This window comes from Pleuronectes platessa, chromosome 12 (assembly GCF_947347685.1).
Source record: "Pleuronectes platessa chromosome 12, fPlePla1.1, whole genome shotgun sequence".
Taxonomy (NCBI): Eukaryota; Metazoa; Chordata; class Actinopteri; order Pleuronectiformes; family Pleuronectidae; genus Pleuronectes; species Pleuronectes platessa.
This window is the reverse complement of record NC_070637.1, coordinates 12,935,757-13,512,472: the sequence shown is the minus strand read 5'-3', so window position 1 is coordinate 13,512,472 and position 576,716 is coordinate 12,935,757. Positions and strand designations below refer to the sequence as shown.

Below are 576,716 nucleotides of genomic sequence, written 5' to 3'. Positions count from 1 at the left end.
ACTATTCCCACGGCTCTACTGACACTGCATGTGTTGACAGTTGCCTTGTATGACATCATAATGGTGTAAGGTGAGAATCATTCATGTGGTTTTGTTCTGGGACTTGCCGTCTATTGATGGACCAATAACGAAGAACTGAAAATAATTCAGTGTATTTTGTTCAATATCATCTGTAAACTATAATTAGATTTTTATTCGATTATCATTAATCATCAATCCAATGAAGTGGCCCACGAAGAATTGATTCACTGCGGGCCTAGCCGTGATGCTAACAGCGATAACCTGGCAGTGGGGTGGATGTAGATGAGCTGCTCATTTGACATGGATTTGTGATCTCAGTCTTGAGGCTATGTTTCAACAGCGTGACAATCGGAAGCTAAAGTGATAACTCTCCACAGACTGTGTGCTGTGAACTGGCTGCAAGTAAATTAAAGTCCTGTGTTGTCACAGCTCAGCTGCACTCACCACACTATGGAAAACCAGAGTTCAATTTAGAAAAGGGTGGTCCTGAGATATGGTTTTTAGAGCATCTCGGAAAAATTTAATTTAAATGTTTGCTTCTTAAATGCAAAAACATGATGCTGCGACTTAAACTACCTCCAAATAATAAAAAATTATAATTGATGATTCACTTGAAAATGAATAGATTAAGAGTGCTTTGGGAATTGGGACCAAAATGTATTTATAAGTTAATTTACTGATATACAATTTGTCGATAAACAGATTCATGAAGATTAATACATATCTATAATCTAATAGATACAAAGCCTGTTAAAAGGAAAGAAATGTGGTCGCTGATGAAACAATGGGACCATATTCTCAAGACGGCTCTCAGTAGGAAGGTAGAAAACGAGAGCTGCTTTTTTAAAAACACTGAGAAATAAAGTCATGTTCATGAATGCAAAAGCAACATATTCCATTGATGTTATAATTGAAACAAAAGAGAGATGCCAAAGAAGACAGAAAGGCAGAGTTTGAAGAACTGTACAGGGAAATCTACGACCATTAATAAAACAAAAGAGCTAAATTTAGGAGATGTGACTCATGATCCAAGTAGAGACGCTGGAGTATTTCACACTTATTTCACTGACTCCGTAAAGACTATAACTCAGAATTTCTGTATATCATTTTATTCTCTATCTCATTTATAGTGATGCTGCCATTCTGACTGCTAAAAAAGGGATAATTGAATCTGGAAATTTCCTCTTAACGGTCCCAAAGCCAATGGATGTCTATGGGATGGTCACAGTATTTATCAAAATCCATAAGGGTGCATTTAAATCTTCCTGTTTCAAATTTTTTTAATTGGTCCATTAATGAAGGAGAGTTTAATTAGTGTTTCACAAGTGCTTGGAAAACTGCGATAATTTAATTACACCAATGTTCAAATCAGGCGACCACATGGTCATCAGTAATTAGAGACCCATCAGTATCCTTCCAGCACTTTCAAAAACTCCCCCCGAAAAATGGATCTCCCAATTAAAAAAAAAGATTATATCACGTTTAAATGTTTTTTTAACAATGTGTCTGGGACTGCAGATAAAATTTAGATTAGTCACATTTACAAGATAGATACAAGTGCTCATGTTAATTAATGTGCATTTTCTCTCGTAAAATAAGATAAACTTCAACACAGAATACCTTACTGTTGTAGTTGGTGATAAATTATCACCAGTATCAATAGATCATATTTTATAAGCTATATTTCTTTATTTTGTAATATATTCATTTGAAAATTAATAACTTATTAGTATAGAGAGAGTTATTTATCATACATGAAACAAATGTGGTGGAATAAAAAGTTATCTGAAATGTAGATACTCGTTTAAAGTAATTAGGATTTTAACTTAAAGGCTCAGTGTTTAGTATTTAGTGACATCTAGTGGTAAGGTTCTGCCAATAAATCCCTTCCACCTAATTCTTACTTACTTGAGTAGTGTACTTGAGCTTATGTACTTAGTTACAGTTACAGCCTCAAACCCACATTTCTTAACTGAGTACATCAACCCAGGGACCATCACCACTTCAGTGTCATGAAGGTGACGTGTTTACGTTTTTTAACTTAATAGCCAACAATAAACCTAATTGCAATAAAAGTCACGAGCAACACTTAATGTCAATAATGTCATATTATGGTAATCAGCGGTATGGTTTATGTAATGTAATATCTATTTCTGATGTGAGGCAGCCGCCCCCCACAGCGGAACCCTGCGCGGGGTGACGAGGAGGAGCGCGTGTGTGTCTGATTTATTATCGAGCGTATCCCACCTGTGCGCACGATTCCCGTTGTGAAGTTCTCCCGGCGGTAGATTTGTGTGCCTGCGCGTCCACGCCGCACCAGTGCTCCCACAACTCCTCATAAATTCTTCTTGAAACGCCACAGATATGCCTGTTTAGCATTCAATCGCTCATTCAGCGCGCTCAGCTTTGCCCATTAAACGAAAATAACACAAAGCCACAAATCTCAACCACCGGCGTGTTGTTGTTGTTGTTGTGGAAAATGTTGAGCCGAGGCTGGATTGATACTCTTGTCTGAAGGGTACTGCAAAGGAAAATAGGATGTAACGAGGTGTGAGTAAGCAGTTCTGTGCCTTAGTTAGTTAGCAGATTGATTTATTGTGCTCCAGCTTCTATCACTTTGGATGATTCCTATACATATTTTCAAATATTAGCAATATGTACAAGACATACTGATATTTTCCTTTAAAAGGCTTCACTGTAGGAAACGTTCTATCAATGTGTGAAAGGTTTTGGGTCTTGATAAAGATCTCTTTCCTCGTTTTTTCCACTGCAGAGGAATTGTTCCACGTCTCATCATGTTGAGAGACGCTGGTGCTGCATCAATTTTGCCGTAGTGCGTGCACGGCAGAAGCTGATGCTGTTATTTGTCAAAGGCTGTGCTCGCTTCGTCACCGCAGCAGCAGTACACACTTATCACGAGACCTTTCCATTTGAAATTGCACGTCTTACTTTGACATCACAGCATCCAGTCCCTGTTTTGCAATTTATGAGTGAAAGATAAGTGGGATCTTATGAATCAAAGCAAAAGCCATTGTCTGTCTGTCCCCGTCTCTGTAGATGAAGAAGACTGTCTCATCTTCTTATTATACAAATTACATCTGTTCAATGCCATCAAATGCATAATTCAATCCAAACAGTCATTTCTGATTCGCTGCATATCAAAGAAAAAAAAGGCCCCTGCTGTCTGACGCCGGAGAAAAGGGGGGGCACACCGCTTGTTTTCCAATATATCCAACCAGAACAGTGTGTGTGACACCGAGAGGTTTGTGGTGACTCCTCTTCACAGCAGAATGGAGCAATTCAGCTCACTGCAAAACAATTAAATTGGTCAACAATTGTGATTCTCATATGACAAATCCATTTAGAATACAAAATCCTTCAGAGCGGGCCTCAGCCAGTGCGTTATTCATCCTTCTGAGGGAACATGAGCAACAATCACGAGTCTGTTAACGCTCGGCCCTACAGTTCTGAGGCGAGGGCCGATCTTTTGAAGCTCTTTGTGCGGAGAGACACCGTCAGATGTCTCCAACATTTTTCTTTTCTCTAAATAAGCTTAAAAAACATCATATTCCAACTTTCGCGTGGGCAGATTGGATGTTGTAAATTATGATCAATCCTTTGTCATGCGGTGCCAGATATGCTAATGCAAAATGATGTGCCGCTTTCTGCCTCTCAGTTGCATGTCCCTGCATTTCAACCCAGTTAGATTCGGCCTGTCACCGGACGGCTATTTCAGCAGCGGCATTTGCATAAACATCCGCCCACCAAAACCTGGCAAATGAATCTGTCACTCAGAGACACTGTCCGCGTGGTAAAGTGGAGGCAAATCCATCTTTCTCCTGTCGCTGCTCTGGCTGGCCCTCCCTCTGCAGGGTGTAGCCAGTGTCCTCGTGGAGCTGTAATGGATGCTGCCTTTAAACTTACATGCTATGATCTAGGGCAGCACACACGCTTACATAATCGGTGTCATGTAACGATATCAGGTTGTGCACTCATCCCCACGTCGTTCATTCAACATTGACGACTCAAGTCGAGGGATTGAAATCGTATTCTTTATTGTGGGAATAATTAAGACCTGATTGCATTACAGCAGTATACAGTAGTGGTAGTATTTGTGAATAAAAGGCCGTCGGACCTCAGGTGCTGACGACTGCTCTGTGAAGCGTTAACTCTGAAATGCACTTTTATGGTCAAGGGCATGAGTTTAAGGTGAATACCACCGTCTGTGATCCCAGATTGTCCAATTTACAACCAGTGACCTTACTCCTAATGCTGGAAATAAGAAAATCCAGACTGATTTGTCAGGATAAGGAGAATCGAGATTGAACTTGTGACTCTTTTTAGTCCGTTACAGACTCCTGAACACACACATAACCACGGGCGAGGTTTTCTTCTTGCTTTTGCTTATTAAAAAAGAAACTCCAGTGTCGCTCATAAAGCAGTAGACAAAAAAGAGCAAAGAGACTTATTTAAAAGTAATTAGGATTTTTAAAGAATCATGAACATCCTTTGTAAACAAGGCTTCACTCTGATGTGAAACAGCACAAGTGGAGACAAACGGTTGTGAATGCCCTGAGCTCTGTTGAAAATGAAAACATCGGTGTAAGTACATAATACTGGAACGACATGATGTGCTGTAGTGCAGGACAAACAAAGTACAATACAAGTCGGTCATGTGATCGTGTCAGGGTTCAGACGACAAGCGTTTTGTCAGACAAAGGATGCATCAGAGTTCAATTCCACAAATTTCTCAGAACGACAAGATTATGTTTTGTTGTGTGCGACGGCAATAACAACAGTATTCAGGCTTAATGGTGAATGGTTCGGCTACAACAATACAGGGTCATCCATAGAGAAAACATACAAATCCAAATCCATGAATCAAAAAAGGCTTACAACACAATAATAATAAATAATGTAATGAAAATAAAAAAAACACAGTGATACGAATTTTGCATTGATCCCTGATCTGCCCTGATCATCCTTTACCATATCACAGTCATATGAAAACATTAGTCTTATTGGTCTCATTGATCTTGTTGTTGTCAGCTGTTTTTTTTTTTTGTGGTTTTGCAGGATTAAACAACACAGTCCAAAACACACCCGCTGCACTGCCCCTGTACGAGTGCCTGCCCTCTTCTTTCCCCGTACCAAAATGGATAATTGTATACTGAGTAATTTTGGGGAAGAAAGGGTCATTTGAGTGGAATCACTAAGGCTTGACAGATGCATGATGGGATATTTCAGTAACTTGGCTACCATGAGCGAAGACAGCTGACATAGCTTGCACTGCCTGCATGTTTCCATGGAGCGCAATTAAAACTGGGCTCCTCTGACTGTAAGGCAAAGTGTTACGTAACATCGACTGAGATACAAATGTGTTTTCACTCTTCAACAGTTCTCCGTCCTACATAGCACAGAGAGATGGTCCAGCATAAATAATAATAATAACGACGATAATAATATAAAGAAAAGATAAAGGACTTGAGTAGATGTAAGCGATGGATAAGCCAGATATGGATAGAGCATTCACAACCAGACATGGATCAGACTGTTTCATCAAGGACACATGGTAACTTGATTTACAAATCAGATTTAACCACGTTTATGGCTGTGTTGAAATCAGATTTGAGCAGCATTTCTGGATACAGTGTTGGTGTGTGTATGTGTGTGTGTGTGTGTGTGTGTGTGTGTGTGTGTGTGAGAGTGTGTGTGTGTGTGTGTGTGTGTGTGTGTGTGTGTCTGCTTGTTCCAATCAGATTTGAAACTGTCCTTTACACCAATATCAACCCCCGCTCCCAGCAACGATGTCACTTTCACAGCATGATTATCCCGCCCACGCTTCCACACATCTTTAACTCATGTGTCACTGCTGCTGTCTGGTGCGCTGGCTCAGGTCTGCACCACAACCACATGTGCTGTGGCATGAAGAAAAAAAGCAAAGAGATGGTCGATGCATCCTCATCTGGCCTGCAGCGTATTCTCCTCCGAGTCTGGTCCACCAACAAACCTACACACCACTATCTCATTACCATAGCAACCACTGCAGATGGGCATTCCATTCCAACCCGATCACTTTTGAACAGCAGCTTGGAGTGAAATTAGATTCTCTAGTAGTTTTGGATATTGCACTTTAAAGACATCAATGCATCCTAGGCCATTATATCATATCAGTGGGGATAATTGTGAAGATGCAACAATTCCATTATCCACATGAGCTTTTTAAGAATTAATCTTATAATCTGTTTTTTATTAACCATCTAAAGCTGGGCTATGAAACACTATGATCATTATTACAATATCCTTTTCAGCGATATAGCAAAGGTGCAACATAAATCAATATATTGCTTATGCAATGTGCAGCACAGTGAGAAAAACCTTCACTCAGGGGCAAAATCTGTATATAAACTTAAAGAAAAGAATCTACCACTTATTATAAATAATTGATATTGTTTAATATGATTTTTTTTACTTGATATAATTTGGTCATCGTTCAGCCCCTCTTCTAATCACATTGCTCAAGGTCTGGTCATGTTTAGTCTAGTTGTTATATATTTTAGCAAAACCCTGAAGAAGCGCCACCTCTGCCAGTCGATATCCTGCAGAGTGTAATTGCTTTGCTTGAGTATGTAATATTATAAACACGCTCTTTCCTTAAATAATCCTTAATTGTTAATTTGCTCGCAATCTCCTCCAAGTCTCAATGGCGGCATCAGTGTGAGATCTCTAGACGCAGCGAAATGAGCAAATCGCACTCCACCAAATTAGCAGAGATCTGCAGCGGGGCACCCCATCCACTCAGCCAATACAGAGGAGCCGTCAGGTGTTCAGAGGCTCTCTGCGGTATCGTGTTAAAGAGAAAGAGCCTCAGTGCGGAGGAGCCACGGTGAAATGTGATGGATAAATCAGAAGCTTTGGGAAATGGCTTTGGATTAGAGAATAAATAGTGGACCACCACAGGTAGTCCAGACTCTGCAGACCTGCTCTGCCTCAGAAGCACCTCCACTAAAACCCCTTTGTATCAGGATTGAAAAAAAAATGAAACACTGCGGGCAGATGGTCTCTAGCGCAGGTCTCTGAGAATTACACGCGCAGTGTAATCTCAGGCTTTCAAATATGGATTAAAGACGATTCTTACATTTTAATTCTTAATCAGGAATTTTGCAGCATCTGGAAATGTTTCCTTTTGCTGGATAGTCGGTGTTCCCGCCTCGCTGCAAGGATGCAAGTGTCCTGAGGGTGTGTGATCGGCGCTCTGTGACGTCGCTGTGAGGGGAGGTTACGGCAAAATGCCGGAAAATGTTCAACGAGAGGGGGTCAGTGCAACAGGGATTTCCAGCTGGTGACATGTCAAACACGGAAAAGGGCACACGGCTATGTAAATACAATTTAAAGTGCCAAGCGATTGCATTATTCTACGCTCTCTTCCTCACCGAGTCAAAGGCTGAATGCATAAACCTACATGTCCTCGTATGTACGATGCAAACACATGAATAAATGACACAGGAAACCTGAATAGACTCCATTTAGTCCTGGTGATCTCCTGGCCCTGAAACACTCCGGATTGAAGCTGGCGACGGCTGACAGAGTTCATCTGTCGTCGCAGTCCCATACAGCATCAGCCCGGGATTGAATTATGCAAGAGGTCAACCCCGAGCGCAGTGAGTCAGTATCAGCGTTATTCCCTCCAATGAGTTTGGTGTGAGCCAAAGTGATCACGACCGGTAACTGCAGCCATTTCCCACGTCATCTGTGGAGGGTCCGCTTATTTGAATCTGATGTGTGCCTCTCACACGGTGGATGTGAAGAGATGTTGTTGTTTTTATATTGTTGTTTTATGTTCAGTGCACCAACGAACGACACCAAGGCAATTTCCTGTATGTGCAATCAAATTTGCCAAATAAAATAATTCTGATTCTGAAATCGCTGTGGTAATGGCAAATCTACTGAAAATGTCATTTATAGTGTTCACATTTTAATAAAGGGTGTTAAACAATGTTTTCCCCTGTTGGATCTAAAACTCTGATCCATGTGAGAATATATACAAATGCACATAAGGAAGTGGAAGGGAGGGGATGAATCATTAATCTTAAGCCTCACAGCATTTATATTTCATATTAGATGGATTATACTTCATTACACATCATGTGGCAAATTATGTATCGGAGCCGTGGCTGCGAGCTACATGGATGATCATGTTTTGTTCACTGTTGTCTAAACTAGTCATAACTAGTCTGTTACAATAGACCTACTGTTGGCATTTTTATGTAACATCGGACTGCTAACATCTCTTTAAAATCTACTGGTTGTTAATTAGGCCTCAATTTGATCAGATATTAGCCATATTTTTGATTTGATTTACATTTCTATTTCCCACCATTTCTTCTGTCTCTCGCAGAGCATCTGCCACCCTGGAGTGTGATGCAAATCCCAAAAAATGGCTGGCATGTAAATCCCGCGCTCACTCCTGTAATCTGTGCAGTCTTTGATTTGGTGCATTGAAAGACACCTTTGTTTGTGGAGGAAACATTAATAGGCCGTTTCTATCTGTGAGGCACTTTTACAGAGCCTTTGATTTTGTCTCTTTGAAACGCGTCTGTGAAACGAGGTCATGAGACACACAGCTGCCGCGCGTGTGAGTGTGTGTTGCATCAAGCTAATGAATATAGAGCAAATGGCACTGAAGAGATAATGTAGAAAATAATCGCCCTGTGATTCTTACTCCCCGTCTGAGCTGCACTTGGTTTCCGTCACTATTAATAAACACTTCTGCTCCGTGATGACTCAGTGCTGGCGCGTTAAACTTTAAATCCAAACGCGGCGCATCTGGAATATTGAAACCCCCACTTGGGAAGTCCACAGCCAGCGCGGTTGTGGAGAGTTTGCCTCCGCGCCACTTTGCAGTCGCGGTTTGTTTTGGAAACACGGGTCACTGGAGGCCGGGACACCGGGAGAACTGAACTCCAAACCTGCACCGGGCTTATTATAAATTCTGAGGGGTTCAACAACATCAGTATTCCTTGGTCAAAAGCCATCTCCCTGCTTCGCTCTAAAATGCATCAATGCAGACAGGACGGCTGGAGGCCATCACTCGGTGGTCACCCTTGTGCGTCAGCTGATCATGTGATCACTCACTCCCACACCTTCTTTTTTTGTTGCACTGTGCCCTGAGTAACACAGACATGTCATACAAATCTGCCTAACCTGTTTTGATTTATGCACTGAATCTAAAAAAAAAGTGGTTGATAAATGAATAAATGCATTCATTGTTTATAAGCTAATTATTTCACTTCAGATGTTTAATCAGGTGTAAGGATTGAAAATTCTACTGTAAATTTAATTTATTTGAGATGACGGCACACAACAGGAGTAGTAGTAAAGTGAAATCACAATGGTTTATTGATTTATATTGAGAACCTTCCTTTTGTTGCATTGATTGACAAATTCTTACTGCGGCAATAAAGAGGAAAGTAGTTCCGCTGACTGAGGCGGATTTGTAGCAAACGCACAACAAATTAAACACTTCATCTAAAAAATTACAATTGTTGAATTTTCCAATTTGAAATATATGAATTCAGAAAAAAAAGGCCCTTGCAATAACAGAATGCAAAAGTGAAATTTGAAAAAGTTAATTATTTTCAAGGTTAAAATCTCCACCTTACTAATGCACAGCACCGTCACTTGAGAGAGCCTTATGAAAAACAAACCCTCATTTTTGTGTGTGTGCGATAATGTCTAAGAACACTTCAGCAAATGGCTCATGACTGTACAGCCTCTTTAATCAGTGTCCAAACCGATGGGTCCACATTAGCTCCACATACAACAGCACGCCCTTAATAAAGCAAATGCCACCACAATGAATAGTTGAGGTGACCCTGTGGTTCCGTGTCAAACCTTGTGAAACCTGTTCTCTTTACTTCGTGTCAGGCTTCAGCAAATGTCAAACTGCAATGTATGTTGTAGCTTTGCTTTGGCAAAAAAAGAAAATAACACATGACACAAAATAAATTGTCAACTGAAAATGCCTCTGCCACTATCAGCTCTGAACATGCTGTAGGTCAAACTGAGAACTGATTCTGTTTTTATTCCTCTGTGCCGGCGACAGCCAGCGGCCAAAGGCTTTGTGTTTTTGGGTTGTCTGTACGCCAGCTTCATTCCTGTGAGCGCCTTGAGGGAATTTCTTCAAATTTGGTACAAATATTCACTTGTACTCAAGGATGAACTTATTCGATTTAAAAAATAAAAATGTTTGGCCTTGTGAGGGTGATATCTCAGGAACGCCTGGATGGAATCCTTTCTCATTTGGCACAAGCATTCACTTCGGACTCAAGGATTAACAAACTTGATTTTGGTACCAAAAGGTCAAAGGACCCTGTGGCCTCAGAAAGTTTTTGTTTTTCTTGAATTTGATATCTTGAGATCATCTTGAGGGGATTTCTTCAAATTTGATACGAACATTCCATTGGACTCAAGGATGATCTTAATAGAATTTGTTGGTCAAAGGTCACCGTGACCTCACAAAGAACATTTTTTGCCTGGTGAATCTCCAGAACGCCTTGTTGGAATCCTTTCACATTTGGCACAAACATTCCCTTGAACTTTGTTTTCACTTTGGTAGCCAAAGGTCAAGTTCATGGTGGCCTCACACAGGGACGGAATTTCTTCAACTTTTGATCAATTGTCACTTGGACTAAGATTTCCATGAACAGTGATTACATCTCAATGGTGATTGTTCAAAGTGACCTAATATAAATCAGGAAAAAAAGGTTTTTATCAAATATATATTTTGCAAATAGACAGTTTCAATCTTTCTCTTTTTACCTAATTTAGATGTTCAAGAAAAATCTGCCCCAATCCCAAGCCAAGTCTTTATTTGCATGAGAAAGCAAACGGTTAGTCCCATGATTTATTCTATGCAGGCTAATTTGAAAACTATTAGCAAAAGCAATTTAGTTAGCTACCAAATCTGATTAATGTTTGGTGTCAAGACTTAACTGAGGACAAAATCAACACTGCATTTTTCTGCATTCAGCATCTTGGTTGCAATTTTTCTCATCAAGCCATATGTGTTCCTCTTTAAACAAGAATACAATTGTATTTGAGTTTAACTTTAACACTCAGGTAAAGTACAACGTCTTAACAGTTAGTGCCCATTTACTTTTTTAAGCCTGAAAAATGTATGACAGGGCTACTGAGCTGTGATCAGGTTTCTTCAGGCACCAACACCTGGCAGCGCTCTGTGGGTTTGTGGCTCTATAGGCCCATTTATATGAAGATGTCTGCGCCCTGCTCTCGCACAGTGATCTAAAGGCATCATTTAGCAGGTGCTCAGGAGCCTTGAGATGCTCCACTTTAAGAGCTCTGCTGCTCGCACCATCTTGCCTAACCATCAGCTCAGCGGTGTCCAAAGCTCCACTGTTGTGATGTTGTCTCAACAGTTATTCAAGTGCAATAATTGCAGCTTTTTCCTGTGATGTGAGGTGACAATTAGAGGGGGAGGGGGCGGGGGGGGGTTGCGAAGAAAAAGAGGATTAGCAGTGCGAGTGAGAGAACACTTTGCCATTTGGCAGTTTGAAAGTACGCCGACACTGAATTGCGGGAACAATCAGAGGATTCTGTAAACAATGTTCTTTGTGGGTGTCGAGAGATGCAGCGTTGACATTTTTTTTTTCACAGTGGCTCCCGATAAGCGAGAGGGCCTGAATACATTTCGGGACGTAGAAGCTCATTATGTCCCCTCCTGTCTTACATTTTCTCTTTGGAAATTGCAAAGTTCACCCTCGCTTTGCGGCCGTGATGCGTAATCAACATCTTTAAGGTCAGTCGTGCCTCATATCTTTGACCCGTGGGACAAATGAAAAATAGTGGCGGAAGACGCTGATTTTGTTATCGGTGTCCCTAGCTGACTGAGGCATTACAATAGGCCTCTGAGGTCAGTGTCAGTGGGCGAATGCAGAGATAATGCAGGCTAATGTCAGCGCTTATCACAGCAGCTTGTTCCAAAGGGTCCATTTCTGACACGTAGAGGTACGTGCTAGTCCAGGAGGTGAATTTCACCGTCAATTGGCTATAACAGTCTTTACCCCGCAGTCAATTTGCACAGTTTACAGATTGCTGATTGGAAGGGGCTCTCTCAGAGCTGTTTTAGGTGTATGTTGGCGGAGCGGGGGTTAAGCAAAGAGGCAACACGACATGTGAATGAGTTACAGGTTATAGGTGTATGCTTCTTCACAGCACCGCTCTTTGTTAAAGGAGCAAACAGAAACTCGACAGAATGGAATCAATAGAATGTTTAAAGACCCTGACAACACAAGCACTGCAGCCTCGACAACCATGTAGGTTGTGTCCTTACCCTCTAAAAACCCATATGTCCCGTGGGTCTGCTGTCGTATGTGCAGCGTTACAAAGGAAGTTTTAATCCACTGCAAATTGAAGACATTTGTGTTGTGGACTGTGGACAAAGCAAACTAACTGCAGATATTGCTTTGTGTTAAGTGAAATCTGTATTTTTTAAAATATTTTTCCATGTTTTATTGAGCGAACAAGATAAAGATAAGATAAATAACAGATTCAATTATTAAAAAAACATTAATTGCAGCCCCATATATCATGGATGAAGACCATGGTCTCAGCGCCGTTCGTTATTCATTGGAAATCCACACAGGCGGTCGCAAACGTACCAGGCCACACACAAAAGGTACACACAGCAGAAGACCAACTACTGCAGAGATCAAATCAAGACCCACACATTACAACACTAGACTGCAAACTAAGACGAAAAATGCATCTCCACTTCCCTTCATATCTATTGTCAGCACATAAAATACATAAATTTGTTTTTGAAGTTGCAGACAACTGGATGTCAGCTTTTTAAGCCTCCGTGGGATGGAACACCCCCCCCCCCCCCCCCCCAAACACACACACACAACTCTTGCTCCTCTATTGCCTGCACTTGCTGAGGTAACACTGAGATCAAATTACATCAGAAATGTTCCTCGGGGGTCTCACCACGCTCAGCGGATCATTCTCAAATGCATTTGACGACTCGGATATTGAGCCAAAAGTTATTTTGACAAAGCGGGCAAGCAGAAAAGTGGATGATACCGGACGGATCATTATCAAAGTGGTAAAACCAGAGGACACACAAACACATGGACGTGAGTGCAGGCGCTGCAGTCAGCAATTTCTAGAACTAGTGCAAAGGGATTTTGGGTATGGAATGTACAACACAGCATATATAACAATATTGCATCCTGACCATGTTGGGTGTGCTAAGTGCGGAACAACTTCAAAGATATTAAATTGTGCGAGCGATTTGAAGAAGGACTTAAAAATCCTATGAGTCATTCATTTGTAAATTGTGAGTGTCTGAACATTTCTCTGACTTAACAGGCAAAGTGAGTTAAGTCACACATGTCCACAGAGCAACATGTGGAAGTATGTTCTTCTCTTTGCTCTCTTGTGTCAGTTTGCATTTTTCTAACCTTGTCACGGAGCGGCTAAGAGGGCTGTCCTGTGAGTTATTTCATATGGGCACAAAACACACTGAACAAATGTCTGTGTATGCTTCCCGACCTAAGGCCACGCTCGTTCACGGCGAAAAAACCACGGAACACAATTTTTTTCGTCCTTGAGGTAGGAACACATGTGGATGTTGGGCCGGTACTTTATTTGTACCTGTCCTACAAACGCCCTCCATCAATTTCTGAAAAAGCATTGATTTATCGGTCCCGCAGCCTTTTTGGACGTTAACAGTGGGAAAAAAAACTTGATATCGGGCCGAGTGTTGGTCTGTGTCCATTCCTGCTGCTTGTCAGGTGTGTAACTCCAAGCCTGACTGAATTCCCAGATGGACTGAGGCCATCAGCCCGGCCAGACAGATGAATCTAAAGCAAAGCAATGAGATTTCTGCTGGAGTCTGCCTTTCAGGACAGAACAGCATCGGTGAACTCAGTGTGAAATAGGTTGGTCTGGACAGTGTCCCCTTGCCTTTAATGCACGAAGCCGAGGCTTTGTTTAGATGCTCCTTCACGTTCTGGGGTAGGAAAAAAGCGTGTCTAACAGGGAAAGTCAGAATACCTCCTGCCTTTAACAAAAAGAGGGAGCACTCCGATTCTATTCATTATTCAAGACCTTGGACTGGCATGTAAAAATAAACGCCCCGCCATCAGATAAAGTCAGTGCTGCATTCGAACAGAGTAAACACCCACACAAATCTGTCACTACCTTTGTTTGTTTGTTTTAAAATGTAAATTGAATGTCTCTGGAGAAGAGCAGAGATAATAAAAAACTACAACAAAAATATATATAAGCATTTTCACCAATATAGGATTGTTGATTGATTTTTTTAAGATGGACACTAACACAATAGACACTGTCAAAACCGACTGTATGCCTGTACTCTGTTTGTTGTGGAACCTGTATAAACAACTGCTTTTAATTGAAAGAGCTCTAAAGTCTTCTCCAAATGTTGCTTGGTGCTTATTAGCATGTTTGTGTCATCAGCTCTTTATCTGTTTGTGTCTCTCTTACTCTTCATGCTCACATAGCATTTCAATATTGCTGAATTCCTTGTAGAACCGTTCTCGTTTATCTGTTTCTGGTGTCAGACAATGAAACAAGTATGAAATAGTGACTGAAGGCAACATGTTAACCAGCAGTCACTTCATTACCAAGCTAATGCCCTGATAAATGATCAGATTGTAGGCCTTACGCAGTTAAGGACAGTAAAAGACAACTGTGGTACTGTGAAGTCCGAGGCTCATTCATGTTGATCAGCTGCTGTGCCGTGTGAGAATGAAATGCATCGACAGGTGATGTCCGTGGAGGGAAGGCCTGACCTTATTCTCATGGGGAACACCGTCGAATCTCTTCAACATATATTCTCAAAAGTCTTTTCAAAAAGCCCAGAGATTTTCCTCGCTAGGTGAATTGAAAAATGTGGCTGAAGGGGTGTAGTGACCAAGGCACTGAGTTGGAGACACTGTCTGTAAATCCCCCCTGACAACGTTACAGAGACTGTCTTTGCTAAGAGCAATGGTCAATGAGGAAGGTCACATGGAATTTGGCTGACCAATGGTTATTCTATGCATTCTCCATTGCTATGCAATAGAAATAAGAACAGTTTGCTTCAAAGAACCTTCCCTGTGTGATTCTGATGTCTCGTACTTCAAGGTGCCATCATCACCTTAAGAAATATTGACAAAAGGTTTCATTAAGCTAGGTCTGAACCGAGACAGTTTTGCTTGTCAAATTCATTTCAAATGTCTTCACTGCAATCAAATGCAGTAGGCCTGGAAACTATGTCAGCAATTAGTGAGAATAACAAAGACAGAAGTGCCAGATTTTCATAAAAAGGCTTAAAACAGTACAATTAAAGTGGATTGGCTCGTGGGCATTGGACATCATGTACCCATCTGAGCTGGATGTCTGTGTCTGTTATGCCAGCATTGTACTAGTTCTGATCGTCCCTAGGCTCTCTCCATGAGAAATTGCCAGAATCAGCTCTGATAGACAAGAGCGGAGGGGAAGTTTTAAAGTCTGCACAGCAACACTGGGGGAGTGGGAGGGAAAAAAACAAGATCAAAGACCCAAACTATAAAGCCACATTTCTTAAATGATGATGGTGAAGAATCGTGCGCCATTCCTCTTGTTGACAGAATGTACCTCAAACATTGTTACATTTCTCTTCAAAGATATGTTCTCTTACTTAAATCTCCAGAATGTGACAACACAACGAGTGAGTGTAGTAATTTCCTTTGATTTGTGATGCTTTTCATTGGATACCAGTCTGCAGGCGGATAATGGAGTGGATGTGACCTCTAACTGTGGTATGGCATGTGAAGCCTACAAGATTTACCACATTCCACTGGACTATGGCAATAGACAGTTTTGGAGCTGCTGTCCCCGGAGCAGAACAAAACATTTATATTTATTGTATCTTTTCTGTAGTAACATTACAATTAAATAATTTGTTAACGAGATCACAGCAGATTTAAGATTTTACAGCTGGATTTCTAAATATGTGGAAATCAGTAACAGTAACAAGAAAAAGCTGCTGCCATCAGTACGTTACATTCTTATTTAATGATTATGGACATTATCCAGTATGTAGGTTACATGTACAGCTTGTTTGCCTTATGGACATTATAGAAAGAGAGAAGACAAGGCCAGCAGAGAGTTTGAGAGGCCAGATTGAAAATCACAGCCAGCACAATGCATGTCCCCCACTTCTGAGCAACCAGGACACCCCATGGCATGTTATATTTTTGATATTTTCATAAACATGTCCTATTATTAGCTTGTCCTGCAGCACTTGTGACATCAGCCTGACTGTAGCAGCCTGCCTTCATGTCTTAGCGCTGCCTTTTACACTTGGTCTGACTCACCAGTGTACTGTGCCTCCCAGCCGGCCATAGGCTGACACTGTCTTCCACCTCATTACTGGGAAGGCCAGTGAATGAAGTGAATGCCGCCTCCTGGTCTAGTTAGAGGCTGACACCTGGGGCCGTACAATATCTTATGTCATTTACCTTAGACAACAAGTGAGAAGACAGACATGACGAACCAGTCGGACATCTATAGGGCAGCTGTGATATTTCCTTTCTAAATTTCATAGCCGCTTTCACATGATGAAAATACTGATGGCATGCATTTCCATTTTTTCAATCTTGCAGAGCAGTGATTTTGTCTGATGGTGGTGAAGGGAGGGATGTTTATCCACACAACACTGCCTTTTCTTACCGAACAGCATCAGCCAGAGAATTTACATTTTTAAAATCCCCTTAAAACGACCTAAACCAGAATTTCTTCTGTACATTTTGCTCAAACATGCATTTGCATGATATATTGAAAGCATATGTCATCGTTACCCTAATACGTATGCACCCTCTACATTCGCTGTTTAGTATGTATATCTGCAACTCTTGCTACATTAAACCAGTAATTTGTTGACTAAATGATTTGGACCATGCTAATGCGTGCTGCTATTTGTTTTGGCCCGTGAGCCCGTTCTGTGTACAGTAAGTCATAGCTCATTAAATTCTCAATAGAAAACAAAGACACCATATATTATCTTTTTAACCCTTGTGCATTAGAGTATTAATTATATTTTGATTTAATGAAAGTTTTATTCTGCCCTAATGAGCTATGAAAGAAAAAAAAAAGTGGTTTGTACAACTTTAGATCATTGATTCAGGTTTGAATCTGTATGTGGCTCAAACAGACTGTACAATCATCCACTGCACTCCACTATATTCCTACTGTCAAGTCCTTTTAAAGGGCAATCTCCGTTATTAGTAGGTTGTTTGGAGCAAAAGCATAAGGTCACCTTTGTTGCTCTCAGTGGCCACGCCATCTATGCAATTTGAAAGTCTGCCATTTTGCTAAAGAGACTTAATTATGGATGGGCTGGAGCAAGCATTTATCATATTTCACCCCCAATATTATGACATATTTGTCAGAGCATTAATTTAGATTAATGGCATGGGGAGGGTTTTGGGCAATCTGCAAAGCCCTTGACAGCTCATCCCTTCAGAGTCAGATGGTTTTAATGAAGGTGGTCTGTACAGTGGGCGTATGTATAACAGAGCCTGAGCAAGAAAAATGTATTTTAGCTGCTTAGTATCCAACATTCTGTAAAAAAAAAAAAAACACACAACGTAATTGCCCAAGCCTCCATCCTCCAACCTGGGTATGTGTGCAGAATTAAGAGGAAGCAGGTGCTGAGTCCAAAAATACCAAAAAATGAAACAGTGAGGGGGGGCAAGGGGAACGTTTTTCTTTAGATAAGAACAGATAAAAAGGAAAGAAAAAATAGGTTAGTGATCAAGGGAATCAGACAGCTTCAGTGACCTCTGAGCTCATCCGTAATTTGAATAATCTCCCGTTTGACATCAGCACTTTCCATGTGGGCCGTTGTTAGAACAGAGCATTGGAGACACTTGCAGGGCTTTCAAGACGTGATAAAAGTAGCTCCCATTAAAACCCCATTTCGGTGAGATTTAGTCAGGCAGGTGTTTGAGCACTAGTTGGACCCTTTCCATGCATATGCCTTTCCACCATCGCTTTAGCGTTGGCATCGCAGTGCGCAGAGGACGCCTGCATTATTCAAATGCAGTTTGTGTCTCGGTTATCTGTCATGCAGAGGGCTGTCGAGTGCCATAAAGAGGTGGGTGGTGCCGTTGTGTGCTGCCCGCCCGCTGCTGAACTGAAATGAACTTGACACATAGGCAGGAGCACATAAACATGGGATGGATATTTGTAGTGAGTGAGGATGGCAGGGTAGGGGCGGATGCGTTCTGGATGTGTACATCCTCGCCTGCCCACTCCCATACACATAATAGCACAGCTGTGTGCTTTAAAACACTGCGCTCGTAATACCGCATGAGTCAGGATGTTCAGGATCCGCAGTCCAACAGTGACGAGCTGTGATATACCCGGCAAAATAAACTTTAATTAACTGATGTGCAGGTTTAACTATTATTATTATTATTATTAGGATTATAGACGTTTATAATGTGTGTGCAGATGGTGGAAGATGGTGTGTTTTCTAGTATCCGAAAGACTTAAGTCAGCTTCTTGTTCATATATTGCTTGAATCTGCACTTTCTCAAGCCATTTCTTCAGATAGAAGTCAATATTATTTAACCAAGGAGCTCATCCGTCTTTCTATTAGCACATATTGATAAATAGCTGCCTGTTTTCAGGTCTGAGTGATTCATTGATCCGTATCCTTTATTTCAGGAAATAAAAGACATAATGAAATTCAGTGTTAAAATGTAAATCTTTTCCGCTATTCCTCTCCGTCTCCTCTCCTCACTGTGGCGTTATCTTCACTGCAGACAATAGAATAGCAAACACTGCCTGAATCTCATCCCCCCCTCTCCTCTCCTTCCTCTTTTCACTTGTTTTAAAACCCAGCAGAGAATTTACTGCCCTAACCATCACCACTGGCCAACTGCTCCGGATTCCAGTCACATCAGCTTGGGAGCCTCAATAATGCCTCTGAATGAGCCAAGTTCTCATTAAAGGAATTTCAAACACCCCACCTAGACTTGATCTGTTGTGCACATTCCTATAGATTTGTCCTTTAAGGAAGTATATCCGAAATTAAATGGGCAGCGAGCCCCAGTTCCGCCCACCCTGCTTTAATAGAGTGGTATGCACATTGGTTGACTCGGTTGCTTGGTAACAAGAAGGTTGGCATGTGATTCCCATCTCCGCTTTTATTTTTTATATTTAATAATGAAGCCTTTTTAGAAGTGATACACTGGTTAGCTCATCTTCTACCCATCTGATACAGTTTCACACAAAACAAACAACACAAAACAAACCAGACGTCTGCCTCGTCCCTGACCTGGAGGACTGAAATAAGTGCGGTGTTGAAAGCGCAAAAACTCTCACTGGCAGATGTGGAAATCCTCGATGCAATTTGCGCGATTCGATTTTAAGTAGAAGTGAAGGAGGAAGAAGAATCACTCGCTATCCGACGCTTATAAACATGCTCATTTTCCGGGGGCAGAAGCTAAATCGAGCAGACACCAGAGCACTGAACCCCAGTGAGTTGGCAAACAAACGTCCTCCTGTTCTAACTCCAGAAGACGCACTTTGTGCTGCTGGTGGCATTGCGGCCTCCTTTGCCCCCCCCCCCCCCCCCCATCGCTCGCACAGAGATGCCGCTGAATAGATCGAGGGCATGACTGCAGTGGGGCTAGAGTCAGGAGGTGGGAGATAAATAAGGTAGTTTGTATTAGCAGATCTTACGAATGATTATTTAAAACACCTCATGATCAGCTGAATCCACCTAAAGGAATCCCAAGCCTTTATCGAGAACACTATGGGCTCTATTTAACAATCTAAGCACATGGTTTGTGTATTTAGGGCATTGTCCAAATCAACAACTACCATCATCAGTTCAGGTTCATGGTTCAAAAGGGTCCTACTTAGTATTTCAACAAATTTTCGCTGATTTGATATTTAACTATGTGCATGTGTCATCAATGTCATATTCAGTTATCCTATAATGGCTGGTTTATTGAGACTGTGCTACTGGGCTGGCTCATCATATTATGATTATAAATTTGTTATTTGTTGGTTATCAAAGCAAATGTTCATATTTTTTAATTGACTTACTATGTTTTAAAAGTTAAAAGATAATATAGCATTTCCACTAGATGTCTTTGGAGCACCAGCATCTTGGACCAACACAAATGCTTAGTAGGTCAAAACAGAAGCATACATGTGTGATGTAGCCTTCTGTTTATACTCTGCCTTTATTTCGCCAATATCTGTGCACGTCTTCTGAAAGCTTATGGATACGGATGAAACAAGATGCACGTTTTTTACGATCTGCGCTGCCCTCTAGTGGAGGTATTGCTTAACAACCATGCCAATGTAAGGGGCACATGTGAGTATGTGGGCAGTGGCAGTTACATAGCTTGACACTGACTTATCTCTTTTGGTAAAGGGAGAATAATTGAGCCTTAAGATGCAGCCGAAGTAACTCCTTATCAAGAAGAAGCCAAGGCCAATAAAGTTACCCTGTGGACATAAGAGCCAACAAAACGCAATCCAGCTGCAGCAGTTAGCCCACGCTAGTTCCACCATGTTGTGCTCCACACTGATGCTGGAAGGAAGCCAACTAGTGACAGCAACATTTGTAGTGACAGCAACATTTGCAGAACTAACTGATAATATCGGGAACAGAACGTTAGCTACTGCTATCATATCTACTGTAGTCAGTCACTAATGAAAAGGGACACGTAACACCATGTACCCAGCAAGTTGAATCAAGTTGGTGTCATTTAGCAGCTGGTATGGCTTTCCATCTCGGATAAAAGCCAGTCCAATATTAACTCTGGTCTTATCACTTTCTTTGTCAGAGGCCTTTTCAGCTGAGGAACACGGTTTCTTTCATGTAGTAAAAACTGGAGGGTCGCTTTCGCCCCGAACGCTTTGTACCCGGACTCTGCTATCTCGCTTTATAAACATGGCGAGGGCCAAAGGTGTCACTGGGAGGGACTCACGTGCACGGATACACACGCTGCACGACCCGCTACCAAAACGAGAAGCCGGAGAAGTCAGTATCACAGCATATGCAGAGAGAGGGAGTGGAACCCTATTGTGTTCTAAGGCCGCCTTTAATTCACTAAATCTATAAAAAGAAATAAAAAAATATGGCCTGTAAATACTGTACGTTGAACCTCGGTATATGCACACACGCATGTTGTATTCAGAAATAGATTATCTGGGAGGAATATGGATATTTTGTGTTATCATCAATATATTACAATTAAAACTTCACTGTACTTCTTGGGATTCTGATGTGTGGAGATTCATGAATCGCTTGGATCTCAAAAGCAGAGCAAAGAGTAGTTAGAAGAGGAGTGAAAAAGGGATGAGGCTGCAGCACCGACATACTGTATAAGCGAGTAGCTCGCTATCGGGAAGAACATATAATGAGAGAAAATCTCCAACTGATTTGAGCTCTTCGGAGATTCCCCCCGGTAATCACTTCTGCTAAGTGTCGCATGCTTAACACGTGAGCAAAAGTAGGTGTTTCTGATGCGCTGTGGTTTTTCACAGTACGAGGGGTGTCAGCTAATAATAAATTGATCTCAGAGGAGGACACTCGATGCAAGCTGGCCAGCCTCGGCTGACCGAGACATTAAAACAAGGAGAAACAGGGCGGGCTCATTCGTAATGAATTATTGAGAATGTCATATAATGAATCCTGTCTCCTGTCTCTGCTGGGTGCCCAGAGACACTGAAAATGCTGATTGCTCTAACTTCAAACGAATGTATTGCATTTTGCATTAACTTATAAATATAGTCATGGAGAAAGTGTCCTGGCTCATTAGTTTTAGCTATTTATATGTCAGTGTGTATTTGAGATAAAGCTGCATACTGTAGGCCTACTGTGTATTTATAAATGGATATCCTCAATGCAAAAAGGGGAAGTGTGAATCACAGATATGCAATTATTTGCTTTTAGTATTTGTTTGTTTATTAGCGATGTACAACAAATCTGTTGTCACATGTTTTCATTTTTACTGGGATGTCCCTTTTTTCCCCTTCAGTCTTTGTTTCTGCTGTGTCTCCTGCCAGTCACAGTCGTGTTCATTTTATCGGAGCACGATGAAGAATGTCTTTAGAAAGCATGGACTTTGTTTAATTCTTAAAGACCGATTTGATTTGTCAAAATAATTGCTGTTTTTCCTCAAATATCTTACACGTTACTATCATCACAGCCCCATTTGTGACAGTGCTTATCAGCAGACAGATCTGTGTGCGCAAATGTCACTTCTGTCTGCCTCAGACCCGTCACAAGAAGCTAACAGCAGGCAATGATAATTGCTGCCATGAAAAAAATGGCTGTGTGTAGACACCGAGTGGAAATATGTGGCTCTTTAATGGGAGAAACAACAACAGGCAATAAAACGTTGCCTCGTGGGACTGGACAGATCGATAATGTTATGTAAGTTAGACCCATTACGAATGTGAATCGCTCTTTTCTGTGTTATCTACACAGTCTGGTATGAGTGATTTAGTTTCTAGTACTAACACTTCAATCTGCAGTGGCATACAACCGGCTACACAGCACCAAAGGCAAAACTGATACTGATATACTTGACATGGGTGTGGGAGGGCTAGCCAGGCATAGGATGAAAAAGGAGATACAGTGCATCTGTCGGTCGTATCAAACGCCGGAACATCTTGTACAGTTTCATGTGTTGAGCCCGTGTGCCTTGTGGTGGGAAGCTGGCTGCTGGGGACTGGGACTTATGATTCAGTCTGGACATAAAGACTGTTTGGAGAACAGGAGCTGTGTGGGAGCTGTTGAACCAAGCCTTGGGTATAAAAGAAAAGCCAATGGAGTAGGCTAACTTAGCATTTCTTAAGGCTATAATCTTCAAGCAGCCTATGTATGATTTCAATTTTTGTATTTTTTGTTCGTAGCACAGTCAGTTTTTTGCCAGCATTCGACAACTACAGCTCCCATGGGTCTTGGTCATAATAGCGTGCTGTCAAAACCCCATCAGATATGTTGAATACCAACGAGATTATCTGACGTCTCGGTACAAATGTCACGCTGCTTTGATTCCACTGTCTCGTGTCCAATGCTGATTTAGTCCAGAATAAGAAAATAAATTGTTGAATTTCACTTCAGCCTGTTAAGAACATCACGGAAAGCAACAGTAGGACAAGTCATTGCCTGACAGAGATTGGTGTAAAGGAGGCTACTTTAAAAAAGGACGGCACAACCCTCGTCCTCTATTACGCATTGCAGAGGGCGGGGCCAGTGAACAACCTTCCCTCCTGATTGCCTGCCCTTGACGCCACCCGGTTTTGTTGGGATCAGACCCCTTGTCAATCCAGCCGTTTGTTTACCGTCAGCACAGCTACTTAAATGTTGCCGTTCTAGACACAGGGAATTATTCCACGTTGCCGAAACACCAATACACGTGAGGTGGGAAAACAGTCCAGCCGATCAATCACTCACTCAGTCATTCATGTCTGTCTGTAATCTGACACTTTGCCCATAAACGGAAACGACAGGCGGGCTCCCATTGTATTGAGTGACACTTGCTCCACATACGCCTTGTTAACGCGTAGGGGAAGGTTCTATTGTTTGATCAAATTGGCAGCTGTGAATAACAAGTATTTTACATAAAAATCCACAGATGTAATAGAGAAGGTAAAGATTGTGTGGGTGTGAAGCAATCAGCTAAATTTATTATGTTATTATTATAACCAACAGTGCAAATTCCCTAAGATATTCAGCGAGGAAAATGCAAGACCATGCAATGTGCTGACATTTGGGAAAGTGCCACCATTGACTGTTTGGTATTTTGCTTGATAAATGACGGAAATGACAAATCAATATCAAAATAGCAGGCACTTAAAATTCTGGTAATTGACTCATCAGGTGAATGATTTTCCTCAGCTCTATGCAGACTCATGAAGACATGTGGACCTATTCTTCTTGACGATGGGAGACTGATGTGATTGGTCGGATAACTGCGGGATGGCAGCGGTTTCAGCCAAAGCTGCAGCTGATCCTATGTCAAGAAACACTTTTTTATGATAACTGAAAAACAACCTGAGAGAAAAAGGTTTTGCCCCGAAGGTGTTGCGCTCCCACATGTCAACTGAACATTTTATACAATTGTCAGGGGCTGGAGCCAAGGCCAAACACCGCTCTGAGCAGGTGTGAGCGCTTTGTCTAAGAGAAATTAAAGGAATATGAAAAGGATAATTATTTTCTTTCAGAGATTCACACTTGATTCTCTGCTGGTATAGTACAATGATGTTTTCCTAGAGTTCACCTTAAGGATTGGTATATACCCACTGTGAGCTCATTAATAATTCAAACAACCATTAAGTTCTGCAAACAAGCTAAGACTGTTCAATGTTTAGTCACGAAAACATTCAACCGTAAAAAAGGCTTTTTGTGACTTTAGTTCCCAGGTTTTAGTTTACAAATCTGCTATAACATAGACACCCTGTGTATGTGTGTTTGTGTCCTGTCATTACAATTATTTATTGAATTGTGCAGCAGTAAGAGAGGGTATACTAATGCTAAATCTCATATATATATATAGTAAACGTAACTATATATATTTGAAACTGTATTTTCTGCAAAGTTGCAAATTTACAATGTAGTGTTCCTCTGTACATAAGAGAGTCGTTCGACAATTCCAAAAACCTGGCATTGCCAAAAAGCTTATGTCCCATTGGAATACTTGAAGCAACAATTTAAATCAATGAAAGAAAGTCATAATGTCCATTTTTGTATTGAAGAACACCTGTATAGAATAATGTTTAAGGTACTTAAGGTAAAATCCCAATGTAGAACCTTAACATATGAGAATGTTTCTTTCTATGGCCATTAAATGTATATTTTCCAGTCATTTGTAGACCAGCTATGTCTTTTATACATAATGCATGTAATTTTGAAGATAATCTGTGCATGTCCAGATGCAGGGCTTTTAGTTTCATACATACTCTAGCATTTCATGTTTATGGAGGAAAATCATCCAGTCGCAGTGCCACTGTTTCTTCTCTGCATAATGTCCTTTAGATACATGAATAGCAAAGTGTGGCCCCTGATTACCCTCTATTTTTATATCATCTTATGTCCATGGAGATTCAATTACCGGCTGAATACCGTTGATTTACGTGACCATTCTGCGCCGGCTGATTTGAAATCGGGAGGAAATGCAGAAAATGTGGCGTCATCAGTGCCTGTAATGAGGTGGAAGGATAGTCCGGACTGAAATGGTCCTTTTGCCGATTTGGTGCACAATCATTTTCGAGCGACTAACTAGCGAACTCTGGTTGTGGGGGAAAACGTAGCTATTGATGTCCTTGAACTTTAGCCTAGTTTAATAAATTCTAATTAGATTAGAGCAAGAGAGTGCACGGGGAGATAGCCTTTTTTCTTTGCTGATTAGAGTGGAGGAAAAAATGGATGCATGGGGCTACATATTTTTTTTTCTTTGCACAGAAACGCTCATTAAGGCAGCTCTCACCGAAATGCAAGGGGAAGTGGGAGGAAACGGTTTTGTCATTCAGCCTCACAGATCACACTTTGTATGTTTGGGAGAAAACACAGACGGAACAAGTGGTCGCCTTCATATGAGGGAAATGCCGGTTGCTTAATGATAAATACCTATTGATTATTTAATGCATATGCACCTCACACAGTTAGTAGTTAGTCCGAGCACTGAGATGAATTTGAACACCGCAAGTCACATTGTGTCACATTCACCCCAGGCGAGATCCCAATAAACCCAGGGGTGATATTATGTAGAATACTCACCATAGATTCTTCACCGCGAATTAACCGCTTCACCTGCGTCATCCCTGAATCGAAGAAAGGGATATGTTTTAAATGACTTCTCTTTTTCAAAGGCCCGCAGCGCTCTTGCTGAGAGGCAGAAGGCCTGAGAGCTTTGACTGCGTATCAGACAGATACATCGACAATAACGTGAACTCGCTGACAATGGCTCAGACAGGCTATTCAGCCGGAGCTGTTGGGGGGCCGGGGTGTCATGGACCTTTGGAACTACACGTTCCTCTGCAGTAAGTGTGTCGCCCGCTCCCTATTCGGTGCTCCTGCAGAGCACCTCTGAATGGACAGCAGCCTTTGTGTGCCCGGATAATGCACTTCAATCATCCTTAATGTCATCACAGCTAAAAAGGCTCGGGAGCCGGGCTGAAGGAGCTTTATTCCCTCCGTATCCGAGAAGAAAAATGGAAGTTTGAATAATACGATTTGGGACTGCGCTTGTTATGCCCACTAATTATACTGACCAGCTGCACTCAGAGCCGTGTGTTTGATGGAAAAGTGAAATCGCATTTTTTTTAATGGACACATGTTGCCTGGAAAACATTTAAGCAGCCATGTTTCATGGTTACAGCCGATTTAATTCACTTTGTTTAGTTATTTCTTGACACAGCACTTAATATTCCGGCCATGGCAGCCTGCACTGAGAGCTTGTGGTGTGGTAATCAATTCCATACATCGGCCAATGCTAAGATGTTGAATGGCTAATTGACCACAGTAATGGTGCATGGCTGTGTGGCGGTGGACGATGGAGACGTGCACATTAAAAAACAATTAATTTCCAATACCAATGTCACTCTTGGCTGCCTCTGCCGCTGCATTTAACAAGGAGCTGTCACTGGTAAGTCATTTCATACTCCATCTAGGATTTGATCCAGGCTCCTAACTTGTTGGATTAAGACACAGTTTTGAGTTTCTTCCCTCATTAGAGTTAACTTGATGAGAATTTAGGCTTTTCCTTTTTCTTTTTGGCAGATGAGTTTCTTTCGTATAATTCCATCCCTCTTTGCAGAAGTCATGAGGTCACGGCATTGGTTATGCACTGATTACATTTGCTGTCTCCAGCCACTGAGTCAAATTGCTCTTACTCTTGTTTACGGAACATTTCAAGCTGCAGCGGGGAACTTTGCACTTTGGCAGCGCCGCATGGCATCGAGACATCGTTTTGAGAGTTTTTCCAGAAATCATAACACTTCGCAAATCCCCACAGATTTCCGCTCTAATTTGTCGGTTGTTAGTGGATGGGCAATGTGGGATTTGATTGTCTATTTATTTTGAAACAGCCAGCAGGTTCAGCCATCACTGATGAATACGGCTCTGGTTGCTGAGGGCTTCTTGGCGCCTGTTCAGGAAATAGTTTGCTTTCTGTTTTAAATTCAAACTTTGATTCAAGTGTTTAGTTCTCCGTTTCCATGCACATGGATTTTTTATTTGATTTGGCTACGGTGCAGTGCAACCATATCAGAGTCAAATTACCCACATTAAGGAAATAGCTTGACCGGAGAATCAGAGTAACCTAATCTCCCTGTGTACCAATCTGTGTGTAAATGGTGCTTTTGATAGTTCGGGCCGCATGTTCACAAAGATGTAGCAAACGACAGGAAACATCTTTGTTGGTGTCACATTGTCAGGCCGGGACATCGGAGCAACCTCACTTTCTCTTTTCTATCGATGAATGGAAGCTGATTTTGCCCAGAAAAAGCGACGTGTTTGCCACGTACACCGGCAGCCCAGAGGTCGGTACGGAGACTAACCGCTCTTCGTCTGGTTGACACCTCGGCCTTTACATGGTCGAGGAGAGAGGCTGAAAAATCACAAACAATTCTTTTTTGCTATCAGTTTTTTTTATATTTTACAAGACTGTTTACGAAGGGATCTAGTGGATAATAACCTGAGACTTTAAATTTTTCAAGATGTAAAACTAATAACACCAATCATATAATTATTCAAATTTTAATGCACCCCTTCCTTTGCTTATTCCTCACAATTATCTTGCCCCGCTGAAATCACAATTATCCTGCAGCGTAATTTCAATTGCGCTATTCGGCATAATTTAAAATTGGGATAATACTTCTTTGCTCCATTGCTTTAACGGTACTTAGCATCTCTTTGATATGGGGTAGCAAATGTTGGAAAAATAAGACTGTGAATACATGCATGAAACTAAAAAACTACTCGGAATCATGCTCACCCACTTGGTAAAGTTCGGTCTGAATATTTATTGTAGAACCTTCCCAGCGTGATTTGTTTTTTTGTGACTCGGGCATTGTCTCATTTGACTTTGCCTCTATTCCACAAATCTTTGGCAAAATCACTTTGAAGAAGATCAGAGGAAACCTTTTACAGAATAAAATGGGCCGATTTGAGCTCAGTATGAGGCCAACTTGTGTGGTGGATCTATCTCTGAGATTTTCTCGGTTTCAATAGAGTCACAGTTAAATCCCTGTACGTTGCCTCCTGTCCTGGGAGTGAATCCCTGCATGTTTTTTTTTTCTTCCGTTTCTCCCTTACCACCTCACAACAGTTTAAATGAAGAAGTGAAAATAAGACACATATATACTTTCATTCCTCAGAATAAAGAAGAGATTTGATCATTGCAGGCCCAGTTATAAAAACAATGCCTGTATATCTCAGTATATAGAAGTTGAGTCATCTGTTAGTCAAGCATTAGTTAAAATACAAACAAGTCATACTGTGTTGTGTGATCAGCCTCCATGCTGAATCTTAGCCAAATGATTTAAGAGCTTAATTTAAAACTGACTTTAAAAAGAGAAGAATAAATGGAAATTTTAGCAGAACTGACAAAAGTAGAAATATTATCGAAGATATTTGCTTTAAAATGAAAGAAAATGAAACAATAAATTCTCTTGAAAGGGGAATATTCAAGCGAAATTAATGCCACCGCATACGCTATAGTTATTAAAGAAAGTCCGAACGGTAATTACTATCTAGTGCAGCCGCGCGTGGTATTGAAACTTGTAATAACTCTGATGGCTCTCATGTTCCCGGACTTGGCATCAGAATCCATTAAATACAAATCATATTGCACCGCTGTTGTGCTCTTGTCTGAGGACATTTCAGCAACGCCACTGTGTCCTTGTAATTATTTTGGAGAGCACATTTGCTTTAACATGAGCTCAGCCAATGAGCCAAGGCAGGGCAAGTTTCAGGCATCTTCCTCATGACTAACTTGCCTCGTGACACAATGTTCCGTACGATGATAGATGCAGGTTGGCAGTCTGAAGCAGGGGATTCTACCACTGCAAAAGGATCGGACATGATGGGTGCTGTGGAAAAGCTGACAGCATGAATTATGAAAGTCTCATTAGGGGCTGTTGCAAATGATTTATCTTGCAGCGAAATATGGTCGTCTGACCACATTATGCCTGCGTGGTCACAGAGTCCATATTGTGTTTTCCCCCCTTTAATTTCTTAGGTGTGTCATTCCCCCACCCCCCCCCCCCACGTTTATTAGCGAGAAATTTCCACGGAGGCCAAATGATGACTCTATTAAATCGAAGGTCACCGTTTGGTATGCCAAGCAAAATGGCTCGGAAAAGGACAAAGTATGCTCTTTGAAAATTGGCTGCGGCCGCAAAGGTGGTAAAAAATGTGTCATGTTTCTCACTTGACAGATGCATTGCTTGGCATGCCGGCGCCGGGCTTGGCAGCAGGTGCGACTGCCAGGTCATCTACTGGGGGGGTGGTGTGTTTGGACACGGTTGCCAAGAGCTGTTCCCATCGTTTTCCCATAGGAGGAACGGGGTGATATACATAGTGAAAAGAGTAATTATGCAAAATTCATATATTAAGGTCATATCCTGCTGTTCATGAAAAAAAATTTAATAAAAAAATCTTGTTTTGATGCAATAGGCCCAATGCTTATGAGAGGATATTTCATTAAATGATTTATAGACACAAGGACGCCCCTCAGTACTTTGCAGAGTTTATGTGTAGTTGCTGCACTATTCACATAACATGACTTCTGTCTGAAGTGATGTCATTAGTAATCCGCTTCCATCCTTGTTTCTGTCGGTGCACAGTAGTCCTTTCAGATGTGTCCCTGCAGCAGCCCCTCTATGAGTCACGGGTGGCTCGGCAGCCTCGCTCCCTGAGAAGCCGAGTGATTCTGCAAGTTAGGAGCTGCAATCTTGGTGTTGCCTTCTCTTTAGAATGCTCCATAGGCGGATCCATTTTCTGATAGCATCACGCGGCACAGCTGAAAACACACTGCTCTCATTATCATGCAGAGGGCACATCTTTGTGAAAACCCCAAATAGACGACAAGGAAATGAAGATCTTCATTTGCTGTTCTCATTTTCCCCCTCCCTCTTACTTAACTCAAAATGAATTCTACTTTGCAGGAGAGTGATAAGCAAGCATGTGTTCACAGCCCCAGTAATGTGGAGGATGCTTTTGATTCTCGTGCTGCAGCCTGTTACAGCGCACGCGGTGCTGGTGAAACCTGCGTCTACACCGTGCGGAGATCTAATTTAAACATGTTTGGATGAGTTGAAATCATATGAAAACAGAAAACTGCAGAGGCCTGGTCCCACAAGTGTGTGGAGCAGAGGAGGAGCGATCTGCTCACGGTGCCCAGCAACAGGGCTTCTTGATCCAGGGCTTTGATAACGTCAGAGCTCCATCTAGGTTGCTTTGCGAGGTACTGCTCACAACCCTGGTGATTTAGCGTCGAGCCGGAGATTATCAACGCCTTCTCCGGTAGCCACTCATTTGCCAATACACATCAGGGAGGAGGGGGGGGAGAAAAATAGTGCATATGTTTTCCTCTCTGCTTCCGACAGACTTTAGTCGGAGTGCTCGTCTCACTCCGCTCGCTCCTTTTTTGTTGCAGGTGAGTTCACATGACTTTTCAATGAGGTGCAGTGGCGGTTGCACAGAATTCTAATTTGGCTTCAATCTGAGTCATTAGGAGAGTCAACAGGAAGCAAACAGATGGCAGGAGGAATATGATGGATAATTGTACGTCTCAGAGGACAAATCGTAATTTGTATCTGATTCCGTGCAACCCCCTCATTTTCTTAATGAAGGACTAATTGAGTTTTTTTTTTTTAGATTGGCTCAAGCATATGGTTCCCACCGATAGCCGAGGATTTGTACAATAGCTGTAAGGAGATACGTCGAGGGTTTTGGAGGAGCTTTGTGAGATGGTGTCTGAACGGGGTGGAAGGCTGGAGCAACATCCGAGGCTCAGTCTGGATCTGGAAGTGTATTCATGAGCTAAAATAAGGTGCATCCTCATTACATCATGATCACCACCACTTTCATCATCGTCTTTTTTTTTATTTATTTTGCTTTTGCACATTGAAAACTAGTCCTTTACAGTTCTGTCAAACTACTGACTCTTACTTTAAGAAAATAAAATGTTGGAATAAATAAAACAGAAGCGGAATCTGTACTTTACTTATGAGTACTTGTACATTTGATGCACATTTTGTTTTTTTATGTAATGTATTTGTATGTTTCCCAATGTGACACGCGACTGATTTTCTTTTTGCTTTCTCCTGAAATGTTGTTTTCTGCTTAGAGCTTTTCGTCTTCAGTCTATTTGATTATTCTTTTTTTGGAGGATAAAAAATTATTGACAAGAAAAGGTTTTGATAATTTTTCCTTACATATGTTCAGATATAATAACCTCCCCTGACACAAGCAAATGAGTTTGTAACCCCTTAAATTAAATAACTGTTTCAGCAGGTGGTCATTGGTACCGTTTGTGAAGTGCAACATATCTACAAATGCAGTTTAAGAATGGATATCCTGGGGTTTCTATCAAGATATAAATGTTCATATGAGTTGATGAAGAGAATTATTATCACGCAAAAAAAAAAAAAATTCAGTTGAAAGCTCCTCTGTTGAGGTTGTTATAAACTCTTCTTATATGAAATTTATAAATTTTAAGTTTTCCGTCCTCACTGTGCTTTCGCAACACATTGATATATATTGGACGTTCTAATTTACATAGAGAATATTATTGATATTGTATTATCTCCCAGCCCGAACATACACACTACCTCTGACCAGCCTCAGATGGTCGGCTGTTGAGAAGTGGAACACAGACAGGTAGTGATCCTTCTCCCTGGTCTGCATGTGACTGAACACTCCTCTCTACGCTTGTCACTATTTGGGGAACTTACACTCGTACAGTGCAGCGGTAATGAAGTGCCTCTCATCCAGTGCTACATTTGTGACAGTCAGTCAGACGGCGGGCAGGAATGCTTGAAAGGCAGTATATGTGTGGAGCACCCGAGACAGAATCTCCTCACAGGGGCTTTTGAGTAAAGGCTCATTTCATGCAAGGTTAGACACATCAGTCATTGGACATGGGGCTGGCTTTTACTGCCTTTCAATAAGATTACACATGGAACGTGTCCACACAGTGGAGATGAACCTGGAAATGAAATGTCTACCATCGGACTCTGCCCTACGGGGGTTAAAGCTTAAAATTCCCTGCATGCAGCGGCTCAAAGCATCACTGATGACAAAGGTCATGGAACCAGGGAACTTTCATTGTCTTTGATTGTGTGCAAGTCTTTGTTTGTTTGTAATGTGCACTGCGTGTACTTAGTAGCAGGACATTAATTAAATCAAGCGTGATTATCATGGTAAATATGGCCACTAATTAAGCTTGAAAGCCTCAATGAGCTGTGATGGGTCAGAAAAGCTTTGAGCCCATCAAATCAGGGGCCCCGTAAACAGTTTGGCTCGGGAAGGATAACAATGTCCAGCAATATCCATGTTTGCACACCATTGACACAGTGATGAAGGCCTGTGTTGCCACAAAACATAGCGTTCCTCGCCCTGGCATCTTTCTGTTAGAACCTTCATTCGCCAAGGTCACAGCCCAGTGGTGACCACGCTGTTGTGGCTGCACTGCCAGTAGCTGGAGCAGACATCTTTATCAGATTTTGGCCTAAGATTCTTATCGTTTCAGCTTCGCAGGGGCCGTGGCTGAATGCCGTTCTGCACGCATTTCTGGCTTCACTAACAGATGCTCCCCTGGAGATCATTGTTCCACAGCTCATTGAAACAAAAGAGATACTTTCTGTTTCCTTTTTGGAGCAGCCAGGCGTATCTCACGGTAGGATCGAATTGCAAAAGGAGATTGACTCATGAGACCAGCCACGCAATCAATTCAGCTTCTTAAAGTTGAGAGGGAGGAACTCTCGCTAGAAATAACCTAATCTCATTTCCACCACTTATTTCCTCACCTGATTTGTTGATAATCCCTGACAAGAAGGCAAAATGGCTGCCATTACACACTGGTGGCTCAGCATTGTGGGATAAAATAGTCCTTTCTTTAACCTTTTTAAAACATTTTTTTGGCTGAAGACGATTGAAGTGATTTTAAAAACGTTCAACACGAGAAATTGAAAAACGTGTTTTGTCAGTGGTTGCATGTGTGATATGTTGTGTGTGTGGTTTTCTGTGAAGTTAGTGTATGAGAGGTTTCCAAAACCTAGGCTCTATATTTCCATATTTTTTATCATCATAAGATGGAGTCGGCCACCTTAGCTTTACATTGCCAGGATGTTAATGCTAACAGTTATAAAAAGACACAGAAAGCTCTACTGGAAACTCATGACTCTATAGTGAGACATAAACTGCTGACTTCTATACATCAGGGAAATTATGCTATAACCTCATGATACCAAACACAATACATGCATTAGGAGATGAGACCATGAAAGTATCCTGCAAACACAAGTCTTTATTTGACACTTTTCATGTGCAGGGAATCTAAATAAATATATCTTCCAGTATGATGACAGGTTCATGTTGATATGTTAATGATGGCACTGAATGGAGGGACAATCAGCCTGACCCACCAGTTTGATCTACTGGATCTCTGTAAATGCCAACCGTTCCCTCCGTCATTCAACACACTTGCTATCATCTACAGTGTAAAACTAATGGAGCTCCATTTGTAAATACTATACATGCGTATGAAACTGTTCTCCAGAAGCAACCCCTAGCCCCCCCCCCCCCCCCCATTTAAATTTGTTATGATTTACAGAAAAAGCTGCTTGCCTTTGACCCAACACATTTTGGCTGTTACAGAAGGAAATGTGGTTATTGCTGATCTGTCTTCCGAGGTTATCTCGTTGCAATTCAGCACCCCATTTCCACGCCAGTGTATTTAATCCCCTGCAAATATGTTGGGTATTCCTGAAAAGCAATGTTGCTACTCCAGCCAAATTCAATGGTACTGGGACACCTGTAGAATATCCTTTTTTAATTTTTATTTTGAGTTCTAAAAACGAATTCTCTGCCTGCCATCGAGGTTGCGTGCATGCAAAACAAAAGTGAATGAAACGCTCGTTGCACAGAAAAAAAAATACAAAAAGCAGTGATAGAAAAGATGAATGGATTCCTCTGAATGGTATCTTCTCCCCATTGTCACTGAAGCATGATGGTTGATGGATAGCATAAGTAAGTTTTGTAGTTAGTCCTGGCTAGCTCCAAAACTTCATTACCCAGAAAACACAGTTGAAAAGTTCGGAAAAATACAAAAACCTTCAGAATCACGCCGTCTGAAACTGAAGAAATGACCCCTGTTAAATGGAACATCTGCACTTTCTGCTTTATAAAGACACATCGTTTTTGGGCTGTTTTGACAAATGACAACAGCCCTGTCCCTCCTGATATTAAAATCCGGGTTCGTCTCTCATGTTTACCATTACTTAGCCTTGGGCTCAAACACAACCCCGGTAGTTCAATTAAACCGCTGTGCTTATTCCTCAGTACTTTTCTGGTGTTTTGACATCCTGCTCTTTTGTCAGTCTACCTCAGGCTCCTTCGAAACCCAACGTTCGGATTAACATCTTGGTCCTGTGCCATCAACAAAGACTCCAGTCTGATGCACTTAAAACTGAGACTTTTCCTCTGCAGTACATTAACCAGCTCTCGTTTGTGTACAAACAGGTTGAGCTGTTTTTGTAACGGCCTCCCGTCTGGACTGATTTCGATATAATGACTCAAACGTTCCCTCACGAGGCGATGAGGCTGCCATGATGAAACGCTTGTAAACACTCCCCACGTTTGATGCATCCAGTGCCTCCTGCATTATGACGGTTTGTCATCAAAGTATCTGACTGACATCGCGCCTAATGACAATTTTATAATCTCTTTAATGCAGCAGTGGTGTTGTTCATCACGAGCTGCTCGGAGCGAGATTAGATTAGGTGTGACTGGCTGCGGGGCTAATAACTGTTTAATAGGCTGAGGTGATCAATGTTTTGTGGAGGCGAGTCGTTTTCAAAAAGGTGTGACGGAGTTATGATCAATGGTCTGAGCGGCCGTGTTGATTAGTTATTACAAAAGGACAATATGGAATTAAACTGCCTCCAGCCTCATATAGTGTGCAGCACTCCCTCAGTGATACAGGGATCGGCTAATTTCTTTACGTTTATGTTGTTTGTAAATGTTAATCAAAGAAAAGCCAATCAGAAAACTGCTTATCGTGGAATTCAGGCGGCGTTTGAAACCTTGTTTGCATAAATAACATTGAATTTGATTATAAAAGCAGTTAAAGTAACTATATAATTTTGTAGGTATTGGCAATGCCCATTCAATCCTTCAGAGCCAAATGGCTTGAAAGTCCACTCTAACCATCTTATAGCTTTTAAAGTCAAGCATCATTTGTATAATTTGGTTAAACAGAACCGGGCCTTTTGCTTTCTTTGTGATTTGCATAGTAGCAGACGTTCAGGCTGACTAAATCAGACAGACCTTTTTTATTCTGCCAAATGTGGAATTGGTTCATCATCCAAGACACCACAGGGTAGAGCACGGAAACCCAGCAAAGCGATAACACGGCCAAGTATCTACTGTAGCCGGCTGTACCCGATTGAACCGTTAGCTCTGCCCCCCCGCTGTTTGTCAATCATTAGCGTATCCGCACTTTTCTTTGTCCGAGTTCAAACTGGGCTCCCTGCTTAATTTGAGCAAAGCACATGTGGACACGATCAAATCAGAGCCAGAGACATTAGAGCACGCTTCCGAAGCCGGTTACTTTGTGCAGTTACGGTCCTGAAGATACCAATCAGCATAATCAAAAAAAAGAAAGGCTGCAGCTTCTGCTTCTACCTGGCGGCTTCTCCGTCCTTTCATTAAACCCTCTCAATATTCAAATGTCTTACGCAAACACGAGCACGGCCGTGTTGTTTGAGGGCGGCTGAAAACCCAGAGTCACATTTTGCCTTGATTTATTTATTTATTTTTGCTCAAACCCAATCACGGAACATGTTTGTTGATATGATTTGGCAAATGCCAACAGTCTGATGCGTAGAACAAACAGCTGTCTTTTCTTTTTTTTTGTGTAGTCGAGTGCTTTACCATATAATTAGTGAGAAAAAAAATGATGAAGCTTTTCAGTGGAACGTGATCAGACGAGATGACAGGGGCTCGCTGCTCCAGGAGGTCAAGTCTTTTTTTTAAGCTCACAGTCTGCCGCAGGAAAACCAGGAATCCGAGGCGGCAAACTATATTAGAAGCGATGATGTAAACATCCTCCTTATCAATGGCTGATGCATTGCATTGTCTAATGTACTAACATAAGCTATGTGTGAATCTGTTGTTGATGCATCACCTGCATTGCCTATTTGCAAATGGTATAATCACCTCATTAGGGCCACGCTGGCAAAAGTGATGCTGGTTTTTTTAATTAAAAAAAACAAGAGTTCACAAGTGATTTGCATGAGCTATTTAGGGGAGTAAAATACAAAACCTTGTTTCGCAGAGTCACTGTGACTTAAAGCAGCTGATGCAAATCCCCTCACTAAATGCAAATCGGCTAGCACCGCTTTTCTCAGTGTGGCGCCAGAACTCATCGGCTCTTTGTCCCTGTACGGGAAACAAAGAGGGCATCCATTGTAACGAATACAGCTCAGAATACATTTGTCTAATTTTACAAAAAGGCTCACAATATTTATTTAGCCGGTCGTCAAAAAAAAAAAAACTAAAGAAAAAACCATAAATCCCACAAAAACTGTTGAAGAAACTGTGGATCAATAGCATGTTATGTCCATGACCCCCCCCCTCCTCTGTGGCTTTATGATGGCTTACACATTTTTACTTTCATTTCGTTTTTCTTTTCCTTTTTTCCGGGTGTGCAGGAGGGAGGGAGGGAGGGATGGGGAGGGAGGGAGCTGGTCTGACAAAGTGTTAGAGTCTCAAAAAAAAAAAAGCGATGTGAGTTTATTTGCATGTCTGCTATGTGTCTACGCTGTGCTTCCAAGCTCAATTAATACTTCCAACTCACCCCTTTATAAATTACGTTGCATTGTTCTATGCCCTAGAGTAAACAAGCAAAACAAAAGAAAAGGAGGAATTAAATACAAACTTGTGTGGTCTTTGTTTCTAGCCATGTACTGCAGTTGCTTTCGAACATCCTGAAAAAAAAAAAGAACAGTATGTAATAAGCTTTTTTTCCCCCCCTCTCAGAAGATCATGTTTAAGCCTAGCTTTCATGTGAACCTCTATTTTGTCCCATAGAATATGGAATGATCGGAGAGCATACAGTAAAAAGTCAGCGGCCAAGATCAGTTCATGACACAAAGGCCCTGCAGGAGCAAGCTGAGTCTGCTAAATTTATGGCACAAACTGGTAATACAATAGTTATGTTTCTTTACTTTATCTTGTTAACTAAACTTAATTTCATCATGCATGCTCTCTCTTGTACTGCACCTTTTTAAGTGGAAATGTTTTTTGCATTATTTTTTTCCTACTCATTCTCTATTGCTACATATGACCTAGGATAAACTTTCCATTTCTTTATGAGTATTTCCATTGACTATAGGAGTTAATAGGGTTTTGTGGGTCTGTTTGTGTTTTTCTTTTCTGTCACACAGTGAGTTGGCAACATGGTAAATTCTCAGAGCATTAATTAAACAGCAGGTTTAAAACTAAGGCCCTGGTGTAGTTAATAGTTTCCTCCAAGGCGAGATGAACTAAATGTCATTTGAGAAAGAAAAAAGAAAAATACCCACCCCCTTCAGCCAAATATGAAACCCATACTTGGCAAAAGTCGAGCTGATAGATTCTGCCCTTAGAGATAAAGTGAAGCTATGTGGCTTAATCAAGTGTAGCATAAAAAGCTGAAATGATTTAAATTCATAATGACATTTACAACATACCATCTTTGCATTTTTAGTTAACATTTTTAAAAGAAGGGAACGTAATATTAAAGCAGAAGCTTGATTTTGCTTTTATTATCTAGTTTCTCTTTTAAACAGCCTCTTTTCTTAGTGGGTGGGTTTTAGATTCAGCTGCTGTTGAGAACTGCTTCATTTTGATTTGACTCATTTTCTGGGAAATGTTTAAATTTTTTTCTTCACGTGTTCCATTTGAATTGCTGTCATTGTTTTCACAGAAACTCCACTCATCATGACTTTATTTTGCGACACGCCATACTTACTGTACTTACCGTGCATACATACCAATACTAACATATTCTCATTAACACCTCCCCATTTTACACTCGCTGTAGGAATGTGGTTTCCCTGTCCAGTCGCATCGTGCTTTTCTGTTCCTCATCCTCACACAATTTACTCTCCCTGTACTGCCTCATTTAACAAATTGATCCACCTTTCAGCATATTTTATGATCTGCAAAATTAAGCGCAGGGTTTAGATCCCCATTTGGCCAAATCTGTGTCCTTGATGCAACACGCTGAGAAAACCACTTTCAGGCACACGGTGCTTGAAAAAACACAATTCAAATGTGATTTGATGACTTCAAATATCATAAATGTATTCAGAGCTGCAACGAGACTATTTTTTCTCTGTAATAAATTATGCCTCTAATTCAGCGAGCCTCAAAGAGAATGAATACTTCACCTGAGGGTTCATCGTAATCAAACATCAATTATTTGGTGACTACTCTGATGCAGGGATTTTTATTGTCCACTAACTTGTCACCAAATAATTTATTCTTCTTTTTTTTTTTCATTTAGTCTACCATGACTTTGGAAATCACCCCCACTGTCTCATCAAAATATAAATATTAATAACTAGTGCAGATAGCACGGTTAAAGCTACATTTAGCCTTTTCTGCCTTTTTAATCTTTGGCCCTTTTGGACCATGAAGATTAAAACGCTCAGTTCTGTTTCTTCTTATTAATCTCTTTAAATTGAACTTTACGACCGTAACAGCCATCTTCCTTACTAACTGCTACCAAATGCCTTATACGATTATCTAATGACAATATGTCTGCACGCAGAGTATAACTACTTCAAAGTCTGCTTGCCAGAGCATTTCCGTATGGGCTCCAAGGCCTGGACCAGAGAAACAGAGCAAATGCTGCCTGATGCGTTTCCTTCAGGGAACTCGCAGTTGAAATTGGAATATGGCGGAAACAGTCTGCTCGGAGCCAAACCGGCACAACTGCCGAGTGAAATCTGCAAACATCCCCATTTATTTCCTCCATCTCGATGAGTAAACTGGTTAAGATGGATTTGAAAATGATTTGAAACCTACGTCTCTAAAGTACAGAATTGTGTCCGCTGTCGTCAAGAAAACTAGACAGTTTGAAAAAGGGAATCCACATCTCTGAACTCTCTCTCTGAACTAACACCCATTACACTCCATTTTATTGTCTCAGATGTCGTCTCCTCTTGCATGCCACCATGTTATTATGAATTTCTTTTTTGTGTTGGTGCTGATTTCCTGGCTTCATGTAAACATGTTATTGGGTTTCATTGAAATGCATGAAGGATTTCTTTTGGAGACGAAGTGAAACAGTTAGATGTAACGATGTCTACTGTTCATTCTTATATAAATCACAGCTTCAGCTTTTTTGTGATCTTTGCATAAATGCCCATTTGATCTCACCTCCATTATTAAGACCACTGTTAAAAAGCAACTACTGTTATCGCACACACAAAAAAAAACACACTTCACTGTGCTGATACAAAAGCAAACAGAGGAACTAAGCTTCTGACTCAGTGTTTATCAAAGATCACATAAAGGTAGCACAGAATGTACAATAGTGTTCTTGTAAATAAGTCTCAAAGGCCCACCCCCCCACACCTCACCCCAACGTGACTCATGTCGGCCCCCCCTTCCCATGCTACTCAACTCCCCCCTCCCGCCCACCTTGCCCCCCCCGCCCCGTTAGCCCTGCCCCCCCCAGGACCATATTGCTGCATTTAACTAGTGTCACCCTTCTCCCACACAGGTGAAAAAGGTGCAGAGGAGTGGTCCCAGTGGAGCTCATGCTCTGTAACATGCGGTCAAGGGTCGCAGGTGCGAACAAGAACATGTGTCTCACCATACGGAACTCACTGCATCGGCCCTTTAAGAGAATCAAGGGTTTGCAATAACACTGCCCCTTGTCCAGGTAGTGTTAGCCGCAGATTCTTGAATATCAATGTTTTGCTCGTTTGTTGTTTATATTGGGAGGAAATGTGTTGCTGTGTGTTAACAAAACTTTCTATGTGTCTGTTTAGGAATGTGTTATTATTATCTTTATTGTAGCTGTTATACTTAATCTGATGATTTCCTTTTAAATGTTATTTTGTGAATGTCTTTATTTTTTTTGGTTGTCATTATCACGTTTGTGTTTTCCATTTCATGTAACTGTTGGGCAATTCATCAGCATTGAAATGGTCTAATGACGTGTGGCTGTGCTCAGGGAGCCGCAGATCCTGATATGTCATCGGCTTCATTTCTTGAAGGTCAGCCGTGCTCTTTAAAATAGCTTGACAGCGTCGCTTCACACGCGCCGCGAGGCATCTTCCTGCTCAGCCCATAAGGGCATGGCAGATGAGTCACTGGTAGTCAGGTATCGGCATCACATGCTTTTTCTGACGGGTGACTGCCAAGCGCCAACATTTGTCTGTGCACATCTGGTAGGATAAGCGTGTTGTTTTTCCGAGCAGAGTCGCCATTATGCTTTATTTTTCGAGGGGTTGCTCAGACACACGGACATGCAGATTTAGTAATGAGACCCTGAACTCTGTGTTCAGTCGAGATACTCGCTGGCACTGTTGAGCGTAATGCTTCTGAGACTGCACCACAGACGCTTCAATAATTACGGCTGATCAAAAGTGCTGCGAGCTCCATCTTCTGACATTCTGATCTCGGATGTGCTGCGCTTCATTTGCTAGTTGCGGCACATGTAAACGGGAAGTTGGCAGTTTTCAAAAGGGTTTTTCTCTCTACTCTACGTGGACACTAAAAAGTGAAAAAAAGAGTGAGTCATTTAGAAAGGAAAGTTGCCTAAATACCACCAGTCTTCTCTCTGTGGCCATTAATATTTCACTCAGACAGTATTAAAGCCATATTCCAGGTATAAAGAATAAAGAATTATTATAACTCTGGCATTTGAACTTGCAGAGCTGCCCATGTGAATTCATTAGTGCCTTTGATTTATCTCAGGACCTGCAAACATTAGGCATTTACTCGTGGCTAATTGTGGATCCGGAACTTTCTTACACATAATAAAGCAGAAGTCGTTATCACCAAAGAACTGGGCCATAAAACTCTGGGAAACCTCCAAGGCAATTTTGACAAGAGTTAGACTGTGATAGGACTTTTCTCTTCTTTTAGAGAAAATGGGAGAAGGGGGCATAAAGATAAAAGTCTTTTTTTAATTTTCAAAATGTCACCATTCTTAATTTATTGTATTGTTTCATGGGTTTTAAGCTAGACCCTATCCAATGTGCTGTGGTCCTGCAGTGACGATAAATTACATTGCCTGTAATATCTGAAATACCAGGGTGTTTCTCCTCACTTACTTATATTAAAACCCTCGCACTGGGCTCATAGAGCTGATATAGCAACAACCATACAAAGTTACAGTTGCAAACTGCTACACACCAAAAAAAAATTCCCACCTGGCACCAAGCCATATGAAACGCAGAGTCCATATCTAATATTCTGAAAGGCGGACGGATCAATCGGCTTTCTTCAAGATGTCTGCAGCGTGCCGAGATGTGAGGGTGTCTCTGAAACAGAGCACGTTTCAAATTAAAGACACGTCGCTGCAGCCTTAAAGGAACCTTCCCTTACAGTCCCCATCACGGAACAACATCAGCATCATCTGTGAGTAATGGCTCCGGCGCTGCGGGCTGCAGATCAAGCGCCCTGGCAAATCTGGGAGCCTTCACACAGGTTGTGATGCTTTTCGCCACAACACAATGCATCTGTCAAAATACAGCAACATTTCTGTTGTGTAAAAGCCTCCCCCATTACAACCCAACACCCATGGCTGTATCTTGTTTTCCCTCTGAACTGTAGTGCAGTTATCTCGCCTCAGAAGGAAAGCAGTCCAGTCTATAGCAATCCTGTTAATATTTGACATTTCTGCAGTTCACATCCAGTGCCAGAGTTTCGTCCAATACAGAGCAAGTGTGATATAATTCAATCGTAGCTCATAACAAAGTGAGAGGATTTCAATAGTATTCTATTAGAGTGAGCGATTGTAAATATATTATTGTTGATTGTTTTGAACGGCACACTGTAACAAACACAAAGTAAAATCAGCAGTAAAAACTATTTTTTGCTTCATCCTGTCATGGGTGTTACACTGTGAACGTGGACAACCTGGTTTACTTTCATTTCTGCTAAAGCAACGTTATGCAACTATTTCACTACGCAACAGCTTCACAAGGATTTTGAGGGGGACTCAGACTTTTAATGGGGAGAATGGTGCTTCTTCATTTCACTCTCTGCTCCTGATCTCCTGCTAGAAGAGCTGAATGATAGTTAGGGCCAGCAACAGTAACGCCTAACTGCGGATAATCTGAAAAGACCGAGAAGTCACAAACAAATCATTGAGGAAACTTTAAATATCACCATTTTAAAACTGAGTATGGCAGCACTCCTGGGTCTAAACATACACGTTATATACACACACATGTTTCAGCTCAGGGAGACAACAGAGTCAGAGCTTCGGTGAACAGACAAAACCAAAGACAGTACACAAAGATGGATGACATGATAGCTCCCCCAAAGCATCTGAGTCACCACCTTGTGGCTATCTGCAGTAAAGGTCATAAATCAGTCGTCTTTTGTTTAGTTAGTGAAGGGGACATGGACCAAATTAAAAAATAAACACCTAAACTGCACTTATACAGTAAGGTTAGTTTTTATTAGTTATTTGATGCAATGAAAACAAGGTGAACCACCATGATTACAGTTGATACTCCATCCCCCAATCCCTACTGCAGACTCCGCCTCCAAATGCACAAGATGCCGGCGTTCGAATCACAGAGAATTTAGCTTCATGTCTGGATAGTGGGAGGAGACGGAGGCACATTGTGAATCTATTTATAAAGTCTGAGGTGAAAACAGCTGAAGTCCGACTCTGAACCCTCCCAGGATTAATTTCCACTTGTGGCAAGAGAGGCTGCTGTTGCTCGGCAATAGTTACATAGTGTTGCTTTAATATTTATTATTTCTTACAGCAGAAATTTAGAAATGTTAGTCTGACTCCCTGGATGTAGACTGTGGATATAAAATTTACCATTAGAGACATCATTCTGGTGCCGATTTCCTCCCCTTCCACTCCTTTTTCATCAGCAATCAGAAAATCTGTAAAATTGTGAGTCAGGTTTATTGTGCAGCCCAGCTCTTATAATAAGTCAGGGCGTACTATTTGGCATTTTTAACTTGATTTTGACACAGACTCTGTGTATCAATTTGACATATAAAAAAGCACTACAAGTTATTACATTGTCCTAAATTCAGCTTGGGTCTTGATGGGAACGTCAGCACCAAAGGTCACTGCAAAAACTTTCCTACTCTGCCAAACTGAGGAGGAATTATTAGCTCCGGTAAATGCGCTGCGTCATTCAACTCAATGGGTATCAAGGCGGTGGAGTCCGAGTACTTTGAAGTATATTTTCAGTTTTGATGTGTATTTTCCATCACAAGCTTGGTCAAACATATCTTAAAAAGCATACATTCACTTAGAATTTAGCTGCAGACACACTGCAAGAGCCACAATCTGAACTGGCACCAGACACACTGGAGCTGGTTTTTGACGAAGATTAAAATCTCACCATCAATGTGTAACACGCCACCCACCATGAAATAGTTCCACCAAAATGAGTTCCCCCGTGACGCTATTTCACAGGAGCACAGCATCCACCCAACACAAATATGATTCATTATAAAAAATCCCCCAAAACAAGCCAGACAGTTATAATGACAGGACAACAACACAGGAAACACAACCTCGGAGGAAGTTATTATATTTCAAACTAGAAACTGAGTTGCGTCAGTCAGTTTGAAAACTCTGGACTTCCTGGAGGATTAGAATAGCAAAGGAAAGCCTTAGGAACATCTCACCCAGCTTCACAGGTATCGCTCCAATGGATAATTATACTGGGATTTGAGTGGTTGGCAGGTTTCTGCTCCCACAGATTGTTGTGGGATACATTTGGTGTCTAATATGCTCTTGTGGGATTTGATAAATATGTAGAGTAACATTTGATTTAACCTGTAAGCATTGCATAGACATCAAACTTATACAAGCCTAAACATGGAAAAATAATTTATATTCTAAATTATAGGCAAAAATATGGATTTTTGATAAAGTCTACAACTTTTGATTTCTCTTAGATTAATAGAATTTTATATAGCAGCTTCACTTACTATGTTTGGTTTGTTTTTCTCAAGAGAAAAACTTAAGTGAAAGCTTTTTTTTTAAATCTTGATTATAAAGACATTAATACATGATGACAGCGATAATAATAAAGAAAGTGAAAAACATTTACACAAAGTAGGTGTAAGAAATAAAAAAACAATTATAATAGACATAATCATACTAAGTACAAGATATTTTCTGTGGCGGCTTCTGCAAAACATAAAATTATGACTAATACATAAAAACTTGGGAATTTAGAGTAAAATTTACAGGCAATTAAATTTATTGAACACTGACTTTTGCCCACGTAATTTCAAGGGCAAAAAAAAATTTGTAAAATTGGGAGTAGGGTTTATTATGCAGGCCAGCACTTATAATAAGGGCGTATTATTTGGCATTTTTAACTTGATTATGACCCAGACTCTGACTAATAACTCATTATTCAGAAAACTCTGTGAACCTGAAGGACTCTGAAACTAACTAAGCACTATATGAATAAGGATGACCCGCTGTATGACAAAAACATTAATTGTTGTCTTCTTTACATTGAGCAGATGTAAGAGCCAGGTGCAATATCGCACACGACAGATGTAAAGTGCAGCTTTATGCTTAGCAGTGTGGATTCGAGACTGAGCCTCAAACAACCCTGTGGCAAAAATAATGAGTCGGCAGCAAAATAATAAATTCTGCATGATGAATACAGTTGAGCACAAGAGGCAGGCTAACAAGTTCAACCCTCACTGGAATGATATGAGAGGGCCAACCAATTCCCAGTTTACCGCAAATTAATAACAACGATCTTGGCAAACGCACTCGCTTCGGCCACCATCTTGTGGCGGTCCAAGAGTTTCACCTCTAGCGGCACTCTGCGACTGCTCATGGCTGTCCCAGTAAATCATGGCCGCGGTTCAGAGGGAAACCACACAAAGAGGCGGAATCCTATTCCATCACTGCTAGCAGTGGTGACTGGCTGCTTTGAACTCCACATTTTCAAAGTAAATGCTCCGGCCACCACGGGCCACTTAGCTAAGAGCATCAAAGCTGCGCCTGGAGGCTCTGGCTGGGACAGACGGTAGCTCCCGTCATGGCGGCCCGTCGGCCTGATTCCATGATCCGACGGCTCCGCAACTGATCCTGAGATCTGACTATTGTTCCGCGGCATCTTTAAGCCTCTGCACAGGTCCGTGACCTCTCGGAACAGGAACCATTGGTTGCCTTTGAACAAAGCAGTCGGACAGATTTCCAGTGTCTTAAATCCCATTTGTAATCCGAGATGATTTAATGCCAAACGATCGGTGGTGTCTTCCGCCAATTTCCATACATTTTTATTCCATGCGTCAGTCCTTAAGTGCCTTTTGTTGTGTGCAACATTTTGTTGTTTGTTAGTGTACATAGTCTAGTATAATTGAATCTGTTCTTATGTAAATGTATATCCACGGCTGCTCCCACATCAGCCCGACGTTCCCATTGCAGCTCCCTGGGTGTTATTGAAGCTGCATAGAAAACAAGGACTTCACAGCTAAAGTGTGTTTTGTGCATTTGGAAACGATGCGTACGTCTGGTGCTTAAGAATCGCTCCAGTGTGATTTGGTTTGATCCAATTACCATCCACTTAAAGTTTATTTTGGAGACTTTAATTGTCTCAGTAAATGCACTTTAGATGCTAATATGAGTGCTTCAACTTTTACATTTAAATCAACAGTGTCTTCATCATTTCATTTCATTATTGTCATTTGCCTCTGTGGAGACACAAGACAGAAAGTGTCCTTACTTCTGTCTGTCTCTCTGTTTTCCATATTTCCCTCTCTGAAGTGAAACCTAGAGCCCAAAGCAAAAATCCTCAGCAGTTCTAAGACTCAGCATCCCTCAAACAGAATCCTCTTGAAATTACACACAAACCAACATGCAAAATAAATCACGCACATTCCGCTGTTACTGTTTTAAAGCTACCTTTCCCATTTACATTTTAATATTTTTGGATTGAACAATTGCAGCGGTCCCATGTCCCAGGTGTCCATGTTAATAATGTGCCACATGGGATTTAGAACGATTTTGAGGAAGAGAAAATCATCGCTCTTTGGAACATTCTTTGCATAATTGCCCGCAGGCATATCCACGAAACACACCAGTGTCTTATTAATGATCCAGTTTCCTTTGGATTTGGACAGTCGGGGCTGATTTTCAGTCAGAGTGGCTACGTCGTTACAAATTATTTGACAAAACATGAAATGTGACCTGTTATTCTGAGGTCTGAGACCAGGTGAGGTCCTGTCCGTTTGGTGTAGAACCACCATTTAGTAGGTTGAGGAGATGACAGCTCTGCAACACAATTGTCAGCTTATGTTAACCTGAGGATTCAGTGCCTGCTGCTCCTCAGCCAGTTAGAACGACTGGATTCTTATCGTTTTTTCCCGTATGTTAAAACTTCAAAGTTGAAGATATTTCTTATCTCATTGTTCGTGGATTAGGATTCATCATCATTGTGCACAAGATAAAGACCACTGCATGCACAGAGGTGACTGAAGCTTGTGGCTCAGCCACACACAGTCTGCTCGCTCAGTGTTTCCCTTGCATTAGTTTTGTTGCTAATTATTTTTGATTGATTTCATTTCATTTATAGCTGGCTGCAGTTTGTTATGGGTTTGTTTATGCTACAGCAGGGAGAGGGACATTGATTAGGCCTGACGCCTTTTCTGTGCCCGCAGTACACGGTGTATGGGATGAGTGGTCCCCGTGGAGCCTGTGCTCTTTCACGTGTGGCCGAGGGCATCGCACTAGGACTAGGACTTGCGCCCCTCCCCAGCACGGAGGCAGGGCCTGTGATGGACCTGAGACCCAGACTAAGCTTTGCAACATAGCCCTATGCCCAGGTATTATCTCACTGCTCTTCAAATGCATTTGAAATAACAATATCAACCGTTATTACTAAAGGTGAAATATAAAAGATGTAATCGCAGAGATGATGATCAACACTTTTCAGAAGTTCCATTCTTGAGGACGCTAGCAGTTTTCCTCACACACAGCAATTTAGTCATTAATCAATACAATACTGCAAAGGTGAGTGAAAAAAAAATGAATGACTGCATTTTGTGGTGCATTTAAAGTAATAGTGCTTACAGAATAATGCGGTTTAGGAAACCCTGTCAATACTGTGAGACCGACATCAACATCACTTACCCGCAATTGCCTGTGAGTGGTAAGCAGATTAGTGATGATGAGTTCTTCCACACAGTAAATGTTAGCTTTGCTCTGGTAACACACTCGGTGAAAACCACTCAGTCGCAGATGCTTTCCCTCCACCCCCATGGATGATGGAAGGCAGGAAACAAATAGTGTGTGTGCATTTTGTGCAACAGCCATGATAATGATCTAATATAAAAACATTCTATAAAAACAGATTTTATGTGTTATTCTCCTATTGCGTTTGACTATTTTATATTCTAACCTTTGAAAAATCTCCAAGATTTCTCCAAAAGTCATGTGATTCATTGAATACATTTGTTCTGCTTTTCACTTAATGTCTTATTGGCTCTCGCGTGTGCGAGGGAATAGTGATCTGAATATCTCCTCCCATTTCTGTCTGCCCTCTCTCTCCCTCCGCTTGGGACGTGCTTGTTGGGTTGTGGCTGGTGCCTCAGTGGATGGACAGTGGCAGGAGTGGAGCTCTTGGAGCGATTGCTCGGTGACCTGTGCCAATGGCACTCAGCAGAGGACCAGGCAGTGTTCAGCAGCCGCCCATGGGGGATCTGAGTGTCGCGGTCACTGGGCAGAAAGCAGAGAGTGCCATAATCCTGACTGCACAGGTAAAATCCTGAGCCTCTTAATTCTATAACCCGCTTTGATGTCTAAATAAAATAAAAAAAAATGATTTGTAATAGGGGAAAAGAACGACAAACATACCTCGACCCACACAATCACTATTTTACACACAAGCACTGTAATCCTAGGGAATTTAGATTGAATTTAAGATGAAATACGGAGCCTGATTTACTTTTTGTTGCACACTGAGGAGCCTCGTAGCAAGAGTCAAATCTGTGTTGTAAGAATCCAGAATAATGTTTAAGACCATGCTCTATCAATTGGATTTGTGAAATCCAGTTAGATGTACTGTATGCCTTTCCCATAATGCACGGGTTAGCTGTCCCAACTGCCTGTCAACATCATAGATGTATTAGAGGCTCAAAGATGTCAGCTTAGTGGTCTCCATCAGGCTTTGAATTGTCTGATCATGTGAAGGGCCTGAACACTCTCATAATCTCCTGATGCAATTTTCACTCGAGCAGAGTAAAAAACTGCACTTCTTTTTCTTTCCTTTTTTTGGGGGGGTATTTCACTTGTATGTGTGTGGCAAAGAGATTCCTCTCAAATTGCTGAAAGTCGGGGGGGAGGTTGCGTAACCAGCCATCCAGCCTTATGCTCTCTCAGACGGCTAAAGCAGCGGCCAAAGCTGGTGAATACGTCTTGTTAGTCTGTGTGTATGATAATATAGCAGGAGAGGCTGCCGGTTGCCTCATTGTGAGGGGATGCATTATGCAATTTATTCATTTAATGAGGCCCAGCCAGTCTCATTTGTCTCCGAGGTGAGAGATCAGATATTAGAGAGACTGCACACAGCTGTTATCTAAAAGAGAATATGAGGGGTCGCCCCAGTTTACGGATAAAAAAAATGAAAAACATTTCAAGGTAAATCCCAATATTTTTCTCAGGAATAGAGACACAACAGACATCATTGAGTTCTAAGTGTAGAACCCTTTAAAAAGTGAAATAAAAAACACAATTACTTCAAAAGATTGCCTCATAATTATACAATCAAGGCCTGAGAAGGACTTTGAATCAATGCTATGTGTTAGAACTTCGTCAGTGAGCTCTTTGAAACACATGAGCATGCGTCTGTCTGAGGAATCTGGTGCTCTGATGTCGGGCCAGAGGCTTCAATATCTACTGGGTCTGGTGGATAGTTTTAGCCCCAAAAGAACCCCACAGTGGTTCCTGTTTTTTTGTTTTACTCCTGGTGGGAGCGGACGTGACAGAGGTTAGTTGTAGGACATGAAACAGCCTGACACGTGTGAAGAAGAGGGCAAGTGGAGGTGCAGACCAGAGTAGAGTGTGTTCGCTGCTCCAGGTGTTGTACCTCTCCGTTCAGACAAGGGTATGTGATTTACTACACCGCTGAAGGGGCGCATCTGTTTTTTTTTTTTTGTGTCTAATGCACAATTTAACAGTGTTCATTACAAGGACATAAAACATGCCGCCCGTTTTGGAAACTTCAGCAAAAATGAGTTTTAGTATTGGCAAAGTGAAGCAAATAATCACCACTCACAGAGCAGCTTCTGGAGTCGTAAAACACACAGTCTCCTGATTATTCAGAGTAATCGTGTTCATTTTTGCAATATTAACGACAAACTGCATTTACTCAATCATTTAGAATCAAGTGCAACAGAAACTTATTTTAGATTCCACACACTAATACAAATCGTGGACAGCAGTAGGTGTTGGTTTAATAATTTGTTGCATCTCAGAGTATCTGTGTCTGACCCTGCGTGCTTCTGTTCTAGCCAACGGCCAGTGGAATCCTTGGGGTCCGTGGAGCGGCTGCTCGAAGTCGTGTGACGGCGGATGGCAGAGGCGAGTGCGGCTGTGTCAGGGGGCGGCGGTGACCGGGCAGCAGTGCGACGGCAAGGGAGAGGAAGTCCGAAAGTGCAGCGAGCAGCGCTGCCCAGGTGAGCCGGAGGATAATGAGTCTTTATGCAGAGAGGCCTCTGGGAAGCCAATTGAAAGCGGGAAGATAATTATCAGTGAGCAGTTGAATGACATGTCTCATTACACGAGATGATTTCAAACAGAATGTGAAGAGGAGATGCAGATAAGTGGCTCCAGAGGAGGGGGGTGAATAAATTTGGATGTATTATGATGGTCATGGACACACTGAGTAATGCAAGTATCATTACAGCTCACGCTGCAATTTCCAAAATAAATTTGCATTAAACACATTGTCATCATCTGTATCGTTATAAAACTATTATTATTATAATATAGCTCCCACAGTGATATTCCCCAGCACTGCACAGCTGTTGGCTCTTTGCATTAACTCAGTATCACTTTGCTCTTCAGCACCGTATGAGATTTGTCCCGAGGACTATGCGGTGTCCATGGTGTGGAGACGGACGCCTTCTGGAGAACTGGCCTTCAACAGATGCCCCCCCAATGCCACAGGTGAGCAACACCTTCAATACGTCTTCTCTTATCATGGTCTTGATTTGTAAATGGTACAGTGTTCACCCAGAGGTCCACAGACACTGGATGGTCTCTCTTTTCTATCATGTCACACGCAGTGCGAGGTTGTTTGCATCTGGTGTGCGTCTGTTCACACAGGAAGCTGCTTCTCGAGTTTCTGTTGTGATTATGCATTTCCTCAAGTACAAGTAGGCCCATCTAATCAAGTAAATGCCATGACACAATGGTATTTCCTTTCAAACAGGTGCAGGAAGTACTGTAAATATTTATGTTTGTTACACATTCAACAGAGATTGTCTTTGGATATCCGGAAGATCATTTCCTCTTACTTTTTGTTTCACCTAAATAAATGAGAAGCAAGATGTTCCATGATGCACACTCATGCATCCAGAGTGGACCAGCTAAATGATGTGGTTGATGGAACCTAAAAACAGAAGTCCTCTAATAAAAGGGGCTAAATAATGGAATAATATTTTATGTATATTCAAGACTATTGATGGAGCCACATTTGCATTGTTTTTCAAAGTATGGCTTTGAATCACACTAGTGTCATTAATGTTCCTCTACTATGATGAAGAATAAGGCCACAAAGGAAAGTTAACAAGACTTTAGTTGTCCCTTGAATTCTTTGCATGGCACCAACAGCCCTGTTTCCAGTTTAAAGGAGAAAGTGAATGTTCTTTTCCTCCCCTTCATTTCCACACGTATTTCATGGCTACACCCGTCAGTGGTGTGTACTGGATGGGAAGGGGGGGGGGGGGGGGGGGAGTGAGCACTGTTGAGGTCTGTTTTCAGACATTAAGCAGAAGCTTTAATATGTGCACGAAGAGACGAGCATCAGAGCGAGAGGATGCACGTTCTCTAACAGGGCGAGACTAACACTCGGCTCCCGGAAAGAAAGACGGGAGAGGAGGGGGGGGGTAAAGAGGCGAGGATGAAATGAGAAATGCAACCGATGCTAGCGCTGCTGTGATCCAGGTTATCTCTGTGTGTGGTGAAGGGCAGAGGGAAGACAACAGGCCGATGGGGGCGGTGTCGGCTGTTAAAGTCACATGTTATAAAACTCCACACAGGCTGGACTCCCTGAATCCACACGTCTTCCACAACCGTAAAAAAAAAGGCTAACTGGTAAATTAGGTGTGGCAGGAAAACACAGTGGCGTTCACAGATGGCTCACCTGAGGCAAAGTTATGCAGAGTAAGATTTACTGGTGTGACATTAGCTCTCCGGCTTGACATTACTTTTATGGTTAATAACTGCTCGGCACTACAAAGCTATTTCAAGCTCACACTATCGGACTTTTGGGTTCTTTTGGGCTGTCGTCTTCTTCTTGTGACGGAAATTCAACACCTTCACTGATTAAGAATTTAATTTACACTGAGAGTTGTCTCAGGTCACTTAGTCAGAGTGAGACACTTGGCTCCTTACTGCAGCCAGACTAATTACTTTTCTTTACAGAGCAGTATCACATTCATTAATTATATTAATTATAATACAAAAAAAAGGAAATTAAAAGTAGTCTTGTGAACCTCACACATAAACGACTCATTCGTTCCACAAACTCCTCTTATATGGAGCTTACTTTGGAACCTGCTGCTGTGTTGATGCTGTTAAATGTTACACACTGTACTGCAGGTCAACACATTGTGACATTTCATGATAATTAGTGCCGACTTCTTTGTGTGCGCCAGTGCTGGTTGACTTGAAGATTGTGATCTTTATGCACAAGATGCACAACAATTTGCCTAAAGCAATAACACAAGGCTGCTGTATCAGTTAATTGAGAAGCAGGACCTTTAAAGCCTGAACAGTATCTTGATAAAAGGACAGAACAACAGACATATTTTAGTGTTTCAACTGCAGCACGTCCACTCGGTCACAGCCGCTACTGACCACAAGAAAAACAGAGCATGATGAACAACAGTTCAGGTCGGCTCAAGTTTATATCTAAAGCCATTAATCACAGGTCCGGTGTCAGCAGGTTTCTCAGAGCCCACATTATGAAACTATAAATGAAATCAACACCTTCCAACCTTTGGCCTGTAATTAGATTAAGGTCAATCCAGCAAAGCCTTCGATGGGAAGAAATGGGAAATGAGACCAAACCCCTCACGTCTAGACCTCTTCCCCTGTTCGAGGACGAGTCAGAAACGTAATGGCTGCGCCGAGCGAGTATAAACAAAGATGAAATATTGATCAGCGAGAGAGACACGACAAAGTGTGCGACACGAATGCAGTGAGACTGAGCGGGTGAGGCGTCTGAATGTGTTAGGGCCATCAGTGCCTACTCAGCTGCAGTCAGCTGGCGTCATCAAGGTCATCATAGGAACAGGGTCGTCAGCGCTGCCGTGGTCTTCGCGGATGACAACCGCCACCGGAGGCGAGAAAGTGGGAAAAGTCGAGAGGACGCTCGCACACAGCAGATGAATTTGTTCGCTTTGGATCACTCAGACAACGATCACACATCTGTAAACACGTAGAGGACACTTAGATGCTCCTTAGGTGACCTCTAAGTGCTGTGGAGGGCAGAAGCAAAACACGACATGAGCAACCACGCGATCCTATACAATACATAACTGCATTTCTTTAATTATGCTGTGTTTGTATAATAATGATAGAATTGTATTTCACAAAATTGTTTCAACTCATCTTCACAGTTATATTTTGTTCTTTTAAATAAGACAAAATAACCAATATGTTCAGTATCATTTAGTGTAACAGTGTACCTTGTATTAGGACAAATACATGAAGACTATATATCAAGATGGACGCCATGACAGCTCCCCAAAAGTGAAGCCAAAGTATCTCAAACGCCATCTGGTGGCTGGTTGCAGTATGGGTTGAATAGATTTTTCTCCAAGATGGTTTCTGTCATTTCAGATAGTTTTAATGTGTTTTTAATAACAGTAGTTGGTTTGAATTCGTGAATAGAGGCTCTAAAAACAATCTGAAATGTCCTGATTAACGGCTGAGACTGAGATGTGATTGGTCGAGCGTGGACCTCGCTGCCGCTACACTCCTACTACTATGCAGATTCCAAATGTGGAAGACGGTGTGTTTCCATATATTTTGGCTTCGTCTCTGGAAAGTGGGCGGATGTGGATTGTTTTTACTAGCAACCTTGAAGAAGAGATTTTGCATGTATAAGCGGATGCTGCGTCTCTAATGAGAAATCTGAATCATCAACTGAAGTTTGAGTCACTTGGCTGAAAGGAGCAATAAAAGCAACAGAACCACAAGCTATTAAACCAAGGTAGTACAGGTTTATGCAGAGGGAAATTATCCTGTGCCCTCTAACAAATAACACCATCCTATACGCATGTTCAGTATTTACTCGCACATGCAGTGTTGCAAGATTTGTGTTGTTTTTCCACCACTGGTTATATTCACTTCACTAAGTCCACAGAACTCCTCCTCAGCGTGTGTTTTTATAGACTTCTCTCGTCTTAACTCTTCAGGTTGTAAACTCGGTTTTTAGCCTCTTTTATCTCGGGTAGGATTGTTTGGGCAGAAGTTGTCCTCTAATGGCCGCCGAGTTAAGGATGCAGTAAAAACCGGACAGCGACAGGTCAATGCCTCTGTGGAGCCTTGGTTTTGATCGAGCACATCTCCACTGACCTATATTTCACTGTCAACCTACTCTACGTACATCACAGAGGGACAGACGACAGGCTGGTGCAAAATCCCAGTGAAAAGATTTGTGTCTGCAGCCCTGAACCTGTTTGAGCCCACGACTGTCGCGGGTCGAAGCAGATTCTAAATAACTTAAAAAGTATTCGATTCAGGAATATAAAACTAAATTAAATACAATGTTCATTTATAAAAATGTGCATCTATTGAATACACAAAACTGATGACAAAAGGGAAGACGATAAAGCTGAATTTACAGTTGCTCATTCCCTCCTCAGTAATTCAAACCCCGCGAGCACCAGAGAAGTGCTTATGGACGTTTTTTTGTTATGAAATGGCAACAAGTGTGGTATTAGGTTTTGTTTTATACAGCTAATAAACCTCCACCACATTTGTTTCCCCTAAAATCCTGAATTTTTTCTCTGCAAATCCGTCGTGCAGACAAAACAAAAATGAGCTCTGTTCCAACGCGCTTCACATTGAAATGGTTCTGGCCTTGAGCAATTTTTGAACCTTCCTGTTCTGCCGAATTCACATTCAAATTGCATCATCCAGTGTAATACTGAGACGACGGCCGACCACAGGTCATTTGACAGCCAAATCTCGATCTGTCTCTTTTATATTCTACAGTCTTTTTGTTACTGTTGAATTCAATTCATCTTTCAAGTTGATACACAAACAAGATTTTCGTCTTTCATTCGAGCAGTTTTTCCTGCTTATTAGTTTAAAGAGGTTCTTGAATGAGGCCTCCTCTCGGCGCTCCGTGTCTTTTTGCCGCTTCGCATTTGAAGCACCCCACCGTCTCTCAGTTTACAATGACCTTTAAGAATGATGGAGCCAGTGAATCCCAATTTTTTCAGGCACCCTTTGAAAATACACATTTTACCGTGCCGTATTTTGTATGGGCAGGGAGATGATCGAATAGAAATGTGAGAATATATATTTTTTGGAGTGCTTAACAAAAGGAGTGTTCAATATGAAGGTAAATAAAACCTCCCAGGTGAAGCCGGCTCAGGGGTAGACGGATGCTCGGCAAAGTGTGAACCAGTGGGCCTCTCCTGTTGCCCTCTGGGCCGTCTCGCGGTCCTGCATGGACGCTCCCGGCACATAGCGATGTTTTCTGTGCACTCGTGGCTTTAAGTGCATATCGCCAGGTAGTAGCAGTTGAGGAGGTGGGCGTAGGAGGTGTGGTTTTGATCTCTTTCTCTCTCTCTCTCTCTCTCTCTGTCTGTGTGTGGAAGGCGGGGAGGGAGCGGGCGAGCGAGGAAGACATAGCGATGAGTTTATGTGAAGCACGGACGCCAGGGGAAATGTTTTGTACTGTGGGAGTTTTCCTCGGGATGTCAAGCACCTGTGCCGGAGCGGCTTGGTGATGTGTGAAGTGCACTCCGCCAGGTCGACAGCTGGGAAGATGTGATGTTAGACCCCATACGTGGGATGTGTGTGGGGGGGATGTGGAGGGATGTTGGGTGGGTCGGCTATTCCGGGATCCCTGTTTAAATGCCTGACAGCTATCACAGCCCGGTGGTTGAGTAAACCACTGGATCTTGTTTCCACGCAGCTCGTACTGTGCATTGAAAGCCTGCGTCTGGAGCCGATGGAATATAAAACCAATTCTGTATGACACTGCAGTTCTTTCCTTCCATAGTCCTCCCTCTCCCTCTCCATCCACTGCAACGTTTAATGGGCAATATCAAATTTTGATGATGAGTGATGGGCGACCGAAATGAAGAAAAAAAAAGAAAAAAGTCTCTCATGAGAAGAATTAATTTATCTGTCCTCTTCTTTTTTGTCCTTCCGCTCCCTCCACCCCTCCTCTTCCATCTGCCTTTCTTTTGGCTCTCCTTAATCCCACCCCACCCTCCATCTCTGCACTCTCTCCGCCTGCATCCTCATCCCTCCCTCCCTCCCTCATCCTGCCATCTCCCCTCCAAATCTGTCGCTGTCTCCTCTGCTCCTCCTCCTCCTCCTTCTCCTCCTCTTCCTCCTCTACAGGCACCACTAGTCGACGCTGCTCTTTGGATCACCGCGGTATGGCCTTCTGGGAGCAGCCCAGCTATGCTCGATGCATAACAAACGAATTCAGATACTTGCAGCAATCAGTAGGTGCAAAGTCAGCTTCCTCTCACTGCCTCTGTTTCCAATGCATCATAAATTACCTCCCCCCCGCTCTCCCCCAATTCTCATCACACTGTACCTAAAGATTAACCACGTTCAATACGGAGGAGCAAATTACAAAACTGATTTTTTGTCATTTTTCTCTTTTGTAATGAACGGTCATAGTCGGGTCCTCAACGGGTTGATTTAGTGTTTCCGGCCGGTTCTCGTCTCATCAGTGTCAGTCTCTGATCAGATAAAAAACAAAGAGAAGAAACAAATGATGTCAATTATTGTTAAGACTGGAAGAAGCACATTGTACTTGTATCATCATATTAGGTCTTATTCCTCACACACACACACACTACTGCATTTTAAATAGCATACTTCAATATATTACAATTTAGTTTTTTTAATAATCTAGAGAGCGGGAGATATTTATATATATATATATATACAAAGATATGAATCTAGATAGATGGAGAGATAAATCAAAATCTAGATCGATAGAGATACTTGGAGAGAGAAATAGAGATGGAGAGATAGATAGATGGATGAGAGATAGACAGAGATGGAGGTATATATGAAGAGATAGATGGAGAGATGGAGGGATAGATATAAAGAGATGGATACAAATAGATGGAGATACATGAAGAGATAGATGGAGAGAGATAGATAGATAGATAGATAGATAGATAGATAGATAGATAGATAGATAGATGGACAGATAGATGGAGGTAAGAGAGATAGATAGATAGCCAGAGATATAGATGGAGAGATAGATAAATAGATGGACATAGATTGATTAATTGATAGATGGAGAGATAGATGGATGGAAACTTAGAGAGATAGAGAGATGTAGAGATAGATGAAGAGATGGATCCTTTAGTCATTTGCATGCTGGAGACATTTTCAATCTGAGAATATCTTGATGCAATTTTTAAGATATAGTATATAGGCTTGTGTGTGTGTGTGTATGTGTGTGTGTGTTTAGCCTGCAAAAACAATAAAACGTCCATTAGAAGAAGTGATTTTTGAAAAACCTCCATCACGGTAAAAAATAGAATCGTTCAGAAGAGCTGAGATATCACATACAGCGCTGCACCTGTGAACGTGTATTTATGGACCTAAACCCTGTGCAATGATGTGAAATGTCATTTCACTGTGCAATTTCTGCCTAAATGCGAGTCTTCTGCTCCAGTTAACTCTTTTATTCATACTGGCTCATTTCAAAACATCCGTGAGGCAGAATACATTTCGACCCGGCTCAGATATACATGTGTCACAGGAGGGGCCTCAGAGAGCAGGCTCTTTCTTCCTGATCTTTTTCACTCCGTTAACTCCGAATGTGCAGCTAAGTGTGTATTTGGCAAAAAGAAAAAAAGAAAACCTGCTGAGGACACCAAAGGCCCCAAGTCCTTTCCTCTGCTGTTTTTGGAGGTTCAGGGGCACCTTGCAAAGGGACAGAGGATGCTGGCTGGGGACGGGATGTCCCAGGTCACGAAGAACCTTCTGGACCTCACCCAGAGGAGGAACTTCTACGCCGGCGACCTGCTGTCGTCTGTGGAGATCCTGCGCAATGTGACGGAGACATTCAAGAGAGCCAGCTACGAGCCCTCGTCCGACGATGTTCAAGTAAGTGCAGGGTGGGGTTTGTTATAACACATTCGGATCTTGGCTTGGCACATGTGCTTTGTTCAACACGTCGGAAACGCCACAAAAGGCTGACAAACACAATTCCGTGTCTGTATTGTATCAGCAGATCCCCCCCCCCCCCCACGTCCCGAACTGTTTCATCTCATCATGTCTGGGTTGACTGCTGTCTTGATCCTCTTTATGTCAATAGGATGATGGAGATTATAGCTAAAGCTCCACCCCCATCGCCAATAACATAATTTAGATCCTCAGAGCCGTGTCGTTTTTCAAAGACACCCTTCTGAGACATCTTTGTGCAGTGTTATATGCCCATATTGTTATAGAGTGCCCGTGTGTGTGTGTGTGTGTGTGTGTGTGTGTGTGTGTGTGTGTGTCTTTCCCTCACCACATGTTTGGCTCCTGCTGTTCTTTCAGAGTCAGCTGAATGGGAAAGAAGTCATTGTTGCTCGCCCTGTGCTGGTAACAACAGATTGACTATTGTACTTGCGTTAATGAAAAACCCTAATTCTCCCAATATAGTTCTTATGGGTGTTTCCCATCTTCCTCCGCCCCTGTATCAAGCTGGTCTGAGTGCTGTTCTTACGCTCAAAGATGAAATTAAGAGTAAACATCAGCCATTTTTCTGTGGGGAAGTAGAAATGATTTCTGCTTTTAACAAGGTGAGAAAAAGCTGTTATAAAATCCAGTAAAATGTCACCCAATAGGCTTTTTACAGTATATTGAATGTGAACATAAACTCACATTGTTAGATGCTATAACGATATCCAGGTTTAAGGGGGAGGAATGAGTATAAACTCTAAAAGTAAGAATATATACAAAAAGGGGAAAAGAAACCCGAACCCTCTCCCATAGACAGACTATGGGAGCTTTTGTCTCTTTTGAATGTGTTACAACTTAATTGGAATGCAGCTTTTTCCTTCAGCTCAGGACAGAGATAATTAAATCACCCAAAATGGTCAACTCACTAAATTACAAACGTCCAAAGCTCGGTGGTATTTGGACGACAAAATGTCAGGGATGTTCCTTTCCCCGAGTTTTCTGCTGGTGTTGTGCACATTTACGGTGGTGGAAGGTGCACGGTCGGCTGCTAATATCCTGCAGCAATAAAAGCCAAAATGTGCCGGCCACGGATGGAGTACCCGGCCCATTCAGCCATTCTCCCCCACCTTAGACAAGCTATGAGATGAGGAAAGCATCCTGTCCCTGGTTATTATGAGAGCCCTATGCTCTGTGTGTGTGTGTGTGTGTGTGTGTGTGTGGGGGGGGGGGGGCAGACAGGAGAGCAGTCAGCCAGCCAGCCCACCCCCTCCGTGTGTCTCTGCGCTAATGCAGTGTTAAAGTGGGCACATTACCACCAGAGGGAGCATAAGCATTCAAGTAGAAAACAAGATAGCCTGTGTCAAGAGAGAGAGCCACTCCCTCAGGCACATTGTAGACCAGACGAAATAACAAGGCTAAAGATCAGACAGGGGGTCCTATTACTACTGCAGGCATGCACCCCGAGCAGCCCCTGCTTCCCGCTGCTGGAGAGAGAAAAAAAGACAATCCACACATCTGCTCAAACATTCCTTTTCATCCTCCTTTCCCTTTTTCCCTGATTGCAGCTTGTGCTCCTCTCCTCTAGCATTTGGTGTTTGCTGCACGCTGCAAGGGTTCAAGGTGTATTTTTGTCAGAGGCAAATCACACGTTCCATCTTTTTCTCGAATCATTTCCCCATGGCGGTCTCAGCTGTGAATTTCCTGTCGCCATTGAGCCCTTGCGGGGAACGCCATTATTCCCCCAGCACACAATTCCCTAATTTCCTGCGATCAGAAATGTCAGTATATCATCCATAATAGTCGCCTCCGAGTGCACAGTGTTTACGTCTCATGGTTTGAAAAGCATCTCGCCCCAGTGCCTGTAGTAGTTGTGTGTGTGGGCGTGTGATGTATTTTCCCCTTTCATCATCTCCACAGAACTTCTTTCAAATCATCAGCAACCTCTTGGAGGAGGAAAACAAGGAGAAATGGGAAGACGCACAAAAGGTAAGCATCTGGCAGCGCACGCAATAAATAATTTAGGTTTCTGCATGAATGCCACGCTCCCCCCGAAAATCATCTGAAAGCTTGTTTATAGTCGCTGCGTCTGAATAGCAGAGATTAAGGGCAGCCAGGTTGGTGCTGATATAATGCTATACCCACACATATCACAGTGAAAGGTCATATAGCAGGGGTGACATCTGGCCTCATTTGGAGAGCCAGTTCCTCAGACCTCCACTTGGTGGCAGCAGCAGTGCCACAGTGGCTGTCCAGGCATCACCACTGCAGGACTCACTTCCTGCGGCTGACACCCAGCTCATTCAAATCACAACAACGACTGTGATCAGACCATTAATTAAGATGAATTTAATCTTAAAGATAAACAGTTTGGACGTGTTATCGCTTGTACCACAGCAGTTACTATTCCTGATTCCCTGCATGTCTTTCTCTGACAATGTAAAGCAGCTCCGTCACGCGCGGAGGAGAAAGACAGTGTCAATATTCAGTAGGAATGCAGAGGCGACAGACGGCAGCACTGCAGTAACGTACTGTAGATCACAATCTGAGCACAGAACGGTACATTTTCTCGACACGGTGTTTGTCCATGGAGACAGGCTCCTGGCTCCATCTTCCGTCAGACCCAGTTCTCAGCCCGAGAGGTGGCAACTCTCATCTTTGGTGTCTGAGCCGACCCGCATCCCGACACCGTGCACATCCAGACGCCGACGGAGATACCATCTGTGACGACTGCAAGTCAGCAGAGGGCATCTGCTCCGTTGTCACCCTCACTGCTAAATTGACTTAAATTAGGTATCGCCTGCGCTGACACATGACCGAGGGGCAAGTCTTAAAAATCGGTCAGATCCTGTTTTTGTCACCATTTCCTCCACGTCTGACTGATATGGTTTAAGGAGACACAAGCGGTTGGAGGACTGCCAGTAGTGCCAGTCCTGGCTGTCTCCAGCTCTGCAGGCAGCAATTTGGTGTTTATTCAGGGCAGCTTTAGCTTGGCAGGCCCCGAAAGAGACAGGTTGACGGTGAGAGGAGCCCACAAACGAGCGGTTTCATCAGGAGGAGTGGCTGAGGGAGACGGATAGATCAGAGTAAATAGAGAAAAAGGAAAAAATTGTCTCCGTGATTGAAAACCCAGAGAAGCTATTTGACATGGGTAATTATTCCTGCAGTTATTAATGTGCCTGTGCCAGGAGTGCTGCTTCACTCCTGGCACTCCGCTAAGTGGACACTGGCGGGGCAGCGTCGTCTGACCAGACGACGCTCAGACTTCACACTTCTAAGTTTCTTCTCTCACTCGCAGGCTTCTCTTGCATTAATGAGTGTTTCCAAGCCGAGTGTCTCTCCACAGCACCCACACGCTGCGTGCCGCGGACGCTCAGAATAAAAAACACACCCGGATGAACCAGCTCACTATGAGCTTTTCCCTGGCTGCAGAGTTGGCTCTGTGCAGAGCTCACTATATATTCACCTCCTGTCACTGTTACCATGGCAAGGAAAAGGAAGAGCTCCGTCTAGAGAAGCTCCGCCGCAGCCATCTCCCTCCGCCGCCTTCACAGCTCCACGGTTGCCATGGAGACCGGCGGAACGAGCATGACTGCACTGTGCGTCAGACATGCCGGAAGGGGCGACGTGATGTGCTTTTTCTCTCCCCCCACTGTGGCTTTCACTCTGCTGTGTCACAGGCTCTCAACTTCGGCGTCACCGATCCGCTCGCCCCGGCTCGGCGGCACACGGAGGGGGGTGTGCAAACACGCCGAGCGCGAGGTGTTAGCGAGGAGGGAGATACCTGCCCCAGGTGTTTGTTGGATAACAGGCCTGAGTGAGGTGTTAATTGCTAAATGCCACTCAAAGGCCTCGTCTCTCTAATTGCCCGACATCATCAGCGTCGTGTGCTCTCACGTTCGCCGGGGTCCTGCAATAATATTTGGTGGAAATATGACACGTTCCTCTCGCAGACATTCTTGCAATGTTCTCCGCAGCTGATACTTGGTGAAAGTGTCGGATGTGTTAGAGTCTGTGGTGTAAAGTTTCACAGAGTGTTCAGTCAAGAAGGGGGGAAAGAGAAGCTTCGATCAAAGCCTCTCATTAGATCCGACGCGTCACCACGGGACTGTCAGCCGGGACAGTGGTGCAGTCGTTTGAAGGTCAGTGATGGGATTAAGCGTTCCTCTGGTTTATTGACCTGGAGGATGAGAGCTGGACCAGTCGTGTGTCTGGTGGAGCCCTGGAGCTCCAGTGGTGCTGAACTCCCGCCTCTGCTGAGGGCCACAAAGCAGAACATGAGCACAGACGATCGCTCTGAGAGGCTTTTAGAAGAGACGCCAACCAGGGACTGTGTTTGTAGAATCCACTGGTTTTTTCATCATTACAATTATGAAATGTTGGAAAGGATGCAATCCATCAGAAAACACAATGTTTTCTTTAACTTCTTTGATTTTCATATTAAAACAGGAATACAAACAAAACATTGTGTCCAACCATCAGAGCTGTGCCCACAAATTAAAGTTAATAATCTGCCGACAGCCACAGGGGAGGAAAATAAAATTACAGGGCTCTGATTCCATCTGATCCACCAACATCAAAAACGGCTGCCATGTTAGAAGACTTTCAGAAGAGACCCTTGAAGAAGGAGAGTATCTCATCTTCTCTAGTCTGACGTATTGCATAAGCTATTTGATCCGATGAAAGTACTTCTGGGGGAGATGGTCTTTCCATTTAAATAGAAAGAGTCACAATAGTGCAGAAGGCCAGCGTGTTGTGCTTATGATTGTTTAGGTTTATTCAGTGGTGCAACACAAAATAAAGAAATGAGAGGGGATGGATCAAATGGTTCTTCTAGTATTTCAGTTGAACCTCTAAATGTATCTTCCACCGACAGTTCTTCATCACTGCTTTAAGCTTTATTTGGCTTTAACATATTCACTCTACTTTCTTTTAATGCACTTTTATATCTTCATGTAATTTAGGAGATACTTTTAACGACATTCCACACTTTGTATCTGTGTTTGTTTCTAGTATATCTTTTTTATGATAATAACAATGCATTGTATATAAAAGGGTTTTACACAAGTTACAAACTGAAAATCAAATAACAAATTGATGCTTTTTAATGTACTTAATTTATTTACTATCATATATTTGTATTTTATGCTCCATCCATTCATCATTGATATAATCATGGCAGCACTGTTGACATTGAACATGTCTTTTTGTGTTTCTCTCATCTTGTCCAGATCTATCCTGGAGCAGTGGAGCTCATGCAGGTCATAGAGGAATTCATCCACATCGTTGGACTGGGCATGAAGGATTTCCACAACGCCTATTTGATGACTGGGAACTTGGGTAAGAAGAAACCAGCCCCACTTTACTCCCTGACCCTGTTAAATTTGCCGTTTCTTTTCTCCTTGACATGGATAAAAAAAAAAAATCCCTGTACTTGGCTCAATCCTTGTGTCAATTTCCCCTCCATCATTAATTTAGGATAAATAGGGCATGGGTAGGGGGGGTAAGAATTACTGCAAATCAATAAGGTTAAGTTAAAACTGAGTTTGTTGTCTCAATGTGCTAAATTCCTGAGAAGCACTTAACAGCTAATCTAATATTAAGAGCTCTACACAAGCTTTTCCTAACTAGAGCTATAAGGAGTCGAGTTAAGTCACTTCTATTTATATACAACATTTAAGAACAACAGGAACTGACCCAAAGCTTAAAAACCACAGCAGGTACAAACTAGTAATTAATAGAAAATATAAAATATATTGTTTTAGTGATATTTTCATATTTAAACTAATTTAATAGAAGATTAGGACAAATAAGACTAAAATCAATCTCATTTGAATAATAAATAACTGTGTGAACTTGGTTTTATATTCATCCGCAGTTTGAATTATAAAAATAAATGTCAGACTAAATATTTGTCGTATTCTAAGGTAATGTAGGATTCTGATGTTGCACTTTACTGCAGTCCTGTGAGAGAGGCTTGATTAGTAGCACACGCCCTGAAGCACGCTGTACAGAAGTGCAGCATCATTAAAAAAAACATGTTTGTCAGTTTCTTGCGAAATTAAAAGTCATGGGAAAAAATATGGTCAGTGTCTGATTAAAGGAGATTAAATTGGAAGTGAAATTTCAAGTTATTCTTTGCAGTTGTAATAAACTCGCAAGCAAATTTTCTGCACCACTGATCGTGGTCCAGATAACATCTCCCCCCTAAAAATAAAGTGAGTGGATATGAGTCTTTGAGCATTTTTCTCCTCCCTGATGTTCTCATGGGTTCTTTTAGCTTGTGTCGCGCAGCCTCTCGGCTGATCTGAGGTCTCGGTGGCATTTCACTCCTTACTAAGCTGTAAATGGTAACTTACTGCAACGGAATAATAGATCCGCGGTGCTGATTTATTCATGCAAGTGAATGTGAGCATGTACAGCGGCTGCTGGTGGGCAATCCTCTGATGGGGAGCGAGGCCTCCATGCATTCTTTACAATAGCTAACATTTGACCCACTTCGAGCACACACTTGTACTCAGTGGCTCTTTATGGTGTGTGATTTCCATAATGATTTATACTGTAGGCGGCCCCCTGGAAAAAGCACGACAAACATGGCGCGATGAATGCACCCATCAAAAGGCCATTATGAAACAATGTGAGAGGGAAATTAAGTAACGGACACTTGGAAACGAGGCTCGGACGCCGAGCATTAATGACTTCTTTCACAGACGCTGGAATATTTACACCCTCCAGTTTGGCTTAATGGTGGTCATCTGATCTCTCTGCCACGGCCTCCTCTTTATCTCAGAAAAAGCATTAACACATGACCCGTGCTTTGCGGACAATAAGCAACTTATTATTTGAAACCAACTCTAAAGGACAGTAGAGTTTTTCAAACTAAATTTTAAAAAAGCAGTGCATTTCACTTCGATAGATATGAAAATAAAAATACTTTTGTTTGTATAGAGCAGTTATATGACCGTGGGGCCTTCTCTCCATTCTGTATCACTATGGATTAAACTGTGTCCATACATTAGACCAGATACGATGGAAAATCTATCTATATCGAGGCAGTGATGCAACTCAACAGTGTGTGTCCTTCTTACAGAAAAGCACTAAGTGGCACATCCAGGGCTCCTACTCAAGATATTGCTTGTTCTTTTTTTTTTTTCTTCTCTACAAATACATATTTTACTGCCGACCACACTATTGTAGCTATTCCTAAGTTTCATTATTTCCAAATGATACATCCGTAGACCAGTCCAGGATAAGTACATTTATTTGATAAAGCACCTTTCTCAGGTCACAAAGAGCTTCACATGAATAATATAACATCAGGAAGTATAATACACAATAAATATAAGCATTGAAAACAGTTAAAAATATGCAATAGAAAGACAATAAAAACACATGCATTTAAAAACACTGTAATGCACCTAGTGAGATAAAAGCCAGTCAGACTGTAAATCTAAAGGGAGAGTATTCCATAGTGTTGGGGCCACAACTTTGAAGGTACGATCACCTTGACTCTATCAGGGGGTTTATGTTTGCAGGACACAACTGCAGACTTACAGTCACTGGAGCGCAGTGAGACAAACTGAAAATCAAAAACTCCACAAAAGAACTCCAAAAGAGAAAAGAACAAAGTAGGCTAACGGTGGTGAGTGAAATGGAAACACAGGGCGCATGAACAGACAACGCGGACAAGACAAAGGGAAACAGAGGAATGCACGAGGGAGGGAGGGATAATGAACACAGGTGAAACACATGAGGACAGGTGCAGACGGGAAGCAGGGCAAAGACAGGAAGTAAAGCCAGAGAGACACACAAGGCACAAAGTTTCAAAATAAAACAGAGAATGAAAAACCAAGAGGAATCCAAAAATCCAAGCACCAGTTGCATTTTAGGTCCATAACATGAGAAAGTGCAAAGGCAAGGCTAATTTATTAGTATTGCACATTTTCAACGAGGCGATTGAAATGGCTTCATATAAAATATAAAATAAATAAAATAAAATAGGACTTAAAGAGGGAAACAACAACAACAAGATGGACCACAGCGTAGGAGCAACATTCTGGACCACTTGATTGCAGTAATCTAAAGAGGATAAAATAAAGGTGGGCATGATCATCTGCAGCTCAGATAGCAAACGGATGTGGGCCACTTCAGGAAATGGTGCAGCACTGCTGGCCATCTTGAGGCCCAGACACAAAGGGTAAGAGTCTTGAGGGATGCAGACATGCGGTGCTCTAGGCAATGTGTATTCTGGATGTGAATGTAACTCGTCACTATGACCTGAATTACACAAAACAAATTCGGGTCACTGACCTGCTGTATTGCTATGAGTTGCTTGTGGCCCAGATCTGGCAAACAGGAGCAGACAGCTCAAGTGCCATCATTCCACCCCATTCCAGTGTTTGATGTGGGCCAAATCTGGGCCAAAACAATTTTGTTATGTGGCTAATTTTGGCAAAGTACCCCATCCCCCAGCTAATGCCAGCGGGGATTGGCTGCAGCAGCTCAACAACCTACAAATGATAAGCATCATAGATAATGGATGGATGAAAAGAAACTTAAAGACAATTATATATTTTACACAAGCTGTACACCACTGTTGTTATTTTGAGCTTCACGAGTGATCAGAAACAACATGTTTTCCCAGCACCATGATCTTGCCACTAATGACTCTGACTGCTCTAATGAGGAAACTAATTTTTTAAGACACAAGTCCAACTCTGGTTCTATTTTAGCAGAGCCTGCAGGCACCTTGATTGCGTCAACAGCTCTGACATGTTAATTTGTGATTCTTTAAATAAATTATAATTAGATTAAATTACTTACAGTAGGTGTAGATGTCTCACACTCTTAGACATACTCTCAGAAAGTTAGACAATGAAGAAGTCATACAGACCTTTTTTTTTTTTAAAGAAAGTAGATCCCAGTTGTCTTTTTTTGCCTTATACATCTCTCAGGCATGACTGAAGTCTGGTTAATTATTCCATACACCTTGTTATTGGCCTTAATCTGCATCAACCCTCATTTTTAATTTCTAATTAGGCAGATATATTAAGTCAATAATCCCCCGAGACTAATTCAGAAAACTCAAAATTGACATATCTCTTCATCTTCGGAAAAGGGCAACATGTTTTTATGAAGGAAAGAAAGGAATACATCTTTTCTAAGAGGTTTGTTTCACTTTCACCTCATTAACAAGCTTAATATGTATTAAGAGGATTTGTTTATCTTAAGTAGCTCACAGAATAATACTGATGACGACTAAACATGAATCTTATATTGTTCTTTTTTAGCATATTTAGAGTTTATGTAACGTTTATACATGAATTACTTGAAGTTACTCTGGAAAAAAATATTATGACTCATTCAAAAAAAAGGACAAACATGAATTTCCCTCAATTTCTGAAGGAGCATATGTGTTGTTTTAAAATAACCCTGGAACAACAGCATCATTATCATTTCTGGTCTTGCAGAACCGAGGACGGCAGATTTGAGAGGGTTTTTTTTTGGGGGGGGGGGGGGGGGGGGGGGGGACATCCTCGCACACAGGCTGAGGGCTTATTTGGCTTGTGAGCGGTTATTTGAAGATGTAGCAGTAATGAGCTGCCTCTGGCTGGAATCATCCAGAAGCTCGCTGGCTGCTGGCTGAAAGCACTGAGGTCTTGTGGGGAGAAAGAACTCTGTGTTCTACCTTCAAATAAAAATTACTGCTTCTTGTTTAAGTTTCCAGTTCTGTCATTAAAGTGAAACAATTCCAGATTTCGATGCAAATTACTTTTATCTTTTTCAGATTTTACTCCATATTTCCATGAGTCACATAATCTCTGTTATGACGAGACACGACTGAGACACGGGGATGCAGATGTTTCATGTTAATGATTTCACCCGGGACACAGCTCAGTCTTTGGTCGCCAGCCACACGGCGTCGGTCCAGCCCGGGCCGTGTGGCGTGTCTCTTTTGATTAAAGGAATGGAAAGTTTTGTGGAGGCATCGGTCGAATCCGAGTGGACAGCATCTGGCCGAGTAAGATATTGCGGCATCATTTCGTCACTAATTTATGGCAGCCTCTTGACACCTCGATAAATACTGGCTGTCACCAGGGCGGCGTCCTCTGTCCTCCCACTTTTAGTCAAATAACCTTGATTGCAAAAAGGCTCCGCACTCCGGCAACGTACTGTCTTGCCGCGCAAGCAAACACGTGGAGGACAAAAGTGATGCTTGGGACATGTTAGAAATTAAATTAAAGGCCACTTTGAAGGTGGAAGACATCATTCACTTTTGACATTCTTCTAGGGGTCTATTGTGAGCCTGCACTTCATGGTCCGGAGAGTGTTTTGACATTAATAGTGATTAATCGTAATGACACACGAAAAAGATGCTGCAAATGCAAAGTGAATACATTTTTCTGTGCAGACTGTTGATGTCGTCTGACTTGGACGTGTGGCTGAATGCTGAGTCTCATATGAGCACGTTCGGATGGAATGTGCATTGCTATAATTCCCTCAGCGAAACCGTGTTCAGAAGCATCACAGTTCAACATGATCGCTCTATTTATGCTGTCGGCTCCCGTCAGGCGAGTAGAAAAGCCCATTTACCTGCCGCATTACCCAGAAGCCTATAGCGTCCTGTGTGTCACAGCGTGCCTCGCGACTAAAGCCGCCGACACAAACACACACAAACACTTAGCCACCGCTGCTCCCAACATCTGGCGGTGGGAACGGGGCCTTTGTGGTGCCCTGTGATTTCATGCCCGCAGCTCGATCATCCCCAGCACGAGAGACGCACCTTCCCTGTCTCAGGTTTTCACTCAGTCGTGGCGTCTTTCCAAGATTTCAAATTGTAAAACCGGCTGGGCCTGAGGAACAACGGAGCTTGTGCATCAATGGTGGGATTAGCCTCAGATTCCTCTCCGTCTCTGTGAAGCACCACCTGACAGGGACTGGATGTGACACCAGGTAGACAACAGAGCAGCTTTATCGACCCCCCCCCCCTTGTAATGCTGAGGCCGCTTCAGCTGATCCGTGGTATTTTCCTTGTCGGCGTATGGACTGGTGTTTTATTGCACCTCACCGGGGAGCTGAGAGAAGAAAACAGTGATTAAGGAGATTACCAGTCTAAAAGTTGTCATGTGGTACCTTTGATTTTCCGCCCTGTGGTAAATGTCGATGCGTTGCAAGAAAACCACTTGAGAGTTTATTATAAATTACCTGCGTATTCAACGGCCCTGTGTCCTTGGTTTTTTTTTCCTATGGGGAGTGCAGCTTCCTCTAACAATCCAAAGGTATACAGATTGGTATTAAGTTATTTGGAGACCTCAAATGAGGATTTCTAAGGTTACAGTTTATTTTAATTGAAAACATATGCCTGTCATGCTCTAGTTTAAAAATAACAAACCAAATCTGAGGCTACATCCAAACTATTACATTTTTGTAGTTTGAAAACAAATCAACTCTCGGATACACCTGGTGTCCACACTACTCTGGAGCCTTAGAGCTGCTTAAACTAAGAAGTTTGGAATCCATTACAGGCACTAATGACAATGTCGTCTTTCCCAACTGCTATTGTGCAGTTAAATTCATTTTTCAATGATACAACTGCTTATACACACATTTAGGAGACGAGCCAATGTTCAAGCAATATGTAACAATTGTAGCCGGGTGAAGTATGTGAGTGGTCCCGTGTTAGTATGGACACAGATTCAAACTGATGGTGTTAGGTAGTGGAGAATTTAAACTTGCAGGCAGCAATCCTGTGTTTTTGAATTCAGGTCATGGGACTGTTATATAGTGAGGAGTTGTGATTTACAGGACCCTGAGAGCAGACGTCAGACAAAGCACGTCATGCAGAGAAAGAATATTTAATCTGAAACACAGGCTCCAAGTCTCTGCTGGCAGACAGGAAGGCAAAGAAAAAGAAAGTTTTGGGATCCAAAACTCAAACTCAGGAAAAAACTAAGGTACAGGAACAAATAGGGAAAGCAAGTACGAGGTAACACCAGGGAGCACCAGCAGGAACAAAGCCAGACGAAGTGACAAAGAAGACTGAGGAGCGCGGAGACTAAATCCATGAGGGAGGTGAGGGATAATTGGGCACAGGTGAAACATGAGGGAGGGGCAGACAGAGACAGGAAGTAAAGCAAGTCGGGAAAACACACAAGGTGACTAACTTCAAGGTAAAATGGGAAAAAAAGAAAATGAAAAGTCTAACCCCCAAAACCCTTAATGCTGCATGGATCTAAATTATAAACCAAAGGAGTTCCAAAAAAAAATCCAAAGCCTCCAAGAGTTTATATACAGATCACAGATTTAGTTTGAAAGAGTACAACAGACTGCACATATCTAAATATAGAAATAGAGCAGGTTAAATAATTCATTCCATGTGTTTGATATAGACATGTATTTGTTTTGATGATGGTTAGATGCTACAGTATCTGAGGCCTGTACTACGAAGCAGGATTCAGGGTCATCGAGGTAACCCTGGGTTTCCCGGGGTCAAAGAATTTTCACTTCTCACCAGTATAAATCACCTTGTATAGGTGGAGGAGCAGGTTACATTACAGTGCATTCAACAACGTCACATCCTCCTCCTCCTCCTCCTCCTCCTCCTACTCCTACTCCTCCTCCTCCTCTTCCCTCTCACCAACAGCAACAATACCGACATCTTCCTCTTCTTCACTTCTCATTTATATCGCAACCCCCCAAAAAACATTTGTCTAACAACAACAACAACCTCAAACGCACCACAGACCACACAACAGATTTCTGTGTGCGTCCCATCCTGCATATGTGTGAGCCTGAGGCCCAAACAAGGTTATATTAAATAGACAAATAATGAAGAGCAATAGATTTTATTTTATAATCCTGTTGTTCTATATTTCCCATGTGTCCATTCTTGTTTTAAAACTAAACTTAGAAACAGAAATAGGTATTAAACATGCATCTGGGTGGTTATTTCCCTCCATAATTCACACGTGAGCAGGAGCCCGAGAGAGAAAATATGATCACGTGCAGGAGCCTTTTTTTTTTTAACCACAGACTTCTGGTAAATGTATTCACTCTGATTCTCTGTAAGACAATCTCCTAATGCATAAATAGCCCCGAAAGTATATTGATCGTCCATATTTCTCCGTTGCTCCGTTTGTTTGAATTCTGCAGTGGCCAGCATCCAGAGACTTCCAGCAGTGTCTGTAATGACTGACATCAACTTCCCCATGAAGGGTCGTAAAGGCATGGTCGACTGGGCCAGGAACTCCGAAGATAAAGTGGTCATCCCGAAGGGCCTCTTTGTTTCCCAGTCAGCAGGTACGGGGCGCAATATATCTCACACGGAGACGTTTCAATTGTACATCTTTCCTCCGGACCCCGAGCCTCGCGAACACGTCTGCGGGCACGAGCGTTACTTCTCGTAGGACACACACGTAAAGTTCTTCTCCTTTTTAAAGCCGGCTGTAATGTTTCCTAGCGTCTGCGGAGGTAAATGCAGCGGAAATGTGAGATGAATGTGCAGCGAACACCTTGTGATGGATTCAGGGGCCACTGCTGAGGAGCGGAAAATGAATATCTTGACATCTCGGCCAACGCTGAGTGATTTTGGTTGCATTGCCTCGCCTGAAAACCTGCAGTATGACTTTTGCACAGCAGCATTAGTCTTCTGCAGGATGTATTATATTTTCATTTTATGCTACTGCGACCCTTGTATCTGGGGAGTGAAATAAAGCTGCACGCCTCCGAACAAAGCCGGTTCGCTTGCGTTCGCTTGTTCACCCCGCCGAGGATTTCCAATCGACTCAGCGTTTTGAGCCTCCTCTCAAACGGTGCCAGTTGCCACAGTTTACTGCAATCCGGAGCCAGACAATTTGGTTAATTGGTGTAATCAGTCTTATCTGGAATATATCAAAGATAACAAAACAAGGGATTGATTAGAGGATCCGGTGCCTAATCCCGACCACTCTCATTTGGACGCTGTGTAGAAGCCGAGTCGACAAAGTCTGCGGCAAAAAGTTGCAGAAAGTACACTAAAAAAAAAAGTCTTAGTGTTAAGTGTTACTGGCAGATTCAGCACTGGCAGAACAAACTAGCAGGTTTGCATTAGCCAAGTGTTACTCCCATTTACAACTGTCTCCAGTTATGAAAACCTGCCATAGTACTGGAAAGCAAAACCGTACACTGTTAAATCTACACAGCATGAACATTTTGAATATGTGCCTCATTAAATCCGATCCACTTGAATAATAAGGTTGTGTAATGCTATAAATATAAAAAGTCTATGAGTGATGATAGCTGATATTTCATCTTCTCCTCCAGATATGGAAGGATCCCCCGTCTTTATTCTGGGAACAGTTCTCTACAAAACTCTCGGACTCATGCTGCCTTCACCAAAGTAAGAGCAGCACATTTCCTCGTCTGTATCTTCTGAACTGCTGGTAAAAAAAACAAACAGACAAACAATATGACAGATCTAATCCTTCTGAAGCAGCACGGGTATCTATTTGTATTTGAAGTTGTAGATTTGTGTCCCTCGGCTGTTCCTCTGCAGCACAATGACATTAAACGTGTCAAACAGGAAGAGGGAGAAAAGCAGATGAATGTGCTGCTGATGTTGTATCTTCTATTTGAAGTTACCTTTTTTTTTTCTCAATACAACACATACATGCAGCTTTAATGCTTCCAAGTTACAATTCATTGGTTTACAATCATAAAAGCACAAATTATCAAACACAAGTAGAAAACAAGATTAAAGTTGAAATGATGGGGAAAAAAAACACATAGAGGTTGCACACAGGCTTTTTCATACACATCCTCCATATTCCTTATTTTTAGGATTTAAATACATTTTCATAGCTTGAACTTTCTTTAATTGTAGTTTTCTGTTTAAATAAACCTGGAGGTTTGTTCCATATATTTTAAGTAGATGTTTAAAAAAATAGCTTTCCTCACATTCTAATTCATATGGAGTCAGTACTGCTGAGAAAGCATATACCGTGTAAACATGAAATGAGGGATTTGTGCTACAAAACACAACTAGTTCAATTCAAAGAAAAAATATTTAGTGAAGCGCGGACTGTGGAGTTAATTCAGGGCGACGTTATAGCCTGGAACAAGCAGTGGGACGTCCCAGACAACCACCGGGATGCCAGAGCCCGATCAACAGGTCCCTGGCACTAACAGCCCAAGGACGGAGCGGTCAACCCAGGACCGGCCAGGCTGTCAGTCACAGCAGCAGCAGCAGCAGCAGCAGCAGCAGCAGCAGCAGCTGTGTACGTGTGGAGAGGAGCTCATGATGTGACGCCGAAGGTCACTCTCCCTAGAATAACAAGGGGATACGCCGATCTTCTATTTGCCAGATTTTAAGCTTGTGAGGTTTCAGGTACCAAGAGCAGGGGGCAGAAATAATTTACCTATTTGCTCCATCGATTTCGATCATACAATGAGTCCAGACAAGTGACTGACTTACACAATTTGAAAGAGGCAGATGAAATGGTTCTCAGGTGGTGCTGGTAGGGCAGCTGGCCACTCCTCTCTCCCCTCTGCTGTCTCGGTGTGGTTTACAGTCTTCTTCCTTAGTGGGAAGTGCTCGTGGATTCCAGCTCCTAAGAGAAAATAATATTCTGTCAACTATACAATAGCTGGAGATGTTTTTTTTTAAACGGGAGTAGAATGCCGTATTTTTTAAAGGGAAAGACACAAAGAAACATCTGGAGCCTTTGATTTGTACTCTCGGGTTTCTGATCTGCTCGGGTGTTTGAAACACCTGGAAAACCTCCTGCAGAGCTGCTTTCACGTCTAATGGGCGGCTTTTGAAGTCTGTGTGATATTTGGGTTAAAGCTGCACCAAATACCTTACACTAACACTCTGCGAGGTTTAAAAAATTAATTTGAAGAAACTTGCACTCCCGATTTCAGATAATTACATTAGCCCCTCAGAGAGGAACTTTAAATTCAAAATCTTCTCAGACACCAAATCAGGTTTTAACAGCGAGAGTTCCTTATACTCCAGATCCCACATAAGTCTTAATCTAATCCTTAAGTGTTAATGCTTCTTCACAGAGCAGAAAAAGAGGCCTGGGGTGTTTGAAGTAAAATCAGGGTCCAGGCTTTAAACACTGCAAATGTTGTATAGTGCTCATCCTTTATATCAATAAGCTGCATTTAACATTTACAGGGATACAGAATATACCATCATGGTTAAGCTTCTATATCAAAGAGGAGCCTCTGCTTTTCGAACGTTGTCTTAACACTTGACCCTCGATGATTCAATTAAACAGTGTTTCAAAAGACTATCCAGGAAATGAGATTTGTTTCCTAACTGATTTTGTTTTCTATGACGCAGGAACCACACTGTCGTGAACTCCAAGGTCATCGCGGTCACGGTGAGACCTGAGCCCAAAGTGACGGAGTCCCACCTGGAGATCGAACTGGCTCACCTGGCAAACGTAAGAACCACAGACATGTCCTGTCGTCTTTTTATTACAGATGCAGGTGAAGGAGCCACACCTATACCCTTACCCATAATCCTCTCTGTCCCACCTTCCAAACCATTGGTGATTAACCTGTACTGATAGACAAGACGGGAAATAGACAGACGGACAGGAAATAAAGACACACAGACAGACAGACGGGGGGGGGGGGGGGGGGGCAGGACAAATCGACAGGTGGAGATAGACAGGCAGACAGACAGGTCAGACAGATGGATGGACAGAGAGAGGTGGGCGGACAGGACAGGAAAAATAAACAGACAGACAGGACAGAGAGGAGAGACAGAAAGAAAGGTGGGCAGATGGGAAAAACAGAAAGACAGGTGGACAAATAGGACAAACAGACATGTGGACAGGACATACTACAGACAGACAGTCAAACAGACGGATCGAAGGATGGACAGACAGACATGTGGGTGGACAGGATACACCGACACACAGATGGACAGGCAGGCCACACAGACAGATAGAAACGGATTCATTAGATTTATGGATGGGTGATCAGTCCTGTTCTAGTTAGATACCAAAGACATGACCGGGGTGAAGATGAGTTTATCTCATGATGAGAAAGGGAAAGTGATGGTGGTAGATCAGATAAGAATGAAACATCTGATGTAGAGAAGTATTTGAGACAAAAGTAAAAGAGAGCACAGGTAAGTTGATTGTGATGTTCATTGATCGTAGGAGATAAAATATGTAATTTATAATGACACCAGCTCTCGATGGTCCTGAGGTCTTATCTGTTGACTGTATGAGCAGTGACCACGGCAGCTTCCTGAACACAATGGGGCCTAATTGGCTCGATAATTAATTTGCAAGTCGGATCATTACGAGGACATTTTCCCTTTTTATGATCCAGACCTTGTTATTCAACTGGGATGTAAAGTGCATGTAAGTCTGAGCGGGTCAACAAACGCGTTCATGTGTGATAATGGAATACACACTCCAGTTTGTAGTTTCTCTCTGATCCATAAAACACTCTATTATTATTATTTTTGATCTGCACAGAAGGGCAAATGCAAAGTTCATTTATAACGACGGTGCAAATGAAGAGCAATTGTCATCATCACAATTTATCTGGTGAACATTTTGTCCTTTTTCCTTCCTTCCAGGGAACAATGAACCCGTACTGCGCACTGTGGGACAGCAACATCATGTAAGTGGCCGTGAACTTTCTATTTTTGAAATGTTGTTTTTTTCAATCACTCTGTTAAATATCAAGCTTTCAGTGTTGTTACTGTGCTTCTCTGTTACACCTCTGAATGTGGGCTAGTGTGCATCTTCTCTCTGCACATATCTTTACATAGACGCAACCTAATAGTGCATTATTGTACATACAACTCTTATCATCAGATGGGAATACACATCTTATGACTCATTCAGACCTCGACAAACGCTTCAGCCAGGAATCAAACTCACGACGTCTCAGTTTGTTGAGTTTTTCTTTGGCTCTGAGTCGGTGTTGTTCAAGTCCTACAGACGCAGTGTTCCTGGGTTCAGCCCATACCTCCATCCTGACATGAGTCACTCATGAGTCATAGGCTCAGTCTATACATCGCAATTCTGCAGTCATTTGTACAAGTGAGCTGTACTGTACAGAATGTACAACCAAGCTTGAATGATTGGCAGGTGTCGGCTTTAACACACATCTGAAATTATTTTTCATTTCATCTGATTTAGTTGATAACAGCAACTCACGGAGATAGAAACAGACCAGAAAGTGCTTGGATGTCAGACGTACATACTGGACAGTGATATAACATAGCAAATATCACAAGGACGTTTGAAACACATTCTCTGAAACTTAACTTTGCTGCTGGATTTTTTTTTACACTGGGCTTGTTTTGCCGGAGTTTGGTGTTGTGCTGCTGTCGGAGGTGATTCCTTGTCACCTTGTTTGCAGCTGAATGATTTGTGTTCTCGCTCGGTTTACATTTGACAGCAATGTTCTTGTTGCAGTGGTGATAGAACCAAAGTTGTTGAAGCATTTCCACCTGCAGAGACTCAACTTTTCTTAAAGCTTCAGGCCTGTTCACTGCTCGGTCTGGGAGGAGACTATTCACAGATTTAAAAACTACTTACTGCTGATTATTTACTGATTACACTAAAATATTAGCTGACAGTTTTGTATTATGTATTAATTATAACTTATAAGCTTAAAATCATCTATATGGCAAACACCATATGCATAATTTTCTTTATTACCCTCCTTTCCCCTCCCCCGGGTTTCTGCAGGATCTTAAAAATCCCTGATAACCTAAATATCAATTGTCTGAACTTTAGGTCTTAAAATATCGTATACATTAAAATGTATAATTTATATTTTAAACTCTAATAGTTGTTTGGAGTAATGCATCGTCTGTTATGTCTCCATGTTTTGTGGTTGTTTCTTATTGACAGATATTAGCACAGAGTAATAAAACAATATGTGGTTGCGGGAAAGACTGCGGATGCCTTCTGTCTCTGCCTCTAGTTTCCAAGGTAACATGTTTTATCCAGGGTTATTCCCGTGGCTACTTCTCGTTACCATATTTTATTGTGATTTCATAACTTGACATTAGGGTCTTAAGGTTTATTCATATTTTTTTATATTTGCTCTAATTATCTCTCCTTGTACAGTAATCTTTTTCAAATGTTAATGCTGCCTTTCCTGTGTTGGCTTCAAATAGCAAACCTCGTAGGAAACGTTGCATGTGTGCATTGGTAGTGAAGCAGGGGCCTTGTGCTGCCTGTGTGTCACACTCTGTAATATGGAGGGAAACATTTGGTGTCGGGCGACATTGTTGAATGTGGTGAATCGTCTCAGCTCGTGGTTTGTTTGGGTGCGCTGTAAACACACACATGCTTCTGCCCTCCTTCTGTTCCCGTCCTGACAGGAGCTGCTCCAGGCATGTTTGCTTCCACCAGCATTTGATCCTCATGTATTTTAAAGTTCTTTTTAGACCCAACTCGAGAACCTTTAGCCTTTAGAGCTACTCGCTGTTACTGCGAGTTACCAGAAGGGGAATGTGAATCAATATCAAGATCAAATCAGTTGTTTAGATGGGTGTATTAATTCTGCAGCTGGATCAAATACATCACTGATATATTGCTGTGTAGCTTGTTAGAGCTATAGATTGATATAGATAGATCATGATATCCTGTCTATGGATGCAGCACAGTCCTTCCCTTGGCCACTAATTATAGTTCAGGATTTCACACATATGTGGTTGAGATGTGTCACACATGCACATTAACAGAAAAGGAGAACGCTACCCAATTGCAAAAAACTAAACACTACAAAAGCCAAAACACAACAGAATTTGATGCTCGTCTATTTGAGGTTTTACAGTACTGATTCATTCTTTTGGATGCTCTAAGCCCCTGTACCGTAATACCTCAAATAGACAAGCATCTGATTTTAAATGGCGACAGACATATCTTGTTTATTTACAAATGGCAGCGTACTTGACCGCAGGAACTAGCTCTGCTATTTCTGTAGACATCATCTCCTGTCGCTAACTTCTGTTGTGGTTTTGTTTGCGTTGTCTGGCTTTTCTTGTCGTCTGATGTTTTTTTTGCGGCAGTTGTGAGTTTTTTTTATTTGTGAGTAAACAAACAGCTGTGGATGAAGCAGCTTAGGCAACAGTTTACTCTGAAATAACATGTGGATTCTGCATGTTTGTCCTCTATCGTTTTGTCAGAGGGCATGCGTTCTATTTTTTGAACAGCAAAGACCATCTGGGACGACCCTGCTCTATTCTCTTCCTCTGACTATCAAGTATTGGATATCAGCATTTCTTTTTCCTCTGCTTTACCCTAAGTCATTACAATCAGGGCTCCGCTGAATGACTCCGTGCTATGATTACCGTGTTCATTTCAAACAGTTGGCTCATCCTATTACAGACTAGCAGCCACTCTCCGGGCCCATCGAGGGGGTAATACACCATCTGTCAGCCATGTTGGCTCAAACGAAATGAGAGTGCTCACTATAACAATTAGCAGAATGAAAATGTTGTTCACAAGTGGAGAGCTGAGTCCTTTGCACTTCCTGTTTCACCGACTCGTTGTGGTGCTGATACACAACATGAGAATACTGAGATGTGCACTCGAGGCGCTGGAATGAAGCCGTGAGGCGGAGACAGATCCCGCAGCCGAGTCTCTGCTGCTTCACTTTCAGCACAGGGCTGAAATATATATATTGTGTGACAGCGCCAGGGAAAAACATCATGATTTGTCTGTTTGTGTGAACAACTGAGAGGATGTTGTAAAGAAGGGTTATTGATGTTATGAGCTTTCGGAATGATGTTCATGAATACTATAGTTTTGCAACTATAATAAATATACATTAGTTATATTAATTATGTTTGGGTGATTAAAAATGTGCAGGAATATTCTTCTTCTTCTTCTTCTTCTTCTTCTTCTTCTTCTTCTTCTTCTTCTTCTTCTTCTTCTTCTTCTGCTCCGATTGGATAGTGTGACTTAGTCTAATTGGATCGTGAGTGGGTTGAATGCTGATTGGCTCGTCGGCTAAGGAATAAATGCAGGGTCAAACTATTTGCCTGTGACAAAAACATTTGAGCCCAATTTGTGTGACTCATTGTTCCTCCACAAAAATGAACTAACATTTACACAAATGTTTGTAAAGCAACAAAAACCTTTTACACATCTAAATTTAATTTGCGTGAAACACAATTCAGACAGACACAAAATATTTCCACAGTTTCAGAACGTTTTACACATTCACATGATCTGTTTCACACATTCAGATGCGTGAATTCATTTTGTTGTTCACCACTTCGAGCGACGGCTTCACATTGTGATGGAATCTATACATTCTTCACTTCGCAGCGTTCTGTGCTTCACTTCCCTAGGCACAGAGAATTGAACGGGTGCATTTTTAATAAGGCTCAATTGAATATCAATCAGCGCTACTGCAGGAGTTTCTCATTTGATGTTCGATATTTTCTACTAAATTAAGGAACAGTTTTAATGAGAACAATTTGATATATAATGAAATCCATCTATTTAAGGGAAAAAAGGCAAGAGAATCACTTCAGAAAAAAAAATTGTGGGTAAAATTGAGCTATTCTGTCTATTCCGTTATTTGTGTCAGTAATACAAGACGCCCATATGAGGCCCACATCGTTTTATGATAACTCAGGGTAATAATATGCAGTCATGGGAAGTATATTTACTTAATTATTACAGCATTGAAATTGTGACCAATAATAATAGTAATGTAATAAGTGAGGATCTGAGAGAAGGCCATTCCCCAAATTAATACTTATATGTCCATATGTTCCAAGACATTTTGTACTTTTAACAAAGAAAGCTGTAGTATTAGTAATTTAACAATAATGCATTTTCTGTTAATCTTCTAAGACTGATATTCTGCTTTAGTAAGATGATTTTTGTCATTTTAAATAGTGAAGCAGAAATCAGTCAACAATATAATCATATCCCAAGTAAATTATTGTTAATATCTTTTTAGCTCATCTTCATGTCAAGGAGAGCCACAGAAACACATTTCACTGCAGGTCGTACGATGTGTGGTTTGTGTATGACACGAATAAAATATGAATTTGAATATCTTCTTTTCTTATGTGCAATTAAAATAAGTAAAACTACTCTGACCTATTGATGGTTCAATGACATGAGCTTCCTGCGTTTGTCATGTATCCCAGAGAACTGTGAGACAGCCTGCTGCCTCGGTGATTACCTTTTCAATATCATAAATTAATAAAAAATAAACGAGGAAAAGAATCAAACAAAATTGTAAATCAACATGTTGAAAGGCGACTCGCGTGTTGTAAATAATAAAAAAAAACTCTGGAGCATCCAGAGAGCCAATATCTTTTTCATTTACTCTTCAGCTCCACAGCACCGAATGTAAACAGCTCAGACGTATGCACTTTTATTACTCTCTCAAATGTCAATATTTTCAGCTATCAAGTCTGAAATGACCAATATCTCACCCCTCGGGCGAGGGGAGGAAACAAAGTAAGTGCAGCCCTGTGATGTCCCCACTGTGTTCACCAGATGAAGGGAAAAAAAATACTGGAATTATTCAAACTATCTATTCAAGGATGCAGGTGTTAGTTTTTAAACTGACTTTTATAAAAAATCACTTGAAATAACTTATTCTACAGTCTCTTGACAACAAACTGAAGAACTCATTATTTGAATGGCTCAAGAGATTAATTCATCTCATTGTGAATATTGTAATCACATTACAGACAAATTCCTTATCCTCCAGCAATTATATGCTTTTAAAATCACATGACGCTTTGCAGGGAAACACATATGAGTGTGTTTCTGTCTTTTAAATCACATATGTCTTACTGTCCAACTTTGACACGAGGTCAAACCCCAGGCTGAGAGCGACGACCTTTATCAGTGAACTACTCCCTACATCAGGATTAACAACATCTCGGGCCTTCTATAAAACACCTTTAGGACACAGCATTTTTAAGGACTGCCACATTTATTACACTTCTCTTTTTTACTTTTTCACATTTATCTACCCTTCTTTATTATTTTTCTTCCTCTCAAAGCAAACAGAAGGTGATAAATGATATCATTACTTTGTCCTTGTTACTATTAAATGTATAGTTTCCTTTCATGGTGCTCTATAAACAAACAGATTGCCAAGTTTAATGGCAAACATGTAAGATATGTTTGACATAACTGCAGTGGGAGACTACAGAGGCTACCAAATAAAAAGTAGTTTTTCCTTTTTAAATGCACAGTTATCAAAATACATATTATAGATATATATACAAACAGAATAAATGTCAGTCTAAATTCTTTTGAATTATTTTTAGTTTATTCTTTGTAGTTTATTCTTTGCATTTGAATTACTGGATTTTATTGAGTGAGTTTGTTTTCAATATACAAAACAAAACAGTTTATTTTTTGACTGTAAATACTCAAAATTCTGAATCAAAACAAAAACGTTATAATTACTGTGATATTGCATTTGTGATACAATCAGTTTCCAGACGACTTGGTGTTAAACAGTTAGTGCCACAGATTTGCAGCAGCAGTTCACCTCCTGAGGAATCAAAGCATATTAATCATTTACATGTGAAGGTATGAAATGCAGCTGTGGCAGCGATGGGTTCTACTGAACATCTGGTGAACCTGGACTCGAGCCAATCAGGCCACACTAAACCCCGCTGGCCGAGGCGGAGCTTAGGAACCCAGATAAACCTCTACTGTACGTTTTGGTCCCAGCTTAACTAGAAACAAGAATCTACCCGAGGACATGGGAAGTCAACAGCATAAACATCACCTACAGTCTTCAATTAGCTATATGCACGGTTTAAAGAGAGAGTTATATAATGTGTGTGCGTGTGTACAGCTCGATTAATAATGTAATTAATAATATTTGTCACCACTTTCTTTTGATCCTTTTAATCTACTTATGTTCAAAGCTACTTAAGAAGTTGGACAAGTTGAGTAAACAGTAAAAGCACCCGGAGCTGGTGATATACTGCGTTTTTATGCGTCTGAATTTACATCTCCACCTCCATCTTTCACTTGAAGTTCTATTTAATTTTAGTCCTAATCTTTCTAATTCCGTTGAAAGAGCTCGTTAATTGTTTTTCCTCTTTGACGTCAAGCTTCTTTTGACATTTGCGTATCTCAGATCGGCAGTTTCTCACGTCACAGTCCCTCAAACAGACTCGTCTGCGCCACAGACCTGATCAGATTCAGGCTCTTACAGGAAGGTTTTTGTTGTTTTTCAGCTGCGTTTGAATGGGAACTGTCTACACTGCAGATCGGGGGAGAGGATAACACCGAGAGTTTTGCGTTGGGGCTATTTCTGGTGGATTAATTCATCATGAAATATAAAAACTTCAAGTTCTGCTTGGGACCTGAGATTGTCCACTTTCTGTTGTACTGTAAGAGGATGTCGACAGGGAGAAGTCATAGCGTGGACAATGTTTAGGGGCGTTTAAGCTAGGACACTAACCGTGCATTATCTGACCGCAGGAGGTCTCGCTGTGTGTGTGTGTGTGTGTGTGTGTGTGTGTGTGTGTGTGTGTGTGTGTGTGTGTGTGTGTGGGAGGGATTCACATGTAAACCCTGACATTGTACATGATGTGAACACTCACTGGTGCTACATGTAATTACCTGCTCCACTTGCCCTGGTTGATGTATTTATACATGCTTTACTTGTGAACCTACACTGATTCAAATACCTCATAATAAAGGAAATGATAATGAATGCAAGTTGTGTGGCACAGTCATAGCGAGAGTGAGACTCAGTGCAGTGCATATACTCATAAATATCAGTTCCCTGAACATGCCTTCATTTATTTATCAACATCTATAAACACAGACAAAACATAACCTCCTCGGCAGTGGGAATAAAGGAAAACAGCAGAGATACAATATCTTGACCTTTGTGTTATTCACATCCTGACTGACGAAACCCAAACATCAGCTTCTTTTCCTTATCTGCCGCCTGTTGACAGTTTTGTCCCACTCAGGATTAATAACATTCTTCTTGCAAAAAAAACAACATGTCTATCATCACGAGATCCAGGATGGATGGAGTGTTCTATTTTTCATGCAGCGTTGCCCCCTCCCTCCTCTGCCTGTCAGTTCGTGTCAGTCATTCAAGACTTTCCCTAGAATTTCCTGAAGTGCATCGCCTCAGGCCCGTAAGCCACCAACCAGCCCAGCGTCTGGCTAATCCTGACGTGGGCATGCAAAGAAATTAAAGAGGTTCTTGGGGTGGCCTTACAACCATCACTGGAGAAACATACAATATGCAAAGCAGTGTAATGAAGGCTAAATGGACGGTGACCTTGTCTTGGTGTTTGACCGGTGGAGCTGCCCCGTGCTGCGCGGCTACGGAGCTTCATTGTTTGACTCTAAAGTGGATAAATTATGGGTTCGGTAATACGATCTCTTTGACTGCAGGACCTCAATCTGTCAGAGTCCAGCGAGGCACACGAGCGTTTTAGCAACCGTCTGTCTCTCTGCTTCACTTCCACACAGCGGTTTAAATAATGAACGCGCCGTCTAAAGCTTTGTTGGAGCCACTCCACTGTCACTTATCAGGCGTCTTCACACCCAAATATGTTAAAACCGGAGCGTGATTAAAGTCACATTCCAATCCCGGAAGTTTCAGCACTAGGTTGTCAAAGCATCACAACAAGGATGGTCAACAAAGGGTACGTGACGGATGTCGTGTCATCAGCCTCGCTGTGGTTAACATCAGCGCTGACACTTTCCCTCGGGGACATTTTTTATATTCTAGGGCCACCAGGCCCCTGATAAGGTCAGACAACACATCAAACGTGGCGTGCATAAATCCCCAGCCAGGGATGTTCTCCTGTCAGCGGCTCCCTTCGGCGCAGAGCAGAGGCAAACATCTAGCAAGTCAAAAAAGTTAGAAACAGATCATGTCGAGGATTGAGATCTCACCGGGGGGGACGTGGTGGATTTGTGCCAAACTTTTGTTAAACAGCATCAATCTATCACATCGCGAGTGTGCAGGGGAGAGAGGGTTTGCTTCTGAATGTGACAGTCATGTTGTGAGAGTGCAAACAGCACTATGCTCGAAGGGGGATCTCCTGTGGGCAGCTGTGTGAAGGCTGTGATGCTCGCTGGTCACCAAGTGCTTCTCCGTGACCTGTCTTCTCTGTCTGACAGGATACACAATAATTAAACCTGCTCGTATATTAAGTGATGTGCCCGAGCCATTACTAAAATGTTGTTTTCCAATCATGTGCGCGCTCCCTGAAGTACTTTGCATTCTGCAACTTCTCACACGGCCTCATACTTCACGGCTGTTTGTTCAGGCTGTCATTAAAGACATACTGTGCCCTTCTTGGAGCTATGAATTAAATATATTACTCTTCTTTCATGAAACACATTAATGCTGGTTTTAGTATCACATTCATTACCAAATTAATAAAAAGCCTACATTTATGTGTTGAACATAAACATAAACATCTCCCTCGCGCCCCACGTGGGGTGGAGTGTCTTCCTCGAGCTCGGGCCCTCTACCAGAGGACTGGGAGTTTGGTGGGTTCTGCGCAGTATCTTATCTGTTCCTAGGTCTCTGCCCTTCTGGACAGAGGCTTCAGAGGTTGTACCTGGGATCTACTGGAGCCACTCTCCCAGTTTGAAGGGGGTAACAGCCCCAAATGCTCCCACTACCACACGGATTACAGGGCATTTCTCCTTTCACATCTGTCCCAGCTGTTCTTTCAGCCCTCGGCAATTCTCTATCTTCTCAGGCTCCTTTTTACTGATGTCACCGTCTGCTGGGATTGCGTGATCTACCACTACTGGCATCTTCTGTACTTCGTCCACCAGCACTGTGTCTGGTGGGTTAGCCGGCAGCTGTTAGTCAGTCTGGAAATCCGAAGTCCCACAGGATCTTAGCTCTGTTGTTCTCTTACCTCTCTCGGTGGTGTGTCCCAGCGGGATTTGGGTGCGTCTAATCCATACATACACAGAGCAGATGTTCCTGTGCACTATCCCAGCCACTTGGTTAGGCCTCTCAGTGTACGCTGTCCCAGCATGCATCTTACACCCTGCTACTATGTGCTGGACTGTCTCAGGGGAATCTTTGCACAGCCTGCACCTTGGATCCTGTCTGCTGTGGTAGACCCTGGCCTCTATGGAGCTTGTACTTAGGGCCTGTTCTTGTGCTGCCATGATTAGTGCCTCTGTGTTGTCTGTCAAAACCAGCTTTTTGCAGCTATTGGTAGGTTCTCGTGATATCAGCCACTTCCTTGTCGGTGGTACATGCCGTGCAGGGGCTTGTCCTTTCCATGATGGTTCCTCTTCGTCCTCCTCCTCATCATCATCACTGCCGTTTTAAGACATTCTCTTGAATTTCCTGGGAGAGACACTTAAAACTAAGGGGTGGAGTTACACGTTAATCTCTTTTTGAAAACTGGAAGTTCGTGATGAATTTTGCACCAGCCCTGAGTCAAGTCTCCAAAGGGGTCTGGGCTACAGGCAGCAGTGTGGTTTCTGTCAGTGGAAGGAAGGTCAAACCCTCATGAACTCTATTTGAACTCACAGTTACTGTAGCTCTGACTGGGCGACTGAGCCGGGGTCTTTATTGTACCCTCGGGTGCCTCACGTTATTCACCAGGACTCTCAGAAAGGCTGTTTCCTTCCTATATATGCTGCTATATAATTTGGCTTCTATTCAACTGTCAGTTCTGTTCATATTTATTCAGTGTAGCTGAATAGCTTCACAACCTAAAGCAGTCGAATTCCTTATCAGAGACTTTACTTGAATTTATTATTGTGGGATGTCTGTGTTTGAATCTTCCTTCCTATGAAGACATCTTCGTAAACGGTTCAAGTCCATTTTGTTCCATCGACCTTTAAGATGTGATTCAAGAATGCAGCGGATTCTACTATGACATATTTCCTCAAGGGCTTTCTGAGTTTGAAAGGGCCTCATACAGTTATTTATGAAAGGACATTTTAACAACCCTGTCTTTTGATGCTACCAATACGAGTGCATTTATCCCTTTTAAATTGATTTTCCTTTTTAAAAATCGGTCAAAACAGCAGCATAAGAGTGACTCATCATAAAATATAAGCTGTAGGGTTTTATATGTGCAGTCTGCCGGCCAAGCAAAAACATGCATTAGTTAAGAGGGGGGAGGGGGGCTATAAGGGGGTGTATGGTGAAGGTTATTGCTTTATTACTTTATTGCTTTGCACTGACACTGCAGAGATGGTCCTGGTTGGGAATTTGCAGCTGCATGGGCAGCGGCCGCTATACCCACAAATCAACAGCTGCAGTGTGCGGCTACTGAAGCCAGCGGGGTAAAATAAGATGAGATAAAGTAAGACAGAACTCAGAAGTTACCTTAGTATAATAATATAGTAGTATACAAATATATAAGAGTGTAATGAGGAGTAAGATAAGTTACACAAATGTAAAGGTGTAAAAGAATACATTAAAACAAGTAGACAAAACAAGGAGGAGAAAAAGTAGTTTTGGAAATTACAATTTGAGAAGCATTGAACATGATAATGATAATATTATGCACACAATATTAATATAGTACTGTAGAAGATATTACTTATTGTTCAGGTCTATAACTCATATAAACATTGAAGCAGTAAAAGTGTTTTCATTCCACTGCTCCCTAACTGATCAGCAACAGACAATGCTAAAATCTGGTGAATTTAAATGTGGTTTCATAAGAGGACTGTTGGACTTTGGCAGAAATTTGGACTCTGCTGAGAGCCACTCTAGTTTCTTGTGGTTTGCATCAGCAGATGTGTCTGACCATCTTGTGGGTTTTGAAATAATGATTAAAGTTGGTTTCTGGCAGCTCAAACAACAGTCATGAAGTCTGAGCCCATGTGAGAGGCTGCAGTCTGCTGGGTAATTCAAAAGAGAAGGTCGATGGGAGGTAAATCCTGCAGGACCGAACAGACAGAAGCACCGGGTGACCAGCGAGCATCACACCCTTCACTGACCACTTGAGATATCCCCCTTTGAGCATAGGGCTGTTTGCACTCCCACAACATGACTGTCACATTCAGAAGCAAACCCCCTCTGCTGCATACCTTGTGATATGATGGATTGATGGTATTTAACAAATCATTGGCACACATACCCCAGTGCCCCTAAAGTGTTTGAATCTGCATTGTTTGTTTGTTTGTTTGTTTGTGGGCAAGATGATATCCATAATGTTTTGTGGAGGTGTAGTGCATGACCCAAGGAAGGGCCCATTACATTTTTGTGTGGATCCAGGATTGTTTTTTCTTTCTTAAATGTTGCAAGACGAGTTGGTTTTTCAAGGATTTAATTGCGGTTGTACAACATGTAAATGCAGATCCGCAGTAGGAGGCGGATCCAGGGTTGCGATGGGATTTCTGAGTGTGTGCAAGCAGGTCTACATTCAAAATCTGAATCTGGCTAATTTAAATGCTGTTTCATAACAGCATTTAAATTAGAGTTGGTGTGAACTCTGCTGAGCGTCACTCCAGCGTGATGTGCCTGTCCTGTTCGGTCTCTGCGTTGAAACGGGCTGGATTGTGCAGGAGCGAACAGACAGAAAGTTGTCTGGCTGGACAACAGGTGTTTGTGACGTGAATCCTAATGCGCAGGTGAAATGACTCGGACCACATTTTTGCGTGAGTAAAGTTTTCTCGGATGTTTGGACTTTTCGTCGAGGTGGATTTTCGCTGAAGCTTGAGAATAAGTGGAGAGGTGTGAGAAACAGGAGAGAGACGCTCGTTTCATTCCACCTCGGCTGCTCGTGGTGTGAAGCGAGGAGCGGCTGCAACCATTGGTGCTGCTTCCGCGGGGTGGTGTTAGTTCTGCGGTGTTTTTTTTGTTATTGTCTGAAGCGCTCCCGCAGCTCAAAGCCGCAGTAAAAGACATAATAAAGATGATTTTGAGGAATAACCCAAATCCCATCATTTCATCCCGTCCCGTCTCCGCACCGTGGGGCTGTGTGCGCGGATCCTGCGACAGCGTGCGGTTCTGTTTTTTTTCTTCTTTTTTGCTTCCTCCTCTCTCCCTTCACTGTATCAGCCCTTCCTCTCCTCCTCATCTTCCTCATCCTCCTCTCACGGCAGCGGAGAGGAACAGAGAATCAGTCTGAGGCTGTCCGCCGTTTCCAGGGTGAAACCCCCCCTGAGGAAGCGTCCACAAGCTGCTAATTAAAACAGCAGAGCTAGAGGGGGGGAAAGAGAGGGGGGTAACAGGGTGCATTGAGAGGAGGAGAGGGAGAAAAGGGGGTGATACAGTCGTTTGGAGGAAGAGAAGAATCCCAATGCAGGTGAATATGAAGCGCTCTTATCTCTTCTGATGCTGTTTATTCTGCGTATGGCGAATCAATCAGCACCGGTCTGCGTGGACAGCTCCTGTGCCCCCCCTCCTCCCTCCATCCCTCCCTCCTTCCCCCGTCCTCCTCCTCCGTGCCTCTGCCTCTCCATCCGCTCCAGCTGAAACGTTGCTCGTGGCCACACAAGAGCCGCGTCGATGTGTCTGTCTTTTTTTTTTCTTTTTTCTTTTTTCTTTTGCGTAACCGACTGTTATAGCGCTCGAAAGACATAGAGAAATCATCGGGGAGATGAAAAGACAACAACCTGCGATGTCGCTGATGTGGAGAAGTCGTGTGAAGTCGTGCCACCGCTGGAATTAAAAAAAAAAAAACCTTCCTCCTCTTCCTCTCCCCTTTTCTTCTTTGCAGGAACGATTCCTGGGGAGCTTGGTCCAAAAAAGGATGTAAAACGGTGCTCACAGATGCATCCCATACAAAATGCCTGTGTGATCGTGTGTCTACCTTCGCCATTTTGGCTCAGCAACCGAGAGAAATAGTAAGTGAGGCTATTGATTTGTGATCCATTTTGGTGTGTGTGTGTGTGTGTGTGTGTGTGTGTGTGTGCATGCGTGTGTGTGCGTGCGTGTGTGTGTGAGAACGGGAATTGAATCTTTGCAGTGCTAATCCTGTTAAACAGTAATTCAGCTGTAAAGGGAGCTTGTGTGTGTGTGTGTGTGTGTGTGTATGTGAGTGTGTGTGTATGTTTGTGTCCGTAGAGGGGGTCTATTTTCTAGTTGCACATTATTCTGTTAACTCCTTTTAAGCGCAAGGGCGTGTGCATGCTGATGCTTGTCAGCTTCTCATCAGTCAAACCCACCTCATGGCCTCAGATAAAGAAGTTTTGGGGCTGCAATGCCCTTGTTGTGTTTTTTCTTCTGTGACATTAGAAGACATCAACATTTCTCAAGTTTACCTTGTTTTCTTACATGCTGAAAAGAACCTGAAGCCTGTGATTTCATAAGTGGATAGAGTAATTAACATTGAGAACATGGAGTACTTCGACTGTGGCCTCTGCATATTGTGGGAAACACAGTAGGAAGTGAGATAACACAAATGAAGCTCTTCCTTCTCCTCTGTGGGGCCTGCAGCAGAATGACGACTGTTTACTTGGACATGAATGCGTATTTATTACTCAGGCTAAGTGTATATATGGTCGGAAACAGCATTAGTATAGCTCCAAATTCTAGGCCTATCCTTGCACAATAAGAAGATAGACTCAAGCAACACTTGCATGCTCTCAGGCCTATGCAGCTTCCCATGTCTTTCCCTGTTTTCTAATGTAATTTGCAGGTGGAAAGTTTTGAGGCCTCGTGACTAAACAACCTTCAAGCCCACGCATGCTAGTCCCTAACCTCACGGTGCATAAAGGGAAACCCACTGAGGAGTTATTCCGATTAGCGGCTGTTGTTTGTTGATTGGTTTCCTCTCTGGGCAACAATAAAGATTTACTGTCCTGTGTGAACCGCGTCCAAAGCCTCCCACTGACTGGTTCCGCCTTGCTCCGTCTCCTTCACAGACCATGGCGTACTCAGGGGTCCCATCTGTGACATTGATAGTTGGCTGTGGTCTGTCCTGCCTCGCCTTGATCACATTGGCAGTGATCTATGCCGTGCTATGGAGGTAACCGCAACACAGCTTCTCACACACACGATGATGTTGCTAACGAATTTTTGTATTTGAAAACAGAATGTCCAGCCATACATGGAAGGAAGGCAACTGATCCGGCTGCTTTTTTGTTTTTCCCCTATTGTTGTTGTTTAGGTACATTCGCTCGGAGCGATCCATCATCCTGCTTAACTTCTGCTTATCTATAATCTGCTCGAACATACTGATCCTTATTGGACAAACACAGACACACAATGTGGTAAGTGCTATTTAAGGATTTATTCTGCATGGTTTACAATGTGTGTGTGTGTGTGTGTGTGTGGGTGGGGGGGGGGGGGTAATGGTTGTTTCACATATCAAAGATAATGTGCAAAGATCAAATTGGCACATCACTGTGAATTTGAATGGAGCCTGGTACTCTTTATGGTGTGAGCATTAGTTGTGTTATTGTGTTGTTACACGTGTGTAGTAATACAGTGAATCAAGAAGTCCCTCTAAAGTCCAAGCGCCATCACATTCACCTTCTACCAATCAATTTGAGAACTGTCAATCAGCTTTGGTCTTATTTTGGAAAAAAGGCTGAGATTATACGACATTCACCAGAAATGTTATCTTCAAAATAAGGCCTGTAGTGCACCAGATGTTGGCTCCTGTCGCTGAGCATAACAACAAGAACATAACTGGGAGATTATAGCCTCTTTCAAGCTCATTACTCATTTTCTTTTTTTTTTGCTTTTGCACTAAGAAGCCTGTCATATTTCATCCAAATGGAGAATTAAATGTTTTTAATGGCTCTATGTGATATAAGGCTTCACTCTGCGTCCATTGGTCTCTGCTTGAATGTGTCAACATCAAGGGCTGACCCTTCGTGGGCATTGAGACTTTGGTGTTGATCTTTAACTGCGATTAAAAGCGTGATAACTGTAGGGAAACGGAAAAAGACTATACAACTGTAAAGTTGTCCTGAAGGGTATGAATCTAGTTCAGGTAGTTGAATTTAAGGTGACTGGGTCAGAGATCTCTTAGCTGGTGTGCACATTCAAACACATGGTTCCAAAAGCCATTTATCCATTAGTCAAACTAGGTGGATGAGTGGAGGAATAGAATTTGTTTCTAGACATAAACAACACAAGTTAATGTGCAGCACCACTAAACAAGATAATGCTTCTATAAGTTGAATGCATCCACTGAGTCAACAAAGCAACTGAAGTATTCATCAGAGCTCACGTTTCTCTCAGACATATCACCTTTAAATGCAGAAAGTATTAAAGATATAAAGTAATAGATAATAGATATAAATAGTACAAATGAGAGGACATGAATGATCTCAAACGAAGAGTCCAATACAGTGAAACAACCCTACTGGTGCAAGGTCTTAAGTTCTCAAACAGCAGGATTTGGCTGGATACTCCCACATCTTACATAACTCAGACTTGGTGCACAGGTAAATCCCTCCTCTGACCCTGACCTCACAGAACAGGCCTTGTAAAATACTGATGTGAAGTAGCGAAATCATGATGCCGCCACAGAAGGATCCTCTAACGCTGACAATAAAGCTCTGCTAGAAGGTTGACTGGGTTGGATCTGGATCTTAGATTCGCTGTGTTGCATTCCTCAAATGACTCAAGCCCATCACAGAGGGATGTGGAGCTGGAGTCGCGGTTTCGGATCAAGTCAGCAGGATTCACATAGTTAAAGCCGGAGTGCCTCCAATTAATATGTATCACTTCTCCTCCCTCTCCGGCTCCGTAAGCAGCCAGTAAACAAGTGGCCAATGTAAAAAGATTGTTTGGCAAACAGAGGTTGGGATTTACAAGCTGCCCACACAGATGCACTTCTCTGTCATTTGGCAGCGCTGCAGAAGGACACATCCAACCTCACAGACATTTATTGTGTAACGATATTATCAGCGTATACCTTCACCTTCTGCAAGGAAAGCATTGTTTATTATCTTCCACATTGCTTTTAGGTCCCGCTCCTACTAATTAATTCATCCCTTTTAGTTTATTTGAGCGCAACAGCATGTAAAACAGAGCCCAAAATATATTTTTGAAAGGGCTTGCAAAAATATACACAGCTGGGGTATTCCATTTAGAGGTGGTGCCTGTGCTGGTGCCACACAGCATGGCCACTTCCACTGTGCTTACAGGTATGAGTTATTCTGGGAGCAGATGGGCCGAACAGCAGTTGGGGCTCATAATGAACCCGACCCTGCTCATTAATCAAAATGCTTCCTCCTGGTCATTAATATATATATTTTTTAAGATGTCCAATAAAAATTGAGTCAAGATTGATGAATGAAGGCAATACAAATAGCTTGACGCTTGTTTTCTAGAATATCAAATGTGATCAATTGGTAACACTCACCTGAATCTGAATGAGTTCTTGTTATCATGCACCGGCCATTAAACAAACAGCGTCTTCGCCTCATCTGTTTCCTCGCCGGCCTCTCGCATATCTGGCACACAGTGGCAAGCAAGACCACGAATGTAACGAGCTTCAGGGCACTTTTTAGAGCTGAGCTGATTTGAAGCCTTGTCAGATTTAATCAGGGCTCCGGCCGTCTCCTGTCTTGATCACGAGGAGCACCACTTAACATGGAACAGTCAGTCGGCACGCTTCTGATGGGATATCTGTCTCTGAGATCTGCAACCAGATTATGTGCTTTTGAGAAAAAACCCCACTGACATACTGGAGCTGTCATTTCAGCGTCTCTCCCCCAGAGTGACTCGGCAAAGTTACCCTGCCTGACTCACCGGCTGCCGAATTAAAGAGGCGCGGACCGATTTATTCTTCATGGGCCAACGTGCAGTAATTGATTTTGACTGAAAAATAAAAGCTGATCTCATCAGTATTCTCAGATTAACACTAAATCCGAAGGGAGTGTGATGTGACAGAGGTATCGTGTTGAGATGAAAACAAATAGAGGCTTAGCAGCTTACTCAGCAGTTTAGCACCTTTCAGCTCTTTGTTTGGGTTTTACAGCTTTGCTCTGTTGATTTAATCATCAACCTGTGTCCAGTGGAAAGAGAAGCTTTCAGCGTTGGTGTTCTCTCTGATTTACCTGCAACCTGCCCAGAACCTGACAGAGTTAGCAACTGAAGCATTTAGACGCTGTCCAGAGGGTCAGGGTTAGGGTTAGGCTAAAGGACGAGTCACTGTCAACAGTATGTGGCTGAAAAACATGACTCCAAAGAAGGTCATCTGTCAACTTTGTGTCAGTGTTAAGTATTATGTTTACAGTCTGTTGCTTGTGAATAATCATAATTATAATACATTGTATTCATGTAGTGAAAGTCACTTTTCATAGGTTTAGAAACTGAGGAAGCAAATAACAGAAAAGCTGCCATCAAAGCTTTAACATCCAATTCTATCGTTAAAATAAAGCAACTTCAGAAGGTGGCTCTGTACACAAACACAATCTTGTTAACTTCAATTTCATGTCATTTTATTTTAGATCAGAATCAAAGGTTACATTTTATACTTTTTATTTCTAAAGTTTATGTTCAAGAAAAGTCATTTAAGGTTAGAAAGCTGCTTGTGTCCTGTTGAACTCCAGGTTGCTGTGTGTGAAACTTCCAGGCCAATGACTTCATCGCTGCTGCTGCTTTGAATGTGTCTCTGCCGTAGAAATAATATTTGAGTTGTGTTGGATCAGACATACTGTAGAACCACAATGTTTGAGGCCAACATGAGGAGAAAACATCACCCCTGTGTGGGTTTAATTGCCACGCTGCCTGGCACTGCCTCACTTGTTTTCTGTTTCTCCTTCAACTCTTGTAAGAAGTGCATATAATTGGCTCCACTGTTTGTTGATTCACAGTTGCTCATCATCTAATACAAATCATCTCTTTGCTGTGGAGGTGTCCTCTGGGAGCGAGGAGCCAGTGAGTCACCTTTGCCTGGTCTGTGCTCCCTCCTTTGTCCTCTGTCGTTGTTCATCTGGGTTTATGGAGTGAAGACAAACAATGAGAGGCAGACATTGTTGTTTTCTTTGTTTTATCACTGTGGAGGTGCAGGAGAATTAGGGAGTCTGGAATGTTTCTGTAGAGATGTTCACACTACAATGACTAAAAATACCTGAGGTGAGAAGAGGGTCGAGGCGGCCGAGGTACACCGCGTGTCAGCCTGTCCTCACAGAGAAGTTAATAAACAGATCATCAGATATGTGTTAGCCTTAATGTCGTCACATAAATATGCGCGTTATGAAATCCCATCTGTCCAGTGCAGTTCTCCTGGGCACCTGAGACTTTGATACATCAGAAGAATAAAAAACACATTTAATGTTAAATATGTATGTATCAGCACAGATGGCTTATCACAGCACGCAACATGTCAAATATTAATATCCTTATAGCAACAAAAAGATTTAAATGAAATGCACCTAATCATTCCCATCACATTCGCAAATCCAGTGTCTCCACATTTTCTCAGAGTATAGTAGAACATTTGAAATATAAAGTATTGAGGTTTTCAAAGAATGAAACAGAATTAATTATGCTTTTTCTTTTTTAACTCTTTGTCTCAAGCAACAAAGACAAAGTAATTAAAGGTTCAACTTTGAAACAGGTGAAATCAACAGGGAGCTCATTTCCAAACTCTTGGTAAACAACAGCTTGAATCCTGTGGCGTGGTGCAGCACAGTAATATATGCATTGTTTGGAGCCTTGAGAGTGTTACATGCATATGGAAATAAAGGCAGGAGTCTTAAAACACGAGTTCACTCCAGGTTGGTGGTGATGGTGGGTTCGTGTAGGACACGAAGTACAAGTATGCATTTTCTGACTTTAGTGTCTTGCTCGCTGGTTCAAAAACACTCTACCACCACCACTCTGTTGTTTGGAGTTTTATTGTCCTCCACCCAAGCACCCACTCTGTGAAACACTTGTTGCCTCAGCCTCCTCCTCCCACTCTTAAACCAGAAGAATAGCGAAGAGAAAGCTGGTGCTATACTTCAGATACAGTGCGTTTCATGTGAGCCGATCCTTCCAATGAGCCATGGTCATATTAGATGAAAGGTGGGGTTCACCCTGGACAGGTCGCTAACATAGAGCACGGCAGACAGAGACATATGAACCATTACCAATCACACACGTACCTACAGACAACTTAGAGGTTCCAATTAACCTAACCCCAATCTCAGGGGCGGATCCAGGGGCAGGTCCACAGGGGCACCAGCCCCAGCTCAAATCTGTTTGGCCCCTGAAGTGCCCCTGCCCTGTAGAACAAAACAAGTCACTTGTACTTCAACAGTACTAACAAATAGTATGACAATGAGCTTTAACCGTTTTCATTATATATAAACAATACAAAATATATGAACACATATCTGTGGCTTTGGTCAAGCTAACAAGAAACAAGGAATGATTTGAATGTGCATCTTACCAAATCTGGAATTGTGCAGGGGCATATAATTGCCCCATCTGTGTAGACTGGGCCCCTTTATGGCCACTGATTTGGAAAAATCCTAGATTTGGTTCTGCATGTCTTTGGACAGAGTTCCTCTTTGTCAACATGCCGGGTTCCAAATCCCAGTTTGTTGATTTTCTCAACAAGCTGGGATTCAAACCTTCTGGTTGTAACTTGACACTGTTACCCTGCACCACTGTGCGGCTTGAGCTAATTATTAAAGCATTGCAATAATAATAATAATAATAATAATAATAACTTTGTTTGTATAGCACTTTTCAATACAAGTAACGATATATTAAAAGTTACACTTTAAACACTCTCAGGCAACCAATAACTTAAGTGGTGGGAATAATCTGGGACCGCTAAGGAAAATATTTCATTCACAATGTGAAGATTTGTTTTCTCCAATTCTAAAATGTGTAAACCTGAAATCCCCTTGTTATTCCACTGGCCTGCCATGACATCAAGAACTTGGCAGTAATTAGGTTTCCTGTTCATAACATCTGTGAGAGCACCGGGGTTCAGCCAGGACTTTAAATCAGGTAAAATAAAAAATAAACAGTTTAAATGTCCTGCTCTGACCTTAAGACTCTCTTTTTAGAACTGGTTTGAAGTACACCCCCTCGCCGCCTAATCTCCCCCTCACGTCTCTCAACTCTGCGACTGTTTTAATGTGGTCCCTTCCTCGGTTCCTCTGTTTCCATGGATACTGACACAGAGCGCTCAGCATCTCCCGGCATTTGCCTTCCCAAAGGGACGTGTGAACTCCAGGCCTCAACCTTGTTATTTATTTATATTGTCTGGACTGCCTACGTCCGACCGCTGCCATCACTACATCCTCCTCGTGTACCTTTCTCTCTTCTCAAATGGACTTTTTTTGGTTTCGCTTGAGGACTAATGAGAGCGGATGGTGTAGGCAGCCAAATGAGCCGTGAAGCATAATGGCTGCATATGACCTGTTTCCAGGAAACAAGGCAGGCTCTATTTTCAGCACCTTGAACAGCACATGAGCAACAGCCACACTAGAATAGGCTTTGGATGTGAGCCGACTTACAAGCAGTGTAGCGACTGTGTATAACAGAATCAACATGGCTTCTGCTTGTCTCATTCCCTAGATTTGATTTGTCTTGATCACTCAAAAGCATCTTTGTGAATCTGGCCAAGACTCTCTGTATATTCTTTAACAGCTATGTCTCAATCCAGAGGATGAGGCGTTCTTTGTGAACCTGGCGGACCACGAGTGTTTTTTCCGCGATCAACGTTACCAGCCTGTCCCTCCCTTACTTGTGTGTCTTAGCCACAGACCTGAAGTTGGACATGACGAGAAAGTTTTATTGCACCTTTGTTATTCTTAACCCTGTGTGCCGTTAGTTGAGTTGAAGCGTGACAGTCAGGCTTTGGACGTCTCGTTACTTGCCGTTGTCATTTCGTCTAACAAAACAGTTTGTTACCAAATTGAGTGAATCCTAGAATCTGTGGCCCAGAGAAGAATCCACCCGTCTTGTCATGCTGCTGTGACGCAACTGGTCTTTAAATGCAGCCTCCAAAGGATGTGAGCCCTGAATTGAGACACAGCTTTGTTCACTGACTGTCCTCCATGTTTGTTTTTTGATGGCTTCATGCAAATATCCAGCCTGCATCCATGTGGTGTGGACAAATGAAGCAGCGTCCAACTGATGGAAACAGTTAAAGAGTCTGATTCTGTGAGAAGATGTCGGTCGTCAGATTGCGACGCCCCAGCTGTTTGCGAACGTATAAGAAAGACACATTTAGGAGATGCTGCACGTAGCATTGAAATGGAAAAGCAAAATGCTTCCGCCACTGCAACAATAAGTGTGTGTTTTCCACAAAAGCATCTGCACGCACCTGTGATTACCACACAAGCAGGTGGCTGTGTGTCATGGGAACTTCACACACTTTGATTTGATGTGTTGCTCCGACACTTTCATCTTTGCAGGATTGGCAGCTCACTTTCTTCTCTTAAGCTGAGCGTCTCTTTCCTGTCAGCCATGCAATGTGTGCAGTACTTCAATAGATATAGTTTTCCAAAACTATGTTACACAAGCACGTGATCAGACGAATGCATAAAACGTGAACGAGGCTGTAGCTGATTTTTCCATTTTCAAATCTACTGGAAAAATGCTGTGTCATTGCAGGCATTGGGCCATACAGAGTTTGGCAGGTGCATTTTAAGAGGCTGGACATTTTGAACAGTGAATTATCAGAAAGCATGTAACAAAATTGACTTATATACTTCAATAATTTGGCTGCAATCTTTTAATGTCACCACAGCTGCAGAGTATGTTTTACAATTGGTCAGCAGTTAAGTCAAAGTATAAGTGCAACACTGTTAATCTGACACTGCAGCTTTTTATAATGCCACACATACACTATAGATTTAATAAATCCTGTAAGTGTTAGCAAAGCAGTGTGATTGTTTTTAACCTGTCATTTGCATTTAAGTAACACTGGCGTTAGAAAGTGGATAATAACAGGCACGTTTTCTACCTGAATCCACATGTACACTTGAGTGATAAACGTCCTCACTGGGTGTTCCTACTTCCGAGCTGTGAGGTAATGCAGGATTATTGTTCCACGTGAAGCCCGTGAACACTCCAGGGGATGATGGGTTTAGTGTGGTTCTCTCAGTGGGGATGTAAAGTGAACGGGAGCTCTCGCAGTATGCTGTGGACGCCCCGGGACACGACACACTTCAATCTTCCCTCCTCATTGTGCGGTGTCACTCAGATTACCACAGCTTCACACCGCAAACAAATCTGAAGTGAAAAAGAGAGAAGACGCTTAATCTCTTCTCACTCACAAATGTCAGTGTGCGACGACCAATAAAGGTCTGAAGAACACACTCATTCATTCTAATCCTCTTCTAAACAATCCCGTTTGGAGGGAAATGGAACAAAGATGGACGCCCTAATGGAGCGGAGGAGCGCGGCTGCATTGTGGAGCCTGAACGTAATCGGCCGCCTCCCCCGACACGTGTGTTCCCGTGTTGTGGGTCGTTCCCTTTCTCTCCGTGCAAGACAGTTGACCTTGGCTCACATGCCTCCAGGTGGGATCCCCAGCATACTAATGAGGGTTAGTGCAGAGGAATGCTACGCTGTGGCTTTCTGTGTCAGCGAGGGGCCTGTCTCTGATCTCTACTACCAGTGCCTTCTGCTGCTGCTGCTGCAGGTTCAAAACCAGACGCTTTGTTTCAGTCACGGCACGGGAAGCACCCCCCCCCCCCCCCCCCCCCCCCCCCCACAGCCGGTGGGGGTCTAGACAGGCGAACGCATGTTGGTGCTATGAGAAAAGTTCAACCAAATAATGAGATATCAATAGAATTGACGTGTTCCTGCAGGGAGCATCAGCACTCTGGAATCTGAAGTTGTGTGCTTTTGGTTTGGTTATGCAGAGCCACTGTGTCACAGGTGTATCTGTTGACTAATTCCACAGATGGCTGTCTTTCTGTCTGTATGACGAACAAACATCTCACACACCAACAACACGCTATACGTTCTATATTATAAAATTTGAATACATAGGCGATCAGCGCTCTGTAGCCACCAATGGGGGTGGGGCAGTGTGCCTTTTGCCTAGGGACCAAGTTGAACATGTCTTCTTTTACATAGCTACATTAACAATGAAAAACTATAACATTTTCATTGCATTTAAACCTGGTAGGATGAAAATAATGCTTTTTACCTCCACTCTGCAACATAGACTATTTATAAAAGCTTCTGCACACAATGTCCAGCACACAATTAATAAAACGTGACAGTGTATTGTCGTACTGTTTGAGGAGCACTCGCTAATGACCAGGATTCATTCTGAAGCCGCTCCGGAGCATTAACACAGGACAAGAGAACAGCACATTCCAAACAGGCAGGTTCACAACATGCCCTGCGCTGGTGTCTGACTTGGTTGCATCCACAGTCACTGAGTGTGTGTATCGTCATGAATTGTTTTCTTCTCCTTGTGTCTCCAGGGCGTCTGCATCATGACAACAGCCTTCCTGCACTTCTTCTTCCTGGCATCGTTCTGCTGGGTCCTCACAGAGGCCTGGCAGTCCTACATGGCAGTGACGGGGAAGGTTCGGACTCGGCTCATCCGCAAGCGCTTTCTGTGCCTGGGCTGGGGTAAGTCGGAGCAGCATGTTTCCCTAAGCCTCTCCCATTATCTCCCATTATGCCTCACGCTTGTATTCTCTCCAGGTCTTCAGTCAAGGTGTCTTCACAAGTAGTTTATTTTTTTCCCCCCGGCCCGGCGTTCTCATTCCGTCCTCAGCCAGATCTTCATCCTATCGGGCCCTTTGTTGTGATACTTTTGAGCTCTCTCCCTCTCTCTCTCTCTCTCACCATTGCCTCAAGGCCGGCCAGGTAAATGGGCCGGCCTTGAGGCAATGGTAGCGAGCGGTGGGTGGGGGGGAGGGTTGTGAGACAGGCTGGTGTGGCTCTCCTGTAGCAGGTTGCAATGACCTTACGTCTGATCTGGAGGGTGCGAGTCGAGCATTTACGCTGCAGCAGGAATACATTTCATCTGATAACCCTCAGAAGCCGAGCTCGGGAGAATGTGAAGTTGAAAGGACCATAAAGTCACGGATGTATGGAGCGGAGGTCGGTGCGTGTCGGAGCTGAGGGGTTATGCACCGTCACAGACGCTTTGGAGGAGCTAATGTTCAGTTGTTTGTAACCTTAACCTGTAAAAAATCCACGTATATCACAGAGGAAACGATTGATTATAGTCGGTCTTAGATTATTAAGTCCCTGCCTCCCACGCTGTGATCCCTGCGTGCCTGCACCACACTGCAAAACAAGATGAAACCATGACAGTTACGCATCAGGTGGGAAATACGCACATTGTGTCAATAACCACGTCATAAATATCTGTAAACATTCAAACTGCTTTCCTCATTTGATAAATGTCAATATGTACGAATCCTCGTCCAAAGGGTTCTTTCTCTCTTTCTTACAGACTAGTAGAAATCTCTCCTTTAAAAAAAAATCTATTTGATTATGAAAGAGCCCACACTCATTCTTCCTGTTACCTAGCAACAAACAAGGCTCCCTTAGTCATTGCAGTGCCGCTGCCTGCTGCAAAGAAAGAGAAATGGACAAAAGCTGTTCCACAATCACATAGATAGAAGACACAGATATAAAATACACTTTAATGACAAATAAGACGGCCGGGCATTTTGTTGTGTGGCAATTGAAACTCGTTACATAATATCAACGTCGTCTTTCCCATGAAATGGAATGGACACAAGATGAAAACCAGTCTAATCCCATGCAGATTTCCTCTTGTGTTCAACGAGGACAGAAGACAAACACACGGCGAACTGGTTTCTCTCGGTGTCGCGCAACACCCGGTACCTGTTGTCTCTTAATTCCGCCCGTTTGAACCGTGGCTCCTCCACCAGGCGGTGATTTACGACGTGCTTGTGTACACTCGGCACTCTTTACCTCCTCAGCACTGCGGAGAGGCCCTGGATGGCCACGGGGTCTTCGCCTCGTGCCTCCAGGAAACTGATTACATCAATAGCACCTGCCTGCCTGCGCCACTCGGAGAGGAGGGAAGGGGAGAAAAAAAAAAGCGTTGGTATTCCGAGCACACTGTAGTAAGGACTGAATCCATTACACAGATCTATAATGAGAAGCAGTACAGCAAAAAGGAGATTCCGTCATAAGAAGAAAGGTGCGGATGGCGGAGAGATTTCCTACAGAGCCGGTGTGGTGTGATGAAATCTCTGGACTCGATGCGCCCGCTGCCATTTTGTCAATGCAGAGGACCCACTGTTCTCCTCTGCTATTCAGTGTCATGTTATACAGAATGAAATATTTACATGCACGATGTTTGATCACATGCTCCGGGACGACTGTCTAGTAGTGTCATCCTGCAGCTTCTAATGGAGAGAACCTCGTTGCACTCTGTTTAATGACTGGAGGGCACCGAGGCCGACTCCCTCTGCAGATTTATGGATTTAGTCTCTCACTTCTGACAGGCAACGAGAGCTGCTCCAATAACTATCGATTGTTTTCTTCTTCTTCTTTTTTTGAAGGGTTACCAGCTTTGGTGGTTGCTGTTTCGATGGGATTCACCAAAACAAAAGGCTATGGGACACCCTTATAGTAAGTTTTCAATTTTTCTCATAGATATTTGTATGTATTATTCAGCGCACATGCAGCCGTAGGTTCATGGGACCACGTTAAGAGTGGTGATTGAGTGCGCGTGCGGCGGCATACGCTCCTAAATAGCGCCATAAACAAAGTCCCATGAACCCAATCAAATTTCAAAATAGCACAGCAAGACCCCAATTTCGACTGAGTTGTCTCCCTGCTGGAGACCAAACGCATAAACACTGCTTAAAATCTCTTTAGCATTTTATTACCCTGTGAAACTTTGGAAATAGAGTTACAGCATATGGCACATCTCCCCTGACAGTCAAGGGAAATGCAATTGTAGGCTGGTGTGCGCCATTAACTTGGATGTTAATGCCTTGGTGGGAGTTAACTGTTTTTCTCCTGCTTCGCCTGCAGCTGTTGGCTGTCTTTGGAGGGTGGGCTCCTCTACGCCTTTGTTGGACCTGCAGCTGCTGTTGTTCTGGTAGGTTTCAGTCTACACACGTCCAGTTTTCTACTTTTATATGGGGATACTAAGGAAATGTAGGTTTAAAACAGAAACAAAATGGATGTGCCCCTTTATTCAGATCTGCATCAAAATGTAAGGAGTTCTCTTAAAGCTTAAACCCTCTACACAATTTCATGGATATCAGATGTGTCGTTTTTGTGTTATCCTGCTAACAAACAAACACAAATGTATACGTAACCTCCTTGTTGAGGGTAAAAACAATAATCATGTTTAAGCAGCAACAGGAGAATTTCATCTCGATTCACAAGACTTTTCATTCCTGTTTATTAATAATAAACTCCAATGTTTGGCTGCTTGTTTTCAAATGACAAGATGCTCACAGACAACAAAGTTGTTTTAGTGCTGGTACAGTTTCAATGTGATACAGCTGCAGTGTGTTATCACCCTATGGAGGAACACTCTGGTTCGAAATTAAAAGTAATGATCATTATATTCCATCAGGCAATGGGCTCAAGCTGTGAGGTGATCAATTATTAACGCCTCCGATTTGTGCAAAATCGAATATACTAGAGTCTTTATAATGATCTCGCCTTAACATTGTTGTAGAGAAATTTAAAGAAAAGAATGAAATGGGAGAGTTTCGCTGTGGAACCTCTTTGCTGTGTTGGGAACTTTAGTTTAGCATCAGATACACATCAACGTGATCTGTGATTTGGGACGAACCTCAGAGGAACATGAGGCAGAAAGAAAACCCTCCTTAGTGAGACCGAGCACCAGCCTGAGTTGATACTGTGACATCATAATCAAATGTGCCGCCCAAACAAAGCGTGTCGAACAAAACGCACCCAAATGTATTCGTATGAATAGTTAATGAACTCTTTGCCTCAAGCCGGAGGGATTTCGAAATGGCCTGTGAATCTCACTCGGTTTTTAACATGAGTGCAGTGCAGTTGCTAATAATAGGGGAAGGTGCCTTTGAGAAGACGAGTGCTTCTTGTCAGGGAGATCTTTTTTCTTAAGGCTGTGGTGCCGGGCTGAGTGGGCAGGGCATGCCTCATCCACTGGCTGAAATGTCACGGAGATGAGCAAACAATAGAAACTGGAGGTCAGAGCTCAGCGCAGACGGAAAAGAGAGAGAGAGAGAGAGAGATAGAGAGAGAGAGAGAGAGAGAGGGGGAAAAAGAAGAAGCGCCCGCGGGATCGTGACATAAATCATCGACTACCTATGGAGGATGTATTTTAAGAAATACACCTGCATTGATTTTGAACTGATCTTGTTGCCGTTGATTTATTGAAAAGTTAATATTCCTGTTCGCCTCCCCCATCGACAGGTCAACATGGTGATCGGAATCCTGGTGTTTAACAAACTCGTGTCCAGAGACGGCATCCTGGACAAGAAGCTGAAGCACCGTGCAGGGTATGACAGCACGTCCTTGTTAGTACCCCCTGCTTTTCTCTTTTTTACTCTCAAAAATCATGCAAAAATACACACGTGCTTTGAATTTTGTCTCGTACACATATGGAGATTGAGACCCTGTTGTCTTTCGCTGCTGAAAGGAAATTAGAGGCATAAACATAAAGAGGTCAGATCTCTCTCGGGAGCAACACGGCTCTGTTAGTTTCTCTGGCAGAATCAGTCCAAGATCTCACAAACATCACCACGACGCACACACTTTGGCGGCCTCCGCTTGTTGCTGATATGACGGGGTGGGTTTTAAAGTCGGGGCAGTGGCCGTGAGCGTTGTGTGTCATGCTGTTGTCTCTATGTCCCACAGACAGATGAGTGAGCCGCATACAGGATTAACTCTCAAGTGTGCCAAATGTGGCGTTGTATCAACAACTGCTTTATCAGCAACTACAGCTAGCAATGCAATGTAAGTGCCTGTCAGTGTCTCTGAATCAATAAGACGATGCTACAGGGAGTCTCTGCATGTCCAACGTGTCCACCTCCACCATTTTAGAGCCCGCTCGCAGTCCGCTGCGTCCTCAGCTGATGTTCCACTTACATCCACAGGAGATTTGATGTACAGTGCAGGAACATCTGCTATTGTAAAAACACGCAGTGCTTGTTTTAAAAGTAAATTTAGCACATTATTACCCGCATGCACATTAAAGCCCTTCTGTTGCTGTGGAGTATAAAAAGGCTGTGATGCAGATTGCCCTCTGTGGTCCAGACATCATCGCGTCTTCACTGTTGTTTTTCCTCTACACAATCCTTCCTCCCCTATTTGCAGGGCGTCCCTGTGGAGCTCCTGTGTGGTCCTGCCTCTGCTGGCGCTGACCTGGATGTCCGCGGTGCTCGCCATGACGGACAAGCGCTCCATCCTCTTTCAGATCCTCTTCGCCGTCTTCGACTCGCTGCAGGGTTTCGTCATCGTGATGGTGCACTGTGTCCTACGGAGAGAGGTAGAGGAGGTTTTCTAGTCATCCGTCCTTCCCCCGTGGTCTTTTATTGAAAATGTTGCAGGGACGAGATTGGCTGAAGTCACAAACTACTCCCTAAACACATCAAGTAGTACTTTTTCAATCAGGATACTGTATATTTTTCGAGATTCGGCAACTACCCAAAACTTTTTGTGATATGCAGTATTGTGGACATGATGAAGAACTGATTCCCCCTGTGTTTAGGTCCAGGATGCTTTCCGATGTCGGCTGAGAAACTGCCAAGACCCCATCAGCGGTGACGCAACAGGAACCTTCCCTAATGGACATGCTCAGATAATGGTAGGCACAGTTACCCCCTATTATCTGTGACAAGATCCTCTGTAATTTAAATAGACCTAATGTTCCTGCACAGTGGTGTAGGGGTTTAGCAAGAAAGTTTGAATCTCATCTTGGCCGCGGTCTTTCTTTTTGGAGTTAGCATGTTCCCCTTGTGTCTGTTTGAGTTTTCCTCCGGTAACCCGACTTATTCGGATCATGCAGATTGGCGTTATGATCATTTGAGGCTCCACATTGTCCAATAGGTGTCAACGTGAGTGTAAATAGTTGTTAGTCTTCGTATGTTGTTCCTGTGACACACTGGCAACATGTCCAGGATGTACTCAGCTTCTCGCCCTCTGTCAGCTGGGGTTGTGATAGGTAGATGGAAGGACGGATAATGTTCCCCGATTATTTATAAAACACATGCACAGCCTTTTGACCTTAACTTTACTTGTGCTCTATATGCAATGTCTGAACATGTCTGCATTACTCAGTTCAATAAGTACCCTCGTTTCCCATTGGTTTATAATGTCCACGCGTTTGCAAAGCTGCAATTACATGCAGGCTGGATGCTTGGCCCTCTGATAAACGGCATGTACTTTCCTTTGGTTGTTCTTGTTCAGGCCCCGAGCCCAATCCTTTATACCTCTGTGATTGCACCCAGCGTCCGTGTTTGCCCGTGCGTCGTCCCTCTCATTTCCTCTCTCGGGGTAATGGCACAAGCGCTCCCCCGCCTGACCTTTGAAATGGGACACTGGTTCTCTTCATCTAGCATGACAACGCCACTGGCACACCACAGCAATGATCTGCGATTAGTATTCCAATGCCCCTCGGAGTGAGATAGTGTTCATGATAACAGAATGGTGTCACCCCCCCGCTTCAATACAGTCATTAGCAACAAGCACAAAACGCTTCCCAGCTGCTGCATCTTCACTTTTCCCCCCCATTGATGTTTTGTTGATACATTGTTAGGAGGAGCAGGAGGAGAACAAATGACTGCTTTGCATTTTTCTAAAGCAGTGAGAAATAATGATATAAATATTAACTATTGATCCTCATCTTCCAGCTCTGGGTTTGCATATACACTGTAAAAAATGTTTTATTTTCAGCAACACTGACCATTTGATTGTCTTGTCTCTACAGACGGACTTTGAGAAGGACGTGGACATCGCTTGCCGATCAGGTAAACAGATGCTATCTTATTATTGTTATCAGGAACAAGTGGCTCCTTTGCTTTGTATGTGATGGAAAAAATAAAAAACAACCAAAAAGAGGTTAGACAGTAAAAAAATAGCTTCGGTTACGTAACCACCACCAAACCCCACAGGAGTCTTTTCACAGTTCCTCAAACACTGACTGTAATCTGAAAACAAAACAGTATAAAGAAGGCTGCTGGATGTTCACTTCACGTGTCGGCTTTACCGCAATAAACGGGCGCAATAGATTTAAACAACATTAACTCCTCTTGTCTCAGTCGTAAAACATAATTATGGTTTTCATTAACATGTCGATGCCGACATAGAAAATGTGGGTAGGCGTTATATGTCTGGTTTTTTGGAGGATTGTCTTCGTCTGATGCTGAACGGAAGGGAAACGTTTTCTTCCCGATTCCTCCATCTTGTTGTGTGTACTTGTTCCATGAATATGATTTCTTTCATCAAGATCAATGGATGATCCCCTTTGAAATTGGTGATCTCTATCTGGCAATGGGAAAGAAAGCGAAAAACTATTCCTGGATCTGCCCCCTGATCTAGAGCCGCAACAGCATTTAATGGTTTCCTCCTTGGGTCATTCCCCATGCCTCCATGAAATTTCTTGGCCATAATTTTTTGCGTAATCCTATTAAGTAACAGACAAACAAAAGCAGACAAAAACAGTATCCTGCACACAACTAATGGTGTCATCTTGCTCTTGTCGTGTTCTGACCCCAACCAAACCATCTAAAACCAACAATAACCAGCAGGGAACAACAGAGCTGACCAGTTATTCACAGCACAAAAAAAAAACACAGACTCCTCTAACCCACGTTCCCTCGACACAAAGAGACAGGTGTCATTTATAAATCATGAGCAGATTAAGGCTGAAGTCCGAGTGGCAGCCAGACAGAGATGCACTTCACTGATAAGTCCCTGGGGTTATTTGGAGCAGCAGACACAAGGACCTTCAGTGTCACCCTGCAGAATCAAAAGTGTAAACTTGAATCGGACTATTTCTTCAGTACGAATACCACCAGACTCTGAGTGATTCTTCACTGAGCTTAAAATGAGACTCAAAAAAAATAAAATAAACTGTCTTGAAGTAATAGATCTTATTTGTCGTCTCCTTGCAGGTCTCTTGTGAACATACAGTATAATTCCCACTGATTCATGAGGCAAATGGTAAAATGCACGGAGGCGAGGACAGGATGTTCTTAACAAGAGGGTATTTATGAATATGGGGATTACAAGGTCATCACCAATCACTAAATTAGGATTAGCCACATCCTGAACAGCAGTGAGAATGATTCAGCACTTTCTCACAGTCCCATCCTCCAGAGCTACCTGGATCTGTTGTTGTGCTCCTGTGTATAGACGTCATGTCAAACTCAACATATCCACAGCTATTCGCTGAGCAGAAATAAATCCTCTGGGAATTGACTCGTATTGATTGGGATTCTCTTGGTCTTTGGGTCTTATGCTGGATAATCTCAGACAAACGGTGACATTACTTTCATTACTGCGGAATTCCCACTAATCCTTGTGTCACTCTGCCCCGCAGCACTCCACAAAGACATGGGCTCTTGTCGCGCAGCCGCCATCACAGGCACCCTCTCCCGCATCTCCCTCAACGATGAAGAGGACGAGAAGATCCCGGAGGGCCTCAACTACTCCACGTTGCCCGGCAACATCATCTCCAAAGTGATCATCCAGCAGCCCTCGGCTCTGCACATGCCGATGGGAGTGGGTGATCTGAAGGAGCAGTGCATGGCCGACGGCAGTGGAGACATGCGCCGCACCGTTTACCTGTGCACCGACGACGCCATGCGGCAGAGCGACCAGGACATGGGCGGCCACAGCATGGGCGGCCACAGCATGGGCGGCCACGACATGGAGGGCCACCCGATGCAGGGTCAGATGATGGAGACGGACTACATCGTCATGCCCCGCGCCTCGGCAGCGTCGGGTAACATCCCCACTCTCCTCAAGGACGACACCAAGATGAACATCGGTATGGACACGCTGTCGCACGAGAGGCTGATGCATTACAAGATGAGCCCCGATTTCAATATCAGCCCGTCAGGCATGGACCACATGAATGTGAACCTGGAGCAGCAGTATCCCAGCGCTCCGGAGCAGATGCAGAACCTGCCCTTTGAACCCCGCACGGCGGTTAAGAACTTCCTCGCCGAGATGGAGGAATCCGCGGGGCTCTCGAGGAGTGAGACAGGGTCTACAATATCTATGAGCTCCTTAGAGGTACATATGCTCTTGTGGGTGAAGCGCAGAGGATACAGAGCTGCGATCAACACCACACATCTGAAAATACACAATGCATGTCTACAAATGTGCTTAACTACTTAATAACTTCACACCTTTATGTTTTACCCCTACAGAGACGAAAGTCGCGATATTCCGATATGGACTTTGAGGTACGTAGCGATAACGTTTCTTGCCGTAGCACATGCATCTAGCTTCTTCTTTTCTTTTCTTTCTTTATGCAGAGAAAAGCCATTTTTTGCACTTGCGTTTGTCATTTGATTTACTAGTACTTGTTGGGCCTCTTAAGCTTATTGGAGCAACACAGCCTTGACTCCACTGAGATTTATTGACATGCTGTGTAGTTAAGGTAAAAGCAAGGCTGTCAACTGACAAACAGGGCAACAGTCCTCATCTACATTTTGTCCTCCGCCATCTCCTCCATCCATTAGCAATACGTTGATTTCCAAAATGTATGCTTTTGAAAGTCATCTGCACATTTCACATCTGATTTTACCACTTGTTCCAACAATTATTATATTGGCTTACAAACACATCTATTTAAACCCCCTTTGGCAGTTTTTTTAGCCTTTCCTTTGCATTATTAAATCAGGCTTTGCTGCATTTATATTGTACGTTCGGTCAAAGTAAAGGAAACATGAGGCTTCTGGCAGCTGCTCTTGGCGCGGCGAGCATTTTCCGTTTTAGCTGAGATGCACACCGACCCTTAAAATGGAAGATTGGTGCCAAGGCTTGATGATAAGGATTTCCCTTACCCCGACAAAACTCTAAAAGGCAATTTGCACTAAGGAATTATGTTGAATCTAGATACTGCAATTAAAACAGTCCGAGCTTTCCGCGTCCCATCAAGCGAACATTAATTATCCCGGTGTTTCCTTTATTTTGGCAGCGGCTTGTATATATATGCAGAGACACACAGATTTGCTTCAAATCCTGGCCCATAAGTAAAACCACCATGACACTAACAAATTGATCAGAGTTGGAGGGGGTGGAGAGGAAGATGCATTTCCATTATTGGCTGTCAATACCAAAGCAAAAACCCTTGCCATTGCAGAAAGTCATGCACACCAGGAAAAGACACATGGAGCTGTTCCAGGAACTGAATCAGAAATTTCAAACCCTGGACCGATTTCGAGACATACCAAATATGGGCAGCATGGTGAGTAACAGGAAAAACCAGGGGGGTGGCTGTCGGCCAATTAAAAGGGAGAGAGAGGGCAACATCCAAACAGCCTATTTAGACATCCGGTGCAGGACACGTAACGTGTGATTGTGCAAATGAGCGGCTGCGTAGCTGAGGTATTCATGTGGAAGTGAAACTTCCTATAGATGGAGGGCCTGCCAGCAGCTGGCGGGGGGGCCAGTGAGGGAGGAGGCAGCCGCCTTAGAAGCACCGAAGCGTTTTTGTTTTGCTCCACAAGGCCCGACTCAGGGAAGAGAAATCTTTGGTAACCTTGTAGCGATAGAGTGCATCCATTCCAATGCAAGGCCACGAATGCACTTTTGTTTACATGCACATTTATCTACTTAGCAAACCCCATCATCTTCTTTCCATTAATGCATGGCCGACTTTTGAATCTACCGGTCGCTCTCCTCTTACTGTTTGCGGGGGGGTAAACTTTTTCGTAGCTGCTCTGGAGGTCAGGGCGAATTACGACAAAAAAACGTTTTCCTGACCTTGCCGCAGATGAAACAAAGTCCCAGCATCCTCCACACCTGACTGGAGTTGCGGAGCCTTACCGCCCCGCCCCCCCCCCCCCCCCCCAGACAACCGCCGATGTTTTCTCTATTGAACGCGACAAACAGAAACTGAGCTGGTGACCAAACACGGCCAGACTTTCAGACAATGTCAGCTCCTCCGCGGCTCCCTTTTTTTTTGGACTGCACGTAATCCTCTTTCACTCACATTTCAACCCCCCCGACCGCACAATGCAATATGAGGCCCGTTGCCTAGTTACCAGTGCGAGTTCTTTTGTGTGGAAAACGATAACTACAGTACACTCACACTTCCAGCTTTTTTTCATTTTTTCACTCCCCAAATGAACGCACTGCAGAGCTGGCTGCAGACATTAGGATCCATTTTGTATTCCCTGACTGGGAGCAGCTCCTCTCCCGTTATTTGAAATAGTGTCTTTGGGACTGTCAGTGGGAGCTCATTCAGATGAATGGCTCATACGTGAAGCCCACATAGTGCACCGGTTACCGAGCTTGGGGGAAACCCGACTGCTATGACTCAACGTAAGCATGTTCACATTTAACACACTGCCATTATCTTTTGTTATTTGATGCTTTCCACAGCATTAATCCATTATTTTCAATTAGCAGTGGGTTAGGAATTCATATAATGCCTGTTTGAATGAATTGACCTCACTGCAATATAGTGTTTGTTTTTGTGTTTGTGTGTGTGTGTGTGTGTGCGTGTGAGGAAAAAATAACATTTTCGCTCCAGAGGTTGTCATGCCACTAATATCACACCCCACTGGCCGTGTTCACAGGACAAGGCAATGCCAAACAAGAACCCATGGGAGAGCTACAATCCAGCCTGTGAGTACCAGAACTACGCCACTATGAATGTACTAGCATCTGACCCCAAGGACTCACTGGAGATGACGGCCGCAGAGTGGGAAAAGTGTGTCAACCTCCCCTTAGACGTCCAGGAGGGAGACTTCCAAACGGAGGTCTAGAGGGGCAGGAGACGGGAGGAGAAATGCAAACTAGGAATAGAGAAGAAAGGGATGTATTTTGCACTGAATAAAGCGACAGACTTTTCTAACAGCCTTGGCATACATATCTGGATATACGAGTGTGGCAGGGACATTATGTGCCAATACAACATAAGGACTGAGGAGAGAGAGAGAAGAAGAAGAAAAAAGAAAAAGAGACAAAAAAACAAAAAAAGGGGAAAAAAACATCAGTGTTACTTTTTGTATTCTCACTAGTGTACTTAGTGTGGGGCAGCCTGGTGTACAATATTTACCATCATGTGTTTCAAATTATCTGTTTGAGGAATCGGCTAAAAAAGAAAAGAAAAAAAAGGTAATCTCTCGAAAAATGAAAAACCTCACGAGAAAGCAAATGACATGCCATGTCGTCCCAGCTTCGTCGGGTCCAGTTTTGATTTCCTAAAAACTGGACCCGGGAGCACAATGTATATATTTATGCAGGTTTTTAAAAAGTTTATAACAGTCTGTTTGGCCATTACTACACTTTTTACTTTATGATATAAAAACATTGGGAGGCAAAGAGGATTTTTTCTGTCATATTAAAATGAATGTTTGTCAAGCTACATTCTTCATTGCTTTAAATGCAATAAAGATAATACCCACTTTTATATAAATAATATATTTCACAACTTTAATACTGCAGACTCTGCTTGAAGGATCCCAGCAAGCTCTCACATCTGCAGCTCTGTATAAAATATTTAAAAACAGAAATGTTGTATGGTGTAAATAAACTTTTGTCTACATATGTTTTACTTGTGCCAATTTATTTTGATGAGAAAAAAAAAGATGCCAACCTGATCAAAAGTTATAGCAAGAAAAATGTTAACATTTGAAAAGGAATGTAAATAAAAGAGGAAATATGTTCGTACTGCTTCAGAGGTCGTGTCAAGTTTATGTGGTTTGTCGGCTGGGGATGGATTGTTTGCTGTGTTTGAGGAGAATATTTGAATGTATGGAATCAAAGGATGGGGATGAGACTATGGAAATTATATGAATGGTTGAAAATTGGACTTCTGAGAACAAAAGACCATGAAAACTGCAAGAAAATGCAAGAAAATGCCACTTTTTTCTGCAGGTTATCTTAGCCCAGACTGGATTATGTCTCCCTTGCACCTCACGACTCATCTCCCCAGATCATTTCTCGGGTTAGGAGGTCGTTCCCTCTGTGATTTAAGCCTCAGGTTTAACTGCAGCTGAAGGTCACCACTGGAAACTTTCCTCACTCGCCTCATAAATCCAGCCCTGTATCTGATTTCTACATTTGGATTCGAGCACCCTAAATGGGTTTGTGCACCTCCGGAAGCTCCACCTGATAATATCAGGGCCAGAGAGGCTGTGTGTGTGTGGGGGCTTAGGGGGAAAATCCTGTTTGTTCTGTGTGGTGGTCTGGCACTTCGGCAATAAGGACATCAGTATGTGTCCTTCCTGTGGGGGAGCAGTGGGTCAGCCCATCAGGAGGAGAGGAAGAGGAGGAGGAGGAGGGGGAGGAGGAGGAGGGACTTGGACCTGCTCCATCAGTGAAGAATGACAACCGAGGGCAGAAAAAAAGACCCACTTTCAGCTCACTATAAAAGAAGCTGATATCACATCCAGCTCCGACTAGACATGAATGTCTGGATTTACAGGCCGTTTCAATTAAGACCGGCCGACATAATTAGGCTAATTATATGCAGAGCTCTGTGAGACAGAGGTTTGATTTAATGTGTCTAATAGTGTGAAGGGCTTTTTAACACTCATCATGCCACCGCTGCCTGCTCATGGGGTTTCAGCTGAAAACGATCTTGCAGGAAAATGAATCTTTAAAAAGAAGAACATTTAAAACAGTGTTATTCGGTTTGTAATATGTCAAAGTAATTTTTCCAAAAATAACAAGAAGTATGACTAGAGAGTGATACTGTGTTTAAGATGTATGAAAAAGATAAGAAGATTTGACAGTCATTTAATTTATAACATTAATTGAAAAATGTAAAAAAATATTTTAAAGTGTAATATATGGTTTGTACAGCATAGCATTGTCTTATAGCAAGGATTAGCTTGATACTAAATACAATTATACTTTAAAACAAAGTTATGCTTTTACAGAGAGAGAGAGATTTATATAATGCATAAAATTAACCTTAAGAAAAAGAAATACTTATATATTGTGAAATTTGGTTCGAACTTATACACTATTAGAAAGTGATGTATAATAACTGATCTTTAATAACCGAAAAAAATATTTTATAGAGAAATATGAGGAACATACTGTATTTTGAGTCGGGCTGATTTTTGAAAAAATTATTTTGTAGTTACAAATAACAACCAGTAACTGTTGGAGCAGTCTTACTATGTGCCTGTTTGTGGCAAAGGAACCTCTGAACTAAATCGTGACATTCTTTAGCAACTACAGGGTATTAATAAATAATACATAAGGACACTTGTTAAGGACAGCACTCTTTTTATACAGACAATAAATATGCTTTCTTCCTTTCACACTGATGGATTAATGCTCTTCTTTCTGTATTTGAAGGACAGACTCATTGTGCACATGGAGCTGCAAACCAGGCTGTCGTGGTTTGTAAGAACCAATGTCCTGTTTGGAAAGCACATCAGCTGCTTTCATTTTGTTCAGCCTTAGCTTTTGAAACTGTAAAAGCGTATGTTCCATCAATGCCCGACTGACAGCCTCTTCTCTTGCCAAAGTATAAATCTCATGTGGGGACGGATGAAAACAGACAAGTTTCAGTGACTCCAGAGACAATTTATGTTTTTATATGAACTAATGCTATTCAAATGAGAAGCAGGAAGTGACAAGGTACTGTGTCAACTAAATGTGCCATAACCCCCCCTGCTACTGAGCATGACAGACACGACCACACCAATAAATAACAGGAAAAGACACTTTATGTTGCTGTCTGTCTCAGATGTCATTTGTGATAATATTGAGTTTAGCTCATAAGTTGAAAAAAATGTCAAAGATGAGGATTCAAAGTGCTTGAATCAACAAAGTACTGAGACATAACACAGATTGGTTCCTTGTTTCCCCATTAACAACACACTATTACTGCTTTTTAACAGAGTTGCCCATCAAATTGGGCGAAACACGCCGCCATCTTTATTTTAAGAGACCCTTAAGTTTAACATGCACTACATGCAAATGAGTTTCCTAAAAGTAACTATAGCTATTTCATCATAGTCTCTTTGTACGACCTACTACAAGCTCAAGTTCAAATGCAGGAAAAAAAACACTATGCAATGTGGGAATACTTCACAGAGGTCCTGCTTGAACATTGGAGATCAATGAATGTTTCATTTGGCTATGATCATAATTCCAAAAGCTTGCGATGACTTTATATTTCACACTTGGCTTGCCATGAAAATTACGTTATTATGATTATTTATATTTTAATTTCAATGGAGTGTGTATGCAAAATGAGTGTTTTCCGGTTGTGGGTGTGAAATTGAAAAGCTTAGGGACCTGTTTACAAGGTGTCTGGACAGGTCTTCATCTGGACATGAGTGGCAGGTCCCACAGGCCCTTAAGAGCAACGAGGTTAACCATCTTAGGAGCTGCAACCACTGAATCAACATAATTACACTGGTCCTGCGTCAGTTTCCTCCCTGGAGGCGCGACTCAGAGGGAATACAAACTGTTGGTCTGTAAGGGGCCTGTCGGAAGAGTGAAAGCCCGGAGGAAGGACTCCAGGGCAACACCTAAAAAAAATTACAAAATTCATTTCAGCAAATGAAATAATTTAATAATGAAATAGGAAAAGTGATGTTTCACAAAGCAATCACATTTAGGCCATTTCTCCTAAATGTTCTTGTTGTGCATATGGGCTACTTCTGAAGTTGCTGCAAGTAGAATTATTTCGCCCTCTGGTTGAGTGAGGACATATTTTTGCCTGTGCATTATACATGAACACAATCTATAAATTAAGATCAACATTTTTAATTAAACAAAATAGTTGTTTCCGAACTGACACCAGATCCGAACACACACACACAAACACATAAACATACACTCACTCCTGCCACTTGGTTTCAACATTGAACTGATCATTGATCTTGTTATTTTGTATGAGTAATGGACTGTTTGTGGTTTTATTTGGTGATGAACTGCTCCAAATATGTAACACAACCAAAGAAGAAGATTTATAGCCTGACATGAAATCAAAAGTAAATTGTCCAGTTTGGGAGACAAGGTTCAGGATTAGTTTTCTGCCTGAACTGTGTCTGTGGTGATAAAGTTACTGTAGCATACATGTGTGTAAAAAAGGCCAATTAGCCAAAACTTTGAAACTTGTACTCTCCAGGATAGATGTACTTCATGTGAGGAGAAAGTTTCGACAGAAATGAAGCTTTGAAAGACACAGCAGGTACTTCCCATGCACTGTATAATTCATTTCGCTCTGTCATCCCGTGGAGCAGTGGAGAGACGATGGCTTCAGCTAAGGCTCCTGACAAAGGCTGCCCTGATGTGTAGTTTTTCAGGTATCTACAATACTCCACAGAATCATCAACGGGAATGAATCTGAGTCTGAAACCCCACTTTGTCTTCTTCTTTGATTCAAAATGATTTGAAGTTCCCAGTTGAACTATAAACACCTCAGTGGGGTGCATCCCTGCAAATTTAACAACTGAACAATTTGGCAAAATAGCTCAGATTACAGGAGATGCATTTTCTAGAACAACAAATATTGGGTCAAATTGGTAAACTTTGTTCAAAATCAAACAAAATCAGATGAATATGTCGGTACTGGTCCTCAGGCAGATCTTTTAAACCTTCTATCACCCTGCAAAATAATTTCCCCTCAACAAACTTAATTAATTTATTCATTAAAATGTGCTCACTGTTCCAAAGCAAACTTGCATAGCAGCGTGATAGAAGAAGGAAAAGATAGACAGGATGCAGGAGGGAGGGGGAAGATGAGGCAAAAGCTTGGTGTTTGAATAACAGGGGTGACATGAGAAGTTGCACCCCGAACAGCACAAATCCTCTGATCTGACACGTTGATCACACAATCCTCTCTGCTCGAGCTAAGGGGCGCCATGTTTTTGGCTCAAGGCTTATTTGCTTTATTAGTGCACGTGTGGGTGGCATGTCCCATAATGGCTTAAAATCTAGGCGGGCTCGCTCCACAGTCATGACAAACTAGGCATACCGCAAACTGTAATTGAACACGCGCGCAATATGTTATGCAAATCCAATCGGAAACAAGCGCAGAGTAGTTACATGCTAATCCATGTCAGTGTCATTGGATAAACGTCCTTATTGCTCTCACACTTGTTTAAGAGGAGAAGCCTCGGCTCTGAGCAGCAGGGCTCACTCTGTCATTAACAGCATTTTTTTGATTGTGGTAATAAACGTTATAGCTCCTTAATAGATTTTTTGTAAGAACTGACCACATTGTGGAGCAATTCCATTGAAGTAAATGTTACACAATTAAAGGGAATTTGAAATTATTACAGCTTAATCACACACTTTGCAGTAGAGACAGGTACTTAATGACTCAGCAGAAACCACACAGAGCAATACGTTCTATAGACAGCAATAAATGGTAAATGGTTTTGTATTTATATAGCGCTTTTCTAGTCTTGATGACCACTCAAAGCGCTTTAAAGTACAGTTTTACATTCACCCATTCACACACATTCATACTGTGCATCTAATCGCAGAACTTTGTTATTCTATGGGGGGCCATTCAGGGTTCAGCATCTTGCCCAAGGACACTTGAGCATGTAGATGGGTCAAACTGGGGATCGAACCACCGATCTTAAGGTTGGAGAGCGACCACTCTACCCCTCAGCCACAGCCGGCCAATATGAAGAAGGGTTTGCTGTGACACTCATGTTTGCATGTTAAACCATTCATACTTAAGAGTTTGTGTAAGGGAGACAATCATGTTGTGATAAAAAGACAATTCTCAACGCAAAATTTATACCGAATAACGATTATGACATGAGGTAGTGAAAAAAGAAAACATGTTGTTTTATTCATTCTCTTAACGGGCTTAAAATTGTTTTATTTCTTTAAATACAGATTTTCATTCAGTATTGACACAAGTTTCACAACAGCAAACGTTTCAGCCAGTCGCAGGCGGTGACAGTGTGTCGTGGCACATTCCCAGCTGATGGCTCAATCAAAGCCCTTCTTCAAAAAGGAAACTCAGACTAATATCGCAAATAAGAAAAAAAAAGAGAAAAGAAGAAAAACTCACTGAGACTTAATTTAGGGTAACATGCATTGAAGTGTGTGCCCATCATGCTACTGCACATTCATGAGGCACTCATGTTTTCTTTCCAAATTAAAACTAAATCATTCACATTGATATTTTCTGTGAGTTTGTAAATTGATATTTAACATATTGAATTTGACACAGACTGTTAAATATATTGGCATGAAGTCACATATACGTGTTATAGATAAAAGCCATTAACAGTTCTATGTCACACGCCAGCTGCTGATAAACTCTAGAGGGCTGAGCCAAAAACACAAGAAATATCCTTAATTAAAAGAAAATTACAGCCATATCTATCAGCAAAAAGCTGTTGAACCAATTTGATTTAAAATCCAAAATAACTTAAACCTTGAAAACATAACAGCAACAGTTGGTCCTTTAAACGTCATACACAGTGCAGTTACGCAAGTTCAGCAACATCTGAATAAATAAGGGTTTGAAACTGCAAAAAACTAAAGACCGGTGGAAAAAAGCAGCGAATCCACCAGAAATATATTCATCCTCAGATTAGAACAAGCAAAATAGTGTCTGTCAATGTTACCGCTGACACTTATCGTTATTTGTTATACCAATTAGGTTTTGAGAAAACAAGCAAGAACAGCAGTCCATGTAGACACAATTGTTTTCGGTGTTTTATCTTAAAGGTAAACTGGAGCTATAGATATTTTCATAAAGTAATCATTCAAAGTTTCCAGAAAGTGCTTAGAGACAGAAGAAAAACTGATTTTATTTGAAGGCTAAGCTCTGTCTCCAAATAAAGCTCAGACGTTTGGAGGCAGCCCATGACTGTGTCTCTGCTGCCGTAATAATGTGTCTCTACCAGTAGAAAAATGACCAATTTGTGTCAGCTTCAAGCTGTTCAGAAGTGAATTCTCAAGGTAGGATTGAGTTGGAGGACCCTCCCTGAATCCCAGAGTCATCAATAATATCGACAGAGAAAGACACAACAATCAGTCTGCGTGCTCTCATTAAGGGGGAGTGACGCGTCGACTCAAAACGAGGCTGGAATACACAAAAAACAACACTGCAACCACTCCTTAAGACCAAAATACTTAGTTACGCTCATTTGTTTGTATTTGTTTATGTACCTTCGTGTCCCTTTTAGTTGAGGTGATCATATCTTTAAATCAGATCAAGTGACTACTCGTTTTTTTTCAGTGCACATATTCATCGTCACTTATGTCTGAGTCGTCGGCCTCCACCTCTCCTTCAATCACAGACTTCTTCCCTCTGCAGCAGGACACCACCAGGCCGACGAGGAACGCCTACAAATAATAAGCAAAGCAGACGGATCATTTGTTAGAATGCACCGTGAAAAAACAAGTGAAGAGGTAATTCAATATTCTCACTGAAGAGATGAAGCTGTCTTTGGTGTCAGAGAAGCCTTTTCTAGAAACTTTCTACTGGAAATAAATTAAATGACTAGCGTCCTTTCAGTAAATAACTTGGATTTGGACTCAATTAAATGTTTAATTGTTCCTAAAGCACACAATACTATTACTCAACGCACTGTTGCGAATCGCTTTTGCCATAAAATTTGAATAATCCAACCGGTTGGAGCAGCTGTCCCTCCACTTAAAGTCAACATTAGTATATTGTATTCATGTTCCTGTACTTACCCCAATAAAGGCCCAGTTACCAAAGTAGTAGATGGTGCTGAAGAACCAGAACTTGTGCAGGAAAAGATAGGATCTTGTCACTGTGCACTGATCTGAAAAGGACAGAGAGAAGACAAGAATGCTTTCTTAAACCCTACTGTTTGAACAAAACAACTAGAATAAACATGTCAAAAAGATATTGTTCAAAAGTAACAAATTCACAAATACTAATATATTTAACACAAGGTGGTTGATTGTTTCACATATTTTAAATCCAGCCTGGTACTTTTCCACTAGGTATCTGTTTCAAAGTTAAAGTGAAATGTTGGCATTTTTATTTGTCCTGCCTTTGAGAATATATTTCCCCATTCTGAGACCAAGTGGAACACATATTTGTTTCCACTCTAGTATTTCTCAGGTACAAGGTTTCTGCATTACACCAATAAAACAGAAAAACATATCTTGAAAAACACAAAACCATCAAAGTGGTCTTAGAGAGCAATGAAATAGTTATGGATTTCATCTCAGCAGTATTTTAAATTATTAACCTTGGTATATTCTTGACATTGGGGACAACATTCATGTTTTGCTTTCACTTAAGAGTTTCTACTATGGGTTGCCAAGTTCAGCTTTCAATCATTTTTTATTCATAATATGAATTCTTCAAAAACAGAAATATCTGAATTTTTTTAAGGATTTAAACTAAAAGAAAACACACTGAACATGCACAAAATTGGTTTTAGCTCTAAAACCATGGAGATAAAAAGTGTGAAAACTTTGCCTTTCTCAAACACAGGAAGTATTATCCCTTGGTATATATACAGTATAAACATTTATTGTATCTACTGCAGATTTGTGACAAATTGCTATGATTCAAAAATATTTCAGCCAATGACTGATTCAAGAAACACGGCAATATACGTGTAAATGTGTTAACAAAAAAGTTACGACATCACATCATCCTAAATCATCCCCCCACTGAAAGGTTTTCCAGTGTTTTGATGAACTGGTACAGAAACGCTTGAAGAAGGAAAGCAATCATCGTATAAAGTAAGAAAAAAGAGAGAGGGTGGCGGATGATGGAGAGAGAGAAGAGTGATCGGGAAGAGGTGAAAGAGTAGTGGAGGAATAAAATAAGACAGATACCCAGAGGAATCATGGGCGAAGGAGAAATACGACATGTAACAGTAACTTTTCTGTGGTGTGAAGTTTCATCCTGTGAAATAGCACTGGTCAGATAAAACGTCACACCTCTATAGTGACTGTGGTTATAATGGCAACAGTATAGAACTTGTTATACATCTGTTACAAAGGGGTGTGTACACAGTTAAAAAAATAGGCTATTACTACATGGAGAATTTCCTCGAGCAGTTTTGTCACTCTAACTAAGAAGGACAACCAGACTTCTGAAAAAAGGAAAGCCATGTCACTGTCAGTGTGGATGTGGCTCAACCAATTGATAACACTGGAACGATGTCAAATCTAATGGAGGCTTGCATCGAACACATCCAACATTACTTGTGGAAAAGTCTTAAGTCACAAGCAAGGACACGTATGAAGAAACAAATAGAGATGAAGGTGAACTGGCGGTTGAACGAGACATATAATGGTCATAAACAGGTTCACCATTTTAATTTTGGTTATTACATGCTCTACTGTTCGGAAAACAATTCACTCACAAACCACAATCCATTGCTACAGCTCCTCTTGTCAGCCTCTGACTAAAATACAAAAAATGCTGAGTCTGCTCTGATTGGCCGGCTGGCCCACTCTGCTGTGATTGGTCAACTGCTTCCAGTGTGTGTAGGAAATGTCCGTCCTATCTTTACCTTGCTTTGTTAGAGGGTGTGTCAGACCAGCTGCTAGGCATGCATTATGCAAATTTCCTGGAGGTATTGGCCTGACGACTGTTTCAGGAGCTCCAAGAGCAGTTCTCCTCCCCCTGTACCAGATACTTTGGGGCTTTTAACTTTACAGATCTTTTAAATACACAAAAAAAACTAAACAAGACACTACCAAATTAATCTCAGGTTCTAAACCAACAACCTGTATCTTAGATCCCATTCCTACCAAATTACTTAAAGAAATTCTGCCCCTAATTGATAGTTCGTTACTTAACATCATCAATCTGTCATTATCATCAGGTTATGTACCACAGTCTTTTAAAATAGCTGTCATCAAACCCCTACTCAAAAAACCCACCCTAGACCCAGAGGTTTTAGCCAATTACAGACCAATATCTAATCTCCCCTTTGTCTCTAAAATCTTAGAAAAAGTTGTTGCCAATCAGCTGTGTGAGTTTCTCCGGGAAAATAATATATATGAAGACTTTCAATCGGGGTTTAGAGCCAATCACAGTACAGAGACAGCCTTGGCAAAAGTCACTAATGACCTTTTAATAGCCTCAGATCAGGGACTTGTGTCTGTCCTCGTTCTGTTAGATCTCAGTGCAGCATTCGACACAATTGACCATCAAATTTTATTACAAAGACTCAAACAGTTAATTAACATTAATGGAACCGCCCTTAACTGGTTTAAATCGTATTTTTCTGATCGCTCCCAATTTGTGCAAATTAATGATGAGTCATCTGTGCGCACCAAAGTTAACCATGGTGTTCCGAAGGGCTCTGTGCTCGGCCCAATTTTATTCTCATTATATATGCTTCCACTAGGAAACATTATCAGGACACACTCGGTAAATTTCCACTGCTATGCGGATGACACCCAGTTATATTTGTCAATAAAACCTGAACAAAGTAATCAATTAACTAAACTTCGAACATGTCTCAAGGACATAAAAACCTGGATGACCCGCAATTTTCTCTTATTAAACTCAGACAAAACAGAGGTTATAATACTTGGCCCCAAACACCTTAGAGATGCATTATCTAATGATATAGCTGCGCTAGACGACATTGCCCTTGCTTCCAATGAAACCGTCAGGAACTTGGGAGTGATCTTTGATCCTGATTTATCCTTTAATTCTCACTTAAAACAAATTTCTAGGACCGCTTTTTTCCACTTACGTAATATTTCCAAAATTAGACATGTCCTTTCCCAAAAAGATGCAGAAAAACTAGTCCACGCCTTTGTTACATCGAGACTGGACTATTGTAATTCATTATTATCTGGCTCCAGCAGTAAGTCGTTAAAGACTCTACAGCTTGTCCAAAATGCCGCAGCACGTGTCCTGACGAGAACAAAGAGAAGAGAGCACATTTCTCCAGTATTAGCGTCGCTACACTGGCTTCCAGTTAAATCTAGAATAGAATTTAAAATTCTCCTCCTCACCTTCAAGGCCCTTAATAATATGGCGCCTTTTTACCTTAAAGAGCTGTTAGTACCTTATAAACCCGCTAGAGCACTCCGCTCCCAGAATTCAAGCCTACTTGTCGTCCCTAAATTCTCTAAAAAAAGAGTAGGAGCCAGAGCTTTTAGCCATCAAGCCCCTCGGCTGTGGAATAATCTACCACTTTCAGTTCGGGAGGCAGATACCATCTTTTCATTTAAGAGTAGACTCAAAACCTTCCTTTTTGATAAAGCTTATAGTTAGAGCTAATTAGTGCGCCAGAACATTACTTGTTCTATTTTATGACACATGACACACGGAGCTTCTCTTTCCAGCTTCTCCTTCCTCTTCTCCATCCCTGTCCCCCTTCCCCGGAATCCCTTTGCTTTATCACCCGCAGATCCAGGGCCTCTGTGGCCGCACCATGGATTGCGGTTTGTGGATCGTACACCGGGGGTCGCGGTGGTGGATCCATTGTGGCGGATTCTGGGCTGATCGTGGTGCTGGTGGCGGACCCTGTGTCGCGTTGGCATTGGGCACGGGCGGTGGACCAGGACCGTGGTGGTGGCTTGTGATGGGTCCTGGTGGGCGGCGGTGGACGGTGACTGAGGACTGGAGTGGCGTCTGGTCTGGATGGTGGATCGTGGTCTGGATGGTTGCTGACCATGGACTGTGCTTGCAGCGGGACTGCTTGGCATGTCATGTTGGGGTTGTCCTTCGGGATGTCTACCCTCATCAAATGCTGCTAGAGACTTTAATCTTTAATCTTGAAGACTTTAATCTTGATGATGTTTTCCTGCACGTGGCATCTATTGCACTTCTGTCCGTCCTGGGAGAGGGATCCCTCTCATGTGGCTCTCTCTGAGGTTTCTACATATTTTTACCCTGTTAAAAGGGTTTTTAGTAGTTTTTCCTTACTCTTGCTGAGGGTTAAGGACAGAGGATGCCACACCCTGTTAAAGCCCTATGAGATGAATTGTAATTTGTGAATATGGGCTATACAAATAAAATTTGATTGATTGATTGATGACTACAAGAAGTAAACTAATCTCTCCTTGGAGGAAAGGTTATGCATGTAACCCACATTCTCTGAGGAGGTACAATGAGCCAGAGTGTACATAAATTATAAAAAAAATGAAATGTGAAACGGGTAAAAAGCAATAAGTTCTAAATGTAACTGATTTGAACCTGACGGTGACCTCTATTGTTTGCAATTATCACAAAGCCCATTTCCTAACTTATCCTGTGGCTTTTTTCCTCAAATGACATTTAGTTGCTCAGACCAAGGACAGCTCAATCAATACCAACCATGGCCATTAATATAAACATCAAAAGTAAAAAGTTGAGGAAAGGGACACATTTATTGCTTTGTTGTTTTCTTTGTCTGGGGAGCTGCTCTGCGCTGTACGGCGGTGACATCACCTTTGAGTCTTAACTCTGTACTTTTTGACAGAACGGCTACGGCTGATTGAGCTGCCTAGCCTCTTTGGCAGGAATAATATATGTTTTCTTAAGCTGAGTCATTCCTCTTTATGTGCATGAGTGATTATCAGCAGGCAAAGGAAATGCTGATGACGTCAAATGTGACACGGGCTAATTGAAATGCACCAAGTGTTCAGGTCTCTTCTCAGTGCGTCAATTCTTTCCTCGTAAAAACAAAGGAAAGAAATGTAAAGAACGAAGTGCTTCTGCTCTCATTCTTTGTGTTAATAAGCATAACCATGCATACTGAAGCAATAAAAGGAAAATATATTTCAACACAATCCCAGTCCGACTTATATTGTGTCAACACTACAGGAATAAGGAAAGAGAGAGAGTCCACCGAGTCCAAGTGAGGACACAATGCACTGTCTGGCTATGTTAGAGAGCCATCTGGAGCATTAACACTAACCCTGCTGAGCTGCTCCTATCACACTGCTTCTTCCAGCACTCCACACACCGACTCTAACCCCGTGAACAGTGCAATCAGACTCATAGCAAACTACATGACATCAAGGTCCACAGCAATAATTCATTGTGGTTTGGAATATATTCATCACACTCAGTATTTTCAAAAGCTTTCCTCTCTTGAATGCTAACTAAAATAAATAAAGAGAGAAGAAGACGGAGGAATATCCAAACCTGTACCGCTTCACCTCTAATAAACATTTGATTGAGAGGACCCTTGGGATTGTACCAACACTCAGCCTTTGCTTCACCTGGATCAACAGATAATTGAAGAAGAGGCAAGTCTATGCACCATCTCCATGACCCCAGTCCTTTCCTTCACTACCTCCGCCATCTGTAGCTCTCCAGCTGCTCTCCTGAACTGCAGGGCTCCAAGTGGGACCTACAGATGGTTCACAGCAGTGGTCTGCCTAAATATATTATCATGTACACCGCTGACCTGCTTCACCTTGAAATCATTACTGTTCTCTGATAAGAGCATGGGGCAGTGTGGGAGTGCAGGTAATTTCACCTTGACTCGTGATACCCGGGTGAGTGCTGCCCGTGTAGCGTGATGCATTATGTATAAGTTTTGTCTCAGTATTCAAACACAAATACATGCATACAACACTGTGCACACACACACACACACACACACACACACACACACACACACACACACACACACACACACACACACACACACACACACACACACACACACACACACACACACACACACACACACACACACACACACACTGTGAAAGCCTCTCCATCAGCAAGCACTCAAGTACCTACACTTGTGCTTTTACTTTCTTCTCCATCGGAAAGCAAAGGAGCCCTTTATTCAATGTCCTTTGAGGATGCTGATATTCCTCCAGCAGAACTGCTTTCAAATCTCGGGGTTCTCATATTGGTGTTGTCGATAAAAGTTCACTAAAAGTATCGTTTTCACCGGCCAATATTTTCAGTTTTTTACTTTCAAAGAAAATCCATTTGAGCAGAGCTCAAAACATCCAGATGCAGACACAAAAGACCAGATATGAAGAAGCAACCTCATTTGACCACTAGCAGGAAGCAGCACAGACAATCGTCTTGTTTTATAGCATAAGTGGCTATGATTAAATTACTTTACACAACCATATCAAGTTTGAGATCTAAGGTCCATTAGAAGTACTAACACAATACATCACACAACTTGTAAACAACACTTGCATTAGTTGGAGTTAGTTTCAGGGTCCTGACAAATAAAAAGTACAGTTCAAATCAGAAAGTACTAAAGGGAAGTGTCCTGAGACTTGAACTAGACCGTAAAGGCTGCATTCAGTATTAACTCTCTTTATAGCTCAATTTTGGTCCTCACCAACTTCTGTGTGAAGATATTTTGACACAATGAAAGACTGAGTTCTTTGGTGGATTCTTCTTGTTCAGGAAGAGTCAATCACACAGATGTGATGACAGCACTCAGTTGAAGCCCTTTATAAGAAAGCTTCAGTCATTGTATTCAAGAAGATATTGACAAAAATTAGGATACTTATGTAGATTAATGCATGTGGAGTATTCCGCACAAGACAGAGTAGTGTACAGATGTGTAATCAGTGTATGTTGTATATGACTTACTGGTGCATAAAAACAATAATCAATCATGCCTAGAGAATAAATATCATGAATGATGTATGTGCTGGGTGAAGTAAATATGGGTTATGTAAAGTGTGATTTGATTTGAAATATGTAAAGCATTACAAAGTAAAGGTCAGATATGGTTCACAGCACAAACTCTGAACATCGCACAATTAAGCTTAATACAGGAATAGGTAGCTGGTTTCTGTGGATCAAAAGATGGACGTTTTCCTCTAAAAAAAAAATCCCTTTTGACTGACATATTCAATTGTAATGCAAATTGACGATGATCCCCTTGATGCAAAGAAAATTACTATTAATTTGTGATGGGGGTGGCGGAGTCTCTTGTTGAAAATTGCTCAGGCACCTGACATCTCAGAGGCAACACATTAAACTACGACCATCTTCCCCCCCTCCTTCCCCCTCTGGAGGTCTTTTAAACAATGCTGTGAAACCAGCAAGTTGCTAGGAAACAGACAGCCGTCCACAGTGTGAGAACACTCTGCTTCAACAGAAGTTTCAACACTGCGAGTCAAACTAGAAATAATCAGTCATTTCTTTTGTCTTTCAATGAAGGAGCTGGACATCCGCTCATCATCCTAAACTCCCAGCAAGACATTTTTACAGCATGGTGAAGGCTCGAGGGGTGTCCTACCTTCATGTTTATCATTTTGTCTCTGACAGCATCAACGTTGCTGGTGATACAAATCCTCCACATAAAAACCTAACCAGAAGATGTTTACTGGCAAATTGTCAGCAGGCATTTGGCATTTTGTTGGCAAAAAAAATGGTGTTTTAATATGTTTTCAAGCCACCGTTCTGTATCAAATTGTGTTGTTTTTAAAATTAATTAATATCGTAACAGGCCGTTACACAATTGGCAGTCTAACAAAGACTTGATTTGAGAATCATTTGTTTTTGTTTTTAATCTCATATATTTAATAATTATTCTCTTCATAATCTAAATTAATCAAGTTTGTTTCTGAATTGAAGGGCTTACTTCTGTGTTTTTTTATGTCTAGGTAGAGAAAAGGTTAGGTGACCCACACATTGCTTACGACTTCGTAACCGGGACAGCGTTGAAGGCTGAGCTCTAAACCTCAACATTTTACCACTAGTGTACAAATATCATTAAAATCATTGGTTAGACAGTAAAGGGAACTAATGAAAGCAATACTGAAGGTTACTAATGTAACGATGGAGGCGTTAACATTACGGCAATAAACCGCAGAGAGTTTTAATCAGTTAATGCCTTAAAGGGGGAGTAATCAAGAAGACATAAATCTTTGATGAGATAATTATTATGAAATAAAATTAAATGAACTACTAAATCATATGGTGACATATGTAAATAGAACTGAGTGCATATTTACATTTCGATCTGACACAAGGAGTGCACTGTCATTTAGTAAAAGACTATCACATTATCGAGATCATAATTATCAAAGAGGGATGTGCATGCAGCTACATTAACATAAAATAAAAATAAAAATACATTTTGTACATTTTCAAATCAACTCCCCCACCAGAAGTAACAACGTGCGCATCCTGGTGATAAGCATGATTTTATTGGCAGCCTTGTCTCGTGCTGGTGATTACTCAGGTTTCACACAAGCTTCACAAAGCCATTAAAGATTCAATTAAATTCATTAATAAAATTACTTATTGAGTTATTAAGTTATTCAATATACTAAAACCAAACCTGGAGAGATTTAGTACCCGGGGGGATTCAAGTTTGTGCCAATGGCTTGAGAGACTACGGGTATAAAATTAAATGGAGTACGATTTTTGCCCTTTCAGCTGCAAAGGGAAAGAGGAAAACAGGATCTTCACGGTACAGACGTCCAAACAGCGCAACTTTCAGGACTCAGATTCTTCTTTTTCTTCTTTTTAACCTGCGTTAAATCACACACTGAAGTGGGGTTCAGGTTGTCTGTGGCCCCTGCAACTCATTTCTGTAGATTCCTTTTCCATTATGCTGCGTAAATGAGTAATGGCGTGGTAATGACCTCGGAGTAGATGAGAGCTTGGTACTGAGCACCAGCTCACATTACACCACTGTGACCAACCGGCAGATCAGTCACCAGCCTGCCTCCTTTCCTATTTTGCCTCAGCTGCCTTTTGATCCAGTGTCACACTAAAGGTTATTTTTAAGGGATGTCCTCCGAGAGCCTGTTCTAGGGTTGATATGTTTTCTACCACAGTATATTGCCATTCTTGTTTTCCACATCCACAGAGAGGTGCATGAGGTTAGAGACTATAAGTGAAGTATCAATTTATATCCATGCTTGTGAATCTCATATGACTATGGTGATGCTTTTTTTTTCTCCTCCCAAGGGCCCGTGCATGAAGAGCACTATTTTCTATGTTTACAAATAAAAGAGTAGAGTGTGATACATATTTGAATGTGACTGAAATCAACAATTGAAAAAACTAAAATATAGACAATTTTACGTCTGTTATTTTTTGATAAAATACGGTTTAGGGTCAGAATTAAATAATGTGAATAGTATGTGAATGTTTTCATTAGCCATATGCATGTTTATAGTACAGAATATATTATGTTACTATAGTTCATGTATTGTACATGAAAGAAAACTATGATTCAGAATTTGACATACTGAAGTGATGGAGGTGGCAGAGTCTATGCTACTGTATATCAGCAATTTAACTAAATGTGCATGGTCTCAATTAGGGGTCTCTCAATCACAGTAATGAAAAACACCTAGTTCAAAATACTTGTTTGAAGCAATGTGGGTTCATGGGAGTTGTTGTATTCACCACTATTGCCAATGAAAATCTAATTGAGAGGAGTCGGGGGCAAATTATGTTCATGGATTAGGTACGGTTTGGAACTTTCAGCGGATAATCCGGATCCATTAGGAGTGACTGTTACAAAAAGGGGGAAGGAAAAAATAGGTGACTAGCTAACTGGCTACCAGTGTGTTTTCCTTCATCATAAGTCGTGTTCCTGGAAGCTGAGATGAACAAAGCAATGGGTAAAGCTGATATGACGTAAAAGATCAAACGTCTGGTTACCCTGAACAAAATTGAGGGTTTCTCTTGGTTTGAACATTGTTTCAAAACATTTCAGATAATGTAAGTACACAAGTAACAAAATATATAAAATAGATGTTCAGTAGCTTTTATACATTTAAGTTAGGAAAATGTACATAGTGAATATTGAATGCGGACATTTTTTTTCTCACAAAGGGGGCCTTAGTTAATATAGCTTAACTTCAAGAGCTATCTTTGCCTTCTCTCGTGAGATAAACAAAATCATGACAATCTCAAGGCTACAATACACACAGTGGTGCAGAATCCTGGGTGGATCTGTTTGGATTAATTGTGACAGTCATTGGACAGAAAACACGTAATTTGTTTGATAAAAAACAAACAACCAAACCCAGAAAAACCAATTCTGTCAGAATATTCATGTAAACAAGAGTATTATGGGGATTGTGAGTTTATGTAATTATTGTATATTGACAGCATTGGCAGTATTGTCAATACAGAGCAGGAGTTGGAAGAAATGAATGGAACCTTTTTCGGCAACGGAAATATATTATCAGATTTAGTATTTCAAAATCTTTGTGTTGAACCTCTGATTGTCCAGGTGCCTGGATAGGTGGTTTCTAAAAAAAAATGCTACTCATTTTACAGTAGACAAAATAGAGAGAAGTTTTCCTAATATAATGTATCAATATTCTTCAGTTGCATCTTTACAGCATGGTGGAATGCACATTTTTAGAAGATCAAGTATTTTGGTTAGTTGCCTTTCCTCCTGGGAGAAGCAGCCCTGGATGCTCATCTCTATCACAATATTGTAAACAAAAAAGACCACTTATTTTACTTCTGTTGTCAGAGGAGCTGATTTGATTGACAACTGTTAATGTATTCTGCCTAATTGTACCTTTTTTCATCTCAACTGCTGATTGACTTCAGTGCAAGATGCCGACGATTCACGGGAAGAGGGGCCAAACAGGTGAAATTCTTTCAAATGTCAGAGGCATTAGTCTATTAGCACCTCTCCTTGCTGTGTAACCCTGATACAGTCAGCAATCACAGACAATATCCACGGCTCAAAGCCCAAACAAATACATGTTAATCACTTCTTATTCTTTCGTCCTTCAGCTTGTAGTGGGTGAAATTACTCTCAAGTTATCCCAAAGGTGTCATTTCACTGGCGAGACAGAATCTAGTTTTGGTACTTAACAACAAAGATTCACATTTCAGTTCAGATAAGTTGTCTATATTTAAACACTGATAAATTTACAAAACTGTAACTCTATAAGGCAATTTGCAGTCCCAGTGACACTAACCCGGCCCCCAATGGATGGATGGATGGAAAATGAAATATTGACACAGTTTTAATCTTGAATAAATTGTGAAAAATGCTGCGATATCATATACACATCTCCTGCCAACACTGTGCTACCTCTTCCTTAATAATCACCGCAATATAACACATAAAATACAAAGCAGCAGCGTCATTGATAAAGTCTACAGTCAACGTCAACATTATAGGTTCTTTAAACAGCTATCAGCTAATTAATCTGGGCAAAGCATTTAGTCTGCAAAGTGTAGAAAACTGTTTAGCCTGCCAACAAGTAAAGGGAAGCTCCTAAAACCTGCTCTCAATGTAGCATCTAAAAATGCTATAGTAATATAATGTATCAATATTGCTGTGGATATTAAAGTCACATTTACTAAAAGGGTTTTTATTTTCACCAAATAAAAGATGTTAGTTTGCAGTTTACAGAGGGTTTCGACCCACGTTGCATTTAGCCTGCCATATAAAACACTACATGCTTAGCTAGGAAGTTTAGTTTGTATTTTATTTTATTCGAACCATTAATTTAAGATTAAAGACGCCATGTTTTTTTATTTAGTATAAGTTATTCAGGACAAACTAAAAAAAAACACAATTAATAATAAAAAATAAACTGTAGTCAAACAGACCAATTATTTAACTGTCACGTCAACTTGTTGCACTCCTACACATTAATACCTATAAATATTATCATCATTTAAAACCGGCACAGTTAATCTATTACCAGGGAATATATAAAAGCAGGACATATAACATATACTTAATTGACTACAATAATTACCACTCAAACTTTAAGTGTGTTCACGTGAACTTCACCCAGTTTTTATATTACATACTTGACATTGAAACCAAACAACGCTCATTAAGTGCTTTTTCTGGGAGAGCATATTCCCCAACTCTGTTCAATTACATAAATTAATGATTATCCACATCAGTAAATAACCTCCGTTTAAATACAAACATGCACAATAGACCAAATTAAACCAACGACGTCCGGTTCGTGGACAAAATCGCTTTTCCTCCTGAGCCACTGCTGCCTATTTTCAACAATATCCCAGGGAATAATGCATGGATCTTGATGGAAAAGGTATATTGAAGGAGCTGTGCAATCTGTTGCGTCTTGACGGTGGTATATGCTCTACTGTTAGTAATAGATTTTATTGAGCCCACAAAGCAGTATGAATGTATATGTGCACATATCCACATATCCATATACAATATCCATTATTTCATTAAACTATCTCTGGTTTTAAAACCAGATATAACAATTCCATCACATTCCCTACAGCACCACAAGAGCCTGGGTTGAACACAAGGCAAATAAATAAATTAGTATGATATGCTTCGCTAGCATGATGTACATTCACACATTCGTTTTCATGGCTGATTCACTGTAATAAGCGTTGGCATGGAGACAGCAGGAAGGCATGTTCCGCATTAGCAAATGTTTGTCCTTGGCATTATTCTCTCTAATAAATAACGAATGGTGATACATGGTGATAAAGATTGCTTAAGTATATGTTCTACAAAACTAAGTCTTTTCCTTTCTTCCAGGATAGACTCCACTTGTGAGGGATGAATATTTGATGATGTGTTGTAGGTTCTTCCAACATCTTGCTATTAGACTGGTGCTACATCGGTGAGCGAGCGGAGATGACAGACTTACCCTCAGGCGCTTCGGCATCACAGATCCTCGTGGTGGCAATAGTAGTGTTCCCAGATGTAGGACCTGCTGAGGGCGTCTGAAACACAAGAGGAACATATCTGTCAAGCAAAGTAATAAACAGATTTAGCCTTGAGATGAAGTAACATACACATATCTGAAAATCTATACTACCACAACAATTCTTTTACTCATAAATTATAAAAAAGACCGCAACTTTGACAAAGTAATGGAAACATCTGCAGGACAGAATAAGTTTTTCTTTAGATAAATAGAATAAACAACATAACTAAGATTATACAGAATAATATAAAGGGTTTCCAACATAGCCACAAGTAAGTATGATATAATTGAAAGTCATTTAAAGAGCTGCTTCACCTACAGGAACTTTAAAGATTACTAAAGTCGATAAAAAGGGCTTAAATTTAAGGTATTTAATATTCTCTACTATCCAGGGTACACTGGATATGCTTGGCTGGCATAAAAGGAACTGAGAGACAATATATTCAGATACTGTGGGTGAAAAAGCAGCAGCTCATAGGAATAAAGTTACTACCCTATGAGAACAATGTTCTTACCCCGTATATCATACAATGGTTTCAAAAAAGGTCATTTTTTCTTTCATTTAAAAAAGAGGATGTTTGAGCCACAACAATGCGCTTCACTTTAATTATGTTGTTTGTAGGATTTTTGAGACGAAGCATAGACACAAGGGTGCATCTAAACCACATGCACACACCCACACACAGAGAGGGAGCAGAGAAACATCAGATCACACAGGGGTTGGACTGTCAAAACCGCAGATCCACACAGTAATAGACACACAGTCTAATACGGACAGACAGAATCCATGAGAAACAAGGGAATAAAAGCAGCCGCTACCGGCCCTTAGAGACCGCCGGCGCTGCCTACACCCTGCTGGACCAAAGTGGATTGAACCTACTATGACTGACCACTGCCCTTGTTAGAGCCCCATCCTCAGAGCTATAGCCACACAAATACAAACAAAAAACGTTTTCCTCACCTGTACAAGATATTTCTGGCTGCCGTACATGACGTATTGTGGGGCTAAGCTGTAGATCATGTAGCTGGTGTGAAGGACGATCAAGAGGAGAATCATGCAGAGGAAGAGAAGAGCCTGAGGACGAGTTTTCTTTGGTCTTATTTTGTAAAGCTGGAAAATAAGAAAAATGGTTCAGGTTAATAATGTCAATGTTTATGGTGTGTTTGTAGTTCCATGCGAGTGTGGTATTTGCTTACCCTTATCCAGAAGAACCAGATGCCCATGTTGCGAATGCCAGCCATGGATGTGAGAACAAAGTACATGGTGATGACGGTGATCAGGATGTAATCCAGCGGGAAAACCTGTGAAAACAGGGACAGAGGTCAGCTACATGTCTCACATGTATAAAAGCACATGCTATATAGTCACAGCTGCTCTCAGAGCCAGATACTCAGGCTGGCTGCCTTTCAAGGAAGCTTTGAGCTGCTAATGAGCAGGTGTCATCAGCACCACTTGGTCAAGGCCAATTAACCTGGAGCACGTCTGAGCTGGACACCGTGCACTGAACTCTGACAATGTCAAGACTCTTTAACACTAAAAACAGCATATCCTAACCTTTTTCCTCTTAATCTGTAAAAAACACTATTTACAGATGCTTCTCCAGACATGAAAGCACAGCGCGTGCAACATATAAATATTTATTGATTATGTTCTATAAGTCAAACATTCTTATTCAACCTCCCACCTATATAGCATCCTATATTCGTGGTATGGTGCACTTGATTCCTTAAATACCAAGGTCATACTTTTAAACACTGGCCTTAGATATTTAATCAATGCCACTATCTATGAAGTAATTCTTTAATGGTCTGAGCTGTCAGTCATTTCTTCCACTATAACGTTCCTGCAGAATACCAAGTTTTAAAGAGGATGTTCTGTTCTGTGTCCAGACCTGCCAAAAGGACCTGGAGGAAAGGAGTAATGGTCGGGACGTCAATCGGAACAGACAATTAAAATAAGGCTTTAGTCGTTTGACACCACTGCTTATGTCAGTTTCTCAAATCCATGAGGTTGCACAAAATAATCGAATGCTTAGAAATGTTTACGGCCATTCGTATGACTTATTGCTGATTACTTTTTGGATATGTTAATATTAAAAGATAGAAACTGATACACAAAGGCTTGAGAAGTGGCTGCATTATTTCTTTTTATTTTATTACCAGAACAATTCATCAATGAATTGCATTTTATTAGTATAGTCCACATTCAGTCATAACAATTTGACTCACAGGGCTTACCGATCTGAAAAAGGTGTGAAATCCATAGCAAATATACAGAATTTGATGACATTTCGCAGGTGCACTACACCTTTACACCTTATATTTAATGTTGTGCCAAATGTGGTTCACAGAGCAATCAATGATGGAAGTTCATTGATTGTAAGAATCTGCATTTTGTTAAATAGAAGCGCCGCCTATAGGGCTGTATTTAAGTGAGAAACCATTAAGTAACATTTAAGACAATAAGAGTAGCTGTTTTTGTAGTTGAGACTTAGTTATTTCACAGTTCACCGGCACTGAACTGAAGCACATGCACTGCTGCGTTTAAGAATGGCCAAGAATAATGTTTATAAATTAAGCTTCATTTAGGTTAATGATCACGGAAAAAAAGAAAATAGGGCTCTAAGCATATCTTAATTGCGGATAATCATCTTTTGGACATGAGAGATGAGGGTATACTCACGGGTTGAAGGGTGAGTAGAAGTTCATTCAGAGGGTTGGTTAGGTTGGTGCCAAAGATGACGAACCCTGAGCTCATGCCAGCAGAGTGGAGAGCTTTGTCCAAACTGAAACAATTTGAGGGAAAAATCATTACCTGTACGTATTCTAAAAATTACACTGACTGCCTTAAGAGATGTAGATTTGTAAGTGGTATTGTGTGTTATAGGATGTTTCATGACTTACTTTGAAATGAATAGGGCAATGGTGAACAGCAGTGCAACCAGGATAAAGAAAATGCCCAACATTATCTGCAAAATTACAACAAAACAAATACATTATAATAAAAAACAGTGTACCACAACCAGGAAATACACCTATGGTGAATGAAAACCCAGCAACATTACAGGGTATATTTTCCAATGCATCCAGTTGGTCATCCAATATAACCTTTCTGCCATGTCTCCTTTTTTCAAGGGGGGACCATATGGCCTGGCCAGCCTCAGTTTGGCTCTTTTGCCGAAGGTGACAGGGGGGAAGCAATGGCACAGCCCAGACGGAGTGGGGAGGCTGCAACCAGGGAGGAAAAAGGTTGACGGCAGCCAAAACGGCTAAAAAAGGCCATAATTTGTTCGTTTTCAAGGAGGCATTTAAACCTAAAATAGCTGCTGTCAGCAATTGCAGAGTAAAAAGCAGCATTTAAATCTTAATGCAATTAAAATGTATACATTGCTGTGATTTTTTGTTTAATGCCTTCAAAAGGATGATGAAAAGCGTGTTTGGACCCTGACAGTTAATCACCAAGCTAATCACGCAACTGAGCACGTCTCAGGATTAAAGAGTGATCAAAAAAAAACTGAATATGAAAAATCAATGAAAGAGCCCGTTTATTTCCTCACTCCTGCAAGCTTTGAATTCTGACACTTCCTTATCAATAAAGCAGTGAGAAAATGGGTGCTTTGTAAACCAATTATATTTGATATAAACTTGCCTTGAATTAATTTCTCAATGATTGTAGTAAAGCATGAATTACAATCAAAAATTGATGATCAACATGCATTTTTCATTGTTTTTATATCATCTTAATTTTGAACAACAATTTGAAGAAAGAGAATACAATCATCTAAATGTTTTTTTGCAGGGACACACTTAACACATTTTTTGAAACGGAAACAATATATATTAACTAATGTAAAGGTGGGATCTATTTTCATATGATTTTTTTGAATGATACATTCAAAATACATGAACTATTTTGTGAGGTCCAAGCACTTTTCTTAGTTGTACATGCTCCTTCCTCTCTTGTTCGGTGAGTCATTTTCACCCACCGGCAGGCTTGATTTAAAAAAGGACAGAATATGTTTTGAGACACTGTGGTGTGACCGCTCTGGAGAAGTCACAATCATCTGGCTTATCACTCGACAACAGTGCACCGGGTGTATACGGTTTATAAATCTCCCAACTCATTACGGTTCAAATTTGAGTCTGGGGACTGCCATTAGTGCTAACCCCCTCGGTTAAAGACAAACTGTTACTGACATTGGTTTAAAATGTTTGTGCATCCCTGCGGTGCAGTAAAACGCTGGAAAATGAATAGCAGTGGTAAAACGTGAAGTAAGAGAGTGACGTTGGGACTTGTTCTGTCAACATGGAAAACATGATTAGAAACAGTGAGACCTATTTTACTGTGAATCGCCTATGGCATGCTGCGTAGGAGAGGAAAGTAAGAACCTATCAGACGCATTAGATTCACATCAGCACAGCATACGTTCAATGTAAAAGATATAAGCTGAAATTAAATATGAATAGCAGGGTGTGAAGTGCTGTTCTTGTCATGTAGGACCTGCTCTCAGCTCTGGTCCCTTGGAACAAATAAATTATTCTGCAGGTATTGAAAAATGCAAAATGCTCTTGAGATCCATTCAGGTGGATTGTAAATTTTTTACAAATGTATTTCATAGTATGCAGTAAAATATAAGTGGTGCCTGTAAAGTTGTATTTAAAATCAACAAACCATGTATTTCTGTCAATGTGCTGCATGTAGCTGCATTTGGAGTTGAGATGTTAGCACATCTTTTAATTGTATTGCCAGTGCATTTAGGGATAGCCAAGATTAAAGCTGTTAAATGACACTTCCTTCAGGTTAATGACGATGGAAACAAAAAAAATATGGCTTTGAGCTTATCTCAACTGAGAGATAATCATCTTTTCCACATGACTGATGAGATGAGACTCAGGCGTGCTTTTATGTCCACGTAAGCGCAATGCTACACCCAACGAACAAACCACAAAGAACTCAGATGTGCACAACGATTAGGTTAAAAATATGAATAGGAGTGTGGGGATTATTGCGGGGAATCATCACAGCAGCGGGTTGGTCAGTCCCATCTCTCCTCTCAGATCCATTCAACGGCTAAGGCAGGAAATGTATGAGGAGAAAAATAATAGCAGTCTGCAAGGTGCAAGGAGGTAAGATGCAAAAATAAGATACAGCAAATGGAGAATGTTGCCAAAGGCGGATCGAGTGCCTTTTTAAGTAGAGTTTCAATTTCAGAGACACTCTGGTTATTGTATTAACACAAAAAGGCTACTAAATATGATTGTTTCAGTTTTGACAATAATGTCAGCCATAATGATAGTCATAATCCTCATTACCGACAATGCTGATGATGCCAAACTGACAACAACAACAACACATGATGACAGATGTTTCACTGTAACTGGGGGGTTTGGGATAAGGATAGAGGAAGCTGCAGTCATGGGCAGCCTTAAGGGATTTTGGATGTGATAATTTGTTCATGGAACGTGTGTTAAATATATGCACATCCAATGAATTATCAGGATGCCTCATTCCTACACAATCGATAGTTTAAGCTTTGCAAACTACTGGTAAACATATTTGTACGGCTTTGTACTCCTGCTGGTTGTAAAATATGCATTCAAGGTAGTAATTATGAATCAGAGGTACATCATCTCAAATTATTGGCAGGTGTTGGAACCAGGTGGCCCAGATGTTGAATTGGTTTTAGGTCTTAAACAAATGATGTTATATCCCCTACTTTCGCAAACCCTTTTGGCAAATTTGAATATGACAAAACAATGACATTAAAATGTCATATAAAATAGCGTCCAGGTATTAGTTGCCCAACCTGAAAAAAGTAGATTCAAAGATAAGTTTGTGTTTGCATTGGTTTATCTCTGGGGAACCATGAGATCCTTCCTGAGAAATGTGAGTCTGCCCCAGAGACTTCAGACTAAATTAGGTGAAGAGACAACCCGTGGGAGTCCTGTAAATGTGCGGTTCTGTGAAGAACAACTAAAAGTAAATTTAGAGCAGTCCAGATAAGAACATGAGCGCAAAGAAACTGTTTGGGAGGAAGATGACGAACAAAGCCATGATGCTTGGCCAAATAAGAATTTTTCAAATTACACAATGATTAAGAGAGAAAACAGAAAATGAAATGTGGGACTTTGCGCAGCTCAAATCTGCCTCAGCTGAATAATACAATAAAACGGAATTAATAGTGTTTATGAGAACCGGTACAGACGTTTAGGACATTGCGTTTGTATGTAGTGCTGTCCACATTGAAACATATGATTTACCTCTATGGATGAAAGCCAATTTCATAATGCAGCCTCACCTTGAAAGGTCTGAGAGCACTGCCCACTTTAGTGCAGCAGTTCCTCTCTGCAATTTCCAGGTGTCTCCCCCTGCGCTGGAGAACCTGCAGCTTGCCCTCCAGCTCCTGCAGGTTTTGCCTGTCCCTTGAGGAAAGGGGACGTCCATCTGCACACTGACGACAAGACAAAACCAAATCCTTTACAGTTTTGCAAGCTTTAGTCTGAAATGTGCTATGTATATACCTTCAATCTCATAACAATACACTTATTTGTAAGTATTAATGAATAAACTTTAGCCATTCAACTATTAAAGCACACTCTAAATTGCACTTTAGTTTTCCTTAACAATAACTGTGTAGGTTATCTCTGAAAAACCACGTACGACTGTGTAAGTAAATATCTATGTGCAAGGGACAGAAGAGAGAAATGATGAATGAATGGGTTGTTCGTGTTCAACTTCATGTTTTCACCGGCAACAAATAGCAACTGCTAGATGCCTTAACTTCTGTTTAACTTGTTTGTGCTGCCTGCATTTAAGGAGTTCGCTGATAAGGACAATGCTAACCATTCATAATTGCACGCAACGACAGAGCGGCGAGGCAGAGCGATAAGGAGGAGGAGGGACTGATCAGCTGGAGGCGATGCTTGCGTACCTTTTCACAGAATGTGTGATTATACACTCACTGCAGTGTGCACTGAAGCATATAATAAGAAAGGGCAACATTTTTATAGTTATAATTGTTGGTAATCTAATTATCTATAGCTTTTCACGTCTCTGATTTCTTCCATGACTTGTAGATAATGTGCACTGTGTTTATGTCGTGTTGTGCCGGCACTTTGCATGATCAGTTGAGACCAACCTTGGATTTCAGCTTCTCTATCTGATGCTCAACATCGTCAATGTCCTCTGTGTTCTCCAGGCGTTCGTACACCACACTCCGGGTGCCTTTTATCAGATTCAAAGGCAGCACAGACATACCGTACGCCTGAAAGACAGTGGAAGAGCACCATTAAAATCACACGTTGTTGTGGGGAGTGGGATGGCACACGCGACACTTGCTTCCACCCACACATACCCACCAGTCTGATGACAACAACTTCCCAATGTGAAACACATCAACAGTCAAATGAGGGTAAGCAAACACACATACAGCAAAGCATATGGTTCCCGGCTGTGTCATTTCTGAGAGAGGGAAAAAAAAAAGATTAAAATGGTGGAATCTATAATTGTGCTGAGGTTTATTGGTGAGTTTGCTGCAACCATTTTGTGTGGCTATCACTGCCCTATATCATCCTGATGCAATATACAGCTTAACAGTGCCCCCATGTGTCGCACCATCCTCCATCCAGGATCTGGTGAGATTTTTTTCAAGGAGAAATTTAGGGAGAAAAAAAATCTGGGTTAGAGGAGGGGGCATCAGAGTGTCCTCAGTGTCGAGTGAGGTGAATTTCAATGAAAGGCACGACAACTTCTCTTTTCTACATACAATTATACACTGACATGCTGTGACAGAAGAGAGAGAATAAGTGCAGAAAAATATAATTAAAGGCACTTTCAACTATCAGTGGGATTCAGTCTCCTAAAGGAATGTTTGAACTATAATTAAAAACAAGGGGGTATCTCTGATACGAGGAAACCGACCAATCAATACAAATGAAAATAACAGCAACAGGCCAATGCTTTCTCGCCGTCCCTGTGCCGTCTCGCATTTACCGGATTGGATGAGTGCCATTTTATGGGTTCATAATAAAACAAAGACCCCCTCTGTTCAAAGACACTCTCAGCCTACTCAAAAGATGCTGCCCTCTTTCCTCAATTTGTCAAGAGGGGGAAACGTCAGCGCCTATATTTTCCTAAAACAACTTTTACTAGTTTCTGAGTGTTAGGTAGTATTAAGAATGTCACATGGGATACTAAGTCCGGCCAGACTATTATTAGTCTCTGTTGTGGATCTCTGTTACGGGCGAATGTCGCCTCCTGCAATGAATCATGGAGCTCTTAAGGCCGGAGCATGTCCCGAATATCAAACACACTCATAAAAGGAGAACCTGCCCCAGATCCCAAGAGAAACACATCTTACTCTCAAATGTGCAACTACATGGGAGAAAAATGAAAATAAAATAAAAACACACAGGTGACCCTCAGCCGGGATGTATATTTTTAGCTCACACATCATAATGCATGCTCATTAAAGTTGTTTTAAAACCCACTGTGGAAGGTAATAACCAGAAATAGCTTGGAGCAGAGTGAAAGGGAGTGTGTGATGTGTGTGTGAGTGTGTGTGTTGGTTGAAGGAGGTGTTCTTGGTCGATATCATTCAGAGTCATGCGACTTCTTAGTGGGATAGGGAGAACGAGTTGGATACAGGTCTCCTACACAAGCCTCGACTTTGTTGCTCTTCCTACTCGTGATGGTGGAGCTAAAAGGCAGGAGGAAGATGATGTCTCCCCCAACCGATTTACTGAAGAAAACTGAAGAATTGAGGGCAAACAATTGAAAACAATTTAAGAAATACAGCATCTGATCGAATTAGAGCACAAATCTAAGAATATAAATGGTACCGATGAGAAAATAAAATAAAAAAAAATTAAATTATAAAATCACTAAAAACAGTCAGCATGATCACAGGTGGATTCAAAGTAAATAACAAGATGAAGGTGAATTCTCAGTCTTGGGAAATCACCTTTATACAAATGTGTCTTAAGAGAGATTTAAAAAAAGAGGACAAAGGCAGATTCATAGTCACTGCATCTGTCTACTGGGGTCAGCCACAGTCCTTGAACGTCTGCATGTAACCCAAGATTTGTGACCAGGCTGACTGCGCATGCACCAGTTACAATGTGCTGTATCTGTACCTGATCCCGGGTTAGGGACCAAGTGTGACTAAGATAGTGTAGTCAACTACACTAATGGGATATAACAATACAATTAAACAAGACAAGGTGCACAAACCTCATGTGGAACAGTCTTGATAGTTTGTATTTCTGTGTGATTAGAGGTCTAAAGGGCCATGAAATATGTATTTCTCTAAATACTGTATACAAGTTTTCTTCACTTTTAGAACTTCCATTATTTAAATTAACTCTGAAGTATTAAATAGGGTGATGATGATTGACCATCCACGATATTACAATTGATGAGATGGTTACCACCTTCTGGCCCTGCCAATTTTAATGCAACTTTTGAGGCAGGGGAATAAAATGTTCAATTAATTGAAAATGCATATCAGTCTACTCTGGTATTTCAACAGTAATTTCCTAAATATGCATTTCACAAGCAGAAGTTAAAATGTAATAGAACGTAGCCTAAGCTCTTCACCCTCCAGCACATTTCTGTATGTTGGTCGATTTCACATTTGAGCGGTTCCCCAAGCAGCATATGCCAACACTTGTCTCGTTCTGGTTATTTCTTTTACATGGTCCAGTCACATTTCAAGAGGCAGAAAAATAACTAGGCGGAAAAACATGATGAATGTGATATTAATGAGCCTTAGCCATACTTCTTCTTGATTATGTTCAGTTTATTTAATCAGCGGTGACAAGTGCACGATGGAATCTCAGCCATCTCAAAATAGCAATGGCATTGTAAACTATCCCTCTCCTCCACGGTTGATGTCGTTGAATCTTTGGTGAATTAGACACATTGTTCCGTGAGCAATTATGATAGATAGACATTAAGTTCTTTGTACCACAACATTACTATAGTTAATCATTTAATTTAGTCAAAAATGTCGAGATTATATTTAAGAGTCTGACCCCAAAAAAGGGTGAGGGGTGTTTAAAATTGAAAACCGATTAGATTAGTGAGGTGTTTTATCCCCCTTTTCCACCAGGAGTAGAAGGGTTGCTACCTTAACTCTATTATTATAATGGAGGTCAGGATTGACAAAGTGGTGATTAAGGGGCCACTCTGAGGTGCCACACTCGTATTAAAATATTTAAGTATCTTTAAATACATTTAAATATTCCGTGTGGGAAAACCACAAGAGGGATGCAGTGGCACAGACACAGTGCAGGGCTCAGTCAGCTGACTCTATAGGCTTCTGTTGAGGGGCTGTGGAAAAGCTGTGTGTGCATGAGAAAAAGTAAATGTTATACACTGTAAGCAGGAATATAATAACACAGCCTCTCTAGACGGCTTTGTTGCTGTCTGAAATCAATTTGTTAGCCATTGTTAAAAAGCCTGACCGCTAACTTTTAGAAATCTTTTCAAGGCCGACCACCTGTTCCCTGATTCAACTGTTGCCTGCATCTATTGTGTCTGGTTTTCCTCCTGATACTACGACGGCATCTAGCATGTCATTGTTGGTTTACAAAAAAAGGTCATTTTTTGTAAACCAATAGACCTTCTGACTTTTGAAATAGTAAAAAGCAGATGAAAAATAAAAAACTTGATGGTATCTCAATTACTATATGATTCCCAGTTCAAGACTGAAAATCCACAGTAATACCACATGGCGTAAAGCCAGCATTGATGTTATTAACCCTGCCTTTGCATTTCTTGCTTTGATGAGTAAAAATGTCTGTTATGAAAAGCCTTTGTTTTAGGAATATAACTAATACAATGTCGGTCAGAAATGCTGGACCTCATTCTGTCTGCATGGAGTTTAAATAAAACTCTGTTACTTGTTCCAGTCTGAGAAGGTTGTCAATAGTTTAGTGGAAATCTTTTCAAATTTAAACCGAGGGACATCGGGAATCTCTCTGTCCTCACTGTGTTACTCCACAGTGAGGCTTTAAGTTTTACACAGCTGCAGTGAAACCAGTCTCACCAAATAAACGTTACAGTAGGTGTCCCCCTCTGTCAACAAAGGGCAAGACAGGTTTCCTGCATCAGAATAAATACCCATTTATTCTGAATAAATACCCATTTATTCTGATGACATCAGGCTTTTATGAATAAATTAAATCAGCTAGAGGTAATTAAATCCATAGTTCTCATGTTACAGCACGTTTGCAGTGTATTGATCACTATTACATAAAACGATCCCCCAGTGCATTGCCAACTGGAAGATTTAGGAGAGCACTGATTCATGATAAGTATGACTACTTTATGATAAAGGCCTCCTATACTGCAGCAATATTATTTGTATAGTGTTGCGCATCAAGAGCTTCAATAGAAAATTTGTATGGGTTAGGGTTAAGTTGTATGACTCAGCATCCAACCTAGTTTCTTCCTCCTTCCCACAGCACCAAACTTCAGCGTGTTTGGATTTATCAAGGAGCTGTTCGATCTTGAAAACTATCATGGGCTTTTGAGAATTTGCAAGACAGTAGCGTATGGTGTAAATTCAGTGAATAAAAAAGTTGGCTTTAAATAGTATGTATGCGGAGAGGCTTAATGTATGGAAACTGTTAAAGAATGTGTCAGTGGCCAATGAAAAGCACTTTCCACTCCGTCATCCTGGCACTATATTACTTTTCTATGAATAAAATGATTTTTATCTGGACTCAGGGTCGGTCTAACTACTGCCTTATGACATATATTTTCACAGGAGGTTGAGTGTGAATGAAAACTTTAAAAGTTCCTTTGAATGGACAGCACATTTTATCCAATTATCTACAAAAAGAAATTCAACTGGCAGTCCAGTATTGAAAAAAAAAAAAGAACTGCCATGGATGACTAACCTGCTTCCCAGGCTGCCTCTTTACGAGCAATCTTTAAGGTTTTGAAAGAAATTGTCGCAAGTTTTATTCTTCTATACTTGTAGTAATTGTATTAAGCGGTCTGTGAGGTTAAAGGACAATGCCTGGAAAGTGGTAGAATAATCTTTTCATTTCTCATTCTAATGTAAAAGGAAATGCTTCAAGAAAGAATGTACAAGTTCCATCTTTTGCACACCTATGAACTCAAACTTACATTTGACCACAAGTGAAGAATACAGATTTTCAGGCCTGTTACCACCATGGAAAGAGTTACTGCCCTGATAATGTAAGCTTTACGTAGATCTGGTATTAGAATAACTACAGACTAAACAGTTCTAGGACAGTGAATCTTAAATAACTTGTGTCATAAAATAGAGTTCTAAACATTGGTCAAAAGTATATGGGTGAATCAAAAATATCATTTAAAGTCCCCATCTCCTCAGGTCAATCTCAGGGCCTGTGATTAGATCAACTGATATTAATCTTCTCAACTTTAGCTTGGCGTCAGCACCTTATGGCTGACAATTTAAGAGCAAGAGAAAGGTTGGTCCACAGGAGACAGAGCCATGAGAGTCATAAGTCAATAAGCTGGCCAAGCTTTTAAATGAAACCAAAGTACTCCGCATGATGTATGAGCTTTGAGATCAGCCTGATCGCTCGCATGTCATCACTGCTGGGTACAATCAAACACAATTGGAGATAATATATAGAGGGAATATGCATGTGCAAACATTCCAAGTAATGTGGAGGATATTCACCATAATTCTGGATTTGCATAAATATGAAGCGACTTTCATCTCAAATTCAAACGCAAAAATGGTCAGCTATTAAAAATGAACTGGCTGAAGTGTTCTTAAAGGTAAAAAGTTGTATTTCGATTAGACAGAAAAAAGGTATAGCCCGGACATCCCCATACACAATCAGATGATATACAAACAAAACAAAATCCCATTTTAGGTTGTGTTCTATTTGATGTACTATAGGACTTTAACAAGAGAACCTTTATAGATAACATCTGCAGCTTAATATAAACGTCTTACATATAAACTGTTATAAGGATTGGTTTAGTTTAGCAGAAAGTTGTACGGACACTTAGACAAGTCAAAATAGAAGAAAGCACTGTAAAGGGGATCCCTCTTTATAATATACATTTGTTTAAACTGGTCAAAAGACCAAAAACAGAAGTAAAAGCTATAACCTTCTTTACGCTATATAAACTTAAAGTGCACTGGTCTGCAGTTGCACTGTATATACTGTTTACATCATCGAGATCTATGTATTAAAAGTATATGACTAGTCGATCAGTGGTGATAAATTAGCACTGAAGTCATGAACAACATTTCCACTGCTTATGTACGCTTCACCCAGATTTCATTAAGTTAATCAGGCTCAGTAGTAATCACAGAGCTGTTTGCCCATATGGGTAGGTTCCCACCAAGACATGTTTTGCTGATTGCAGATAGAACAGAGTAAATAAAGTAAATGAGGGGATAAAAAAGTGAGATAAAAAAAGAGAGCATCTCTATTTGTGTCTGTGAGAGTCAAAGAGGGAGGGGCAGCTGCTGCTGACGCCCAAAGGCCTGATTTGTTGACTTTATCCAAACTAGAAACGTCAAAAACAAAGACACGGTGGGAGTTTCCATCTCCACGGGGCATTTACATAGAAACATGAGGTCAGCGCAAATGTGAGAACACTTCCATTCGCAAAATGTACGAGGTAATTATCCACTCTATAGAGACCTGTGAAGCAAAGTGAGAGAACAGTGGATTGAGTCTCAGATGAGATGGATTATATGTCCTAAAGGGAGATTAGTTCTACAACTTAGGTTGTGTATTATTCATTAGAGCCCCACATTCAATTGTTGTGCAATTTCTCAAATAGGATTCTTTGAGCCCAAAAGAAACTGGATAGATTGGGGTTGGCTGTCACTTTTGCTCTCAATCCCTGGGTTGATGGGGAGTTTTTTTCTGTTTTACAGAGGCCACTACTCTGTGTTACTCTCACCCTGACACCAGCACCACCTCTAGGGAATATTCAGAGTCTAGTTACCAAGATAACAACTACGGCAAATGGACAGTATTAACAAGTGTTACAGCACGGTCAATTTTCCTGATCTAAGAAAAAATGGGGAAAACTGCAGAATGCTGAGGGAGTCAGAATATAGGCATATATTAATGGACCCCGCGGTAGATCTATATATATAAATAGACAGCTGATAAGTGGTGATAAGCCGGAGAGGGATGCACATATATCATGCAAAAGTATCTGTTGCTTAGGTGAAAGACAGTAGTCGAAGCAATTTGAGCCATTGAATGTCAGGGGTCTAAACTCTGAAAGGGTGCTCCATCAAAAGGTACAGTTCAACCAAATAAGGCAGACAACTAAGTGTATTTTAAAGAAACTGCACTGCACCTGAAAAAGTTTTACTACAACATGCATTGTGAGTTATTTTCCCATACCCAAAATCATGTTCTATATCAAGAGGTTTCAACAAGTACAGGATTGGCAAGGTGTGAAAATCATTTCACAGGATGAATTAGTGAGCGGAACACATGAAATAACATCATCCACTTGTCTCAGGTCCCTACTCACCGTGTAAGTTATGACTGCCAACATGCCAATCAAGGTCAAGGTGCTGATGGAGAAAGACAGAGCTGGTAGACCATCTGGAGGTGGAGGGAGAGGAAAGCCATTAGAGATGTAACCTTGGCCCATGAAAGAAACATCAACAGACTCTTTGACACTGGTACAAACTAGCAAGAGCTTTCAAGACTTTCTTGAGTGCACTTTGGTGGTATTTCAGTCGGCTTTTTCGCTCTTTATACTCTTTGACAGATAAAATGTTGCCAGATTTCAAACAACATTGAAGCAGTTACATGGACTCAGTAAAAAGACAAGTTACAAAAGCTCCAAAATGTCATTACTTGAGTCCTGTAAAAGATGCAATGAGACATTTTCATAAGACCTGTTAAGGTAGTTTACTTTAAATTCTAACAGCCAGGGTTAAAATCTTTAAATCCCCATAAATTTGTGGATCTGCATAAATTGGTTCATCAAGGATTTATTTTCACTTTGTGTGAAGCTTTTCCGACAGAATTCGTTCAATCAATGGTAGCAGTGAGGGTTCATGTGCATGAACATTGTTTTCAAGTTCTTGTGTGTGAGAGAGAACTGCATCGCATGCCACTATGCACCAACTTCAGCTTGGAGCAAAGAATACCAAGTCAGAAATATGTTGTTCAGTTATTTTTAAAAATTATTTGTTGTGAAACTGTGGCGGGTCAAATTAGAATATGGCTGGCTGCTGCGGTCTAGAGAATAAATGGGACCTACCGCTTTGAAAACTGACCAGTCTGTCTGAACATGCTGAATCAAACAAAAACAGCATGTGCAGTAAGGAGGTTTGTGTTTGACTCTCCCCTGTACAGAGGATGGCCGGCATTGCTGCTAGTCAGTATCAACTGCCCATGCATGTGGACATCAATAATATTAATTGTTAAACGATGAATGTTACTGAATGAATACAAATGAATATAACATATTTTTCTGTCTCAAAAGGTGCCATTCTAAGGAAGAGCAAAGATGGCCTTGACTAGAGGTAAGCAAAACAGAGCAAACTGAAATTTAAGAAAACGTACACGGGACATCTGAACCGTGAGAGCGATTATTTATCCAATCAATTTGTTTTGGAATATTGTCAGGCTTGAAGCGGAGCTGCTATTGCAGCTGAAGCAGCAAGTCAGGGTCTGGAAGGAATAGCTGTAGCTAATGAAGAGAGAGAGATGTAGGAGGATATCACGCAGCTTGCTGCTGTGCCAGAGGCAGCTAGGGCAGAGGCAATAAGTGAGATTAGTGAAAAAATATATTTTCTAATTTGTTTAAACCTACATGAAGGGAGATTATGGAGCAGTATACGTCAATCAGTTATTAATTGGCAAAAACAATTTAGCAATTAAGAAACCCCCATCCGACCCCCATTATCAGCTGCTACAATAGAGGCTGATTCTGTGGGAAACTATGTCTGTGCTGTGCATTTATTTCTAGAGCAACAGGAGTGCTGAGTGTCCATTGAGACAGAAATTAGTGTAATTTACAGAGCCAATGTTACTCTTACCAAACTGAAGCTAGTGCACAGGCAGGGATACACAATACAAACTCAAAAGCTAATGTCAATTACCATTCCTGAGCCAGCTAACATTTGGGATGGGGAATAATGGGTTTTACCAAATGATGTTTGATGTGCAAACACATTTTACCCGTTTATGCTATAAACTAGAAAGAAAAACAAAAAAATCTAATGGAAGCTTTAAATTACACCAGTGACTGAGGCATTGTTTTTGAAAAGAAGAATCATGAGTGAGTTTTACGGGAGCACTCCATTAATTGTACAAATCAGGTCAGTACAATTTCTTCTGCTGATCAGGAGAATCGTCAAGACCAAGGATATCATCTTAATCCCATTTGAGACAACAAATCTTTAATAGATACCCGTTACCAACAAGTGATAGATTTGAAAAGAAGGGGGACTTTGCCCAGAAAGAAGGATGGGTTAACATGCTTTTGGAGCAATATGAAAATCGTTGGATCAACAATCTTTGTAAATGGAACCATTATTCAAACCACTCAAAGTCAGAGCATGTTGATATCGGCTGCTTTCAAATCGATTCTTCTTTCTTAAATCTACCTTTCAAGTCCACCGACCTTGCAATGCTATTTAATATGGAGGCAAATATCACAAAGACACTGATGATAACACACGGCTAAACATCATGAAGGCAAGTGGCATTATTTTTAGTTATCCAGGCTAATGTGCTTAAAGGACAGCACAGGAAATTAATTCCCTTGAAAGTAATTGGGAAGAACGTTCCTCACAAGGACACGGCACCATGTTGGTCTGCTGGTACTCTTGGATTTAATATTTGCTTTTAATGAACACGCGCTGGGGCTAAGCCTTCCTCTAGAGACGCATCTGGTCACCATGTTTCGTATTCACTGTCATACCGATCACAATCAGTGTTTAAACAGCTGGATGTTTCGGTGTATGTAGGTTGACTTGGTGCGCGTCACCTCTGATTGAGGCAGGGAGGGGACCACCCATCATGCAAGGGCAACAGTAGGTGTCACACCAGCTGTGAGAGCTGGAGTCAAAAGACAGGGATTGATAAGGAGACTGATTGCCTCTCTCCCCTGTCAAGATCCCACCTGTCATTGGGCTCCACGTAAAAAGCGACACAGTTGTCCCTTTATAGATATCCCACATCCTCACAGCATCCACTCCATAGCGGCCGGCCCACCTGTCAGCACAGGCATAGGTGGCTCTCAGCGTGTCTTTCTCCTTGACACTGGCATTTGATTGGCAATAAACCATCAGTATTCAGGACATGGGTGATTTGTTCCGTTTATAACATTTATCACTTTCTTCAGGAGGTATTTCATATGCAGCAGGACAAAGAAGTAGAAAATGGAGATAAATTATCTACCTGCTCCCTATTGTATCGCAGGCAAAAAGAAAAAACTTTGAAGTCTTACATCTGGGTGGAAAATTAACATTTGAATACGTGTTTACTATTCCTGAGTGTTTCATTGCGATTATGCTGCCTTTGTTTAGTGGTGAGCTTGGTAAAATAGACAATAGCTCCATGTTCTGCATGGAGAACATTCTGTACATGAACTCTACACAAAGCAACGGATAGATGTTTGCTGCCACTCTTCTTGGTTTCCTGAGCACATTTTCCACGGATTAAACAGAGGAGAATATTGTCTATTATCGGCGCTACTGCCACATCTGTACAGCTTTGATTCCACCAGCAATGGAATGAGGTAGCTCTTATCTCAACCCGCATATAACCCTTCAGGCTTGTGTGCATGCATGAGACTTGTACAGAGAGGAGTTTATTAAGGAGCTGCTTTAGCCGGAGCGCCCTGCTTCTGTGTAATGACACGATCATCAAAAGCAAGGAGGAAGAAGCTATATGTTCAAGGAATTGGATCTCATTAAGTGTACAACCTCTTTCTAGCAACATATAGAGCCTTATAGCAAAGTTGGGAAGCTTATCAGACACCATCGTGGCTATTTTTTCCCCTCTTTTTGTGGGTAAACCTGACAAAATCAAATAAATTGGGAAACGGAGTTAAATAACAGTTTGTGTTTAAGAAGATATTTTGGACGTATAATCCCACAGGTGAGGGAAACCACGTCAATACAGATAAAACACGATTGCAAAATTGATAGACAGCGGAAAATGTCGAAAGTTCAATCGAGATTAGATCAACAGCATTCCTCCAACTCCCCTTCCATAAGTCTGCCAACTGAAGCCTCAAATACATTAAAAAATATATCCTCTATTTTTTACACATATGGGTTATAAATACAAACGAATGTTTCACCCTTTTCATCATATAATGTTGCATTTGCTGTGCTTTTCATTTGTTAACCAAGTTGTTTGAGTTCCTATATCTAAGGGCACAATTTACAAATCAGAGGCCACAAACTAAGAATCAAACAGCACAGCTTATAAACCATGCACAGAGATTTCTAAACTCTAGGTCTACTCATTTTCATGAAGCTCTATTATTTCCCCCCACCGGCCCCAGGGGGCTTTGGTACCTCCATACATTTGTTATGTTTCGACAATTGGTAATTTGCGTGATGTGAGTTTTGATGATGTTTTCAAGAAAACTACAAACTGGATTAACACGATGCCAAGCAATCAGCCCATGCCGACAGCCCCATATTGAACAGGCACTGCATTAGTTGCAACATATGTAATGATGGACCCATTAAAGATGTAGTGGGCTTAATGAAGAGTCACTGCAAAGCAGTCAGCAGGATTATGTGGCAAAAGTGCCTTCCTTAATGCAATTAACCTCCCATCTGGAGAGAGAAGAGATGGGGATTAGAAAAGGGATGATCCTAACATTTCCTCCTTAGCCGTGAGCAATTTCCTCATGTGCCAAGAAGGAAGCCTAGGGAAAGCATGTAGGGGTCCACTATTGTGAAGAGAGCCAGATGGTTCAAATTCCTCTTTGATCCCCAAGTGACAAAGGGTCAGAGGACCCTTAGGAGAACATATTTGGCAACGATCTTGCATTTGCATCAGCAGAACAGGGGCAATGCTCTCTTTAACAAGATATATGATTTAAAAGTGCATGCTACACTTACATTTAGGCTATACAGTTACTGTTTTAGAAATATTTAGCGAGGACCTATAAGAAAAATGGATGCAGAAAGAAAATGCCTAAATGCAGTTAAAAAAATTAAGGAAACCTATATGTTTTAAATGTACTCCCTATTCTACTTTAACAAACCTTTAGACCTTACATCATCAATTTAAGACAATAGAAAGAAAATTATAGAAAGAAAGTCAGAAGTATTTTCTGAAGAGACTATACTTACGAGTGCTCCCAAGCTCTTCAAAAAGGTATTGCACTTTCTCCCACTGAGTGGAATTCTGGCTAGGTGGGGCTTCTAGTGGAACAAAAGCTCTGAAAGAGACAAAACGAACAGTTAAGTGATGCTTTATCATATGCTTTAGTTTATTCTTTGTCCCGGAATTGATGGCTTCAGTATGTGGTGCATTTTCTATATGTGCCACACACAGAGTCTGCACATTAAGAAAATGAAAGTTAAAATAAATCAAGCTATTTAATAATTAAATCACAGGCGGACCTACGAAGCAGGTACATTGCTGTGAGTGAATCAGAGAATTACAGACAGAATACTGTTTTTGTTTGGTGTGGAGCATATAGATCTGTACTTCAGTTGTTTACGGCATGTATGGCTTAAGGAGGTTTTCACAGTATGCTATCCACTGGAGAAACAACATGCTGTGTAGGTTGACCTGTGCTTTTCCTCTTCTTAGAATCACAACTGAATGGCAGATTTATTCTAGTTATATCTTCAGCCTTAAACCAAGTCTGGGAACTTGCACTTTTCCTGCAGCAACATGATAAATTAAGCCTTTGGAAGTAACAAACAATTCCTATAGGTGCGCAAACTTTTTGTTGACTTACAAACGCTCTGTCTGTGCAAAAGCAGTATCGGAAAACAAACTGTGTTACCCTCTGATGAATTATGAGGACAACACTATACTGCAGGCGGTATTCAGTATATTGGTATCAGAGCGGTGCGAGAACGGTAAGTCACAGAGGGAGACCGACTGGTTGGTCAGGGGTTCCTCCTACAGCAAGATAATGACCAATGGAAGACCAACACAGTCTCCAGACCTAAACCCCATCGAGTGGGTTTGTGATGAACTGGACAGGAGGTGAAAGCAAATTAACCTCCAACTTCCACAAAAAACATGACACACAGTTTGTTAAGAAAAATTTGGTTTCCAATATAGAAAGAATACTCAAAATGTGGTCATCTGCTGAATGAGTCATTGAGATTCAATTAGGATTCATTTTAATAATTCATTTTTAAAATCTTTTAAATTATCCTTAAAATGCGTCAGAGTACACTGAGAAATTACAATATTACAAAAAAGCATGACCTATATGTATAAACTGTGAAGAGCCTATACCAATCATTTAAAAAGGATCTTGCAAACCATTTGATTGACCTTTTGCTTACTCACCTGGACGCACCCTTGAAAACTGGATTAATTGCTACTCATAACACAATGGACAGTCTATTAAACTCTATACCCCCTCTTATCCTTTTCAGTTTACTTTGGAAAGGAACAAATAACCAGACCAGCAGAATGTAAGACATAGATAAAAAGGTTGTACCTTAAGAGCTCCTCAATGTTGTGGTGAAAAATAAAAAAACATATTTATTGTCAGCTCTACAGAAACAGCCTCTTTCAGACGCCACTATATCTTTATGAACGGAAATATGGGTCAGCAGTATTGATGCTCGATTTCAGTGCAGATTTTAAATCCACTGATCATGAAATCCTTTTCCATTGATCATTAATCCCTTTTCACAGACAACAGTGAAATAGGCCAGTAACCCTCTTAATATCTTGCTCTACAAGTCTGATGAAATATGCTGCTTATGCTGTGATTCTTTTAGGAAGATTAAAAATGGTTTTCCATCTTAAAAGTAAAAGAAAAATCACCGGGGGAAGTGAAGGACATTAGCTCAGCATCTTAGAGACTTCTCTTTGCCTCAAATGCAAAATACAAAATTCAGGGTTCAATGGGCCTCATCTGCCCCGGCATCATGTTGATATCCCCTTGAGTCCACAGTTGCAGTTAATCTTTCTCAAGTGCATGTACTTCCCTTCGGTACTGGTATGTGTAATTTTTCATTTTAAGAAAAAAAGCACCTCATCAAAGTGACCTCAACCCAAATCTTCTCGGCTGTAAGGATACGGCTTTGTCCAGCTTAACTTAAATGATGATGAAATATTTAGTTATCCACAAGTTTGTCGAAACATCTTGAATAAGGCTTGAGCTTTGTTTGTCTGTCCTCAGCGGCCTGGCTACAGTTGGTAGAGAACTCTGCAGCCGAGCTTCAAAAACAAGCTGAAAGTTCCACATCACAGCTCGGACTAAATAAAATATAGGAAATAAAAAATAATATATATTTAGTATATTTAATAATATTTAGAAATTCTGTAAGTCATCTTCTTAGCAAAATAACAAAGAGCTCAACTTGCTTTATCTGGAACTAAAATTAAAACCACAGTTAATTAGGTCATTTTTCTTAAAGGAACCTAGTGCTGCCATCCAGACTTTTTTTAAAGTATTAATTCATATTCTGCAGAATAAGATAAAAGATACTTCTTAAGGGCAGAATATGAGACTACAGCCCCTTTCAGACATGTACTGCACTCTCCTGGAATTATCTAGATTGGCTGAACTTTCTCCAGAGTTTTTCCTACCAGCCCCCCCAGAAAAAAACCAGAAGAATGTCCGGATGAACTTATGTTAGAATAGCACAAGATAATGGTTGGAGATTTCATCGCAGGCGATTGGCCGTGTTGTTAATGTTTCTAGCATGTGATTGATGCTAAAGAGAAAAAACAAAACATAAAATTATCTTTACATGAATAATAGCTGTCGCGCCGAAGACAATGAAGATGTCAAATTGGAAAGATTCAAGAGCTTTTGTCGATGTGCTGTAAACAAAAACATGACTCCTACACTCTCCCCCTAGACGCCACACTTCTGTCTGTAGTACATGTCTGAAAACGTTCAAAATTTGTTGTTAAGAAAAGTTATTTGCAGACGCGTTTGGAAAAGAAAAACCGCTAGCAGCATTAGGGGACATTTAACACACACCATGTCCGTTTAAAGGCAACAAGCAAAAGCTTTGTGACGGTGAGTCCAGAACTTCTGGGTACGGTCACCAAGCAGAGCCATTACGTTTCTTGGTAACAGAAAAGCAGCCCTGATTAAAAGCTCTTGTGTTGTTAAAAATCAAAGCACCAAAGTAACAGGTGCCAAAACAAAAACAGCAAGGGTCCCAGTCCATGAAGAAAAAGCAACTAAATTGCTTCTGTGTATAAAAAGTCCTAACTTCCAAACTTCAAGCTATAAGAAAGTCATGTACAGTTATTCCCCAACCAGGTGAGCCTTCCTCCAGTTTAATGGTTGAGAGAACACATTAAATGTATAGTTGTATAGTTTGACCTCCAGGCATGTTGCTTTCACTGTTACAAAAGGAAATCTATTACATTGAGCAGATGCTCCTGAACAAAACCAATAAAAAAACCTGTGGATAAATGTGACTTGGATGATAATGTGCCACAGAATAAATTTGCAGACACAATATAGAAAGTCACAAAAAAACTAATTAGTGTGTGTTATATGGCTAATGCAAGGAATCTAGTTTATCCACTTTTTTTTTGTTTAAAATATACTATACCTATATCTAGTGAAGGATATATAGTTATTTTCCATAAATGGCTTCACATGGGCACAAATATGGCAGTGCAGCTGTTTGAAGTGGTCTGCCGCTTATTAACTGAACACAATGATATGTGCACCCTCCCCCCCCTGCCTTCGTATCGTGTAGTGAAGCAGAAGATGCCTTACATGTCTCCAACTTACCCAATTAAAAGAAGAACCACACAGACAATGGCGAATCCAACTGTGTACTTCAGAGCGTTTTTCACTTGCTGCAATGACAGAGAAAAAAAATGTAACTGGTCAATCACGGCCATGAAGTGAGAGATTATTATTCATTGTGAGTGAGGGATGGATTGGGGGGGGGGGGGGGGGGGGGGCATTCTCTATTTAGCAAAGGGCCCTGGTGGGTGAGAGCTATAGAGAGTTAGTGTGGATGCAGTTTGACCTGGCAGAGATAACACGTCACTCCCAGTTCTATTCAAGGTGCTTTTAAAGTAATAATACAAAAGACCTCCCTGTCTGTGAGAGAAAGTGCCTCTGTCAGCTCAAAACTGACACATAGAAGGGAGAAAAGGCAGCGGGAGATAGCTGCTGTTTGGTACATCCATCAATAAAAAGACTTCTAAAGATAATTTTTTTTCAACTTTTCAAGTGACAATGTGGGGCCCTATATGTTAAATTATGAATGCAGTGGTTTGACAGTGTGACTATTTTTACAGCCATACAATAATATATTAATTTAGGTTTGAATTCTTTCCTTGCATCAGATATTGTGTTAACACAAACGCTATGGTAGAGCCTTCTGTATCTGAAAAGCCTCTCAAGAAAGATTAGGGCTTTTTCATTAGATGTAATTTCTTTAGAACCAAGGAACAAAACATTCAAATATTACAAACATAATAACATCAACCAAAGAAATATATAATCATGCATCAGGCTGGAGAACCCGGGATGTAAAATGGGGGGTTGGAGACTTGGATATTTGCTTTCATTGTTTGTTGTATAAAACTGTGTGTGCAAGAAAATGGATTCATATTTTCTTACGTTTCCTGGGAAATTCATCTGAAATTACTTCAGGACATTTTTGCATTAGCATATAGGTCAGCCACAATGAATCACCTGAATGAAATGTGAATTCCTCAGCGCTGCATTTATGCAGGCTACAGAGTTATTTGTGAGAAAAAAAAGCTGCGTTCTCACCGAGCACTTGTTCACATTTTCGTCATCTCTTTCTTCGTAGTAGAAGTAAACAAAGGGGATCCACAGGAAGACACAGAACAGTATGATGGAGTAAAGTGCTGCAAGGACAGAAAAAACGTTGAAATACAAGCATGAGTCAAATATCATTGGATGCCAAATAGCATGCTCTGTCGTGTAGTAGAAAAATTAACTAAACATGCTTAACAAACTATTTTGTATTTGGATAGTGAGTTTCTGCAGCCTTGTAAGAGACTTTTATGACTTGTATTTACATACACCAAATGTTTAAGACTTGAGCTGTTTTATGGTCGGAACTGTTAGTGTTGAAATATGTTGAGACCATTTGTTACTTAATTACCCATCAAAGGAAGGAGTGGATGTCTTCTTATCACCTAAGGAAACACATGTGAATCAGCTGCTAATGTTTAGATTCCTCTCCTTCCCCCACCCATGTATCCTTCCTGGATTGGTTCAGAAGGACAGCCCTAAATCCTCCTATATAGGATCTGTGTTTTTGACTGTTCTTCATCCTCACTCTGAGATCCTTGTGGTCTCCCTGTGTTGATCCTTTCTGCAGAAAGCCCCTTATTAAATACACGTAGATAACTTTGTTGTTTCCAGCCTCTTGTATCTCCAGATTTCCATCACAGTCGCCACCTGCAATACCTCATTAAAGTTTGTCTAATATATATTCAGAAACTTTTAAGTTTTATCTTTATTAGTGTATTAAAATATAATGTTTTAGATTGAAATTTGCATTGGGTTTTAATTTCCTGTAAAGTTAATCAGAGTCATCAAACATTCCTCTCATGCAAGTTTGATATAACTGCAGGATGTTCTCAGTTCATTCACTTGAAATGATGTTGAATTTCCTTTGACAGGCTAAAGCCAATGTGGAGAAGACATCAAAGCTGACTCCTGTGAAGAATATGCTTTATTTATGCTTTCCACGGGCACAAACTAATGCAGTTTCCTTTTTCAGGCAAAAAATTCACTTATTTAAAACAATGGAACTTGTGAAAATCAAATATGCCACAGAGTTGTTGGATTTCGGAATGGCATTTCAAGAAAACAGAGTCACATCTATGTTTTGTAAAAATCCAAGATGTTTCTGAGACAAAAGGATAAATTATCAAGAAACATTAATTCTACAGTAAAAAAATAAGAGACTTACACTCTGGCTTGGTAAACACAAATACACCAAAATTAAATTTGTCCATCCGCTCAAACTAGAATGTATACAAATTTTGTTCAGAATTGTTTCTAATTTGTATCACCTATCAACATAATGCATAGCAAAGGTTGTTTGTTTTTGAGGGCTGTGTTCAATAGGCACCACAAGTTTGACCCTTTGGGCATATAACGGGGCACCAGGAATTGACTATGCAAATGAATAAATAAATCCTCACCATTATTCATTACGTTAAATAACATTTTACCTGTATTAAGAAAATACTTTGAGGCAACCATATCTTGCTACTTTATAAGGAAAAAAAAAAAAACAGCTTCGAATACATTGACACTAGAAAATTGACTGTTGTTGCAATTCCCATTAGTTGAAAAAAGGAAAGAATTAGATTGCTAAATTAAAAAAAGACATGAACAAACCAGGATGTTTTTCACATTTTTCCAATTTCTCAAGGAATCATATATAACCAGAATTGCTCAACCCTGGGAAGTACCAACTATAAAATACAATTTCAAAAATTTCTAGGACTGCAAAGCAGCACTGGGCGGGCCCGAGCAAATGCATTTTGAAGCCTTGCATGCGTTTTGCCTGAAAAAAAAAATAATGACTGAGGAAATATAAACACATAGAGCTGTTCAAGCTTGGACTCTGATCATGAGACAGAAGTTTGGTGGTGATAGGACAATTCACAGTGGAGTGATCTCAACATCGTCTCCTTTGGCGAAGGTTCTCCTTTGGCTCCTTTCTGAGTTGTTCTGAGTTCTTTGCCGTTTTTTCTCCTCATATTCTTCTCCTGTACCTGTTTCCTGAGAGTAGTGATCCAAATAACTCAAATCTGGCCTCAGATTCATGATTTGAAGGAGCAGTGTTTCTAATCATTTCCAGGCAATCATTTTTGTTACAAAAGCCTGCTCGCAGGTTTGTGGGAGGAAGTAACTTTAGATCATGTATTAGAGATATGATTCCTATAAAAGCTTCGAAGGGGTCTTTTAGAGGTAGGAAATGTGAAATAGACATTTGGATCAAGCAGGTGGTTATAAAGGACAAGTTTTAAAACATGATAGGTTCACTTTTATGTACATCATCATGGGGCCTTATGTGCACTAAAACCACACTATATGTAAGTTGGATTAAAAGGCAAATTTTACACAGTAGTCATCGGTTCCATTCTAATGTTTCCCATAAAAAAAGGGGAATCCCTTTGCATCACGAAATGACTAAATTCACACGAATTGTTGACCTTATATGTGAAATGGATCCTATACACCGATCATTAGTGAAAGAATTTGCTCTCCTCTCATCTAGGCTGCTTGATGTTTGTTTGGATCTTCTCTGCACGCAGCTTTTTTAGAGAATAGACCAACACTAAATACATTAGGAATTCATAGAGTGGCGGTGAGGCAAAAACACATAAATGGAGCGATGCTATTTCAAGCCAGGGGCTTTCTTTCTGCAGCAAATGGATGTTAGTGAAGACAGCCCAGACGACCCCAAAATATCCCAAAGAAAAGCGTGTCAGGAGTATGTGCTCAGCAATATGGTCAGTAGAACTCAATACCTCTTTCAAGTGTTGAATAGTGTTAAAAAGTAGTTTCACAATTCTATCGTACTTTTGATTTATGAGTTTTGCTTTGATTTAAAAATCACTTCAAACAAAATGAAAAAACAATAAGAGTTTAACTATTCATAGAAAAAAGATACACATAAGAAAATACATATAAGTCCTAAGCAGTGAGTCAATAGCATGATAAACTGTAAATATGATTGTTGTGTAAAGAACGTAAATAAAAAAATAAAATGTAACCCTGGCTACAAATAACCATTGAATCAACAACATTAGTGCAACACTTCAGCTTCAGTGCACATGTGGAAAACAACTCCTCCCTATCAGTCAAGAATGCATGGCCTCAAGCAAGTATACAAACATGTCCCCCCAGTGAAATGGACTATATTTCACAAAAAGCTCTCTCGGCTGCAGACAAATGAATGTCACTGTTGTAGTGGCTTGCTTTTTTTGCCAGCTGTGATTGTGACAGCGCATTACTTTCAATAAACACAGGCTCATTGCTGCACTAAGGTATCCATTTACACTCATTTACAGCTAGACAAACTAAGTTTAGGATGATGCCAGGAGCCAATAAATAGAGGCCACGCACAGTATGCAGCCGCTGGCATATAGTTGTGGGTTAAAGCAATGGGTGAAATTAATCATAACACCATGAATATAAACATACTGAGAGAATAGGTCATACTGAATTAGCATGTATCATCCATTACTCTCTAAACAGATCTTCCACTGGAAAGAATACCTGACCAGGGATACAAGTTTAGCACATTTATCCCCCTGGAGGAGAGGAGAGGAGTGAATAATTAAATGTTCTGCCTTAACCCTAAACATATCTCTTGTGTTCATACTGTTTATAGTATATACTAAACTTTACTGATGGGAGAAGCAAATTGATGGAAATTAAGGAAATGTATTTTAGAGTATCGGTAGAAGTGACTCTGAAAGCCCAAAATGTTATGACCTGGCAATACAAACTTATTCTTGTATCAAATACCATTTAGAGAGGTGCTAGTTGTTTACCTCCCATCAATGAGAAACATTTGACCCTTGTCATCATCTCATTGAGGCCCTCCCAAGGGGCATTGGCACCTGGACACTTGTCCCTTGTAGACACGCAGAACATACTATATACAATGTGAAAATTAAACGCCTGGGGAGATTTGTCAGAGAAACACTGTCTTTGACAAAGGACTCCAGAGACTGATGAAAATATCTGTCTGTGCAGACACTTGCTGAAAGGTATGACACTTTGCGCTTGCACTCTCATTTCCTGTAAACATCAAGGGAGGAAACCATTCTTGGAGGGGAGCAAACCTGGGATAAAACACTAGCGAATATCAGACTTGAATTTGACAGCATGAAGGACTCTAGTTTGATGCCTCTGTTGCTCTGTTTCGGCTCGGTGTGAGAGTAAACAGATGTTTGCCGACATGCAAGACAAAGACACATGGAGAGAAAAGCTGAAGTTCTAAGGCTAACTGCTGTGAGTGATCCTTCAAGTCAGTTATTATAGGTTGGCAGTATGAATTACTGAAGACATACCACTGGTCAGGTTGATGAGTGTCCCAAATTGGTTTTATTGTAAGCTTCCCAACTGGCCGGAAAAGAAACCAAGTGACAAATATAGCAACTTTTTGGAAACCCCATAGTCCATAGAGTGATCTGCCAGTACCAACCATTTTAAAAGTTCTATATTAGTAGGTCACTTATTAGTATTATTTGTCAGCTGCATGAGTTACTGAAGTCATAAGACAAACAGAGGTATGAGTTTTGAGTGCTTTTAGAAGAGAGTCTCCAAAGCTGCCGCAGTTTCAGAACGTAAATATGATGCAATGTCATCATGAATATATTAATTAGCACACAGGCCTGTTGATTAGTAATTCTATCGAAAGCAAAAAAAGAACTGGGATAACGTAAGATATATTGAAAAAGACAAACTATCAGCATTTGAAGAAGATGATGAAAACGTTGTTGTCTTATTGGAATCATACTCAGTAAGACAGACATGCATAATGGAGTAATGACATTTATGCAATATCATCAATATCATCTCTGGACAAAGAATTATCTGTCTTTCTGTCTGTCAATTGATGGGCTTCAAGCTTGGCAGGTTTATTTCTGAGGTCCAAGGGAAGTGCAGTGTCAACTGTTATGCGTTTTGGGTGAACAGTACGTGAGACCCTAACCCTGACCACCCCCATTTATTTTAAACCTTAAGCTTGCGGAGACAAAACTTCAACTTCACCAGTCACATCACCGAATGTTCCCAAAAAGCCAGAGCCTCATTATCAGCCAATAGTAGCTCATTAAGCAAGTAATAGTATTAGTCAACCTGAAATTATTAAATAACGTCATGGAAATCACAGATATGTTGAGGGTAATTTGGATTTACTGTAGTTCATTGGATAGTAATTCAAATGTAAAATCTCCATTTTGTCATCCTTATCAAATATGTTGTTATACTGCCATTGAGCCACATCGTTTTAATGTGGGCGTCTCTGTAGTAGCCTTATGAATAGAGGCTTCACCCAAATTGTAATAAGACAGGTTTATCTAACTGAGGGTTAGTGTTATCCTTGGTTTAAATATCTCATTACTTGTTTTATATATTACAAGGTAGAAATAGGTTGAAATGAAGAACATTTTATGACTCAGCATGCTTCACTATATTCTTATCATTAAAAGGCCTGTCTGAACCAAAGTAGCCCTCCAAAATAGAACTGTAATATGCCCTCATTTCCTGAATGCTCTTAAAAGAAGCACTACACACTTTCCAGTAAACTTCTGTGTGCTCATGTAGGTGGATAAGAATCATAGACAAAATGAGAGCACTTTCAATGTACTTACACGAGGGTTGCATCCTCTCATGCTTCTCTTCTGCAAATGGCATCAAAAAAACGTTAAGGAGAAAGCCAATTATTTATTTGAAGGGCCCCGGGGTATTTTGTCCTGTTGCTTAAGGCTCATATGCACCACTGCTTTGAAGTGCTGAGCAGTCCAAGGAACTGTATAAATGGACAGAGGCTGGAGATGAATGGCTAGGCTTTCAGACATGAGGTCCATCAAAGATCCCAAGACGCTATTTGGGCTCTAAAAGGAAGTGGGTGTTTCTGTTTTCGATATTTATCCCTCTTTGTCAAGTTGAAGGTACATTTTTATTCAATGTGACTTAGTCGAGTTGGTGAACATCTGCAGGATTTATTCCCTCTACAGACAACATATAATGTTTCGCACAGTTTGACAGAGTATTTTCAAATTGAATGTTTTGCATTAGTTCCAGTACATTCGGATTCCGTCATTTCCATATCTTTCTCAGACTCAGAATTCATCCTATGCAAAAACACGACAAACTCAGAAACGCCTGCTTGTATCTGTCTGAGCTGTGACATTGCTGAAATGCATTAACTTGACCTACTAAGGCAGTACTGTTAATGTATGCGCAACATACAATGCGCAACAGTGAGATTTCACACCAGCGACAGACTCCTTTAACACCTGCAATTAAATCAATAAAAGGGTGCATAGTCACCTATAAATATCACGTCACTGATTCTGTATAATTGCGTGGATCCACAACTCCAATAATATATCAATGAATCCTATTTTATAATTACTGCACCTTAATTTCCCAACTGTGACAACACTGTGCTCGTAAAAACCTCTAAATACAAATTTTAAAGCCGAAAAGTGGATTCAAAGCTGCTGTAGACACGTTCACGATGCCAACCGCAGGTTCGAATGAACACCGAGAGACATTTGCATTTTTGGAAACCAGCAAATGAAAGGAACTCACCAAATGACGGCCATGTGAGGACATTGAACGATTTCAAAAGCAAGTGAATACTGCTGAGTTCTTAAAAATCCCTGGACATGCACATGCCTATTTACTGTGTTCCCCACTGACTCCAAATCAATTGAGCTCAGAGAAAACATTTTTGCACTGGAGGAAATAGGAAATCTCTGTCAGCCCTGTAATTATTCCATTTGTGAAGAGAAAAATGGACAGTGCTATCAAATGTGGCCTTAAAACAGCATTCGGCATTAAAGGTTAGATTTGTGAGGCAGCTGTGCATTGAGCACACATGGAGCTTGGTCTCCACCTACTGGCAAATAGGAAAGTGATGGTCCTTCAAAAATAAACTTGGTCCACATATAAACATCAACAACACCGTGGTAAAATGGACTGTGATTGATGATATTTTTATCATATTTAGGTTACAACTTCCATCAACAAAGACAGTCACCTATTCACTGTGGATAATATAGTCACATAGAAATCAGTTGAAGAGCAATGTCAAATGATTACTGTACCATTAAAATATTCAACTTAAAATACCCTTTGCCACATCTCACAAATTTTGACAAAATGTGAATATAACAGATTAATTATACTACAGAAAAACAGCTTCAATTTTGATCATAACAAATGCAATGAACTAAGTAACATGACAAAAATAAATTATGGGTCAATATTTGGCACCTCTGAAGGCGGAATGGATTAGCAAAATTAGCTAGATATCAATCAAAACTCCGAGGCTCAGATTTTTTCTTATTTTAAGAGATTTTACAAGCATCAACCCTCCTTATCATCAGCCAAAGGTTACAAGCACATCAAATTTGTGTGTGGATCTTTCAGTACCACACACTCCCAGAGCTGTGATCATGTGCACATGCTTTAGGCAAGAAGCAACCTCGTTCATGCCTCATCTTAACCTCTCTCTACCTTAGACGTAGATGTGAGAGTATGATGCTAGAAAGCAGACTCATGATATGGCCAAGAAATGATGTAAGAAAATGTAAATATCGGAGTGGCATGAACAAATTCAGATAATAAAGCCTAGTTAACACGCAATGTGAAAGCATTTATTTGGTAGTGAAAATTCTATCATAAGATAAAGATTAAGATATGGAGTGTTGCATGAGGCACAGCAACTTGAGCACACACTGCAAACAACTAATGAGTCTGTGACTTAAAATGTACTTTCAAGCTTTCTCAGCAGACGGAAATATACTTCCTAAATCAATTACTAAACCTGTATGACTATAAGAGCTCTTCTTTTGATGTGGAACAAATTTCTTGAGCGTAACTGGTGCACCAGGAACATGGTTTCCTGGCAGTTTGGTCATTAACCGAATTAAATTACTGACAGGACACGGCCCAGCATTCAAGACTAAGCCTACTGAATTATTCATTTTTTTAAGTCTCCATAAAGCAAGGTTTCCATTTAGGAAGATGTCTAATCCAAAGTATGGATACTAACATGGAAATCAATCTTGTGTATGAAATCATATTTGTGTGTCCAGGCACAACATAGTCCCCGACTGCTGGATTCATGTGCAGTGCTCATGTTCAGTGAAAGGCACTTCTCTGATGTCATTATAGCAGTGGAAAGGGTGTCTTTGATTGGGCTGTCTGGGCAAAGAGACAGCTTGCCTTCCTTGCATTTGGCATTTCGGAACAGACGGTACATAACAGTGTTGCTGACAGGCACTTTAAGCCAGCATCTGTTAGAAAACGTGTGATCTAGTGTCTCTGGCACGTCTGAATTTGCCATCGTCAAAGACAACAAACTTGTGTTATCCTTTAATATGACAATCATGAAGAAATTTCACAGGCTCTAATAGCCTTGAGTTAGGAATTTATCAGCCAAATAGCCTGGATACTGTCCCAATGAATTGCAACCAGGCGCAAATGCTTGATTTATGGAGCCATCCTTGGGGATCGGGCCTGCCCTCCCTCCTAGCAAGAGAATCAGGCAGGATAAATCCAAGATGTCTGAATGAATGCTCGACAAATGCACTAATGATGCCAAAATGATGTCACATTAAGCCACATGCCAAAAACAAAATGTCAGTTCCTGTGAAATATTACAATTTCATTGAATGCAAGCTAATTGTGACAATTACAGCTAGTGAAATTAGTGAATGCTACTCTGGTGAAGGTTAGAACTAACCAGTTTTGTAAATAGGATTTGCTCTGTAAGGACTGGATTTGACTGTCCTGTCCTAACTGTTATGAAGGAGGAAGAGTTTGTACAAACAGCCAATCACATGCTAAATAAATATATCAATACAGCAAGTTTAATATAACAATTAATACAAATTCAACCAGTGAATATAAATGCACATTGACACAATATAAATACAATACTGTGTTATCATGGGAATACGCTGTTCTTTTATGCATTAAGATAACCCTTTCTTTTATTTCAAAAGTCAAAACCATTTAATGAAAGGTTTAATGAACAAACAGTCTCATTCATCATAGAGCCATGTTTTTCTTTAAATTATTTGGGAGTTAAAATGGTTGAGAAAAAAACATGGTCTAAAATCAGCGAACTGCCTCCAATCGTAAAGGAAAGCCTAAATGAAACTGCTCCAGAACGGTTTACGTGTGTGATAACGATACTGTGAGACCGTGAGAATCCAAAAGTCTGACTGCAAACCCACAACGATTTCACTGGCACCACAATAAATTGAGAGAGGACATTGAGTTTATATACTAGGGGAATGACGCAGCAACACTTACCATGATTGCTCACAAAACAGCTAAAAAAATACAAATATTCAAATAAAAGGGTCGATAGAAAAAAACCTATTAATTCCTCAAAAGTTGTACACTAATTTGTTGGTTTTGTGACCAAGATTAATTTTTTTCATGTGCACAAACATAGGAAAGTATTGAGAGAATGCACTTACTGTAGTATCCATAGAGCACAGTGTCTTCAATTTGCCCTCTTGTCTCATTGTTTGCTGCCCAATCCTAGATGTTAGCAAAGGAGAAGTCCATAGTGAGAATTTATATTAAGTGAAACAGTTAAGGGAATGACAATTATAACCAGTCACAACAGGCATGAAACAAAAAGAATACAATGAAGAATGAATGAACTCAGTAGCCTGGAGGAGTAGGTCGTGCCAAACTTGCAAGCGTGACGTCTCTGACAATTTTGTTTATCTGGGTTCACAAACTGAATTCAGGCATAAACAGAGGATGACACAAACCTTCCGGCTATGGGGGGAGTAACTCAGAGCTGTCAGACCTTTGTCTAAATCTACTTTTATTTTGTATAGCAGAAGTGTGTGTCATAAGCATTTTCTATATTTTAATTTTAGACCAAAAACTGGGAACCTGCAAGAATAAAAATAAATCTTAAGAAAAAGTGTTATTTATTTCAGTTGCTGCAGTGTTATGATTCTAGGGGCACTGATAAAAGCTCAAATGACCTTTTCCCAAGAGACGATACCATTCTTCTTTCAGCTTTCTGTTTAAGATTACTGATTAAGTGAGGGATTGTGTTCTTGATGACTTTACTTGTGCAAACTATGTCAGGTTGCCATTATTAACTGATAGAAAAAAACACATTCCCTTAAGCTATTGAGGCATTTCACAACCCAGAGAAATCACCAAATTACCTGCTGTTCCAATGAAGACATCATTACACACCTTGCTAAATCTTCAAATAGATAGATACAAATGCAATGACTTGGCAAATAAGACAGAGCCAACAAATTCATTGTGCTTTTGGTTTAGACAAAGACATTGTCCACAGTGGCTGAGGAAATTACCAAGTAAAGTAAAAGGCTCCCTCGGGAAAAGTCATTACTATTTCTCAAACTGACGGTTAACACAACCCATACTAACCTTGTAGGTGCCATTGGGATACTTCATGAACGAAACAAGGAATATATCCACTGGTAGAAGTGCGGATGTTATCAAGGCAATGGCCAGTGCACATATTGCTGTGATGGTTGACACAACTTCACTCTCCTGACGACTTTGGAATTTGCGAATGTAGACCCAACAGAAGGCCAGGATCACCTAAAAAGGAAGAAAAGTAAAAAAATAATGGAGAATAATACATAATGACAAAACAACCAAAAGTGAAGAGTATAAAGAAAGAAATGGGATAGAGGCAAAAAACCATAGGGTTGGTTTGCATAGATGTAATCTCACAAAGATATATTCAGTGCACATATAAGTGATAACTGATACAAAAGCCAGCAACAAAATCCAGATTTGTAGAGCATTGAGCAGTTTTGCAGAGCTACATTTTGTTGAACTTCATATTGTATGCATACTAATAATATCATGTGCTCATACTAGGCAAGTGTATGTGTTAGGTCTGGGCACTATTGCCAAAACTTTTCATATCAGTCAATATTGATAATTGACACAGTAAATGTCAAATTATTGTTTAAGTTTAAAAACTGCTTCCGAGTGACGGTTGTGATTTAAAACTCTTCTGTAAGAGCAGCGAAGGATAAAAACTTGATAAACAGCAAAAGATTTGACAAATCCGAGGTAAATCAATGATTAATACCTCCTCAATGTTCTTACATGTGACATACGCAATTAACCAATATAAATTTGACTTTTGTTATATTACAATTTATTAAGTCATATAGTGAGAATTATTGATATTGTTTTATTTCTGAGCCCTAGTGTGTAATGCTGATTGCCAAAAAGAAGTGCTCAAACTAAAGAGTTAACACAACAAGGGCTTATTTATACACAGATAATAGCCTGCATGTGCTATGTAACAGCTGATCTGATTATATCACACTTCCTCTGTTTATCCTCGGTCAGCACAACGTGAACACAGACAGGAAATAATACAAAGTTGACTTCTGATACGAAGCAAGAATTAATGCCCCTGTTAGACGGACAACTACACGAGGAGAAAACATTTGAATAAATTCATGAATCTACTCGTGTATTCTGTTGCTGTTTAACATTTCAAAAATAACGAGATGAAAAAAAGAAAGGGTGAGAGGTATTGTCATTGTAATGGACAGGAAACTCATTAAAGACGGAGAGGCAAACGAGGGGGCCGCACAATGACAAGGTCATATTCCAGGCACACAAGCTGCGAGGAGAGAGGACACTGCTAAAAGCGGTCCCTTCAGATCAAGGGCTGCCATTCACAGACAGGATCAATTAAAAGGCCCACGGCCTTAAGCCTCCGGCTGCTTGTTTTGCCAGGTAACGACGCGAGCTGTGCATCCAAATAAGATCAGCTGAGAGGGTTGTGCAGATGGGGGGGGGGGGGGGCAGAGCAGCTTATTGGCTTGAGTCTCCTCTGCGCGGCTTCTGATGTCACTAAGCAGTTGCCAGTTCGGATCACGTGCTGGTAAATTGGGCAGCAGGTTATTTAACTGACCGGCCTCCGGGCGTCCATTTAAACACCGCTGAAGTCAAAGTCTGGACACGACACGAAGGCTGACAAGGTGTATTTACAGTTGTTTCACTCAAACGCACTTCATTGCTCATTTGGAAGACTGTGAATAGAGAAAATCGCATATCAAACCACCGTACCCGCAGCTGGATACGTGCCTTCTCAGCAGATACGCTCGTCATGTGGCCTACATTAGATACAAGAAAATGCATGCCCCCCCATTTCCTTCGTCGAGTTATTAAATGCGCCACTCTTCCTTTCCTTCACAACAACAGGCTGTTAGATGTTTCACAGCTAATGTTAGCTCGCACCACAGCCAGTATGGACGGCAATACACAGCAGCCACGTCGCGCCGAGTCCCACACCGACTTAATCCTCCTCTTATCCCGCTAAACACGACTCAAACCAAACCACCCACTACACGAAGCTACTACGCTGCTGGTTCACACGGGTTTACACTCGCTTACCAGGAGTATAAAGGTGAAAATAGACCATCCGAGCGCCGACTCGGAGAGCAGCGACTGGGCCACCATCTTCACTTCCTGCAATAACAAACCCACGTGTTCCTGCTGACGTCATCGCGGTGGAGGACGAGCAGCAGCCGTGTCGTCACCATGGAGAAGCCCCCCCCCCCCATGTTTAGTTAATATGTTAAGTTTATATGTTCAGTTCATGTGTTCAGTTTATATATTCTGTTCTTACATATTATGTTCATGTGTTCAGTTTATATGTTCAGTTCACATGTTCTGTTCACATGTTCTGTTCACGTGTTCTGTTCACGTGTTCTGTTCACATGTTCTGTTCATATGTTCAGTATATATGTTCAGTTCATATGTTCTGTTCATATGTTCTGTTCATGTGTTCAGTTTATATGTTCTGTTCTTACATATTATGTTCATGTGTTCTGTTCATATGTTCAGTTCACATGTTCTGTTCACATGTTCAGTTCATATGTTCAGTTCACGTGTTCTGTTCACATGTTCTGTTCCTGTGTTCTGTTCACATGTTCTGTTCACATGTTCTGTTCACGTGTTCTGTTCACATGTTCTGTTCATATGTTCTGTTCACGTGTTCTGTTCACATGCTCTGTTCATATGTTCTGTTCACATGTTCTGTTCACGTGTTCTGTTCACATCTTCTGTTCATATGTTCAGTTTATATGTTCAGTTTATATGTTCTGTTCATGTGTTCAATTTTTTATGTTCTGTTCTTACATATTATGTTCATGTGTTCTGTTCATATGTTCAGTCCACATTTTCTGTTCACATGTTCAGTTCATATGTTCAGTTCACGTTTTCTGTTCACATGTTCTGTTCACATGTTCTGTTCATGTGTTCAGTTCATATGTTCAGTTCACATGTTCTGTTCACATGTTCTGTTCATGTGTTCAGTTCATATGTTCAGTTCACGTGTTCTGTTCACATGTTCTGTTCATGTAGCCAGTGTTTTCTCTTTTTCAAAGGGCCCCAGGAATATGTAAAAGCAATATTTCTCTCTATGCCTTCTCTTATATATCATATTATCACTAACATAGAGTAACTTCCATTGAGAGTTTCACGATATAACAGAAATCAGTAGTCAGTCTGCAGTGACTTGAGGAAAATCGATGGGATGTTTCATCTTCTTTCTCTTCTACTCAGTGACGAGAGGGGCCATCAATCCCTAAAAAACACTGTATGTATTTATTTGACGTATAAATGCATCAGCTTAGATCCCTCTGAAAAAATGGTTGTCAAGTGACATGAGCTTCTGTTTCATTCAGCAGAGGATCTAAACTCATGCAGCCACAGGACTGTATAAACTCTTCCAATCTCGATGGGCATGGTGAGATTCCATCCATACGCCAGGCCCACTCACCTTTCCCTTCAGTTCTTATCAAATGCATTTTGCATACAGACCCCATGGTATGGCGACATAACAAATCTGCTGACTTTTCATTCTACCTCCATTTTCACAGTCTTAAGAGCATTGTGTGAAAGAAGTCTGTTCCTTCATGGAGTCTATTGTCTGAACACCGGTCTCAGCGTGTGCAGTCTTGCTTTTCCATGTCCCGAGTTATTGAGACGAAATTAGATTTCCACTTTAAACTATTATTTGAGTGGTTACCCTTGCAAGGCCTGGACATAGTAACATTACGAATCAAAGTTTCTTTTCAGTTTTGAAAATGAACATAATACACCTGGGGGTAAGTCCATTACTAACTGGAATAAGGACCTTTCGTACCAGTTAATTGCTCGCTCACTATTGATTTGGACACTTTTGAATTAAACTCGCTGGAACCAAATAGCAACCTTCATTTATAACCATGATTTAAAGCAAAGACATTACAGGTGAATAGCATGAACAAATATAAATCGAATAGAAAAAAAGAAAAAAAAGCTTCCCCATTGAAAAGGCTTCTAACAGTACGGCAATTACTTTCTGTACACCAATTATCAATATTAATAATGTGTTGATATGTTTGATAATGAATAATTATATTGAAAAAAAACTAAAAAACGTGGACTTTGTACTTAAATTACTTCAAACTGACTTTCAATGATTTTCAATTTAACTTTTTATATCAAAATACTCATGACCCCCCCTGTACTTGTAGGTTCAACACTGAATCTTTGAGTTGATATCAAAGGGAACCTTACATCTATCCCAGTTGAGTTGCAACCAACTGATTTCCTTTCATTCAATTTCAATAGGCATGTCAGTATTTCAACAATACCTTCCAGAACTATACACGGAGGCAGAACTGACATGGTGTAGTGCACATCTGTTGAATTCCCTTTGTTTCTGTCTGGATACTCGATCCTCTAATGCCCAGGTGAGCACTCAGAGGTGATGAATGAGACTTCTTAATGCCTTTTGTGTTTTGTACGGGCATATGAAATGTACACACCAGTGATAATGTCTGCATACAGATTAGTAACACACAGTATGTGGTCATAGTCGATAGTTCTTTGCCATATGTCGATTTAACAAACAATCCTTTAAAATGAACAGGTGTTTTGGCCTCTTAACCCCTTCAACAATAGTGATGTGACGAGTGTAATGAGATCACTCTGTTTGCATTCAAGGGGAAACAATTGAGGTTGTGTTTGTACTTATCCAGTGCAAACACCGGGCTGCATGCGTGTAGAAACACATGCACAGAAGCATGTGGACAAACACCACAAAGATGTGGTGTCATTATGTTCATTATGAGATTGCACGTGTAGTGGATTAGGGGGACCAGACCAAAGTGACTCGACTGTAAATTGTTTCTGCATTGTTTACTGAAGAATTTGAAGAACATACAGTTCTTTCATTGTGTGTGAGAGAGAGGGGATCTGATACAATCCTCTTGTTTATCATTGCATGTTTATAGCAAATGCACCAAATGATGGTGTCATGATCAACACATTTGTCAGAGATGTTGAACCATACGATGTTGCTCACTGTCGTTTCACATGGAAACGTGATGGTTTGCATACTGTTTCAGTGTTGTGACATAGTGACCTTTTGAATAGATTAGTCATATGCAGATTATACAGGGCACATTGAAACCTAGGGAGTCGAAGCTCTGCAGCTACGGTATCAATGAGAAGTCATTTTATTTTTGATGCTATGTCCATGTCATTAATACTGTCATTAGGAACACTTCCAATCAGGTCAATATACTGTCCCTTCAAAGTCGACCATCTCACAGAAGCTCTTCACCCTGTCAAATCTGTAAATGTAAAAATATCTCAATATCAGACACGCAACATCAAGAGCAACCATTTCCAAAGCAGCTCTGGCCGTGTTCTGAATAAAGTGGGCAAGCGAGACAATCACCTCCTGCTGCAGAGTATGTCTGGTGCTAGTAGAGATGTTGAACCTTCACAAACTGTTATGCTCTACAAAATGCCAGAAATATCTTTACGAGGTTACATTTTTTAGAATACCACCAACACTTTAGCAGCAGCTTCCTCTGCTGATTCTCCTTTCAGTTCAACAAAATACATCAGTTTTGTTTCCACAGATGTGATGCTATCCTGTATCTCACAATACCTGACAGCTAATGGCAGCAGCTTTACGTGTCAATGATTAGTCTCATCACAAATTCAAATTCAGTAGCATTGTGCAGTGAACAGATCTTTGCACATTGACACCACTATTCTTTACCCTGATTAAGCCAATAGTCTGAATAGAACACTGCCATGTCAACAGCATTTTCTGATTGCCATAACCCAAATAAGGTTTATCCTAAATGTATATGTCTTAATCCTACATATATAATTAAAGTCCCATTGAAGGTCACAGCATCAACATATCAGTTAATGGCACATGCCCTGGGTGTAAACAAGAAGGAAGAAGAAGTCAAGAATAAAAATGAGTCGTAGCTTTTGCCAAATTAGAAATAAAACACTAAAGATAGTTCACGGTAGCATCATCATTAAACCATTTCAGGTTTAGTGTTTTAAAATGCACAGAATAACCTCAGCCATAATGGAATAGTAGATAAATGTATATATATAAATGTTATATTCTATTAGCAACTCTAATAATATAATCAAAATAATGTGTTTCTGAATAAGGTCACTAGTCTGAATATGGGTGTCCATGCAAACATAGACAACGTGTGCAAAGACACCTTCTTGCACAGTTAAACCATGTTCTACTTGAGGGAGAATCGACCTTACTGCAGAATTTGCTGACACATGCAGGGCACACCGGAGCGGGTAATCAGTGAGGCTTTAAGCTTCTCCGTCTGCTGGTTTTCTGCCGTCGCCGTTCTTCCCCAGTTGCCAATTGAAAAAAGAAGGATTTCAAAGCGTGCAGTGAACCATTGCACAGTCCTGACCTGGGAGTATAATTGGAAATTCTCTTAATGTGCTGTTATTAAAATGGCATTTCCTTTTCTGGGAAGGACCCATTATAACCTCCTCCTCCGCCTGCTCGTCTTCACTCTCCCTGTGTCATTCTTCATATGCTCTATAGATGAAAGATTGACTTAACTAATGAGACCTAACTTTTTTTCTCCTCCAATCTTGTCGTCCTTCTCTTTATCGTGCCACTTAATTCTTCACTCTCCTCATTTCACTCTTAATTTCTCCTCCTCACTCTCTTCTGCTTCCTGTCCAATCTATAATAAATTGTACACTAATAGATAGAACACGTTTGTTCACAGATTGTTTTGTGCTTGCTTACCTATTATCGTTGTAAAGAATAATACATTTTGCAGGCTCTGTAATAATTGTTCTATCTCTCCTGCTTTATCTGTTTCACTCTCCTTACTCCCAGAGAACTGAAAGTTCCCTGGGAAATTGACAGATTTGTTTCCAGAGCAACTCATCTTACCTATCTACAGTTTCAGTTACAGAGGTAGCCCACATTAACCATCAATGCCTGCTAAACAAATACCATGTTAAATAAGAAATGGTGCACTGTAGATCACTTGGTACCCTATCCAAGAAGACTGAATGCCCACAAATCTATCTATGCAATGGTAGCACGATTCCAGAGTCCTATATCTAACCCTGAGTTATTTTCCTGTCTTCGAATTAAAGATGTTTGTGGTGAAGTTGTGGATTCAACTGATACTTTCCCCTAAAACCAGGTGTGTGCGAATATTCCATTTTACTGCGAAGCCTTCATTACTGAATTAAAGGACCCGGAAGTATTTCAACAACCGTCATAACAGATCTGTTCAAATTCCCAAAATGAAAAACAAAGGAGCTTCCATTAATGCTTCCTAACTTATCTCCTTTACCATAGGAAAAACAGCACCATCTTTTAAGAATGGACAAGAGCAAATGCCCTCCCACAATTCATTGTGGCAGCAATATTTGTCGATGCACCTGGACAGACCCCATCTAGAGATAAAAGAGACAGAAAATCTGTTTAATTCTGCTGATACGATCCAGAGGTGATTTAAATCCTCACATTTGTCTCTGCAACTTCTGTTAGATCAAATTAGATCATGAAAAGCAAAACAAACCATAGATGCTTAAATGCACTGATCAAAAATCACCAGTGTAAAAACATCTATGCAAGATAAATTTCTGCCATTATGTCTTGGAATTCTATTCTTGTTGTGTCACGAGGGTGCCAAACATGTAAATGTGATGTCTTTGGGTCAGGATCAGCATGACCATCTGTTGCCTGCCACACCCCCCGTGTCCCCTGTTATCTGACTTTTCACTGAACTGTCTATGAAAGCCGAAATGCCATGAAAGAGATATCTCATATGCCAATTCCCCAGAAAAGCAACAAATATCTTGAGGTGTAAATCTCCCATTTGAGAAAATTTTGGGAAATCTGCTCTACAAGTTTTAAATTAATTCATTCCTGATCGCTGCTTTAGTTTATTCAGAGAAACAAAACAGCTCACATCCTTACTTGTACATATTGGAAACGTTGCCTTCTTTAGTTTTGTATCAATCAAATATCCAACTTTGTTACACCATATGGGATAAGATGATCCTTTATTAGCTCATAATGACAAATTTGCAGGATTACAGAAGCAAAAGTCAAAATAAGCATCAGTAAGTAATGAGTAACATGCAATACATGCAAGGAATAGAAAAATTCAGAAAAATATTAAATTGAATACGACTAATATATGCAATATAAAGACAGGAAAAATGTGTGCAGTTCAGAACATGTTCGGTGAATGGACTGCACATGAAACATTCATATTGCACAGAGAGATGAATATAGAACAGTGAATAATGCACAGTTAAGAGAGTTATGACAGAATCATCAAAAAAATATCACAGGTCAAAGCGATGGCCAGGCTCACTTAGTCCAAAGACACTCAAACACCAAGCATTTCACTTTGCAAGGAAATGTGTAAACATGGTCATGGTTGGATCATCCACAGACCACACTGTGAATACATTTGATTTGAACCTCCTACGCTCCTTGAGGCTTTTGAAAGCATCATTAATCGAAGATAACATATTTCACTCTTTCATTCACGTCTGGTTTCTGAAACCCACAGTTTGTCCTCACCCAGGGAGCAGAGACTAAGCTACAGCATAGCTGCCCACAACACTGTCCAAAAGAAGATAATGTAGGAGGATACAGAGTCTAAAAGTCTGAGGCCATTTCTCCATTAGAATATATGGAAATATGGTGTCAGAATTTCCGACTGCACCTACATGTTTGACTTTTATCAAAAGTTATTGAGCTCATTCTTACAATAAGAATGTTATTATTTCTAGGAAGAACAATTATAAACCCCATTCAGGAATCCACACTTTCAAATAACCGATGACGCCATCGACACTACATGTGCACATTACTGGGGAAAAAACAGATTGAGTGTTGTTAACCTTTGATTCATGCTGTGCAAGGGACATTTTGCTCCGAGAGATGTTCTCGCTTGGATAAAAATGTTCACAGAATACTTCTCACACAACAATAATCTCAAGGATATTTTAAAGCCGCCTGTCAGCGGTGGGGACCTTGGTGCTTATGAAATGTCACTCCGGTGAGCTTGGAAACTTTTACCTTGAAGCAGCAATTGGTGGGTTGCATTTGTCACCTGTTTTACACTGACACACACTCTGTCTTTTTAGTGACAGCAGAAGCACACAGGTTTAGGTGATGCAGTAACTGTATCTCAGGATGCAGTCCACAAAAAGCTTTGTCTAAATTTGTAAAAGTCAAAATGGTTACTTTCGCAAAATCAAAAAGGGTTTTGTTTCAATTCAGTAATGGAATTTGCACCATTTAATCAAAAGTGTGTCTGCGTCAAGTTAGACCTGGAAGTGACACATGCATTTTTGCATTGTGATACACGATATCAGCATACGCTAGTAAAAGGCAGGAATAAATCTTCTAGCACTGACCTTAAATGCTCTGATTTGAACTCTTTATGGACATGTACGATGTGACTGTTAAATCTTACATGATGTAGTTGCATCACGGTCCATGAAGAGGCAAAGGCAATTATCATTATTTCACCTTGGCCCCAGTTTTGCCCCAATCTTAAAGAGTGCGCAACCCAAATCACAAAATCCCCACATTTTTTTCGTGGCCCTGAACCTTTCAGATACTTTTAAAATTGATGATTTGAAGTTATCCATCACTGAGACTTCTTCTGCAAGCCCTACACAATAGAGGTAAGGAGATTTTCTTATGTATTTTGAATAGAAGAAATAGCTCCACTGTTGTGGGTTTAGTAGATGATATCTTGAAGAGGAGCTGGTGTTCCCTCTCAGCATGTCTGATTTAACTTGAATTACTTTATTCAATGTTAATACATCTGATTGAGAGGGGGTTATTTTGTTTAATCAGAGAACTTGTTCCTTTAACTGCCAAAAATCTGTGTTATCAACCCGTTAGTGGTAATAAAAGTTTTTTCTTGCGAGTAAAAGGAGAGCCAACACTGAGGGCTACACAATTCTCCAGAGAACAGTGGATGTGATACAGACTATCAGACTGAGAGGGGATAAACACATCAGCTCGGGTTGAATTTACATTACAATGGTACATCGCAGCAGAGAGACAGGAAAGTCAAAATTGGAGTTTCTATATTTGAATTAAAACACTCATCACCCCCACCACCCCTACAGGCAGACTATATTCTACAAATCTAGTGTAAACATCTATATTTATATAAAAATGTGGAATTATTGCCAACGGAAAATTCTATTCATTTACAGAAATGTCATTTTCCTATGCTTTTCTGCACTCAGCAAAAAAAAGAATAATGCAGCTACCAAAAATGTAATTCCCCTATGAGGGAGATCTAAATTAAATGTCTCAAGTTTTACATAAATACATATATATATTTATATATATACATACACACATATAAAGTCCTGAAGAAACATTAACCACTCGTATGTAAAATGCTTATATTCTGCATTCAATAGAAACAGCCTAAAGCCACCTGCTTCATTCCAATCACCAGTTGTTCTTTAAACTGTTTCCTCTTTGTGTCTTTTTTTTTGCCATCACAGTTTGGTAAAGAAGACATCTTTGTGTGTGTGTGTGTGTGTGTGTGTGTGTGTGTGTGTGTGTCCTGTGTGAAATGGGAGGGTGCATGGACATCATCTGTCCAAACAGTAGTGTGTGGAGTCTGAACACCTGTTTCTTACTGACCGGGTGTCTTCAACTGTTGGTGTGCTGTTTCAACAAAAGTGCAGCGACTCCTGCTCTGCTTTAACCTTCATGTGGTTCTCAGTAATAAAACAGTGTGGATGTACTGTGGAAACACTGACAGACCCATTTTCAACCTGGGCTTTGGGTACAGAGGAGAATTGATAGGCTGGGAGAGAGGACACTGATAAGGCTGTTGAAGCTGCATCAGAAACTCAGCCTGACACTTCCACAGTGGAGGGAATGTTGAAGTAGTTGCCTTCCCGTACGGCAGGATAGTATTGCCACATGGCATTTGCGTGTTCTGACTAAAATAGTATGAGCATGGAGCATGTTGCTGTAACACTGGGCCTGGCTTTGCAGCTGAGAGCTGTCACTCTATCATGCTGGATCCCCAATTCAGCAAACACAATGTGCTGTGGGGCATCATGTGATGAATAGACAGGTGTTGGTATTGTTCTCATACACTCACTTTGACCTGACAGATCTCATTGCCAGTAATGCACATTAATCCACCTTAAAGGGACAACAAATCCTATTCAGACAACTTGATAAGATGATAAAGCATCAAACAGTGTAATTCCCGCACCTGGCTCTGCTGAATGGGAGAGGTTTTGTTTGGACTCCCCGATGGGCATTTATTTCCCCCCTGATGTGAAAGCTTTCAGTGCGCGCTCCTCTTGTTTGCTCAAGTCTCAGCCGGTGCATCTCAGAAATAATGACAGAGTGGGAGGGCCACTCGGTGCAACTAATAAGGACCGAGATCCAGCGGGCGATCCCACTGTGACTTTTATTTCCAAGTCCTGGAATCCGGAATCGGACTGATTGGAATCACACATGGATTATGCGTCTTTCTCCGCGTTTGGTGCGTTTTTGCCATAGAGAGGAAACTTTGCCCCGCAACTGTAAGTACTCATCCCGCACGAATGCCTCAGCAGGATTAGAGATCGCTTCACAATGCAAAGGCAAGCGCGTTAACATGCTGAAAATCAATTTGAAACGGACCCACTGTGCGTATTCTGTCGCTTGGCACGCGGGACTTTGGATGTTTACGCATGGCTTGATATCTCTATAACTTGTGCGTAAAGTGGGAAGGGGATTGGGGATTTGTGAGCGCACCGCGACCGTAAACAGGCGCCGTTATGTCACTTGTTAACAGCAAAGTCCGAAATGTGGCGGATACTGCAGGAATATGATCCGATCTACGTGTGCCGTAATTAATAATACTAAAAAAAAAAAATCATCCAGCCAATCAGCGGTGGCGCAGAGCAACACGCTGCTTTGAATATCGCAAAGAGTTACAGTGAAGTTATTACCAGTTACTGAAAGTGGCTGAGTAAATGATGGAGAGACGGTAGTGTGTGTGAGTGTTTGTGTGTGTGTGTGTGTGTGTGTGTGTGTGTGTGTGTGCGTGTGTGAGAGTTTGTGTGTGTGTGTGTGTGTGTGTGTGTGTGTGTGTGTGTGTTTGTGTGCTTGCTCCAGATATTAGTCTTGTTATGGGGACCTAAATCATTCTCATTAAAGACAAGTAAATCATGGCGTTTTAAGGTGAATACATATTTAAGGATAGGTTAAGATTTGTCTCATGGAAAACAATGCAAATCCATGTAACGTCCTATGAAGTCCTATAAGCCTGGTCCCAATGAGGCACAATGTAATTTCTGAAGTCCTAAATCTTAGGGGTAAGATGTAGATTATGGTTAAGTTAGGTTAAAGTTAGAGTTAGGAATGGATTGGTCGTAGTGAAGGTTTGTGTTAAGATGCGAATTGTGGTTAGATTAAGGTTTCAATTAGACATTAATTAAGTTAAGATAAGGTTTTGGTTTGCCTGTACACAATGAATGGGAGTTGTGTGTGTGTGTGTGTGTGTGTGTGTGTGTGTGTGTGTGTGTGTGTGTGTGTGTGTGTGTGTGTGTGACCAAAGCCTAAAAATCCACACCCACAGGAATGAAATCGATTCCGATTTACAGCAGATGGTGCAGCAGCATTGCTCGCTTCAAGTGGATGAGGTACAATAACGTGTGGGTTTCAAAGCACCACATTTAACTCCTGCACAGAATCCTCAACAACAAGGGTCAGTCATGTAAAGATTGTGGAGTGCCTGTGACTGCAGGGCTAGAGGTGAGGGAGCCGCCTTGTGCTGCGTGCATTTGCAGAAACTGTGGGAATGCCGTGCGCCTTCACACAGACAGGGAACGTGATACCTCTGTAGTTGCTACTCGTCTGCGGCCCATGCATGGCTGCAGTTGTAAGTGGCGTGGTCACTTCATCTCCATGCGCCATGACGGCTTACTGTAGGGCCCGCACGCCCAACTTTGTGATCCGGCAGAGGGAGAAGGCACAAGTGCTCGGGAAGAGTGGATGGGAATTAATCATTTGGGGCGAAATTAATTTGGATAAGAAGGTGGCTGTTAAAGACCGAGGCTAAAAATACTGTTGGTCACACTTATGTGACACTGGGCATATAAATTAACTGAATGTGTTGTGGCGGCTATTGTGGTCGTTGGAGGTCAAGTTCAGTGCTCAGCTCTGTCTTCCGTGGCGGTTTGTTCCTCGGTGGAAATGGATGAGTGTGAAACAGGAAGGGAGGCTTAAGGGGATTGCACACTGAGAAAAGCAGGTTACATTATGACTTTAATGAATTGCCTGCGCCGCATTTAATATACGCTTAACGAACAAGGAATTAAGTGTGTTGTTAGAAGAGAATAATCACCCACACAAATTGATTTGAACATATTCGCGTGTTTGCATATAAAGTGCCACTTTATGAAGCAGGGTGTAGGGTTATATGGAGCTTCTTCTTCCTTTTCTTCATCTTCTATATCTTCTTCTTCTTCTTCTTCTTCTTCTTGAAGGTCCTTGAAATAAAGCCGCGTGAAATTGGATGCAGAGTAATCCAGAAATTACTCACAATGTCTAGACAGTGAGTAGTCTCAGTGTACTTTATTGATTGTACTTCAGAACAGATTGCCTCGCCTTCTTTGCAATGGCGCGACATTAATGCCGGAGATGTTGGTTTGGCAGCGAAGTCATGTGGTTGTAAGAGTCCCACTTGTAACTGGAGGTTTCCAGGTTTGATCCCTTCCGCGTGACGTCCTTGATCGAGACGCACCGCTGACAGCTCCCACATCAAACCCAACAGCCTGTTAATGGAGCAACCCAGTGACAAAGATCAAGGCTTTGTCGCGAGAGACCTAAGAACAGGCCTAGCAACAAACATCCCAGTATACTCGAGTATTGTAAATAAACCTCCTCTGGAGATACCCTGGGACACATGCTGTAAACTTAATCAGGAGTAATGATGAATGACGACCACTTAAACCTGCCGAGTTAATGAATTTAGATAAACACCAGACACAGCAACACCAGCCCATTGTGTTGTCTTTATCTTCGATGGAGTGTATCGGCACAATTCCACCGCCAATTTGTGGCGTCGAGACCCTAATGAATTATAAACTGTCTGCGGAGAACGAGAGGCAGCTCGGCTCGCCGGCTATCAATTGAAATCTTAACATAAACAGAGGTTAGAGTATAATGATTTAGCTGCCGTATAGACATCTCCATTCATCACTGTACGGCAGGTGTTCATGAAGCTAATGAATGAAGAACTCACAAGTGCATTCTCCATGTGGAGTAACTTGACATAAATACATTAGGAGGCTTTCAGGGACCCCTGAGTGGGTTGGAGAGCGGGGCTGTAAAAGATTCAATTCAGGGTTGATTTACAGTTAAGTTGCACTTAAGTTTAAGTTGCTAAAATGAAAAGATAAGATTAGCAGACAGAGTGTGAGATAAAGGAGTGAAACTGTTTTAATTGTATTCATCTTAGTTTGTTTAGCAATCAAACAAACTTTGGTTTTTTATAGTGCTGTAGCTGGATGAATCCAACTGTGGCCAACGTTGCTGTTTGTACGCAGCAGAATAAGGTTTTCTAATTGAAATGAGTAGAATACTTGCAAGTATGTTTGCAACTTTACTTCAAGAACTTACATCAAATTGTACTAATTAAGTTTGCTTCAATTATACTAAACAGCGGATATAAATACAATTCATCACTTTAATTCAACGGAAAAACATAACTTTTGTAAGTTTAACAGTTTTGTGTACCTCTGCTGATAGTTGCATGCAGAATATGACTTGAATAAGATTAGTTTTTCTGGAATCTGCCTCTTTCAGTTTTTATCAAACCTTAAGATTGTATTTAACTGAATTGTGAAATAAGAATATATGTGTATTCTGTTTGCATCCAGGTTTTCAAGTGGACTACGTTCTAGTGTCGGAGCCATGTTGTGCTCGCTGAGATGGACTGTTGTCCTCTGGAGTTTAAACATCATTCACTGCACGTTTGGAATGGCAGTGAGTGAACAGACAGGTTTGTGTGGTTGTTGTCCTTTTGTGTGTCAAAATAGAGCCGTCAAGGTTTTGTTTATAAATTGAATGTTCTCTTGTTGTTGCTTCAAAGAATATACACACAGACAGGAAGACGTGTTGAAATGTGATGATAAAAATAAAATACTCCTAGGGTAATCATTTTTAAAAACTAGTGATGCATTCAAAAACATCTGTAAATTTATATAATAATGTGAACAGTGTTAATAGTGTTTAAAGTGTTTCTTATCACTATTCTTTGGGTAATGTATTTGTCTGAAAAAGACTCTGGTAAAAACTAAAACTTTGGGAAATTATTACAGGACAATCAGTATTAAGAATGCCAGCCTCCATTCATTGAGGTTTTATGGGATGTAATGTAGCCTCTAAATCACATCTCGGTCTCAGTTGGGTATTTTCCCTTATTTTAAAATATTAATGAAAAGAAAAAGTAAATTGATCTCCTTCTCTGATGTGGATTTTTCACAAGTGTTTTTTTTTATGATAGGAAATGCAATGGGGAAATGATATTTCCTTCCCGATGCTACTATTCTAAACTGTCTTCAACCATAAATGAACATCAATACTCAGCACTAACAGCCCCTCTGTGGCTTTCCCTCCAGACGGCTCTTGTCCCCCTCTGAGCGTGGAGGAGCGCAGGTTTACCGATGCTTTAGATCGTCCCTTGGAAATCACAGGTATGTCCCCGACCGAGCCCAGTTGATCTCTACGTATGTCCACATCCGCCTGTTTAACTGAGGTCACACATTGTTCACAGGATTCGATCTCACAGAAAAGTTTCTTCTTCGAAAGGGCACGATCACGGAAGACCTGCCGTCCTTTCGTTTAGGAAGCAGTCCACTTATTAAGCCGACAAAGTGAGTATCATGTATGTTTACACGCTTACGTGGGTTTGTTTTCTGCATCGCTTGGGTTCCGGATGCTGTCTCCTGGTTCATTACATTGTTTGAGGATAAGTCAGACAGACAGTCTCCATGTCAGCCACCACTTGGTAATTAATCTTCCTATACGCTGTTTCATTTATACCTCTCCCTCTCTCTTGCTGTGAAAACCGCAGCACAATCCAGGCGTGCTGTCAGACGCAGTCATTCATGTGTGGCCGAGGTATTAAACGGCAGTCTTCATTTGGATCAACACTCAGGCTGCTGCTGTTTTCCTCCCTTATGAACACGTTCTCAATATGGAGTCCCTGTTATTTCTAACTCCACCTGTAAAAAAAAAGCTGAAATATTACTTCTATAATGGGTTTTTGTTGTGCAAACACAAGCGAGAGGTTTGACTTTAGTTTTTTCTTGAGATCCAGTGATTTTGTACGAAGAAGAAAAGAAAAAAAGCAAACCCCAGCGTAGTAATAACTGAATTTCATGAAAGGATTGACTTGAGGCAATCCAGATTTACTCTTCCCCGCTCAGAGCGATCGTTCCATTTGCCTCGGCTAATAAGGGCAAGCTGTGAGGTGTACTGTTACGCAGGGAATCATTTGAACAGAATTAATATATAATACACTTATTCTAGAAAATCTCATAAGGGCAAAAGGGAATGGAAAAAGTGTGAGCACCTACATTACGAGAGGAATATCAAAATCACGACACAAATGGCACGCTGAGGTCCTATGCCCTGGGGACCTTTATTCTCCTGGTAAACCTGGACATCTTGATATACATTGGAAATTTGAATATTTTTTTCCCATCAGCTGTATTAAGTTTGACCAGAGGAGCATAAAAAACCAGTGGCTGCCAATCCAGGCGATAGAGTGACGTTTTGGACCAGAACAAACACATGTATTTTGAGATGTCCATTGTTTTTTTGCCCTCAGGTTGCATCTGTGAAAGATAACACCTTGTCATTCTCCGGGGAGGCGAGGCTATTTTGAGTTGTTTTACATGACAAGAAACTGTAAACATTTACTGCCACTCTCTCGTTGGCGAGGGGAAGGCATCTTTGAGCCAGGTGATTTGTGATCCCTCTCTCCCCTGTTCAGTCAGCCGGCCGAAAATACATTTACCTCAGTCCTTCCCTCCGTCTGGACCCGTAGAGCAAGAAGATGCTGCTTCTCAATGACACTGCTGACAGTGTCATTGGTTATAGTGGTGAGACTGCGATCCCTCTCATATCCAATTATCTAAGTACTTTGACAGGTGATACGGCATGTCAGCTGAGGAAGGAGAGCAACGGAGGCCCCTCTGCCCCGAGCCGCAGCCAGTAAAGCATCGCTCGCTTTACTTTCAGGATATGCAGAGATGGATGCTCGACTCTCCAGATCTGGCTAATGTTCATGTCAGCTCTTGGGTACAATATATATTACGGTGCGTGGATCAGAGCTGCAACACCCGGTGGAACATTTGTATTGGCTGACAAATCTCCCTATAATCTGCAGCTTGTATTCATAGTATGCCCCCCGTGCTGTATCAAAGCACAGTGATGGCAGCTCCGGCGACATGTCTTTGGAAACACGAATGTTTGGCCTTGCCCTGTTTACATTCTTCTGCCCCGCATTCATATCTGACTGCGACAACATCGTGGAGTGAGGTGTTATTCAATTCCGATTCTGTTGGATGGATGCGTTTGACCTTGCCGTCACTCTAGAGCGACATTCGTTGATTCACCGCCTCGTCTCTGTATCCACGCACACCTCCACACAGAGGTAGAGGCCACATAAAGACATCAATGATTCACTATCATGTGCCCACCGTATAACATCTTATACATGAAAGTCTACAAAACAACTTCTGTGGTCTCCATTTTGTTTACTTCAATACAACAGTAGCAAGACGTGTTGATGTTCTTTCGTGCATGTGCATCATTTTCAGGACCATGACCCATTCACCAGATAATTAGATCTGAGCAATGAATCCTAATTGAGGACTAAGGCTTGCACTTGTAGCTTGCCTTCACTTACTCAAAATCGGGATTAGTTTAAAAGTTGTTGTTGTGATATTTTTTGTCATAACAGTGATTTTGTATTCATGGTCAAATGCAAATTTTGTTAAAACAACTCCATGTTCATCAGAGGTATCAGAGTCATCTCAATACATTTTACAGCATGGTGGCAGATCACACATTTTTAAATCAGTGTGTTTTCGGTGGCGTGGCGTTTCCTGCAGCGCCACGTCTCCGTCAGGTGTGTGTGTGCAGAGGAACACATATTTACACGGGAATGATGATAACAGCAGCAGGCTAACACACCTCAGCTACACTCATTTGCATAAAGTCTCAGTCCTGCAGATCACAGGCGGGTTTGATTTGGCTCGATCAGTGGCAGGCACCTATCACTCTGTCATGCAGCACTTCCATGTCAAAACAGGAAAGAGGCGCCCCGCTGAGAGGAAGTTATAGTCCTCGCTCGCTTGAATGATGCACTCAGCTCAGAAACTGACGTGGTGGAGGCCACTTTGATCCGGTGGAGGATTGAGTGTCGGCGATAGGGATGCGAGCCAACTAGGCTCACATTTGAGCTTTGATTGTTTCAGCGACGGCAATCTGATTCCTCCGACTCATTTAAACGAATCCTCTTGGATGGGATTCCCTGCAGGCGGCCAGGACACTAAAGCCGCTTCCGGGAGATTCTCGAGCAGACCGGTAGTGTTGCTGTGACATTCTGTCAAACCATTGTCTCTGATTATACAAGCAGCAGCTTCAGCCAAGCAAATATGCTTGGTCAAGGACGCGTTCCAAGAGCGCTGACGGTTTCCAGACAGCACATGGTCGCTCCCGATGAAAGTGGAATTACTTCTGATTATAACTCTTCTGGCAGCCGTGGTGCTGCTCTGTGACCTATTGTGCTTCTCCTGCTTATTGTTATGGATGTGCTCTATTTCCCGAAACACAGCACATATGTGCCGTTAACTGGTGGCTCAAAGAAATGTTACTCAAGAAGATATCTCTCTTCCTCACTACCGGGGCTGTTTCGTCGGTTTTTGCTTTTGCTATTTCACATTGTAGAATCCAACCCTATACAATACAAAGCTGACTCTAATCCAGGAGACGGTGATGCTTCCCCCGGAACATGTTTGCCAATGCAAATGAGTTATATACAAATTGGCAACGTCCCTGTATATTGTAGAAACTGGTGGATGGGATATGAGCAAAAAAAAAATTACGAATGCTCTTTCTTTTCATTCACTCATCATCATTTACATAAACATACATGGTCGTGTTTCTCCAAAGAATCAGGCAAAAACAACCATCAAACCAACCAATCAGTGAGCTTTGAGTCTTAGCCGTTTAGCCACAGACGGCAGTCAGCACGAGGTTAAGAACTTTGACCCTGTGGTCTCCCGGAGATCAGGTGTGCTGACAGACCGTGTTTTGAAATCAGAGCAGACTTCTTAAAGAAGGGTGTGAACCTCAGAAGCCCGAACAGAAAAAAACTCCCTTGCAGTGTGTTCTGCAGAGTTTGTATTCAATTTGCTTAAATATATTAATGCCCACTAGTTGCACTGGCTGCATAAGATCTTGGATTTTCTAATTTACATTTTGTTCTTTATATGTTCTTATCTGTCTCTTATAATAATGTGTAATACATTAGGTACGAGAAGTTGCTGTGTACTGTGTTGATTCTGAAATATTCTGTTTAATATATTTTGTAAAGCCTCATTTTTATAAATTGCCGTGCCACTTTTCATATTGAATCGCTGCTGAAACAGTCCTTTAGCCCCCGGGCAGCGGATAACCTTCCCCCGTCCCCGGCCTCTCGCAGAGGCAGTTGATTTTTTTCGGGGGAGCTCTAACTCGGCGTATTTATCATTTTAGTCATGTACCATTTACAGCAAAATCTCAAAGAATTCGAGGGACACAGTGGAAGCGGGTGTGAAGCTCAGAGAGAATAGGAGATGATATATTGGAGTGAAAACTAATTTCCAACCTGTCTGGAGAAACTCTTTCCCCCTCCCACCTCCCCCCAAGCAGTGCGCGGGCTCCTCAACGACCTTATCGTTGCATTATTATTTTTGCTGATATTGATTTATTATGTTTATGCTCCTCCACTTTTGACTGCTACTCTGAGCCTGGAGTAAGGGTTGGGGTTAGAATATATTCATTTTATTTGAGTGTATCAAACAGGAAGGGAGGTGCAGGCGTTGGCTGAGAGAGGAGTTAGAGAATAAACTGTAATTCATTTGAGAGCGGTTGTAATAATATTTGAAATATATATTGTCTTTCCTCTATACACCCTATTCCTTCTGCATATGTTGCTCTTGTTGAAAATACATTTTCATCTGTGGACACAGTATTTTTTCACATAAAGCCATGACGACATTGCACTAGACGTCCATAACCCTTTAACTGTGGCACATGGTATCTCAGCGAGGGAAAAAGATTGGCTCCTGTGACTTTGGATCAATTTCTGCGCGTTTTCATTATCTGAATGACACGGGGGGAGCCAGTATAAAATTCATCAAGCTAAATGGAATCAAGTTTGTCAGGATTATTTATGTGAACGTCTCCTCAGCGGGAGGATATTGAAATGTTTTATCGATCATTGAAGTTGATTGGCTGGTTCATTGTTGAGGCCCTGAAAGAGTTTACGGTCACTATCGAGAAATGAGGCTTGACACTGTTGTCCTTCATTTATACAATATTTGAATGATTCAAAATGTTCATTTGTGAAATGTGACTGTGTTTTATCATGTTTGTTTAGATTCATATTTCAAAATGGACTTTCAAGTGAGTACTCCCTCGTCACCACCTTCCGGGTCAGAAGAACGACAAAAAAAGACCGCTGGTATCTTTGGCAGATTTTCGACCAATCAGGAGGCAGTCAGGTGGGTGTCACTTTACATTTTTAATGTCGTACAGCCAGTTCCGGTATCCACTACTCCAAAATGATGGGATGGCTGTTTCTTTGCCCCGCAGGTGTCCGTTGTGGTCGACGGCGGCAAGAAGGTGGTGGAGTTCTCCTTCCAGGGTCTGCTGAAGAACACCCTGCGCTACACATTCAAGAGCCGAGACCTGCACGCCCTCTTCGATCGGCAGTGGCACAAGCTGAGCGTCTCCGTGCAGAGCAACATTGTCTCCATTTACATGGACTGCAAGCTCATAGAACGGAGGCTGACCGATGAGAAGGACGACTTGGACCCCAGTGGGCGAACGCTCATCACCACACGGGTGGAGGATGGACGGCCTGTAGATGTACGTCAGGAGCTAAACACGTTCTGTTTGTCTTATTTAAGGTTTTACCTCAGTTTTGCTCCGGTGGTTGTTTACTTTCTCAAAGCATTTGAGAGATATTCAAAACACGCTTCAAGGGCATGTTTTCTTAATCAGTGTAAATCCTGTATTGTGACACACAGTATGTGTTACACTCATTCTCAGAGGGCCCTGCGAGTGCTAAAATAACATTAGGTCAGCTATGCCATTCGGTCACCCAATACTTATGAGCAGAACCCGGCTTAAGTAGCATTAACAGCTGACTCCACATGATTTGTAAAGCTGTAAGTCAGTACAACAGAAAAAAATGACACTATGGAAGTGTGAAGCTGCAGCATCCAGACAGAAGAGGAAGCCTTGTTAGACCTGTGGGCCCCGCTGCTTAGTTTAGGTTCAGACGTGATGTTTACGAAGTGTTTCACAGGTGAAGAAAATCCAGAGATCCGAGATTTACAGGTCAAAAGAGAAGTGTAATGTGAATGTGGAGCTGTGGTCTCATAATGAGAGCTGTTTTTCCACAGATTGAACTCAGGCTATTTCTAATCTACTGTGACCCCTATATGGCGGAGATGGAAAATTGCTGTGAGCTGCTGGAACCAAAGGTAAAATGTTTTAATATCTCTGCTCAGCACTAACACCTGCAGTTTACAGTCGACGGAATGACAAGAAGTAATGCGTCTGTTGGATTTATGTCAGTTTTCCTGACCGTTATTATTCGAAATCTATTTTATTACTAATGAGACGATATATTACATGTGTGCTTTCGAAATTCAGGACCCTGTGATGTAATGCAGTGATTTAGTGCGTCTATGATTTAAGTACATTCAGCGTATGTCAGTATCAGAGTGAACAGTGAACTTTGACCGGTACAGTTTGATCAGAAAATGAAAGTGTAACAAGGTTTTGGTCGTTTTGCCCACGAGGGCTCGTGTCCCCTGATAGAAACCAAATAACACAGATCTTCCATCACCTTCTAATCAATAAGGGCTAATGGAACAGCGATTTCAAATGGAGAGTTGACCTTTGACCCCTTCAGCATGATATGTCATCATAAGCAAGCTGTCATTTCAGTGTAAAGTTACTGCGAGGGAATTGGCACAACCTTGGAAAGGGATCAGTGGCTGTGAGACTGAAAGTACAACCGGCTGCTCGGTGCTTTCTAAGTTTCGCTGCGTTGTTGTTTTTGTTATTTGATATATTTTTTCATAAATGCTGGTAAACTGTGCTGCATTGATGGACAGTGGATGGCATCTTAACAGTGCAATTTTTCTATTGATCCAGTGTGAAGCCAAGAAGACGCTTAATGGGACTTCCACTCCCCCGGTGACGGAGAAGCTTCCCCAGATGCTTTCTCAGCCGGTCCTGCAGTCAATGGACAGATGTCTCTGTCCGGCAGAAAAGGTACAATCAATCAACAAGGGCCTCTAATTGAGAAAGAGTCTATTGTAACTGAAAGAGCACTGATTTACATGTGCTAATACTGGCACTTAACAGCCGTTTAGAGGTGTTTGCCAAAGCTACTTTAGACGTAATCTTTTAGAAAAATTGAACAATTATTGAAAGATGTCCAAGTGTGGTGGATCTGCACTCTGCTGTGTGAAAATGTAAAAAGGATTCTTTAAACTGCAAAACATTTGCTTAGATTAAGATTCAAACCTTTTAACATGTTTTGGTTTGTATATTTAAATATATATTTTGCCACTATAGAGATACACATAATTTATATCAGTAGAAATACATTTCAGATGTAAAGATAGACACAAGCGGTGCTCTGATTCTATAAAAACTTTATTTGTAAGGTAATTTAACCTAATTTGTTTTGCTTCACAGATGAATATGTGCAAAGACCTATGAATATAGGTCTTTATTTCAGTTTTCTTAATTTTTATTAATTAAATATGATAATGAAACAAATGCATCTGAAATGTTTTCATCCTACTGATGTTTACTGTGTTTACAGGGAGATGCGGGTCTTCCAGGGATAGTCGGACTAGCAGGAGAAAAGGGGGATACGGGAGACAAGGTATAAACCAAAAAAAATTATGATTTGATACCTGCACGTATGTATTCATGCTTTTTGTTAAGTGAATGTTAATCATACAGTATTCACATTGGGCCGTCATGTTGTAAATAACTGCTGCACTGGGTGTTCTCTGCGGACAGTAGGGGACGCTTCTAGAGGACAGTTACAAGGTCTAAATGCCACGAAAGACAGCGAATTCCAGTGGGACGAATTTACACTTTGTCATAAACTCATTGTCAGAGGACGAGATATACGTCTCTCTCTTCTCTCTCTCTCTCTCTCTCTCTCTCTCTCTCTCTCTCTCTCTCTCTCTCTCTCTCTCTCTCTCTCTCTCTCTCTCTCTCGCTCTCTCTCTTTCAAGTTTCATGTGCTGCGTCCAAGGTCCTCGAGAGACGCTACCATACAATTATCCTCATAAGGTGAATCTCCCAAGGTGCGTGAGCTGGGAGAGCACACGTTTGCTCAATCACTAGACAAATAGGTGTGGTTAAAAAAATTGAAGGATAATTTTCTTCATGACAGCTCAAGAGACAGGTGGAATAAACAGTAAAGGCCCCCCGTCACTGAAATTGATGGGTGTTGGTTTGAAGACAACAAAAACATAAACATACCACCCAGCACCCTGAATAGAACTGTGTGGAGTATAAACCCCTCTTGGCCGCCTGTACAAGGTTAAAAACAGAACCAGGGGAGAGCACGTTTGACTATGAATGGAATTCATAGAGATGAACAGGTGGTGGTTTCTGTACTCGTGATAAAACCAAACGGCTCCTGGGCTCAGTGAGTACAGCAACCGACTGTACCAATTAGTTTTGTTAATGTGTGATAATTGGCCTCTAATGATTCTTAATTGACCTGGCAGGAATCAACCTTTGAGCTGTAATGTGTCTCTGTGTGTGTGTGTGTGTGTGTGTGTGTGTGTGTGTGTTGGTTGTAATTGTGATTGATTACTTGACATGACTATATTCGGAGAATGAGAATACGTCATCCCATTTCACAAAAGGGCGTCATGTGTAGTCAACACTGTGACGTGTTTTCATGGTCTAACGCAGGACTCACACTTGTGCATTGGCGGCTTCATCCGAAGCTCTGCTCATTCACTCTAAATGGGGTGGCACCGTGACAGCGTTGGAGCTCTGTTGTGTTACGTTCATGCAACAGCAGAGACACTAGCCGATCAAATCATATTCAAACAAATTCTCTGGCACTTGTTAATCAAATCATGTTAAATACAGGTCCTCTCTGACGTCAACTGTCAAAATGTGTCTGGAAAGAGGAGGCAGAGGCAGCTGGTGATTCTGGTGTGTGTTCATCTCCAGCTTCGCATTGACAGCGAGCACAAATGTTTACACATGCATACGTGTGCGTTCAACATTACACTTTTACAAATAGCCGTACATCTCCCTAGTAAGAGTTGACCCGACGCTTTTTTTTTCTGCCATGACCACCTCTGTAAAAAAATTAAGTGATTGTACTTATCACTATATCACTGAGCTGTTATGATGCTATTTAATAATTCACCTACACTGTTCAGGTGCAGAGGCCATTCCATTTGTCTCCGCTCCATTATTTCTACAGGACCCGTCTTGTGCCCTAACCCATGCTGTTAACACCTGAAATCTAATTCCAGCAAATCAATACTTGGCACCATTTGTTTACTTACTGAACAACAGAATTCATAACAAATCCTATTACAGGCCAGAACACTAAATCAATGAAGTACACACTCAGGTCTGAGACCTCAATGGTGGCAAACTGGCCCAATCAGACAACCACACCTAGCTGTATATGGACATCCTAGTGCATAGATAAACTAGTACACAAAATTTTGATTTAAAGACAGTTTGTTCTTTTGTAAAGAAATGTGATTATGGAGTTATCTATCTGACTCTTCCTGTGCCTTGTGGTCCTCCATCATTGGGTCTTCTTCATCTTCACCATCATCATCTTCATTTAAACATCCCTTTCTCCTCTTCTCGTCTTATTCTATCCGCTGATAGTTAAACAGATTGTAGAGAGTGGAGAGCATCGTCACCAGGTTCCTGACTTTCATATGGGACCTCTCTGTACCTCCATGCTGTTACTGAAAAGTAGAGGTTTTCACTGCAGCCTCTTTTTAGTGTGGGAAAAGGCTCTTCATGTTTCAATCTTGACCTAAGAAATCTCAGGCAGGGAGATGTTTGTTTAAATGATGAAGGAAATCAGTACTTTAACTGGCAGAGCAGTTTATGTGCCACTTTGAACGGATAATTTAATTCACCCGATTTAGAATTTGAATGAGTCAACAGAAACCACACTTGCTGTGTTTGACTAAACAGTTTCGGTGAGACATAATTTTACCAATGAATAAATGGCAGGGGGTAAAGATAGACTGTGAATTAAAAATACAAGGCAGAGCTGCAAATGATAGGACGTCACGCAGGACATGCTGGATGCCAACCCTCTGAATCTGGCTACAACTACGGCGAAGTGAACAACTGGAAACGAAATCCTCCTCCTGAGCGAGAGCATCAGATAGTCTGAGACATCAAAATGTCACTAATCATCGAGTTGAAATGTTTTCATGTCTTGCTGCTTTCGCAGATGTTCGCTGAGAGGAAAACAGCAGAAAAGTAGTTTATTCTGAGCCGTCTGTGCAGTATATCAGAAAATGTGCCTTGACAGAATGATGTGCGGCCATTTCTTTTATTTGCAGTGACCTTGTTGCACATGAATCTGCCTGGTGGATTCCGGTGGCAGTGCAGCTCTGTTGAAGAATATTTAATTGATATTGATCCCTAGATTTCCAGGGGACATCCAAAATTACAAATAAAGGGCTGCACTGTTTCAGTCACAGCAGATACTGTCGATAAATTAAGCTCATGAGGCTCCTGATATGCATCTCCTTTTGTGTACGATTAAACAAATAGTCAGAGTAGGTTTATTAACAATTTGGCTTGACTTTGTGGAGATTAATCAAAGACATCTGGGCAATTTAGAGCATTAAAACGCCCTTAATGAGAACTGTAGGCCGATCACTGTGACCTACACACAGCGCTCCTCGGGAAAGTGTATGGGGATTACTTTGGCTGCATTACTCCAACTGAAAGTAATTTATCCTCCATTACAACACAGGTTTGATGGAGAATTCAAACGCACTGCGAAGGGATTAAACTGCTCTGATTAATCCAGAATCCCTCAGGAAATTAAACAGATAAGTAGTGGGTTATAAGAATGCAGCTTACTTGAAAGGAAATCCATTTTATATGGCCTCGCACATAAACCCTGGTATTACTAGATCTACAGCTCCTGCATTTACATGCAAAAGGAGAGAGGAAAACAGTTAAAATGGTGAAATTAAAAACTTCTTCCACTTTTACAATACCCTTAATTTATTTTTTTTGCACCATTCACAGCGCTCCTGCCCTCATGGCTTGTGTTTTCAATTAGGAACCTCTAATTCAATTTATACCCCTTGTACCTCCAAAGTGAATTATACCAGGACTTTTATTTAGCGCGTTTTTTTATTGGACTGACACTAAATTTTGATTAGCTTTCAAAACCTGCTGTTGTTCCAATTGTATCTGCAGAGTGTTAAAATGTTATTAGCTTTTCATTAAGGTGGACTTGTGCTTGTGATTGAATAGAAAAAATTAAAGACTGAATGGAGAGGACTGTGAAATATACCTCCAATTCCCATATAGATTTTAATGGCTGAGTCCATGGAAACTAATGCATCCATGCCACATGCTTAATATCGTTTTTTTATGGATCAGATGCTAACCAGTTATAAAATGTAGACTGAACGTGCTGTGGAGAATAATGGATTAACAACCCACGGCACAGAGATGGCGTTTCAGCTATCAGGCATTTTTTGTTCTTCCATCAAACCTATTGAGTTCTAACAAACAAACAAAGTGCTTGTAATGGAGATGTAACCATGAATGGGCATCTTTTAATTAGATCCTTGGTTTGCAGTAACTTCTGTGTTTGCTTAATGTAGTGCATAACTACCTACCTCCATCTTAACACCTTTTATTTTCCTTTTCGGTTCCATTGCAACCGCAGCTAACAAGCTTTTCATTCCTTTCTTGACTGCTCCTCTCCCTTTATGAATACAATTGTCAAATCAATGCAATGACCCATAACAAGGTTCAGATTCATGCTTTCCAGTTGTTTGGGAAACAGTATCCTGACCTGCAGCTGCTGAGCCCTCGTGTCAGCAGGAACCTATGGAACAGCTGTCTGTGGAGCTGCGGCCGCTGAAGAAATGACAAGTCTTCATGAAGCCTGTCCTCTAATGTGTGAACGACAGACCTTTTGCTAATTGTACCGTGTGCTGTTTGTGTCACAGGGGGACCTGGGGGAAGCCGGGCCGACAGGAAACCTAGGACATAAGGTAGGAGACTCAAGTAGCAACTCAGTGAGAGCGGTGGGGATCTGTGCATGGTGCTCAGCCCCCCTTGGTTTGCTCCATGCTGGCCACAGTTTTCAAAAAAAGTGGAAGAAACCAATTATGTTCAAACTATGCCTCATCCCCTCATATAACATGAATAGGTCTGTAGAGCTCTAGAAGGGGAACGCATAGTAAACCTAGGCTATGTTTACACATTATTAGACGTTTGATAGATACATAGACACCGGCTAATTTCTTTTCTTTTAAGTGCTTTATTTTTTAGGTTAATTTATTGATTATTTTAACAAATAAAATACAAAGTGTGTCAGAAACAACTTACCTAGCCCTAATCAGCTTTTCAGTATCTGGCTGGAAGCCTTGTTTCTTTTGGATGGAGTGTTTAACTCATTTTAACCATGTCCAACAACACTGTGTTGGCTTTCAGAGCCCAGTCTAGCTGTTGTATCTAAAAGTATCTTTGGAGCTGCTTTGCTCTGTGATGGACATGGACTCACTCTGAATCTTAACTTTTAATGGTTTATTTTTTCCTTTTTATAAAGTTAGTGCTGTGAGTCTAAAAATCATTTTTGGTTTGTTGCCTGTTTTCAGATCCAGTGAATAGCAGGCGGCTCTATCTTTTTTTTTTATCGTCGAGTGATTTATGGAGTCTGTCAGTGCCCTTTTCTGAGATGATTTTCTAACATCACTGGATGAAATCATTGGCTTGCCTTGTGTTGACCCCCTCAAACCACCACAGACAGCAAAGCAATGTCAAAATCAAATTAAACCAACAAATGGGTGCCTGCTCTGCTGAGGGGGGGGGGGGGGGGGGTGCTGCTGCAACGACCCGAGTTTACTCCCGAGCTTCTGGCTTGGCCGGGGGGGCCCCAGTGGATACAGTTGGCAGTCTTCCTGGGTAGGAGGCCAGAAATGGATCATGTCCTCGTCGCTGTAATAGCATCTTCTACGGGATGGTCTGGCCGTCTGAGTCTGGGGGGGGGGGGGGGTTGCGATCCTAGTGTGAAGTGTCTCAGTTATTCCCCCTTTGCTGTTGGGTGAAAAACAAATGACTTGCATTACTCAATGCGTATTTGAGGCAGCATGTCACCGTCTCCTCAGACACTCAGTGGAGGTGAGGAGTGAAAAGTGGAACATTGCCACAGAGTCCAGAGACTTAAATTGTGAGAAAAATGCATATTTCTTAAATGGAAACTTTCAGACTGGCCAAGTGCTGTTTTGTGTAATTTATTTTTTGCTATTAGTACCCTGAAAAGCACGGGAAATTGCCACATGCTCTGAATTAAATGATGGTTTACTAGAATAACATCTCTGCGGCTTTCATACTGTGTTGTATGATATTGTCATCGGTAAGATTGTTGGAAATTACAAGAAGCCTCTTGGACGTGTTGATCGGTTTTAGTGAGGGGGGGGGGGGCAGGTCCAGTCACAAGGTACCACCACTTGGTGTAATGCCAGTATGTGGGTGTAGCTTCCATAGCTTAAAGTGAGAATGTCCTGTAGTGTCTTAATGAAAGACAGAGTGGAGGATTATGAGTCTGTTATTGGAAATAAAAGTGGAAAACACATTTATCATAGATATTTAATGGCATATTTGAGATATCAATTGTACTGTAGCCTGCGTTTGAAGTATCAGTGTTATATATAGGAGCATTCCTGGATGCCATAATCCTCAACCCACCGGAGATGTTGACATATTTGCTCATGACCCTTGATACATGGAATACGGAACGGCACTTAATGGCACCGCTCTCACCACTGCTGCTCTCCCAGATGAGGTTCAGGAGGCGGCTAAAGCTCTTTCGTTACACAACAGCGCACAGGAAAAGTCTGCATCTGGAGCAGGAGCAGCATTATTGATATGATGCTAATTCACAGCAACATGCTTTATGGTATTTTATACCGGCGCTCACTGCCTTGTCAATAAAGCATTTTTATTTGTCAGTTTGTTTCATAAAACCTGTTTATCGTGCAATTCACCGCATGTTTTGTTGCATATTGAATATGAGAGTTTTTTTATATCATTTTTACATCTATTTATTTTAAATTTATAGACAAATGGAAACATGTTCAGTACAAATTGAACAAGGAACCTCCAGCGGAAATCGTGCCTTTGGACCAACCCAAGACAACCACTGTTGCAGGTTCCTCTGGTAGCCTGATGCAGCTGTCGATATTACAGGAGTTACGATATGATCGACCTTGGACACTTTACTACGGCAGTTTGCCTGAGTTTTACGGGCCAGCTGAGGTCATGAAACTGTATAGGTTACACTCTCCATAACCGAGCCAGCAAGTTCCGAGACCTGTCGCACATTTCTGGCACAGCGTGTGGAAAGTGAGGGGCTGGGTAGCTTGAGAAGAATCAGTGATCGGGAAGATATTTGTAGAAATAAGCCTGTAAGAGGTTATATTTGTGGAAATGAGCCCCAAATAGTTTATTCCCTGACTACATATAATCTTACGCTTTCTATTGACTGAAGCTTGAGCTGAAATAATGCAGCGAGCTCGCAATGCAAACAATGTGGCTGTGAATTTATATCTGATTTCCCGAATTATGTTTTTTGTATCTGTATCAATGCAGTGCAAATGTGTTGCTCTTTGCTCAGAGCCCAATTTGAAGGACCTGTGAGTTGTAGACTTCAGGATTGAACTTAATTCTACCAATGTGGTCAGGACAACAGGTTCCAGATACTGTCACCCTCCTTAGCACAGTTTAACTCTAGTTACTGGAGCTGCATTTAGAATATTATTTTTTTTTACTGTCAACACAGAGCACATGATGCTGTGCGATGGTCCCACGGTTTCCCTGGTAGTATCTTAGTGTTTGTGTTACTGTTGACAATTGTTGTAACCACACTTTTTTTAAGAAGATGATATTAATGCAACTAAATAGGTCTTAATTTGCATTGAGGATACATTTTTCCCCTCAAAATATTGTAAATCCTTTATATTTATTTGAGTTGATATATAAGAGTTATGCAAACTTTTGATGTAAACATGTGTGAATGATTCAATTTGTTATCTGTTATGATTAGTAATCTAATCATCCTTAGCTGCTTTCAGACATGCACTAAAATAAGGACATTTTCCCGGACATTTTCCTGACATTTTCGAGAGTATGTGAAAAGCAAATGTCCGCCTCAGATGCTCTGGACATCTTCCGTTTCTTAAAGCCTCCTCGTGAAATGTCTTGGAAAATTGCTCTAGTGAGCTCATGTGAGAATAGGGCAAAAATGTACAGTAAGTGAGTGGATCTGTTGTTGATGATTCAACACGGGATGGAAACAAAACATGATGAAAACAAATATGGATGAAAAAAGGTGGCATACATGATGTTTCCTTATACTCTTGCCTTGGAATTTATGCATTGCCTGAGTGATTCTAAAATTGCTTAACAGGAAAGCAGAGATAAAGTTCCAAATTGTTAAACGCCATGGGGTGTTAAAGAGGGAGAAGAATCAAGAGGGAACTTCTCAAGGGTCCTCACTTTGCTTTTTAACTTTCAATCTTGTCATTGCAGGGAGAATCTGGATCAGAAGGGCAAAAGGGAATCGATGGGGAGAAGGTAAGTACTACTCTCTCCAGCAGACATATATTCCATACATACCACATCAGCCAGATCTAGTTTCGTCAGGGAATCAATTCTTATAGGCTTTTCATTTTCTGTGTGATGCCCTGGGGGTAGGAGTGAAGCATTTTTTCCCCCTGTGTGGCTGTTTCCAGGTGCCTGTCATATCTGGAGTAGATCTAAGTGTGTTCTAGGCCGCAGTGTCCTTCTGCAGTGAAATTAATTGATATGTACGCTACCATAGACCCGGCATACTAATGGACTAAACTCATTTTTTAAATTACTGTAAGTCCCTTCTCTGTCATTTCAGGTTAAACTTTATTGCATGCTCTTAAATCCGCTGCAGTGATGAAACTAATAAATGCAAACTACAGTCAACCACAACAAAGGCACCAGCAAATTATATGACAACTTTTTCGTGAAACAAAATCCCCCCGAGTGACGTCAATTATATATCTTAGGCAAACGTTGAAATTGATGATCATTTATGAAGTCGGTAAAAATGCTACATGCCTTCGGCTGCACGTCTCTCAGCTCTTCAACTCGTTAATAATTCTCTCTATCGCTCCGCTTACACTTTGACAAGCTCTGTCAGAGACGGCCAGGGACCACCGAGTCTGTTTTCACTCTAACACAATGAGAAGTGTTCTACAGGTCAGTCGGCGACATTCACGTTTATAGGGCTGGCCCCGCTGTTGCAGTGCAGCCAACAATTCTTAATCAACCTTAATGCATATCTAAAAATATGGGCCAGCAGTTTTAGGGGATTGAGCCTTGACAGTCCTTGAAAAGACCTTGAAATTTGATGTTTAAGATGAGTGTGGGAACTCTGGTTAGAACTTAATTAAGATTCCTCTGGGATGTTGTTTCAGCCACCAGCAATTGTGCACATTCCTTAAAAAAGTATTGGCTGAGTAAAAAAGGCGTTTTATGTTGTACAGCATTTGTTTGCCCACAATGGCACAATCTCATTCGTTGGCTGTGCAGATGGTCAGTTTAAAGAGGCTCAATAAAGGGACTCCTTTTCATCGCCATCTCCCCCTTGTGTAGACAAACAGCTGCCACAGGAAGCCGCCTCCCTGCAGGCTGCGGACCTGCACTCTTCCCCAAACAGTAGAAAAAACCAGGAGCAAATATTAGTAGATCAAGACAAAAGGTTATTGACCGATGCTAGTCAGTGAAGAGCGTGGTTTTATTAAAAATAATCTCAAACAAGTAGCTGATAGGTGATATATCATGAGGACATTATTATATGATCTGTTGACTCAAAGCTACTGGGAGACTTTGGATAGTTGTCACAATAGAGTGAAATTAATTATTTACTAGAAATACAGTCAGTCTTTTGTTAAGCACTGTCTGATATATAAATGGAACTAGAAGGGGGGATAATGAAACCTTTAAATCGTAATAGTTTGAGTACAGTTGCCTGCAAAGCTCGAAAATAATTAATTTGACCCCTCAAACAGTTGGGATTAAATTGTGTGTTTTCCATCAGACTTGTGCGATCCACTGATGTATGAAAATGTAATTATTTTTGTTATGCTTCTGCACTGATGACAGCTTTGGCATTATGTTTTCTGATTGTACATCGTTCCGTCCGTCCCATTCTGCCATATCTCAGAAACACCTGGAGGGAATCTCTCCAAACCTGGCAAGAATGTTCACTTGCACTCAGGAATGAATTGATTCATATTATTCCTAGAAATATATATATGTATTCCAAGGGGTGAGGAGAAATGCTTTTGTCATGTTGATGGTATTTGATGATTACTGAGAATCACTTGTAGTCTGTCACTGTTACAGCACATTTCAATGGAGAGCTAACGAAAGCAGATAAACATGAAAGGAAATGCTCATTTCATAGATTGTGTACTGGGTCTTTAGTTGTTTTCCATTTCCTATCTACCCTGGAGTATCATATAAGAAATCCTAGATGATTTTAAGCATGCAGTCATCAAAGTTTAGTTTGTTATGAAGGAAAAAACATGTAAAAAATTAGTTAATTAAATTTGAAGGTTATAAACTCAACCGGCATGGCTGTCTTTGTTCCATGATAAGTTGTTTTTGGCATTGAAGCGTCGGTTGATGACATATTTACATTTGTATATGAAGGACACGATCAAGTTTAGTGGAATAGAACTCTTGAAGAGATTGAGACCACCTAACTCTGTCCACGTGTAGGAAGTAGAATGAATCAACATGATTCCTTGGCTCAGACTGTGTGCTTTTGTTCGCGAATTTGAACTGGGAATGGAGGAAGGAGTGAACAGAGGTTGTTATTTCTTCACTCACTGGTTCACCCTGAGCTCCAGTGTAATGGACATCAGAGGCACATAAAGTGGAATCAGCTGGAAGCTTGTTCAGAATGAAGAGGCTGACACTTTGTTGCTCAACGATTTACCGAGAGAAGAAACTGCTTAAAACTGCTCGAATCATCAAGTTCATGTCAATTGAGAATGAACAAGTTAGTGCATTGAGTGCAGCCATCTTTGAATGTAGGGATCTATTAGGTGCATGGACAACATGATCATTAGACCACAGTACAAATATGTGATGTCAGCATATTTTTAAAGTGCATTTACCAGCAAATATTTAGTGTTGTTTGTATAACATTGTGCTCATGGTCTTTAGGACTTTCTAGATTTGTCGGTTTTGATGTATAATGTCACCAATGATCCATCCATGCATACTGCTTAGTCTGAATGAGTTGCAGGGGGGCTTGAGTCAATCCCAGCTGACATTGGGTGAGAGGTGGTATACATTCTGGAAAACCTGGTCGGAACAATGCATCAATTTGTCGTCAATAATCAGATGTATCTTTTTTTATCAAGATGCTTCGACCAATCATATCCAGCTTGTCCCTCAAACCTGCCGAGAGATCAACACATCACAATCATATCCAACTCTGTTTGACCTGCACAACGATCTGCTCTAAAACCATGTTTTCTCAGAGCAACGGCAGGAGAAGCAGCTTATTTTATTTTCTTCTAGCTTCCCACATGGTGCAAGCTCTCGTACATGACTCTGATAGACCTCCTCCAGAGACCTATCATGCTGTGCCCCAACGAAACAAGGAAAAGTTAAGAAATCAGAGCCAGGTAGAAGCCCCACTTCTACCTGGCTTGTTTGACCATCATCACACTCATGTAATAATCTGGGACATTCAGTTATTCAGCGGGTCGGGACCTTGCATAGCCTTAATTAGCACAAACACAGCTTGTCTAGCTAAATTAACAATGAAAAAGATACTGTAGCTTGTCAGCTGACAAACCAGTTACTGATCTACTACTCTATTTATAAATAGAGCTGTAGAACTAAGGTTTAACATGTCCTGATCTGTGTTAGTAATGAAAGCAGAGCGAGGACACTGATACGTTTTCATGTGACACTAAGTAAGACGACAAGCTTCCTGAAATGTTAGACCTCTCTTAAAACAATTAGAATGATGTTATCTGTTTGTCCTTGAATGGGAAATTCCTTTTCATAAAAAAACAAAATATTCAATCTGTTTCAAGTCAAGGCATGAAATAGACAAAATTTAATTTTTGACCAAAAAGGTGTCTTTATTCACAAGTATTTCCAACATTAATTTCATCCACCTATCACAGTTTTTTACACATTATATTCTCTTTGTACCCACACTTACCCACACACCAAATCAATTAAGGTCCAATGCGGGTTCCCCTATACCCACGAAATTGAACAATGATGGGGTCCTCTCTGTAAGAAGATGTACATATGTTTATAAGCTCAGTTAGTGAATTAAATATTGCTCTGTATTTTTTTATGCTCCCATCAAAACATATCATTTAACATCCATTGCAGTAAAGTGTGGTAATTATGTTACTTGTGTGTATTTAAAGGGTGAAATAGAGTAAGTGAGGAGCCAGGTCAAGACCCAGTGTGTGGATTAGCACAAAATATTTAATTGTAAACAAATGAAAGTCTTACATGTTGTGCACATAAACTCGCCTGATGATTTGACTCAAACCTATTTACTGTGACTCCCGGACTCTATTACCCGATCCGTCCCTTCACCGCAATTAGCTCATCTTCCATTTTTAAAGCTGGTATGTTATTTAAGGCTGGAGTGGACACCGGAGAAGCCAGAATTCTATGCATGAGCATGTGATCTAGTGTCATTCTGCAGATATGCTTCCTATGGGACCAGAGGGGGTGCACGGCGTGTTATCTTGTGGGGGTAATCCAAGTTACATTTGTGGCTACATGTTCGGCTGAAGAGTGAAGCGTCTTAGAAAAAGGAGTCGAGCGACACCGGTGGAACCCGATAGCCTCGGATCTCTGACAGTGATCTCTGATATCCTCACACCAGAGCCCATTGTTGAGGTTACCTTGTGTATTTATTCAAAGAGGGTGACAGACATTCCAACAAGCTACTCCCTGATTACACTTACGCAACACTGTGCGAGGCGGCGCATCGCTGAGCAGATGGAAAAGTCACAAAAGGCATTTCCTGCCGTAACCTCCCTGGCATTTGTGGGCCGACACTCAAGATATCCATGTTACTCAGAGCTCCAGTTCCACGTAGCACTAAAGGCCTGTCATTCAGTATAACAACACTTCCCCAATAGAATGTTCTGAATACTTAGCACATCTACTATTTTAATTTAGCACCCCCTCCCGTCCCTCCCCGATAGGCCAAACCTAGATAGCAGTGATTAAATTGTGTACAGTAACTAAAACTTGCAATCATTCTACCTCCTTGTCAGACAAGGGCCCCGACCTGCAGCCGCTCTGCTTGGTAAAACGTATAAGGAAACATAATTAGCCTGCATTTGTACATCCCCGCTTCCCTGGCTCTGTTTATTTGCTTGCTTTAGTCGTCTTGGGCTGGGGAGCTGCCAGATTGTCTTGTGGCCCCGCCGCTACAGGAATGACAAGACACAGTGGTGTGTGTAATTAGCAGGCGAGTGTACACAGCTCCCCACAGTGTTCTGACCTCGTGCTGCAGGAGCGACAGCCACACAACCGGCACCGGCCTATTCCCAGCCCCTTCTCCCTCATTCATCCTCACGCCGCGGATGCAACAAAGCCCACAGCTTGCGACAAAGGCAAACAACACACCCAGCTCCTGCAGTCTGTATCTCCCTCTATGACACTATGCTCCTGAATTGGGCCTGTGGGCTTATGGCGGTCTACATTAGACAGAGGGGCAGCATCTTAACCAGGTGATTGGAGAAAAATAAAAAATTATTACTCGTTCGATGTTTCCCATCTTAGGACCGTCATGACAAATATTAGCATACATCATACTTGAATAATTTACTGTTGTTCAGCTGAGAATATTTAAAGCATAGTAGTAGATCAACATCCCAGATATTGCTACAGCCACTGTGTACTCAGTTTTTTCGATTTAAACAATCCTTTATTTTTACATTAAGATTGTCTCATTCATGTTTATAATACAAATTATATCATAACATTTGCCAAAACATAAATCTATAAGTATATGTGAAAGCATGTGTATATGGTCTTCTATATGTAATATGTCATTATTATCAATGGCATACATCATACCATCATACCAGTGACCAGTCATGATGTTTGACCACATATAGATGTTCGGACAATAAGTTCTCTCTATTCATCTCGACACTCAGACTCAGACCACAGTACGTGTCTCCAGGAACATGTTTTAAAGAAAACTGTATCAGATATATCAAACATATTCAAACTCCGATATATTTGTGTATTATGGATTACGGTGACAGATGTAGGTATCTTAAGTTATTCGAGCCAAAACTGGTTATTGTGTGCTTGTTAAAGATGTTAAACAAAATACTCACCAGCTTACACCTGTCTCTCCCAGTTGTATTATACAAGTTGAATTATGGCAGCTCCCCTATAACATTAAATATTCATGACTTATAACACAAGCCTAGATAATTACATTATTTAGTAGTTGTAACTTAAGTATGACAACTCTTGCCATTGTTATTTTAGGATGTACATCCTGTATATGGACTTTATCTGTGGGGCCTCATTTGCACCAATTTATAATAAAACTCAAACCATTTGTTGAACTTAGTTTGGTTTTAGAACAGTGGTCAGCTTCTTGCAAATCATTATAATTCATTTAAATGACTCTATAGACTGAGTCAAGCCCGACTTCAAGTGGAAAGTTAACACAAACATTTGAATAACACAGAATGCATGATGTCACAGAAGCCATCACATGCTCATATGTATTTGTCTATTTCTGCTGTGCCACGTGTCAGGCCGGCGTGTCCTTTGTGTGCGCCACAGTCTTCCAGTGAGAATCCACTGTACGTTTTGAATGATTCTGGCAATACAATGCCTCGAGAATGGGTTTGAATTGCAACCCAATTTTTCCCAATGTCCAACGTTTCACCACACGAGTGTGGGGCAGTTTTTTACATCCTCAAAAATAAATCTGAAGGTTGTAAAGTTCACTGACGCTGTTTGTAATTTTTTGCAAAAGACACATGATGAGAAAATGATATGCAGAAGTCTAGAATCCATTCATCTGCTATAGGGAAAAACAATAAATAATGCGAATGTAAATAACTTTAATGCTGCTGATACAATATATTTCATTTCATGGATCTATCTTTCTGTCTGTCTGATATATGTACACTAGGATAATGTCATTTCTTCTAACATCCCTATGACTGTGACAGAGACTTTGCAGGAGCAGAATTTGTGTGTTAATGATTGGAAATTCGAGCAGTCCCTTCCTCAATATAACGAGAGAAAACCCCACATAAAGACTGAAGACTCGCAACAACAAGGGAAGATAAAACAAGAGCCTTCTCGTCATCGTTATGAGACAAGATCTCCTCATTACGAAAGTGGTGGCCAAACTCTTGCAAGATTAATCGAACACGCTGGCGGAGTTGACAGAACCCCGAGGCTGTTGACGTCCTTGTTATCAGAGGAGCCTTGGACCCGCAGCTCGGGTTTGTAACTCACGGGCAAAATTTGCTCGAGGATCCCCTTGTGTCACATTGCCTCGGTGAAGTGGTTAAGCTGTCGATTTAAATAAAGAGTCGGGCTCTCGAGTGCAGCCACGAGACAGTGACAGTGACAATGTGCGTAGGCTGAGGGTCCATTTGAGATTACAAACTGATAAATTCATGTCACGAGCATGACGTTATAAGTGCAACTCATCGGTGAGCGTTATCATCTGGCGTTTCCCTATAGGTGGGACGCCTCCACACCAGTGCTGCTGTGGCTTGGGTTTTTGAAATGGTTCCTAACACGCGGCTTGCAGGGAACGGGCAATGGATTTGTCATGTCTCTGGTGGAGTCAGACGTAATGGGATAAGAGTAGGTAATCATCTTCCACAGATATATAATTCGCTATTAATAGCCTTTCCATCTCTAAATTTAACCGTGACAAATTATTGTATCTCTGAGTCATTTTACAAGCTCCTCTCAAACCATCCCTTTGCCCCCCCCCCCCCCCCCCCCCCTCAACCTGTTTCAAAGAGTGGCTGCTACTGGCCCAAATGTGTCATACCTAGCAGGGCTCGCTGCAAATTTAACCTGTCAATATGTGTCAAGCCTCATTCATCAGCTGGAACTCTCTATCTCAGCTGTCCTTCGTCGTTCGCGTTTCACCGCAGAGAGGCTTGACTTTGCCCCGAGCGTGCATAGTTCAGCTCCCCCCCCCAGGTCCAGTGCTGCAAGGTGTAAAAGCAATGACAGCCGCTGTCCTTGCTCAACCTAAGTGCATCGAGGGGGGGAGATGGAGGAGGGGTGTGGGGGTGAACACTGTGCAGCCAGATGATTGTGAACCTCTCGGCAGGGTCTTTGTACATCGTGTAGTGACTGATGCTCATTTTCTGCTATTTTCTCATTGACCGGTTGCGACAGGCATGAGAATCTCACACCTGCATGACGTACTTGTGTACTGAGAGTCTACTGACATACAGTAACACCCGCTGGGTTGTGATTATTTCTTAACAACTTGTAACCAGTTCCTCGCAATGAAAATAACAAATATTTAAACTATTGTATATTTTCTTGTTCCCAGGGTCTGAAAGGTGACCTGGGGCCAATTGGTCCAGTTGGTCCCAAGGGAAGCAAAGTGAGTGAGTCTGGGCTCGACAGGATTACGACACTGTCATTTTTCTTTTTCTTCATTAAAATAGATCATTTGCTTGACTTGCATGAGCTGTAATCCCAGTCTCAGTAACGTATGTGCCCATCTGTTCAAAGTGCTGCTGTGACTGCTACTCCAAACATGGCCTGATAGAGAATAGTGTTATTACTATCATGATTTATTAATCCTTCACCGCTGGTCATATACACTTCTGTCCGAACTGATACAAAGTATATGTGTGAGTGTGTGTGTGTGTGTGTGTGTCTGTGTGTGTGTCAAACAGGGTTAAAACAGGAAACTGATTTTAATGCTGTAGCCATAGACTGTATATAATGATGTACGACCTGACAACTGACCAAAAGTGAAGCCAAAGTCTCTAGATCGCTGCTTGGTGGCTGCAGTGATGGTCTGAAGTCCTGCCTCCTCCGTGTTAGTGGATGGTACATGGACCAAACGTAAAAGTCAAAGCACACGTTAAAAATGTTTTTTCTCAAAAAGGGTTTCTTTAATTAATTTCTTATCACAATTTTTCCAGTAGTTTTACCTCTAATTAGTGTTCGCTATAAAAACGCCGCCTTTATTTCTGGAATGTTTTGGCTTCATTTCTGGATATCTGGAGGAAGTTGAGACACGTTGTCTATGGAGCTGATTGATGTATTTATGTATTATGATTGCAACTGTTTGATAAATGTGTCACATACAGTAGGTTTCATCATTGTTGTTTTTATTATTAATTTATATTACATTAATAGATGTTGTTTTCCCTGGAAAGACGTTACAAAGTCATGTGAGAAACTGAACATGAGATTAAAGTGACAGAGTTCACATGAGATTTAATCCATTTGAAGCGAGAGTGACATGTTTGATGCAAAACCTCTTTCTTGTCTGCAGCTTTTTGTTTATTATAAACTGTTCGCTGACATGATAAGATTAAGTGTTGTTGCAATACCGAAAATATCGCTCTTCTCAATCTTTTCTTTTAATGCCACGGTGGGATTATTTTCCACGTATGAGATGAAATGTTTTCTCCTGTAATTAGTTGCCATATCTCTTACTCTTTTATTTCTTCTCCCTTATTGGGATTTTGTGTGTGTTGTTGTTGTTGTTGTCTTTTGGTAGAACTCACCGCGTAATTGTAGGTGCAATGCTCCGTCTGCCAGCCTTGAAGTTATAATGAGGTCTGTGTGTTTCTGTGAAGACAACAGAGAATCACAGGGTATTTTATCCGGTTTTCCGGATGGGAGGTAGGGGGAGTGGGGGGGTGGAGAGAAGGTTTGTTTGTATTGAAACTGACAAAGGGAGGCAGAGTTGGAAGCACAACGTAATGAGTCCCCTGAATATCCCGTAGCAGGCATATTTTAGCTGTGACATTCATTTAGACAAGAAAATGGATATGAAGTACAAGTAGACTTTCATTTCTTCTTTCATCTGCATCTGATAAAAAAATAAATAACTGTATTGCCAGGTGTTAGGTCCATCCATCTCAACCCGGTGCTTCGTAAAGTGCTGCGGTGAAAAGGTGAGAGGATGTTGGACAGTGATGTGTGAGTTTCATCTGAAAAGACCCCAACAAAATTAAATTAGCGAGGAAGTGAAAAGCGTGTGCGATCTTTGCTTAGACTGGCGTCAGAAGACTTCCACTTCCTCTCCTTATACGCCTTTCTGCGGCTGCCTATATCTCACAGGCACCAAACAATGTCATCATACCTGTCCATTGTTAACACTGCAGAGCTTTTACATGATCCAGCACGGCTGTGTTTATTTTAAGGCCTGTCACAGTTAATAGCAGCAGCCCACCTGCCAGTCGTCTGACGCTGTGAAAGTCATCAGACGGGCTTCATTTCACGACATACTGTAAATATCACTTAATGGCACAGAGAGCACATGTGGAAATATTACAGCTATGCATAATCACGCTTATTTTAAATGACCTTTATTTTTTTCGTTTTTAATTACACAACAAGCCTTGGGGCTGGATTTTTAAATTGTTCAGATGTTTAATTCATTGTTCCATCGCACGCAGTATGTTCAGAGAACGTTACAAAAGTTTTTGGAGTTTTCACTATTTATTATCCTTCACAGGGGGATGTGGGTACGCCTGGAGCTCCGGGGCTGCCTGTAAGTTCACTCTATTTCATTTACATCTCATTATGCCTTCTGTACATGTGAGGACATTCAGCAAGCCGAGCTAGGGGTGTGAAGTGTGACCTGAAAAAGTGCTGGACAGAGATCTTTGTAAATATCACAGCCTCTTGGCCGACCGGGTACCCGCACCCGTGTTAAAGCGCCTGGCCCACAGAGATGGAAAGGGAGGCACTCAGCTGAGGAGCCTCTGTGTCACATTTCCATCGCGTGGGAGCGGGTCAAACAAGGAGCAGATAGACAGGGCTCGGTGGCCGTCTTCGCATGGGCCCAAAAGGATAGGGATGAGCAGCCAGGCAGAGAAGAATGGAGCTGCGAGAGGTCTGGGCAGAGGGGGGGATGGAGGTTGACAGGTAGTCGCTGGCTATATCCTACACGGGTGAGACGTGTACTTATTGGGTTGGTGGCTGTCCCTGCAGACTTCTAGCATTTACAGACTCCCGGGAGAAGAGCCGCATCACGCTTTGTGTATTTCTACCTTATAATTGGACAGGCTGCAACGGTGCTGCTCCTGTGGTCCAGAGGACAGAGGCCATAAATGTACTCATCTCAGTGCACACACAAATTGAAGGTACATATGTCAGCAGTCAGCATGTACTCACAGAGGCTCGCATCGTCACCTATCAACACGTACAGCGAATGTGCGATGCCACCCGCACTCGCTTTCGGGAGTTGACCGCCACTGGAGGTTTAGGGTATACTGCGGGGTGGTTAGCTAATTATGTCCGCATCGCGAGGGGATGGGCCTGCCAGTTGGAATCAGCGCCGGAGTGATACGAGAACTGTGTCCCACTGCGTCTGCCTCGTGCTTTTTATGTCACCAAAGTGCTCATGATACCCTCCGAACACTGCCACCGTCCCTCAGCTACTCTCAAATGCAATTTTTAAGGACAAGCAAAAATCGCTCTGACTGGAAAACATGTTGAAAAGTTTCCCATCACGCCAGTAGGTTTGCCGGTGTAGCACGGACCTGCTGCAAGGGCTTTATATCCAAGGTTAAAGCACTGTGCTCACAACCAACAAGACAGTACTATTGTTAAAGAACAACAACAAATGTATTGAATTTATCAGGAAAAGAACAGCAGGGAGACTGAGATAAGTTTTATCTGATCAGTCGCTCATACGCTGCTTTCAGACATGAACTCTGCCTTTCACACATGTGCAATGCAGCAGGAGATTTTCAGAGGCAATCACAACAGCAGAAACCTGTCCAGAACATTCAGCTGACGGGTGGGACACGAGGTAACAATTCAGAGAGTGTGTGTTTTTGTTTGCGAAACCGCCGTCGACCAATCCTTGCCGCCAAAAAGCTCTTGAATCTTGTCATCTTTCCCAGTTGCCGTCTTCGACAGCATCCTCTACGTGTATGACACCTTTCTAACATTGGTTGCCTCAAACATTTGACATGGGGGGGCTGGCAGGAAAAAAGTTATGGACAATTTGAGTTCTCACATACAGCCCCTTTTGAAAGTTTCAGGAAATGTGTGTGAGCGCAGTGGATGTCTGAAAGCAGCTTTAGCCGCAGCTGCAATTACCTCAGGACGGTCAGCCTCCCCGTTAATAGTGTTTTTCCCCTTTTATTATTTTTTGTGCGAGGCCGCCGACTGACATGATGGGCAGTATGTTGTGAATGTCCATTTCTGCAGCTGTTTCCGAGAAAAGTCAACAGCGTTTGACTTGTGGATGCCAATTGAAAGAAGACACCAATTATCTGGCTCGTCTTTGAAAGCCGAGATGTCGTATGTGGCCTTGTATCCATTTTGTGGCGCGGTTGACAGACGACTCTGTCTGCCCTTTTCTGACAGTGGCCAGCAGGGCTTCTGGGGAGTTGTAATAGTCATGCCCGAACTTTTCTCAGGGTCACTGCGGCCAAGGATAATTACTGTTCCTCATGACCAATTGTTTTGCTTGCCGTGTAGCTGTCTAGTATTGTTAGACCTCATATGAATCATGTGCAGTGTGTCCTCATATTGATTGACATGTTATGTTTGCTTGTTTGTTTGATTCCCAGGTTGACAAAGAATGTCTCAAAGGAGATCAGGTAATTTAACTAAGTTTACATTGTTCTTGCTGAAAACATCTAAAGATAGTTTTTCTGCTAACATAAATCTTTATTTACCACCCTCAGGGCCCTCGAGGTGACAAAGGAGAAAAGGTAAGAAATGTATCCCCACATTTAAGGAGAGTATCTGACTTTTGTTTGTTTTTTCTCGGCGCGATAAAGTGCACATAACATGTTTTCAAGAAATTAAGCTCAACTATTAAGTTCATCAAGCAATTATTGAAGCGCCATGAGCATATCCTCGCACAGGAACTTCAAAACAAAATCACGGCTGAGCATATACCTTGATTAACTTGTTAATAGTTCCTTATTAAGATACTGCGTCGAATAATGGAATGACGCTCTGATCAAGCGAGGCTGAAAATTGCCTATTAGAGAGAAGTCACCTAGAAACTGCTGTGAATACCCCCCCTCGATCTATTCATGGATTTTTAACTCAGCTCATCCTACGTTTCCTATCCCTGCAAATAAGCCCGCTTGTTCTCAACTGGTCTGCACATAACATTTGGCGGAAACATCTGTCTGCATCGGATTGCGCACAATCTCCCCCTACAGTGCCATATGCACATGAATGTAGCACCGCATTCATTATGACACATGTCCTTTCTGCAGGGACTGGCCGGGGTGCCGGGTCAGCCAGGGGAGCCAGGCAAGGAGGGCAAAAGGGTGAGTAAACAGAAACCGTCCACCGGTTGTGTGGCCTGGCCGGTGCTGGGAAAGGCCAAACAGCAGCTGAGTGGTTGCTGTTGGTTTTTTTTGGGGTGGGGGGAGGCAAAGAGAAAAAGGTGGCAAAGCAACAGGCCAGGAAAGAAGTGAAGGGGTAAGTGTGGCCCTGTTGTAATGTGTGACAATTAAAGAATGGGCTCTGTGGTCAATGGGTCACTTGCGCTCACAGTGGGACTGGCAGCACACGTGAGTCTCAGTGGGTTGTGGTGAGCAGTGTTTGGTTTTCTATAAGGGAGACGTTGCCTATTGAAATGTCATTCATTTATTTCTCACCTCTGACTGCAATAACTAAAAGTGGTGTCATTAACCACTCAAAGCACTTTACAGCAGGAGTCACATCCACCCATTTACCCACACACTTGTACAGCGCCTCTACAGGCATCTATTAACCATTCATACACTGTAGGTACTGCCGGAGCCAGGGATCAAACCACCGACCTTCCAGTAGACAATCCTCTCACCACTTACAAGTTTTGTAACACAATGCATGAATCAAAGGTATTTATTCACTGCACTTTACTTAATTCAGCACAGCTTACTTTCAAAGGGTTCGTAGCAGGAAGCAGTCTCTCGCAGTCTTTCTGGGAAATTGTGAAAATACATTTTAATAGCTGAGAGGTTGAACACGTTATATTCACATACCTTGACCTGACATCAGTAATGTAGATGTTAGACCTTGCAGCACTGTGGTGGGCTGAGGATTGAAGGAATGTTATTGTTCCTTGACATCACAGCTGAAATGCACTTTCCAGTGACAGGTGGAGAGAGGGTCTGTGTCCGACTCAATTGACTTGGGGTGAAAGAGGCGTTTGGTTTTTCTTTATGTCTGAGCCCAACCCGAGCCCCATGCATTTAAACATTTGTGCCGAACTAGGCACCGTTCAGGTATCCTGTGCTGTGATCAAAAACACTAAATACTAGATCATATTTAAGTCCTCTTCAGACGACTCCCAATTCTTGTTTGTTTGCTAGAGAATGCTCATGAAATGGAAAAGAAAACAAAAACATGTGGCTCCACTGCAGCAAAATATAAAATATATAGCAGCTCGAGCTGTGGAGAAACCATAAGTAGGTCAGGCAAATGCTCTTTTCAGATTAAGCGAAGAGCCGATGAGATGATGCACAATACACCAGACATCTGGACACAAGTATCTCAAGAATTCCAACCTTCTGTGCGCGCTTTCGTTCAAACTCAAAACTTGTTCCAATAGCATTAACAATGCATGACCCATCATCGCCTGTGTTACTTCTCAATGGATCATTTCCCCACACAAAGTAACAGAATCTGTTGTCAGGGAAAGTATTCACAGTCAACAAAAGCGAGCTCAGGGGTTGCTGCAGATGTTTTTTTTTTCCGATGCGTTTGTCTCGGTGCCTCATTAGCCGGGTGTTATTTTATAGCTAACCTGACTCGAGGAGGGACCGAGCGTCGAAGGGGCCGAGGTGTCAGAGGCATCAATTATGGCGTGCACTTTCCGGCTGTTTTTATGATGAATCTTTCAATCATAATTGGTTCTGAGGAAATGGAAAGTCAAGCCGTGTTTGATGTTGTGGCTTCTCGGTTTCCTGTTCATAATACTTATTTCCGCCGGTTATTTCTTTGAAGACTTTGTAGGTAAAACAACTGAAGGGTTTTTAGACTGGCCACTTCAGACTCTCTGCTGCTGATCTTGAACACACAGCTCTGGTCTATTAATACCCTGTCTTTGATGGCCGGCTGACTTCGTGGTGACTGTTAATGTGCTAAGGTTTCTGCTTATTCTTAGCGCCGGGAGTCACATGTGGCCTCGGAGGTTGTTGACCAACCTGTGTTTCCACGGTTCGACGTTCCTATTTTTAGGAAGGCGGACACGTATCATTATCTGGGGCTAGCTAGCTCGTGGCAAGCTGATACAGCAAGAGACTCTCACCCAATTAGCAGCTCTTGTCCACGCCTGCAACTCACCGGTTCCACTTCGGAGCCGGGGCTGCGTGCACGGGTGACGCACAGTCTCCCGACGGGACACTGACCGCTCCACGCATCTCACAGAATAGCCAGGAGTGGAAAGCTTTCACAAGGCCTCAGATTCAAGCCGGACCATCTCTCACACTGTCCACTCCAATTTATTGTTGAGGGGAATTCGACCACTCTAAGCCATTTAGATTTGCTTCAAGGAGACGTGGAGGACGTTGTGGTGAGGAGAAGAGGAATGATGCCATTTGCACTAATCCTCCTCCACAGCTTAAAGCAGCATATGCAAGGGAGGATATCAAGGGCAGTCGCACAACCCCGTCCGTGACCCCATGTCTAACATTCACTGAAGCTTGATTTTATCTTATTACCTTGATGGATGCCTGGTTCAGTTAGTGGGGGACAGTCCAACCGAGGCTAAGAATTTATGGGAATGTATTGCCCCCACATTACACATTGCCAATAATAGTGATGTGAATGGCTTGGTTTTATCCATTATGGATGGCATTGACACAGAATGGCTGGCAAAGAGTAGAACTTTGGGATTCAGCGGGAACATTACGGGCGGATCCAAAAGGAAGATGGGGAGCACCAGTAAAAAAGAATATGGCCCCCTCGCTGATGGTGCCGTGCTAAAAAATTCATCAGGTGCCGTAATGATGTGCTGAGCCCCGTGTTGTCCCCGTGTTGTCACTGTAGGCTGGCCCTGTCCTACTAAGGCTGAGGAGGTGAAAGACAGGCACGATGAAGTGGACAACCTTGGAATGTCCTTGTAGTCATTTGCAAGACAAGCGCTGTTGTGTTCTGCCTGAGGCCCATCAACAAATATGAGGTGCCACATGATAAATTCTTTACATTCACAACAGGGATGTGAGATGTGGTGGAGAAAGCATTACAAAAATACCAAATGACACAGTTTTGCACGCTTATAATAGGACAGAGAACCTACGCCTGGTCATTGCACTTCGCTTCCTTTAAACCCAACAAACACGGGAACACCACGGCAGGCTCAGTTGACTCATGTCCTGCCAAGTCCAACCAGCATACTCTGCTTCGGAGGCTGGCACAGGATCGAGAGTGGGTTTGATGCAGACACGGGTTCACTCCTGTGCACGGCAGTAGGTTCCGATGGATTAATAAATAATCAATTTAATAAATCCCACTTTACAAGGAGTGTCATGCAATTTTAATCCATGCCTAACGTAACCCTTAAGCATTATTAGCTGTATAAATTTACCTCTATAGAAAAATACGACCTCGCTAAATATGAGTCACTGATAAATGTCACGTTGAATCTCTTGCTATGCCATAGAAGCCCCTTGATGTCACACATAATGGACCGGCATGTGTTCTAAAACATTTTTGGGGGATTGTTGCATAAGCATTCTCTCTGCACATAGATTACCTGAATTGATAAGCGAATGCGCTTTTTTCTTTGATGCATTGAATGCAGAGTGCAAATAACGTGAATGCAGAACATTTGATATCACCTTTAATCAGCTGAGGGCCTCTGTGTCAAGGATTCCTCGTCTCCTGCTCGGGAAAGGCGCACGTGTGTGACAGATGTGCTGCGCGGTGTTTGTTCTTATTAGACATCGCCGTGCCATTGCAGAGATGATGAAACCCCGGCAAGCCCTAGAGGAAGCAGAACACTGCGACTGCTCTGTGACAACGTGTGCTCCTCAAATGAATTATGCAGTGAAGATCCTCTTACTGATTTATTAATTTATTTACATCTAGTTAGTCTCTTAAGTTACGTTGATGAGAGTGAACAAGTTGGCACAGTTATCAAATCACATGGATTGGGAATTAACATGCAGGTGTTTATTTTGTGTTTCTTACTGAGCAGGAGACGAGGAGATTTCATGTGAGACAGGTGAGAGCTGACGTTCTCCACTGTCTTTCGATCGTCTCTGTTATCTGTCCCGCGCTGCTGTTTTTTTATCGTAAAGTACAGCTGCATACCTCAACTGGGGCCTTGGGTGGATGACAGGGCGCCACGTGAGAGGCCTGCGTCATATGTCAAGGAGATAAGAGAGAAAAGAAAGTCAAATTAGTCCCCCGAAAAACAAGGCCCTGAGATGGCTGCTGTAGCCGGGCGTATTGAGATGACCTCGTGTGGGGAGAAGTCATTAAAAGAGAGACTTCTAATCTCAGGGGAATCATTTTCTCATTAGACGCTATGATGTGCCATATCAATACTACAAATAAAAGAATCCTCACAGACTAATGACGGTTATTGAAGAAACGTTACAGAGTGGAGCTGGAAGATCCGCCGGGGACTTTGATTTTGCTAACGGGTCATTCATCCCGCGCTGAATCAGTTCCCCTCTCCCAGCCTTTGTGCGGTCGACTCACCATGGCCGCTAATTGCGCTGTCTGACAGACCATTCATTATTTGTTTCATCTTTTCATCCATTGTTCACTTTTGAGTTTGTTATTAGGATGTAAAGATATGTCATGTTTTTCACGGGGATATGACGATGGTTGTTATGTAACAGATGGAGGCGAACTCGGTTCCTCTTACACTTGCTTTCATGTCTTTGCAGCATGGAGCCTCATATTATATTAGTTTGCTTCGGTGTTGGTGGTTGGGTAGAAGCCAGTTTATCAGCAGGGACACTCTCCTCCAGTTCTATAGGAGAGATATCTATTTGTAAAAAGAGTCTCTGTCTTTCTGTTCTTAGATCATGTTCGTCAGCTGTCATCACTTCACGTCATGTGATGGCACAGTGCCAGATCAATGCAAGTCAGTAATTGTAGCACAGACACACTTTTAGTTCTTCAAGTGTGTCAAAAGTGAAAAACTTTTCTGAACCAACATCAGCAACAGCTGCCCGGACACTTTAAAGCAGAATGGAAATAATATGTCAAAACAGCGGAGAGGATCATCTGTCTTTTTTCCCCGCTTGGCAACCGGACAGGCCCACGTTTCCAAAGGAGAGGGAGGCGGTCTCTGTCTTTTGGGAGCAATAGTGGTGTTTACATTTTCCATTCATGGCCCGTGCTGAAAGACTGAGACAGCTGTCTGTGCGTCCTGACCAGGGGCACAGGCATTTTCCCTTTTCCATATCGTCCTCCTTTACCCTTGCTTTGACACATGTCTCAGTGGTTGTCTGTCCTCCGGGTGCTAAACTACCGGTCAACTGTTCTCTCTCAGACAAGTGGACAACTATGTAATCTCACCCCAGTCATTTTCTCTTCCACCAACTTCTTGGTCCAATACACATTTCTGTGTGCTTGGCTTCATCCCTGTTTAAATGTCTAAACGCGTGTGGCCATTTAGCCATTTGACTGGGCACCACTATCCGACTGGAGCTGGGTGGCATTAGACAGGTGCATCGAGGACAGAACATTAGTGTCAGATTAGATACATTAGCATTCATCCACTCTAAAACTAAATCTACGTAATCTCCATTGCACAGTTAATGGCTTTTGTCATTTAACCTAATTTAGCTTGAAAGCGTATGCTGTTCTCTGGAAACCAAGTGCATGCTGGAACTGGAACTCAGATGCCTCTCCTCCACGGGGCCAAGCAAATGCTGTTTCGAGATAAATGAGCTACCACAGTATATTTCATATTATATCAGATGGACTTGGCTCAGGTTCATTTGGATCGGTCTGTGTGTCTGCAGAGACACAAAACAGCCAGTGACAGTGATAGGGGACGAGTGATGGTTCGGTTGCAGGGACCGGAGCTTTTGGCAGCGGTGTCCTGCTCCATAGGTGGAGGCAGACACGCACGGTAATACAACTGTAACAGGCGGTTGACCTCTAGCAGAGCACCTGCAGGGCGAGATTATTAAGTAACGAGTCCCCGGTGAGAGTAGCAGCCTTCCTGCCAGAAGTTCTCCATGGGAGGCTGCCGCTGATTTGGGTGATACAGTAAATGCGTGAAAATACTGGAGCTTTTTTGATTGGAGCGATGCTTTTTATCGCCCAGCTAAGTACAAAGGCCTTTCTCACAGTTGATATTTCGGCTTGTAGATGAAAAAAAAACATGAATGATTGCTGATTTCTATTTCACGTCCACATCATCCTGGAACACATAATTAATGTCATCCAGTCAACACTTTGACATCTTAAAGATATACATTTCTAAAATGATTGTGTACTTATCCCAACTGTTCCCTATAATATAAAAAAAAACTGAGAAATCCACATTTCTGTCAAAAACAAGGGGCGAAATTCTATGTGGCCTTTAAGTTCAGTCATATTTGCTTTACCTGTGGCTTTGTGTGTAACTGCTATAATTTCCATGGCAATTGACAGATGATGATGGAAAAACACAGTTGGTTATTTTTTCCTTCATCTGAATGTAATGGATCACGACGATTCTTCGCCATTTGCTGCATTTAGTGAATAAGGCAAGTCATGTCAGGTAGATTTCATCTGCAATGTTGGCGAATACAACAAGTCCCATGTCCCCACGCTGCTTCAGAACATCACCAAACTAGGTCTTTTGTTCTTCTTTTGATTGAGAGACCTCTAGTGGCAGACGTTTCATAGTTTAGAATTAGTATCCTCATTAATGATGAAGATAAACAAGTCAAGTTATCATAAATGTATTATAAGGAAAAACTGTATTCTGGCATCTCTTGAGTCATTTTATTGTGTATATGTCTTTGTCACATTAAGTATAACACAATCTAACATATACAACACACAGAGCACTTATTAAACAACTGAAATGATATATCGAACCGTTGAGACACAGTTGGTGATCATTGTTGGTCTGTGTGTTATTAAAAGAGTATTTAAATACAGTAGCGTAATGTACATATTTCACTTCTGGCCCTGCTCGCTCACTGAAGCTCAATGGCAAAGTAGCACGGAGGGAAGAATTTATAGGTCAGCGGGGCTCACAGCTGAGATTTTATGACAAGATTTACACCCTGTGCGATTTCACAAGTGTGTGTGGGGGGGGGGGGGGGGGGGGGGGGGAGGATTCGTTAACCCTTTGTTTCGCAGGACGCGATAGGTTATTCTCAGCTCTCTGCCCAAGTTCATGTTGAGGAAATCCAGAGAGCCGCGCTTTGGACACCTGTATTACACCGGGAGGTAACACGTTTGCCCAGTGCACAAGGCAATTCATCTTGTCAATGTCAGGTGCATTGGGAGGGAGGATGAAACAAAGATCTGACCTGATTGGCGATGAGAATGTCTCACATTTGGGCCCCGGTTGGGGAAGAGGAGGGTAACAGGGGGAAGTGTTTGGCACACGCACGGACAGTTGCACAGAGCTTTGATTTATTTGTCGGACTCCCGTCTTCCCCAGAGCGCCCTGGTATGGTGACATCAACGGGTGTCCAGAATAAACACACATTAATTGGCCAATTAATTACAGGGACGAAACGCAGGGGGCGAGACTTTGAGAGGGCCGCCACTTTGATTGCCCGTGATTTTTTCGAGTCGTTGTGTGTGTGCTGTATGTTTGTGTGCGTATGCGCATATGTATACGAGTGGAAAGCTTATGTTCAACAAGGGGTAATGTAGGTCAACACATCCTTCGAGCATTTGATATGCTTGCTGTAGTCGGCCAGAGCATGGCCCTCATTCACACATTTACAACTTAACTTTCTCGGGAGACAGAGCTGGGCGGGCGCGGCGGGGACACGGCAGGAGACATGCACGTCCCCGCCGCTCCAGTGTCCAAATACATCAGGGCCCGGCACCCCGGCGGCCTGTGTCTAATACCTCGCCAGCATTTTCCAGTGTTGTTTCAATGTCTGCCGGGGTCATGCCAACACTAATGGAGTGTCATGTGTCGGATGGGGTCAGCTGAACTGAATTCACTCAACTCTCTGAGGTATGTCACGGGACAGGAGGTGACTGGCCCCTGTGGCTGCCCGAGGAGTCATAGTCCAAGCCACGGCTTTAGTCATTTAAACAATGAGAGTTCTTTGGCTCCAAGGAGTCTGGTAATGTACAGAGACGCTCTCCGGGCATTTGAGGTTACTCTAAGGAGGAGGCCAGGTTTGAGAGACGTTGCCTTTAAAAGGGCATTTCGGATCCAGGATGCTCAGATTGAAACTGTGACTCCATGTCTGCTGTTTCCTCGACAAAGGTGAAGAGAGGGGGACATGGAGAGCTCAGGCTGCGGGAGGAGAGAGGCTGGTCGGAAGGGGGGGGGGGGGGAGGGCTGTACACTGCAGAACACAGAGGCGTGGTAGTGGGAGGAAGCATCACTTGCATTTCTTACAGCGCACAGTTACAGGCTGCCATCCATATTCTGATTCTCCACACTCATCCCGCCTGCAACCAATTCAGATACATTCATCTGTGTCCACTTTAATGGCATGCCAGGGAGCAGCGCTTTCACACTCGCCTGATATTATACAGATGGTAGTGTGTGGGACCTCGGTGTAATCTGTAATGCGTGGTGAATGATATGAAGCCTAAGACTCGCCCGGAGCGCTGCAGTACCCGGAGTGAGCGCCCTGTGGTTCTTTGCTCAGTGTATTCTCTTTGACCTCAAATATTTGGTTTGTAAAATGAACCAGGGTTTATTCAGAGTGGATGTTCAGCCTCCCCTGTTCACTTGTGGGATAATGCATTAATGAAACACTCAGTATCTGTAAACATAGGATGGGAGCAATCTGCCGCGGATGAACAATACGGCCAAAAAGTCCAGATGAGACTGTGAAATTCCTAAGAGCCAAGACTAATAACAGCATCCATTAGGAGATGAGAACATTCAAGAGGCAATGTTAGGGAGGAGCCAACGTGATAGACTCCCAGCTTGCGTGGACACACTGCACAGACATTCAGCTGATCGGTGGGAATCAAGCTCACAGTTTAATACAGATTTATCATCCTCGCCGCATAAAAATGCAAATGCCGATAATATTGTCAGCCCTCTTCCCTCTCCTTAGGAGTTGTTAAAGTCAATGAGCTCTTAAAAGTCGTCACTGAAGACGAGGTGGGGACATGGCTGTTGTAAAGAGACGTTCGGAGCTCCCCTCGGGACCGCCTCGGCTTAGTTTCCACAGACATCCACTGTCTGTATTTCCTGTGTTTGCCTTTGGCTCCAGTGTTTGCATACTGTGCAGGAGTGAGGAGCTGGGTGTTTGCTGAAATATTCCTATAATGCTTATTCTACCCGATGATCTGCGGCGCTCTGCGACTGGGTACCCTTGTTATGCCACCTGTGTCCCTTTTTCTATTGTGTGACTCTTGAAAAGAGGCATAATGCGGTATGAACAATTATTGTCAATCTCCCTCGCTCTTCTGCAGCTTCTCCTCTCGTCTGTTTTCCTCCTCTCATCGTTCTGAGCCCTCTACAGAAACATTTCCTTTACGGTATTCTATGCCTAATTGCCAGACTGCTTAATTAGCGATGTTACCCAACACACATCATGTATTCATGCATTGAGGACATCCATCCTCGCTCAAAGAATGCTCAGACTCTCCTCCTTGGCTCTGTCTCCCTGCCATGTACACAATTTGTCATGAAGCCAGTTTGCCATCTAGTGGCACATTTGCAAATTGCCATTCACGTACATTGGGTCCAGGATTGAGCCTCTGTGAGGAAAGCCTTCATGGAAAGCTCTAGCCAAGAGACTATAGGTGCAATCTTGGCCAGCTGAGCTGTGTCTTAAGTCGGCTGCAGTGTCAGCCATCTCTTTATACGTCCCTGAATATTTAGATGGCTGCGAGTTAAAGGGGGCATTGTGTGCCAGTCAGAATGGTGCAAAATGCTAAGCTGCATTTGAGCCCCTGCCAGGCAGCTGTCGGCTTTGCCGTTCTCTTCCTGCCCCGGCCGCTCCTCTTAACCCTCAGTAAACAACTGGAACAAATCCTATTTTATTGAGGCTTTCACCAAGTGCAAGGGATCTCTGCAAGCTCCAGTGCCCAGGCAATTTCTGAGCTGGTGCATCTGTCCTAAGATGGCATCCAGCAAGGGGCAGTCAGAAGCAGGGAGTCGGTGTCTAATTGGATCCTTAATCAGAAGCAGGTGATGCTGTGGTCTCTGCTCTGTGTTTTCGTGACATTTCAAACAAGCAGGAAGATTGATGTTCACCATGAACCAGAGAATCCTCTGGATGTTTGTCCCTTTCACCGGCTGATTCTTAAAATGTGTAAGCTCGCTCCCAGAAGCACTTTGGCTAAGGTTGTGTACGTGAGTACCATCGATACAAACTGAGGAAGTTTGATGCTTTGCTTATAAAATACCGAATCAGTGCAAACAAGCATCCTGTAGAATTGGCATCAACATATTCATGTATTTGGAAAAAATACATCTTCCCCATTCAAGAGGATTTGTCATTGCAGTGTTTCTAATGTCATTTATTCCCAACATATTAGTTAATAATTAGTCACGTCGCTGAGCTAAACACAGTGTAACACTCCACAGGGTGCTGCCAACGTTTGAGTTTTTTGAGAGATCCTCTGTTAATACTCGACTCTGTGTTTTTCTTGCTCTTGCTGAATCTTATGGTTCACGGTGCAATTTTTTTAAATGAGAATTCCGAAAAATACAGTACTTGCAAGGCGAAAGGATGACATTTCAGTTTTAATTGCAGAATAAATTAGCTTTCCGTTGGCAGTGGGAGTAATTGTCTGCATCTTGTCGGAATCTGGATGCAGTTAAGTGTTCCTGAGGGACTGGGGAGGATGAAATGCATCTGGTTGTGTGTGTCAGTCCCTGTTTCCCCCATCTTTCACAGGCCAGGAGCAGATAAGCATTTTCACTGGGGAGCTGATGTGGCGACAACTCCTATTTCTGTTTGTGCACGAAGCGTGTGCACCGCTCGTCCCTGTGCCGTTTGGAGAGTCAGTGTCCTTCTCTTCGTTCCACGCTTCGTTAAACGACATGGGGATATTATGGGGGCTTTATCATCTTCCCTGTTTTGTATACACATGTGTTTGCCATGTAAATACAGCTGCTGCTCCCGAGCCCCATTCGTCAGTTCCGGTTAAGCCCGGTGCAGCAGCGAGACAATAGGCTCAGGTGGCCTGAGTACATGTCCCCGGAGGCAGACGGGACTCAGCTCATGCAGAAAGAGTGGGAGTGGCATGTGAGTTTCCCAGTCAAGAAAAGGTCGTCTCTCCCGTGAGCTACATAACATTGTCGCAGACCAACTTGGCTCGCTAATGTCAGATAGTTTCCCCTTCAGGATACCAACCTTCCGTGTCACACGAGAGTCAGGCAGAAGAAACGGAAGGCGGTGCAAAGGCTGCTGGTTAAAAGATACAGTCAGACATATACAGTTTGTGGGTGTATGTTTATATGCATGAATTTAAGTGTAAAGATTGTAACTAAATGGGAGAAGCAGGTCAAGGCCAAAATCCCAACAGCAAGAATCACACATCGGCAAATCACAAAGGGGAAAAGCAAATTGAAAAAACATCATGATGTGTGATAACATCCTGATGTCAGGAGAGAATTGCTGACAAAATTCATTTTGTGTTTCGCCGCTTTAGGATTTGTTTGAATTGATTCAGTATTTGATGTGTTTTGTGACGACGTGTTTTCTCTTAGCGTTTTGTTAATTGATGTGTCTTCTTATTAGACGTTGGGATCTCGCCTTAGCCCTCGGCTGTGTGTATTTGCCTTTGGGTGTCTTATGTAATATTGTGCTTGCCTATTTAACGTCACTTTGTTATTTAATAGTGTCTTTTGTGATTCCTCATTGTGTTTTACTGTCACGACGTGCACTTCAGGAACACCATAAAAACTTCATAATGGTCACAAGGGAGCTCCGGCAAGAGCACAAGTCAAAATGATGATGTCAAAGTAAACTCAGGATGGATTTATAATTTAGCAGAGAATGAATCCATCTCGAAAAACAGATGATCACTTTTGAGCGCTCCAGTGGCCTTTATCTTTTCAGAGGCAAACTGGCAAAAATCAAAGATGAGATATTACAATTGAAATATAAAATGAAACGTGTTCAAATGAGTTGAGATAGATTTACACCCTGGTTGCGCTCCCTGCATATAAAAGGGGAAAAATGTGGCCCATCATTTTGTCCTCCCTGTGTGTTGTGTGTCAGGCTGGAGCTGCCTGCCAGCGATGTTCATTTCAAAGCTCCTCCATATTATATCTACTGACCCCTCTCGACAGGGGCATCCGTCAGGTGGATTACACGGCTCTCTTGATGGTATATCTGCTTTACCGTCAAAAATACAAAACCCTCCCCTCCGTTTTGCTCCATCCGTGTTATCCCAGTTGGAGCATATAGTCAGACATAGAATGTCTCGGAGAACATGTTGACATTAGGGATAAGGATTATGGACTCATCATATACGAGGGGCTGCTGCTGTGTGTCACTGTCGCTGTTGACTCTGCTCTCAGATTGAGGCTTGTGCTGCAGGAGTGAGCCGGAGTCTCTTTACAACTCGTGTGAGGAGTTGAAGCCAATCGAGTTGGGCCGGGATCCGAGCGGATTAAGTCAGGGGTTCAGAATACACTGTCAGTCTGCCGAGGCCTCCTCCTTTACCCAGCTCAAAAGTCTCCCCTCTCGCGCTTTACCAGCATGATTATTGAATTAGCAGTTAATGTGGAGTTTCACACTTGTGTTATATGGTTTGCAGGTTTTAAAAGGGAGTTTACAGATAGAGAGGATCAATGTGAGTGTTGAGTCGCACCAGAGCATCTTTCATATACTCAAGGGGGTTAATTCATCTTTCCCTCCCACTTTCCTTCCTTTCCTCCCCTCCTCAAATCCACTCATCTGCCTCCTTCCCTTCCTCCCACCCCTCATTCCCTTCCTTTACCTTCCTCTCTCACTCCCTCCCTCTAATCTGCTGCAATGACCTGAAGGAGGGCTTCACACTGCAGCGCTCAAATAATAATCAAGGATGTTGTCAAATTTATAGGACACCGAGCGTTGCATAGCAACAAGAGATTGCCAGGGTGATCTCACAAGCGCTGGAAGTTGGGTGAGGGAGAAATGGGGCGAGTGACAGGAGACAGGGGAAGGAAGGAGAGATGACAAGAAAAACAGGAGAAGGAAGGAGAGAGGGATGTGAGTAATAGAGTTATGATATTGTACACAAAAGGGACAGATGAACGAGAGGCGGAGGTGCAGAAAGGGAAATGAGGAAAGTTAAGGTTGGCTTAGCTGAAAGAAAGATTTACTGGCACTGCTGTCTGCTCATACTTTACCCTGGCTTTTTGGCATACACAGGTGGTGTTAAGTTTGAGAGGGGCTTGAATATTTCAGAACAAAATAGCCATTTAACTAATGGCCCAAGTCCAACTACAGACTGCTCTCCCTCACACTCTCAGTAAATTCATCGAGCAAAACAACTTCTCACTTCCTGAAGATGAATTTGAGTTTCCTGTTCCCCCTTGTTGATTAGAGCTTGTTTCTCTGACACATACCTTTCTTCTGTCATAAATCTTAATGTTCTGAATATGAACAAATACAAGCTTTTACCCAGATAACTCTACAATGAAGACGAAAAGATATATTAAGGTTAATACGTGCCACTAATACAAATATAAGTGGAAAGATTCTTGTTTTGCTTTTGCCCATAAGCATTTATTGTTTTCTGCTATGACAACCAAACAATAAAAGCAGACAAAGAAAAAAGCTCTAACGTGACAGAACATAATTATGAAATGACCTCAGCAGAAAATGTCCCTTCAGTTCTTTTATAAATATGTAGGAGGTCCAGACTTGACATTTAGAAGTGATGAAATCACTGAAATGGCATTTACACCGAATTCAACTTAAAACCCAGAGTTAATACTTCAAACTTCACAAAATAGTGCTAAATGTTAAACTTCAGGAGCTGAGCATCTGTTGCTGTGGCACTCGGCTGCTCGTGGGCTCCGCGGCGTTTGCTGGCATCTCGATTATCTCGGATGTCCAGAGCCGCCGCGTCCCTTCGAGGCGACTTATCTCTGACAGGTGTTTCAGTTTGGAGAGTCAACCTACTGCAACCGGTGATGACAGGCTGCGCTGTGGACTAATTATTTCTTGTCACTGGGTGCAGATTTGTTGATGGCGCGCTAACCAGAGGGGCCACTGGACAGAAAAGTATCAGTCTAAACCCCAGGGTCACAAACTGTGGTCCTTTTTAATATATTGCTTTTTGCATTACAATGATTGAGCTCCTGAAGATGTGAATTAAATATTAGAACCACCTCTTGGTGTAATGCGATTCAATGCACCACAAGCTATAGTTAATTAACACCTTAGAAGCTTTATATAAAGGTAGAATTGATCATCATAGAATTCATAGCAGGGTAATTTTGTTACAATGCACTAGTTTTCTGTAGGTGGACCTTTATAAACTGGAAAGTCATTACAAATGTGTTGTGACTTTTCAAATGTAGAATTAAAATCAGAAGCAAAATCCCAAATCAAATACCTTTTTATGAACCATTCAAACTTGTTCGTAGTATTGCAATAAGGGTGCAGGCCTGTAGGTTTAATAATAGGGACTTCACACCCACAACATTGTTTCGTTAAATATTGAGATTTGGAGTATGACTATTTATTTGGATGATAACAAATACACGGGTCTAAAATTAGTCTGCGCTTGGGAGGTACAAAGAGATATAATGGCAAATGTGGAGAAATGATTTTAAAAAACTGCATAATTCATGGCCTGCTTGGAATAATGGCGGATGAAATATTCATAAGCTAAATTACTTATCTATGTAATCTGCTTTTGTTGTGGAGTTCAGGGGGAGAAAGGACGGCAGCAGGGGCTAAGGCTACAACAAACACTCTGATCTTTTCGCAAACATGGCGATGATTCGCTTTCAGTCTATTCATTATCAGTGAAAAGAAAAAAGCTATTGCACCATCAGCCCCCGCGAATCGCCGTCTTTGTTTGCATGAAATGGACCTTTTACACAAACGCAATGTGTTTTGAATCTACATATGGCACCCTGGTGCATGAGTGCTTACTGAATACTTTGGCTGCCACTCTGAATGCTCGTTTCGATCAACCTCTGCTAGATTTCAAAGAGGCCATTGCAATGGAGTGTAATGTCGGTCATTGGAAGGGGAAATGTTTTTAGGTTGAAAAGTGCTGCTCCTGCATGTCGGCGCAATTGATCCGTCTCCCAGCTCTCCTCCACATGGCCCTCGTTCATGCTCACACTGAAGCACGTGCAGCCGCAGAGCGCCATTAACACAGATGATCAAAAGATGCTGGCCAAGGCTGTGCTGCTACATCAAACAGCCTGAACACAGGAAGGCGCACAATTCCCAAGGGAAGGCACAAACGGGTTCCATTGTGCAATTATTAGGGTTAATATGTACTATACCTGGCTTCTCCGTTTTTTTATAATCCTGTTATCTGTGGACTACAAACAGAGAAACGAGCGTGGCGCCGAAACTTGAGCGCACGTGCAAACGGATGATTAAAAGCGGCAGTTCCTCAGCTCTGTCGCTTGCTTTGTCTTTGTTGCGGGCAGACGTACTGTACATGTGGAATTCGACCCAGTTAATCAAAGCCTGCGTACACAGAGTGTCGGTGGGAAGAGGGCACTGCTCGTGTTGATTTGTTCAGCAGCCGGGGATCCTTCCATTTCCACAAATCTACGCAGCCACTAACTCAGCAGAGTGTAGACGTGTTTTTCCTACCGACACATACAGTAGGAGAGGAATACACTGGTTCCACTCAACAAAGTGTGTCAGATGATGAAACTCCCATTGGAAGGTGGTAATCATATGAAGCCTTAATGCTATCTGCGTGGTCTCACACTGCTGTCGATTACGCCGCTGTACAGTGAATTGATATTAGCCGGGGTATTATCATCTCCTAATTGAGTTGATTCGAACATCCGTGCTGCATGTGTGAGAGCCCGCTAATTCCAGACACTTCTCATAACGCAGAGCCACTGGTGCCCTGCCAGTTTAGAGGATGGCTGCAGGGCTTTATCCCCTTCTCTCACGCCAACTTAAACCCTCTTGGTGTAAATTATACCATCTTTGGTTTGGCTCAGATAGCATTGCAATGTCGGCTTCTCAGGACTTCCAAGCACGAAGGCATTTTTTTCTAAATCACAAAAAAACGTCAAAAGGGAAAAACTCAGAGCAAAATGGTTGCTTTTGCTCTGACCTCGTTTCTCAGTGCCGGACAGCGCCGGCCGGCTCGGGCCTGGTTGCTCCTGCACGTTCTCTTCGGGTTGATTGATGCACCGAGGGACTCGCACAGCTGGAGAGGAGGCAGTAAACCAGAGGAAGGAACAAAGAGTAGTGGGCCACACGGGGTGCAGCAATTAAGCTGTTTTCTTGTCGTTAATTAAAAGCAAATTAGAGAGTTGCTGTCTAGTCTTAATTGCTGGCAGTGTGTGTGTGCCCGGCGACACCTGTTGTTGCATCTTCACTCACTGAGCTCACACCTGTTTCTGTTTGTTCTTTCTATAGGGACGGAGAGGAAAGAGTGGGGAGCCTGGACCCAAAGGCCTGACTGTAAGTGATACAAATGAGTGCACACATGAACTTAACTGTACACATATTTTGCTTTATTCTGTAAAATTTAGTAAAGGTTTGAATTCCTTTATTTATTTTGTATGTTTTTCGTTAAAAGCATTTAATACAAGCACTTGGTTATGGGTTTAAAGGAGACGGAGACACGTTACGCTCCGGTTGATCTTTTTACGTTGGGTAGCTACTTGAAAAGGTGTTTACGTGCTCTAATAATCAGAAAACACATCACTCTCCTCCCACTGTCAATCGCTGCAGCTCCTCTTTTCAGCCGCTGTCTGAAAAACACTCAGTTTTAGCTCCTGTCTCTCTAAGGACCCCCTCTCTGCTCTGATTGGCCAGCCGATCCCAGTCTGTTGTGATCCAGCACACATTGGATATATCAGTCTCCACTTTGTCAGGGGCCCGACTTGTCACTAGGCTTGTATGCACCATGCAAATGTGGAGCATTGCGATGTCATGTGCAGACATAATATAAAAGCAACAATTCTAATATCATAAAAGTTTGTGCATTCATTTCATGCTTAGGTTGTTTTCATCCGTCTCCAATCTTCTCCTGTTCTCCCATACAGCTGCAAGCAAGTTACATTATTAGCACAGAACCATAAGGGTTATATTCCAGTAGCACAGCGTGTATTGACGAGTAGGACGCATCTGCCTATAAGGCCTATTGACTCCTTGAGTTATGCCTGTTTCCTCGGGCGTTCAAACCGATCCCAGACACCGTTTGTGTAGTGATCCACACGCTGAAGTACAGCAACACCACCATGCATTAAAGGAGACAGCTTGTCTCTTAACTGCTGTGATGTCAGCACAAACAAGGAGCGCTCCCGCATCATGTACAGATGCTCCGGGCATCCAATTATTTTCATGCACCATTGCCCCGTTGACACTCTTGATCATGACACAGGTTTTTATCTTATTTTATTTCAGCCAGAAATCGAGGCAGGTTTCTTTTTTTCGACTCTGTCACTCGTGCGGTTGCTCCAATTATCTTTATTATTATTGAATAACCCACTGTTAAAACTCTCCCACGCGTCTCGACACGCGCTCCCTGCCTCCTTAATAACTCACAAAGCTGTGGTACACAAAGTCGTGGGTGAAACGAGAAAAGACAGGAGGGAAGAAGGTGTGACATTTCTAAATGGCAGTGTCCTGATGATAACCTTAGCATGTGGCAGCTTTTGCTCCATCTCCTGGTATTGGCATTTATGAATGACCCGTTTTGCTGAGGTAGATCTTAGGGGCAGAATTATCCATTCAAACCACACACCAGGGCGTCACTCTCTCATGTCCGTCGGCATCAGGGTAGAGCTCGCAGTTGAAGGGGGGGGCAGAGGTTATTTTTCAAAGTCAAATTTGCATTGCACAACAGCGACGGGAGTCTGTGGAAGGCACACGAGATTATCCACAGCCTGCTGCGGGTCAGCCACGTCTTTTATGGGAGCTCACATTGGAGCAACAGGCCTTCAATATAAAATAGGGAACAAATTTGGAGTTACCCTGTCAGTTTAAATGAGGCTGATGACGATAATATAAAAACACTCTTCATATTACTATATTCGAATGTCTTTGTCACATGAACTCCTTTTCATTCTCTGTGTGAAACGAATGTTCTTTGTAATTGCAGAGTCCCTCAGGAACCTCTGAAGGAGCAAGTATCAAGGTATCCATCAAAACATTATTCATCTCAAAACAAATCACTGACATGTGGCATTTGAGGTAGACTTCCGCTGTCGCCCTGTTTGATAAACCGGCCGGTACATTCACTTCCAGACAGGGGGAAGAGTTAAGATGTATCTCAGCAGTGCTCCGAGTAGAGGAGTTTAATAATCTGCACAGTGATGCCTGTGTAAAGACGTGACTCGCGTGAACTTGAGGATTCCGGCGTGGATAGCTCTTGACTGGCATTTCTGTGTTTGTATTCAAGACCAGAACTCCCACACTGGAAATGGCACCTCTCATTCAATTGTAACGGTATCTACTGAGCAAGTTAAGGAGCTGCTCCCCGCCCGCGCCTCCCGTGGAGCCGCACAGCGTGACCCTGTGCTCATTCTCCAAACACACAGACGGACATTTCGTGCCGCACTTTGGCCAAAAAGCATCTGCAATCATTTCCATGAAGCCCAGGGGTGCTGTAGCTCACCAGAGGGCACATGAGGTACGCTGTGATAAAATAAAAAACCTTTGAGACATGGACCTCTACTGGGCCTCCCACTGTGTCCGTTGCTACCTGCTTCCTTTGCACTAACACACCCCAGCCCCACCTCAGCACAGCACCCACCTCCCACAAAGCCTCCACCGGCTCACTAGAGATCGTGCTGAGAGTGAAGGCTATTGTGTAGTGGACAACCCCTCGACCGCAGCTGTTCATTTGATGTATAGGTGCGTTGTTTGCTGGGGTGTGTCAGCTTAGACCGTAGTGTTACATCTGCTCTCTGTGCCCAGAGGAAGGAGAAGTGTCAGTCGGCCAACCTTGAAAAAGAAAGTCGTCTGTATGAGGACACACTTATTATACCTCAAAACAAATGGATGGTGGTTTTGTTTGGATGAAAAACGATCATGTATTATAACCATGTCTTGTCAAGTTGGATATGAGGTTGCCTTGATTAGAGTTCCTTGGGTTATCTCTGACTGTTTTTTTTAAAGTTTTATCTTTAATATCACACATTTATTACTAAATTGAGTTATGAAATTAATAACTTTCACTTGGCAGAAGGGAAATAGCTGAGCACAGTAACAAAAGTTATTATTTTTCATATTTTAAGTGAACATGGCTCACTTTAGCATACAAACTGAATTTAGAATAATGAAAAGTAGAGTAAAACCTGCAACAAAGCTACATAGATGTATGAAGTCTCATATTTGCCAGTGTTTTATTTGAAATATTGATATCACTAATAAGACATATTTGTGGTTCGAGGGTGTGTAGAAACCATCTCAATATAGTTTTACATTTCCACTTTCATGGTTCTGTCGGGATCGTGGCAACAACGGGGCATTTTATGTTTTACTCTGACCCTCTTGTAACAGTTTCTTGGAAAACTTTAGTAGGTATGAATAATAATTATATCATAACATTTGTTTGATAAAGCAATATTCTTAGAAATAGTGCCTCACACAGAAAAATAGGTCCATAAAGCCACGGGGTCGATAATAACAAAGGCAATGAAAAAGAAATACAGCAATAAACACATAAATCACAACAAATAAGAGAAAGAAAACCTCATAAAAACTGACTCAAAACGTAAGTATCTAAAGACCCTAAAATAAACTCTCCAAAGAACAAGGACAAGACGTCTTAGTTTGAGACAAAGGTCAATTTGAACAGATGGGCCTTGAGTTGCTTTTTAAAAGGTTATACAGAGGCTGGAGCAACTTGCTCCAAAGGCATGATTACCTTCTTGTTTTCAGTCTAGTGCACAGGACAGACTGTGGGCCATGGTCAGAAGACCTATCGCTGATATAGGGATGGAGAAGGTCACAGATGTTCTCAGATGTCTGACCACGAAAGGCTTTGCGAGAACAAGTACCTTAAGTGGATCCTAAACCTAATGGGAAGCAAATTTAGTGAACGTAAAAAAAAAAAAAGGTTTGATGCGTTTCCTCCTGCTAGATCTGGTGAAACAGTCTAGCAGCAGCTTTCTGAATGGCATATTAACAAATATGCCAAGACAAGTGAAAAGAGAACTACAGTAGTCACAGTTGGGAGGACACAAAAGCTCAAATAATCCTCTCCAGCGCAAGTTGTGATACAACAGAAGTGTGCGTTTTGTGTTATTTCTGTTATATAAAAACAGAGACGACAGTGATTTCATTGAGTCTAATCAGAGATAACACCCAGATTTCTTAAATTAGACTGTACAGCTGAGGAAAGGGACCCATTGCTATGGGCAGACCTGGGAGCTATACTATCTGGAGCACTGATCATAACCTCCCTCTTATCTGCTTTAAGCTGGAAAACAGTTTTTAGACACCCAATCCTTAACAGCAAGAGTAGTGCAAAACATAATTTGTCAGTGGTATCAGGCTTAAAGGAGACTTATAACTGAAAGTTTTCAGCAAAACAGGGATACACCTCTGAGTTTGTTCATAATGTGACCTAAGCAAATATGCTCGGACCCAGGATGGAACCCTGGGGTACACCACAGGACAGAGCAGCAATATAATAAGACCCCCCCCAAAAAATACAATGAAATCCCAGAGACAACCAGACACAAGCCTCAGAAAGCACACTAAAATCTATCTACAATGTTGTGTGCTCAAGAAGCTGGTAAACTGTTTGTTATTAAAAAAAAACATTTTAAGAAACTGCCAAACTTTTCTGATGTGGGCCTGTAGTTATTTGGAACAGACAGACTGAGGTTTACTTGTCCAGTAGAGTTTAGATGGATGCATATGTAAAAAAAGACCTGCCACCAGCTGTTTATTATTAAGAGCATGGACAAAAAGACTCTCACAGAGAGAGGTAAAATATCAGCTGGTGTGGAGTAGGATCTCATACTGCTCACCAGCTCAGTAAGGGCTTGCAGGGAAATGTGAAATAATCCTAAATTGATGGCTGGAATAGACGTGAGTAGAAGAGAGAGAAAGGCGTGCCCAGGCATTTCGGAGGTTATCCACAAAGAAATGAAAAGAGTATCACTGAAGTCCTCATTGGAATGAACAGGCACATCAGGAGATGCAGGATAGTTTTAACAGAACATGCATCAACTGTTGGAAAAATGTAAGTAACCCTTACATGTTAAATAATGCTCATTAAAAGTTTTATAATAAAGCATTAAGAACAGAGGGGTTTCCACTCATTTTGCCCTCAACAACAATTACATTAATTTGAACAGAGGGATGAATAACAGATGGGGTAGATTACACATTAATACGAGCCACTTTATCCAAAACAGAGGAGCAATGTGAGTGGAAAAGATTAAACCGCCCACCAGAAGACACAAGTAGTGTTGAGTCAGATGCTGTCAAATTTGAACATGCAAGAGAATCAATATTTATCTGTTTTCAATGAAACAATTGTGGTCATAAACAAGCAGCTCGCAAGAGGATATTTAGTCAATATTGGAGCCATGAGGGAAAGCAAGGGTTTGTCCATTAATGTATTTGGAAACCAGATATGTGTTGAATATAATTAAAAGACTCAGTGACATTAAGAAAATCTGTTGGAAAACTGCAGGAGACGTCTTCAGCATGAATATTAAACTCACCCACCGTAATTACTCTGTCCGACCTGATAATAAAAACCTGTCCAATGAAAGTTTTTAGAGAATTGTTAAAACCAGGGGGGATGGTTGATTAGAACGCAATAAAGCCGATTCAAATGACCAACTTTAGGAATCTGTAATTCAAAGTGGGGAAAACTCCCAGAGAGCCCAGAGTCCAACTCTGAGAACAGTACCTAACAAACACAGTGAGTCCTCCATCATGCCCTGACAACCTTGGAGTGAAAATAAAAGAGCTATCAGTCAGGCATAGTTCAATTAGAGGGCTGCAATCCAAAGACCTCAGCCAAGTTTGGGTTAGAAACCTAAAAAGTTTGCTAAAGGACCATCCTAAGGTGGAAAGAGCATTGATCACAACTGCCAAGTCCAAGGGGTCCAGGCACCATCGGTCTGAGCTGCCGCACACAGCTGAACATGCACAGGAAGCCACATGCTTATTTAATTTTTTTCTGTATTGAGAAAAAATTGTAAAAAAGGGTTAATGATGGCTGGTGCGTTGGGGAGGGGATCTAACCTCAGGGACAGCTCCCCTATGATTAGCCGGAGGTGGATGTTTGGGAGGGGAGCATGGAGTGCAAATCACCTGAGATGGACAAGTCGGCTCTGGACGTAACATGAGGCTTTGATGGGCAGCAGTTGTGTGTGCAGAAGTGCAGGGATGAAGAGCGAGAATTCCAAATTGCCAGGAAGCACCTGTGCACCAGCTCAGAGACCATCTGCACCAAGGAGGTGAACTCTTTCAGAAGAGGTTGAGAGTGCACTCTGTCGGTGTCACAGGCAGGAGCGAGCCAGGTATCCAGGCTGAGCAGCTGCATGACGCTTCCCATGGCGCTACCAGGCATGGGTGTTTGGACCGGACTCAAACTTTGACTGCTCGAGGATGTTAAGGAGATGGGTGAAATCTTTGTAAACTCAGACTTTGAAATAAGAGCTCACACTGCTGTCATGCAAACCAACTTGAATGTGGAACCTGGCAACGCTGGGGTGGGATTTTATTAGGCATGTCTTGGACGCAGTGTGTGCGCTCTGCTGACGCTCATGTGTCTGATGATAGAATCATCATTAATTAGAGGTAAGGGAGGAGACAGAACCTGCTAATGGGGCCTGTGGGAGAAGACAGCGGCTCAGTTTGTTACTGGGCCGGTTGCTGTCTCTGTATTGCGGTGGTGGAATGGAGTCTGGGTCTGTGACCTCTGTTGCTTAACAGCAGCTGGTCCTGGCAGGACAGCCGGCTCATCCTCTAAGGCCTCTAGACAGGCAGAGACACCTTGAGACAGAGATGGGGCTGCTACTCTATTCATGTTGCGTGGACGTGCAGTGAAATTGGCAGGAGACCAAAATCAGGGTTTTGACCTGGAAGGTAATGTAGGTGAGTTGGAGGAGTTGGTGCAAGTGGAGGGGTATCTTGGCCGAGGCTATCTCAACGCTGCTTCCGCTGGATGCCCTGCAGTGCAGGTACACAAGAGGAGGGTTCGCCAGGTGTAATGGGACAGTGAAACAGCTATTAAGGGATTTTGTTTAAGCCCTGAGCCGGAGCCAGGGGTCCTCGGGGATGAAGCCCACAGCAGCATTAGGTGGGGTAAACGGCGGAGCTGGAGAGGCAGCATCAGCCAGATAGGAACAGGAGCCAGCCCACTCTTCACAACTTAAATTCTCTATCCTTTGGTCTCTTATATAAGAATTCTTGGGAAGACCGTGAAATTACATATTGACTTAAGTTCTTACTTTTTGAGTTTGCTTGCTCAGCGACAGAATGACTTGGTTTGAAAAGATACAAAAACGTATTTTATTTTTGTCACATCACAAAGTTACGGATGTTCTGGTGCTTCATTTTGTGGAACTTCTTCTGAATACAAGCGATTCTAGGTGGATTTAATGTTGTGATGCCTTCACAGTGTTTATACTCTTATATATATAAATATATACAATCAAAGACATGGAAATCTCACTTTCTGCAGTGTAGGACCTTTAAGACCCGAGTCAGGCAGATGTTAGCTGAGAGATAAGGTATTGCCAACAAACATTGTTTCAGTTCTCTAATGCCTGCATTAAATATGCAAGCCAGCCTTGCCCTCGCCATGAATCAGTCATGCTCTGACATTACGGATACATCTTCACTTTATCATTAGGAATTCATGCTTACTGTGGATGACTAGAAAAATGCCCTGTCTCAGAGAATAACTTCACATTATAATCTGCTGTGATGAAACCAGTACAGCATTGCATTGAAAGGAACACGATAAGAAGGGGAAGCTTAAGCATCACAGCCCCGGGATGAATGTAAAGTTTCCATAAGCAGTAATAACCGAGCAGCTTAGAGGCTTCTCTTCACTTCTCGTTGACCATCCTTGTGCATTTTTTAGGTCTGACAAAGCAGACACACGTTCAGACTAAACTGCAGCTTGTGTAACATCTGTGTGAGCCGAGCCCCCTCTCACTCTTGCAGCAAAGTGTGAATATTTTAAAGTAAAAAAAAAAAGAAGGAGGTCGGTGCAGTGCATGATGTGCTGGGAAGATAGCGTTCCCATGAATCACATCTCCATAACTGTATCTCCCACTGACAGACTCAAACGGGCTCTGACAGAACGCTGCAGATGTTGATGGATGGACGGAGAGGGATGGAGACGGGCTTAATTGCAGTTTGATGACTTGAGGTGTCTCAAAGTCAACATATCACCCGCTGACATCCACAGGTGGACCAGTTCCCCGGCCTGTGCACGCTGCGCTTTCTCATTGTGCAAATCCAGCGATAATCTAGATAAATATTGGCTGTGGTGCAGTTAATCTTATTTAGAAGGTTTATTAACTTGTTACACACCCCTCTGCCAAAAACATTGACATTGAACGATCTTCCATGGATGCGGAAATAGATAACCTCTCAAATATACCTTTCCATAAGCCTGTATCATGAATACAGTGCAGGACATGACCTCCGGGGCTAAAACAACCCTTCCATCAATGTGCTTTAGATTGAATGTCATAACTCAGTGGAAAACTAAAGCAGTTTCTGTTTACAGAATACTTCACAGTTGTTCTGTACTGTAACTGGCCTTTTTTGTTACGTTAAAAGACACAATACAACAATTCTGGAGTTGATTTTCTGTTAGGTTTATGAGTTCCCATGTGGTTGATAAAGCTGTGCAGAATTCAATTAGATCTCAAAGTCAATTTAGCAGCTACACCCTCCTCCCTGACTAAATTATTAAAAGGACAATCCATCCGTTCATGGATGCCAGCGGTCCGCAGACCTAATACAGCTCATAATTTAGACTAGGAAATGGCAACTATATCTCATTATGTGATTGGTATCACGGCGGCTGTCGTTGGCGAGAAGAAGGAATGAGGGAGGGGGCTGAACCCGTGGGGCAAATATTGACTGTTGGAGTCCAGGTGCCAATGAGTGTAGAAAATATCGGCCTCTTCAGAGAGATGTGTCAAAATATCTTACCACAGAATATCCGAAGTGACTTCAACAGATCTTTACCTCTTTGATGAATAACCTTTTCAGCCTATCTTCCTTTTTTTGTCCTCTGTTACGCGTGACACACAACACTGAGCTTTATTCAATGTGTCAGTAGATGTGACGCAATAGAGTTCTCCTATTCCAGAGGAGCTGCTCATGGCCGGTAATGCCGTTGTATTGTATCTGTAGCACGAGACCTGGTGTAACAGTAAGAATGTAAAGAGCATGAAAGGTCACGAGAAAGTTGGAAATGCACGCAGGACGATGCATCTTCTACTGAGGCCTCAAGGAAGTGAAGTGAGCAGGCAGTGTGTGTGTGTGTAAAAAAAAAAAGTTCCATCACACATTTATTAAATTATTCATTCTTTGGTTTTCTTGACCGAGCTGCAAGTACATTTATCTAACAGTTGTGTTTACTCTGAGTATTCTCAACAAAACTGACAGGGAGCTATCCTGGTCAAAAGTCCTCTGACGCGGGCTAAGCAGCAGTCATAAAGTGCCATCTACTGGCAGATAGGGGAATTCTATCTAATCTGGAAATGTGGAAAAGTGCTGCAATGCAACAGGGGGCTCGGCTTTTCATTATCCTGCCAGACTATAGTCCCTCAAAGCCCCCAACAAGAATCCAATCATCACCTTTCTTTGTTTTTCCTTTCTTTCATAATTTCAAACAATTTAGGTTTTGAGATGACACACTACTGTTGTGTATTTCTGATGACTTACTTGCGACCGCCCTCGCCTAAGTTTCCCTCCCTGAGCCTTCTGTCGTCTGGCCCCGTCTCCTCTGTCACTCACTGTCAATGATTCCATTTTCGCATGCAGGGGGAGAAGGGCGAGTCGGGAGTCCCGGCGGACAAAGGGGAGAGAGGAGACCCCGTACGTATTTTCCCACCTTGACATTTACATTGCCGTCTTGTTCGAGAGTCATTAACCGAGGCCTCCTCCCCCAGGGTCAGCCAGGTGCAGAGGGTGCCGACGGAATGAAGGGACAAAAAGTAAGTCCCATCAATGTCAAGTGTCAGAGATGATGACTCACTCTGTTTGTGCGCCCTGATAATCACCATGTGTATGTGTGTGTGTGTGGGGGGGGGCTGGATGGCTTGGTGGTTAAGGAGGATCAAAGGATGTAAGTGGTATAATATACCAGTTTTCAGAAGCTGAACCTTCGAAGTTATTATCCTCTCTCAGTCTGTCTATCCTCCAAAGGTCTTTGATATCATCGAGCAGCAAAAAAAATATATCTGCAGGTGGTTATTTCTTGTTTTTGCCATTCTTTGTATTCTTCGCTCCTCCAACCTCGATTTGACCGATTCTCTCGCTCTTGTCGTTTTTTCTCGCCGTGCTTTCTGAGAGACCGTTTTTGTGGTTGTGCTTTGTAGAGTAAGCCTTTTTAAGTAAGGTTTTTCCTTCCGCCCTTATCTCTTTTACATAATTACCGGTAAAAGGGATCTCAGTGAAATCTATAGGAAATTGGCATGTGTCTGGGCAGATAGGTCCATTGTTATCTGCTGTCAGCACCAGCGTGTGGTTACAATGCGCTTTCACAAATATACATGGCACCCAGGTGATGAATCCTAAAGCTCCAGGGAAGACAGCGTCAGTCTAGTGCAAGAAGAAAAATGATGAGATCACCAAAGTCAGTAGGACTCATCCTCTGGGAACCCTGGATCTCCGTGACCACCATGAAGACCTGTGTGTGATACTGTCTTCTATAGGGTCCTTCCGTGTTACCCTGACCTTAACCCCAGGTGTTATGATCAATCGTATTGATGTTATGTTTAGATAAGAAGAAAGAACTTTTAAACAGCGTGCAGGTTCCATAGGTTTCTCATGTGAACTAATCAGCATGTCAAATATCAATGTCACAATGCGGCTCAGAAATGTGATAATTTCACACGATATGACCCTGTATCAAGTGTTTATAATTATTTTAGTCTTAAGTAACATGATCACCTGATTCTATATAGAAATAACCTCAGTCGTCCTTCCTCCTGATGATGGAAGAGCAGCCATGACGCAATATAGAAAAGAGCATATAGTTTTCATTTTATAGTGTTATTGGAGATGAGCTGTGCAGTTTGTCTAATTAAATCCTTATGCTCCAAGGATCTGAGTACATTGTGTCCCTCATTATGTGCAACTAAAATCGATACAGATGGGGACAAAAACCTTTTAAATCCTGTCTCTTTAGTGAAATTGCACTATTACAGGATTGTGTCGGCTTGTTAAAGTACAGCATATATACCTGGAGATCCTTTCAGTTGTTGGAAACCTTCTAGGGTTCCCTGAAGCACCCAGTACTCCCGATACAATGGGTTATTCATGGTTGCAGTATAAATGTGTGTGCATATATATATATATACCCACAAACACACTCACAAACACACACAATAAGTATAGCAACATTTGTGTTGCACACTATTGCTCTCCAGCATGAACTCCTTATTGTTTTGTGTCCACTCATGGTTCCTCTCACATCACTTGAGTTGGACAGTATTTTCTCTGATCTGCTCCTTTATTGTTGCTCCTGAATCTGTTGATGTAGCTGTTTGAGGTGAATATGTCCAAAGTGCATTTTTTAGTTGTGCTTTCTTTGTTTCCCTGGCACTTGTGCATAATAAATTGATTGTATGTCTCTATTGTTTTTTGCAGGGTGATATTGGCCCCCCTGGTCCTCCCGGTCCTGTGAGTACAACACACTGGTCGCCTTCCAGAATACCGCTCATTGTCACTCACTATAAGATTCAGTAATAACCTCAGGAATTATTACAACATCAGTGGGATGTTCTTTGCAACAAACCTGAGAACATTTTCAGTTTCTGTGAATCAGTAATCTACTCACGTCCGACTATGAAACACTTGAGTCCAGGAGGCAAAAAAAAAGCAGCAGCAGTGCAGTGTTTACCTTTGCTGTCAAAACACCAATATGATGGCATCATCTTGTTACCAATTATCATTCCCTGACAATTCTATACATTTTTCCTATTTTTTTAATTTAAATAAATGAATCTTTATTTGTTTTTTGTACAAATAGTGGATCAGTGTTAAAGAGCTGGAGCCGCCGCCTGTCTTTTCAAGGCAGGTGAGATTAGCTGCTTTGAAATACACCAGGGAAGAGCTTACTTATTTGGTCTAGGTAATGAACTTGCTAAAATTTGGCAGCAAACTCCCAGTTAGTGAATTTTTTTCCCCCAGTAATGTATGCCGCAGAGAAACTTTAACAGAGCAGCTCACACCGGCATTCAAAGCTGTGAACTGAAGTGATTTCCTACGATCAAATTAACACGTTTGCACCGGCCACCCACTGACGCTCTAATCTCCAGCTAGACCCGAAACAAAGTCTTTGTTGTGTGAATAATGGAGACTGTGCAGCCAGACCTGTTCGTAATGTTTCACGCTGGTAAATTATAGGAGGAGGATTTTGGTTGGAAGACGCTGTTGCAGCTGCAGTGAAGGAGCAGATTAAATCAGAGAAACCCTGGTGTCATGGCGGACGTCTAATGGACGCTGCAGGTGACACGGTTCAGTCGAGGTCGATGGAGCTCGTTGCTCAGACGTTTCAAACAAGTCACTTAAAGTTCTGGAACGTCTCCAACAACAAATGACACAAATGAGCAGCCTTTTTAGAAATCAATGAACAAAAAGTGTCCGATTTAAAAACATGGCCGCTGGGTGTGACAAAGTCAGGAGGTTTGACATTTCGATGATTCCGTCCCGATGGTTTTTCGTGCTAATTGTGCCTATTGAGCCTCTGAAGGCTTCAGACACGAGCCCGGAAACAAAGTTTGATGGTTTTCATTCTTCTTCTTAATTTTCGCTGCTTGTTATCAGGTGATTCAAATGGAAATTAGACAACTTAATTATTCAGGGAACAAATATCTCTCGCTCTCCGCTGCTTTCACTTGTGTCCGTCGAATAAGAATCCTTATAACTATGTGCCGTTTTAATTGTGTTGCTCAAAACAGTGACGCTGGCTTGCAATTCTATTTGGAATGATTGGCGCTTCTTTGTGAAATTCATTTGAGCTGGAGGAGGAGGACGAAGAAAAATGTCCACGCTAAACTGAAACACTCAGTTGTGTTCGTTGTTGTGTAGTGAGCTGTGGGCCACCCAGGGCATGGGAGATGTATGCCACAGCACACAGTGGAGAGGGAAACATTAGTCATTTGATAAATGAGGCTGTTTGAATATTTAGTACCAGTCTCTGTCTGCGCTCTGTGCTTTCCCGTGGCAGATAATTTTGGCAGTTAAGCATTGATTTCCCTTACACAGCAGAAGCAGAAGGGTTCAGATCATTACCCTCCCTTCATAAACCTTCTTGTGCCTCTGTTTATTAGCGATGGGGAGGAGCGGCGGGCTTGCAGGCGTGCTCGGCCACGGTTTCCCCCCAACACCCTCAACGTAGCAAAATAGTCATTTTAGCTCAGAGACCGTCCTGCTTTTATTGCAGCCAGTGTTGCCTCACAATGGAGTTTTACAATCTATAAAACCAAATCTCTTGTGCCAAATTATGTTTGGTCAATGGCTCCAGGCCGGATTTCGCTGCTCTTGGGGAAAACTCGGGTGGAAATTTCTCCTCAGGTCACGCACTGATGGCACGGATATTGTCCCGCGTCCAAGGGGAGGCGGTTGACAGCAGCTGCTTTCGTGTGCGACTGCAGGTTGCCGATTTCCTGATTATGCAGACGCTCCGCCGGGGCGGTCAGGGACTCGGTGTCTGTCTTATGATTACTCTGACCATTGTAGCTGAAGGAAGGGAAGAGCGCCTCGTGACAAGTTGATTAGCACTGCACCTAATTCCAGTAACACACTGAAAGGGCTCAGAGGCGCACGAGAGACGGGACCAACAAGTCCTCCAACCCCAATGAGCCCATAGATCGTTTGTCCCAACCCTCTGCACATAGCCATCATCAGCACGGTTATGATGCCAGGCATGCAGCGTGTAACAGCAGCTGCAGAACATTACCCTCATGGTTACAATAATAAACACATGGTTGGGTTTATGGAACGGTCACAGTTTGGTTGTTTTCGGCAGAAAAGCTACTTCAATAGGTTTGTATATATATTTGCTGTATTTTCTATCTGGGACACTTTTATCAGAAGATGAGGACAATGATGTACTCAAATACCGCTTCAATGAAAAAAAAAAAGAACACCCTGGGAATGAATCAGAAGCTCACCTCGGTCTAAAGCTTAAGTGCTTTGGCAGCACAGAAATGTCCCCGTCCTGGACAAGGCTTTTAGCTCCTTACCTTTGCTTCTGTTGTCTCTTTCTTCTTTTCATCATTCTACTGAAAACAAGCCAAGGTCGTGTTTGTCAGGAGGTAAAACATGATGGACACAACATAAATGGCCTGAGGAGGCTTAGATGTAATGAGTTCAAATTATAGATATATATATTATTATTGTGCATCTCTTGTATAGATTGTATTTACATACGTCTGTGGCATCTGCTATTAATATAGGTCTCTGGGATTTGCACTGAAATTTATCATGAGGAATCCAACTTAAATCCTGCACGTCTCCCTGGGATGTGATTGTTTAAACCTCCTGAAACTGTTTGGTAGAGACAATGTCTTTCTGCGGAAAAAGCCATTAAGCAGATGCAAGGCTAAATACAAATAGTTTGAAAATGTATTTTCATTTGCATTTGTGATTTGAATATGGTCACATATGTCAGTAGATTGGCTATTGAATAAATGATTATGCCTCTGCAGCAGTTACAGCTAGTTGCAGGTCATCCATCCATCCCATTCTTGTGTACCTGATATCTTAAGAGGCAATTGAGATATTTTCCATATATTTTTCACCTGGACTCATGGATGAACTGATTAAATGTTTGTAGTCAAAGGTCAAGATCACTGCGACCTCACAAAACACATTTTTTGATCTTGTAAACACACCCCGGAGAGAATCCCATCAAATTTGGCTCAAGTGTTCACTGAGACTCACAATATATCTGATTATATTTGGGAGGTCAGAGGTCAGAGGTGCCTCACAAAACATGGGGTTGAGGTAAAGGACACTGAAATAAATGTGGAATGAAGATGTACTGGCTGGCGACGGCACACAGCTGCAGTGCACTATCTCCAGTTTGATCTGAAGCCATCTCAAGAAATCAGATTGTAGAATGATCCCCCGTGATGAACAGTGTGCTAATGTCAGGTCGAAATGATTTGAGGAATAAGTAGCTTTGTAGAAACACTTCAAATCTAAGTAGTTACAGTTTCAATTTGACAAGCTATAAAATAGATTTATGTAAATTGCATATATTAAGTGAAACATAGGTTCAGGTTGGTAACGAGCCAGGTTGGGACAAATATATAAAGTCGTTTCTTCTATGTCTTTTAAAATAATTAACAGTTCAGATGTGTTTTCTCTGTTTTAACTTATTGAACACTCTATTTTTCATTACTTTAAGGTGATGACAGCTCATGGATTAAGACACCTCTCTGGATCTGTAAGCAGCCGTTTCTATCATAACATCTTCCGTGGTTCAAATTGTGCACACGGTTGTATCCGGTCAGATTTTGAAGTCGTCTCTTTTCTCTTGTGATTTTAAAGGATGAAATGAAAGAGCGGAGCCAAAAAGGAGAGAAGGGGGATCAGGTGACTATCTCTCTCATTATTATTCCCCAGTAAAGACAATACAACCCCAGGAAACCGAGCATTCGTTTTCTCTAACACGGCACTCAACATTTGACACCACAGTGTGGAGAATACCCTATTTCTACATAACAATAACAAAAGCAGCACTCACCATTGATTCATCCAGAATAATTGAAGATCCCTTGCTGTTCAGATGTGGGGTTGGATGTTGTCTTTGTGCTCTGCAGGGGTGAGGCACTGAATAAATTGGTGCACAATTGTTGTTTGGACCTCGAAACAACAGATGGATCCACTTGAAGCAAAGCAGATTACAATGACCACTGAGGCACCAAACATCAAACACGTACATGAACATGGAAAGTTATTGACTTGTAGAGATTTAAGAAGGATGATTGACGATTTGAAAAAAGGTGCTGCTTTTGATTGCACTCTTGACAAAGGAAATGTACTGTGTTCTCGAACTTCACACAATATGAAAGATAACTTCACAAAGGTCCTTGATGATTTCTTTTTTTTTCTAACTCCAGTCAGAGGAAGGAGGAATGGCTTACTTCGCTGTTTTCTTTTTGCACATCTTTAAAAAAATGGTGGTTGTCTGTCTCCTTTGCTTTCTGCAGGGGGAGCGAGGAACACAAGGCTTCAAGGTAACATGCTGAAGATGTAGCACTTGCACCAAAGCTTGAGTACTGCCAATAAAATAAAGTTCAAAATTCTTTATGTACTCCTATAAATAGCCTTCCAAGTGTCTGCACAGCAGCATTCATGGCATTTTAGAATGGAGTAAAAAGAGTGTTGGTCGAAAAACATGAGACGATTCCGTCTGTTACATAGAGTAATACCTGGGATTGGCCCTATAACATGGCAGAGATGATTATGTTATATATTTGTGAGAGGTGTCTTTGTGGTATAGTTGAAATGTGATGATTCTCTGCCTCTCTACATCTTTCTCACCCTTTTGTTGGACTTTAAAAGGGAAACATAGGGCCGCCAGGACTAAAAGGAGATCAAGGACCAGCGGTGAGTCTCTGTATTCATCTCATGTCTGAGATGCTGTGCCACTTACAGTAGGTCAAACAGAGATGTCTGCTGAATATAAACAACAATGAGACAATACCACACATGTGAGAGCATACAAGCTGTTTCAGGCTAATATTACCTAAAGTACTGAAGAGGAAAAATCTCCATAAAATTACTGGATCACCAATTCTTCAGTTGTCCTTCTGTTTCCATGGTAATCATTCTGATACGATTAAGAATATGGAGATAAATGCAAACTTGCATCCTTCTGCAAGATGCAGATAGATAGAGCATGACGCAGGGCAGTTACAAGACACCATATTTACATCTATAGATCTGTATATAGTTTATGCATAAACTACTGTCCTATAATCACTAGAATGAGAATAGAATTTAAGATTTTATTACACTTTAATCTTAGCTGTCAAATACAAGGTCTCACCCTGTTTGTTCAACATTAACTAACTAATTAATGTAAACTGTTTAATGTGGCTCATTTCCCATCTGTTAACATGGAGGGGGATTATGAACTATACTCTAGTCAGGAACCAGGGGGCAATTGAAATGTTTTGGCTTCACTTTTAATATAAACATGTTGCATCACAGTCATGATAAATGCTATATAAGCATAAAAAACTTGGATTTTGTTCTACTTATTTTCGAAATAAGCTCAGTTTCCATGTATGAATCATTCAGTTCATCCATGTGTAAAGACAAAAGTGAGTCGAAAAGGGAAATGTGTATAAACAGCTCCTACAAATCTACCTCCTCTCAGTCGTGAACGTATCCCCAGAAATGAACATGAAACTTATCATGGCTTGAAGCTGCAGGGGCAACAATTAGAAAACATAGCTGTTTGAAATACGGTTTCAGCATCAACAAAGTAGCTGGCGTCAAAGCCCAGACATTTCTGTCTCCAAACAAATGGAGAAAAATAGCTCAAAGTGTTGGTTTTCCTTCGTATTTTGCCAGGGGAAACAGGGCCTGCCTGGACCCACTGGACTCCCAGGACTCCCAGGCGAGCCAGTAAGTATATTGGCACAAGACACTAGCACTTCATGTCAAGCCGTCCTTTCTCTCGTTGCCTTATCTGTCCCGTTGCCATCCTCGACTCTCAAACTCAGCCCTGCCAGAGTGAAAGAGAGAGACAAACAGGCAGAGACGGAGAGGAAGTCGGTCGAAAAAGTCCAGAATTTTTACACAGACGATCAGTAATCAAATTTAAGAATTAATTAGTGGAAAGAGGCAAATCTAAGCGCTCTATGCCAGGAACGGAGGCAGAGGCCCAATCTGTTCTCCACACCTGCTTCAGTAATGAGCATCTGTCTTTATTCAAAAGCAGGGAGGGAAAAGAGGCATTTCATAAATCCTGGCTAAGGGAAATTATGTTGGAACACGGCAGCCCGCTGAAGCAGTGAGGAGGAGGAGATAAATGTGCGAGGAGATGAAGGCCTGGTGATAGATGTGTCTCTTTTTGCCACTATTTACAGGGATCGTCAGGGGAGCCGGGGGGGCCCGGGAGAGATGGCCTGAAAGGAGAAAAGGTAACTAAACTTCAAATCAAGTTCTCACCTCAAAGAAAAATATGGCGCTGTGATGTTTTATCACAGGTTGAACATGCGAGACAACTTGTGAAGACACAGTGCAGATTGCTCGCCCCGCATGCCATCCTCAATCATGTTCTAGCTGTGTGTTTCGTGTTTGATGCCTCTGACTCCTCCGCTGTTCACACACTCATTTACTTTTGCAGTCAGACTGGTTCCAAATACCGTGCCGAATGTGGCAGAGTTGAAAAGTGCATATTTGACATGCACGTTCGATCGTGTTTGTCACTTGTTGAGGTAAACAAAGCTGTACTTTAGTCACCCTGCCCACTGGAGTCACTCGGCTACACAAAGTGCCTTCACCTCCCACATCCATTCAGGTTTATAATCCTGTTTGGTCCTCTTCCCTATACTGACGTTAGCCCTGATCCAAAATGCAGTCCTGGTTGCACATTCATGTGGTAATTTATCCATAAATGTGAGCAGGAAATGTCTGAGCACTGGAGAGAGAACTGTTCAGCTTAGTGATTAGGAGCAGGGGAAACATCTATCCTAGCTTCAAGAGCATTAACACTGAACGTGGGACTAGCTGCTAATATTGCTGACTATTACTGTTTTTCTTTAAGTTTCAAACAAAACAAAGACGGTATTTGAAGACTAACGCCCGGGGCACATCGGACGTGGTTCATCAGCAGAGCATTTGCTGCCGGCTCCTCTTTTTACATAGAATTTGCCTTGAAAATGTACATAAATAACAGATGGGATACTATGATTTCACTATACTACTCAACAAAAGTTGTTCTTTGTACTCAGTTAAATGCCACTACACAGTATGAAAACGAGCATCTTCCGCTCCTGCAAATATTTAGAAATAACTATTTTTAAACAACTTTTTTATTCTTGTGACATGTTCAACAGATAACAAAGATTTGTCCCGACAGAGCATTACAACTGTGGTGAGAGATCAGGGGTGAGATCAGGGGTGCTTTGAGCTGTTTGTTCTGCTAACATGCTAGCAGTTGCTAATTAGCTGTATAAACACAAAGTGCAACTCAAGCTAATGGGAATGTTATTAGCGTTGCAGACATTTGGCCAAAGCAGATGTTGGCCTGCTAACTTGCTAACAGTTGCTAATTAGCTGCAGAGGCTGGTGGGAATAGTATTGGCTATGCAGGCATTAAGCCATAAACATATGTATTTGGTAATAATCATCAAGATCAGTAGGATTTATCCTGATAAATTCACGGCAATAATCCAGTAAGTTCTGAGTCTAGTTCATGAAGGCGGACCCACCGGTCAACATCTCCATCCAAAAGAACAGCACTAAAAGTGCAACCTTTATGTTTTAGTGCCCATTCCATCCATCCTTTATGCCAGCATATCACAGGGCCAACACAACAAACCATCGGCTCACATTCACATCGCTGGTCAATTCAGAGCCAATAAACGTAGCCCTAAGCTGTTTGTTTTATTGGACTTTGGGAGGAAGCCTTAGTACCTGCAGCGAACCCACGCAGACACAGGGAGGACAACCAAACTCCACACAGAAAGACTCTGGACGAACCGGGACTCGAACCAGGAACCTTAAATGAAAGTGTACACATGACAATAGTCCCACGAAATACCTGAGTAGCAAGAAAGCAGACACGACTGTCTTTGCTTACCAACTTTCAGACTTGAAGGGTCCATGCAGATGAGATGACAAAGCCAGTCTTACTTTTTATCTATGGAGAAAATAATGAAAACTGTCTGTCTCTGTCTGCAGGGGGACTCTGCTGGAGTGATGGCGCCACAGGGACCTCCGGGTCCCAAGGGTGAGCCTGGAGAACCCGGAGGCGGCTATATGGTGGGTACTATATCAATTGTTGACAGTCACTCTTTCTCTGACTGTGTTGATTTCAGCCCTTGAGTCACAGAATGACAGAGTAAAAACAACAGAAGAAAATTCAACACAAGTTCACAAAAAGCAAAGCTCATCTGCAAACAGCTGGAGCACTGTCAGACAAGTTAAAGGAAACTGGCCTCCACTACTCCAGCTGTGACATTATGGAGATGCAATACCATTAAGTAATCCACCATTGGATAACCCCAGTCTGGGTAATCACCTATCTTCCCATTTTGGAGCTTATAGCTGTTGAAGCACTCTCTTTTATGGACATGGCTTTGCATATAGACATGTTCATTACAGCTTCTTGGCTGCTTGTGTGCAGCCAAGGCCCCGGTTCTGCTTGGCGCCGCTTGCACTCCTCAATCACCGGCAAGCGTTCACCGGCTTTAAACAATCATGTTTGTTTGTGTGTGTGTGTGGATGCGCTTGTGTGTGTGTGTGTGTTGATACGCTGATCTGAACATTAAGCCAGACAGTAGACCTACTCATCAAGCAAGTGGCACTGTGTTCAGCTGGGCAGAGTAATGCTGGAAAGATTGTGCTTAGGCAGAAGTATTTAAACCTCTTTAATGTACTCGAGCACCGTGGAACCTGGTGCCGGATTGGCAAAAAGGGCCATGTGACGTGTTTACAGTAGGTCAATGACCTCTTATGATGTTGTGACATATTTCAAACTCTAAACGAAGAGAGATGTCTAGCGTTTAGCTGGAGGGTTCTTCTGCATTGATCCTCATAGTCTTTTAAAAATGTCAGTTCTGTCTGGGGTCACCGGAGGAAAGCGGACTCTCACCACATTTTTATGGTTTATGTTAAATAAGATGAAGAAGAGAGGGGAAAAAGCAATAAACAGGAGCTGAATGCAGATGGTCGGAGCGGCTTTAATGAGCCAGCCTCCTCGAGTAGTTAATGTCACTTTATTGATTTTACCTTTTAAATGAATAATGAGCAATTTACTCTTCTTTCATTTGACTTTTATTATTAGCATGGATCTCCCACTGATCTGAAGTAGTGATATTAAGTTTTTATTTTCAGTAAAGGGCCAGAGCATAATGCGTAATGGAAAATTTTGTTTTAAAAAAAAAAAGGAAGGGAAATGCAGTTATAGATTTACATTGGTCTCGAAAAGTTCTGTGCTTTCCAAACTTTCCTCTGTTTTACATTTGAGTGCATTATCACAGTTCTCCCTAAAACTGTAGAACCGCTGCATCAGCTCAAATCCAACTTCTGCACAGCTAATTTACATTGTGCAATGTAGGACTTGTAACACTAATAGATGCTGAGCGCAGAAATCAATGTCTCATCTGGACTGTATGGTAAATTATGCTTACAGTAGCCTCAGTTGCAATCAAGGTTTTTCTCTGTGGTATGGCGTTATCAGGATTCCTCTGTACGTAGATGCTGGTAAAAACCTTGTAAACAGTATCGAACTCGAGCTCATGATGCAGCGCTGCGTTCAGACTGTTTGCACTTTGGACTGTAGCTCATACACAGTCAATATTTCAGTTTAAATTCCACCACTACAACAGCTTCTTTTTTGTTTGTTCTGCACCTCGTCCTCAAAGTGAATTGCTGATGAATCTCCAGTGAATCCCTAATGTCTTCTTCCTGTTGTTTTCTAGGGCGACGGGTTGCCCCTAACCAGAGGGTCTCGCGGACCCAAGGTAGGAAACACTGTGGTGGTGGAACATCACCCACACAACTATCTTTCATATGTGTCCACCTAAATCTGGAGTATACTGTATGTTACTGAAGGTGAAACCCCCAAAACATATGGCCCACTCAAATGACGAGAAACAAAAAAATATGACTAAAAAGATTCAGTACATGGAAAAGCAGAGGAATCCAAAGACTCTGTGGCATGAAAGGCATGGTAAAAAACTTACCAGGCCTTGGCAGGAAATCACTGAAGGAGGGAAATCAGAAAAAGACAGGAAGTTAAGTGCACTGAAATAAATACAAGTGAAACAAAATGGCATAAGGACAAGTCCAACAGAGTATCAACAAAGAAATGAGCCCGCAGAGATATAAATGTAAATCAAAAGTCTTTCAAAAGCTCAAAAGAAAAGTCAGTATCATAACACTATATATGTTGACATCTTAAGATCATTGATATGTTTGCTACTGTACTTCCATAAGCTACTTTCATATTTAAGTACAATATAATTGAATGGTTCACAGTATTTGTTGGTGGACTGACCCCCCCCCCCCCCGCATGAACACAAGCAGTTTGTCAGCATCAACCATCATTTGATTTGATTTTAAAGCTGATGTTATTCAACACTATCAATTTTATTGAAGTGAATACTAGCCAACAGCAATATGTCTATACTTCTGAACTCTCATGGTTGAGGTGATTAACTTAGTATTTGAAACACATGAAGTGACTGAAGCTGACAGTTTTGACCTCACTCTGAAGTATTTGTTAAGTTGCTCATCCTTTACTTTCAGAGGAGTTCTTAAATTGTATTCAACACTTGTAGCATCATTTATCTGTTGCCGTTAGCAACCTGTTGAGACCTTGCTGACTAGTTTTCACACTCTTGTTTCCAGCACAAACTGAAAGTCAACTTAGTTGATCTCCTCTGCAACTTTTCCACTTATAATCCGGGCAACAGGGCGACTAGAACTTTTTATACAAGGATCCCATTATATTGCCACACACTGTGGCGACTGCTGTAGGAAATACCTTTCAAAACAGCACAGATAATTCCTGATGATATCATGCTGAGTTTGGAAACAGGTTTCGAAAATAATGCAGGATGCCCCAATTATCAGTGAAAAAACAGAATATGCTATTCTATGGCAGCACATGCACGAGTTCAAATGAAATAGATAATGAACATGTGCATACCATTGGCCTTAAACGTGCCTTTGTTTCTTAGCCTTGGAGCTACAAACGGCAAAACATAAAGGGGAAAAATGAGTTCCAGCAGTGTGAATAGCTAATGATCACGCAGTGCAGCAGTTCTTCATGACGTTTGAATTCACTATCACAGGAAACCCACTGAAGGTGCTTTTAAAAACCTTTTTTTTATCAGGGTGAGAGAGGTGTCCCGGGGTTGCCGGGAGAACACGGTGAAAAGGGCGAAGTTGGAGAGAGTGTCATGGGTCTTCCTGTGAGTATGATTTCGTATTGATCGGCCTCTGTCTCCCACATTCATTATTTAGTTCAAACTACATCACGTTCTTGTGTCTTTAGGCATAAAAGAGTGAAATCCTCTTTGAATATGGGGATCAGTGTTCAATAAATTCACTCTAACATGTGACTGCTGGTCATTACCATGAGGCGCCGGCGTAGTGCATTCTGCCTTCATCATATATGCGCCGCACTGCTAGGTTGAACCTCGCAGATTAGATTGTGAGTGAGTCTCTTCTTTCATTTTTGAAATACCGGATTTTGGGAGACAGAGAATCGATAGAACTAAAGGTGTCTAACACAATTCCTTTATTGGATCCTTGGTACTAGAGGGCAGATTGTGTTAACAAGATGTGCTGTGTGTGTGTTCATAGGGCCTCATGGGACCCCCCGGAAAGCCGGGAATCGAGGTTTGCCGGAAAACACTCTCAATCCACAAACAAATATGTTCATGTTTATTTCCACTGATTATCAGCGGCTCATTGATGCTGTGACTAGCAGTCTTGCAATTATTTTATGACACAAATAACACTCACAGTTTGGTAAAATCATTAGTGTCTTGGTGTTTGTCTGTTTATTCCAGGGCCCTCGTGGATCAACGGGTTTATCTGGCCCCCCTGGAGCTCCAGGAAGAGAGGTGAGTGAGATCAGTGTGTCCCTCCACATTTAGTCACTCACAGATAACTGCAGATAAAAGATGGCTGAAAGCAAAGAAGAGCTTCCCACTGTGAGCATTCGAGTGATGTATCACAGAACCTGGATACAAAACCCAATCTGCTGCATTGAGTGTGAAAATAAAGTTACAGCCTCGAATGTGTGCTTGACATCATAGCCAGGGGGGGATTGCTAACTCTTTTCTTTTTCTCAATTATAGGGCTCCCCTGGTCGATCAGGCCCCCCGGGCCCTCCTGGACCCGCAGGTGAACCAGTAAGTAAGAAAATCTAATTCTAGAGTTCGGCATCAATGCTCTGCAATGAGAACTTCTGAGCTCCCTATAATTACCAGCCAGTTCCTTCACTAACCAACAGCACAACAACAAACTGGCAGCTTCCTGTTGTCAGTGGTTGAGGAAGCTCTTCAAAATACAAATAAATAGACACAAATGTACTCAAGTAAAAGTAAATATACCACTTTGATTTTAATATAATTAAATACGCACTTACTTTTAAATATACTTTCAAGTATTAAAAGTAAAAAATACTTTCAGCATGTAGCCTTTTCCCTAATGAAACAGTCACCAGTGACGCTACAGGGGGCGGGGTCTAATGTTACTTGCCTGCTCTGATTGGATCAGTGGAAGTGGTGTTGAAAGTATAGAAAATTGCTGTAGATATATAGTAGGGTAAAAGTGAAAAGTACCTAACAATATATCTACTTATATAGTACAACTGAAAAATGTACTTCCCGTAACAAAGTAAGTGTATTTTTTTTACATCCTACTACTGCGTATTATTAGCACATGTTTCTTTTCTATCTTTTTATATCTCAGGAAAACAACATGTACTTAAAGTTCTAATCACTCTAGTGTGAGCATCATATAAATGCTGCTGTTGCTGCACGCATTACATTTGTGCCTATTCACAATCATGTTTTGTAAGAAACTATGAAAACCATTTATACCCAACTTTTTTTTTTTTTTAATACACAGGCTTTGGTTTTGAATGTTTTCTCATCTAAAACAACAATATTTTGAGGATGCGTGGACTCTGTTGTCTAGCAACAAAGTCATTATACTGTCTCCTCAAGCGTTGCAGTTTAAAATACTGAAAATACAAAGGTGACAAAGGAAATTTGTTTTAAAATGTTTGGGGTGAAAACACATTTCTTAAAGGCAGAGATGATTATTTTTATAAATTTGTGTTCGGCACAATTTGCAAAATGCCGCTTCTACAGACAAGCAGCAGCAGAAAATATCAAACACAACAATGTCTCGTCAGCTCTGAAAACAAGTGTGGTGATGATTCATTGATATTTGTTTTCTCTTTGACAGATTGCTCTGCCACTCGTCGGAGACATGGGAGCTTTACTCAAGGTATTCTATCTTCTTAGTTAATGATAATTACAGTTTTCTTACAAAAAATAGCATGCAGAGGGCCTTTCTGGTTCATGATTTTTATAACTATCAGTTTTTTTTGTTTATTTGTAAAGGTAATTTTAATTATTATATGTGGATGGTGTTAGTGTGAAGAAGTTGTAAAAGCCATTAAGTGCTTTCATCAGGGTGAGTGGGGGAATTCAATAATTCATTCATCACAGTCAAACCATACTGCATGACATCATGTGTCATTTTTTTTTTTTTTAGATGATGATGATAAAATGTAGATTTTCAGTCCAAAACACTTGAATGTGGACTTAACTGTGTCCATAGATTAACATTAAAGTTATTTTTGCTAAATATTTGCAAACTTCTGTAGCTTCCGTTGACCTCACACAGAATTTTACATTACTTTGCTAGATATTGGAAGGGAGATGTTAATTGCTGCCGATAAAAATTAATTTCTCTTGCACGAAAAACCTACATTTGTACTTTACAGGAGGATTTTTCTGATTCGTATGTATAACTGCACCAACAAGTCATTGGTATATCATTGTCATTAGTGATATCACACAATGTGTTAGTGATAATTGAAGTGACCATTAACATGGTCCCTAAAACCACCAGACTTGAAGCTTCTATCTTAACCTTCTCAATGGGAAACGGTAGCCCTTAAGTGCAAAACACGATAGCAAAGCCCAAAATACAACAACAAATAAGTAAACATTATGTCAAATCGAAACAAATGCATATAATAAAACACAACAGAAAATAACAAATAAACAACAACTAATCACAGATTTGAGTTGCCATTATGTTTGAAATACATAAAGGATATTGCACCTAATGTTTTTCATCATTGCAAAAAGTGTCTAAGCCCATTTTCTGACCAGAATGCAGACTTTGCGCTGAAACTCCAAAAACAAACCTAATGGAAAACACTTTTCCGCCCTCTGTGATTTGAGAGTCGAGCGCTGAAAAGGTGATTGAGTGCTGCTCTTGTGAACTTTTATCAAAACCGTTTTTTCAAAGTACTCATTGTTTTTCTCCCTTTCTATTGACTGGAGCTGATTTAGACATCTCACAGGGTTTTGTTACCTGAACGACAGCATTGTATCTAAATGTAATTTTTGATATAAAATGAATGCCAACTCTTGACAATGCTTCGTATATATGTCACTGATAGAAAGAAGCGAGGCGGCAGGAGTCTTGTAGTTTTCTGTCGCTGCTTCTCTTTGCCTCAACTCAAGTGCCCTGTTGGATTCTAACTCCTGTTTAGAGCCTCTTTCATCAGTGTTGCTTAGTGACACTAATTATTACTTCAAACACCAGACTGACACCTACGAAATATGGCGAACCCTTTCGACTGAGGCATTTCTCTCTTCATTTGTAAAGTCAATAATAACATGTTTTCACTCTCCTTATTTTCATGAGAAATCTCTACAGATCACCTTCCATTTCATATTTCAGCCTTTGTGTAACATTGTTTCTTCTAATGGTGCAGTGTCTCCCGCCTCCCTCTGTCTTAGAGCTCCTACCGCTCTCCTGCAAGGTGCGGCACCTCTATCTAGACCCGATGAGGGGGAAATGATATTTAAGATTCTCACCTAAATGTCACAGTCAATGAGTTTGACAAAGTTCACCACTCACCTCGATGAGAGACACTCGCGGTGGGCTCACATTAGTTCTGCTCTGTAGACATTTAGCGAACACTTTGTGTCAGACGGGGTCTCGTCCTCCACCCGGGGGATGTGACATAATAAAGGGCGAAAAATGCGCTGCACCGGCTCGCGCTTGATGAAATCTTATCTGTGCCACTGTGTTTTGCTCCCTGCCTGCGCTCGGCAGAATGCCTGCAGTGTGTGCCAGACGAGAGTCCCGGGCATGCCCGGGCAAAGAGGAGAGAAGGGGACCCCCGGAGCGCAAGGAGTCGAAGGCATGGTGGGAGAAAAGGTACAAGCGACTCGTCAGCTTGGAACAGACCCAGTAAACATGTTGATCTGATCATGATCTTTTCCTAAAGGTGCTGCTTATTAAATACTACAAGTGTGTTCATTGTGTATTTCTATAATAAACAGGGAGATCCGGGTATAAGAGGCCCTATGGGTAACCCCGGGAAAGAAGGGCCAAAGGTAGGCAAAGGCATGTTCGGCATTAATGTACCATACAGTATATTACAGGCACATTGTTTATGTAATTGTAATTGAATTACGCACATGACAAAATAATCTGTTGAACTAAGAGCCTCATTCTGGGACATTGTTTATTGAAATGTGTGTTTAATGTAGTATTTGGAGATTAGCGCTGACAAACGCTGTTCATAAATTGGCTTTGAGATTATCTCTGGTAGCCCAACCAGCTGTTCCACAACTCATATCATTCTGCACACGTGCTGTAGAAGTTGTTGCCATGGATACGGTGTTGTAGAGCCGTGGAAAACCGTCAGGGCAATTTCAAGTCACGTGCTGAGAGAAGAGAAGGAGACAGTCTGAAGTTTACGTCCATCAGCCGTTAGTTTGTTTTGGGGGGCCTTCTCATCTTTGGGTAAAAAAAACATTCTGTGTGTTCCTGCAGGGGGTGAAAGGAGAGAGAGGGTTCCCAGGCCCGACAGGAGACAAAGGAGATGAGGTGAGCGCAAACAAGTTTCAAAACAAATTAATTCTGTAGTCATCTGACAATCTGAAACCACTGTGACATTGAGAGGTGGGTGTTTTTTCAAAAGAATGTAAATATATTGTAATGTGGGCCTCGTCATGAAGCCTGTTTGCTTTTGAAAGGAGCTATCAGTAGCTGCGTGTGCACTGTGCCCTCTCCGTGGCACTCAGAGGAGCTGTTTTTAAAGAACCTTGCCTGCCCAGTGTGTGCGTGATGCTTTTCAACTTCCAGCATTGAACTGTAATGACAGGAGGTTCTCACGAAAAACAAGCAACTTGCAAATGGATTTTATAGGTTCAATATCAAAAACCATGTCTATTAGCTCTGTTTATGTTTTTTCTTTCTTTTCAGCTATTAAATAAATTGACGCAATAATCCCCCTATAAATAAAATGGTACAGAAATTCCTCATCCAAACAAATAAATATAGAAGCTGCACAAATGCTTTACTGCAGATATTTGCATGTTTTACAGCTTCTACGTATCTATTCAAAGCTGCAATAAAGATAAGAAAATAATAGTGAATAAACACGCATGCTTTATGCACACAGTCATGCAGTGAACAGAACGTTTTAATTCCCCCTCTTCGATATAGTTGTAATTTCATTGAGCCGTATTATTTCATTAGTGATTGCTGTTGCCTAATGGATTCCTGAAAGGCCTGTCCAGGTAACAATTAGCCAGGTTTGATGACTCGGACCAACACATTACCACTGACTCCTTAGGGAGAGAGATCTGTTAAGTGTGGGGAGGGGTCGTGAGCTACAAGATGCAAGTAATGTAAATCTAATTTTTTAAACATCTTACCTCTAAGTATAGTGCCAAGAGGGCATTGTAGGTCCAGTGCTCTAAATTATAAATGTAAGCATTCGATTTCATGAGTTCATTTTAAAGAATGATGATCCTCCTTGTCTCTTTCAGGGGCCTTCAGGAGTACCAGGGTTGCCTGGTGTGACCGGTCGTACAGGGGCCCCGGTAAGAAGCGTGTCTATCACGTAGAACTGATATTATACCCAAACTTCCTTTTCACGGTTTTAGATCTATTTTATCTCGTGAGGGTTTATTCTATTGCACAGATCAGATTTCATTGCAAGGATGTTCTTCTGTTTGCAGGGGCTGTTGGGAAGACCTGGTCCATTGGGCCAGTCAGGAGGAAAAGGAGATAAAGTAAGTTGTTTTACCACTTAGAGCAGATATCCCCATAGTGGGACTAATAATGGATAATCTTTATGTAGCTAGTGTGTATATATCTCAGTTTTTTACACAGTATAGTCAAACGTGTTTTCAGATATTGCTTGTTATGTCGTGGCCCAAACCCGGTTTACAAATTAATTTAAGTTACCATGTCTAAATGTTATGTAATGTATATGTAATTCCTTCAAATGTTAATTCTACATACATTTAAATGGACTGTATTTATACAGTTCTTTTAATGATAATAGTTCTATGGTTTTTATCATTGTCAAATCCCAAAAAGTGTAGGAAACCATATCTTCAATCTTTAAATGTATTTTCTCTTGCAGGGCTGGTGAATGAGCTTCAGTATCATTGGATTACATTATCATGGGCCTGTGTTTAAGATTTGAATTTTTCACAGCAATGTTTGATTCCTATGTGTTTGCGATTGGCAGGGAAACGAAGGACCCACAGGCAGACCAGGGCTCCCAGGGCCTCCGGTGAGTTCCTCCTGCTTCAACAGGAGCCAGCTGCTTGATAACAAGTCTGAAAACCTCCGAGGGTCACGGATCTGTGTGGCCCTCAGATGTACACTGAAAACAGTGTACATCTGTTACACATACTTTCTTTACTCTGGTCTAAAATAACATCTTAAGGTCACAGACTTATGTTCCACCCACGATGAAAACATTTAGACATGATTATTATCTTGCTTTTTTCAGCGTGACTCAGAGATCTTTCAATCCCAGGTTCACTACAGATGTGACCGTCAGTGCACTCACATCCTGCTCGGACTGAAAGTGTTTAGTTTAACAAGAAAAATGTAACTGACAAACAAGCACAGATGTGATGAAATTGTGGCGACCCGCTCTTTGCCATTGAATCCTGTTCCCTCCCTCTAGAAGGCCAGTGAGTAAGCACTTTCAAAGACAAATCTATAATTCATCAGCCGTCCCCTTGAACCCGCCGTGCCCTCCCACACCCGGGTCTCATAAACTGCAGTCTAGGAAGACAAGGGATGGCTCAGTGGCCTGAAAAGGGCAGAGGCATCCGCTTGATTCTAAATGAGAATCTTGACTCCTTCTCCATTTACGATAGCTTCCCCTTTACCAGTGTATCATGGGAAAAACACTCTTTCATGTTCTAATAGAGGCCCTGACGTCCAGATTACCTAGTTCTCATAGCCGAATCTCTTTTAATCAGGCTTGCTCTCTGTAATTCTCGGATTCTCTCGTTTTGAATTAGCACTGGCTCAAGGATTTCCAAGTCTACTGTTCTCAGCTTTTCCTGTTCCCTTCTCTTCTCTCGCGCACCCTCTCGATTTCTGTGTAATCATCAAATGAGCTATTCATTTCTCTTGTGTAGCTTTTAAGGGCTTAACACTTAATAACCGCTCCAGACCTACTGTACAGTTTTCTGTAAAGACTCTCTGTGAGTAAAACTCCACCCCAACAGTGGAGAACGTGCCTGGGAGGAGGTGTCTGATTTGCTGTTGATTGTTTTTTATAGGGTGTACCCTACGTGGAGGGCAATGGGATGAGCAGTCTGTACAAGCTGCAGGTAAACACCTTCACTGATAACGTTGTGATGCACTGAATGCATGCAGACATTGCTCTCTGGAAAAAATCTCTGTTTGTGGTTAAAATGTTGTCTGACCCATATTGCTGAGTCATAATATAAGAATATGTCATTTCAGAGCGGTGGAGCTCTTTTAGGACCCCCTGGAGCTCCTGGTGCTCCGGTAAGAACAATCATTGTCATGCCTGAAGCAAATCATATGCATTGTTCCGTGGAGACGCAGCAGCAGCACACAGCAATGTTGATACTATAGGAGCCGCAGATCCTGGGAGAGCTGAATAACAAACAACCTGACCGGCACTCCAGTGTCATCTCGGCGTCTGAGGCCCTTATATCACAGTCAATCATGTTCATTGAGATCTTGCGGTGTGTGAGAGCCAAGAGGCTCCTTGACTCTCAAACAGGTGTCTCCGTCCCGCCCCAGGACACACAACATCATTGATATGCAAAACTGTCCTAGAAATCTTAGCCGCTCTGCTCTGTGCCAAGCCGGAGTGACCCGATCTGGTTATCAGCCCCCCCCCCCCCCCACACACACTCCTTGCTCGTCCTTATCGGACAGTTTGTAATCTCATCCGGTCCTGGGAGACATTCCCTCACAGGCCCTGCAGGGACCCATCCACGACAACCAACACTTTAGGTGCTGACAAAAAATAGGCATTCCAATACCGCCACAGTACAATGCACATGAGCCCCAGCTACATCTGGAGGATGCCCCCCCCCCCCCCTGAACTGCATCCATCACAGCCCAACAGCTCAGAGCAATCAATACGAGAGCATCTTCATCAATGTTAAAAGGGACAAGGGACACACTTTATTTTTCATCAATGATTCCTTTCTGTTTTTGTGTTAAATGCTTGAGTGGATTAAAAAAAATTGCATTTGCAGTGTTTGTAAAGCATGTGTGGTCGCAACTGGAATATGTGATCCATGGCATTCCAAAGTTTCTGTAGAAAGCCCACAGTTGCATGTAACACAATGTAAGGGGGATTTACAGGCCGACTTTTTGAAAGAAATGATGCAATAATGAATACCATAAATTCTAATGACAATAACATACAGTTACATGTCATTTCAGGCTATATTTATGGGTTTTATGGTGGCAGTTGTCACATTCACTGGGGTAATCTGTCCTTTTTTTCCTTCTTGTTTAAGGGTCCCAAAGGAGACGAAGGGGTTGCAGTGAGTTGAAGCTTTTCATTCTCGAGTATATTCTCATGAAATATTTGTCTATTTTCCGCACCGCCCAAAACACAGAGGAGTCAGAGTTGCCAGTTGCTTTCCATCATTGTCTCTGTGGTTCTCCCCAGCATAAGTCAATACGCCCTCCAGCCTAAGCACTTAACCAGTCTCAATCGAACTGTAACACACGGCCGAAAAGAAAAAAAATCACATCATCACATCTCCTGCAAGTATGAAACTGTTGTACCATATTGTCTTTCCAGTGGGAACTTATGAACCTGCTCTGCACTTCAGATCCCCCCCCCCGCCTCCCTTTCCCCAGGATGACGCCCGGAAAACAATCCGCCCAGACACAGAAACAATCCGACGCATCATCTCAAATTCTTTATTCTCACAGGGCCAATTGCATTTTTTATTGTTTTGTTGCCCAGTGATTTTTCACCAGGATGTTAATTTGACATTTTAATAAATTGTGTGAGCGTCTCCGGTGCTGTGGTGAAATTGCCCCAATCCGTCTCACAGCTGATCCTCTGGCTGGCCCACTCTCCTCTTAGCCGCGCTCGCTTATTCATGACAATTTACATGGGTGACAATTACCTGCACAATCCGTCTATGTCAGCGCCGGTTGCCCCTGTGCTCCGCGTAATGGCATTTCTCCGTGGCAGCGTGCGCAAGATGAGGTAGATAGAGGCCATCACTTGTTTGGGCGCGTGGAATGGGTCTCTATTTTTAGTGCGGAAAGCCAATCTGATTGTGTCTGTCAAATGGGAATCTTTTCTCCCTCCCCTCTTTAGACCTACAAGGTGTGACAGCGTGTGTCACAGATCATAAAATATAATGCACTCAGGTTAACGCAGTGTCCTCTTAGGATTGTCCTCACATTGACACATGAGAGGTTGTGTTATCACCCTGTCGGGAATCTGAAGGGGAGACGTGAAAATGCGTGAAATGCTGGCTCCTGCCGAATTTAATTGATTTGCCTCTGATCTACATAATGTTGTTAATTCCTTACGTCCTTATTTTGTAGTGAAGTGTCCATTCTGAACCTGCCTGTTTGCTCGGCCTGTGGTAATGCTAGTTGCAGATTTCGTCCTGAAAAAAATGGCCAGCAGTAATTGAGCGGCGAAACCCTGGAGCTGTGATCGTCACCTTTTTGTTCAAAGTTTGGTGAAGCTCATCTCAGTAGAGAGAACCCAGTGGCAGTTGTCGTGGACGTTGATGCGACCCAGGCGCTTCTGCAACAGTGCGCCGGACACCAGTTTATTAATATTGAACGTATCACGTATCCAAAATTCGACCCTGTACTTCTGTGGACCTTTAACAATACACTTGCCAAGTGAGAAGCCTTTAGAGATTCCTGGAATAAGTAGATAAAGTCCTTTACCTTCCTGTAGCTCATCATTAAACTTGCCCTCCAAAAATAGCTTCTTTCTTAGCCACCAAAGGGGAGAACCAACAACCTTCAGTCTTTATCACTTGTGACTTTTTTGTCTTGACACAGCAGCTGTTGTGTTCTTCTCTCGCAGGGGGAACCAGGGGCCATGGGATTACCCGGGCTGGAAGGGCTACCCGGTGCCAAGGTAGGCAACACATCGACCCACATGCATCTCATCTGCCGTGACCGAACCTGATTATAGAGCGAGGCAAAGTAGTTTGCTCTCTACCTCATTCTCATTACAGAACATATCAAGATATTTGTCTCAAGACAAAAGGCTCATCGGTGTGAAAAGACTCAATTTAGGGGAACATATGTTTGGGAGAATTCACTTGGGTTTTTCTGAAGCGTTGCCTGAACTTATTCCAGGTCGAATTTTTATATGCACAGTAATATCACAGCAGTTTGTGTTCATGTAATAGTCCACCATCTGCACAATGAACTGCTCCTATTGGATGCATTTTCCTTAATGGAACAAAACCCTGCATGCTACTCATCACAGCTTTGTGCATCTAACTGTATAAAAGGTTTCCGCTGACTGACAGTGTGTGACTGCTCTGTACGTGTGTGTGTGTGCTTGTGCGTGTGTGTGTGTGTGCATCGGGGGGATGGAACATTATAGTTTCTGTGTTATCCAGAGTAGTTTATCTTTGAGGGGAACTGTCAAAAGGTGAGATATATGCAAAGTGTTTAAAGTTCATGAGGAGGTTGTTTATAATATATCAGTGAGTCGAAATCCGTCATGTTTTTAACGGTTTGAGCCGTTTTCATTTCATTTGTCTTCACACCCAGGTTTGTGCTTCACTATACAGTGAATGTCTGCCTGACGTGACAGTGATTTATTTGTATGTGTGCATCATCTAACTGACACGAGCTGTTGTTTCCTTCAGGGTGATATTGGTTTGCCTGGTTCACCAGGGGCATCAGGTCCTCCAGTAAGTACAATTTTTCCCCCCGATAATCTCACCTCTACTCACACTCACACATCCCTGATCAATCATCTATGTTTTTTCTGCTACTGGCAAAAAGTCAATAATGTTTCATAAAGTACTCAGAACAGCAGCTATCATTACACGAGTCCCATAACACTGCACTACTTCCATTAAGAACTCGGGGTGTGGACCTGTGGCGTGTGCAGTGAGTTTTCTCTGCAGCATGTGGTAGCCTGTTTGCTTTATTAGAAATGGAAAGCTGCAGAGGTGCAGTAGATATGAGACCATTGAGGACCCGTCAAACCTGGTCTGCTCTCTTCCTCCCTTCTGTGATTGACAGGGGAAGCCCGGAACTCGTGGAGAACTGGGGATCCCTGGAGAACCGGTGAGCCACAGCCTCTAAGTCTCTTTGAGCTGTCAATCCACGCATCATTCCTTTGTCACAGCCGACTGACACATCGGCTGTCTCTGTTCTCTGACAGGGTGAGCGGGGGCCGCTCGGAGAGACAGGATTCCCAGGGCCTGAGGGACCCCAAGGTGTTCCTGTAAGGATGCTACATGAATTCTGTTGCTCCTCTCTTTTAGAATTATAACTAGCTGTTGCCAAAGCCCCTAAGAATAATGTGCAGGTTGAAAACAAGGCCTTGAGTAACACAGTCCTCCTTTATATCAGCACGGTTGTTTCACCATTACATGGATAAAAAGAGAACATGATTCAATGACAATATGGATCAAATACGTTTTTTAGCTAGCTCTTGTCCTGTACATGATTTGCATTCCTCTATGTGATTACCATCAGAGATGGTTTGTGTAATTTTCCCTGCAAGCGCACAAAGGAACAGTGTTCGCACAGCAATCAGGATCATTATCCCTTGGTTGAGATATCTCATTAACTGTGGAGATTACTAGGAGAGCAACAGCGCTGATCCAATCGAAGGTGGGAGCTGATACAAAATGTCTTTGTTTGTGTTGCGCTCCTCGAGCAGGGGAGGCCGGGCAAAGACGGAACTCCAGGATACAAGGTAAGTTGAGCACACACGTTGCAAATCCCCTTATAGAAAGTGCCGAGGTATAGAAAGATGGCGCAGCAGATTTTTATCACCCCCCCCCTGCCCGCCCCCTCAGGCTGCACCATCATGAGTGCATTAAAGCTATTTGCATATTTGAGATTTTAACGATAATAACGAAATGGAATCCTGCAGATTTAAGGCTTTGTTGACTTTTAGTCTTTTTACCCTAATTATACAGTTAATGCTTTCAGGCAATGATAAAATGTTTGTCATAGAGGGCAGCAGACACTTAGATTAAATATGCATTTTCCTGCCCAGTGAACCTGGCTCAAATTGAAACAAATACTGCAGCAAACTCTGCTTCTAGGTGACTGATTCAATATATTACTCGCGTCTACTACATAAGAATGGGCTCACAGGACGAAGAATAGATCTGCCATGAAGAGCCATTTCCAACAAATTACACGACCTAATGCCCAAACTGGATTGACGACGAGCTTTACTGTTTTGCTCCCTGATTTACAAGATTTTTCCAACTTAACGCCAGTCCCAACAGTTTATTGTTTTCTGATTATTATGATTGTTAGTTAATATTCTTCCATCAAAATCTCAACACTGCACAGAGCCTTTCCGCGGTTTAACTCTCATGCGTTTCTGCCGCGGCGCTTGAGTCTTCCGGTGGGACAACAGTGCCATCTAGCAGGTGGCTTTCGCTCCTCCACCCAGACACCTTGCTCACCGCTTTGAGGTTTAGTGTAATGCTCAGGGAAGCACATTTCAGTAGGTAAGATGATAGATTTAAGCCTCCCATCAGGCATCGGGGGAATACAGAGTACCGCAGATTAAAGCAAGCAGGGGAGAGCGGCATCACAAAGAGAGGCCCGCTTTAAAACCACATCATGCCAGATTGTCTTTCTGCATGGCTCCTGTAATCCGGCAGGAAATTGATACAAAGATGCTCCCAGAGGTGTTCCTGCGAGCGCGGTAAAGGGGAGCAATGAGGAGTGACAGGGAGGGATTGGAAGACACAAGATGTGACACGGAGCCAGAGACAGGTATTCTCTCTGCCGGCGTCGCTGCGCAGGAGAGACAGGCGGTGGGAAAAGCAGGCATTGCTCAAACAAAACGGGGGCGATACAGAGGAGCCGTGACATTGCAGAAGGTGAAACACTATACAGGGAGATATTATACTAGCGATACACCTGAGCTGAGTAAGAAGCAATCAATGCATCTGGAGAACAAAAAAAGCACATTTCTCAAAGTCAGGTTCACACCGGGAACTGAAACTTCTGCAAATAGTCGAGCAACATGAGCAGTAAGCTATTATTGTGGTTTTAAGTAATAATTACCTAGCCCAGTGTCCACAGATTAGGATAATGGATTTCAGTGTGTGCCCCTGCATGTTACAGTAACGTCAATACTTTGTTTGTGTAGTGGGTGAAAACCTTAAGTCTGCATTATTTCTTTTTCCAATTACTAGTATTACTTTTTACTTTTTTTTTTTCTGCAACAAAAAATACATGTGTCTGCTTTTTCTCTCTCTCAGGGATCTTCAGGTACAGCAGGGGACAGGGGATCCAAAGGAGAACGTGTAAGTAGCATCATTCCTAAAAAGAAGCCGTTTTGTGACTCTCAGTATAAAGGGTTGGATGCATAGTAATGAAAGTCTTCTCTTCAGCACAAATATGACTAATCCCCACAAGCGCATAAGCACCAGATAAAGGCATTTAACGCTCAGTGCAGCTTCCTATTGTATTTGCAAGGCGAAATTACCGAGCTCGGTCACACTTCCGCAGTATCTATTGCAAACGCTGGTAATAGAGGAAACAAAATTAGGCTGTTAGCTGCAGCAACAGAACATCAGAACCCCTGAGTGGACCCGTTAAGAGGACTGGCTCTCTGTGCACAGCATGTTGAGTGAACGGACATGAACATTTTAAATGGCTGTACTGCAGCTAAGAAATGCATTTCTTTTGTACTTATTTTTTTAGCTGACATAATGTTTGTGTGGGTTTTCTGTAACGTAGGGCGATACAGGGATTTCTGGGGAAAGAGGCGTCCAGGGCGAGCGAGGTCGCACAGGAGACCCTGGCCCGATTGGACCCCTGGGACCAGCTGGCCACAAGGGTGATCCCGGCCCTCCAGGGCAGCTGGAGAGTTCAACCCTCCTGGTAAGCTGTAAATCTGCACATACCTCCGAGCAACCACAGACTGTCCTCCCTCTTGATTTCAACAGTATACAGCCTTTCCGAATCCCCTACCTGCCTCCCCGAGCTTGAGCAACTAGTTCAGTCTCTGTTTCCCTGTGTGGAGAACATCAAATCATCAAAACATCAAACGAGGCTGTGCAAGGGAGGCGGCTGCTCCCTTTCTGCTCAACACTTCCCACTCCCGATCATCTAGGCTCAACAGAAGGTCAGAGAGGGAGAGCGGTGCAGACGGCGAGGAGAGTCAGAAACGCGTGGGCGTGCCTGGAGATCCGCAGAGCAGCGAAAACACCTCCATGTGTCACAGACATTTTACACAGACCCTGCGCAGTCACAGCGCTTATACAACATTCACAGCCCGAGATGAAAAGCTGTTTCAAATGCAAAGATGCAAGGTCCAAGGCTACTTTTGTTTGCCACTGCTACTGAGGCAGCCCTGAAAATAACCGAAAGAGAGGTTCAGACAGGCAGAGAGTATATTTTTATGTATTTGCTTTAGAAACACACAGGGCTGGTGTGACAGGCAACACTATTCACACTAAGCACAGTGTTTTTATTACTACAGATCCAGACGTGGAGAGACACCAGAGAATCAGTTTATAGACTCGTGATATTAAATGTAATATTTCCCGGATGAATCTGTTTTACTCCCGGGTGCAAATGTGATATTTTAAGCAAAGTGGGATGTCACCGTATAGAAATCTGAGTTTCCGCAGTATTCTCTCCTCCGTGCCATTTCTTCAGCATGGTTTCCCATCATTCTGTGGAAATTGAGGTTTTGAGTTAAGAAATTTGACAGGTATCTCTTTGATCTTCATGCCGTGATAACTGTCTTCTCTACTGCCTCCTCCTTTGCTTATGCAGCTGCTATTGTGTCTTAACTGTGTTATCTTTCTTTGTGTTATCCCTCCATGCCAGCGGCTGCCAGTAGCCAGGCAGTTTGTTTCCGATCGTCTGTCTGTTTTTGTGAACACGATATCTAAAGAAGACCTTTAGGGAGTTTTTTAAATTTGGTACCATTGTTAAGTTGGACTCAAATAGGAAGCAATTAGAATCTGGTGGTCAAAGGTCAGGGTCATTGTGACTTGACCAGTTTTAAACACAATATCTCAGGACCTCCTTGAGAGAATTTCTTCAAATTCTGTATAAACCTTCAGTCGGACTCAAAGATGAAATGAAGGTCGCAGTGACCTCATATGAGTTCCGAAATAAATGATTTCGACTGAAAAGGAACAGGAGGGCAGAGGCATAATTCTAGTTTGTGTTAAAAAGCATCAGTGAAACATAATTCTCTCCACACAGGGAGATCCTGGCGTCATGGAGGAGCTCAAAATGTTTATCCAAAACCAAGTACTGCGGATCCTTGAAGGTAACGTTTTGTCCATCTTTGTTCTCTACTTTCTGTCCTTCTGTTGTCCCTGGGATTCTTTCATGTGGTTTGATTCTGCTCACTTTGTAGAGAAGCTATCGAGTGCTGCCATGATGCAGAAGACACCCGCAGGCATCTTAGGTTCACAAGTTCAGGGGCCTCCAGGACCTCCTGGAAAGGACGGATTTCCAGGCCCGCCAGGAGAGCATGGACCTCCTGGTCCTCAAGGTAGGAGCTCAAGCTGGCAGCTGCTGGGCCGTAACACAACATAACATAACACACCCTCAGAAAAATAACCTCCTCTGTTAAGAAATAACATTCTTATCAGTTGAATGCTCAAAAATGTTGGTGAAGCTTAACCATGTGTTTGAGATAATGAAACGTTTTTATAGTCGCAGCATTTGTTTGACAATTAAGCTGTTTTCAGACACGTGCACTGAAGCCACTGAAGACATTCGTGACAGATTAGATTTGAGGGCTTCTGATGATAGGGGTCGACCCTGATATTCTCATATAAGCAGGGACACCATAGCATTCTTTACCCAGAAGTCACCATTCACCTAAATGCTCCGGAAAAGTACCTCTTGTTGTGAACAGGTCCGACACAGCCAGTCTCCTGCTACGTTCTTCATATGGGAAAAGCAAAAAGTCTGAAAACTTGGGTCCAGACATTTTTCCGAGATCATGTCTGAAAACAGCTTAAATCTGACAAGCATATGCTGTATTACATATGTCGACTATTATATTTGAGGAGGCAGCCTTTATTGACATGAGCAGTTTTCTCTGTAATGAGTTCACATTCAACATTGGTAATTGGCTGGGTTGGGGTGCGGGCACCAATGTGGGGCTGACGCTTGTATTTTGTCGGGATTCATGGGTATTTTTCTCTTGCTTACACCCATATATCGATGCAGACTGAGGGGCGGGGAGCAGAGGAAAGGCCGGGAGTGTGGTGCACAGCGGCTCTCTGGGAAATATGAAGACAAACGAAGAATTGGCTGTGAATAAGAGAAAGTATTATCAGAGTGGACAGGAGAGAGCCCCAGTATTGATACCTCACTCCAGGAAAGAAAAGCCTCTCAGATACAAAAAGGAGGGTAGTCAGGAAAGCGGGTGAAACATTTTTTTTTTTTCTTTTTTTATCAAAGTGATACAACTCTCAGGCTGCTCATACAACACTAATGGTTTGCTGGTCAGGCTTTATACCTCAGACTTGCCTAGATTTGATTTGTGTCCGCAGCAGAACTGTGCAGTCTTAACTTTTTGAAGAGGAGGAGGAGGAGTGTGTTTTCGTGTTGGTGCGGATCCAGGCACCGCCGCAGTGGCCTTTCTCTTTGAGCTTTGTATCTACCTCACATTATTCAAGACCATTTACACTTTAACCTACTGCCAAATAAGATATAAAATGCTGCTTTCATCCATGAATAATGTAGTAAAAGTAGGCGACTACTCGACTATAAATATTTGTGCTGTGTTAATTCCATTTGCATTACACATGTTTTGGATTTTTGTTGTGCTTGTTTTATTTTTTTTATGCTTCCGAGGAGTGTTTTATAGGTGATTCTTAATGCAGCTGTGCAAAAAATATTTATTGAAAATAAAGGGGAAAATCATTTCCCACGGTAAATCAAAAAAATTCACAACTTCCTAATTCTCCCTTTGTTGACTGGTGCCTCCACTCAGCTGGGGAGAGAGTTTGGGGTAATATTTCCTCATTATATCTCGTCATCCTCCGCTGGAGAATGTGCTCCACTGGAATATCCAATTTGACTTGTTCTCCAATATGCCAGAATGAATTGTTTATGGAGAAAAATAACCCCTCTGTTGGATTTTCTTTTTCCTCATGGTTTGATTTTTACCTGGGTGAAAGTCTCAGGCTGTTAGAGAAAACCCATACGGATGCATGCTGAAGAGCATGTTAGTTATTTTTGTTCTCCCTCCTTTGTTGTCATTGAGTTCTCATTTATCATTCTATTCATCTTTTACATTTGACATCATGATGGAAATACTGATGTAAGTCATTGTGTGTGTGCCTATTTCATCAGTTCAACATTTTGTTGTTTTAACATACATATTTTATATTTTGTATTTCAGTGCATTGTGTATATTTATTAATACAGACTGAAACAAAGTGTCTTTTATTGCATTAGGTTGTAAAGTGTGTGTCGGAGCTGCTCTGCTTTGTGCTGTACATTGTGAAGGAATCCGTCAGTAAATATTGCGGTGATGTCGTCGGTGTTTGATGGCAGACGCTCAAAGAAAGCTGTTTTTTTTTTTCTTTTGAAAGGCAAAGCATGAATAAATGGACGTTGCTGTTATAATTTCGTTCACAATCGTGTACAACAGGTGCTCGACTGCAGTCATATTATCCTGCTTTGTCCATTAGTGCTTTCCATAAATGATTCAAGTACAGGACGCTAGTGACACCTTTCAAATTGTCATGCTCCCGTCTGGCGTCTCACCCAAACGTATCGCCCCGTGTGATGCTCAGGATATTTTTTTCTATTGTTCTGAAGGTACGTTGCTCTTTTCTCAATGGCACGTCTCTTCCCTGAATGAATGCCCCGGGGCCTGCGAGTGTTGAAATAAGTCTCATTATCGCTGCAATGTGTGGATAGCACCCCCCCCCCCCCCCCCCCTCTCTCTCCCTCTCTCTTTCTTTGAGACTCAGTTTTAGAGCATTCATAAGCCTTTTTTTTTTCGTTTCTTTTTTTGATTTTCTCTGACATGTAAGCATTGAAGCATTTCCCCTTTGGGCCAGGCGGTGTAAAGCTTCTAGTCCTTTCAATGTTTCTGATGCACTCCATGCAACTGCTGGCCCAGAGACTCCATTACTTTAAGTGCCTCATGGGGAGATATTTTCACAGCCCCACACGTCCGTGCTTGGTATGCCGCCATCCTGAGCTGTCAAGACTTACCGGCTTTGCATGGAGTGAGAAATCCTTTTGAATTTTATGTTTGTGTGCATATTGTTATAAGCAACACACTTGCTAGGCCTGACTTGAGGATTAGTGTAAATGCTTTGATACCTTTTCCTTATACACCTTTCCTGACAGACTGGGCATGTGCTTGTGCTCGACACTGCTTGATTTCCTTTTTTTTCATCTCTCCGAGGTAATCTAGTTTTCTTCCGGCGGCCGGATAGAAGAAGGCTGAGTGCTTTATGCACCGGCTCTTGTCAGTGTCTGATCGTGTGCGTGTTCTCCCGGAGAATTTCTTTTGAACCTTGAGTTTCAGGGTTTCGTTGTCGTGATGGTTTTTTGCATCTGCTGCATCTGTTTGTTCTCTATAGAATGACTCCATCTTTGATTACACGTCTCTGGTCACACTCCGTCTTTAACGACCCACATGTCTGACCTTAGATTTTTTTCAAAAAGCCTCTTTGCTCTGGTTGAAATCTCCATAGCCGTGCTTGTGACCTTTTTGTTGACAGAAAGTTGTGTAAGCCTGCAACGTTGCCTTCTTCAAACACTAACGCACATGTCGCTTGCTTGACGAATTTTTATTTTGACAGGATGTCAGTACGTCTTGTTATTCTTATGTGTCTTCACCTCAAGTGTAGACCTGATGCATGAAATTGTCACAATATGGATATTCAGCTTTTTGCTATGTATGAGTCCCCAGAGACATACAGGTTATAAAACTGTATCCCCATCCTGACACTTCTTGGATTTTTTGATGTTATGGCATTTGTTCTAATCTTACTAACTGTACCACACAATCCGTGATACCTGACAGGTTGACTTCCTATGGCAGTGTTTGTATTCAGCCAGCTTATTGTGTCTGTCCTCAGGATACAGGGGTCAGAAAGGAGAACGAGGGCAGCTTGGTCTAGGGTTACCAGGAGATCCAGGATCTACGGGAGCACCAGGTAAGAACAACACACTGAATTTATTTTTCTAATTCTGTGTTTTGAAGTATGTGGTCAAATGGAGACTTGAGCATCTGGTTTTGCAAACAAACTGAAAGAAAGGATGATCGATCCTGCACCAAAAACCTCTCAGCAGCAAGGACAAGTCCAAGACAGTGTTTCATTTTTTTTAATCAAAAACATTGAATTATTGAATTGCTCCTTCCAATATTAAAAGAAAAACTAAAGTGAAAAAAATTGTTGTATGATAGAGAGACAGATAGATAGATGTGTAGATGGATAGATGGAAAGATGCTGCAATAGATAAGATAAGACCCAATACTATAGATTGATAGAATGGATAAATTATAGATATATAGATAGATAGATAGATAGATAGATAGATAGATAGATAGAGATTCCTCTAGTGTCATTGCTCAGTAGTAGAATTTGTGTCACTTCGCAAACCTGAAATTCTATTTCAGCCTTCATTTGGCATCTCGGCATGTCAGAGATTAACACAGCTTCAAGATGGCACAGTCTTTTATATAAGTCAGGCGCTGCTGTAACATAAATGGGAGTCTAGCAGAGAAGAAAATGCTGCAGTGACGTGGCGCAGGCGTCCATTCTGTGAAGTAAAAGCCCATCTTGTTGTCTCGAACAAATGTTTCTCTGCTCACGACCTAAGATGTCAGCTGGCCCCACGCTCCTTTTCTACAAAAAATAACTCGACAAGAGGTGGGGCTACCTCACTGACTTTCAGTTTATATCTGAACCTAAAATCAAAGGGATGTGGAGGGAAAAGGGAATTTGGCTGTAGCTCCTCTGGACAAGGGACAAATCACAGCAGGTGAGAGACATTGTCTTTAGGGCCGGACAGACTTGTGAGGCACATTCAGTAACTGGTTCAAATGTTGGAACGTAGCAGAACAAACCGTTATAAGTTTGCTGGGCCAATGATCTAAATGTTCCCTTTGTATGTCTCTGGACAATAGAGGATTATTTCTGTCACTGGGGGACATCTTGTACTCTGACGTCCACATACAGTAGAGCACGTTCCCTCTGGACCACCTTGCAGGTTCATTGGAAACTGGGATATATGAACGTCGCACAGGAAGTTTCATGCACCAGTTTTATTATCAGGAAGTAAAAGCCTCCCAGGCCTGAGGGCTACATCTCCAGTGTTGACCGTTTACATTACAGCCTGTATCAGGGACGATACGTCATCATGTCCACCCACATCCGAACCAGATATTCTGGATACAAACACTGCCATCTTGTCCATATGGATCCAGAGTCTGTGCAGTATCGATGGGGGAATGGAGCCAAGGCAGCCAGGTCCCTAATTGTGAGCCAGTCCATCAGTTGTGAGCCAGTCTCAGCTGTCAATCATGACGTTTCACCCCATTTTTTGGCGTTAAACGACAATTGAAAGACAAACTTACCGGAAAATGAAAACTTGGTTTGTTTTTATTATGGTCCATATCCCATTCACTAACATTATGGGACACTTTTGGTTTCACATTTTGAGGCTGTCATGTCGTCCATCTCTATTTACAGTCTATGGTTCACACGAGGATCCTCTGGAGGAAATACAGGGAACAACTTAGTGAAATAAATTGAATTAGTTAATTTAAGTTATTCATCTCAGACTGCTCACAATGTAATTCTCCTGCAGTGCATTATTCTAGCAGCTGTAAGCAGCCACCTGAACAGAGATTTAACTGATCTGACTTGATTTGATTGTGACTTATTGCACCTTTTCCACTAACTGCGTCACTGTAAACCACCATAGCTCTGTGGACGGCTCGTGTGTGAGCAGTTACACAGGAGATGGATGCGAAGGGAGGAAAAGGGCAAGTCTTGTTTTCAGAGGGAGGAAAAGAACGAGGCAGCGTCTGTGATTCTTTTTGTATGAAGTGAGGGGCAGAGCTCCTCGAGCAGCGACGGCTCTGGCTGAGGTAATGGATGCTCCTGTGGCTCGACAGTGGAGGGGGGGGGGGGGGGGTTCTATAGGCTTCCCGGTGTGTTGAAAAGAAAATGAAAGCATTAACCTGTGTTTGTGTTGTGTGGACAATCTATGAGAGTCTCCACCTCGACAAGCTGTTGCCAAGTAACATGAGAGACCGGTGTGTGCCACGAGGACCTCACACCAATCTGAGAGCAAGATAATGTGTTTTCTCTGTCTGCCAGTGTCATTAGGGTGAAATTAGAGAATTCAAGTGCAAATGAGATATCAAGCTTTTGGTTTAAAACATACAACCTCTTAAAAATGCTTGTTGTCAAAGGGAGACATAATGATTTACTGTTGAACAAGTGAAAATGATATTAAGGGGAGGGAAGGGCAGGAAAATGGCAAATATTTATATCACATTGATGACAAATGCAAGCAGAATCTCATAGAGAACTTAATCATCACAACTACACTAGTGAAGTGTTTGAGTCAACAAAACACTTTTGGTGTTTCAGGGGTGAACAGTGTTGAAGCCAAATCCATTACAGTTCAAGTTGCTGGTGTCTCCTTCTTCAGACGTAATAAAACAAAAGAAAAAAAAACATATCATCCTCTTCTCTGTCAAGGTCCTCCTGGGATCACTACTAAGGCCCCTCCTGGTTCTCCGGGGCCCCGCGGACCTCCTGGGACGTGTGACCCCGGCGACTGCCTCCCGCCATCCTTATGAACCCAACCCGAGTGGTTTCAGCTAAAGTCGTAAGATGGACGTGCAGCTCTGAGATCTGTGCAGCCGCAGCAGAGCAGGAGAAGAGTGGGCCTCACTGTCTCTGACAGCTTCCTCAGCTCCGGCTCAATCAGACAACTGACCTCTTTAGTTCACTTCAGTCACATTTGGTTGCAAGTCTGGGTTTTTTGTTTTTTTATGGCATTTCTGTCGGGTTTGTTTTCAGCTCACTGAAAACCTTTTGAGTTTATTTATTTTCCCAATGGTTTTTACTTTAAAAGTTATTTCTTGTTTTCACATCCTCTACTGTGATGTAATGCATTCCTTGTCAACTCTCATTATGTCTGTCAAGTTCAGTCATGTCTGAAAACATGATCTTAATTAGTTGTGTGCCTCCTTCCTAATAGGTTTGCCTATGCACTCTTCTGTTCTGCTCGTCTGTTAGTCAGATAAGCCGGTGTGCTGGCAGAAGGTACATCTCTTGTGTGTGTGTGTCTGTATATGTGTGTGTGAGCGACTAACTGAATGAACGCTTACTTGTTTCATGTGTAGGTGTGAGAAAACAACTGATATTTTAAACTTTATGCAACCAAAGTGCAGCAGATGTGGCTGATATGGAAATTATTTATTTTAAGCGTGTTCTCGAGAATGTATTTGACTGATGGTAATAATAACTGTAGTAAATGTAGCATGATATTCAGTAATATTTCTCAGTAATATGTTCTGGATCACTGAGACAGCTGTTTGTTTATTGAAATCATTGCTCATGACACATTTGCATCATGATGGTTTCTGTAGATTCTGCGTCAGGGCTCAGAGCTCGTCGCTGAGGTTTATCTTTCTTTATCTTTTATAAAACATAAAAACTTGTAACAACATCATTGGGACATTTGGTGAAAATAATGTACTTCAAATTTTCACAGGCTGTGATGTGACCTCACATTCACCTCTACTGTTGGTTTATTCTGTAAATAACATGAACTCGTCCAATGGAGTTTATGATGGGACCTTTTTAATAACTGTTCATGAGTTTAGTTGTAATGTATCAATGTAGTGACCATAGTCTGAAAATATAGATACGTCTTCACTTCCTCCCACTATTCATTGCTGAAGCCAAAATATCCTGCATATGAACGCCACCATCTTGAAGATTTGAAGCCAGAGTGTGCAAGGATGAAGTACCGAGGTCACGTGATTGACCAATCGCAAGTCAGTCTCGGCTGTTTATAGCATCAAATAACTAATTAAAAATAAAACTTAGTAAAAGACTGAAACCGTCAATGAGAAACAATTATTTGACGTGTGATTTGACTTTTTAGTTTGGTCTATGTCCCATCTGATAACATGGTGGAGGTATGATTTATGATCTATACTGCATTGAGCCACCAGGTGGCGATCAACACACTTTGGCTTCGCTTTTGGGGAGAGTTGTGTGGTCATCTTTATTCACAGTCTATGATGAAGTCTTCACATTTGTTTTCAATCATACATCATTGAAAATGTAGTTTTTTTGTCTAACGTAATTATTAACATATATATTGTTTACATAGTGTCGTGTATGATGATTTCTCTGGTTTATTTGTATATTTTTGATTCTCAGCCACGCAAAGGAAATCGGACGACTTCACTACTATTTCTCATTTCTGTGAATCCTTCTCACTCATTAACATACTTGAACTTTTTTGTTTGTTTTAACAATAATATCGTGGTCTAGTCTACATCCTGGATTCACTCACTGACCAACTCCATGGGTCATTGTATAGTTTTGTTGTATGGGTGGGGGGGTCTCTTTAAGACTGGAGTTTTGATGTATTTATTTGCTTGTAACAGGTTTCAGATTCATTGAAATGTTTTCAGCTTGTTTCAGAAGGTTTCAGTCGGCTTTGCCTGAACGGGCCATGTGATATTTCTGAAACAGAAACTCACACGTGGAGGTTGGAATATACTTCGAAATGAAATCACACTGAAAATTTAATCTCGAACTATATTCAAACCTCCACATGTGAGTCACTGAAATTTGGCAGACAATATTTTCCAGTATGTAAACTTTACATTTAAATTAATTTACCATTTAATTATTGTGAGGAAATTCAAAAAGCAACCTCAACTATATAATTACACTCGAGGTTTGTGTTGCAGCAAAGATAATTATTTTCTCGTGTTTTTTTTCTTTCCTCAGGCTTTCACTCCGAGCGCTGTTTAATGAAAGTTTGACTCAAAGGCTTAAAGTTGAATTTTAAGTGTCCTGCTATGATGAATGTTTGAAAGGTTCTGTGGGAGTATCTGACATTTATGTGATGCTAAGAACTTCCCTCTCTTCTCGTTTCATCCTTTAAGATCTGTATGACACTTTTCCTTTTTTTTTTCTTTTTACCTCACATCAAGCTTCTCTTACGCATGTAAGCTGCAGAGATTTTATTTTTTATTTTAATGAATTTTTTTCCCAGCATGCCAGCTTGGTTTTATGTGTTAAATTGTATCAGTGTGAGTGGGTCTAATTTTTAAATGGGTATCGAATTGAATGTGTGCCAACGAATTCATTTGTGGGTTGAAAGAGCCCCCTGCTGGACATGTGTTTATATTGTCATTGCTTGTAATTTAATTGGGGAAAACAATCTTTCTTTGGGTTATAAGCTTCATCAAATCCCTTCCCTCTGTTGACTACTGTTCTTTCACCACACTAATTTTCATATTGGGCTTAATGGCTTCCCCTCGGATACAGTAACGCAGACCTTGACCAAATCCAAATGAGACGGCATTAGCAAACGTAATATCTGAACTTTTTGGTGCACTGACGAGAGAAAGAAGCTCTCAGGGTAAATTGAATTTAGCTGGAATTGATATTAATGCGCGCCAGTTTGTGACTTTCACTTTAGCTTAACGGTTTGATAACGAGGGAGAACAAAAAGAAACGGCTGCTGATGTCAAGGCCCGCTTCATTTCACATCGCTCCGCGTTAAAATCCATTTATTCTTAGTGGGAAATATCCGATGAATAAAACCTGTCTAAGGAAGGAGGTGTTGAAGCGTTCTTCAAAGGAAACGCTCTCTTACAGCCTCGTGAAAGTTCACTTTTAAACGTCACTTCTTTGTCTGTTGTTTTCACAGTAATGTAACCCGATCTGTTGCCACACGTAATCTAATCTTGTAAATAAGCTTGTAATGAGGGGGAATATGGATAAGCCTCTCAGCATGGCACCATGGATTAAAAATGTCCGCCTGCTGCTTTTCACTGTAGCCCGCCGCTGCTCCCTGTGTCGAGTGACCTTCATGCCTGTTTTCGAAAGTCTTTTGTTCGGTTAAACATCTACCTCACTCTTGGTTTACCACGTCGACATCGTTAGCTATTTTGGAAGAATAAAGAAGAAAAATCAACACTCACTGTTGCCTTTCACTGGAAAAAATAAGCAATTTAAACCTGGTGTGTGTGTGTAAACGGTCCTGGATGTTAAGAATCAGAGCCGGTCGACTGATTCCGAAATGTTGAAGAGTAGGGGCAGTGATTCTCCTGTGGGGGGGGTGATTCTCCTGTGTGTGTGTGGTTACCAGGAATCAGAGGTTATATTTTACACTTTTCTTTGCAACATCTTTTATCTTCACACTGATTAATGGCACCTGCCTTACACATGTGCAATAAATGTTATTCAGTGCTTTATTTCTGCTGGTCTCCTGTGTTTCTGCACTTATATATAATGCAGGTGAGATATTGTACAACAAGTCTGTATGAGAATCAACACCTTGTGGTTGTATGCCTCTGTTCAAGAGACCAAAACAAAGAAAAGAGCCCAAATGGAAACAGTTTATCCTGGAGTCTAGGTGCTAACTCGTGCCAAATTTCAAAGGATTCTCTTGAGGAGTTCTTCAAATAACGCGTTCACAAGGCCAATCGGGTCCGTGGTTAATGTTTGTGTCACATGTACCCGGGTGTTCCTGATATGTCACCATCATAAGAACATGAGGTCATCGGGATCTCGACCTTTGACCACATAGTGAATGTTTGTGCTGAATTTGAAGAAATTCACTCAACAAATATCATGTTGATAAGAACGGGACAGACGGACAACCTGAGAACACAATGCCTCCAGTCAATGGCTATCACTGGTGCGGGGGTATAAAAAAAGCAAAAAAATAATGTTTGAATATTTAGTTTGTGTTAATAGTAATATCAGTAACCGTTCAAAAACACCATCTGCCAGATTTTCTTTCACCATCTCCTTTTCAAAAAGCAATTAAATTCATAAAAATGCTAAATTGTGCATAAAACCTGTTACACCGACACCGACAGATGTTTGGGAGTTTTAAAGTTCCTTCTGGATTTTGAACTATTCCTCCACAAAGTTTCACTCGTGTTCTGGAGCTTCTGCTCTTATCACACAGTTGATAAATGGAGACAGACGAAGTGCTCAGAAGATGTGAACATTTCAACTTCCCTTTTTTTTACCATGACAACATCTCACCCAACTCCATCTGCTGTTAGGATGAATCATGCTGAACAGCTACAAGAGTTGAGTTTTTATTTTAGCAGTTTTCAAAGGAAAAAAACAGGAGCATTGATTTTATGCATGTTCTGACATTTGCCACAATATAAAGAAAGAAACCAGTATACAGAATAAATTAAACACTGCGTGCGTTGTTTTCTTTATTTCTCACAATAATGAGGCTTTCCCTCATTCCTGTATTATATTAACGTATAGGCACAGCTGCTCTCTTTCTGTTCCTTCTGTACACTCACATCAGCTTGTTTTGTAGGAAATATAATATAACCACATTTCAAACATATTTTTTTTACAGATTTACAACAAACTGAAGTCAGTGTGACTTGATGGCATTCTTGTCCTCTCTCCTTTTTATTTTAAACTCCAAGGCTGAAACGATGCTCGGACAAGAACAAAATAAAAATCTTTACAGCAAATATGAAGGTGCCTGCATCTTTGGTACATTAGCACATAAAGAGCAAAATATTCGAAAGCAAAAAAGGCATTTTACCTGAAAAACCTGCTCCTGATTTGATTTGGGTCATTAATTGTAGTGTGTGAGAAACAAGTGTAAATGGAGAAGAGGAGATAAAAGCAGAGGGAGGAGAGTGGGATAAACAAACATTTCTGGTCATTCCATTTCGTCTCAGTAATGTGAACTCACTACCCTGAATATATCAAAACATCTCTCTGGTAGAAAAATACAACAAGAAAAAAAAAAAAGCTGGATTTTATTCAGCACATAAAAAAAACAATGTTCTTGTTTTTTCTCTGTTTTACTTGAGTCTCCTTCCGATGGAGCTGTGGCTGCCACAGAACACGCTCACGACACTAGAGGTTAATGGATCGAAGGCACCACAACAACCAACAGCCCGAGGGAAGAAAGTGTGAGAAATGATGTGTGCTCAGGGGGAGATAATCCAACAGTCTTTCTGTCTCTGCCAGAGTGGCTCTTAGTTCCCTGCGGGTCCCTTCACATCCAGAGACTGGTGGGCGGCCCCCGCCTGGAGGTTACAGGCCGACGGGTCGCAGTAACCATTAGGGCCGGCTGAGCCAGGAGGCCCGGGCACACCGTGCTGACCAGAAGTGCCGGGAGGTCCCCTCTGCCCGTCCCGACCCTCCTGACCGTAGCCTGGTTTGCCTGCTTCACCTGTGATCATGAAATTCATGTGTCAGTAGTTACACTAAGGGGAGTCACCTCCGCCAAGGAGGCTCTGTTTACATCTGCGTTCGTTTGTTAGTTAGCAAAATAACTAAAAAACTGCTGGACGCATTAAAATGAACCTGGTAGAATCCATTCAATTTGGACATGGTGACACTTGGCATTTATCAAAATTTACATTAAATTCTCAGAGAATAATTCATAGATCTTGATGAACGAAATCATGTATGCGTAATCAGCTTGATTGAATTTAATGGAAGTGCTGGGCTGAGGCGGAGGGATGCACTCTACTCGTGCTATTCTAGTTAATGCTGGGATCATTCTTCCTCTGTAGATAACTACCAGGGCACTTGGACAGTTCATACCTCAGCCAAAGCTAACACGCTATCTCGCCATGTTAAAGAAATGTATGTCCTGGATTTGTGCGTTTATCTAGATCCACAAAAAAAGTGATGGGTTCATCCTTGGATCAAGCTCCAACTCTCAAGAAAATGTCACGAGGTTTTCGTTGTTAGTTGCTAAAAAACAAACACAATCCGAGGTAGATATAAACTCTTAACAGGCAACAAACTGTTTCCATTTACATGAAGAAAAAACTAGCCATTAGGATAGAGGAGCAGATTTAAAAGGTAACATTAACTCACCAGGAAGTCCCGGAGCTCCTGGCTGACCTTTGGGTCCTCGTGCAGTGGGCCCTCTGGAGCCTCTGTCTCCCAGTTCACCTGTAACAAGCATTACAAGCATGAAGATAACAGTGCAAGTCAAACAATGACCATTATGTTTCATTTAACGACCAATGTTTGCCCTATGCAGCAACACCATTCAATAAGTTCATCACCTTTGGGTCCTTTATTTCCCAGGGCTCCTTGTGGGCCCTTGAGTCCGGGAAGGCCTCTTGCTCCACCATGCCCAGGGAAGCCATTGTCTCCAGGAGGCCCTTGAGAACCTGGAGCTCCGGGTTTTCCAGGTAAACCAACTGCGCCAGACTCTGGCCTCCTCAAGCTAGCTGCTAACTGGGCCAGCTGTTCTGTTGGGATAGAGCAGAAAGAGGATGAAAAACCATCATATGCTAAATGGCTAAAGAGAACACTGAACGTTCATAAACAAAATTGTTGTGACCGAGTGTTATCGGGGGAATTTCTAACATGTAACTTTAATAAATCACGCTGTAGTGAGACGATGCGGCAGCGCTTGTGCTCGAGGTGAATCTGTGGTCACGATATCCCTCGAGCTTCCCTCGTTTTTTAACCTTTTTTCATTTTATTCTTCAAATTGAGCAGAAAGGAGATAATACTATTTATTTCCAGCAATCAGCGACAGGAAATGTATGCTCATGGTGCAAAGAATCTAATATTAATCTCCCGTGGCTCCTCGCTGCATGCTGCTTTGCTCTTAAGATTTCAGTTTTCTGTCTGCTGATGAAAATTCATGCGCCGGCTGCTCGGCTGCTGTTTTTTTTTTTTTTTTAAGATTTCCTTTCCTGGCAGACTCGTTGCTTGGAGCAGAGGAGTACAGGTCTGCTCGAGGTGAAATTAATTTTTCAGTGCGTAGGGCATAAAAAAGTCATGAGCGTAGGAGATGAGTTGTGAAGACGAATGAAGAGAACAGAGGTTGTGACTTCAGTGAAACATTTCTAAAGCTCGGAGAAGGGATTTTTTCATCCATCACATAAACAAAGACCGAAGCTTATTTCATGTTTCACTTATTAGACCTTTCCTTTTTCCTGAACTTCAGAGTATTCGGAGACGGCCCGGATCAACGAGACGCCAGAGCTTCATGTATGAATGTGTAATGAGGCATTCTGGGAAAGATTAAAGTCGAGGAATGAGGTGTGAACATATGAAAAATGGGGTCAGAGGCCCGTCTGTCTTACCTTGCATGACTCGCATGCAAACTTGTCTGATGTGCTGATCACTTGGCTCTTTACCCTGGAAAAAGACAAAAAGACGAGTATATTTCATTACAGCGTATAAAACATTTACGTAGAGACTCTGCAGCACTGTTATCAAGTGAAAACTGCACTCCGCCATTTTTTACTGACTCCTCTCTGGGTGTAAAAAACCTCTACCAGTCTTACAACCTGAGGTGAAGCTTTAAGAAAATGACATTTTGGACATATGTACAAGAGTTTTCCATTACAACGCCACAGGTATTACATCTGAGCTGGGATTTTATCGATCTCCATGAGAAAACACTCTTTTTGATAACCTCCTCTGCGGGGATGTTAGAGTGCCGCTCTGCCTGGAGCTGGTGGGGATTCGATTCCTGCAGAGAAGATTCAGCTAGAAACTTTGAGAGCATCTTGTTTTTGTGTTTGGATTCATTCACTTCTGCCTTCAAATATTTGGGTTTTGAGTTTTTCGAGCTTTTGCACAATTTAGAAAAATAGGACAACTTTACAAAGATAATAGAGATTAAAAAAAAGATAAAAACAGAGCAGAGAGAATTACTGAACCCAGAGAGACTTATTATAGGCCTTCAACCCAATTTTTGTTTTCATACTGTATGTTCTATAGACTTTAAAGTGGCTTATATTAATCAGTGCCCATTTGTTCCTGAGAATTGACCATAATGAGTAAGAAGACTTGGGCAGATACTTCATGTTCTACACAGGAAAGTGGTACTTTTCCATTTTTATGACAGAAAACATGAAGACAACCAATGACATGACACCTCTATAACACACACACACGCATCACATTCCCGTCTCATCAATACATGTTGGTGACTTTGCTTCTTCCCCGGAGCCATTGTGTGTTATCTTTACAGATCCATCATGGATAGAGGATTTAGATTGTTTAGATATGTGCCTGCCCACATATACTATTACTGACCATACCTCTAATATAATGTTGATTTGATTTGATTGGATGATGATTCACATTTTAGTTCTGAGAGTTTCAGTAAAGACGTTTTGTTGCTATTCCTCCTCACTCTATCACACTCTCTCCACTCCACTAACTTCATCAAGTCTCTCAATTTGAGATGTTTTCCCTTGGACCTACCGCAGGCCCCTGAGATCCTCTGATTCCAGTTTGGCCCCTGTTTCCCTGCATGCCCCGGGGTCCGGGTGTACCGGGAGGCCCGTCGATGCCAGGCTGACCTCGACTTCCCTCTGGACCTCTCCTGCCAGACTCGCCAGGGTTTCCACCCTTTAAAGAGAAACAATATGAGGCACCAGACGAGGTCAAATTGCAGCACTTTCTCTAAACGGTCCGAAACCACTGGACGATACTGAGCTTCTCTGTGTGAACTCACCTCTCCTTTAGCTCCAGATTCTCCTGATTCACCCTGATGGATCGAGAGACAGAGATGGTTACACTCTGGAGAGATTGCTGAGTAGTTAGTGTAAGATAAAACAGTGTTAGTGTTGGTTCAACAACTTACAAGTTCTCCTTTGTCGCCAGGGTTTCCCTCATCACCTTGTGATCCCTATGAAAATATACTCTTTGAATTATGTACGGAAAGTATCCCACCTGTTATTTGAAATGTTGAATGACTATTAAGACAGAATAAGTTAGTATCAGTGTTTCATACCTGCTCTCCTTTGGGTCCACCTTCTCCACGATCCCCCTGTAATAAAAAAAACAAACCAAACAAGTGTGTTAATCAACTAAATTATCTTTAGAGATGTTCCATTTCTCCACACTAGAGGGAGCTAATCAGCTGTTTGCTGTTGGGACATAACTCTCACTGGTCAAGACAATGGTCCTGAATCTGAGGAGGTCCCTGAGTGGGACTGTGGCGTTTCCTTACCCTCTCTCCTTTCACACCAGGAAGACCAGAAGGACCAGGGAGGCCGGGGAGGCCAGGGTCACCTTTGGGTCCCTATAACATACAACACATACTGTATTTTTTGTATTTCTGTGCAATGCCAATGCATCTGACAATAGAGGACACATCTACTTCTGGTATCAGATATAAAAAAAGATCGGGAGCAGTGCAGAAGAGAAACACATCATAAAGGGTAGGACTTTTTTTTTTTTTTAAATCAAAAACTATTAGCACATGAACAAGCTATACAGAGATTTTTTTCTTTCCACCCATAACTGGCTATTGTATAGGTTTCTTATGTAAACACTGAACTCGTTCTTTGCACATCATCCATATTTACTAAATGAATAATTTATTTTTATGCAGAGCATTAAGCAGATCACAATAAAATGGTCATTAGAAACCTAAATTAAACTTGTTTTCTACATAATTTATCCAACACAAGGGATAATATAATATAACAATAACACACACTTCTGAGGGCAGGAGAAACATCTGAGCAGGGTTATAAACAATATGTTGAAATCCAAAGCAGTACAATGAGCTCTTTAAAAAAACACCTTTTGGCAGTGCGGAAAGTCCTTAGATATCGATAGTGAATAAGAGCGAATAACTAAAAAGCTTATTCTCTCGGGCCTGTTTGTCTGAGCTGGTCCCTGTTTGATCGCCGGCCGACTGTCTGAGGAATGCCAGGAGAACAGAGAGCTCATTCAGCCCGCTGCTCACCGCTCTCCCCTTGCTGTGAAAATAGACCTCATGTGAGATCCAGGCTCGGCCTATTCTCTGAGACATTCCTGTGAGAACCACAGCCAGGGCTACTGACTCGGAGGCTTCCACCTTCTCCTCAGATTGTTTTTTTCACAGTATGAAAAACAAACAAGAGGAAATTATCATTTAGTGCTACTCTTTGTGGTTCTGTCCTCCAGAGGTTTATTCTTTTTGTTGTACAAGAACTTTATTTTTGTCAAGTAAGGCCATTCTTAATCTTTTTGAAATGGAAATCAATGTATTTTCAGTTCAGTTGTGAATGTGTTTATCTCTTACCCTGGCACCTGGCTTTCCAGATGAACCTTCAGGGCCTTTTCCTCCTATGTCTCCCTATGAGAAAAAGAGAGAATGATAAGAAAGAGTTGAGTCAAATGAAAGACAAAGTAAAGACACTGGACACTCATCTGATAGATGATACTCACAGCATTACCGATGGGTCCAATAGGTCCCACCTCGCCTTGTTCTCCACGCTCACCCTGTGGAGAGACAGTGAAAATCACTCAGCATCACGACAGAGGTGACAAAGGACCAGGACAACATGTGCTGCTTGTATAACTTACTGTTTTGCCAGCAGGTCCCAATGTTCCAGGGATGCCTGACTGACCGAAGTCTCCCTACACAGAAACAACCAAAACTGCCTTTTAGATTTTTGTCAATTTAAGAAAAGAAAAATCTACGAATAAATGCAAGAAACAACAGAAAATGTGTATTAATAGATTGAGAAAACTACCTTAGGGCCACCTAAGCCTTTTTGTCCAGGAGAACCAAGCATACCCTAAAAGCACAGAACATTTTTGAGGAGAAACAAAAGAAACAGAGATTAAAAAACAAATTCTGACAAGACAGGGGGAATATTCAAAGAAACAAGAATTCACTTGACTGTAAAATTCCCATGAGTGTGAAGAAGACTCAGTGGGAAAACATATATTTGTTTAAATCATCTGACTTTTACACCCAGCTGGCAAAGGGACTCACAGAAGTACATCTTCTTGTATCAAAAATGGCTTTAGTAGAAGTATATGTATTGATTGAACCTCTTTACTCAAGTCACAGTTTAAAAGTACAGGCTCTCAGATGTATTCATATGAAAGTAGAAAGTACCCCTGTGAGGCCCATTTCTACCGACTGTATCTGTGCTAGAAAGTACAGATATTTGTGTCAGAATGTAGTGAGTTAAAGTTAAAAGTCCTAGTAAACTAGTAAGTAAGTACAGATACCAGACAAATCTACTGCAGTACAGTGACCAAGCACTTGTATTTTATTACCTCCCTCCTCTGCTTTGCCACCTGCAGAATCGTTCCACTGATTCTCATAAGGGATGAAAAAGCGTAGCATCTGTCCCTGAGGAGGACAGTAATTGCTGTCGCACAGCACACCCTAGTGTATGTGTTTAATATCACAGCTTGGTGGGATTTAGGTCAACTTTATCATATATTATAAAATATAAGATCTTAAGCACATCTTATTGCTGCTTGTTGCTGCAGCACAGAGGTGGAGACGAGTATCGTACTGCAGCATGTCTGAGCTGTGGCGCCTCTAAAGCTGCCCCTGGTGAGTTTACTCAGGTGCATCCATTTGGAGTTGGTTTTGACAGTTTGGGGTTAAAGGTCATACTCACAGGAAACCCCTGAAGTCCAACCTCTCCAGGAACACCAGCCTTCCCCACGCCTCCCTGCAGACCAGGAACAGACAGTGAGCAAAACGCTGCTCATATAGCAACGGAAATAACCAGGTAAAGTAGATCTTTATGTTGGAATCAGGAGGATTTATGCTTTACCTTCGCTCCCGGCATCCCAGGAATACCCTCGCGACCATCCACACCTGGTAAACCCTGGCGATGAAAATAATCAGTCGTTTGTACAAAATGCGTCTGAGGAATAGTTTTGTTTGTTCTCGATGATCAGACACTCACAGACTCTCCCTTGGGACCTGGCACGCCTGTGATTCCTCTTGGCCCTAGAGCACCCTGAACAACATAGCAGCAGTACAATTAGTCATTTTACGATAGCTCTCGTATACAGTCAAAAGGGTTTACTTGCAGGTTGATGAGTATGTCGACTCACCGTTTCCCCTTTAGGCCCGAACTCGCCCATCACACCTCTCTGTCCTTGATCCCCCTGAAATGGTGGATTAAATCAAACATTTATGACTCATACATATGGCATTTACTCAATAAATAACAGCAATCATATTGTTGGTAACACTTACAGTTGCCCCCATGACACCCTGAGCACCTATGTCTCCATCATGACCTCGAGCTCCCTGCCAGAGAACATAAGCCATTGAGGGTTTAGAGTAAATTATAAGGACACTGATGTTTATGACTGGTACCATGGCCTGAAAACATTTGAGACACACTTACCATCTCTCCCTTGGGGCCCAACATTCCCATGGCTCCACGGTTTCCCTGGGAGCCCTATAATCACAAGAGGTCCAACAGGTTCTCAGTGAGCAGAGAGAACAAACCAGAGACGGTGAAGAACTCAAAAGGATCAAACAAATTGTGTATCTCACCGTTGATCCTTGGGATCCGACCTCTCCTTGACCTCCCTGGTCACCCTCCTCACCCTGAGTGGAAAGAAAACAGCCAATTCAAGTCAATCACATTGAACAGTGAAAATACATCCTAACACATGATGCAGCTGGCATCCCATGGTTTCCTCTCTTTCACAGAAAAATGTACCTGCAGGCTGCCCCTATCAACTGTTAATTAGAAAATGACGGAGCCACTCTGAGATGTGTTTAATACCCACGTCTTAATGGATCGCGGGAGGGGGGGAGAAGCAGACGATTTAACTCCAAATTACCCCTCTCCTGCTCTGCAAATTACTAATAATTTATGTGCTGACTTTGACACAGACCTGAGGAGGCATAATCACGAAGATGGAAAATGCTTTGGGTCTGAGACTGTGCAAATTAGGCAATGTCAGTCTTTAATAATTAGTATTAGGGGAAGCTATGAAGGTGTATAAACAATACATAGCTTATAATCAAATATTACATGATGAATGTCAACCGTTGTTTAGGTTATATAAAAAGAGAGGAATGAAAATATTGTCATCTAGTGGGTATTAATCGTCTTCTCGTGGAAAAAAAACGTTAAGTCGGCGAAAAATAAAATCTGAGCAATTTCAACTGATGAATGATTAAAATAAATGTCTCCAATCTCTAGTGGTTTGATAGAAATGGTAATAATAGCAATAATAATCTGTGTTTGTCTCGTTTAAATAAAGATCAGTGATAATATTATACATAATATGTATTTACTGGAATATCTTTATTTCTGTTCTTTTCAAATATAAAGTGAAATTCTTCTCACTACAATATTCATCTTCAATGTCATGTAGTTGTGAATAGGGGGGGAAACAGGGGAAAAGGCCCCTGAAATGAAACTTTCGATGAAGGAGAAAATCATTGTGCGGGGGACGCAGCAGAGACTGACAGTATATCATATCCTGGCACAGGGTGATAAAGGGAGATAGGCCCGGACTCATTTCCATTTATATAGTGCACGGAGGCATTACAGGAGAAGGGTAGTTGTGCTTGAACATCATTTCCAATAAATCATCCTCGGCACATTAAGTCAGAGGCATTACACACAGGCATGTATCACTTCCTCTTGAAATAGAGCAGCACAAATAATACTTGTCTCAAATGTGCTTGGAATCACTTCTTCACATTTAAGCCCTGGGTAATTATTTTTCCTGATGTTGTGACGCGTGTGACAGTCGTGGAGGCAAATTCATGTTTGGAAGTAGCTATTTATAAAGACATGAATTTTCCTCCAAATAGAACATATTTTACCTTGTGCCCTTGTTTCCCGGGTTCTCCTCCTTCACCTTTCACACCCTTGTGACCCTGGAAACAAGCAGAGAGGAGAAAGAGCACAGGTCAAACACACTGTACGTAGGGATTAGACCATGATTTCAGTACAAAGACAAAAAAACTCTGCTACTCACCTTCATGCCAGGAAGGCCGGGATGTCCAGGAGTCCCAGGTGGACACGAGTCTCCACACTAAACAGGACCAAACTACAAATTAGAAAATATTCCTGACATTTAATGAAAGGAAATCAGATTTATAAACCTCAGAAAGCAAAGCTTTACCAGTTCGGCACTGCCGAGCATTCCAGCTGCTCCCTGCAATGAAAGGGAAATACAAGTTAACACTTTCTATAATGCAATATATCAAACATAATGGCTCTGAAGAGCTTGTGAATCACTAGAGGAAAGGCAGCAGTGCGCAGCGGTGGCATCGCTTACAAGGCCAGAATTATTTCATGCCTTGCATCATGTTCCCTCTCGTGTGAAATATGAGTGATATGTAATCTTTGGTGATGTTATATGACGCTGGGGCACTTACTCTGGGCCCTGTTGGTCCATTAGGTCCCTGTGGTCCTCTCACACCCATGGACCCCTGTCAACAGAGATGAAGGTGTTAAAAAGACACAAGGACTCTGAATGTTCCTACTAACAACAATTCAGTTCAGCAGACGTCCTGCTAAAAGGCTTATGTCAAAGCCCAGATCCATTCATTCAACTGCAATATCATTTTCACTGTTAAACATCCATTACCTTCTCTGGGCCTCATGAATTCTTACACCATCATTTTGATTGTGAACATTTCAGATACGGGTTCACTTTTTTAATTTGCAAATATTCAGGGTAATCAACTCTCATTAACCATTCATTATCATATCTATTTAATCTTTTCTTGTTACAGGTGATGGTGATTCAAATGTTTCTGAGACACACTGATATTTATTTATACTCATGGTGAAATGTACAAAACCTAGATTATAGTTATAATTAAACTATATAATCATAACAACTGGTATGAAATCCAATATAAAATGATAACAACTTTGGCCCAAAGGCAAAATTATAGAAAAATAAGATAAATATAAGTCTTAACAACAAATTATTGATAAATTCTGGGATGTGAAATTACTCTTGAGGCAATTTATTCAGAAGAAATGTTGAATATTTTATATTGGGTATATTTTCTGAGTGTGTAAGTGCCTGAAATTGCTGTTTCAATTTTGTGAATACTCAGTGTCTCCTCACGTTAACAAGAATTGTTTTAAACAAAGCTGTTAAAATACAGTAGGTACAATCAGTATCAACTGATTACAGTGTGTGCAGGTGTAAATTGTGTTTTGGAACAAAAGTTTGTAGATTTGTGATGTCAACAATTCATCCAGCGAAAATTCCTCCACTTACATATCTACACTGTTATTTTCCATACATCACCTCAGTGTTCATTCCTGTAATAATTGATGCTGTGGTGTATAATCTAGTAGATAATCCTAATCTAAAAATACAACAGTCTATTGCTCTAACTCTACTCACAAGTGGTCCCACTTTTCCCAATTCACCCAGAAGTCCTCCAGGTCCAGGTGGTCCCTGCACAAAGACCCATTTCAGTTATTAAATACTAACACAACATTGATAATGAAAACTATTGATTGTGATGCATGAAAGAATGACTCACGGGGGGTCCATCTGGCCCAACACCCTAAGGAGAGAAATATACAGTATGACTCAGATTGGCACAATTTGGTGAACAAGCAGACTTAATCAAATATAGGCAGTCTCAAGATTATACATGGTCGATCTGATCCTTGCACTGACAGGTTTTGGGGGGAAATGTTACTCACAGTTGCCCCTCGGGGTCCAGATTGTCCAGGTTCACCCTAAAAGATAAAGATAAATACATTAGAGTCACGGACATTGAGACAAACACTGAAATAATGTATTGAGGTATAGTAAAGTAATTGAGCTGTGCGAGCCTGCAGAGGGCCTGAGTTAACATTCCTCTAGCTCATCACATGACTGAGCCGGACACTCTTGACCCGGCCCTGTTTAGCCTAATGAAGACCCATGTTGGGGCTTCACTCCCCACGGAGATTACACAGAGGACCTGCAGGATTAAGTCTCATTTGTCACGAGGAATTGGTTTATGCACTGCGGCTCCTCGCTGCCATGCCAAAAGACTGGACAGCAGCTTGGCACTGTTTCACTGACAGTGTCTAAAGCAGGAAAGAAAAGGCTCATTAGTCACTCACTTTCTGTCCGAAGGGACCGTCGGGTCCTGCATCTCCAAACGGGCCGGTCAGACCCTGCAGAGAGGAGACATCAGGATTAACTAATACATCATAACAAAGCCCAGGGCTCTCCAGCAGTTTTTCACCTTATATTTTAAAAACCATGAGTATTTTAATCTTGCTATTACCTCAGGAGCCTATACTTATATTCGCTATGTCAATATTCCTGAATCCAGCATCAGATCTCCATTGATTACATCCTAACACAATCATACTCCAGTGGGAGGGGTCCTATGAATTTATAAATGGGATTAACTCGACTATAACCACTCCCGCTTAAGTGTTTCAGTATATACTCTACTGCTTCTTCATGTTAGTCAGTCCCATTAAAATCAAAGCTCTGTTGGAGGCCATGTACTGTGTTCAACTTGGCATGCAGGCAGGAAGAGTCAGCACCAGGGCAGAGGGTAAATCTCTCAGAGTGCACACAGAGCAGAGAGCAGCATTCCTCTGGCTCATTTCAAACAAGCCCATTGAAGGAAATCATTCCACACTGTTTTGAGGATTCTCAACAGGAGATACTAACGGTGGCCAGCCTACAAAGCTGCCATTGTTCCCCAGCGTCCTGGCAGATGTGTTGAGGAATAATTTATAAAACTGGTTTATAACACAGCATTCTGAATAATATGTGTTGACGTGAACATACTTTATCTACCTAAACATTTAAGGAGAAACACTTCACATACAGCTCCCCTTTGCTGTCAGCACCCGTATTAGGTTACAATGTTTTCCTGCCCCTCCTTTAAACCCAGAGTTAATTAAACTCCGCTCCTGGTTTACTCCGTCACAAAGGAAATTTGAATTTTTTCATCCTGTTCAATAAATTCCTTACATTTTTTACACTTTTTACTTCCCTCTAAATCTGAAATTTCCATGGTCACTCATGACTAATGACCACCAACTTAACATATGTGGTGGGAGGATCAAACTTTGTAGTTCCACCTCCCCAATCGCAGGCTTGAGGTTTTATAGCAATATGAGGCAAACAGCAAAATACATGAAATGTAAAGCACAGAGCACTCACATCATTTCCAGGAATTCCAGGTAATCCCGAGGAGCCGGGTTTACCTGAATCACCATCAGGGCCCTAAAAAAAAAACATTCCACATATCTCAGGACAAAGATCTACAGTGATACACAATGCAATACATAATTTGTATTGCTTTATGAGTTATAATTACCGGGAGCCCATCCTCGCCGTCCGGTCCTCTTTCCCCCTACAACAAGAGAGATTCGAGGCTTACAGAGGAGCCATTGTAGGAAAGTACAGTATTTGGTGCATCATAGAACAATGAACTGAGAGCACTTACATCGATGCCATCAATTCCTGGGACACCTGCAGGTCCAGGAGGGCCAACAGGTCCTTCGCTCCTCTGAGTAAAAATAATAATAATATAAGAATAAAATACAAGTATCAATTTCCCTAAAATTACCTTATTATTTCTTTGTCTTTTCTTACTTTGACAAACTGCTGCACAGACATTATAAAAAAAGGAGCAGGTGCGCCGCTAGAAAAGAAGACTGTCTCTTGAATGCACTGAAATAACTTTCAGCAAATCCTGATGATTTCTTTCTGCAGAAATGTGCCAGCTCAGAGAGGACTTTGCAAAAGTAAAGGTGTCAAAAGATATCTGCAAACAAAAGCTGGCTCATCGTACTTTTCTTTCTAGGACAAATGCATAGTAAAACTTAAAACAACTGAATAAAACAACTACAGCAGCACTCACCTGCACCTCCGTCACATCGGGCTATAGAGACAAACGCACACAGAACACACAAAAGAAAAAGAGAGAGACATCAGTCTTACTTGAGCGGAGCAAATAAGGACAAGCTGCAGGAGCAGCACCAGCAGTGGCCCTCTGACGCTAGGGGCCCAAGCCATGATCTCCCCGGTGCAGGGCAGGAAAGGAAGAAAAGCTGTAGTCCTTTCACTGGGAATTGTTGGGCTGAAGGAGCCCCCGACAAAACAACCCAACTGAGTCCCCACTCAGCTATCTAGACCGTCCGCGGCCCCACAGCCATCAGCAGCTCATGTTTATTCATGAGATGACCGGTTACAGGAAGCGATTGGTGGGTTTGGAGAGGGGACACGGAGGGGAGGGGCCACACCGCAGACACCACCAATTGCAGGGTCAGCGGGTTATTTAATTTCTGATACCAATATAAATGTATTTAAAATTTGAACTTTAATCATTACAAAATTATTGGTGATATTGATTTCATGACAAGGGGAGCAGGAGGAGGATTGTTTTGGCACAACACACTGCTGTTATGCACTTTTACGCACTGTTGGTTTTCTTTACCTCGCCAATAACAACACCAAGTGGCTCCGTGAACCAACCAAACACTAGTTTAGGTTTAGTTACAGATACTTAACTTCAAACTACAATCAGATTATAGCTCGTCATGTTTGCATTCTTACCAAAGTCCCGGCTGGGAGGTCGTAACACGCTTCCGTCCGGGCTCGCGTCACATCGCAGTGAATTAGCATTGACTGGAGTTCAAACTTGATAAATACACAAGGGAACATTAGCACAATATCACCACAGCAAATGTAACACGTATAACAATGTCGCGCCTCAATTCTAATCCACTGCTCTGTGGCGCGTTATCCCCGCATTTTGCATAATTGCAGCACAGGAGAAACCCAGGAAGCAGAATGTGTTTGTGAATTAGTGACAGTGTGGAACTTGTGTTAAAATTATTAAAATGCGCCGAAACAGCTTAGGCTGTATTGTCAGAGGAGTTATAACCAAATATGCGTTGCACAACAAAGGGACAGGTGCCAACACGTGAGGGAAACACTAGCTGCGTGCTGTGGCAGATGCTGCAGGATAACTTGAAGAGACAGTAGATTTTCTCTAGAGGTCGTTGTCACACACAAGCCAAACAGGATGGTGAGAAATGTCAGGGATTCCCAAGCTTTTGCATGTCTAGGAATCTATTAAGGAAACTGTAGAGTTCCCCACTCTTGAATTTGTTTTTGTTTTTCCTGATGTGTCTCATTATTTTCATAGGACAGTTTAAATACACTTTACAGAAGAGGGTTAAAACTGAAACTGTGGAAATGTGATTTAGAATCTAATGTTCATGTTGGTGTTGTTCGCACAGTCCTGACAAAATAGGTCTCCAAACAACACACAGCATTGTGCACAGCTTGTGTGACAGAAGGACTGGAGGGCTGTTGCTGCTGCTCCAAATGTCTGACTGTCTTATATAAATTAGTGAGGCTCCACAATTAGAAGATTAATGACATGTCTGCTTGTGTCTTAGTTTTTATGAACAAGATTAAAAAAGATTATACCTTCTGGGGATAGAGAGCAACCAGTTTGTCACCATGACTACACAGCTCTTTATATAACCGATTACAGATTACAACAAAATTGGCAAATTTGTGAAAGTTCAATCACTCAAAGTTTTCTCATGAAACACCACTTCCAAAGCTTGTACCTTTATTGTGTGAAGAAGTAAAGCTACTGGGATAAGGGAATAAAAGATCCATTATATAAATTTGTTTCCCTTTCTTAATAGTATAATTTGAAATCACATTGTTTCCAGTGCCAAATTTCATTTCCACCTACAGTGCATGGTTAAACAGACGATTGCTTTAGTTCCAACGTCAGTACTCAGTTCTTGAACGTACCGGGATTGCCATCGCAGGGTTGTCCTTGAGTTTCCCTATCAACGTGAACCCATCCAGGCTGACTTTTTGTAGGGTTGGGATGCTCTGAGACCCGATCATGACACAGTCCACGTAGAGGGTGATAGATCCCCTGCTGACATCAAGCAGCACTCTGTGCCACTGCTCATTAAAGAGAGAAGCCAGGGGACCAAAGACAATAGTCTTCATCCCAGTGTCCAGTGCTGTGAAGGTAAACTCCACAGTCTTAGACTCCCCATTGAGTCTAACAGACAGCTGCTCAATGCCATTCACATCCTGCATCTGCCAGATATTCCAGTTTTTACTTATGGTGCTGGCACTCATTCGCAGCACAGCCACAAATGCAAACTCATCCGGCAGTCCGAGAGGATAAGCTGACCTGAAACATACAAAACATCTAACTTACATCCTCAATACATAAAATGTTATTCGAATAAAGGATATATAAAGAGTATTTAAGATCAGGTGTAGCCCATCATATAGAACTATAATAGCTCATTGAGTGATAGATATACGTATTCTGTTTATGAGAGTGAAATCATACATATCAAAATTTAACATGTCATCTTTGTGTTGTTTAGTTCATTAGTTGATTTACAGAAATAAAAATGTGTTGTCACTTGTTTGTGACGTTCAGGACCATGGACAGGGTAAATTGTGGTTATACCAGTTCAGCCACTAGGGGTCAGACTACACTCACCACAATAGTCAATGCTGCTTACCTCGTGTTGATTCTGAAGTTGAACGCTGGGCCTATTTGATAAGCAACATGCTGAGGAGATGATCCAGGGACCTTTTTAACAGTGCCTCTTCTCGCCAGCTCAGCAATGTGGAACTGTGACATAATGTAAAATCCTGAGGTTACAGGAAACACGAGAGGTTGAATAAACAGTCAGATCAGAGGAGGTGCAACATTGTCATCATCTCTCTATTACACCAGACAATATATTGTGCAGTTCGCCAGGCAATGAGATTACTTCAGAGCAATTAGATTCCCTATTAGCCTCTTGTGAACGTTTGTCTTTTGACATGTCTCATTAGCCTTTTAGTGAATGGTCATTTACCAGCACTTAATGAGACTGTAGCAGTAGCTAAGTTGTTTCTAAACGGCTCTGGACAATTTAAGAAACCACTACAAGATTATCAGTTTCACATTTTTTACTATTATTGGTGTAAAAATTCATATTTTGTTTTATTCCCAAATTCCAAATTTAATGGAATGAAATGACTTGTCATTCATGTAGAGATGCAGATTTAAGATAAATCGGATACATTTGTTTATTTCCATTTATAACATGTGTAACAATAATGATAAGAAAGATAAAGATATATAGCATATATAGCAATATGCAGTTGTATGCAGGGGTAAATATTAAGATACTAAAAAGACAAACTAGGCTCAGTCTATGTGAATCCACCTGGGAAGCGATCCTCCCCGACGCTTATCTGGAAGCACATGGCCTGCTGCTCCAAATGTCTACTGACTTGAGATGAAAACTGCACAGCTGCAAGATGGGAACACAAAACAGCCCGTTAGTAGTCCAAGTGTGTGTGTGTGTGTGTGTGTGTGTGTGTGTGTGTGTGTGTGTGTGTGTGTGTGTGTGTTGTGGGGAGGGGATAAAAGCTCAGTGTTTGGAGAGCTGCATCACTGCCTTGAATAAATATTAGGCCATCGCTCACTGTTTGTGGTTGTCTCTTTAACACTTGAGCTCTAGATTAGCCCGTTCTTGCACATCTGGGCAGGAAGTTAGGTCTTTATCCAGTGAGAATAGATGGTTCACGGACAAGAGCTGCTTTAATGTCTCCAATTTACATTTACACCTGTATTATATATATAAATACTGTTACCCAGGGCATATACTGTCATATCACCACTGTGATGTTTTGACCGCATTCTATCCCCCCCCCCCCCACCCCCCACCCCCACCCCTTGTTTTCAGTCTGTGTACAGACTGAAAACAAATGTCTCTCAACGCCTCGGGGGAAAAACTATCTATGAAGTCATATAACAAGCTCTTTCTAAAGATGCATACCAAGTAGCAGATTTTGTCAGCGACCAAAATGTGATGCAATGAAACACAGCTATTGAAGCAACACAGAGCTCATCATGTATTTATGGGTAAGAAAAAGAAAAAAAGCCCTATTATTCAATATTTCAAGAAGAACATATGTTCCAACACAGCAAAGGGGAGCAGGAGCAACAATGAACCATTAGGGCCATCATTAATATAAAGCCCATAGTGTTGACAGTGATAATTGGCATGCAAGTGAACTCACCTTTGCAGCAAAGCACTGCACTGGTAATATTTCACATCAACAATGAGGTATTTTTTGAAAAGTACATATTCACATTGTTTTTGTTATCCTTATCTCGCTGCGGCACACGACTTACTCTGAGAATGAAGTCCTGTGCAGAGATACTGTGGGATCACATAGCAGCAGCACAATGAGTACAGGAGGATGTTTCTGCAATGCAATCAGAAATTGTTAATATCGATTCGCAATGCAACTGAGTGAGTGTAATTAATTGCATGGTACTACCTTTTGACTCCACCCATTTCATAGCTTGATCTGGAAATAAACAGACCAAAAAAACAAACACCTGCAGCCGGATGTTTCCTTCAGATTGCTTCCCAGGAGAGATGGTGCACAGCTGCTCCAGTAGCCGGAGTGAAACGCTCCAGGTCACACTGCAGGGGGTTCTTATAGGCCTCACTGTTGTCATTTATTTGGGGGAGTGACTCAGCAGAACCCACAGTGTCAACTCTGCATTCCACTGGAGCTCTCCTGCACCCACCTTGGATGCAATGTTCAAGAACACAATGAGAGCCATATCTCATTTGTACCTCTCTTTGAGAATGACAATGTTACCCTGTGGAGGCTTTATTTGCCCCCCGACCCTGGGATGGACATTTTCTGTGATCTCTATGGTTGCATGGTATTTAGACAGCATTGTTTCCGGAGGCAGTCAAACTGAGATCCAAGAGACGCTGAGTGTGATGCAGTTGTGTTTGTGCTGGAGCTGGGAGGCCGGAGGCTGAAACAAACATCTCATCCTTTATTTAAGAAGTAATTCCTGAAATATGGGTATGTTTTTGTGTTATGGTGACATACACAATTCATAGAAATGCAATGTGGTTAGAAAACACAGTTGTCAGGATGCCACAGTGGATATGTTTTACTCAGAAAGATGATATTAAGCCCTTACCCCCTTTCCTCCCCATCCCCTGTTATTTATCACTTCAAATTATAAATTGATTGGTGGAACATGAATTGCACCAATATGTTAGAGTGGACTAATAACAGCCTGAACTCACTGCTCAGGCTGCAGAGAACAGCACTACAGCCCTCAGGGTTGGCAGGTGGTGTTAAGCCTGTTCACAACAGGCCTGGGGACTCAGGCATAGACACAGACAAGGGGAACAAAACAAAAAACATTATACAGTAAAGCATATCAGAGACACAAACCTACAAGGACTTACCCAATAAAACTTAGAGAGAAGTGATCATCCTTCATCACTGCTCACTTCAACCTACTCGAAATAGGTGACATGCAATGTGCGACACGCTTTCAATATATAAATAATTAAATTATAGAATATAATAAAGAATCCAGACTTACTGTATAATCCAAGTCTTGCTGTTGATATCATAATAGAACCGTAATAATAATGGTAATATAATAATCATAAAATAAAAATACTATTATTATAACTGTTAATTTTAACATTATTGTTATTATAATTCAAATCATAAATATTGTCATCATAACTGTGTATCCTTTTCTTCAGTGTCTCGTTTGCACGCAGTTACTTTTGCATGTGGCGTCAGCTGCGTCTCGGGTATGTGCAGTAACGCGCAGTTGAATGTTCGTGAGCGCGCAGCTGGAGCAGCTCCTGCTGTCAGCTCCTCAGACTGAGCTCAGTTAGCCCCGCAGCTAAGTGACAGCACCGCCCGGGGAGGGAACATGGCCGGGCCGCACTGAGGGCGTCAGTCTCACAACCTCACTCAGACTCGGAAGCGAGGCAGAAGGCGGAGAGCTGCGTTTGAGTCCACACTTCACCGCGCGAGGACGACGACGGGACCGACATTGGAGCTAACGTCGGTTAGCTGGCTAATGTTAGCTTGCCAGCGCAATGGTGAGTAGCGTTAGCTCGGCTAATGCGGCTAACGACACAGACCCTCTGAGGGCTGGATGGTGGGAGGCTAACGCGAGGCTAACTGTTACCGTCAGCTAACTAGCCACCAAGTGACACTTTTCTGTTCGTCGGTGCGCCCAAGTGCGTGTTGGTTCGTCCCCGGTGGGTCGGGGCTCATCTTCAGCGGGCCCCTCGCTGAAGTGTTGTTTTGGTCGCTTCCCACCTGTAACCCCAACGATAGCTTTGCTGCGATTGTGACTACCAGCTCCGGACCCTCAGCACCTCAACTCACTGGCAGCAGCATCAAATCTGTATAGAAAGCTTACAACTGAAACACCTGGGTCTGTACTGGTCTGCCTCAGGTTCGATTTCCAAGTGTTTGAAATACTTGTTCCCAGCTGGTGGCTGTTAAGGCCTCAACATATTTAGATATATATATATATATATATATATATATTAATAAGGAGCAGATTTATTGATTTTACTTCCCATGACGGTGGTTATGAATTGTCTGCGGTGTCCGCTACATTTCCTTATCAGCAGCTGTGAGTGTGGTTAGGGAAATATGGCATTTTATTTGTGGCTTTTTGCAATTGATAGTATTGTATTGGTTGTAGAGTGATACACAGACCAACATGTCAGTGGATAACAGTCCTCAGCCAGCTCCCTACCGACGGGTTAGTGGTTTTGTTGACAGTACGCAGAGTCTGCATATCAACCAGTCGACGCCTTGCTTCACCTTGTCTACTCTCCCCGTGAGTAACCTCTACAAACAGTGACACAGCTTTTGGCTGAGGAGTGAAGCTGGTATAGCTGAGACACCTGAGACTTTTAAATCTAAATGTGAATTTGCGACAGCATCTAATTTAAGTTGATGGCAGCAACACGTGCTCATCTCTGCGTGAGAACTGTGACGTTGTCTGATTATTCGACAAATCCTACTAAAGTAAATAGTTTCCCTCTCATTGTTATCATTGTTGACCTTATAATTTAGTAAAAAGAGGACTCGTTTGTTTATGATATGATAATCTTGCGGTACGAATTGTCTTCCGTCACTTGAGGATCACATCTGTCAGTCTGACAATAACTGACCGCTGTTAAAGATCACTTGTAGTAAGGGAGGCACATTAGTTTATTAACATTAGGTGGCACTATTTGCTTGGTATCAGGCATCGGTGTCAACCTGGTCACACTCATGTTGGCCTTTTGTTGGTCTCATTTTCACTGGCTTGACTGCAGTGAAATGTTGTCTCCCAGTGGATAATTTATTCATTTCATACATGACTAATTTAGGGAGTGTCTGTATTATTTATTTATTTATTTTTGGTCCCATTCTACAGCCAAAACGACAATATGGCCTTTTCTTAATTTGGGTCTAAATAAATGGCGATGTCTGTGTTTATTTCTAACATAGCAGGTTTGTGATATTATATTCAGGCCTATTTTTTGTAGTGTTATTCATAGTATTGCCCTCTACCCTGTCATACTAATGCTATACTTATCTGGGCTGTTAACAAATTGGGCCCAGAGGACACAGGATGCCTCCTATGCCAAATGTAAGCCCCTTGTCCTAGTGATAATTCCCCTGAAAACCCTACTCTCACTCAAGTCTTGCTTATTCTTAAACTTGACCTTCCTGCCGTATGACTACTATTGTTTTTTTCTCTTACAGCTTGACCTTTTTAAAATGCTGTGGTGCTGAACTAGTTACATTACCTTTGCTTGCAGGCCTACAGCAGCTGTATCCCAGATGATGTAAGGCACCATTGCCTGTAGAGACTAAGATGACTGAAGTCCAGGTTACAGTGGAGTTCTCTGTGGAGCTCCACAAGTTCTACAATGTGGACCTGTTCCAAAGAGGGTGAGTATCTTCTCATTGTCTCTTTTTGGCATATATGTTCGGCAGGTGAACTTTCTTTCCCAAGCATACTTTACAAATAAGGTTAATTGAGATGATAGTACGTTTTTAGGGGATTTAAACAAGCTTTGGTTTTTAGAAAACCACGATCTGGTTTAGACCTGCAGGGGGCTCAAAATGCTCTTTGTACACACGGCATGGCACGCTAAACAGTGCTTAAGTATACTACATATATTTATTTGAGCTCTTCGTTTTAACGTCACGATGATGATACTCTCCTATGCCTGGATAAAACTCTATCTCTATTCATCCAGCTCATCAGTGCCGTGAGAGCTCAGGTTTACTACATGAGTGACTGCAAAAGAAAGTGCTCATTATTCATTCATGAAAAGTGTAGTGTCATTTTACAAGTAGAGGCACTTGTAGCTGACCAGTGTGGTTTGTTGCTCTTTCACAGAGCTTTTTTTAATGATGCTTTTGACCAAACTGATAGTTCTGTTTTTGTGTGACTATTAGTTTTAAAACAAGTTGTGTCTATTTTCAGGTTTTACCAGATTCGTTCCAACCTGAAGGTGCCACCCCGGGTCCCACACAAAGTTGAGACCAGTCTGCTTCACCCGGGAGGTAAACCCATTTTTCGTACGCAATCGGATAAAATGGGTACAGTATAGTTGTTTTTTTCTCCACCACACCTGCAGTGCTATGCACAACGCCAAGTGCAAAACCGCAGGCCTTCGATGCACAGATTGGTGAACAGACGTTTGGCATCTGAAGCACACCTGCTATTTTTGGTTTCATAGAGGTGCAGCAGTGAAAAATGTTGAAGGGCTTGCTGAGGTGGATATTAAACCAGAGGATGTGGTGATGCATAAAGTAACTCTAAGCCAGTTCTATCATTGGAGTCATGGCTTGGAAGCAGCTCTATCAATCAGAATGACACTACAACAGCTGATCAAATGGACGGATCCTTTTTCAAGCAATCAGGTTATTGTCAGGATCGTAGAGAAGCACAACCTGTCAGAAACCGGCATGTGTTTTATTTTACTTGTACGATTATGACATGAATAGATACGTTATCAAGGCTGTTAATAAGGCAATACTATTTCAGTTTATTTCATGCTCCACTTTATGTTGGGAATCCTCACATTGAACTGTAATGCATTTCATGAATACATCTTGAATGCTACTTTACATAACAGACCAGTGTGACATGTGCAGTATTATATGGGGCTAGTTTGTAGCAGCCCTGTGTCAAATTTCTCAAAGTAAAGGCTGCTGATCCATCAGCATTTGAGTTAGCCTTTCACATATGAAGAACACAAAAGAGGATTGTGTTACAACAGGAAAATGTTAGAATTTATGCTCACATGGGCTCACTTATTTTCTTTACATTTTACCTGATTAGTTTAATTTGCATATTTAAGTTTTAAACAATATTCCATCTTTCCTGCACATTTGGTTCTAGTATTTTTTTGGGCTTTGTTGAAATCCCCAAAGTGGCAGCAGACGGATGTTCTGAGACATCTATTCTCAGCACAAAAACACGTTTTCTACCAAAATATCAACAACACGCTTGGAGCTGCCTTATTTAAATAAACTCACCTGCTTGTACCTCTCCTCCCACCTGTGCACTATGCACTTTTTGCTTGCCACCAAAAATACCAGCTAAGGCAAAGTGTATTTTAAGGTCAGTAATTAATCAAACTGTTTCTGTTTCTTGACCTTTTGCAACCACAAAAAAAGCGCCAGTGCGTATAAAGTTGTCTGATTTGTCAATCCTGATCCCGACCTCTTTCTCCTCAAATCCCATATTCAAACCATGAAAATAATATTTCAGTAACCTAAGGAATGTAATGTTCTCTGTTAATGCAGGTGACATTAATTTAAGTCATTCTAATACCTCAGGTAGACATGCATGTTTACTATATTGCATTCCAGCTCTAAGATGTTTGCGCTGTTTAGAGAAAATAATCATTGTTATTACAGATTAGTTGTTTTTTTTGGCAGGGACCTTGCAGAACACAAGCTTATCTCACAAGCCACTCCTTGTTCTTGGTATTTCTCTAAAGCTTTGTGTATATGCCACATCCTCTTGTTTGGAGACCTGCACCTGCTCTTTTCACACAAAGCCCTCAATTCAAAGAGGATCATCATGAGAGTTTTTAATTTCAGTGATTAACTGTTTTATTTTCTTGTTTCCTGACTTTGTACTCTCAACGTCATTCCAGATCTAATAAGATTTTTCTTGTGTGATATACCCTGCTCTCTTGACCAAGATCATCAATGGACTTTATTGATGTTTAGTTTTAAGGATATTTCCAAACCGCAATCTGTTTCTAGGGCATACCATGGATTATCAACAGGTTTGATGCAAAGAGACAATTGGAGAAACTGTAATTAAAAACCTCAACCTTAAAACCCTATCAGCCATGTATAACAACATCTCTCATTCTAAAGATTACACAAGAAAGTTCTTTTGCAGATAGTTTGGCAACCATCGCTCAGTTCACAGATACTTAATCATATTATTATTTTTTGTTTAGGGTCTGATCTGGCTTTTCCTGCTTTAGTCCAAGATGATGTTATCTCCAGCAAAACGTTCCAAATCCTGTACAAGAATGAAGAGATTGTGATCAACGACGTCCTCCTCTTCAAAGTGATGATGCTGCTAGATGAGAAGAAGGTAAGTTTAACACAGAGAGATGGTGATTTTTACAAGGTATTGTTTGTTTTAGTTTTTTTGCCAGTCAAAAGACTTGTGTTCAAACTTACATTTTTCTATATATTGCTACATATCATTGCATACTTGACATGAAATAAATGTACATAAAAAGGCAATCTGATCGAGACAAGTTTGTTTGACAGCAACACTTTAGAGACCGATTTTTTTCTATTAACCGAAAAGACTGCAAGTGTAGAGAAAAGAAGTATTCGTCACAACTACTCTTATTTTACTTCTTTGCACTGCTCAGCATTAATGAAGATGAAAGTTGAGTTCCACTGTTTTAACAGAGCAGATTGTTGTGTTTGTGACAGCTGGTTTGTCCTTAGGGCATAAGCCAATGGTGTTGAACTGTTTTAGAATTATTGGAGCTGATACCATCAGATAAAAATACCTTGATGGCTTTTATGACAGAGCTTGTAAATCGACTTGGGGCATCCTTTGCTTTAAAATAGATTCTCTCGCCTGTTTTTCAATATCTTCAGGTAGAAGAGTCTCTCAATGACATGGATTTCCAGCTCTTCTTGGATTTATACTTCACAGATGGCGATTACTCGTAGGTGTTGCAACATTTTTACTGCATGTGCTTGTATTAGTGTTTGTGAATTTATTTTTATCGCATATGCAAATGTAACATTAATTGAGTCTTGTGTTTTCTTTCTCTTATTTTCTTTGCACAGGCCAGATGATCCGAGCGCTTTACAGAGTATCAGTGGCCGCACAATCCGTTTGCACTTTAGCCTTCAGCGAGGCATCCACCAACACATCAATGTCATGTTTGACTACTTCCACCTGTCTGTCATGTCTATAGCCATCCATGCCTCCCTCGTGGCACTTCATCAACCCCTTATCAGGTCAGAGCACCACCCAACACAAGTAAACATATGGACACTCATAGAAAATGACTTTCTTTCATGCAATATAATTCATTGTACATAAATCTCCATCCTGTTTTGAACTATTGTACTTTGCTGTAAATTCTAACACAGACCTTTTCTTTCACACCACACAAACAGTTTATAATCTAAACATACAGTTTCAAATTACAGTTGAAGTTAACAACATAGCTGTTGCATTCCTGTACAACATTCTTGTGTTGATAAGCTAAGTTAAATTTCACTCTATGATTTTACCTAGTTTTCCTCGACCAGTGAAAAGCACGTGGCTGAACCGCAACGCTCCAGCACAGAGCAAAGACTCAGTCATCCCATCTCTGGAGAATGTGGTGTTCGGCAACAGCTACGTCAAGCAAGTTTCGCCAGATGTAAGTGAAGCCACCGGAACAGCACAGTCAGTGCAGCTGGGTATCAGCATTGACTGTCATACACCTAATATTACCAATAATGTGACGGTTCTCCTTTTTATGAGGGAGAAATACTGATGATTGGATAAAAATTTCCTGGTATTCATTCAGTGATTAAGAATGATTGGCACTGACACAGGCTTTGGTTATTACATGAACATGACTGTGGACTCAGATTTGACATTTCCACACCACAGGTAGAATCGTTTGTTACATTCGTTGCATTGTAGCATTGGGGGAGACGTGTCAAGAGCTTGACAGAGGGTGCAGAAGAAGTGGAAACTGTCAGACCACTGTCACATTTGACCAGGAGTAATTGGCCCCTCCTGACAGAGAAAGGTGGCTGATCTGCCCCCAAGATGCTGTGGTGTGAATGTACCAGTGTTTTTGAGATGGAACAGAGGTCCCACATCAGCCCACGATGCATCACTCATGGGCAGCTCGGGTGTAACAACCCATCGACCGCTTATGCGATTCACTGCAGGGAACTGTGCAGAAGCCACTATGAAATTTCGCCGTATAGATATTGCTTAGAAAATATATAGAAATAACTGGCAGGTTCATCTATTGTGATTTATAGGGCTGTCGTGGTTACTGTAATAACTGAGTAATGAGGCACGCAGTTTGTAGTGGCAGACATTTAAACCAGTTTCTTCTTTGTAGAAGAATTCAATGGGTGTGCTGTTTTACGAACAAACAAGAAAAAAGAAACAAGTAAGTAGATTTTATTTATAAAGTGCCTTTAGAAAGGCGCTCTGCAAAAGTTACAAGGTATTGTAACTTTTGCAAACATAAAAAAAAAATCAATCAGTGCGAAATTAATCAACAAAACTTATATCTTCTAGCACCAATTTATAAAAGTGGTTTATTTTCTGTAATTTAATAAACTACCAAAATATTCCCCCCTTAGTTCATTTGTAACCACTGACTGAATAAATGCAGAAAATCTAACTTTAAAAAACAGAATTTAAATTGGCAAAACCGCACAGAACATATTACTGTGTCTGAGTTTGTTTTTCCCATGACGGTGGCTTTAAAGCCTCATGTTTACAGTTGCTAGTTTCCAGAAGAGCGGAAATGTTGTTTACAGATTTAAATAATCTATTGCCCCTTCTCTCTGTTCCCTTTGATCCCACAGGGCAGGACATTCCTGGTAACTGACCACTGTCTGCAACATGCCTTCAGTCTGCACCAGAACCTCTGCTCCAGTCTCCTTCTCGCCTACCAGGGCCTCTTCGGCTACTTCACGTCTATCACCAAGGACCTGCCCTCCTCCCATCGTATGGAACTAGGTATACTGCGTTGTGGCTTCACGCAATATGTTTTTGCAAGCTCTTTACTTTTTTGTTTTACTTAAAGGCACATTTTCAAGGTTAGACAATATAATAGTTTCGGATTCATTTGTCACTTTGGATTGATTTTCATTGTTTTGTCTTTTTCAGTGTGTGTGTAAATCACATTTTGCAAGTTTGGTGTGTTTTCTCATGTCATTTCACCTGATCCCTACTCAGTTACATAATCCTCCCTTCAAACAACTACACAATGAACAACCTGCTAAGTGAACTTGTGGATGTATTTGTGGTTGACTATTCATAGCTCATAAACTTACAAAATCATAGTTGTTTTCAGTAAAATTAAGTCTGTTTACCAGGAGACTAAAATCAAATTGTAAACACTACAAATTTTTGTTACTATGGTTCACCAAATCTAGCTCACACAAGTGGACAGACATTAACCAATCCCAGACGATCAAATCATAAAAAGGTTAAATATACCTATATGTGCAATCTTACTAGCCAAGCCCAGCATGCAAGTCCTATATGAGAGAGTACTCAGAAGACCCTATCCCCGAAGTCAAAGCCACGTCTACATAGGTACGTCCCGACCCTTACAGAACCAGCCTACCTTTCTTTTCCTCTTCACTCCAGTTACCTTCCTGTAGAAAACACCTTGTCTTCTTTATGTCCCACTTGCCTGAGACAATCTACTTGACTGCTGTCATGTCACCTTTTCACATTTCTCTATACTGTATACTTAAACTTTCTTTCCATATTACTAACTGACCTCGATCAAAGAATCTTTCTGATACAGTGGTGTTGTAGAATTTGTTGGCTGTCTCTGCTCATGTGATAATAAAAAAAAGCTACGTTCTGACACCTGTGTTGCCTTACACTACTTTCTCACTCATCCTGCATTACTGGTTCTTCTTTAACCCTTTTAAATTTATTATTGTTTATTATTGTAAATGATCAAAGTGATTCTTATTAATGTTGTGCCTTTGCCTTCTCAGAGCAACTTGACTTAGAGGCCCGTCTCGCTGACTTGTGTGAACAAGTTAAGGTAAGATTTGTTGCAGGCCTCCTTCACAAAGCAGTGATAGAAACATATTTATTGGATGGCATGCCTGGCACATTGTCAGATTGATGTTATGTTCATATTGGGCAGGAGGGGTTATAAGGAATGTACCTCGGGCATAGAAATTGTGAAGTAAAATGATTTGCATTGACTGAACATGTCTTACCGCTGGAGGGCATAGGTGACACATCCTGATTTTCTAGACGTGTGCAATAATCTTTGATTCAATACATTTTAGAAGAAGTATTTGGATAGACTAGTTTGTTATAGGTATTGTCTTTTCATAATTGTTTACTGTTAAGCTAAGTCCTCCTGCAAAGAGCTGCTATAGTTAGGGAAGCCTTCCTCACTTGTGCCCTCTGGTGGCTGTCTCTGTATTTTCAGCAGAAGGCTGAGTCCCCAGATGAGCTGGCAGAGTTGGTAAACATGAACCTGGCTCAGCTCTGCTCTCTGCTCATGGCTCTTTGGGGACAGTTCCTCGAGGTAGTGTCGCTGCAGGAGCATGTCGCTGCCCTCCTGGCTGTGGAGCATCATACACTAAGAGTGAGATCCTCGATCGCAGAAAATTTAAATAACTGATGAGCTGATCATTGACTGACAATGATCTGTTTTTTAATCGTAGTAATACTGCTGACTGACTCTTGACTGTATCTCTTACAGGTAAGGAGGTTTGCTGAGGCTTTCTTTTGTCTCGAACATCCAAGACAATCTGCTTTAGCTTATCAAGAACTACAGTAAGTTCCAGTGGCATGTTTGTCTTGGGTGTGAAATATCTTGTTGCGGTTGTCAAGCCTGTGCTAGTAGCTACATGCATGAAATACTGAATAGGCCAAGTATGGAAAACCCCATGTTTATCTCTCTCACTCTCTGTCTCACTTATTTCCTCTCCTCATCAGTGCTCACAGTCACCAGCAGATGACTAATGCTATCAAAAGCTCCAACTACTTCCTAACGTTGCCTCCGCTTCCAGTGGAATGTGCGGACCTGGATGGTGATGTCAGCTCACTGCCGATCATCTTTGAGGATCGATACCTGGACTCCATCACTGAAGGTCAGTAACAAAGTATTGTCATAAAACTAAATTTTCAGTAATTAGCATCAGTAATGATGTTTTTTTGTTTTTTTTAAATCTTTTTAATGTTTCAACTGTTTTTTGTTATGAAGATCGTGATGGACCCTGGCTGGGAATGCACAACACAAGGACTGGCTCAGTCTCCAGTAAAACGGATAAGCCCAGCTCCAAGGACTGCAGTGCAGGTGCCAGCCCCTTACCCGAGTCTCGATCAGCCTCCCTGGACAACAGCTGGCCAGACAGTTATGATCCGCCACCTAAGTCTAAAGGAAAGTCAGTCAAACTAAAGAAAAATGCAAAGATTGATAACTCCAAGAAGTTGATCAGACAGGGTTCCAAGGACTCAGTAGTTCTGGTGGGCTATAAGAATCTCAAAGCTCCTTTTAGTGACCCCAACACAAAATGCAAGGAAGGGGAGGCTCCTCTAAACCCAGAGGAGGAAAGGGCTACTTTGCTGGGGGACTCAAGTAGTTGTTTAAGGACTAATGCCAATTCTACTTTTGACTCTGGTGCCACAGCGGCACATTCTGAAAACAGTGTTCTTGATTCTGTCTTAGATGACAATATAACTGCTGCTGCTTCTTTTCAAGAAGGTTCCTTCAAAAATCCTACAATCTTGGACACACAGAATAATCCTCAGGCAGGTACTGGGGCTGGCACCATATGCAACCAACAACTTGACAAAGATGAGCAAGCTTACCAGGCTGGCCAAAAGCTGTCACAGTGGCCTAGTGGGCTCAAGCAAATTGAGGTGAAACCAAGTAGCAAGGACCCATACCAAGGAGATAAGGTCACTGTTCTTCTACCCTGTCGGACTGACGGGATTCCAAGGAATATTACTCCTGAGATAACCCAGACAGACCCCTGGGACTCCCAACAGTCTGTGGTGGACTCTGTGTTTGGAAGGCCAGGTAAAGAGGCTGCACAGTGTACCCAGCCCTGCCTGGTCTCAGTACAGGTAAAGAGTGATTGTATCCGGCTGCCAGATGTTGCAGCCCCAAGTGCCTCGTCTCGCCTCTCAGACTCGGGCATCGAGAGTGAGCCCAGCTCCTTTGCCACTCAGCTTGCTCCAGGACCGCAGACCTCTGCAGGGCTAAGCTTTGCTGAATCAGTTGTTACTGCCCCACAGCCCGAGAAGCCCCTTTTGAATACAGCACCATGGCCTGTTCAGCAGAGCACTGTTCAAAAACCCAGTGGGGAAATTCTTCACCCAGAAAATACCAGTGTTGTCAGTGGAGTCCAGTCTTCCCTCACGTCCATTAATTCTTTGCCCTCAGATGATGAGGGTGAGGGCTCCTCTGGGGCCTCCAGTGGAGCTGAAGTGCGAGGCAGGAAGTCCAGTGTGTTGGTGAAGGAGCAGAGTGTAATCTTCTCTGGGGATATCACCAACAGACCTGCCATTGCTGCTGTCTCCACCTCTGACACTGGAGCAGTTGATTCCAAACTTATTAAATCTCCCTTTGACTTGGAAACAGATTCCAAGTTAATTGTTTCTGAACTCGAGCAAGAAGGAGCAGCTGGTTGTGGGACTGCAAAAGGGTCTCGTAGTGAACCCCACTCTGCCGGCCCTTCCAGTAACTCTGCCACCAGTAGCACTGACCTGGTAAAGCGCGGGATGGTAGAGAACTACTTTGGCTCATGCTCAAGCACAGATGTGTCTGAGATCAGCCCCTTAGAAACATCTGCTATCACGTTGGGAATACAGACAGGGTCCCCGGCTGAGAATGACGAGGATGAGCCAGAGCATGAGATGATCGAGAACGGTTACTACGAGGAAGGGGATGGTAATGCTTTTGTGAATGGCGTCACTGATGAAGAGCAAACTGGGGTTGGGGATCCAGCCACTCAAGAGACTAGTCTTCTGTTTGAGCAGCTTGGCATTGGCTACCTGCATGAAACAAAGGATTCATCCAAAGCTCCCATCTGCTCTAACCTAGCCTCCAGCAGCGCTATGCATAGCTCAGGAAGACCTCGCTGTCCCTCCACCTCCCTTTCTTCCAACCTGCGGTGGTATGAATGTGCACCCGCACCACAGATGAAAGCGTGAGTCATGATCCCACTAATTATTACACTTAATACAGATAATTGTCCTGTTTCGCACATTTTAAACAAATATTTGTCTCCGTATTTAATTATAATTGTGCAGGTTCATCAAGTCCAAAGAAGAAATGAAGCAGCTCAAGCTACCCGGTGTCTTGTACAGTGATGTGCCTGAGCTGGCATCCACTGTTCCATATTTCAGCTTGGAGGAAGATGAGAGCTGTGAAGAAGGCATCCATCTCATAGTCTGTGTCCACGGATTGGACGGTAGGAAAAGTTACTGTCTATAAAGTCATTATTTTAGTATTTAGAAATGACATTGATGTATTTTATGTTTGATGTATCGCTCCAGGTAACAGTGCAGACCTTAGACTGGTGAAGACTTACCTGGAGCTTGGCCTTCCTGGTGCTCGAATAGACTTCCTAATGTCTGAGAGGAACCAGGTGAGTGGATAAAAGTACAGATGCTGCTGGGAGGAATTGGAGCTTCGTCGTCTATCTTTATTTACAAACTAATATTTATTAGTTGTTAGTCTCTTGAGCCTGTTTCAGTTGAGTTAACGAAACTGTCCTGATATTGTCTTGTCCTTTTTAAAACTCCTTATTTACAGAATGACACCTTTGCTGACTTTGAGTCAATGACAGACCGACTGCTGGATGAAATAGTCCAATATATTCAGATATACAATCTCACTGTGTCAAGGATAAGGTAAGATGTTCTGTTTTACCAAAGTCTAACATCTGGATGTTTAATAAGAAAAAATAAAGATTGAAGTTTTACTCCACTCAAGGATTTGTAGTGATTGAATGTGTAGCTGCATGGTTCAGTAACACACCGCAGTAACCTGTTGGATGAAGTACACTGTTCATATAAAAGTCAGTTACTCTTACAGTTGTGTTTTGAATCATCCAAATTGCTCGACATATAAGACATTTCAATTGAAAAGAGCATGAATACCCTGTTTAGCCATTTGATTCTTCATTTGCAGCTTTGTGGGTCATTCCTTGGGGAACCTCATCGTTCGCTCAGTGCTGAGCAGGCCCAGGTTTAAATGTTACCTGAGCAGGCTGCACACTTTCCTCTCCCTGTCTGGACCTCACCTGGGCACACTGTACAACAGCTCTGCTCTGGTCAACACAGGTAGGTGTCATAGTGATTCTATCAATGGTCTTATTCTCTCTGTCTTCTGTCCCAGAGGTGGATTATGTTACATTAACAGCTACTCTTTGTTTTTAGGCCTCTGGTTCATGCAGAAGTGGAAAAAGTCGGGGTCCCTCCTTCAGCTGACGTGCCGTGATCATTCTGATCCTCGCCAAACGTTCCTTTACAAGCTCAGCAAAAAATCTGGTTAGCTTTGCATATTCCTTTTTTTTCTTTTTTCAACCAAAGACTGTTTACGAATCTGTGTATGTGGAGTATGAGTTTGTAGCGATAACGTTTCTGTTGATCTTCTGTTTCAGGTCTGCAATTCTTCAAGAATGTGGTGCTGGTGGGTTCACTGCAGGATCGTTATGTCCCGTACCATTCTGCTCGAATTGAAATGTGCAAAACTGCATTAAAGGACAAACAAACAGGTGAAGAAATATCCTTTATTGAGAGAAAACTGATGTACTGTAACCATTTTTCAGGAAGAAATGTGTTTAATAAATACAAGTGATGCTCAAATTTTTAATTGGAGACATATAAACTTACCAAAGCCATCTTCAAACCAAGTTTGCTTTTCACATATGAAGAATGCATCAGGAGATTATCCGAGTCATTCATATTCACAACACATTTTCCTGCTGTATTCAAATATAGTCTCGCTCTGACATTTTACCTGAGGGCTGGCAGGAAAAGTTCTGAAAAATGTCCGGACAAACTGATTCAGACAATTTATTTCTGATAAACAGCTCCTCTGGAAAATCTAAGTATAATCGCCAGACTACAGTGTTTGTATGAAAGCATCTCAAAACTGTGGCTAACTTACAGTGTCCGATGCGGTTTAATAATTCAGACGGTTACTCTAAAGCTGCTTTCTTTCTCCGGAGGAGGTGCATGTGTGAACGCAAGTGAGGGGCTCCACAGTTTCTGCTGTTTTTCTCCGCTTGGCCTCCTAGTATAAAGTCTATAGAAATGCAGGACAATTAGATTTGTGAACACAACAGGGGATCGAAAATGAAAAAGACTAAAAGAAAACTAATATCTTTCGGTTAAAACACATGTCACACATTTAGAAGACACCAAAGAAGTTGTCAAGAGAGTTTTTGGTGCGGCCGTTGTCGGGGGGGCTGTAAACATGATCACGTGAATTTAGACGTCACTTCCTGTCTCTGTCTACTGCACCCAGCTGCTTCACCTCTCGCCTGAATAATGCAGAGGATTTGTTGCTGTTGTGAACATGTCTTTGCAGAGAAATGTGTTGTGCATGTGTGAAAGGCAATCTGCAGGTAAACGCCGTAACCAATTCTCCGGATTTTAGCAGCAGGTTATGTCTGGAAACGCCCTAATTCTAACTTTATACTAAATCTCATATCATTATACAGCTCAAACCTTTGGAGCTTGAATCCGTCAAAGACAATCAAATGAATTAACAGTCACCCTGTTCTGCCTCTTTCTCTCTCGTCTGCACCAGGTCCTGTGTACGCTGAGATGATAGAGAACCTGCTGCTTCCACTGCTTCAGAGCAGAGACTGTAATCTAGTGCGGTTTGATGTTATTCACGCCCTGCCCAACACGGCCAACTCCCTTATTGGTCGGGCCGCCCATATTGCCGTACTTGATTCGGAGATCTTCCTGGAGAAGTTCTTTCTCGTTGCTGGCCTCAAGTTCTTTCAGTAGAACAGCGGCAGATTCAAACACACGGCTGGAGGGGAGGAATGTGCAGCTAATACCTCACTGCATCTAAACATCATTCTGTTCATGGTATCTAGATTATCTCTTGGTTTTTAAAAACATACAGTTACTTTTCAAAGACATGAGAGCAAAATCACAATTTGACTAATTTCCTGTTTTATAGTGGAATCACAGTGGATTTCTATTTTTCTACTGCCATTTTTTTAATTTGTTTTTAGTTTTTTGTATTTGGGAAATGCCGTCCCTCATATGCTATACTTTCTGTGTTATTTATGTCATATTTTTATTTTTAATAATTTTTCTCCGAGTTATTAAATTAATTTTGGATGCTGAACGTATGGATGGAAATTTAGCTGCTACAAAAATGGAATGGCTGTTTTGGTGAGCTGGCCCATATCAAGTCTGCAAATACTGTCCTCACCATTGCACCATGTCTTTCCACCAACTTTAAGAGACACTGCATTGATTTGCACCACAACTACATTTTAAAAGCTTTTGTACTGAAAAGGGTCATTTGTACAAGTTACTTTTGTATCAACGAATTTCACAATTTATCATGCATTTGAAACAGAATTGTTGCTCCGAGTCTGCAGCTTTGGGTTTGGTCTTAATATTTGATGCTGTTCCTTGTCATTGCAGCATTCTGCACATGAAACCCAACCTGGTGTTGGGAGAATAAAGCTTTGCTACAACATAACATTTTACTACAGAGGTTTTAAGCAAAATTCAGCAAAAGCACAGGTTATTAATATTAACTTGTTTTATCGAAAGTATTTGGTTGGTATTGTGTTTATACATGTGTTTAACTGGAAAGTATTGCTTCGAAATTTAAAAAGTGTTTCCTGGACAGCTGTTTATATATCATCATACTCTACCATTAAATATGCATATTCTTCAGTTGGTTATATGATCTTTCTTTCCAGAGTTATGTTTCCCCTGATGTAAGAGGGTTAAATTAGATTTTCTTTTTTTTTAGCATTGCAAATACTTTGAAAGATTAAAGAAAAATATGTATAAAGATTATTTCAGTCTACTTTTGAATTAAAGTTGTTGTAAAATGTAAAGTTTTAGTTTTTGATCAAATCACCCTGCAGAGGGCAGTGCTAGAACCCTGTGCTAGAATTTTCTCCTTTGTACAGATGCCAGCCAGAATGTATCGGGTTTGTTCTGTTCCCATGTCCCATCCTTCCAAGTTTCGAGAAAATCTGTTCAATGGTTCTAATTTATCTTTGCATAAACCGGCTGTCAAACAAACGAATGGATGAACAGGGGTGAAAACATATCCTCCTTTGTGGAGGTGTCAAACGACCTCTGTCTCTTTCAACGAAAGAACCACAGGGGAGTCATTGGAGCCTGAAGACTCCCTGCTGTAGGACATCCCCCTCACCCTGCATCTACTTGAACTTTAACAACTTTTCTCTGCTCCTCATTTTAATACACCAAACATTAGACTTCCCAGTGAAGTGTGCTTAGCAAGAATTGTATTTATTTTTGTAGCATCTCTGGTGCAACTAGGATTTCCTTTTCAGCGTCTCCACACAGCAAATCAAACCATGATGAAGACTATGCGAAGGAAAACACAGAGGGGACAATGAATGCTAACATCCTTTTCATGTTTCTTATATGTATTCATTGAATCCATGACAAACCTTTGATCGGTTACATTCACATTTTTCATCAAGGTGACTCAACTCACCTGGAATTAAATACATTTGAAAAATTCAATGAAATCTGATCTGAATTTTTCCCTTCTCCGAGGGCAACAAACACTAACAATGAAATATGTGAATGAGGTATGTGACGATAGCCATTATCCTCAAATGGTAATTACATATCTACAAGAATTCCCAACCAACTCTTAAAGTAGTAGTTCCTACGTCAAGGCTTCTCGCTTGAAGAGGTTAGACTTCCCAGCAATTTATGTATTTTTTAATCATCACTTCACATTTATATAGGAATACCTAATGCCTGATTATGTTGTAATGAACGGATTGATGTTGGTTTTTGATATTTAGGGCCCGAGCACTGACATACAATAAGAAATTGTAATGATTATTATTATAATTTTTCAGGCAAATGAATTGACTTTACATAGTTTAAGATATTGTGCAATGAATAGGTGGTTGAAGTTCTGCCAAATTTAGAGGTTGATTATCTTGCCATGGACACTTCGGCATGCAGATTGAACCCCGGACTTTCTTGTCAGAAAACGACCACTCTACCCACTAGGCCAAACGTTCACTCACCTCTAAGTTCACGCCGTCGTCAAATCAACAGTAAGGATTGGATTATCTGCTCATTTCCATGAGAAACTAAGCACAGGAAGAAGATGGACACATTATTGTGTTTGTGTGTCTGTGTCATTCTATGCTTTTTTTGATACATTTTCTACTTTACTACATATATTTGACAGCCTTACTTAAAAGTTAATTTTATATTTGGATTTTAGATACTGGATGATTTAACATGCTTTAAAAACCTATTGTTAGAGAATAACCAGTAGTTTCTGACCTTGGCTTACGAGATTCACAGTGTGGGACACATTTAATTGAATATAATTCTGAAAATTCATGCAAAACCTTTTAGTTTATATTCGGTGACCAAATAAATGACATTTTTCCCCATCAACTAGCACAAGGAGTAAGGGTCACTCATTACTCATTAATCAAATCAAACCTCCAGCCTCCGGAACTTTTACTTTGAAGGTGAGCTGTCTCTCTGTCCCCCTGTGGATTTCTTCAAGTTTAGCTTTTCAGGTTGACTTCCAATTTATGCACAGACCAGGTGAGGCCTCACTACTGCACGAATCTACAACAACAACAAATCCCTGGATCTTTGCTGTTTAATTTCCAAGCAGTCTGCTGCTGCTTGTTTCCATGTGATGTCCTGAGGCTGCCCCCTGCTGGCTGCTGGGTTCCTCTGCTGCTCTTGCTTGGTTTGTGCAGCTTGTGATTAACTGAAGTTGTTCATTAAAGAAAATCTTTATTTTCCTTCAAGGGCAATTTGATGTACAAGCAGCAACCAGTGCACGACAATAATAAACCAACAATGTGAATAAAAAACAATATAAAAACCCTATAGACTAAGTAGCAGGGGGAAATTAGCTTATATTTAATGTTGTAATCATATACTACTGATTTTATTGACTTTATAACAATGCATTATGTTTTCTATTGTATGTGTTTTCAAATTCTGAATTGGCAAAGTTAGCAGTGGCCTAACTGAAGCTGTGAAAAACATTTATAATAGTATATTTATAAGTTTCATGTCCATCTTTTTTCTTGTTTTTGTTCTGCTTTCGTCACATACATTTAGTTAATTACAGCAAAAAAATTTAGATAAATGTTTCAGACATATTTATTATTTATTATTATTTACTGGGACGTAGACCCGCCCACATCCTGCCTCTGATTGGCTCGTACACTCTCTGCTCTCAGCCCATCCTCATATTTTGAGCACAAGATCGTTCGACCAACGCAAAATATCGGGGGGTAAATCTATGAGTTATTGGATTATATTGAAATATTGTTTCTATACCGGTTGATCGATTGAGAAACATTTTGGTTTTACATATTTATCAAATAGACAACAAGTCAAATATCCAATGTCGAGAACGTGAAAGTACTACGACGAGTTTTAGCAGGAATTGAAGAGAGCACCCCTACAACTGTGTCCCATGGTACGACCCAGTCGTTAGAGCTTCACTGTGGCTCCAGAACTTTTAATAAGCGATGGGGAGGAAGAGGAGGAGGGAGAAGCAGCTGTTAACGTCTCCGCTGTCATGGTGCATCCCGGTGGATACAACTACACGGTCTGAGGAAGGAGCTTTGAGAAGACCTGCGACCGAAGTGTGAACGCCTCACCTCCTGAGATATGATGGTGAGTAACTTCCGCCTTCTACAGAGCTAAAGAGCAGCGAAGTTAGTGATGCGCTTGTTGCGTCAGGTTGACATCACGTCCAAACACACACACACACACGCTTTTCCCCTTTAAAGTTGTTAACGTCACCAGGACTGGCAGCGTGAAGTGTATATATAACTATTTAACTTTTCTATTGTTTTTCTCTTAAATGTACGCAATTCACTTGGTGCACAGAAAGTGACAGAAGAAGCGGCAACTAGCTGGTTGCGTCGCGTTAAATAACCATAACGTGTAAATCGAGGTAGAAGATAAAATAAGGAGCATTACAAATGGAGGTTTAAACCCATCCCTCCTGTCCGCCAGTGCTGCACCAGTGAGGAGTGTTTTCATTCTCGCCTCACAGGAATCACTGAACCCTGATGTAAATGCCCACCACTGCTCTGAGACCTGTAGACAATCCCCGCACCCCCACGGATCTGAAAGGCTGTCTATTGTTTCCAAGTGGGACGAGTGCATCTGCTGTGTTCTTCAGTTAATTCAGATTAAAAACACAGCCTCTTCTCTCGCTCCCTCTCGGGTTAAAGTTGGGTGGAAGTTGAGCAGTGAGGATCCCCGGCTCTTCGCTGAGCTCGCACGGTGCACACAGGGGGATGTTGTTTTCTTCTTGTTTTCCCAGGACTGTGCTCAGAACCGGGGATTATAGCAGTCTTGCAGGGGAATTATGGGATACAGATGGCTGCTCTCATGTGATGCCAGGTTTCCCCCTGGTCAGCATCAAGGGGGATGTCTGCAGACGTCAGCCCAGCTCTGTGCGGGCATAATAGTGGACTTGGGTTGCAGATGGGACTCAGTTACCCCCCCCCCCCCCCCCCCCCCCCCCCGTGGTTTATAAAGATGTTTTTTACTCTGCATTCGTAGCAGAGTAAGGTTGGTTTGGTTTCCCTGTGTTTATTAGTAGCTCAGCACTTTTAATGCTTGCTTTTCAGGTGCATTTTGTACTGCTTATTCTTTTAAGTAAATCATCTAAGTCTGACAGTATTTTTGTCAGTATAAAAAGTTCAGATGCTTGTAAAAACAAACCAAACCCACCTTTAAGATTAAGACAGCTTTTAGAATGTTAATGCTTTTTTTATTGACTTAAGAATCGTCTCTCTTATTCTTGGTAGATGAATTGCTCATGAATTGCTCCCAAATGTCTACAAACAATTCTTCCCACGTGTTGTATTACTATTTGCACACATTCTATGGTGGTGTTTCAGTGAGTGTATAGTCTGTAAAGGAAGCAGTATTGTATCTTAGCAGTATAACTCATGTTATAGACTTAGCTTACAGTACCAGAGTATAAAGCGACAACACTATCTCTATGGGTTTTAATTATATTGCAGAAGAACTCTAAGTCTAACAAAAGTTGATAATGATCTAATATAGTTTATAGGATTTGTTTATATGTTGTGAGAAGTGTTAAGAGCCCTTGAACTTTTGCACCATCTACGACAGCGTCACAGTGAACGTACAACTGAGTCTCAAACGAATCAGGTGTTCCAGTCACTGGAATTTCAGGTTTATTTTGTCCGTTTGCGCTTACACCTGAATGTTAGTGAGGCTGTGTTTGAACATGCCCTTAAATCATATCTGGTATGTCAAATGTTTTGGCCTCAGAGCCAAGAACATTCACCTTTGTAGTTCCCATAATGCTTTGCACACTGGAAAACATGTTTTTTGTGGTTTTGTATTCTCATCAACAGTGAGACCTGTTTGCATCTGGTGCTTTTAAACATATGTAAAAGTATCCCCCCCCCCCCCCCCCCCAAATGAGATAGCCCCCCTCCCCAAGGGTTAATAAGACAAAGCAGCAGAAACTTTGTTTGTCCAGGGAACATTTAACATGCTCTCTTATCTACATTAAAAACAGTGTTTTACTTTTTGAGCAGACTGACACAAGAACAACCTGTTTCTTAATTTTGTCCCTTGTATTCTTCTCTTTCTTTCTTCCTTCCCTCTGGTTATCATCCTGGCGGGATTTAAGGGATTAAGAGTCGGCGCACAGCAGTAATTAACCTGATTAGTTGATTCTGAGACGTTAATCAGATGAGCCTCGCACCAGTTGGGGCCTCAGGTCAGCCCAGTTGGGCAAGTTTTAGGTGATCCTTGGTCCTTGCCTCCCCTCCCCCCTCCCCATTTGCCATTTGTTGGAGTATGTTTAGCAGTATGAATATGTTTTAACCCAGTCCCCCTTTCATTATTGTGTTGTGATTGATCCTGTTAGAATAGGTGAATAACTAAGCACAAGGATCATCTTGATTACGTTGTTGGCTGTTGTTAGGATTACAGTATGATAAGCTCATTTAACTATTTCATCGTTTTTAATTTAGACACTGTTTTAGTTATTGATAAGGATCAGGGACAAGGTGTGTTATTTGGATTAATGTATTTTGGCTATTTATTGTTTCTTATTTTTGGATTATCCCTCTGGAGGATAATCGTGATGGCAAACACTTGGCCTCTAACCCCTCCACAGGGACGGCCGGTGTTGAGTTAATCTTGGCTGTGGTCTTATGGGACGTATCTCTGTACTTATGTCTGGGTAGGGGATTGTTTTTGCTGTGACAGTATGTTAATGCAATATTAATAGAAGCTGTGTTCTGCAGAGTGGAGTTGCTCTGAGACGTTCTAATTTGTTGAGTTCTCTTCAGTTGGATTCAGATCTTACACATGAGCTGATCATCTGTTTTGAATTCCCCTCTGCTGTCATCATCATTCTCTTTAATTGAATCATGGATTTATAACTTTACTTATCTCACTCTGATGTCATCCTTTTTTTTTTTCAGATGCAATATGGACAAGCTGCCTTGGAACCGATAAAAAGAGAAGGATAGAGAGGAGCAAGAGGAGATCGAAGCAGTGAAATAGCGAGAGTGCTTATCACAGACATACAGAAGACAACATGTCTGCCTCGATAAAGCAGGAGAGAACCATTTGTGTTCTCCTCCCCAACAAAGAACAGCTGGACATCACTGTCAGGGTGAGTGTTTTAATATGTCCCTAGCTGTTCTCCTGACCCTAAGAGTCAAACTTCTGTTTATCACTTCAATGTTTTGGCTGCACCACATTTTTTGGTGAATACATAGTTGCTTTATACTTGTTTTTTTGTCTTTTCTCCTGCTCCAGCCAAAGTCCACAGGGCAGGATGTTTTCAATCGTGTGACAGAGCTTCTCGGAGTCAAAGAGCTGTTCTTCTTTGGCCTCACAGTGGTGAAGGGTAGGTTCACTCCTCATTTATCCCCTCAAACTGAAACAACTGTTCACACTCGAATACACAGCAGTGTTGTCAGAAGGCTTAAACCTGTGACCATACACACAGTGGCCATGAGTCAAAACATGTGTTGAATTGAGTTTTACCAGTCAAAGCCCTAGGAGGGTAGTGAATTCATATTGGATGTTTAGTTTGGTTAAGTTTAAGCGTTAAGTTAATGCCTTTCTAGCAAACCTGCTAGCTAGTTTCTGAACATGGGGAAATGCAATTTTGATGAAAGGTGGCTTGAGAATAACAAGTGCTCGTGGTGGTTAAAGCCAGTGCCTGGAAGTAATTGTTTATAGCTGTAGACGCCCTGCCTACAATTGTAAGGTTAGTTGATCAGTTCATGCAGTTACAATTTTTTTGCCAAAACTCAGTCAAGTCGCAAACAAGAGCATCATGTTTGGATTATGACAACGGTTTGCAGCAGGGCTCGGCTCGGTGCCTCTTTTGAAAACATTTTTTCTGTCAACGGACTTTCACCACACCAAAAAAAATAACTATTCTGCCTCCCCAGTCTGCATAATTAAACAAAGTAATCCACTTACTTTCTGTTTCATTGTGTCCCTGTTCTCTTTCCACTTACAAATACACCAAAATGCCTCGGTAATCTAACGTGGCTCACCGCTTGAACAAGCAGCCTTTTGTTTTTTGTGGTGTTGTTTCAGCGATCACTTAGGCCTGGATTCCTGCAATATTAACTTCATTAAGCCTGGAATGCACCCTTGCATTCCTCCTCTTCACTGAGGGGAGGGATGGATTGATGATGGGAAGAGAGAGGAGGGTGGGGTGAAGAGATATTCGTCATGACAGGGGCCGCCTCTTACTCAGACTCTTACTCAATGGCCTGAATGAAGGCTGAGAGGTGGAGGAGCTGGAGTGAGTCAGAGTAAGAATGAGACGAGGTGAAAGGAAGGAAGGATGGATGATTTGAGGGAGCGGGTTGTGAAACAGCTCGGCCAGCACTAAGTTGAACAAAACAGATAAGGTGAAACAAACAGAAAAATGCCCCTCTTGTGACTCATCGGCTGAGAGTGACACAACAATCTCATTCTGACTCTGAACACAAGCTGCAAACTGCTCTTTAGCTTTTTAGTTTTTTAATCAAACAACATTAGCATTAGTTAAGTTCTGGGGATTTCATGATAGGTAATGGTAAAATATCAAGATTTGAGTTATGATGGGTTTCATTAACATTAGCTCTGTTGTCATTAGCTTCCTCGTAGCCTCGTTCGCAAACAAAAGAACAAGGGCTTTTTTCTTTTGCCCTAATGACTCCCGTTGTAGGGCACATTTTCCGCTTGGCAACATTATTGTTTTCTTTGCTTGCTCACTATCTGTTTCTTGCCTGTCTCCTTCTCCTTCATTGCAGACAATGAGCACATCTTTTTAGATATGGAGGAGAAACTGACCAAGTACTTTCCCAAGGAATGGAGGCAAGATTCAGGAAAGGTAAGAGGGCCTTTTGTGCAGGGTTGCAAATTGCGATTGTGTGAATCAGAAGCCTTTTGTTGCGAGCTGCTCGTTAAGCGGGAGGCGCAGTTCAGTGGCCTACATGCCACGACTCTTCATTTAGCATGACAAAAAGATGTTCACACACACACAGGCCGACTCTGACACGTCTCTTTCTACACACAGGCACTTCACAAGAGACCTTTGCCTCTCGTACTCTTCCTCAAAGTGCAGTACTACGTGGAAAATGGGAGACTCATTTGGTATGTCCCTCTATATTTGTTCTATATAACATCTCCCTCACCACTGCACAAGCTTTCCTTTTTTCTTTTATTGCTTGTGAACTTGGTGTTTATACTTCATCCATCTTCGTCCTCCTTTCTGACATCTTATCCTCTACCTTCTTCTACCTTTTTTTTTTTATATATGTGCGGTACCAGTGAGCGAAAGGCACGACATCTATACTACTCCGACTTGCGTGAGCGCATGCTTCGCTCTGAATGTCGTCAGCAGGAGGAGGTTTACTTCCAGCTGGCAGGTTACGCCTTGCAGGCTGACCTCGGCGACCACCCGCTGCCCAGGGAGTATGGAGAGATCACCCCGTACTTTGAACTCAAGGATTACTTTCCCCCGTGGGTAGGTGTTATTATGGAGCAGCAGCATTTGCATACACTTTGAATCTAATGTGATGTTCAGTTTAAAATGTTCATACATTTGCCTGTAAAAGATTTAAATATTTTATATTTTGAGGTTGTGTTGATCTCTGTGGATAACATGTCTCTCTACTTCTGTCTGTAGATTGTAGCTAAGCGTGGGGTGAACTACCTCCTCTGCCATGGGCCCAAAGTGCACCAGGAGCTGTGGGGCATGTCTGCCCGAGACGCCATCCTCCTCTTCATCCGGGAGTCGTGTCGACTGGAGGATGTACCAGTCACATTTTACAGACTGCAAAAGGTCGTGAACCAGTTTAGTATTTCAGTGTCATGAAAATGAGAAGGGTGTGGTTTATTTGTACAGTTGATTTATATTATTAAAATAACAAATAACGGTTATTGAGCCTAGTGGGCGATGGAATGTGTTTTTAATCTAAAGCTATTCCAGGAATATTTCTTCTCTGACTGCGATACTCTCTTTTCCAACACAAACACAGTTAGTCTGGCTTCATTTGAGCCACGCTGCACAAATAACAATGGGGAAGTTACGTAACCCTCCATCTATTTCAGTTTATTATCCTCCCCATTTCGAACTCGCTCATCTACTGAGTGATATTTTGAGGGTTGGCCCAACCATTGCGTAATGTGTTGATGCTAAAAAATTTGTGAGCAGCGGCCTTGTGTGTTTCCTAGTAAACCGGTAGGGAGGGAGGGAGGCTTAACGGTGAAATAGCAGTCTTATCTGAGGCCCTCAGATGCCTCTCTGACATGTCATCCTTCATTTGTCCAGGATAAAAAGGAGGAGAGAGGAACGGCGTTGCTCGGTCTGACCCTACGAGGAATGCAGGTTTATCAGGTATGTGTGAGCACGTTATTAATGCATAGTAGGTATGTCAACACTCGCGTTCACAAGGGTGAATCTGCGTTCGCTCCAACATTCTGTCTTTGTATTTAGAGTCTTGTAAAACCTCTGACTAGACGTGTGAGGAATGTGTGGGATTGCCACTGACGGCAGTGCATGAGGAGATAGGAGTCATCTGCCATGCGCTCCGTTGTTTGATCTGTCCATCAGGGGCCATCTGGGGTGGATTAGGACTCGAGGCCTGGCTGATTAAAGAGCCAACAGACCGTGAGATACCTTGAGAAGCCCTTAGTCTCTTTGCCAAGACCAGATGGATCCTTTGAACGGAAGGACGGTTGATTTGTTGATCAATAATTTTAAATTACACTCGCATGAAAATGTTTTGGCACAGTTGTTCAAAGTATCGGTTACTGTGAGTGGTTATGTTAGTAGAACTTGACCTGATCTCCCAAAGGCACAAAGTTAATGATGAAACTTGTTATGTTCAATACGAATTCAATATTTAAATACTTAAATATTCAATATTTTAAGCAACTTTAGATAGAAAATCGCAGCATGCAAAAGTGTAGGCACTTCAACAGCTTTGAAGCCTTGTACCTAAATTCTTTTTTTAGGTGTATGGCTACTTCACCATTATCATTAGGAAAGGCCAAGTGATGTAAATTTCAAAGTATGATAAACTAGACTCAAACCTTGTCCCAACAGTCATGAATTCCTTGTGCGCAGCCTTGCACCGTGAACATTGCATCAACCTATTCCCACAAAGCAGGAGAAGGCTGTAAGACGACAGCAAAGTGTTTTTTATGTAGCCCTTTACTCAGCTCATGTACGTGTCATGTATTTACAAAGTGGCAGTTCACAGGAACAGTGGAGGTCAAGTTGTAGACTGGAAGATAAAGCAAACTTTCTGCGACTTATGGAGGATCTTTTGAGATGGAAATCAGAACCCTCATTTGACTGCTAAATATCTTCAGGGAGATTTAGCAATGGGGGTGCCACACCTTCACAACTTCTAACTTCATGGTAGATTCATAAGCGAAAAACATTTCCTGCATCTTCACCACAAAATTCAGTGTCAGAAGTCTGCATAACAAGTCATGTGTCCACAGGACTGAGGTTAAATGTTTTAGACACAATGAGAACAAAGAAAGACGTGGATGATGTCACGAAATTAACTGAAATCATTGAGGTAGACTGATAATCGGATAATCTTTGGGTTTATGTTGCAGCCAGTTGCACAAGGAGCATTTTCACTGCTAGAGAAGAATGGGATCAATTAAATAACAACAATTTCCCAAAGCAGATATTTCCAAAAAAGCTGGAGATGAAAAGAAGATGGTTCCTACAACAGGATAATGTTAGTTAGACACAGTGGTTGAGGTCAAGAGGCATGAGCTGAATAGTTTGCCATGGTCCTCAGAGTCCCCTGATGTGAAACACCAAAAATCTGTGGTCTGACCTCAAAAGAGACGACCCAAAAATCTCACAGAAGTCATTTGAAAGGAAAACAGGGAGAAAACAGCTCTTAACTGCTACATAAAGCGTTAACAAGCGAATAGTTTTGTTATTCGGTTGTTGCGAGTTTTGTTGCGAAGTACTGAAAGCGCATTGTAGCCAAACTTTTGTTTCAGCTTCTTTTCCAGAAATAACAAAACAAGTTATCTTGCCTAAAATATTAAAGAAATGTGTCAACTTCAACTCAATGCCTTTTTGTCTCAAGTTTTTCATACCACTGTATATCCAGGAATCTGCTCTTCTTTTTTCCAAACACAGGCTCATAAGCATGAGAGCTAATTCTTATAAATGTGTGTGTCTGTGTTTTATATACACAGGAGGTAAACAACACGCGACAGCAGCTGTACAACTTCCCCTGGTCAAACGTGGGACGTCTCACCTTTCTGGTATGCACACTGCTCATCTCCATTCACTGTTAAGATTGGATGGATGCATTATAACTATTTAATGGGCATTAGCTCTGCGCACCCTGTATAATATGTTTGTTCCATTCAGGGTAAGAAATTCGAGATCCAGCCAGATGGCTTGCCATCAGCTCGGAAGCTGGTCTATTACACTGGATCATCGTTCCGCTCTCGCCACCTCCTCCTGCACCTGAGCAGCTGCCATCGCCTCTACCTCAGCCTCCAGCCGTCCCTCAAACACCTACGCCATCTCCAGGAGAGCGAAGGTAAGAGAGGAGTAAATACAAGGGCACGATTAGTATCTGTGATCATACAGTTTGGTGGGGAGCTCTCTTGTCCTTGAAGAAAACTTAAGTATCAACTGAGTTGAATGATTGGCCTCTCGTACAAAACATCTAAAGTGTTCCTGATGAGTGTTACAGTTTGTATCTTTTATTGTTTATTCTTTCAGAGAAAAAGCGTTACAGAGAATCATACATCAGCGATGACCTGGACCTGGACCCCGCCGGCAGCGAAAGCAGCCCTGGTCTGTCTCGCCACTCGACCAGCAGCTCTGGGATCGAAGCTGACGCCCGCCAACACAGCATCTCCACGGAGCTGGCCTCTATGGAGGATGAGAGTCAGCAGCAAGGAGAGCAGTGCTTCAGCCAAGCAGTGAGCCGCAGCAGCTCCTGCATCTCCGGGTTCGACGCCAGCAGTAAGAGTCGAATAGAAGATGACGGCTGGCAAGAAGAAGGTGAGAGGAGTTTACTCAGAAACATGGAAAATGCTATCCGTCTTTCTAGATATTGTGTGGAGTTAAATGATAAATGATTTGTTGAATAAAATATTTAGCAATTTGATATATTACTGCTTATGTTGTGAAAATATGTAAGGTTAACATGTGCTTGGTCGCAGTATGACTTAAAGATGCATGGTGGTAAATTAACATTACTATTTTTATATTAATTTTGTAGGCCTCTATATGGAGCTTTGGCTTAGTGTCATTTCTGCGTAGTGGTAATGTGTGAATGTGTTTGGGTTAGGGTTATAAGATGCATTTATTCGTCCCAAACACATGCACAGTCATGCAAAGGCACACTCATGCAGGAAGGGAAATTTAATCTCTGCTTTTGACCCATCTGGTGCAGTACACACAGAGCAGTGAGCAGCCATGTACGGCGCTCGGGGAGCAGATGTTGGGGGAGTAAGGTGCCTTGCTCAGGGGCACTAGACAGGATAGGGAGACTCTTGGATTTTTGGACAGATCAATCCAGGTTCGTCTTTTGTTGTCTCTCCGTGGAGTCGAACCAGAGACCTTCTCTGCCCATAGTCCAAGTTTCTGCCTCTAATCACTAATGTACAAAATTATTTTCTGTCCACTAGGCTCTAAGATTTAATATATTTATATATATTGTTTAATAATCAGATTTCTAACACTTTTCTCTTTAGGAATCAAGAGCAATGTTGAAAGTCCGAAGGAAGCTCTTGTAGATGATCCTGATGAGATGTTCCAGTTGGCGGATCTTCTTGAAGGAGTGTCAGTGGATTGTGCTGAAGTCCCCTCAGTCACACATGTATCCGGTATGAATCATCTGATTTTGATAAACATATATCGAATATTTTACTCCTCTCAACCATGAAAACAAAAGTTTGTACTTGCATATTATGCTTGTTCTTTGTCAGAACTGACCTATGATCTCTTGTATCTACAGAAAACAAAGTTACTCCCCCAGACTCTGATGAAACTGGTAAATTGCACAATGATGATCTGTTAAAACAGGTTAGTCGTATATATCTCCTTTCCTCTTCACGTCCTTTTGATAACCTCGTCTTTCCTCACATTTTAACTTTACGTCTTATCTCAATTCAAGATGCTGAAATCTAAAGCACACGTGGGCGTGGATCGGCACAGCCACAGTCTAGATGACATCAGCCTCTTTCCACCTCCGACTCCCCTGGGGACGACGCTGCTGCCCGATTCCTCCCACAGCTACACCTTCGGGTTCCCGGAAATCTCTCCAAACCCAAAGACCCCTGTTGAACTCACTTTTTTCCCTCTCTTTCACTGCCAAGACAAACCCTTGTTCTATGGCCGCAAGTCAACCAACAGCATTTCTCTGGACATGTTAGGTGATGAACAGTTCCTTGAATTCATACTTTGAATACCTGATGCCTGTAAAACGTCTTTTCTCTTCCTTCATTCCGAATGCAACTGAACTCACAGGCTGCCAATGCGTGAATATGTATTTTATGAGTGGTGGTGATGAAAATGAGGGTGTGCCTGAATTTCCAGAGACATTACTGAAGATGACGGGAATGCTCACTCCTCCTGGAAAAGTTCTGGATTAGACAACAGATCCAATCAAACAATTTCAATATCCGTAAAGCAAGCATATTTATTAATGTTGTATATTGTGTTCACACACTACTTGCACTATTTTATTATATTCCATCTTCTTAAAGCAAATGCATTTTAATCATTTTTACTGTAACTTGTAAAGTTGACGCTGTCAAAAACTTATGCAAGTTTGAGATTAGTGTTGAGGCTGTAAAGTTTTGAAATGTTAATGCGATACATTTGAAATACATGATTGGTTTATTTTTACGTTAACACCTAAACTGCAGTGTGCTCCTATATTCCTTTAGCCTTTATTTTTTTAAACCATGTTTGACAATGTACTCTATTTTTGTATAGTGTGCTCTGTCATGCGTTTCCTATTAGTCTCCCACAGCAATGTACCTGCTGGTGTGGAAAATTGATTGAAGCTCTTTACGGCTGGTAATGCATTCATCCAAAGCTTCCCCCATTTGCTATTCTCCTCCCGCTTTTCATAATTACTACAGAAAAGTATTAATTGTAAAGCGCTATTTCTGTAAGCTGTCGGTGTGTGATGAATCTGCAGTATCTGCCGTGTTATATAAGCCACAGAACAAAGAGTCTTTCAGTCAGCTTTGTTTTGACATTATTTTGTGGACGATAATTGCAAAATAACTGTTGTCTTTAGCCAATATGAGCTCACTGGAAAAGAATGTCGGCCCTTAAATGCAGAGCTATTTTTCCAATTGTGAATGAAAAACTCACAATACTGAACAATTTACTTTTTTTATCTAAAGCACTGTTTTGTTTTTTTATCATAGTGAAAATAAATTCTTAATGCCACAAAATAAAAACTTTTTTGTTGTGATATTTATGCCTCTTTGATGGTGACATCCAGTGGCCGCAGGCAATTTGTCTTCAGGTTGTTGATCTATCCATCGATTCATCCGTCCATCCATCCGTCCAGTGAACACGTTCATATTGTAGCATCCTCGCGTATAGACGACAGGAAACTTCTCTCTTTATGTGTAACTTTATTAAAGTCCAGCGAACACGACACACTTCTTGCTCGTAACTCCGACACTCCTACCCAATAACTTTTGGACTGTAAACAGATGCACACACAGGCAGACAAATTTGTAAGCTATAAAAAACAATACAAATATATAATAAAAAATATCAAATAGTCCTGTACTGATTACATGTCGTATCGACACAAATAAACATTAATAATGTCCACAATCGGGGTGATTCTTACCTCTATATTGTTCTTTCTTCTCCTCCTCTACTTTGCAGGGCTTTCTGAATTGTGCACCTGATAATTCCATCTTTTTTTTATTTATCTTTGACTCTAACCGCAGTCTATCACTGCAGCGTGTACGTAAGGGAAACACCTGAGGGGGAAGCGCAAATTCTGTGTGAGCCGCCGCCTTACTGTTCACACAGGGAGCCATCCAGGAGGATGTTTTAGATGCTGGCTTGCCTGTCCACGGAGCCACGGTTGGTGACATCAGCAAATGTCCCTACCATGCTGCCAAAATGAGTAGGTTTGTATACATCTATTTGTATGCATCATGCTGCTATGAGGAACTGTTGTGAGGTGAAGTGAAACTCCCTTCTTGTTTTTCTGTTCATGCTGAAATAAAGTGGATTCACTTGGTCTGACGTTTTTCGATCACATCTTTATAAAACACCTCGTTAGCTTCACACTACAAACCCTATGAGGGGGGGGGGGATGTTTTTTGAGAGAAGATTCCAGATTCATTCACTAGACTGGCACTCAGTAAAGCTCAACAGAGCCGTATAGGTTCATCTCTGATCCATGCAGCTTCCTTCTACCAAGTTGTGTGGTTATTGGTCCAGTAGTTTGTCACATAAACCTGTTGACTGACAAATCAGAGATGAAAACATAACCTCCTTAGCAGAGGTAATAAAACCTCCACCCATTTATCAAGGAAATGTCCCCAACATTAATAATTATTAGAAACACAACAGGAAATTAAAAGTAGAATATCTAAATGGTTGACGGTTAATTTTCTGTTGGTCGACTTATCAATTAATTTATTTAAAGCTAATTCCCCCCTGCTACCTATTCTATAGGGTTTTTATATTGTGTTTTATTTACATTGTATATATATGTTTATTTTTGTCGTGCACTGATTGCTGGTTGTACATCAAATTGCCCTTGAAGGATATTAAAGATTTACCTCAGTTAATCACAGGCTGCACAAACCATCTTGTGATTAACCTAGCAGCCAGCAGGGGGCAGCCTCAGGACATCACAGCAGACTGTGATTCTTGTAAGGCGGCCGAAGACAAGGTTGGAACTGGTACTGGGTTATTCTCTAACAATAGGTTGTTAAAGTATGTTAAATCATCCAGTATCTAAAAGTCACTACACACTTTTAGCGTCTTTTCCCACAATTCCCAGGTGCACTACGTCACACACTACAAACTTTCCTTAAAGGGGCAGGCCATACCTGCAACACAACAGCTCTCGGTCTCATATACAGATGGCAAGAGAAAGCAGAGACGCAGACTCTCAGCAACTACATCCAAGATCCGATGCACCTTATTATTATCTGAGGGATTTTTACACACACTCTTATAAAGATTCCGACAGTAAAGTCAAGGGGTACTGACGGATAAGGTTTTCTTTAACAAGTTAAGTCTTTCATTCTCACTTTCCACCTTAAAACTATGAAATTAACTGAACTATGAACTAGTTCAGAATTTAAATGGTGAACTATGAACGTGAACTATTCATGTTTACTTGTATGAACTGAACTTTGAACTAGTTCATGAGAGTAGTGAACTTGCACAACAATGTCTTTCTATATCTATCCCATCGAGCTGTATTCATATATCTAATTCCCAACTCTCGCGAGACTTTGAGTTGACGTAGGCGGAAGTTTACATTCCTGAGTAAAACGTGTTGCCCATGGCCGCTGGCTGTGAAGCCGGTCCTCTGCAACTCTCTCTTTAGCAGCCCCCTGTCATGTCTTCAGTGTTAATAGACGCGGTTCTCTCCAGCGCTCCAGACTATGACCGCCTCTTCGAGTCCTTGTCCTGGCCGAGCGAGTCGTGTCCGGCGCCGGAGCGGGTGGAGGCGCTGACTGCTGTCATCTCCGGTCTCGGTCCACTCCTGGAGGACTCGGACTCGTCTCCGTTTACATCCGAGAAGAGACGACACATTCAGGGTAAAATCGAGTCTGTTATCTGGACGCGGTGCCTGCCTCTCCTCGGCACAATATCGGCACAAGAAGCCGGTGAAGCCGCGAGGGGCAGCAGGGAGAAAACGGCTGCTGCCTGCCGGCTTCTGAGCGCCTGCGTCCCGCTGTGTGACGAGGCTGTACCGGGGCGAGTGGCTCGGTACGTGCTGCCGTGTCTGCAGCGGTCAGAGGAGGAGCCGGGGCGACTCAGTGTGGAGGTGTCCGGTGAAGTCATGGCTGCCCTCGTTCCAGCCCTGTCAGCGGATGAGCAGCTCACCCTCAGCACCGTGTCCGCTGCCGTGTCCTGCGTGAAAACCCTCCCCGATGCGCGGCTCTGCAGGGTCACGGTCCGGCTGCTCCTGACGCTGCTGACCTGCTGCGACGGTGCCGGGAAACAACGCGTCCTCCAGTCGATCCTGGACGACCTGAGCTGCTGGCACCGCGCTGACCGCACACCAGTGGTCACAGAGCGGGCCCTGCTGTGCGTGACCGCCGTGTCAGACCACCTGCTGGACCCTCACAGCCCCGACTCCCCCTCTGGTGAGGCCGACCCTCGTCTGCGCGTCCAGTTCTGGAGGATGGTTCAGGACGGGCTGACGCACCGGGACAGCGTGTCCCGTAAGAGGGCTTTGTACCTGCTGAAGATGTGCGTGGCCCTGTCGGAGCAGCAGCAGGTGGACTGCCCCCTCTCTCCATCAGCTGAAGGTAAAATGCTTTGATAACAACTTTAACTTATCTATTCCATTCTGGCTGGTTTTCTCACTGGTCTTCATATTGTTGCAGGTGAGGTATTGTTCAAATGGGCCCCAAGCAGGAGCGGGTTGCTCAAGGAGTTCTGGGAGGACTACGCTCTGGTGATGGAGACCCTGGAGGAGAACCAGGTAGAGGATCGGTTGGATCACCACAACCGATAGAGGACATGGTGGTGGCACTCTCTCATCCTGCTGCTCTCCTTTTCTTCTGCAGGTCCATGTCGTCCGGCCTGTTCTGAACAGAATAGACACGTTGATCCAAACAACACTGAATGATAGTCAAGGTAACATTCGAGTTCATCAGTCTGTTGTGCCGCTCCGTCACTGATCTTAATGAAATGGCTGCTGATGCTGCTGATGTCAGGAGGAAAAAACTAAGTCGAGCAAAGACACAACTCCTTTAATAAAAGTTCTGAGGGAGCAGAACTGAAGAATGGTGTCTTATTCTTAGAGCTTTATTACAACGTCAACATTCAAACAGTAGTGACATTTTCTATGTACCCGACCGTGCCCTTATCACTAACTGCTGTAAGAGGTAAAGTGCCTTTTCAGATAAATAATGATTTCTCAGCAATGACTCAAAAAACAAAGATCAAACATTACAGAGCTTGCACATTCACCCCGTTGTTCTTTCTATATTAAAGTCTCTATATGTCTGATGATATTGTGGCTTCAGGTCAAGGCCTCTTCCACCCGTCCTGGCTGCTGTGTGTTTACCAGCGGATGTTCCACAGTGAGAATAAATCCTTGATGAGAGAGGGAGTGTGTCACCTGCTCGAGCTGCAGGTCCTCGGACAGCCGGCCTTCGCTTTGGCCTTTTCTCAGGTACAGGCCCAGACACTTATCCAGTGGCATTCAGGCTTATTCATGCACTATCAATAAGTTACATTTCTTCATTAAGGTTTTGTCTTCTTTTGTTTTCTCAGTTCATCGTTGGGCCTTTGATGGATGTTCTGTCGGAAACATCACTCTTCCACAGGTGAGGTTTTAAATCACTGCAGATAGTGGTGTGTTTTTAAGTTGTTGTTTTTTCCAGCAGTCTTTATCAAATCCACCTTCTGCCGGCATTTAGGTCAGTTGGGCAGAGTGTAGGAGACTGTCCTGAGCTGGGGGCTAAGCTCCAAGTCTTCATGGTCACCTTCTTCAGTAGCCTACCACTAGAGAACAGAGGTACAGGACAACAGAAGCCGCAGATAAAGCTCTTTTCAATTAGCGATGCCTAAAACCCTCTCCACCTCTGACTGTTGTGTTTTCTTTGTCAGGTTGTGTGTTGCTGCAGCTGATTCAGCAGCTGGGCTCGAAGCACTGGTGCGCCGTGCCCCTCCTCTTCCTCTCCCAGGCTCTATCAAAGCTCCCTCCCAGTCCCGTGCTGGGGATCGACGGACTCACAGCTCTGAGGTTCCTCATCATCACAGTTCCTCTCACTCAGACCAGCTCCCAGCAGTTCATTCTTCATGCAGGTGTTCAAATTGTCTGTGGTTTTTTGTTACAGGGAGGTGCTGTGCTGCACCATGATCACACATCAACCGCTGTTAAGAGGAGCAGCCCAGTGCTTCCTGCTGAACAGCGCCCTCTCTTTCACAGACGTGGTAAGACACAAACAGTGTATTTAAAAAAAAGAATCAATCTTTTAACATTATTTGATCCGAGCTCTTTACTGCTGGTTTCACATTTTCAAACATCTGAAGCTCTGAATGTACGAAGTTCTGGTATTGAACTGTCTTCTTTTCAGAGTGCAGTGAGCTTAGATGACTTCTTTAGTTTCCTGATGCATTTCCGTGCAGACGAGTCACTGTGTAGAGGGACGCAGATCTGGAGTCAGGTACATTGCATCAGACACTCAACACCAACAATTCACATGAATCATTTTACGATTGACTCATTTGCAGCCCTCCATGTCTGTGACACCACTGCAGGTGTGCGTATGGCTGTCGAACAACGAAGGCAGTTTCAAGCCCAGGATTGTGGGTGACGGTGATTCTACAGGTGCAGCCTCAAAGAAAGAAACTGTCAGACGCTACGTTGAAGGCGAGATCCAGGCGTATCTCCGAGTTCCAGCCAGCACAGGTGAGGCTGAATTGAAGCACTCGGTTAAGTACATTCCTCCGCCAGGGTCCTTAAAGTCAATCAAGTCATATCAAATTGTGCCGACTCATTTACCCAATAATTAGCAGGTACATGCCGTTTTTTAAATTGGCTTTAGAGGCTAAAAAAGCATATTAACTCCTTTCCCTTTGCCTTTCGAGGAGTTTGCCTTTTCTTTTTTTTCCTGGCACGATGTTTGATATCTCGAGCGCCCCCTCAACTGAGGAGCTCTCTCCCCTCACTGTCAACAGTCCCTTCAATTCAATAAGTCAGACCAAATTGCACATACTCATAGAAATCACTCACCTAAATTTGCCAGATTGTTTCTCATCAAGATCCATTTTTCACAAGAAAAATTTGAAAATGTAAAAAAAATAAAATATCTCGCAATGCAAGAGACTAATGGAAGATTACTGAATTTCGAGTTTGATCGGATCCGTGCCAAAATTGTATGGTTCTTTCTTTCTTGTTCCTTCCAAGTTTTGAGGAAATCTGATCTGTAGTTTATGCAAAATCCTGCTGACAAACAAACAAACCGAGGTGATTAAATCAAAAAGTCTATCTGTAGGTATAATTACACTTTTCACCATCATGTAAAGTCAGTTGTGTTGCTCCGCAGGTCAGACTGAGATGTTACCTGACTCCAAAGAGGCAGACAAGTTGGCCAGGGCCTTTCTGCTGTGTGTGGACATGGAGAAGAGTCAGCCATCCAAAGAGCTCAGTAAAACTCTGGAGTCATTACTCTCGCCTCTGCTGGAAACCCTGAGCAGAGTCCGCACCAACATTTACCTTCCTCTGCGCAAGAGCGACAAGAGCCTGCAGCTTGTGCTGCGGCTGCTGCAGCTTGAACGATCACCAAGAAGTCAGGCTGTCGGAGGAGAGCAAGGTTTGTAAGGATTACACTGATTTATTTCCGTGGCTGTCCATAAATATGCAGTAGGTCAAGCTGAGGGATACGATACAAGTGTTAGAGCCACAGAAAAAACACAGAATAAAGTCATAATTTATGGAGCACCCTGGAGTGAGTAACGTTCACCTCTTTTCACTCTGCTCTTCACAGGCGATAGCGTGAGCGTTGCCATGGAGAAGCTCATTTTTCAACTTGCGGATCCAATCCAGGAGTTTATCTTGAGGCGGCTGTGTGGGGAGCTGCAGGAGGTAAACAGCAAGTCGAGCAAGTCACCATCGCTGTAATTAGCACCGAGGCCTCCAGCTCTAACATGTTTTTTTTTTTTATAACAGCTATTTGACGTGGAGCGGGCAGACCTGTATCTGAGGGTCCTGAGGCAGCTGCTGGTCATGTCTCATTCTGAGCCCCAGTACCACCATAAAGTCCAGCAGAGTGATTTCTCTAAACTCATTAAGCACAGCCTCAGGGTCCTGCAAGAAACGAGCTCGCAGGTTCAAACCCCCGTCAGCAGCCAGGGTCTTCATACATCAGTTTGATTATGAATGATTGCTTAATTATGTTTTGTCCTCATCCCTAGATCCCATCGGTGGAACACCAGGTAGCTAAGGCGGTTGCTATGGCATCCCTGGCCACGGTTTGTGATCTCATGGAGCAGGAAGTGATCGACAGGAGATCAGAGGCCATTTCTGCTCTGAAAGATCTGAAGGACTTTTTCTACACTTCACCTTCTTCTACCTCCCAGAGTCCGTCGTCCCTGGGAAACTTCAATGTACGCCTGCTGAAACCACACACAGGAGACTGTTCGAGGTTTGTGGAAACCTTTTTTCGAACAATATTACTGTCATTAGAAGTGTCTAACTTTGGCTCAAGAACAATATCCAGCTCAAATATACAATGTCTCTAAGAAACATGAACGTAATTTACATGTGTCTTCTCTGGGTAGTGATCTGGGTGTGCAGGGGCCTCTGCTGCAGGACTGGGGACGTGTCGCTGCCAACTTCATGCGGGACCAGTGGATTTGTCTGAACTTCCTGATTAAGGCTGTTGAGATTTCCGACAGTACCAGAGCACCAGACGCTCTCAAAGCCGCTCTGAGCTGCAGCATGGAGGCCCTGGCACTGCTGCCCAGCAACCTGGTGCTGCCTGTGCTCGCCTTCATGGAGACAGTGCTGCCACAAGTGAGTCTCTGTGAAATTTGGGGTAATTTAAGGAACTGAAATGAGGTGTTGATGTGTGTGATATGAATAATTTCTTGAAAACTAAGTTAAAATCTGATGAACTGTGCGGTTTGGTGACGTTTTGATCCCAGTTACTGATGGATGAGGAGGCGCTGTGTGTGGAGGCTGTGACTCTGAGCTGGGAGCTGGTGCAGGGACTCAGCACGAATGCCCATGACTTCTGGCCGGCCCTCAGAGGCTTCGTCTCATTGGCTTTCCACCAGAATGTGCTCCTGCTGTCACACACTCAGGCTCTGACACTTGTGGCCACGTTGAAACAGGTAAATCAAGACCTGGATGCTCCTGTGATTTGCTCTTACATACGTTCTCCATATGTATTCTCATGTGTGGATGTGTGATTGATTTAGATTTCCACTGAGCTGATCGAGCTGTCTCAGTCAAAAGTTGGCGTGTTGGGAGTCCTGCTGCAACACTGCTGTCAGACGTGGCTGCCCACAGACGGCGGCAGGGACCAGGATGACACAGCGTTTTGTAGCGTTTTCAGCCACATGGACATTCTCACTGAGGCCTGTGTGTATGGACCAGTTTTCAGGAGAGACCAACGGTAACTTTTGACAGCATTTCTCAGATTTGTTGTTTTATCTGTGTCTTTTTTCTAACTGTTTTATTTATTTCAAAGACTCGTACAGGATGTTCAAACGTACGCGGAGCAGCTTGGTGAAAATGTCGTAGTTACAAGGTGAGCGGACTTCTTCTTAGCTGTAATGTGAGAGGTTGCTCCAGTGTGGCTGTAATTTAAAGGACTGCCACTAGAGGTCCCTGCTGCTGTGCAGATGTTTTCACAGTTCTATCTCCTGCTCTAATTTTCCAGTGATAACAGGGATGATCAGTTCCCCCGCACATGTGTATTGGCGTTCCTCAGCCGCCTGGATCCCTCAAACCCGCAGCATGAAACAGTGATGGAGGATCTAGTGATGGCTTTGTTGAGAAAGGTAGGTGATTACTCTGAGAATGAGTGCCACAACACTAGTAACAATGTTTTTCGAATGTCAGAAAATAACTTCATGATCATATATCCCAGCATCCCAGTATGACCATATTATGATGACACATTCTCACTGGAACTTTGAATCTGCTTTAAGGAACTCAGTCCTATCTTGAAATCTCAATCCTTCATCTAATATTTTGGCTCTTATCTTAAACAAGCAAAGTGAAACATCAGCCAAACGAGAAGTACTTTGTCTTTGTCCCCCCCCCCCCCCCCCCTTGTAGGATAACGACATATCGAAGTCAAAAGTGCGTTACTATAGCAACTCCCTGCAGCATCGTGTCAAAAACAGAGTGTGGCAAACGCTGCTGCTCTTACTGCCCAAACTCAGAGAGGTGAGAGGACTACACTCAAACTTAGAATCTCACAGGAAATAATGAATCAGTGAGTAACTGACCGACTGACTGAGTGTCTGTGTGTGTAGGACTTTGTCTCCACTTTGCTGAACCATGTCTTTGAAGCTGGATTCTGCAGTAACCAAGCTTCAGTCAAGTACCTGATCGAATGGATGATGATTCTAATCCTCACTCGACATCCACAACACATGGACCGATTCTGGGCCTGTTTCAACACGGTGAGCATCCACTCTGGACAGCGGTGCACCAGAAGATACCGTGATATGAGTGAGACTGTAAATTGATTTAACAGTGACTGTTTTCTTTACAGGATCAAGAAAAGACCAAGACAAGCATCTGCACCTTCCTGTCAGTCCTGGTCCACTTCAACATCATCATTCCTAATCTTAAGGACAAGGTAAACCCAATGAGTTTCACCAATCATACATCATTATTGTTCTTCATCACCTCTTCATCAGATCTCTCCATCTTTGTGTTTTAAGGCAGCGCAGTTGCGTACAGCGTTGAACATCATCCTGCAGTGGTGTTTCAACCATAACTTCAGTGTGCGCCTGTATGCCTTACTGGCCCTGAAGAGGGTGTGGACCTTGGCGGAGGAAGGGATAGATGGTTTGGGGGGCCTGTCCGCTGTGATCAAGACCTGTTTGAACCAGGCTGAGGCCATGCAAACCACTGGGTGAGCACATGCCATGTTCAATATAAAAAAAGAAAAGCTGACTGTAGTATGCTAATGTATTGATTTTCTGTCTCGCCCTCTAGAAACGCCAACAAAAACTGGAAAAGGATCCATGAGCACTTCTTCTTCGGTGCCTTTCACCCTATCAGAGATTACAGCGCTGAGGTTTGTTTTTGCTAAAAATGAAAAGTCTTGGAATCAATTAGATTCTCACATTTCTGAGGTAACACGATGCTAAGTAACATTTTCGTACTCCGCTCTCCTAGACCATATTCTGCACCTTTCCCAGTCTGTCGGAGTTGGCTGACGACGAGTGGATTCCAGCGTGGAAGTTTGAGAAACTGACGTGTTTCCCTGACACTCCATCTCTCCCTGTGAGAAATCCTGTTCAGGATCTGAACCAGCTCCAGCCAGGAGACTGGATCCAGCAGGACAAAAGTACAGTAGCACCAGCAAAACTACTTTTTTGTATCACACAATAAAAGGGGCGATGTGAAGGTATCATGGTGTTGTGTCATCCAGCTGAGCAGGATAAGGAGGAGCGCTGGGCCGAGGTGCAGAAGAAGATCACTCCCTGGAGGTTGGGGATCCAGGAGCAGGAGCCCGAACTTCAGTTGGCTCCCCCGCAGAGGGCTGCTCGACTGGGCAAACTGCACGGCGCCCTGCTGGTGGTGGCCTCGCTCATAGACAAACCCACCAATTTAGGAGGTCAGGAGCAGCACAACACGTTACCTAATACATCTGTAATACCAAAATTAGATTTTAATTTAAACTCAACAAAAAAAACTATTCACTTTTTTCCCCATTGCCAGTAGAGGAGTTTGCCTTCTTGTTTTTTTTCCCCCTGGTAAAACGTCACAACATTAGTACGTTCACCTGGGGACTCATTCCCATCACTGCCGATCGTAAACGACTGAAACTCTTGTTGACTGCAGATTCCTTTTACCCGGGAGTGAATGCTGATTGTATCCATTCCCAATGTAGACAAAAGCCAGATGTTAGTGGTTGTTTATTCAGAAAATACAGTTCATTTTAAGTTTTCACGATGACGACTTGGGCAAAGACTCAGCTTCAATTAAAAAACAAATCAAGACTTTATACAGGAAATCCCCGGCTCACATCAGCTCTGCAAATGTATTTTTTTTTGTGTCTGACGATAAGAAGCCGAATCAATTAAAATGTGTTTACAGAGGAAAAACCCATTTTCAAAACCAATATTGATACTGTGTGATGTAAGCAAGGACATTGTGTGAGGATGTTCTGATAATGTTTTACTTTTATTCATTAAAGGGGCAGCTTTTTTATATTTGTCTGTGCCCACGATGACCAGTATCTATTTAATGTTGAGTCATGGTTGACACAGATGACCCGGACCTCAAATGGTCTCATTGCCCCCTGAGCTTTCATAGTAGTCAAAGTATCCTCACTTATGTGATTCACACATTTCTCTTCATGTGTTGCTGTTCCAGGTCTGTGCAGGACCTGTGAGATATTCGGTGCCAGTGCTCTGGTTCTGGACAGCCTCCGCCACGTCGGGGACAAACACTTCCAGGCCCTGAGCGTCTCGTCTGAGCTCTGGCTTCCTCTGTTAGAGGTAAATTGCATAAAGTGATGTGGCATTTCACCCCTGCGATTATGATGTCCACTTTGTCTTTATATAACTCCTTCTCCCAGTGGGGTATGGACCTGAGAAGTGTGTGATTTGACCTGGTTAGCTCAGGGTTAAAATTGTCTCAGTCAAGATTAACATCAACTGCCAGCAGCAGCCGGAACAGCTGGATACCGACGCTGCAGTTCTCCTAATGGCACTCTGTTCTGATAAAATTGTTAAAGTATTATGAACATCTTTCTTGCAATTAACAAGAAAGCATTTTTTGTATATGTTACAGTTTCACGCGCTGCACTTTTGTTATACCCTGCAAAGCCTTAATAAAAGATTTAGATTTTTCAAAAACAGAAGTGGTCGGTAAATGCTTCTTCCTCTTGAGCTTTACCAAAACTACCTATATTTTTTGAAAACTGATATTTCTGGCTCCAGTGAAAGAACCACCTCCATCTGAAAGCAGCTGATACGTTTTTATACGTTCATATATAAAGATGAACGTTATCGTTGTTCTTGAAAAGTGAAGCCAAAGCATTTGATCGCCACCTGGTGGTTGGCTGCATTATAAATCATAAACTCCGCCTCCTCAATGTCAGTGGCTGGGACATAAAAAGTCATTGTACAGTCATTTTTGGTGTTCCTTATCACCCTGATATATGTCCAAGTGTTACATTTTCGAATTTGTTTTAATTCATTATTTGCTATAAACCTATTTTTAAACCATAACCTGTATCTGTCCACCAGGTGAAGCCCTTGGAGCTGACTGACTTCCTGCAGGTGAAGAAGAGCGACGGGTACTGTATTGTTGGAGTGGAGCAGACCGCCAACAGTCAGAGTCTGCAGGACTATCAGTTCCCTGAGAAGACTCTCTTACTTCTTGGGTATGACCTCTTTATATACAGGCTTACTCTTAGCAAAAGCCATAAAAATGCTTTCTCCACCGACCATTAGTGCATAAATGCATGCAAGCCTCTGCTTTCCCATGCCCTTGTGACTCCCACATAGATAAAGGTTTGAGCTGACGAGACATATTTAATGTTATCTCACCGGTTTAGAGCGTTTCCCCTGCGGTATCTGCACCTTTCCTCCCCGCGCTGAACCTGTCGGGGCACGCAGCGCTGTAATTGGCTCTCCCTGAGGACAAAGGTTCATGGAAATGAATTACACAAACCAATACAAGCAGTGTGATGACTGCCACTGAAAAAACCCTGAACCTTTTATCTAGTTCAGTTCGTGACGCGCCCCTGTGGTCAGAGTGACCCAGACGAGTCATGTAGTCATTTTTAGAAATCAACATTACGGTAATTATAAGCAAACAGTGGCTGCATGACTCATTCCTCACCGGATGTGTACGGGGGTTGTGCAGCTGGCCCGGCGCAGAGAGAGGGATCATATTTGATGCATCTGTGTAGGTGTCTTGTTTTGTTTTAACTTGTGAAGTCACAAATGCGTGAACTGCGCTGTTTACTCAAACGCCCCATGTGTGAACGGAATCTGGAGGGCTTTCACAGCTGTGTGCACGCAGCACCGCCCTGCCTCTAATCTCTCATCAGGTGGCTATTATCTCACCCAGTTGCACTCGAGATAAATGTAGCTCATCAAATCACGCTTCCTCGCTGCGCGGCGCCCCCTCTGTGGACCCGCTGAATGCCCAAACTCGTTACCTCTTTATGTTTGCCTTGCATGGCCTATACTGCCTGAGCTCAGTAAATGCTCAGTTGATTACAGTTTGAATTACTCATGAGTCATCACGAGAAAATGAAGGACTAACTTTGCTATTAGCAGCAGGGGCTCTTAAATTAAATCAAATGGGTAGCACCATTAAGTTGAATGAAAGCTAGAATTAAAAATAATGTTGATTTTACGGCAGAATAGACAACCAGGGTAAGATTGATTCAGCAGCAGTCTGCAGATGGTTTCTCTCATACCCGAGTACATATTGGGCAGTCAGTGTGAGTATAATTATAATAATAGTAAATTATTGGTATCCTGTAATTATGTGTATTTTAATTGGATTATGGATTGAGAGCAATAACATTTTATGATCAATACTAACTCACCACACTAGGAGTGAGTGTCAGGAGGGAGGCTAAAGAGTGGCTTTCCCCCTGACATGATGCAGTGTATCACATCCAAATTTATCTAGAAAATACAATTTCACTGAAGCTGCTCTATATCCTCTGTTGATCTGAATTCTCTTTGGAAAACTCTTCCTCCTGACAGAATACAACATTTTCTTATAAACAATGAATCATCTCAATGGGTAAAAGGAATATTTCAACATTTTGGAAAATATAAGGGTTAGCTTCTTTCTTGCTGAGAGTTGGATAAAAACATTGACACCACTCTATCATGTTTGTTTCATCATACAGATGAGACAGTGGTATCAAACTTTGCATCTGACTTTCAGGAAGAAAACAAATAAGTGTATTTCCCAAAATGTTAAACTAGCCGTAACGTCCACTTGATAGCTATTTTTCACTCTCTCTTCTTTTAGCAATGAACGGGAAGGTATTCCTGCCAACTTGCTCCAGATGTTGGACGTGTGTGTGGAGATCCCCCAACAGGGGGTCATCCGCTCCCTGAACGTGCACGTGAGCGCGGCCCTGCTCATCTGGGAATACACACGGCAACATCTCGCCTCTGGTTCAGCTGAAGTCGACACCAAACGCAGCTGAAGGAGAAACCAGCAGTGCCGCCCTGTGGACCTGTGATGTCTGACCTCCAGATGTTGACTGTGCTTGATCGTCTGTGGTAGCGGGCGTAAGCCCATCAGCTCGGGGACGTGAAGACGCTACATAATGATTAATGGCAGGCCCGTAAGGATTTTCAGATTCTATCTGGACAGGGATCTCTCAGGTTTAAATGTGGTCAGCAGTCATCAGTGCTGTGCTTGTGCCTTAATGAGAGTCATCACTTCTGGTTATTACAGTGAACTATTCCACTGGGCCTGCTGTCATGTTAATGCAGCCAGTCTTTGTGTCTCTATCAGCAGCATAAATGGAAATCTCCCGCTTTGATGAGGAAGTGTCTTGTTTATGTGAGCACTTATTATTCGCCTCGAGCACCAGGACTGGTTCATGATGTCCTTATCCAGCAAAGTATCACACATTGCATATAAATACTGCATTTGTTTGTAGGCTTTAATACATTTCATCTCATTGTCAATGTTTTTATTGGAGTTTGTGGTTTTAAATTGCAAACGGTCTTGTTTTATACAGTTGAATAAATATAAGCTCATTCTTTGTTTTATTATTGTTTATGTTGTTATTGTTTGTTTTTTTTATTTGGACTAAAAGATAAACTGATTCGATTTTGATTTTCAAAGTTCAAAAGAATCTCTGATCGATGGAGCGCACTGTGACCATGGCAATGTTAAACACTACCAGTATTCGAAAGTGATGTTGGCTTTGAGCGGATCCTTCAGCGTTACTACACTTTGTTACTATTCTATACACTATATGAAATGCTAAAGTCATAAATACAAGACAAAAACTACTCTACATGACAACACTTTAATAACAACAAGGTTAAACTCAAAGAGAAAAGAACAGGAAGTGTTGGAAAGGGATCATTTGCAGTGATTTATGGGATCTGTAGTTCCTTCACTCTTAAAGGTTCAGTGTGTAGAATTTAGTGACATCTAGTGGTGAAGTTGCATGTTGCAAAAGGTGTTTAATTTGTCCAGTTTGGACGTCTATAAAAAACCATGGCAGCCTCCATAGTGAGGACCCGCTCCCGATCTAAGTCTAAAGTATTTAAATATAAAATGCCAGTTCTAGAGTAAGAAAACAATAATTTGTACAATTTTATTTTATATTCAATTTCTGCGAAAGTTTCACCTAAATCTTACACACTGGACCTTAAGGTAATTATGAACACATTATTGATAGTTGCTCCGGATCAATGTTTCATGTTCATGACTCATCTTGTAGCTGGTTGGCCTGGTTCCATACTTAAAACTTTTCAGATTTTCTGAAACATCAGTGGAGAAAAGGAATCAGACATTTACCTCTGGGAAACCAGAAGCTTAATGAAAGTGGGCGATCACCAACAGGAGAGTTGAAAACTACTCTTCAGGTTGGACTCAATCCCCACACTGATGAGCTGTACCTCGTGTCCCTCCCTCAGGGAACACTAGTCATACCCATAACCTCCCGACTCACCTGGAGAGCAGATGGAGCAGCTCACTCCCGTCACTCGTTTCTTTTTTCCGTCGAGTCGCGCTTGTTCGTGGCTCATAATGAGAGGACGGTAGATGTGAGTGGGACATGGAGGAGCTGGGTGGCTCCTGGTCCGAGGCCCGCTCTCCTCTGAAGGCTGCGGCGGGGAACGGGAGCTGGAGCGGGTTGGCAGGACCCGTGGTGTCCGGGCGGACTCAGCTGCTGCTGGAGATCCTCATGGTGCTGATGTGCTTGGGCGCAGTGACAGGTACACGATCACCTGGTCTCATCTCATTGAGCTTATAGCGGCAGCAGCACATATACAAGGCGTTACTCTTTTAAAGGCCTACTGGAGATTTAGCATTGCATTTCAGAATCTGAAATATTTGAAAATGATCTGACTTTCTGAACTGAAATTAATATCAACGTTCTTGTAATGGAATATTTATTTGTCGTCAGTTATCTTTTCCAACCACTTTAAAGGTTACCTGATCATTATAATAATATAAATGTAATTTTTTTTGTATGACCAGTCAGGCACAATAATTTAAGTGGAAATATTATGAATATTATTAAGCATGTTGACACTTTACTGTGTAGAAATATGTGGCAACACATGTTTGTATATGCAGGTTATAAATAAAGTGGAGGTGAAATTCAGAATTTCATCTAAAAGATACAAAAAAAACTGCAGCATTTAAGTTGAATTTAAAACCACATTATGATACCTGGTTGTTGCCTAAGTGTGAAAATCAGCTGATCAGGAATACAGAGTACAGTACAGATGGATTTGTGTGTACAGTATTACGTGTCTGTGTATTTGAAGATGCAGATGAGATATTAGACATCTTTAGTCCATGAAAACATTTTATCAGGTTTCCATCAGTTTGCTAATTCTTGACCTGACAGAGATATAAAAAAAAATTTCATCTCTATCTTTGCTGAAGTCTTTACCTGTTATTAACAGTTATCTGGCATTTGTCTTACTGTTATTGAAACCACACCCCTTTGACCATCACAAGGTCTTAGCTTATCTCGAGGCCACGTTTTAACCTAACAGGGAATAAATACTTGTGCTTGCGGGTATATATAGAAAACTATAACTCACACATATAAATACACAAGTGTCAATGCCCTTGTGTATTGATGTCTGGCAGGTCCCAGATGACACACACCCTGGACCTGCCACTGGGCTTCAGCTCTTGGCTCAATACCTTATGAGATCCTGGTTCATTTATATGGCTTTTAAATCCTCTTCGGGGGATCTCATCCATCTCTTTTGTATTTTGGAAAAAGCAGTTTTAAATACCTGAACAATTTAATCTATAATTAACTGCATTGTACCTTGGACTCTTTACATCGTGTCAGATTTATCTAACAAAGGGTTCTCAGTAAGGTCATGAGGTCAGTATTATGCAATACTTAATAGTATCATTATCAAGTTTTTAATAATTCCTCTGATCATCACCAGTTGTGAAGTCACAGTTTTACTACTCAGTAGATATTGTCTCTATTGCTTTTTAACAAATAGAAAATGTGGTGCAGAGTCCAACTTGTCTGACCTCTCAGTATGTGTGTTTGTGTTTTTGTGTAGGTAATATTCTTGTCATTGCGATTGTGGCTGCGACCAAGACTTTCCACTCTGTGGCGTCGGTGCTGATCATGAACCTGGCCATCAGCGACCTCCTGGTGGGCGTCGGAGTCATGCCGTTTGTCGCTCTGTCCATCATGAACCATGGATGGGTTGATTTCTCTGTACGTCACCTCTGTTAAGTGTCACATGTCCCCCTCAGTGTCTGACATGACCTGAAGCTGACCTATCATGTTATAACACCTGTTTGTTTTTGTTCTGTGAGCGTTCACATGTTGACGTTGTGTCTCTCCTGTCTGACAGCACCTCTGTTTGTACGTGGGTTACACCTCCTCTGTGTATTGCACAGCCTCCGTCCTCACACTAGCTGCCATTGCTCTGGACCGCTACCACTCCATCATCGACTGCCTGCGCTACAGCTCCCGCTGCACCCTGTGGAGGACCGGTGCTGTGGTGCTGTGGATCTGGCTGCAGGCTCTGGTCACCAGTTGCCCTCCCCTGCTGGGCTGGAGCTCTGTCAGTTACGTGGTCCCCATGTACAGCTGTGCCGTCAACTGGGCCAGCAGTCCCAGCTACACGGCCTCTATGGCCACCCTCTCCTTCCTTGTACCTGCGGTGGTCATCCTCTTCTGCTACGTGAACATTGTCAAGGTGGCACGCAGCCACGCCAGGAGGATTCATACCTTAGAGGACGCTGTCCAGCGAGGCAGGAATCAGACCTCTGCCTTCGCTTCACCTCAGCTGCATCAGTGGGGGACGCTCCACAACCCCTGTTCACTGATCTACCATGTGAGTGGCCAGTTTGTGCCTGATGTCACTAGAGAAGACGGAAGCAGTATCAGCCCTGCTCTCCCTAATTCTACTGCAGAGCAGAGTAACCCTCTTTCCAGACGTCTGGTCTCCATCTTGGCTCCCAGCTCCTCCCAGCCTCCCCCTGAGAACTCCCAGCAGCACCCTAACCAACACGGAGTGGTGCGTCTCTTCCTGGTCATCTCAGCATTCTTCTTCTGCTGGACACCTTACGTGGGTGTGGCCCTCGTTCAGGCCACGGAAACTGCAATTTTCGGCCAATCCAGCCTTGTCCCGCCCTCTGCTGTGACCTTTTCATACTGGCTGGTGTTGCTGAACTCTGATATCAATCCTCTTCTGTATGCTCTGCTTAGCAAACGTTTCCAGGGGGCCCTTCAGGGACTTAGGCAAAAAATAAGAGCACGTCTGGGAAGTGTGTTGGGCAGGGCAGGGGAGGTCAGAGCCGAGGGAGACGACTACAGGAGTAGCGACCCGTGCAGTCTGAACTCCATCCCCATCAGCCCACCGTCCAGCGCGGAGAGTTCAACCTGTGATGTCTCCAAGTGTTCCCCCTCCATCCTTCCTGTCTGCATGGACCTCGAACATCTTACTGACGAGTTTCTATGCAAAGTGTGTCGGACTGAAAACACATCCTCATCTCCAGAGTGTGGTGACGACAGGCGGGCGGACAGGCTGCAGGTTCCCCCTCGGCCACAGAAGGGCAAAAGACTACCATTCTCTGCTCTGACCAGGGAGCGTCAGGCCACGTTCCTCTACGGCCAAATAACAGTGAGAGTGGAGCATGACGTGTGTTAATGAGGCGTTAGTGATGCAGGGACAGTGTCTACCACATCAGACTGTGACTGCATGTTCAGTATGTAGCAATGTATTTTATTCTTTTTAATTAACTGAAAAAACTTTCGGTTCATAAATAAAAAAAAAAAAAAAATTTAATGCCCAGAAAAATACTTTGAAACCCAAGTTGGCATAATCATGATAGTCATAACAGTCAGTTATATTTTTTGTTTTTTTATTTAAGAAAACTGCTGAAATAAGCAACTTATTTATATTGGGAAAAAAAAACACAGGAAAAATAAAACTTGTTAGATGAGGTTTTGTCCTTATTTTCTATAAAATTTTAAATTGTAATGACATGAAAAGAACGCCTCGACTGTGATTTTCTCTTAAGAGGAGCTAAATGTTTCCGAAATGATACTCTGCGCTGTGTGTGGGGAGGTTGGAGAGTGAGTACTGTACTGTACATGCAGGTCCTTGACCTTCATCGTCTGGTTTAAGAGCACACCAGCACGTAGATCATCCCATAGAGATGGTAGATGAATGACAGGAGATCGAAAGCCAGTTTGCACCAGCCTTCTTTTTGACAGTAAGCCAGGATGTCAGCGTTCATGATGGTTGTTGGGTCGTAGAGTCCTGGTGCAATCATAATTGAAAGATGTCCTGTTTTTTCCCACCAGTTAAACCAAATAATTTTGTCTTTCTTATAAAGATACAGGAAACGCTCATCCCTGTTTCCCACGGCTGGGTATTGAATATTCCAATGTTTCATTTTGTCTGATCAACACTTCAAAACCCCCCAATTATTTGATGACTTGCACATAAGACAAGTAAAAGCATCAAATGTTGGCATTTTGCTTGAAATATGACTCAAATTATTACAAGGCAACAGCAATATCCGCAGATAGATAATATAATAATCAATTAATCGACTAATCATTTAAATGTTCTGTTTTCTCGTGGTCTTTTACATTGCTCAGTAATTGGAAAGAACAAGGACTGCGACACTGAGGAGGTAAACAAACCCGGAGAAGCGAATGTATTGAAAAGAATATTTTATGTAGTACATGTGATTACACTTGAAGACACAGTAGATCTAACAAACCTGTCATTTATTCACGCTCATAATGATCTCTTCCTCCAATGTGATAATCATATGTTGCATCTCAGTGTAAAAATCGTCATTCCTTACAAAGGTTTACAGTAATGTCTAGCAATAATTCCAGAGGAATACAATATTATTATTTATTGTCATAGAGAATGACAATGGGAAACGGTGCTAATGTTCTCTATAGCAAAAACAAAGAAAAGGCAGTGAAGTGGACTCGTCAGCTGTTTCCGCTCATACAGTATGTGCATGCTCGTCTTGTAGCTGTTTCTCAAAGTTAGCCAGAGAACAAATGCAAAAAATATTTGAAAAAAGTGTCAATGACGCGTCAAGTTTGTTTAAAAAAAAAATGCATCACGGTTAATTGAGCAGAAGAAGGATAGTGAGTATCTCTGCAGCAGTTTGTCATGGCACTGTAAACAATAAACAAAAAAACTGATAGTGAGCGTGTGTGGTTCGAGTGATGGTCGTACATTCACAACAAGGCAGCGTTTTCCACCAGAGCTCCCCGGGTCGTTCATCTCGGTCGCCTCATGAAACGCCACAGAAGAAAAACAGGTGCTGTGAGACTTCGACGAAGAGCAGGGGCTTCTCCTCGAGCTGCAGCGTGACCGCTCTGTTACTTTCCCCTAGAAATGAAATCACTTCACTTAGAACCGTTGCAAATCAGATTGTGAGCGTGGAAAGTTAAATGTGACGGGAATTCAAAGAGAGGCTCAGTGACGGCTGTGTCTGATGCTCAGAGTTATTAAAGGAGTAATTCCAAGTGTTCATGTTTTATGAGAAGCTGTTAAGTGCTTTAAGTCGTCCTTAGATTTGGATACCTGAAGCATTGCTTGAGACATTTAGTAAATATTTGAATTACCTGCCAGGTTAATTTTTGTTTGCTGCCAGCGTCTCGGTAACAGGAGACGTGAGGCAAACGCTTCAAGGATGGATTGATGACCCTAACCCTCACAATCTTTTGACAAAGCTCAACCATGTCATGCATTGAAAACATATGAAACACTGGCTTAAGATCTGTCGTGACCAAACTGTAGGCCTGAGCGATGGGTGTCGGCACTGACAGAGCGGGAGTTCAGCCCCGGGAAAGCACAGAACCACAGGCGGCCAATCAGTGTGGTCAGAACGGACCAGAGCTCTTCTCCTGGACGTGCAGGGCGAGGTGTCGTGAAAGCTTCTCCGGCTCAGATTGATCCTCAGATGTCCCGACAGGTCCCTTCACACCAGATGAGCCCATCGATGCGCCACATGCTCCAGGACACAAGAGGTGTGACACACAGCTATGTACAGTGCACGAAAGGCAGGTATTTGTCAGAAGTTTACACCTGAGGGGCGCCACTGCAGGGCCTCCCCTTTTTGTTTTCAGGCATTCAGCATTTTTAGGCATTCTTCTTTGGATCTCGAATGTGTGCACTAGTGTGTTTTTGTGTGTGTGTGTGTGTGTGTGTGTGTGTGTGTGTTCGTGTGTGTGTGTGTGTGTGTGTTAAAGCCAGCGAGTCCACAAGGTGTGAGGCCGTCCTTGAACAAAATGTCTGTCATCAGGCAAGTTGGCAAGTTTTCCCAGGCGCAAGGGTGTAGTGAACCGATGGAATGATTTAAGAGGTACAGGGAAATCCACACATGACTCCATCAGATGTTACACCCGCTGTTGTAATTCGTTTGGGGCACAAAGGAGTACAGTTGATATGAGTCCATGCACCAGCTCGGATACGCTTTGAGAGGAATGGACGCCAAATAAAAGATATGTAATTAATTCCTCTGGCATTTCCGATCAGAGGAGAGTCCCAAAATCGTTTTGGCCAGGGAGCAGTATCAGAGAAAGCGAGGGCGGGGCATCAACACCAACAGAGGCGTTATCGTGTCTCCCTCCCTGTGTCTGTGTTTGCATCGTTACACTTCGTTGGAGTCAATGTGTAAAGGTGGCGGTCCTGGCTCTCCCCCTCCAGTTGAGCCCTGTGGTGGCACCCGCCTCGACGCTGCCCTCTGCCGGCTCGTCGCGTTTGCGCAGCTTGGTGCTGAGCTGGATGATGCACTGGTCCCAGTCCTCCGGTAGCAGCAGCATGAGGAAGCCCAGGCAGATGATGAACACAGCGATGAGGCGGACCGTGTTGAAATGGATTTCACATGTGTAGAGGTCCACCACTGTGAAGTGAAGACAATGGATCAGTATGAGCATATTTAGGACCATATATATATACATTTTTTTATTTTATTTGTATTTATTTAACAATCAAAGGTTCAGTGTGTAAGATTTAGGTGAAAGGGATCTATTGGCAAAAATTTTATACAAAAGAATCCCTGGGATGTTTTCACAAGATGTCACAAAATTCTACACACTGAACCTTTAAAATTTGATTAGTTAAAACCAGATACTCTTTATTAATCCCGCAATGGGGAAATTAGAAGGAGGACAGTTAAAAATAGTCATCAATAAAAGGAATCATTAATAAATAGAATAGAAATTATAAATACAGAGTAAACAGAATATATAGTGTGAGTGCTGCACAGTTAAATGACTGAACGAGGAATTTATAGGATTATTATAAAATAGATTATGTAAGACATAAAATGACACAAGAAGAAGGAACCAGCTTTGAAATTAAAAGTTGTCCTTTAAATATGCAGTTGGTAATAACTTTTGGAGGAAATTAAACTCCATCAAATGTTAAATGGTTTCTGGATCAATAAAATGCGCCTGAGAGAAAAGCCCAGGGACTTACTGGCATTTACAGGAACACTTAGGACGATGCCAAGTGAGATTAATGTCGGGTACGTTATCGCAATGCCAAAATTCACCAGGACGTTGAAAGCTGAAATCAGAACGGTAAGAAGAGCTCAGAAGCTGATATTCATGTGTTAGGTTATCATTACAGTATCATGTATATGCACTGCATTGCTTCACGTGACATCTTTCCATACCAAACAGCAGGCCTGCGACCCCACAGAGGCAGGCCCAGGGGATGTTTTCAGGCGAGCCGAAGTACTCCACGTGGGTGAAATATAGTATGACCGGCACGAAGCTGATGAAGACAAAGTTGGCGCTTCCAACGATGCTCAGAAAGAGAGCGGCCTCTCCAAATTTGGCACTGCCCAGGACCATCTTAAAGAGCACCTGAGGACAGCGAAGGCAGGACGTGTGATGAATGCACAAAGATCTGCCCCCTCAAGGAGCAAAGGAGGTACTGCGTAGGACGCACCTGCCAAGTACCTGCCCCGTCTCTGGCACAGGGCTGCTGCTGTCTGTTTATCACATTAGGCAGCACTGACAGCTGGGGCAGAGGACACCAGAGCCCCGACAGAATATAGCTATTTATCACGTAATCTCCTTGATCGGGACATCACAGCCTGTAGCCGCTGAGCATAACACACCTGTATCAATTGCTCCTGTCACTTCTGTCTCTCATTTCATAATCTTCCACGGTCTTCTGCCCCCAAGTTAAATAAGCAGAAGGAAACTAGTGCTCGATTTCTAACAAAAGATATGACTATTCATATATATGATTTGCCTTTCTTTTGTTGCACTGCAAAGAAAAGAAGTATCACTTCAAGAGTGTGGAAGAACACAAGTACCCGTTCTAAACCTTCCTCTTTAGAATGAACTGTTTGCTTGACCTGTGCATTTTTATTCACTGGAAATGTATAGAACTTAATTAACTTATAAACTATGATGCAGAATGAAATTAGAACAACTTTGTGTTAATCCTACCTGGTTTATCTGCAGTGACGTTTTTACAGTCACTGTTTTTAATGAAAATTAAGCTGAATTTGCTTTATTATTGTTCAAGTGTGTGTTTTGTATATAAAAGTGTATTTAACTAGTGTTGTTTATTCCATACATTGCCACTCAGCTATTTCAGGTGTCTGTTAAACATCACATTTCTAAAGAGGAAGAGATTCTATATTCTATATAAATGCATGTGTCAGTCCGATATCAAAAATGTTATTAATATTGAAGGTTTCACATGTTCAAATAGAAATTCACCAAACTCTGTACTGCACTTCCTGTGGCCATTAACACTGACACATAGAGTGTGAAGCGTGTTCAACAGAAAGACATTTGTAGAATTATTTGTAGTAGTAGATGCGAAAAAGTACCTTGTAGAGTGCGGACATCGATGCAGAGGCCACAACGAACGTAATGCCGATGACTGAGTGGCTGTGGAATCCATCGGCGTAGGTCATCATCACGATGCCGGCTATGGCCAAGATAGCAGCTACTATCTGGAGAGGGAGAGAGAAGGAGAGAGGAGTAGCTTCAGTGAATGACGGATGGACGACATGCTGCTCACAGCGTGGTGATAAAGACGCTCGGGACGTCACGCAGCCGGCACACACGGCCCCCGCTTTGTTATCCACTGCAGAAATCACAGGCTTCACAGGAAAAGGCTTGTAATGGTGTAATTAGTGAGTTTTGGTTTATAGCCGGCAGATTGTTCGTCTGCTGTTTACATTATCTGACATGCAGCCGAGCACAAACAAAATCTGCTCTCGCATTGACACCAGCGCGGGAGGGGGCCAACACAGGACAGGTAGCTTCCACAGCGTCGGCTTGATTGTCCGGCATCGATTTCCGTTACTCTGCCAGCGTGTTTACAAACCAAATACCCCCCTGGACCCAGCGATCTCCCACCTCTCCCACACCACCCTCCCTCCCTCGCCTGTACTATAATCTCAGCTGCACGGCGGCATGGAACCATCTGTTTCCTCCTGAAATCTTTCATCTGGGTCTTACTGCTTTGACAGCGTTTGACTTTGCCGTATGAGTGTTTTGAGCACGCACGGTCGTAGCTGTGCGTGCAACACAGTGAAGAAGAACAGCAAAATGGACGAGGGCCGCGTTCCAGCTGAGTGGATGAGCTTTGCGTTAAGGAGGTGTCAGGAAGATAAATGAGCCCTGTGTTTTTACTCGGCCAAAGCCCTTGGGTGTATCTTTGGCAAAATGGCTCCTTCGGCACTGCAGGCTGCCCGTCACTCACAGCCACACCTTTCATTTCCAGCGTACAGCCATTTGCTCACAGGGTCGGTGAACCCTGCACGTGTCGGCGTGTTAGTTTCTCCAAGTGTTCCAGCAAAGTGCGAGGGGGGGAAAGGTTCATGACACCTGTGCAGTGAGCAGCCTATGTGTGATTACGGTGATTTATAACAGTGGGTGCATGTGTGCAACTCCCTCTGCAACTTACAAAACCAACACATTCCACATTGATGAAATGGCTCCTCCCGTGACCTTCCAGTACGTACACTGAGCTGTGCATTTGCTGTTTTGAGCCAATGAGACAGAGCCATTCTTTACACACAGCATTACAAGAAAGACTTCCCCCATCTCTCTCTCTCTCTCTCCTCCGTCACTTTCATTACAAACTTGTCCAGGATCCCCTGCATTGCTGCAGACATCCAAGCACTGCAATCTCCACCAACAAGCCACAGAGAGAGAGAGGGGTGTGTTAGAGAGGGAGAGGGGGTGTGAGGGTGTAAGAGAGGGAGAGAGAGAGAAGCAGCATTATTACAGTACTTGTCTCTCACTGAGGCCTCTCATCGCAGATAATGGGAGTGGAGAGCAGGGGCATGCACGGGAGAGACATGGTGCGGTTGGGAGTGCGTGAAAGAAAGAAAAATCGGCAGAGTGGCTGCAGAGATATGAAACTCTCAATTCACAAAGCGGAACCCAGACTCCTCTGCTTCCCCCTGCCCATCCAGATAAATAAGGGACACACACATACACACACAAACACACACACACACACACACACACGCACACACACGCACATTAGGAGGCACATTTGAATGACACACTGATCATTGGGGGGACATCACTCTGTCACACGGGTAACATGCCCTCTACCTGACTGTTCTGTGTGTGTGTGTGTTTGTGTGCCTGTGTGTGTGTGGTTCACACATTCAACTACCACTTGTTATTGACATTCCTTTGGGTGTGATGTACACAGACTCTTTTCATTATCAACAATAAACTCAACCTTTGTCAACTAAGGCAATGACAGACAGTGTGTGCTTGGCACAATGAGCATTTTTGTGTTAAATATCGATTTGCATGCTTCATTAAAATAATAAAATAATTTCACTTAATACCTTCAGTAACTTCAATCAAATAAAAGTTAGATCAACATTATAAATAATAAGTAGATTTACACAAATGTTGAAAAACATAAACAATTTGGAACTTTGTGTATTATTCTAAATTTAATAACAGCAATTAATATGCAAATTACTTTCTTTGGACGGCTGTTTGTTTTGTTTGTTAACATCTTGTTTATTACAGGTAAGAGTTGTTTATAGCCTGGACTGTACAACCCAAAAATCAATATTTCATCCACTTTGCTTTTTGTGACCTGTACCCGAGACTCTAAAAATACAGCACCTCCATTTGTTTCTCTGGAGAAAGCCGCAGTCAACAAAAACTGCAAGTGTGCCCGAAGTCGTACTCACCCTGACGCCCATGAATCGATCTCTGAGTACAATCCAGGAGAGCAGGAAGACAAAGGCCTTGTTACAACAGAAGAGCGCCGACGCGTCTGTTGTGTTGATCTTCCTGAGGGCCTGCAGGTACAGGTAGTTGGTGAGGATCCACAGGAGGCCGAAGGGAGCCACCTTGGTGAAGAACACCTTGGGGGTCAGCCCGTCGTCCCCGAAAAACCTGCTGCACTCCCTGTGCAGAAACACAACACATAGCAGAGTGTGAGCATATGGTGCAACCATTTTTAAGAGGTGATTTATACAGAATTATTAGGGCCTGATGCTTTAATCAATATTTATGAATATAAGCAGCTTGGAAACCACAGGAGTGAGTAAAGTTATTCCCACAACGACAGATACATCTTAATGGGGATTGCATCAGAGGGTGTGTGGGATCAACTTCACTCTGCTGGAGGAATAAGTACATGTTTATGAACACAATCAGATCTGCCATGAGGCACTGAAGGGAAATGTTTCTGACCTTAAATTCATCTTTCTCTGTTAATATAAACCAAATTTGTTATTCTCTGGTCAGTTGGTTTGTATATTTCCATCGAATGACGTAACAATCAGTTGGTTACAGTGTAGGAGAAACAACATCATAGCAATATTATTAACCATGGAATAATGTAGCTGTACGATGTTTTCGAGTTGGTCAAACCTCAGACACGAGTATGAGACACAACTGCAGCAGACAAACACATTAAGCTTGATCGAAACACAAGGACACACATAAGAAATCGATAAAATGCTGTTTCTGGTGTTTATGAATATTATGATGAATACCTGTGGCAAGGTTGTAAAGGACTCAGTATAAAAGGAATCATGGTCAGCTCTGTTTTAATGAATCTGGGATGCTGTTTGAACCTGTTGCGGGCGCCGTCCTCATCGACCTGAAGAAGCTTGTTGGTGACTTTACAAGGCTGTCTGTCCACGTGTGTATGTCAATGTATACCCTCTGATGTTGATCGATCCCTGGACACACATTGAATAGCAGACCCCTCTTTTTGAAAGATCTTCTCTTCTATAGACTTTTGATATGATGCACCTTTAACTTATTTTAAATTCTGGTTTCTTGCTCTGTGTTTGGTTATTTGAGTTCACTTTTGAGTTCTCCGTTTCCTGTTTTATGTGAAACGTCTTTCCTTGTGTGTCTCTCTTGCTTTACTCTCTATCTTTGTCCTCTGTCCAGCCCTTGTGATCCTCTTGTCTTCATGTGTTTCACCTGCGTTCAGTTATCCATGACTCCCTTGTGTATATAGTCTCTGTTCAGTCTGTTCAGTTCAGTTTGGAGTTTTGGAACAATGGACTTTGATTGCCTACCTGCCTTAAACAACCATGATAGAAAAGTCTGAAGTCCAGCAACTAATATTCAAATCTTGCCAGACAACTAAAACAAAAAATATAGAAATACAAAACACAATAAACAGCACAACAAAAACAAACATAATCAAACTCGTAGGAATTATACTTAGTTATCTTATGAGATCAGAGGATCAAAGTCCCTTTCCCAACATTCTTTGAGGCCCTCCAACTATGGAAATTGTATATAAATATAATCATAGAATTTAGATGCTCCCTTATTTTTGTGCTCCATCTTAAGTGAGAGATCTTCAATTCCAGTTTTACCTTGAAAATGTGTTTATTTGAAATAAAGCAATGCCTAATTTAATAACCAATACGTAGGTACACTGAGTGGAACTAATGCAGTCCCATACAAAATGCCATATATTATATAAGAAGACATTTTACTCCAAAATTGAAAAAGTTGAGATCTCAAATTTCCTTCAAAATTAAGACACACACAATCAATTAACACTGTATCCATTTACGCTGATAGTCAGAAGCAACTGTGACTCTTACTCTGAAAATATCTGAAAGTTAGATGCTTACTATTGCTATTTGATCACCAGCCATAATGAGGTTACTCTCCTCCGCCTTATACAGCTTTTGGGAGCTAAGTTCAGGTGAAGGTGCCGATGTTTGATGAATGAAAGGAAGAAACTTGCACCGGAGAAACAGTGAATTTTCAGGTGGTAAAACAGCAAACCTTTAGTCTGAGTGGAATAAATACTGAGAACAAATAAATCCATTTTAGAAATTTTATTCATTTTTATAAATGTGGGGATAACAGGAGCACCTTGAGAAAACCCATTACAAAACTTTAGGCTTAGTAAAAGCTAGGTCAGGCTGGATAAATCCCTGGACTGAAAATTATTATGGCGGTACATGCACCACAGAGGATCAATCAGCCCAGTTGAGAGCTGTTAGCTGATTGGTCCTCACATTGAAAAGCGAGTCACTTTGTGTTTGTGTTAACTTTGTGTGTTCACATGTGTGGTGTACAATACATCATGTTTAAAAGCCAACATTCCGTTTCTGGCTTTGTGTGGGAGAGCCCCGTGGCAAGCACCACTGCCACACTGACATTTGAAAGTGAAGCTATCGGCGTGACATCATCCACCTATCATCTCCTGAAGAAGGAAGAGATGCCTGCTCTGAGAGAGGAGAAGAAGCCAGGCTTTTTGCACAGGCGTCTTCTCACAATGGAGATTATTGATAGCTCAAGTTCTGGATCTCTTCCAAGAAGGGAAGACATTAGTATCTCTGGAGAAGGCCACTTCTTACACAACTCCTTGAAAATGTCCTTGTCAAGGATTCTTCTTGGGTTAAAAGTTGTGTCAATGTCTTTGACATCGGCCCATATTCTCTCCAGCAGATGACGCCTTGAGTCATCATCAGTACAGGTCACCTTCGCCTTTCTATAGATCCGTGTGACGAGCTTGTCCGAGAGAACACTGATATAAATTTTATTTTTGACCTCTGCCTGGATCTTTTCAATCTTCTCCGTGGCCTTCCTGTCTGATGAAGCGGGGTTCTCACGTTCTTTGCTGACCTCTGAGGATGAGGACTGGTTTGATCTTTTCTTCCCACTACTGGTGACCACTGCTGGCGTTGAATTCTTCAGTCTTTCATTCCCTCCGCTGCTGACTTCTGAGGATGAAGACTGGTTTGATCTTTTCTTCCCATTGCTGGTGACCACTGCTGGCGTTGACTTCTTCAGTCTTTCATTCCCTCCGCTGCTGACTTCTGAGGATGAAGACTGGTTTGATCTTTGCTTCCCTCTGATGGTGACCACTGCTGGCGTTGACTTCTTCAGTCTTTCATTCCCTCCGCTGCTGACTTCTGAGGATGAAGACTGGTTTGATCTTTTCTTCCCACTACTGGTGACCACTGCTGGCGTTGAATTCTTCAGTCTTTCATTCCCTCCGCTGCTGACTTCTGAGGATGAAGACTGGTTTGATCTTTTCTTCCCACTGCTGGTGACCACTGCTGGCGTTGACTTCTTCAGTCTTTCATTCCCTCCGCTGCTGAGTTCTGAGGATGAGGACCTGTTTGATCTTTTCTTCCCACTACTGGTGACCACTGCTGGCGTTGACTTCTTCAGTCTTTCATTCCCTCCGCTGCTGAGTTCTGAGGATGAGGACTGGTTTGATCTTATCTTCCCTCTGATGGTGACCACTGCTGGCGTTGACTTCTTCAGTCTTTCATTCCCTCCGCTGTTAACTTCTGAGGATGAAGACTGGTTTGATCTTTTCTTCCCACTGCTGGTGACCACTGCTGGCGTTGACTTCTTCAGTCTTTCATTCCCTCCGCTGCTGACTTCTGAGGATGAAGACTGGTTTGATCTTTTACTCCAACTGCTGGTGACCACTGCTGGCGTTGACTTCTTCAGTCTTTCATTCCCTCCGCTGCTGATTCCTGAGGATGAAGACTGGTCTGATCTTTTCTTCCCACTGCTGGATACCACTGCTGGTGTTGACTTCTTCCGTCTTTCATTCCCTCCGCTGCTGACTTCTGAGGATGAAGACTGGTTTGATCTTTTCTTCCCTCTGATGGTGACCACTGCTGGCGTTGACTTCTTCAGTCTTCCATTCCCTTCGCTGCTGACTTCTGAGGATGAAGACTGGTTTGATCTGTTACTCCCACTGCTGGTGACCACTGCTGGCGTTGACTTGATTCGTCCGTCTGTCTTTAACGCCTCGCAGGCATAACAGATCATCTTCTGGACTTTAGCGGGGTTAATGAGGCGGGCTGGTGTAGTCTTCTCAGAGCTCACACAGATGGAGCTTGCAGACAAGCGGGAGTTGACAGTCTCCGTCACCTCCTCTACAACCAAGTCTGTGAGCTTATCCAAACTCCCAGACTTTGTTGTGCTGCCTGGTGAAAGACTGTTATTGAGAGTGTCGCCCAGAATGGATCGCACTTTATCCTCAGAAACGGGTGCACGGGGACGTCGCTTTACAATGGCATTTGAAACAGACGTCATTAAGTTCAACAGAAGTTCTGCCAACATAAATGTAGTAGCTTCATCCGGTTTGCATAACTTCAACCTCTCCCACTGCTCTGCAGTGAGCTTCGTAAAAAAGTTGTCAAAATCCGGGCGGACAGTCTCTGCATTTATATCCATTTGTTTTACTTTCTGAGTGAACTCCATCGCGACTATTCTTTTTGCTGTTCGAAGTATGTTTTCAATGAAAAATCTCGTATCTTCTTCGTTCTACCAATTGGCTGGTAGTTGCAGACTGATTCTTCAAGAATTGAAGGGAAGGGGTTATGCCTACTAGGAATTGCTTCAAAGGGGGTTAAAGGAATTGTTTCAAAGGGGGTTAAAGGAATTGTTTCAAAGGGGGTTAAAGGAATTGTAGCAAAGGGGGTTAAAGGAATTGTAGCAAAGGGGGTTAAAGGAATTGAAGGAAAGAGGGTTAAAGGAAATGAAGCAAAGGGGATTAAAGGAATTGTAGCAAAGGGGGTTAAAGGAATTGTAGCAAAGGGGGTTAAAGGAATATAATGGGACTAATAGATCAATGGAAACTCTGATGTGACAATAAGCCACACCCCTCAACATTGCCTGTAATACAAAAATAACTCATTGAACTATTATATCCATTAGTCTGGTATTAGGCTTTTGGTTCAAAGACAATATTTGTGCTTGCGCTTTCCACTTGGATTGACCTTGTATTGCAGAGCCTCTAGGAACGGTGCCCCAACCCAGTAGATGGCGGTAATCAGTTACCTGATCCTTAACACAGATTTGTAAATGTCTAAATTACATTTCTTTTTCCTTTTTTTTCTTTTTTTAAAGAGACTGTGAGTCTGTTCATACAATTAAAACAATTGTCTGCCATTGTTTGCACTTGCCTGCATTAGGGACTACCTTGTTGTAACGTGACATGCAAAAATAAGTAAAAGAATGAGTTGTTTCCTTTTTGCTGTTTGAGTTCTGCGTTTTGGAGAAATGGACTTTGTTTGCCTACCTGCCTTGAACAACCATGATAGAAAAGTCTGAAGTTCAGCAACTAATATTCAAATCTTGCCAGACAACTAAAACAAGAAATGTAAAAATACAAAACACAATAAACAACACAAAAAAAAAATACATAATCAAACTCCTAGGAATTATACTTAGTTATCTTATGAGATCGCAGGATCAAAGTCCCTTTCCCAACATACTTTGAGGCCCTCAAACTATGGAAATTGTATATAAATATAATCATAGAATTTAGATGCTCCCTTATTTTTGTGCTCCATCTTAAGTGAGAGATCTTCAATTCCAGTTTTACCTTGAAAATGTGTTTATTTGAAATACAGCAATGCCTAATTTAATAACCAATACGTAGGTACACTGAGTGGAACTGAGTGGAACTGATGCAGTCCCATACAAAATGGCACACATATAAGAAGAAATTTTACTCCAAAATTGAAAAAGTTGAGATCTCAAATTTCCTTCAAAATTAAGACAAACACAATCAATTAACACTGTATCCATTTACGCTGATAGTCAGCAGCAACTGTGACTCTTACTCTGAAAATATCTGAAAGTTAGATGCTTACTATTGCTATTTGATCACCAGCCATAATGAGGTTACTCTCCTCCGCCTTATACAGCTTTTGGGAGCTAAGTTCAGGTGAAGGTGCCGATGTTTGATGAATGAAAGGAAGAAACTTGCACCGGAGAAACAGTGAATTTTCAGGTGGTAAAACAGCAAACCTTTAGTCTGAGTGGAATAAATACTGAGAACAAATAAATCCATTTTAGAAATTTTATTCATTTTTATAAATGTGGGGATAACAGGAGCACCTTGAGAAAACCCATTGCAAAACTTTAGGCTTAGTAAAAGCTAGGTCAGGCTGGATAAATCCCTGGACTGAAAATTATTATGGGGGCACATGCACCACAGAGGATCAATTAGCCCAGTTGAGAGCTGTTAGCTGATTGGTCCTCACATTGAAAAGCGAGTCACTTTGTGTTTGTGTTAACTTTGTGTGTTCACATGTGTGGTGTACAATAAATCATGTTTAAAAGCCAACATTCCGTTTCTGGCTTTGTGTGGGAGAGCCCCGTGGCAAGCACCACTGCCACACTGACATTTGAAAGTGAAGCTATCGGCGTGACATCATCCACCTATCATCTCCTGAAGAAGGAAGAGATGCCTGCTCTGAGAGAGGAGAAGAAGCCAGGCTTTTTGCACAGGCGTCTTCTCACAATGGAGATTATTGATAGCTCAAGTTCTGGATCTCTTCCAAGAAGGGAAGACATTAGTATCTCTGGAGAAGGCCACTTCTTACACAACTCCTTGAAAATGTCCTTGTCAAGGATTCTTCTTGGGTTAAAAGTTGTGTCAATGTCTTTGACCTCGGCCCATATTCTCTCCAGCAGATGACGCCTTGAGTCATCATCAGTACAGGTCACCTTCGCCTTTCTATAGATCCGTGTGACGAGCTTGTCCGAGAGAACACTGATATAAATTTTATTTTTGACCTCTGCCTGGATCTTTTCAATCTTCTCCGTGGCCTTCCTGTCTGATGAAGCGGGGTTCTCACGTTCTTTGCTGACCTCTGAGGATGAGGACTGGTTTGATCTTTTCTTCCCACTACTGGTGACCACTGCTGGCGTTGAATTCTTCAGTCTTTCATTCCCTCCACTGATGACTTCTGAGGATGAAGACTGGTTTGATCTTTTCTTCCCACTACTGGTGACCACTGCTGGCGTTGAATTCTTCAGTCTTTCATTCCCTCCGCTGCTGACTTCTGAGGATGAAGACTGGTTTGATCTTTTCTTCCCACTGCTGGTGACCACTGCTGGCGTTGACTTCTTCAGTCTTTCATTCCCTCCGCTGCTGAGTTCTGAGGATGAGGACCTGTTTGATCTTTTCTTCCCACTACTGGTGACCACTGCTGGCGTTGACTTCTTCAGTCTTTCATTCCCTCCGCTGCTGAGTTCTGAGGATGAGGACTGGTTTGATCTTATCTTCCCTCTGATGGTGACCACTGCTGGCGTTGACTTCTTCAGTCTTTCATTCCCTCCGCTGTTAACTTCTGAGGATGAAGACTGGTTTGATCTTTTCTTCCCACTGCTGGTGACCACTGCTGGCGTTGACTTCTTCAGTCTTTCATTCCCTCCGCTGCTGACTTCTGAGGATGAAGACTGGTTTGATCTTTTACTCCAACTGCTGGTGACCACTGCTGGCGTTGACTTCTTCAGTCTTTCATTCCCTCCGCTGCTGATTCCTGAGGATGAAGACTGGTTTGATCTTTTCTTCCCACTGCTGGATACCACTGCTGGTGTTGACTTCTTCCGTCTTTCATTCCCTCCGCTGCTGACTTCTGAGGATGAAGACTGGTTTGATCTTTTCTTCCCTCTGATGGTGACCACTGCTGGCGTTGACTTCTTCAGTCTTCCATTCCCTTCGCTGCTGACTTCTGAGGATGAAGACTGGTTTGATCTGTTACTCCCACTGCTGGTGACCACTGCTGGCGTTGACTTGATTCGTCCGTCTGTCTTTAACGCCTCGCAGGCATAACAGATCATCTTCTGGACTTTAGCGGGGTTAATGAGGCGGGCTGGTGTAGTCTTCTCAGAGCTCACACAGATGGAGCTTGCAGACAAGCGGGAGTTGACAGTCTCCGTCACCTCCTCTACAACCAAGTCTGTGAGCTTATCCAAACTCCCAGACTTTGTTGTGCTGCCTGGTGAAAGACTGTTATTGAGAGTGTCGCCCAGAATGGATCGCACTTTATCCTCAGAAACGGGTGCACGGGGACGTCGCTTTACAATGGCATTTGAAACAGACGTCATTAAGTTCAACAGAAGTTCTGCCAACATAAATGTAGTAGCTTCATCCGGTTTGCATAACTTCAACCTCTCCCACTGCTCTGCAGTGAGCTTCGTAAAAAAGTTGTCAAAGTCCGGGCGGACAGTCTCTGCATTTATATCCATTTGTTTTACTTTCTGAGTGAACTCCATCGCGACTATTCTTTTTGCTGTTCGAAGTATGTTTTCAATGAAAAATCTCGTATCTTCTTCGTTCTACCAATTGGCTGGTAGTTGCAGACTGATTCTTCAAGAATTGAAGGGAAGGGGTTATGCCTACTAGGAATTGCTTCAAAGGGGGTTAAAGGAATTGTTTCAAAGGGGGTTAAAGGAATTGTTTCAAAGGGGGTTAAAGGAATTGTAGCAAAGGGGGTTAAAGGAATTGTAGCAAAGGGGGTTAAAGGAATTGAAGGAAAGAGGGTTAAAGGAAATGAAGCAAAGGGGATTAAAGGAATTGTAGCAAAGGGGGTTAAAGGAATTGTAGCAAAGGGGGTTAAAGGAATATAATGGGACTAATAGATCAATGGAAACTCTGATGTGACAATAAGCCACACCCCTCAACATTGCCTGTAATACAAAAATAACTCATTGAACTATTATATCCATTAGTCTGGTATTAGGCTTTTGGTTCAAAGACAATATTTGTGCTTGCGCTTTCCACTTGGATTGACCTTGTATTGCAGAGCCTCTAGGAACGGTGCCCCAACCCAGTAGATGGCGGTAATCAGTTACCTGATCCTTAACACAGATTTGTAAATGTCTAAATTACATTTCTTTTTCCTTTTTTTTCTTTTTTTAAAGAGACTGTGAGTCTGTTCATACAATTAAAACAATTGTCTGCCATTGTTTGCACTTGCCTGCATTAGGGACTACCTTGTTGTAACGTGACATGCAAAAATAAGTAAAAGAATGAGTTGTTTCCTTTTTGCTGTTTGAGTTCTGCGTTTTGGAGAAATGGACTTTGTTTGCCTACCTGCCTTGAACAACCATGATAGAAAAGTCTGAAGTTCAGCAACTAATATTCAAATCTTGCCAGACAACTAAAACAAGAAATGTAAAAATACAAAACACAATAAACAACACAAAAAAAAAATACATAATCAAACTCCTAGGAATTATACTTAGTTATCTTATGAGATCGCAGGATCAAAGTCCCTTTCCCAACATACTTTGAGGCCCTCAAACTATGGAAATTGTATATAAATATAATCATAGAATTTAGATGCTCCCTTATTTTTGTGCTCCATCTTAAGTGAGAGATCTTCAATTCCAGTTTTACCTTGAAAATGTGTTTATTTGAAATACAGCAATGCCTAATTTAATAACCAATACGTAGGTACACTGAGTGGAACTGAGTGGAACTGATGCAGTCCCATACAAAATGGCACACATATAAGAAGAAATTTTACTCCAAAATTGAAAAAGTTGAGATCTCAAATTTCCTTCAAAATTAAGACAAACACAATCAATTAACACTGTATCCATTTACGCTGATAGTCAGCAGCAACTGTGACTCTTACTCTGAAAATATCTGAAAGTTAGATGCTTACTATTGCTATTTGATCACCAGCCATAATGAGGTTACTCTCCTCCGCCTTATACAGCTTTTGGGAGCTAAGTTCAGGTGAAGGTGCCGATGTTTGATGAATGAAAGGAAGAAACTTGCACCGGAGAAACAGTGAATTTTCAGGTGGTAAAACAGCAAACCTTTAGTCTGAGTGGAATAAATACTGAGAACAAATAAATCCATTTTAGAAATTTTATTCATTTTTATAAATGTGGGGATAACAGGAGCACCTTGAGAAAACCCATTGCAAAACTTTAGGCTTAGTAAAAGCTAGGTCAGGCTGGATAAATCCCTGGACTGAAAATTATTATGGGGGCACATGCACCACAGAGGATCAATTAGCCCAGTTGAGAGCTGTTAGCTGATTGGTCCTCACATTGAAAAGCGAGTCACTTTGTGTTTGTGTTAACTTTGTGTGTTCACATGTGTGGTGTACAATAAATCATGTTTAAAAGCCAACATTCCGTTTCTGGCTTTGTGTGGGAGAGCCCCGTGGCAAGCACCACTGCCACACTGACATTTGAAAGTGAAGCTATCGGCGTGACATCATCCACCTATCATCTCCTGAAGAAGGAAGAGATGCCTGCTCTGAGAGAGGAGAAGAAGCCAGGCTTTTTGCACAGGCGTCTTCTCACAATGGAGATTATTGATAGCTCAAGTTCTGGATCTCTTCCAAGAAGGGAAGACATTAGTATCTCTGGAGAAGGCCACTTCTTACACAACTCCTTGAAAATGTCCTTGTCAAGGATTCTTCTTGGGTTAAAAGTTGTGTCAATGTCTTTGACCTCGGCCCATATTCTCTCCAGCAGATGACGCCTTGAGTCATCATCAGTACAGGTCACCTTCGCCTTTCTATAGATCCGTGTGACGAGCTTGTCCGAGAGAACACTGATATAAATTTTATTTTTGACCTCTGCCTGGATCTTTTCAATCTTCTCCGTGGCCTTCCTGTCTGATGAAGCGGGGTTCTCACGTTCTTTGCTGACCTCTGAGGATGAGGACTGGTTTGATCTTTTCTTCCCACTACTGGTGACCACTGCTGGCGTTGAATTCTTCAGTCTTTCATTACCTCCGCTGCTGACTTCTGAGGATGAAGACTGGTTTGATCTTTTCTTCCCATTGCTGGTGACCACTGCTGGCGTTGACTTCTTCAGTCTTTCATTCCCTCCGCTGCTGACTTCTGAGGATGAAGACTGGTTTGATCTTTGCTTCCCTCTGATGGTGACCACTGCTGGCGTTGACTTCTTCAGTCTTTCATTCACTCCGCTGCTGATTCCTGAGGATGAAGACTGGTTTGATCTTTTCTTCCCACTGCTGGATACCACGGCTGGCGTTGACTTCTTCAGTCTTTCATTCCCTCCGCTGCTGACTTCTGAGGATGAAGACTGGTTTGATCTTTTCTTCCCACTACTGGTGACCACTGCTGGCGTTGAATTCTTAAGTCTTTCATTCCCTCCGCTGCTGACTTCTGAGGATGAAGACTGGTTTGATCTTTTCTTCCCACTGCTGGTGACCACTGCTGGCGTTGACTTCTTCAGTCTTTCATTCCCTCCGCTGCTGACTTCTGAGGATGAAGACTGGTTTGATCTTTTCTTCCCTCTGATGGTGACCACTGCTGGCGTTGACTTCTTCAGTCTTTCATTCCCTCCGCTGTTGACTTCTGAGGATGAAGACTGGTTTGATCTTTTCTTCCCACTGCTGGTGACCACTGCTGGCGTTGACTTCTTTAGTCTTTCATTCCCTCCGCTGCTGACTTCTGAGGATGAAGACTGGTTTGATCTTTTACTCCAACTGCTGGTGACCACTGCTGGCGTTGACTTCTTCAGTCTTTCATTCCCTCCGCTGCTGACTTCTGAGGATGAAGACTGGTTTGATTTTTTCTTCCCTCTGATGGTGACCACTGCTGGCGTTGACTTCTTCAGTCTTTCATTCACTCCGCTGCTGATTCCTGAGGATGAAGACTGGTTTGATCTTTTCTTCCCACTGCTGGATACCACTGCTGTCGTTGACTTCTTCAGTCTTTCATTCCCTCCGCTGCTGACTTCTGAGGATGAGGACTGGTTTGATCTGTTACTCCCACTGCTGGTGACCACTGCTGGCGTTGACTTGATTCGTCCGTCTGTCTTTAACGCCTCGCAGGCATAACAGATCATCTTCTGGACTTTAGCGGGGTTAATGAGGCGGGCTGGTGTAGTCTTTTCAGAGCTCACACAGATGGAGCTTGCAGACAAGCGGGAGTTGACAGTCTCCGTCACTTCCTCTACAACCAAGTCTGTGAGCTTATCCAAACTCCCAGACTTTGTTGTGCTGCCTGGTGAAAGACTGTTGTTGAGAGTGTCGCCCAGAATGGATCTCACTTTATCCTCAGAAACGGGTGCACGGGGACGTCGCTTTACAATGGCATTTGAAACAGACGTCATTAAGTTCAACAGAAGTTCTGCCAACATAAATGTAGTAGCTTCATCCGGTTTGCATAACTTCAACCTCTCCCACTGCTCTGCAGTGAGCTTCGTAAAAAAGTTGTCAAAGTCCGGGCGGACAGTCTCTGCATTTATATCCATTTGTTTTACTTTCTGAGTGAACTCCATTGCGACTATTCTTTTTGCTGTTCGAAGTATGTTTTCAATGAAAAATCTCGTATCTTCTTCGTTCTACCAATTGGCTGGTAGTTGCAGACTGATTCTTCAAGAATTGAAGGGAAGGGGTTATGCCTACTAGGAATTGCTTCAAAGGGGGTTAAAGGAATTGTTTCAAAGGGGGTTAAAGGAATTGTAGCAAAGGGGATTAAAGGAATTGTAGCAAAGGGGGTTAAAGGAATTGAAGCAAAGAGGGTTAAAGGAATTGAAGCAAAGGGGGTTAAAGGAATATAATGGGACTAATAGATCAATGGAAACTCTGATGTGACAATAAGCCACACCCCTCAACATTGCCTGTAATACAAAAATAACTCATTGAACTATTGTATCCATTAGTCTGGTATTAGGCTTTTGGTTCAAAGACAATATTTGTGCTTGCGCTTTCCACTTGGATTGACCTTGTATTGCAGAGCCTCTAGGAACGGTGCCCCAACCCAGTAGATGGCGGTAATCAGTTACCTGATCATTAACACAGATTTGTAAATGTCTAAATTACATTTCTTTTTCCTTTTTTTTCTTCTTTTAAAGAGACTGTGAGTCTGTTTATACAATTAAAACAATTTCCTGCCATTGCTTGTGCTTGCCTGCATTAGGGACTACCTTGTTGTAACGTGACATGCAAAAATAAGTAAAAGAATGAAAATAGAAATACAGCAATAAATTATGTAGGAATATAATCATTAATGGATACATGTAACAATATAGAAATAAATAAATGAATCAGGCTGAATAAATGCACAATTTGTGAATTAATTAATAAATAAAGAAATTAACTTTTCCATCACCAAACTGTAAACATTTTTTAAATGCCTTATATCTGCATCATTATTATTGAGCCATTTATTCATAGCTCTAATTATTTTAAATTCTTTAAACTGTGTTCCTGCCTAGACACTTAGACCATATGGAGGATTTTCAGTTGAATGAATTTTATTCCTGTCTGGAAACTACCCTTTAACTCCACTCCAGTATCTGAAATGTATGAAAATGACCTTTAATAAAAAAGACAAACTAATCTAAAGCTATTAGCCTGAAAGTCTGTGGGTCACCATGTGTAATTCCCCAGTGGAACCCAACACTGAAAGTATTTTATCAGTAAAATGTGATCCTGCACCCTTTTATGTATTGAAACGTCCCCATCATGGTTTTATGTACGTGTCCTGTTGCTGTAACACCAAGACATATTTATTCTACTCCCAAACTACTCGCCACCTCTTTCCCTCGTTTCAAATATAACATAATAGAATTCTTCGACTGACACTGTTTACGTAGCTCTGGAGTTACACAATTTACCCAGAAAACATCTGGGGGGCTGTAAAAGTGATCTAGCAGCCATAATTGAGAAGTGGCAGGTTGCTGGATACTGAGGAGCAGCATTGTTAGGAATCAGGTCCAGAGAGCTGAGTCTGCACCCACATTTTACTTCTCACACTCATAGTGACATCACATTAAAGCCACAGTCGGTTATTCACAAGCTTCCAGACCAATAATTACTGTGCTTTGTTTTACCGTTACACATGTGAGAACTACAATCTGCATCGATCAGCTCATGAGGTCAGCAGTTACTCTGTAAAGGTTATATACATAAATATGAGATTCAACAACATATAGTAGCCAGTAAGCTGAGTAATGGGCTCCTGAGAAGAGAATGAACCCACACTATGTCTGTGTGTGTGCGTCGATCTAAGCCTGCTTGTTTTGTTTGGTTGCTTTTGCGTGTGCATTTGATTCAGTCTCCGTGAAACCTTTGGACTAAGTGAGATGACTCACCCTCCTCTGATTGGCAGCGACGCAGACCTGAACATGACACCCCGGTGGACAACACACCCTTTTCACCCTCTGTCTGTACTTGGAAACACGACATTGTCAACACTCCTGACAGCTGGCCACCACTGTGCTGCTAACCAAAAAAACTTGCTGCTACATCTTATTCTGCAGTACTGCCATGCTCATGACGCTAACCGTGCTATCTGACTGCTAATACAGGTCCGCTGAGAGTGTGCTGCAATGCAAAAAGGAAAGAACTCCCTGAAATAAGTTTTAAAAATAAAGATGTTTCAACCGTAGCGCATAACATGGCCCTGACACGAGCACTGATCCACAGAGGAATTGCAACATACTTTTGTTGGCTTCCTGTTTACAGTGTCACTTAATTCAGTCGTGCTTCTGGTCGTGTGTTTTGGGTTCTTTTAATTGGGCTTTGTGACGTAGATGAAGACCTGAGAGCTCAAAGTGAGGGGGCAGGTTTCAGCTAATTTGGTCTGAGATGCTGGTGCTAGTGAGACACCTAGTGGCGAGGAATATAGCACGTAATCGCATCGCATTTCAAATCGAGATATTTCAGATAAGAAAGTCAGTCTCTGGAAATCCATTTTATCTGTATTCTTTGGTTCTGTATAACCTACAATTGGTTACATTTTTCACATGTTAATCCATAATAGGCTACTCCAAAGGGTTTGAAAAAGTTTTAATTAAAAGCTAAGGAAAAAAGCTAGTTATAGCAATAATCATTATTATTAGGATGACAAACTGCTGTTTCTATGGTCAAGAATGACATTTACAGCTCAACCAATGCAAGTATTTTACCAATGAGACAAATCATCATTACTTTCACCCTCAAATTGCCATTTTAATATTCAAATTCATGTTATATTTCATAATAACCCATAACCAGTTACATCCTCCCAGTAAAGAGTTTAATGGACTTCTGAGTGAAGTGAAAACATCAACATGCAGAACGCGCAGGTCTGATTTTATGATTATTTTTCTGTTTCCTCCATCTTCAATCTGTCCGGTAAATCTCGACTCAGCACAGAAATAAAGATGAGGAGTAGATGTAATGAAAAGAACCGCATCTGCCTCTCGCAGTTAAAATCCTCCCCACTCACATTTGTGATGAGAGAAACCAGCTATTACAGCATCAGATCTTCTCCTCCACTGTGGCCCCTGGTTTATTTAAAGAGACAGGACAGCTATTACAGATGTCAACTCTCGAGTTCTTTTGTATTGTTTGAGATTCACCAGCAGGTGCAATTTGAATAATCTCAAAGGAAACAAAAGTGTTTGATATCCGGAGTACGTCGGAGCAGCAGGAGCCCCAGATCCTTGTGTAAGCCCTCAAAGAGAGGAAGCATGACATCACAGAGGTGCATCGGAAATGTAGAGGCGATCACTCCGGCTTCACCCAGCCATCGCCCCACCGCCCTCTTATCATCTGAAGTACTGAAGTTGCCTATAGCAGGTAGCAGAGATAAGACGTTTGTCTAAAGTACGGGATTAATGGACTGTTTCAACTGTGAAATCACCTCGAACATACTCGGTTGGGGGGGAGCCGGTCTTTTCTGTTAGCTGCAGCAGCAGAACTGAGGATGGCATGGGAACCTGATACTCCAAATTAAATAAGTGGAGACTTATTCTCGAAGGCAAAGCAAGTGACTCAAGTAGGATTATCAGCAAGACTCAATCATCAGAATGCAGCTGGTCTTGGCAAAACCAATCAAAAATGGGACGTGTGTTTCATCTAATTTCACCATTTTTTTTTAATGTGTTTATAAAATAAGTCACTGAGGTTCTGTTAAGCTGATTCCTTGAACCATGCCCCCTTTTCCTCTATCCCTTCACCCCTCCACCTCATCCCCCACTCTTCCGCTCATCCCTATCTACTAACCGCCATCCTCCTTTCCCTCCCTCTCTCATCCCTTTCCTATTCAGTTTGGTGCAAACCTCTTAGCATGTCTCATTCTGGGCTGAGGGGGCAAAACCGCAGCCCCTTGCCTCAACGTTCAATATATCAATATCCATTTAAACCTTTAAATTACTTAATGATGTGTCGTGGTCGTTGCTAGTGAAGTGACTTTAAAGGAAACATACTCCCATGGGTACACTGATTCATATCTTTGCTGTTCAATGTTTAGACCCACTTTATTGAACATGACATAAATGGGTTTAACCTCTCGGCTGTTTTTGCTTTACCAAACTCATCTATTTGATTGCAGTTGCATGTTGACTGCATCGCATCAGATCAAACAAAGACCGTCTTTCTTTTTATTGTATTGTATTTTTTTCCGATAGGATTACAGGAAGCCCTTGTCTTAATAACTGACAATAATAGGAATTATTATTAGTAAAGTATTTCAGCTGTCGTTGGTATGAAGTAGAGAAGAGAAAGTGTATGTTGTGAGCTGAGTTCTAACGATGACATTTCCCTCTGGTCTATACTGACAGCGTTTTCTCTTCTGTGATGTGAAGCTGAACGACAGCTGAAGTCTGTGCATCACATCTGAGTGTAAGAACTCAACGACCTTTGACTGTAGCAGAGCTGACGTTCACTGAAGTTATTCTTCTCTTATCCTGTGTTCGGCTGATTAGTCATAACAGCGAGAAGAAAGCATAACAACACATTTACCAATTAAAAAAGCCAAAAGATGAAATGGTAAATGAATATAACATAACGTTGCTCAGGGCATCATCTTGGGTTGCGCCAATATATTTGATCAAAACTAAAATTCTGAGCTGTGTATGAAAGAAAAAATTGTGGAAACCAATCTTGCAGATTTGGAAAAGTCACCCACGCTACTACAACACCTTCACCTTGTATATCTTAACTCCAGCTGGCTGCTTTATAAATATATATATATAAGTTGCTTGTTTCCCTGTGCTGATGCAGTGACAGTCTCCTCACCTGAATCTCTGTCTGGGCGTCTGCCTCTCTGGACTCTTGCACAGGTGGCCGATGTAGTAGAGGGGGAAGAAGAGGCAGTTCCAGGTGGTGGCGAACCAGGTGATGGTGAAGGGGGCATCAAACTGCTTAAAGGTCAGCTTGGCCAGCTGGGTGGAGCCTGCCCAGGATGAGCACACGCAAATCACCATGGCGACTCCCCACAGGGCCTTCCGCACCTGCACCGTCGTGACCCTGATGCAGCAGTGGAGCCTCCGCTTCTTGGAGTCGGACTCTGCTCCTGCCGCGCCGCCGGTCGTCTGTGCGTCCGTGGTGCCCACCACATTCTCCCTGATGCGTTCTTCTCCTATAGAAGAACACGTGCGTTAATATCAGACTGATAATAAAAACACTCTGATACTCGTTTTATGATCAGAAATGTATTTTGTTAGATAGTAGGTAAGGGAACTTTAACGCATGCAACCACCAGCAGTTCCCCTAAATTCAGGCTGCATCAAATTTCAAATACTCATTGAAATTTGTTCACTCAATATGTCCATGTATTGCTCCCTGGTAAATCTTCGAAAATTTTTGAAACCTTGCAATTTTATAGAAAAGAGAAAATCTCCTCTATCTGCCCCTTTTCTGAATCACTGCCAACATTTAATGGAGTCTTTATTGGCTCATGTCCGATCCTTCCGAAAGGATTGGAATTCTATTTTTTTTAGTTTTTCTTTACTCTTGTTGAGGTGTTACGGGGAGAGGATGTCACACCTTTTTAAAGCCCTATGAGAGAAATTGTGATTTGTGTATATGGGCTATGCAAATAAAATTTGATTGATTGATCCAGGGCAAACCTGCCCAACCTGCTTTTTTTATATTTGTACTTATTGTATTTCTGTAAGTTCTGATGCTGTTTATAAAATACAGATGAGCTTTTTATGTGTGGACTTATATTTGAATATCCTGTGTGGTAAATCTTGACTAAAGGCTTGTACACTCTCATCTGTGCAAGTGACTTCAGGTCAGACGTGTCCTGTCGTCTTTTTCCAGTTAAAAATAGCCGCTTTCGCAGTTTAATTGAACTTGAAGGTAATCAATCAGACATCTGAGTTAAAAATATGTTGATCGAGTGAGACAGGCAGCAGCCAAACAGAGGACAAAAGAGGACGGATCTGATATCCAATCCAACACCTCTTCTCAACCCCATGAGTTGCAATGCCATGACCGTGTGGGTGTTTGCCCAAGCGCACAAAGACACATATAAAAACTCTCTGCTTGCTATTGCTCATGTCAGAACCTGACAGCCTCATCTCTTCCTCCAATAATATGCCGACAGAAGCCAAGTGATGTGGAGCTGTTTTCTGTCCCACTCACGCCCACGCTGTGCGTTAAAAGTTACCAAGGTCATTTTGTTCCCTCGAGTCATCGAACTTGCCGATGTAAACTCCAATCATGGCTTTGTAAATGTGTGTGAAAGTATACAAGTTAATAAACTCAACACATGATCTTTGAGGGACTTTATTTTGCCAATAAAAAACAGTCGCATTAGTAACAAAGCAGATATTCACTGAGACAGGTTGTCTGGCTTCCTTTCACGTAACATTAGCATATCTTGGTTTAACATCACCAGTTCGACCCGTTTAAATCAGATTACACTCGTAAGTTTACAATCTAAGAAACGAGTGGAGAAAACAATAACCCCACAGCAGCTCTGTTTCATAACAGCTGTATAATATGCACCATACATCTTCCAACATGTTGAAAATGAGGGATCTCCCTAATGGTGTTTCCAGAGGTAATGTTTTTGCCGCAGGGAGCCTTCCCCGATTCATCTGCACTGTACGCTGCAGGACTGGAATACAGAACGCACTTCAAACAGGAGATAAGAATAACTCTTATTTAGGCTGGAGTTTCACAGTGAAAATTATTATTGTGCTGCAACAACAGGACACTGAGCTCTGTCCTGTGTCAGTTATTTGCAAAACAGCCAAGACAACACTGACAGTCGTTATGTTAATGTTCCGTGTAATACAAAGGACACCTATTGTCTAATTTAAGTGGCGTGCTGCATATTTTACATTAGAGTTGTATGAGAGAGCATCCATCACGCCCGATGAGGCGCTTCATTCTTCCTGGTAAAGCTGCTTTTGACCTTGCCAGGTGGTCTCATCATATCCCAGATTAACATCCCTGATAACTATCGCCTCTAATGCTAATGCCCCGGCTTCCCCAGGCTACTTCCTGAATACACAACACATTCTTATTCTGTTTTGCTCCCGCACTAACACTTAGAATGTGATGGAGGTAAAACACAACACATACTGTACTTGTTTCTTAACAATGCTCCCTGCTGCTGCAGCGGCACCCGACAGCCCGGAGGCAGACTTGGACACGATGAAAGATGATTCAAGATCATTGTCTCTTATCGCATTGAAATGATGAGCCAGCGAAGACCGAAAACAGAGACAAACACACGTTGGACGTCCGTCAAAGTCTTTGCGCGCACAAGGGTGAGAATTAAGTTTCTCTATTCTGAGCCGCGAGCCTCTTTGTTCCTCCCTGAAGGTCACCCCTTGTTTACGCCGCCCAAGCTTTTGTCCTCCCTGGGCCGCCGTCCCACATCCCGTGGCCCTGGCCGCCTGCTCCATCCTGCAGCACGGTTTAATCTTCCAAATGCAGTGATGGGCCAAGCCAATCAGCCCCCAGCGAGGCAGTGGGTGCGGGCAAAGCATTTCCATATGGACACGGTGAAGCGTCACAACAACATCGGTGATATAAATGTCACACAGCCCGGGCCGCACTCATCAATGAAACTATAAATTCATTTAATTTACCTACTGAGGCACAGATCCAATGATTGAAAAAGAACAAACTACTCTCACACTTGTCTTGACAGTGACTAATGACACTGTATCAACCTTCACTGTCAGCAGAAAGCAATGCGGAGCACTGCTGAACTCAGTGAGAGAGCCGGGTCAGTAGAGTGACTGAGAGAGAGAGAAAGAATCGTCCGCTGATGACATTTGAAGGCATTATGACCGTGACCGAAAGACCCAGAGAGAGTCTGTCCCCTGTAACTGCTAAATGATTAACTGAAAGTGCTTAACCTTATCGTTCTTTTCATCTAATGTCAACCATCAAGGTCGGGGCCCCCCGTGACACCGAAACGATGCAGCACAGTGAATATCCTGCAGTGCAAGCTTTAGTCTCATTTAGTGTAATTTCTTAAAATATTTCTGATAATTAATCTCATTCTTTTGCATAGTGAACCAGATTTATATTAAGGCTTAGTTGCAGATAACAGTATAAGCACCGATGGTAAATTTAGCACGAGATGGAAATATCTCCGTGCATTTGATCCTATTCAGAGTCCAAATATACTTAAGTGAACCAAACAGGCATCTGTGAAATGACTGGAGACAGGAGGAGTGCTTGGCATCACTCTGGATCCGCTCTGACAGCCATGCATGGCTCCTCTTTGTTGCCGCCTCAAATGTACTCATCCCCACCCACTCTGCTGAATCAAGGCACCGTGTGATTCAATATGCACAGGTGGGGATGCAGAGAAAAGATTCTGCTACGATAATAATCATATATTTATTTTACCACTCGGGCATGAGAAAAAAAAACTCTAGTTTTGGTGGGATTCCTCGCTTCCCGTGTAAAATTCTGTAGCTAAGTCTCTAAAGGGCCAGTAAATCAATTGTTTGTATTATACGGTCATTTGTCTGCCTCTACATTCTCAGTACACTGAATCGTAGATCCTTGTAGCATCAGCTTTGGATCCACACTGTAGGACTTGACCTGTAGTTTAAGTTCTTTACAACTAACGACAGACAAAATCAATGTTTATCTTACGAGTTCATTTGCCTGTACAGCTTCCATACGCTGTCCTTCTCCCAGTAGGGTTGGAGCGCCCTGACTGGAGTCGAGATTTATCCGGCCATTACCGAGACAGTTTTCCAGTTTTTCCTCCATCACGACAACACACGCTTCCCTGCTTCCCCCTCGTTCCAGCTTCCCTCCCCCTGCAGACTCTGCACTGCAGATCTCTCCTGCTGATAGAGCTGCAAATCCCAAACGTGCCAGCAGAGGCCCGCCTTCCTGCCTTCCTGGCTGCCTGGCTGCCTGCCTGCTCTCACACTTCACAGAACCTGGCCCCGTGGCACGCCACAGAAAGAGCCCCTGCTACGTTCCTCTGTACCTCCCTGAGCGTGCCACTGCCCACACCACTCACCACTCTCTCTCTCTCTCTCTCTCTCTCTCTCTCTCCTCTCTCTCTCTCTCTCCATCACTCAGAGCAGGTACAGAGGTCCTCACAGTGGCGGTACAGCATCGCGGCCTGTGTCGGCTGTCGGAGCTCGACTCACACGGGACCTAAACTAAGTTGGGGAGACTGAAGTAAGAGAGGTTTGTCGGTTTGGTGGAGATCTCCGTGGGAGAGAGAGTGCAGTGCAGCGCTCAGCCCCAGTGATTCAACAGGGTAAACAGATCAATCACTGGAGCACACTTCACAAGTCTTCTCCTTGTCTTACTGTCTGCTGAGCCTCTGCTCGGTGATGAATATGAATTGACTGGTGCAAACTTACTTATTCTGACACACCCATAACAAATCCATGAGCTGCAGTGTCCTTGTTTGGCGGCACACACACACACACACACACACACACACACACACACACACACGCACACACACACACACAGTTTTACATTAAACATTTAAATCAATGTCTTAAAGGGTAATTTAGCCTTAATGTGATTTGATTGCATTTGCATAACTTTCTGGCAAAGAAAGTCGACTGTCTGCTGTGTGGATTATCCAAATTAACCTCAGTTTCCTGTGCCTGCATACAGAGATCCTGTAATTTGAGTGAACTGACCCTTTATTTTAAAGCTTTTTGATTTAATATTCTGGAGGAATAACAAGCAAACCAATACAAAACCGTGTTTTCACCTGTCACACATTCACTGAATCAATACCTGAAACAGTCCTCTTATGAAAACACTTTTTGATAAACTAGATCATTTCATTTAGATTGCCAACAATTTCATGGACTCATAACTAGCAGTCCCCTAACCACGTCCGAATTTATTCATCAAGATACATGAATTATAATGTACTGGGTTCTTCCCTGACCTATACTTCATCCTTCAAGCAAGTTCCGTGGGAATCCGTGCAGTAGTCTTGGTGAATTCCTGCTAAATAACAGACAAACTGTGTCAAGCGTTGAGTCTTCATAACACACGGCCGCTTCTAGGAATAAGTCATGAACTTCCAGCTACATGTGTCACGTTACAGAGGAGTTGTAGTTCCGGCGTGGCAGACAGACAGTCAGCAGTCACTGCCTTTGTAATCTCCATGTCTGACAGACAGTGGGAGTCTTTGATACTCGCCTGTGACAGCGTGGTCCGGCGAAGCTGTCAGTCAAAGGTACTTTCAACACACCAGAGCAGGCTCATCTGACAAGCCTGTCGCACTCAATAACACAACAGAGAGACGGGTAAAAAACACACCCTGCTGCGTCGACCCCGGCTGATATGGGGGACAGCATGGGCCGAGGGGACGAGGGCCCCGGGAGGGCAGACAAGGGCGGGACGGCTGTTACCGATCCTGCTCTCCCTAATTCCTGACTCGTTTCTCCTTCGAGCTCAGAGGACGCTGGAGCCACTTTCTCGCCAACAAACCTGTCGAGGCGCTGACCTGCCCTGCTGGTTCAACACACGCTCATGATGCAGGTCAGTGCTGCAGCCCCAGGATGTCTCTCCGGCTAGCGACATGACATAAACACAGCGTGCAAGCAAGCGCAGTGTGATCACATGAGTACCTGGACAGTGTGCTACAGCAGATGCATGTACTAATACTTGGCACTGGGCGAACTGTCAAACTTTGCAGTCCCCTGTCCTAAAGCATAAATTACTCTCTCTTGCAACAGTGAATACATGATGGATGACCTGCGGTTTGACGGTATGCCAAGTGTCCCAGCTCTTTCTGCAACAGATCAATATTTCAAAGATTGGCTGTTGATTTAGAGGCAGACACCACAGGTGTCAACAAAGCTTTTTCTCCCTCCCTGCACCCAAAGGCTGGGGGACTTCATCGTCCCCACATAAACCTGACGATTGACTCTGCTATTCCCAGATTAATCTTACTTCACAGCGGTAAAGCAATCCCTACAATGTGATGATATCAAAAAGAAGAAAACTGAATTTGATGGATTTAACTGCCAGCTCAGTCGTTTTCACGCATGGGATGCAACAAAGCACACAGCAAAAACAATTTTTTCGCTGGCTCTATTTCAAGGCTGGTCACAATTACTACCACCGCTGCAGACAGGCTGAAAATATTCAGTTATTTCTGCTTTGTATCAATCGGCCTGCCAGGCTCACCACTGTACCGGCCGGTCCACTGGGGCCACTGGACATTTGGAGAGGATATAGGTCGACTGAAGCCTGAAGTTTTGGATCAGTCCCCTCAATTTAGAATTAGAGCTCATTTGTTTTTCTTTCTGGGGATTTTACTCAAATGATGAAATTTGAGTAAAATCAAACACACACACACAATTTTTACTCAGAAGGGAATTACCTTCTGTTTCAGAAGGTAATTTCCCAAATCCAACAGGGACATTTTAAGGGACATTAGGGAGCCTGGGAAAAAGGGGATCAGAGGGGCCCTCCATGAAAACACTCGGGATAATAAACCTCATCATTTCTAATCTTCCAGTTATTCTCTTATCACAAAAAGTGCAGTATCGTTTAAGTGCAGACCCCCACCACCATCCCAGTTACATACATACACACACGTTTAGAAATGTTAGTTTCAACCAAACCTCTAAATCTATAACACTGATGGCTGATAGCTATAGTGGCATAGAGCCTTTTTAGAGGGTTTTCAACCATGGTGTCATTGCAGTCTCCTGTACATATTCAAATATGGAATTTAAGGTGGTTTCAAAACATTGTCGTCGCTGGCAATTACCTACTTTGTATACAATGTTGCTACGCCCCAGATATGAAATGCAAATAAGATTTGCAGCAAGGGAAACCTTAAATTAAATTATCTACCCATCCATTAGGGATTAGGATACACCCTGAACAGGTTGTTATACAATGAACCTATTTAGCATTTGACTTCAATCCATTGATTCACTGAATTCTCATTCATTCATTACAATGACTTTCTCTGCTCAAACACTCATAATCTGAGCAAAAAGACTCTCGGTAACATGAAAGCCCCGTCATTGTGTTTTCATCATAAAGAGAGAAAGGTCTGTTTCACTGGCTTTTAAAATGAATTTAGACAGAAGGAGAGGAAGGAGCCACTCTGTGTTTTGTCCTCTGACGAAAGTCAACTCCAACACGTTCCAAGGATGAAAGTAACCTTTGAGTGGTGCTTAAAGAACCAAAGATTCAAAATGTCAGTGATTCAGTATTAACAGCACTGACAATGTGGGTTAAACCGTATTCGCTGTTTTCAGGGTTGAGCCGAGACGACTTCAGCTGAGCAGACACAACAGATGACAGCCTCATCAGCCCAGTTTTAGCCTCTCTAAACTTATGCTAATCACTCTTAATGCACTTAATGGTTTAGGCCCAGTGCCGAGTTGCTGGCCTCATGTGTGCCAGGGAGCAGCCCCGCATCCTCGGTTTGTTGGCGGTTTTTGTATTCAGTTATGTTTTTGTATTATTTTCCTTGTGTGATTATATTCCAATGTTTCAATCCTGGTAAAGCATTTTTTTACTTTGAAGGTTATTACTGTTATGATAAACGTACATGTGCTGTATTTCTGACCTTTGTTGTTGCAGACGTAGCCTCGACTGCATATTGAGGTTGTACCAGTACCACTTCCTTATCAATCACAATTTCAGAAAATCCTTTACGTTTTAAAGCCATTCCTCTTTGGTTCCTCACTCAGTGGTATATGCACAGTTCTTTTGCTCTATTCAAATCTTCGTTAAGAGGATGATGAGACTCATGCACTGGGCACAAGTAGCAGGGCAGAGAAACCACATTAATCTGCTGTACAGCAACAAAGTTAGTGTAATACTTTCCTTTCCTGCAGACAGAATAGTTCAGAACATAGGACAAGTTGGTGGATATCCCTTGTATGTCTATAGGTATTCCGTACAAAATGAGTTACCCACTACCAGTAGATCTTAGCGGCCAGCAGTTGATGTTAGGGTAATAACTCCAGTTGTATAACTTAGCGTTATTAGGTGCTTCAGGCTTTTAATCACCAGATAAAATTACCTGTAGTCATGAAAAGTCCTAAAACCTGATTAATTTGAAAAACAAGATATGTCACCTCATGGGAAAACTCAATACTATATTAAATGAGTGACCTGAAGCTTTGACTCTGCCCCCAACAGCAGCAGGCGGTGAAATATGACCAGCATCCTGGGATGTGTGTGTGTGTGTGATGACATTACAGAGATTAAAGAGTCTTTTGTGAAACATCATGAACCTTCCTCTGACAACATAGGAACAGTGCAATTATTCCTCAAAGACACACCATCACTGGAAACACATTAAAAGAGGAAATCAATAATTATCATCCATGGGCTTCAAGGTGGGGGGATTTGTGACAGGAGGAATTAGAAGAAGATGCTCCAGAGGAGGACGGTGAATCAACCTGGTGGCTGTGGGAGACAGAGGGAGAAACTAACGACAGGACTTTTATATGGACATTAGAAGAACAGGAAGACCCATTGGATGAGAGATGATTGTGTTACCAGCCCCAAGAAACAGTTGTACCATGCACTAAGTATGATGTCGACGTTGATTGGTCGTGGTCCAGCCTTTTACTCCCAGCAAAACAAAACTATCTGACTTGTTGGTGATCCAGTGACAGTGAGAAGCTGCATCTGCTCGGGCCTGTACTCGCTGTGGACCTGTGAACATTCACTGGACCCCGAAAATGGAGAAAAAACAATCCCAAAAGTGAAAAACGGAGTCTTTGACAGTTGGGCGCAGGTTGTCAGTGAGCGGAACAGAGGTTTTGGAGCTAGCGTTACATAAGCTGCAGAGTCTGTGAAAAGCTGTGTGCGTTGATCCGCCGTGGCCCCCCCACGATTCCCTTCCCCTTCAAAGCAGCTGCTGGAACGAGGAGCCAAACGTTTCAAAATCGCAAATATACAGCTTTGACTCCCTTCAACGGCTCACAACACTGTGTCACCCCCTCCAACACAAACACTCTCGCACACTCACAATCCTTTCTCTATCCACGGCCTCGTGTCACAGCGAAGCTTTTGTTCCCTCTAAATATAGACAATCGTCAAACAACAGCCCCGCCATCGCAACTCTACTCTGAGAATAAAATATTTCCGAGCTGACATTCACGCTAATGAGCTTAAAATCTTGGGTAATCCAGGAACTATTCTGAGTTTATATCTCACAATGACTGGCAACACAGAATAAACAGCTACAGCACATTGCCATATAGTCAATCTGTCAGATTCCGGCAGCGTCCATATAAAACTGCATGAAAATGCCTCATGCATATTCCAGCAGCTGGTCTGGTCATAAATTATGAATAATGAAATATTTACGTTACTTTCGCAATCATACTCCAGACGGCTACACACATCTGGAGTGCATGAGTTAAACTTTCTTAGTCAGCAAGCTCTGAACAGCTTGAAAAAAAACTAATTTGACAGAGGATAAGAAGTTAACAGTTTTACAAGTTTTTATATTGTTGTATTGGAAATTAATATTTGTAATGAATATACTTAAAAACTGCTTTTTTAGAGGCTACACTGGCATTTTTGGCAAATTAGATTAGCTGGCTACGGTGACAGACCAACTTGTGTCAGCATTTACTTGAGCCTGACCTCACTGTACTGCACAAAGTACAGCTCCCAACAACCTTCACACAATCACACAATCAACGATCTGATCAAACAGCAATTGTACCAGTGAGTCATCCGAGACCGTCAGGATTGTTTTGCATGTGCCATGTGTCGTGAACATGTATTTTGATCATGCAACTAGTAAACAAAACAATGCCAATTATAGAGGTGATTGCTAAGAAATAAATGTTGAACACACACAGATGCTGTATCAATCCATAATCCCCTATTTTTATTTTTAGGTTGCCGGAGAGATGCAGATGTCAGGGATTACTCCAGACGTGAGCCTCCGACACCATGTTGTTAAAGAGCGCTTTGAAATCAGCTGCCAATTCAGTGTCGTGATGTGCTTATGCCAAAATGCCCGAGACGCTCATCAGTTCTCTGCACTGAGAGGAAATACAAAAAAAAAGGAAAAAAGCTGTATAAATGCGCTCCTTTGCAAAAGCATGGGGCTGCAGGAGAACAAGATCGGCTCAATCAGAGCAGATTTACTGTACAGTCAGGAGGAGCACGGTACTTGTTGAAGATGTCAGGACAGGTGTTGAGGAATGATGCAGCAACACACACACACACACACACACACACACACACACACACACACACACACACACACACACACACACACACACACACACACACACGGGGCACACATGAGGAGTCAGAGAGGAGTTGTCTCCGTAACTGTGCCCCTGCGTAATGAAGCCACAGAAGACAGACCTCAGGATGAGAGCTGTCACCCGCAGGGACCACTATCACAAGTGCTGCATGGGTTCATGTCCTATAGCAGCTGCTTTCGGTGTGATGCGCTGCAATTTTAGCAGTGGAGGGGTGGCGGTGGAGGAGCGCGAGGGGGAATCCCTGCTGCAATAACAACTTCAGACCCTCCCCGAGGAGCAGTGGATGTGGCACAAGTGCTTCATCCCCAAATTATATAAATAAACGCGTCAGTGCATGATCCGTAGTGGTTTGGACAATGACAGCCAACACGTCTAAGCTCCATTTGGAGGATTTCAGTGAAATCATATGATTGGAGAAAATAATGGGCCAAACAGGTAAAGCGATTTAACCCCGGGTGCATTTTTGCGCAGGAAAATGGAACGTGATTTTGTGCTATTACGCGCATGTGTGGCTCCCGTGTGTGTTCGCTCGCAGAGAGATTTTCTAAAAGTTGAAGCCTGTCTCCGGCAGCGTGGGATGAGAAAGGAGGGAGAAATCCTCCAGCTGACATCTTCCCTCTCAGATCAACAACAGGACGCTTCTAAATTCAGATGTAAGATCCAAAATAGAACAACACATAAAACGCGCACCAGGCAGGGGCAGCGGAGGCGGTGTGCGGGGCTGCGGGCGCGCGACACACGGACATGTGATGTGAACTCCAGCCTACCTTCCACTTTGGTGAGGGTGAGCACCGGACTGTTGCAGGCGGACAGCGGGGCGACCCTGGCGGAGTGTTTCTTCATGGTGATGAGGAGCTCGGGCGGGCTGAGCTCGGAGCCGCTTCGACTACATCCCTGAAGCGGATTTGGCGCAGACACCCCCAGACTCTCCTGACGGGACCCCCCTTTTGGCGTCTCTAGAGCCGGTCCCCTGCTCCCTGTCCCTGTCCCCTCGAGTCCATCCGACCCCCCCTGCTGATGAGGAGTTTTTTTTATATACTGTCGTCTCGTATCCCCCTACCCCCTGCCTTCCTCCACTTGCCTTCCCCTCCCCAAGTCTGCTGTATCCAGTGCGTCCCGGTCTCTCTCTCTCTCTCTCTCTCTCTCTCTCTCTCTCTCTCTCCTCCTCACTCCTCAGTTTGACAATTGCTGCAATTCGCCAGCGTCACACAGCCTATCAGCCCCCCCTACCCACCCACCAACATCCCCCTGTCCTGAGGCAATCCCTGCTGTCCTCCCCGGACCTCCCCTAGTGGCCGTGGTCCCCTTGTTGGCTGAGGAGGCTCAGAGAGGACGCAGTGCGCAGGCACGGTCCGGAGCCTGGGACAGACACGATGGGAGCAATGCAGTTGAAGTGAGGCTGTTTAGCCCATAAACACCCTAATTGCAGCTGTTTCTACTGAATTAACATAATGAAGCGAATTATTCCCTTTAATTTCATCCAGGGACCTTGTGGAATCAGGGCTCATTAAAAGTCCCCAGACCCCACTTTGCTATTGATTGACTCTAAAAGCAGTTATTTTTTTTGGGATTTAATGCTGCTTTATTTCTGTTTAGAGCTTTAATGAAAGTTGCACTTGTTGGTTTTTTACTTAATCTGAAAATTAGATTGGATTAGAAACTTAGATTGGAAGAATAACCAAAGAGCTGGTTGTGAAATTAAACATGTGTCCTGAAGGTATCCTTCACATTCATGTTGGTGTGCAGCATATTTTTAAATTAGGCCTAAATATAGATTGACACAAACCCCTGATTACGAGATGATTTTTGAAATCATTGTTTTGTGTGACGTGAGTCTAAAGTGACGCACTTGTAAAAAACAGCATGTGGCTCAAATGTCCCCAAACCAATGTGGGCCTTTATTTTGGCAAACATGCTGTGCTCTCGGGAAGGAGTAATCTGGATGTGAAACGAAAGTGGCCCATGTGGTAAATGGTGAATATGCTATGGCTGGTATACTCGTGGCTCAGATCCAACAAACAGGAGCGGACTGCCTAAGTGCCATCATCCCACACAGTATGTGGACTGGGTGAAGGTGTGACAGAGGGAAAGTGTGGGCCAAGTCAGGGCCAAATCAGTTTTTGCTACGGGGGGATCTTACCTCATTCTCACTCTGCCTTTATGTGAAGGGATGTTGGTATTCCAGACATAATATGCATATCAAGTAGTTGCAGATACCCTGCAGAGACGTATGGTCCCGGCTCCGGGTTCAGTATTCTGTAGTAATAACAGCAGTACCACAGTGAACCTGCACTCAGCAGCTAGACTTTGTCAAAAACATAGGAGATAAACAACCGGTGGTGCTGTGTGCAGAGCAGTCAGGCAAATTCACACTGTGCTGCAGCAAACACACAGCATTAGCAGGTTGCAGCTCTGGCGTTGTGTAAGGAAAGGCAATAGTAAACAATGGGGTGAAAATAAAACCAGGGAGATAGAATTACATGGCACTTGTGATTCCATTGTACATAATAATTCAGTCTGGGTATGAACTCTGGCTTTTATGAATGAATAATTGCAATTCAACCCAGTAAAAAAAACCCAGTCTATATATTTGTACTCTTGCACTTGTCTTGAATGTATTCAGCACTCAACAATCAATGGCAGTCAATAGAGTCTCTGCCAAGGCCCCTTAAATTCAATCAAGCTGGATTAAATCGCTCACACTCACAGATATCACATAAATATGCCAGATTTGTTTCCATTCCTTTGAAAATCTGGTAAAAGTCTCATCTCACAATTTTATAGAAAGCGATAAAAGAAAAATTCCTCTTTTGTCTGGATCAGTGGCAAAATGTAATTGGTTATTTCTGGGCTCGTTCCCCAGCCTTTCACCAAGTTTCAAGAAATTTGGTCGGTCAGTTTTTGAATAATTCAGCTAACAGACAAAACAAACAGCCCTGAAAACATCACCTCCTCGGGCCGAGGTAATAGACGTCCTATCTTTGACTTTGTTGGTGTCATCACAGCTCAGCTTGTTCTTGCAGAAGTTTCACAGTGAGGAACATATTCAGATGATGAACATGTCGTCGAACGTCCCGTGACTCTCGTCTGTTAGCTCTCATCCCACCAACGACAGAAACTGCATGTGACAGCGGAAGTGACGATTCCTGAGCCAAGGTCGAATTTAATCACACTTTGAAACAGAGTGCCAACACACAGCAGTAACCGCGCCTCACACTGTGTCTGTGTATCTTAATTTGTGTCATTCCATTTGTCACTTGTGGTACACACACAAACAGATCATAGAGCTGAGGAACACAGATCGCTGTCACTGGTACAAATTGAAGTTGCTCTGCATTGATCTGGGAAGGACTCTGCTACCCCTGTGTTCTGTTGTTAATGTATATTCAGACGCACACATGTGTCTGCAGTGGCTCTCCCTGCGTGTGTGTGTGTGTGTGTGTGTGCGAAAGCCTCGGAGTGTGAGCATGCCTAAAGGAAGCTGCACTGAATAATTCACTGCTCAGACTCTGCCTCACACACAGGCTAGAATCCCCTGCCCGGCCTAACTAGGACAGGGAGCTCTAAAAACCATCCATTCTGAAGTCCCTCGGCAACTAAATCCACTTGATTCTTGTCCTTTTTTTCCATTTGCTTCCCACTCTCCCTCCTGTGTTTGGGTTTGGAAGACAGGAAATGTCCGGACACGGCAGATGGGAGCTAATGGATGAAGTGCGAGGAGTCTCAGTGAAGGGATGTAAAAGATCAGCACAGGATGTTTGATGGATAAACATTACAAACGTGTCCCCCTGTGAATTACATCACAAGTTTGTGTGTATGTGTGTGTGTCTGTTCGGGCCCTGCAGCTGGCAGCGTTCTTTGTCAACTAATACTGTCGATTTCCAGTGGCTTAGCTCGGTGAGAGCTCGAAGATTCAGTTAGAGAGCAACCGCTATTATTGAGAGAAAAATAAACAGGGAGGTGGAATTAGGTGGAGCCGGTGAGATCATTAAAAGATCCCAGTCAGTGACTCATAGACTTTTATCTGCGAACACGGAGGAGGATCAAACCGGTCAATGCTCTAAGGCACCACATGACAACTCTCTCTCTCTCTCTAACACATTTAAATATACTGTAGGACTGCATTACGATGGTTAAGTGTGCATGAGAAATGAAGAAGTGTAAAAACCCAAATCCTTTGAGGTTCCTGCATCAGCAGCGCTGGCGTTTGAATATCTGTTTCTACCCAGAGACTGATTGGAGCAGAACCGGGATGATAGGTGATTGTACAATGTCCCAATGTGTCCAAAGTGAGGCTTGTGTTTTTCTTAAATGTTTGTTCATGCTGAGGAATGAGGGCGGTCATGGTAGCCATGTTTGAATCAACCCAGCATGTAAGATGCTTCATATGAAGTTTTCTGCTACAAAATAAATATCAAGGTCATAAAGACATTATGGGATGGGGGGGAAATAAGGTGGTTATGCAAATAAGGATGATGTATATTTTCCTAAGCCAGCAGAAGAGCTATATAACAAGACATTAGTCTGGAGCTGATTTCCCAGGAAACGAGTAATGTCTTGATATTGAAATTATAAAAGATGGAAAAAGTGAATGTGTCATTTGAGAGTTAAAGGAAATATGATTGATATAGATTGTGAATGTGGAAACATTAATACGTAAATGTAGCAGTGTCAATGGGAAATAACTGCAAATGAGATAAAAGACATTTGTGCAACTGTCAAATTCTTCCCCAATTCTCCCAAAATGAACACGACTAACACCCTGGGATGTGTGAGGCTGTACTTGCACATAGTGCTGCTTCCAGCTAATGCTAACGTAAGTATGCTAACATACAGGCCATCACGATGAGAGCACGTGGAGGTTGAGCAGGTGTACTGGTGACTACTAGTTTACTTTCTTAGCATCGTAACACTTTTTTATGTTTGGCCGTTCGTTTGGCAGTAAGGTTATGCAAAAAAACATTTAGAGGATGGATCCTAGCGAGTGTGTGACATTTAGTGCAGTTTGATTGGATTTAAGGTGACTGTTGGGAATTGGCAGAGGTATTCGCTCTTCTGATTGCCATTCTAGTTTCACTTGTCACTAGTTGTAATAATTAAGTATGGAAAGAACTGGTCCCTATTCAGGGAAAGCATCCTTCGGAGGATTAAGTCGACAAAGGCGTGGCCTCGTCAGAGGAGAGGTTGGCTCGAGAGGGATCCACTTGTTTGATCCATCCTTGCTCAGGAAGGGAAATACCCATTTGAAGGACTCTTCGAAAATGGGACAGCCTAGTCACGCTGCTGTGACTCTTCACACGCAGCCTCTGAAGGATACTTGGCACAAAGCTAATTAAATCTTTATGGCACTGGAGATAAAGTGTGCACAGCCAGCTTACTCATGTTGATGAACGGAAAACCGTTTGATCCTCAATTTGGACAATGTGCATTGGATGACATCTAAATGCAGGACTTAAAAGAAAGAATTTCCACTAATTTGAGGTAACTCTAATTTCATCTCTAGATTGAGCCAAAGGTCACAGATACATCTTAACTTTCACCGTTGGCTGAGAAATCAGCTGTTGACTGTGATCCCACAGAGCAGGGAGGGAGAAAGGTAAACGAGTTGGTCTGAAAATCAGTTTTATTGATTGGGTATCAAAGTGCTTTAGCTGCAAGTCACACTGGCACAGGGCTCTTGATAGTGCAAGATGATGGACTCGAAGTGTTGAAATGTGTGTGTAAGAATAAACGATCCCCTGTTAAATAAAACACAACGGTGCCAATGTGAGTAAATGTGCCTGGTTTAATTTGTGCACAGGCGGTGTTTGGTACAGTCTGTCGGCTGTTTGCCTCTTTGCAGGAACATCAACAGATTTGTTATTGGCATTTAAGATGCAGTGACACAGCAAATTCTGATTTAAGAGAAATCAATTCCTTGTGTAACACCAACAAATGCAATTTAACGTGAGCCTTGGTCAGCTGAAATTAAAGAAGCTTTGAAACTGTTACTGTGTGGCGTGCACTCAGGGGTGTGTCCTCTCACCCAGTGGGTTGATGGGTAATGTTAGAGGTTTTAGCTATATATACTTCCCGTATGGGGAACATGTGTTCTTCTGAATAAACCACAGTAAACAGTACCTGCGTCTCTGCCTTTCCTTGTCTTGCCACAACAGCACTGATCACATTGTGATCTTTCTTGGATTTTCACCAGTCTGATTTATTCACCTAGCTGACGTAACAATAACCAATCACACTAACAGTTATTTTATGGAAGATTGGCCAGGAGGGATATAATATCTTTATGTGTTTGTCAGATGAATAAAGAAAAATACAACGGCAGCTGTAGATCTACATTACCAGTCAATAGATGATCATAATATGCTGCTATGGTATTAGCACTCCTAGCAATATGGTGCAGGGATACCTTTTTATTTTGAGAAGATTTCAGTGTTTGCTTCTCTTGAGGAAAACGTAAATGTCTTTTTTTATCTTCTCTGAACCATCACCCTCCACTGTTCCAGTCCAGGTCACTTCTGGCTCTTGCTCAGCATTGATAACACGTAGTGGGGCTGCGAACACGAGAGTTGAGGGTTCAAAACAGAACTGATAAAGGAGCCGGCCTCGCCGGCCATACGTTTTTGAGAGCTGCTCCCGGGGCGTGAGAAAGGAAGGAGGGGCGGCGGCTGAGGCAGAGAGTTCTAAATAACAGCTTGTTTCAAGTAGCAGAAAGGTCAAGTCCATTTAACTTTGCCTCTTCCTAGTACCCTGATAACTCTTCAGAGCAGAGGCAGCTCATCGGTGGGGGCAAGCAGCTGTCAAGGTACTGCACCCAGCAGCAGTTTATTGGATTAATGGCCTCAGCGGGGTCCCCTGAGGGGGGGGGACAGTTTCCAAAACACCTCAGCCACTTTAGCTATATTGCAGAGGTGGAAGGTGAACCTGACTTGCATTGATTTTTTCTTTTATATACTTGAAACCAAAAAGTGCCGACTTGTTGTAACTGATAAATAACACTGCTTTTAGAGTGAATCCATGAAAATAAAAGGCTGACGGGTTTTACATCACATTATTTTTAATCAGTCGTTTGCAAATCAATCCCTTGTCTGAAGAAATCAATACCTCTGAAATATCGTAAGAGCAGCATGAAATGATGATGTGTCCAAGGACCTTCATATAATTAAGGTGTGGTGATGTTGTAAAAGGGATTTGCCTTCATGCAGCTCCGCAAATATTCAATATAGGAGGATCATGCATATTGAGCCCACGTATATAAAAATCAAATCCAAATTAGCCCCAAACTGACAAATCCTTATAGATCCTCCAGAAAGATTGCGTACGATATTTTCTGTTACTTTAATTATTGTGATAATAATGCAGATTTTAGTAAATATGGTCATATTTAATATTGTAATATTGTAATTGTATTACCCCTTTTATTAAAATGATGATTAGTATTAGTAGTATTACTTTGTTTGTTCAAATGTCGCCAATACAAGACCCAATTATCAACTAGTCTAATTAATACATTTTCATCACTGCTGCCACTTGATCATCTTTCGATTGCTATATTACACATTCTGCTCTGCATATGCTGTCTTGCACAAAAGTGAATAAACAGTCTGACTTGGCATTTGTTGGGGAGAGGATTGCAACTCTTCCCATTTAAAACACAATGTTTTCCAGAACACAAAAAGCTTCACTTGGTGCACCTTTCAAGAATTGGGAGACTTGCTCTCCATCACAACCACAGCTAATAAAGTCCAGCAGCATTTATTAAAAGCTGTCAAGTTTTAATGCCTAGTAATAACCCTTATAATCACTCCCGACCCCGGTGGCCCACGCTATATCGGGAACAGTGAGTCTCCATTATGATGACTTCCCATCGGAGGAATTTGGCCCTGACAGCACATCCCTCTTATCTAATTAATGTAGTTGCCGAGCAACAACATGTGATATACAGAAAAAAAAGTTGTATTTGTGGTCAGACAGGGGTTAGAATCCTACTCGTGTGGGCAGCGGAGCCTAAAGGGAGAGTGTATAGACTATCCTACATGCTGCTCTGTGCAGTAAATCAGATGCACAGAGGCGTTGCACCAGTAAATAAAACCTGCCTATAATCACTATGTCCTCATGTTGGTGTAATTTTCTTAATGACGCCCCTTAGTGTTAGTTTTCTTTTATGGGTGTTTTATCAGTTAAATTACAAATTTGGTTTTAGCTAAGATCATTAGAAGAGACACCATAGAAGACGAAGGGAGGGAGACCTATGAGCTAAATCCAATCCAAAGATTCTTCATGCACTTTTTGTCTGCAATCAGTGAAAGTTACGATCATTCGTATCTGGATGGTGTCAGGGGCGGGGCCAAGGAGCAACTGGTCATAGCTGACACCTGATTGGTCCCTGCCCTGTCAGTAGTCCAAATAAATGAGTCGTTTCATAACAATAGTAACAATAAATAGGACAATTTGTTGAGCTTTTTTGAAGTACACAATGTGCTTGAACAAGGATACATTTTTAAGATATATTTAAAGATGTGTACCTTTGCTCAACGTTATAGAGCTAAAGGTAAACAAGGAATGACTAGAGCTGCTTTCTGCACACAATTATTACTTCTGCTCGTGTGAGGATGAAAAAAGCCTCAATATCCCACAACTTCCTGGTATTCCTGAAAAATCTGCTTAACATGCACAACATTGTGCAGAGGCTTTTGGAGAAATAGGCCCTTGATGTTCAATTTGAAGGATAGTTGTATTAGTCACATCACCCTAGAGAACACTAGTTAATCCCTGCTCACTTCACAATGAAACTGATCCTTGCACCCCAGCTGCTGGTGGAAGAGAGAATTTTCCTGTAGGAAATGATCTACACTTTAAAACTAAGACACTCTCACTCTAACAAATGGCTTGCTTGCTCCCCCTGTTGTCCACATACAGTAATACAGCCTGAGTAACTTCATGTGCAGGATATTTAACATCCGGGCTGTAAATCTGATTTTCATGTTGCACCTGTTCGGTGTTTTTAACTTTACATGCATTTTGAACACCAGGAGCGGGCCATGCTGCTGAAGCAGAAAAAGTGTCCACTACCTATTTTGTTTTTGTTGAGGTGGCTCATCTTTAAACTGCACTTATCTCGCTGTGCTTAACATTATTCAAATCGTTCTCAAATTGCTGTAATTACAGGGGGAACATTTCCAAAAGCTTTTATCCTCCAGTTGCATCATCAGGCTTCATTAACTGAGTCTGGAAAGCGTGGACATGAATTTCTAACAATATTTTATTTCAGCTTTACCAATATACTGTACAACTACTTTTTATAAAAACTAAATAAAAAAGATAATTGGCCTTTGGAAACATTTTGCTCAATACATCTGTATAAATGATGTATGTACACCGTGTACTTTAGATATACAGCCCCAAACTATATCACAACTACTGTGGCTATGCAAAAATATGTCTGAAAAGAAATATGCTCTATGCAACATTGCCTTGACTGACACCAATCACTGTCACACTTGTGGAGGGCAATATCCTAAACCTCTATTTGCCTGTAGGGGGCACTATGACCCCATTTACTCAGTGACATACACATACACCTGCTCAGAGTTTGTATGACAAATCAACAAGAAATCAAACTGCAGACCTGCAGACCTGCAGTGGAGCAAACAAAGTGAGACAGCATTAATGAAAGGTGATGACATGACCTACATACACAGAAAATACAGGACACACACAAGCTGTGCTGCTGCGCACTCAAATAAAAACCAGACATGCACACTTAAAGGCCCACAAGCACACATAGAGGTCTGAGAAGAGTACAACTCTACACAACTACAGTACACACACACACACACACACACACACACACACACACACACACACACACACACACACACACACACACACACACACACACACACAAGCATTAGTCCCAAACAGTGTGACAGCTCATCTGCACTCCTCAGACTTTCTCCTCTTTCCTGTCAGAGCCCTGTCACATTTTGGGTATTTTCTCTCCAGGGTTTGTCACAGAGAAGTGATGGGAGGACAAGGTCCAGAGAGAAAACACAATGACCAACTCTATAAGCAGCTGTATAGTGGACTTTTACAAAAATGGAAACATAGTTAAAAATAATTCTCCAGCTTTAGTATCTGATGATTCACAGCCTCATGGGCAGGTTATATTAGGTTGAAAGTAATTTGTCGGCATTTTTGTATTAAAGCTGTTTTGAGGGTAAGCATATTGATATACATGCAAGTTTTTCTAATTGTGTAAAGGTGGACTCACAATATACAAATAACAAATATATTTTAAATGTAAAACAATATTTTAACTGCATTTAGAATATTTAAAACTCATGTGAAATATTTGAAATATAAGGCTGATGTTTGTATTGATTATTGTTTTTGTTGTTAGCTTCCATAAAGACACCAAGACCAATGCGTTAATGCTTTCTGACTTCTTTGAACTGCTATCGACTGAAAATGTGCATCGAAAACTAATCAAATGTGACGTTGAAGCCATATGATCAAATTTGCATGAGGCTTTTTCAGAAAAACACATCAATTTCAATAAATTATTAATACAAAAATGATCTCCCTCTGGAGCTTCCTATGATAACAGCACTGACGAGGAAAACCTGACATATCACTGGATGCTAAAGGAGTTAAGTCACTCCAGAAGATCGGAGTACAAAGAGGTGACAATGAAACAAAACAACAGATGATTCAGTTCCTCCTGCACCACTACAGCCCCTCATTTCTGATTCAGAACACTTGAATGAGGAACCATCAGGGGATCTCACGCTGTTTAGTCTAAAAGGTCGAAATACTGTTTAACAGGTTCACCTGTGGTTCCTGTCGACTCAGCTGAAAACTTTAAAAACAGAAAACAGCTTGTGAAGCACAACATCAGCATAAAGCACAGAGGGGCAAATGCACTGATGCAAGAGCCACACACAACTTTCTGTTTACATATTGTTACTTAATTGTTTACACTGTTTACTGCTTATCACTACAAATATTGACATATGTGATTAAACTATAAAGCATGTGGTTAATTAGTTTATCTTTTTAGTTTTTCTTAAACATGGTTATTTTTTATAAAGGCCAAATCATTTTCTGAAAATCAACTGAGGCCTGTAGTTGCTTTATTTTAATTAAATTTTTTATAACAAAATACATATAAACAGTTGGTTCTCAGGTGAATATTCACACCAGCAGGACAGATTGGTATCATTTTTTGTGTTTTTAACGTTATTGGACAACACACCAAGAGATAAGCGACAATATTTGTTGGTACAGCATTTTCTATGGTAATTTGCATGGACCTGAATATAACCTCATCGATTTGTGTAGCATTAATTCAGTTTTAAGTCTGTTTCAGGAAGAGTTAACATGATTTTATCTACCTCGAGTATCCAAGGAGCGCACAAGGGATGTGGCTGAATAAATTAAAGTGTGAGGAGGCTTTCATGTGCTGGTGCAACGCAGGTCACCTCCAGGCACTTAACAAAGGTTAATTAACATGAATAGCAATCGGCAGCGTGATCCCTCAAGCTGTAAATCTTTTCTTCCTCTATACTTTGGTGGAGGCACTGGATACCCAGTGTGTTACTGTCGATTGAAACTCATTCATACTTCTGAACTGGAATGGCACACACATCCGTCAAGGCCCAACAGTCCCATTATGAAACCATATTTAAAGGGCCAGTAGGTAAGATTTAGGTGAAAGGGATCTATTGGCAGAAATTGAAAATAAAAAAGTCCTATTGATGTTTTCATCTAAATTGTATGAAAATCAATCTTACAATTCTTTACCCTAAAAGGGGCCCTTTATATTTTAATACTTTATATATTTACATCAGGGGGGGCTCTCTACGGACGCAGCCATGTGTTTTATAGTAGCCCAAACTGGACAAACTAAACACTTTTTGAGTTTTTATGAAAACTGAAGGGTACAGGTTCTCCTTCATTTTAGAATGGGAGGGTGAAGTGAGGGGTATTCAGCTGCAACATGCAACTTCACCACTAGATGTCAGTAAATCCTACACACTGAACCTTTAATTTCACTAGATCCAAATTTTTATTTGGAACTGCACCAATTTGTACACAGTCATAAATGCAATATGTTTTTGTTATCAAACTAACAAAAAACAAACGCCGATGTAAATATAGCCCTCTTAGCCCCCTTCCTCCACCAAGGCTAACACCATTTATCACAACGTTAAAAACTAGAGCCTGTAGCAGTGACTGGGCCCAGTTTGGCTGATCTCTAGCCATTTTTCTGTGTCTCCCTCCCTGTCTCTGGACCTTAAATGACAAATTCAACTAATCCATCCATTTTTGTTACGCAGGCTGCCATGGAGACAGGCTGACAGAACTTCGAACATTCTGTGCACGAATGACTGACAGTCAAATTACACCTCGGAGACACTACACCTTAATTATTTGGCGCTACGAATGATTTTAACTTGAATGTTACTGAGGCTGGCAGTTGAGGGATAGGACTCTAGTCTTCTGTGGTACATAATTCAGAGGTGGAGAACAGCTTCAAACACACAGAAAGAAAGGTGCAGTTAGATACAGTTGGCAGCCGCAGCGGAAACGATATAAAAAAGTATTTTTTTCGTGATGGACGTGATCGGTCAGCTTCAGATCTCTTTCTCTTTGAAGGGTTTCCGTTGGACACCAGGTCCTGGTCTCTCATCAGTAATCAAACCGCTGTCTGATCACACGATCTTTCCGTTCACGACAGCAGGCGGTTGGAGGACCATCAAAAGGCCACCTGCTGGTGTGTGTGTGTGTGTAGTATGTGTGTGTGCTGTCAGTAGTGTAACATTCACACTCCGCCATCGCCACTCCTCAACCTCACACAGCGCGAGAACTCGGGCAAATTGAGAGGAGTCAGTGTTGGACAAAAATAGAACTTGATGTTTCCCCAAAGCTGCAAATGCACAGCTTTGTGCGCTTGTTATAGGGTGAGGCACTTTAGCTTGAGAGCAGTTCTTATTAGAGAGGAAGAAGCATGGCTGACAACTGTCACATGAAATCCTGCTCCATTCTCCGCAGTAATTATGTAAAATTCACAGCGGCGAACGCTTAACGTCTCAGGGCTTTCTTGGGCATATAAAGTTTGTCTTAAAAAACTCAGATGTTAATAACCTGCCACACACAAATCACTGGTTTCGTGGATCTCCTTGTGTCTGTGGCACACTGCCAGGGGGTCTGTGAGAGGGTTCCACTCATCTCATCGGCTTCACACTTGACACGTGTATTTTAAATTGCCCTTGAAAGTGCAGTTTTATTTTGGTGTAATTTGTACATGCAATAAGTTACTGTAGCAGTAAGTTTGTGTGTGGGGGATTCAGTGTGTGGGGGGGATTCAGTCTCTGGACTGAATTGAACATGTCCTAATCTACATCCCTGGAAAGACAACAGCTGTGGACACCAACGGGGTCAAACCGCAGATCATTTTTATTTCACCATTTTGAGCTGAGACTGACAAAGACAAAGAGGGACTGACCCCTGTTGGGTGCTGAACAACATTCGTAGAATCACTTTCTCTTCAAAATAAAGGCACACCTTTTTTTCATTGCTGTAATGCTTAATACAGTGCAGAATTACAGAGCCTTTACTTTCTTAAAGGTTTGACGGTCTGAAGATTTTGTCGACTGCTTAACACACTTGTGAAGTAGCCGACATATAATTTATGAAGAACTAACAGCAGTTCAGGAAATCTTCCTCATATTTAAGCCATACACGTGTTAGCAGTAATACAGCAATTAAACTGACGATAAGAATGTTCCAAACATAAGTCACTATTATAGTTTCAGAAAGAAAGCTGCAACCACCATAAACACAGGCCATTCTAATCAGGCATGTGTTGCTCAATTACAATTATCATAATATATGGAAATTCTGTGAGGTGAAAATATTTTCTAGTCAAGTCAATGTGTTTTATTCCAAGGGTCATATATGTGGGGTAACTGCAATACGTTCTAACTTCTCGGGGGTCCTTGGCTGAGTAAATATTAAACATTCTGTGTAATATTTCCTCATTGTGATGTGTTATTCTGGGTGGAAAGGCAAGAAAAACACTCCCAAAACAGCACATTTGTGGCAGCCACCACCACCCCGAAGACAAAAGCTTTAAACGCTCAATACAATTCTCAGTCATAAACAGATCGGTCCGAGTGCGGTCCTTAAAGCGTGGAGTGATTGTGCATAGTATGTACTTGGGCAAATTGAGGCTTGTGCACTGCCTTGATTTGAATAAGCATTATGATTAAGTGGTTGTCCTGCGCTTGGAGTGGGGTTGAGGGATGTGGACCAGTCAGCTCCCCGAGGGCGGAGAGGAGATTCAAGCCTTCCTGGCTCCTTCTGCACTCCTCCAATGGCTGTCGGCTCTCATCCGTATCCACAGCTCCCTTAATTGCCTGATTTCCTGACCCCCGTTGAATAGTTTGCATGGTGCGGGCCGGGGGTTATAATAATGACTTATAGTGACATGGCATGGGGAAGACTCGCTCCCTCGGTGATCACAGCTCGCACCAGCAGACTCCAGCCTCGTCCCAGACCTCTTGATTTAATACTTAAATTAAATCCTCATATTAGACTGTGTAAGAGTGGCTGTGGGTTGGGGAGACTCTTGTTAGACCATGTGACACCAAAACTTTCAGATGAACTCTGTGCATTCATTCCTCCTCTAGTCAAATGTAGGAAGCTAAAAACCTAAACCACTAACTGTGAGTTGGTTAATCTGTTTCTTGACTGACATAAATTATTGATCAAAAGAAACATAATAAAGATGAAACAACAAGTCAATTTGCAATCCATCAACATGTTTATGAAACAGTTTCAATCATCTATTAATCACTGAAATCCTTTACCATTGTCTATAGTTCTATCTTTGCATACATGGAGATTTGGTTCACTTGTGTAATATGGCAGTAAAGTGAATCTATTACATTTTAGTTGTATGGCCCATATTCACAAATCACAATATGCCTCATAGGGCTTAATAAGGCGCAACATCCTCTGCCCTTAACCTTCGACTAAGGTGAGGAAAAACTACCCCAACAAGTTGCAGCTCTTTAATTTTCCAATAAAAAACATCATACAACATCATATATATATATATATATATATATGTCATTATAAAGCTACATAAGCAACACTGAACATGGCGATTGTTATTACTCTTTTCAACGTTTTTTGATATCATCAGATCGCGATTTACTCAGAGATGATTACACACATGTGTCTCTATAAAACCATAAACACTTAAAATGCGTTTGTTTCTTTTGTGTTGCGGTCATCTTGCTCCAAATAATGTGTTCCTGACAGTCGGTGTTAGCTCTGAAACAGCAGACGAGGCAGAGAACATGAAATATCTTTTAAATCGTGTCCTGCTCGTCGTCTCGGTTGTAACGGGCCTGCGTCGAGACTTTGAAGCGCTTCAGATCTGACATTCGAGGATTGTGTGTCTCTGTGCAGACACGGTGCCATCGTTCACTATTCATGCAACTCTCTCGAACACGTGCAGTGAGGTAACCACAGAGGTGGCCTGATGCACTCGCTCGTGGCTCTGGAATCCGTGAGGAAATCGATTGCTCCCGCTCTCGCAGTCATTAGTGATCCTCCTGCGAGCACAACAATAATCTATGCGATGGAATGAGAGATAGAATGACTTTAGCTGCACAACAGCGAACAAATACGATTCTGATGGGAAATTGCAACAATGCCTCTGTACCATCCCATCTATTTAATCTAACCTCCTCCTTCCTTTTGTCGGTTGGTCGCAAGTTTTCTAATCTCTCATCAGAAGATAACAAAAAACGATTAAAGTTGGAGTGCCCAGTGTTCATCAGGACTATTCCCCTTTGATCAACATCCCAATGAAGGGATCAGCTGTCGAACACTCACCAATGATATTTCCTCTCAAGCAGAAACAACAATTAACTGGCCCATCACAGCCTGTTCACACCACAGAGGCAGACCAGTATCGAGTAGAGATGGATTCATCCAGTTGCTCGTCTTTGTTGCTGTTCTTCAAAGGCTCATCGTCTTTCACTGACAGATCTGTTTCTGCGGCTGCTGTTTCTGCCTACTCACCCTCACACACCCTCAGAGGCTTGTGTGTGTGTGTGTGTGTGTGTGTGTGTCAGCATCCTATTCTGGAAACAGTTGTTAACACAAAGCTTTCACCAGCAACCGACCAGCTACGCTTAGCATTAAGACTGGAAAAATGTGGGGAAACTATCTTGTTCAAAGATAACACGCACTACTTAACAGCTTTTGCTTAGGTTACTTAAGTTGAATTATATATATAGTGATTTATTTGCGTGTGTAACTTCATTTCATTCCCCCTTGTGCCCTCTGCCAAGGAGGTTGTGTATTCATCTGCGTTTGTTTGTCAGCAGGATTTACACCGTATCTCCTCAGTGGAAGGATGTGGTATTCTACAGGGAAGCACTCATTATAGTGAGGTGTGGATCTGTGATATGGCCAAAGAGATCATGTGGAGATCAGAATCCAGGTTCCCCAGCTCATCTGGAGCAATGGGATCACAGCTGGTGAAAATCACCTGAGAATGGGGAATGGTATATAAGGAGGTTCGGTTTCCTTGTTCAGTTGTTTGCTGTCAGAGGGTCAACACCTTCAGTTGGTCCTCTAAGTTTGTGTTGTTGGTTTTCTTTATTCTAAGAGTTTGTTGTGTACCCATTTTATTTACCCCCTTTATTAACAACAATAATGTTCTTGTTTTGCACCAAAACTGGTTTGGAAGACAGAACAAATTGCAGCTTTATGGAAAGTTAGTTGTAGTAGACTTCTTGGGCTCAATGTCTTCCAAATATGGTTTGCACTGCTTAAAATGTAAAGTAAATTAACTTGTTCATTAGTGAGATTTACTGGTTGATTTTATTACCTTTGACAGAATCAGGCTAACTTGCGCCAGGTATTTATGTTAAGCTAACAGGATGATGTGTGTGGACTATTTACAGACCAGTGCTTTCAAACGCCTTATTTCCAAAAACAATTCCACTAATGGCTTTAATCAGTAACGAAAGAAAAACATGTTTTTACAACGAGGAGTGTTTCACAATGCCAGCATAGAGAGACAATATATCTCCACCAGGAAGCTGCACTATAACTACCAATCCTCCATTATATCCATGTCTAAAAATGACAGTAAACAATACACTACAGTTTGCAGTTTATTTATTACCAGGACTGAGGGTGCTAAAATTCTGACAAACACTGGACTAAATTAGACTATTATGAATCTATTCTCTGAGCTCATGCATGGATGCTCATTTTTCTCCCCTCCATTAGACTACAGAAACCTTCTCCAATTTATTCTCAAGTGCCACAGGCTGAGCCCACTTGATATTTTTTCTGCAGCTCAGACATAAACGGCCGCAATTTTCTCTTCACCAGCATCTCTCCATGCTTTTACAAAAAACGACTCCGTAAAGGTGAAGGAGGGCAGAGAGGATGAGACCTGAATGGATATAAGTTCAGGAGTTGTATCAGAGTGGTTGATCTATGCGGTTTACAGCTCTGACCCCCCCGCAGACCGAGTCACACGTAAGAGTATTATGAGCAATGAAAACCCACAGTGAGGGTGTGAAGTAAAAAGACTGTAGGGATGAAAAGAAGATAGTAATAGTATCAACTGACAACTTTTATTATTTTTTTATACTGCGAAAACCAGACAGCCGTAGATCAAGGATATTTGCTGAAGGGAAAATATGTGACCACGGGTTTGTGCTTCTTTGCTACCAGCAAAGTATTTTATCTGAACCGTATGTAATCCTGACACGTGGTGCCTGCTGGTGAAGTGATGCTGTGTGGTGCAACTCAGCAGACAGTGTCAGTGGGGCAGTGGTTGCATCATTTTAAAACTGCTGTATCTTTTTCACTTCATCCATTAAACCAGCAGCAATGCAAAATCGCATCGTAAGCTATGAGAGCTAAAAACAGTAAATAGATTGTTGCAACAGCTGATGTCCAACACAATATTTTGGTTCCATGCGCATCTCTAAGTTTGCTGTTGTGTTCTTTATTCTAAGAGTTTTTTCATGTGTCTGTTTTTATTTAGTCCCCCCTTTCTCTGTGACTCCAATCTTTTTTTCGTTTTAGTTCAATTTTCCTGTTCTATCTTCTTGATGGATTTAGTGGGCGACGGTTGTTACCTTTCAGAACCCAAGGACCCATTTCGTTGCAGTGTTAAGTGTTTTGTTAGTTTCCCAAACAGCGGCCACTATATACCGTGTTAGTTTTTTTTATTATTATTCTTGGGTGGTGTAACAACTGACAATACAATAAAGAACAGTAATAACTTTCACACAAATCAACAAATAAAACAATCAGTCGTGACTTGTATAAAACAATGTCCAGTTCATCCAGTTGGAACATTTCACAGACTTGTTTTTCATTTCTCCTTGGGGGACAAAGCATCAGGTTGAAAACGAACCTGAATTAATACTTTAAGAATTAGTCATCCTCTCTTTACCGTCAACATCTGGACAACATGAGTCACTGATGCTGAGGAGCAGAGCGTTGACCCTTGGGGAGGGAAACTGAACACAGTATATTTTCTCACACATATTTACTGCCCTGCATGTGTTTGGATCTGTTGGTGGTAAACTGAATCATTGTAATTGCTATGGTGGAAATTAATTTAACTGCTTTTACATTTCTATTTATTGCAATGTTAGGGCTTCAAGGTGAGTAATGTGCAACAAGTGATACTTATACTTGTTGTTGCATCTTAAGTTATATATGTAAAACTTTGATTGTTACGTGCATGGTTAGTAAAACCCAGAATGTCTGATTTTTATACAATTTATATTATTTAAATTAAACAATCTGCACAGGACGAACCCCTCTGCTTCTGTATGTAGTGAATTCCTGGTCTCACACAATATCATGAGAACAAACCAAGTTTTCCTGAAGCTATTTGACTTGCCTGAATATATATATATATATAGTGTAGGGGACAGGTGACAATACAGATTTCACCAAAGCCAGTTTACACTAATGTGGTTTGGACACCTCTCCCCTACAATAGGTTGATTAAACTGAGTACACAACTGAGTACACAACACAACTGTCTGGTTAATTTCATGTGACATTCGTAAATTGGAACTTGACATATTTAAGCAATACAAAAAAAATGCAATAACATAATACAATTTCACTTTAAGTGAAAATAACAAAGTTAATATATAACTCTAAACTAATTGTCATATTTAGTCACTTATTCAAGGCAATCTGTTTACTAGATTATTAAGAGTAAGATCAACTTTTATTTATTTTTATTTCAAACTGAATGATTGTAGTGTGAGTGATGTGTAAGAGCGACTAATATAATCCTAATCACCAGCTGGGACCATACCAGTTCTGGAATATTATCATATGATATCTTTCAAAAAATAATAAATATCTATTGTCCTTTTTTTGGCAGTTCCTTTATTTCAATTACCTCCACAGACCTTAATGCAGCCACAGCGAACATATCACTGTAATCTGACTCTACAGTGGACATGGGAAAGGGGTAAATAAAAAAATGTAACGTCTGTATCTTGTGTTTTCTTACACTAGCCACACTTCTTTAAATGAAGCGCCGTGGTGATGATCTGACATGGAAGAAGAGTGACTGACACGTGTGATGTTAGACACAGCTGTCAGCCACGCACCAGGGCAGATACAGTTTCGGGAATATATACAATAATGACTATTAATGCAGGAGGGTAATGTGGTGATGGTGGGATATGCAAAACTGGCTGAAATGTAAATGAAGCTAAGACTTTTGAGTTCAATATGATGGAACTTTTGCTTGGAAAAGGGATAAGATGGCTCTAGAAATTCAGGGAGAAGAGGCAGTGGGATGCGACAGCAGTGCCCAACTTTTATAATTAGGTCAGTTGATACATCACTTTTCTCCCCAATCAATGCTAAAACTACTGGGATAGAAGAAACTAAACAAGGGATATACTCTAATGACACTGTTTTGTGTCTTTTCACAAAAAGGTGTTTACTCTGGACACTTGGCACAGATGCAAGTGTCAAAATTCTTGCTTCACTCTATTTTTGGACCATTTTCCTAGGTTGTCTTAATGATGATAAATATGTCTAAAATATCATTTAAAGTCTGACACTAGCGCAGGATTCAACCCACTTAACAGCATTTGCAGGTTTGTGTTTGCACAGTGCTACAACCTGCCATCAATACTCATCCTCTCCCATCAAGACGACCAAATAAGCTTCCTCATTACCGGCACAAACCTGTTTACTCTTTGCTCTTCCTGTTCCCGTGTGCACCGCGACCGACGCACACGGCGACGAGACGTGCATGTCCGCAGCCGACCCTGGATTAATTACGCAGAGGAAGGAGTCATCACTTCACAACTTCTAATTAACAGCGGATAAAAGGGGGTGAGGAGGAGAAAGGGACGACAGCAGGGCCGAGTTTGACATTCAACTGGCAGGATTTGCATCACAAGGCCGAGTGAGCACCGAGAACAAAGCGCTGCCGCTGTAATTCAGTTACACGACTTCTCTTCGGGATTAATTCTGAGAAACAAAAGGCCCATCAATGCAGAGTTAAAGCCACCTGTTGTCAGATGTTACATAAAAGGCTTCAGAAGTTCATGCACGCAGTGAAGTTACCATTCTACTTTCCATCAGGCAAAGTGTCCCTCTGCAAGAAATGGTTCTTTTAAGAGTATCCAGCTCTGGACTGTGAGACTGAACCTCTTTTTAAATTCTGTTTCCACTGAATTGTCAGCCTCGTTTGTTTCTCTGCAGCTGCCCCGCTCTATGCACGCTCATCTCCAGCACTTAGGATGACACAGCGAGCGAAGACTAGCAGCAGAAAAGGACAAGACTGGAGGTCTTCTTCTTCTTCTTAAGCAACCCATCTGATTCGGCAGCTCCTCGAGTCCATCGGGCTCGAGCAGGATTTCAGGGGGCAAGTGTGGGATGATCCTCTAAATTATAGATGTGATGTTATGCAATGAAAGCTGCCACTACTCTAGTGGTAATTGTAGAAAAAAAAAGCCTAAAATACACTTTTAACGTGAAACTGGGAGCATTCAGCCCCAAACCAGTGGGATAACTAGAAGAAGAACTAGACAGAGAGCACATTCTTCCTCCGAGGCTGATTGGCCACTTTATCACCACATCTCTCGCATATTCTGAATCAGATATATATACCACATATCCTAAAAAACTCTGCAAACTGTCTACATTAAACACAGGTAAAATATCTATTATCTAAGGAATATGTGTTATCGTATAGATCCTCATAACGGGCAACCCTAAGACCCCCTAACCTGTTATCCGTACAACAGTGACAGTGTTCTTCAAAACACGACATGAATTCATCTCTAAATCGAATAAAAAATATTGTTCTGACCCTTCTATTACTGGGCCTATATGCTCACTGTTCTGCTGAATAGTCTTTACTTCATGTTCTTGTTTCTTTTGTTACTGAAGAAGGATCATCCGCTGCCCAGTCTTTTTTCCTCCAGAGGCGACTGCTTGTCTCCTTCGATGTGCAGTGAGACTCTCAATTATAAATACACAAACACCCACAAGTTAAAAGCAACTATAAGTCTGAATAATCTCATAAATGTAGTGTTCCATTGGCATATAACCCATTTACATTAAATATTAAATATACAATGATATTCAAGTCCTCTGGGCATCTGATATTTATTTTTTCCGGTATGTTGTGTGCTATGCATATCACTAAAACATGTAGCGGTCCATACAAAATTTATGTTTCAAGAAAAGAGGAGCAGGATGGGAAAAAAAATAACACTGCAAGACAAAGAATTGTTTACCTGCATATTGTACGGTTGTTTTTTCTTTTCTTTTCTTTCTCTTTTCTATCTGTTTATTTGTGGTTGACTGTGCACGTGATCATGTGAACATGCACACATTTGAGTGTTTACAGATATTCTTTCCACTTGACTGAACCTCAGGCAACATGACTTGTTCTGTGCGTGCAATCTCAGTTTGAATAAAGGTAACGTACAGATGTGGATCAAAGTTGGAGAGTTCTCACTTACAGGTTAATGGCCAATCTATAGTTATAGATATGATTAATTTTTCTGTCTAGTTGAGACAAATTACCACCTGCCACCTGCACTGTTGTCTTATTATGCAGGATAATAATGATGCACTCTAATTGTCAAAGATCATCAGTGTGGAACTTATTTTCTGGATATTTCCTTGCTTTACAACCTTTCTTACTCCTATTGCAGCTGGAGATCTACTTCATTTCCCAAGGTGCCTTTCTCAACCCTCAGACAGTGTATGTAGCAACCTGGGTATCCTTCTCTCCTCTTTCAATCTCCACCTTATTGTGGTGGAGAATGATTCAGAAACTGTGCCAAAGTTCTTGGGTAACTACAGAACAGGGAAACCAGGGCCCCCTACAGGAGAGCTCGTCTGAGATTCAAGATCAACAAAGCTTCCACTACGTGGATCAACCACCCATTGGGAAGGACATCAACCAAAGGCAGGAGCCTGAAGATGCTGACCCCCGGCATTACAAAATAGATAGGGACCCAGGGTTAGACCCATAACTCACTGCTGGCATTACACATCCCATCTGGTCTGGTAATGCCTTGGAAGGATGGATAGACGTCATTTTGGATTCCATCCTTTACTTTGAGACCCACGTCGAAATCCATCGGCTAAATTGAATCAGCTTTTTAAATCAAAGTGTACTATCCTTAAAAGACAGTGATAACAGCTTTTCAATGAGGAAAAGATGCTTGCTTCAATGATTAATTGGCCACCAATTGAAATAGATAGATTCTTGGAAAAAGTTCTTGTTTCTTGGGCTTTGGGGAATTTTCAAGAAAGATTTTTTTTTTTTATCCAAGTTAAAATTATCTGTAAGGACTTGAGCAAGAGAGCGTGCACATCCCTCACTATTCCCGTCTTTCTCCTCAGCTCCTGCTGAGTTTAAAGGAGCCATTCTCATCGTCAGTCACAGTCGGCCCCATACCTTGCCCGTCCCTTCCAGCTGTCCTGATACTGGCAGCCGTGCATGTGTACATGGGTTATAGGCTCTCTCAAACCTGCTCTCACCATGCCAACACCCCGAGCTCAAAATAGAATCCAACCTCATTTCATGCCTCGTGAAGCTCTAAATTCGCACCGGAAGGGGATGCTTCATTTGCGATTGATAAATTAGGAAACAACCAAAGTCTGTTTTGACAAATGCTTCACTTCTGGGTGAAACTTGACAGACCTCAAGGGACGATTTCACAGAGGAAAAAATCTTCATCATAGAAATCACCACTTCTTTCTGGAGTAAAATACACATTGGAAAAGTGCAACTTAAGAAAACACCTGAAAAATTTAAAAAAACCACACAAATCATCTCGTTCTATTTGACAAAATGTTTCACCGTAAACATTGAATCACAACACAACCCAATGCTGCAAGTAGCAGAGAAGAGAGAAGCTTTTCCAGGGAATGAAAAAACAGGAATCTGGCAGAGACACACTCATTGTCCAACTTGTTTCTTTACTAAAGCTACTAAAGTATTCCTCATGGTCCATGTCACACTGCCCCTGCATGTATGAGCGAACCCATCTTCTTCCAAAGCTATGAGTTTTAATACCTAATTCAGTTCGAGCTGATTCGAGACGTCAACTCAAGCGAAGGGGAAAGTGATTTTATTCTCCACTTTACCCCGCAAAGTGAAAAGAGTTCCCCTCGTATCTGTTCCAGTTAACCTGCAGCAATGATATAAAATTCAATTTCTTCTTCTGGAGAATGTCTTATCAGTCTGCGGAGAGGACATTCATCTATGTTTTATTAATGAGATTGTGGCAAGGATTTATAAGATATTATTTGATTTGGATTCGGCAGGAGTAATCCCCAACGGACACAAATGAGAGATAATTTCTGCCGCTGGTTTTCTGCAGCACTGATCGTACCATCGCTCTGCTACTTTATGTAAGAGCAAACCAGTGAAAGTCTGGAGGACTGTCTTTGCTCCAAGTCCTCAATCAACTGCTTCTTTGAAAGAGCAAATGTTGGAAAGTTTCTATTTCTAATCTTGAAGACTAAATGAGAAATAATTGGCTTTTATGGTACATTTGTATTTGTGCTGTAGCTCGATATATTCTGTCCAGTAGTCTAACCTTTCTCTAGTAACCATTGACCTTTCCTCTGATGTGGACATCATCCCACCATCCATGGCCATTTTCAAAGTGGAGCTTGTCTCTCAGTTCTTGATTTTGTTGATGTTCACTGAGAAGCGAATCGATGACAGGCGTTAAGTCCGTATTTATCAATGTATGCCAGGTAATGCAGAGAGAGGTGCGATATACAAGAATTACACACAAGACCTATTACGTGGCAAGTTGAAAACAATACACAGCCAAACATTCCAAATGCTGCCCGGGATGAACCGTCGGTATAATGCACCTCCATCAACCATCTAAAAAACATAACTCTTGATTAATTCTGTTTTGACTTTGCAGCCTCAGGCCGGTCTGATAAATGAGTCGGATTTTCCTGTTGTGTTTGGCTGTTTCATATGCAGTGATGCTCAGAGGGAAACGACAGCATCCTGCGTGGTTTGCGATCCCTGCAGTCTCACATTCAGGATATCAGACTGAAAAAGCCAAGTCTCACACTTTCATCCTCGGTAATGGCCTCCACTACTACACCCCCTGTCCCTCTCGCTCTGCTTACTCCTGTGTGAAGGAGCACACGTGTCCGCTTGGTGGTAAATGAAACACACGGGGCGTCTCTACTGAGAAGTACTCCGGCTCCTACCGCTCCTGAAATTGTCTGCTTTCAGCATAAGCCCTCCACTCTCGAGCCATAAGCCGTTGCTCTATCACTGTGTCCTGTGTAGTGAAGTCGTGTGCGTGTACAGCAGGGGGGCTGCAGGGCTGCGGGCTGACTATCTCCAACACATGGCCTGAAATTGTGTGCAATCTGCGACTAGTGAGACTTCTGTCGCCACGAAGCACAGCTGCAGCTATAGGTGGGCCAGGAGGAGCTCAGAGCTGTGTGGATTTTCATCATGGCCTGTTTTGACCTCACTTTAGCTAGCTCCAGGAAATCAACGTTTCCGGAAATCCGGAGATTCAATTAATAACGGAAAATTGACATTTCCCTTGATGGGTCATGCGCACAGAAAAAATGTCTGATGCAACAGTGCGACACATTGTGAAATATTTTATCCACAAAAACACCATTTTAACAACAACAAGGCTGGTTCCTTTTTAGGGTTTAAAATCAAAATACAATCCAAAAATAGCCTTGGATTTCACCCATAGATTGTATATGAAAATAGACAACATGACTGCTCCCTGAAAGTGAAGCAAATGAAGGATGCAGGAGTGTGATAAAGACTTGATTTATGAAACCACACCAGTAAATGTTTTATACTAAAAGTGTCTGTCCTCTAATGGAGCATTAACAAAAGGTTCTTTAAAACAACTTGATATTAAAACCAGGAGATGAAAGCTATAACTCTTGCAGGAGCTGGCTTGAAGTAGTTCTGGGTCGATAATGTAACTTAACTAGTGTCTTTTTCAGGTAACTGTTTCTCTCCTGAACACGGGCACGATGTTTTCATTTGATGTGAAATGTCTGTTGTTTTTATGGAGACTGGACACTTTTGTCATTACTCACCTTCATATTACTGGAAAAACAACCCACTCTAACAAGCAGCACTTGATATTATGTCTGTTCCACAACAGCTATTATAATTAAGCGATTAGTTGTACAACAGCAGTAGAGGATACTGAGCTGTTGAATTGCATAAACACCCTGCACATACACTTAAATCTGTGATTTTTTGATTGGGGTTGGAGTTACGCCATTCACAGTATTAAAATATGTATAATATAGATATAAAAGAAGATACAAATCCATGCCTATAGATTAACAACCCTATCGAATATTTATATGATAAGTATCAAGTCATTGCTTTTGCAGCCATGGGAGCCCATGTGAGACGATGTACAATATGACATTTATATTTTTCATCAAATTAGAATCAAAACACATTGCTCTGATTGTCCCAGTACAATTGTTTTCAATCTTAAAACATGGTCACCACGGTCCCTGCTCTCCAGTCAGACTTCAGTGAAGTATTCCACCTGACATCTCCTCCTAGCACCAGAGGTTACCATAGATGAGTTCAGATCTGAAGAGCATCTGTCCTGTGAAGTCTGCAATGTTCAGATGTTGGGTATCTGCCTAGAAATTCTGAAGCAGCTCCAGAGCTGTTTAATATTGCAGCCTCTCATATGAAATTTATAAAATTTGCCACCAGCCAAAGGTTGTCCCCCCCCCCCCCGAAAGTCTTCACACAAGAGCAATTAACGCACAAATGAACACGGAACTGACAGTTTGTCCTGACACCACCGCAGAGGGACCGAAATCCCACCTGAAGCCACAGAGTTGAGTGAAGCAGAGACAGTAATCTATCCACAGCATCATCAGCAGCAGATTACAGCCCGGGCGTTTACTGCTGCGCAAATCAAACCCGAGTGACTCAGAGAGAGAAGAAATGAAAATGGAGAGAGGGGGTATAAAAAAAATCTGCATCGACAACTTTTTTCTTCAAAGAATCAACTGCTCCGAGCAACGTTCCCACTGTCTGACTCCCATGATGCTCCTCTGCAAACACTGGCTCCACTGTCTGCAGCAGCCGAGAGCAGCGAGAACGCTTTAGCAGCTATTCGTCAGGGTGAGGGGAAAACTGGATTTAGTATAATAATGCAGAGGAATGGGCATTTGTAACATTTCTACATCATTATTTTCAAATGCATGAGCTCTTTTCTTCTTGTTCTGTGCCAACGTGGTCTCATGGACATGGAACTTCAACCTTTGCTCTTTCTCTCTTTTACATGTCAGGGGACTTTTGCATTTGACGGAGGTAACAGTGTAGTTCAAGATTCAACGTGCGTCAATTCCATGTGACAAACTCTGCTCATTCAACTGTGCTCAACTAAATACAGTTTTCCATTCTACGGTACTTTTAACATCAAATCCAGGTTAATGTGAAGGATGAGGAGGAACAGGAGGGATAGAAACAAGATCCATGATGTGATTCGAGAGGGACACTTCAAATCTGAAGGCCACAAAATGTGCCTCTACTGGTAAAACTACAGTTTGTGACATTATGATTACAAAGAGAGAAAAATAAATCCACTTTTTACTCACGAATGGAGTATTTGACCCATCCACCCACGTAAACCAGGCTATCAAACCATATCAGGCATCAAGTGATGCTTGAGAGCACCTTTTTCATTACATCACTGTCATCATGAATTTCACATGTTACCTGCGTGTTAGTGTGATAAGTGTAGCATTGACTAAAAGCCCGATTGTGTGAGCATGACCTCGACATGTTCCACAGAAGTTCACAGCATCCATGTGTGCAATTGGACTCACTCTTGTGGCTCGCGTTCCAGGGCTGGTATCCATAGTAGCCGGTGATGCGCAGTATTCGCTCCTCTATGGAGGCGCTGTTGATGTCCTCGACTGAGCGGGAGGACTTGAGGTCCTCTTTGATGGCCTCGTCCACCACCAGGTACTTGAGCTGTCTGAGCTGCGGGCTGATGTCCGAAAGCCGTCTGGGGCTCACGTCGGGCGACCTGCGCATCCCGCTGCAGGGAGAAGAGCACAAGAGGCTTGTGATGGCGTTACAAGACCAAAGTGACAGCGCTTGGCTAAAAAAAATAGGGGAGTTAAAGGGGAGCCCGCAAAACCTTGAATGTGACTTGATCAGATAAGAGTTCTCCTCGGCTAAAGCAGGGGGAGTCGGTGCTCTATGTTCCACAGAGAGCGGCGTCAGGGGCCCCTGCAGCGCATCTCTTGTACAGTAGAGAAATCTTCATCCTCCACTGGCTCTGCACAACAGTGTGGGAGACACTAAGCGAAAGTGACCGCTCCGGCAAACTGTTGTAGCCTATACCATGTACTCACGGTGCAACATCACATTATAGGCCTATATAGTAATAAGGAACAAATAAATCCATCGTGAGTGATTTGTCGGGATGGAGAAGCTATCCCGGTATGCATATGCGCACTGGAGCACAAAATTGCGCACAGTCGCATCCTATTAAATGCACATTTTATCATGTAAATACTTGTAACCCTGTGTCCACCAGGTGAGTTTAACCGAAAATAAGAGATTGCAGTAACAAAGCTCTATAATATGATGAAGCTGACAAAGTGCGGTGACCTGAAAGCCTCTTAGCATTTTTAGTGATGCACTCCGTGCGTAAAAGTCCCCCCGTGGTGCCAACATCATAACCACAGCCGAAATAATGTAATCTCTCTCCAACTAATTAATACTGGCAACGAAAGCAATTACATCCGAATAGATTTGGCTTAGTTTGATATTTTCTGCCATGAAAAAGTCAGCTCACTTTATCAATGCACATGAGAAATCAAGTGCGCAACAGGTCAGCCCTGCGTCCTGACGCACGGCTGGAGGCTTATTTATCTAAAACTTTAAATGTCTTACATCGGCATCAAAGTAGTCGGAGGTCCAAGGTAGCACATGCAGTCCAGATGGGGACGACCGACCCGGTCCCACACGGTGCTCTCTCCATCCCCGTACATCCTCACGACAGCTACTGTGGATCTGAATCCTCATCGAGGCCGAAGGAGACGAGAACCATCATCCTGCTCCTTCTCCTCACCGTCACCAACATATACCTGGCCACTACTCCACAGACTGTCTCTACGTTAAGAGCTGCAGCGCTCTGCCTGTGGATAGCGCTCGGTCCCGGAGGCACTACAACAACGCCATCTAGCTGATTCCACTGGAACTAATCATCTCCAAGTCTGACATACATTGTGACAGCTGTGTCAGGTTCTTGAAGGACCACATCTACCACAGGGCCCCAATCACGTTCATGCAACATATCACAAGTTCTAAAAGTTATTCTAATTGAAATATGATCAGACAGCATGCACTCTTGCTCTCTCCCAAATCTTCCGTATTCCCCAAAAAGACCCCTAGTGGCCCCTGCATCTCATTTTGCACATATCTGATTGCACCTTTACTTACTCATCACTCTCCGTCATATCTTATATGAAGGGTTTAGGAAAAGTACTTTTCTCTGGCTTTGTGGCTCAAATAGTTGAGTCAGTGAATTCCGCAGCAGTAACATTCTAAACAAGATCTTTCTGGTCCTTTTCAATCAGAGTATACAATTTCAAAAGGAACAGCAAGTGTCCTTAAGTTGAAAATAAAAGTCAGAGCCATACTTTGTATTTAGATTTCTCGGCATTACTTGACTTGTTTTCCTGTAATGTCTTTTGCTTGTGTTGAATGAATATAAAAGAATAAATGTGACTAATTTGCTGAGCCAAATATTTCAAACTGCACATATTCAAGCTTTTTAAGATGTTTTTAGTTTTCCAGTAAAGATGTGTCAACATAATCGGCTGTTATTGGACAACTTTTCCCAGAAACTATCACTGTAGCTTTCACAGTAACTCAGAGGCAACCGGAGTCCCCTCTGGTCTATTATTCATGTCCTACTCTGCACAAAGAATCCATCAGCATTTCAAGATGATTGCGAGAACTGTATTTCCAACGTGTGAGTGGAGGTAGAAATTAAACAGTAGAATTGTTCTTTATTTTTAAATAACACTATTACAACGATAAGCTTGATTACATCCAATCAGAGCCGTGCTTCCAGTAATGGGGTGATTATGTTCACTGATGGTGATTATGTTTACTGGAGGATTACAAATCAAGTGACTGTCTTTGCCTCTGTGTTCCAGAAGTGTGACCTGTGCCACATGAACAGTACACTTGTTTTTTTGTTTGTTGAGAAACTGTTGGCAAAGGAGCATAGATTTTATTTATTAGCCTTAAGAACTTTCATCACGTTTGCCAAAGTTAAGATAATATGCAATATGTTCTGCTGCTTCCTGACTATGCATGCATGCAGTAAAAATGATCCTGTAGAGTTAGGTCTACCTTGCATGAGTGGGGTACTGTCCTCCATGCGTCCCAGGTCTGAGGTCCACCGGCTGCATTGCGTCTGCATCCTATTCGGGCTCCTGACTGAGGAGAGCAGCACAAGTGCACTGGCTGTTTGTTTTTTTGGAAGACAGGTTTTGCATCGATCAGTGACCAGTGAAAGGGGCTGGGGTGTGAGGGGGTTGGTGTTGGGTGCCCCCACCAACACCAACACCCTGTGCTTACTCAAGCAAAAAAGAAAAAGTGGAGTCCAGTCATCAATAACCAGGTCAACGCCCCCCATTGACAGGGAAAGAGGAGGAGAGGGGAGGATCAGGTTTATCCTGCATAATGCACCTCTCAACTCTCAACAGCTCAGACGAGACTAAATCCATTCTCTCTGTTAATACAGTCTAGTGATACACACTGTTAATAATGTGGACACCTTTTTTCCCTGGGAGAAACCCAGCTCATAAATATCAAAGCGGTGGATAGGAGAAGAAACGGGGGGTGGGGGGGCTGCTAATATATTCAAGTCATTCAGTGGCATCCAGCGACACCGTCTTCCACTCCTATCAGCAGACCTCTGATAGGCAGTTTAATTGGTGGCCCAATCTGCCGGGCACTGCACTCCTTTTCTAAATATGGAGCGAGAGCTAAAGCCCGAGGCCACGAGATGAACACAGGAAAGGACCCAAACACACATGAGATAGAACGTTATTCAAATAATCATTTGCTAATGATGTATAATCACACTTTTAATAATCCATTCATTTGATTTCCCTGCAGTTCCAATGGCTTTTTTTTAATCCTGTTTATAAAAAGCACAGGTCTACTTCATGACAGATTGGCTCCACGCCATCAAAAGTCTCAGTCAGCCACGGCCGTGGAATGAAAGGCGGCCATTATTACTGATGATTAGTGCTGCTACTTGTCAAAATGTCAGTCAGGAGAAATGGGGTCTAACGTTTTTCTTGGGGCAGAATTGTTGAGCTGTGAAACAAACATGCAACTAGTGGCATTACCTGTCAAGATGTCTGCAGAGCGAAAGGTCTCTGAAGGTCCACTAATGCTGGGCTTATAGTGTTCCATTTGACAAGTAGGTTTATTATTCTTGTTTTGCCCTTTTCAAACTTTGCACTAACCTGAGCTTTTTAATTGCGATTTCAGCTTTTGGAATATTGGTGAGTTTTTCCCCTGAACGTACGATTCTCCATATGTTTCTACACTAAAGGCATATTTTAAATTGCCGGGTCCAGTTTACCCGTGGTCTCTGTTCCCTATAAGACTTATTCCTGCACAATATCAACCTTCAGCTACTTTCTCTGGTAATTTCCACCCTTTATTTCTCTTACCCCCCTGAGTCCGGCTGCACACAGTTTTTAAAAAAGAAGTATGTTGTGAATCCTCTGTGTTCTCAACATCAATATTTAATGCAGCTCCCAGCCTGGAAACAGTGCGACAGACGGCTGCCGATTGGCCGCTGCGGAGCGAGAAGTGAAACTCTGGGCCAGTTAAAGGCCCCATTCATCACTGTGTATTTAAGAACTGCAGAGGGGTTTAAACATTTTATTCCTTTTTTTTTTACATTTTCCTGACACGAGGAGCAATTTATTGCCACGACTCTTCTGTGGCAGAAGAAGGTGCTACAGTATATCTGAGAAATGTTATTCCAACCAGAAGGACATATATAACCTTTATGGAATCGGCATCCTGTAGTCCCAAGGGCCAGGGAGATATCTTCGGGCTGTATTTGTTATTCAGCTGCCGTTATTATTATGGTTGACACACAGCTGGAGAAAAACCAGCAGAATCTCGGCGGAGGAGAGGACCCGCTGGTGCCATTGTGTGTCAAGACCGAGAACCAGTTATCCACCCAGGCAAACGGCTCTGGTGGGAAGAAAAAATTGGCAACTTCTGTCTCCTTCTCAGGCCAGAATTAACTGCCCTGATTTCCATTCTTAGATGCTCCCTTTTTTAACATTTTTTTTCTTTTTTTGACAACTGAAGACAAGACAAAAAATATATGATTTAAGTTTGAGACGTGTTCATGCACAGCCTCTTCTTGTGCTGCTATATTAATATTAAAAGACACCTCTGAGATACTAAGAAAACAGCACTTCAGAGGGCTGCTTTCAGCTGACAGTTTCACAACAGCTCACAAAGACAGTGAAAAATGTTTTTCATTAGCACATAGAGGACGAGCTGTGCTCTGCGTATAGCTGTCAGATAAATGCAAACACATGATCTGAGTTCCCCTCTAAATGAAACTCATCACTTTTGACTGTTACTCAGTCGCAGCCATGCTTGTTATTATAAACAGGACTGAATGTTGTAGAAAAATAGAACGAACATAATTTTTTTTTAATTGTTATATATAATGTTATCAGCTATTGTTTGTCAGCAGGATTACGCAATCAACTGGCTGGATACAACTTGGTGTAAGGCTGATGGGGTCTAAGACATTCAATTGTAGGGGCAGATCCCAGAATTAGCTTTCACTATCTTTACATTTCTTGTCATGAATTTATTCAACATTAACAATGAGAATGATTTTGACAGTTTCCTGAAAGTTTCTATTTCCATGATGTGTGTAGCTGATGCAATACATGTACAAAGTGGCTAATCAGACCTGGCAGAGGTCTGTGCTGTCCGAGTTCCTTCATGAAAATTAAAAAAATGTCCACGGTTCTTTACGTGTAAATGTCTGCTCCTCTCCAGTCGTGTAAATGTCTTCTTTGCTTAGTTGATTCCCAATTTGTCAAAAAAAACCATGTTGCAGAGCAAAACCCCACCACAGTGCTTCCCCCTCAGTCCTGAAGGTTGTCTGACATTCACTGCTCCCTCCTTTTGAATATTTATAACCAATTATTTTCAGTTTCGGGCTGCAGAGACTTGGTAGGAAGGAAGAGAATCACGCCAGCTTTATTCTCATAAAGCCATTATGGGACTGAACCTCAGATACATTTTTCCCAGCATCCTTCATGTCGTTATGATTTGATTACAAATTACGTTGGTCAAAAACAAAGAACAGTTTGCCTTTCCTCATCTAATTAGTTGTCAAAGCATTTTCTCAGCTTTTTTTTTTCTCATGCTTGCTCAGCTGAATATCCCAGTCGGATGTGACCGACCCAGATGTCATCTTTACTGGGATGACAGAGTGGAAAAGACAGTGGAAAAAAAAAAGTGCTTTGTGTGCTTCAGCATGACTCACGATGTTTCGGCCTGTGTCTGATCTCTTGGGAGAACCACAGTAGATCACATAATTATATATTTTAATGCGTTTCAAGCACTTAATAGATGTAGTTGTACGGAGCAAAGTCTGAGTCACGATTTTTTCTCAAAGTGTCACATGCTGCAGAGATGGAGGTTTCACTGCAGACCGAGTGAACACCGATGGCTGCGGCATCCACTCGCCCTCTCCTCTTCTCTCTCCTGCCTTCTTCTGGGCCTGTCAGTTCGATTCCCCCCTAATTCAACTGACTCAGTTCGAATGCCCTGCTGTTTGTCATGCGCTTTTATAAATATGTGTAACTGGTCATCTTTCCAGGCAAAACTATTCTTTTTCAATAAATCTACATTACCATTTTGAAAAAAATATAATCACCTCTCCCTCACAGCAGTGAAATGAAACCACCGTGTTTGCAGTAGCAAATGAGAGCAGTTAGAGAGTTGGCGGTGCACAGGCAATGTTTGTGCTTGAGGCCTCCACACTGCATTCCCATAGTCCCAGTGTTTAGTCAGGATATAAATAGAGTTGCTCCACCATCAGAAAGCAGTGCTATAGGGTATAGGTTCCAGTCGTTGCCTCGGTCCAGTCCAACCCACACCCTGTCCCCCGTGACCCCTGAGTCCTTGGACTGGTGCACGAGGAGCCAAAGTGTCAGCAAAAGAGCTGATGTAAAAAACCTGACAGTTTTCTCTTGAGCGTCTCTGCAGTGTGAGTCTTGCTTGAAGTGGTGTTTGCTCTTTGTACAACAAACTAACACAAGAACACAAAACTCCTGCATTATTTATTCTACATTCCCCCCTAATGCGACGCCAATTCCTTTAAAAGAATAGAATCAGATGCATTGTACTGATGGGTTTCTCAATTTCAGCTGCAGCACAGAGGTTTTCAGGATTAAAGCACAAGGCTGTGCTCTTTTTAGCTTCACAGCTCAGGCCCAGGTAGTTTCCTGCATGTATATGAATGATGCAAGAAGATCAAATAGCAATATTAATGACAAGAAGCGGTTAGTGTGTGTAGAGCGGGGGTCTGCAGGGGATACAGTCCTGTTCTGCCCTGATACACTCCTGACTGACAGCCTGCTCACGTCTACTGACAATTGTACTGTTTGTGCGTGGGCACAAATTAAAAGCAAACAAAGGAGACAAACTGCGGGGGCATTGGAGGATGTGATGGCCTGAAGGGAAGGTGTGCTTCAGCTGGGAATGTGCCATGTTTGAGTCTCTCCGGATCAGCAGATGCAGACTCATTGTGCTGAAAGATCAGCCCTCGCAGCACGTTAGATTTTGCAGCTTTTTATATTCAGTACCGATGTTCTTTTTACATAAAACATGAAAACTCATTCAAATCTGTTTTGTTTCGTGAGCTTGAGATGCATTCTCTCATTTCCGAGGGGTTCTTAACATTTACAACAAAATGAAACAGCACAAGGGAGGTTAATTTGGAAACGACAGCAAGCACAACGCAAATGATAATAAGACACAAAGGTGGCAATCTTATATTTTAGACAGAATCAAAAGACATCAATCAATAAATAACTGAGGAATGAAGCAAATGCGAGAAATCTTGGAACGGGGTCATTTACATCATAACCGAAAACATAAGGAATTTGGTTTAAAATGAGAAAAGAAAGACATTTCAGAAGAAATCTAAATGATGACAGACAATGGATATTTAAATGTAACTCAGTTGACATCATTATTCGATACAAAGGTGACAATAAAGGGGCTCTGATTAGAGTTAATTAGGCAATTAACAACAAGGAAAGTTACAAATTAAAGCAATTGAATCTGCAGTGTGTTCTATTTAGCAGCAGTTTTCATATAAAGCACGCTCTGAGGTCTGAGTACAGTGCGATCTGTTTAAACCACATTATGCAAATGAACAGACCCGGCTGCCATTAGGTGCTGATTCCGTATACAGTTATATATGTACAACATCAAACCGGCAGACATTCTCAACAGTTATTACCAATTAGTGTACGCCCGCAGATACGTGTGTTCTCACAACGTGCAGCCAATAAATACTTCTGCCGGGAGCGGCTTCTCTTCTGCTTCTTGAGGAGGAGCCTCATCGTTCTTCAGGCAGTTTAACTTGACAACGCGGTCGGCTCAGTGGCTCTGCGGTGAGCTTTGTCTGTACATAATTATACTTCTGTTCAATAAGAATACAGCTGCTGAATAAATTTTAAAAAAAGAACTGCTAAGGATATTTATTTTTTGTTCTTTTAAAGTTGTGAGGCGAGGGGCAAGCTTACTAAACATACCCAGATAGATTTACTTTTTCCTTTACCTATAAATATACAATATACTCTATGGTACTGGGATGAAGGCAGCGGAAAGGAATTAAATAAACACCGACTGCTCAGGGAAAATAAAAATAGTGTAGAGGTGTTCCTTCTTCTTGGTTATTGCTGTTTCTTTGTGCGACTGTCTAGGGTATCTACAGTATATACCCCCGAAATGTAATTTATTTATCTCATGTTCGAATAAAAAACATAATAATCCAGTAGCATCATCCTTTCTTCTTTAATAAGTGCCACATATGAGTCTGATGTGCAAATCATTGCCATCTATGCTCAGATAAGAAAATTGGAAGCCTCTTGTTCACCAACTGCAATTACTGCTCTTCTGTGATGAAGATGTGCTTGACATCCTCCTCCTGCTCATATTCAAAGACTGGATGAACGAGAAAAATTCGTATTATACATGTATTCGAGTACCAACAATTTGATTCTTTCTTTTTCTTTTTTAAAGCTACATAAGATCCCGGAGATAATCACATTCATTTCCATTAATTCTGCTCTTCTTTCCAGTTCACTGAAGTGGTTTCTGTTTGCACAAAAGCCTGACGACCATCCACAGCTCTCACTCTCGCCTGTATTCATTTAAATTACACTCTTATCGTGAATATATTGATTCAGAAGAGACTTAAGAATCCACCACATGGATGCAGTAGACGTTGCATTAGGAATAAGCTTCACTCAAGTGTTTGTACTTTTAATACTTAACATATAAATTCATCATGTACTTACTAAACTATAGTATTTGTCTATTAGACTGTACTTTTACCTCAGAAAAATGTTTGATATTACCAACAATGTGTTTTGGTAGGGAGCTTCAGCACTGTAGTAGCTATGGATGAAATAAGAAGTCAAACAAAGTAGTAATAAACCAACACTTTATTCAAGACACACTGAAATTGGACAGTTTGAATTCACCTCTTTTTACAGAAATCCTCAGGTACATTCCTGTACAGTATCTGTACCATGACACTAAACTATTCCAAATTACATGTCAGTTTTGTCAGCACAAACACATAATGTCAGCATACTTCTAATTGTTATCCTGGACACAATGTTCACTCCCTAAAAAAAAGAACTACGCTACCTGACAGCGCTCAGCAACTACATGATGACGAACTGCCAAACACGGAGACAGAAGCTGAAGGGGTTAAAAGCGTTGACATCTACAATGTGTCTACAGAAAAATCGTACAATGAGAGAAGCCCAGACTTTTTTCAAGTTATTCCCTTTTTCTCGGCAGACAATATGAACAGCGTCACCGCTTCACAGTTTGCATGAAGGCCCAGACTGGTGACAAGAAACAAGACGATCCCACTGATCTATAAAATACATTATAACAGATGAGTGACACAGTAAGAAGCAAGAGGTAATGCTGCACTCTGGTCAGGCCTAGAATCTCCACGTAGCAAAAAAACGGCATCAAGAAACACTACATTCAAGACTTTTTATAAAACACTGCGACTGTGTGTCGATGTAGCGATGCAGCAATGAGAGAGATGAGGTCAGCAAATCGGCAGGAAACAGACACATTGTTAAAACGGATAACAAATGCATGTCGAGGATGGATAATGCTACTAAACTAGTACCTTTTGCCTCCCGCTGAACATACTTTTAAAAAAGACACAGGAGTTCAATGTCCGTGTCCTAAAAACAAGTGTAACTGGATATCCACCAATTATGGAATAATCAGAAATCGGGAGATAACTCCTGCTGCTTCAATTAACAGTTTCAAGTTCCCATTAATGTGCTGATTTTTAAGTACATAATTACTTTCATAAATCGTTAACAAAGTTTTGTAAACCTTCCTCGTCCCATATCTTAAAATATACATTTGGACATTTAAATGACGTAAATACAGTAAAATAGTTTCTGTTCAGTGTCTTGCTCTTTTCTTTGAAAGAGAAATCACGAAGCCTTTTACAGATCATCTACAACAGAGGTAAAATAATCTTTTCCATTAAAAATATCTCTTTAAAACCTTTTCCCTTTCCTTTTAGAGAAATCCAAGTAAAAACGTATTTATTTTTCTCCTGTACCGCAGCCTGGTTCAAGTGCATGTGCAAACTGTGCACTGTTTATTGACAGTAAAATACAATGGGCCAGCCAGCACTCTGTGGTTCCCTTTTTAAAATGGGTTACAACCTCCCTTCCCTTTTTGTTTCCTCACATTCCAGCACACATTAAACCTTTCAGACAAATCAATAAATTATAGTGCTTGTTGCCACACTTTGATATAGCAATGCAACGTGTGGAAAAAAAAATAGACGCAGACAAATATTTGCCCCATCACAATGAAATGTGACGACGTGGAGTGCAACAGTTAACACACCTTTAAAGATGAGCCAAAGTATCCTACAGAACACAAGACTGCAAAGCTCCGCTCTGTTCTTTCAGATGCTTCTGTTCAGGACCGGCTGCAGCCTTTGTTTTAGTCAACAATGGAAGCCACATTACGTAATGGAGCATCGGGCCCCTGACACTCCCAAATTCTCTTAGAAATATCGACAGGAGACAAATTAAAAGAAAACAATCGGGGCCTTTCAGAGATTCTCCACCAACAAACTCGGACAGAAAACGCAACATGGTAGATTAAAAGCTTTCATGTCAAAGTTTCACCGTAAAAAAATATTTTGAAAAATATCATGTCAGTTAATGTAGCTACTGGTTTTATGTTGTGTTTGCACTTTGGCTCATCTTTAGGTGTGTTCCTTCAAGATGCCATTATATTCTTCATATCTTTAACCTGATAATGTACAGTCCACGTACCTGTTAAGTCACTATAACATACACACACATTTATGTACTCATTTTATGACGGACTACAGATAATTGTCCTATCATTCATCTAGATTTAAGAGACCAATTACTTTCTAAAATGTCCCTAGAATGCAATAAATAATCCAGCTCATAAAAGAGCTTAGCTCCTGTGAGTCATAAATAGAGCAGAAGGCGAGTCTTCAATTGTTTGCCTTTAGAGTAACTGTTAAATATTCAATTCTCTCTAATGTACTTAAATTCGGGTTTCTGCTGCATAGCGCTTTATTGTCAGTATTGTGGCTTGGTAAAGGAGATTGTTTCCTTATTGTGAATCATCATGAGCTAGTTTGAGGGCTACAATTTGCAGGGCTGAGCTTTGCAGAATGTCTACAGCAGAGATATGATCTACTGATTCTATCTAGTTTTGCGAACATCACTCCAACTTTTTTTATTCTAATACTTCCATAGATATTTGCTCTGTGTTTACTGAATCATGGGATCGTCGTTGGGAGAGACCAGAGTGGGGACGCTCACAAACGGCTGGTTTTTGCCTTCGAAGTGGACCGCGGCTCGGTCGGACACTGTGGTGAAGGAAAGGTGGTCGTGCTCCAAAATGGCGAGGCGGTCCTGCGGCTTCTCCTTCTTCAGGTAGAAGATCTTCCTCAGCTGCTTCAGCTGCTGCAGCTCGCAGAAGGTCTCCAGCACCACCAGCATAACGATCAGACCCAGGATCAGGTACACTGACGAGACAAAAACGCACAGGGAAGAGATAGGGAGAGATACCACAAAAGATGAGTAAGTAGCTGCAGAGAATAGTATTTTTAACAGTTTTCCATTACTGTGACAATAAATCCCATTTACATACATAGGACTTGACACAATAGCATCTTTTATTGTATTATCGAAGAACTGCCAGTCAGTCATTCGATTAGAAAAACCCAAGAGTTGAATTTTTTTCTCTGTAGCTCTGTTGTTTACGTGGACTGACACAAGAGGGCAGTGAATAGCTAACCATCTTAACATGAACGGTGCGTGTGCTTGAATGAATGGTCACACAGAGGAAACATTTCAGATGAGAGTATTTCCACTTTTGTCCTCTATTAAGCCATAATACAGCTTCTCTATAATCATTTATACAAATCGTGAGGTTGTACACCACTATCAGGGGACATGCAGTCTTAAAACTGGTTTTAATGGATCCCTTGTTTGTTGAAGGAGAAAACGGGGCAAATCACATAAGCGATGAGTGCTTATTACCTAAATCCACACTTCAGCAAATGACACACACTCCTTGATATCAGCTCTTTAGTTTCTACATATGACAGTGGTGCCACTTCCGGTATGAACATGCAGTTTTTCCCAGAGAAGATTGTTCAAAAGTGCCTGTCATTTTGTACAAAACACATTCTGTCCCAGCCGCCTCTCCCACCACAGACCGACGCATTGTTCCACAGGAATGACGTGTCTGTGACTGGAGTGGACCACACGCCCACATCACACATGCAGTTGCAGTTTGCTGGCGTAATGCTCAACGTTCTGTGGGTTGGTTTTTAATTCTAGTCCCCATTAGCCCGGTTGCTGACATAGGCTGTGGAGGTCACCCAGAAAACGGAGTAATCGGTGTCTGGCTGCTGCGCTTTAGGCCGTGGCCCAGTTTGTATCTTGCACTGTGCAGATACCGTTGTTTTATCTTACTGGGTAATGTGGCTTTAAAAACATGCAGGACGGTTCTGGACTGTGGCTTTGTCAGCAGAAAACAACAGATTAACATCCACAGGGTAGAACAATCCCAGCTCATGACACTTAAGCATTTCTATAGGTTTTTGATTATTTATAATGTATTGATCAGTTTGAAGGAGCGTTGGTGAATTTCTAGTTATTGTGTTGTGTGTTTTGTAACAGCAGCCTATTTAAAAATCTAACTACTCTTTCAGGGCATGATTTATGAAACTGCATCCTTCATTGCCTCTCTAACACCAAAGTATTTTGTGTTAAGTTAAGCTGAGTTAAGGCTACTATACTAACATGTATATTACAAGCTAGATCTGAAAAAAGGAGTATGGCTCTAAATCAAGGTTAGGTTAAATAATGTGACACAGGTTGAAGCCTAAATAAGATCAGGCCTTTGCAGTAGTTGACCCTTTACTGTGGAGGAGTCTGCCCTTCCACATCAGGACCTCACTAACTCTGGACTCTACTTAAAACTCACCAGAAAACCAATTCTTAATCTCTGGCTTTTAAGACTCCTATTTATGTGGTTTTCTTTTTTTACTTTTTTATTCAACGTCTGATTGTTGTCTTCTCTCGATTCGGCTTGATTTGATCAGTGTAAGTAATAATGAAAATAAAATATGTTTTATACTATATTGCATGTGGCATGACACATTATTTAACCTGATGTGTCAGTCGACAGGTCAGAAACCACACCCAGCTGCTTATGTCACAACATAGGTCAAAGTTCACCATCATAGAGCCGGCCAGACATAATATCCTCACATCAGCCACTCATTTCAACATTAAAGTCTGACAATTTATAAGGTTTCAATGCTGCATTGATTTATAGCTCAATAAGGAAGAAAGTGCTGCTCTACCATAGCAAACCAATGGAGTATTAACATCCTCTGTGAAAGAGGAAGTATCAGACTTTATGACAGGTGTGGAACTGATTTGAAATACAAGCAATAAGATTATCACTTTCGTGTTCCCCTCTTCGAATCCATTGTTTAATCCGTTGTTTAGTACAATTGAAAATACCTCAATAAGGATGAGAATAAACCTTACAGCTACTGCCACCTAGCTGTGGAAATGCAAAGACTCATCAGGACTTACCAGTGATGCCCACTTTATAGAGCTCCCTGAACCTCTGATTAGAAGCCTCTCCGGGTACGTAGTCTCCCAGGCCGATGGTGCTCAGCGAAATGAAGCAGAAGTAGAAGGACTCCAGGAAGTTCCAGTTCTCCTCCAGCGCCGAAAAGATGGCGGCGGGGATGAGGAAGAAGCAAGAGATGGCCAGCGTTGCGAGCAGGGTAGCGTGAACAATGGCCACCAGTGGCTTGGACAGGCCCCAGCGCGTGTGGATGTATGTGATCGGCCTCCTCGTGCTGAACACCATGATCCTTTGCACCACGGCGGTGAGGAAGAGGAGGGTGAAGGGGATGCCAATTATTGAGTAGATGATGCAGAAGGCCTTCCCGCCATCCGACAGAGGAGCTGTGTGACCATATCCTGTACAGAAACAAAAGTCGTATTAGAGAACATGTCTAGATATAAATATAAACGATGCATCTCCACTTCCTTCAACTAGTCCGTGCAGTAGTGATCGAGGAATGGAGCAGCGGTATCAAGATGCCGACCCGATAAATGGCAGATATCCTCTTTGATTCAAAAGTATTTGACTTGTATTTTGACTTTTCAGTTTAGCAGGTGGCGATTGAGACATTAAAGCTTCCCTTTTGGGTCGTCCCTCTTTATATAAATTACAATCTACGTTCTAAACTAATTGATACAGTTTATTTTAGCTCCGATCTTACAGACTGTTTGAATCATTCCATAGTGTCCTAGTTTTCTCGTCTGTAACACTTTTATTCTCATATTTGTGCTCTAATATGTGCTCTTTAGTGCTGTAAAAAAATTAAGTTTATATCATTGTTACTATACATTTAAAGTGATGCCCTGAAACAAATGAATGGAACAGAGACCTCCATGTAAAGTCACCGAAACAAGCTACATGCTAAGATCCAGCAGTTGCAGGTGAAGGACGATCACTGAGATCAGTCGAGACGTTATGTCATGCTGATGACAAAAGCCTGACATGTGCTCATGAAGTGAACCTAACATAAAAAAAAGTGTCGCTAAAAATACCAAACAAGTTCAGCTTCTACTTCTCAACACAGCTAAATCTGTGGGGAATAAAATGATCGAATGACTGTAAACTGGGTCCTGCCCCCTTTTTAGCCTCTGGTGAGAATTAGAGGTCAAGCCGTTGTGGTGTCTGGTGATGTGTGTTGAAACAACAGTGTTATTAAATATCCGACAATAATAGTTAGAGGGTAGAAGAGGCTCTATTTGATCTGGATGTCTGTTAAGTTTCTGTTTATCCACCATCAACAGTATCATGATGAGACTTTAACAAGCAGCCTGTCAGACATAGCTTTAAGGCTTTAAGGTGTATCTGCACAATCACATATGTTGAAACCTCTCAGATAAGTGCTGCCATGAGGTGGGACTAAAGTTCTATACGTTTCAAGGCTAAGGTCACACCCTTTTGCAACGCTAGATAACTCTGTGCGGAGTCAGGCAAAACTTTCCACAGACCAAATATGAATTAGAACTTAGTGGTGGGGAGATGATGATCCAAGGTTTATGTGCTCTATAGGCCTGCTTACCTGCTTCTGTCTGGAATACAGAAATATACACAGTGCAAGAGGCCTGTTTACAGATAATAACTGAGCTGGCGTGCAAAGCCGTGTTTAGACTAAACAATGAGGTGGAAAAACCTATAGGTTTTGTGAGCAAATTACCATAAGACAAAGGGTAAATGCCTCTAAGCTTAACAATGATAGTAGAGCTTGACCTATATTGAGTGAATTGGCCCATATGAGCCTTTCACACAAACTTTCATTTCACAGAATAAACAATGTGTGTTTATGTTTACATTTTGTCCAACAAATCTCTTTAGAATTCTAGATATTCTACTCTATTTTTGTTTTTCTTTTATTTATAATGATCTCTTTTATAGTAAAGCTTGAGATAAAAAAGTTGAATATCAAGCCTCAGTTACATTTCCTTGTCATAAGGGTTTGATCTGAGGAAGCATTACCCATTGTTTATATATGTTATAGCTGATAAGGCCTGGGCAATAAAACGGTATCAGTGATTATCACAATATATTTTTCATTATTAGCAATTTAATGTATATATATATATCAACATAATGGTTATTCATTGTGTAAGCACATCGAGTTGGTATAACTCATAACTGATCTATGATTGTAAGTTTCTGCTCATAAAGAAATTATATGAACACTTTAATCTTGATATAACTATTTTCCATGCTGCCCAGAAGCCAGAACTACAGCGGATATATCGTTATAGGAGATTTTTGACTCCGTCATATCTGCATCAGCCCCAAGGAATCTATATCGGTCCGGCTCTAGTCAAGCAATTTGTGAATGTAAATACAAGACGTAGTTTTGCTTCGAAGGATAACATGCCACTAAACTTGACTTCTGTGTTTATCTGAGGATGAAGCTCCAACCAGCTTCATGAACTGAAATCGTTGTCTAGGTTGTCAAACGTATGTAGGAAATAACATGTAACATGATTTTTGTGAAATATGGTGAATGAACCCTGCATCTGTCACATACTGGGGACTCGGGTTTTGTTTCCACTACGCGCTGGTGACGCTGCGGAGGCCTCCTTACATTCGAGTGGCCTGGGGGTGGCCCTGTCAGGCTGCAAGTCCCCATGTTTGGCTTTTAACAATGAAATGTTGACAGATGAAAACACAGGATCCCACCTCAGGCTGATTCAGGTTGTGTAACACTGCACACACACACACACACACACCCTCTACCCACCGGCGACCCTCTTACCTGTGGTGGACAGCACGGTGCTGGCGAAGAACAGCGCGGAGGTGAAGTCCCAGTTCCAGTTGTCCGAGGCGTTGTTTAGGATGGAGACCCCGTAATTGCTCGCTTCCAGGGCTCTCTGCAGGAAGCGCTCCAGACGCTCCTCGGTGAGGCAGTCGTTCTCCCGGAGGAACTGCTTCTTCAGGGCGCGCAGCTCCTGCCGCAGCAGGTCCTCGGAGGGCAGCTCCACCGACGAGAAGACGACGGCGCCGAACACCAGGTAGAGCACATAGCCGAGGACCAGGGAGGCGAAGTACCAAGTCGATTTGTGGCTCTGGATCAGACGCACGCAGGAATTGCTGGTGAAAGACTGAAGCATTTTCTCCCCCAAGAGGTGTGTCGCCTGGCCGCGTCCCGGGTTCAAGTGGATATATAAGTGGATGGAATAAGGTTTTAGTTCGGCTTTGACAGACAGAGAGAGATGTTGTTGGAGACAAAGATCCTCAGAAGACTCCCCACCCTCCGCGCAACCTGCTGTGGCTTCTGACGCGTTCAGGTGCAGTCGGAAAAGTCACAGCCTGGGGACAAAAAGAGGGAAGCGATAGCAGAGTCCTGCCCAGTCGGTTTCACCATACGCTGTATCTACAGAGGTTTACATAATACACTGTATATAAAGACGTTCACACATACAACGGACTTAATTAGGTGTGTTTTGTGCAAGCATATATATAAAATATATTTAAAAAAAGTGATAGGCTACAGTATAATACAAAAAAACATGATTAACACAAAAAAAATGCATAAACGAACCTTTTACCAGGTCATTAATCTGTCACCATTACTGCCTATGTGTATCTTCATTTGATTTTATGTTTCTTAAAAGTCTAGTCTTGTATTTTAAGATGAACTTTTACAATGTTTTCAATTATTATTTTTAAATACACTTACATCTGCTGTACTATAATTTTGCAGGCTGTTAGTTTAATGCACAACTTTGTATAGCTTCAGTTATTTATATTAAAATCTGTAAATAATGTATATTTGGCTTTAATACTCTGACTCAGTTACGTGTGTCTCTCGACTACTTAATACCTAAAATATTTGTGTTGTCAATATATCCTTAAGCACATACATCTTTAGAGTGGATGATGTGTAGTAGTTCTGGTGGCTAGACTCTCATCTCACTACAGTAAACTTATTCTTGACTAATTTTTATCTTTTATTATTCCTCTGATCTTGTGTTTGACTGTTTTGTGTGCTGCTGGATTTCTACATTTCCCTCAGGATCAATAAAGTATTTATCTAAATGAGTTATAAACACTAGAAAAGGATGTGTGGTTCTAATGATAAGATATTTGCAATTGACATATGTTCAGTGTGACCGTTATTGGCCAGTAAGTGTCATGACAGTGTTATGACTGGAAAAGCTGATTCTCTACTTAAAGAACTGATATATGTCTACTCATAAGTATTGAATATATCTCATGAATATATAAATAATATTCTCCTCGAACAGTTTTTATTTCTGTATGTGCTTTATTACTATTGTGATCGCCTGCTTAAGATGACTTATTCTAAGCCGCTGTGGATAAAAGTGTCAGCTAAATGTAATGTAATGTAATGCTTGCCCTCAAAATCATTTTTTAAATTTCCAAAGCACCTGGTCACTTTGTTATGAAAGGAGCCATACAAATATAATTAAACATTACAAAAATCCATTTTCGGTTTCATTCATTAAAAAAATACAACCGAGTCTTTTTTTTCTTTCATTTTTCAGTAAAGGGAAATACTCAAGTTTCATGTTCCGGGATCGATAGTTCTCCTATTTCCGAGTTTTACATGAAGGCAGCAAGTGATGTGGCGGCGACAGAGGCCCCATGACGTCAGAGCATGCTCTTCCTCTCCTCCCAGGTTCAGAGGGTTTTACTTTCTATTAGTTTCCGCTTAAACACGTCACACGTCAGCGGGTCGTTGTCACCTTTTGTCTGGTTACTAAACAATGCGAAGAGGAGGCCACAACGCCCCGATACACAGGACGATTACACATCTTGTAGGCTTCAGGGAGAACTGGTCCTTCCACAAGGCTGCACATGAAGGACGCCTAAAAATAAACTTTTACATAACTATAATAACTGTCTACCTCTGTGGGTATTGTTACTGTACTGGTGGCAAAGTCACTACAAATTAAGTAGAATACATTTTGATGTGATATTATTATATTGTTTTTAGTTTGTGATCAAACAATACTGGTTGCTTTCTTTAAAAATGTTGGTATGAATTGTGTCCATACTTCTGTCGGTATTGTTACTGTACACGTGGCAGTCACAACAAATTGTTTTCGCATATTATATTATAATGCATAATAGACTATTACTGTTACAAAAGTTCACTAGGCGAAGATCTCTTAATATTTTTGCACAAATACATTTTTTCACCACTTATGCTCAAGCATCTTTTTATAGGCTACTAACTCTAAGCAGGGCCGGGTCTAGGCAGAGGCAAGAGGGGGCCTGGCCCCCTCAAATAAATGTTGTGCCCCCTCAAACTAAATAGGGTTAGGGTTAGGCACAATGCCCCCTCAAGATTTGTGGCTGCCCCCTCATACATGCCTGTCTAGACCCGGCCCTGACTCTAAGACGTATATATTATTATTATAATCAGTATTTTTTACTAACTACATTCCACGTTATTATATTACTTGTTATTAGGATTTAATGAAACTTTTTTTAAATGCTCATAACATTCATTAAGTTTCTTATATTACAGCTGTGGGAGAGACTGTGCAGTTCTTATTAAAGTATTTTAATAAGATCTGTAGCTCTGTCTCCACCCATGTTAGTGGTCCTCTTAAACCGTATTTATTGCGTTCTTTTCTTATTTTATTGTGGGCTGTTAATTACCCGAATATGGTTTGTTTTTATACAATCATGGTCCACTCATTTAGAGTATTGATTTTGTAATGATGATTGTGTAGGATGTTTCCAAAATGTTTGTTGCTGCATCTAAAATTAGATAAAAGGTCATTATTCTGACCTCTTTGTACTCCATGATCCCAAAGATACTACCCATTTATTAAGTACTTAGTCTCAAGCTCATAATTCAGTTGAGTATTGGAGTCCATGAAATACTCTGGTGTTAAAGGATTTGCCATGACAGCATTTATTCAATTGTTTCTTTATTTTTTTGCCATTTTTGGGAAATTTTATTTTACAAGCAAATTTCAGAATCTCCACAAATACGTGAACTAAAACGAATAAAAAGTGTAATTAACAAAGACGTGAGAAGGTTTAATGACCAAGTGGGCAACTGTCCCAGAGTGCAAGACCACCAGGGGCCTCCAGAGTCCCATAATATGAAAGCATCACATCAACTCACATTTCAACAGAAAAAAGGTGGGCCTTTTTAATTACATGATATCACTTATCTATAAAAAGAATGTCGATCATGATTTTGGCTGATTTTGTTTATTTTAAAATGAATTGAGCTAAACCAGACTCATGTTACAGTTCATAAATACTGCAAAAATTTAAAATTGGAGCCTTCATTCATCCCAACGTTTATCACACTACTCAACAAACATCTGGATTCGGCATCTAAATAACCTTTGCACTTTGTCTGGCACATTTTACCCTATTTCATTCTTTCTAGATTTTAAAGTTTAATTTTTGTTCTTCATCTTTTAAGCGTTATATCCTTTAGTGTTTTATCATCGTAAGTGTTTAGTAGGGCAGGTACAATATTTCACTCACTTTTATTCTGCTTTATTATTCTGGGTCTTACATGTTAAATCCTTGTGTACTGTTCCTTGTTGTTTGTTGCACAATGTTCTGTTCTTAGGCTGCTGCAGCTTTTTTGGCTCAAAACCTTTTCCCCCCTGGTGACAATAAAGTTTATTTGACTTGAAGTGGCCCCTGCCATCGTGTCAACTTGGGGCCTAGCACTGAAGCAATACACACTGGTGGAGAAGAGCCATTTTCATGACAATCCACTCATAATGAGATTATATGATGACTGATTAAGTTAGTGTTTAGAAAAAAAAAAAATGCACGGGGGGCCTTGCACAATTATGACCGCGGATGACCTATCCGAGTTGCCGTAGTAATGCAAGACTGTGGCACTCCTCCTCAATGAGCGTTGGAAAGATGGCGACGGCATACGCACCAGCGAGAGTCCGCTGTGCCGGCGGATAGAAAGTGCTCCAAAGAGACACTGATCCGCGTCTCTTGCAAACATTCCCCGGTGCAAAGTGTGCGCGAAGCCGCCCGGACATGGTTTAGTCCATGCACGGCTAGGAACGAGGAGCCGCCGCTTTGCAATGGAGCCTCCGGATCGAAACAAGCCCAGCAGGTATGCGAATCCACCGAACACACACTCTACCATCAGGACCCCGCGCTTGCCAAATAGTGAGCCGAGCATGACGGCGCAGTCGGCTCCGCGCATCCCTCACAAATCCACTTCCTGCCAAATAGCGACGCGCGTGCAGTTTGTGCATTTGCAACAGTGGAGTTGCAAACTTTTTTTTTTTTTTTTGGGAAGCGACACTTTCTCACGCACTCCGCCGCGGCTACAGGCGCTTCGGCCGCGCCTCGCATTGCTCGGTAGAAAAAGGCGCAGAATGGCCGCCAAATGAAAAGGTAACACTACGGACAACAATGAGCCGCCGGAGCAGTGCAAACATGTCAGCAGGCAACAAGCTAGCTAGCGTCCCCGGTTAGCCGCCGCCGCCGCTTGTCAGTTTATTGTTCACCGACAAGTTCCGTGCGAGCCCCCGACGAGCCCCGGGGCGAGGGGAGCGTTGCATTGTTGGGTCGCGAGGTGGACCCGGAGGTGTGTTGTTGTGTGTTCGCGGTTGTCGGGTCATGCATTTCATCACTGGAGCGACGCAGAAACTTCGCTAACTCCAGCTAGCATGTTGCTGCTGTGTTGTTGTTAATCCTCCAGCTCAACTCGCCGCTGCTGCCATACTCCTCTGCTGAATCATGATCTGTGCCCGGTGTCCCTGCTCGGTTGGTTCTTCACACACTTTGTGATGCATGTTGTGTGGATTTTAATAACTCTTATGGCAATCTGTTGCAGAGTCGGACACATGTGCAGCAGCAGCAGCAGATCTCTCTCTGTGTGTGTTTGTGTGCAGAAGCTGCTTGTACATGTCTGTTGTGTCACGGGGGGGAATGCACACAAAGAGACGCTCACTGAACGTTTTCCTCTTCTTCTGCACGTCTCTCAGTCGAAATGCTGCAGTGTTTGTCCCTGACCGCCGGCGACAGACCCTCAGGAATCCTGTGTTATGTCTCCCCCACTCCTCCCTCCTCCCTCCTCACTTGCAGTTGTTTGTCTGCAGGGCGAGTGACTTTCAGGGCATTTATCACGTTGGATCAGCTCTGTCATCTGCGATAATCCTGGTTCTGAGCAAATATCTTTGTTTTTTCCACCTCGGTCTGCTCTTTTCACTAATGATTCTGGCACCAGCCGGTTGTTATTCCCTTGCACCCTTGAGGCCGCTCAGTCCGAGGTACACACACACACACAAACACAAGCTCGCATGATTGTGCAATGCTGGCCCATGTAACGTAATTGCAGCAAAGTAATGTTTTTGTCACATAAAAAAAAACCCTGAGACTTTAACCGTGCTGTTACTGGAAGCATGACGGGGTCACAAGCTGACATTGATTTTCATGTTTTCTGTTTCACTTTCTTGTGCAGTAGGCAGCCAAAGTTTGGGGTGAAAGTAAACTATACAAAACTCTAATATATAACTTGTTGCAGTTACAATATCTATAGAAATTTGCACAATTGCAAACGTATCGGACTAAAATAACAGACTTCAAACATGCAGAAACGAGTTATCTTTTGTTTTTTCTAAGTGCATTGGCGTTCCTCCCACCCCGTTGGGCCTCTGTTCCTAAATGTGAGCTAGTTCAAACTATTTTGAGAAAGAGGAGCTATGCGCTCGCCCGGGCAATCGAAGGCTATCGCTATCTCTTGCGAGCACAGAGGTCCTTTTGTCAACAGTGTCTCCTTTTTCAAAGTCAGTCTGAAGACACTGTGGCTGATGAGCATTCCAGGGATTTCAGGATGTGGGCTGTGCACAGTGCATTGCTGCCTGGGGCCGCAGAGACGCTCATGGTTGTCCAGCTCATTAATGCCTGCATTTGCCAGGAGCACAGGCTGCAGAATACAGATGGACCGCCCTCTAGCATTTCCTATCTGCATCCTGTCTCTTCACACACCTGCTTCAGAGAACTGAATGCTGCGCTCACATTCTGTCACTCCAATCTGTTGTTTCCTTCCAACAATAGAATCTTTGTAAGATATAAATCTATGAAACTTAATATTACGAAGTAGTAGTGTGTCAGATAATATCTAGTAGAGAGGGAAGAGATAAATGCCTTCAGGATAACTTGGTCATCGTCGCACAGCTTCAGAAGACCCTAAAGCGTTTGTAGCGACAAAGGTGTTGCTTACGGCTGCCCCCAGTTTCAGATTACATCTCGAAGGTGGAGCAGACTGCTGCCTGCGATGCATTTATGATGCAATTTGGCAAAAGGAGAAAAATGTGTCTTCACACCATCAATCTCATGTTGCTGCCCACAGTACGCACGGTCTGCATTTAGATACATGTTAACCCTGTGACTTGCTGTTGTTAATGTCATAAGCGTATACTGGTGCAATAATGTGTCTCAGATGGAGGATTTTCCTGGATGTTGGGTAATGTGCACAGCAGTGTTTTTAGAAATGCATTCTGTATTTGCATAGTATCGTGCTCTATCCTGCAGGAGCAAACGCCTCTGTGGTGCTTGTAAAGTATGCTCTGCACGAGGGACTGGGAGGTCCACTCCTGGCAGTGTCACACTGCTCCATAGGAGGGTGTGGTCAAGTATGTCGAGTTCATTGTGTCTGGATTGTGTAAGCCTATGGCAGAAACTCTGAACGCTGCATCAGCTCTGCCTGCATCAGACGTGCATATTATTGCACAAATCAACCACATTTCTCTCTGAAATTTGCGAACATGCGTGCTCTCAGGTTTTTTTACGTTCTCTTTGCCTCAGCAGTTAACCTTGGGCTGACATTACCAGGCAGCAGACACATCCTGTTTACAGTCTGTGTCAGGGGGAGTTAAATGAAGATCTTCATTTAGCCGACCAAGCACCAGTTATGCCAGCAAGACCTATTTAATGGAAACGGTGCTCTTCGAAAACCCCCGGCCACCTTTTCCTCCTTTTCCCCCTCTCGCAAAAAAAAAAATCCCCCTTTATTCTGGACATTGTGAGCAAGTGTGCTCACTTACCAGCTGTGTGCTATTCAGCCGTGGGCCTCACGGGCCACGTGTCACAGCTATACAATAGAGCGCCCCCTTCTCGTACAATGGTGTGGATGGTTGGTGTCAAAGGTCAGCCCCGCCCCCCCCCCGCCTGACTGTGGCAGCTCTTGGTATCATTGCTGAAAAAGAGTCCTGATTTTGTGCTGTTTATTATGCACTCAGTGTTTCTGCCCAGGGGCTCTAGCATTCCTCTGGCCTTTATTGGAGCCCCAGTGAGCCATCAGATGAGCCATTGAGAGCAGCCAGACACCATCTGCAGTGATAATTCACTAGTGGCAGCCAGGCAGGGACAGCTTGAGGACCATAGTGTGTCGATGGTTAACTGCAGGGGCACGCGGGCTAACTTCCTGCAAGTTAGTCTTGGAGGAAGAGCAAGGAAATCGGAAATGGAATTTTGCACGGCCTTTAACTGCAGCGTCTCGTAGCAACCAAACAAACTGACTGGCATTGATGGCGTCATAGGTTCCGCTTGTCATTCCTGAGCGATCTAGTCATGCAGTTCTCCATAAGGAAGAGTCTTTTTAAAAACTCTGCCTCACTCTCTCACACGCACTGACTATTTCTGTCCTCTGACACCACACACCCATGCACATTTTGGAATGTTTACAAACGCGTGCACAGTCTGATCATATTTGCGATGGACGCAGTGGGAGGTAGATGGCATGCACTCTATCTGCTCGCCTCACGCCGCTTCCTGATACCTCTCTTGATATCCTCATTGCGTTTGCACAGGGGCTTTGTCTCTTTCCACCGTGCCAAATGCCTTATATTGTAGCACTCACTGTGCCTTCTTGTGCCCGCATACTGAAAAGATCACTGTGGTGTGCTGCTCCTGCAGAACAAGCCCCTTCACTATTTCCTATACAATACACACATAAAGGCACCAGTGTTCTGCTGTGCGAGAGTTCTTCTGTAATTGCAAGACCGTCGGGGCTAAAACGGGTGTGTGCTACTGACGTTCCTCTCGCAGTGTGTTTGTTCGTTCATGAAGATTTTAGAGTGCATCGGGAATATTATTGCATGTAAAGTTGCAGGATCTGCAGGGTTTGCAGCAGGTGTCTGTCTGACTAAGTATGTTGTTGCTGCAGCTGCTCCCAGTTGACCGTGTGTGTGTGTGGAGACGGAGAGACAGAAGAAAGGTATTAGATGTCTGGACTTTCTCTTTCTATGTGTGGCTCCTTGAAAAGCTTAGGCAAGTGATTTCCAGATTAACCACCCCCCCCCAACACTCACACATAGTCGCCCAGTGAAAGTGATACAGCTTTTCCCCTTTCAACTCCGTCTGCACGGACACTAACAGGCGCGTGTTGGGGAATGCCTTTCAGTCAGATGATCGATGGGGGGACACATGGTGACCAGCATATGGAAGTCCCTTTAAGCATGCCCCTCCTCTCCTTTCTTCCATTGTTTTTGTTGGTGGGGTCAGGCCTTCCAACCTTTCCCTCTAATCCTATTAAAAAAACCTCAGAAAGGCATTAAGGAATAACGCTGTGACATTGTAATCCAGAAAAGCGTGCCGTCTGCATTCTCCATGTTTTCTTTTTTCCTTTCCTACCAAAAAGAACGGATCTAAGTGTTTTCTTTTCATGCAACATATTCGACTATATGGCTTTTCATAATTGGAAAAACAGTCAGAATGACAATAAGCAACCTTGATGTCCAAATCTTTATTGTGGCTCAAGATTTACTATAATCACTTGAAAGTAGGGCTGAACGATTTGGGGAAATAATCTAATTGCGATTTTTTTCCCAAAATATTGCGATTGCGATTTAATATGCGATTTTTTTATTTTATCCTCTTTTTCCCCCAAAAAACCCCCCGTAATGAATGATTTAAATATGACCAACACAATATTAGATACATTTACTGTACAATATTCTTTCCCAAATTTTTATTTAACTTCTCATTACAGAAACAAGAACAACAAATCGGTGTGCATTTAAGTAATTTAATCAAAGTCATTGTAAGTATAAACACAAGCCATGCACTTTTTAAAACCTGTGTGCAAAATTTACCATCTTGAGAAAAACATTTTTTTAATTATAGGTGTGTTACTGCTCCCAAGTCAGTAACATGGCCAGTGTTGGGAAGGATACTTTCAAAACGTATTCCGTTACAGAATATAGAATACATGCCTAAAATGTAATCTGTAACGTATTCCGTTACATTAACTAATCTGAGTAACATATTATGAATTCTTGGATTACTTCCACATTGAATTGCATTTTATAAGTGTTGGAATGCTGCGTTGTTATAGTAAGCGGAGCAGCAGCAGTTTAAGCTCTGTGTCCGCGGATGCGGCGGGCCAGCTGGATGCGCTGGAAGGGCAGCGTGCGGATCAGTAGCTCCGTAGATTCCCGTTCATGTCCGGGTGGTCGTGCAGCAGTATAGAGGCGCCGGGCCTCAGCAGGAACACCCCCATGCTGAACACCTCCGTCTCGCAGATGTACATGTAGGTGACCGGGGGGCTCTGGAGCCGCGCCGCCCCGGAGCTCGGCTTGCTTTTCCGGGGAGCGATTTTCAGGTCCGCCGCCCGCGTGGTCACCGGCGAGATGAGCTCGCTCTGTGTGTCCGACACGTCGGCCGAAGACTTTGGGACCCTGTAGGTGATGCAGACTTGCTTCGCTATCTTCTGGATCGGAGGAGTTTTGTGGTCCCGCGGCATTCTTGCTGCGGGTGAGGAGAGCATGCCAGAGCCCTACTCTCTTTCGCACGTTTTAATCGCGCACGTTGCGATTAGAAAATCGCGTTTTATCATATCGCGATTTTATCGCAAATGCAATTAATCGTTCAGCCCTACTTGAAAGTTATGTTGTTTTGACGGGCTCTGCTTTTGCTTACAGTCTAACATGCTCTACACAGTTTGGGTGATTGCCAGACTTGGGCAGTATGGTTGAGAACTTAGCAGACAGAGTTAATGAGGGTTACTATTTCTCCCTCTCCAGTTGAGCCGTCATGTTTACCTAGACTGAGAGGGGGGTGCCCACAGCTTATTATCCCGCGTCTGGACGGCTGTGGTCATGCACATAGCATTTCTGCTGTACGTTTTGGGAGGCAGCCAGTCAGACTCCAAAGGACAGACATCTCGTCAGTGTGTTGTAGGTTGCAGCAGACATTCGGTCTAGTTGCAGTTTGGCAACTTGTTTGCTGTGGTGTTACGGGAGGTTTGCTGCACAGTCTGTTTTGGGTACAAACAACCGAGCATTGTTTAACCTTGTACACACGTCATGAGTGTTGTTGTATGATATGACTGAAACTTTCATTGGCTTGGTTAACATCACTTCCTGGTAACAGTGATTATTGTAAATATGCAAATAGAGAGAGTTTGTTTTGTCTGTTTTTGCCTGAATGTCATTTAATGTTGACAGGCAGTCCAAGCCAGTGCAAGATGCATCCCAAAAGAACTCTGAGATGGATGAATCCTGGGACTCTCCTAGTGAGGAAGAGGAAGCTATGTATGGCACATCACCTCCTCGTACCCCCCGTCAGATGAAACGCATGTCTGGCAAACATCAGAGGAACAGCCAAGCAAAGACTTCTGGACGATCCCCCAACAAGGGTGAATTAAATTAACGAATTGGTTTCACTGAAACATCCATGCTTTAAACTAAGTTTTAACATGTATTGTGTTTTCTGTGTTTGCTTCAGTCGAAATTACCCCACCTGTTCTGAAAGAGGGTCCGAGGCCAGTGGAAGCCCCAGAGGAGCACAGCTACAAGCACGGCAAGAAGCAGAGGGCCACACTGCGCTCCACAGAGAGAGACCACAAGAAGACATTTGAAGGCTCCTTCATGCTGGATCCACTCTCAAAGTCCAGCCCTTTCAGTGCCCTCAACATGGATCCAAGGAAGCATTACTTGAGCTTAGGCTGCAGCAGTGGCAAACTGCCAGTGTCTATGCCCCATATTGCCCGGACCCACCGACAGACCTCCAGGACTGACTGCCCTGCCGACCGCCTCAAGTTCTTTGAAACTCTGCGCCTGCTGCTAAAGCTCACGTCTATGTCCTCCAAGAGGAAGGAGAAGGAGCAGAGGGGTCTGGAGAACATGGCCTTCATGGGTCACAACAACGAGGTCATTTGGTTGGAGCTGCAGGCTTGGCATGCACGCCGCTCCACCGGTGATCAGGACCTTTTTCTTTTTACTGCCCGCCAGGCCATCCCTGACATCATCAATGAGGTGCAGCACTTTAAGGTCAACTATAATAGCCTGAGAGGGGCCCAGTGTTCAGGGTCTCAAACAATCCAGGGAGACTGTCTCAGCAGTGGGTTGGAGAGAGAGCCTGGTGTAGCAGAGACCAACCACTGTGGAGTAGATCCCTGGGGCTTTAGTGCTTGTCCCTCGACTGCATTGAATGCAGCCGAGCCTCTGGGCTCTGGTGCTGATTGCAGGGAACACCTTCAGCGCCAGCGGCTGGCTTTTGAGCAGGTCAAGCGGGTGATGGAGTTGCTGGAGTCTCTGGAAGCTTTGTACCCCTCTTTGCAGGCCCTGCAGAGGGACTATGAAAAGTACGCAGCACGAGACTTCCAGGGCAGGGTGCAGGCGCTCTGTCTGTGGCTCAATATCACCCAGGACCTCAACCAGAAGCTGCGCGTAATGGCCACTGTGCTGGGCCTCCACGATCTATCCCGTATCGGGTGGCCTGTCTTTGAGATCCCCTCACCTCGCTGCTCCCGTGGCAATGAAGATGAAGACAATGAGAGAGATGAGGAGAATGACTCCACAGCCACTTTTACAGCAGAGAGTGAAGGGGAGGACAGGGATGCTGAGGAGGAGGGGGAATTTGGACATGTAGCAGATGGAGAGTTGTCTCCCTCCCTGACTCCTAAATTTGCCCGCTTGTTGTCAGAAGACGAGTTTTTTCCAACCGCGACTGTCGGAAGTGCAGAAGCAACAGTGGGAGGGGGAGTGTTCTGCCCTACAGCCATCTACAGACCGTTTGTGGATAAAGCTCTGAAACAGATGGGACTGCGTAAACTGATCCTCAGACTGCACAAATTGATGGACCGCTCTCTTCAGCGGTCCAGAGCGGCGCTGCTTCGCCACATGCCTGCACTGGAGGTGAGACTGCAATATCTGCTAGCTGCACACTCAGTGGTTACCTAAATATTATTGCCTTAAGCAGAACATAAATCAGCTTAACAAAGGCCCAAATGCACTAGTTGGAATACTTCCATTTAGCATTTGTTTTGATTGTTGCATTCTTTTTTTCATTACAAATAATATCAACATAACAATTGAAATGAGGTCAGTCTTTGAAAAATAAACATATCATAAACTTTCTCAGTCTTTAGGTGCCGCCTTACATTTTCTCTAGGGTTTAAGTTAGGTGACTGTGAAGGAAAGTGCATAACAGGAAGCGTGACATCTTGACTGATTGGTGTCCTTTTGGTTCTTTCAAAGCTTTGATGTGTTTGGGGTCGTTATGAATCTGTATGTATCCCTCTGCACAAAGCTGCAATCCAGGGTACATGGCATGTTTCTGATGAATGAGGCGGTCGTGGTGTAATCAATTCATCGCCAAAGTCTGCAAATCATCCCCAATTTTAAAATTTCCCCAAATCACCTTCTTGATAGATTGCAGCATCACTTTCTCTCCTGTATTACACCCTTTTGTTACTGCCATAAATATCAAGCCTGGATTTATCAGTACATTTATTCTGGGATTTTTGCTTCCCCACCTCAAGCAACTTGTCCTCTGAGAACACTACAAGACAGCCTTAAAAAAGTACTTCTGCTGATCTGAGTCTTGCATTTATTGGTATTATTATTATTATTATGTTAAATAATTTAACTAAGCTTGATGTTTTGATCTTAATAATGATGTGGTCACTTAGAGTGGTCCATCGTTCTATGGATTCAACTGATCCAGTTTCTGCAGAATGTTTGAGTTCCATGCACTGCCCCATTAGGAAACCTTAAGTCTGGCCACATCCCTGTTTGCTTAGGATAACAATATGACTTTCACTCAGTTCTGATGCCATATGTCCCACTATCACTATGCTACCAGTAAGCCACAATGTGCTGGAAACCTGAGGCTCAGCCTTATTTATGACAAATGAACACTGGCTGTAAGCTGAGTTACTTGAATGAGACTTTGACGAGAAGATCAAACCCACCCGAGTGTCATCTGAGCTCATGCCTTAATGGAAGGGATGCAACTCAAGGAAACCTGATCCCTTTTGTACTGAGGAAGGGTGTGTGTGGGTGTGTGCACGTACGTGTGTCCTGCCTCAGTGAAATAGTTATAAAGAAGGAGCAGTTAAGAGGAAATTATTGTTTTAGAATCTATTATGATGGAGCCAAGGTTTTGAAAATGAGCTTTGATAAGGGAGTGGATCCGGATATGGACGTTCAGACAGACTCTTTCCTCCCCTTGCAAACAGGGAATGTGAACACTCGTATGAAGGAAAAAGGAGGAGGCACTAGTCGTACCTCTATAACATTGACCAGATCCAAAGCCTTACATCTGGTAAATGTTATAGAGCCCAGAAAAAGATGCATATTTACTTTGCTGATCCCTGTCTGAGACAGTGCAGCCATGATGGATCAAGCCCTGAAAACCGAGTATAAATAAGATTTATTAAATGGCGAGACCAACTTTGAATTTATTCAAAAAAGCCCAAATGTTGACTCTGATAATGTAACCACATTGAAACTTGCTGAATTAACCCACCTCGACTTATGTTCCTCCGGCAGTTTGCAGAATTCCCAGACCCCATGCTATACAGCGACTACCTGCCTGAGCTGTCACGCCACATGTCCTGCAGTGGTGCGGCTCACCCGGAGCTCCGAGCAGACCAGGTGTCCTGGGAGGATTTGCTGGACATGGACCTCCCTTCTTTCCGGCCTGCGTTCCTTGTGCTGTGCAGAGTTCTCCTCAACGTCATTCACGAATGCCTTAAACTGCGACTTGAACAGAGACCTGCTGGAGAGCCTTCACTGCTCAGTATCAAACAGGCAAGCGGCTGCTGAGACACTTCCTTTAGAGTTTATAGTTGTTTTGAGTCACACTTCTCTCCGATGCTTTTTACTTCTAACAATAGGTTTTAATTCATGCTTTCTTATTTTTCTCATATGAAGATAAATGATCAGTCATCTGGCACAAATAGGCTATATGAATACTTTCTATATTGACACTAATTGACTCACAATAAATACTTCAGGGTTTGTGGATTGTTTAAGTCTAGAAGCTGTGAAGCTCCTCTGTATTTATTATCATATGATTCTAGCTTATTCAATTTTGTCTTAAAGAAGAAATATTGAGTTAAATACTGTTACAATTATACAGAATTATCCTTAAAGACTGATATGCTTGTTGGGTTTGTCATATTTAAATGCTAAAGTCTGTGTTTTATGTGTTATTTGTGCTGTGCAGTTGGTGCGTGAGTGTAAGGAGGTTCTTAAAGGTGGTCTCCTGATGAAGCAGTATTATCAGTTCATGCTGCGCGGTGTGGTCGCCGATGCTCAGGGCTTACAGACCAATGCCAATATTGATGAGTTTGAAGAAGACCTTCACAAGATGCTAATGGTAAGAGTCCCAATCTTCCTCCCTCCTCTATGACGCTGGCCTTAAAAGATCTGTAACTGTGGTAGAGAAAAACTTGCGAATGCATTATTAAAATAGAACATCTGTCCCTGTTTATGTAGGTTTACTTCGACTACATGCACAGCTGGATCCAGATGTTGCAGCAGCTCCCTCAGGCCTCTCACAGCTTAAAGAACCTGTTAGAGGAGGAGTGGAACTTCACCAAGGTCATCACTCCCTATATCCGCGGAGGGGAGGCCCAGTCTGGGAAGTTATTCTGGTGAGTGGACCCCCACATTCCTGTTAAAGACATCTCACCTACTTGCAGATCACAGCGATACAACACCTTTTATAGCTTAAAACCTATTTAGTCATTTATATGAGCTGAAGGACTGTTCCTTTCTTGGCAGTGACATCGCTGGGATGTTGCTAAAATCCACCGGGGAGTTCCTCGATGCAGGTCTGCAGAAAAGTGGTAATGAATTCTGGGAAAATGCAGATGACAGCACGGCCTCAGATGAAATCAGGTGAGGGCAATAGATGGGGATTTGATTTCTTTCTTCTCAGTCAGTGTCACAATGTTTTTGCCAAGGGGATACCTTTTAAACGTGGATTCTTTTGATTCTTCCAGGCGGTCGGTTATTGAGACTAGTCGATCACTTAAAGAGCTGTTTCACGAGGCCAGGGAGCGGGCGTCCAAGGCTCTAGGCTTTGCCAAAATGCTTCGCAAGGTGAGAGACAACAGCAAGGAATTTTTCACTCCCTTGAAACAGCAAGCCACAACAACATAGGACTTGGCAATTTATCAATGACCCTGTTTTCCCTGCTCACTGAAGAACTGGGACTGTGTGTTCTGACAAACCACTTTGTTTGCTTCCCTCTCCACAGGACTTGGAAGTCGCAGCCGATTTCAGTATCACCAACGGGGTGCCTTGTCTCCTCGAGGCGCTGAAGAAGAGGAATTATGTCAAGGTATGTTTGCTTTTCTGGTAATTTTTGTACATTTCTGTTGTTTCTTTTCTGTCCTCGGGTCATTTGTGTTCTATTTAACCTCCTTCTATTATGTCCAGGTTCAGATTCCAGGTTTGGAAGAGCTGCAGGTTTTTGTCCCCTGTGGTTTGATGGATCAGCGGCCACTCATCCTGCAGCTTCTCAACGCCGCTGCGGGTAAAGACTGCTCCAAGGAGCCGGAGGAGATCGCAGACGATGAGGCCTACCTCCTCATGAGTAAACACAGAACTGGGGACTCCACTGCCGATTCTGACTGGGCTCAGTGGGATGGAGAGTTGCTGAAACTGGTCCCCCAGATTGAAACTGTTGACACTTTAAGTGCAATGAAGGTATGTGTGATTGTGTGTGTGCGCTTGTATGTGTGATTTTGTTAGTATGTTTTTGTCGATTAACTACAAGCATCCCTCTCCTCTCAGGTGGAGAATATGCTCTTGATAGTAATGCAGTCTGCTCACCTGGTGGCCCAGCGAAAGGCCTTCCAGCAGTCCATGGAGGATGTGCTCACTCTTAGTCGGGAGCAGACATCGAGCCAGCCTCTTATTGCCAGTGCTCTGGAGGAGCTCAAGGTACTTGCCCAACCACAAGCGATGATTTCTAACCAGTTAAAACTCTGGTTTATGTTGTTGTCGAGACTGGTGCATATTTGTGTCCTACTTTCAAATCTGTTTTTCCCCCACACCTGCTCAGTTACTCAAAATTTCCACTCTATTAACATCAAATGGTAAAAAAAAAGCCCACAGCCACAATTGGGCCAGATTTTAGAGATCCTACTCAACAGGATGGTCTCTAAACTTGGAACATCTGTCACAATTCTGTATTGCGAGTATCAATACCACAGTTTTTTTAGTCAATCTAATCTTTGCTCTTTGCTCTCCCCCTCTCTCTCTGTCCGGCCACAGGATGAGGCACTACAGCTATGCATTAAGATCAACACTGCCATTGACCGAGTGGAGTACATGTTCACCACAGAGTTTGAGGCAGAGGTGGAGGAGTCTGAGTCAGCCACTCTGCATCAGTACTACAGGGAGGCAATGATACAGGGCTACAATTTTGCCTTTGAGGTAAGAGCCTGCAGGGTTTTAGAGACCTGGAATTTAAGACACTGTAAGACATTTTTACAGACGCGTGTGCAATAGATTCTAAACGCCTCATTTACCCCTTTGACGTAGGTCTGTCCTGGTCAGGGCTTGTGGCACAAGAGAAACATTTTCATTACATTAGAATAATGTACTCTTTGTGGTATCTGTGTGATTATGGGTAATGTTGTACATAGGGCAAAGAAGTTGCATCAACACCGAATTAATTGCTAATTCCTCTGATGAGAGGAGGCTGCAGCAGTAATCCTCAATATTTTCCGTTTTCCTATTTTTTTGTTATTTACAGTACCACAAGGAAGTGGTGCGCCTGATGTCAGGGGAGTTCCGGCAGAGGATCGGGGAGCGCTATATAGCTTTTGCCCGCAAATGGATGACCTATGTCCTGACCAAATGCGAGAGCGGCCGGGGCACCAAGCCCAGGTAAGGCCTTACCTTCTACTCAGCTAAGCACTACAGTTAGTGAGCAACGTTATAATTTCATTAAATTGCACAGGGATGTTTTTGCGGTTCAAGCCCTCTGGTTAGTCATTTACCTCACGGACCAATAAACCATCATAGTGGTTTTGGACAAATAAGTCAACAAACTGTAGACTTTGAAAGAAACTATATAAAATATCTGTATAATAGTTAAAACGTTTTGTTTGTGTGATAAAAGCCTCCAGTACTTGAAAGCTTTTGGACTCACTGATCGACTGCCATGTTGCTCCTACAGGTGGGCGACTCAGGGTTTTGATTTTCTTCAGGCCATTGAACCTGCCTTCATATCCGCATTACCCGAGGATGACTTCCTGGTAAAATGTCCCGTTTTCTTCTATTTAGTCTATAAATGCACACAGGTATAGTGTGCACCTGATTTGTTTATTATCTATTGACTGTGGACTCATATTTTTCTCTGCAGAATCTACAAGCTTTGATGAATGAATGTATTGGACATGTGATTGGAAAACCTCACAGCCCGGTCACGGGACTGTACATTGGTAAGCCGGTCCTCTGTGGTGTGAACTGTCTGTGACTTCTACATCTGGAGGTCACGATATATTTCTGTGTTTATATTCTGTAGTAGGTTTATAACATGGATGTCAGAGGGACAGGCTGTTGCACAAAACAGACACAACAACTATGAAATGATAAAAATAACAGAATTATTTAAAGTAGTTGAGTTATGCAAGCAAATCTTTTATTTTATAAGAATTTATTTTGCATAAATTTCTCTTTTGATAAGACTCTTGGATGATGTAGTGGTGTAGTTGTTACATTTTGACTTGGGGCTCATTCATGCTGCCTTACGTACGAAAAGAGATTCCAGGCGGTGTGGCCCTGTGGTCAAGCAGCATGCTAACATCATATACAGCAGATGTCTCTAGTCGCAAAATCTCTCACAATTATTAAAATGTCATCCTTTCTTCCTCATTACTACTACTGGCAATGCTCCGTCTCGCCCGTATCTGTAAGCTTTCAGAAGACACAAATACGGACAAAATGACAGAGAGCTCCATCAGTTTCACTATACATATCTAAGGTGGAATAAATGAGCCATTAGATACAGTATCCCTCAAAATATAAAAGCGAGAGTACAGAGACATTTTGTGTGGAACAAGCCTGTAGAGGCCTAATTGGAAACACGCAAATTGATCCTAAAACGCATTCGTTTATCTTTCCCACTCTCACTTTCAAACATTTTCCTTTTTGCATTATACATTAAATATATTTCCCCCTTTGTGCCTTGTTCCCTTTTTACTCGTGTGATGCATTTAATATCTGTCTGTTTTATGAAGTGCTCCGTGAGTAACGTCGCCTGTTGATAGCAAGCGAACCGTCTGTAGCCACGAGGTTCAGTCCATCAATGTACAGTCTGTTCCAGGTTTGCTTTGGTCGGTGGCTTGACTAAATTTAAGCAATGGGTGTTTCTTCTTCTTCTTCAGCTCCCAGGAATAGTCCTCGTCCCGTAAAAGTACCTCGTTGCCATAGCGACCCACCAAACCCCAATCTGTTCATCCCTAATGCTGAAGGGTTCAGGTAAGTGACGACAGCTTCTTATAACTTCGCGTTTTGCTCTTAATGCTCTTTCCTGCATGGCTGATCGTGCACCATTTCCTTGCTGTAGTTGTTAAGCTTGTTTGTCATGTGAGCCTCTTTGTGTGTCTATGTTTGTCAAATGTTGTTTTGTTTGACTGAGAGCGAGTGTGTGTGTGTGTGTTTGTGTGTGTCTGTCCATCCCTCAACCAGCCACCCAGTCACATGCACAAACATTTGTAAGCACATCCCGCACAAGCCACCTCACCTCCCCAGGCGGCGCTCCTCAGTTTGTCCTTCTCACCACACAGCTCTCGAAGTCTTCCCTGCGATCTCCGGAACCAGCTGTTCCCCAACGGCCCCCGCCCCGTCCCTCAGGGCCCGGGGGAACACAGCCACATCAAAGCAGCAGGCAGCACCCCCAGTGACGTCAGGTAGCCTTGCCCCCAAGTCACCCGGTGGAAACTGTTGTCAAATCACAGCCCCTGATACAAAAAAAACCCCACCACTTATGTTTCCTTCAAAAAACGAAAATATGCTTCATTTTATGATTTTATTAAAACAACATTTCTGAGGATCATTCAACTTTTTTTTATGTAATAAGCATGAGCCAAAAAGTATTTTACCCTATTTTCAAATCTGGGATGTCGGTTTAACTTTGAATTTTAAAAAGATGGGATGAATGAAACACGGTCCTTATGCTAGCTCTTGGAACAGATGGATGTATATGTTAATGTACATGATTTGTAGCTTTAATTTATGTTTCACTGGCAGATGTGGATTTTCTTCTTTTAGCCCCCTGATTGCATCTAAACAAATACTATAAATTTGGATATTGAGACAGATATTTGATGTACTTCTGTTTCCACAAAGTCACTCTGCCATTTGAAACTGAGCATTTCCAGGCTCAGGTGCAACATGAGAAGTATCAATCCTGCATCTTAAGTAGCTTTAGAGGACTTTAAATTGTTTAAATCCAACAATATGGCATTACCCTTCACACTCTTCATTGAAGAATTCAAATGCACTGATGCTGCAATTACAGCATGGTTATTCAGATATGATTGTTAAACCCTATAGTATAAAGTTGAAATGATCCACTGAAAGATGCATTTAAATAACAGCATGGAACTGATGTTGGATACAAAAGACTTTAAAAATGTCAGAATAACCTAACACTTGACCTGGAATCATTTTACCCTTTTGAAATTTCAAAAATGTCACCAAATCATGAAAATGTCTCCAGAATCTTCTTATTACAGGTCAAGTGAATTTGTTGTGCATGGTGTGAAAATGGTGGGGTGGGGGGTGGGAAACCACGACCTCATTGAACGAGTGGCCTGTGATATTCTGCTTTTAGTGCTTTTAACACCAGCCTTGCTTTAATTCTGATGATTCACTGAACATTCGATTTTCTGGCGCGTTTTGTGTTTGCTTTTTACAATCAGACCATGCACTCTAGAGATGTCACCTTCAAACGTGAACGTCTCTGATGCATGCTGAACTGTGGGTGCAAGCTAAATCTTTGTCTCGCTTGAAAGGACAGATCTTGTCAGTTGATCTGTTGTCTTTAAACCTCAAATCTGCCTTTTCTGAACATCATTTATTTTATGCTCGATTGTTTGGATAATGTATTAATGTATAATTTAAGATATGTCATTTTAATTTGAAACACTTAAGTCTGTGAACATTTTCCCCAAATGCATCTCAAGGTTAAGAATCTAAATCTTTTCAGATAGAGGGTCTCATTACATTAAGCTGCTTTTTGTGCATGCAATTTTATGAAGAGCATAAAAATAAAGTGCAGTCCTGGCAGAGGAGATTTAACTCATTGCTGATCTTTAACATGGCCATTAACAGAGAAACCCTCAGGGTGGCACATATCCTCTAAATCAGACGTTTCTGTTCAAACCACAGAGTTGCATCAGTTTCTTTCGTGTGTTTACAGGGGATCCAGTTACCACGAGAATGACCGTCTGTCATCAGTTGCTGCAGAGTTGCATTTCAAATCTCTGAGCCGCCACTCCAGCCCCACAGAGGACAGAGAAGGTGGGTGCACTCAATGAATCACCATGGCTTGATTCCCGTTGTGAATGTTCCTCTGCCTGATGAGGTGAACAGCTCCTGTGATTTTTCTCTCTCCAGAACCCTCGTATCCGAAGGGAGATCCCAACAGCGCCGCTCGCCGGAGCTGGGAGCTCCGCACCTTCATCAACCAGTCCAAAGGTAGTGATTTGCATGTTTAGTATAATTCACACTTTTAGCCCTATTTTCCACTCGCAAACAAATTGTGAAACTTGTCGCCGGCAGCCCCAGATTGGAGTCAAGTGCACTTTCGATCGTCAGTTGTCTATCATAATGTGAGAACTCATCAAAGACTAAATTTGAGAGGCTTCTCGACATGTCGCCTCCTCTGACTAGATTTCTTGCAAATTTAATATTTGTCAATTGGCCACACCTACAGGCCCTAACCCTAGCCAGAGTGCAGGAAGGATGAAGTTGGGGGTTTCTTGTGGTGACAGATCGTGTTGTGTGTCATGTAGTATGAACTCATAAGGACGGCAATCCAACGACTTTGAAACCGTTGTCATCTGAACCTAAAGATAAACTGCTCCGTACAGTCGTCTGACTCACTGATCCTTCTCTCTCCCGTCTTAGACACAGCCGCACGACAAAGCCCCATGGAGGCCGTGCGTCGCTCCATTCGCAAGTTCGAAGATAAGCGCTACGCCGTGATGAAGCAGCGCAACATAATCGGCCAGGTGTGTCACACGCCCAAGTCCTACGACAACGTCATGCACGTCGGGCTCAGGAAGGTGACCTTCAAGTGGCAGAGGGGCAACAAGATAGGTACGACCAGCTCGTGACTGCATATTCTGTTATGTGGGTGATTTAACTCCCACTGATGACGTGTTCATGTGTGTGCCAACAGGTGAGGGCCAGTATGGGAAGGTGTACACTTGCATCAATGTTGACACTGGAGAACTAATGGCCATGAAGGAGGTATGTACTCCAGCAAGATCAGCTCAGTGGTTTTCAAAATAAAGTAAATATATGTTATAATAAATATATACATGTGTGTATTCATTTTTCAACCAGATCCGGTTCCAGCCCAATGATCACAAAACAATCAAGGAGACTGCGGATGAGCTGAAAATATTTGAGGGCATTAAACATCCAAACCTTGTGCGATACTTTGGGGTTGAGCTCCACCGGGTAAGAGACGTGTGTTAATGTCAGTTCAGGCCTCGCATGGTCCACACGGAGCCAGTTTGTCTAAATGTTTCACGTTCCCCCACAGGAGGAGATGTACATCTTCATGGAGTACTGTGACGAGGGCACCCTGGAGGAGGTGTCCAGACTGGGGCTGCAGGAACACGTCATCAGGCTCTACAGTAAACAGATCACTACAGCCATCAACGTCCTGCACGAACACGGCATCGTCCACCGTGATATCAAGGGTCAGTGTCGCATTTTTTTCTTATCAGCGGTGCAGAATATTCTCAATGGATTTAATTCCCCTAGTGATTGGTTTAATGTGTTCTTTTTATATCAGGAGCCAACATCTTCCTGACGTCCTCTGGTCTCATTAAGCTGGGTGACTTTGGCTGCTCAGTTAAGTTGAGGAACAACACTCACACTATGCCTGGGGAGGTGAACAGCACCCTGGGAACTGCAGGTAAAATTACCTTTCTTTTTTTTTATCTGTCCATTAGCAGGATTACTCCAAAACTCATGGCCATGAATTTTGGGGTGGGACATGATCCAAGGAAAAATTTAGTTAAATTAATTTGATTTTGAGGTGGATCCAGATATACAGATGGTTCCAGGATTTCTTTTTACTTTCTTTATCTTAGTAAGATTGGTCGTTAACTGACATTTTAGTATATTTCTAAAGAAATAATACATTTATCGTTGCGAATAAAATCGGGCATATTTATAGTACTATCTATGGAAAAGCGATATATACAGTAAATATATATATATATATATATATATATATTTATGTATATCTATTGTGGAACCTGGTCGCAATACATGCAATATGTTGATAAAGTTGGCCTCATAGAGCTATGAACTCTCAGCTCCCCTCTAGTGGTGTGTGTGTGTGTAGGTCTTAACCTACCAGCAGGGGTCACTGTGGTTTAATACTTTTATTTCCAACCATTTAGAATACAATCCTTTTATTGTCATTCATGAATAGATGCTGTCTCACGCGCTAAGTTAAAAAATGCATTATGTATAATATTAAAACGTGAATCCTCATATACTGTTTTTTTTGTCAAATTATAGAATTGAATACATTGATCTTGTCATGCTTCATGCTTTGTGTCATTATTATTCTATAAATGTCATATAATGATTCTCTCGTATGCAGCATCAACATTGCTTCTTCTTAAATTCCAATGTTTTTAAATATTGGCTTTCTTCTATATTATCATCAGCTTACATGGCACCTGAAGTCATCACACGAGCAAAGGGTGAAGGTCATGGGCGAGCAGCCGACATCTGGAGTCTGGGCTGCGTCCTCATTGAGATGGTGACCGGAAAGGTAACGGGGGATAGAAAATACTTCTGTGCTTTAGGAGGTTTTCAAACACAAGAGTTTCAATCAGGCTTACTTGTTGTTCTGCTGTCAGAGACAAGACAGATTATGTTCTTGTGGTAATTTATCATCTTTTTCTAGATTTATTGTTAAATTTAAAAAAGAGACCCTTGTAGAAGCATTTCTGCTTTAATTCAGTTGAGTAAAATTTCATGAAACTAATTTCCAAATGTATGCCACATATAAAATGAACTTTAGACGCAGAAACAACCGGGAAGTGACTCATGTTCTTACTTTAATCCCGACCTGCAGAGACCCTGGCACGAGTACGAGCACAATTTCCAGATCATGTACAAAGTGGGCATGGGCCATAAACCCCCCATCCCGGAGAAGCTGAGCACAGAGGGGAAGGACTATCTCGGCCACTGTCTGGAGAGCGAACCCAAACGCCGCTGGACAGCCAGCATGCTGCTCGACCACCCGTTTGTCAAGGTGAGACACTTCGGTGACACCCGCTGTAACGCCGCCATGACTTAAACTTCACATGACCCGAGTGACATTACAGCTGCTGCCTCTTGTCTGTTCCAGGTTTGTACAGATGAGGAGTGAGACCTGCTCTGTGGCCTTCACGTTTACACATTAAAGCACTACTGTACATGCTGTCAGCAAAAGAAAAAGGAACTGGACTTTCGGCAAGCGCAAGTAACGGCTAAAGGCACATGGAGCTAAACTGAGGAAGTAATATAAAATCATTTCAGAGGACAACTGGACCTATGGAATATATGGTTGTTGTTTCTTTATGCACCCATGGACTGTGGGGGGGGGGGGACTGTACATACTGTAAGAATAGAATTGGCTTTAATTCTTGTATAAACAATATTGTAAAGTTAAAGTAATTATTACCACGTTTGTTGTTCTCACTGGTAAAGTGACTTCTGAAAAGGCATTGATGAATACCTTTTTCTTTTTTTTTTTTTAAACAGATATGTGTGTGTGTGTGTGGGGGGGGGGGGGGTCAAATCTATGGCACTTTTAAACTGTTTACCTGAGGGGGCAGTTGAGTAGAGGAGGGGGGAATCATTTTTCAGTCGCCCGGTGAGGCAGAGGAGGATGGAAGGAGACGCCGGTTTAGCTTGATGAAATGAGCACCATCCAAATAGTCCGATTTAATTTATCAGTCGTCGTTCTGGCGAGGAGTGGGGGGGGGCTAGGAAGGATTTTATTTTATTACGTGTATTTTTTCTTTGCCTATCGCTGATGAGTAAACGTCAAGTCGGATTAATGTTCAAGTCCACTGGTCACTGATGAAGACCTGTTCATGAGACTGGAGCGTAGCCGACAAAGAGGAGACACGGGGCCTGCTCTCCCTCCCTGCTGCTGAACACACAACTTCCACACAACCAAACATAAGACGACGACACACAAATTCTGGTCCTCTGCTGCTCTTAAAGTGTTTGCTATGTACAAACAATATTAATAAACCAATTTGTTTTTATAAGTGAAACGTTTACTTTTCTTCACACATGACAATTTCACTAGGATGAGGTAAAAAGTGAAACCTTTAGCCTGAAATGTTTTCATTGTTTGAGGGACACAGGCTGCATGGCACTGTTCAGTTTCAGGATCTTTCAACTTCAGCATAAAGCAAAAGTGAAGCTTTGAAGGAAAAGATCCAGAAATGGAACAATTAAAATATTATTTAAGTCGCAAACACAGGATCTGTTACGCAATACAGTGCTTTTCATTGTTAATTCTTCAAGGTCAGAGCTTTTTCTGAATAAAACTAATTTTCAGAAAGTTCAGTAGCAAAACAAAAGAGTCCTTAAATTAAGCCTAAGGTTCCTACAAAAAAAACGTGCAAAATGCAGGAAACTAGAAAAGATTGCAAAAAAGGCTAAACTGAAAAAAGTAGAAAATTTAAAACAAAATTTAATTAAATGAATCCTGCGAAGTACATTTCTGCGCAGGAGATATATATATATTTTTTTTAAATTAAATTAAAAAAAATAAAAATAAAAACTTAAACTACTAGGACTGCCAAGCAGCACTGAGCGGGCCCGAGCACATGCATTTTAAAGCGTTGCATGCGTTTTGCCTGAAAAAATAAATAATGACTGAGGAAATATTGCCACATAGAGCTGTCAGGTCATGATACACCTGTGTATCGATTTTTGTGAAGATCGGTAAATGTGAATATTTCTGGGGGTCACCATTGAGCCATATTCCCACCCCCATTGAAAATTCCTCCAGAATACGTACATTTTCACCACTTTCTAATTTTCTGCAAATGTTGGTAAGAATTTGAGCATGTTAAAGCCCTCAAAAAGCCAATTAATTTGCCTGAATAATAATCCTTACAATTTCAATAGGGTCTCACTCTCTGTCAGTGCCTGTCAGTGCTCGGGCCCTAAATACTGAGAAATTACTATATAGGACAGCTGATCCTCAGTGATATAGATTTGGCATTTGGAAGTTCAAACTTGTGGCTTTATATTATAATATAGGTTTTAAGGATTTTTGGATCACTTGAAAGACCTTTCAAGGAAAGACTTTAGATACCCTGGTTGTTTTTCTAAAGATAAAACGCCGTAAAGAGTATTTGGACCATAATCCTTTCATTAACAACACTGTAATAAGACTTATTGAAGATGACCAACATATATCGAGTAATAAGTGCGAAACTTGGTGCTGATTGACATGAATTTATACTGACACACTTTACATCACCTCACTGTTACAGTTTTGCCTTTGAGCAGAGCAGTGATACTAATTCCCTGGTTGCTAAATTAATGAGTTGACCGGGTAGCAGCCCGAGAGGGTGGAGGAGCAATTAGGACCAGAACAGCCAGTTGATCCAGGTCCAGGGTCAGTGTGAAGGGCTGGTTATGGTGCCGGGGAAACTCCCTGTAATGTTGCTGACAGTCATTCTGCAGATGGATCAATGCTGAGACAAGTCAATAATACCATAGAAGTGTCAGGGAAGGAATGTCCACAGGCTGAAACCGAAACAAATAGTTTTCCTGTGTAAACACCAACACACCAGAGGTGAGAGATACCGGCGCACACAGATCTGTTAAACAGATAAATAAGCTCAGGGCCATTATTGACCTAATATTAGGTCAATTTATACCTTAGTAAGCTGTAAATAACTGTAATACTACTTGAATATAGTTTGGAGCAGATGACCATAAAAGTAAATATATTATTACCTTGTTTCGGGCATAGATTTCCAGGAGATGTTTAGATCCTAAAGCTTTCAGCCTGCAGTGGAGCAGAATAACAATAATATTATGTAACTGGAGGATTGATGAGGCTGAATAAAAATGCAATAAGTGAAAAACACATTGTATCCTTTAAGTATCTGTTTTTATTGCACCATGATTTAATAAGACACATGACAATTTAGGTAATTAGCCTTTAATATAAAACCTTGAGAATTTTATTCACTCAAAATGTTTGTTATTGGAGGATAACAAAATAAAATGTCCCTTCATTGTAGGCAATTCTCTTAGAGGCTCAGGTGATTTCAAACCAACAAAAACGACACAAAGGTTTCTTCCATTAGGGGGTGACTGAAATGTCCAGGTACCAGGAGAGGGCTGGAGGAACGGGACATCGCATGATGGTGACAGAGGAAAATAAATCAACAAAGATATGAAATGATGTCTTCCTCACAGCTTTGTGATTTGCAATGTCAGAAACATCAACAACAAAGTGACATCATCAGGCCTGAATGAGCCGAGTCATTTCGGTTGAGGAACAACATCTTCGCAGTGAACAGCTGAGATGAACAGCTCACTGGGAACTGCAGGTGAGGACCGTTTGAACACCACTACCAGGAGTCTCTGTAGCTTCAAGTCCAGTGTGACCTTGTGCAGTTTTACAGGTTTAATGAGCAAAGGTCAAAGGTCACAGGGGAGCAGCAGATATCTGGAGCTCTGCTGCTTCCTCTCTGAGATGCTAACTGGAGATATGAGCTGTGAGGGAGGGAGGAGACGAACTGAAGCACGTGCTCGCTTTACCTCTGTGTTTACTTTCAATACGAGATGACTCGTAGATTAGCTGCGTTTCCACGTGGAGCATTTATGTTATGTGCCAGTACATGTATTTCTTAAAACCACATCAAGGTGTCCCTTAGTCTGTGACTCTCCTCGTCTTTAGTCCTGATGTCAACACCTCTAATACACAGTATGTTATTCATCATTTGTTAATGAAAAATGTCAATCAAAGAGTTAAATGCATTTTTAACCTTTTGATTTACAGGGAACCTAAAGGAAGCTGCTCACCTCAGTCCACTATCATGTTCATCCAAGTTGAGGTCAAGAGCATAAAAACAAGAGAACCCTGTTTGTTTTGTGCTTTGAAGCAAGTTTGTACTTGCTGGACCTGCAAGCTGCCTTCAGGCTGGTGTTTTTTAATATTCTCGGAGTCGACTTAGCAAGAACTAGAGCCCCGGGGAGAGAGCGTTCATCAGTGGAGTTATTAAAAGAAAAACATCGCTGTGACATCACTACAACTCTACGCCATCTTCATTTTTACGATATTTTCCACAGGCTGAAACCTACCCAGAACTTTTCTGGGTTATCCCACAGGTTCTGTAGACTCTGCGCCATCGTCCTTCTGTCCTCCTCTCATTTCCTCTTACAGAAAACCATCTCCATGAAGTACCACAACCAACCATTCACTGGAACATAAGCCAACTCCTTCTTGGCCAACGCCTTTGAACTCTGGAGAATGTAGAAATTGAAATAGTAAAGAAAAGAAGAATAAAAAATGTCATCATCATTCTGTCAGAAAGAGTTCAGTGTCCGATCCCATTTAAAACCTGAAGTAGCACCATCACAAGAATGCAGCTGAACAATGACAGGGATTATTTCGACATGCTGAGTCATATGTCAACTTCTTTCTGACAAACAGGAAAAAAAAAGATGTGACTCTCACCTCTATCAGAGCGTCCTCTCTCTTTCTCTCTCTCTCTCTCTCTCTCTCTCTCTCTGTCTCTCTCTCTCTCTCTCTCTCACACACACACACACACACACACACACACACACACACACACACACACACACACAGCCCTGATTACGCACAGGCACCAGAGTTCACTTGACTCTTCTCTGCATGTCAGCTCCTCTCTGCTCTTCTCATCTCTGTCATGCTCTGTACAGGTGCTGCTGTTGATGCTGCTGCATGACACCACGTTGACCAGTCACACTCAGGGAACTTCAGCCGAACACGCCCCAGAGCACCGCACCCACCTGAGACCACGCCTGGAGCCGGGGATGGAGACGTCTGTGCCATTTCCTTCTTGAAACTGTGGAGAGGAGGCGGCGGCGAAGATCGTCAACATCTGGGAGGCAACAGGGGCCGATCTATTGCCATGGGGACAGATGTGATGAGAAAAGCTCATTGATAAGTGATCGGTCTCATCTGGATACAGGACATGTTTCACCTCAGGATGAATAAGGCAGGGGATATTAAATTCCGAAGATGCATGTTGTCGTTTACTTACGCAGTGAGACCTCTAGTATTTGTGCTTTCTCTTTGCGTTGCCCATATTTGGCCACAGAAAGTAAGACGCATGCGCACTGTTTTTTTTTGTATTTTTATATATTTTTGTATTATTATATTATTATTATTTAACATGTCACTTTGTTTTTATTTTTTAAACCAGATCTATGTGATAACCACAGAATTTTACAGATGAATAACTCATCTCTGTGTCTGATGTGCAGCCGGTTTTACAGGAACTGACAAACTGGGATGCGCTGACAATCTTGGTGTGCAGCGCCACCTGCAGCCGGAAAATCGCCTGTGCTTAAAATCTTTTTTTAGTAGAAGCAACACTGGAAAAAAAAACACACTTATATTTTATCTTGTCATTTCAAACATGATCCAGAAGTCTATATTCATCACTGATATGCTGAAGGAAGCTAGCAGACAATTCATTAAATTAAAATACAATTTTGACATTTACACAGATGAGCAAGTCCTAGTTTGTGGGGTACAGCTATGGAATATACAATCTTGTTCAATCGATATTGTTCATAATAGGTTCCCCCTAAAATGTCCTATTTTGTTTTATACAGTATCAAATGATAAAAGTGCCAGATGTCTTCTGCAGTATTTCCTACATTGCCTTGAAATGTAGGCCATCACTGATGTAGACAAAACTTTTCCTCAAGACTCAAAGTTAGGTTTGATAAAAGCAAGATTTCTCTTGGCTAAATGACTCACTTCCTAAAATCAAAAACTAAAGTTCCCCCAAGAAGCAAAACAAAAGTCACACTCAAGTGACTTGAGCACTCGGGCTCATAATCACATGTGTGTGAGCTGGCTCATGGAAACACTGAGTTTTGTCTTCTCACAGAAAATAACAGCATTCCCCAGCTGTAAGTAAAAACACTGTGGACGTGGAAACACACTGACATGCAAAACATTAGCTTTTTCATGCTTACTCAAAAAATAACATCTCAGAGAAGTTGCCTATGCCACCACTAGAGGGAGATACAGATGCACTGAACACAGCTGCCCCTTCAGATGAGGAAATACCACCACCCCTTGCTTGAATTATAAATAAAAGATTAATTTTATCGTGTGTGCTCACAACATTACAAAACATGTTATGATGTGGTATCTATTTGTAACTTATACTGTTTTAGATTATTTTCTTTGCAAACCGGGGACCCCAGACAGGAGGATGACAGGGGTCACATGACTGTTCCACCTTGTGTGGATCACTGAGAAGTGTTCCCAAGTTCTCTCTCTCTCTCTCTCTCTCTCTCTTTTATTTGTACTTGATCCACAGTGCTTCAGCCGTCGTGTCCTTTACGGCCAACTAACCTTGAGGAGAGGAAGTGTCTGTCTGAAGTGGTCCAAACAGACGCTGGAGCAGCCCAGGAAGCTGTTTGTGTTCAAATACCAAAGATAGAGAGTTGTGTGTGTGTGTGTGTGTGTGTGTGTCACTTTGTAGCTAAACAACAGCAGGTTTAGACTGTTAGCTGAAATACTTTTAATACAAATCACAGAGCTTTAACTATCTTAAAGGACAGATGATGCAGTTTCTGCAAAGTGAAGTAGCTCAAGTGGTAATTTCATGACCATAAAATAAAAGTAAGACACCAAAAGACATGAAAATAATCACTGCAGGATAATCCTTTTGTTTCATATGAATCATCAAAGTCAATAAACTATAATTAGAATGGCACTCAGTAGAATTCCTTAAGGCCCAACATTATGAAAACACATCACAATGTGAAAAAGAAAGTCAAAAGAAATCCTGGATCCGCCCCCTGAACTAGATTTGCACCAAGTTTAATGGGTTCTTCCCGGACACCTCCCACATCCTCCCATCATTCCTGTTTTTTGTGTGATGCTGCTTTCAAACATACAACCACACATACCAGCCAAATAACAAACAACAGGGGTGGAAACACAATGTCCTTCAGAGCGGTGACAATCCATCAACACAAAGTTGAACCAACTTTTTTATAAATGATGAATATCACATCTACTCATGATTCCCTTTTTTATTGAGATCTGGTGCAAGATGTTATCTTCTTCATTTAAACCTCAGCCTCAGTCTTCTGCAGGTTTTGAGTTTTCCCATCACACTTGTGCAACTGGCATTTCGGACTACGATTGGTTCTTCGATGATGAGTCATGCTCGTGCACGTGTTAAACACCGAGTTAAAGTCGAACTCTTTGTGTGAAAGCTGCATCATTCTACAGAGTGAAGGTCGAACTCTGAGTGAAGTGAAAACAAGCAGGAAACACAGGAGGGAGGGACTTTAAAGGCATGTGGCAAAACCTTTGTATTTCTTTAAGGAGACGTGTTACTGCACCGTCATAAACAAGTTTGCAGCTTCGATGTAACCAAAGAAATATATATGTGTGAAATTACAATGAGCAGAAATGATCATCTGCCTCATAGATGCACTCTGAGATCTGCCTCGGCTAAATCGCTCCACTCCAAAGCCCGTCAGCTATGCATGAGACCTGTATGAGAAAAAACTACTTTAAATGGAAAATGTAAATCACAGTGAAAACATACGCCTTGAAAGTGGTTGTTAAGCTGAAGAGACAAACCACGGGTCGCCAGGAAGGAGGGCGTCTCATTCCCATTCACTCTCCAGTGGAAAAGTGCAGTTGATTTGAGGTTGCTGGATTCAAAAATGTGTTGCAGGGACACCCCACAAGAAGTTTCCCCTTTCCAAGAAATGTCAGCTTCCATTAAATGAGTTATGTGTCACTGTTAGCGTTGCCCTTCTAGGGCCGTGCAGCGGTGGAGCCAGCAACCGGAGACCATGTGAGAGCGCTGTCGTGAGTTTGAGTGCAGCTCTTGATATTTGTTGCATGACTTTCTCCTACACTCCTATTTATTGTCCGCCATTAAATCAAGCAGGGAGGCCATAAAAATGATTTGAAAAAAGCGTCCTCGCCAGATCAAAGTGGAGACCAGATGTAATGGAGCTGGACAATCGTTGACACGTGGGAAAACTCGGTACCATAACATCCGCTTTAATCCTTTAAACCTCTCTCTTATCGCCCTATTAGGAACGTAGAACATCCTTTTAATTTGAAAGGTGCTTGTTCTTTCATTTATTTGCCAAAATTAAATATTTGTCCTCATAAAAAGCAGTGTCTGTAGCTGGCAGTGTCTCTCTTCCAGTCAGGTTGATGCAGCTGCCTGAAGCTTCCAGCGTGCAGCCAGGGAAACGCAGACGTCTGGCTCAGAAACACAGGGACGGTTTGGAGGAACTGTTTGATGCCGTCTGAAGAATGCACCGAGGATTAAGGTGGAATTGTTGAATACGAGTGATTTATGAGCCATTCTGCGTCACTAGACTGGGACTGGCTTTTTTTTCCAGAATCAAATTAACATTAATTCTTCATCTTTGCATATCTCCTCAGAGTAATTGGCCCACGTCAGTGGACAATTCTCATTCTTTACACATTGGTTTTTAGGTCGCACTGTGGGAAAGCCTTTTTCTTGTAGTGAATGAATTTACTTATTGTAATACAATGGATGGAAAGAAAGATGAACAGGAAAAAGGAAATTGTTGGACCAACTTCCAATGGTTGCAGACAGATGACTTGAGTTTGTCTAGCTTAAAGATACATCATGTCAACACAATTTTTAATTAAATTTGAAATAACGTGTTTCATTTGCGTGTTACCAATTGAATACATTTTGGTATGAAACTTTCTTTTTACAGCGAACGAGGGAAAAGCTGGGGAAAGGAGACTAAATGGATCCGCTCCATGAGCCTGAGTGATTTCACTCGACAGCACATTCAGCTGCATGGGTTAGAATCCTGGGAAACTGTGAATGACTACATTTGTGCAAATGTAGCAAATAAATCAGGAAGAACTCAGGCTTCAGTAAATAGGTTGCTAAATCAGATTATGTAAGTTTGCATGACTGCATGTTGGAGTGTCCTGACAGGAGAGGATGTGCTCAGATTTTCTGAAGGCACCACGCGTCAGGCTCTTGGACATGTAGGAAAAAAGTGGAAATCAGAAAAAGTGACAGCAAGGCCCGAGGTCTAAACTTTATTTGACATAGTGTATATGTGAAATAAGCCAGTAATGAGATCCTGATGTACGCAGGGCCCTGATCCTCCGAGCGCTGTAGCCTCGTCCATCACACGAGACGACAACGCAGCAGCGGGCCTCTCCGACACATCCGACTTTCAGAGAAACACCGGGCGGTTTCCCGGAGACACCTGCTCCGCTGCTCTCCAGGGCCCACGCATGAGGCCCGGACCGAGGGCCAAAAAGCACCGGGCCGAGTGGAGGTGTTTGATGTAACGCCATCACCGAGGGGAGGAAGATAAAAACACAGCAGGGTTGAGCATTACATGTCCTCTTCTTCAACCCTGCCTCCTCTGACAGATGTCAGAATTGGGATTTGAACGCCGAGGAATGAGAGAGACATTCAGCGTGAGGTCACATGTGCAGAGCTCAGGATGCTGGTCGCAGCACAAGTGAGGTAGAGATAGTTTGTGCTTTGTGCAGAATGTGATACTGCGGTCGTAAAAATGAAGAAGTTTGTATTATTTGTATTATTTCTTCTTTATGATCATTCACTGCATTTACCTGATTGCTGCATTTACTACTTTGCAGATTAGAACAGACCTACCTTTACTTTTGATACATGCATCAGTAGACTCCACATAGAGATGGATGAAAGTGAATCCAAAGCATCTCATTGGCTCCCTGGTGGCTTGGTATACAGATAGCAGAGGCCATCAACCTCGCCTCCTCCATGTTAGTGGACGGGACATGGACCAAAGTAAAGTTAAAAAATGCATCAAATACATTTTTGTTAAAGACAGTTTCTGTAATTGTAGATAGTTTCTATAACACTGACATTTAGTCAAAGTTTCCTTTTGTTGATAGGTTTTTATTGGTTATTCGATGCTATATAAACTGGGGTGACTCACCATTGTCTGAGCGCTTGTATGAGCAGGACCACAATACCACGGCTCCAACCCCCCCGATCGGGTCGTCTCATAAATATTGGACTTAAAGACAACTCCAAAATCAAATCCAATGAAAAAAAGCTTGAAAACCTACATTTAACCTTCCCAGACAAAAGTAAAATACAGTGATTAAAAACATTAATAATACAGTAGTAGTAATAATACAGTTACGTAACTTGATAGTAACGTACTTTACTGTGGCTTCATTCAGAACCACGTAATGATTAGTTTAGGACCTGAAGGTTTGCAGGACCATGAGACGCAGAGAGCGGGTTCCCACAGTCCAGTGTCAGCACTCTTAGAAACGACTGAAGTTATCAGGCCGGTTTTTACTGCTCCGACAAGCATAAAAAGGGCCCTCGCATTTTTTTCCAAATAGCTCGTGAAGACTATTCCAACTGTTTGGTAGGGTAGGGATTGCCTCGAAAGATTTCCATCGCATGCACATTCTGACACTGCTGCGTTTCAGACGGTGCCAACAGCTGTGCTCCTGGACATGTGTGCAGCCAAAAAGCCTCTCACAGAAGTCGGAAGATTGTTAACATATATATGAAAAAATGTCCTTTACAGTCAGAATATACATGTACATTATATAATTTGGAGGCGATGTATGCCTGCCGCAGCTGTAGTGCAGTTCACCACATATTCTTTAGGATGAATCAGTTGAAAGTTTCACCAAAACCCCATAATTCTTAATTTTCTCAGATTTTCATTCAATCACTCAACACTCAGGAAAGCCGGCAGTGCTGACATTGACAAGTGAACACTCTGCCGAGAAAAAAGTAAATGTATATAACTGTAAGTGATTTTGTTAACACAAAGAGTAAATTGATCATGCTACCAGTTTTCGTCCATTTCTTTTAAAAGCTCTTTCAAGAGCAGAGTAAAGTAACTTACTATGAAATCAGAGCTGCGGGGCCCATGAATGAGGCCTGAACCGAGGGCCCAAAAGCACTGGGTCAAAAAGCACTGGGCGGATCGATGGTATTTGATGAATGGTATCGCAAGGGGGAAGAAGATTAAAACACACCATGGCTACGCAATTAAATGTCCTCTTATTCAACCCTTCCTCTTCTTCCCAAAATTGGGATTTGAATGCTCGGGAATGAGAGAACAAACTGTGAGCAATGATCAGGACGGCCCTGAACCCCCACACATTCTCATCATAGTGATCTTAACTCATTTCTTCAAACTGATAGGTGAGTTCAAAATGGCTAAAGAAAAATAATAAAATTGGAAGAAAAATTTCAAATGTATATCAACATATTTTTATCAGCCCTTTTCCAGATTTGTCAAAATCCATTATTTTGGCATTAAGAAGGGAAAACCGTGGCAGATTTTCCGTTAAGGCTGTAATGGGGGGAACAAGAGAAGGACAAAAAAGAGAAAGAGAGAGGCAAGAATGGCTGATATCTTCAAACAGCTCGCCATGTGTATTTTCATGAGTGGATGTTCCATTACAGCAGAGCGCAACATGGCTGAAAAACCCATCAGAGATGTAAAAGGATACGGAGTGATCACTTGTTTCCACTGGTGAAAAAAACAGAAGGGAGGGGGGGCGTGTAGCATTGTAGTCTGTGGACGCTGCCCTGCCTATTTAGCTCATTTAAGGCTTTTTAACACACTGTAAGGCACATATGCATATGTTATATCATCCTGGAGAAATCCTGGAGAGTGAGAGAAAGGTTAGAATTAGAGAATCTTCCATGTATTTGTCTTTTTTCCCCCTCATGCATTTATAATTTTACTGTGTAAACTTTCAGACTCATTTCGACCAACCCTATTTCAAAAACTAGAACTTTAGATTATAAAGTTCTAGTTTTTGAAATAAAAAGATGAAATCTGTGCCCTAAATGTATACATTATTCATTAATATCTAGCTTGTTCTGTATGAAAATGGTGAAAACAATGCAATGTTAAAGAAAAAATAAACCCCCTGATCCCAACCTGCACCAAAACTGAATGGGTTCTTCCCTGACCAAAACTACACTCTTTCAAAAAAGCTTTGTTGTAATCCCTATTCGTTTTTTTGTGTGTAATCTAACAAACAAACAACAAACACACAGGGGTGAAAGCATAACTTACTTGGTGGAGGTAAGGACCAAGTTGACAATGACAATATCCACCTTTGTCTTTACTGCTTATCCTTTGAGGATTGAGAAGGGAGCTGAAGCCAATTCATGCTGACATTTTGTGAGAAGTTAGTCATATACGTTTTAGTTTTTTTTGTCAATACTTTTTATCTGTATGGTTTTTTTGAATATTGCTAATTCACCCTCCGTAGCATCAGCGAAAAGGGCATATTCAATATTACTGAATGATTAAACATGTTATTTACTGCTATGATACATAGTATTACTAAATATGTTGATTTGCTCTTTGTGTGTAGTCGGATGTCATCAAATCTGATGCAAAATTACTGTATCACAAGATTTTATTATGTTATAAACCCTATTTAGTGTTTATATACTGATTACAAATGCTATAGAGTTTAACAAAGAGTAACTGGTTAAACTCACTGATCGCTGGTGATTGTGTTTTCCAGCTTCACGCAGGAATCAGGCAGATCTTTGTGACGGCCCAACAATACACATTGGGCTGATCCGGCTCCAGTGTTGTTTCAGGTGCAGGTGCAGTGTAACGTGGTGTCTGGATTGTGTTACAGTGTTTACTTGAGCCAAAAGCTCTGACACTCTCCCAACGAGCAAGTGCATAAAACATCTGATTAGCACTGAAGTTTTCATTCCGACGTTAGCGCTCGGCCGCGTGTTTAGCAAACGGTGTGATCTTTGGGAAAGTCGACTCATTTCTCACGTCAGAATGGTTCGGTTTGACTCTGACCTTTGGGCGACCTGCGCCGTTGACTGCTCCGACAGGTGGAGGCTGCGTCTCGCTCAAGGACGCCTCTCTGGCTCGGTTTCAGACTGACTCACCGCTCAGCTTGACTCAAACGACAGGGGATTTGAGAATATATCAGGTCATTTGAAAAAGTTCATATCTAGGACATTAAACCAGCGACTGCCTGTTGGTGTTTGAGTATCTCCGAGCACAGCCATCACTGTTGTGCTTGGATGTTCTTCCTCTTGGATGATACCAATAAAACCAATGATTTATCTCAAATCGAAAGGAGAAGGCGGGAGTCGCAGGTCACTGCACTGTCTGGCTTTATTTTGTGCAAGGCTACTGCCAGGCCAACACTTCACAACCTGATTTAATGAGACTCAATGCATCTGTTCTCAGTTTCACACCGGTGCCATCAAGGCCTAAGTGGAAACAAGCCTCGCTCTGTCACCCTGAGCGTTCTTGTGGATCTGTGAAGGGGAAAAAAAGAAAAAGAAAATGCAGTTCCAGTTGGCTTTTCTTGAATATACATCCCTGAAGTCGAGTGCCTCTTTTAGCCTGGATTTCAGCAAATGTTTTCAGCAAAACCATAATTACTGCAGCATGGGAAAACTCCTTTTCTCTTTTCCTGCTTTCCACTTGAACGTTTCTTCTTTTGGAGTCCTTGCCTCCTCACCAGTCCCTGATGCCAGTCATTTAAAACATCTGAAGTGAAGCATCTCAAACCCACGGATCATATCAAAGAGCCTGGCTGGAGACAGCGCGGAGCCCCGGTGCTGCAGGACCTCCGCTCCTCTCGCAGCTCAGCACTTCTGGCACCTCCGATCTCTGGGTGAAACGAGTGTGCGCCCCCACGGTTGGCAAAGAGAAGGGCCGTGGATATTTTCCCGATGACTAAGCGGAACTTGTGCCCTGAAATAAATGACTTGCTTTATTTCAAACGACAGGCCCACTTCTTTCCTTGCACCCTTGCCCTTGGCAGCCCCTCAGTCACTTCAGCAACAACACTGTCTGCTCACTCCCTGAAGGAGCCGGTGGGAACGCTGAGAGCTGATTTCTGTTCGGATTCAGGGAGGCAGAGAAAAAAAAGGCATGTTACCGTGGAGTCAAAGTTACAATTGGTCTTTTATCAAAAGTGTTTTCCCGCCAGGGCAGCAGCCTGGGTGGCGGAGGTTTGAGTGTCGGCTGATTTTCTGATTTGAAAGGTGGGTTTTGATACCGTTGGACAGAGCCAGGTTCCTGTTTCCAGGCTTCGTGCAAACGTCTGGTTGAAACTGCACACTGTAGGGATGAAGAAGTGATTTTCCAAAAATGTTAAACTCTTCCTGTGACACAAAATATATGTGTGGAGAAGGAAAATGAAGGAGAAGTTTAATCCACCATCTTGTTTTTATAAACGAAGTTAATCACCTCCTCCGAGGATGTTTTGTTTGTCAGGAGAATTACACAAAAAAATGACCAAAGAGATTTCCACTAAAGTAAGTGGAAGGAAGTGACTTGGGCCAATAAAGAAAAGCTTTAAAAATGGTCTGGTCCCAGTCAAAGTATTTTTTTTTTCACTTTCTTTAACACGGTGAGATTTTGTGTTTCTTTCATCAGTTTGTTTGATTATTAGCAACATCATGAAAACCACTGAGCAGATTTTCACGAAACTTGTTGGAATGATGCAATATGGGTCAGGGAAGAAAGTTTAGTGCAAAACCCAGACAAAGGGGCAAATTCAAGATTGTTGTTCCTTTCCTTAACATTTCAAGGGCGTTGGTTTGTTTGACAATCTCAAAAAAATCTGGCATGTTAAGGGAACTGAAATGAGTGTGTAAAATCTGGTGCAGCTTAAAACATTTTAAGGGGACTGTTCGGCCTTGGAAGAGGTTTCTTTGTATTCTCAGAATAGGATATGGATATGTTTGTCTATAAGCTGTCATACTTTTGAAAAGCTGTGAAAAGCATAACGAGTGATGTGGAGTTATAGTGGAGAGTACGGTGGCCCTGAAAGCTCAACGAACAGCAACTTAAGAAAACACATGCAAGTTGACAAAACACCAGCAGAGTAAAAAAACATCTTCATCAATTTCACAACACAACACAACACATTACAGCAACGCGCTGCAAAAAGAGAAAAGCGCTGCAAATACCGGAACGAGCTGCAAATAGAGAAACGCGCAGCAAGAAGCCAAACGCGCAGCAAGAAGAGGCCACAACACAACGGAAGTGTTTCCAGGGGACAGCTAAAAGTGATGGACACTGCTGCCACAAAAACGTCCAATACACCATAGAAATTCGGTTCCACACAGGGTTCGGCCACCCACGGCTCTTCGGCCCCTCTGCAGTGCCTGTACAGCACAATGTTGTGCATATGTTTAGCGAACGCTGAACTTAACAAATCAGTTTTCATATTATTAACGTGAACGTAACGATGAACGTGAGTGAACGTCACGTACATTTTTTAAATCATCACCGTATCAGGCCATCATGAAATACCAGGAGCGGGCGAGTCTGTGTGTGTGTGTGTGTGTGTGTGTGTGTGTGTGTGTGTGTGTGTGTGTGTGTGTGTGTGTGTGTGTGTGTACGTGTGTGTGTGTACGTGTGTCCCCCGGCGCTCCGACCCCGCCCACTCACTCGGAGAGAGCCACAGTGAGCTCTGATCACGGAAGATGTTCGATCTAGAGACATGTCGTCTTCTCCTGTTAAACTGAATAAACAGCGCCAACAAGCAAGCCCCTGTTTGTGAGGCAATATATTGTCCATAGTGTGCAGGGGTACGAAACCTTTACTATCAAAAGAGCTTGTGGGCGGGGTCTGAGCCCCGGGACCCGGGACCTATATACAGTCTATGCCCGGGACCGGAGCACTCGCTACACACACACACACACACACACACACACACACACACACACACTCGCCCGCTCCTGGTATTTCATGATGGCCTGATACGGTGATGATTTAAAAAATGTACGTGACGTTCACTCACGTTCATCGTTACGTTCACGTAAATAATATGAAAACTGATTCGTTAAATTCAGCGTTCGCTAAACATATGCACAACATTGTACTGTACAGCCACTGCAGAGGGGCCGAAGAGCCGTGGGTGGCCGAACCCTGTGTGGAACCGAATTTCTATGGTGTATTGGACGTTTTTGTGGCAGCAGTGTCCATCACTTTTAGCTGTCCCCTGGAAACACTTCCGTTGTGTTGTGGCCTCTTCTTGCTGCGCGTTTGGCTTCTTGCTGCGCGTTTGGCTTCTTGCTGCGCGTTTGGCTTTTTGCTGCGCGTTTGGCTTCTTGCTGCGCGTTTGGCTTCTTGCTGCGCGTTTGGCTTTTTGCAATGCGTTACGGTATTTGCTGCGCGTTTCTCTATTTGCAGCTCGTTCCGGTATTTGCAGCGCTTTTCTCTTTTTGCAGCGCGTTGCTGTAATGTATTGTGTTGTGTTGTGAAATTGATGAAGATGTTTTTTTACTCTGCTGGTGTTTTGTCAACTTGCATGTGTTTTCTTAAGTTGCTGTTCGTTGAGCTTTCAGGGCCACTGTAGGAGAGAGTCTGTGAGTATAATATTGTCTATCGTTACATTATCCCATAATTGGACAGGCTGGTATTTCACACCAGTGTGACTGAAGGGGAACACCACACACAGAGCAGTTCTCCTTTTCAAACTTGTATTTGAACAAGAGGCTTCCCTCTCTTGCCACTGCTGTGTGGGTCTCCATGTGCTGCTAAAAATGACAACCTGGTGCTAAAGCCCACAGTTGTACCTCCAGATAAAAGCACATCAGCACAAAACCATCTGATCTTTAATTCATCTGCTGACGATGAATCCAAACCGCTCATCTTTTCGGGGAAAGCAAACTTTTCTTGATGTTCTTTCAGCGAGTTGCAGCCAGTTTCTTCGAGGATATCCATCCTGCTGGTTTCTGAAAACTCACCTCAGCAGAAAACGCCGCTGTACCGTTTGACACATTGACATCCTTTGGCAAACCGGACGAACCACCCTGGAACGTGCTCTGGGCTCAAGACCAGCCACTGGTGCCAGACCCACATAGCCGATCTTTGGTGTGTGCCACCTGGACTGTTACCAGACCCTTAACCCAAATATCTTTGCCACAGAGCTACGACAGCAACCTCTTGACTTCCCCATTTTTTCCTAATGGTGCATTTTTTTCCTGGCCTTGCCATCGTTTGCTAAAAAATTCCTTCAGTCCCTGGTTTCTGTGCTGTGAGACAGATGGTTTGATGCAAAACCACGCAGCAAAACTTTAAGTCCCTCAAAAACCATAAGATACTACAAACTCAACTACATCAACACATTTTTAAGGTTTGTAGGGAACGGAGTGTATATAAAGAGGGACAATAGATGGTTCCTCAAAGTGAAGCTAAATTGTCTCGATTGCAACAGTATAGGTCATAAACTGTACCTCCTCCATGTTAGTAGATGAGGAATGGACCGAACTAAAAAGTTTAATAAATTTTTGTCAAAGATGGTGTCTGTCTGCTTAGTTAATAGTTATAATGCATGTATGTTCAAGCGCTCATCTTTGTGTGATTTTGTATTAGTTATTTGATGTCCTAAAAACATGGTGAAACATCATGATTGACAGTTGAGACTGACTCACGATTGGTAAAGTGTCAAGCGTAACTGATCGCTACTAAACAGACTCTGGCCCCAAATGCACACAATATACGCTTTCATATCCAAGACTTTTTGGCTTCATTTCAGGAAAGAGGGAGGAAGTGGAGACGCATTGTCCATCTTTATATATGGTCTATGGCTATATATATATAGACCATATATAAAGATGGACAATATATATATATATACACATATATTCATTCATATGTTGTTGTGTTGTGTTGTTGTGCAACCATATTCATTATTTATTACGCATCACTGAAAAAGTCCCAAACTATGGTGCAGTTTGTTCCTCTTTGTCCTTTCTTATTTCCTAGCAACGACAGCATCCAACCGTTTCTGGTAATTAACAAGCCTTTAAAAAATGTAATACAAATTCCATTTTTAGAAATCGAAATGAATGTGTGAGGAAATTCAGAAAGTGTAAGGAGACAGTCTGATGTTTGTGGCTTTTGTTCACCATCCATTTCCTTTAAAATGTATTTTAACTAGTGTTTTATGTTGTATGAGCAATGTTGGTTAAAAAGCATTATATGGCAGTAGAGTTGTATAATGGGATACCACATATACATAATCAACCGATCAGTGTACAAGGGATTTATTTATGAAACAGAACAATCTTACACTAATGTTCGTAGAAAACGTAAATCGAACAAGACCAGAATACAAAACAAACATTTACATTTTGTGCATTGCAAACTTTCAACAAAGAGAACAAGACTGAAGAAAATGAAACTGATACAGACTTTTTCGACAACGAGGTCGCACACAAACACGTCCTCGATTCCACACCACACAGTCACCACACGTTTCACAACATCCCTGACTGACACTTACGACTATATGAAAATAAAAGTAATAAAATGTTTTCACTGCGTTTCATCTTCATCCCTCCATCACACATCGTGACTGTAACTGAACACTCAGCTGTTGGTTTACTGGGTAAGAGGCACTTAAACTGCAATTCTTTTGAACCCATACCTTTCAAACTGATGCTATAACCTTGATATATTCTACTTTTTCTTTTTTGTCACTGTTTTACAGATAATAAAGAATAATACTATGAAAGAAAAGGGTGCCTGCAACAGTGCCAGTAGCCCAATCTGCAGCCATTGTTAGTGTTTATAAGCTCCTATAGTACGAGACCAGAACATTTTTCCACGTGTACCAAAGTGATGCATTACGTCAAAGACAATGAGGCCCTGTCTGCGCGGCTACAGACATAAACACAGTGGCTGTTTTCCTTCAACATACACATCCCAGCAGAAAGAACTTTCTCTGGCGGCCACGATCACACACACAAACACACGCTGTGTTTATGAGTGTGATTATTTAGAAAAGCAGCTGATGTTTGTCCTTTACGCTGCAGTTTTGCTTAAAGATTTAAAAAACTAACAAGTGGAAGGAAGTGCATGACAACAGCAAAAAAAAGAGAGAGAAAAAAACTTGCAATACTATAATGTGTTGATGTTTGTGTTAGTCGATGTGTTGTGTCAGTGTAAACAAATAAATAATTATTTACAAGCATAAATGGAAACAAGAGAACAAAACTAGCAGGGCATAAATAATTTACAAAAGGAATTATTATACAGTCTAAGTATAAACATCTTTGGCACTTGCTAAAATGGCTTATTTAGATTGTTAACTCAAGTTCTCCATCAGGAAAAAAAACACATTCAGGATGAAAAGCATGAAGAGAAAGAGTAATGGACAGCTAAATGATTAGGCTTTGGTTACAGTTTATGTTTGTCAGGAGCCACGAATGAGCCTCGTCAGAATGTAAACGTATGAAGCATAGAAGAAGTGAGTCGCTTACATATTGTAGAAAGAAAGAAATGGTTGGAAAGCACATACAGCATGTAAGTGGTTGTACAATTAGTCCTTTAAACATGTAGACATATGTCGGTACACTAGTTATACTAAGATATTCTGCAGAGCCTCTTTCCTTTAAAAACTTCTCCGCTCAAGTTTGTCTTTTCCAGCTTGGGAAAAGTTTCTAAGTCACCAGGAAAACAGAAACCGTTGCCCTGGTTTCTCCTCCAGCGAATGCATCAAGGCACATGGAAACGCACGGAAAGTTTCATTTATGTTGAGATGGATTCGGCGATGGCGTGTGTCAAGTTTGCTTTGGGAGATTCTCTTCTTTTAACCTTCTTCGGTTCGTCTTTTGTTCTTGGCTTTGTTCAGCTATCTGCGAAAAGATTGAGGAGACAGCTTCTGTTAGAGCAAACATCTATTATCGTAAAAGAAAAGAGAGTTTCACGCGGCCAAAAGTGCCAAAGTGTAGCGAGCACATGTGCACGGTGCGCATCAAAAAGCGTGAAGCGTTTGCAGAGACGTGGAAAGTCGTGGGACCCTCACACAAGGCCTTTCAAAATGCATCTGTGGTGTTGTGTGCGTGGGCAAGCTGACAAGCAGAAACGTAGCGTGACTCTTTTTTTGTTGTTCTTTTTTTGCTTTAGCTGACACACAAAGCGTAAACCTAGTCTTATTATTACCTTGTGAACATTGTCGACAACTCCGGCTTATCTGAGGTTTGGAAAAGATGGTGAACGTTTAAAGATTTGACACACATCACTCAAACATGGAAAACCCCCCCCCTTCCAGTTTCTTTGCTTGCATTACATACACAAACATACAGCAAACAGACACACACTTACCCATCATGTAATATAAGCCGATATTCCTACTGAGAGACTTGAGTAATTTACGATATCTGTAGGCATATACGTATATACTAGAAAAATAGCTAACCCCTGCCTCTGTGACAGAACAAATTAATCTTCCTACCCAACCCCATGAATAGCTCATAATTCAACTTCATTCATTAACCAGTTCAACCTCTAATGAGTTGAGCCATTAGCAGCGCCCCCTCATGTATGTTTTTGGGGCATCGGACAGTCATATCAAAAGAATTCAGTGCATTTTCCCTTTTGGAAATAATTTATCTCAACTTGAAAAGCTGCAGTCAAACAAATCCAAACTAACTACACCATTGTTTTTACACAATCTAAACATGGTGACGGCTGCTATTGTCCCCTGAGGTTGTGGTTGACAAATTGGGTCTTGACTAGATTGAGCAAGGATTCCCGTAAGGCATGTGATGAGATGGAAAATTCTTTTAATTTCACACAAACACACACACTCATACACGTACATACAGGAGACGTCAGAAACATTTGTGGTTGTGACTTTCAAAGTGGTGGAAGTGTTTGTACTAACCTCTGCACTCATACTTGAGGTCGGAGAAGAACACCAGCTCCTGCGAGAAGACAAACAAGCCTAACCTTCCACCGGCGAACGTCTTGTCATAAACTGGTCCTGAGTCAGCCATGATCTGTTTACCTTCGTAGACCACGACCCTGCAAAACACGTGACAAACATGGACTTATTTATGTGATGAGATCATCCGTCCATCAATTATCGACAATGCTTATCCTTTGTGGGGTCACGGGGGGGGGAGCTGGCATCGGGCAAGAGGGCGGGATTCACCAAGGAAAGGTCGACAGGGTACTGCAGAGCCAACATATTTGTTCATACACGTTTACACCCAAGGACAATTTAAAGACCAAAATGAACCCTAATCTGCATGTCTTTCGACTGTGGGAGGAAGCCCGAGAAAACCGATGCAGGCGTGTGTAGAACCAGCAAGCTCCACACAGGAAGGAGGCAACTGGCCATTAGAGCCTCCATCTCCAACCACGTATATATATCCCCTTTACATACAGACAAGTGTGTCTATGGTGTTTTCTGATGTCACTAGTGACTTTTTTGTGATCCTCTGTTTCCGTCTATTCTCACTATATCACCTTTTTTCACTGTGTGTCAGACCTGCGATAGAAATACTACATTCAAGATGTTGAACAGGCTACATAAAATTACAAGAATACATACTATATGTCTTTGGTGTCCTGCAAGTCATTAAAACAGAAAAAAGAACAGGTTGTCAACACAATCGGGTCAAATTAATTTCTTACCTTATAAACCCAGTCTTTGGTCTGTGGATCAGATGCCACCTGTAGGCAGTGTAATCCTTCCAGCCAATGTTTTTGGGGTCATGCCACAGAGTACGCACCTGCGTGAAATAGTTCAAACATTGTTTAACATGAACAATGCTACAGCTTCTAAAACAGAACAAATAGCATTTCGACTGCAGCCCACCTGTCCGGGAGTGTTGCCCGTGTGCCACAGAGCATTCCTGAGGTTTTCTCCTGTGCCAGTTGTCGAGTTGACAACTTTGAGTGAAACCCCAGAGATGCCAAAGGCCTTGGAAGGCTTGTCCTCCCAGTAAGTCTGTGTGATCTGCTTCCACATGACCACGTAAAAGCGCCCACTCGACTGGTAGCCAAACACAAAGCCTGCGTAGTCATCATCTCTGTCTGTGTTTACATACATCGTTCCACTGAAGTCCACAGCGTTGAACTCATCAAAACCTGCAATGGAGTGAATGAAACATATACGGTTGGGACTCTGTTGAATGGGGTCTCATAGAAGTAAATAAAAAAAGAAAAGGTTGGAGAGAAAACACGTGTGCTTCTCACCTACTGCAATGCCTGGGTCAGAGTTGGCCGTCTGGACCAGCTCTTTGCCCTGGTGTCTCACCACCCAGTTGGGATCTATCTGAGTTGTTCCCTTAGGATCCAGGTGGACCATCTGGAACTTCCTGAAGTCTGTAGCAGTGATGGCATTGTTCTCTGGACAAACGTCAAGAAAATCTGGGATGCTGTCGTTATCAAAGTCATCTTTGCATGCGTCCCCTCTTCCATCGCCTGTAAAATAAAACAAAAAACAACCGTGAATAAGGAGGTCTGACCTAATTTAAATTAGACATGAATGCATTTTTCCACAGGTTGGAAAAATTTGGAAGTCAGCTAACGTGAGTGTAATAATACTCCCCCAGCAGTTAGAATATTAAAAATGAATTGAAAAAAATTGCCATTCGTCCCAGAAAACTGGTTTTAATATCTTTGCCAAGTTTATGAAGCCAAATCAGCCATCTTCTCATGCTGTGACAACCTCCACTGATACTTGTAACTCTCTGAAGCCTGAAGTCGATTAGAGCCGAGCTGCAGGCCAAGAGCTGGCATTAGAGCGGCTGATGTAGGCCACTGTGCGGAGGTAGTTTGCTTCTGTCATAATTTCTTGTTGCACGACAAGCTAAACTAATTCTAACAATCCTTAATGAGTTGTGAAGACTGTGCATTTCTACTTACAGCTGTACAAACTCCAGGTAACCCTGCTGAAACAGGACACTGTGGATTACTCTCTAATGAAACCTAAAGGAAACTAAATCTTCACGGCAGGGCCTGTGTACTCCTAGGGCTCGTCGAGAATGACTTCACACATGCCAACACAGTCGCTGACTCTTTGCGACAGCCACCACATTTCACACCTGCAGCAGTGAAGCTAACTGCTAAGTAATTGTGAACACTCATGACTAAAAAGTGACAATTACTGTGATAACAAATATACTATGCCTTTATACAAAGCTATGGGTGATCAATTTCCAGCTACTTTCAAATTAGGGCAAATTGATTGATCTTGATATGAGATTAATGGTAGTTATTTTGTCTACTGCTGCTGGCGAGGTCAAGAGTGAACTCACAATCGTTGTGTGCATAGAACTTCTAGAAAGTTAAAGAGAGATCAACTCCACCACAGAATATCCAGAGGGAGCCAGCTGGCCAATCAGAGCAGACTGGGCTTTATTGTAAGGGGGTCCTTTAAGAGACAACAACTAAAACCAAATGTTTCAGACAGAGGCTGCAAAGATGATCTGCAGCAATGGACAGCCTGAGGAAAGGAGTGTTTTTGTTTTGAGTGTGTAAACTAAAGTAATAAGACCAATTTAAATTGTGATCCTGAATATGAGCATAATATGTCTGAAATCTGCTAAAGAAGCTAACGAAACATTCCAAGCTTCATTGTGGTGGAACTATTTTTGTGTCCTTATAGCCTACTGTTTATGTTTTACAGAAAACAGTTAAAAAAAACTCATTCATGACAGTTTTTTTTTGGTGAGTCTGAAGTTAGATACCTTTGACAAATGTTAACACAAATAATCTGTCGTTTCTACATAACATCAACAGCTACTGCAACATTGAATATTACATCCTCACCGTCAGAGTCCAGCTGGTCTGTGTTCGGTGTTAGTCTGCAGTTGTCCTTGTCGTCAGGGATATCGTCATTATCATCATCATAGTCACACGCGTCTCCCTTTCCGTCTTTGTCATGGTCGGCCTGGTTGGCGTTGGCCACGTAGGGACAGTTGTCCAGGTTGTTCTGATGACCATCTTCATCGATGTCCTGGTTGTTGTCACACTGATCTCCAACCAGGTCACTGTCCACATCAGTCTGGTGGATAAACGTTGATGTAAACTGTGTTAACGCAAGCCTATTTTGTTTAGTCTTAGATTGGATTGTTCTTATATGTGTGAGACAGTACTTGGTCGGGGTTGTGCAGCATTGGACAGTTGTCACACTGGTCACCAACTCCATCCATGTCAGTGTCCTTCTGTTCAACGTTGTACACATAGGGGCAGTTGTCGTTCTCATTCAGAATTTCTGGAAAAAAGGTAGTACGTTAGATGATATTCACAAGAATTTATATAAAAGTAGTTTTTCCTATCTATTTTACCATCTCCATCAATGTCCACTGCGCAGGCATCCCCTTCTCCATTGTGGTCCGTGTCTATTTGAGCAGGGTTGTGTTCATAGGGACAGTTGTCGCATCGGTCACCAACTTCATCCTTGTCAAAGTCAAACTGGCGAGGATTGAAAAGCAGGGCACAGTTGTCCTGTGGGGGAAAGCACAAACCAGTTAGGAAATTCATTGATTAAAAGGAATCTGAACATTGAATAGAAAGTATGTCCATATGATTCTTGTACCCTCTCATCAATTATTCCATCGTTGTCATCATCCTTGTCACAAGCATCTCCTTGACCGTCTTTGTCAAAGTCTTCTTGTCCAGAGTTGGGAAGGCTGGGGCAGTTGTCCTGAAACAGCAACATTACATTAAAAAGTTTTCAGATATAATTGTTTCGACTGAGTACAGGTTAGGCTACATCAGATAAGATGATGGAGTTCAACGAAATACCTTCTTGCAGTGATAAGTGGCGTTGGCCCCACAAACAAGGTTTTGATTGGGCCAGCCGTCCAAATCCGAGTCTTCCCCACAAATGAAGCCATCTCCAGCGTAACCGGTCCGACATTCACACTTGTACATGGGGTCGTTGAAGTGGCTGATGTAGATGCACTCGGCAAATCTGTGACAGTTGTGGGTCTTGTCCTTGCATGGGTTCTCTGGCTCACACACCTAAAGGAAATAAAGGGCAGGTGGAACTGAATAATAGCAGTTCAAGGGCACTGAATGTAAATTACATGAAAATGAATTTAAGATTGTCCTATGTGACATAGTAGAATTACAAAAAAAACTCTTTCTAGATGGCAACTCGACACTGAGGGCTTCTCCAAAATGAAGTAAAGGAGTAAGGGAGAGATTTCGAGCAAAGCCAAACTGTGTAGAACTTCTGGGCACTGCTGATTTCACGAAATCCCACATACATCCCACTACGCCCTGTGCTGCAGCACAAGGTATTCACAGCTGCCACTCATTACCGGAGGATGAAGAGTAACTCGAGTTTTGATGCCACTCCATGAGCTCATGGAGCAGCAAGTGACAGCAGGACCAGACCTTTGATCAAAACTGTGAAGCGGAGCCCCTTAATGCCAGAGATGAGACAATTCCCCTGCTCCTTAAATCAATTAGAGGGATCAGGGCGTCAGGTCAGAGACATGCAGCTGCCGAAGCCAAAGAGTTTCAGAGACGTTATGCAAGTGGCGTTCAGGGTGGCACAGCTTGCTTTGTCAGGACTGTGAGGATTTAGTGATCACATGGGAGAAAATGTGTATGTTTGACTTTGGTAATGTGATATATACCACATGGATAAAATTTAGGGCAGGAGTGGAAATGGGAAATATGAAGTAGTATCTAGAATAAAAGCACAGATCTTTTTAACATTTATACAAAAAAATACAGCATAAAGGGCTGTTTAATCCATCTCTGATCTTGCCATGAGAATACCAGAGAGCTACAACAGGTGTTTGTTGTTGGTAGGTTGCCTAATTCTCCTTCTGCTTGCCAACCCTGGATCACATTAATATATGGCATGGGCCTCCCCTCCGGCACTGTGCAGACGCTCACTGCAAGAATGAGGCTTATAAATCACGAGAGCTGCTGCCTCCATCATTCATAAATTCGGATCTGACACAGAAAAATCCACATAACTGCTTTTGAAAATCTGCCTGGAGCTAAAGGTCAACATCATCTCCTTCACCCTTACAGCGTTCGGATCGCGCTTGTTCAAACGTTATGTTTCGTGTTTGAATGGCGTCCAATCCATAATTTGACACAGACTAAGAGTAGCTTCAACTCACCTGTTTGTTCTTGTTGGCAGACTCCACGCCTATACCGAAGGGCTGGTTACCCTTGTATCGCTTTGGACAGGGAAGGCAGTGGAAACCCGGGTCGGTGTTGATGCAGCGTCGCGATCCGATCACCTTGAAGCAAACATCGGGCACCATGTCACACTGGAGGAGGGAAAAAAAGAACATCAGTACATTGCAAAACAAATAATTACATGGATGAACTCATGAACACAGGACTGGTTAATGCACAAACTAACAATAGGAGCTTCTACCTCGTTGATGTCCTCACAGTGGGTGCCATTTCCACGCAAACCAACAGGGCACGGGCCACATTCCCAGGATCCATCTGGAGAGCTGTTGCAGTCCACTCCCCCAAAGCATGGGTTAGACAGACAGCCATCTGCACGAGATTTAGAAGACGAGAATGGATACAAGCAAGCGACAACAATTTAAACAACACTGGACTAATCGGTTGTGTCTCTCAAAATGATTCAACTTTAATTTATGATGGTTATTATCTAGGCTAGGGTTTGTAAGCCTGAAAAAAACGGAGGAGGAATGAAATATGCGACCAATCCTCATCTCTGCTTTAGTGGTGTGTGGCTACGAAGGCCACAGACACCGGCCTTATTCCTTGTTTAATTTATTGATGGCTATCAGGATGGGATAAGGATTTCAACTAAGGATGTACTGTGAAGTGATTATGTAAAATAAAGTGACTGGTGCTCACCAATAGGACATTCTTTTTTGATACAGCTGTCACTGTCGTCCGCCTCCCCGATACACTTCTTGCCACCGTACTGAGGCTGAGGGCTGTTGCACTCACGTGTCCGACTTCTGACCCCCCCTCCACATGTGGCTGAACAGGTTGCCCATGGAGACCAAGGACCCCAACCACCGTCCACTAAAAAGAGACAGAGGCACAGAAGTTGAGGTCATTGCACAGATATTTCCACCGATTCTTTTCTAATTAGAATCATGTCAAAATTCAAGGTCCGTAATCTGTAAAGCAGCCACAGTCAGAAGCCTGGAACTCGATAGTAACAGAGAAAACATACTGAGCTGATTTGGGTCAACATTTCCTGAAAGACAGACAGGAGGCCCAAACACATGGGGAGTGTCGCCTCAAGGGAGCCACGAGGCATGAGGAAATCTGGTTATTCGACATGGACGCTGGCTGCTGTAATGGAAACGCTGCTGTCGGGTGTTCCGCCCCCCACGAGGTGAATTACTCACCGGGACACGGCTCGGCGGTGCAGCGCTGGGTCTCACGTCCACTTCCTTCGCAGTCTTTGCCCCCCAGCTGCGGCATGGGGGCGTTGCAGTGTCGTATCCTGGTGATCTGTCCCTCCCCGCAGGTCACCGAGCAGGAGGACCACGGCGACCACAAACTCCATCCTCCATCCTGGCGAACTGGTACATCGAGCAAATCAGGCAGGGAGCATCCAAACACATGTCACGCATTATCGAGACTTTCATTCAGTCAAGTAGTTACAGACATTTATAATTCGCAAAAGTCCCCCCCCCCCCCCCCCCCCCAAAAAAAAGGATTGCACGTTTTCTCAAGTAAACATGATGTGATGTTGGTGATGAGTGCTCAGTTTCAAAGATGTTCTAAGATGCCGCTGCCAGTATTTATGTCATCGTGGGTAATCGATCCTCCAGTGGTTAAATTGATTCAGTCACTCACACACATGCAGTGAAATGTTAGCTGCAAGCAATAACACACACTAACCCCACTGTTCACCAAACACAGATCAGATCCAGAGATGTCTCCTCCTCATAAAATGATCAAGTTCATTGGTCTTTTATATTTTTCTATGGGGTGAGTCATTGCACTGTGAAAAACCCTCACAGTCGTTTTTGGAATTAACTTTAAGTGGGCACACCCTGCTCTTGGATTCAGCCTCACTCAGAAGAATGCCTTTTCAATGGAGGCCCATTGGAAGTCGTTTTACTGTCTTAAACATAATCCATTGATTACCTCCTCCCAGGAGCTAAGGATTTGTCAGTGTAGTTATTTAGCAGGATTGCACAAAACATACTGGACGGGTTACCACCAAACTTGGTAGAAGGGTGTGTTATGGACGAACCCATTAAGCTGTGTCGACGTAAATCAGGGGGGGGATTCAGGATTTTGTTTTTGCTTTCATTAAAATTGAGGGTATGGAAGTTTTTCAACATTTTGGTTGATTTCTCACAGAATAATTCATGGAACTTGATGGAAAAACTGAAATCGGTCATGTTTGGGGAACTGATATTTACGAGTGTGTGCAAGTAGTTGCAGATCCAAATGAAAATCCAGACCTCTTGAATTTCAATGTGGTTTCATAAAGGGACTGTTGGCTCTTGGCGGAGGTACACATTCTATTAAGTGCCATTTCAGTAAGTGTCGGCTATTTAGATAGAAAAGAAGGAATACTGTTTCAAATGTATCCTCACCACGGCTGTCACATCTGCTCAGGCTGCACTTGCGGGTCTGGATGGAAGGTCCAGTGCAGGGGTTGCTGGTTGCATCACATGACCGACCCCTCTGCTGAGTTCCTGTCCCGCAGGTGACTGTGCACTCGGTCCACTCTGACCAGGGGGACCATCCATCCTCACTGTATTTAGCTAAAAGAAGTTAAAGCACAGAGACAATATTTTGTTGCTTTATTGCACAAGACAGGGCAAATAAACAGAATTATAAAAGAAGTATTGGAAAAAACTGCATTGGCTGTAATATTAATGTCCGTCTGTTTATCACATGACCTCATCTGAAAAACCCACAGTAGCATCTGTGAGTGTCTCATACTGCGACCAATAAATACGTATTTTTCACCAAGAAGAAAAACGGGCAGCTGCAAATTCAGCAGTATTAAAATGTTATGTGTGTGGAAATATTATTTTTACGACACATTTCTCTGTTAATTTAAACTAGCATTCATACATAAAAATGCATGTGGGGTTATAATTGTGTTTATATGCAGGGTGGATTGACTCATAGGACGGTCCAACTACTCACGCAGACACACGGGGCAGCACTCCTCGTCGATAAACGAGGGGGTGGCACAGGCCACTGGGGGGCAGGTTATTTGGTGACACACGATCTTGGACTCCTGCCATCAGTAAATATAAGAGATACATCAGCGTCACTGCATATCCACCGTGAATCTGCACATTGTTCCTCCTGACTTGGCACTACCTGGCAAGTGCATTTGGTGCAGCTGTCCACAACCCAATCTTCTCCATCGTCAAACAGGCGGCCGTCCTGCCAGCACATGTTTTTCTCTTTAGGGTTCTTAATCCTCCCAAGGGCCTCCTTCATGAGTGTGTTCTCCTCTGTCTGAGCACACAACAAAAGAAAAGAGGGATTTGCAGCTGGACAGGAGATCAGTCAGAGGTGATTAGGACACACTCGTGCTGCAGGTACATGGCATTCAGCTGCAGCTTGTGAAGGGTTCACACCTGCTGACAAGATGATTCCTTCAGGAGGTCACGTGTGGGGTTATTTTCCACCAGGTGGAGAGAGGAAAAGTTCAACCTGCTCCAGTACAAGTGGAGTTGCTCACTCAAATAGAACATTACATCTAAACACAATCACGTCCATGCATATCATGCGAATTGAGGGCCATATGTAAAATCCTGTCTCCCTTACAATGAATCACTCCTACCAACATACGTCCCCCTCCAGTTCAGTGAGGTCTCATGAGGAAAAAGAGCCTTCCAATAGAAATGGGCACAAAGGAATCATATCTTCAGTTGAGAAAGCAATGAAGAGGATAGAGATTTTGTTTTCTCTGGTAGTTATTGGAAACAGTGAAGATTGAACTTGACATACACTAGCACAAATAGGGGGGGCGATAAAGAGACTGACATGGCTGGTAAATTTTTTTTATTTTTTATTTTTCCAGGTCCACTGGTCCAGCAACACCGGGATTTGTCCCAGTAGTCACAATTGGCCGGTCAGACTGTGGAAAGAACCCCAGCAGATGAGATGTTTCTAAACTGAAATTCAGCTGGTATTATTTCAACTAGATCAGTAAACACAACCTGCCTATTATAAATAAAACTGGGTGTTGCCTTCAGCATCCCGGTGAAAACAGGATGATAGTGGTTGACATGTTGTGATCCAGACTTTGAGACCTTATATGTGGTATTCCACTTGCAGCCACTGTGTGTGGGGGGGATTGAAAAATTGTCTGTTTACACTTTAAACACCCACACCAAAAAGCCATTCCACTGTATAAATGAGAATATATAAAAAAGTTGCTTTTAAAATGTGGTTCTCAACTCTTTTCTCAAGCTTCTTTTTGTATAGTTTTAGGAAAATACCCCACTGAGAAGTTAGTTCTGAAAACTGTAACCTCCAACCCAATTGGAGACCAAGAGATTTCTGGCTGGAATCCTGAACACTTGGGAACTCTCAGAAGATAAACTACTGCCAAAGTTTTGTGTGTGTGTGTGCGCGTGTGTGTGTGTGTGCGCGTGTCTTCCTCGTGGAAAAAGGAGGCAGCAGTGTGCAGCACCAGAATTTAAGACACCACTCGGTCTGGAAGAGCCTCAGGGACCCTTCTCATCCCAGCCGTTTTTTTCCCCCCAAGGTTTATGCCCAGACGCTCTTATTGCTGGGAGGCTCCCAGAGGAAACACATGGGCTGTTTAAACACAACCAGACATTAGACTGGACCCTACCGCTGCCAGGGGAACACTTCCTATATCCACATGTAACATGTCATAAAATCTGTCTGACTCACGCTGCCACAGATAGTAGGAGTCAGCCGGGTTCACAGGCGACTCTATAAACACTCCTGCGGCTACTTAATGTTTGCTTTCAAATGGATGTAGGTTACCTAGTAACTTAATTCAATCCTCTTACTTGATTTCCCTAAAATGTAAATATTCTCTCAAAAGAAAATGTTCCTTCCTTCACACAAAGACAAATTGTAGTGATTTCACATTAGCAACAAACTGGTGTGTGAAGTGTGATGGACCAGGCGGTAGCTTGTCTAAAACAAATCCAAGTCAGGGTTAAGTTGATTTTAAACTGTGTTCGAGGTTAACACATTTGTCATGTCCTCGACTTACCACTTTTTGCAGGCCATCAATAAGGTTACTGACGACATGACGGAGGCCTTGTAGCTCCTGGAACATGGTGCTCAGTTCCTCGCAGGAGCGTTCGCACATATCTGCGCCCATCTCATCCGTCTTCTGACCTATTATGTTTGTTGTGATGGAAGGGCTCACGTCCACAATTTCTGCGCTCTCGCTCACAATGTTAGCGTCATCTGGCAAGGGGGGGGGGAAACAAGAGATCAGGGTGAATTAGCAAGCAAACAAAACGAATGAACAACAGAGACTGATGATGGAAAACACGTTTGAAAGATGCGATGAGCGAAACTCAAGGACCCTGAAGAGGGAACAAATCAATTTCCTGTTTTGCTGTATTCGGCCATAAGATCACAACAATGTTGTGATTACGGTGTTTATTGTCTTCCCCACAAACAGATGTTCCGTCAGCAGCATTTGAGTCGAAGAAAAGAAGTATTTGTTTGAAAAGGCGACAGTAAATCTCCAGAACAGATGACTGTCGACTGTGGGAGGGGGTGGCACCACAGAGCTCCAGAGGCAGAGATCTGGGTGTTCCGCGTATGATGAGAAAACCACACCGCTGTCATAAATCTCCATGAACTTTTAGATAAGTGGACACTTCCAATATGAACTTAACAGACTGGAGTGGCCCCACAGATGGATTTACAAGGAGCCCGTGAAGCCAATGGCGCAGGCCTTACAGCTGGTCATTAGCGCAGGCACCTGAGATGCTCTCGTTCGAAAGGTCAACACCAGAGTGTATGAAAATACCACGCAGCAGAAAGAAAGAATGTCTTGTCCTTAAGTGCCTAATGTGTAAGGAAATGCAATCGTCCAACTGCAGGTTTGTTTTAGGGCGTAATGAGGCTAAATAAATGCTGAGTCTTCTTTGCACGATTCTGAGCAGGAAGTTCAGCCCAGAGTCGTTTTTGAACTTTGCACGACTCAGACAGGCAGGAACACAAATCACAGAGTGGGACAGGCCATCGCTGGTGCACTGGAGTTTGCATTAAACCACATGAAACCATGAGCATCTATTCTCTATATTCCCTCAGCTTACCCCCTAAAATTATCCTCCCAGATGATCTGTGTGAATGTGTGCTACTGAAAGCAAACACATCAAAGCTCCATGGTATGTCTGTCCCTCAGCCAAGTCGCAGAGCATATCTGCGTCTGGATCTTGTGTAAATCAGTGAGGATTAATTGCAGCGCAGAAGGCTCCAAATCAAGAAGTCACCCAAACTGCCCGATGACGTCCCGCTGCAGCCACTGCTGTGTTTTCTTTCCCCTTCAGTCTGCTGGAATCATTCAGATCTCAGGAGGGCTTCATGCTGTGTGCGTGTGCGAACGCGTGCTAGCTCGTCTGTGAAAGCATTCAGACATTCTTCTCTCCCTGATAGACACTCTCTATTTCTAACAGATAGAGGAAAGGATTTTTTTTTTTTTAAAGGAGCAAAAAGACAGAATTATTTTAACGCTGCTCATTGATGTCCAACCCGACAGGTTTTTTCCTTTTATCCGTGGGACATGTGGGTTTATGAGTGACTTTTGGCATTGAAACTGCTCCCAGTGCAGAACGTTGACTGGTACCAGGCGGCGTGCTGAAAAGGTCCATGTCGTGCTGACATTGGTTAAAACAAAAAACACTCAGTCAGCTGGAATTCAACACTGCTTGTGGCAACGGGAAGAGGCAACAACCCAGAAACAGCATGTGGATTTGCTTTGTGACAGCAAAACCAATACATCGTTTCCAGATCTGGTGCCTCTTGAGACAGTGCAGATACATATTTACCGAGTTATCTTTGTTTTAAATATTGTTTTAGTTGCACCCGCTCTTCGCGTGAGCTCCCCTGAGGGCTCACGCGATACCATTCCTCACGAGAGCGAAGACTAAGCTGAGAAGAGCAATCCAATCAGCCAATATATGACTTCACTGTGTGTGTGTGTGTGTGTGTGTGTGTGTGTGTGTGTGTGTGTGTGTGTGTGTTCAGCTGGAAGTGGAAGCTCCCTGCTCTGCAGCACAGCACTCACTTTCTCTTTTCTATTTTCTTTCCCAGGGTATTATCCTGATTCCACTGCCAAAGGAAATAAATGTAAGCATCTGTATCTCCTTTTGTTCACCACGCACACCACTCGACCTCAAGCCACTGCATCGACACGGCTGTTTCCGTAAATATGAAGTAATGGTGGGAGATCTTTTCCACGTATTAAATCCTCAAGCTATTTGACCCACATTCACACAAAAGGGAAGTCGGCTAAAGAGCGCTAAACTGTTTGGTCTGGAAAGTTGCTGTGGCTGATACTCTACCAAGCGCAGATAGAGATGCCGTGCCTGGGAGCGTCGCATGTGAGCGAGTTTCCCAATCACATCTGAAAAGTATCGGGCTAAAAAACACTTTTCAAATGTCATTATATTGACTCATCGTGAGGATTATGGAAGTACCAAAAATAAAAGAACAAAACAATGGCTCCAACTGAGCTGAGGATTAAAGATAGAAACTCTCACCTTGCTTAGTGGCCTCACAGTCTCTGGTCAGGAGGACGTCTTCCACTGGGGTGTCAAAGATGAAACGCACATTCTGCAGAAGGCCCTGTTTGGGAAGGAAAGAGGTGTCTTGGTCACTGCAGTTACAGTTTATATACAATGTTTCCATATACAGTGACATTCACACTCATGTTTGCACACAAAGGGCCAATTAAGAGTCTAAATTTGGAGGCTTTGCCACAGAAAGACAAGGGAAACACTGAGCCACACTTTAAAGAGGGAGTCCATTCCTTCTACTGGAAAATGTTCTTTCAGATCAGCCTCTATTATGAGGTCAGAGAAGATCACAGTTTGGTTCTTTTGAGAGGTCAGAAAATATTGCAGGGCCAGTTCACTAATAAACTGATCCTAGATCCTAGGAAAAACTTTGTCTAGACCCCAAAGTGCCACAGCTCTGGTCTTACCCTGAAGTGGTTCTCTCGGATGGATCCCTTCGCAACATACATGCGGCTTCCCTCAGCCCGCAGGTGCTCATAGAACGGCTCATCCAGGATGAAGCTGTCTATCAGGCTGCAGCCCACATACAGGTTGGCGTTTTCCCCGTGAACGTGAAGTGTGATATTCTTCCACTGCGAGTCTGACAGGTCCACGTCCTCGAACGACACCACGTTCTGCGAGCCGTCCACCCAGTACACCAGGTCAAGAGTGTTGGCCCGTCCGTTGGACACGATCTCGAACTGGCGCCGGCCATCAGGGCCCTCCAAAGCCATCAGGGTGCCCCTCGAGGCCCGGTCCTGGCGTATGCTGGCCACGAACACAAAGCCCTCATTGTTTTGGATCTGTTGTAGTATTTGTTTTAATATGGGGGCGCTCACTGGGGGGATGTGGTCGAAGCGGATGAAGCGGTAGGCAGGGACGTCTGAGTTTTGGCCCCGGAACTGTTTGGCCCCGAGAGTTTTGCGCGAGATCTGGCTAATTTCAAACAAGTCGAAGGATGTCTCGTCCTCCTGCTCACCATCTATAAAGTTAGACACGAGGAAATGCAAATGGACATTTATTTTAGAGGTAAGAAATAATTCACAAGCCCTTTAGCGTCACTATTGTAAGACAAAGAAAACAATGGCAGACAAATGGAAGCATGTTTAGTTTTCAGTTTCATCTTGAAATGGAGGATTGCACCTAAAGTAAGGAAGACTTAGCATTGAGTTACTTTCATAAATAAACATAATCAATAACATTTATAATAGTATAACAACTGGTTATTAATATACATTGCAACTAATTGCAGATTTTACAACATTGCCACTTACCTTCAGGCAATGCATGGAGGAAGTTAAACGATAAGAGCAGCAAGAAGAGACTTCTCCTGAGTATCATGTTTCCTTTAAAACAGATAAAACAGAGAAGAAAAGTTTTGTATGGCGGTGAATATCACTCTTCTTCTTCATTCTTTTTTCTACATCCAGGGTCCTTTTCAAATGTTGCGTCGCAATTAAACAGTGAGACCGGTTAATATTATATAATAGAAAGACAAAAATCTGCTCAAAAAACCAACACCACATAGCCTACAGTGTGTTTTGTACACTGACTGCTAAGGAATAAAAGCATTTTTTTTCTCCCTTAACGTTAACTCTGCCTGGTACCATACCGCAGCGTGACCATTTCTCCACATAGAAAGAGTGCAACTATAAATAGGCTGCTGCGCCTCGTCTTCGGGACTTACCTGACGAAAAGAGCTTTGGTTAAGCAGTCAGATATCCGACAATATTTGTTTTCGTTTTCAAGATCAAGTTCAGATCTGCCGTGACCTGAGCCGAAGATAGAACGGATGAAAAGTGGTCTCTCCCTCTGAAAAAACCTCGTGCGTAAAACGCGTAAAGTCCACTTTGGTTCACTACATCCACAGTCTGCAGGACTCCAGGCGCAACAGTGGCTGAGGCACGCGCCTCCCTCCTCTTATATGGAGGCTCGCGGAGAGCCTGTCAATCAAACGTCTCTTGCTGGAGGTACGAACAGTTCGTGAACGCTCGTTATGAGGGACAGATTACATAATTATCTTCCGATGGCGCAATCCTCTGATCCGCGCCTGCACTGAGGGGGTGGAGGTGGGGAGCGCGACCCCTCCTCCCCTCCTGTCTGTTTGTGACCGTGATGCCCACCATCCCCTCCCTGTCTGACCCTCCACCCCCCAGCCCCCCACCCCAGCCCCCGCACATCTGTGTCTGGGGCTAATTCACTTTCACTAGGTGGGGGGAGGTGGAGGAGGGGGTGGGCTGAGAGCTTTTTACTGGATCGAAGAAGTTAATGCTGATGAATCAACCAAAAAGGAAGTTAAATAGCTGCAGCAGCAGTGAGTGATCTTCATATCTGTGTTGTTTATATTCAAGGACAGCAGAATTATAATTAATACTGAGAAATGTGTGGTTTACTCACTTTAATACAAGATAAGACTTTACAGGCATAAAGCAGAGATGCAGATTATGAATGATATTTTGACTGAAACCAAGATGTAACTAAAAACCTCAGTAACCGAGGATCCCAGCTCTGTCTGCGGTGTGTGACAAAGAAAGAACATGAAAATGACCTCCGGTACAATAGACACTTTGGAAGCTTCCCCTCTGCTGGCAGGCAGTGTCCTGCGTCTGGAGATTGTCAGGTGTCTGCCAAGGCTTCTCAAACTGCAGTGTCAGGGAAAGAGAAGCTGATACACCGTCTTATTGCTGGAGCCCCGCAGAGGGATCCCAGGGCTGGATGTGGGTAGGCCTCTGTGTACCAATAGGAATACGTCTCAGGGATGGCTTGCGTCAATTGGAAATGTGCATTCCATTTAGAGGAATAAAAGAGGGGGGGGGGAGACGACGTACAGTTTCCAACCAAACAGGCCGATTTCCTTTTAACAACACGGACTTACTAACCTGACAAAAATTAGAAACAGTAGTGGACGGCTAGTCAGACACAACAATACAACGATGCTTGCTGACGACAAAAGCTTTCCAGGGACCGTCGGATTAAAACTGTCAGGGATGGAAAAAGTTGAAATGGTCCACAGACTTGCTCTCACTAAATGTGGTAATGCAACTGTCAGCTGCAATTTCTCAAGATGAGTTTTAATACCTCTGAATCTGTTTCTTGTAAGTCATTAATCACCCATTGTATAAAAGAACTGTTGAAGCTGAATCCGAAGATCAACTGTATAGTTTTATATATATCATATATTTCAAATATATATAAATCATTATAATATATAAATATAGTTGACTATTTACAACATTATCATCATTAAGAATGCATATACTATCACCAAGGGGCCTCTTTTCTACAACCTGCATTGACCTGCTTTAACCCATTCATAACATTTACACTTATACATGATAAACAATAATCCTGAGGACTGAGGCTTGGCCAGAGGAATTGAAAATATTTAGCTATTGGAGAGCAAGTAGAAGCCAACGGGTGTGAAAGTGTGATGTATTGTTAAAAGTCAACAAATTCATGTCAGACATGCAGTCAAGAGTGCAGTGCTCCAATATAATGCAAAAAATATACAGAAGATACAATTTTCCCACTTCAGGTTTCCGTCATTTTAAAGATACTGCTGGAAACTTTCGGGGTCATTCGGACGGCACCACGTTGGAACGCTTACCTAGTACACAGCAACAAGAGTTCCACAGAAGACTGTTAGTGCTGCAAACAGCAGCAACATGGAGGAGCCGTGAGGTGAAGGTGATGGATGTCAGATAGGTTGATAAACAGTTGGAGTTTCGAGCTCTATTTTCCAGGCTGTGACTTCACCATGGAGGCTTATGTGTTTTTTGTTTTTTTTCAACAAAAGAAAAAAAGGGTTCCGTGTGACTCAGGAGCACAATCCTAAAAGGAAACCTGGCACAAGAGATGTTTAAAGTTCCGAGAGCTGGAGAGAGTGACAAATGTAACATGCAAATCTCACAGCCTCTCGTTAGGGGAATGGTGGAAATGCAGATTTTTTTGTAGAAATTGTCTTTTTCAGTTAGTATTGATTTCAAAAAGCCCATTTAAGTTGATCAGGCCAAAAGCTGAGTAATTCAAATGGAACAAATCTGGCTAGAATGGCTGGCGTTGTAAAGTATAATTGCACAATTTCCCAAATGGAATGACGGCTCTGTTTGCATGACAGCTGCACTGAAATGTACAGAATGTGCTCAAACATCTGCAGTGGTGCTCGTCCTCTTTTACTTACCTCTCCACTTACTACAGTCGTTACTGATCTGACTTTGAATCCTTGCTGCTCCAAATCGAAACTTCCTCCCACTATCCAGAAATGAATGGAATGGGGCCGATACAGACACTCAGCCAAAAGTGGGTCAGTCTCAGCTGTCAATTATAATGTTACATCTCATTTTCATTTCATCAAATAACTTATTAAAACCAAACTTAACAGAACAATTATCTCTAAAACATCCACCAGTGAATGACAGAAAGCATCTTTCTTTATTTTATATGTATTTTTAGTTTGGTCCCATGTCCCAGCTCCAACATGGAAGCAGTGGGGTTTATGACCTATACTGCAACCAGCCACCAGGGGGATTTTGAGTGACTTTGGCTTCACTTTTGGATGTCATGTTTTGTCAATCTTCATACACACAGTCTACGGGCTGTCCCCACTTAGGGGGTGGAACTCTGACATTGTCACTACCCTCCACATTGTTATTGATTCTTTAAAAAATAATTTCAGTATTGTGCATGCGCAATAAATTTCAAAATCAAATTTAGTTGATGCAAGCATACATTATTCTTGTGTTTCTAATAAATCCCCCAAAAAATTGTATCTAAAAGAAGCATCACTTTGGCTCAATCACTCATCATTGCCACTGTTGATTAAAACACTTCTTCGGCTATAACCTCTTCCTTACATGCTTGTTTGTGTTTTAATCATGATTTAAGTTCATGTCTGTTTATAATAAACATGACACAGCTGTGCATTTACTACTGAATTTGCTACTTACATGGCCTGGCTAGAAACTAACAAAAAATTGACTTTAAGCAGTTTTAACTGCCACAGTGTTGGGATTGACAGGGTTGGTCGGCCCACCACTTTGGTACAGAGGGAAATATCTTACTCTTTGTGTAGCGGATGGACTATTGTGGTCTTAAACAACTTAACAATCACTGAATGTTAGTATTGTAATAAAAGCACTGCTGTGCTTCAGGATGACCACAGAGCTGCTAGCATGGCTGAAGTGAATTGTTCAGTTTTGTCCAAGAAAAAAAAGATCTCTTCAAGTTGTCGCAGTCAAAATATTTGACTGTTTTTTATCAACAAACGCAGATCAGTTCCATTTCATCCTAGCAGACTTCATTTTGGTTTGTTCTTCCTACCATGCTTTTTCACTTGACCTGAAGACAGATATCTGTGTTTATATCTGATGTATTGATATGTGCAGAAACAGTTTTTTAACAAGCTAAATAATGTTTGGACCCATTTTACAAAAGAACCAAACGTGTGTTTTCACTGGCTCATCTGATGTCATTTCGAAACTTCAGCCTCAAGCTCTGGCATGAGGCATAAAACGTTACGATAATAATTCATATCCCTCCACTTCCCAAATCAGCAGAATGTCCGGATCTTTACCAGCACACACAAAGCACTTCCTCTCCCTCTGAGATGGATTGTTACAGGTTGTAATTTACAACAAACATCTGAGCCACTCAGCAGGCCTACTTTCTTTTTTTTTTTACCAAACAGAGCTCCATGAATTGTTCCTCATAGGTTTCGTGAGGCAATTGAGAAGTCAACAGGGGAGCAAGAAAACTGTGGAAAACATTCAAGCTGATCCGCACACACCATTAATCATTAAAACGCAGAACAGCAGGACTTCCAGTGTGACTTTCCCTTTTTCTGAAAGAGAGTCTGACATAACGATCCCGTCCAACAGCCGTCCCATACGCTTTCTGCAAGCTGGAACTCATATCACGAGACCCTCGAGGATTATTCTGCAAACTAGCACTGGAATCAGCAAAGTCGGCAATTCTTTATACGTCGTAAATATTATGTGATGATACACGTTGTCTAGCATGTAGCAATTAGGAAGTATAACTTGCAAAAAGAGAGTATTCTTTCTCCTGGATACCACATGTTTGCCTTTGAAGCATCTAATTCTACTTTTCATATAAAAATGGCTCACATATCTTGGCTTCCACCAGGCATTGCAGCCAAATGAGATAACCAATGATTGACTTGCTCTCCTCTCAGAGGTTCACATGTGACCTATGTGAGTGGGATTTGTTGATACATGATTTATAAATTAAACAGATTATTAGTATCCGGGGGTATTACAGTGCAGGGGCAACATTTGGATTTTACTTTAGCAAGGGGTACTATCAAATGATACGGCTCAAACCGTGGGCCTGCCAACTCTTTGTTAGTGATTAGCCAATATTCTAAGAAGAGGGATGAATCTTGTTTACTTCCTTTGTTGCCTGCAGGACTGTTGGAGGATGGCAGGCTGTGAGAACACTATTAACCACGTCCCGGTTGCTCACGTTGAGCTAGGGTCAAACACTGCTCGTTCCTCAGTCGATTCAGTAAGTTGAGATTTATAGCCAGATTCTGGATTTGAAGACAAAGCTAAATGTCCCCAAATAGCAGCTCTGAAATACAAACAAGAAACTTCGAAAACACGTGACAAACTGTACCCAATCAAAGAAAGCAGAGATGCTTTCCTTAATTCACTTTGACTCATACTTACCTAGATTTATGTCAACGAGTGGGGAAATCACACTAGAACAATTTCCCCTTCTCACAATTGCAATTAACTTTTTTTTCTGAGATGCAATCATTTGTTAATGAGTTCCAGATTCCCATTTTCCTCCGTGCACGGACATCCCGTCCGCGCACGAACGCTACTCATCCCGAGTAGCGTTACGGCACTGAAGTAAGGTATATTATGCACATTTATTCGAGCTTTAGAAATGGGAGAATTCTGGCCTTGTTTGACGTGTGCTCATATGACCAAGAGATCTACAGGGAACAGCAACACTGGACCTAGACAATGATTGATGTCTGTGGACAGTGAAGGCAAGCAATATGAAAATGGTTGTGTTAGAAGGAGAAGAAAGTGAGAGTGGGATTTCTTCAGTGTAGTGGAGAGGAGGAGGAGGAGGAGGAGGAGGAGGAGGAGGAGGAGGAGGAGGAGGAGGAGGAGGAGCTCTGGCCTTGGGTCCCTGGGCACAGAAGGTGCTGCAGCGTTGCCGAAGCTCTACAGACTACACAAAGTCATCCTGCAATGTTGTGACTCGGTTGTGAGACGAACTGCACAAGTTTATGTTCGAGGTCACAATTATGTTTAAGGGTAACACCCATCACACACCCCATTTTCAGATCCTGTTTCAAAACCTGTCTTTTTAAACTGGCACATTCACTTGGATTGTTTTCCATTTGGAATAATTTGTAATCACTGTTCATTATATTGTTGTTTTTGGTACATAGTTTTTTTTAACTGTTTTATATCTGCTTTATATCTTCCTTATAAGGTGATCTATATAAAAATATATATAAATAATGTATTATAATAATTATTTTTATTATTAAAGTTCCCTTCAAGGCACTTTCCTATATTAAAGTGCACACTTTCCATAACATTTCTTTTATTTTTCAACTTATTTTCAACTCTTTTTCATTTTTAATTATGGATTTAATTTACTTTAAGCATTTACATTTTGAAAACTATTTCTAAGCCCAAATTGCCCATATGATGTTTTTAATTATTTTTTGGGGAATATTTTTAATCACCCAAAATTTTACTAAACAAACACAATGATAATTAAAATAGTTATATTGAGCCATTAGGATTTCTCTTTACATTTACAAATAAATAATTTTTTTCTATATTCATTTAAAAATAAATAAAGAGTTACATCAAATCACAATTTTACAGTAATATTTTTGTAATGACAACAATATTTTGTTTGCCTCAGCTGGATTAGATACCTAAAATTAATATCTAATGTTGCACGTATTTTTTCTGTCCATCTGTTAATCTCTGACGTGATTTCAACTTAAGCCTTTGATATTTTTCTTCTCTCCTCTACAATTCTTTATATATTTTTTCCTCTTCCAATTGCTTTTTTCCCAGCAGGTACGGGCACTGGTGTTTGATTAGCTCACTGAATGTGCTGGGTGGTGTAAAGCCAAGGACATGGTCTTCACCTCTTTTCCTTCATCCCTTTGTTCATTATTTCTTACCCTTTCTTGTCTTAGGTATTGTTGACACTTTATTGGGTCATTCAAATCCTTTGTCTGTCTTTTTCTTAGTCTCTCCAATTTATTTTGGCAGGCAGTTTTTTTTCTCCATTTCCTTGTATAAATGAATTAGTAAGTTAACACGACTGGTACATTAAAATTAATAAATTATATTGATCAATGGCAACACTGTAAATCTGAGCTGTAGTCCGTCTGGTTTTTTTAATAGCTGCACCTATAGGGTGCATACCTCAACCACGGTGAAACGACCCTACACATATAAGGAATATGGAAGTGGTTTGATAATCTCACCAATATGTCAGATTTTTTTACAAAAATGTCAGAAACCTCTATCTCACAAGGAAATGAAAAAAAAACTGGATCCAAACCAGAATTTAATGGCATCTCCCCCTGGCTACTGGACTAAATCCAATCCCTCCACCAAGTTCTGCTTTTTGTGTAATCCTGCTGACAAATGAACAATGAAAAAAAACAAAACAGACACAGATGAAAACAAAAGCACAGTGAGAAAAGCTGTCAAGCTGCAGATTTTCTGTGTATTTGTATTCACCAGCCCTATTAATGCAAAATGCTGCTTAAAGACGCAAACCTTATACACGTCTTACACATACAGAATGTGTCCTCTTGTGAAAATGTCTCATGAAAATACCAAACCAAAGATTCACCTGTTTCATTGATCTCACACTGCTCCAGCGCGTCTGTGGCACTAAATATTCAAAATGGTTCTTTTTAAATATGTTGGAAAATACCAAAGCAGCTGGGCTATAAACAAATGTCAAAGAAACAGGAGTAAATAAAGCATTTGTTTCTTTCATCTGCTGTGCACTGATACATATTTTATATTTGTTGTGACAGCAGCGGCTTGCATGTGGGAGTGTTTAAAAATAACACACTGAGATGGATCATTGATATATTTTTAATAGTTTTTAGAGCTTCATGCCACAGAGGAAGGATATCAAGGATAATCAGTTCTTTGTTGTGCTTTTGTGGGTTTTGTTGGCAAAAAAAAAAAAATTATTCCACCAGGACTCATCCTTCAAAGGTCGAGCGATACTTTGCAAAAAATTGTATTGTCAAGTTGTGGAGAGATTGTTGGACGTCGATACAAAAGCACATTCATTGAAAACACATTGGACATAGGGGCGGTCAGCATGATATTTTAAAGAATCCCAAACGTTCCAGAGGAGAATTTCCTGCTCATTATTGAGTCCAGGTTTTATCGATGGCCTCCCGCTTCTGTCTGTGGGCCGAGAAGGTTCAAGCACTCAGTGTAAATTAGCAATGATGCCGCCGCGATGAGAGGACAACATTTGTCTACGTCCCTGCGACTGTCAGCGTTGAATTAAATCGTTAGACGTTTTCCTATCTGCTGAATTGGAATTTGATCGAAGGAATGAAAACCTGGCGCACCATGAAATGAAGTCGTGCCGCGACCCGAAGCTATGCCGCAAAATCTGAGATAGTCAGGCAGGTGATAGCCACGGTTAGTTGGCAACCGCACAACCTGAAAACCAAGTTCAAGTAGGGAACCACAGATGATTTATTTGGTCTTTTATATAACTGATATTGAAACAGTGCCAGCACACTAAACCCCGAGCACGACTCTGATAACATCAGTCTCTTCAAGGCTTTTTCATTCTTTGGAAACGAAATTTAAGATTAAGAAAATAGGCTCCCTTTCACACAAAAACAGTCCTAATCTAATTTAAACTAATAATAGAACATCTGCATCAATCACATCCAAATGTGCGGTTAATTCCCAGATGAGAGAGAAAAACATCAAACCACTAGCAAATGAATTGAGTCATGAAAACAAAGGGATTTGCTAATAGTGGAGGCTGATGCTGAAATGCTATCCCCCTGCGTCTAGGTCATCAGGGCGAGTTAATGGTGCTGAGAAATGTGCAGAGACTTGATGGTTTACGCTCAGATGCCAAACTATCAGCCCGTCACACCCTCGCACCTTGGCTTAATGGGGCTGAGTAAGTGTGTTAGCTCCGTGAACTTTACCTTGACTGTGCACTTTAAGTGGTTTATCTCATAAAGGCCCAAATGAAAACCTGAATAACCCTTTTTCTGCAGCAAAAAAAAAGAAAAAAAAGGGAGGAGAGTCAGGGATTAATGGAGTAAACAGAAACATTTAAAGCTCCGGATTGTTCTCTGACAGGTTGCTATTTGAAGTGATGTCAAGTCTCATTCAGCGGTCTGGCACCTTGCGTCCTCAGCACTCATGTTTTCCCCATTTGTCCTGCTGACTCCGCGAGGGCTTCGCGTTGATTTATCGGAGTGTTAGGAACTCGCATGTTTATGCCTTGCACCCTGGATGACACCATCTGCTGCTAATCTGTATTTCCGTCGTCGTCTGCACACAGCAGCCCAGGACAGCTCGGGACAGAGTCAAGTACAAAGACACTGATTTCCCTTGTCTGGCTCCATCTGGATATTTCCCAAAGTACTTACTAGGCGCTCTGCAGCTTACCATTCATGTTCATCCTCCACAGTTTGCGTACTGTATTCAAAAGAGTTACTGGACACTGGGATGCGTGCAAGGTCAGTCAAGCTTGTCAGCAAGGAGAAGCAGGACGGCTAACACCTGTGACGTTCCTACGAGACATTAAAAACCCTTTCTTAAATATTTACGAATAAATGCATGTGAATGGTAACATGAACGTTTGCGTGATAAGAGGGAAAATGTTCCACAGGCAGACACGTATGGAGAAGTGTGGTCATATTAACAGGTTTTTTTTATCTCCCTGTCACAGGTCAGGATTAATGTACAGTTTCTGACAAATTTTGGAGAGTGGTGTTTTTGCACAGTGCTTTTCAAATATTTCTTTTGGGCGCTACCTTGACAGATTTCTGTTGATGAAGTTTCACTTTTCTGCGGGTGGGTTTTATTTTCCTCTGTTTGGATTTAGTATCTATTGCCGCTCCTGCTGGAGCTGGAGCAATTGGTGAAAGGCTCTATGCTGTGTTTTGATAAAGATGGACTTTAAGTATCAAAAGGTAAAATAATATTATTATTATATTAAGTGCTGCATTATGTGGTTAAGTGTTGAATTTGGTCAAAACCGAGGTAATTCAGTTTTTCTGAATTGATATAGCACTTTTCTAGTCTTCTTATCCCCTCAACACACTTTACATTACAAGTCACATTCACCCATTTCAAATATACATTCAGTGCTACTATATGCAGCACTATTTCTATCCCTGTATCATACCTGAGGACACTTTGGGAATGCGGACTGGAGGAGCCGGGCATCTAACAACGGACCGTCTGGTTGGTGGACTATAGCTATACAAGAAGTGCATGTTCCGTACAAATGACACTGTCAGTTTGATAAATGTCACACGAAATGTAAAAAGCGGATCAGAACAAATCTTATTAGGGTTCAATTCGGAGCAGATCCAAATAAAAAACCTGATCAAGCTAAATTAATCGTAGTTTCAGAGTGTCATTCATTAAGTCCAATTGTTACCACAACATGTGTAGAATCCAGCATTTGTTTTCAGTGGTGTTTTCATTAGGTCTCTGTGCTCCTGTGTGTCAGGTTCACCCAACCTGTCAATCACGACGAGAGAAGGCAGAAGACAGTCCCACCTTTGTCTTAAGGACTGCTGCTGCGTGAGTCCCAGATGTTGCTTCTGTTGACAGACGAGCAACCATTGCCCATTTTTCCCCTGATGCCCAATATCTTTCATGACAGGTCATTACCGGGCTGATACCCTGTTAAAAGATCTCATCATGTGGATCACAGGAGCTAAACCACAGATACAATTGTGCCAGCCCAGAAATGAGCATCACTCATGTCAAATATCATCCCTCCATTATGCTGGCCACTGATTTCTTGTAAAATAATTCATGGGAGATTAAAGAATCAGGAAAAGCATAAGACTTGCATGAGTCACAGCTTTATGACAGTGGTTTTTGACTTGTGCACAAATATTCCCCTCCCTGGACTTGCACTGAGCTTCACTGAGTTTATCAAAACAAAAGCACAGAGATCCTCAGAGGTCTTCGGGGGATCGTTAAACAACACGGGGCTCAAGATTTATACCTTGGTTTTCTTAATATAAAGTACACATGAGGGAGTGTGAAGCCAGTCAACCAGCGGATTTAACAGGCAATGCTGCAGACCAACACTGAGCTTATTTTAGTTGTTGTGGATGATGCTGAGATGAGATATTAATGACCCGATTGTGAGTTCTGCACTGTATGTTCCTCCAAAGTGACATTTTGCTTTGTTCAGTGCTGTCATCCCACTTCCAGCGTCCTAGCTCCATTCAAAGTTGGCGACGTCCTCTTCTCTCTGTCATATCCAATGATAAATTAATGGGAGAGATCAAACTTGGGACCAGATTGCATTATGATGCACGGGTGTGGCTACTCTTGAAATCCTTCTCAGTATAAACACGTCATACTTTTCTGGTGAGATCAATGCAGGGAGTGCCCCCACAACTACCTCACACAGTCAAGGAATGTGTGTGAACGGCAACATATCGCTCTGCTCTGTGATCGTGAGCTCACAGGTTAATTCACTCGGGAGAAGATACCGACTCCTGACACACATTCCAGCTCCTTAAAATGGAGATATAACACAGCTTCATAGATTTATCCAGAGGACAGAAAAAAAAGTCTGGGCCACTTGCAGGAACACTAAAGCTCACCATGACAGAGCAGGTTCAACCTTGCCAGCGTGTACTAGGCACATGCCCACTTACACATTCAGTACTAAATAATGTCAAAAGATAAGGTACCATCCCATCCTCAACCATGCTTTCTTTAATATAACATCAGCTTTTGTGATAGGAAACCTGGCGGCTGAAATTGTGCAACCTCAAGGGCATATTTCATCCGAGCCAGCCGCAGCTGGTGCTGCAGAGAGAACAACTTTCACGGGCAGCCTGCCTTGGTATCACGCAGTCCAAAATGACACGGTAAATCAAACACAGATTATTGGATATTGGACGGGGGACAAGGGCAGACACGAGTCTTCTGAAAATTCACCTCCGTCTGAGGGAGAAAGGACAGGGGGGCCTATCAGGATGAATCATCATCCCCGTCAGCATCAAATAATGCATCAACTAAGCACGCACCAGTATCTTTTCTCAAGGCCAGGAAATGAGCGGTGCTTGAAATTTCATTCCATTCTTCTTAGGCAGAGTTTTCCTTGAGCCTCTCTGAGTATTTAACTGTTGGTTATAGCAGAACAGAGGATTAACACATTTGTCAAACCTTTGTATTATGTCTATGAAACTGACAAATTAAATATTTTAAGTGTTAAGAAATTGTCCCAAAGAAAACAAGGAACAGTAAGTGTGTAAGTATTGTATCGGTTGTTAACCTATTCCAATCTACTGTATAACACGATAAACCCTTTGAGCTCTATCATCTTAGGAGCAATGTGACAAGGCACTGGAATGAAGTTACAATTTTCCAGATTAAGAAGGAGAAAGAATATGTGCAGGCAAATTATTCCAAATAGGAGTCCTAAATATAAACTTTCAATTGATTTCAATGGGAAAACAAGAAAACTATAAAAATGGGAAATGTATGTATGCATTCACTTTATGTAATTCATGCATTTAAAAATAAGCCATGCATCAAAGGATCATAAATAAAATCAAACAGGAAAAACAGGCCCTCTAATACAAATCATTAGAAAATATTAGAGTCGACTGGGAGAGTTTGTTCCAGTATCAGTTATGGAAGTTATGACGCAAATCTCTTTCTGACATTAAATTCCAAACAATCCAAGGAATGATAGAGAACAAAAATACCAGAATTGACTTTCTGTATCGTATGATAACTGAGGTGTTTCCAAAGTACATCCATTCTTCCATTTTATCAACTGTCTGAGGAGATTTGCCATCGTTCCACACTGAAACCAGTGAGATGGATTCGGAGTTGACATTCTGTCTCGTGCCAGAGACAATTGTGCATGACTTTGTTTTACTGACTGACTTTGCACAGTGTTTAAGTCAGATTCCAAAGCCTCTTGAATTCATTTTTTATGCAAACATAACAACATCGTCATCATACATATGAAAGTACAAAAAGAACCAATAATGCTAGATCTGTAATACCTGCAAAATACACATCACATGCTCGTAAGAAGGAAGCAGTTGTTTATTCATGCTTCTCTCCGAAAATTGACAAAAATGTAAATCTTTCATTTCACAGTGTCAATATTTATATTGGATTTTTTTCTTTTTCAGTTAAGGGACATTTTGCAGAGAAGACAGAGAGGACTTACAGTAGAGCTCTAACAACGAGAACGGGTGTGTCAGTATGAACAGTAGTAACGTCTGTGTGTCTGGCAGCCTAAATGGTTGCACCCAGTTGATGTCATCGCGATGGTGCCGATCTGCTAAGTACTGTTCACATGCAGTGATATAGAAGTACAAAATGTTCCATATACGGAACAAACAAAGTCTGATTCCTGACCATGCATTAAGTGTATTCATCTGCAATTGACCTAAATGTTGCATCACGATAATGTGGCTGAATGAAATTGGTGAAAAGATACTCATTCAAAACACTGACATCCCTTCGGGTCCCAGTCAAAAGTAAAAGTATTCCGATGATGCACACACTGGAAGTTGAACAAAGATGAGCGAGCTGACTTTTTAAAGTTGTACCTATTTTTTTATATTGGGCAAACAGCAAACAAACAAAGGTCCTGTGTGTCCTGTGTGTCTCCTTTCCCCGTGAAATCCAAGCCAGGGGGTTGGACCGACTTTAACCAAACCTGCATGGTCCTTGCAGCAGCCTGCTGTAATTACCCAGTCATGTAGGGGATACCATGCACAGCAGCACTGGTGTCATGAGACAGACTGGCCCCACTACTGGGCTGAAACAGTCTCAGCTTCCCATCCAGGGTCCCAGTCAGCAGCTGGGAAAGACAGAAACATACATGGCATTACGTTCAGCTCTTACTCTTTTTGATGACATTGCAAAGGCATTGGGTCAGATCTCACACTTCAAGAGGAAGAAGCTTTATTGTCAAGACCCAAACTGTGCTTCCTATACTGAAATTCGGGATTTTCCATACACACCATTTATCACTAGAAACATGAATCTTCAACATCGGGAAGCAGCAGATTAATAAGGCGCCCCCACATCAATAAAACTAACATCGACCCACACACTCGGTGCACACCCATTTAGGCGAACACATGTGCAAACACACATACAGCGTACTCTAGCTAACATGTGGGTGAGGACACAGACAAGTTCTAGCTATATTTATTTTAAAGCGGCAAGGATTATTCCATCTTTTTATCAGTCGGTAGAGCAGACGAGAATGACGTGGCTTTAGCCCAACAATCAATCTGCGGCAACAGCGATAAAAAACCCTAAACTAGGGGTTCAGAATGAGGCTTACGATAAATAGCTACTCAAATAGAGGATATAATACGATGGAACAAACATAATTCCAGACAATTGCTCAGAAACGGCTCCATTTTCAAGCAGTAACGTTTAAGACAAGGCTGAGTAACAAACCATTTAAAATCTATTTCATACAACTTCAAACCAGGGTCAATTGTACAACAGTTAATCTCACTTTAACTCCCAAAGGATTTCACAAATCAGACAAGATGAAAAAGTTGCATAAAGAGACCAACAGAGTGCAAACTAAACAGGAAGGTTTGGGCGCACGGCCAACAGAGTATCAATGTCATCCATGATGATTTCAGATTCTTTTGGGGTCAGCGTAAAAAGATGGAATATCTCTACTAAGGGTACTAACAGTGGGAATCCTGGGAAACAACGATTTGCCAAGCGGTGATAAAAACCACATTTGATACAACAATAGCCCAAGATTTTTTCCCATGTACTAAAGCTGTTTCATGCAGGAGAAATCATATTTTACCAGTAAACAGATGCCTATTCTGGGAAGAGGAGTCACAATAGCTGAGTTCTGAAGATGACTCAAACATTGCAATTTCTAAACTGGGGTTGATTTGAAATGTCTTTGATGGGTGACCCCTGCAACCTCCCCAGATGTCCAGGTGTGCATATGGAGCCCAGAGAGGAGACGAGTCTGAGAGGGCTGCCAAGTAAATATATTACATCCATTTGTTGTACTGATGTGTATAAAAATGTTTGAGACTCCCACGGAACAAAGATTTTTGACAGTTCATTTCACGAGCTCCTCCATCTTCAAGGAGTCGTCTTTCACCATGACCTCCTGCTCAGAGACCTCAGTGAACAATAGCCAAGCTGTCTAGTCCCCGACCCTGGGCTGCTTAAGTAGCTATTTAAAACTTAAAGAGGGTCAGAGAGCAGTTCCATTAGCAACCACAACTCTCTTTATCAACTGCCAATCAAAGACAGATTAGACTGTATAATCAGCCTCCTCCATGTAAACACGCAGTTTGGAGTTCGAAACCAAACCCTAGATTTGTCTAGAAGAAGTGATCACAAAACTCATACACGTACAACAAACATCTGAAATTCAACACATTCCATCTCTGCAGTCATCCATCTTTGTCCACTGAGGCTGAAGGGAGCTGAGCTGATGAGGAGCGACGGTTTTGGGCGAGCTTCAGGGTCAGAAGTCAGAGCGTGTTGCGAGCTAATTCACTGTAGAAATGTAGAAGGGGTCGTGCTGGGCCATCACACGTGAGTTATTAGACTTTCCTCAACATGTCACTTCTAAGAAATGCAGTTTTCATAGGTTTGATCTTCCTTTGAAGATTTATTTGCAATGTCAGATGTTCTCTGACACACTCACCCCATGATTCCAGTTTTTCTTGAAATTTAAGCAGTTCAAGTCCAGTAAATATACTGTTGCAAAGGTCAGTGGTGAATTCCCCAGGGCAACAACAAATGTTCCAGTCACCAAAAACTTAAGAGGCCTGTAATAACTTTTCCAAGTGTCTATGTTGGTTTTAAACTGAACTTTCAAAAACCTGGTCTGAAGTCAAAAGCACAGAATTTCTGAGTTATTTTAAACCATTGAAGAGATAGTGTGTAGGTTTAAACTCAAATCAAAGTCAATAAACGACACAGCTTGCATATATTGTACATAACAAAAGAATTTGGACGAATTGCATACTCACACAACGTTTGTTTTTATATTGCACATTTATAAAAACACCTTTATAATGTATTCAGTATTTTTATTTTTATTTAATTTCCAGATTCTGTTTTTATTCTTGTTTTCATTACATTTTCTCGCTGCGCTGCTAATCGTTTGTGCTGCAGTGTCAGTTTAGAATTTTCCTCTACGAAAGATCAATAAAGGCACATCTCATCTTAAAGACATAGATGAAAACTATGGGCTGCATCTTCTTTTAAGATCTCAAAGTCTATTAAGTTTTACGTTGAGAATATTCAATTCTCATTTAAAAATATTTTAAGCAACTCTGGGATCGTAGACAAGGTTGAGAATTTGCACGGTGCGTCACACACATTACATAATCTAAGTTATTGTCCGGAGTGCTGCTTCACCAGCACAGACAAGAGACCACAAATCAACAGTTCAAAGGAACGATTCGGGAATAAAAAATGACGATTAAGAATCTAATGTGGTTTCAATTTGTGTTGAACATTTGAGCCAAATTTTGGCATTCTGGACGACATAGAGTGTCCATCTGTGAAGATTGGTGGGAATAAACCTCACACATGCCAACAGGATGTTCTGAGGTGTACATGGAAGCTGATATGGAAGAATGATCCACATGAGATCTATCAGTAAAATAAGCTATAGGGCTGGGGAATATAACAAGGGCAATAATAATCCAATAGAATTTTAGATATAATGCTATAACACATAACTGATCCACCTCAGATTTGCAATATATTTTTCTGTTTGTCTAGTGTTTATGAGGAGATTTTAAATCCAAAACCTTCACTCATTAGCAAAAATCGGTCTTTAAACTTATAATAATCAGACATTTATCGTGATTTCTATCGTTATCGATTGATGTTAACAATTCTATCTTGTTATAATTCTGTACCATACCACCCATCCCTAACAGAGGCTATTGCTAATGGTGACGGATACACTACAAACTGTGTGATCCTTAATTATTCTCATCCTATAGTTTTGGTAATGGAAGTTTTGCATCTGTGCGAATAACAAGTTAAATCATAAATCCTCAACTGATGCCATTTCCAGCTATTAGAGACATTATACATGCTATTTATCTATCTATGTAAATGTGCACATCATAACCGCCTTAATGCATTTAATCGACACACTCTACACACAAAAAACAACACAACAGCCCTCCTGTCAAAATGTTGTCTACTGAATGTGAAAGGACGCGATATGTAAAGATGCCTCTTGTAACTCTGCAACTGGACAACCTTCCCATGACCTCACTTCCTGTTCAGTGCGGTTCCAGCTGTGCTGAACACAGTGGATTTCAGAGAGGCTGTCTCAGCTCAGTCTGTGTCTCACTCGGATGTGACTTTCTGGACCAGACAGCAGAGTCCACGTCGGTATTTGCCGTCTGGCCACTACAGTAACAGGAGAGACACTTTGCTCTCTGGTGTCAGGCAAAGAGGAAATGAAGAGATTCATTTGTATGAGTTATCATTTGGATTGAGTGTCTTTTCTTGTCCCCTTCCAACACACACAAACGTGCGCTTTTAAAATATGACCAGATAAGTCAGAGTGCAGTGGAGGAGAGTTCAGTGTACGTTCACAGAAAGACACTGACTTTTTAAAATACAGGAAATCTAGCTGGCTATGACTTGAGGTTGTATTTTTCAATCAACAGCACTTTTTATTGATTGTTTGGTTGTTTGAAATGGACATTGTTTTTTAAATGAGTTCGTATTATTTTGTGTTTTGAAGCTGAGTTTTGAGACTTAATTAAGACAGATCTTAATTTGAAATCAAAGCAAACAATACAATTCTTTCTTCTTTAAATTTGAGCTCGTTGTCATTTTATCCAGCATAGAGGCAAATGAATCCTAGTGACATACAGTTGATACAACTCTTGACCCGCAGCTGAATTGAAACTCCATGTCAGTATGTTTAAAACTCTGCATGATCCAAGAACACCTGGTTTAGGATTCTTCAAACCATGTTTTCATTTCTGGATTGTAAATGTCTCCCACTGCACCTTCCTCTTCATGTCTCTCTATTCTCCCACTGCCATAAGGGACAACTTTTACGACAGTTCAGTTCCAATGAGTCACAGTAAAAGGACCGCAATTATATAACACTTTTCTAGTCCTAATGGCCGCTCAAAGCACTTCACATTACAGTTTATGTTCAACCATCCGCACGCATGTTCATATGTGGTCAGTTTGGGGTTCAGTAACTTACCCACAACCTTGTGATTAGTGGATGACTTGTCTATCTCCTGCGCCTCCGGGTCACATTTAATGAGGGCTGACACATCGTACAATGACTCAAACAGTGATGTAGAGATCTTTCTCTAATGTCTATTGAGTGAGTTTAGACTATTTATTATAAATCACATAGAGAGCCATTCATTAGGGTATCTTCTTATATTGGTTGTTACATTTAGACGCAATACTATAAATGTGCAGAACAGTATGTAACACTGTGTTTTAGGCACTGATTAAATTGGACAATCATTTGTTTGCCTCCCACAAATCGCAGAAGAGAAAACCAAAAATCAATGTGTTGAAAACAGCAGAGACACAATCCCCCTTGTTACTAAGGAGTAAATAACATCTCAAATTTGCAAATCAACTTTTGTGGTCGCAGAATCTGGGGCCAACAAAGGCAACTTAACAGAGTTAACAGAAATAAACCACGTGAAGTCCCTGAAGGTTTTTCAAGAAAGCAAAGCGAAGTGACAGTCAAAGTTGGGATCTTTCATTTCAGAATAAAGTAGAGGACTAAACCTGAGGGAATGGACCCCAGAGCTAGATCTGCCTGCTTGATGGTCTTTTAAGTATTAGGATGGAAAACATGAGTGAAAAATGAGTGGAAAATATGCACAGCACTATCTGTCTGTGCCTCGCATCGGAAGCTTCTCACAGCAGTAAATATGGAGAACATCTGGCCCTCCGGTCCAAAAAATGAGCACAGGTTGGGACACTTTTTGCCTAAGTAAGTGCACGTTAAGGAAATACAGCAATGTTACCATTACGATATCACAGAGTCTTGGTCTCAGTTATGCATGAGACCAGTGGGTCATTTCCCAGGGCTCCGTTAGGCTCTACTCATTTCTTTATTTACACATCTCTGTTTTGGATACAAACAAAATGGAAAATAAAGATTAATACGTAGGCATCCCTTCCAGACAGACATTAACGCAGCCACTTCATGATTAACTCGAAACAGCCTCACACAGCGGAAGCCAAGCACTCAATATATCAGCAGTGCACCCACTGTCTGAGGAATTGGAAAGAAACACATCAGCTAATGTGAAGAGCGGCTTAACACAACTCATTATGTACCGAAGAGTACATTTAAACACTCTGCTCGTATAAACGATGAGAGCATCATCGTTAGTCAAAAGGTGTAAACCTGGGTTTAGCAAAGCTTGACTCCTCTGCAGCTTGTAATGATTATAAATGCTCACGTTTTGCCAGAGAGCAAACTGTTGTTTACCATGTCTAACTACTTCAACAGGCTGACGGGTTTTATGTAAACACCCGAGAGTTGTATCAGCATGTAACATATCAAGCCGCGTTATAAATCTGCATCTATGCATCAGCAGCATCTCAACAGATCTTTACACCTGCATTAATCCAATCCAGGTGATAAAGTTGTGGAGGATGCTCATGAGGGGATCTTCAGCTGACAGGCTGCCAGCACGATAGGGCAACACACAGAGGCATAACCCTGTGTGTTGTTAACTCCAAGACGTAACCCAAAACTACGTGTGTTTAGACAGTGTGACGGAGCGGAGTACCCGGAGAAAAACTCCCGCAGACACAGGAAGAATATGGAAACTCGGCACAGACAGATCGAATCAGGAGGCTTCTGGTCTGAGGTGACAGTGCCTCACTCTGCCTAACACTTATTTTCCACGGGAAAGAAGTCCCTTTGATTCTTGACCTTCAGCTAACGTGGACAAAAAGTCATAAAAGTGATGTGGATGGAACCACAACATTTACTGAGCTCGCAAGTCAACAGATCTGTCTCAGTGACAGTTAAGTGAACTCTTTCTGCCAATGACTTCATCAGTGGTGGAGGGTAACAAAGTTAATTTACTTACTAAGTACATTCTTCATCTATCTGTACTTTTCAGGTACTTTTCACTTTTTCTCCACAAAATATTAGAGCAAATATTTGTAACTTCTACTCCACATCACTTTTACAATGCATTGTCACATGTTCACACTGTTTTTCAAATCTTTTAAAAGTCATCAATAACAAGAAGGACATTGGTCTATTTACTTATACTTTTACTGAAGTAAAATGTTTGATTACTTCCTCCACCACTGGACTTAATCCAATGTGACTGCCTCTGCAAGCTGATATGGCTGAAAACTCCTGAGATTAAATTGAAATGAATTTGTGGAAAATACTGAATACAGGATGTGAATTTTTCATTTTCATAGTTTTATCTCAATTCGATTAGAATTGCAGAAGTCTGACTCCCTCAGTGAAGTCTGGTGAAACACTGAATAGGCAACAGTGAGGAAGAATGATAAGGAGCAGCTCTCTCCTCTCTGGGTTAGCAGACAAAAGGGGATCTGTCCCCGGCTGAGTGCTAATCACATTTATAAAATTGCTTAACTAGAGCAGTTTATGTGATAAGTAGTAAGTCTAATTCAAGTATCTACAGCTATTACTACTAATTTGTTAGTATGACAAAGCAAGTTTATTTTATGAGCACCAATTTATGTGTCTAAATCAAAAATATTATAAATTAGACAAATAAGTGCAGACGGTAAAATTCAGATTTATAAATACAAATACCACTGAAGGTTATGGCCCTGCAGGTAATCTACCTAGATACAGTTAACGCTGATATCATCGCTCCCACTCAGTCTGTTCTGTACGTGCCAAAATCTACATTACTTTGAATCAGAGTGCTACTATGTATACATCCTGATTCCGAGGCGGTTGGACTCGTCAAGTCCGTTCTTTCTTTAGCTGCAGACCCTCTGGAGCCTTTCAGGTTTTTTCACACATTTGTGAATTTTATGACTTCGATCTGGACAAATCTTAACAGGTATCTGTAGTATGAGACGGCCAGAGACACACATCTGAGAGGAGAAGTCATTAAAGGAGGACCTCATAGAAATTACATATGGCAGGATATAAAGAAAGAAAGATTTTTCACATACTAGAGATTTTTTCACAAATTTGAACATACAAATAGCCAGATTTCCATGTGGAAGATTTAATCATTTTGATCATATATTTTAACCTTTCCACCCGACACGGTTGGTTAAGGAAACGATTGGGTTTTAGTCTGTGGTGCCAAAATTTCCAGATTTTTTATGGCTATGAGCGGGTGTTGTATCAAATAAAACAGAAGGTGCAGAGGTATTGATGGGAAGTGATCATGCTCGAACTGATGAAGTGTGTCTTCAAACTCTGCAGACCACTGGAAATGGCCATCAAGCTGACGGACATGCAGATTTAAAACATGTGCCAGAACACAGTCGACAAGAATTCTCATGAGACATCCGGCAGATGTTGTGATATTATATTTTATAATATGATATTTTTTTCTTTTGCAGATAATTTAAACGACTCCAAAGGAAAATCATTTCCTGGAATAGAAAAAAACACGTCTAACTGGGAATTGTTGCTCTGAAACACTCTGGAGACTTCGTTGGAGACACTGAACAGTTTCTGGAAAAAAGCTGCACTGAAAACTTTGATTTCATGTGATGGAGATTCGAAAGAAAAAAAGGTCTTTGCCCTTTACTGAGCTTTTGGCTTCAGTCCCTGAATTTCAATTTCACTTTAGACTGAAAGTATGAGGCCAAGCATTGAAATCTGGATTGAATTCATTTTTGGGACGGCTTGTAATAAAGAGATCACAACAACAACTGTTGTATCAGTTGCCACAGAATGCAACAAACTGCGAACCATTCAACTAGAAGGGATCCAGTAAAAATGATAAACAGTCCACAGAAAATGTGGAAAGAAGCTTCTGAAGTCAACTAACACATCCCTGCATATGTCTCTTTTTTTATTTCCACTGTGGAAGTGTGCAGCCAATCACAGGCTGGAACAACCCTGCAGGCAGTCAGTCAGACAGAGGAGCGGATCAGCACGGTGCACAAAGAGAGCCCCTATAGATCCCACCAGGGTTAAACTGCGGAAGAGAAGAGGGCTACTCATTATCTGATTGGACCATTTATTGACCACCACTGGTAAAACCCCGCAGACTGATTTGGTGGATTTTTGATTTCATTGTAAATGGAAATGACTTTGGTTCAGGGGGCTGAACTCTCACAAAGATGTACTTGTCTAAGTTGTGTTTCTAGATGCAAACAGCAGTTTTGTTTGGGCCTGATACTTTTGGATGAGAACAATCTGTGTTGCTGGCCATTTCAGTACACCTAAAGTATAAGACTACACAGACTGACACATGAGACAGGACAAGTGTACTCATCCCACACATGAGGTGCTGACTTGAGCTTCTTATTATTTCTGGCTCGGTCACTGAATTCTTTCGCGGCCACTAGAAGAAATTCTGTGAAGTTACTGACATAAAATCCAGCGACCCAGCTAAGCCCTGCTATGTGACCTCAGCCTGAGGATACCATTCCTTCTTTACAAACGCCTGGAGCGCAGGGCAAATAGAGATGATGCAAACTGGATGAAGACTTTATGCAATATTGGGAAACATTACAATATGTTTTCCTATTTTTGTTTAATTCTCAAAGTTCAAGGAACAGGCATGTCGTCGTTAAAACTCTGAAAATCTGATTGAAGAGGTGAAGCAGTTTCTTGGCCTGATGATGACATGACTTCCGACTGACACTGGGTTTCACTTTGACCTCTTTGCTTTAAGACATTTTTCTTTCACACCTGTTTGAGATGCTCGAGATAAAAAACAATCCCTTAAGGTTCTTAAGGTCAGTGTGTTGACTGAGATGCAGAACAAAACATCCCAAATCAGAATCTGGCAGGTAAATGTTAAAAGACTCAGCTACACTAATGCTACACAGTCCTTGTCTTACAGCAGAGATTATTGATTGATGTGTATGTACAATCAGTAATAGAGCTGAGGGTATAACACACATTGACTATGTTGTATATAGGCATATCCCTCATGGTGTTAATGCAAAGTGAACAATGGATCAACATCTGGAAAGTCACCATGCCCTGATTTCAATAAAACAAAATGAAACTAAGATATTAACTATATCTGCACAAAGTATTATCTCTGGTCACCAGCTTAAAGAGGTGTAGAGAAATCTGACCGATGCCTCACAAGGAGAGATGGAGCATAAATGGTCGAGGGCAAAAGAAGAGTCGGTCAGCTGTTCCAAAGGGCAGGACTGAAACCTGTGGTGAGGCAGATTTCTATCTAAGGACCTGAGAGCAGCATTTATGCTTTCAAAAGGGATACACCTCTCAATTTTTATAAGAGAGTATTTTCTCAATATAGTGTGACTGACGGATCGAAGAGAAAGTAGAGAGAGGTTCTTACCTCTGGTGTGGCCGGGTTAAACGTCACACTGAGCACCGTGTCTGAGTGTTTTTGGAGTTTGTGGAGGACGCTGCTGCTTCGGATGTCATACACGTAGGCCTGAAATGAACGAGATGGACAAACATGAACACGAGAAGGAGAACTGAGCTGTTCTACGCAGTCATATACAGATGTAGTATACGATAGAACAACATAGAATGTGTTAAGTGGATCCACCTAGTGAAGCTCAAATAGTCGAATAATCAAAACAATACACTCGCTGTAAATGTTTTCTCACTGATTAAAATGATTTAATGTTCAGAGATTCGCTCGACAGTGAGACTTGGGTCATGTTGATCTCAGTAATCAGACACAAAGGATCTGAGCCAGAATCTGTCGTCTCGACTGCTGAATTACGCCCAAATGACTGGAGGTCAACAGTGTGCTCAAGAAAAACTGTTCACTTTTATTTTCATTTTAGTGTTAAGTCGAAATTGCAAAATTCAAAGTGTGAAATGTGAAACAAAACAAAAATAATACACCACCATAAACCATTTAACACAGTTGGAAGCAAATCCTAAAGACACAGTCAAGTCAAATCAAGTCACATCTATTAAGACGGCAGTTGAGCCAAAATACTTTACAAAATACTGTAATGTTTCATTTAAATAAAAAGTCTTGGTTCTTGAGGTTTATCACAGACTCTAACACTTAGCACTTCAAAATAAATTGGTCATTGAGAATAATTAAGTATCCAAACCGACCGATTACTGTTATTTTCTGATTAGAGGTCGTAAATGCCTTGTTAATAAGCTCAATTTGTAGGTGTTAAGTAAGTGTAGATTTCCCAGTCGGCCTTAGCTGCACACAACACATTTGCAAAGTGCTTGTGTCGACATCTCAGGAACAACACTTCTCACAATCTGAACTCTTAAGCACAATCAGTCAATTTGAAGGGCTTCTTCTTTCTTTGCTCCGGTGCCATGAGCACAGATAAAAATAGACATGAAGATGTTTGCTACCAGACGGCCACTCATCAGATTCCTGCAGCTGTTTTGTATTATGTCCGTGAGCTCTGTCAAACGGACCGCGGGTAGAGTGTCTCTCTGTCTGAGGCGCATGACGTGTGAGGTGCCTAACGGGGCATAAGATACTTGGCAGAGAAGAGTTCTTTCAGGAATGCTCAAATATCACAAGGATCCACAGATGGATCGGTTTATATCAACGGCTAGTGAAGCACAGAGCAGAGGCGTCTTGATTAATAAAGATACAATTCTAAATAAGCAGATTTGTGTTGGATATAAGAGGAGCAGAGGTCAAAGTAGGGGGAAATTATACATATTGTGAGTGAACGTATAACAGGTTAAAATCTAACCGCGCTGAAATCTTACTCTGCTTAGATAGTTTTTGGCCTTGTGTTTTTTGGAAAATGTGTAACATGATCTGGGGAGTCTTTGCATAGAATGGGGGTTCTTCTTTTCCATGATTGCTTTTTGATATATTAAGACAAGTATAAATGTGTCTGGCTTATCGGAGTCTCAAGGCAGCTACAAATAAATATACGCTGCAGCCCTCTGCCGAATACACTCTCCCCGTTTCCTGCAACGTTGGAAACGTCGGAGGTCGACAGAGATGCTCTCAAATGTCGGGCTCCGTGCTCGAGTCCACATAATTAATGATAACCAGTGGCATGCATATATTATTCCACTGCTCTCTACAGGCACACACACACACCAGAAGAGAAGGGAGATGGATTAGGAAAAGGGAGGCAGGCTTCTGAAAACGTTCTTGAGAGCGAGTATAAGGCACCGTCTGGAAAAGCAATTAAACAGTTCTTGCTTCGACATGAACGTTGAATTTGAATTTTATGGAAAAAGGCTCAGGTCCAAATAAAAAATCTCTGAGCCGAGCGCAAACAGTCCTCACCTTAGATGGAGGTGAAACTGATAGAGTTAGTTCCCTGATGTCTTTCACATGTACAAGGTACATTAAGATGTAAACAATATAAATAATGTGTAAATTATATGTATATAATAATTTGCAGTTGTTGAACTGGAGTCGGAAAACTTTGCTGAATATGCTTCTGGTGAATCGAATCTACTACACAAGTGGCCTTAGATATAAGAGATCATTAGTTCCATTCAGGAAGTATCTGTCCCTTTGGGTTGTGATATTTTAGGCCATGATTTAATAGTAAAATGTTTGGTGGATTTATTTGCAAAGACTATACAAAAACTAACCAGACACTGATATACACATACAACTCAACTTTTAAAATGCCAAACTCACCATCAAATTTTTTACAGCTTTGTGAAAATTACTGCATCAAACTCATAAAACCAAATACCTCGAGGCTCTTGGTATGTGGGGGTGCACGGTGTTGTGAAATTGAAAATAAAACGAAAAAGATTATGCTGTGGGTGGCTCTGACAGACAACCTCCTAACTGCTTTGTCACCCCATTCAAAAGCTTTTCTTTTCAAGTTGTTCTGACACAAAACCTGATTGTCTGAGACACAGTATAACCAGAGAGGCATATACAAGGAAGAATGAAACACACACTTCATATTTGAAAAACCCTGAGTACTTCAACTTACGGAGTTATCCTCGGAGCCTGTCGCGATGAAGCGGCCACACGGCGAGATGGCCGAGGAGCATGGCAGGCAGCGATTCACGTGGTTCTCATAACGGCGGACACATCTGAGGAGGTGAAACATACAGCGGTGAGAGAGGAATGATGAGGTAAATAAACTCAAGGCAACACGATGTGAAGGGGAGACTGAATATTTGACAAATGAAGTCATAATACAAACAGTTTTACTGAGTCCCCGTCGGATTGAATCATTATAATTCTTGCTGATTTCACTGCAATGTTCATATTAAGAGCACATAAATATTTATAGTCTAAAAGAACACAATTTTAGCCATTAAAAACTATTTAAACCAGGACTTAAGGGTAAGGAAAGACTGTAAAATTGAAAAGGTCACCGTTGTTAAAAATGGGATCTAAAAAGCAACGTTTGATATTCCTTCAGTGTGAGTATGAATGGTGCTTCACACATGAGTGCTGTCACTTTTTATAGTTTAGTGACCTGAACGGCGCAGGAATAACCAAGGAGCCGAATGCCACCCTGCAGACTTCACGTTTCTTAATCAGCCGAGGGAAGAGGAGTTGAGCATGACTCAAGCAAAACACAGGAAAAGAGCAGCTAGCGGATGACGGATAGTTCCCTCGAGCTGCTTCTGTGTTGTTTCGTTTGGTTTGCAACGGCATGTAATGTCTTTACAATGTCCCCACTGAACCAACTGCTCAGTGAGCTGGGGTTTCTATACGGGCTGGCATGTTGGGGAGGCAGGGCTTCGACAGGGATGTGGTGAGAGCCAGCCTTTTGACATTCACATGCTAATGTCATTAAGCTGGACCGAAAGTAGGTCATATTCACTGGTGACCATAAAGAAATGTGATATACCCAGTACCGGGGAGTTTGTGAAACATACACTGGAACAACGGGGACACATGGGAGCACGTTCACACAACTGCTAGGCAATAAAACCCAAACTTTATGAATGTGGAATTCTTTTTAAGACTGTGCCGCTGAGATTTTTTTTCTTCCTGCGGTGCTGCCCTAAATCAAATCACTGTATTTTGTCGAAGGCTTTCCTCTCATTCTTCCAGTGCACTGTCACTGTCAGCTGACGGCCCTATCTGCCCATGCAGCCCTCACAAGAGTGAGTGCGGCTGCAACGGAGCTGAAGTCAGACGCAGGAACATCATCCATCCACACATGCTGGCTGCAGATTGGGGCTGTGCTCTTGTGTGTAACTCAAGAGCCGAGAGTGTGGTTCGCAGAGGTCGTAACCATTATTAAGACCCAGGTGAGGTTCTCCACTCGTTTTTAAACACAGGCTGAAGATGATTGACAGCTGGTGTGGCCAATCAGAAAAAGTAGCCATTAAAATAAACGATAAAGCCCCCATAACCTTGACTCTAAGGCTGACCCCTGTTATGAAAACTGAAAAAAGTACACTTAATTATGTAAAAAGAAAAAAAGTTATCCTGCTTTTAAGGATGTACTTAAGCCATGGGGTCATGGCTGAAGTTTGAGAAGTACTCGTGACAATTCTGACCTATAATAATTTAGATGCATAACAAAACGGATGAGACGCATCTGTTTCTAAATCCCCCATCAGGACATCTGGATAGGTCTGCTCCAAAACGACACGTCCTATCCCTATCACGCTGATAAGAAGCAGTTTAACAGTTAGAGTAAACACTCTGCTGCTTTTCTAGGTCAGAACGTGGATCTAATGTTGGACTGAGGGAGAGGAGACGCTGAGCTGAATCCCACACACCCACACACACACACACACTCCATGTTTAGTGAGTGATGAGTATCCGGCATTTGTCTAATGACTAACACAGACGGCACTGGAGGGTCTGATCCTCTTGAGCGGGAACCTGTGCGGTTACTGAATCCACCTGGGTATTCTGGGTCCGTCTTCAAGGTAATCATCAGGCTAATCATAGCTCATTACTTGGAGCCAAAACATTTCACCCAGGCCAGCAACATCAGTGCAAATCAGGTGAAAATGTACATTTTATGGTCCTATTTGATATGAATACATTAACGATGCGTTCATCATAGAATGTATTACTCAACGAGAATTTATCAGTTGATGGAAATTCCAGGAGCTTTAAGGGGAATAAAGCCTCACTAAAGAGAAACAGATCACCATCTGTTCTCTCAAGCTTTAGAAACTGCATGTGACTAGGTCGGACTTCTATTTAACTGCTGGTGTGTGGACCCCTCAACGGGAACCTGACCCACTTAAACAAATCACTTGGAACTGCAAGGGGTCAATAAAGGGTTGGGGGTTGAAAAATAAACTTTAACCAAACCAGCAGTTTTCATATTTAATTAAACTCTCAAAAACCATTATCCATATTCGATCTTTGAGGAATGAACATGGATGGCTCCTGTCTGAAGAGGAAGGCGCTGAGGACTCTCTGGTGACAAGGCAAAAATAAAGTTAGGATGAAGTTTCAGAAACTTCCACCCAGTCAAATGTACACTTCCCACTGTGATTTTCTTCTGGGAATTCTTCAGCTTGAACGAAGACACGGTAATAACTCCAATTCTGTCTGAACATAGACCCTCTGTCCATGTTGTGTCTAGTAAGAACCCAACTCCATTGTCTTTGCATGTCAATTACTTCTTATGATGTCCATAATGAATACATTCTTAATGTTCAAAGCTGTGGCCAGTGTAAAATAACTCCATTATTGACTCTGACTGCTAAGCATTGAATTTCTTTTGAAATAAAACAGAAAAAAGATCGGACACACTCGTGTCAAACTTCACCATCTTTTTAATAAGTCAAATTTCTCTATTTTTAATATAACTGAGCCCAATGAAAAGTTTGCGATAGATAAAAAAGAGATAAGTAACATTGTTTTTCACTTATCTCAGTCAGTCAAGGGTCAGTTCAGTGAAATCACAAGTAACATGCAAAAAGCTTTGGTTTTATATGCTGAAATTCAGAGTTATTTTCTTTTGAACCTTCTGCCACAGTCCTACACAATGAGGAAAAGAGATTTGTGTTTGTGAGGCTCAAAACATCAGACATTATATTTTAAAAACACGTGTTTCCATGAGCGTGCTCCTGGAAATTCTGCTTTTTCTGAGATTCTGCTGTAACTTATTTTTATTTCATCTACCAGTCCTCGGTCAGCATTCTGGGAGTTTGTTTTCCACGTCTAATAAAATGTTCTTCATGCTCTTCCTGAGAAAAGACTTTGTGAAACCTGCATAAAATAATCTTATTACCAAGAAGTGCTCTCACATGAGAGCCTTGCGTAACTTTCCCTCCCGCCAAACATTGTTTCAACAATTGTTATATTACCGTATTATATCATAAGGAGTTTCTTATGATCATAAAACCCAGATAACTATTTTCACTACTTCCAGTTGTTGCAGGGACCACATGAAAATAAATACAGAGAAACAGTAATTCAGGGGAACTGTAACTCTTTGTGTTTGGTACGAGCGGACAAACACACATCCGTTTTATCAAAAAGGGAAATAAAAAAAACGGGGGTTGTCTCAAGGCCGACAAAATGAACAGACCATATTTCAACCCAGAAGAACTGATTCTACTGAGGGACGCTTGATGACAGCTCTCAGGAGCAGAAGTTGACCTGGAAACCCGGTACAAATATTTATCAGATAGCGCCACGGTTTTGATGGAGCCCGGGATGAGGAGTGGAAGCAGTCGCTGACATGAAAGAATGACATACTCAATAATGTCTCCTACTGGGCCAAAAGGAACATTTTGAAATCCAAGAGAGCCTACTTGAATTATCCGCCTTATATGGATATGTGCTAGTGAGGGCCAAAGAAAAATATTCTCAGCTACGCACTTTGGAAACTGAGCAATTGCCGATTCACTCATCAGATGAGGAATGTTTGTCTAAGAAAAAAAAGAAGTTGGTGTAGTTTGAATATAAGGTCATTTAGCTCTGTGAGGAACAGCAGTGGAATAAAAAGCAATTATGGCTTTCATTGATGATAACAATGATGCTAACTTTTCAAAGAGGTGGAATTCAGGAGTGGCAAAACGCCATTGTGTCTTAATGAGGAAGAGATTTCAGTATTGTATGTCAATCATTCCAAATAGCACTATCAGCCAAGTTTTTATAACGTCCAAGCCTAAATAATGGTATTCGGTATCAATACATTTTTCCATTCACGGGATGATTCAATAAACATCCATCACACTTTCCTTTGCCTGATTTTCACATTAAAGGTGTACCCATTACAAATCCAACAGAACAGACAGAATCGAAACCAACCTAAGTGAGCGGAGGTCCCAAATCTTCACACCATCTGTGACTGCACTGGTCAGAAAGAGGTTGTATGAGTCTGGTGCCTGTGTGCTGAACATGGAGCCCTGTGAAATGTATAGGGGAAAAACGCAGAGTCAGCACATGCTTTATGGAAAAAGGGTTGTCTTATTGTCCAGAACTTGAATATTATGTTGCTTTGCATTTGACACTGGCAAACCTAGAATTACCATTATTTCAGGTAGCATCACCCAAGCCCAACATTACAGACAGTGTTGGCAGATTTTGCCTGGAAATCGAACAGACATGGAAGCACAATTCGCCTTTGTTTGTCGTCTTCTATCTTTTATGTGGCACACTGAGACCGGCTTTAGGTTTATATAAACAGAGGGTTCCACTGCACATCTATACATAAATTCCAGGTCTTGTGAGGGAGAGTGAGAGGGCAGTGGTTGGGGTGTTTTTTGTTTGGATTTCCATTAAGAGTGTGAGAACGGCAGTCTGAGAGGGCATTTCCAGTTCCATTTTCCGAGAAGTTCTCCCTGCTCTGATGAGTTCCAGGTGAATTTTCCCGAGGAGGGCGATGGAAATTTGAAGTGGGAAAAGCTGCTTCACATGCCGCAGCTCCTGATGTTTGGTCCGCCTCGGGACAAGAAACCAAGGGAGCGAGGGAGAAGAGTGATGCTATGTGTGCAGTCTCCCGGCAGGGGCAGTCCCTCTGATCTGTTGGAATTAACCCTGCAGCACCCACAGGCCCTCGGGCGCCCGGGCGGAGGAACCCGCGCTGACGCAAGAGCCAAGCTGAAACAACACGCAGCGGGCTTTCCACAACGTACGGCACACAATAGCTGGCGTGACAAAGAACAGGCACCTCTGGGCAGAGGTATGGTCAGCTGTGCATCATAGCTGAATGGGTTAATGCATTTAATCCATACAACTATCCGTGGTGTGTCCAGCTAATCCAGGCTGCGGATTAGGTGGACAACCTGCATGTGCCAAGTATGCGCAGGTCAACATGCAGAATTGAATGAGGTCAAATCCTCAAGGTCACTGGGTGCAAGCTAGTGTCTCTTTCAAATGCAAGACCTTCTGTTTTCCAATAAGTTATAGAAGCATCTGGAAATTGGGTCAAAATAAATGGTTCTGTTGTGATTACACATCAGGAAAGTCGGCTACTCATCGCATAAAGTATGTAGTATGCAGAACCCCAAACTTGAATGCATGAATTCATCACTAATATTTATGATTTAATTTGGAGTGATGCACATTACATCACATGCGTAGCATTATAATGGATGTGGACATTGGCCCGAGCAGTCAAATTGTTAGCAAATTGAGCCCACATTGGGGAATGAGGCCACGTGAAACCCCAAACAGCATCATGGAACAGTATTTCCAAGGCCATCATCCAGGATGGAATCTCCTCCTGCCTTCTCCTCTGGCAGCCTTAATCCTATATGCAACAAAGATTTACATTCAAACACTCAGAAAGATGAATGATACCAATGATGGAAACGTTTGTGTAACCATGACATTCTTTGTAACCATGACCTTCTGCATTCGCACCACAAACTAACAATGACACTTATATCTTCCCAAAGAGTAGCTGGGCATTATGTAGCTTGCACAATTGATGCCCAGCCAATCAAATTCTTCACCATGTGGGTCAGGGCCACTCAGTGTGCCAGTGGAGGGAGATGTCTTTGTTCGCAGAGGTTAAAGGTTATCAAGAAGTTCTTGTCAAACCACATTTGAGGGAAAAATGTTAATAATAATTCATTTATTTTTTACTGTTTAAATAAACAATTTTGAGGATATAAGTGCCCATGATTTAAGCAAACATGCAAGAAGGAAACTGTGACAAATGTAAAGCATTAAATAATTTTGTATTTCAAGACTGACACTGAAATTGTTGTGTTTTAAATAATGCATCATGTAGGCTGCACACTGTTAAATAAAACCTTTGACTTTCACATTTTCTCACCAGTCTCAGTCACATAGAGAGGAATAATGCTGAAATTATTATACTTCAATATACGAGACACTGTAATTTACAGCTATCTCTGCAACTTCCAAAATTAATAAAAAGACATTAAAACAATTTATATTCCGAAACAAAACTCTGCTCTACTCTAGTGCTTTATCATTTCTTATGTCTGAATAATTTATGCATAGAGACCACGTATAAAACACAAATCCTGCACTGAATATCACTTCACATATGCTTCACATTAAAAAGAAAAGTATATAACCTTACTACAAACATAAAAAAGATAATTAATACATGGTAACTGACTAAATAGAAACGCTAAATTTCCATTGGTGTCTATTTTTCAAAGGCAAATGTTAAACGGCCTCACCTTGTTCTGTGTAATGCAGTGGGCCGCTCTGCTGTGGGCGTCGGGCAGCTGTGAGACAACTGTGCTCCTGTTCATGTCAAACACCTGAATGGATCGATCCGAGCCACACAGCAGGATTATGTCTGAGTCAGCTGTTAAGAGAAGTTCCCTCCAATACTATCCTGCTTTGCAAAGAGAGTCGACTTTCTCTTGTTCTTCAAGGACCAGTGCTCGAAACTAGTGCTGAGCTGGGCAGGCAGCTAAGTACATGTGTTTGGTTTTATTCTGTCATCAGATATAAAATAGAACACAACAATCTGTTTGCTGTTTTGCAGACAGTCTCTATCCTTCTTTGCCGTGATGCAAGAGTGAATACAACATCTGACTCTACTTTAAGAAAATATTATTTGAGTGAAACGAAAATAAAATATTCTATATTGTTGAAATACAAATATAATCTCACAACAAGAGATATTTAGCCATGCACAGAGCAGCAAAGTAATACCCGACAGGATCTCACTCATCCAAACGCAGCACAATTCAGCGGATTTATTTGGAAATAATTACATTGTAAAGCCTAACAAGGGGCAGGAATGTAGACATTCCTGAAAAATTAAAGACGGCTAAATGATTTACAGGTAAAAATCCGCAGTGAAAGGCCCGGGGCAACATGTAAAGACTTTATGAAGCACAGACAGATTGCTGTGGTCGACGTGGAAGTGGTCCAACCAGATGCTTTGAGTAAAAGTACAGAAGGCATAGGTTCGTTCTGCCCTCCGCAGCATCAACGCAATCAAGACACAAACAACAACAACAACAACAACAAGTAAAAAAGGATACAAGAGAGGAAATCATTGACTGTAGAGAAGGCTGTGATGTCTGTTGATGATGTCGTTGTAAGGCACTTGGCCAATTTGACGGCACTCCGCTGCTGATATCTAGAAGAAACGAAAGAATCAGAATTTTTAAATGATTTCTCCACACACCCATCACTCTAGATAATTGTCTGAGCAGTGTGACTGAAGGAGAGAAGTAGGAGGCACTGCTCTTTTAACTGACTGATGACATTTCAAGTGTCTCCCATTCATAACTCTCAAATTACTAAAGAAGAGAAAAAAACCTTTATCAAGCCGATATCAAATAACCAATAAAGGAGTCTTGAATCAGAAAGCAAACTGTATAACCACCTCGCTACTGTCTGTCTCTGCCAACCATTCGAGCTGCAGTTTACATCCGTCTCTGTCTAGACTCAAATGACACACGCAGTGAAGAATTCACGGAATTTAATAAAAGGTATTAAGTGTATGTCATCATAATTAACATACGCTTGCTTGAGTTATGTTGAAAACCAGTGGTTTGAGGTCACATGGATCTTGAGCATTGACCTCCATATTCTTTTCAGTTAAGTGAGTCACAGTGAATGATTTTGCCTATTTTGAAGAAGGGGATTTGTGGATGAATGAACTGAAAAAGTAATATTTTATTTAATATTATATTTACTTGCATCTGAAAAAACGATTTTGCGAATCCAAAGCTATCTCATGCATCACTATTGACTTTATATGCTCAACTGTTCCCTATATGAAGCAATCACTTGTAATTACCTTTTTATGTTGTCGTGCGTGGTGTCCACATCATACAGGTACAGGTACAGAGAGGGTCCTGATGCAAAAAGCAGGAATTTGTCGAGGTAGTAAAACTGAGCACCTCGTATGGGCTTGGAGATCGAGTTGTTACCCTGAAAGAGAGAAGACACAATTTGAGAGCTAATCTAGTTATAAAGAAGGATAATTAATAAGAATATATTTTTTTAGTGAGTAGCTCTTCTATTTTAATAACTGGGAATATAATTGATGCTGTAAAAATCAAAAACGTTAAACAAGTAGATTTCTTTGTTTCCCATCTAACTCCATATTGCTTGTTGCAATAAGCAATACAAAGCTGTATTAGTGAGCACCGTATAGTTTTTAATAGATACATGCAACAGTCTCAGTTGTAGTGTAATCTGCGCACACTGCTGTCTTGGCCTTCTCCTAAAACCTTAACTTGTTAGCGTTATTTAATTTGATTTTGAATGTTTGCTCCATTCAGATATTCACGACTCTATTTTACTACGGACAACATTTTGTCTCTTCACAGTTGGGTTCATACAGAAGAGAAAAAGAACATCCGTGATAAAAAATGGAGGTAAACTGAAGAAGAGGCATCCTCATATGACACAGTTCTTCTTAGCCCCCACAGGTCACAATTATAGTCTGTCACGGTAAAGCAAACAGATGGGCTGTCCTGTCAGATATTTGACAACAGATACTTCACTCTGTCCAGGTTTGGAGTTATACCACTCCACCAACCATCCGACATCTGAAGACTACCAATCATAAGAAATATGAAGGACTACGATGTGGTTTTGTTTTGGACATTTTGGCGGTTGCGGGGACACCCTGGCAGAACTCTGGTCCCTGAAAAGACTTGCACTTGTTGCCAGGTTGTTTCACAAGAACACCAAGCAGTCAAAGAGCTGCAGGCCCCGGCGAAGCTCCAAACAATCTGTGTGATGGTTAGCATCAGCCACTGGGACACCCCAGTTTTTATAGGACAGACCGTTGTTTTCACTTGTTCACACATTTCTGTCTGTCCTATTAAATGTAACACTACAGTCAAGTGAGGAGGGTCTGCGTATAATCACACTTTTGGAGGCTTCGAGTCCACAGATGCTTTGAATGACAAAGTCACTCTGTTCTAGCCAAGAAACACAACATCTATCACCTCTGTTAATTTGGCTTTTCCTGTTTTTGTATTCCGTGAGGATATTTCTATTAGAGAAAGAAAAAATGAGTTGAGCAAGCTTTTTATCCAAATTATAGAGGTCCACCAGTGAGTTCTTATCTCTTACCTGCACTACACCACCACATTTAATCATAGGCTGCAGCCTCTCCTTCACCCTAAATATTTTACTAGGGTATGCAACTTTATCACAGAACATAAACCAGTGATATTTTACTCTGGAAGCCAAACACTGTTGATACAGTAGCAACCGCAGTTTTACTGACATATAAGGAATAATTGCCTCATTTACAAAACTTCAATTACAGTAAGAAAAATAACTTTCAGCTATCACAGCTGTCTTTGAGGACAAGGTTGAGAGTGAAAATTGCATTCGGCATGTGTCTGTAGTTATTTTGTTTTACTTCTGAACCAATATGAGTATTAAGACCTTCAGAGGGAGGACATTTTTAAATTGTGAGGTCACTATGACTGGTCCTCATTTCACTGTTTTTATGTTTTGGATTTGGGCTTTGAATAAGAAGAAAGTGAGAGTTGGATTAAAGCTCAAGGTAAAACCTGTAAAAGTGATTGTTAAGATTAGGGTGCTAGAGAGTAAATGTAGTCCATAAACCAAACAACACATGTTATATACCTGTTCAAGTTTGAGTAAGTAAATGCTTTTACCATGATAATAGCAGGTTCTTTGCTGCCATTGGCCCAGATTCGAATTGACCGGTCTTCTGACGCACTCAACCAGCACTGTCTGCTGAGGCTCCAGCTGACACTGCTCACTGGTTTATCATGGCCTGCAAGCAGAGACACAGGGTTGTTAACTTGGAGAAACAGTGAGTGACTTCATCATTTGCTTTTATGGTACTGCTCAGAGTCAGGCAGTCTGAAGAGAAGAGGACCACAATGACCCACTGGTCACCTCAACATCTGTCCTTCTATCTCTCTGCCGCCCCCTTGTGGAGACTGTGTTTCTGCTGCACTCAAGCCTTCAAGTTTCAAACAGATGCTCGATGTTACGCGTGGACATCAGGGTTTACCGTGGTTTATCAGTGTCTGTTGGGGCAACGACGAATTAAAAAGTGTCTAAAATGGTTCAATCCTTGTTGGTCTTGGAAAACAATGTACCCTTTTATTAAATATTTATTTTCTACCATCACCTTGGATTTACTGATAAACAAATATATCAAATCCTTGCTTTGGAATGTAATCAAACTACACCTGTGAAATGAAACCTCTTTATCTCCAGTTTTGATAGTGATGACCTGAGTCATTTCAATATTTAGATTCTTCTGGAGTCTGTAATCATAACCTTGCAGCTGGCAGAAACACTGAGGTGACTCTGGTATAAACTGTGTACGCCTGTGGTTTGTAAGGTGTGGATCCTCGTGTTGGCTTCATGCACCTGTGTAGACAGCTGGATCGCCGGTGAGCGATGACTTGTACAGTAGCACTGAGCTGTCGCCAAGACCACACAGGATCTGTTTCCCGTCACCTAGGAGAAACAGAATTGTTTTATTAGGATATTTCTATAAATAGCTTATATATCATAACACCAAAAATAAAAATTGAATTGTTTTAACATAACTGGTAAGAGATGAAAAAATAACTTTAATCCTTAATTAAAATGTGATTTTGATGGAACATTTATTGCCAGTCATAGCTTGTAAATAACTGTTTTACCTGTGCAAAATATAATGGTTTTCGCAGAAACACTTGAAGCTATCCCCGCTGCTAAATATTATACATTTAAAGTAATACAAAATAAATCTAAAATGTTAATGTAATGTTATAGTATCCTGGAAGTAGATCAGACTTTACAAAGATGATCCATCAGGTCATCTGTATTAGGGTTTTGAACAATCTACTCTGTAAAATATCAGATACTCAAACTTATGTCACTGTCTACTCATACTTCCTTTTACTACTACTTTGCCATGAGAGTTAAATGTATCTTTACTTGCTTTGATTAGAAATATTTGAGAGAGAGGGAAATGCCCAATTAGTTAAATATATACATACAAATATACATTGTCTCACCTGAATAGTGGAGGCAGTTGACTGGTTTGTCAGTAACGCTGAGATGACTGTGTGGTATCGTAGGTGCTGCCTTGTCTGGTGGATAATCTCTGAGAAGTAAACCTCTAAGAAAACCATTTAGGGTTTAAATTAAAAAAATAACATTTTAGAATTCTCAGTATTGTATTTTAAATGATGGAGAACTTACGTATTTTTTTTAACCTTATTAGAGGAAGGATTCTTCTGAATATTTGTTTTAGGTGAGAACATATTCCTTCTGAAAAGCAGTTACAAAAAAAATGAGAATCATCTTCATGTGATGTTTCATTTATCAGTTTGTTTGATTTTGAATTTGGATTGTTGCATGGATGAACAAGGTCTGTTCAACCCAACTGGTCAGCTTCTGGGGTGAATATAAGACAGGTGTGGAGGGTTTGCTGTGTGTGTCTGTGTGTGTGCGTGTGTGTGCGTGTATGTGTGTGTGTGTGTGTGTGTGTGTGTGTGTGTGTGTGTGTGTGTGTGTGTGTGTGTGTGTGTGTGTGTGTGTGTGTAGGTGTGTAGTTGAGGAATCTGACTGCAAAGATTGTGTCTCAAAATCTCTTGCTCAGTGTGGCTGATTCAGCTGGAAGGCCTTATGGGTTACAGGAGTTAAGTAAATTATGTTTATCAAGTCAACACAATCAACAAGTACTCCCTTAATAAATGAAAAAGGAAAACAAAGTTCAATTAATCCTTTCAATTTGACAAATAACTTTTAACCCTCATTCAATTTTAGACAAATCAATTAACTGTAATTCAATTTTCTATGAAGCGACAAGTTAATAACTGACCGTGGGGTAGTGGTGTATCCAGACGACTTCACTTTTGTGTGGTAAACCAGAGGCTGATCCTTTGTTCCTCCTTTGTGAAAATGATTTGATGGTCAATAAGACAGACAGATAAACCACCACAAAGTACACAAGTATAGATGACAAAGAAAGATAAAAGATATGAGACAGAATTATAGTTACACAATATCAGTCAATGTGCATCATCATCATCATAATTAGGATGGAACTAGTCATTGTACAGTGTTGGCATTTCATAAATTATGCAATAGGAAGAGAAGATCCAATACTATTGAGTGACCAGTCTGGGCTGTGGGGATTAGGTGCATCAGCCCCAAACTGTGGGATGTTTCGTTCTGCTCCCTGTTCACTGTCAAGGCCTTTACTATATTACAATGAGCTCACTTTTTCCACAGCCATTAAAATGTGTGAGACTTTCCAAAAGCTGCTCTCCTGTCAAACACGAGTGGCAATTTAAGACTTCAATTGCATCAGAGACAAATATACTGCTTTGGTTCTCAGGCTTTACTCCAAGTCAACACTTAGTTTATCATGTGTGGCAGAGATTGACCTATGAACATGTGATTAATCAATTGCACCAATAAATAAATGACAAACAAAACTATAAACTACAACTAAACATGGACAAGTTAACTGTGGGAATGTCCGAATGACAGGTGGCATTTGAAGTTACCACTATTTAAGTGAAGCTATGGTTAATATATCTTTACATCAACACATAAACAGCAGCATTTTACGGTAAAAGTCAGCAACACACAAACAACATGTTGTCAGTTTTAATGTTAACAGCTGAACAGGTTCACCTGGGTGTGAATCATGTGTTTCAGTATTAAATACACAACTCATTGTCAGCATGGTCCAAACACAGTAATGAAATCTAATACAAGCGAACCCATTAAAGTCAAAAAGAAAACACATCTGGATCTGGTCAAACTACTCTTATTTGAGAGAGTTTTTAAACTTTGATGAGCAGCCCCAATATTCTCTGGTTTTGGCTTGAATCATATTTTTTATGTAAAATCTCAGAACGATCAGTCTGTTCCCGTTTCCTTGGATTTTGAGCTTCACGGGTACATTTTGTCTGTGAAGCTCAGCGCTGTTAATACTATTTATGAGTTGTTGCTTTGATATCAGAAATATTCTTCTCGTCTTCCTCACTTCAACTTAATTTAAGATTAAGATTAAGATACATTTATTCATCCCAAACACATGCACAGACATGCAAAGGCACACTCATGCAATGGAAAGGAAATTTAACCTCTGCTCTTAACCCATCTGGTGCAGGACACACAGAGCAGTGAGCAGCCATGTACGGCGCACGGGGAGCAGATGTTGGGGGAGTAAGGTGCCTTGCTCAGGGGCACTAGACAGGGTAGGGAGAATCCTCTTGGATTTTTGGACAGATCAATCCAGGCTCGTCTTTTTGTTGTTTCTCTGTAGAGTCGAACCAGAGACGAACCAGAGACCTTTTCTGCCCATAGTCCAAGTTTCTGCCACTAGTCCACCGCCTCTTTGCTATTTCATGAAAGAATCCTTCATTTTTCCAGGTGTTTACAGAGCAAATGTAGGAGGTTTTGTGAACCTTAACTCGGGTCAAAGTGGTACTTTGTATTATATCAATCAGCACCCACTACTCTGGTGCCACTGGGTTGCTCACATGTTGCACCCTCGTCCATTGTTTTCGTGTGTGAGGTGATATGTGCTGGAAGTAGCTTTTGATCCAGAACAGATTATATGTATGAAACTAAGCATTTGAGGCCAGAAATACAAATTACCTGGCGATGCAATCACTTGACGATACTTAACAACCCTATTGACCCCCTGTTGCTATATAATGGTCATTTAGTTTTATGGGCCAGTAAAAACCTCATTGTTTGTGCTGACTTGACTTGAGATCCAATTTGAAACAAAGTGAGAGTTTCCAACTAATCTCCATGTCGGGTCACATCTGCATAAGATCACGGCAGCTTGCTGAGCGCTCCTTTAACAGCACTCATTATGTGAGACTTAACATAGGCTGCCCTAGCCATTATGGCAAAGTAAGGTCTCATAATATAGAAATTCTTTAATTCAGCTTAACACAGGATAGGATGTGAAGCGTCTGATGCACTAGCGAATAGTTGTGGTGACAACACGGTTTGGTCTGCAGTCAATGAGCCTTCATGCTGTGTTAAGGTCTGCGTCTAAAAACCATGAGTGGTTACTTGGCTGTTCGGACTGACAACTCGTAAAAAATCTATCACTACTTTAGATTATGTAATTTTAAGAGGTGACAGCGATTTGCTTTTTATAGCTTGGGCTGCCTGTGTTAGAAGGGAAAGGGCTCAGAAGTTTATGCTGAAATAAACCACTGACTTGTCCTAGAGACGGGGAGACGGCAAAACTCAGACCTCCCTCTGAGTCAGCTGACGGAATGTGGTCCAAGAAAAAGACCAAATAATTCAAGCTTTTAAAAATGTACAAACCATAGCAAGTATATATAACACTAAGGTATTATTCTGAGAGGAACAAGAGTGTCTGGTGGGAGTTATTGACTTACTGACCTTTGTAAAGTGGGGCACACAGTAAGAGGAGGAGCAAGAAGCAAAAAGGTATGGTTACAAAGGACAGACAGCTGAAATCATACAGCACGTGCAGAATATACTGGCAAGCTGGAGAGGTGACTAGTTGAACTCAACAAAAAGGTACTGTAGCTGCTATAAAGCAGTGATTAATGGCGCAACAGTTAAAAGCATGAAACAAATTACCTTTTTATTTAAAATCTGTATAAAGGAGGCTAAGAAATTTGCTTGCCATCATTTTAGTGTTCAGGATTTGCGCGGGGCGAAATCAGGGCTCATGATGCACTGGAGTCATACTTAGCATGATCCCTAGAGCAGAGTGTATTAACAACAGTGGTTCTATGGGTTAATTGTAGGTTACAGCCGAGAGTTTGCTGGCTCTCTACACTCTGTCCCGCAAGCACATTTACCCTGGATGCCAGAATTTGTAGAACACACATAATTATTCAAATTTTGTAAAGATTATGCGATGAAGAAGAGGTCGGTGGCTTTGTGAAAAGAAACATTGATTAAGAGCTGACGATCAACACTAACAGTTGCCTCTGCAGGGAGACAACTGGGATTTACATATAATTATCTTATACTGTTGAGTAAGGCCAAACTGACTGGTGGTACATACCGCCCCAATGAGTGTACATTTCTGTTCTCATAATTGTATGCTTGTCGGTTATGGCAGATTGTGGGTCCTATTTCGGTTGGGTGGTTAATAACATATTTCTCTGTGGCCTGAAAAAACACATGGACTGACATGGACAAATCTAAACGTCAACACTTCCCCGTCTCTTCTCACTCTCCCCAAAACGAGCATAGGAGCTCTGAAAAAGATGGAGATGCAACCAAGAATCCAAGACTAATTGCTGCTTTAGTGTTCCCCTGACAGCCCCATCCAACAACTCCATCCAGCCGAGCAACAAGATTCAGACATCACACCTCAGACTGGGGACATCATTCAAAAAGTAATAGCACCTGATTATCATCATTTTGATAAGCCAGCAGTCCTGCTTCACTTTTCATAATATATGTTGTGACACGACGACAGATATCTTATCTGCACGCTCAACTCTTTTCACAAAGCTCCTTCAGACTTCTCTCGGACTAACAATGGAAAAACATTTTCCTTTCCAGGAGTCACAGAGGTTTACGGTGTAATTTGTATATAATTCTGCAGATAACCTTTAGACATGAGGGCATGTGTGAGGGCAGCATGGTGAGTACCAGCAGTCTGTAAATGTTTGTGGAACTTTGGCCTGACATTTCAGTCATGCAGCACTCCTCGACTCCTGTGAAGATCTCCTACATATTGAGGCTCAGGCAGGCCCCCTTCCCTCCAGCTGTGGGGAATCCAGCTTCAATGCTGGCTTTCTCAGAAAGAACTCTGTGAGAGCAGCATGTTAACCTCAGTATAGAATACGTGTCCAGCAGAATACTTTCAAGCTGCCAGATCCTAATGATACACCGAGGAACCGCAAATAGTCTCACTTTATGCAGGAATTCACTGCTGCAAGGAGCTACCTTTCAACAAACTGAACTAATTGGGGATTTTACCAGTCTTAAAGAGGTTGTTCTATTATAATTCCGAGTACCTAACTACGTGGCAAATAAAAACTAGAAGGAATCTAAGTATGAATGTCAACACAATGCAGAACAATGCTCTGTATTGACAGATAGTGAGGAGGTTCTCAGAAGCTCTTGTATGGGCAAAGAGACTTCCTATAAACCTACAATGAATGCTTATTAAAAAGGAAATTATCTGCGACAGAGAAAAACAGAGTGGACTCCAAAATGGGTCATAGTTTTAAACCCACAGTCAGCAGCTCCCTTTTTTATTGTACGTGCATTAGTGTAAGCGAGAGGTAAGTGTGTGCTGCGACGACAAGAGGGATGCTGACCTTTCTTTTTAGGAAGACTGGGTTCCTTCTTCTTGAACTGAGCGTTCAGAGGAGATTCAGGCAGCGGCGGAGAGCTGAAAACAAGGGAGGGGTGAAACGGGGGGGGAAAAAGACTTACTGGAAATGAAGGAGCGAGGTATTTTTTCCACTGGTATGGATTATTAGTCCATCTAATTCTCAGTACCGTGATATTGTTGACTCATGAAAAACCAGATGGCGGGAATGGCTGTTATAGGTCGAGTTAATATGGAAACGTCCGAGTCAGAGGGAGACACAGGCAAAAGGCCAACTGAAAAACAGGCCACTCTCCTTTATCCTACTGCTGCTGGTGAATTCAGGTGACCAATGTCTGAGAGTGAGGTAAATCAATTCTCTAACAGCAAATGTTAACAAGCTTTAGCTCCCAAATGACAAACACGTTAAAGCAGAAACACACAAAAACGTTTATTGGTGCTGCTGGACTTTTTGCTAAATAATCATTTACGGAGATTGAATTGATTAACGAATTTCATTCCTTCCCCCAGAGCAGAATTTTTGGCATTTATATAATGTTGTTATTGTGAATGCAATAAGTATGATTTTCTAGATTAAGAAGTGCATCCAGCACAGACAGCTTTATTAAATCTCACGTGGATTTAAAAGCTTACACATATAAAAAAAATGTTTATATGTCAAATTGCTCAGCGAGCAGAGCAGTTCCAGGCTGGAAACAAATGATTATGTGAGTTACAGAGAAGCAGTTGTTTTCCTAATTTGTGTCTTGTGTGGACTGTAACACTGCCACAAAGTAAACAAATTTAAGTATAACATATTACTATTTGCAGTACAAATAGCTGAGCTACAGCATATGAATATTTTTAGAACCCCATTTGTATACAAGGTTAGGCCAAAGGATTCTTTAGCAAGATACTGACTTCCTTACCAGTGGAGCTAATTTGTCATTTAAGTCTTTATTTTGAAGAAAGCAAACACAAACTGTAGTTGACAGTCTTTTCTTTCAGGGTCACCACACTGTAGCATCAACAGATATTTGCCTTTAATTTCCAGGTTTACCTCGGGAACACTGACAAGCCTTCACCACGAGCCCCGATCATCTCCAGGTCACAAAGATTCAACTCCAACAGCGCCACACTTGGAGTAAACAGAGAGGTCACTAAGAACACCATCTGTGGGACAAATAATTCCACAATAGATTAACATAGACAAACAATTGAATAAATTCTGTAAAATATTGTTTACAAATGTCTTCATCTGATTTATCAAGATACAATTAGAAAGACTCACAGAGTTATTCTGTCCCGGAGAGATGGACCACGACCTCGCCAGTGCGATGCTCAGGTTGGGGTAATCTAGAAGAACGAACATCAGTTTGTCTGCATTAAAATACCAGTTCATATCAAGTTTAGCCCGTTATGCAAAAACACACATTTATTGTGAGCTGTCATTATATACATATCATTGCAAGACATAAATAAATCATATCTCTGTAAAGCTTATAATGAAAATGTGTCACCTATTAATTCATAAGCCTGATAGCCAACCCAAGTTGTTTCTTTTCAATATTTCAAAATAAGATTGGCTCAAGAGGAATCCTGTGTTTTACAGAAGGAAAGTTATCGACTTATTAACCTGAAAGATTAAAAGAAGGTAGCATAGAGAACTTCGAGGTATTTCGGTACCAAAGTTGAGGTTATCCCTCCGAAAACCGAATATCCCGTTCAGGTTTTTTCTCTTGAAATGTTGAGATGATATCTGTAAAAGGGATGGTGCACTAAACAAGCAGAAATACTTGATGCACTGATATATCATTGTCACATTACTACCTTCCTACCTTTAAAATACAGCACTGTTAGGAGTTCAGAAGTAGCCAGGTCTACCACATAAAGGCCATCAGAGCTTCCAATGCACAGACAGCTGTTGTCCCTGCAGGGCCCCACACAGAAACATAAGGAAAGAACAGTGTTTATGGATTTTACCCTAACTCATCACATCATATGGGGAAACACAATGAAGCTGGAGATGAAAGTGGTAAGGTATGCACACCATAGGACTAAAGGGTTTTTATTTAAGTTTCCATTGACTTCATGCAGACTAAACTATGCACACCCTGCAAGATGGAAACTGCAACCACACAGAGAAGAAAGGGGAGGAATTTAAGTCTGATGGATGGTTTTCATCCACCTCCTGCACCGAGCTACATGAATATGCTCATGAATATGTTCTAATAGCCAAGTTGGACATTTGAGTAAATCATGACTTTCATGCTGAGTTTATGCTTCTTTAAAAAAAAATTGTGACAACTATGGCAATTATGTGGGGAAGTTTTATGTGTTCACTGCATTGCATTGCAGTGATGTTTCTGTGTGCAGAGGCATCTTATTTTTACTTTCCCACTGGGGGGTGGGGGGGGCACTAAAGTCGGAATTATATGCATGGAGGCTTAAATATGGACCTAGAGACAATGCACGGAAATTAAAAATAAATTGTTGCTTTAAAAATAAGGATGAACTGAACATCAGAAGCATTTTAATTATATGCCAACTGATACTCTTCAACGTTGTGTGTGGATGGGCGACAACATATTGTCCCCCAGTAGAAGCCTGCTTTGAATAAAAGCATCTGCCAAATGAGTACATGCAAATGTCATGCAAACAGTAAAAACAGGCAGATTCCGTGGGATGTGTAAGGTTTCCCATAATGCACCTGAGCAGTGGTTGCAGAAATAATGCAGTTGATGAATTTCCTTCTAAAGTCGTTTTGGTCGAGAGTAAATATGATGATAATGATGATGACAGATCATGCCCTGGCCTCACGTGCTTTGCGGAGAGAAATAAGGAAGGAAAGTCTGTCTCACCCCGATAGTTCAAAAAATACACACAGTTACGTCTGTAAGTGCCTGCTTCCTGTTATAACATCAAGTGTTTTAACAGCCTGAAACTGTTTATTCTACGAGACTGCAAAGTTTCCTGGGATGAGTGAAGGGTTCTTGAATTTAGTTCATGAAGTGTTTCCAAACATTTGTGACAGTATGAGATCTCTAGAGCTTTAATGCAAGGAAATGTGCTGCTGTTTGTTGTTTTCTGTCGAGGCGACGGTTTAATTTGCTTTTCTAATATTTTCCTGAATCACATACAGTTTTTATCTTATGAAAATAAGAACTGAACGGAGGCCAAGACCATGGTCCAAACACTGACAGTTCCATGTCTTCCACTTAAACATTCCTTAGCAGAAATTAAGTAAAACAGCTCTTCCTCACGATTAGGTCCAGAAATAAGGTCTATTGATTAATGTTGTGCCCTTGAGACTTGCTGACTGTATGAACTATATTTTGGAACTCATGATTTCCTGTGATTATTGAATGAAGTAAGTTCTTAGCCATAATTATAATAATATGGCTTATCTGGTATGTCACTAGCCAAGTACTGAAATCATACAAGCAGAAAATCTCCCTCAAAAGTAAATAGGGAAGCCACAAAAAGCAGGCTCTTGGATTGAGATTTTCTTTTAAATAACACATCTGTCACTGTGGAGTTGTCAATATATGTAAAGTGCTTACTTACCTTTGCTGCTCATTACCAGTGTCAGTAAATGAGCCACACGAAGCCATATTGATGACTGGCTTTGCAGTTTCCACATTATCTTCGTCTGATTGCTCTGCACCCGCTGGAAGAAAATGTATATAAAGTAGCTTTACAAATAATTATATTTGTATAGGTAGCTAGCAAAAAGCATAGAATATGCTTTAAGAATTTATTTTACTACTACTCCACCCTCTGCCTTTCACCTGCTAGATGTCTCACAGTCTCTTGGTGCGTGTGATGTCTTCTTTCCATCTTCTGAAGATCCATTTTGGTCACCAGGTGACACTTGTGGTCGTCATTGAGGGAAAAGCTCCAAACCTAAATCCAACAGATGCAAGTTTGTTGTATTTTATACTGTAGCTTGTTGTGTTTCGGTCTCTGGTGGTGATTTTGAGCTGTTAGGGTGTGTGTGTTTGTGTGTGTCAGTCACTAACCTGTCCATCAGTTGAACCAGTGATAAGCTGTCTGGTCTCCTCTATGAAGCATACACTGATCAGAGGAGAGGCTGTAGAGTATTTTTTTAGTTAAGTTGACAGAGGATATGACATTCTCAATCATTCTGCAAGGATTGGCCATAGTCATTACAATAAAACAAGCCATTTATAAAAAGGTATGCCTATCTTCCAAGTTTTAAAATGCTTAAAGATGTCACCTCCATCGGGATACTCAGCTAAATTATACTGTACAGTAGCAAATCCCAATTTCAAATTCCTCAATTACTTGTGATTCTACTAAACAAATTTAATAAGGGATTTAAGGCCGTATTGTACAATGCTCACGTACAAAAAAAGTTATATCTTACCTGAAAGCACAAAAGACTGGTAGCAAACAGCTTCAGTTCTTAAATCCCACACCTACAAGAAGAAGGACTCCATGATTATTACAATTCAATTACAGTGCCTAATATGTGGTATTTGTTGTATACACAAATTTACATCATCATTACTAAAGCAAGTGTGATAACTTTTTACTCTATCGTGTAAGAATCATATGTGAGTACTTTAAACGTGCGGTCTTCTGATGTGGTGATGAGAATCTCTTTATTCCAGGGACAAAACTCGGCTGATGTTAAAGGTCCCAAGTGGCCGGTCAAGGTAGAAATAACTTCATTTCTCTGGTGAGGAAGAACAAGATGAAGTAATGACAATTGAGGGATAATAACACATCAAACAGATCACAAAATCCAAGTAAAGTACAATAAAGTACAGAATTGAAGTGACATATTTGTAATCCATATGAGCAATATAAATTAAGCACAACATTGAGCTGAACCAAGAGCTCAAATGTATCCAGCAAGTGTTAGTGTTCACTAAGGGAAACTGTGGAAATGTGCATCATCTTGTACCTTTGAGCTGAGGATATACACAGTGCCTCCTGAACATGCGGCCACTCGTTCATCAGAAAAACAGAAGGAAAGATGGACGACTTCACCCAGTAAAGACCCGATTAATACTCCAGCTGCAACTTTACCTGCAAACAAATTCATTCTGATCAATGTTTACCAGCAAAATAACCTCATGGCCATAATAGACATGAGGAACCTATCTGGTAATATTTCACTAGATGGCAGACTTGTTCATATTTTCACTCAGGAAAGTAATCATGGCTCCTCAACTAAAAAGGGAATTAAAGTAGTCTGGCATTATAATGAAGATTAGGATGATGAGGATTTGGCATTTTAGCAAAAAACAGGATTTCTGACCCATCCTGCATGGTTTAATATGAATAATAAAAACAACATCCAATGATACAAATGTTGAAAACAACAGACAAACTATTCCCTTACCCTCCTTCACTCTCTTCTGGCAGTGCTCCACATCCCAGACGATGATATAATCAGCAGAGGCAGAGCAGAGGAGAGCAGGTCTGCTTCCTTTTCCAAAAGCCATGGCGCCTATCTCACCATGGTGCCCAGTAAGCAGCAGGGGCTGCGAATAAACAACCAGACTCCTCTAAAACCACGGATACATTAGAACAAATTCATGCTGTCTGTGCCTACGTGTCTGTGGCTCCTTGTATCAACCATTACTACCAAACAAAGCTGGAGGCCACATAGGTCTCTGATTACAATTAAACACATACAACACTAACATACTGTACTTTCTCAACCTTGAAAACCTATTACAAATAAGATAAAAAGTATAGTAAGACTAATACCAGTTGTATGACTATTTAAAATGTTGAGTAGAGCTCTATAGCATTTGAAATGATTACTCTAACCATCACATATTTAGAATAATAAGCCTGTAAATGTACAGAAGTGACTGTGGTTTGACTCTTGATCACCCTGTAGCTAACCAACAGCATCCCTACGAAAACCACTTGTGCAAACTGTTAATATTGACAAACCTTGAGGTCAGTGTCTGTGTGACTGTAAACCAATATGTCCTGTTGGTGCACCGGTATCCCACAGTAACAGTGACAACACGCGAGCTGCCGGTGTGACCCGAGTCCATCCCAAGTCAGACTGAGGTTTTCGATCAGCATCCTTAGCTTCTGTACAAACACATACCAGTAAGGATAAGATCAAATCGTGGAACTGCCACTGATATGAACAGGCAGCTATCTCTGATCCCACACTGTTCGGGGGCATGCAGCAGTCTCTGATGCCCCACTGTTTAAATGCATTGTCGTGTGAAGCCGTCAGCAAATAAGACGCTTACTCTTCCATATTAAACGAGTCTTAACTTCAGTCTGTGCATCAGTTTGTTTAGTTTTAAAGCAGTTTTAAGTCAGAGCTGCAGCGTGTCGGGTTAGCTGCTGACATGAGGAGCTTTCCTCTACGCCGAAGTTTCAGGTGCTTCAGGTTGCTAGGACACCGCATCAGCTTCCGCTTCATTAGATCGTCTATGACAGAGCGACGTCCTGCTCCGATGCAAAATAAAACGTGTTTTAAATATGTGCTGATTCTAGAACAATGTGTTTCTCACATCACGCAGTCATTAAAGTAACTGTTACATTTAACAGTACAATTACCTGCAGAAAAGACACCTGGAGGCTTTTTGGTGGACTATAATGTGTTTTCCTGCAGTGGCACTTGGAAATACTGTCAGAGTGGGACCTCTCTCCTCTCACATGAATGATGTTCTTAATTCTTGTAGCTATGACTTTAACCACAAGATGGCGGCCGGTTACCGTTACTAACATAGTATCATCACCATGGATGTGCAACCACAGACCATCATACATACAGTGTTTAAAATAATTTAAATCAAACACTTTAAAATTAATATTAGGGCCCCAGCACTGACAGGCAGTGAGGCCCTGTATAAATTGTAAGGACTACTATTATTATTCAGGCAAATTAATTGGCTTTTTGAGGGCTTTAACATTAAAAATTCTTACCAAAACTTACCAAAAAACCTATTGTTAGAGAATAACCCAGTTTCCATCCTTGGCTTCTGACGCCTTACATGAATCACAGTGTGGGACACATTTAATTTAATATAATTCTGAAAATTCATGAAAAACCTTCTAGTTTATATTCGGAGATCAAATTAATGCCATATTGTTCCCATCATCTAGCACAAGGAGTAAGGGTCACTCATTACCAATCAAATCAAACCTCTGGCCTCCTGAACTTTTACTTTGAAGGTGAGCTGTCTTTATGTCCCCCTCTGGATGTCCTCACTGAATTTAAAACCTGCATTTTGCTTAACTTTTTGGAGAGAAAAAAGAGATCTGTGGAATGAAACGCTTGGGATTGCAACCCCACTGAGATTTTTGGACACATATATATTTGCCTTTGTAAGATGAGATACGATAAGATCAGAATTGGGTTTTATTGCCAAGCAGGTTGACACATACAAGGAATTTGCTGTGGTGTACAAGTATAAATATAAAAAAGATAAAAATAGGAATCGAAAATAAAATTCTATAAGCACCAGGGGATGGATTGGGCAATATGTTGTAAGTGAACACTAGAGACTGGATTGTGCAAAGTACAGTTAGTCCTTTATTTGCCACTTGAAGTTAAAGTGTCAAGATAAGTTACAATAAGATAAGAAAATTCGTTATTAGTACCACAATGGGGAAATTTGCAATATTACTGCTGCCAGCTTATAAGCATAACAAATAATAAGAATGTAATAAAAACCAAGATATACAGTGTAAAAACTTGAAAAATATGTGCGTGTGTGTGATCACATTTACATGAACCATTGTATTGCACAGATATAATTAATATTGCACAGAATATGCTCAATCAATGCTTGTTAAAATGCTTGTTGTCTGTATTACCCCATGGGTTGTTTTCACAGGGTAATAGACACCACATCGGGTTGTTATTTTGACCTGAACGCGCAGCAGTTGAACAGACATCCGCGGACACGTGCTAGGTGGATTTCAAGTCTTCCTTGTTCAGTGGCCAGAGGGTAAACATTTATAAAAAGCATGAATGAAGAGGGGCATGCTGGGGAATGGAGTCCCCCCTACCGGCAAGTGGACCCGGACGTGACGTCTGTGTGTTCTGGCTGGTAGCTGGGTGTCGTCGGCATTCTGCTCTGCCGTAGTTGGACGGATCAGTCGACGTCGACAGGCTTTGGGATATGACTGCGATTTCGTAGTAGGGTGCTAACTGTAGCTAGCCCGTTAGCGGATCACCAGGGGGGGCTGTTAGGATAACGTTAGCCGAAAGAGAGGAGTGCGAGTGCCGACGCTTTCTCCCGATACACCCGTGTTTTTCGTCAGTCTCACCATTTCTGAAAAGATGACGCCGATAATGTTCACGTTTTCCGGCAAAAGAAGCTGACTCAACTTAAGCTAGGCGGCTAGCTAACGTGTTACCTAACTTGTGAATCTCCTAACTTAGCGTGTGTTTGTTTGTGTGTGTGTGTTTGTCTGTGTGAGTGTGTTCGCGGGCCAAAGCAACGGTCCCGGTTCAGCCATTAGCTCGGAAGTCGCTAGCTGCTATATTAGCTGTCACGCTAGCATAACAACCCTGCGCCGGGAGCTCTGTGCGAAGTCAAACAGTGGAGAGTATTGCGCTAGCTCGGCGAGGCTAGTCGGCTGGGGTTGGCAACATGAAGAAGGCTGAAGTGGACACGCTGGGTTTCACTCCTCAAAAAGACATCGCCTACAACAAACTTCTGCCGTACGCGGACAGACTCGACGAGGAATCCAATTTGATTCTGAGCAAAATCAAAGGGAACTTGAGCCGAGCGGTTCTTCTCAGAGAGATATGGCCCGGGGTGCTGTTCTGGACGAGGAAACTTTCCACGTAAGTACCACTAATCTCTGTCGTGCTAGCATGACATTAGCATCTTTATTTTTGTTGTTGTATCATCCCCCAGTCATACAAACACCTCTCTGTCTGTCTCATGTTCTATGTTGGGGAACACTTGAAGCTTGAACTCAGTCTGGTGAATGACTGGCCCTGATCGCTTCGGTCGGTGGGGAAAGCATGTGTTGCTCCACAGCGTATGTGTTGTTGTGAGGCTACAAACAACCCAGTGTGTCTGATTAGGGACGGTGACAGTTTCGTAAAAGCGGCCACCGACTGTTAACCACACGACCTGACCTAGGAGGCGAAGCGCAGAACAGCAGCAGCAGCAGGTCATTGACTTTGCTGCTCGCCTCGTGTTCTGACCAGCTGACAACCGACTGACAACGGATCTCTCCAGAGAAAAACAAACGCGTTTGAATCAGTTTCGCATGAAGAGTTGTTTCAGAGGATTCCCATTCACACCCACACTCCTGATATGCACTGTTACAAAGTTGACTGACAATCTGATGAACCAAGTCTTACCCAACACAACACGTCCCAGCATTACGTTTCACCCCCTGTGTATTCCTGCTTGAGTTATTTAGTAACATGTCACATGCCACCTGTAGAAATACAGTGGGATATGACAGAGTGGTGTTTCATTTTGTTGTACTCTGTTGCCGGGCTGTCTTTAATCCATTTCAGTCCCCAATGCTGGCACACTGGCCTGTCCAAGAGTGAGTCATTGGTGGCTCAGAGAGATGGAAAGTTTACTGTGGGGGTGACCCAGATTCTGTTCGCTGGTAATTTGACATTTGAACAGTAATACAGACCTTTTATAATGGGCAATTTCAAAGATTCCAATTAAGCTTTTAGAGCTTTACTCGTGTAAAATAAACGAGCCTGTGCTCTCACTCTGTATCGTTCGATGTCAGTGTTAGTTATAATCTGCCATTTCTTTTGAACGAGAAAAAATATAAGCACCTCGAGTTTGCGTTGTCCATGTCCATGCTCTCACTGTTTACTATACCTGTCTAAACTGGAACAATGATCCCTAAATCTGTATTTCTTATTTAGGTACATGAGGCTGTATGGACGGAAGTTCAGCAAAGAAGACCATGTATTGTTTATCAAGTTGCTCTACGAGCTAGTGACGATCCCCGGACTGGAGATCAGCATGATGCAGGGCCTTGCTCGGCTTCTTATCAACCTCCTCAAGTAAGAATGGGCCCCATCTGTTTAAACCAACACCTTGTACACACGTAACTTCTTCATACTTAAAGTTTCACAGATAAATATATTATTTAGTAGGCATTGTTTCCTCAAGATTCACGATACATGGTTTTAAAACAAATCTTGAAAACCCACCACAGAATATATGTTCAGTTCTGCATCTTCTACATTGTGTTAAGTTGTATGAACCATGATCTTTATGTTAATTCTATTTCAACTAACAGGAAAAGGGAACTGCTGTCAAGGGAGGACCTTGAGCTGCCATGGAGACCACTGTACGAGCTCCACGACCGGATTCTTTTCTCAAAAACAGAGCATCTGGGCCTCAACTGGTTCCCCAAGTATGCCTCTGTTCGTTGTTGTTGCTGTTTTCTATTATTATACGTTTTCAATTTAGACTTAAAATAGAAATTAGGAAAAGCTTTTGATACTTTCAGGAATGAGTGTTTTTTCTCTACTTTTAAATTGTAGAAATTTGCAGATTTTTGTGATATCTCAAATAATATTTAGTAGCCACATTTGGAAATGTAGACGTTTTCATTTATTTTTCCTATGCTTACCACTTTCAGCAGCCATCAAGGTCTTGTTAAATATGTTCACATCTTATTTTTTTGCCCCTGCAATTCAACTTCTATATAGATAGTGAAATTAATTACAGAGGAAAGATATTGTAGTAACCAGACCAAACATTTTGGTATTGCTGTACTTAAAACATATTTAAATTAGATATTGATCAATGGATCAATACTTTGTTGTGCTCACTATATTGACCTGTACATTGCTGAGCTTTTCCCAATTGTCCAGATCAAGTGTAACACACAAAGGCCCTTCCATTTGAACCTGGATTAGCTGTCTTTTCATTTTAAAATTATAACTTGTTTGACTTTACTTTAATTAACTGTTAACAGAATATTTCAGTCACATTTATAAATCACGGTTAAAAAATGTTCAAGTCAGTTCTTGTACGTTACTCTTCAGGGTTTCTTAAGAATGAAGGAAATCTGATCGCTTTGGCAAAAGTGGGCAGGTGGTTGGAGAAGTGGAATGTGTTTTTTGCCACACAACCTTCAAAACTGGTTTTTAGAAGGTACAATGTTTGCTGTGACCTTTACACTTAGCTGAGGTTTCACTATTGGCTCAGTCTTTTCAACACCCTTGGATATTCCCTATGATGGTCTTAGCAAGCAGTGCGAGGTGCTCTAATATGGTGCTATGGGAACATTGTATGTTCATCACAAAAACGCCTGGTTAGCACATCTTGTTTATATTACAGCTGATGAATACAAGCTGCTTTGGCTGATTGATGACTCGTTTCTGTCAGAGAATCACCACAATGCACACCAAAGTCTGGCAACTTAATTAATTGTATAAGTTGATGCATCGTATGTTTGATTTTTTGGGTGATTGGCACTTTATCACATGCTGAATGTGTTCTTTATGCCTTTGTCTCCTTTCACATTCAGTTCCCCACGGCCTCGTTCATCCTCTAAACACATAATTCTAAAATTGGTTCAGAGGTGGTAAGGACAATACTTCTCTTTGTGTTTTTACTTTGAAATCATCGTTTGAGGCACTTTCTTTTTCTTTATACATTGCATGTGAAAAACAAAAACTGGACACCCCATACGCAGCTTGTGACAGAAGAAAAAATGGAGACTGAAGCAATGTTAACATTTCACTCATACTGGAGACTGTCGCACTGCAGCTAACAGAATTTCTACCCTTCTCCTACCCCCCATATAAAATATGAGCGAGTGATAATACGCACAGTGTAGTTTCTTTCATATTTTTCAGGGGTATTCTAATCTTTCATGGTGTAGTTCGCTATATTTCAGCTATAGTGGATTACATGGCGGCAATATAGGAAAACAAATCCTGACGACCATGTTAGCAGATGCTACAGTTCATGATATTTATAAAACATTATGTAACATTGATTACTCCACAAGCTTAGCAGTGGCATTAGCATTTACATTAATTATTTCTCAACTATAATCTGTTTGACTCATGTTCAGGGGAATTTTTGCTGTTACATATTCCTCCTCTTTGCTCACGCTGATGTTAAATACCCCTGCACCGCTACACAGCGTTTTCAGGAGTCACGGAGGAGAGGGCTGTCTCTTGTCACGTTTCCTCCCCTCCCGGAATGTGTTTAGGTGAACGTGAGGGTTCACTTCAATGCAGATACAAAGGTCATAGAGTGTTGTCTAGGGTTCCTTCTTCCCGAGTCCCTGAGCAGTTTTTTAAGGGACACTCGGGTTTGACCAGCTCTTGTCGTTGTTGCTAGATTTCGCTGTGCATGAGTTTGACCCTGGTCTGTGGCCTGTGTGTTGTGGGGTTCCTGTTGAATCATCGGAGTAAAACTGTGCATTTATATGTATGTTGTTATATTTAGCTCCATTTTGGCTTGCAGAGTGTCGCCCATGATTCATACATTGTTGGAGTATTAAATGTGGAGTGTGTTGGCTACAAAAATACTTGAATGATGTGGAGCTCTATAACCAGTTGTTGTTGAGTGGGATTGACAGGGCATTTCCAACAAGGCATGGCTTGAGCTTGCATGTGAGCAGAGAGGTGGGATTGTGAGTCAGAGCTCAAAAGCTGTGGTTATATTGGTCTCAAGCTTTATGTCACCATAGTCCTGCGTTTGCAGTCTGTATGTTTTGTGAAACATTTCAGGAGTTTGTGTTAAACATTTAATCATAAGAAGAAAACCCAAAACCACCGCTGTCAGCTGTGCTTCAGTTTTAAGTGGAACCTTATTGGAGGAAGAACTAGACAAACTAGTAATATTATATAAATCTGTATATTAGCATGAGGTCATCCAGGAAGGTCAACCACTACGGACATCAATCAACATTATCAGAAAACAGATTATAAGCTGTTAAAAAAGTTTTATTACAATGTCCTCACTACATTCAAGTTTGCTTGTCCACTGTTTACCAGTCAGGTGTGTAAAGAAGTTTTTGTGTGCATGCAATCAAAGTCAAGTTGCATTGGTGTGAGGGCTGTTTACCTGTCACTCTAACATCAGTACATATCTACTGTTTGGACACGTTTATGACATTGTTTTTGTTTTCTTTTATTCCAGCTCTGTGGAAAATGTGTTGAAAACACTTGTGAAAAGCTCCCGTCAGTAAGTACATCTTCAAATGTCTTTGAATCCCTCTCAATGCCTTTCCCATAGGAGTCAGACATTTCATTTATATTATCCATATCGCCTCTGCTAACTTGATTTACTGACATGAAGAAGGATTCATGGAAAATCACAGTCGCATAAAGCTTAACCGACATGAAGGAAAACCCTTTGTTTAAATGTTGGATGCTGTAGTGGGTGAACAAGCCTAGTGTTATGCTTAATCATTCCAATGCTCCGCTGTCACCAGCAGGTCCCTGATTCTGCTCACCCTTGTGGTGCATGCAGATATATTTGGCTAGCACTCGGACTCGTCCTCTCTCTCTACACTTAGGCAGATAATCCTATTATCTCATCTAATTCTGTCTTATGTGAGAGTTTCCTGTTACGGCAAGAAGGGAGAGTGATTTGCTGATCAGCAACAATGCAGGAGGCGACATAACAGTTTTATCAAGGCCTCCAGTGGATGTGGAATTGCTGAGGAGGCTAGGTGACCTGATATAACCTGCAGGGTTTACCCAGGCACTTAATGAACCGTGAAAATCCTCCCGTGGGAACATGAGCATAGTGGAACCACAGGATTTACCCAAACAACTAAAAATGTGTGCCTGGTTATCGACTTATAATCTCCTGTCTGAGGAACATTTCACTCAGCATTTAATTTTCAGAAGCTGCTGGTTCATCTTAACTTCAGTTTTCTGTTTTGAAGAATGGAAACTGTTGGTGTAGAGACATCATTCAAGTTCTTAACACCTATTAACTGTACGTGAACTTAACTTAGGTTTTTCTTAAAGTCTCCCAGTGAGTGTTGTCACTAGTCTCGAACATCAGAGTGTTTTCTGAGGCGTGAGAATGTGATTTGTATGTGACCTAAGAGGCTTGTCCATTTTCTTAGCACTCGCTAAGCTGCTCTGCTGGTTGAGATGCCTCGAGCGTCCATATATATCGATTCATAAGCTGGTGAATGATATTAATAACCCTCTTTCCTTACATATTGGTTAAATAAAAAAATAAAAAAATTGAAATTCCCTCTCTTTGTTCATGCAGATACTTTCCAGAGTCTGCCACTCAGGAGATGCTAGATGAATGGAGACCACTCCTCTGTCCGTTTGATGTCACCATGCAGAGAGCGATCAGCTACTTTGAGCTCTTCCTCCCCACGACCTTGCCGCCAGAGCAGCATGACAAGGGGTTCAAGTAAGAAACTTGTCATCCCCTCTTACGTCTGATTGAGATCCAAGCCAGTACTCCAGGAGATATATCAAATATGTAATTAATGAGGAGGTTTAAATGTGTCTGTCACATATAAATGGGTGCTGACGCAAACCAGTCCCTTACACACATTGATTTCTTTACTGAATCCCTGAACTTTTACCACTTCAAAATCATCATCATTCAATTTTTTTGATTACCACAATTGTCTGGCTTTCGTGTTCTCCCACGCCGTTACACCACAGTATAGATTTGTGGCGAGTGAGGTTCCTTAACACTGCCAGAGCCTCTGTTAAATGCCACATCTTACATAATGCTATAGAGCTGTTGTTGATTGTTGACCAAACACCTACTTTCAGAGCCACTCTTGTTTTTTTTAAAACATAAACTTTGAGCAAGGCAACAAAGAATTATTACAAATAATGTTTTTGTAATAAACATGTGTACTTAACCCCAGCGATCAGTGTTGATGATAAAAAAAAAAAAAAAAATGATGTCTGTGAATTGAAACATGTACCGTATTGATTTAGTAAGCTTGTCATCAGCTTTTCTAACCATATTATTCGTCGACAGGTTGTGGTTTGATGAAATGATCAGTTTATGGGTTTCTGTGCAAAATCTACCAAGCTGGGAAGTGGTGAGTAGATCCAAAAATGTTTGTTCATATTTTTAAGTACACTTCACTGTGCTATGCTCACTGTGTGACATGTTGTCCTACTTATTTGCAGCATCTGGTCAGTCTGTTTGCCCGCTTGGCTTATGACAACATTGGCTACATTGATTGGGACCCTTATATCCCCAAGGTTTGTTGCCCTCCTTTTACTGAACACCCCCTCCTCTCCAGTATTAATGACACAATTTCATACTTGCTTGTTTTGAGGTTTGTGGCACATGCTCTCATGTGAGGCTTAACCTTCCTGATTTCGGCTCTTGGTGTGTATTTCATGATGATTGCTGCCTGTCAGAGACACAAACTATCTGGTTTCCTTGTTTAACTTGCCCAGGGGCAGTAATGCCGAAGTGACTTGCGTCATGTTTGTGACTGTTTAGATCTTTGCTCTTTGACAACACCAGTATGTGTTACAGGTAAACATAAATAGGATCTTCTAACTGTTAAGCAATTACATGTCATGTGCTTGTGTACTCTTTACAAATTATCTATTATTAAGACATTGAATATAACTTTTCCCCCTTTTTCTTTTTAGATTTTCACAAGAATTTTGAGGAGCTTGAATCTCCCTGTGGGGACCAGTCAGATGATGGTTTCACGTTATGTCACTAATGCCTACGACATCGGCCATGTGGTGCTTTGGGTCTCATCCCTCCTAGTTAGTTCATTTTTCATTTAACATGTTTTTAAATAATTTCAGAAAACTTTGGAAAGTTTGTCTAAGTAAAATCTGTTGTGTCATTTTCAGGGAGGACCCAGCAAGCAGACCCAAGCACAGCTCAGTGGCCTTTTCAACAGTATTACATCCTTCTTCCACCCATCAAACCATGGTCGCTGGTTGGTGAGTCTTTTTCTACTTCAGATGGGTGACTGCTGAAATGAAAAAACAAAGTGATTTTCTCTCGTATATAAATATTTTAAATATAAACATTTTGAGTATGAGGAACAGGATAATTATCATCAACAGCTAAAATAAAAAAAAAGGTAGAGCCAAGTACATCATTAACCAAGCTTGTTCCAACTATAATTCCAGCATCATGTTAAAGTGCCATAACAGTACACATGGCAGCGGCATTTATCAATGACCAAAGGCGTAGTGACTTCCTGGAAGCTTCCTGTATCTTGTTGGCTGTCTGGGTTAACATCAGTATGTAGTACAAAAGTGGCTTCTGAGTGAGGAGGCTGTGACACTAAAAGGTCACTGGGAACCAAGCCACATGCCTTTCTGTTATGCAGAACCTCCTGTACTAGATTTGTAATACCACAGGCAACAACCTCTCCACATGCACAAACCTTTATTTTTAGCAGGGGGGGCGGAATTATGTGTATTCTCGGCTGTTGCTTCAAAACACGCGAGATGATCATCATCCAGTTTTTGTTACATGTAAACAATGTTTTGCAATCGACTGAGAGTAAATAGTGAAACTGTGGTTATGTCCCAATGTACTGTTGGAAAACAAGAAGGCTCATGCCATATTCTTGATAAGCAAAAATTAAATGAAGACACGTGGAGTATTCTGACTTTAGTTACATTATGTAGGCATGTATACGTCTTAGTCACAATAAAACCTATAAGTTGGAGTTTTCACAGCATTTTGTGATATCAACATACAATATTACCAACTGCTTGATTACACATGCTCTAGGTTCCAATGTAAAAAAGTTGACGGATTATATTTTGATACAAGTCACAATCAGACTGTTGTGTACCATGTAAAAGGGAATATGAATGGAATATTCTATTAGCAAATCATGTAAACACCATAAACACAATTTCTTATTCAGAATAAGGTCAATAGTCAGAATATTGGTGCCCATATTAATTTAGTCACTTTCACAAAATGAGTGTTCTTTGCGGATTTAATGTCAATGAAGAGATTGGACTGCACTGAGGGGATTTGCAGATACATGTTCATACAAAGCTGTATTCACAGTTAACTGGTTGGTGGTTTTATGTTTATGTCATTGTGTGTCTCCACGTATTTGCAATACGACAAACTCTACATCTCCATTTGTCCAGACTAAATGGACGAACACTGTCCACCTGTCTGTCACCCCTTTGTCATGTATCTGTCTCTCTGTCCCTCTGGCCTCATGTACAGATGAAGCTTATGAGGCTGCTCCAGCGTCTCCCGGCCAGTGTAGTACGTCGGCTGCACAGAGAGCGCTACAGAAAGCCCTCGTGGTTAACACCGATACCAGAGAGCCACAAGCTCACAGAGGAGGATATCACAAACTTCGTGGAGAGCATGATGCAGCCGGTTCTGCTGGCCATGTTCAGCAAGACGGGCAGCCTAGATGCAGCCCAGGCCCTGCAAAACCTGGCTCTAATGAGGCCTGAGCTAGTCATTCCTCCTGTGCTGGAGAGGTAAGTCTGCACTCAAGCTTCTACAAAGTTCTGCTTCTAAAGAATATGGAGATCTGTCGCTAGTTTTTCTGCTTTCTTTGAGAGAAGCACATTTTTAAGTTAAGACAAATGGCTGATTGTTCCCTTTTTCTGCTATAGAACATACCCAGCTCTGGAGACTCTAACAGAGCCCCACCAGCTGACGGCCACTCTGAGCTGCATGATTGGTGTGGCACGGAGCCTGGTGTCAGGTGGGCAGCGCTTTCCTGAGGGGCCCACTCACATGCTGCCCCTGCTCATGAGGGCTCTGCCTGGCGTTGACCCAAATGATTTCAGCAAGTGCATGGTACGCTCCACTTTTCGATCCCCACTGTATTTTTGGTGACGATATAATGGTTAAAATTTGTGCATCATACATTAATATTATTCATATCCCTACAGATCACATTCCAGTTTATTGCTACATTTGTGACTCTTGTGCCTTTGGTGGACTGTTCATCTGCCCTACATGAAAGAACCGACTTAACAGAGGTGATCAGCTGCTATTTTCCTCCCCTTCTCCTAATTAGTTTGGTATTTGATGATCTGTGCATATAACTTCACACTTTCTTTCTCATGATTTTCAGGTGGAAAGAGAGATGTGCTCGGCCTCAGCTGAGTTTGAAGACTTTGTGCTTCTGTTCATGGACAGGTACGTGGAGTTCTGATGAAAAACACTGTCTGCATCAAGAGACACTTCACTCACAATGACGGGGATTAAAGTTCTCAGTCACTATGAATCAATTAAATTCCAGAGAGGCCATGTTTGAGATCTGTGTACACGTTGGTCTGAGGGGAGGAGGTGTGAAGGGGCCAGAGTAAGTGTGCCCAGCAGCTGTATGAACCTGCAGTGTACATGTAGGCTAAGGGCGTGTATTTACATTCTGTCTTCTCAGATGCTGCCGTCTTTTTTACATAAAAGCTTATAGGAAGATACTGCAAAGCTTTCCATAAGTTCTGTTTGCCGGTTAAACATCAGAGTGCTATCCTTGCGACTAAATCATAATACTTAAATGTATTGTGTTTTTCCCACTGACTGGCTCCATATCCTTTTGGAAATCCCTGTTACATAACAGTGTAAAAATGCGGCCACTCTAAAAAGGCGCCATGGTGTCTGCTCTTTTCTAAACACAAAGATCAGACAGTGTATTCATGCAGTTGTATATTATAAATTGGGAACACTAGGATAAATTATCGTGGGCTCAACCATATCGTTAGGTCTGTCAGAAAGTTCTGTGTGATTGTTCAAGGACTGGGATAACTGGTTAGAGCTGCTTTTTAGAACACACATGGATATAAGTTGTTCTTGACTTCAAATTGTGTTTTCAGTTTGATGTGCATTGTTGGGAAATTAATGGAGTTACAGCATTAAGTTGTTTCTCTATTTGATATTTGAATTTAAGAAAATCTTAATATCTTATATATTGTTTTTGGTAACTTGTTTTTTGTATCTGTGCAGATGTTTTGCCCTGATCGACAGCAGCACTCTGGAACAAACTCGAGAGGAAACAGAAACGGAGAAAATGACTCACTTGGAGAGTCTGGTAGAACTCGGCCTGTCCTCTACCTTTAGTACCATCCTCACTCAGTGTTCTTTGGACATCTTCAAGGTTAAGATTCAGCTTCTCGCCCTTATCTCATTTCACATGTTCATTCTCTCAAACATATGTCTATGTTTACACATTTGTCACATTATTGTAACAGGTGGCTCTGGTAAAAGTGTTCAACTTTGCAACCACCAACATCTTTGAGACCCGTGTAGCTGGGAGAATGGTGGCTGACATGTGCAGAGCTGCTTCAAAGGTCAGTCTTGTCCACTCAGACTTTTCATCTAGACCCCAAGCATCAACGACTTGTAGCGTATTTGTTTACTCTCTTCATCCTCGCTGTGTTTCTGTCTTCAGTGTCACCCTGCAGAGTCTCTCAAGATGTTTGTACCACACTGCTGCAATGCCATAAACCAAATCGCTGTCAGTAAGTGATCGCCACACAAGAATAAGCATTTCTATAAGAGGAGGTTTTCAAAGGGGTGACTTGTGTTTTCATTCTGTGAGTTTTTGTCAGTCTTTTGCCTGACAGAAATTTGTATGTATTACAGACGAGGAAGTGTTGAATGAGGAGGAGCTCGACAAGGAGTTGTTGTGGAATCTTCAGCTTCTGTCTGAGGTGATTTAGACTACCCATGATTAACTAACCTAACTTTTACGTTTATATGTTTGCCAATACCTCCCATCTAGATATCTGTATTGAAACAATATGTCTTCCCCTTCTTGCCGTGTGCCATATAGGTGTCCCGTGTTGACGGTGAAAAGATCCTGCCCTATCGGTCTGAGCTGGTCCAGATTTTGCAGTTGACACTGCACCTCAAGTGTAAGCAGGGCTACACTCTGGCCTGCAACCTGCTTCACCACATCCTTCGATCTACTGTCCTCATCTACCCCACTGAGTACTGCAGCATGCCAGGAGGCTTCCACCAACCAATCAAGGACTACCTCCCCATCAAGGTACAAATATTGATCGATTGATGAGTATTTAATTGTGGTGAAGTTTAAGTACGAAAGAAACTATGTGACTTCCTTGATAATGAGATGAGGATCTCAGTTGTGGTTTCCTCGGTTTCCAGCTTTAGTGCAGGCCACTGGAAATCTATTATGGGTAACGTCGGTCTTTAAGTGTTCTGTTATTGATGTCGTATGCGTATATTTATATATTTTCAATTAAATGATGTAGTGTATGGCTAGCCACTTTAGAACTCATTCCCTCTCTTCAGCCAGTAGACACCATAATAGACTGGTGTCAATAGAAATCCAGTTTTGTAAAGAATGATTAATTTGAATAACGTCTAGTAAAAACAAATAAACAGTAAATTGTGAATGCTTTTCAGTAAGTACTGGAAATGCCTATGCTTTTTTCTTCTAACCATCTGAATTTTCAGATATTTCGTTCCTATTGGGTATATGTCCACATACAAATGTGACCTGAGCCAGATCTTTTTTTACTGACACTCATTTATAGTGGATCATCTGTCAATTTGTCATGTAAGCCAATTTGTTTCTACAAAACTCAATAATCCTAATAAAGTTTTGTCCATTGTTTTTATCCCATGTAGGACTGGGGTCGGCCTGGGGACCTGTGGAAATTGGACATCCGGTGGCACGTGCCCAGTGTTGAGGAGACATCTTTTGCGTTTTATTTACTGGACCTGATCCTCCAGCCGGAACTTCAGCGCCTTCAGAGATTTGCACAGGGAGAACAGGACATGAGCAGGTGAGGAGGAACAACTGACTGCTGTTCTGAGTTTTTTCAGAAATATGATTTTGGATTCTCAATGGCGCCACAAGCTCTAGACTTTTTGTTTGGCTCTGAAATGTATTTATTCTGTATATTTCATAGTTGTTTGTATTGTGATTTTCAGAGATGATGTCCTACAAAGTCTGACCATTATTCAGCACTGCATACTGGGTGCTGGAACTCTGATGCCTCCACTGAAAGGAGAACCCATCCCTGAACTGTGAGCAGCTGCATTCACATTAACACACTATGTCCAGACCAGATAAAGGCAGTGAGGGTTAACATAAGTTAGTTAATGTGACCGTTAGAGAAAATACTCAGTGGTTATGCTGAGATTTACGGAGAGAGGGACCAGGGTATATAAAGTATACTCCGTAGAAACACCCACATAGCTTGAACTCCAATGGATTTGCACATTTGAATTAAAAAAAGAAAACATTCCCACTTTTAATTAATGTAACTATATTATCATTGCTTTGAATGTCCACAACATTTGTTTTCAGATATAAATTCAGATGTTCAGTAGTTAAACTGGTTTCAAACCTGCTTTGTCTCTCCAGGGTCCACAGCATGGTGAATCTAGATGAGACCGTCCTCTACACAGGAATTGATTATGGTACGTATATTGCGGTGGGATGATAAAGGTTTGGCTCACTATAGATCTGAGAAATGATTGCGTTTTTTATAGTATAATCTTACACTGTAATATTATCTCCACCTGCAGATGCATCCAGAGAGAACTACAGAGATGCTATCTGTAGTGTAATGAGACAGCTGCTGAGTAAGTGTTGGCTCATTTATACATTGTCTGAGTCTTTTGATATCTATTAAACAACTTTAACTCCTCACCTCTTCTTTCAGAATACATCCTGGAGCACTCTGAGGATGACACCAAGTCACTTTTCTCCATCATTAAGGTGGGCAAGCAGTAAACTCATGACCTGCATACTTCTAATCCACCTATTTGTTTGTGTTGAATAGAATGCAGCATAATATCCGATTCAGAAAATTCATAAGAAAAACTGTTACTCTTTATCACAAGCTTAACCCGCGTTTGCTAATTTATACCAGTGTATTACAAATCCTTTAAGCAAAACCTACACTCGCATGATAATGGCTGTTTGGAAAGCCACAGTAGAGAGCTGTGTATATGTTCTGTGCTGTGGGAACTGTAGCCACAGCCTATAACTGATTTTATTGGACTCAAATCTGGTTTCTTGAATCCCTCAAGTCTTAGACTTATCAAATTGCCATTAGATGATGTATAGATCTCATCACCTAAAATGATTAAGTATTTCTGTCTGTTACCTTTCAGATTATCAGCGACCTGTTGCACTTCAAAGGTTCTCAAAAACACGAGTTTGACTCCCGCTGGAAGAGCTTCAACCTTGTGAAGAAATCAATGGAAAACAGAGTGAGAAATCTGTCATTTCATTGTACTGTTGTTATATTTAAATTTTTTCATAGGGATTCAGAAACCTTTCAGTGTCTCCCTCAAGGCTCAGATAATGCACATCAATGATGCTTATATTACAACTTATGTTTAAGCTGACCGACAACAGAAAGTGTAATGCTTTTTGTATTTGCAGCTTCACGGCAGAAAGCAGCACATCAGAGCTCTGCTTATAGACAGAGTCATGCTCCAGCATGAGGTAAGTCTTTAATAGATAAGTTATATTGTTGGATATCAATGTATTTCACGGTTTTAACTCTGTATTGTTTATTTCAGCTGAGAAAGCTGACTGTGGAAGGATGTCAGTACAGGAGCATCCACCAGGAGCTGATGAGAGATCTGTTGAGGCTTTCCACAAGCACCTACAGTCAGGTGAGTTCTTCAGGACATCTGTCTACATCTTATCAAGGCATTGTCAGTGTGTCAACCCTATTTATTTATTCATATGCTTTCTGTGCATTTCTTTCGCATATAATCCCAGATTAGTTGTTAGACATTATAGATTAGAAAGACTATTTGACTTTCACCTGAACAAAGATGTTTTATTTACTTCCAGGTTCGCAGCAGAGCCCAGAACGTCTTGTTCACTGCACTTGGAACCTATAACTTCTGCTGCAGAGATCAAATCCCCCACGTCCTTGAGTTCCTCAACCCGGACAACAGCAGTGTAACACAGCAACAGTTCAAAGTATGACAGTACCCTCACTGTTTACCATTAACAACCCTCAAATAAGGATTCACATTTTCATATTAAGGAATTTACATTTCTAACTTTCTCATATTTCCTTTGTTTGTCTCTAGGGTGCCTTGTACTGTCTTCTGGGGAATCACAGCGGGGTGTGCCTGGCCAACCTGCACGACTGGGAATGCATTACGCTGACGTGGCCCGCCATCGTGCGCTCTGGCCTTAGCACAGCCATGTCTCTGGAGAAGCCCTCCATTGTGCGGCTCTTTGATGACCTTGCAGACAAAATCCATCGGCAGTATGAGACTATCGGCATGGACTTCTCTGTGAGAATAACACACACAAATCGATAATACAATCCAAGACAATAGTGATATCTGCCTTCTTATGATATGATACTATATCTCAATACTCAATCATAAAGGTGTTGCATTAATTTCATAAAAGCACTTAAACTCTCTGCTGTAAGATTATTTTGGGGAAGTTTTGGCTGACACTGACACTACAAACCTCACAAATACAAATTGTTTCTTAAAAAGGGGTGAAGAAAAAAAATTCAATATTCAAAACGGACAGTTCACATATCTGTTAAGGACACATTTAATTAAAAAAAATGATAATGATAAAAAACATTGTTACATATTTTTATGATGCTTGCTTTAGGTTTCCTTCTACAATCAGTTCTTGTATGTTTATTTAATCTTTCCCATTGCTTTAGATCCCTGCTGAGAGCTGTGTTGTGGCCAAACAAATTATGACCACTGGAAATCCTCTTCCTGAAGACCCCGTCCCTTCAGAGGAAGAAACGGCCGAGGGGGTAAAGAGGCAGGAACTCAAGAACTCTGAGTCTGTTGAGTAAGTTCACACCAGCAACAAAGCAAAGACTCATCACCTCACCAAAGACCAAAATGATCACTTGAATACTAATTCATCCTTTTGAACAACTACTTTGAAGGCTTTACCTGAAATTATGTATTGAGTCTCTTGTTAATATTATTTTTCAACATTATCCATAAAACAATTCAAAATGTTGACACAGCCAAGTCAAGATTATGTTTTTACTCTGCATTCAAGCATAATGTGAGTATGATAAATACTCCTACTCTTGATATTTGATGCCAATAAAGCATCAACAATAGAATTGTTGGCATATAAATGTTACAAAAATATGAAATAATAATCATACCTTTTTTGAAGGAAATACAAACACCTCATTGGTGATCTGCTGGACTGCCTCAGCAACAGCAACAGCAACATGTAAGTTAATTAATTGTTGTAATCAAATGACGTTTGTACATGTTTATGCACATATATACACGTACATCCATTTGTATGTGTGTGTGTGTGTATATATATAATCCTCTGTAACACCTGCTTTGTTTATTGTTCCAGGCCTTGGAAGTTTGAACACATTACAATTGGCTTCTTGTCATTGCTGCTGAGAGACGACCAACAACTCCCACCACCTGCCGTTATGTTCTTTGTCAAAAGCCTCAACCATGACTCCCTCTACGTCCGCAAGGTCTGTCATTCACAATTTCAATGCATGCAGTAGTAGTGCTATGAAACACTATAACGGTGCTATCAAACTGTGTCAGGATGCCTTCCAGGCTTTCCTGTAGACATTTTGCTTGAAATGTCCTATTTTCTCCATTAGGTGGCGATATCAGCCGTAGCAGGGATCATGAAACAAATAAAGAGACCCCACAAGAAAGTCCCTGTCAGCCCCTCTGAGCTTTGTAAGCATCATAACTTTTTTTTCTCTTGTGTTTCTGTGAATAAACATGAGCGTTTGTGTCTCATTTTTAATTCTAGATCTAAAAAGTCTTGACTTATCTCTGCTAGGTGGAGTGAAGGAGCTCAGTGATAAAGTAGCAGGAGACCGTGCGGACAACCAGTGGCTCCAGTATAACAGCAGCAGTCTGCCACGCACACAGAAGGACTGGGATCAGACTGTGTTTGTGGAAAAGACTCACTGGGGATACCACTCCTGGCCAAGGTCCTCATTTTAATAACACCTGTATTTCTCATCCCTTACTTAATTTGTTTACATATCTATATTTCATTGCCTTGATATATCCATGATTTGCCTTAAAATATTGTTGGTCCATTGTTGTTTTCCAGAAAATTAATGATGTATGCACCAATGAAGGAACAACCCAAACAGAATCTCTCCAGAGATGAAATGACAGAGGTTTGTGCATTAATATCATACACACCACCTAGGAAAAAATGTAAATCTTCAGTAATAGAAAATAATATTGACTATAAATGGTAAAAAAACGTTTTATGTCCTTTTTAACAGAGGGAGCAGATCATCTTTGACCATTTCTCCGACCCAGTATTCATCAACCAGTTTATTGAGTTTCTGTCCCTTGAGGACCGTAAGGGCAAGGACAAGTTCAGCCCTCGCAGGTTCTGCTTGTTCAAGGTGAGATTTCCCCACAAAACTCTCATGTGTAACTAGAAACACTAAAGTCAGCCAAATAAAATAAAAAATCTTCCCTTCTCCTGCCCTTCCAGGGATTGTTCCGCAACTTCAACGATGCCTTTCTGCCTGTGCTGAAGCCACACATGGTACGCCTGATGGCAGACACCCACGAGAGCAAACAGCGTTGTGTTGCGGAGATCATCTCTGGGCTGATCAGAGGCTGCAAGCACTGGAGCTACACAAAGGTATGGATTCGAAACTCCTGTTGCAAGCTGATAAACAATGTTATTCTGGACCCTCAACCCTCGCTAAGAACAAACAAACCAGGAAGCACACTTCTGCTGTGTTAACAGGTGGAGAATCTTTGGGAGGTTTTGTGTCCACTTCTCCGTATCGCCCTCACAAACATCACGATAGAAACTTACGCTGACTGGGGGACCTGCATCGCCACAGCCTGTGTAAGCCTCAGTTTCCCCTTATATTCATCTTGTAATTATCCTTCAATTTCCCTAACATATCTCCATCATGCTTTCTTCCATTTGACCTTCTGGCCTTTACAGGAGAGCAGAGACCCACGCAAGCTTTACTGGCTGTTTGAGTTGCTAATGGAGTCTCCAGTAAATGGCGAGGGTGGCTCCTTTGTGGATGCCTGGTGAGTTGAAAGGATGCTGGATCATGAATCCGATTTTGAGGTGACTGACTTACGCTGATGATTTTACGTTCTTTTCCTTTCCAGCCGTCTGTACGTGCTGCAGGGAGGCCTGGCTCAGCAGGAGTGGCGCGTTCCCGAGCTCCTTCACAGGTTGTTGCAATACCTGGAGCCCAAACTCACACAGGTCTACAAGAATGTACGAGAGCGAATCGGAAGGTGAGTTATTGTCTTTTACACCCCGAGCCAGCGCGTATGCATCATTTGATATCATTAGCTTTATACAATGATTTCTGTGGTTTTTGTTTCTCAACTTATGCTCACTTGTTTGGCCTCCTTCCAGCGTGCTCACGTACATCTTCATGATTGATGTGAACCTGCCGCACACCCAGCCGACCACGTCTCCGCGCATCTCCGACTTCATTGAGCGGATTTTGTTGCAGCTGAAGCCTCTAAATGAGGGCGACGAGGAGATCCAGAACCACGTGATGGAGGAGAACGACGTGGGGGTGCAGGATGAGAGGACGCAAGCCATCAAGCTTCTTAAGACAGGTTGGTGGAGAATCTATCAATGTTTTCTCAACTGTCACAAATAATACACGTTAGAATTTTCTTTTAAGCAGGAAATAATTTCAAACAAGATGAAAATAAAATACACCTGTCTTCACACTTCTGCAGTGCTGAAGTGGCTGATTGCAAGTGCTGGTCGCTCCTTCTCCACCGCTGTGCCAGAACAGCTGCGGCTGCTTCCCCTGCTTTTCAAGGTGAAACACTCATTCAATCATTCATTCATAGCAACTAGAATGGCTTAAGATTGTTTCCTCAACAATGACGCTAGCCCACACATTCACCCATCTGCTTCCTCTGCTCCAGATTGCTCCAGTTGAGAATGATGACAGTTACGATGAGCTGAAGAGGGATGCAAAGACCTGCCTGTCTCTGATGTCTCAGGGACTCCTCTACCCGGACCAGATCCCCATGGTCCTCAGTGCTCTGCAGGAGGTGAGTCATCTGGCCACTGGGGCTGTTATTCCACTTCTCACCTGTATCACGGGAGTGGGCACAACCACATCTTTCAACCCTTGAGATCATAAGAAAAAAGATAGGAGATCAAATAGTGTGACTTGCTCACGAATCATTCTTAAATTATTCAGTGACATTAAATATTGTGTCATTATCTACTGTAAGTTTTGTGTCGTACAATTTTCCCTGGGAAATAAAACTGTAAGAGTACTTTAGAGAATTCCCATTAGGCTACATCTTCTTTTGCACTACTGGTAGCAATATGATAACAAATGTAATTTCACATTAATATAAAGACACAGGTCCAACATTCTATGGAAGGTTGATCAAGAACTGATCTGAACAGAAGCTGTGGATTGATGACATATGCAAAGAAGGCTTTCTATAGGCTTCATGTTCACAAACTCTCATTTTGACCTTATTATCACATAAATGCTCATCCTGGCCTTGTTGTATTCCTTTTGTCAAATTCCTGCTCAGTGTCTGTTATTGATGTGGGGTATGTCTGTTGTTCTGTTGCAGATTGCTGGCAGCAGCTCCTGGCACGCTCGCTACACGGTGCTCACATACCTCCAGATCATGGTCTTTTACAACCTGTTCACCTTCATGACTGACCAGAAAGCTGTAAACGACGTGCGGTCGCTCGTGATCCAGCTGCTGGAGGACGAGCAGCTTGAGGTAAACTGCGAGCATTCATTCACAACAGCTCAATGTTAGAAACCCCGAGAAATGTTGATGCTAGGAGAGGAAACATTCGATCGGTCTGGCACAAACGGTCACTGGTACACAGTTGGAGACATGAACAAACACGTGTTAGTCTGATTATATAATAATCACCAAGCTATGGCCCAGTACTTGTTTATGCTAGCAGGCACTCTCACTGTCTCTCAGCTTCACTGTAGTGATTCAGCACTCTCCTCTTGGCTCTACACTCATCCCCACCCCTCCAGTCCTCGAGCTGTTGCTATGGAAACCACAGGCTGCAGTAATCTGTTGCTATGGAGATAACGTTCAGATTGAAAGAGGATGAGAGGGAGAGGGGATGGAGTGGAGACAAAGGAGTAGTGGGGGATGGATGGAAGTAGCCATTTTTTGTTTGGCCTCTTAAATTAACCTAAGCCTGGTTTATAGGCTATATGGCACTTATTATTATGATGACTTTATTAGGAACAATACACCTAAACACATCTAATGCTTGCACTAATCCCTTCCTTTGATTATATCACTGAGGAAGCTTGATCACACAAAACAGAGCTTGGCTCATGAGGTATGTGGTTTCTTGAAGGAAAAAAAGGCTGTAACCTATGTGCCCGAGTGGTCGTATTTATATTTTCGAGGCCTTTCCACTTTAAAGTATTGACAGAGAAGAGAACCATGAAATGTGCTACAAACCATCTTAGCTCACACTTTTTTAAACAAATGAGTGGATTCAGTGAACGGGAACGCTGGAGTGCTTTCATTTTGAAACGGGTAAAGGAAGTGTTGCAAACATTTAGGTTTGTGACAGAAATTCAATGGATAAACATTAATACTGACAGATCATTTTCACTGTATATTTGTCGAGCAATGTTTATCTGTCGAATATGTCACAGACATAAATGTATACTTCCTGTACCCGTTTCAAAATATAAGCACTCCCAGGTTTCTTTCGACTGAATCCATTCATTTGTTTGACACAAGGCTTTGATTGTTATCGCAAGACCTTAAGACTCACAGCTTCATACAGTCATGTCCTGTTATTTAGTCGAGTACACAACCCAAATTTGATTTGAGGAAATGCAGAAGTTATACCAGCAGCTCAACTGCAGGACCACAGAGGACAAGCTGCCTGAACAGCAGGCAAGCGCGGCTCAACCGTAGCTAGTGGGTCCCGAGCGTTAAGTGCATTGACACTGAAGGCTTTCGAGATCGACCATATTCCAATTCATTTTAGGAAGTGGTTGCCCTAGCTTTTCAGTTACTTTTCCTTTATTTATTACATAATAAAGCCATACACTGTGAACTTCAATTTCCCCATATCATTAATCTGCCTTTGTTTCCCAGGTGAGAGAAATGGCCGCTACTACACTCAGTGGCTTCCTTCAGTGCAATTTCCTGTCCATGGACGCCCCCATGCAGGCACATTTTGAGGCCCTCTGCAAGACTTCCCTGCCCAAGAAGAGGAAGAGGGAGCTCGGCTCTATAGTGGACACTATACCCTCTGCTGGTAAAGAACTCTTTTAGAATGAACTACCCAATAATATGCAATGACACTTTCACTATGCTGTTGTCTCATTTTGGTTTGATCCCTCCTGTTGTATTTGTGTAGACCTGGTGCGGCGCCATGCTGGTGTTCTCGGGTTGAGTGCTTGTATTCTGTCCAGCCCGTACGATGTGCCCACCTGGATGCCGCAGCTCCTGATGGACCTCAGCGCTCACCTCAATGACACACAACCCATTGAAGTATGCAGAGTCTCCTATTAATCACCTTACATTGTTGCTGTGGACGTCATTTTCAGTTGGCTCGCTCTTATCTTGTTGTCCCTGATTAAGAAATGAGACAATAACGTGTGTTTTTGTTCCGCAGATGACTGTGAAGAAAACTCTGTCAAACTTCAGACGGACTCACCATGACAACTGGCAGCAACATAAGCAGCAGTTCACAGACGACCAGCTGCTCGTTCTGACTGACCTGCTGGTCTCCCCCTGTTACTATGCCTGAAGCCCGGTAAAGCATAGACACGTGACGCCGTTCTCCAGAAATACAATTCACCGAACGTGTTCACCAGCACACCCAAAAGATATTAAACCTGAATCATCACTGAAGACCATCGAATGACACTGCTGAAGGGATCATCCCAGAGAGGATAGGAGACAACTCCTGGAGCCCCCTCTCTACAGATCGGTTTGCCTGTGTCTCACTTGTGTCAACGTGGGACGACTGACTGTACAGACTCAAGCCTGCATGGGGACCACGGCTCCAGTTCTTGACTGAAGACAAAGACAGTGGCACCCAGGGTAAAGACTGGCACACGAGTCGACTGAGCTGTGGCACACAGAATGATTGATAAGATGTGTATTTATGTATCTAGCTCCTTTACATTTCTACTATACTTAATATTTAAGGATCAATCATTGCAGGGATGAGTGACCTGCAGTTTGTAACATTACTGTACAGCATTTCCCCCCCCCCTCTTTTTTTTTGGTTTGTTTGTGTGCATGTGCACGGATGTATATGCGTGTGGGCGTGTTTATGGGATGCTTGAAGACATCTGCTGGTGTCCCACACATTTCTCAGGATTATATCCCAAGAATCAACTCTGAGCCAACACGATGTCCAGTGTAGGACACTGTCGTTCAATAGTGAAGCGTTTATAGCCAGCTACAGAGAACTGACTATCGAAGAGTGGTCTCTTTAGGTGAGACATGAACCTGCAACACACAATGTTTGTGTGGCTGTTTGATCTATATATGATTATATGCATCATGTATGTATATATCATTGTATAGCAAATATGCACAAACATATTTATTTATTTATTTTACCTTTTTTCCTTTGAAGTGCTAACTTTTTTCGTGGGAATCATTTCTGAGAGCAAGTAGATGGCGGAACTTCAAGAGTCTGTTCTCATCTACTCGTGCAAATGAAGGGAGAGGGCTAACTCCCCGCTGCTGTGCTGTGTGACACTTTGCTGTGAGGACCTGAGCACAGTTTGATTAGCATTTCATGTATCTCGGTGCAAGAATATAACCAAACTGCCTGTCCATAATTGTGACCTCTTCCCTGCTATCATTTACCGTTTTCTTTTTCTAAAACCCAGCGAAACAAAAGTTTTGGTTTGCTTATGTTTTCCCCTGATGACTTGAAATCAGTCACAGCATTGAAGCATTTAGTACCTCACTGATGTATAGTGTAGTGCCAAAACTGCAGTGAATTCTTCTCTTTTTTTTTTAGATGTACTGTTTGCTTATCGACTGAAATGACAATAAATTGTTTCTAACAAAATTGCTTTTTTTTCTTTTATTCAACATAAAAATTGTATCTTTAGTAAATAACAATGTATATCTACCCATATGTGCACAGTACAAATATATCGGTAGTATATTGATAAAACAATTAGATTTCTGCTAAGCTCGCAAGCTAAATTTATATATGTATATATATATGCATGTAAAACTGTATACGCAAAAAAATACATTTTTTACAAATATATTACATTTATGCATGTATATATATATATATTTGATTAAATTATAGGTTAAATTGCTAAACTAGCTATCTGAAATTAAACTTGTACTTGCACACACATACACGTATTTGTGTGTGTATTTATATATTAAATGTTTAAGTGTATATTTAAATATATATGTTAAATATTACAGAATAAAGTATTTTACAGATACTTTATGTTCTTATCCACTAAATAATAAAAATAGAAGCAAATATTTGTGTATTTCAGCTGTTTAAATCTCACCACCTTTACAGTAACAATATCAGAACTTGTGTTCGATTCCTTATCGAACTGAAATATCGAGACTGATGGAGAGAGGCTGGAGTGGCTCGTGTTGCCATGGTGAGGCAACTGGTCGGCTGCGGCGTGTGACGTGTGACAGAGACGCTGTGATTATGGTCTGTTTCTCATCGTTTCACCGTGAAGAACGAACCGAGGGGCAAAATGTCCTTTTAACGCTCGTTTAAATCCCGAGTGTTCGCGGAGGCGTCAGAAGCCACACGGCGATGCTCTAGCGCCGAAGCCGCCGCCGCTCGCACACACGTAGGCGGTGACTTCACCCTCCTCCTGCTCGGTGCGGGTCCAGCGGCTCCTGTGGACGAGCGGACGCACCGCCAGCCGAGAGAGGGAGAGAAAACCAAAAGACCGAGTGTGAGGCTGTCATCTGTTCGAGGCTGTGCTGTGAGAACGACGCTGACATGTGGGGAGACGTGTTGTCTCGCTGCGTTTCTGGATGAGCTGCTGCATGTGGGCTTCTCCCTCCGCTGCCCATAAACCCCAGTGCGATCCCTTCGCTGCTTTGACCACGATGACGGACACACGACTGATCCCAGGAGGTAGGTTTCATCCTTCGCGTGGAACCATCGTGTGCATGGCTTAGAAAACACGGCGATGTTGCATGATTCCTGTGGCTTTCTGCAGGAGGAAGGAGGAGGGGGCCGGGGAGGTGGGTACCAGGCATAATTGGCCAGATGCGGTGGTGCATAGCTACAGAAGCTGTGTTGTGTACCTCGGCTTTATTTTCCAATATGCACCCGCTTGCACTCAACGGATGACCAGCTACGATCTGCTGCACGGTGTAAGAGCTAATGTACGACTCTGTATCCTTTGCAGCGCTCGGCCGAGGTGGCAGCATCAGTGACGGAGGCAGCAGATCCTCCGATCATCATGTTCTCCTTCCACATAAAGGAATAATGTTGAAGCCGATGACTGTGGGACTCCTATAAACCGCCAACAATACAATGAACACCACTGTTACGCCGTCAGACCTGGTGGATGTGCCGAGACACCCGTCCGCCAATGGCACCCTGGGCAACCACACGCCGTCCGGCTGGGCCGTGATCCACACGGCCACCCTGACCTTCTGCTCCCTGCTCCTGGTCTTCATCTTCTGCCTGGGCTCCTACGGGAACCTCGTGGTGTTCCTGTCCTTCTTCGACCCGGCGTTCCGCAAGTTCCGCACCAACTTCGACTTCATGATCCTCAACCTGTCCTTCTGCGACCTGTTTATTTGCTGCGTGACGGCTCCTATGTTTGCCCTGGTGCTCTTCCTGGACGCGGGCGGCGGGGCCGGCGTGTCGAGGAGCTTCTGCTTTGCCTTCCACCTGACCAGCTCGGGCTTCATCATCATGTCCCTGGAGACGGTGGCTGTCATCGCCCTGCACAGGCTGCGCATGGTTTTGGGGCAGCAGCCCAACCGCACCGCCTCCTTCCCCCGCACGCTGGTCCTCACCGCCCTGCTGTGGACCTCCAGCTTCACCATGGCTGCCCTCCTGACCATGAGAGCGTACCCGCACAGAGACGGGCCCTGCTTGCCCCACTTCGGCCTGGGAGGTGGACAGGCGAGGGTTGTGCTGTACGTCTACCTGGCAGACTTTGCCTTTTGTGTAGCTGTGGTGTCTGTATCCTATCTGATGATCGCGCAAACCCTGAGGAAGAATGCTCAAGTGAGGAAATGCCCCATCATCACAGTAGATGCCACGTGCCCTCCGCCCCCTCCGCCTCTCATTGCAGCAGGCTTCGAGAGCATGCAGTGTGCCGTCCAAGGCCCCTCTCTGTACCGCAACCAGACTTACAACAAACTGCAGAATGTTCAGATACACTCGTACGCCAACCGGAGCGGCCACCCTCTGGTCCCTGGTGCTGCCGTAGGAGCCACCTGCTGTCAGCTGGTGTCTACGGTCAACTTGGCCACAGCCACAGCCAAAGACTCCAAGGCGGTGGTCACCTGTGTTGTTATAGTGTTCTCTGTGCTGTTGTGCTGCTTGCCGATGGGGGTTTCACTGGCACAGGATGTTTTGTCACCAGAAAGCAGCTTTGCACATTACCAGTTTGAACTGTGCGGTTTTGTGCTCATCTTTCTCAAGTCGGGCATCAACCCCTTTGTGTACTCGCGCAACAGCGCGGGCCTCCGCCGCCGCGTGCTGTGCTGTATCCAGTGGGCGGCGCTGGGCTTTCTCTGCTGCAAGCAAAAGACTCGTCTGCATGCGATGGGGAAGGGCAGCCTGGAAGTCAATCGCAATAAATCCTCCCATCATGAAACCAACTCGGCCTACGTGCTGTCTCCCAAGCCACAGAGGAGGCTAGTGGACCAGGCCTGTGGGCCCAGTCACTCCAGGGACTGCGGCGGTAGTCCAAGAGCCACAGGTACTCGCAAACCCCGCCCGCCGAGCACCTCCACACCCATCAACACCCGCATCGAGCCCTACTACAGCATATACAACAGCAGTCCCTCTGCAGGGCCCAGCTCCCCCACCAGCCTGCAGCCTGTCAGCTCTCAGACTTTTGCCTTTGCCAAGTCGTATGTAGCCATGCACTACCACACTCACCAGGACGCACTACAAGACTTTGAGAGCACCTCAGTGCAACAGATTCCCATTCCCTCAGTCTAATCAGAGAGATGCCCAACAAAGGGTTTGGACGATCTCACCCTGGCTTTATATCAAATGTGAATCACAAGAGGAATATGGACAGCATCCGATTTATGTATCTGGAATCGTTATTAATCTGTAGTTCTCTTTTACAGTGGACGTACATGTCAAGTTTTCTTGAGTGGAACATTTACAGAACCAGTCATAAGCTTTGCCTTGAAAACATGCAAGAGATTTCTGCAATGAAAGTGTCTGCTATAAAAAGTAATTGAATGTTACTGAATTGACTTTCTTCTTTTCTTGAACACATGCATTTTCACATAAATCTGCCGCTGCGTTGTGCACGCATGTGCCACTATAACCCGAGACTGTAGTTTGTCACTGCAGCGACCGGCTGCAGCTGCTGGTCTCACTGCTTCAGAGCCTTTGGTTGAAGTCGCTGGTCTCGGCTGCTGAGAACCCTGCACAGGCCCACACGTGGATGTTGACGGCATGTGGTTGCACTTTGATGGACTTTTTGCTTCTTAAAAAGAAAATGTATTTGTGAACCTCATACACTTTTTAAAACAATAAATGTTTGGCAGGTGCAGCAGATCTGTGCTTTCACTGTTTGAACGGGATAAAAAGGGGGGGGGGGGGGGGGGCTGATAAACCCAAGGACAGTAAATCAATCGGAAGCTTCTCTGATAACTGCTGAACCCATTTGTTCATCTTCATAGTTGTTTTGACAGAAACAATTTCAAACGTTCACAGGTGCTTCTTCAAATATTATTGTAAACTTAATATTTATGGGTAAACATCAAATATATTGAGCAGATTTGTTTACACAAATCAGTCAATTAATTTGAAGTCATAACATGAATTAATAATGAAAGTGGTCTGTAGTTGCAGCCTTATTTTTAACATGAATTGGCAGCAGTGGTCGGTGGGGTGATAGTGCTGCTGGTTGCTTGACAGTATTTCAGACCTCATGTCTGATGGGGTCTGTCAGTTTGATGATGTTAGGAATGTAAAAACAACAAACACGTGTTGTCGTACAGCTATTCTGTGATAATTCTGACCAACAGAACGGACACACGTTTAATTATAGGTCACTATATTGTTTTTACTTCATACAAGGAGGTTATCTCTTTACCTGTTTGTTGTATGCTTGGTTGTTTGTAACCAAGATTGTGCAAAACACTCTGGGTCGGATTATGACAACTTGATGAAAGGATGAGGTATATGTCAGGTAAGATGTGGAACAGATTTCTCAGGGAATAATTAATGCAGCTTAATGAAAAAGACATGTTTAAGGGACTGATATTTATGAGTGTGGACGATTTGGTGCGGATCCAAATCAAACTACATCATTTGGCAAAGTTGCACATGACGCTTCCTTGAGTTTCACAAACCCTCATTTTAGAGTCAGTCTGCTATTTCTTATTGGTTTTAATTAAGACTGGGAAGGCCCATGAGTGCAGTGGTTCTGGTTCCACTCCTCAATGTCAATAGGACTTTATGTTGCAGTGATTCTTTTACAGTCTCAGTTGTTTTCTATGCATAATTCAAAAAAGGTTCCCACAAGTGATTATACTAGCGTCAGCACCCCCTGGTGGAGACTTAGTGGATCTCCTTTAGTCAGATATCATGTTTTATGAAGGCGACGTTACTTCATAAAACAAAATAAATATCTAAATTTCTATTGCTATAGTTAAGTTATTATAGCTAAGCTATTTCAGTTGAGCCAAATAATTGCAATTGTGTTATAATTCAAGACGCTTAATGAGGTTTCAAGTTTCAGTTTTATTCTTTCCTTCAAACGCATTGGTTTTCATCTCTGTGATACAGCAGTGACCATGATCCCGGTGTGTGTTTTCATATTTGCACACACACTTTCACATTCTGTACATCCTACCAGCCGAAACGAAACTTAAATCAACCACGCACTTTATTCATCGCTCATCCTGCAAATTAACACAGCAGCAAACTCACGCTGCAGCAAGAGCAGTATAGGACTTGCTTTCTCTCATATCTACAAATACAAAGTGCAACAGTCAAACCACTAATCACTTGAATGCGCACGCACACACACACACACACACACACTAGCAGCAAGCACACAAACGCGCACACGCAAATACAGAACTCAAAGACAATAAAACCACCATGATAATTGTTGATTCCCCTGATAGTTATGAATCCCCTGATTCATCACTCAATTAACTTGCTATTAAATCAACATAAAGTGAAGGATAGACTATTAAGGACAGGCAATGAATCCACTGCCTTGTGGAGTGGAGGCCTCGGCACCGTTTCTCTGTATTTCCACAAAGGTCTGAGCTGGACCTGCTGCTGGATTGGACTGAGACAGTAGCATTGTCCATCGCGCAGGTGAAGCCGGGGGTCGAGCTGCTGTGCTACATGAAGTCCAGCCTCTGCATCAAGTTTAACTTAGGTTGGATCTTGATTTGGGCTTTCAGCGCAGTGTCATGGGCATCGCTCTTCCTCTTCCGTTTAGACCTGGGTGTCCTCCCTATTTAGAAGCGCATATCTCTCTCTGTCAGTCCTCTTCCTGTCCTTCATGTGCCGTCGCTGTCACATGGTGTTGGGTCAGTTTAGCTGGAGAGCGACAGAAGTCCATATTCATCTGCAGTGTCCAGAATCCTGCATATGACTGGAGACTCGACCTAGAGGGAATAGTAGAGATGTCAGAATGGATGTAAAGCCAATGATCCTTGCTGACCTCCTTTACAGCCTGTTCAGCTGGATATTGGAACTTCTGGTCCCTTTCATTTACCATTACAATCATTACAGTGTATGAAAAACTACTTGATAGACAGACTTGAAAACATATAGATAAAAAACTGAACATTTGGTCACGCTCTGAAAATGTACATAGGAGATTGTACTGGAGCATAGGTTCAGCGTTAACCTAAGCACGTGTGTGTGTGTTTTCCAGTGACTGTGACTAACTGGGTAATCGAGAACTCACCCCAAGGATGTACTGACAAGTCTGAGGCTCCAGCATATAGACAGTGACGGCATGTGGAGACTCAGACTCTTTGCATCTGACGCAGGGAATAGAAGTGAGACGGGTGAATCAACACAGGACATTTAGGTATCGTCTTACTCATGCGTTAACTCGGGCAATACCACTGAACTGGTGTTGTGGCCACGACCCCTCCCAACGCTCCCAGATGACTTGTTTACTCACTTGAGCTTGACGATGACCTGCCTGGGCTTCCCCGTCATATCACAGAGATCCCCGTGGCCGTAGAAGTGGGACACCAACCTGTCACAGATCAGAAACAATGAATAGATCATCTCAGCGTGCACCCAGGTTAGAGTTCAGAAGTGTGAACGACATACTTGACTTTCTGCACGCCGTCATCTTTGAGCTGGTAGGATCTGGCAACATTCTTCTTGGCCCACTCGGCGTGTTCCTCTGCGTTCCAGTTCCCCACCACGACAATGTTCTTCCCTTGCTCTTTATCCTGAGGAACCAAGCAACGTGCTCATCACTGACCAAATGGCATAAAACATTAAAAAAACTAGAGACCGACCAATTCCTCGTTTGGCTGATAATATTGTATACATGAGCATTTCACAGACATATCAGTTTGCTGATATGCACCGAAATGAAACTTTTATTTCACAGAATGAAAAATGCGGAAAATATGTGTAGTAATATATATTAAGTTTACATTTTATGAAAACAATATACATTTTCCTGATTCGTGCTCTAAACATTTGGTTTATTAGCATTTTCTTTTTTTATAATTAAGTTTATGGTTAAACTGTAAAAACAACAAACCTCAATTTAATTTCTGTCATAAAGGTTTAATGATGACATCTTAAGTCATAAATATCGACTGATTAATTGGTTTCTGAAATGTTTTAATCCCTCATATCGGTGTGGGCATTGGCTCCCAAAAATCAATGCATGACAGCCGAGGAGAACTGCAACAATGACTCATCAAGTCATTTAGTATTATTAAATAATGAAAGCAGCACTTTATGCTGAAGGAAACGTAGAAAAGTTGGGAAAAAAGCCTCTACATCCAGACATTTTGATAGATGAAATGTTCAATCTAAGCTATGATTGGCAGATCTATTGATTGAGAAAGTACCTGGTAGGTTTAACAGCTTATAGTGGAAGTGCATTTGATTTGATTTTTTTAAACATGATCTGCCGAGCTTCCACACAAACACACACAGAAAAGCAGGGCCCTTACATCATGGTACTGATGGACGTGCCTTCCATAACAGAATTCATATTTCCACCAGCCTACTCCCTGAAACACACATTAAGATGATTATTTATCGATGAATAATTTATGTCAAACTACTGTTGTGCTGGAGATGAACATGGCTCACCCCATGCAGACAGTACACGCCACTGAGGAACTCCTTGATGAGCTGGTCATCTGTCAATCGAGAGATGTGAGTGGTGCCCACAGTGACTTGAGTCTGCCCTCCGACCGTGATGGGTTTGTGAGAGGAGGTGAAGGCCTCCTCCCTCACTGGTGGCGTCGCCTCCTCCTGTAATAACACGTCAAAGATATGAAACAGCCTGTGGTTGTGAGTTCACACAGAATCCATTTTCCCCTCAGTGACCGTTCAGTTGATGGCTCACCTCTCTGACCTCGGTGGTGGCGCTGAAAGGCGGTCTAAGGTTCTGCTCTCGCTGCTTGTCCAGCTGGTCCAGCTGCTGAGGTCGCATAGGGGAGCCCGCCAGAGCCTGACAGTAGATGGCGTTCACCGGCGACGACTTAAACCTGCCAGGGAAACAACACAAGTTTGGAAACAGTGAAATATGCACAAGAATCTCACCTAGTGGACAGTATATTTCAGTAGAATCTCGACAATCAGGGACGACTAAAAAATCCATTACACAAATAGAAATTCTTTACATACTTTTATCAACGAGCCGTATTTCTTTTAGCAAAAGTCCTTTTTGAGAGGCCTACCTGTATTTTGGGTGAGCACAAAGCAGTGGTGTCAACACCACCACCTCATATTCACAGGTTGTGACTTCAGCGACAGACAGGATCTCGTGCTTGGCCTCAGGGTGACACACGTACAGCACCGACGTGGAGCGAGGCTCGTCCTGCTTCAACACGCAGGGAGTCCCGTTCCCCATCTCCAGCGAGAAGTAGGGAGTGAGCTGACCTTCTATGTTCTTAGAGGGCACCTGGACAGAGGAAAAAAAGAAAAGAGGCAACAAACGTGAGAACCGACAACTTGCCTAGCAAATCGGGATGGTTGGAAATGTGTCATTATTTTACTAACTTCTTTTTCAGCTGTTGATTTGACCTCCTCTGCCTCTTCCACTTTATCTGAAACTATAAATTCCCAGCTTTAGTACAACAAAGAAAAACTGATACATGCAATAACATGTTAAAATTACATAAACACAATATATCAGTATATTCCACTCGCAAAGAAACTCACCTGTCTCTGTCGACTGGCTCTTCTGTGCCCGATTTCCAAGGAAGTATTCTTGAACACTAATTTTCTGTGGAAACACACCTAGTCAGCTTCATTACACTTGTCATTGCTGACATCTGAAAGTTAATTTACAGAGTCAAACCACTGACCTGACCAGTCTCCTTCTCTTCATGATACTGTCGTATGTGCTTTCCATGGCAAACCTCATATGTCCAGTACGACTCTATCTGCAATATTAGAAGATCAAGAGTGAGTTAAGAGTCATGAGAGAGACTTAGTTTCAGTGTCTCTACTGATAGAAGTAGGGAAATCAGATTAAAGTGGAAAATAAACCTGGAGGTCTCACCCTGTAAGAGCAGCTGCTTCGTTTGAACAGCGGCTCCAGCAAGTCACCCGGACTGGGCCCAGCGTACTCCTTTCTGTTATCCTAACACCACAATAGACACAGACCAAATAACAACATGAGGCTTGTATGGCGTAATTCAATGAAAACATGGCGCATCATTCAGAAGAAGTCATGTCTTTTTTTGATCAGTATTTTAAGGTTCAGTGTGTAGAATATCTTGACATCTAGTGTTGAAGTTGCATGTTGCAGCTGAAAGCCCTCACCTCACCCTCCTTCCAAACATGAAAGAGAACCTATGGTAGCTTTCAGTTCAACATAGGCGCTTCTGTAAATATAAATATTTAAAATATAAAGGGCCGATTCTAGTGTAAGGAAAATAACAATTTGTACAGTTTAGATGTTACACCGGTGTAAACAACACTGGGATTATTTTTAATTCAATTTCTGCCGAAAGATCCCTTTCACCTAAATCTTACACACTGAACCTTTAAAGCTTTGTTTCACTAGTTAATGTGGGGAGAACAATGCCGCATTCTGCAACACTATCCCTGATGCTCTATTTGCTAATCGGTCTCTACTTTACTATGAACAGTGCCTTGAGATAATGTAAGTTGTGATTTAGTGCTATACAAATAAAATTGAAGTAAATTGGAAATATAACTGATGCTTATGCTGTTTAAGGAACAAATAGGCATAGTTGAGTCTCATAGTATTTTGTAATATTTAATATCATTATTAAGTATGTAGACCTGTAGAGGATTAGGTATACTCTGGAACACAGTGGAGTAAATGTGTGCTTCCTCATCCAGTCTCATCGATCTAGGTTCAGATAACCAGTTTCCTGAACCGGTGTCAGATGCTGTGGTTGGTGTTGCTCACCTCATCTCCACCTGTCAGGGAGGGCAGCAGACACTTGTACTTCTCCTTCTCTGTCGTCGTCATAATGACAAAGTTATCCTCGCGGTAAAGTGCACCGGAAGTAGGCTGAAATGCAAAGAGCACACTATCGGTCAGGGTGTGAAAGTAAGAGGAAGCAGACTGTGAACACAAAGGAAGCTGCTGCTGCACAGGTGATAGTCACATCCCCCCCTCATCACCATACACGTACATTTTCCCTTTAACTAAAGTATGAGTCATACCAATGTGAACTCAGCGTCTGGCCAGGTGATTTTAAAGGGGATTTCGTCTGTGAATGAAGGGTAGCCTCCCCTGTTCGCCGACACGCCGCCGCAGACCTCCAGCAGCCCCCCGACCACCACCAAGAGCAGCCCAGCCTTCATCTCTCCTGTCCCGGCTGCGAGGCTCCTCAGCGCCGCCCGCTCCTCATGCACCGCAGCAGTCGCCTCCGCTCGCACCAACACCGGCCTGAGGGCTGAGGTAAGAGCCGCAGCAGAGTCCGAGCAGGTCCGGTTTGTCGGCGGTGAGACTGCGGGAGACGGATGTCAATACGGTACAAAACACAGGAAGTCAACTGTTTGCTTGCCACGTCGAGTTCCGCCTCTGCGTCCGGCCGGAATTACAACAGCGCTCTCTAGAGGCCAGGGGAGGTATTGATGTAAACATGTTATTAAATGAAGAGAATTGTTTTTAAATGAGTTAAACCTTTTAATCTCTGCACACTGGAAGTCAAGGAAGGACAAATTAGACCAACTCCAATTATTTCCTCAACAACTGCATCAGGCTGATCATTTCCATTTCATGCTGCTCTGTTCCTCTACTTCGATACACGTCAGAGGAAAATGTTATACTTGTATTTAGGACATTTTTTACAATTACATTTCAGATTAAGATGTGTAGCCTTACAGCAATAGTCCACCCAAAAAATGGAAATTATCTCATTATCTACTCACCATTATGCCGATTGAGGGGCAGGTGAAGTGTTTCAGGGATAAACAGCATTACAGCCAAATCCAATACAAATAAAGTAACTGGTGACTCCTTCTTCAAACGTACAATAAACAACAGTAAATAAAACATAAAATTCATCCATACTGCTACTGTGGTGTCATTACTTTATAAACATAATTTGATTGAACTTAGAATTTTGGTAGTATTTTTGTTGTTCTTTGAAACTGCGAATTGATACTTTTTCTATAGGATGTGATTACTTCTTTCACAACTGGCCTCACATCTTGAATGTGATAACATATCTTAAAAATGCAATGTCTTTAAGCCTGATATCTAATGGCTATGGCTGTAAGAAGAAAAATCAATGTTTTAAATACACATGTATCTGAAATCTTTTGGTCTGTACATTTTCTTGTTGTGTACTGTTTCCACCGTCATGCTCACTTTAACCACATCATCCTCTGGTGAGAGCAGTTCTCATAAAGCTGTGACTGAATGCAGACCACAGCTTGCCTGAAGCGTTTGGCTCCTGTTGAGTTTAAATGCATGAGAAAGGTTCCCACATGAAGAGGACACGAAATAAAATCACATCTTCTCAACTCTGCCTCCCAGTGGACGGATATAGAAATTTGAACTGTGTCTGTTCCTGCAAACACACAGGAATGATGTTTTTCATGGTGTCTCCCACTTATTTTTATAAGGACTGCATGCAGCAGTTTGACGATGGAGGGTATAGCTGATCCTACTGTGATTGACTGAGCATTTCCTTGGTATCATGTTGGCTGACTTACATAGACGCGATGGCGAGAGCAGCTCTGCGCCAGCCGGCTGGGTCCTTACACTTTTTATCCTCTGACCCTGTTGAATCAGCACTGCTGTGTGCTGAATGACAATAAATAAGTTCCTCGCCCACCTGAACCGTTCACATGGAAACAAAATTTAAAACATGGACCTTGAAAATGTGTGGTGTTGCATTTCACTCTCAGGGATAAATGTGGAAGGCTCCTTGGACTGATGGAAACATGGAGGCGTGAAAACCCGAGATGGGCCTTTACCCACCTGTTGGTGGAGCTGTTGGTGTAATAATGTGAGAGCTAGCTGGGCCGGGAGAAGGGAGAGAGATTGTAGGAGAGATTTTGAGACAAAGAGTGAGAGGATTAGATGGAGAAAGGGATCTGGAGGAACAGGGAAGGATACAAGAGAGAGAACATCCCACTACATCATCCCCCCTCTGCAACACTGCTCTTCACATACAGCCTCTAATCATATCTGACTCCTATGTACACATTACATACGGCTGTAATATGTTACTGGATGTACCACACAACTGTAGATACGTAGACAGATAGACAGATAGAAATATAGATAGATAGATGGATTTGTTTCATTAGTAACTGTTATTTTGAGTTATGATGTGTTTCAACAGGCTTATTTCTTTATTTCCCACGTCAACTCTACGTGTATTTGATAAACAACAGACGTGGGAGGGAAACAGAGGGTTTAAAACTAAACTAAACTCTGGACTAAGCTCCATATCCTTGTTTCATTCTTTACATTTGATTCCGTTAGTTTTAGATTCGTGCTACGATTTAGGGGGCGCAGTAAAGAATTATGTATGATGTACGTTTTTCCTGTTGTCATCATCTAAGTGGACTGCACCTACAGTTGACATTGACTGGTCTGACTGAGAAAATAAATTTGGATCCATCGGCCCGGACAGTGGCTCAAGGCACTTTCACACATTTTGGTCAGGACTGAAAAGTTAAGAGGTCCAGACATAACAAGGTTAAACAGCTCTAAGTGCCCAGGCTCATGCAACACCTTTGAAACAGTCGAGAAAATGCTTTTGACTCGAGGGCTACTTCCTGGCATTTTCAGGAGCTTTTAATCACAACACAGTCTTCTTCAGCAAATTAGGTATCAAGTGGTTTGCTCATCTCTTTTATTACCTTCTTTAAACTAAGCTCAATGAGACAATGAGATGCTTTTGGGAGCTACTGATTTAGTTACTTGACCATAGGTTGAGATTTTCTTGTTTAAACAACAAAATTCTGGAAAATAAGCATATTCAGTTTTTAAAGGAGACGATGGAAATGGCTTCCAAGACTGTCAGTAAATATGCTTATCTTATTAGCTTAGCTTAGCACAGAGAATGAAAAATGGGGGCCAGCTCACGTAAGTCTGAACATTTGTAAATATGTTGTTGAACAGATTAAACATATGAAATATGACATTTTAATTTGTGAGCTTTAGAGATGCCAGATGGGAGATATATTAGATATGGACATATCTTAAGTTTCTTTTGCACCTCAATTATACTATGCTAAGCTAACTGGTTCACATTTAGCATAGACTTGAGAGTGGTATTTATTTTCTAATTTAAACCCAAAATGAAAGAAAAGAATATTTCAAAAAATGTCACATTTTTCACTTTCAACAGATTTTTCCATTTTACAAATTAAAGTACTCGTACTGATCATTCAATTCGTCATAACATGTTTACAACCCGACGGAAGAATTTCACTCAACGCTGCATATTTCCCAAAGGACAGTTATTTTGCCTGCTGTCATGTATGAAATGTCCTTTGCAGTGGCATCAATGAACGTCTCAAAGCCGTGATGGAGATACAGCCAGTGGGAGAGGGTCAGACCTCCTTCGGCGTCTCCTCCTCACAGATTTATCCGGAGCCTGACTGGCAGGAACTTAACTGAACTCACCACTTTGAAGGCAGCATTTTTCATTTATTTCCACTGCCACCCATGGGGCGAACTTGATTTGCATAGATGCCTTCCACACACTCTTACCTAATGCATAATTGATACAACTGTCATCTCCCCAACCATAATAACATCATTCCAAAGGGAGAAGGGAGAAATGAATTGTTGCATTTGAAGATCTCCAGCGAGATTAAGATATCACCAGAGCTGTAACCCAAAAATACCCATGGAAGATGTCAGGTGTCAGATCAATATTGTCAATTTTGCCCGGTTTTCTTAATCACAGTCGGTATTGATTTGCGTGAAGCGTATTTCTTTTGTAATTTATGCAGGTTTCCCTAGCTCAAAGATATTTTCTGACTTGTACCTTCAGACTGAGAGTGCATACAGAATGTCTGATTAATTATATGGTTCATCGTAAATCATATCTGATTTCTGCTGCGTGAATCACACACTCGATTTGCCTGCTAAGTTTGTTGGAGTGCTGAACCGATTTCCCCGCTCTGAATAACCTTTAACAAACTGGTAGGTGTGTGTTCGCCAGCTTAAGGACTGAAGTGACACAAAACGAGGTTGGCTTCCTCATATGCATTTTACAGCGTGCCCGAGCAAACTCAGCTAATCCCGTCTGCTGTGCATGTAGGCTACACAGTTGTCACTGACACACCTGTTGTTTTGGAATCACACTAAAACAAATGTGTTGTAGGCTAAACGAATCTGCTAAGGGGCCGCCACATGAAGAAACGCTGCAGAGAGGCAGAAATAACAGGTCGGTGGAACATGAAAGAAATGGATTTTAACCATGCCAGTGGATCCGAGTGTTGCTTCTCCACGTCCCTGCAGAGAAGATAATGAGAGAAGAGTGTTTTTGTTTGGATGATTCTGGATGGGATCCAGTTAGGCACAGAGCCGGTCCTCGCTTTATTTGCCTGTGGCCGACTGAGGCTTAACTCCTATATGAGAAAATCAGAGCGGGGTCAGGAGAGGCAGAAAATCTCTCAATGCATTGTCATGGCAAAGACCCAGTGATTAAACATATACAGTGAAAACCTGGTGTCACAGATTGATTGTATATCATCCTATGTTGAGAGGTTACAATACATCTAGGATGTATGCTGTGGTGTTGACTCAGTTCTTACATAGTTGTTCCTAGGTATTACCTCTGCCTAGGGGGTTATGTTTTCACCCACGTTTGTTTGCTAGCAAGATTACGCAAATACTAACTGCTGGACCAATCACTATGATACTCTGTGGACTAATGTGGTTTGGGTCAGGGAAGAACCAATTTAGTTTGTGCGCAGGGGTGGATACAGGGAAGGTTTAACACTGTGAGATAACCCTAACCCTAAATTTAAATTGGTTTATTATGAATCTAAATCTGCTTTCATGAGGGAACTCTTGGGTCTTGGCAGAGTAATGTTTTGGATATATGTATTTACATATAGCCATGGTCTCAATCACAGAAAAAGCTTGAGTCACTGCTTCCTTACAACGAACTAAGATGTGTAAATACTATTTGCACTGTGCGAGACTTACACTTTTTAAGAGAGTCTAACGTCAGTGAAACACCCAGAAGTGTGTTTTGGCTTTAAACAAGAAAAGAATGCATCATAAAAAGTGAGCATGAGCTAGAAAACCTTGGAGAAGACGGGGAGATGTTGAGAGTGAAAGTCATTTATTCACAGTTTGAGAGTCAATGTGAGGAACAAAGCTCTGGACTGAGTGGACAGAGAATGGAAACTTAGACTCTGTGGATATTTGAACAATCACTCAACAGCTAAATCATGCAGAAAAATCGGATCAGAAATAAAGAGTGACCAGATTATTGGGGAAAAACTATTACACTGCACCCGAATGATTTAGCTCATCTGTTGTTCTGACACAATCTAAAAAAAAATCTACCTGTGAAATACTTGGCACAAGATTCTGTATTATTTCCTGTTACCAATAACTCATCGTATACCTAAGATTATTTTAACTGCATACTGCTGTTTACATAGCCAATTATTTTCTTAACAAGTTCTTTATCATGCAGATGACACGTACAGTATGTACTGCATCTACTGAGTACTCTGTATCTGACTGGCTGCTCGGGCTTAATTGATGCAAAGAGAACCTCACACAGTCCATCATCATTTGAATGCATTGACACCACAGACGGGTTTAGTTGGCTGATGTATGTGACCGACTACGGCTTCTTGCACTTCATGTTTGAGTTCACTGTCTACCACTTGGCTGATGTGTTGAGCATCCACTGTGTCACACAAACACACGACAACCAGGAGAAAACACTGAAAGGCAACAGTTTACTGTGAAGAATTTAGCCTTCGCGCAGCATGTGTGTTTAGATTCTTCAAGATCATGAGGTCTTCAGGACGAATTTACCAGATTATCACCAGAATGCAAGTAGGAAGTATCAGATTAAAATGGAAATGTCGCAGTCCTGCATAAATATGATCAGAAATCGCAACTCAGCTGAACCAGTGATTGTAAAGGAAACAATTGGCTCATTATTATAGTCTGAACCATAAACTGGATGTAAAGATGGACGACATGACTGCTCCCTGAAAGTGAAGCCAAAGCATCTTGATCACCCCCTTGTGGCTGGCTATAGTATAGGTCATAAACCATGTCTCTATATACGTGGATGCGATACAAAATTCTATAAGATGTTTTCTGTCATTTTAGGTTGTTCTTATCTCACTGATTTATGTCCAAGTGTTAATTTTCCAGTAAGTTTGGTCTTAATTAATGCTATTAAAACAGATAAAAACATCATGATTGACAGCTGAAGTGGACTCTGAACTGGACCCTGGATACTGCATCCGATATATTTTTACTCTATTTCTGGATAGTGGGAGTTAGTGGATGGAAACACGTCGTCCATCTTTATCTAAAGTCTATGATCTGAACTAGCCCTTCTACATGCATCATTTAACATAACAATTTCAAGCAAGTGCACATATATAATTGTTAAGTGCGACGCTTGCTTTACAGCTTATAAATACAACTGTACAGGACTCATGAGGTACATTAGGCAATACACTGATGTAATGTCTGCAGGGAAGTCAGTTTCATGTCAAGTTGAGTTAATTTAATATTAACTCAACTGGAGCACCTGATTGTATTTGTATGCATGTTGGAATAATCGACCATTGTACTTGCAGCTCATTCTCCTCTATTAAGCTAGTTCTTAAAATCCACTGCCTCTGCAAGTTAAGACAGTGACTGTAATTGGTTCTAAATGGATTTTCACATCTTGCCAAACTATAAGAAGAAATCAACAATTTCTATACCGCATGTCACTCTGTATTTTATCCAATTCATCCAGGTGTACTTGGCTTTGTATAAGTCTTACCCAGTATCTTACTGTACCCGTGTCTTCCTCTTTCTGGATCATCATATATGCAAAGTTGACTTTCTTTCTTTCTTTTCTGGTCCAGACTTGAACATGAAAACACAATGTGTCATTTTCACATTGTGTTGCAGCTCCGCTCTTCAGTTAATTTTCATTCAACCCTGCACCACCGTCTCAAAAGTTTTAACTTCATCCCCTCCGGTTTGCCAGCAGTCGGACAGGCATTGTAAACTAGTTAGTAAACAGTGTATGATGTTAACACTCCGATGAAAAAGACATGCTGTAATTGTATCGGCAGGTTGGTATCACACCGCCTCTCTTCCAAATGGCACCGGAATTCTGACCTTTTCCTGATCTCAGCGCTGTCAAAAGTTGACCTTTGTGCACAGCATCACCCAGTCAGTGTGTATGAGTCTTTAGACAGGGCACAAGCTGTGCCTTTAGAAAACATCACCTGTCAAGAGCAACATAGTGGGTGAAATAATAAAGAAACAGCAATTTCTTCTAGCATTATGTTAGATTTGAACAGATTCCTGCTTCTAGGGGGGGGTTTGGTTCCCAAACGTCTGGTTTGTCAGACAATAATTTCATATCTTTAGTTTTAGTTAGCATCACAACAGAGAAAGAGTGAAGAAAAGAAAAGAATGATTCAGAGACAAATATACCCCCAGCCCTTCAGCATTGATGAGGCAGTGAATGGATCTCTAGTGTATAAAAGAAAATTCAATTCAAACACCCACATGAAATCTGTTAATGCTTTTTCAGGACATTCTCACACCTCTTCTTTTTTTCTTTTTCGGGGAGTTGAGAAACTTAGTAAATCGATAAACTTCTGTTATAGTTCTTGGTTTGTGGGCGTGACCTGAGGGGATTGCAGAAGGAGGAGCGGGAGAGGGATGAGAACGGGCAGCTTGGCTTGCCTGGTGGGTCAAGGTGAGTCTGTAAACCCGATGGCTTGTTCACTCTGCAGATGTCACCTGGTCATTATTCCGAGGCAGCCATCTGCCAGTTGGTCCTGCAGGACCTGGCCACTCAGTCTTCTGGGCCCCGTGTGACTGGCAGGATCCATGCTGCTTTCTCTTCCATTCTGACCCGCTACTCCACCTGCCTCCAGCCAAAACGCCTGGCCGGTCAGGGCCAGGGGGAAGACAGAGGACACACACAGAGAGACAAAAAGGTAAGCTTTGAACTCTCTGCCACAATGTAAACTGGGATAAATTAATGATGTATCCACATTTTCCGACCGGCTCCCCTCGCAGCTGACTGCTTGGCTTCTCACCCTCGCCTCTGCTGGGGAGCAGGTTCACTGCCAAAATAAACTCCTGGATCCACTCACGCTGTTTCACTTGTCAATGGTTATACTCAAAAAAATGGCTGACTTGATTATTCTATCTTCTTAAAATGATTTATGAAGAGAATCCTCGGATACTAAAGCTAATGACGAGAGTCGCACGTCACAAAGTTAATCGCCAGCCCTTAAATCTCCCAGGATGTGTGTCATGGCGGGTAATTATTTAGCAAAATTAGAGCCTGACTTTCAGACACATTTAATCATGCCCTCCTTCAAGGTGTTGGGTTTGGCTCCGACTTCTGATTTTAAGATGTAATTTTGGCTTGATGGGGTTTTAGGTTAACGTCGTTGGGTCATTAGATTGAGATTAGGTATCTGTAGAGAGCGGAGGAATTCGATTCTTCAGTTTAGATGGGTTAAAAGGTTTGCAAAATGTCACAACATTTTGCAAATGCAGAAATGTGCTGCAATTAGCAAATTGTTTCAATTAATTTGATCCTTTTACTGTTTTTTACTTAATTTTATTGTGTCTTATCTGTTGTGTTTTATCTGACTTCCTTTAATTTGTGAAGCACTTTGTAGCCATGTTTTGATATGGAGTTGCATATGAATAAAGAATAATATTATTATTTGTATTATTATTATTTATAAGTCTGTCTCACCTCATCCTTTTTCTTTGCTCTTCGTTATAATGCAAATATTGGAAAGATGTATCAATGTGTTGTTTAAACAATCCAAACACATAAATACCACATGTTGTTTACAATGTCCATTTTTCAACAATCTGACTTCTATGAACACGAACAAACCAAAGTACTAAAAGAACAATGACTTCACATCTCTCGAAGTGAGACCTTCTCAGGAGCATAAACCAAAGAAATAATGAAAGACAAAGAAACTTTGATGCTTAATTGGATTTGGAAATAAAATGCAAATATAGTGTCGCATTTGTGCTTCACCTACAACTAGTTGTTATTTATTTATTTTCTTCTTCATCACTGACAATGTGTTGATGCAGATTGAAGATTGTATTCAGATCTCACAGAAGAAGAGAATTGCCTTGTCCTAAACTTTTAATATTAACGTTAATGTTTTACGAGCGACCGTTTCTCTCCGACAGTGAACTTGGTTTCGAACAGGACACATCCAGATTGCTCTGTCACACATGCTAACAAAGGGACTACGTGGGGACATATTCACTGATCGCCAATCTAGTAAAACCCATAAACACTTTCTCCTGCCAGTATAATGTCCAGGAGGCTTAACATTTTTGATCACCTGCACACTTTCATCATTTTTTATGAACCTCACACACGGACACTAACACACACACACACACATACACACACACACACTCGCACGCCTTTGATCTTCTATCCTCTCTGATTCGAATATATTTCATCCATGACCCAGTTTGAACTCCAGGACCTGCAGTATAAAGTCCAAGGCATGAATGGCTGCGTGGGCAACTCTGCTCCTCCTTCCCTTCTGTTGTTTTTTGAATCCGTTATGCTGTTGTTCAGGAGAACGAGTCCACCGCAACTTGAGGCTTGGCTGCGTTTCCAGCCCCTGATATAGAAAGGAGAAGCATGTTTGCGGGAGGCCCACCCTCTAACCTGCCTGTACCCCTGGCAGCCAGAAGGGGCCAGCTGGTACCATCAGCCATCCTGACAGATGACCTGCTGAGCAGACACTTTTAGCTCATGATTCACCCGTCATGATACAAACATACAGTTTGATTTACAATGTACCGAGACAAAGGCTTCCCTTGTTACAGTAGCACCTATGAAATGCATCCCATGTTAATGTACTTCTAAAGAACATTTGGAGTCTGAGTTGATGTTTGGTGTATTTTTTAAATTTTTGAGAATTGTAACCTGACAAAAATGATATTTTATAAGACATCGGTCTTGTAAAATTGACTTAATTCAAGTCTAGATATATACATTTGTGTAATTGTATATATTTGGATGCACAAATACTGATATGTCTACATTTGCCCATGTATAGTCAAGGTGATGTTTATATGTATGCCCCGTTTGTTTATTAACCCTTTAATTTTTTTGGTCTATTAAAAAAAATAGCATTAATACATTTTTTTCCCCGTCTTGCTTTGTCTTCTCCTGACCAATTCAAGGCCTGGCTTTGTTGGCTGAGGTCATGTTCAATGCCCCCCAACTGGTTTATGTTATGATAGAATATAGATGTATTGATATACAGAATACGAAGCTGTTGCGCTCTTTCATTCACGCTAGTGGAAGCGCTTCAATGAAAATACAAGATAAAGACACTGTCTTCATCTATATGTGGTACATGCCAGGTTTGAAAATCAGAATCAAAGAGAAGAACAAACACCCATTTTTAACATAATGTGCTTCAATGTTCAGCAGTCGTGTCGCAATAAATCCATCTGTTGAGGAAGAGATACTAAACTCAGTGGATAAATTCAGCACAGCCACAAGCCACGTTGTGTTGTATTGCAGAGAACACTCTCATTTCAGTGTTGGTCTCTAGCCCTCTCGCAAGTTTTTAGTAGCTCTGATACATTTGCCACCCACTGAGAACCAATGGCTGAATGGCATAGTGCTGCTTGTGCCCATTCTGAATGCAGTCAAGGGGCATCATGGGAAAATGCAGTTTGAGTGTTTTTGTGCAAAAAAATAGATTACAAAAAATAGTATTGTATAACACGCCATGCACACTTCAGATCTGCATTACACACTGGAGCAGTATGCATTTTAAAAAATGCCTGTAAGATATCTGAGAAATTAAAACACACGCAAAGAATCACATGAATTATTAATTATGAACAAATCTAGACTCAAGCCAATCCAGATAATGAAGACGTAAAAAGTGTTTTGCACTACATTTGAGTTTCCTGCCATGTTTCTGCCCTTTGTGAACTTTTGATTTTCTGTTGTATGAACGTTTTCTGCCATGGAGAGTTACCTTGTTGTCGTTGTGTTTGGATTTGGGCTCTGTTTGGTTATGTGTTTGCACTCCGAGTGCTTTGTTTCCTGTTTGGTTTTGAAGCTTCTTCCCTTGTGTGTCTGTCAGGCTTTACTTCCTGTCTTTGTCCTCTGTGTGATCGTCTGCACCTCATGTGATTCACCTGTGTTCAATAATGCCAGCTTCCCTTGAGTATGTATTCTCTAAATTTCCCTTTAGTCTTGAGGGGTCGCTGTTCAACTTTCCCGTATTGTGTTTTTACTATTCAAGTTCTGCTGACTATTATTTATTATTTGTCAGTTTAGATATTTTATTGTGGAGTCTTGGGTTCTCAGTTGATCTACCTGCCTTCCAGTGACTGTAAGTCAGTTTCATTTAATTAAACGGTCCATCATCTTTTTTTGGGTCCTGCAAACATTGCATCCTGTCAGTGCTGTAAGCAGATGATCCTTTCTGCACTTTAGACCAAACTGTTGTCTGTTCATATGACATAATGCGATTTCATGTTATATATAATGTGAACAGAGATGAGAGATAGAGCACAGGCTGAATTTGAAGCTGCATGAATAGCATTTTATGAAGCCTCCACTGAGCAGCTGAATTTGAATTTCCTGAATGCAGCCATTTGAAATTGAAAGCAAATACTTGATACTGAGTGTGACGATTTACCGACAATTAGAGTTCGTTTCCTGATTCACATTCAAATGTCTTCGATTCAGACTTGGCTCGAAAGCGCCTGAACATCTGGAGGAACTTTTGTTCCTGGAGTGACTGGAAGACAGCTGCCTCCTCCGAGGCTGCCAACAGTGGTCTGACACTCTTCACTTAGCCAACTGCGAGCCATGTGGCACTGTGCCTCTCTCATCTCCTTAGCCAGTGAACAAGTCTTCTTCACACTTGGTGAAAGGGATGCAAATTGTGTCTTATAGCTGCAAATAACAGCATGAACAAAACGCTCACATGGGTTTGTAGCTTTGCATATAAGCAACATCCTTTTTTGGTATTTTTTGGGGCAGTAAATTACAGTTGTGCTGCAGTGAATTCATAAAAAACACAACAGGGCGACCTTAGTGGTAACTCTTTCACAATGTGTAGAGAATGGGATCACCAGGGG

At 42.0% G+C, this 576,716-nt stretch overlaps 16 protein-coding genes and 1 long non-coding RNA gene across 22 annotated transcripts in view; 9 read left to right on the top strand and 8 right to left on the bottom strand.

Annotated features, from left to right (window-relative positions):
• The window catches only part of adgrb3 (adhesion G protein-coupled receptor B3), a 119,760-nt gene extending 8,043 nt beyond the window's left edge, over positions 1 to 111,717 (top strand). The window contains exons 3-31 of the mRNA XM_053436382.1: positions 37,388 to 37,498; positions 40,071 to 40,232; positions 47,192 to 47,356; positions 48,125 to 48,289; positions 50,042 to 50,206; positions 50,598 to 50,699; positions 56,346 to 56,452; positions 57,888 to 58,082; positions 60,060 to 60,128; positions 63,371 to 63,479; positions 71,292 to 71,438; positions 72,441 to 72,516; positions 74,467 to 74,569; positions 75,724 to 75,767; positions 88,798 to 88,924; positions 89,945 to 90,048; positions 90,190 to 90,292; positions 99,431 to 99,581; positions 101,501 to 101,570; positions 101,979 to 102,045; positions 103,362 to 103,447; positions 103,806 to 103,904; positions 104,265 to 104,436; positions 104,659 to 104,754; positions 105,877 to 105,916; positions 107,491 to 108,188; positions 108,326 to 108,361; positions 109,264 to 109,368; positions 110,705 to 111,717. Of these exons, the coding sequence (XP_053292357.1) occupies positions 37,388 to 37,498; positions 40,071 to 40,232; positions 47,192 to 47,356; positions 48,125 to 48,289; positions 50,042 to 50,206; positions 50,598 to 50,699; positions 56,346 to 56,452; positions 57,888 to 58,082; positions 60,060 to 60,128; positions 63,371 to 63,479; positions 71,292 to 71,438; positions 72,441 to 72,516; positions 74,467 to 74,569; positions 75,724 to 75,767; positions 88,798 to 88,924; positions 89,945 to 90,048; positions 90,190 to 90,292; positions 99,431 to 99,581; positions 101,501 to 101,570; positions 101,979 to 102,045; positions 103,362 to 103,447; positions 103,806 to 103,904; positions 104,265 to 104,436; positions 104,659 to 104,754; positions 105,877 to 105,916; positions 107,491 to 108,188; positions 108,326 to 108,361; positions 109,264 to 109,368; positions 110,705 to 110,893 (3,863 nt within the window). The 3' untranslated portion in view covers positions 110,894 to 111,717. The remainder of the gene's footprint in view (positions 1 to 37,387; positions 37,499 to 40,070; positions 40,233 to 47,191; positions 47,357 to 48,124; positions 48,290 to 50,041; positions 50,207 to 50,597; positions 50,700 to 56,345; positions 56,453 to 57,887; positions 58,083 to 60,059; positions 60,129 to 63,370; positions 63,480 to 71,291; positions 71,439 to 72,440; positions 72,517 to 74,466; positions 74,570 to 75,723; positions 75,768 to 88,797; positions 88,925 to 89,944; positions 90,049 to 90,189; positions 90,293 to 99,430; positions 99,582 to 101,500; positions 101,571 to 101,978; positions 102,046 to 103,361; positions 103,448 to 103,805; positions 103,905 to 104,264; positions 104,437 to 104,658; positions 104,755 to 105,876; positions 105,917 to 107,490; positions 108,189 to 108,325; positions 108,362 to 109,263; positions 109,369 to 110,704) is intronic.
• A 5,165-nt stretch (positions 111,718 to 116,882) lies between these two features.
• Positions 116,883 to 168,077, bottom strand: lmbrd1 (LMBR1 domain containing 1). Its single transcript, XM_053436290.1, has 16 exons — positions 167,977 to 168,077; positions 165,976 to 166,152; positions 165,033 to 165,096; positions 155,578 to 155,675; positions 154,579 to 154,646; positions 150,971 to 151,059; positions 146,167 to 146,240; positions 138,788 to 138,913; positions 137,948 to 138,100; positions 134,553 to 134,617; positions 134,332 to 134,434; positions 132,846 to 132,950; positions 132,610 to 132,759; positions 131,589 to 131,664; positions 118,773 to 118,864; positions 116,883 to 118,418 (listed from the first exon to the last, which is right to left on the bottom strand). Exons 1-16 carry the CDS (start codon positions 168,040 to 168,042, stop codon positions 118,308 to 118,310), a joined length of 1,617 nt encoding a protein of 538 aa, XP_053292265.1. The 5' UTR covers positions 168,043 to 168,077; the 3' UTR covers positions 116,883 to 118,307.
• Positions 168,078 to 177,331: 9,254 nt separating this feature from the next.
• Positions 177,332 to 275,113, top strand: LOC128453809 (collagen alpha-1(XIX) chain). Its single transcript, XM_053436898.1, has 54 exons — positions 177,332 to 177,480; positions 180,826 to 180,947; positions 181,567 to 181,641; positions 181,722 to 181,821; positions 186,603 to 186,726; positions 186,818 to 187,093; positions 187,633 to 187,713; positions 188,393 to 188,512; positions 189,072 to 189,134; positions 193,468 to 193,512; positions 197,051 to 197,095; positions 205,119 to 205,172; positions 207,270 to 207,305; positions 209,341 to 209,370; positions 209,458 to 209,484; positions 210,004 to 210,057; positions 226,408 to 226,452; positions 228,098 to 228,133; positions 235,981 to 236,034; positions 236,109 to 236,153; positions 237,811 to 237,843; positions 241,580 to 241,618; positions 241,723 to 241,767; positions 242,385 to 242,411; positions 242,740 to 242,784; positions 243,757 to 243,810; positions 244,275 to 244,328; positions 246,094 to 246,174; positions 247,836 to 247,877; positions 249,255 to 249,332; positions 249,727 to 249,762; positions 249,936 to 249,989; positions 250,227 to 250,280; positions 251,344 to 251,385; positions 253,237 to 253,341; positions 253,467 to 253,520; positions 253,963 to 254,016; positions 254,964 to 255,017; positions 255,156 to 255,209; positions 255,674 to 255,718; positions 256,728 to 256,778; positions 256,915 to 256,959; positions 257,952 to 257,978; positions 259,505 to 259,558; positions 260,304 to 260,348; positions 260,686 to 260,730; positions 260,828 to 260,890; positions 261,332 to 261,367; positions 262,902 to 262,946; positions 263,383 to 263,526; positions 264,865 to 264,931; positions 265,022 to 265,159; positions 268,725 to 268,802; positions 271,362 to 275,113. Exons 2-54 carry the CDS (start codon positions 180,860 to 180,862, stop codon positions 271,460 to 271,462), a joined length of 3,387 nt encoding a protein of 1,128 aa, XP_053292873.1. The 5' UTR covers positions 177,332 to 177,480; positions 180,826 to 180,859; the 3' UTR covers positions 271,463 to 275,113.
• A 1,032-nt stretch (positions 275,114 to 276,145) lies between these two features.
• Positions 276,146 to 289,625, bottom strand: col9a1b (collagen, type IX, alpha 1b). The gene is made up of 32 exons (XM_053436104.1): positions 289,551 to 289,625; positions 289,054 to 289,116; positions 288,925 to 288,960; positions 288,768 to 288,830; positions 287,705 to 287,758; positions 287,297 to 287,332; positions 287,131 to 287,154; positions 286,989 to 287,042; positions 286,000 to 286,053; positions 285,744 to 285,776; positions 285,597 to 285,653; positions 285,442 to 285,495; positions 284,152 to 284,205; positions 284,000 to 284,053; positions 283,846 to 283,899; positions 283,701 to 283,754; positions 283,550 to 283,603; positions 283,415 to 283,468; positions 283,256 to 283,309; positions 282,368 to 282,412; positions 282,198 to 282,251; positions 282,060 to 282,113; positions 281,914 to 281,967; positions 280,852 to 280,923; positions 280,633 to 280,668; positions 280,483 to 280,527; positions 280,354 to 280,386; positions 280,101 to 280,247; positions 278,969 to 279,023; positions 277,934 to 278,122; positions 277,740 to 277,817; positions 276,146 to 277,083 (listed from the first exon to the last, which is right to left on the bottom strand). Exons 1-32 carry the CDS (start codon positions 289,623 to 289,625, stop codon positions 276,887 to 276,889), a joined length of 2,040 nt encoding a protein of 679 aa, XP_053292079.1. The 3' UTR covers positions 276,146 to 276,886.
• Positions 289,626 to 295,280: 5,655 nt separating this feature from the next.
• On the top strand, positions 295,281 to 310,752 carry fam135a (family with sequence similarity 135 member A). Of its 2 annotated transcripts, none has more exons than XM_053436103.1 (21): positions 295,281 to 295,543; positions 297,272 to 297,404; positions 297,946 to 298,025; positions 299,945 to 300,084; positions 300,609 to 300,679; positions 300,804 to 300,977; positions 301,261 to 301,387; positions 302,565 to 302,718; positions 303,223 to 303,300; positions 303,717 to 303,766; positions 304,169 to 304,324; positions 304,442 to 304,515; positions 304,678 to 304,832; positions 304,946 to 306,896; positions 307,000 to 307,160; positions 307,246 to 307,337; positions 307,505 to 307,602; positions 307,883 to 308,034; positions 308,131 to 308,241; positions 308,355 to 308,468; positions 309,509 to 310,752. In XM_053436103.1, the coding sequence occupies exons 2-21, from the start codon at positions 297,328 to 297,330 to the stop codon at positions 309,712 to 309,714; spliced, it is 4,221 nt and encodes a 1,406-aa protein (XP_053292078.1). In that variant the 5' UTR covers positions 295,281 to 295,543; positions 297,272 to 297,327; the 3' UTR covers positions 309,715 to 310,752. The 2 variants fall into 2 exon arrangements, with proteins under 2 accessions (XP_053292078.1, XP_053292077.1); XM_053436102.1 differs by having other exon boundaries at positions 304,166 to 304,324.
• A 2,454-nt stretch (positions 310,753 to 313,206) lies between these two features.
• On the top strand, positions 313,207 to 325,730 carry zgc:172136 (uncharacterized protein LOC566376 homolog). The gene is made up of 14 exons (XM_053436626.1): positions 313,207 to 313,608; positions 316,419 to 316,612; positions 316,759 to 316,849; positions 318,258 to 318,337; positions 318,524 to 318,600; positions 318,778 to 318,973; positions 319,136 to 319,291; positions 319,781 to 319,846; positions 321,685 to 321,753; positions 321,863 to 322,037; positions 322,223 to 322,507; positions 323,203 to 323,334; positions 323,466 to 323,533; positions 323,625 to 325,730. Exons 2-14 carry the CDS (start codon positions 316,535 to 316,537, stop codon positions 323,913 to 323,915), a joined length of 1,764 nt encoding a protein of 587 aa, XP_053292601.1. The 5' UTR covers positions 313,207 to 313,608; positions 316,419 to 316,534; the 3' UTR covers positions 323,916 to 325,730.
• A 1,266-nt stretch (positions 325,731 to 326,996) lies between these two features.
• Positions 326,997 to 339,142, top strand: tarbp1 (TAR (HIV-1) RNA binding protein 1). Its single transcript, XM_053436294.1, has 29 exons — positions 326,997 to 327,987; positions 328,066 to 328,163; positions 328,249 to 328,318; positions 328,711 to 328,859; positions 328,961 to 329,013; positions 329,107 to 329,204; positions 329,297 to 329,432; positions 329,527 to 329,623; positions 329,767 to 329,856; positions 329,951 to 330,101; positions 330,739 to 331,005; positions 331,180 to 331,277; positions 331,362 to 331,520; positions 331,607 to 331,836; positions 331,973 to 332,207; positions 332,339 to 332,527; positions 332,615 to 332,811; positions 332,887 to 332,946; positions 333,079 to 333,199; positions 333,480 to 333,590; positions 333,680 to 333,829; positions 333,922 to 334,008; positions 334,094 to 334,287; positions 334,371 to 334,452; positions 334,554 to 334,725; positions 334,810 to 334,995; positions 335,757 to 335,881; positions 336,635 to 336,771; positions 338,388 to 339,142. Exons 1-29 carry the CDS (start codon positions 327,069 to 327,071, stop codon positions 338,566 to 338,568), a joined length of 4,842 nt encoding a protein of 1,613 aa, XP_053292269.1. The 5' UTR covers positions 326,997 to 327,068; the 3' UTR covers positions 338,569 to 339,142.
• Positions 339,143 to 340,002: 860 nt separating this feature from the next.
• LOC128453003 (5-hydroxytryptamine receptor 1D) lies at positions 340,003 to 343,515 on the top strand. The gene is made up of 3 exons (XM_053435580.1): positions 340,003 to 340,321; positions 341,648 to 341,808; positions 341,948 to 343,515. The coding sequence occupies exons 1-3, from the start codon at positions 340,162 to 340,164 to the stop codon at positions 343,247 to 343,249; spliced, it is 1,623 nt and encodes a 540-aa protein (XP_053291555.1). The 5' UTR covers positions 340,003 to 340,161; the 3' UTR covers positions 343,250 to 343,515.
• Positions 343,516 to 343,934: 419 nt separating this feature from the next.
• Positions 343,935 to 406,905, bottom strand: slc35f3b (solute carrier family 35 member F3b). Its single transcript, XM_053436922.1, has 10 exons — positions 406,808 to 406,905; positions 405,730 to 405,944; positions 398,569 to 398,651; positions 379,059 to 379,185; positions 367,847 to 368,189; positions 350,781 to 351,000; positions 348,435 to 348,560; positions 347,259 to 347,451; positions 347,060 to 347,149; positions 343,935 to 346,481 (listed from the first exon to the last, which is right to left on the bottom strand). Exons 1-10 carry the CDS (start codon positions 406,903 to 406,905, stop codon positions 346,246 to 346,248), a joined length of 1,731 nt encoding a protein of 576 aa, XP_053292897.1. The 3' UTR covers positions 343,935 to 346,245.
• Positions 406,906 to 414,651: 7,746 nt separating this feature from the next.
• Positions 414,652 to 422,700, bottom strand: kcnk1b (potassium channel, subfamily K, member 1b). Its single transcript, XM_053436558.1, has 3 exons — positions 422,145 to 422,700; positions 419,380 to 419,775; positions 414,652 to 417,290 (listed from the first exon to the last, which is right to left on the bottom strand). The coding sequence occupies exons 1-3, from the start codon at positions 422,497 to 422,499 to the stop codon at positions 417,034 to 417,036; spliced, it is 1,008 nt and encodes a 335-aa protein (XP_053292533.1). The 5' UTR covers positions 422,500 to 422,700; the 3' UTR covers positions 414,652 to 417,033.
• Positions 422,701 to 426,251: 3,551 nt separating this feature from the next.
• Positions 426,252 to 447,140, top strand: map3k4 (mitogen-activated protein kinase kinase kinase 4). Of its 3 annotated transcripts, none has more exons than XM_053436659.1 (26): positions 426,252 to 426,467; positions 432,811 to 433,001; positions 433,091 to 434,502; positions 436,141 to 436,401; positions 436,820 to 436,972; positions 437,092 to 437,249; positions 437,380 to 437,496; positions 437,601 to 437,700; positions 437,858 to 437,941; positions 438,040 to 438,309; positions 438,397 to 438,546; positions 438,880 to 439,041; positions 439,364 to 439,497; positions 439,790 to 439,868; positions 439,976 to 440,054; positions 441,000 to 441,093; positions 443,039 to 443,139; positions 443,236 to 443,316; positions 443,749 to 443,940; positions 444,023 to 444,093; positions 444,190 to 444,306; positions 444,392 to 444,551; positions 444,647 to 444,769; positions 445,536 to 445,642; positions 445,949 to 446,128; positions 446,225 to 447,140. In XM_053436659.1, the coding sequence occupies exons 1-26, from the start codon at positions 426,436 to 426,438 to the stop codon at positions 446,243 to 446,245; spliced, it is 4,629 nt and encodes a 1,542-aa protein (XP_053292634.1). In that variant the 5' UTR covers positions 426,252 to 426,435; the 3' UTR covers positions 446,246 to 447,140. The 3 variants fall into 3 exon arrangements, with proteins under 3 accessions (XP_053292634.1, XP_053292635.1, XP_053292633.1); XM_053436660.1 differs by lacking the exon at positions 426,252 to 426,467 and adding an exon at positions 426,620 to 426,754; XM_053436658.1 differs by lacking the exon at positions 426,252 to 426,467 and adding an exon at positions 427,476 to 427,632.
• A 2,794-nt stretch (positions 447,141 to 449,934) lies between these two features.
• On the bottom strand, positions 449,935 to 451,188 carry LOC128453651 (uncharacterized). Its single transcript, XR_008341530.1, has 3 exons — positions 451,146 to 451,188; positions 450,892 to 451,005; positions 449,935 to 450,363 (listed from the first exon to the last, which is right to left on the bottom strand). It is a non-coding gene; the product is annotated as an uncharacterized LOC128453651 (long non-coding RNA).
• A 12,979-nt stretch (positions 451,189 to 464,167) lies between these two features.
• On the bottom strand, positions 464,168 to 481,632 carry thbs2a (thrombospondin 2a). The gene is made up of 23 exons (XM_053435664.1): positions 481,291 to 481,632; positions 480,878 to 480,949; positions 480,032 to 480,585; positions 479,589 to 479,673; positions 477,080 to 477,279; positions 475,198 to 475,338; positions 475,018 to 475,111; positions 474,456 to 474,626; positions 473,250 to 473,426; positions 472,744 to 472,917; positions 472,286 to 472,413; positions 472,023 to 472,175; positions 470,683 to 470,901; positions 470,474 to 470,581; positions 470,223 to 470,382; positions 470,031 to 470,149; positions 469,705 to 469,939; positions 468,127 to 468,354; positions 467,747 to 468,018; positions 467,563 to 467,660; positions 466,808 to 466,947; positions 466,084 to 466,114; positions 464,168 to 465,776 (listed from the first exon to the last, which is right to left on the bottom strand). Exons 2-23 carry the CDS (start codon positions 480,942 to 480,944, stop codon positions 465,773 to 465,775), a joined length of 3,558 nt encoding a protein of 1,185 aa, XP_053291639.1. The 5' UTR covers positions 480,945 to 480,949; positions 481,291 to 481,632; the 3' UTR covers positions 464,168 to 465,772.
• An 11,946-nt stretch (positions 481,633 to 493,578) lies between these two features.
• Positions 493,579 to 529,996, bottom strand: wdr27 (WD repeat domain 27). The gene is made up of 24 exons (XM_053435666.1): positions 529,556 to 529,996; positions 528,993 to 529,134; positions 528,552 to 528,676; positions 528,207 to 528,320; positions 528,009 to 528,060; positions 527,641 to 527,711; positions 527,410 to 527,524; positions 527,186 to 527,288; positions 525,457 to 525,548; positions 524,910 to 524,974; positions 524,679 to 524,791; positions 523,626 to 523,699; positions 519,158 to 519,227; positions 518,536 to 518,604; positions 518,349 to 518,452; positions 517,714 to 517,803; positions 516,984 to 517,105; positions 515,138 to 515,271; positions 514,374 to 514,471; positions 513,555 to 513,676; positions 511,204 to 511,301; positions 506,948 to 507,050; positions 504,373 to 504,471; positions 493,579 to 494,702 (listed from the first exon to the last, which is right to left on the bottom strand). The coding sequence occupies exons 1-24, from the start codon at positions 529,691 to 529,693 to the stop codon at positions 494,589 to 494,591; spliced, it is 2,427 nt and encodes an 808-aa protein (XP_053291641.1). The 5' UTR covers positions 529,694 to 529,996; the 3' UTR covers positions 493,579 to 494,588.
• Positions 529,997 to 531,659: 1,663 nt separating this feature from the next.
• Positions 531,660 to 554,563, top strand: psme4a (proteasome activator subunit 4a). 2 transcript variants are annotated; one of them, XM_053435662.1, is made up of 47 exons: positions 531,660 to 532,424; positions 533,487 to 533,627; positions 533,867 to 533,983; positions 535,106 to 535,162; positions 536,734 to 536,778; positions 537,826 to 537,975; positions 538,564 to 538,627; positions 538,719 to 538,793; positions 539,196 to 539,318; positions 539,409 to 539,501; positions 540,763 to 541,028; positions 541,167 to 541,353; positions 541,449 to 541,538; positions 541,634 to 541,698; positions 542,506 to 542,656; positions 542,751 to 542,849; positions 542,951 to 543,020; positions 543,145 to 543,212; positions 543,335 to 543,550; positions 544,156 to 544,313; positions 544,462 to 544,557; positions 544,898 to 544,953; positions 545,062 to 545,118; positions 545,199 to 545,254; positions 545,653 to 545,751; positions 545,927 to 545,989; positions 546,067 to 546,162; positions 546,347 to 546,478; positions 546,592 to 546,801; positions 547,194 to 547,330; positions 547,673 to 547,732; positions 547,868 to 547,997; positions 548,133 to 548,214; positions 548,321 to 548,474; positions 548,600 to 548,669; positions 548,781 to 548,906; positions 548,999 to 549,151; positions 549,260 to 549,364; positions 549,467 to 549,558; positions 549,643 to 549,774; positions 549,899 to 550,107; positions 550,234 to 550,319; positions 550,429 to 550,557; positions 551,101 to 551,256; positions 552,622 to 552,784; positions 552,887 to 553,020; positions 553,145 to 554,563. In XM_053435662.1, the coding sequence occupies exons 1-47, from the start codon at positions 532,228 to 532,230 to the stop codon at positions 553,277 to 553,279; spliced, it is 5,550 nt and encodes a 1,849-aa protein (XP_053291637.1). In that variant the 5' UTR covers positions 531,660 to 532,227; the 3' UTR covers positions 553,280 to 554,563. The 2 variants fall into 2 exon arrangements, with proteins under 2 accessions (XP_053291637.1, XP_053291638.1); XM_053435663.1 differs by lacking the exon at positions 535,106 to 535,162 and having other exon boundaries at positions 531,661 to 532,424.
• A 1,467-nt stretch (positions 554,564 to 556,030) lies between these two features.
• Positions 556,031 to 557,680, top strand: gpr75 (G protein-coupled receptor 75). Its single transcript, XM_053436972.1, has one exon. It carries the CDS (start codon positions 556,031 to 556,033, stop codon positions 557,678 to 557,680), a length of 1,650 nt encoding a protein of 549 aa, XP_053292947.1.
• Positions 557,681 to 559,424: 1,744 nt separating this feature from the next.
• Positions 559,425 to 564,752, bottom strand: erlec1 (endoplasmic reticulum lectin 1). 2 transcript variants are annotated; one of them, XM_053436028.1, is made up of 14 exons: positions 564,578 to 564,752; positions 564,318 to 564,422; positions 563,439 to 563,519; positions 563,242 to 563,319; positions 563,096 to 563,159; positions 562,934 to 562,980; positions 562,612 to 562,835; positions 562,278 to 562,419; positions 562,019 to 562,183; positions 561,877 to 561,936; positions 561,011 to 561,135; positions 560,856 to 560,933; positions 560,634 to 560,709; positions 559,425 to 560,328 (listed from the first exon to the last, which is right to left on the bottom strand). In XM_053436028.1, exons 1-14 carry the CDS (start codon positions 564,716 to 564,718, stop codon positions 560,257 to 560,259), a joined length of 1,458 nt encoding a protein of 485 aa, XP_053292003.1. In that variant the 5' UTR covers positions 564,719 to 564,752; the 3' UTR covers positions 559,425 to 560,256. The 2 variants fall into 2 exon arrangements, with proteins under 2 accessions (XP_053292003.1, XP_053292002.1); XM_053436027.1 differs by having other exon boundaries at positions 562,934 to 562,986; positions 564,578 to 564,750.
• Between the last annotated feature and the right edge of the window lie 11,964 nt (positions 564,753 to 576,716).

Coding starts and splice junctions, on each gene's coding strand:
- kcnk1b (XM_053436558.1), bottom strand. CDS start 422,499: ATGCTTCAGTCTTTCACCAGCAATTCCTGCGTGCGTCTGATCCAGAGC. Junction 419,776..422,144: donor CACCGTGCTGTCCACCACAG/GTAAGAGGGTCG, acceptor GTTTCTGTACAG/GATATGGTCACACAGCTCCT. Junction 417,291..419,379: donor CTATAAAGTGGGCATCACTG/GTAAGTCCTGAT, acceptor TTGTCTCGTCAG/TGTACCTGATCCTGGGTCTG.
- gpr75 (XM_053436972.1), top strand. CDS start 556,031: ATGAACACCACTGTTACGCCGTCAGACCTGGTGGATGTGCCGAGACAC.
- erlec1 (XM_053436027.1), bottom strand. CDS start 564,718: ATGAAGGCTGGGCTGCTCTTGGTGGTGGTCGGGGGGCTGCTGGAGGTC. Junction 561,136..561,876: donor ACGTCCATCAGTACCATGAT/GTAAGGGCCCTG, acceptor TTGGTTCCTCAG/GATAAAGAGCAAGGGAAGAA. Junction 560,934..561,010: donor GACGGCGTGCAGAAAGTCAA/GTATGTCGTTCA, acceptor GATCTGTGACAG/GTTGGTGTCCCACTTCTACG.
- col9a1b (XM_053436104.1), bottom strand. CDS start 289,625: ATGGCTTGGGCCCCTAGCGTCAGAGGGCCACTGCTGGTGCTGCTCCTG. Junction 284,054..284,151: donor TCGGATCCCAAGGATCAACG/GTGAGATACACA, acceptor TTGTGATTATAG/GGCTCCCAGGGAAACCGTGG. Junction 283,469..283,549: donor CAGGTCCCAAGGGAGAGTCT/GTGAGTGTCTGA, acceptor TTTCATCGCCAG/GGTTTACCAGGTGTGGATGG.
- thbs2a (XM_053435664.1), bottom strand. CDS start 480,944: ATGATACTCAGGAGAAGTCTCTTCTTGCTGCTCTTATCGTTTAACTTC. Junction 472,918..473,249: donor CACCGCCGAGCCGTGTCCCG/GTGAGTAATTCA, acceptor GTCTCTTTTTAG/TGGACGGTGGTTGGGGTCCT. Junction 472,414..472,743: donor CAAAAAAGAATGTCCTATTG/GTGAGCACCAGT, acceptor AATCTCGTGCAG/ATGGCTGTCTGTCTAACCCA.
- wdr27 (XM_053435666.1), bottom strand. CDS start 529,693: ATGCTGATCGAAAACCTCAGTCTGACTTGGGATGGACTCGGGTCACAC. Junction 518,605..519,157: donor GGATACACCACTACCCCACG/GTCAGTTATTAA, acceptor ACTGCTTTTCAG/AAGGAATATGTTCTCACCTA. Junction 517,106..517,713: donor CGATCCAGCTGTCTACACAG/GTGCATGAAGCC, acceptor CTCTGCTTGCAG/GCCATGATAAACCAGTGAGC.
- LOC128453809 (XM_053436898.1), top strand. CDS start 180,860: ATGTTGTGCTCGCTGAGATGGACTGTTGTCCTCTGGAGTTTAAACATC. Junction 246,175..247,835: donor AACCCGGAGGCGGCTATATG/GTGGGTACTATA, acceptor GTTGTTTTCTAG/GGCGACGGGTTGCCCCTAAC. Junction 265,160..268,724: donor TGGACCTCCTGGTCCTCAAG/GTAGGAGCTCAA, acceptor GTCTGTCCTCAG/GATACAGGGGTCAGAAAGGA.
- lmbrd1 (XM_053436290.1), bottom strand. CDS start 168,042: ATGGTGGCCCAGTCGCTGCTCTCCGAGTCGGCGCTCGGATGGTCTATT. Junction 146,241..150,970: donor TGAAGAGCTTGGGAGCACTC/GTAAGTATAGTC, acceptor CTCCACCTCCAG/ATGGTCTACCAGCTCTGTCT. Junction 132,951..134,331: donor TTCTACTCACCCTTCAACCC/GTGAGTATACCC, acceptor CTGTTTTCACAG/GTTTTCCCGCTGGATTACAT.
- psme4a (XM_053435662.1), top strand. CDS start 532,228: ATGAAGAAGGCTGAAGTGGACACGCTGGGTTTCACTCCTCAAAAAGAC. Junction 541,029..541,166: donor ATTCCTCCTGTGCTGGAGAG/GTAAGTCTGCAC, acceptor TTTCTGCTATAG/AACATACCCAGCTCTGGAGA. Junction 550,108..550,233: donor CATCAAGCTTCTTAAGACAG/GTTGGTGGAGAA, acceptor ACACTTCTGCAG/TGCTGAAGTGGCTGATTGCA.
- LOC128453003 (XM_053435580.1), top strand. CDS start 340,162: ATGGAGGAGCTGGGTGGCTCCTGGTCCGAGGCCCGCTCTCCTCTGAAG. Junction 340,322..341,647: donor GTGCTTGGGCGCAGTGACAG/GTACACGATCAC, acceptor GTTTTTGTGTAG/GTAATATTCTTGTCATTGCG. Junction 341,809..341,947: donor ATGGATGGGTTGATTTCTCT/GTACGTCACCTC, acceptor CCTGTCTGACAG/CACCTCTGTTTGTACGTGGG.
- zgc:172136 (XM_053436626.1), top strand. CDS start 316,535: ATGTCTGCCTCGATAAAGCAGGAGAGAACCATTTGTGTTCTCCTCCCC. Junction 316,613..316,758: donor AGCTGGACATCACTGTCAGG/GTGAGTGTTTTA, acceptor CTCCTGCTCCAG/CCAAAGTCCACAGGGCAGGA. Junction 321,754..321,862: donor TGGGACGTCTCACCTTTCTG/GTATGCACACTG, acceptor TGTTCCATTCAG/GGTAAGAAATTCGAGATCCA.
- slc35f3b (XM_053436922.1), bottom strand. CDS start 406,905: ATGTACGGGGATGGAGAGAGCACCGTGTGGGACCGGGTCGGTCGTCCC. Junction 398,652..405,729: donor CTGGAACGCGAGCCACAAGA/GTGAGTCCAATT, acceptor TAATTAATCCAG/GGTCGGCTGCGGACATGCAC. Junction 368,190..379,058: donor CACCCTCACCAAAGTGGAAG/GTAGGCTGGAGT, acceptor GTTCTTCTATAG/GAGAAGAACGCATCAGGGAG.
- map3k4 (XM_053436658.1), top strand. CDS start 427,574: ATGATTCTGGCACCAGCCGGTTGTTATTCCCTTGCACCCTTGAGGCCG. Junction 439,498..439,789: donor GGCCGGGGCACCAAGCCCAG/GTAAGGCCTTAC, acceptor TTGCTCCTACAG/GTGGGCGACTCAGGGTTTTG. Junction 444,094..444,189: donor AACTAATGGCCATGAAGGAG/GTATGTACTCCA, acceptor TTTTTCAACCAG/ATCCGGTTCCAGCCCAATGA.
- fam135a (XM_053436102.1), top strand. CDS start 297,328: ATGACTGAAGTCCAGGTTACAGTGGAGTTCTCTGTGGAGCTCCACAAG. Junction 301,388..302,564: donor TCAAGCAAGTTTCGCCAGAT/GTAAGTGAAGCC, acceptor TTGATCCCACAG/GGCAGGACATTCCTGGTAAC. Junction 304,833..304,945: donor CCTGGACTCCATCACTGAAG/GTCAGTAACAAA, acceptor TTTGTTATGAAG/ATCGTGATGGACCCTGGCTG.
- tarbp1 (XM_053436294.1), top strand. CDS start 327,069: ATGTCTTCAGTGTTAATAGACGCGGTTCTCTCCAGCGCTCCAGACTAT. Junction 331,278..331,361: donor TGTGTGGGGAGCTGCAGGAG/GTAAACAGCAAG, acceptor TTTTTATAACAG/CTATTTGACGTGGAGCGGGC. Junction 334,009..334,093: donor TTCCTAATCTTAAGGACAAG/GTAAACCCAATG, acceptor TTGTGTTTTAAG/GCAGCGCAGTTGCGTACAGC.